The sequence below is a fragment of the Polypterus senegalus genome, chromosome 15 (assembly GCF_016835505.1).
Source record: "Polypterus senegalus isolate Bchr_013 chromosome 15, ASM1683550v1, whole genome shotgun sequence".
NCBI lineage: Eukaryota > Metazoa > Chordata > Cladistia > Polypteriformes > Polypteridae > Polypterus > Polypterus senegalus.
The window spans coordinates 42,996,816-43,573,531 of record NC_053168.1 but is presented as its reverse complement, the minus strand read 5'-3'; the positions used below and the strand labels follow the sequence as shown (position 1 = coordinate 43,573,531).

The following is a 576,716-nucleotide window of genomic DNA, read 5'->3' as shown; positions in this document are numbered from 1 at the left end:
GTGTTTAACTTGTCTCCTTTTATATAGAGTATAGTCCTTCTCAATTTAATTCAGTGATTGAGTAATGAAGAGGCTTATATGATTATTTATATGAGTTGGTTATTTCGTTATTGAGTTTTATTATTGAATTGCGAATCCATAGTTTTTGAGTTCTAAAAAGGGACTTTTTTTTAACCATTTATTGTATTGTTAATGCTTATACTGTGGACGAACAATAGTATGAGAACAGTGCCTTTGACAAGGTTTGTTGGATAAAACTGTAAAGAAAGCCACTTTGTCTTGGTTTCACTCATACATAACACCTCAGAGTTTATGTATTTAATCATGTAGTCCCGGTTAAATATGTATTTAGTGATTGAGCCATTTAAGTATTAATTACTTTAAATCTATTATTTATTGTAAATGTTTCTTATTCTTTTAGATGCTCTTTGTGCAGATTGAACAAAAACGTTAGTCATCTTACACTACAAAATATAAAGAAGCCGAGACAGGCTGAAGCAAACTACCACCCTGCTTTACCAAGTGGTCAGACCAAAGAAAGCCTTGAAAAAGAAAGGACATTGATACTGCAAGAAATGAAAAAGAGAAACAAAGAGAAAGTGATTTGAGAAATGATGGCAAAGACTTTTGCCTACAGGAGACAAGAAGTGGTAAATGAACAGCCAAGGATTGTGGATTTTGTGAAGAGATGGCCTGCTCTCTTTCAAAAGAATGAGGTTTGTTTTCAGTAGATTATATTTGTACATTTTACTCATACTTTCAATTTAGCTGTGCCTCAATCTTGTTTTTTTGTATGTGTTTCAGATTAATGCAGAATTTCTTCGAATCACAACTGTTCCCCTTGAGTCCAGGCTTTTTTCAGAGTTAGACAGACATTCCAGTCAGCTCATCAAACTCATTAGCAGCAAAGGTGGAGCCACACGAGTCAAAACTAGCAACTCCATGACTGCTTTGTATCAGGTACAGTGAAATATGGCCTGATCTGAAAAGTTTCTAAATTTGTCATGATACAAATCATGCAAAATAAGACATTGTTTAAAAAATAAATGTATATATTAAAATCATAGTACTGTTTTCATTTGCAGACTATAGTGACATCAACACAAGAAGAGAATTAGTGCTTAGATCCCTTATTCTCTATCTTGGTGAGGATGACAAGTGCCTGTTAAAAGACTATCTGGTAAGTACAAATAAACTTATCTTTTACAAAGTGATTAATATTGCTCTGTAAAATTTGCCTTCTACTTAATCATGGTATTCATGATGATTTTATCATTCACTGTGCATCCACAATAAAAAAAAAAATATGGCATTAACATTTGGCGCAGACGTCTGGGACATAATGAAAAAATTCTGTTGTTTTTCTAACCAATGTTCTGATCCATTTTCAAGTTATTGGCATTTTTCTGATGGATTTTTCCTTTTGACTTGATGAAATGTTCAGGAGCAGGGTGGGCTATTACCAGTGTAGTATTACTTGTGCAATGTATACATATAGCTTACTTTCTGTAATTCTGTCCCACAGGATTGTCAAGTTGAGAAAGCTGAACAAGATATGGAAAGAATGACCATGGTCATCCGGAAGGAGGGTGATGAACTTTTTAGTTCACTTGCAGATGTTGGGATCATCATTGAGGGTGTTGAGGTGATGAATGAACTCTCTTCAGTTGCCTCTGCTTGTGCAGTACTGTTTGGACTAATATACACACTAAACTTAAGTTATCCAAATGAATTGAAAGTGACATTCGAGATGTTCGAAAAAATCTTCATGCAACTAGATGTACAGAAAAAATCATGTAGAGTACAGACTTTATACACCAAGCTACTTAACAGTGAATGAGAAAATGTAGAATGTAATGTATGTTCTGTCATTCGAGTTTTTGGTTTTCAGTTTTGATGTATTCAACTTTTAATAGGTCTTTACTCTCCAGATTAAAAAAAAAAGAATGGAGTTGCATTTGCATGAATCTGAAGTGTTCTCTGTAAATACATAGAAATAGCGTTTGAAGGAACATGTTGCAGTTTTTGATGCAGCAGTTGTTTCAGTGTTACCATGTTTGTATATGGCCAAAACTGGCCTTGTGTTTATAGGATTAGAGCCAATTGCCCATGTTTTCTTTGCACTAATCAACAACTGAATGCAATTTATGGGAACTATGTGCTGAAAATCTGATTACTTCTACTTTTTGTGTCTTTCTCTTCACATTTCTTTGGAATGTAATTTCACTAATATGTGAACGGGGTTATAAAATAGAACCTTGTTCTGGTGAAATATTTCATTTTTGAACACTGTACAAAATGTACCACTAATTTTTAAATAAATTTGCATCCATTGTTTAAAGCAAAACATTGTTGTGGTTTGTTTTATTAAAAACAACTTCACCCTAACAAATGGTGAATTCAACACCTTATGAGGAACATATTTAGTTGAATCCAATTAAGAATTTAAGTTGGCATTATAATGATGGACGAAATTTTAATTTGAGTTTTTATAGAAATTTGGTTTGAGCTAAATATATTTTTTGCTTTTATTCAAGTTTTTGAAAAGGTTAAAACAAACTCAAATGAATTAAGTTTACTCAAATACTTTTTAAAGTTTGAAAGAAATCAATTAAATTGCTTGTTACCTTGTGACCTAATTTATTTAGGTTGATCCAACAATTTTTTTTTTACAGTGCACTTAAGACATAGCTAATTTTACTCCACATGGTCATCACTAGATCTTACTAAGTAACTATCATTACAGCTATAACAAAATAGCAATTCATAAATTCTGGCCCAGTTTACAAGGGCAATCCCCTCCATTCTATCCTCCCAGAGATGAATGAATCATGAACTCAATCTGGGCAGCACTAAAGTCTGTTCAAACAATGAAGCCAGTGTTTCCTCCAGGACTAAACATCTTTACTCCACCAAACTTGATACTAGAATTACTGCTTCGCAAAATTACAAAGAGCATCAGTCTATCCTAATTAATGTATACTGTGGAAATGACAGAAAAAAAAATAAAGTAAATATTTAACAAGCACCAGAATCAATCACTAGTTATAAAATCCATACAAGGAAAGGAGGGTACAGTTGCTAAAGAAGCCAGGAAAAACTGCAATGTGTTTAAGCAAATTAAAGCCCAAAGTAAAATTTGGAAAATGCAAGTTCAACCCTCACTTTTAATACTAGTGAAATTGAAAATGAAATCTAGACCTTTACGCTATGTAATAATTCAGCTTGTAATATAACTAAATTGATTCACGGTTATGGCATTCATTCAGAATGATTTGCACATAAAGCCCCTCATATTTTGAAGGCAAAAAGAGGGAATGTCCATTTTTGCTGATTGACTTACACTAACATTGGAGAACATTTGTTCCATGCAATTTTTTTAAGTTTAGATCAGAAGCATTTGGTAATTTTTGACTACATAAAAAAAAACTTTTCCACATCTGCATGACAGTAAAATTTTATCCTGGTGTTACCTAATGCTAAGAATTATAATTGTAAGCCTTCCATTGTAATAATACAAATAAGTTAATGATGTTTTCATAAGAACCATGGCTATAGTCCAACTGCTTTTTGAACTATCAAAATTGTTAAGCTGAATCTGGCACCCCAATAATATTGTTATTTTGAAGTTTTTACTCTGTGTTTCAAATCAGATTGGATGTTATAAATTTACTGATGTAGATTTTAGAAGCAAGAATAGAGATGCTCAAAGCCTCATCATGTACATTTGGATTATTGCCCTCTAGCATAATACAGCGTATCTAGCTATTTCTGTGGTTGGACAAATTAACCGACTTGCTCAGAGTACACAGTGAGTAACTGGCATGTATTGACTCTGTTAACTTTTGATTTAGAATATTATTTTTTAAACTCTTGTCAAGAAAATCTTACAGGTCTTCCACAAGCCATCAGTCATAACACCTTGTTTCAGTTGTAGCTACTGGAAAAATGAGCAGCAAAAAGGCTAAATTCTATTGGGGAATACTTTGGTCCTCGGGTTACGACACAGTTCTGTTCCATTCCTACAACAGTGATGTAACCCCAATTTTGGTGTAAGTCGAAACACACCCTACCCTAAGTCACTTACCTATCCTAACACATTTGCAAAATCATAATCTAGAACATAAAAACACAACTAAGCCACAGAAAAAGGACATAAATATAATGTTCTGTAGTAACAGAAAAAATTGAGTGTAAAAAAATTCTTACCTTTATTCCTTCTCACATCTCAATTTTTTAAAAGTTTTTATGGGAGTGAGTGTTGTAAACTCAAAACGTTATATGTCGAGAGGTTGTAACCTGAGGACCTCCTGTACACAAATAAGTAAAACTACAGTGAAATTTGACAATAAATACATAATAACAGCATGAAATGTGAGTATAGATAATTAAATGTGTTATTGTGAAATATATTTTGTGTTGGTTATTTCTTTATGTATTTCTTTAATTATTTTGTCATTAATTTATTTCTGAGACACTGCACACAACATGAAATAAACCCTGAAGTGAAACCTGCCAATGTCACTCGTTACATATAGGAGAATGGGCTCTAGCAAGTATTGGTTTTTGATTAGTGATTCATCAGCAGGGTGGAGGTTTGTGCTTTTCTTGACTTGGGAATGCTGTCCCTCATGTGCGTGCTCAGAGTTGCGACTGTGTACATTGTACTGCCCTGAATTACTGGGGAAAGCGGTTACTTTAATTCAAGGAACTCCAAATTCATCATTAGGAGTCTGCATCTTAAGTGTCTTCTGTTAATGTTGCAGCTATTGGCCAAAGATGTACAGCCGCTCTACTGACGACTCATCATTTAAAACACAGAACCCACTAGAACCCATCCTCTCAGCTTTAATGAACAAAAATGATAGTTTGCATTGCAGGGCTTATTTTATGTTTTATTTGGTGTCACTAAACAGATAAATGAAGAAATAATTGATAAATACATAAAGAAATAAGCTCCAAAATATATTTCATGACACATTTAATTATTTATACACCAATTTCATGTTATTATTCATTTATTGTCACAATTCGCATATCTGTTTTGTCTGCAAAATTCCTAAATAGAAGTCAACACAGCACTGACTGAGTCTCTCACCACACTCATCTGAGCACACATACTTCAGAAAGCAGAAGGTTTGGTGTCTTTCATGATGGTTAATTAGTGTTTCTATAATTTGATGGATGCAGCATTGCATTCCTCACTGTGCATCAAGTTACACACACTAACGTAAGTGAAAGCATTAGTATTATTGCACCTATTTATTTAATTTTTACTGATGTGAGTAAATAATGTATCACACTAGCTAAACTGAAAGTATTAATATTACTCTTTTTATTTAAATTTTTACCGATGTGAGTAAATAACGTGTCAGATTTCTTTTAACACAAGTACAAGTTAGTGGTACTAGCACTACTGATAGTCACTGGGAAAAACATAATCATTGAGTGATTTACATCTAAGAGAATATACTTCAGCTAACAATACAGAGGCACATTCACTGTAAACAGGTAAGCTAAATGTAAGTCAGACTTCTGTCTTTAAAACGACGAGTGGAATCATTTCCACTTCTGAAAAGTATACCACTGACACAACTTCTCCAGAGAAACACAAACACGATCTTTCATACATAACATTTGTAATCATCCATAAAGATGATTGTCTTTAATGTTTTGTTTGTTCAGAAATTTTCAATAATGCTGCTATGTCATATCATGGCATTTCTTAACTCGCTTAATCCAGACTATTGTCACAGGGAGGCCTGGACCCAATCCCAGCTAGCACAGAGTGCAAGACAGTAACAAACCCTGGACAGGGCACCAGCCCATCGCAGTAATAATGCTATGGCTCCAGTAAAACTTAAATGGCATTTCTATACAAAACACCAACAATACCAGAATATATCCATTGAGATTTTTAAATGAAAGAAAAACAAGTTAAAAACAACTTAAAAATCACCATAGGAAAAGACTTGATCATGCCCTTCATGCTGGATGCCTACTGAGCAATGTTAGGAGAAACACTTGGTAAAATATTAAAATCAATACCTCTTTCTAATAATACAGTTTCAAATTCTATAAATATGATTATCTTCTAAATAAAATTTAAATTTCAAAGATTTATGGTCTTTAGTTAGATGAGTCAACAGACATTGTTGATAAAGTCTTGTTTCATATCTATGTTAGGCACTGTGGTATATCAGCCCAGACACCAACAGATACACAAGTGCAAAACACACACTTTTATTTATATAGGTAGTTCTTGCCCTTCAGCACATAAATCACCACAAATAGGCTCAGTCTCTTATCTCACTTTCTTTTTTTCCTTCCTTTTCTTTTTTTTAATTTTACTGATTTATTGTAATCGCTCAACATTCCATACAGACAGATCAATTTTTACAAAAACAGGATTGAAAACAAATCAACCCCCACCCCTGAGAAAGAGAACATGGCCACCAGAGTAAAACTTAAAGCTAGTAAAAATAAGTAAATCGATGAATTAATAAGCAGATAAAGATAAATGGAGAAGAAAAAGAAATCTGCTTCCTCAGTGCTTTAAGAGCTTAATCTAAAATGTTATTAATTAGATCCTGCCAGGTTTTGAAAAAGTTCTGCACAGATCCTTTAAGTGAGAATTTGATTTTTTCCATTTTCAAAGAGTATAAAACATCAGTTACACACTGACATAAAAGATTAGAGTTAGGATTCTTCCAGTTGAGCAAGATAAGTCTACGTGCCAATAGCGTAGTAAAGGCAATTACACTTTGTTTGTTCTTCTCCACTTCAAGCCCATCTGGAAGAATACCAAACACAGCTGTAATGGTTAGGAGGGATTGTGACACCAAGGCTGTCTGAAAGGTATTTAAAAATTTTGGTCCAGAATGATGTTAATTTGGCGCACGCCCAAAACATGTGACCCAGTGAAGCTGGAACTTGATTGCAGCGTTCGCAGGTTGGCTTGCCCTGGAAACATTTTGGACAAGACAGATGTGCTCGATATATAACTTTGAGTTGAATAATTGTATGCTTTGTACATATGGAACTCAAGTGAATTCTCTGCATTGCTATCTTCCTTTCTTTTCTTTAGTCTGCCACCTCCACTCCTCCCTTCGCAAGCTCTGTCCTCCACCTCCCGACTCTAGCTTCCCAAATGGAAGTGAGGCGGCTCCTTTTATGTTGCACCTCTGCTCCAAGTGCTCCCTGATGACCTTCTTGCAGCACTTCCTGGTGTGGCAGAAGTGCTGCATGGGCACCTGGAAGCACTCAAGGTGCACCCGGATTCTCTTCCGGCAGCACTTCCTGGTGTGGCGAAAGTACTGTAGTCCAGGGTTCCGGAATTGTCCAGAAGCCCCTGGTGGTGGCCAAGGGCCCCAACAAGGTTGAGCTTCAAGCTCCAATCCCATGGCCCTGATGCAAACCAGGAGGTTTGCCCTATTGTGTCCCGGGGGAGGTATTGTCTCTCTCCTGGTCCTTTCATCATCCAGGTGTCCTGGCTGGGCAAGAGCCCGAGCCATCCGCCACAGTACATAGACAGAAAAAAAATGAAAGTAAAAAGAATTTCTGAACTGCGTAGAGTTAAAAGAATTATACAACTGGCAATGACTTTTTTTCAGGAGTACTTCATAAGTGTGGATTTAAAATTCACAAACTGTGTTTCAATTGGCATAGATGGCACGGCTAATATGATTGGTAAACATACAGGATTAGTTTCAAAAATGCAAAAATGTAGAACCAAATATAGAAAGAACACACTGTGTGATACATCGGGAAAAGTTAGCAAGTAGAAGTATAATGAAGTATTAAAAATAGATGTTAAGACAGTCAATTTTATAATGTCCAGCCCTTTAAATTTAAGGCATTTTGCCCTATTGTGTGATTTAATGGGCTGTTCTCGTAAAACTTTTGTGAGGTCAGCTATTAAAAAAAATGTTGTGTCCTGAGAGCAGAAATACTGTAATTATATTGCTGTCAAACAAAAGCAGTGACCTTGTGTAAATCTTCAGAAACACAGATTGGAACATGAATGTATGTTACCTTGCAGACATATTTCAACATTTGAACAGTTTAATTTATCTCTTCAGGGAACATACTGTATAAAACAATATTTGACAGCTATAGTAAAACTGAAGACCAAAAGACGAAAATTAATAATAACTTTTAAATTGTAAATGACCAAATAAATAAGGCAGAAAAGAGAAATAAAGAATACAATTTGAACCCAATAAAATTTACTGCAATCAGTCATTCCAAAATGATGTTACTTAAATTTGCTATTTTTTAAGTCAGGACCCAGGTTTTTGTGTGTTCTGGATCCATTTAAATCCAATTCCAGTAAACATGTAAGGAATGCTCTGTATCAGGATAGATCTACTATGGAGATAATGAAGCTTAAACTTCAGAGCCTCATATCCCGGAGGGGCCCCAGAAGCGACTTTAGTCCACATTGCTTCATATATTTAGGTGTTTACTGTATGAGAAGTGGTTATAAAAAGTAGAATTATAATATTGTGTGTTCAATACAAAACAAATGTTAAAATAAAAATTAAAAGGTTATTAAAGTATCATGTAGGTTAGCCATAAACAAAAATATTCAAATTAAGGATGTTTCATTCTAAATATATTTTAAATATATGGGGGCCCCTATTAAAGTTTCACAGCCCCAAAAATGTAGGTCCACCACTGCTCTATATACAGGTAGATGGCATGTTGGCCGATGTTTCCACTGGTATTATGCTGAAAGCGTTTATGATTATTTTACCTCTTGATATATTTTGGGTAAGAATGCATTGTGAATATGGACCTTAAATAAAAAAGCATTTAGGACCCTACTTCGCTTTGCTTCAGCTTACTGAAACAAAAACAAAACATTGAAATAAGCTAAATATAACACCCACATTAAAGGCAATCTTGAACAAACCTTACAGCAGATAGTTATGATTTGTGTCATTTAGTCCAAGTGCACCCTTCTCATTAAAACTATGTATTTACATTCATCATATCTGAAACCCAAAAAAGGTATGCTATTACATCCTTTTTCCATTATGCATAAATATTATCTTGATTTTTTTCATTGGGGGTCCATTAATAGTAATACTTTTCTGTAAGGTTCTACAGTCCCAAAAGCTTTAGAGTGTAATGGCCATCAAAAAAACCCAAAAGCATTGAAACATTTCTGGGAGTCTTATATGCCAATGTTAAGAACATTTTCATTTCTTGCTTCTTGACTTGTCATCAGTATTTATTTGTATTACTGTATACGGTAAAAAGATAACATGAGCCAATGTACTCTACAATAGTCTAAAATATTATAGGTTTATGGTGTTTTCACATCTAGCTCCTCATAGAGCAGCCATTTCAAGTGATTTTGCCCATAGTCAATGGCAATTGTACCCTGATGTAGCCCAAAACCACCAGATCAAGACCCTTAAGAAGCAGCAGTCTTGGCAAAGTACCAAGTGAACCTTGATGTAGTTCATGTGAGATATGAGATATTGATGTGCTGTGAAACAAATTTAAGTACAGGGAATAAGTGAAAAAGTTTAAAGATTAGCTTACAAAATAAAAAAGAACACAAAATGTATATTAAAACCAATAAAAATATAAAAATAAATGCACACATACATATAAATGTAACACCATTCCCATCAAAACACCTCAAACTAGTACCAGTCAATCACAGCAAGCCAAGCACCTGATTCCCTGATTGCGATCACTCTTCAAGCGCGACACTAACAATGAAGACACATTAACTTTGATAGTATACAGTAAATGTTAATCAGACATTCCAAACTTTACTTTAGTAACCAATATTTACAGGCCTGAATACAGTTGACAAAATGTTTGAGATAAATAACACATCATTTTCATGTATTTGTCTAACTATTCTGCTCATAGAGTTCAGTAAACAAATCACATTACTATTGCAAATGCGTTGGTCCACAAATGCACTTGTGGATTCTCCACAATGATTTTTCCATTGAAAAAGTTGATTCTGCCCAATGAGAGAAATGCACAAATTTGTCCACAGAATATTCATTGTCACAATCTGGTATGCATGAATGTTTGCTCTGAAAAGTGCAACTGGACTAACCAGAGATGGAAACATTATAACTAGAGAAAGAGAAAGAAGTACTCAGGGAAGATTGACTTGGGCATAGATAAGACATGCAGACTCTGAGCAGACATTGGCTAAGCCAGGATTTGGACACAGTACTCTGGCACTGTCAGACAGCAGGCCTAGCAACTTTGCCACCATGCCACCCAAGTAGCAAATAAGAAAGTGAATAATTACAAGGTATAGCTAAAAGTAAAACCTCTTATAGTACCTCAACAAGGGGAATTACATTTAACTTTGCAACTTCTTTATTCTGAATTTATAATAAAATGAATGATTCTTTCCTTTAACTCTAATTTTCTTTTTGATTAACTTAGTACATTCTAATCATTCTCCTAGTAATCTAGTTATATGAAAATATTCTGTATCTACAGTATGCCTCATTTCTTTAATATTATGAAAATGAGTGGACAAGTGTGGACAGTGAATGAAAGAAGATTGGTTTCTGTCTTAATTAATCAGCGTATACCCCTGAACAATGGCAACCGGGGAGATCTTTGGATAGTGTATGCATGACACAGTAATGATAAATTACAGCTTTGGGCAAAGAAAAGTATAAACCCGCTATTTTCTATCTCTCTTATCATTCCCCTTGGGTACATGTAACACATTCTGGATGTTTATTCTTCATTTAGATTTGTTAAAACCATACTGAAACAGCCAACAAAGACTTAAACATCTGTAAAGAAAATAAAATATAAACACCACTTGAGATCTAAGGATAATGAAAAGTTAGATTGTCTGTGTTTAGTATCCTGTTTAAAAGAATTTATACATGAAATTAAATTCTGTGCACAGTTCTCTCAATTTTTCTTTAATTAAACAATACTCTATAAATGGTGCATTCAGTGACCAAATGTTCAGACACAGCAAAATGGTGGGTCCCATGCCATTAAGAATGAAATAAAGTTAGTCCCATGAGACGCCACTAGAATCTGATCTACCTAAGTGACAACTGATGGTTTAGAAAAGATAATTAACTTTCCAATTAAAAGCTACATCTGACATTGCTGTTGTTTCTCCCAGCAAACTAGACTGACATTTAAGAAATACAAAACATAGGGAATATTTAGAAATATTGCAGATTATAAATAATATATGTGTGAACATTTATTCTGAGCATCTATGTACTAATACTATAAAGAACTGTATGGGGTGAATAAAAAAAAAAATATATATATATATATAAAAGTTAGAGATGTAAAAGCATTTTATATCTTTTTTCCTATCTTTCTTGGGAAGTAGAAGCTACACTAGATTTACTTTAAGTCTATTCCCCCCTTGGCCCCCAGCATCCTTATGTTTGAAAAGTCATAGTAAGTAATTGACTAATAACCCATTGAATTCTTTATACAGGACCAGATGTTTCATAGCCATCAAAGAATCAAGCAAATGAGGCTCCAAGAAAAATAATTTAATCTCATATTCCTTGCTATTTTGTCTGAACAGAACCATGGATTCTAGTCAACAAATTAAATCTGTATAGCAGCATCCTGAACAGCTAAAAAATAAGAATAAGCTAGATTTGTTGCCCTGTTGTATTGGATGTTGTAGAAAATGTTTTATAATACTGTGCAGTTAAAGAGTTAAAATAAAATTTATTACAAGATTTACTATACAGCATTTTATATATGCTTACAGCAATGACTTTTATTATGAAGTTAAAATAAAGAAAATCAAGAAAAATACAACAAATGAAATGATCAAAATATATACTATTATATCACACAGTAAACACATCATTCTTTTGACATTTTAAATGCCACCATATTTTTATGCAGATGTGATCTCCTTACACAAAATGAGATACTTTAATCAGACTGGGAATAAATAAACTTTACTGTTCTTCCTAATAAGCTCTCATAGTTGCAAGATTAAAATAAAAATCACAACAGTGCATATGCTAAACATTATGTACATTATTTTGCTTGTACATTAAAAATGAGTTTAATAAAAGTGGCATTAATACAAAGTAATATTGACAATACTTTATCCCCACTAAAACAATTATTATAGGGATTTTAACAATGAATTCTCCGGTTAAAATATTTAAAAATGCACAAGTTTTGAAGTTTAGTCAGGTCAATTAAACATTAATATTCTTCATAAAGAGAATTAACAGAGATTAAGTACTGTTTTTGGCAGTATTAAATGAGACAGAAGGGATTATTTCCAAAATTAGTCCATAATCTCAAGTAAATCCTTCTGTTGTAAGCAATATTAGGATTATAAATTAATTAAAAATGCTAATCATATTGTACTTTATTGGTGACAAAAAAATAAAATAGCTCTTTAGTAGGCTAGCATTGTGCTGGAGTTTGGTTATGATCAGATGCCATTAGTATTTAGCCATTATAAATTTCCATTTGAGTATTTGTTATACTGTAGATACAGCTGTAATTTTCTTATGAAAGAAACACTTTTTACAATATATTTGCATTAAGAAATAACCTTGTTGCACTTTTGACAGCAAATGTCAAGTCAAGCTAGGCTATTAAGGTAGAGTTTAGTAGTGACATTCAAGTGAAACATAGTGTTTTTGATGAAATTACAGATAGAAAATGGATGAAATGCATGAAATTGTAAGTTTTCTAAAAATTGTAATGTGTGTAAGAAATATGTTTCTAAAGAAATGTTGTGTTTTTAATTGTAGCCATTACTAGTAAACCAAGCTTTCTCTAAACCATACCCTATTTTTTAATAGTTTTACAGTTGTCTTCTTCTTGTCTCAGGCCCTATAATAATTAAAGCCAGACTACAATACTACAATACAAACTAAAGTGTGTTTTATTTAATTAAAGATTTGTTGTGAGTCCAATTAAGCAGAGATACAATACAAAAAACAAAGCAAATTAAAAAATAACTGTTTTGAAAATGATCCTTTTTTTTTTTCTTTTTATTTTGTCAAAGAGCTATAACTGTCTGAATTTGAGATTGTGTCTCTGGTGGTATGTGAAAATTCATTGAAAAGGCAAGAGGAAGATGTGGAGAACAAGACTGTGTCAGCCTCAACCTACTGCCATAGCATGCCCAGTGGGTAAGAATGGTATACTTTGCTTCCATAATGATAGAACCTCAGCTACACAAAGACATGTAGGATCACGGTCTGTAATAGTTGTCATATATCATACTCTTTGCAGTTCATATTGCATATTTTCTTACTTAAGAGTTTTATTTTATATCATACCTACTGTATGTTTTATTGCATGGAGGATCTTTCTGTTCTCCCCTTTCATTGTTATCTTAAGTGTTTGTATTCATTTTAAGGATTTTCTTTGTTACAGTGAACAAATCAGTAAGGCATACAATAATACATCTTACACAATTCAGATCAGATACATTCTTTCTTACCCAGTGAAACAAAAAGATTTAACAAAAAGCAATTGTACAGAGACATTGAACTATAGCAAGATTAGCAATGATTTTGCATGTCTATGAAGAGAACACAACATTGGTAAATGTTAATTTTAAACATTTGTTGAATTTTTCTTGGAAAAATTATTTTCTTCCAATTTTACGTAAAGCAGGATATGCTTTTTCCATGGTGTTAAAGTTGAAAAACATTTGAGCATGACAAACGAGTGGTAGCACTGGCAACAGGTTGTTCATTAAGTATTAAGGTCCTGCTGAATGTTATTCCAAACAGAGCTACTTAAGGGTTGCAGTTTATTGTGATCTCTACAGTGGCTAATAGATAAGCAAAGATTGTATTCTAATAAGGTAAAACCATAAAGGAAAATTTAGTGCAGGATTTACTCTCAATGACTACCTAAACTTGTAAAAGATAAACTTGGTCATATTCTTTCAATAAACTCATATTACAGAATGTGTGTGAAACCCTGTAGAATAACTGAAAGTTACAAAACACTATTATGTCTCTGGTTTTGATCTCTAAAAAATATTATTTTTTATCCTTGGCTTCCTTGTGTTTCTCATCAAGTGTACTAAATAGAAAAACCTCCTGGGCAATGTTAAACAAACGTTAAACACTAAAGTGTAAAACAAACTTTCACTCTAATCAGAAACAGGTTCATATTGTTTTCTGATTAAAAGCCAAATACATAAAGATGGCAAGAGAACAACCAGATCTAATTTACATGTATATAAAAATAAATATATAAACAATATATACCTGCATTTGACTTGGGCATGTGTACATGGCAACACATTAAGTAGAGACAGTTTGATGTTATTAAATCTAATAAAAAGATACAAAAGCAAATAAAATAGTCTATTGTAGTTTCAGTAGATTTAGGATGTAGATGGAATTCTTCTTTCCTGTATGTGATTAGTTGATCAGCTGACAGAAAGGAGAGGAAAACAAAAAACTATTAAAGATTGGTTCAGTAGGAGTAAAATAAACCTCTGGAGGGCCACGGTTGGAAGACAGGAGTCTTAGTCTTAATCAGATAGTTAAGTCCAATGGTAATGAGTTTCTACATTGTAGAAGTCAGAATGACCTAGGCCAGCTGGTCGTCCACCCTCCACTGGGCACAGTTGACACAGTTGCATCTAATATCTTAACAAGGATTTGTTGATATACTGTATGTATACACTCATCTAAAGGATTATTAGGAACACCATACTAATACAGTGTTTGACCCCCTTTCGCCTTCAGAACTGCCTTAATTCTACGTGGCATTGATTCAACAAGGTGCTGAAAGCATTCTTTAGAAATGTTGGCCCATATTGATAGGATAGCATCTTGCAGTTGATGGAGATTTGTGGGATGCACATCCAGGGCACGAAGCTCCCGTTCCACCAAATCCCAAAGATGCTTTATTGGGTTGAGATCTGGTGACTGTGGGGGCCATTTTAGTACAGTGAACTCATTGTCATGTTCAAGAAACCAATTTGAAATGATTCGAGCTTTGTGACATGGTGCATTATCCTGCTGGAAGTAGCCATCAGAGGATGGGTACATGGTGGTCATGAAGGGATGGACATGGTCAGAAACAATGCTCAGGTAGCCCGTGGCATTTAAACAATGCCCAATTGGCACTAAGGGGCCTAAAGTGTGCCAAGAAAACATCCCCCACACCATTACACCACCACCACCAGCCTGCACAGTGGTAACAAGGCATGATGGATCCATGTTCTCATTCTGTTTACGCCAAATTCTGACTCTACCATTTGAATGTCTCAACAGAAATCGAGACTCATCAGACCAGGCAACATTTTTCCAGTCTTCAACTGTCCAATTTTGGTGAGCTCGTGCAAATTGTAGCCTCTTTTTCCTATTTGTAGTGGAGATGAGTGGTACCCGGTGGGGTCTTCTGCTGTTGTAGCCCATCCGCCTCAAGGTTGTGCGTATTGTGGCTTCACAAATGCTTTGCTGCATACCTCGGTTGTAACGAGTGGTTATTTCAGTCAAAGTTGCTCTTCTATCAGCTTGAATCAGTCGGCCCATTCTCCTCTGACCTCTAGCATCAACAAGGCATTTTCGCCCACAGGACTGCCACATACTGGATGTTTTTCCCTTTTCACATCATTCTTTATAAACCATAGAAATGGTTGTGCGTGAAAATCTCAGTAACTGAGCAGATTGTGAAATACTCAGACCGGCCCGTCTGGCACCAACAACCAAGCCACGCTCAAAATTGCTTAAATCACCTTTCTTTCCCATTCTGACTTTCAGTTTGGAGTTCAGGAGATTGTCTTGACCAGGACCACACCCCTAAATGCATTGAAGCAACTGCCATGTGATTGGTTGATTAGATAATTGCATTAATGAGAAATTGAACAGGTGTTCCTAATAATCCTTTAGGTGAGTGTAATATATATATATATATATATGTATATATGTATATATATATACATATATATGTATATATATATATATATATTTGAATACACATAAAAAATTATTGCATTCATTATGACAGTTAATTCTCCCTTAAAAACATGGCAAAGTGAAAAAAATTTTTTTAAATACATTCCATCTAGTTGTAAAAGTTATTATTTTTTATTAGAAGTTTTATTGAGGTTAAAAATATTTTTTCTACAGCCGGTAATTTAATTTAATGCATCATGCAATTTGCATAATGAGATCTTATGATTGTTTACAGAGGTTGAATGGCAGTGCCAAATTAAATTGATCACAAAGGAGCTGTGGTCTGCTTCCATGTTCTGAAAGGAAAAGTCATTTAAATGAACTGAAGGTAAGAGAATATTATAATAGTTTAATCAATGTAGATGTATTGGTTCTAATCACAAATTCATTCAATTTGATGAATAAGGATCCATTTGACTACATTAAAGACTTAACATTGATGTTTAGTAGGGATATTGGTCTATTGGACCTGCATGTTTTTGTTTTTCTTGGGAAAACAGATATTAGGGTCTGGTGTAATGTTTTATGTTGAAACTTGTTCTCTCAGGTCTCTCTGGGCATATAGCTTTTTGTTCTCTCTATAAAGTTAGCTGCTCCCAAACTTTCAAAAATGTTACCTACTTCTCAGTAAATCAACTGCAGTGTTGATTTATGCTATCATGTTTTAAAGTTATCTCTTGTTTCTGATGGGCTTCCATCTTAGTGCTATTTGTTTCTCTCATAATAAACACTGAGTAATTTAAATAATCATTTAAAGTCATTTTTCTCACAGCATAAAGAATGGCATTGTGGACTTCTAGGTTGTCCAAGATTGTGGATACAAAATCTTTGCATGTGCCTTTTAATTATAGTTGTCTGGTTAATAGATCTTTAGCTACTTCTTTTAATTATGATTTTTGTTTCAACCATTAACCTTATTCTCCTGGTCCGTAGTTCAGTTATCTTTGTGGCTTGCCATTGTTAATCTTTTGGCAAAACATAATTTTGGACCACCCAATATTAGTGACCCGAAGATGAGAGGAGTTTTTAAAGACATTATACATCTGCAATAGATAGTGGGGAGTTAAATTACTTAACATTTTGGAAATATCTCCCCAGGTCAGCAATCAAGCAGTTGCATTCATGTCAGGGAGCCATCCATACTGTACCCCAATCGGTATGCTTATGATCCAATGAAGTGGAGGATTTTTTTTCAATCAAAACAGTGCAGGATTGTGTTTAATATGGTGTACTTTCCTTGCTTGATAATAAATCTCTTGAATAGGTATCTACTCTTGTTGGGGAATGCATACGAATATTCAAAGTGAATATACTGGTATAGTTGTAGCACATTTTTTTATTACAAATTAGACAGGGTTCCAAGTGTATAAATTGCTATATATTTACATTTAGGATGATTGTTCCTAATTAGGTGGGAAGAAGCCACTGTAGTCATTTTGTTTAAAAAGAGATTAGCATGAGCAATGAAGGACAACCTAAAGGGTCGTGACATGGAAGATACCTTTTAAGATATGATACTTAATCTAGTCTAGAAGATAGGGCTTGTTTAGTGAAAAGAAAAATTTACAAGAGACAAGAAAGATGCTTGTTTCTCCTGAGCATAAAAGCTCTTTAGGGCCCAAAGAATTGAAAAAAAAAACAAGTGTAGGACTGAATGCACAATAGCAATGTGCCACATGAAGATTGCATTTTAATTTTGATGATTCAGATGACATAGTGGCTGGTTGCTCTAAACTACAGCAAAACTGAAATGCCCATTCTATATGAGGGTTGAGGTGTGGGAACTTGTAGTCTTTTTTCCAATTCTAATGACAAAAATACTCCGAAATTAATTAAATCAGAAGCAGTGGAGAACTTCATTAGTCTCTCTCTGCTACAAGACTTGAAAAAAAATCCCCCTAAAATTCATGTCTCAGTGTGTTATCAATCAATGGCAAGCCAAGTGTTACTGGAGTTATAGAAAAGATCACTCCTCTTTTACAAGTTGGTGCTTTAGATGCTAAAACAGTGACCTCCTTTGTTATCTCCTGCCCAGGACAGAATTAATTTTAGCTTTCCACAGGCTACAATAACATAATCCCACAGTTGATTAGCCTGTTAAATACATTATAAGGTAGAGTTCTTTTTTTGTAAAAATAATTGTCTAAGAACTGCAGTGGGCTGGCACCCTACCCGGGGTTTGTTTCTTGCCTTGTGCGCTGTGTTGGCTGGGATTGGCTCTGACAGACCCCTCGTGACCCTGTAGTTAGGATATAGCAGGTTGGATAATGGATGGATAGATGGGTAACTGTCTAAGAAAGATGTATCCATCCATATTCTATTGTAATACATTTTAAGCATTGGTTATAATAAAGATTTTAGAGATACATGTATATTCAACAAGTAAAACTCACAATAATTGCCTTGACATACAGTATAAAATATGAATGCTCAATAGAATTGCTGCCAGGGGCTCTGTTTCTTAAGGAAAAAAAATATATTATTTACACCTAGCTACAAATTTTTGTAATTTTTGTCTCACACTGCTTTTTCTACTTGTATGTGTACTAAGCTAATTCTTGCCTGTTCTACACAATGGTCCTTTCAAGAGAAAATGTCATACTTAAGATAAGTGTGTTTCTTTAGGAGGATGGTAATGTCCTGTTTTTAACTCTGGGATCTGACTGATCGAATTTCACGAGACATTGTGCATTATGGGTAACATTTGTACATGCTGTGGTAGTAATACACTCTAAACCAATGGGAATCATTATTACTAGACTAGGAATTCAACATTTAGACCATGTCTAAATATATATTACATCCTGGGCGGCACGGTGGCGCAGTGGTAGCGCTGCTGCCTCGCAGTTAGGAGACCCGGGTTCGCTTCCCGGGTCCTCCCCGCTTGGAGTTTGCATGTTCTCCCCGTGTCTGCGTGGGTTTCCTCCGGGCGCTCCAGTTTCCTCCCACAGTCCAAAGACATGCAGGCTAGGTGCTTGGTGTGTGGATGTGTTTGTGTGTATCCTGCGGTGGGTTGGCACCATGCCCGGGATTGGTTCCTGCCTTGTGCCCTGTCCTTGGCAGAACAGGTTATGGGAAGTACCAGTCATCAGAGAAGGCTTAGGATCTGACTTATGCTCAGCAGGTGTCTTATCTCTCTTTCTCATGAGAGAATAGCAGTTGACCACATCAACAAAAAGTTTAAAATTCACTTGTGTTTGGAGTTATTAACACACATGCAGGGGTGGCAACAAAAATAGTAGGGTCTTGTATGACTGTGTATCAAACACCCAATCTTATACAGTGAGATGGAACTTACCAATTCAGTCGCCCTTTAGGCATGATGCAGATAAAGGAGGCACATCAGCTGTGATGCTATGTAGTAAATGTTAGTTAATGATGTTGATTTTGGAATGTTCAACAAATATTTAAAAGCTTATGTCCATATTTTAGGATACTGCAGAGTAAATATGCAGTGTCATTACAGTGAAATGAAACCCACCTGAAGCATCAGTTGTCTAAATACAATTGAAGTACATCGTTATATGCCTTCAGCAGAGCTTGCCATCATTTGCAGAGAGATCTAGATGAATTTTGTCCTTTCTGTAATATACAAAGTTGTGTGATCATATTCACATACTCTTCTAGCTAGCATATACAATAGGTATTTTTCTCACAAAGCTCTGCTTGGTAAACGATGTAGTTATTTAAAATGCAACAGTGCACAAATTCAACTGTCTTCCACCCTCCATGATAATTTTTCCCTGGCAAAAATATTGCTACATATTTGTTCACTTAGAAGTTTGCTGCCTGAAATGCAAATGAATTGGAGATTGAAACAAACAAACTAATCTTGACCTGATTCTGCACAAAGAGTGTGAAAACATCTTAACTAATATTTGATTTTTTATTTTAACTTAATTTTTCATATATTTATTTACAGTGCAACAAACTGATTAATAATAATTTCTGTATCAATTAAACATTGTAATGTTGATATTTTCTTATTTGGGGTATATATGTTGAATCCTTATATGGGGTACCTGTTATAAAACTTTGTACCATATTTTCACATGTACAGATTATTATAAATACTGTACTTTATTTTGTGCAGATATATACAATTAATCAGTAACATTAATGCTAATACTAAATGGGTATGTTGCTATTAAGGCTAGAATAAATTTTAATGTCATAGCCGTAGTGGAATATTAAAATGTATGCTTCTTCATTAACAAACATTGTTAATACTTGTTGATAATAATTAATTAATAATTCAATACCAAAGCAAGCAACTTCACATATCTGCAAACATTGAATTATATGCCATGTTTGAAGCTTGCCTTTAAGTTTATTGTGTCTAAATTCATTCGCTATTATTATAATTTGCTCCATTTATTGATCCTTAGTCACTAAGCAATGATAGCTAAATGTTGGACTGGACCTTTAATGGCATATGCACTGACAAAACAGGAATCCTTTTCATGTTATTTTTTTAAGTTATAATGTACCTCTTTCATGACATATTCAAGATCAAACAATAATTTCCATCCCTAATTCTCAAAGCGATTTGCATTAAGTAGTTAAGATATTACAATTGTAACTGTTCATAAAGTAATTTTAGTTTTACCTGGCTTGTTTCATATTTTAACAAAAATGATTAAAAAATACAGCACAGCTAATTCTTAATAATTCTTAGCTGAAAAACATTTTTTGATAGAGCTGATTTTTTAAAAAAAATTCTTTTTCTGCAATTAGCGGTACTAATTGCATTAGTGCAATTGTGTTTTCTGATTGGTACTATTCAGGACATAAAATGATTTCTTGAAAATGTCACATATATTTGTCTTTCTTTTTTGCCTGGTGCTGCGTTGACATTGTGCACCAGAAGGTGTGAGCTTATTCATTGTGAGCAGAAACACGCAGGTGGCCAGTTGCTTGTGCTGTAACAAGCTTGACCTGGTGGCAATGAACCCACATGTGCTGTGCAAGGCATGCACGGGGGCCACTGAGAAAAGAAGAGTGTTCATGGCTCACCTTGCACAGGAGCTTCGTTGTCACTTCTTACTAGAAAAGGCAATGGATAAAGCAACAGAGGATGTAACATCGACCAGCTTCTGTTCCAAGACCGCCGCTTCCCCAGTCCTTCAGTGTAATAGAAACCACAGCACAGAGAGAAGTGTGCACATTGCAACAGGTACACGTAAATGTAGAAAGGATGGTCCTTGGGTGTGTGGGAACCGTTAACATTTAAATCTGATGATTACATATAGCGCAGAACTGACCTCTCTGTACTATTCTTTCCTCTGCATGTCCTGGAGTTCAAAAGAACATGTGAAGACTGGCAAGATGGGGGAAAAAAAACGCAGTCACTGATTACAACCACAAGAAGGCGTGTGAATGAATATGAATAATATGAATAATGTTGCATCAGTGCCACAATGTTTTCCGAAATGTACTATACAGGTCAAAAAATTAGTTATTCCAAATATCATATATATCTATGTTTCTGTTTTTTTGTCAGTGCGGCTTTGACATCATGGACCATAAAGTTGCATGCTAATTCAGCATGAGCAGGAACAATCAACTGAAAAAAAAAATTCAAGTGATGGTGAGATACGAAGAAGGCAGATTCACCAGCGCTTGTGTGTCAGCTTTTATCCCCCCAGATCAGAGAATTTCCAGTTCCATTGTCTCAAAACACCACTCACATCTACAATTAATTCCCAGTTTCAGATAAAAAGTAACCTCTTCAGATCTATGGGGGTGAATGTTGTATCGTGATTGTGACTGAGAGAATAAAAGTGAAAAAAAAACTCTAACTTTTACAAGAGGTATACATTTACACTGGTTGTTACAGACACAAATCAAATATATGTTTTTTTTAATTGTATAATGTGTGAGAGACGGCCAGCAGCATATCCCGGTCAATACATCCTGGCCGCTAGATGGAGTTCTCCCTGCAACATAGAAGTGCCCCAGATTCCCGGAGGTCATCATGGAAAATGGAGTTCGGCTTCACAGCCCTGCTGGATACTGTGGGGGCTGCCAGGGACGCTGCAGGGAGACATGAAGATTATTGTTTCTATTATAACCCGGAAGTACTCTCAAGTCATGAGGATGGAAGGACAGAAGTACTTCCGGGCTGAAGGAAAATATAAATCTTCATCTGACCTGGAAGTGCTATTGGATCACGTGGACTAAAAGACAGGAGCGCTTCTGGGTCAAGGACTATTTAAAGGACTGTGGGAAACCCAGCATGGAGAGCTGGAGTTGGGAGGAAGGGTGACGAAGCTGCTGGGTGGAGAGGTGGATTTATTGTGTTTATTTGTATTGATTATTGAGTATTGTGAAGGTGCTTTGTGCACATTATTGAAGAAATTAAAATTATTTCTGATACTTTTACCTGGTATCTGGATGCGTTGACTGGGGGTTTAGAGGAGCGACAGTGCCCTCTACTGTCACAAATGTTAACAATAAGAGCAGCTCACTAGTCAAAACGGTAAATTTGCCGGGGAGCTGGTTTCAAACTCACAACCTCTGGATTCAGCGGATCTTACCGATGCACCACGGAAGCTGTCATATTGTACTTGTGCCTTTTGTGAAAGTGTTTATTTGATATTTGGCCGTCAGCCTTCACACATTATATAGTTCATGTCGACATTTTGTTATTTATTACTAAACATGAAAAACGTTTTTGTTTTAACGATGTGTTTACATAGATTGTTGTAGACACAAAACACACATCAAATTATTTCCCCTTACAATACTGGTTAGCTCACTCCCAGATAATCAAGGCAGGAACTGGGAGAACTTTTTGCCCGTTCTGAGGCAGTGGGGGGGATGGTACAGCAGGCTGTTTGTAGCTTGGACTTATCGATACATTTAGAAGACAGAGGACGGAGAGGTGCGAAGGGATTTAAGGTGGACCAGATTTACAAGTTTTTTTTGTTGGCTCTGGTAATTCAAGTGTTAACAACTCTCACACAGCACAACTATGGCTTGCGATACAATGAAAACAGTGGTTTTTTTAATTATTAATCATTGTAGAGTGCTACAAGTTCTAACATTCCACATCTGGCAGACACAGGCATGATCTTCAACTCACCACATCTCACTAAAATTATTTAAATAAATGGTATTCTTTCAGAACAGGCTGATGTACCAGCCAGCTGTATAGATAAGCAGAAATGCAGCAGATAAACTGTCATCAGGTTTGGTTTGAGTTGCTGCCAAGACAAGACAGAAACAAGGCATCTGTAAAATTTGATATTGAAGCATCTTGCTGCTTATATGAAGATAGAGGCTAAGGAGCTGCTGCTTGGGTCGAAGGTCAGCAGCTGCACAGACAAAACAAACACAGGCTTGTGGCAATTGGGCAAAGCAGACTAACAAAACACTTAGTGACTTGCAGTTTAAGAATAACAAAACACTGTTGCTAATAGGTGTAAGACTGCTGGCTTAGCTAGACTGGATAGCGACAGTTTGGCATGATATAGACACATCCTGAGGAACAAAGGAGCCCTTGCTTCTCAAGACAGGTTTGGCTTAAAAGGACTGAGTAACTATCGACCTGTAAGACTACTTCATACAAAGCAAAGTAAGATAAAGCGCTTAACAATAGGTTTTTGTGGGCCTCCTCAATCTTATCAGGACCATTGTGAACTGCTTTAAAGCCCAGATAGACAGATTAAATCAAGTGACATAGTCAGATACAAATAATCAGATGTAAAATCAAAGTTCGAGGAAGTATACATCACTCAGAGTCATTCATCTCAGCTAACATTGTAACCAGAAAACACAAGAAATTGCTCAAGAACAAAATTGCAATATTTACAATACATAGTTAAATCAGGACTATGATCAGTGAATATTTGCTTACATAGGTCAAAACTCCCATGATGTGGCTTTAATTTGTCCCCATGTTTTTCTTTGGACATTGCAGTTTCCAATTAAGTCCAACTTTCACCAAAGTTTAACTTCTATCCAATGCTCAAATCTTCCTTGATCTCTTTATGTAATGTTAAGAAACTGGACAGATATAATGTAAAGGGTGTTATACAAGATATAGCACACACATGGGATTTTTGTGATACATCATACTGTATGATGAAATGAAGACTGTCTTCATGTTCCAGGATTAAGTTTTATTACTATCAGCAGGTACAAAATAATTCCTATTAAAACAGAAGCAAGCTATTCAAGTTGTAAGGTTTCTAAACTCTTTTGGCGCTCCGCCCAACGAGACGACACGCCGAAGAGCGTCCTAAAGTGCGATTGCCAAGTCTATGGAAGATAGCCTATAGGTTGCTGGGGCAACTACAGGTTCTCACTGCTGTAGCAGCTCGCCATGAAAACAAATCCGAAAAGATCGCAGTCACGATAGGAGTACCCGCCGTCGATGGGTGATGCAAGGAACATTATAACTGCAGGGAACAGTATTACTTAGCCACTAACCTTGCCACAACACTGCCTGATTGCTGTGTCTGTGTATAGGAGAATGGTAGCTCCCGCTACAATAAATAACTGTGCTGTTACTGTTTCAAGATGAATAAAGTTGGTTTTGCTAAAGTACTGAGACTCAGCCTCGTGTTTTGGGGTGCAAGACTGGGACTCACACGTCACAATGTTTTTTTTTTTTAATTCTCTTATGCCCCTTTAGGTAACATAAATATTATTTTGTAATCATGTTACCTAAATCAAAGACAGCAGTTTTTAATTTGTTGTCATAAATTTAATTCTAACTTCTGCTTCCTAAAATAATTCTGCCTAGAAACATAGAATGGAATCAGAGAACAATTTCCAGCTTCACTAATACAGTAAATATGTGATGATTTTTTCCCAAGATTAGGCAATGTAAGTTTTGCTGCTGCCTTGTTTTATTTCCTTTGTGGCCAATGCCCTTTAATTTAAGCTCCACCTTCACAAAGTGTTGGATTGGTTTAGAAAAGTCACAGCAGTAAATCGCCTAATTGTTCTCACCCATATTCAGGCCAAATTCACTTATGGTTATCTCCAGAAGTACATATTATAAGTCTACAGCATGACTCAGTTCTTCATACTGCCATACTGTTGCTTTTATTTAATTTTTTAGTTATTAATGTTGTTATGTGTGGTGTTTCTATTGTCATTATTGCTTTTATATCATTTGAATCATGAGACCCATTTATTTGTTAGTTTTGTATGGGCAGTACCATTTTGTTGCTTACATTGCTGGTCATACATGAGTGGCACATGATGACTTCTGTGAAGGTACTATAAAAGATGGCAGTGCATTCAGGAAGGAGTCAGATTCAAACCTTATGAATTTACTCACAGATTACACTATCTAGTGATCAATTTTTTTCAGGGTTTTGTTTGTCAAGGATTACACAGTTTCTTTTGACTTTAAAGTTTGGTTTGTCTTTGTTTTGGTTTTTCAAGTGATTTCTGGCTCCTGTGTTTTATCTTTGTCCGTTTCTCTAACAATTCTTTTTAAATTTTCTGCATTATTTTCTTTTCCGCATTATTTTTCTGCTACTACACCTTAAATCAAATCAGTTTGGACAAGTCATTCTAACACAGCCTTGACACTGACTGGCTTCTGTCCTAGTTGCTTCATCCCATTTTGATGGAGAGCTGGAGAACACAAAGAAAATGGCTTCCAAGTAACCAGGGGCCTCATATATAAACGGTGCGTACGCACAAATGTGTTGCGTAAGAATGTTTCCACGTTCAAATCGTGATGTATAAAACCTAAACTTGGCATAAAACCACGCACATTTTCACGGTACCTCATACGCTGTCGTACGCAAGTTCTCCGCTCAGTTTTGCAGACTGGCGACATCTAGCGTCAAAGCAGTGCTACTGTTCCTGTGTGGTTATCCTTTCTTTTCCTGACGCGGCTTTATAAATACTCTGAAATTAACCGCATATTGCTTATTAGTTTAATGCATCTGATTGTAATTAACCAGTAACAATATAATGGTCCATGGAATGGTCAAACTATTCTAAATACCATAGCTGATTTAGCGTTGTTACTCTCACTGCACCTTCTTTTTCTTCTTTCAGCTGCTCCTGTTAGGGGTTGCCGCAGCGGATCATCTTTTTCCATATTACTCTCACTGCACCACTCGGAGAAGCTGATCAGAAAGAGAATTATCAGTATACAGCATCAAGCACACGCTGCTTCAGCCATGCTTCCTATTTTAACTGTTTCTTACACGGCAAACGCTTCAAACCTTTCCTGTGCGGACCTCGCGGTTCAGAAAGAGTTTAATCCCAAGAGCTCTAAACGCACTCAATCTGTCCATCAGCTGCTCCTTGTAGAACTGTTTGTACTTTAAGTACAATCACCTCACTGTAAACTTGCACTACAGTTATAATATTGCACAACCTGAGCCACTTTATAAAGAGTGTATTTACATATGATGACGATATCATTTTTAAGATGAAATGCAGCAAAAATGTTTATTATACAGATAAAACTTTAACTTCATTTAAATAATCTATATTGTTAATAATTAAAAGGACACAGTGTTGCTACGCTATCAAGGATCTGGCGCTCCGCTCGCACTGTATGCTTCACTGGGACTGGAGTAAAGGATAGAATAATTAAACATGTACTACGAAGATATTTCAATGTTCCTTAAAAGTTTTGAAGAATCGCCGTTATAAGCTTACAGATGGCTTAAAGTCCATTACAGAGCTGATTGTGTGGCGATCGGTTACTTGGAGAAAGAAAAGGAAGGACAGGAATTGGAGGTTAGTACATTTGAAAGAGACAGTACTGCAGGGGCAGCCTTAGGCATGTGCAAACTGCGCACTTACACAGGGCCGCCAAATCCCAGGGGCTGCCACGCCAATATATACGACACAGCTAAAAACGCAGCAAGAAATTTTGGCAAAAATTAAACACTTGTGTCATGAGCACGAGGCGGCTATGCAGTGTACGCAACGGACGTGGCGATCCGCCGTGCATTAGATACCATATTGACATTGGCAGGCGAAGGGGCCACCGATTCTTTCTCTGCCCAGGGCTGCCACGAGCCTACAGCCGCCCCTGAGTACTGCTGCAATAAATTATTTCATCAAAGGTCGCACACAATCACTGCACCACCGTGTTCCCATGTTTAATAACGTGCTTTAACTCCTATCATCATGAAAATGATATCACGTATACATCTCAGTATTCTAGTTATTCTGAGAGCTGTAATATCACAAATGTAATGGATTCTGTGTCCTGTCGGCACATAGAAGAACACATACAAAACAAAGCATTTAACATGCTACTTTACTTACGATATGGATTTGAGAAACTAGTAAATTAAACGACTTTAAGATGAAGTTTATGATGTTCTACTTTAATGACAAAATAAACTACGTGATTAAAGTGAAAATTACGAGACTGAAGTTGACATTTTGTGCTTTTTCCCCACTGTGTGCCTTTTTTTTCTCTGTATCCTAATAAGCTTTCATATGACACTCAGATGGTGGGTTACGACTCGCCTTTTCACAGCGACTTTGATATGTGACAATTTCTTTTTTATTTCGGGCACTGTGTGACTTTGTGAACTTGAGCTTTCGAGTTTCTCTGACACGCTATGTCACTCGATCAGCTTCCTTTGTTGTTTATACCACTGTTTAAACCAACAAATAGTACGTTTTTCCTTGCTTCCACTTGGTATTCGCTGAAATTCTTCTATTTTCCCTCTTGCTTTTCCCATTGTCTTTTCACAGAACGCTGAGCTTAAGGGCTATTTATATTGATTTGCATATGCAGAGAGACGTAATTCTGGGAGGAGTAAGGGGCGGGACATTAGGTGCATGCACGAGCGTTACTTTTCACGCTGACCGGGATTTATGTAGCAGAAGAACGCGGAAGTTGGCGAACGCATAGATTCCTGCATCTGGATTTTTCTGTGCATAAGCACATTTCGACTTTTGTGCTTATGTCATGTTATAGTGTGAATTCTACGCACACCATTATGCATGAGGCCCCAGGGCATTTGATGATATTGCTAATGGAAATGAAAGCTGGGATGTAAGGTGGCCACTGCACTTCTTTTTTCTAGTTATATTTGGAATTATGATGCACTGTAGGGAGCATAAGTGGTACTGCATTATGTAAGACTAAATTGTACTTAATTAAATATAGGCAGTTCCCGGGTTACGTACGAGATAGTGACTGTAGGTTTGTACTTAAGTTGAATTTGTATGTAAGTCGGAACGATACATTATTTTAATAAATGCTATTGTTGACCGACTGTAACCAAGTGCTCTGCCAATGAATGATTCGATTTAACCTCTCTCTGACCTTTTTATTATTTCTACTTTATTTTCAATGGTGATGGTTTTTCTCTTCTTTACTGTATCACCAGCACTTTCATCAGATTTGTGTTTCAGAGACATTCTTGAAGGGTGAAGACAAAAGGTTAAGATGAGCTCTTCTGCACAGCACTGTACACGCTATCACAGCAGGAAGGCACCCGTTGTCAACATGTCTGATGTACTGACAGGCTTGCTATTGAGAATGAATGGGGGCGTCACCACACAGTCACCTCCACTACAGTATGCTGCCTGCAGCGTCCGCCCACCGAGAATGAACAAGGTGGGTACTGAATCGCCCACTACCACCCCCATTCAACAGGCAGCCACCCTACAATGCTACCCCCTGCCGCCCCGTTCACCCTAAATGGCCTCCGTTCAGCCACAATCGGGTCATCGCTTGCAGCATTACTGGCCACCCACCGAGAATGAATGGGGCAGCCGTGTGTAGTGGGCGGGCAGTGAAACGCACCCCTCCACTCCATCCAGCCTGTGTCCAGTCAGGAGCAGTAGCTGCGGCAGCATAGTGGGCGGGCAGCGAACCGCTCCATCAAGCCTTGATCCTGCATACAAGCATTAGCTGTGGCCCTGGTGACTATGCACAACGGGTCACCGCTTGCCACCCGAGGGACACTACACTGCGCTAGCAGCAAAATCGCATCCCTCCAGCTTCCGTCCAGCTACCGCTTGCAGCATCCCCAGGCTGAAGATGACAGAGCAACAGTTACTGAGGCGCTTGTGTCACAGCTGTGGCCCTGTTCGTAAGTTGTAGGTCAGATGTCTGTAACTTGGGGACTACCTGTAGTTTATTTGTTTCTTCTGGTGGTCTTAATTTCACATCTCTTCCCTTCTTTTCTTTTCCTGTGTATTTTAGAATCTGCTTTGATTCCCTTTTATTTCAGGTGATGACTTTAAAACCTAAGGGACAGACATTTATTCAGCTGTTGACAATTAGAAAACATCCTGGGAAGAGAGATAGTTTTCATAACGTGCAAAAAATATGTTTACAGTGAAGGCTGTCTTTTTTTTTTTTAATTCTTCATATATAGGCCTATGTATATTATATATATTTATATTTATATGCATATATATAAACATACAGAGATATATATCTATATATATATATATATATATACTGTATGTATATATGATCATACTATTTTAACATGCTTGTAATGTATCCCCAAAGGACTAAAATAACTCTTATCACATTATTGTCCATTTAAGTGTTTTTTTTTTGTCAATGGCTACAACAGCCAATAGTAAGCAAATAAGGATCTTAAGGTGACCCATCTTTTCTAGAGTATCATACACTTATTTATTTTAAAGTATTAAAGCATTCTGATAAATAATAAAATGAGAATGTGGCTAAAACAGAATACAATAACATTAAATTTGCTGCATTAGTTTCTGTTTTTTTCATTACCCATCAGCCCTATACAATGCATCATTTTATACTTCTAATGTTTTGAAAAACTAACATTTACCATTTTTCTGATTCATTTCCATTTTCTCAATGACTAAAGTAAATAGTGGCCAGATGCTCATCTACCAATTGAAGTTTCCCCTGAGTGTGTTTCTCCTTCTACCACCTTGATCTGATGTTCGTTAATTAATACTGTAAAAAATAATGATTTCAGAATTGCTAGTAGTTGTTTTAACTTATCGAACATTTATTCTGCAGAGGCATAGTTAAATATGACAAATCTATATCTACAGTTTTAGGTTTATTAAGGTTTTAGGCTAAATGAGAGTATAATGAAAATTGTCAAACCCTGCTAATCAATGTGTGTATTTTATTTTAATATCTAATTATGTTTACAATATGTAAAATACACAGTTTATATGTGGCATGGTTCACTCCACAGAGTGAGCTGGGAACATAGGAAAAGTCATGGAGGACAAGATGAGGAAAATCCAAATTCACAAAGCACCTTCTGATTGATTTTATTTAAGGGAAGAAATAGAAGTGTCCTATTAAGGACACACCTGTGAAGGAAAGTAGGAGCACTTGGAATACCCCAGTAAGATTGTTTCCAGCAACAGAAGCATCTTTACCGGCTGCATGACTCACTCTGGTATAATGAACTGGCAGCCAAAGGAAGAACAGCCAAGAGGGACTTTGCCCTGAACTGTGGGTAAAAGGCAGTGTTAGAAGTCCTTCTGAAAACATGTTCATTGGTATTCTTTACACAACATAGGCCATCTCTGATAATTAAAAAGTATTTTGTTACTTGTTACTTATTAAAAGCACCTACAGCTTAGAAGGAAGTAAATTCTGGTAAAATAGGTTGTGTTTTGGTTGGTTGATTGGTTGGGCAGCCCCTATCCGAGCTACAATTGGTATAGCCAGAAGGCTTAACAAAGCTGTTACAATGCCAGGTGCAGAACTTCCTACAATGAGAGGCAGTCAACTGCAGTTATTAAAAACCTGTGTATTCTGAAGAACAGAAATGTTTGGAATCAGAGGTTCAACTTAACTACTACAAAAGAATGATCACCATCTCTCACTAAGAATAGAGGGATTGGACACTCTACACCAACTGAGAGTTAATGAAGAGTTTAAGAATGTGACCTGGGGCCTCATGTATAAACGGTGTGTACGCACAGAAATGTTGCGTAAGAATGTTTCCACGTTCAAATCGTGATGTATAAAACCTAAACTTGGTGTAAAGCCACGCACATTTCCACAGTACCTCATACCTGTCGTACGCAAGTTCTCCACTCGGTTTTGCAGACTGGTGGAACCCAGCATCAAAGCAGTGCTACTGTTCCTGTGTGGATATCCTTTCTTTCTTAGAAGCACATTCCTGACGCGGCTTTATAAATACACTGAAACTAACTGTATATTGTTTATTAGTGTAATACATCTGATTGTAATTAACCTGTAACAATATAATGGTCCAGGGAATAGCCATAGTATTCCAAATACCATAACTGCTTTAGCATTGTTACTCTCACTGCACCTTCTTTTTCTGCTTTCAGCTGCTCCCGTTAGGGGTTGCCACAGCGGATCATCTTTTTCCATATTACTCTCACTGCACCACTCGGAGTATTTATATCACTGTATCCGAGAGGTGAATCACAGCAGCAGCTGATCGGAAAGAGAATTACCGGGATACGGCATCAAGCACACGTTACCTCAGCCACGGCAAAACGCTTCAGAGTCTTTCCTGTACGGACCTCGCGGTTCAGAAACAGCTTCATCTCAAGAACTTTAAACACAGTCAATCAATCCATCAAGTGCTCCTTGTAGAACTGTTTGTACTTATAAGTACAATTACCTCACTGTAAACTTGCACTTTAGTTATAATATTGCACAACCTGCGCTACTTTATAAAAAGTGTATTTACATATGATGAAGATATCATTTTTAAGATGAAATGCAGCAAAATATGTTTATTATACAGATAAAACTAACTTTATTTAAATAATCTGTATTGTTAATAATTAAACATGTGAGGGCACGGTGCCACAGCGCTAGCTAGTTCACAGATTGATCCTGATTGATTGCTGCATGCTGGAAGGATAGATAGATAGAATAATTAAACATGTACTACAAAGATATTTCAATGTTCCTTAAAAGTTTTGAAGAATCGTCGTTGTAAGCTTACATATGGCTTAACGTCTATTACAGAGCTGATTGTGTGGCGATTGGGTATTTGGAGAAAGAAAAGTAAGGACAGGAATTGGGTGTTAGTACGTTTTTAATAACATTCCTGTCATCATGAAAAAGATATCACTTATACATCTCAGTATTTTAATTATTCAGACAGCTGTAATATCATGAATGTAATGGATTCTGTGTCCTGTCGGAGGAAGAGAAAGCCGGTTTAAGAACCACGTAGTGATTCACACACAGAGCACAAAGAAGATCAAATACAAAACAAAGCATTTAACGTGTTACTTTAGTTACGATGGGATTTGAGAAACTAGTAAATCAATCAATTTTATGATGAAGTTTATGATGTTCTACTTTAATGACAAAACAAACTACGTGATTAAAGTGGAAATTTCGAGATAAAAGTTGTCATTTCCTGCTTTTTTCCCCACTGTGTGCCTATTTTTTTTTTCTCTGTACCCTAATAAGCTTTCATACGACACTCAGACATTAGGCTAAGACTTGGATATGTGACAACTTCTTTTTTATTTCGGGTACTGTGCGACTTGGTGGACTTCAGCTTTCGAGTTTCTCGACACTCTGTCACTCGGTCAACTTCCTTTTGTTGATTATACCACTGTTTAAATCAACAAATAGTAAGTTTTTCCTTGCCTCCACTTGGTATTCGCTGAAATTCTTATATTTTCCCCCATGCTTTTCCCATTGTCTTTTCACAAAAGGCTGAGCTTAAGGGCTATTTATATTTATTTGCATATTCATAGAGGCGTAATTCTGGGAGGAGTTGGAACGGGACAGAAGGCGCGTGCACGAGCGTTACTTTTCACGCTGAATGGGATTTATGCAGCGGAAGAACGCAGAAGTTGGAGTATGCACGGATTCCTGCATCTAGATTTTTCGGCTTTTGTGCTTACGTCATGTTATAGTACGAATTCTATGCACAGCGTTATGCATGAGGTCCCTGATGTCTAATCAGAGGTAAAGAGTAAGACAAAACCACACTTTCAATGTTTGGTAAGAGCTTGTCTCCTGTTAGCTTCGTATTGGAAAGGCTACCAAATTTAAAGGGATTACAGAGAGACAAAATGTAAACAAGCAGGAAGTTGAAACCAAAGATCAACCCTGAACTTCAATATCCTAATTTTAAATTGAAAAATCATAGTAAGAAAACTGAAAAAGTCAGAACACTGAAGTTTTAACATTTATGAACATGGGTTTTTTTTTAAGATATTGGCAAACTTGGACAGTGACATAAAATACTCCAATTCTTGTATCAGCGTGTTGATGACATCAACCATGTAACTTCTGAAGCAGCATACCACAAAAACCTTCATAATGATGGTGACATGACAAGATGGCACCAAGGAAAACCAAAATTGCAATATAACTGGTAACAATTTTTGATAAAAAAATTCAAAAATCACTTTTACTGCCTCTAAAGTCCAAAATGGTAAATAGCCATTAATAAACAAGGGCCTAATCAAACATACAAAAATATGCCAATGTACAGAAAGATAACAGTCTTGCATTTATTTTTGGGACAAGATAACAGTTGAATCAACACTTGCTATGGTGGAAACAGATTGTGACATTTTTTTTGTCATTGAAGCCTTAATATTACAAACCAAAAATGATCTGAAACATGTAAAAAGCTAAAATGTGTGCATAGTGACAAAAGCCTATCCGATGACAGTAAATTAACTTACTGCTAGCTGATGCATTAATACTGTCAGGTCACAATTAAATACTGTAATTTTGGGTAAGGACTGGGTTGGTAGCTACTCTGTCCAAGTTTATATTACATTTGTCTTTCCAATTCAGCTTGCTCCTTGTTTGAGCCATAATGAAGAGATCTGGGAAAAAAATGTTTCTGTGATTACTGGCCCACAGGTTACACTGGTGTACAGTTCAAATTTTTTAATGCTGTGTGCATGTGCATAATTGGTGGAGGGTATCATTTATGGCATTGATTCTCTTTTGACCATTCGAGAATCAAATGTCTGGTCCTGCAAGACTAAGAGTGCAGAAGCTTTCTTATTCTGATGCCCAAATACAAGTGTATTAGTTAGTGTAATAACACAGATTTCTTTAAACATTCGGGTTGTCAGATACCACTCAGTCTTGATAGATTATTTTTTAAGAAATAATTTGCCAGAGAAGCGTTACAAACATCTATGACTAATTAATTAAGGGAGTCTAAATGGTGTTTTGAGCATGTTAATTTTTTAACTCCAGAAAAACTAAAAGATGTTAGGTATATAGCAGGCATTATTTATTATATGGTTTAAATATGATCTTAATAAAGATAATACATAAATGCTGAAACAGAACATTAATATTCCAAAATGTTACCTTTCTGTTTGAATACTAACCAACATCATTTAATGTTGATTTCTTATCTGTCTATCAATATTTTAGCAATAGCCAAACTCTAATTTTAAATACTAATGTTTTCCATTTCAGAATACAATGATTTTACATAGTTAATAATGTAGAATTGTCCACATTAACAACAGCATAATTATTTGTGAAATTAGTAGCCTCCTTAATAGTGTAACTGTAATTGTATGTAACTGTTTTCAAAACTAAGTAAATATATCTGTTGAGGATTTGGCTCATTAAACCATTTTTGCTCATTAGATGGGGTCACCACTTACTGTGCTCTCCTGGTTTATGTGCCAATCTAATATATTTAGCATAAAATGAATATTTCAGACTTTTGCTGTTTAATAACCCTTATTGTTATCAAAACAGGTAAACAACTTCTTTATTATATTAAAAAATTTCAAATCACATCCATAAAGCTTGCTTTTTTGATTCAATTTCACTTGCCTTTTTATGTTTAAATCTTTACATCATGTATGTATTGTCAATGGATTTCTATTCAATATTTGTCCAATTAACTTTTTATTCTATAATAATCAAATTTAACATTGTAAACTTGATTTAAAAACTTATCCACTCATAAATTATTATACTGTTTAAAGCTGTCTGATCTAGTAACTTTAAAAACTGGTGTTATTTTTTGCAGGTGTATCTGTTTTTTACACAGACAGAAAAAGTCCAAAAGGTGGCCACATGAGGCTCTTGGATTGCCTACTCAGGTCTCTGCTCTCTAGATAGATAGATAGATAGATAGATAGATAGATAGATATATACTTTCTTAATCCCAAGAGGAAATTCACATAATCCAGCAGCAGTATACTGATACAAAGAAACAATATTAAAATAAACAGTAATAAAAATGAAAAGAATTAAAATAAAATTAATGTTCGCATTTACTCCCCCAGGTGGAATTGAAGAGTCGCATAGTGTGGGGGAGGAACGATCTCCTCAGTCTGTCAGTGGAGCAGGACGGTGACAAAAGTCTGTCACTGAAGCTACTCCTCTGTCTGGAGATGACACTGTTAAGTGGATGCAGTGTATTCTTCATGATTGACAGGAGTTAGCTTAATGTCCGTCGCTCTGCCACAGATGTTAAACTGTCCAACTTTAATCCTACAATGGAGCCTGCCTTCTTAACAAGTTTGTCCAGGCGTGAGGCGTCTTTCATCTTTATGCTGCCACCCCAGCACACCACCGCGTAGAAGAGGGCACTCGCCACAACCGTCTGGTAGAACATCTGCAGCATCTTACTGCAGATGTTGAAGGATGCCAACCTTCTCTATTGTGTAGGGCAGGCAGGCTGAGAACTCCAGATGGTGCCAAGCTGTTTGATTGTATGGGATATAGAGGGTGTACTCACTCTAGGCACATTTGTTCCATACCGTGACTGAGTGTGATTGTCCTCCATCCCTAGTCCACTGCTGGCCTGCATTCACACTGTGCTTTAATGTTCAGGTCCTGGGCATGCTTTCGTTATCACCATGAGACGTTGTGTAAAGCCAAAACAAGATCTGAACACGCAGTGACAGCATGCATGTCAAAACAATTTTCCTTTTTTGTGTTTTTTCAGAGTTATTTAGGGCAGGATAACACTCTACCCTCTTACAAATTTAATAAGTGTGCAGCACAGTGTTTTGTTTCCTCGTGCTGTACGTATGAGATGATTTTTACATAGACAAATGATGTTAATGGAGGAATTTGTAGATTTTCTTGCCAAGTACAATTCATGTTCATTGGAAGGTGAGAATAAAAACCTGTTTTTAATTCAAATGATATCAAATGAAATGACGTCACATCAATGACATCATGTCTGTGTTTCATGCTTGAGCACATTTAGTGATCACACCGTTTCTGAATTCTACTGAACTGTACCTGGGCCCACCTCTTCCAACTGGGCCAGGGCACGGTATGGTTGGCTTGGCACAGAGCGATCACACTAGTCAAAGTAACTAGACTTTTGGGGGATTACATGCAAACTAACGTGCTTGGACATGGAACAAATTGTGTGAGTACAGGTAGAGATCTTCTGGGGCCTTCACAAGGTGGTTTTTGTAGGGAGAACATCCCAATACTTGCAAAGTGTGTTTCTGAACCTGGATATGATTCTGAAGAATGTCCTGCAAATAATTCAAAAGAGGGACTTGAAGGCCACTCACTACCAAAAGGTGAGTAGGGCAAGAACTCATTAAGAGCAGCAAAAGGGATCAAGAAGGAAGGATATAGAGAAAGAGAAACATGAGCAGAGAATAGAGTTTATAGTCTGTACAGTGAGGCGGGCAAGTGGGCAAAACACAATATCATTCCACACCCATGTAAAGAAGGCCCAGAGAAGCACAAGGATCGTTTGTGCAATATTCTTTGGAATTGTACTTATGTCATCATTATATATGAATGCCTAACATTTTTTTTTTATATCCGTCCAACATAGCCACACCATGTGAACAATACAGTTCTCTACAGCATGACTGGCTAGTTTTAAAGGAACAATTTTAATTTACTCCAATCAGTACACAGATAAATGGTGTATTTTTAGTTATATAAATTTCCTAATTAGTTAAGCATAACAAAAGTTTTGAGTATATCCCTGGGTCAAAGAATGAGACTTTTATATGTGAACTGTAGAACAAAACAAAAATGAATGTTGTATATGGCCTTAGTTTTTCATTTGAATGTTTTGGTACAAATGTCAGTATGTCCTAGTTAAACAGGCAAGCAGTTTCAAGAACATTTTTCCCTTTCAATTAACAAACCTTTTTTGAATATTTTAGCCTCTTGAGTAGAATTATGTGTTGGTAGGAGTGGCTTGATAAAGATAGCCCCATTCAAGTTACATGCCAAAGGTCATAATAAATTCAATTACATTAAGTAAAATTAAGAAATGAAAAGAAAGTAATGTATGATTAAAAATAAAAAAGAATTATATTCATTTAGATTCTTATGCCCCAAAATGTTACCTTTCCCTTTATTTTTTCCCAAAGAATTACATTTCATTAACTGACTCGGTGAAAGTTCTATATCAACTGATGTCAATTAAACTAAACTGAAATAAAAGAGGCAACAGATTAATATAGAATGTAAGTGAAATTAATGATGTGTTTTGGTTTAATAAAGATTTATAACACATTACTTATAGGAATTGCTGCTCTTTTCCTGTACTGTTATGTTTGTATGTCATGGTGGGTGGAAAATCCATACCATTTTTACTTTTCGTCCCAATTTGTACCTCCTAGCAATGTTTGCATAATTTTAAAGCTTTGTCTTTGACTTGTGCTGTGTTGAGGAAGTTCACAAATGCTAAACTAAAACTCTGTGTTCAAATGCCTTGCACAGCAGTAAATGGACAGTGTTTACAGATGACTGACTGGGTTTACAGTAAACTGAGTTACATGTGCTTTTAAAGTACCCAAAAATGCATGAGGTAACTTCAACTGGTAACATGCAAAAGAGACATACAGGCAAACGGGATTGACAGGGACATGTGAGTGCTGCCTCGGACCTTGGTGTGGCAGCATCTGTCTGCCACATTGTGAGAAATTAGGAATTGAAAAATTATTCTCTTGCCAGTGGAGTTACATAGACTGCTGCAAGGAAAAGCCTTGCCTGAGTGATGCTGCTGTGACTACGTCCAAAGTAAATTTGAAAAGAACGTCCACATTGTATTATCCTTTTTGAACTTTAAAATGAATATGTATATTGTTTTTTTTTTACTTGACTTAATGTATTAAGAAAGGTGTACCCAGTGATCTGCTATTAAAAATAGCTAATTGTATGAAAAAGTAGTTTTTTAATGGCTACTTGAAAGGAATCCTATTATAGGAAAGTATCAACTTGCAGCTTAATGTTAATGCCAACAGTGCCTCGGTTCTTGTTCACTTAGATTTGAGCATAGCATCCATCCATCCATTTTCCAACCCGCTAAATTCTAACTACAGGGTCACGGTGGTCTGCTGGATCCAATCCCAGCCAACACAGGGCACAAGGCAGGAAACAAACCCTGGGCAGGGTGCCAGCCCACCACAGGGCACGCACACACTAGGGACAATTTAGGATCGCCAATGCAACTAACCTGCATGTCTTTGGACTGTGGGAGGAAACCAGAACACCTGGAGGAAACCCACGCAGACACGGGGAGAACATGCAAACTTCACGCAGGGGGGACCTGGGAAGTAAACCTGGGTCTCCTAACTGCAAGGCAGCAGTGCTACCCACTGAGCCACCGGAGCACAGCATCTCATACCTTAAATCACAATTTTCCCATTAATCACATTAGTCAATGGTAAGGTTTCTCTGGCAGTGATGAAAACTGGTTTCAAACTTATTCTTATATAACAGGTACATTGTGATATGTCAGAGGTCCGTGATATATGACATACGGTGTAATGCAAGGGTCTATTCTGGACCCACTGTTATTTTCAATCAACTGTACATGCTCCTGTTAGGCCAGCTTATTTCGAAACACAAGGTGAACTATACCAACTATAGCCATGACACACAAATTTATTTATCTATAGCATCAAATGAACCCGAGTATCTAAGCCCCCTCAAACTAAACAAAGAAATTCAAGAAATGTTAGTCTAAACTTCAAATCACATAGTAACAAAGAAAAAACATTATTTGTTTAATAAACACGTCAAGAGTTAAACAACTTACAAAATTTCAAGATACCAAAAAATTTTTTTATTTTTTAAACTGCAGTACTGTAAGTTATGTGTCTGTAACTTAAGATTCCAAATCAAAACCTAATTGTATGGCCAGGAAAAGTAGCTTATTGATATTTACAGCTTAACTAAGTGTCACTGCCAAATACCCTGAAGTAGAACAGAACAGGATGGGGTCTGAATCAGCTACAATTAAAAGTGATATTGCAATATTAATGGTCAAATCAGCGGCCTTGTAAAGAGTACTGCAGAGTAGTGACTTTTCCACTGGGATTTACAGTAAATGTTGAGAACGATTCTGATACTTAACAGATAGATCATTCTAAAGTTTCTGTCTACTGTAACAAAAGCCTATAATTCTTAAACACACTTTTATTTACCTTGGAAATGTTTATAATTCCTGCATCTCTCAATGACAATATCTACTCTGAACTGTATGCATTAATATGTTAACTTTGTATAAAGGGACAAAAGGAATTTAAAAATGTATGTGCTAGAAGGAGAATTTTGTTAATATCTACAAATGATTTACCAATATTCCTTGTGGCCAGTATTTTAAATAATCTTAGGGCAGAAAACAATAAAAAACAAAGCATTACATTAGTCAGTTCTTTTTGAAATATATGTGCTTCACTGCAGCAGTTATGTTGGGCACCCAGAGGTTTCGAATGCTAAGGTCTAGTATATCTACTAATGCTGACCAATTTCTGTCTTCCAACTCACTTTGCACTCCACTTTAACCCTTTACCTTGTGTGTGGTAGCTCCATGCAGCTTTTTCAAATTGAACTGGACTGGGTTATGGGCATCAAGGAGTGAGTAAGGGGAGTCATATTGAATATATTACTTAGAACCATAACTGTAGTTTATTTTTTGGATTACTCTTTTTCTGGCCCTTTCTCTTAATTTGCCATGGGCAACTCAATTATAAGCACGCCACTCCTAACAACACTGCACTGAGAATTATTCATCTACACAAGCTCCTTCACTGAGCCAAGGTCACACTGCTTGGAGGCTTTTTTTTTCATGTTTGGACCACCACCTCCATAGACACCAGCAATGATGAAGTGGCAGAGCTCCTTGTTTCAAAAAATACGCCTTTTCTGTCGTGCAAGTAGAGTTATGAAAACGAAAGAAAGCTGAAAGTAATCAATGTTATCACTGATTTTGGCATTGTCAATTCTTGAGTTCTTTTTACATGTATAGCGACCAACATGCAATTTTTATGTAAACTCAGTATCTATGAGGAAGGCAACAGTGCCAAATAGAAGAATTCTGTGGCAGGAAATTACAAATGTTTCAAAAATAAAATGTGTGTCTGTAGCAGTTCAGCACAGAAATAATGTTATACTGTAGATAAACTGATGTGTAAATACACCTATCACATGAAAGCAAAATTTTAAAATTACAGTCCTATGCAATAATACAAACCTCCCTTCAGTGATCCAAATGACTTGAAACTATGGCTATAGCGCACAGATTGGATATCAATTGCCAAGTCAAGAGCTTTGGGTGATGACTGAACAACTGAGACTGAGAGTAAAAGCAGCTAAAATGAAGTTCCTATGCAGGGCTGCTAGGCTCACTCTGTTATAGGTTGAGGGTTTTTTTTTTAAATTGAGAGAATCCAGTTACATTTCTAAAGTATGATGTTAAATGCAGAGATTTTCACTTATTTATATATAAAAGATAAGTAAATTCTGTTATTGGAGATAATGTACTTCTCTTTTATTTGACATTTGTGACAGATGTCCAGGGACCTTGCCCCACCGGGACGCCGGAAGACGGGAAGGACTGGGGAAAGGGCACTCTCTTCCCTGAACCACAAGGGGGCAACCTCCCAGGATTACATGGGGTCACAGAGCTTGGAAGCTCAACCCTATGGAGGGACGTGGCCACCACCAAGGAGTGCCTGGACATCTCTGGAAGCGCTGCCAGAAGAGGAGCTAAAGTCGCAGGCAACACTTCCACCACACCTGGAAGTGCTGCTGGATGTTAATTGGGGAGCACCTGGAGCACTTCCAGGTGCTGTATAAAAGAGGCCGCCTCACTCCACTCAGGAGCCGGAGTCGGGTGGAAGTGGACAGAACTTGGAAGAGAGGAGTGGAGGCGACAAAGAGAGAGAGAGAGAAGGAAAGAAGTCTGATGGACTAATTGATGGTGATTGGTGCACTGTTTGCGGTGTTATCGTGTGTTACACAATACAATGCGTGTCTTAAGGACATTCTGTGTCTGCCTGTTTGTGTCCGAGTCCAAATATTCCACACATTATTTAAATGTTTTTGTGTTCAGAATCTTTTATGGTGACGTAATCATTCATTTGTAATGCATTTTATGACATTCCTCACTGAAAAAATCACCGTACACAAAAAAAGTCTTGTATGAAACCCTCAAGTCTGATTGTAAAATTTTCCATAAGTGCTTTTTACAGGACCATGTGAGTGGGATGAGCTTGGCAAGCTCTCTGCGGAGTTCTTTATTTTATACGGTATATGCCAATGACTATTAAGTAAGATTACTTGCAATCTTTTAGTTGCATTTGCCTTATGACTTCACATATCTCTACTCTGCAACATGCATATAAAAATTGAAAATCTAAATACAAGCAGTCTGAACTAAGAAAAGGTAGTCTCCATCAGGACAATAGAGTCCAGCATGATCTTTTGTAAATAAACAATAATAACATTTTATTTAGGTGTCCGTTTCTCAAAAAACTTAACAAGCATTCAGGACCCTAAATCTATTAATTGTACAGATTAAGTTGTATATTGAGATCAAGTAAAACGTTGGTTGAATTTAGTTTATTACACTTGACTTTACATGGTATTTGTGTACATACTGCATATGTAGGTACTGTATATATTTATTATACAAAGCATGCAATAAGTTGCGGATTGCGACACTTCAGAGAGTAGTTCAGAATAGAACTAGAGCAAGATGGCCGTTTCCACATTATGTGTTGACTTGGCAGGAAAGGGCAGGTCAATGTGGGTAGAAAACAGAAGAAATATCAGCGGTGGAGTGGCTGTCAGTCTTCCATTGTACAAAGAGAAGAATAAAGAAGACATTAATCCACAGCACCAACCAATGGTTTGTTAGGTAATTACCTTCTTAGCTCTTAAACTGCCTCTCATACAGATGCCAAAATATGTATATATATGTACACACACGTAATAGTATTTATATATATATATAAATATATATTTACTGTATAGTGCGAATTCACTCTCTCACTCACTTACTAAAACACTATATTCTATTTAGTTATAAAGTTGAAATTTGGTAGTACTGTACATCTGGGCCAGTAGGCATCTTCTAAGAAAGGGCATTTGCATTTGATATATTCGTATTTAGGGGTAAATCCCCATACAATGAAAAAAGGAAATCCCCCAAAATCTCAAAAATGCTTTAAATGAATCAATTGAAATTTGCCGATCTGTGTGTGTTTTTTAAAATTTGTCGATATTGGTTGATAATAATTCAGTAGTGAGTGCGGAATCCTTTTTTTTTGCTGCATACTGAGAAGTGGGCATGCGTAGAGAAAAGGGGTTGCAGATTTATGTAAAATAAAGACAAAGTGAAAGTTCCTGTGAAGCTCAAAAAAGACATGCTTACCGCGATGTGTCCTTGGGTACACACAGTACTTCTAATCCAACAGCTTATTTTTACTCCTTGTAATGTCGATATCAATTATATATCTTACATATACAATATTTTAAACAACAGGATGGATGACAGGGTGAAGGGCGTCAGTTGTGGTAAAACACATGCAATATTTTTGAGAATTTCCTGTGGAAACCAGGTAACACAGCTAGTATTACAGTATAGTTAATATAGTATATAAATATTTATATTATTCATACTTAACTTACATTAATAGATACTAACACATTATTTATTACAAACTACCGTTTTATACATTTCAATTGGAAAGTCTATTTATCTATATATATATTTACAGTATCTAGTTTAATTGAAAATGCAATATGATTTGTTAAAATTTTTATAAATTATTGTGATTAAAAAAGTGAAACTCTATGGATATCAATAATGGACTAGTAACTCCCTGGAACATAACTGAGTTAAATATTGATCTGATCTCTTATTCTTCATACATAGTCGTGGCATAGTCTCAAGAAATGTAGTGTTACATTCAAATAAATGAAAGGTAAAAGTTTCAGTGAATTACATATTCAATAATGCACACGTTTACTTATTGCTTTGGTAATAATACCAGAGCAAAGGCAAGACTTTTTCTTTTAGGTCCAATACAGTATTCTGATACAATCAAATGCCACCCTGCCTTAAGTTACATGCTGTGTCTCCCCCTGCTGTTCAGCCCTAGGATTGCAACAGGCCAAAGGCTTTGCCAGAGGCATCAAGGGCAAGGGAGAAATCAGCCCAGTATATTTCAGTACAAGATTGCCAATATTAGAAATTACATTGATAAATTATTATTTTCTGCAGGTCCTTTTTTAAGGCAAAGTGCTATAAATCGCCACATGGGCTATGTGGTATTTTAAGCAAATACAGTTTTTGAAAGAGAGAAACATCTTTAAATAATCTGAACCTTAAAATAACCTCAAACCTATAAGAGATTAAATATTAGCTTACAATAATTTAAAAACTCTGAAACTCTCCTTGTGGGGTATCTGTTGTTTTATAACCAAAGCTCCTGGTTTGGGAACAAGTGTTGATGTTGCAGTAAGGCATAGAGCTCTACAACCAATTGCTGTACAGTAGACCTAGAAACCTGAGCTTTCAAGCGTTTTAAGTCACTTTGTGAATAAAAAGCTTAACTTCTTTCTGTCATTTGTAATATTTTGTTAATTATGTAAAAGTTGGAAAGAAATGCATTTGTGTTTGAACTGTTTTCACAAAATAGACTACTAGAGATGTTCAAACATTTCTCTTTATTGCTTATGCAAGAGTCTTTGCTGGCTCTTTAATATGGGAGATGTTATTATCCAGCCACATAATGACAAAAAGAGATGCAGTCCTCAAAAAAAACAACAGCCACGCCAGCACTTCTACCAGGTCTGGCTCCACAGGGTAAGCCTCATCACCAAAAACAGCATTGTTCAAACTCAAATGGAGCTAAGGTTTTTAAAATAGCAAAGAAATCGCTAAATCTCTAGAAATGAAGAAGAATCAACTGTTAAAAACCTATACTAGGACAAACCAAACAGTTTCTTCATGAAGGCAAAAACATGAAAGCAAACAAATCCAATAAATTGTAACAAAAAACAGTACATTAACAAATACAGGAGTCAAAAGTCAGGATATCCAAAAATCACAAGAATCGCAAAGCATGCACAGGAGTCATTGTGAACTTGGAGTCCCAAAAGAATGTAATCTCTTGTACGTTTCAAAAACACTTCCAAAAGTGCCCACTACAGTGGTGTACACCATTATACCCTGGCTAGTATTAAGGTCAACACAAAGGCTGACCTTTTTAAAAATAAAAAGGTCTATTTATGCATAAATGCTTAAATGGCAATCAAGACCCCAATAGAGAAATCCCAAAAGAAGGACAAAAAACAGAGCAAATTGTCAAAAATCCAGTAAATCACTAAAAGCACAAGGCACAGCAAAACCACTAAACTTAGCTGGTGTTTAGCAGATTCAGAATTAACTGCCAGGAACAGTGGAAGATTTAGAGAGTGAAGAGTAGTAACTGGTATTAATGGCAAGTGGCCCTGCCTCTCTGGGGACTACCCACAAAACACATGGAACATAACACAGGCAAATTATAGACAAGATCAAAGGCAAAGAATAAATGCAAATAATCAACAAAAACATCATTAACATAAATAAATGTCACAAAAATGAACAAAATCATTAAACAAAACTTTAAACCCCAGTCAGGAGAACCTTCGCTAAAATAAGACTGGAATCAAAAGTGCAATGCAAAATGAAGTGTTTCCTTATATATAATTGTTAGGGCCTGTACTACTATGTCCTCCACGTGAAGGATACAGGGCAGATAACAATGAAGACTATTACAAAATTCTTAATAGAATGCATAATAGCAACATGATTAATATATCCCACACCTTTGAGAAAGTACAGTACCAAAAGAATTTAACCGAAAACATAAAATCCCAATAAACAAAATAATATTTTAAATGAAAGCTGAAATATAAAAAAAAACAAGTTGAATATGAAAGACATAACCCTGGCTGAAACATAATAGGAGATTTTTACAATTTATCATCATTTACCAAAACTAAAACACAAAACCAGAATCGAAAACAAAATAGTACTAGTTTCCTGCAGAGTTTTTTGCTTCACACTGTGTTAATGTTGGACTGCTTGCTTAATGTGAGCAGCCATCTTTTACAGTATATCATGGCCATCATGATTTAATGGGTCACATAGGATGTGCATAAAATGGCTAACAACATGCAGCATCATAATGCTCAACGCACAAAATGGCAGCATCCACAAGAAAATAAATAGCAAAATGGTCCACACACTGACATCACCAAAATAATTATAAAAAGTAACCAAATTAAAATAAAAATGAAAAATGCAGTGAAACAAAAGCAAACCTAAGAAACACATTAATGACGCATATATTTTTTCAGGTGCTAAACTGTTTTTTGTAAATACTTTGCTCTGCCACAGGTAATATTGATACATATATGTGCATGTCAACATGTGATGCCACGAGTACCTCTCTGTATAAAAGCAGGGGGACACCAGAGGTTGTCTGTCAGATCATTATTGTTGTGCTTTAGCAGCGTTGAAATGGCATGGCCTTTTAAGAGAGCAAAAAGAGTCAGAAATAACATCAAAAAAGCCTTATAGAGGGTTAAAACTGTCAACACTCAGCTAATGATAGGGCAAATACAGGATCTTTATGAATAAAATATTATTCCGAATTGCTCTATAACAAATGTCTCTGTCGAGCACAAATGAACTGCCAAAAAGGCAAACAAAGACCCAATAAAATATCCAAAGAGAGTATTGGAAAAAAAATAAGCAAAAGGTTCAAACAAAAAATTACAATAATAAACAAAGCATAAAAAACACAAAGTACACTCACCACACCACAAGTGCATTTGAAATAACCACCAGGAACTGTGGGAAACCCTCACCTTTATGGGCCTGAGGGAAGTTCCTGGTGAAGATGGGCAGGTTTCCACCAATTGGGGAACCACCCAGAAGAAACAAGGCACATAACAAAGGATTAGAAAACAAACCACATAGTTAAAAAAGTAACATGAACAGAAATAAAAGACACAAAATGAACAAAAAAAAAAAAATAACATAAAACAAGTGGGTGAATCCTTGCTATAATATAAAAATGTATATATATATATAATTAAATATAATATAAAAATTGTGTCATCAAAATGACTCAGTCATTATATGATTAAACAAAAAAAAACACAATATTTATCTTTCTTTTTAGGTTAGTTTAGAAATATACCCCCTTATAAATTAGAAGACTTTGGCACCTTTGACAATCCAAGTGAGCATTTAATGATTGTTTCATGGTTTAGGAATTGCAGGTGAGCCTTTTCAGTCTGACATCTCTCTGTCTGCTAATATAATTGTCATTTGTTTTCCACAACTTTGTTTTATTTTCAGATTTTCAATCCAGTTTTTTTTTACTGACACTGAGTTTGTTTATTAGACTGGATAAAGACCTAATAAATGATTCAATTACCCATAAACTGCACAAAAACACACTCAGCTGGCAACAGAACCTGCTAATAAAGAGCCATATTCTCAAGAACAACATCAGTCAGTGAAAGAAATTCAATCTAAGTTACAGACCTAAGGGATCTCCAAGAATGAACAAGAGAGTTGAACACAACCTACTTAGATAATACACTTAATTAGAATAAATCTGATCCAATGAAAAAGGTATTCTGTTTACTGAGAGATATAGCATAATAAAAACAGAATTTTCAAAGTGAAATGGTACAATTACAATATTAAAGTGTATTCATCAAAATTGCTGCATGTTAGTTCCCAAAAATGTTTAAAGGAGAGCCTCCACATTTTGATTTATAATGCCATAAGCTAAATTTTGTCCAAGAAAATGGGCTTACATAGCATATTCCCATGTGTTCCTGCTACAGAAAGAAAAAAGACAGGAAAAAAGTTTTTGTTAAAAAAATAAAAGTAAAAAAATAACACCAGGCTTGAGAACTGGCAGTTCATCTGGCCTGCAGCACACAAAAAGCCCACCTGCTTTTTCAGTGCCAAACTTTCATGCTACAAAAATAACCCAGCAAGCACAACAAAATTAATAAAGGATCAGAATGTGAAATTGTGTTAAAATAACTAGGCAATGTCTAGATCTCGCAGATTAAAAAGCATTGTCAACAAAAGGAAAAAAAAATGAAATCAAAATTGAAATTCAAAGCCAGAGTTCTACTGCCAGTACGCTAGAAACATGAAAATTGCAGAGCAAATCTCAATGAAATGTCCACTATCTCAAATGCCCTAGAAACAAATGCAATTGACCTTTATAGAGATGACAGAGCAGACTGCAACCTCAAGCATGCTTGCATAAATAACCTACAAAATGGCAGTGTCCAAAAAAAAAAAGAAACAGAATGCTGCTAAAAAGAACCAATTTAATTTCAGCTACTTTAAAATGTATTCCAACGTTAAAGTAAATGATAGGAATAGTATCTGCAACCCAAAAACAACACAGGAATTTGTAAAGCAAAAAGTTGAAATGCAAAGGAAAAAAAATTCAAAACCAATTCACAACATCCTGGTTAGAAGTTGGAATAGACGTGCAGTGTCTTGTATTAAGGTGGGCTAGCCTTTAACACTAGAATTACCAGAGCCTACGAAAAAACTCGTAATTCCGTCCCACCTTAAATCGCTTCTTAAATCCCTTCACAACTCTCCGCCAGTGTCCTTTGTCCTCTAAATGTGCTGTGATAATGAGAAGCTAGGAGCAGCCAGCTATTCCATCCCCCCACCAATTTAGAACGTGCACGAACTTCTCTCAGCTCATGCCTTGATTGAGTATCTGGGAGTGAAGTGGAGTTTTAGAGTGGAAATAATAGATGGTTATTTGGAACACACGCATTTCATGTCTGTTCCATTTCTACAGTAATCTGTGTACACATATTGTTAAAACAGAAACGTTTTTTATATTCTAGTAGTAGATGACAAAATGTAGACATAAACTATATAATGCATGAAGCCTGAAGTCCAAATATCAAAGAAACATTTTCACAAGAGGTACAAATATAACACAATAATTGCGCTTTTATTCAAAAATATAACTGCAGTTATAATGAACTAGCTGTGTAAGCCCGTTCTGTGAAAAGCCCGGGGTCCTAGAAACTATTGAAATTGTCAGAAAAAAAATTGAAATGTAGAGATGTCAGGTAATTGAAAGGAACTACTCTGGGCATCTCTCTCCTAGAAGGATTCATTTAGCCAGCGTGCTCGCATCGCTTGTGCATTAGCGGTGGGAGGAAACGTAAAAGGGATACAGTTTTGCCAATGTTAGCGGCTAAGCGACTTTGTATTTCTTCTAAGGTTTCATTTGGCTGACATGCTGGCCCCGCTTGTGTTATTAGTGGCTAAGTGACTTTTCTGTTTCCTCGGAGGCGGAGCCTTTACCCCAACTCCACCTCTCACTTCCGGGCCAAACAGACACACACACACACACAGACAGACTTTTTTATATAAGATGAGACTTTCAGAATATTAAAATAAATTAATTATAACAGTAGTATTGATTTTCTGTTACAGAACATGAAATTCATTGATTAGTTAAAAAAATATTGTGGCCTATAATCCATATATATTAAAATATATTTAAATTAAGTAGCATTTCACAGTTTGTATTGAATATCAAGGATTTCTTTAGGGATAGCGACTATCTAACAACTATTTTACACTTTGTACCATTTGTGAAATGGTTTAGGTTTAGTGGTTAATATGCTTAGGATGCTTTTGCTTAATTTAAATGGGTGTGGAAAAACTTACATTAAAAAAAACAGTAAAATTCTCTCACTCCTCTTATTTTCCCATACTTTAAATATTCCTGTTCATGGTTTGTTGTAAAATATAAATATACTGTAAATCAAATAACCTGCAGTTCTTTTGCTATATTTATGTTAAAGAGATTAGCCAGATATTAAAAAGAAAAAAATCCATAAGGCAAAATATGTTTAAATTATAAAGTGCACCATACAAGACATCTGTTTTAGTAATTCCAGTTAACTCCAAAAGAAGTTATGACGAGTATTCTTTATTTACCTGCTTCTTAACTTCAACTTGGCTCTTGCATTCAGAATAAAACATTGTATCACAACCAAACATGAGCAGGATCGGACGCAGCTTCCTGGCAGCTAAGATTTAAGACCTCTTTGCAGAAGGCAGCATTCATGTTATCATCTTCATGCATGTGTACAGAAGATTAAGCTGTTTTCACCCACTGCTGTATTTAGATTTGCCTTGTTTCATCCAAGATAAGCCACCGATTGTAATGAAAGCAAAAACACAGATTTTAAACTCTTTGCATTTTTGGTACTTTATCTTATGGAATGGACAATAAGAAGTACTGAATAAACTATATTTTTCAAAGTTGAAGAATGCCATTGGATTGGTTAGCTGTATATGCATATTTTATAAGGATATGTCTGATTTAAATGTATATTATATACAGAAATATTCATAACCAGCAATGCAGATAGATACATTAATCATACTGTTGTATTCACAGTGTTCTAATATTCTTAAAATTCTTGCCTCATGTTTACTTTGGCAGAGAGCAGATTTAACAGTCATTGCTTTTACAGTAAATAATAGATATGAAACAGAGTAATTTTTTATGTTTGAGAAATGATTTGTATGTCACTAAATCAAATATACTGCTAAGGTCTCTTAAAATTGCCCGACTTAAATTATAATGACTACAATAAAGAAACTACCAGGTGAAAAGGTTAATGCTTTCTCGCATGTATCAGCTCTCACGTAATAAATCATTTCTTAAATTACCTTTCTTTTCAAAAGTAAAAGTCCTTTTATTAACATCACTGTACATTTTATCTGCACATGTTAAAATTCCAATATGTAAGTATTTATTTTTAAAGATGATTTGCTCTCTAGGCAGCCTAAAGGTACAAAAAGACACAGGTTGTTCTAATAGTGGTTCTCCTTCATTATGATGAACTATGCTGTTAGACAAGAGAAATCTTAAGCAATCTGTGAAGTGACCAAGTATCTTTGGGTTCCTGAAGCGATTTCATTGCTGGCCTTGGGTTAAGGGAAGTATTGCTTTTGGTTAATGCAGGGCGAACCACAGACCATCTTTTGTTAGAGGTATGGCAGGGAGGGCTCTGATGCTGGCTCATGTTGCTAGTTAAAAGATGACAGAAGTTGGGCTATTGGCTTTCTGATGTTGTTAGCTGATTTCTGACCAGGAATCCATGTGTTGGTGCCCAGTCACACCTGGTTGACAAAACTTCTTTACCCCATAAATATTAAATATATTGAGTTCTTTCCTTTTATCTTCTTTTAACCAACGAAAAACTGAAATACACCCTACTTATGTTCCATTTTTGTCTTTTTAGTGGATAATGAAATAATTATATATATATACTGTATTTTTTCTATTTTATTGATATAGTACAAAATGGTTTTGACAAAACAAATAACTTCTTTCAGCTGCACCTACTTAGACAGCATAGAAAACCTTGGTGTTTCATGGCATGGCCTTATACCACAAAGAATTCCAATTGAAGATTCCAGTTTCTTTTTCCCACAACTTTGGACTTTTTGTCTGACCAGTGAGTGTTTGCCACAAAATCTACTCAATATTTAAGAATCGGCTAAGTCTGTTGCATGAAGCAGCAATAAATCTCCTCCTAGGGACACTTGCTGCCAATCTGTCATATCATTTCCAGAGTCAGAGGCAGATTTTGGTTAGCTGAAGAGTATTGTCGAAAGGCTAAGACATAATTCTTTGAACAAGAACACTTGTTTGGAGACAACTTGCAAAAAAGTGGTAGAGAAAGTGGTGAAATTTGTTACTGAGAAAGCTACAGCCACAAAATTTCTACAGTCTATACAATGTCAATGTTTGGGATACAGTCGAAAACACAAGCAAATATTAATGGCTAGCAAAATGTATTGAATTTATCACGGCAACATTAACAGTAATGTTTCAGAACAGATGTCTTATGAATAATATTACTAAGTACCTGGTACAGCATATTTGACATTTATAATTAGAATGTAATTTTAACCTACTTTAGTCATTTAGATATGCAGTCAAAACTTGGAGGCTATGCAGCCTTGTACATGTTCTTTGGTTTTGATGGAGCCATGTCATTTATTATGTTTACATGTGCTTCAATAACACAATTATTCACAGAAACCTGAATTCTAAAATGCCAGGTAAACTCGTATTTCAATTAGAAAAATCAGGTTATTGCCTTCTGGGAAACCTGATTAACAGAAGTAGAATTTTCAGTGAATAATCCAGCTATGTGGCCATATAAACCCAAAACCGGGTTAATGTTAAGGATTTTGTAGTCTGCACATGTCTGTTGCACTGTGTCAGCCTACACATGTATTTACTTTGCATACACTTTCAGCAGCCACAGGTAGAATCATCCACCAAATACACTTCCACAAGAAAATGTTTGGATGATCACATTATTCCTTCTCCTACATGAAATAATCTGTCTCAGTATTTCAGAAATCGCTAACTTTATGTCGATAAGCTGAAAGTACAGTGTTAAGCTCAGCAACACAATATCAAGAGCAGTACAGTAACATGTTAAAATTAGTGTGCATTATGTAGTCTGATTACTTTTTTGAAATAACAAGTAACCTAACATAATGCTAATCTTATTGTAGTAAAAATACTTGTGTTATTATTATTCCAGTAGCAACAACATTTATTTATGTATCACATTTTCATTCAAACAGTGCTGCTCAAAGTGCTTTACAAGATGTCAAAGAGAAAGTTACGAGGAAAGAAAAACAAATAAGTAAATAATATTAAAGATTATGTAACAAAGAAATAACAAAAAAAAAATAAACTATCTTTAAAAGCGGATAAATATGAAGTAGAAGAGTATCATCCATATATACAGTGTAATGGTGTCTATAAGGATGAATCACGTGATAAGATTAGATGGCTAGGAGGACAGAAAAAAAAAATTAAGCTAGAGAAAAAAAAAATCTTCAGGGGTTCCAATTCTTTATAGTCAAGAGACAGGTGAGTGTCGGCACAGCAAAGTTGTGATTGCACATTGCTGTCCATGAGACTTGTCCGAAAACGTCACTTAATTTAGCACACTGCAAAGAAAGTGCAATTACAAAAAGTGAGTGTTGCTGTACCAGTGTTAGCAAAAACGAGGAGTGGCAAACAGCTTAATTTCTGTCTTCATACAATACAAGCCAACTTATGTTTTATAGTGCTCTTCACTGAGTGCAAGCCTAGAGGTCTGTGAACAATTCTCAGTCAAAATATAAGTAAAGGTTATACTAATTATTAAATACAAATAGTTAAAAAAAACAGAGCAAAGCAGAGACTAATTAAACATAAATGGAAACCAACAATATATGTCCATGAATTAATTGATGAACTATGACAAGTTGACAATGAAGGAAATTAAAATTGTAAAAGAAAAGGTCCAAGATACAGTCACAGCCCTGGAGACCACAGCCACCTGACTGCCAATCTCTCCTGTGTTTTCTATAATGGAGTCTGTGTTGCATCCATCTGATGAGAGAATCTTTTCATCTGATGATTCCAATGCTGTTTTTATCTGAGATTACTTCTCCAAGCACAGGGGTGTGGCCTGGCAGTACAGCACTGGCACCAAGTACCACATGCAGGTACTGAGAACTTGTATGCACAAGTCTGTGAAGAACTACATTTTTTTTATATTGAATACCTTTTTGCTAGTTGATTACAATTTTATAACTGAGCAGTATTTTACCAAAGAGAAACAACATTACCAAAATAATGTATTATTGCAGAGTTATAATAACAAATTGTTTATTGTGGTCTGGTGTGGTAAGGCAGGACAGACAACGAAAGAAAGTTTGGGACACCCTCTTTAGTAACATTTGGCAATAAAAATAAAAAATCTCAAAATTTCAACAAAAGTGAATCACTACTTTGGCTTAATCAATAGGCTATCCTCTGGTAGCCTTTGTGTCATTTTAATTGGGTCAGTCATTCGGGAGCTCTGTCTGGCAATTCACTCTTGAATTAAATGCTGACTCTTTTCCAGGAAGACAGGCTTCTACATCAGCGGGTCCCAAAAGGGGCGGGGCTAAGTGTCATCATTGATTGTTTTTTTTTTGTAGAAGAGAGCATCAGTTACAGCATCCCACTTGCCCTGGCAGGTTATCACATACCTTGCCCAAGCCCATGAGGAGTTTCTCTGACATACAAGCGTTACATTATAAAATATCCATTAATTATTGTACAATGTATTCATTAAATAACTGTACTTTTGCATTTACCATAAGGGTCTTTAGTATACTTTATCATTTAATACCAGTATTAAAGGGTGCTATGTATCTCTCTTTGATTTACTTTTAGTCAGTAAGCAATTCTTCATATAAGAAATGTGTTTCTTGGCATCTTTACTAGAATTCTTATTATTCTAAATTCTCTAGCATTAGAGGGAAAACGTTTTTTTTTTTAGGAATAATGTGTTTCTAATTCAGCATGAATTACATTTTTCGTCTAAGAAAAAAAAAATATCGGTACAGACATAATGCTGTTTACCCTGTGATTGCACAAAGCTAAGCTAAAAACCCTTTACAACCAGCCTTGGACAAAAAAAAAATATTGCAAGCTGAAATAACTGATAAATGCAAACTATCTTACCAAGAAGAAAGGGAAAGTCTGGAAGCAAATTTTACTGGCATTGAACATGGATGACATCACAATGTAATGTTGTTATTTTCCTGAACTTACTGGTGCCTGTTAATCAAATATTTGGGGACAAATCCAACAGAATGGCTGTGTTCCTCAATGTCTACACTCATTGCAATGTAAACACTATAATCACTTGGATTGTCATTCATTGAAATGTAATGTTACAATTTAAAAATATATATATATATCTTAAGCATAACTAAAAGCAAATGGAAATACTGTAGGACAATCCTTGGATTTTAAAACCTATTTACTGAATTCATGTTTTCTGTAAGCAAGAGTTTTTTCCTAACATCAATAGGCAAACATTCAGGCACATATACATTTTGTAATAAGACATACATCCTCTCCCTAAACCATGTGGGAAAAGAGTTTTTGCTATGATAAGATCAGTTTAAAATTATGAAACCTTGATTTCAAAAATGTATATTTAGAATAAAACCAGCACAGCTCAAAACCCAATGAACATGCAGGATTATCTTCTGTCAGGCATGATAAAGGCAGCATCACACTGTGGGGCTACTTCATTCAGAAGAGAAGCTGTGGTCAAGGCTCTGGAAACTGGTGAAAATGAACCGCTCAGGATAATCTGGCCCAAAATCTGCCAACCCTGGCGTACACCAGTTTTCTGCTCGGATTTGCAAACTGGCAGGACCCAGCGTCAAAGCAGTGCTACTATTCCTGTTTGGTTAACCTTTCTTTTTCAGATCCACATCCCTGATATGGCTTTATAAATACACTGAAATTAACTGTATACTGTTTATTAGTTTAATGCATCTGATTGTAATTAACCTGTAACAATATAATGGTCCATAGAATGGTCAAACTATTCTAAATACCATAGCTGCTTAAGCATTGTTACTCTTACTGCACCTTTTTCTTCTTTTTCTTCTTCTTCTTTGAGCTGCTCCCATTAGGGGTTGCCACAGTGGATCATCTTTTTCCATATTACTCTCACTGCACCACTCGTAGTATTTATATCACTGTATCTGAGTGGGGAATCACAGCTCTACAGCAGCTGACTGGAAAGAGAATTATTGGTATACAGCATCTAGCACACGCTGCCTCAGCCATACTGGCTATTGAACTGCTCTCATACGGCAAATGCTTCAGAGCCTTTCCTCACGGTTCAGAAACAGTTTCATCCCAAGAACTATAAACGCACTCAATCAGTCCATCAATTGCTCCTTGTAGAACACTTTGTACTTATAAGTACAATTACTTCACTGTAAAGTTGCGATACAGTTATAATATTGCACAACCTGAGCCACTTTATAAAGCATGTATTTACATATGATGACAATGTTATTTTTAAGATGAAATGCAGAAAAATATGTTTATTATATTATACAGATAAAACTTTAACTTCATTTAAATAACCTATATTGTTAATAATTAAACATGTGAGGACACGGTGCCACAGTGCTAGCGAGGAGCTGGCGCTCTGTTCTCGGATTGTTCCTGCCTTGCGCTGTATTCTTGCTGGGGCTGGTGCGACAAGAGAAGGATACATGAATGGAATAATTAAACATGTACTATGAAGATATTTCAATGTTCCTTAAAAGTTTTGAAGAATTGGAGTTCTAATCTTACAGATGGCTTTAATGTCAATTACAGAGCTGCTTGTGTGGCGATTGGTTACTTGGAGAAAGAAAAGGAAGGACAGGAATTGGAGGTTAGTACATTTGAAAGAGACAGTACTGCTGCAATAAATTATTTCATCGAAGGTCACGCACGGCGCAGCAAGCATCTTGTGTGAGGCATGAACAATCACTGCACCACCATGTTCCCATGTTTAACAACGTGCTTTAACTCCTATCATCGTGAAACTGATATCAAGTATACATCTCAGTATTTTAATTATTCAGAGAGCTGTAATATCATGAATGTAATGGATTCTGTGTCCTGTTGGACGAAGAGAAAGCCCGTTTAAGAAGTGCATAGTGATTCACACACATAGACCACATAGAACATCAAATACTAAACAAAGCATTTAGCATGCTACTTTAGTTACGACGGAATTTGAGAAACTAGTAAATTAAATGATTTTAATATAAAGTTTATGATGTTCTACTTTAATGACAAAATAAACTACGTGATTAAAGTGGAAATGTAGAGATTAAAGTTGACATTTCGTGCTTTTTTCCCACTGTGTGACTAATTTTTTTCTCTGTACCCTAATAAGCTTTCACTGTGCGACTTTGTGAATTTGAACTTTCGAGTTTCTCCGCCACTCTATGTCACTCAATCATCTTCCTGTTGTTGTTTATACCACTGTTTAAACCAACAAATAGTACGTTTTTCCTTGCCTCCGTTTGGTATTCGCTGAAATTCTCCTGTTTCCCATCGTGCTTTTGACATTGCCCTTTCACAGACTCCTGAGCTTAAGGGCTATTTATATTGATTTGCATATTCAAAGAGGTGTAATTCTGGGTGGAGACGGGGTGTGACAGCAGGCACGTGCATGTGCTTTACTTTTCAAGCTGACTGGAATTTATGTAGCGTAAGAACATGGAAGTTGGCGTTTACACAGATTTGTGCATCTTGATTTTTTTTTCCATACGCACATTCATGCTTTTGTCCGTACACCATGTTATAGTGTGAATTCTTTGCACGCCATTATGCATGAGGCCCCAGCTGTTTACCACACTACTTGGTAACTTATTCCATGTGTCTATGGTTCTCTGCCTAAAGAAAAACTTTCTAATGTTTGAGTGAAATTTACGCATAGTACAAAAGAAATAGTTTATTTATAATAAAGAGTATCTGCTGTCCTATTTTTGAAGAAGGTTGGTCCATGAGGGGTAATTGTTAATAGATATGGTGATTTTGTCTGCTAATATCAAAATAAAATAAATTATTTACACGAAGGCTAAAAAATGCGCCAGTGAATCATCTTGTATCTTAGGAGTGATAGTGAAACAGAACAAAAATTTGAGCATTTGCTGTAAGATGTGTTAATGTTAACCTGATAAAATGAGAGAACGCTGACATCCTGTTGTAGAACTTGAAAATGTATGCTTTGCTTACCTCACATAAAAGTTGTCATTTGTGAGCATCTACCTGAAATAAAGTAGCTCCTACTAAACATAATAGACTGCCACAGCGCAAGAAAGGATAAAGCAAAGCAGACTTGAATAGAACAAACAAACAAGGACAAAAAGAAAACCTACTCAAAAATACCAACAAATATAATGCACTGACACAGAAATATAAAGTGCTGTGAAAAGATGGCTCAGAGTACATGTCAAAATAGCCAGTTTGGCAATTAAAAAAAAAAGATGAAGAGTTTAAAGTCTTAGCAGGGTTAAAGGTGTCTTTTTATAGGGAGAAAATGGCCACTCTGACATTACAGTGACTGCAAGTCACATTCTATTATGATTGCTGACCTTTATACATTTTTTGAGCCTTCCCTGGGGGCGTTTGGGGGCATGAATAAGGTTAAATTTGTTTTAAACAATGAATCCCATTTTAAAATGTATTTTTAGATAGCTGTTTCCCTGAGAGACTAATATATTTTTAACATTTGCCAGTGATGCTATTTTTTTGCTTAGTGGTCCACATTTTTGTAGTGGTTGCGTCAGCCGTTGCCATGGCATTAAATCCCATAACCAGACGGAAATAAGCATATAATCATTGACGCATGCATTCCCAACTTATCTAAATTTGGATTAAAAATAAAGTTTGTTGAGCGATTCTTGGAGATAAAACTTTTCCTGATTAACATGGTGCTTTGGTCTTTGATTTTTGTGTTAAAGTTCTTGGCTTGACAGCAGATTGTTTTATTTGTTTGCTCGTGACTCCTGCTTGTTTTTCTGACCACAATTTATGTTCGGATTCTTTTAATAAACATTTGTTACTGTATCAGAACAAGAACTCAGGTCAAGTATTAGGGGTCCCAATATGGAGCTGAGTTAGTAAACTCAGAACAACAAGTCTTAAAGTAGCAAGTGTCTGAACAGACATCTGATGTGTGTGGCAATTTATCTGATAAGGCATAAAAGGGCTTAAAGAGTCACAGGATTGTGGGAAGTAAAGCACAAATATCAAATGTTCTATTAATGTTGGGAAAATGGTTTTGGACAATCCGTTCCTATTTTAGAATCTATTTATGATGCCAGTAGTCATAACTTATTTCAGTATGACTACATTAATTGATTCAGGAGCTGCAGAAAATGTTACTAGCTCCCCTGTTCTATTGGTGTATGGGAAGCCTATTAGTAACAGGGTTCTGGAATTCAAATCATCAACATTTACATTTAAGGCTGGACATTATACAGTAACTCTTTTATGTGTTATCAACTCATCATTCCATAACAGAATATTACCAACAAGAAATGCACAGCAACACAAAAACAATAAATACAAACAACAACCTAGAATTCGGTGCAACCAGTTATCACAAATATTAGGACGCTTGATATTACACAGGCCCACAAAACTAAATACTGATGTCTAGTAAGCATCTGAGGTAGATTATAGGCATTCTGATTTTACAGAGGTATGTATGATGTAAAATTTTAAATTGCATTAATGTTCATCTAGATTGAGGAAGAATGCAAACATTGCAGAATGGCCCTCTACTCATTGTTTCTGATTGGGTAAAAGCTTCTTCACAGGGTTTTTCTTTGGATGACTTGTCTTTCACGCATTGATATGATTTTAAAATGGACCCTTTGTTCATGTTTATCTATTTTCTTGTTAGTATATCTAGTAAATAGAAGTTGTCTATTAGAAACCTCCCTTGCAAAGCAAATAAAGGTTTGAAATATTTAAACATATTGCTAACACTAGACTAGGACCGCCATTAAGCAGATGCTGGGCATATTCTTAAAGTAATATTCTGGCCTGGTGCCTGGGATGTGTTGAGGTCTGTAAAAGGCAAATGTCATGATTTAATTAACAAATGAAGGAATATGTCTAATGCTTAACCATTTAATGTTTTAACCTTTTTGTCAGCTCATAATCTACAAACATAACCTTGCAAAACTAACTACAAGTAAATTAAGGATTTAGAAGAAAACATCAAATTATTACTTCTCAGTTTTTACTTTTTTTCCCTCAAGATAAATTCATTTACTATTATTTGCATGTGACATGAATTATTAGCATTTACTCATAATTTATCCAAAATGTATTTATTTGAAAGCGCATACTTTCTGTATGGCAACACTCTACTGGACACTCCAATCCAGAATAATACTATGAAGTAAACTCAAATTATTGCTTTATTGAATCAAAAGACACAATGTTAGGGAAAAACAAAGATGTAAAACAGAAGTACCATATCAAATAAAGAAAAAAGAACAAACATTTTAGATATCCTCCGGGCTATGATAAATAGAGATTTGCATCTTAATGTTATGCCTCGCAGTAAGGAGCCCTGGGTTCGCTTCCCGGGCCCTCCCTGCTTGGAGTTTGCATGTTCTCCACGTGTCTGCGAGGTTTTCTCCCACTGTCCAAAGACATGCAGGTTAGGAGCATTGGTGATTCTAAATTGTCCCTAATGTGTGCTTGATGTGTGGGTGTGTGTGCCCTGCAGTGGGCTGGCGCCCAGCCCAGGGTTTGTTTCCTGCCTGGCACCCTGTGTTGGCTGGGATTGGCTCCAGCAGACCCCCGTGACCCTGTAGTTAGGATATAGCCGGGTTGGATAATGGATGGATGGATCTTAGTGTTATCTGGGATGACTTGTCCACTATCTCACTAAAGCATGAACCTTGTAACTCTGACTCTGACTTTACTAAGTGCAGTCCAGTGAAAAACATAACCTGTGTTACAGAATTTGGGCTCCTACTTACTTTCTGCAATTTCTAGAAATTAGGATATGTAGCTATTTACAGTATTTAAAGTGGTGAATGACAATTACAACTGTTTTACTGTTACAACTTGCAGCACCCTGCCTATCTTAGGTGGTGCTTCTCATCAAAGGTTTTTAAAGCGTAAAGTCAAAATAAGGCTAATTTACTGAAGTTTGGAAATTGTTAAATGAATAATATATTTGTTGCACTTAATTTAAAGTACATGCTTTGACAGTACTATGTGTTTATTGGTTTCAGTTTCTAAAAGAGTACTAGAATTTTGTTCATGTGAAATTCTGTGCTCATCATTGACAGATATCACTAATTTATGTGTAATTTTATGTCTTTAATAGTAAATTGCTACCTGAACTTACACATCTGTCCATAAATTAAAAGTGTCAAGGTAAAAGAGTGTTTTATAAAAGGCTTGTAATAGTCAATAATACAAGTTTACAATAAACATGTGTAAGAGCCATGTGTTAGTTATTTAGGTTATGTTAAATTGGTAGAAGTATTTACTTAGTTATGTTAAAATGTTTGCCTGTATATCAAGGCATAGTCTATGAGAGATTCTATTATATTCCTCACAAGCTAAACTGAAATGGAATATTCTAATTATTTCATGTCCCGCTGATTCCAGATTAGTCTCAGTTTATGGTCTGCCTTGCAGTTGGTAAGGCATAAAGGGCAAACAGTTTTCAAACTGTATCCCGTAATGTATCATATTGACCAAATTGAATGTGCCGTACATAAATACTATATACTAAATGTAATAAGTAAAGCATATATACTGTAAGTTTGCCAGAGAAATAACAGAACCTTTAAGTATAGAAAGTAACTGAAATTTAACAAGAAAAAGCTAAGTTTGTAGAAGAAACTGTTTTTCATTTTTTGTCTTTTATCCAGCATGTGTAATAACCTTTTTTTTGTCTATTTTTGTTTGAACTGTTTTGCTTTGAATTTTCACTGAAACCTTTTTAAAACAAACTTTATTGAACTGAGAAAATTCTTTTGTTACATGTTTGACTCCTACCATGCCAACTCAGTAGCAGCTCGATTTTGGGAAACATGAAAAGACGCAGCTACCATATGTCAAAACCAAGGGCAGCAAGAATAAGGAAAAAACTCCAAAATAATATATAAAAAAACTATAAAAAGAACAAACCCCTTAAGGAGGCAATGGCATAAAGGAATATTTAATGTGTGCATGATGGGATTAATCAGAAATCATGTTTTTTCTAAGTTAGTATCTTCTTCTCATACTTTATTTATTTTGAATAAAGTAATGGGAGACAAAACGGGTCGCTTTTGAACATTAGAACAATCTAGACGAGAACAGGCCATTCAGCCCAATAAAACTCGTCAGTTTTATCCACTTAATTAATCCACTTAAGGTGACTTGCGGTTGAATGAGTAATTAAAGATTAATGTTCCGTTTTCTGTGAAAGTGAATAGTTAATAGGTTAATGATATATTTAATTTTTACTAATACAGCGAAACCTGAAAAACTGGCACAGGTTTGAATATACAGTGTGATGTGACGTGAGTGACTCAGAAATGCATATTGCCTCTTCTATAATATACCTTATATCTCTTTAATTACTGGGTACATTTTATGCATTCTGGATATTCTGGAAACATTTTGTAGCATTTAGAATTTAAACCTGTGCAAGACAATAGTCCATTAAAGGGTTTATGCTTACAGAACACTTCATTTGGAGGTCGCATTTAAACTAAATGTATATTTGAGGTGGGAGCTTTCTTTACTCAAAAGTATTTTGGAAGCATGAAATTAGATGAATAAAGACAGATACACAAATGACTTTGCCTCTTTTGTCTGGGCAAGTACATCTTGGGGTGAGATTCAAAAAAGTACTCCTTTAGTATATAAACAGAAAAAGCACATAATTAGTTTATCTGGTTGACTTAAATCAACAAAAGCCTTCAATGAGGGTAGCACATTTTCAAAATAATGTAGTCAGTGGGGGCAGGGGGTGATATTCACTGCCTTCAGCAACCAATATGTTATTTTTTTCACTTCACCCTGTCATCTAAATTAATCATGAAAAAAAACACAGCACATACAATTGAAAACCTTCCAGAGAACATATAGCCGTTCCTCTTTTGTTTTATGTGCCTACTGTATGCTGAAGTGATGCTGTAGCAGCAGGCAGATTGATATCTTTGGAGTACCTCTGTATGCTCACTTGAATGTTTTAAAGTTTACATTCTGCAGTTTCACTGCAATGACCTGAAGCCCCGTCCAGGGCTACTTTCTGCCTTTTGCCTAAGGTTATTGAGGTTCTCTTCACCCTTATGGCCCTGAACTGAATTCAGCAGGTTTAAGATTATTATATTGTTTTGTTGTTTCAATATTTGTTTAAGAAACTAGTTGTCCGCATTAACTGTTTTAATACTACTGTAGTCGACAACCTACATTGAGATTTACATGAGAAACTGGCTGAAGTACATCCTTCTGGCTTGGTCAGGATACAGTTTCTTCATCTCTCTCCCAACCCACATCATCGACTTATTGAAGTGCTAGCTTACATTCTCTTACATAAAGTCTGAAGATATGTTTAATAATTTCTAAAACAAAATTGTTATGATGCACTTGCAAGGAGTATCATACACATCATTCATAAAGGAATGTTCTCATCATTTATATCTATCAGGAAAGTTGATGTTTTGTTTCTATAAAAAGATGATTGTGTTTTCAGTTAATTTCATCATGTTTTAGAATCATTATGTAGGATCGAGTGGGCAGCACGATGGTGCAGCGGTTCCCATCCCAGGTCCACCCTGTGTGGAGTTTGTATATTCTCCCCAAGTCTCCATGGGTTTCCTCCGAGTGCTCCAGTTTCCTATCACAGTCCAAAGACATGCAGGTTAGGTGAATGACCGATGTTAAATTGGCCATGGTGTGTGTGTGTGTTCACCCAGTGATGGACTAGTGCCCTGTCCAAGCATTGTTCCTACCCGGTGTCTCATGATTGCTGGATTAAGTTCCAGCTCTACCGTGACCCTGCTCAGCAGGCTTAGAAAATGGTATGGTCTGGTATAGTATATAGAATACAACATACTTCACCAGACATGAAGTGAGCATGCTTAAAAGTACACTCAATGTTATCCTTAAATATTAAAGTTGTAGACACAATGTTTTCACATTTGCTATTCTGCTACTCCTTCTACTGTATCCATTAGTGTCTTGCAACAAATGGAATTTACCTGCCAAACAGAACTTTGCTCACTTACCACTTTAAAATACTGTAGCTAACATTCACACAGCCACTGTTCGTCTGACACATCTTGATAAACTACTTTCAATATGTGTCGTCTGACAGGGCTGCTTTTATTAAACTGAGTTCTGTGCTCATCTTAGACAAATATTGACAAATGTCATTATACTAGTGTGTAAGAGAAGACATTATTTGTGGGTTTCTTTTTTCTCTTCTATTCAAATTTTAACCACATCATTGTCTTTGTTGGTTTTTGTGCATTTTTCCCCTCTATATTCTCCTCTTACTTTTCTCCAATCATTTAAATAAGTCCAGATGAGGGATTATAGGTGTTTTTTGGTTTTATGCCCTTCTCTCTCCATTCTAGGCCAACACACTTTACCACATGACAATTATACAGTATATTCATGTTAGGAAGCTTTAATAAAATGTATTGATTTATTTAAAAGAGGAAGGATGAGCAATTAGTGATGGGAGGTGCAGAAGGGAAGAAATGTGTTCTTGGGTAGCTCAGTGGTGTAGTCCACAAACTGGGGTAACCAACTCTGTGTACCTTCCTACATATCTAAGGTTCCTCTGCTATGGTACAGAGGTCACTTGAGAGCCAAGAAGAACCAACAGCATATTCTGGTAAGTTGAGAATAGCGGACTCTCTTCATCCACTCTTAACAGCACCACATTCAGAATGTACTACTTTTTTAAAGTACAGTAATCCCTCCTCGATCGCGGGGGTTGTGTTCCAGAAAGCGATAGGTGAAAATCTGCAAAGTAGAAACCATATGTTTGTATGGTTATTTTTATATATTTTAAGCCCTTATAAACTCTCCAACACTGTTTTTTAAATATTCCCTGCACAGTTATACAGCATAATCCCTTTGTATTCTCTTAGATATTAGGTAAGATTCATTGAAATTATGTATATAAACACACTGTTTATATACAGTAAAACCTAAATATTATTTTAAAGATATCGAGTGTCTCCGATATCACATATGTTGCAGCCATTACGATAGACAGGCCACCAGCAATAAATACGTACAATGCAAGACAAATTGTATACAGTAAATGTGTGTACAGTGACACTAAACGTACGTACATGTACTAAGTACTGTAAGTAGAAAAATAATTATGGTTACTCACCAACAATGACACGATGACTTGTCCGACAACAATGAGTTTAATTTTACTCCACAACAAAGGAGAGCGTTACAGCCCTTCTAAAGGAGCCTCTTCAGGCGATTGTGTAGCACTGCCATTGTTCTTCTTCTGGCAGACTTCAATCCAAATCCCTAAAGCAGATTCCATCCAGACTACTGCCTCTACTGCCTTATTACATCCACTTACAACTCGTTTTGCACCCTGGTTAAAAGGACACTGCGGCCATAGATCTTATATTCTTTTCCTACTTTTTAAATAAAAAGAATCGTAGCCTCATTGATGCTGTAATGCTCCTACAGCGGTGTAGCTTTTCCCTTTCTTCAACAAATCCAAAACTTTACCTTTTCGGCAATCAACATCTTCCGTTGGCGCTTGGGCATGGCCCCTGAAGCAGCAGCAGGAGCAGATCGTTTTGGAGCCATAATGAAGGGCTTGACTATGCACAAAGATAAACACAAAAGAGCACAAAAGTTAACTCTTTACACAGTGAAACACGTTGATGCTGAATGAGCAAGACGAGACTTCCTGGTTAACACTGCATTCAGCACACAGGAACTTAACTGCGTGCTCTGATTGGTTAGCTTCTCAGTCATCCGCCAATAGCGTCCCTTGTATGAAATCAACTGGGCAAACCAACTGAGGAAGCATGTACAGGAAGTAAAAAGACACATTGTCTGCAGAACCGGCGAAGCAGCGAAAAATCTGCATTATATATTTAGTTATGCTTACATATAAAATCCGCGATAGAGTGAAGCCGCGAAAGTCGAAGCACGATATAGCGAGGGATTACTGTATTTAACTTTATATACTAATATACTACAGCAGGGGTGTCCAACTCCTGTAGGCCGCAGTGGCCTCAGGTTTTTCACCCTAACCCTTATCCTAATCAGCAAGCAGTTTTCAGTGCTAATAAACTCCTTTTCCCTTCATTTTACTAGCACTGTTTGTAAGGTTCAGTCCTCTGAATTGATTTGTTTTTTCATTAAATTGCAGCCAAACTGAAATGAGATGTGAAACAAGCCAACAGATGACCAGCTAAATTGGAACGTCAAATTCCAACCAGTTTCTTAATGAGGAGCCAATTCTTGCTGTTAATTAAAACTGTTACTGAATATCATGACTTGTTGCTGCTCTCATTCTGCCACAGTATTACAGTGTATTATGCCAAGTCCAGCATAAGGTCAAACAGTCAAATATATCAACATTCATAACAGTCTACCTGTCAAACACTGAAAAGTTTTATTTTTTTCACCTTGCTCCTCTTCTTCCTACCAATTAGGCCTTAGCTTATCTCTCCTTATGGTGAATTTAACTGACTCTTTAAGTGTCTAACTTCATAAGTGTCTACTTCTGCGACAGTAAGAAAATATTGCCTTCTCTCATATAGCTTGGCATAGTCATTATAGATTGTGAAAGATTAACAACAAAGTTACCTGTAGAAAGGGTTGCAATGTGAGTAAGCCTGTTTATTAGCCAATGAAAAGGTTAATAAGAAAATATCTTCCTTGTCATTTACAGTGATGTTCTTACTGTGGGACATTCAATGTCTCCTGCAGCTTCTTATGTTGGTTTTTATCCAGGCAGAGGTGAAAGGAGTGAAGAAAGTGGCGGGACTAAGGGTCTTCTAGAGTACCAAAAAAAAACAGAAGAAGATAGTTAAGCAGTTGTGTCACCTCTGAATCCTTCAAATGTGTATTGTCCATGTTTTTCCCATTAGAGCCAGACTTGCCCATGCATCTGCCAAATCTCTTAAGGCGCTTTTATGTTGCCTTGCAGTACAACGCATGACAGTAAAGTTCCACTTGGTCAGCTTATAGTCTAAGTGCAACCACCTGACTGGTGTCATGCATGTGTGTTTAAGGTTCGCCTTCCGAGCTCATCCAAGGTAAGCAATGCCACTTTAGAACCCAAAGGGGTGCTCTTGCTGACAATATCATCTCCCTCTTCTCCCGCAGCCCTGAAAAGCCTCCTACCCAGGGAAATTGACTCCGCCCCTTCAGATCCCTCTGCTATAAAACCGAGACACTCCCAGCAAGGTATGCCTCATTCTGGAGAGAGCCAAATGCAGAATGAAGCTCACATCTGAATACTGACCACTGAAGAGATTATTACAACACCCTAAATATTGATTTGCTTTCCTGCTCTTTGTTTCCCTATATCTTGTTCCACCATCAAGCGCTTGTTTATTTTGAGGACACTGTATATTTTAAAAGGAAATGGGTGTCCCAGTTGGTGCCTCAACATTTCGATTTTGTGGACTGTTCATTCACCCAGTCAATGACATGGGCTAGAGGGAAATAACTGGGCTCCGGTCTTTGCTTTTAAAAACCTGCCACTTTCTGTAAGATGGGAGATATGTAACTTCCTAACAGCCTTGCATGACCTCACCTTCTCTATTCATAAATTTTCAGACATCTTTTTCACATGTTGGTCACCTTCTCCCCCCAGAAACCTGCACAATTTGTACCTGTTAACTCCCTTGTTGCACTTCTTTCCTACTTACATCAATGTTTCAACATCTTGGACTTACAGGCCACCCAGTACATGCATGTTACTTACCAGCCCTTGGTGGTGCCTTTTTTCCACAATAGCAAATCAAGTTACAACACCACCGCCAGATTATCTTTTTTTGTCACATCTCTTAAGGGGCTATCCTTTGCAACCTGCCAACCGCTTGTCCAGCAAGTAATTCATCATATTATAAAGACAGCATTATTAACCTACAGCACTTACATTCTACACAAATAATCAATAAAAGATTTAATTAACAGTATTATATGATAAAAAGAAGCAGAACTGAGCATAACAGACATGCTTGTTTAAGTAATTTGAAAAAGATAGCATATCAAGTTTCATTTAACAAAGGACTAAATGTATTGTAGTTAGCATAATTGGGTGTGTTGGTTGAAACAGCTATTCGGTGTGACAGTGACTTTAAACTTTGATGGAGAGAAAATGAATGCATGTTAAACTGTTCAAAAGCAAGCTTTTATAGTTTTACCTATTTCACAATGAAATAATATTCATGTCATGTTACAGAAACTTTTTAGGTGAAATAACAATTGATATTAGAAAACATTTAATTCACTACACAAAGTTACCCAGGCGTGAACATGGCAAAACCCATATACATTGTCAAGGTGAAGCGGAATCGCTTATTAGTGGTTTGTGTTGTTTTTGCCAAGTGCACGCTTCAGCAGACATGGATTAGTGCTATTATGCTGCAACGGTGATTCAGGAGTGTTTTGCACTGTGTCAGTAATTTTTATTTTTAAAAAATCACTGGTGCAGTATATTAGCTATAATTTATGTTTATCATCTCTTGTACCCAAGTAGACTTCAACAAACCATTTAACACTTCAACTCTGTCATATGGCCTCAATAATAGCTATTCTGCTTGAAGGAGCACTTTACAAATTTGAAATTATTCCTTTAGGCAAATATTAATGAATTATGTTAGTAGGATTTTAGTTCAAAAGCAATAGCAATTATCAAAAGACAGCAAATGTTTCATCATAAGAAAGTATCAAATGAATACTGTGTAGAGAGAGCTTAAAATAAAGAAAAACGGATTATATTAGGAAAATGTATTGTCAATTGCTAGTTAGAGCTTAGTCTTACCAATGGATTAACATACATTCTAAGAAAAATACAGGATTCATTTATACCTACTATGCCTGTATAAACATAGCTATCCAACCATCTTCTTATTTCTAAGCCCACTTTTTCCAACAGGGAATCATGAAAAGAAGCCACAGCCTGTTCTGGAAGTAATGAGTGCAAGGCAGAAAAAATTCTGGGCACTCCACAAGCCCTTTATAGAGCAGACTCGAACACAGGCCCACACTCATAGCTTTAGCATCACCATTTATCCAAACCAGAACATCTCTGGGATATAAATGAGAAATCACCAAAAACCCCAATCATACAGAAGGAAAATAAGTAAACCCCACACATACAGTGACTCTGTCTGAAGATGTGAGACAACAGCAGTAACTGCTGCTACAGCAAGCTCCACCTGTTTAAATGCACTTTAAGAGGGTAATGGAATTAGAACATTTTTTCATAGTCTATAATTATTTATGTGGTATAGTATCACAAAGGTTTAAAAATAACAGATAATTTATTTTACTTAGGTATAAGAAAACACATTTTTTGTACAGAACATTTAGAAGAAAGCAGGTAGAGTACGATTCAAAGCAGATGACTGTGCCATTTGTGCTAATTCTGTACCAGAGGTAAAGTCACAATTGATATTTTGAACAGAGGTCTAAGGTTTATCAGTCAGTCTGTACATCATACTCACCTATGTTGTCAAACTGCACGTAGGTACTGCCAAAAAAAAGTATACAATCATAGGACGAAGCATCAGAAATATATGTTTTTCTGCAGTAATGCTTGTTCTTCTACTTATGACAGACTGAAGATATCTGGGAGCAGAGGTGTCAACAGGGTTAGGAATGGAAACATTTATCCTTGGCCCTGGGGCTGGTGATGACCCCAGTAAGGTCGGTGCATAAATTCATTGTTTTGTAATGGTGCCATTAGTAACAATATATGATGATTTGACAGTCGCCTTTGATGTCAGTTGAAGGCCCTGATGAAGATATGCTGTGCCAGTTTTAAAAATGCACTGACACCTCTTGAATTGCTTAATGCCATACAAAGAATGACATTTTTCCAGTTGTGTGTATTGCACTATGTATTTGTTTGCATGTCACACTGTGGCAGAGTGTTATTTTAATAAAGTGATCTTTATTAAAAATGATTAACAGCCATTGATGTACACTGAACATTACTTTGAATGGGTGCTTGGTCATCAAATGAATTTTGCAGATGTTACTAATGACTTTTCAGCCACAAACACTGCGATAAATAGATAGATAGATAGATTAAAAAATATACACACACACACACACTATGATCTGTACACACACCAGAATGAATAGAAGGAAGGAAAGAAAACTTCTCACTTGGCGGTGACAGTCACAATCACAGTTGAGGCATTATGCAGGCGTATTGCTGTTGGTCTAAAGGAGCCCCAGTACCATTTCTTGACAAACTGTTGAATAATTTGTTGGCTGAAAGTCATCAGTGTTAGTGTGTCAGAGAGAGAATGTGCAGCATTGTTCATAATGGTACTCTGTTTTGCTTTCCTACCACCTCCACGGGGTCCAGAGTGTATTCCATAACTAAGGCTGCCCTTTTAATTAAACTGTTAATTCAGTGGGCCTCTCTTGAATGATGTAAGAAAGGAACTTTTAATTAATTTATTTTTTATATGATGCTTTAAAGGATATTTTGCTGGATTTGGTCTGCTGTGTTACAACATACAAGCTGAGAATATTTTGCATTTGGCTTAAAATGTAAAAATACTCTAAATACAGTGTGCTAAGAATGTTTTGCATTTGGGTTGAAATTTTACATACTGTGCATGTTCTGTTAGTATCAGTTATTATAAATCGTCAATATGCTTAGGCAGAGGCTAAGATGGGGCTAATTTGGACAGTTCTGTCCTAGGCCTAAGCATGTATAATGGCGACCCTGTCTGGGAGTACCAAGGAATTGCAGTCGCTGCTCCTCTTTAAAGTCTAATGATAACAGTCACAATAGTTTCACACACATCTTGCTGGACTCCTCCAAATGGAGTTACATAAGGTGCAGCACACTTGGAGGCATTCCAGAGCAGAGTCCAAACATGTTGAATGGTTTATGCCTAATATCTGAGCTGGGTATCTCTTTTTGAAGAATGCTGGGGCATTTGCCACAGAAAGGAAAGACTAAGTCAGCACAAATTAATGAATGGATGGGCATTTTTTCATGATCAGCTGTTTCTTTACCTGCTACTAACACTCTGATTGTAATTATGTATATAATGATAATCCTTTTCATTGTTCTTTGCTTGTTTGTTCTCTATCCTTGTGATCAATTTGCACACATTTTATCATGCTGTTTGTAGCTTAATGCATTAATGTCTAAGTCTGTCTTGACTTTCATCAATTCTGTGTTCACCTCTCCATTTACAGTTTGCTGTGTTTCAGATGCATTAAGCTTTCTTGGCAAAATCATGTCATATTTAGTCACTGTGGCTTATAGTAATGTTCCAGTGTCTGCCAATCAATATTTATTTCATACAGCATGTTTCATAATGTTTTGCTTCCATATCCTAAATCATGCACATTAAGTTAATTGGCAACTCTAAATTGCCTCAGTGGGATTGAGTAATGGTGTATGTATGTGAGTGTGCCCTATAGTAAACTGTTGATCCACCCTTACGCCCAGTGATGCTGAGTTCAGCACAACGCCCTCCCATGACCCTGTTTTGAATAAGCTTCTTTGAAAATTAATGGGGAAGGCCTTTTACATAAGCATGATTAAGCATGATAAAGCAAGGCAATGCATGCTCAGTTTAAGACAAAATTTGGTAACTAATCAACTCTGATCTTCTTCTTCTTTCGGTTGATCCCATTAGGGGTTGCCACAGCGGATCATCTTCTTCCATATCTTTCTGTCCTCTGCATCTTGTTCTGTTACACCCATCACCTGCATGTCCTCTCTCACAACATTCATAAACCTTCTCTTAGGTCTTCTTCTTTTCCTCTTCCCTGGCAGCTCTATCCTCAGCACCCTTATCCCAATATACCCAGCATCTCTCCTCTGTACATGTCCAAACCAACACAATCTCGCTTCTCTGACTTTGTCTCCCAACCTTACAACCTGAGCTGACCCTCTAATGTACTCATTTCTAATCCTATCCATCCTCGTTACACCCAATGCAAATCTTAGCATCTTTAACTCTGCCACCTCCAGCTTTGTCTCCTGCTTTCTGGTCAGTGCCACCATCTCCAACCCATATAACATTGCTGGTCTCAGTACCATCCTGTAGACCTTCCCTTTCACTCTTGCTGATACCCGTCTGTCACAAATTACTCCTGACACTCTTCTCCACCCATTCCACCCTGCCTGCACTCTCTTCTTCACCTCTCTTCCACAATCCCTATTACTCTGAACTAATCAACTCTGATGGGGTTAGAAAATATATGAATAATGGTTAGCATTGTACGAACATCAGGTACTGCTTTGCAAAAATGTGCTTTGCAAAATCTTGCTTATCTCAATTATTAAAAAAGAAAAGAGTAGCAGCTTCCAATTATGATAACCCACAAACCAATTCTTCCTCTAGACATGCCAATATAAATATAATAAATATATTTTATTGTAATTTTTCAGTTTAATAATGCTTAAAACAGTTTTGACTTAACAGGTCTTCTTGTTTTTACTCTTTGTTTTAGGAGCCACAAATGAAAATGTGCTTGTGAACAGAACTGGAATAAAGAGGTTTGAAATCTAATGGATTAATATTTTAAAGTCATGCATTTGGTTTTCTAAAATTCCATAAGGAGCAACATTATTTTATTATTTTGTTACTGTGTTAACGAATGAATGATGCATTGAAAAGATTAACATGATCAATTTTTCACCTTTATGGAATACCATCCATCCATCCATCCATTTTCCAACCCGCTATATCCTAACTACAGGGTTACGGGGGTCTGCTGGAGCCAATCCCAGCCAACACAGCGCGCAAGGCAGGAAACAAACCCCGGGCAGGGCGCCAGCTCACTGCAGCTTTATGGAATACCTTTCAGTAGAAGTGCTTTGCTGATTAACTTCTTTAGCATTATGTTTACCCCTGGAAAAATGAGTCAAAAACTTCTTTCAACAAGAAAAAAATATTATTAACTGTAACAGAAACGTGTAAATATTAAAACATCAACATAAACAGTAGGAAAGTGTCTAGTGTCCTGTTGTACTGATACAGATTTAGTACACCTCTTTTTTGTGACATTTTTTGAAACAGTCGCAATTGCAAGGCCCAATGTTGCAACTGAGATAGCAAAAGAATGTTTCTTTGGGCTCTTTTCTTATTGTATTTTTTTCCGTTGCCTGAACTTGACAAAATAAAATGTCAGTGCCTGATCTGCATGATCAACTTGTCCCCTAGTGTTGTTGTAGGCTACTGCAGTGCAAGGCTTATTGACTTCCTTATTTCCCCCCTCAAAACAACAGTTGTTGTATTGAGAACAATGCTCAAGGAACTAATGTCTTTATTGCCTTTCTGCTTGATGGCAATCATTTCACCTTTTTTCCATGCACCTACTTGCACCACAGTAAACCTTCAGGCAACTAAATTTACGGGGAATATCATGGCAGTTTGTTTGTACAGCGCCTTATGCATCAGTTTCAGTATGATTTTGATGATCAATTCACATTGCCATCATTATCACTTGATTCAACTAGTAGTTCAGTTTCAGTTTGTTCTAAAATAGGCTTTACAGCTTTTCATCTACACACCATTGTGTTTTAGTTGATGGCTCTGCCCCTCTCATGAAAACTGATGAGTTACCTTAGAGTGGCAAAACACATAAAAATATTCAATTTTTTTGCAGCATAATGTTATTTTTTACCCACTAGATGGCAGCAGAATACTGTCCTGAGAGTTAGTCAGGCTTAACACTGTAAAGCGGATCATTACACTTCACCTCATGTCTGACTCATGCTTAACCATAATTACATAGAATTCTGAACCTGAGTAACTCTCACGGTTAATTCCAATGAGGATAAATTATTCTTTTATCCTTAATCAGCAATTACTAAACTTAATTAAAGCATGACTATTTAAGGTAGTTTTTTTTTTTTCTGGAAGTAATGCACACCTTTTCAAGTTAAAGTGTTTAATAATATTTGTCCAATGCATTCATTCATCCTTTTAACATACTGAATACTATTCAAGATTGTGGAGACAATCACAGTTCATGCTGGCATCGACGCTGAGGTCCCTCTACAAACAGCAGTCAGCTTCAATATCTTTGGAATGCTAAGAGAAAATTGAGAAATATTCAAACAGTATCATCAGTATTTCAATTAAGCTTAGTATATTGACTAGTAGTAGATAGTGTTGTAAACTTTCTTCTGAGATTTGTCAGGTAAGTAAGACAAAGAAATTGGTAATGCATTACATGTTGATTAGCACATAAAAATTACTATTTTACTGTACTCTGTACTGTACATGTAAAATAATGAAAATATACATAATTATTTACATCGCTGTCTAAATATAGACATGTCAGATTCAACATATAACAGATTAATGTTGATTATGAAGGCTAAACCTGAATGATGGCATCAAAGAATCTTTAAAAGAGCATATCTGGAGACAACACGGAACAGTTGTTAATACTGCTGCATCAAAACTGTGGGAGACTGGATTTGAATTAAGACAGTCATTGTCTCATAGGTGTAGCAGATAAGCATTTAAAAGAAATTTTTTATTGCAGGAAATGACTAACACTAAATTAATAAATAATATTCTGGGAAAATGAGAGGTTAAGGTTAGATTTATGTTAATGTATGTTTCTTGCAGGAACATTTTGTACCAATTGATGACTTCTAATACACTATGTGGGAGGACCACGGATAGGAGAATTCAGAATGAGACGTTGTTATGATTGGTTATTTACTGGGTTTTTTTTTTAGATTAGATTAGATAAACTTTATTAGCTCCAAGGAGAGATTTTGCCATGTTTTTTTTTTCAAAATTTTTATTTCATCCATCCATCCATTATCCAACCCGCTATATCCTAACTACTTTATTTCTACACACATTTATGGGGTCAGTCTAGTTATTCTGATGTTTTTTAAAATTTTTTGTGGGTGTAATAGTAACCAAAGTAATAGGTGGGGATGTTTTCTGTGCAGAGCAAGAACGCATTCGGATTAATAACGAAACGAAATTATAAATTGTAAATTAGTTGTTTATCTTCCTAGAAATTATTATCGGTGTAACGTTTATGTTTATTTTTATCATTGCCTCATACATTTCAACTGCTGTGTCTGATGCAGAAGGACAGTCTGAACATTATTTTTCAAGCATTTGTGGTTAAAAATCAGAGAATTTGACTTTTTTCATACATGAGTGATATTTTTCCGAACCCTGCTGCTTACACACGAATTGTACCGAGCCTTGTGGCCAATAATGCCGCCCCCAAAAATGTGCCGCCCCCTCCGCACCCACCCTCGCTACGCCACTGCTTCTGTGCAATCGCCTAGATGAAACATGTCCTTTCTGTAGCATGCATCATTTTTATGCACTTTTCTACTTTTCAGATAACAAGCATTCTGTTATATTTAGTATACTCGACATTTAATGATTTTTCCCAAGAAAAAGTCATTTTTGCAAAATGAAAGAAGTTCATGACATTCCCATAGGGTATTTATTGTTACTTCTTGTTCATTTGAAAGTTTGCTGTGTAAAATACAGCCAAACTAACTAAGGACTGGAACAAAGTTACTAAGCAACTCCTTATTCAGAACAAAGCATACAGACATACTGGCAGAGGATGACTGAGATGAAGAAGTGCATCAAGATGAAGATGGAGGGTATAAGATCAAAATGGAGGCTAAAGAGAGTGTTGTTGGAGATTGTGTCAGATGATATGGAAAGAATGGAACAGCCAGGACTAGGAACAGTGGAGGAAAATATTTCGGGGATAACCAGCTTACCTGTGTAAATCTGGAAAATGGCTGTGATGATGATAACGATGATGAACAGAAATGACTATGGCATGTATCAACAACCACAAAAAGTCAAGCACATTTATTCACTTCCTGAGCCTGCTTAAACAAATTCAGAGTTTAGGAGACCAGAGCATATTACACAACACTGGATGGAAAGCCAAAACCAACCTGGGACACTAGTCATCACAGGGCACACTTGTGCATGCATCCACACTTGCTCATAATAGGGCAGTCAGTATTACAAATCAATATAATCTGCATATCTTCGGAATGTGTGAAAAAAGAAACAACCTGTAGAAATTACAGGGAAACACAGGAAGAATGTGTGAAGTCCACACAATCAGTGACTGTCCAGGAGTCTAGCAGCAGCAGTGTATACCATTTCACATAAATTACACTGTTCCTAGAGTCAGTTTTGGTAGCTGGGAATCGGTGTGCCAAGTCACCTGCCTTCGACCACCACCCACACCACAATGTATCAGTAACCTTTATGTCTTTTCCTGCATGTGGTGGGTCCACTGGAAGATGAGCCTTTGTTGCTCTTTTGGGCTGTGCCGAGCTGGTTCCCATGGGTAAAAGCCCAAACACCAGACACTCTCTGAGGAGATTCCCGCAAGGACTGGCTTCAGGTCAAGACCACAGTTTTCCTTTTCCAGGCAGTTACTGACACTTGATTTGACTTTTCATAGAGGTCAATATATAGTATGATCCCTCACCTAGGACCAATTTGCCTTGGGTGACCCTTAATAGGGGCAATTGCCCTAGACTACATAGCTCCTAGGATCATTTGGAGACACAAACTCCTCCACCCTGATAAAGTGATGATTTACAGAGAGGCAGAGGAGTTTATGATCATGGGTGAGTGAAGTAGGGAATTGTAGATCAACAGGCAGATTAGAGCAGAGTTTGCAGTCATGCGAATGTTGTACCAATATGTCATGTAAAGAGGGAGCTGAGCCAAAAGGCAAAGCTGTTGATTGACTGGTTGATCTACATTCCTGCCCTCAGCGAGCTGTGGGTAGTGACTGAAAGAACTAAATTGTGGATGCAAATGGTAGAAATGAGTGTCCTTCACATGGTGTCTGGATTAAGCCTTAGAAATAGGGAGGTGATCAGAGTAGAGGTGCTACTCCTCTACATCGAAAGGAGCCAGTTGAGCTGATTGAGGCAGCTGATTTTGATGCCTCCTGGATGCCTACTTGGTGGCGGGGTGTTTCAGGCATGTCCAACTGGGATGACATCTTGGGTCAGATCCAGGATGCGCAGGAGAGATTTTGGCTCTCGGCTTGCCTGGGAATACCTTGGTATCTCCCTGGAGGAGTCTGTGGAGGTGGCAGGGAAATGAGATGTCAGTACATCAGGCTCCTGCCCCCATGCTCTGGACCCAGATAAGCAGCAGATAATGAACAGAAGGATAGCCATAACTTACAGTTACTTAAGTCCTTGTATATTTAAAATTAGATTGCCAAAACAATAAAACAAACTTGGATTAATTTAATGAATTAAAGTATTATGTTAGCATTAAAAAGACATCCTTTAGTGCTGTACAGAATCTAAACCTATGCTATGAAAAATAATCAAATTTGTTTTTCTCACAAAATACTACATGCTTGCTAACTCTTGAATAGATAGTGACTTGAAATTACACTTTCACTGTTGAGCTAAAAAGCTCTTGGTGTTTTTATATTACACCCATATACTAGCAATTCATGCTTTCTTGCATAGGTTCTTCAATGTTTATTATTTTCAGAATAATGTTGCATGTTCTATATTTTCTCTCTTTAGAGATTTCAATGTACTTAATGATATTTTTATCTTTTAAAAAATTTAATTGTACTGTTTACTCTGTAAAACTGAATTAAATTTAATTTTACTAGTGTTCCTTATTTCATGGCATGTAGTTTATAAATGGAACTACATAAGTATTGGCTTATTTCCTATTACAAAAATAAAAAAGAAAACAAGTTTCCTTTTAAAGATGGATATATTTAAATACATGTGATTCCAAAAGTAGTGTTGTTTATTTAGAAAACAATTTATATTCATTTCAATTTGGGACTTTTTTTTTCAGGGACTTGAGTGTAGTGGACTTCACATTTTCAGTCTGCGCCATGTCGAGTGACACCACTCCACTGTTATGTGAACTTTCAGCCTCTCACTTTCAGTTTAATTCATATAAATGAGGATAAAAAACATGTACTTTAAAAATAACTTTGTTTCCCTGAAATAATGAAGGAAATGTGATGAGTGTTTCTGCATTCAATTGCTATGCAAATAATAAGTGTTGTTTATGAGGTTAATGAGATAGTCCATAGTTTCCTCATTATTTGAGTTTATTCACACTTAAGTGATTAACTGAGTCATGAAGGAAATAACTTGTTCTTATACCACTCTTAGTTAAGAAGATATTAATGGCACATGGGAATTAGCAATAGATTCTAAAGCAAAGGGTAAGGCACTCTTCACTGAACAAATTGCAACCCTGTTGCCAACATGCTTATAACAAATGATTCACTGAATCTGAGTGAGCGGTTTGTCATTGCAAACGAAATAACAAACAGAATAATGTCAGCCAAAAACAACTGACCGCAGAAAGCATTTATTGCAAAATTTCTAAAAAGGTCCCCTTTTACTAGGAAAAAAATAATTCTTTGTCAAGAAACAGCTTTAAGACCACAAAGAGCAAAGTCTCACCCTGCAGACTCACCAGTGAGAAGATACATATTTCAAAATTGCTTCTTTTCCATCCCTCTTTTATTTCTGTCATTCAACACATAATATATTTTCAATTTATGATCCACCCTTGGGCATAAGAGACAGACTTAATTGATCTTAAACTTGTTAGACACATGAATTTGCTTTCTAGTAAAGCTACACTAGGACAAGCAGCAACAGAGAATATGGTGATGACGTATGAATCAAAGCCATTAAAAGTCGTGGTTTTAAATAAGCGAAGGTCACAGGATGGTGATACAGCTAAGCAAGAAAACGTTTGTGGTTTCTTTAACGTGCAGCTTTCCACTCCAGGTTCATTTTACATCATTTTATTTTGTCTAAACATGTTTTTTGTCAGAATGATATACAGTATACTACATAGATGCAATGCTTTACACATTATTCCTTTTGGTAATTTGATTTATAGTAAGCAAATAAATTTATAGTAAGCTCTGTCAAGAATACAACTTTTATAGGTTATATTTTTGTTTTAAAAAGCCTTTATAGGGATTTTCTGAATTATATGTCAAGTGTTCACTTGTTTTGCATCTCTCTGGCTGAAAACAACAGGAAAAAAGCAGTATTGGGGCATTTTTAAATCGAGAGATGTATTACATTGTAATAAATAAAAATAGTAAAGCTGACTGTATCTTATTGTAGCTTTAGGTTTATTTTCCTGTAGGGTTGAAGTCAGAACAGCATGTGCCACAGTTCAAAACAAACTAGTCCTGGAAATTGTAACTGAATAATTAATGCTCCCTCCTGTTTCTTAGAAGCTGACAAAGGAGGAATTAATCAAATTAAGAGGAGCTAAGTACTTGCCTGATTAAAGGCAGAAATGACTGCTAATGGAATAACATCCCAGAGCATAATCATAGAGAACAGAGAATACTGAAGCCCTTTGGTGACCAGTTTGTTGGAGTTAATGACAGCTCAGTTTGTGTTCCTTGCAGCACACAGCTGGACACCAGGTGAGCAGTCTGAAGATCTCAGAGCTCCAGTGGATTCCCATGTCACGGGCATTTAAATAAACAATAGAATAGCTTACTGTACGTTTGAATGACCAGGGGCCAATGTTCCTGTTAAAGTATTTGCTTTTTTTTCCTGGCAGAATGTTGTTCTTTTAATCTGAAAAAGCACTAATATTATTAAAACATTCTGCTTTAACTTGTATTAATTTACTTAGTTTGCCTCTCAGTTAAGAATTATATGTTTGTGCCATTATCAAGTTGCTAAGCTTTTTGGTCACTTAGATCAATTCCAGCTGAAAATGTATTTTGTAGCAAAGCCAAGTTTTAGTAGAAAATATATTTTGAAAAAATCATGAGCATTCTTGTGTTGTGGTTGTCAGCCCCACTTTTTCACAGCTTCAGAGTGTTGGTTTAATTTTCATGATGGGCACTGTCACCGTCCACTTGCGTTACTGCATTTTTCTCTTGTATCCCAAAGAAGTGCACACTACCTTTGGAGGTGTGGAATTGGCTTAGTGTGAGTGGAGGGAGTGCACTTAGAAAAGGACATCTGAATGCATGGTTCATAAAATAAAATAAAAAATAAATAAATTAGGCCATATTGAAGATTCTCTTCTCCTTCATGCAACTGAAGGACATCGGAACGCATCCATTGTAAAATAAAAAAAAATATTGGCCATATTGAAGTTTCTCTTCTTCATGCAACTGACTTTACTAAAAAAGAGTGAAGCAAGTAAATATGACTGTAATATCAGTATTGGGATTTTAGATTAATCTTTTAAGCTGTTTAAGAAAATGTAGGGACAGGTGGAAAAGGTCTCCTTTAATCTGTATATCATTAATGAAGAAATAAAAGTATAGTAAAATAAAGCCATTGGGTTGCCTTTTGAGTTATGCTACAGTAGACTATGGGAAAGAAATTGGCAGGTGTATCATTCAGCTTATGATAAATGCCTAACAAAACGTGTTTTAGAATTTACCCAGTGAATTATGACTTTTCTTATTTGAAAAAAAATAAAAACAAAATAAAAGATAAAATCTCACCAAAGGAAAAAGCTCAGCATTTAATTTACACTCATGACTATTAATCTCATTTCATTAGTGACCTAAAGTTGAAATGTTACTCAGGCTAAGTACAGTAAAAGGAATCAATTTAATAGGCTCATTTATTATAATTAGAATAGTAATGCATTATATTGGCTATTGTTTTTTTTTTTGTTTACTATATTACAAATAAATAAATGGCTTCATTTTCTGAAAGTGGAGAGCTGTGTCTCATTTCATAAACATATTGCGGAACAGACTGACTGCTTTGAGGCCAGACAGCTACACTTGTGATGTACTTGTTGGTGTTCCCGTGCTGCAGTGTCAGGGTTCTACTGATGTGCCTGTGAACTCTTCAGTTCCCCTTCTCTGTGTTTCCCTTTATTGGAATGTGAGGTTTTTCTTCCCATTTTGTCCTGTCTGTGGGTGACTTCTTTAAAATATATATAGCACACCTGATCTGTGTAGCTAAGACTGTAAGGATAAATTCTGTTGGCTGTTGCTGAATGTTCTGGAGGGAGCCTGGAGTTGGCCCAAAATAAACAGTTTGCCTCATTTCCACCTGTCTGTAGACTCATTTCTCCCTTCAGTTACAGTATGACTTACAAAACATTAAAGCAGCATTTTTTCAGACCTTAAAAAATTGCCAGTGGGTCTGAGAATGTTGTGTGACATAGAGCTCAATGCTGCCCACACATTTACCAGACCTGTCACATAGTCTTCATTTGCAGCATGGCCACTTATGAGGAGTTTTTGTTTTCGTCTGGTTGAGGTTTCTTTTGGATTTTCAGTTTTCCAAAGTTGTAATTGCAAGGTTAATTGAACTTGTTTGTTTGTGTAAATTGGTGTATCAATGTGCTAAGCAATAGATTGACAACCTGCCTAAGGTTGGTTTCTACCTTGTGAGCGATCCTGCTGGTGTAGTCCCCATTTTTAGGTGGCCCTGGAGTAGAAATAGCAGGTTATAATGTGAATTAATACATTTTGCAAGTGTGATATAGGGGTAAAAATGTTATTAATTGCATGTGAGCAAATGATAAGCAAGATATGCTGTGCCTTTATGTACTTATTTTGTGTAATGAACAGTACACTACTATTTCATAAAAAAATGCCAATTATCATTATTCTATAGCTCATGATTAACATACTGCTACTGAAAAAAAACTCTGCAGCTTTTACATATATTTATATTGTTAATATAAAAATACAGCACATATTACAGAAATAAATATGGAAACATATTGAATATCTATTTATTTTTTGTAACTGAACATTCAGTAATATTGCCCCAATCAAATCATTATTGACTCAAACAGAAAACATTTGAAAAGTCATGAATTATTCAACTTTATGAATGCATCTTTCATGAAAATGTATCCAATGACCCTTAAAATTGCCCACAGGCTGAAAAACAAATGGCCGTTCAGAAGCATTTTAATGCAAATTTTTTGTGTCACTTAACCTCATAGTTCAAATGATGTAAAATGAAACTTACGCACTTATCCTTTTTCTGCTAGTCTGGATATCTAGAATGTTGGCATGAGTAACACATTTTAAAGTTTTTTTTTTATTTTATTTTAAAGTTTTTTTAAAGGCTTTATTGTCACCAGGTTCCTTTTTCTGGTCTAATAAAGTGACAATGTGTTGTCCAGTAAATGGGGAGAGGCTACTATAATTTAAAATGAAAAATGCATCTCCGTTGATAGTTTTACCAGAAGTAAAAATGCAAACCTGCTTGCCGTGTAACAAGCAACAAAATAATCAAAATAATAAAGTTATTTAGACAATTGAATGTCTCAAAATTTTTCCTCTTTTGAGTTTCATCCAAAAGACTGTATTAAAATAATGTAAGTTAAAATTAGGACTCGTTATGACCTTCTTTTGAACTAATTCTTTCTGTAATATGTATTGTAAATATCCAATCCTATGTATTTCATTTATGCATAAGAAGTTAAAAGATTTCATATGGTGAGATCGGTACCTGTATTTATCAAGCATGTCAGAGAAGGAAAATGGTCCTAGTTGGCTCAAAAATCTCAGTGTGATGCAAATTTAGTCGTGTTCTTAGGAGTAGAAGTAATAGCATTTTATCAATATTCCTAATTAGGGAAACTGCTTTTAATGTCACCATGATTTATAAGAGCTTGAGAGCTGTTCTAATTCAGTAGGAATTGTGAAAAGATGACCTTTATGGGAAAGGCAGAATGTTTTGGAAATGCTAGACAGCAATGAATTCGTAGAAAGATATCAGTACCTCACAGGATCACTCCATCTACAGGGAGAAGCTATGCATTGTAAGCAAAAATTAAAGTGTAGGTAACAATACGTTTTTGGCAATGGGGAAAATACAGTTTGGCAAGAGCGATGGTTTGACTATGTGACAACCAACCATTTCCTGAATTTTGCACCAAACCTTCAACACCCATACAACACGTGAGGTACTACACAGATTTACACATTTTCCCACCACTCCACGTGATGTAATATTAAAGCATTCTGCATTCATGTAGATTTCTGGTTTTCCTGGAGTTGCTGGTGTGATTGATGCTACATACATAAAGATTGTTACGCCAAGAGTGGATGAGCATGCATATAGTCAATCGCAAGCAGCATCACAGTACCAACACACAGATGGTCATTGGTGCAAACTGTATTGTTGTAGCCAGCATATTACCCTGAAGATAGGAGAGGTCGGATGGGTCATTGACAGTGAAATGTCAGACAATTATGCTGAACTCTGCATTCCACAAAACCCTGAAACACTTTACAAGCTCAGGAAGCCTCAATAAGGCAGGTTGAGGCTCCTGGGGCAGTGGATAAACAGAAGATAGAAGAATTGTTGAAGATAAGGAGGAATCATGTAGAGGGGCACAGCATGCAAATGTGGAAGATAATCGGGAAACCTGGAAGAGTGCTTTAGTAACAGCAGCTATGGCTACTTCAGTAATGTTCCCTGTGTCCATAACAGCAGGAAGGTGATTCCCACTATCGGGCTTTACACTCATTTGGCACAGGTGTCTTGGTCTTTCCATTTTAGTGCTCGTTACAATATTATTCTTGATGTTTTTGCGAAGTGGTAACAATTATGGACAGTTTAGAGCAATATTCTAGCTTATTATGTTTTTCTTCTTCTTCTTCTACTTTAAAAATTATAATTATCTTTATGGTGAAGCCTTCGCATTAGAATCAGAAAAATGACAAAATATCATCACAAGCGCCATTTTGCAGCCATGAAATCATAATGTCATTCATTTTAAAGGATTAACTCCATCTCCTTTTTGGAGTGGGAGTACAACACCTCATAACTACTTCTCCTGTCCTAATCATGCTCCAGCGGACGCTCCTGCTACGCAAGCATTTTACTGTTTATATTTGCACGCGTACTTTATGTAAATCTGGAAGAATCAACCTCGTGGAAGTGCGAGATATTATCACGGTGAGAACAGGTTCGGCTTCACTTTATTGTGAATTGCTCGAAACACCAGTTAAATTCTGATGACACCTTACCGCAATATCTCTGAAAAGGATGTTTAATGATTAAATCCATCAATCCAGAGATGTGTCCATTCCAGCAAGCATTGGGAAAGAGGCAGAAACAATCCTTGGATTCACAAGGTGAATACAAGCACTCAACATACACTAGAATCATTTTAGTGTCACCAAATCTGAATATCTTTGGAAGGAAACCGAAGCACACTGTGGAAACCCAGCAGGAAAACATGCAAACTCCAGGCAGGGAATACCAGCGACGTGACTCCCTGCAAGACAGAAGCACTACCACGCCGCCCCAATATGTGTAATTTAACAGTATTTATTATTTAAACTAATGATTCTAAATGTGCAGAGAGTTGGAATATCATACATTTAATGTGTTCTGTGAGGTGATCTATTGCTGTTTGCCTCTGCTGTCAGGTCAGGAGTAAGTCCCAGAAAAAAAATACCACACAAAAGATGTTATGTGAGACTTTTAAAATATATCTATCATTACGATCGGGAATTTGCAATGCTTGAATTTAAAAGCACCATGAATGCATATGTCAGCATTTTGCTTCACCACATCGAACCACTCATCAAACATCGAAGCGTACATATCGATACCGTAGGATACACATAGAGGCTTTCTGTCAAATGTAGATAGTAAACAGAGTCTCTGACATCACATTCCAACTTTTATCACACTGCGCCCCACCAACTTTTTGCTGGTACTGCAACTCACGCACACGGCGCATTAATTTTTGAGGACCTGCTTAGAGGACGCGTCAAATGAACGCTGGGAATGTGTGGCAGCCATGATGCGTCTGCGTACGCGCTCTGAACATGAAGTATAAACGAGCCCCTATTGTTAGCTATTAAAATAGGCTACTTCATGCTTGTAGTAAAATTTAAGCGAAGACTGGTGAAAAATGTAAAAAGGGAGGACAAAATTCCAGTCTATACTACTATGGATAATAATGCTAAAAATCACTGTGGTACGAATTAATAATTAAAGCAAACTTTATTAAGTGTGGCCTTTGCATGTGTTAAATATAAAGTTTTTTTTAAACATCTACCCGATTACTTTGGACAAAAACAAAGCTTTGTAGTCTTATCAAGAAAAAACTAGTATCAGTTCAGGTCAATAAAAATCATTAAGAATAGGCACAATATTTCATGAGAGTTAAAATGAAAATTAACTGTAAAGTTTACATTTTCCAGTATCCATTTTACATCCTTTTCTGTAAACAATCAAAAATAAAAAAAAATCAATGCTGCTTTTTACGCATCATTTTTTAAAAATTGATTTTAATACAGTGCCCGTCTGTAGAATATGCTCCAACTGTGAAGTGAAAACCTTCTGCAAATGTTTTTGCCTTTTCTTTAAAGTTCTGCAGAGTAAACTAAAATGTCATCCTAGGGCTTGTTGTATATGTGACAAAATAAAAGGAAGGAATTGAAGTTGGGTGCTTTTTCTGCAGTACCCTTTACGTTAGTTCTGTTCTTTGGAAATGCTATCTTGTCTTCAGTTCACAAGACAATCATTGCAATGACATTTTTACATAACATCTAAAGTTTATTCTTACTTGTTATGTAAAACTGCTTTGAGTTTTGAGTAACTACAACAATTATGGCTTATCTAACTATATATATTTCATGTATTTTTCCTATATAATTTGAGTATTGCTTCTTCAGTTAATTTTGGCAGTAATACACACAAGGGATGTAAAAACAAAAAAAATAAATAAATTACTGGAGCATGGAAATGTAAATTTTAAAAGAACTTAAAATGTAACATGCAACCTTACCATCCGTTAGTCATTTATATTTCACTGTCTTCATAATAAATTGTAAAATGTTGACAATTACAAATAATGCAAAATTCTGCTCCCTGCACATCAGTTTGAGACTCTAAGAGTGTAAATTGGGGTTATTCACACTGTTAGGGCAAATAGGGGCAGATGCTTAAACTCCTTGTTAAAATTTCTTTTAAGGAAATATAACATATTTTATTATTTCATTTATTTATTTTATTTTGGAAACAAGACAATTATAAAGGTGTACTACTCAATCAAACAAATAATAATAACAAATACAACCATTTACTTCAAAAGTAGTACACACTAAACAAATAAGAAACAAAACAAAGTTTCTCTTTGAGGTCATGTGCAAAACTTTTTAAAACATGACAAGAATTCATGAATATTATTTTAGAAAAAGTATGTTGGGCCTGTAATTGAATCTGTTATGCATTTAATTGTTCAATTATATTTTAGAAAGTTTTTTTTTTTTTCGCTTGTGTCTCTTTTTTATTTCTCCTGTGGGATTTGAATTTTGTTCTGTGCTTTTCTTTTTTTATTTTGTGCTTTGATAGCTTCTCATTTTATTTAACAGTCAGAAGTTCATTCAATCATTTTTATACAGTAGTTCTAAATCAAGATTCAATACATTTCTACTCATTTAAAAAGTAGAGTTTCACTTGTCATTTGTCAATCAGTGAACCAGAAAGTCATTCAGATATTGTAATTCATATATGGCTGTTTTAGACACAGCTGTTAAAGAAAGTAAGTTTTTTTTAACTGTTGGTTTAAGTGAGCAAAGATAATAAAATGCAGTAGAAAATGGAAAGTTCTGGAATGTCATTTATATTTTGTCTGCAAACAAGATGAGGTGACATCATCTCTCTTAATAAGATTACATTTTATCTATAGGTTTGTTCTAAATTTAAAGATTGGTTGTTGTGAAAGTGCACTACACGGATGTGTATTTATTCATTCTAGGTGAGCAGAAAGTGAATGTCCAGCAATTTTACAAGGACACAAAGTGGATAATATACCAGTATAAGTTATGTGTGCAAGACATAATGAATGAGAAATACAGCTATATTCCATTTAAGAATCCACTACATCACTACACAGTGATGCATTCAAATATTAAATGTATATGTGGTGTTACGTGGACCCCATTGTCAAAAAACCTTGAGCAGTTCCCCAAACCCTAGCATTAAGGAGTGTGGTAGAGTCTGGACAGTATTCCTTATTTCTTTGAAACTGTGGTTACATTATATTGCAGTTCACAACACCAGTTAAATAGAGAGATCAAACATATTTAAGGCCAATAGTAGTACACTCTTAAAAACAAAGATGCCAGAGTGATTTGGCATTTGAGTCAAGTATGCCATCCTGATGGAAACCCTTCTGAAATGAGGCCTCTGTGAGAAACATGCTATTCTGATAGTGGATATATACAATAACTAACAAGGCTTAATGAAGACGGAGTTAAAACGAGAACCTATCGTAGAAATAAAGAGCAGTGTGCACCAAGGGTGTTTCCTTTCAGCTCTGCTGTATAACACCCTGCAGATAATGCTCTCCAACGTATTTGTGAAGATACAGGAGTCCCAATGTATGATGAGAAGAAGATTAAAAAAAAGCTATGCAGACGATAAGGTACTGCTAGCGGTAACTGAAGAAGACCTTAGCCATTTATTAAAAGGAGTAGCTGAAGAGAGAAAAAAATTTCCATCCAAATATACTCAAAAATTAAAGCCATGGTATTAACAAACAACACATAACTAACTAACTTTCAATACCTAGGAATTTCGATAAATGGAAACCGAAAGAAAGAAGTAGATATCTTGGCAGGAATAGTCAAAGCTAGGCAGAATTTCATCAGATATAGGGAACTGATGAAAAACAACTTACTTCTGAACACAAAGAAGAAACTGCTTAATACACAAGTAGGCTTCACTCTATGATATGGTACCAAAACCTTTGCTCTCATGTTGGCACTCAGGAAGAAAATTACATCTTTTCAATTATGGTTCTACAGAAGAATACTGAAAATTTAATGGGTAAAGAAGAATACAAACGAGGAAGTGATGTAAAGAATGGGTATGAGGAAATTAATTTTGGTGGATTCAATATTGAGGCAAAGGCGAAATTCTTCGGTTATACTGTTATGGGCTTGGCTGGTGAAGAACTGTGCAGAATTGTGGAAGAGAACTGGAAAAATAATGGGAAAGGAAGAAGAAGGTGATGGATGGGTAATGTAGAAGAGGTGTTGTGAAAAGTAGCATCAAAAAAGCTGGAGACAAGTGGAAAGAAATGGTCGATGCCAGATTCCCAATTTGAAGACACCAAAGGCCATATGTGGTCATGGTCGTGGAGTGGAAGTGTGGCAGAGTGGTTCTTCAGGGAGAATGCCATAGTGAAACCATTTTTGGCTCCCAAAAGACCCATCCATGTGAAGGTCCCAGAAAGATCTTTTTATTTATTTAGATCCACAACAGACTCCATGCAATAAACAGACATGAAGTTATTGTAACAGATTTGTGAAATAACAATAGTTCATGGTTTTGAAAGGACTCTTGCTTACAATAAAACAGGCTAAGTCCATGTTTGCATAATCTGTCAGTGTTCTGCTTAGTTAGCCTACCAAATAATAAACATTCTTTTTCTACATATTAGGAAGTTTTTCAATGTACAAAGAATCAACTTCATATGCAAAGAGTCCTTCCCAGAATGAAATGCTGCTTTGTCAAGCAATAGTTCTACGAGAAACACAAACCCAGTAAAGATCTATAAAACGCCTTTAAATAACTTATTTTTAAGACTGTTGTTATAGTAGTAATGGTGTTAATGATAGCACATATACTGTGAAATTCATACATGCATAAGGAGCAGCGAAATTTTCTGTATGTATGTATCATTTTCAAAATTCTTATCTTTTTCCTGTATTCTTGCTTCTTAAGACAGACATTAGTAATGTAAAGTATAATAGGTCTCAATTCTGAATTTGCATAGCTTCTTCTCTTTTCATTTCTTTGCTTCCCCCTGTTCTCGTATCAGCAAATCCCTGGTTGTGTTGACATCACGATGATGTTGCACTGGGATTCACACAGACACAGCCTTTGCCACTCTCTGTGACTAATTATGGAAAGATTATATATTTATTTTCTTGTTTTGAATGCTTTACATTACCCCAAGGTGCCTTCAGAGGGAAATCCATGTAACATTGGCAACATAATGAAATAACATAAATATGTACATTGGTTACAACAACTTGATTTTTCTTGTAATCATTAAGTGCATATTTTTAAATTGATAAAGTTAAGAAAATCGCAATAAGTAACAAGTGTGCAAACAAAAAGGATTTTTTTTGTAAGTAGACTGCAATTAAGCTACTGAAAGCAATAATAAAGGTGGCATCCACAAGACCATTTTAACTAGTGGATAACATTAAAGCTTCTTTCAACAGCAATGGAGTTAAAGCAATGCATGCACTAAAAAAAGGACAAAGTATATTTTTGTGACTGGGGAAATGTAAACTGTTCTTCTTTTCTTTGGCTATAAAGCTACAAAGTTATTCTTAAGCCAGTTCTACTTTTAATTGGGTTTTTTTGATACTGTGCAAGTAAAGGAGTTCTTTATATTCAAAAGAAAAGTCTATTTTTGTATGAAGCATTTATCAAATTCCTGTCTGTTTTTAAAGGCAGACCTCGCGTTTCTTTGCCTTTTTACGTGATACTGTGCTCTCTAGCTGTTTGCTGTGATTTAATCCCTACTGCCCTTAAACAGTCAGAGAAGCAGATGTCCTCAGTTATCCTAATCACTCCCATGTTAGCTTCTAATAAGTGGCATGAGACAGTAGCAAAAGCTAAACAATAAAGCAATTACTCTTCTCCCAGCTCTCTATTTTTATTAGTGATATTATTGATCTGCCCCCTGTTGGCAAGAGTTGAAAGGAAAAATTACTGCAAAAACTTGTACTTAGGTTCTTTTGTATTATATTCTGTTAGCATACATAGGTTTTCATTATTTGAAGTTGTTTACATAAAATATTTTTGTAATATTTGATTCTTTTTAAAATTTTTTAAATAGACATGCTTTTGCAAATAAAATTATAAGTGACTTATAATCACTATAAGCACTACTGTATCGAGTACACTCAGTTTTCTGTTCAGTAATTTTTCCTGAAAGTATACAAACTGACCTTTGCTTTCTTTTCAGATTATTTTAAATAGAAATCATTAAAAGATTGGTGTACTTTACAGAGAAATGCATTTTTTGAATATCTAGGTGGATCACACGTAATACAGTCATTTCTTATTTATTTTACTTTTTTTAATGTAAGTCGTGCAACACACACAGTCCCAGTTACATGCTGAATTGTTTCACTGATAGGTCTTTGGGAGTCAGTGTCAATCTTTTCAGCAGCTGGTGGAGTGTAATAATGAAATGCAGTCAAAAACACAATCCCACTCATGTTCACTCATACACATCTGATTTAAAGCTACAACCAAACATGCATGTCTTTAGAATGTTTAGAATGCAATAAGAAACCAGTGTTTCTGTGTCTCCCATTACATGGTAGAGTGTTTAAGCTCACTGCGCAGACATTGAATCCAGAATTTGAATCCAGATCCCTTAAATTATGAAATGTTCAGCACTTACTGCTCTGCCCCTTTGCAACCTGTGATAAAAACTGCAACCAATAAATATGAACCAGCTTTCTGCTGTAGTACTATTGTACAATTTCAAAAGATGGTGTGGACGTATGATTCAGAATTTAGAGTGCATTGCAAAAGTATAAAGGCCCATTAACACTTCTCAAATCCTCTGCTAAAATTTTGTCTGCTTTGATATTTTTTTTTAATGCACAAACTCAAGATTATTTTTAAGAATTTTTATGTTAAAAAATATTAGGGAGAAAAAAAAATATTGAAGTGTTCAGTTCCTCTGTTTTGGAAGATCTTAAGTTTAATCAGGAGAAAAACAATTGACTAACAACTGGTTTCCACCAGCAAAATCATTAAAATAGGGTGTTAAGGATATAAATAATCTTGTAAGTAACTGAATATTCTTTACTGAATACTTTGTTCTTTTTTTGTAAGCAAGAAAAGTATTTAAAAGGAAAGACTAAAAAAGTAGCCTTAAAATGTTAAATACTATTAATTAGTAAGCCCCTAGTAATACCATAGTGCTTTACTAACATATCTAACTTACCTCATTGCTCAAACACATAACAGTTATGAGGGACCCCTCAAAGGACATGGGGAGACAGCATGCACAGGGCATTGTCTACCCTGTATTGCTAGATGGCAGCACCCTAGGATTGTGGCAGAGCCCCTTTTTCCCACATGGCACCATGGGAACATGAGATTCTTTGCCTTGGACCTGTCTGGTCTCATAGGTACCGCCAGGGAGCACAGAGAGAATTTGCTAGCCATACTTTTTGGGCTCCCATTTCACCTGGAATCGCATTTGAACTACAGCTTCGAGACACAGGAAATGCTTGCGGGTGTCACATAAAAGGAGCTGCCTGCCACATCTCCAGGAGCCAGAATTAGGAAGAGGAGAACAATGCTTGCTGGAGGAGCGGAGGAGAAAAGGAGGAGAGACAGCGACAGAGAGATACAGAGTGGTATATATTGTGTGCTGCTTTGTAACTGTGGCTGTATTGTGGGAAACACTTGATAAGGAAGAATTTCCAAAAATAAATAGTTTTTGTATTGGCAACTTATGTCCAAAGCTTGAGTGTGTTGTGCATTTGGGGAGCTGCAGTGACCCTTACAGAACACACGGTATATTGCATCTGAATTTCAAAATTGACACCCTAGTTTTTAGACTTTCTAAACAGATAATCGTTTTGGAAACTGGGAGAAGCAGAAAAAAGCAGCTTTCACTTCCCTGCCCATTTGGGTTATCCCACCTCTTCCTGTCTACGCCATATAAATATAACAGCTATCACACTGCTAGGCAGTTCAGTCGTGGACTCCTGTCTGTAAAGATGTGTTTATCTTTATGCACATAGCCCAGTATACAGGGTGGCCATCCCCTAAACCCCTTTCGGCCTCCAGTCTACTTTATTACTCTGTCTCTCTCTCTCTCTCTACATATATATATATATATATACAGTAGTCACACACATGCGCTTTGGAGACAGTCAACAAACCCACAGTTGAGCAATTTATTGACAGATGGGGGGTTGTTTTATGGTACTGATGCCTCTCTTTCTAATATTATAGACCCAAAGAACAACAATAAACCAAACATACCTGCAATAACCCACAACTCAGAAAATGGCAACTTCGCTTCCTCATTTCAGACGTCACTTCCGGCTTCGGGTGATGATGTCACGTTGCGGTCCGGCTCTGATGACATCACTTTCCGGTCTCTGATGATGACGTTACTTTCTGGCCCACCCTTGATGACGTCACTTCCGGTTCACCTTTGATGACGTCACTTCTGGCCCCTGATGATGACGTTACTTCCGGTCCAACCCAGATGATGTCACTTCCACTTTAATCTTATCTGGCCGCCATTTTCTTATAAACAGTCACCTAACATCCTCTACAGTTGTCAAATGTTTTGATTTTTTCAACGATTGACCAGTCTTTTACTGCAAGCAATATACGGGGCAATTCCCTAACTCTTTATATTTGTTTTGTGTACGTTCATTTCGTCACTATATATACATATATATATATATATATATATATATATATATATATATATATATATATAAACTGCTCAAAAAATTAAAGGAACACTTTGAAAACACATCAGATCTCAATGGGAAAAAGAAATCCTCCTGGATATCTATACTGATATAGACTGGGTAATGTGTTAGGAACGAAAGGATGCCACATCGTTTGATGGAAATGAAAATGATCAACCTACAGAGCCCTGAATTCAAAGACGCCCCAAAAATCAGAGTGAAAAATTATGTGGCAGGCTAGTCCATTTTGCCAAAATTTAATTGCAGCAACTCAAAATTGTACGCAGCACTTTGTATGGCCCCTGTGTTCTTGTATACATGCCTTACAACATCGGTGCATGCTTCTAATGAGATGACAGATGGTGTTGTGGGGGATCTTCTCCCAGATCTGGACCAGGGCATCACTGAGCTCCTGGACAGTCTGAGGTGCAACCTGGTGGCATTGGATGGACCAAAACATAATGTCCCAGAGGTGTTCTATTGGATTTAGGTCAGGAAAGTGTGGTGGCCAGTCAATGGTATCAATTCCTTCATCCTCCAAGAACTGCCTGCATACTCTCACCACATGAGGTCAGGAATTGTTGTGCACCAGGAGCCACTGTACCAGCATAGGGTCTGACAATGGGTCCAAGGATTTCATCCTGATACCTAATGGCAGCCAAGGTGCCTTTGTCAAGCCTGTAGCGGTCTGTGTGACCCTCCATGGATATGCCTCCCCAGACAATCATTAACCCACCACCAAACTGCTCATGCTGAATGATGTTACATGCAGCATAATGTTCTCCATGGCTTCTCCAGACCCTTTCACTTCTGTCACGTGCACAGGGTGAACCTGCTCTCATCTGTAAAAAGCACAGGGCACCAGTGGTGCATCTGCCAATTCTGGTATTCTATGGCGAATGCCAATCGAGCTGCATGCTGCTGGGCAGTGAGCTCAGGGCCTATTAGAGGACATGGGGCCCTTGGGTCACCCTCATGAAGTCTTTCTGGTTGTTTGGTCAGAGACATTCACACCAGTGGCCTGCTGGAGGTCATTTTGTAGGGCTCTGGCAGTGCTCATCCTGTTCCTCCTTGCCCAAAGGAGCAGATACTGGTCCTGCTGATGGGTTATGGACCTTCTATGGCCCTTTCCAGCTCTCCTAGAGTAACTGGTTGTCTCCTAGAATCTCCTCCATGCTCTTGAAACTGTGCAGGGAGACACAGCAAACCTTCTGGCAATGACACGTATTGATGTGCCATCCTGGAGAAGTTGGACTACCTGTGCAACCTCTGTAGGGACCAGGTATCGCCTCATGCTACCAGTAGTGACACTGACTGTAGCCAAATGCAAAACTAGTGAAGAAACAGTCAGAAAAGATGAGGAGGGAAAAATGTCAGTGGCCTCCACCTGTTAAACCATTCCTGTTTTGGGGGTCATCTCATTGTTGCCCCTCTAGTGCATCTGTTGTTAATTTCATTAACACCACAGCAGCTGAAACTGATTAACAACCCCTCTGCTACTTAACTGACCAGATTAATATCCCATAAGTTTCATTGACTTTATGCTATACTCTGATTAAAAAGTGTTCCTTTAATTCTTTTGAGCAGTGTATATATATATATATATATATATATATATATATACAGTATACCCCCACAATTTGTGCGGGTTACATTCCTAGAGCACCCACAAATTGCAAAAAACTGCAAATTTTGGATGTGGTTAAAAAATGCCTATTTTCATAGTTTAACCCCTAAATTTGCCCCCAAAACACTTTCATTTAATTTCAAACTTAGCTTAATACATTAACTAAAAATAAAGAATGCAAAGGTAAACCTGTATACTATACTGCTATGTCTCCCACAGTGCTAGAATGTAAAATACCAATGTTAACGCTATATGTACTGTAATTCATGCAAGCGCGTTTTCATTGCCAGAAGCCTTAGATGGTGCAGCTCATTTCGGTGGCATCTTGGGGCTTTAACCCTTAAACTGCCACATACTTGGGGTTAATGCATCCCTGGACGGCAAATAATTTTTTGCTGCACTTTAAGTAAACGTCACAATTAACAAAGAAAAAGTGAAATTTTAATGGAACACTTTTTTCAGGCAAAGAGCATCACAATTACTGCAACACTAATCATTTTATAAACTGTTAATGAACTGAAAAAACTATTTTAAAAACTATTGGAACAATATGTACAAAGTGCAATACTTGGATCACAGAATTGCACAGAAACAGGAGATTGTAGAGACAGGAACTTTATTCAAACACTTCAAACAAACATGTCTCTTTCAGAAATAAAAGGAGCTCAGTATGCAGTTAGTTATCGATTAAACAATAGACAAACATCATAGGGGAGCACAACCCCCAAAAGGAGCAGAGAATACTGGGGGAAGAGAGAGAAACAAAGCAATCAGCCAAAAAGGACAGGAGCTGTTCATGCTTTTAAGTGATCATAGTGTCATGTGAGAAGACAGTGATTTATTTAGTTTTATGGTGGAGATTCAAGGGACACATCCAGCCTTGACCCGACCCGCATGCATTCACAAACAGAGACAAAAACAAAGCAAACCGGTAATCAAACAGAAAAAAAAGAATGTAATGAAAACAAATGAAATAAGAAAACAACAATACCATTCCTGTTCCCCTTACAGAGATTACACATTAAATACAACAAAGCACAAACAAAACACACACAGTAAATCATGAAAAAGTTAATGAAAAGTGGCAACGGATGAAATGTAATGATGAAAATAGATAGTCCAGAGATCCGCACGTTGAATGGGAATGTACAGATAGTCCTACCGGTAGTTCCTGAAATGGAGAAGATGGGTGGACAGGTTCAGGAGAACTCCTTTCTTTCAACTTACAGTCCTCAGTACACAGGCAGACGGCAGACAATCCAGATGCACGAAACGATCCAGGACAAAATGAATAAGTACAGGTAACCCAACAGAAGGCAGACAGACAGGAACTTGAAAACACAAATTGCTTTGGTCACCGGCCCCATTTTTAAAAACCGCGCTGACATCATTTGACCCCAACAGCCCCAGCAGAAGACCAATCAGAGCCACTGCAGGGACTGCTAGGAGTTGCAGTTTCAAATCCTATTGGCTACTTTCACCATCCCAAGTCACGGTTTTCTCTACAGCTGCTTCCTTTTCTCTCTACAGTATAGTATTGCCACGGAAAAAGCCATAATAATTGCAGAGGATATTTGCGGTTTCCACTAACAATTATTAGTTGGGTTCTAAGGAAAAATCAGTGAATGATTGAGGCCGCAAACTCTGAACCGTGACTTTGTGGGGGTCTACTACATATATATATATATATATATATATATATATATATATATATATATATATATATATATATATATATATATTTATTGTTATACTGTAAATCTGAGGATCTACATCCAAGCTCTTTCCAGGTATGTGATACCACCCCAGGCCAAGAGGGGGTGCTGCTGCTAACAGTCTTGTCGCTTTTTTCTTGTCTTGTCTTGTCATGGAGACAACCTAAAGAGAGGACCTCCAAATCAGAGGACCCATTGGCAGAGCCGCAAAACATTTAGACGACAGTAAGCTACGTGGAACTTAGTTTTGTTGTTGTTTCTCGTGCCATTGAGCATTGGTTTTGTTTTGGACCTTATTAGTAAACAGGGAGGGCCATGTTGGCACCCCGAAATATTCCACTTTTGTTGATCCTTCTTCACTTGGGTATACTGTGTGTGTATATATATATATATATATATATTGTCACAAACGCGCGCTTAGGAAGCAGTCAACAAGTCCTCAGGTGAGCGAAATAACACATGATAAGGGGTTGTTTCATGATACTAGTGCCTCTCTCTCTGACCTTGTACACCTAAAGAAGACAATTAAACCCATTCCTATTATAAACAATATTCCGGAGAATGAACCACTTACCACTTCCTCATTTACATCACTTCCGGCTCCTGGAGATGACATCACTTTCTGCCCCCGCTCTGATGACGTCACTTCCGGCTCCTGACAATGATGTCACGTCCGGTCCCTCAGAGATGACGTCACTTCCGGTCCCTCTCTGATGACGTCACTTCCTTCATCATCATTTCCGGCAGCCATTTTTGTTTTCATATAAAAGCCACCCATTTTCACTGTCTGATTTTTTGGATGTTTTTTTCATTTCATTAGACCACTATTTTGCTGTCAAGCAATATACAGGGCAATTCCCCAACACTTTCGAGTTGTTTCTCAAATCGTTTATTACAATATATATATATATATATATATATATAGTGGCATCCGGCCGGGGCTTGTACCTCCTCCAGGCCGCGAGGGGGCGACCGCCCTGGTTATGTTGGGGGCCACGGGTAAAGGGCTTGGAAGCCCAGCCCTGTAGGGACCCGTGGCCACCGCCAGGCAGCGCCCCAGTGCCTAAACAACCCTGGAGCTGTGTTTTTTTACTGATATCTTAAAATATTTGGTAAGGTATTGTGACAGATTGAGGTGCTGTCATCCCCTCGAACCCCTGACCAAGACATCAGACACCAGATAAAAGTCTAATAATTGAATTTATTATAATAATAAAGTGCACAAAGCACCCTCCTCTCCACAATACTCATTAAATAAGCCAATATAATAATCAATAAACTCTCCACCACTCCCAGACGCGTTGCCACCCTTCCACCCAGCTCAGCTCATTGTCTGGGAGTTCCCAGAGTCCTTTTATAGTTCCTGACCCGGATCTGTTTCCCATCCTTTAGTCCATGATTCCTTATCACCGGGTCAGATAAAAAATCCTTTTCTTCACCCCGGAAGTACATCACTTCTGCTGTCGCTTTGCCTATGACGCACTTCCGGATTATAGGGCACAAATGACTCTCTGGGCCACCCTGCAGCGTCCTCTGATGGCCCCTGTGGTATCCAGCAGGGCTGTAGAGGAAAACTCCATCATCCATGATTCCTTTCTGGTTTTTGAGGCACCTCCATGCTGCAGAGAGAGTTCCACCTGGAGGCCTGGGGTTGTTGGCTGGGATGACAAGCCAGCCACAGACCACAGTATATTCTAAAGCACGCCTTTGCTTTGTATTTTCTGTTACATTTGTGAATCTAATGTTTTCTTCTTTAATAATAATTAATTTAAAATAAAATCTTATTTTGTTTAAAATGATATAAGAAACACTATACCTAAGTTGTGGTTGTAATTACAAATGGTAATAAGTATGGGTGAGTTTTCTGAAAGTATCACAGCACTAAGAACATTGTAAGCTCCATCTTTTAGTTTTGAGTGTTTCCCATAATCCATTGAAACTAAAGGAGAACGTTAAATTCTTATAAATCTACGTGCTCCCCAAGCCATGTGTTAACCATCAAATGCTTCTGACAACCTTAGCAACAGACAGTGGCACATTAAATTCACATCATGACGGTTCTCTGAAAATTAACATTATTGAGAGATTCTTAACTGAAATATATATTATCATAACAAAATGAATTAATGTATCTGTTGGATTACATTTTATATGTAGTTGTTATTTTTAATAATTTTTAATTTTAATAATTGCAGATTCATTTCTCTGTAATATTTGTTGGTGTTTTAGAAGTTCTGAAAAGTTTCTGTTGCCGCTAGTATTATTTTCTGTAGCAGCTGGTTATGTTGGGAAGCAGGAAGAATGGAAAAGAAAAAGGACAGGAATTTATGGTTGGCACATTTAGGATGAGATAGTATTATGAAGCTGGAAATTGGAGGTGTGATGATGAATGTTGTTAGTGCATATGCCCTGCAAGTTGGGTATGTGATCGAGGAGAAAGAAGATTTCTGGAGTGAGTTGGATGAAGTGATGAACAGTGTACCCAAGGGACAGAAAGTGGTGATTGGAGTGGATTTCAATGGACATGTTGGTGAAGGAAACAGAGGAGACAAGGAGGTGATGGGTAGGTATGGTGTCAAGGAGAGGAATGAAGAAGGTCAGAGGATAGTGGATTTTGCCAAAAGGATGGAAATGGCTATGGTGAAAACGTATTATAAGAAGAGGGAGGAAGACGGTTATGTACAAGAGTGGAGGAAGATGCATACAGGTAGATTACATCCTATGCAGAAGAGTTGATATGAAGGAGATTGAAGACTGCAAAGTGGTGGCAGGGTAAAGTGTAGTTAAGCAGCATAGGATGGTGGTATTGTAGGATGACATTGGAGATCAAGAAGAGTAAGAGAGTGAGGGCAGAGCTAAGGATCAAATGGTGGAAGTTGAAAAAAGAAGACTGCAAGGTTGAGTTTAGGGAAAAGGTGAGACAGGCACTGGGTGGTAGCGAAGAGTTAGCAGACGGTTGGGAAATTACAGTAGATATAGTAAGGGTGGCAGCAAGAAGGGTGTTTGGCGTGACATCTGGACAGAGGAAGGAGGAAAAGGAAACCTGGTGGTGGAATGGGGAAGTACAGGAGAGTATACAAAGGAAGAGGATGGCAAAGAAGAAGTGGGATAGTCAGACAGATGCAGAAAGTAGACAAAGGTACAAGAAGACAAGGCACAAGGTGAATAGAGAAATAGAAAAGGCTAAAGAAAAGGCGTATGATGAGTTGTATGAGAGGTTGGACACTAAGAAGGGAGAAAAGGACCTGTACCAATTGGCTAGGCAGGGGGACCAAGCTGGGAAAGATGTGCATCAGGTTAAGGTGACAAAGGATAAAGATGGAAACATACTCACAAGCAAGGAGAGTGTGTTGAGCAGATGGAAAGAATACTTTTGAGAGGCTGATGAATGAAGAGAACGAGAGAGAGAAGAGGTTGGATGATGTGGAGTGAATCAGGAAGTGCAACAGATTATCAAAGAGTAAGTAAGGACAGCTATGAAGAGGATGAAGAATGGAAAATACCATTGGTCCAGCTGACATACCTGTGGAAGCATAGATATGTTTAGGAGAGATGGCAATGGAGTTTTTAACCAGATTGTTTAATGGATTCTTGGAAAGTGAGAGGATGCCTGAGGAGTGGAGAAGAAGTGTACTGGTGCCGATATTTAAGAATAAGGGGGATTTGCAGGAATGTAGTAACTACAGGGGGATAAAATTGATGAGCCACAGCATGAAGTTATGGGAAAGAGAACGGGAAGCTAGGTTAAGAAGGGAGGTGATGATTAGTGAGCAGCAGTATGGTTTCATGCCAAGGAAGGGCACCACAGATGCAATGTTTGCTCTGAGGGTGTTGATAGAGAAGTATAGAGAAGGCCAGAAGGAGTTGCATTGTGTCTTTCTGGACCTGAAGAAAGCATATGACAGGGTACCTCGAGAGGAGTTGTGGTATTGTATGAGGAAGTCGGGAGTGGCAGAGAAGTATGTAAGAGAAATGAAGGTCAGTAGGAACAAGACAGAATACATGTGTATAAATGAGAGGAAGGCCAGTGGAATGGTGAGGATGCAAGTAGTAGAGTTGGCGAAGGTGGATGAGTTTAAATACTTGGGATCAACAGTAAAGAGTAATGGGGATTGTGGAAGAGAGGTGAAAAAGAGAGTGCAGGCAGGGTTGAATGGGTGGAGAAGAGTGTCAGGAGTGATTTGTGACAGATGGATATCAGCAAGAGTGAAAGGGAAGGTCTACAGGACGGTAGTGAGACCAGCTATGTTATATGGGTTGTAGACAGTGGCACTGACCAGAAAGTAGGAGACAGAGCTGGAGGTGGCAAAGTTAAAGATGCTAAGATTTGCATTGGGTGTGACAAGGATGGACAGGATTAGAAATGAGTACATTAGAGGGTCAGCTCAAGTTGGATGGTTGGGAGACAAAGTCAGAGAGGCGAGATTGTGCTGATTTGGACATGTGCAAAGGAGAGATGCTGAGTATATTGGGAGAAGGATGCTAAGGATAGAGCTGCCAGGCAAGAGAAAAAGAGGAAGGCCTAAGAGAAGGATTATGAAAGTGATGAGGTGTGACAGAACAAGATACAGAGGACAGAAAGATATTGAAGAAGATGATCCACTGTGGTGACCCCTAACGGGAGCAGTAAAAGAAGAAGTATGGATGCAAAAGATAAGATTTATTTAGAAGAAAATCTATTGATTTCAGTGTCTCTAACCGCCATTTCAAAACTCCAACATTTACACATTATTTAACTTAAGTCATTTAAGTTGTATCTGATATTGATTCATATTCCTAGCTCATGTAGCCTAATTATATCCTCCGTAGACATTCTCTGCATTAAATTTACAGGTGATTTGCAGTCGTCGAGGACTTTCAATAAATATTGTGAAAAAATATCCTAAGAATACTCACAGTGCCTTTCATCTGGGACAATTGAGATGTGTAACAGAAGGCAAGAAATGGCAAGTCTGGTAGTAGAAATATACTAGATCATAGTGGGAATCTCCTTGGTACATACCTGTTGACAACTGTAATTAACCCCAGAAGAAAAACAGAATATATCACATCAGCAAACACTAGCATGGTAAAACAAAACATGGTACAGTATATGGACTATTCACATACTGTATGATCTGCAAAACAGTACAGTATGCATACATCAGTAGTGCACATCACAATATATCTTATTCCTCTTTTACTTCTTTCATTTTTGGAAAGATTACCATGTTCCATGTTTTCATAAATTGTTGTGTGCCGCACTGTGATAGTTATGCGTACAGTGCTGTAGAATGCTGCTGTCAAAGCAGATGTACCTCTGTCCAATAAAAAAAGAGGAAGAGGACGTGGAAATTAAAAATGTCAAAATTCATTATCTCAGAGCGCAGGATGTTCACCAAGCTGTTGTGTAAAGCATTATTTTGTATGATTCATTTAAATTTTTTATTGGATTATAATTAAAACTTTGTTGGTATTTAATTTTACTTAAGTTAAATATATTTAAGAAATAAGCACATGATGTACTGTCCAAAGGAATGTGTGAATTTGTAATGCATAATGGAATTTATTTTCTCGTCTTCATGTAGGGACTACTGGAAAAATAACATCATATAAATCAAATATAGTCTTCTTCTTTTTCTTATGACGTTTTGTGCCCCATGATACATAATTTGCCAGTGATTGTGCTTCTGCCCAGTTCATACCCAATAAGTGGAGGTCTTCAATAATGATTTGTACTCAGGTTGTCCTTGGTCTGCCTGGTCGGTGTAAATCAAATATATACACAAACAATTTACAAATTGCCTTCAGAATATTCAAGTGGTGTTAGTATATGTGTGAAGAGAGTAAAGAGCCTCTTAATCTCACTTGTGCTTTTTCTCGTTTTTGTCAAGTTCCTTGCCATGTTCCTTAGTAAACAAAACTCTATTGTCAATTTAATCTAAAAGAAGAAGCTCTTATTTGATGTGGTTTTCCTTTCACTGTGTGTGCCTATCATTTCTTATATAGATTATACTGTCTGATTTTATGGCTATTTATGCATTTTGTCTTAATTGGTTGTTAAAGTACGATATCAGATTTACTTTTTACAACTTTACTTCATTTCTGAGTTCCAAAATCGACACCACATAATGAAAGTGTGACTAATTGTTTTTCAATTCACTTGTGATGCTTTTTGCTAAAATACTTCAAGGGCAGGATTAACAAAAACCTACATTTTTACTTCAATTGTAAAATGTCTGATTAAAAGGGGTTTAGAAAACCTAAGAAAAGAACTAAGTATATTATCTATGAATATCATAAAGTTGCTTGTTAATCTCCAAGAATTTGGAAAGTTCACCAGAAATTAGTGCACATACCAACTTATAGTGCAACTATACAAATTTAATCTTACAGGATGGGTATTGTAATCATCAATAAAGGTGTTGTGAACTTCCATAAAAAAACAATCAGATGTGAAAATCTTATAGTAACATTAGGCATATGTTCAAGCTCAGCACAAGATGCTTCCAGACCACAAAAGTGGGTATTGCTAGTATCCATTTACTGTACTATTAACATGATAGTATGATCCTTACTGGAGAGTATTCAGCTACAGTTGTGTTGTTAAACTTGTGCTTCAGGATAAGCACATTTCAGATCAATATTTAATCCCGAACTGAGCCTAAAATTATAATAAGTGTAGCTGAGCAGTCACATGTCCTCAAGCCCCTTACACACATACAAGTGATTTCAGACATTAAATGGTAAAATGATGACCTGGTACAAATGATGACTTGATGCTATTTTGCACAGTGTAGTTGAATAGGATGGATGAACGTGTTGGGCTGAATGGCCTGTTCTTGTCACTATTTTTCTAATGTACTCATGTAAATCAAGCTTGCATATGGTGTTTATTGATTTGGAAAAGGCTGATGATAGAGTGCCACATCAACAAGTCTGGAGGTAGAGAAGAATGTGAGGATTGTCCAGGATATGTATGGGGGATTGAGGACTCAGGTTAACAGACATGATACCAGTTAGAGTAGGTCTGCACCAGGGATCTTCTTTAAGTTCTTACCTCTTTGATCTGGTCATGGGTGTTAGGTTAGGTAGACAAAGACACAACACTTGACAACCATTGTTATTGCATAAACACATACTAAAGATCAATACAAAGAATAATAGTTACTTGTAACAGTACACAAAATACAGGTAATAATACATTATTTAATATGTTGAATGTGGCTATGTTGAGTCATGGAATAATAGACCAGTCCCCTTGGTGCAGGCTTTTTGACATTTAGTCGTGTAACACTAGAAAAGAGGAAGTAGAAAGTATAGATGGAATTATGGAGAAGGCTTTTGGAAAATTAAGGGTTCAAGATAAAAAGGAATAAGAAGACTGAATATATGAAAATTAATGACATTCAGTATTCAGACGTTAGCCTGCAGGGTGAGATATTGAAAAGAATGGATACCTTTAAATGTCTAATATCAGTGATAGATAATGAGAGATGGAAAACTAGATGCAGAAATAACCCACAGAGTGCAGTGTGGATGGAACAACTGGAATAAGGTATCAGGAAGTATTGTGTGATCACAGAATTAAGGCAAAGGTTAAAGGTAAGTTTTTAAGATGGTGGTAAGACCAACAATGATGTATGGAGCTGAGGCATGGGCAGTGAAGGGGGAGCAGGAAAGGGAGCTAGATGTGGCAGAAATGAGAATGTTGAGTTGGATGTGTGGAGTTACAAAAGGGACAGAATAAGAAATAAGACGATCAGAGCTACAGCAAAAGTGGGAGAGATATCTAACAATGCATAGGAAAGTAGGTTGAAGGAGTTATGGACATGTGATAATGAGAGACAATGTATATGTGGGCAAAAAAGTGATAGGAATGGGGACCTGAAAGAAAAGGATTTGACTGGTGAGGAGGTGCAGGACCAAAGCTGTTTGGAAAAGGTTGATCAAGTACATGGACCCCACATAGAAGTTGGAAAAGATGAAGAGGAAGAAGAAGATTTGCGTAAGTCCAGAAAATTGCAATATAAACCATGTAGAATATCACAGTGTTCTAACTTAAAACAGTATGATGATTATGCCAATGGAACAATCATAACAGATTTGTAGGGTAGATATTTTGACAATTTTGTAAACTGGATGTATTTAGAAATAAGAAGGCTCTTTTCTGTTCAAGCCAACGAGCAATTGTTCAACTTGAATACCACCAGACTCAGCTGTATGATGCATAGTTATCAGCTATTCTTTTCAGGAACAAAGGAAACAAGGCTCTTGTGCCAAAGTGAAACTATAAATAATCAGAGTGAGGTGTGGTGCTTCTCCAGTTGAAACAGAACTTCAGGAAGCTTTCAAGAATAGTTAAAATGAATTAACATGTTTTCTTTTTCTGTTTCATATTTGCCTCTGCTACTTTTCAAATTCTCATTCATAATTCTCTTTATGTTTTAATTAGCATACACTATGCAAAGCAGTAATAATATAAATCTAAATACAACAAATACAGCACTTGACCACTGCTGTTCAATGACTTGTTTTAGACTAAAAAAGGTTGTAACTGAGGACCCTTTCTGCACCCATCAAGAACTCCACCTCTTTACCCGGGATGTACACTGTCATGTGAACACAAATCATCCAGGTATGCATGAACAGGCAAACTGGAGTAAATTCTTTTTATGGTATTAGTGTTAGGGGCTAGTACCTTTCTAAGCATTTTATTTTTCTATTACTGAACAACATTTAGAATTTTAAAAAATGTGGAAAAAATAAAGTCTCCAGGTTTTGACAAGTTCCCTCTAAACAGCACTTGGGCAGGGGAAGGGCAAGAACAAATGATTACTTAGAGACCACCCACCTGGAAAAGAAAACCCCATCCTTGGATGCAGAATGAGTTTTTAAAAAGGCACAAAAATTTAAGTTTAGGAGAGCAGCAAACTTTAGAGAATCAAGCATAGGAAATCTCAGAAAGGAATCTTTTGTTTTATTTTACAATCATATGCCTACATCTTTGAATTAAACATGATTAATGACTGTCTGTTGGCCATCACTCCCATTGGGGATTGGCCTGTATTTTACTATATACTGTACATAAAAATACAGTAATAACACTATCAATACAAATCTGCCATCCTGGAAATGCCAGCTTTGACAAATACCAAGGGAATTGCCAAGCTGCAGATAAGAGGGTAGAGCAGAGGACTGCCTTCTGCACAGGAGGGCGGCATTTGCTAATTGAATTGGTAACCAGATGTGCCCAGAAACATTGTTTGGATCTGCAGGATTGCCTGTATAGGTGACAGATGGACTAATGACTGCAAGCTGCTAAGGACAGGGAGACAGAATGAGAGCGGGAGGATACGAATGTCCATGGGGAACTTGTACATACACACGATTAAGGAGATTTCTGACCAATAAGTGTGCAAATACTGCACCTAAAGATTCCAAAATTAAAAACCATGAAGTTACTTTTTTTCCGTATTCAACAAAGAAAACATAATGAGCAGATTACTTATGTTTGCTCTAAACCTATTAAAAACAGATAAAGCTATTTCACATTGCATAAGTAATGTTTAGTACAAAAATTAACATTTTTAAAGTTTAAACTATTCATTTACACCAGTGATACTATACGCAATGTAAGAGGTTATTGATTGGTGAAGATTCCAGTTTAGGAGTAATTAAGGTATACTATTTTAGTTGTTTCACTTCCTCATAATTTCTCAGTTAAATAGTTGATTTTTGGTGTTTATTTTAATTGAACTTTAAACACATTAGATAATAGTTGCAATTCCATGAAAACATTTTTGAATACTATATTATGAAAACATTGAGCCATTTACGGAGGCATATAAATACTATCAGCATTCTTTGTTCATAGTGAGATTACTATTTTTCAACCAAACCACATTCACATCAGTTCTATTAAGTGATCTGTGTTTACTTGCTAGGTTTTTGAACAACTAATGAAGTAAAACCTAACGCTATATTTAACCTTAGTCTGGTTAAACAGATTTTCATTGGTAAACTGAAGAACTAAAATTAAACTGTAATGGTGCTGGAAATAACAGTTGCCAAATACAAAAATATCACTTAGTCCAAATAGCAAAAATTGATCATTTTCTGTTATGCTGAGCATAAAAGCAGGGTCGCTGCTTCATGACATTATAGTTGAAAATGGTTATACTTAAAGTGACAAAGACAATATATAATGGTAGTTAACAAAAATAAACACAAGAAAAGAGTGCAAATATAAATAAATAAAGACAATAATCGATGGAATCCATGTACTACTTAAATTGCTTATGACTTAAATACCATTGAAAAATAGTTTAAGGTGAAAAACAAAGACCAGTTAAAATCTAGGTTTTTTATTCATTTTACGGATGAGTTCAACACTACAGTAGTTTTTAGAAACCAATTTAATTTGCTGTACGTTAACAGTAAATTAATAAATTAACATCAGCTCTGCCCACAGAAGTTATGTATGGCTGACTAAATGTTTTTCACCATTTTTTGCCAAAAAATGCTAGTTAGATGGTGAGTGCACATTTCAAAAGATGCTCTATGTTAATTAATTTTTGATTTTGTATTTTTAATCAGGAATATACAACAACAATTTACTGTCCAATTTACAGATTACCCAATTTCATGACTAGTTTAGATCAGAGGTCATACTGTTCTATAGCACATCAATTAATGTTTATATTTAAGAGATTTAAGAAATACACATTAATGATCAAGTCAGCTATTTTCACTATGATTTAGTATAGCGTGCTGATTATGTTTTTCTTCAGAACAGAGTATTTTAGATACATATTATTTATTAACTGGTATTAAATAAACAAAGAAATTTGCTCTTCATTATTTACATGAGTGGGCTAATATTACAAGATTGCTAGCTGCAGGATTTTCCTCTCCAGCAATTACAGAATGCTTACATTTTTGCTTGACTTAATAAAACAAATAATATTAAGTGCAGCATTATGCTTTATATATACCTAGATATAGTATGTCTTTCATTAATAGTAGAATAACATCAAAGCTTATATGTACAATAAAATTGCGCATATAATGTGTGCAATTTTCACTCATTTTAGTTTGTTAAAAACTAGTGTGCACATTATACACGAGACTCACGTTATTCAACATAAAACATCTGTTGCTGCATGTAGTGTGCTGTCACCGCATGTTAGCCATGGCACCGGCAGCAAGGGGGTTGGTGAGGGGATTTTTTTTTTGGGACATCTAGAAGGAATGGGACAAGCAATTGCCAGGCTGTTTTCTGAAAAGCACACCAAGCAATTGTTTCACACATAAATCAACTTAAAATGTTTGTTGCTGGTTCTGTGACCACTCTCGTTCTGTGTTTGCCATCTCTTGCTACAGCAGCAGTGGCGGCGCTGGGTCAGCATAGGCAGATGGGTGTCGACAGCAGAGGTCACAGTGTCGCACAAGGCACATAGGTGCATCAGCCAAACGAATGTGTTCAGCACCATGATTAGCTGGGGACCAATCAGCTGATGTCGGTACCTCTCTTACTTTTTCAATTTTGATCTCCAGATCACTTGCGCAAAATTAGAGACTGACAAATCAGAGTCCAATTCAAAATAATAAAATATATGCAAAATGTCATCCATTGTGCATTTTGCTTTGCACATTTGCTTCACTCTCCTGACAGATATTGGTGCCATTTTTGCCGTTGTTTGATCTTTGCCACTCATGCACATGCAGCGATTAGACATCACAAGTCCACGACTCTAACATTCCTCCAATTTTTTCAACATTTACAGCTGATTATCTCCCTCACCCCTCCTCTCCACAGAAGTCAACATCCACCCTAAAATCTTGAAAAGTTAAGGGTGCACATTATATATGAACACATTATACATGAGTGTGCATTATATGCAAGATTTTACGGTATGTCATCAGTAGGTTTGCCAGACATCAGGCAAAAGAAAGACATGTCCTGTTTTTGGCCTAATGTCCTCCCATTCAGCAGGCATGACTAAAAACCTGGAAAATGTCATGCTTTTGCAATAATCCTTTAAGGAGCCTTGAGTATCAGCAATAAATGATTTAACAACAACACTTCGTGCTCCATCAGCGAGTTCATGGCTGCAAATGTAACCTGACTATGTCTGAATACCACATCCAAAATTGTGTGAACTCTGAAACCTAGTGAGGTCAACAGCATTAGTGAAGACTCCTTGCATTCCCCTCGTTAAACAAAACCAGGAACTAATTTCTATTCTCTGTCTACACCAACACCAACCAACTACAACACACCACCATGCTTCAAAATATTATCTCTATGTATGATTGCATCTGAATATGAAAGCTGGAAGAAATTGATAATCAAATTGTGGTAGATAAGTAAAACATAGCAGACTTTATGATTTATAAGAAAGAGGAAGGGAAGGAGGAAACTAATCACTTAAATAAAAGTTGTGAGAATGACAGCATGAAATACATCCGATCATTCCATGTTGAAAATGCAAAACTCCACGGAATAAAATAATATTTTCTGAATACAAAAATAAATAGGTAAGAATTCTTGGTGTTCCTTAGGGTGTTAAATGTGGAAATGACAGCTTTTTAGAAAACAAAATGTGTTATACTGTACAGTGATCCCTCGCTATATCGCACTTCGACTTTCGCGGCTTCACTCCATCGCGGATTTTAAATGTAAGCATATCTAAATATATATCACAGATTTTTCGCTGGTTCGCGGATTTCTGTGGACAATGGGTCTTTCAATTTATGTTACATGCTTCCTCAGTTTGTTTGCCCAGTTGATTTCATACAAGGGACGCTATTGGCGGATGGCTGAGAAGCTACCCAATCAGAGCACGTATTACATATTAAATAAAAGTCCTCAATGATATACGATATGCTTCTCTGTGCTGCTTCGCACACTTAAAAGCTCTAACAGCCCGTATTGATTTTTCATTGTTTGCTTTTCTCTGTCTCTCTCACTCTCTCTGAGAAATACAGGCAGATACCTATCCATCATGCATTACTATCAGGGAGGCGTATGATTGGCCCCATTATCTGCTCCTGATGGAGGAGGTGTGAGCAGAGGGCTGTTTGCACAGTGGCTGTTTGCTTAGAAGATACGGACGCACCTGTAAAAAAATGCTGAAAGGCTACCTTCCCATTGATCCCTTTATTGCGCCGCTTTATCGCGGTGCTTGCATACTTAAAAGTGCACCAGCCCTATTGATTTTTGATTGTTTACTTTATTATCTCTCTCTGACATTCTCCGCTCCTGACGCGCACCTTGAAGAAGAAGATATGTTTGCATTCTTTTAATTGTGAGAAAGAACTGTCATCTGTCTTGTCATAGAGCACAAACCTTTGACTAAAGGGTGTTATTTCATGTCTAGAGGGCTCTAATAATGTTAAAAAACGTATTTAGAAGGTCGTAAACAGGTTTTCAATGCTCTCTGCGAAAATATTAGATTTATAAATAAAGAATCCTACTTCTTGGAAATTCATTTATCTGTCTGGAGGGGATCAACCGCTATAAACGAGGGTTTACTGTATAACTGTGCGGAGAATATTTATAAACAGTGTGGGAGAGTTTCTAAGAGCTTAAAATATATAAAAATAACCATACAAACATATGGTTTTACTTATGATTTTCACCTATCGCGGGGGGTTCTGGAACGCAACCCCCGCGATCGAGGAGGGATTACTGTACCATTGAGAAGAAAGAAAGAATGATTCAGTATACATCTCTTTGGACATTTCTGTGTCAACCATTAATAGGACGGCTGGGCATAATGGAATTAAGCAGTTGCTATCTGATACGGGTATCCTTTAAATGCTTATATACTCAGTGAAGAGAACTATAGTTAAAGTCCATATCCTAACATGCAATTCTCCTGTTCAGCATGGGAAAGAATTTAAAAATACAGTACTTTATTCAAATATTTTTAAAACCTGCCTATGATTGTTTTGTCCATTAGTTTGCTTTATTTATTTTTCTTTAGTCTTTATTCTGTACAAATACCAATAATGAACCAATAAACCTAGAAACCTACAGATCATCAAATACATTTGACCTAGGGCCAAATTCTCACAGAGCAAATAGTCTTTGAGAAGGGCCTGGTACTTACCCCAACAAAAATACTTCACACACTTTAACAGACACACTTGATAATTCACTCCTGGTCACTCTTATACAATCACTCACACAATTATTCAACTCACACACATGTTAGGTCATTTCAAACTTATCAAATTTTTATCTATGCAAGATAATAAATCATCAAGCATATGCTGCACTCATTACTAATGTTGGTGTTACTATCACTCCAATTAAACAAGCTCAAACATTTAAATTCATTTTTTTTTCTCATGGATGTTGACTGTGATTTGACCCAATCAGGTAACGTTCACTTATTAGCAAGAAGTAATATTAAAAATGTACATTACAAGTTAGCTATTGAAATGAGTTAGTTAGCAAAAATGTCTGTCAAAATATCTTAAGAGGAAAATTGACACCAAGAGTTGGGCAATGATGAATGGATTACAAAATGTGTCTTTATAATATCATCAATCCCAAATGCCCAGCCAAATGGTACATTTTGTACAAGAGTACAATGTGAGGTGCCATTATCTTCAGAAGCATGTCACTTTCAGTGAATCTTATCCACCATAGTCTGATGCCCAGCGCCCAGCATGACAATTAACATGTTTTCATCCAAACTTTATGAATATTGGCTAAGCAGTATAAATCCTTCACTGACGCAGACATCTTAAAAGAATGATTATACAAATATTGGAGATTGCTAGTGATATGATAAGTAATGTTATCGAATCTGTGAAACAGGAATTTCTGTCAGCTGCAACTGCTGCATGTTCTATTCACGTCTTGGCAGTGAAATCCAAAGTTGGGTGAGTGTCAGTTAGATGGATCATAAATCCATAGCCATTGATGAATCATCAGAAACAGAGTTGTGGAGCAATTCTGCATACAGTATGTCTGATATTCTAAAGTAGTAGAATACAAAGAACCAAGGGCACATGGCACCTGAGAGTGCCTGAGCACTAGCCCCTTTTGATCTTACTGCTACTTTTGAGTCCCTTATATCCCCTTGCTTTTGAAAGGGAGCTGCCCCAGAAGTAATTAATTTTTTAATGAAAGCTATACATTTTTCTAGCCAGGAATTGAGTCCTCCTAGGAATATTTCCAAGCACTAAGAAAGCAATTCATATCACATTCATGACAAAGAAGTAACATTTATAAGTATAAAATGTATCATCTTGTAATTTTAACTTACTGCAACACTACCTTTGTTTCGAATGGACATCGTCAGGTTGTTACTTCTTTGCCACATGCAGCCCCTGGTTGCTATAGGCATGGATCTGAAAGTTGTGATTATTGTCATCACATCTGTGACGCTATAAATAATCACCTCTATGGATAAACAAAAGAATTACTTGTGTGTTTTGCTGTTGAAATTCCTGGCTAAAGACTATTACATGTTTCTTAACTATGATTTGCCTTCTCCCTTGAAGTTTATTAGCTTGTTTAAAGTTTACTGATATTGCCATTGTGATTATACCGTTGGCCCTTTCTTGGTTCTTTTCTCTTTTCTGTGTCTGCATCTTCCATAACACCTCCAACTTGCCCCCCTTATAGGCACATTTTATAACTGAAGCAGCAAATGTGGATTGATTCTTTTACTATCTTGTGAATTCTAAGTCATGGACTCTCATGAAGTGAATTATTATAATTAAGTTTTGATTTCCTGTGTTAACATGGATTCAGCATCCATCCCTTTTAATTCTCTGCACATACCCTATTTTATATATGCCTGACATTGCATATCGTTTTACTATAACTCCATCCATCCATCCATTTTCTAACCCGCTGAATCCAAATACAGGGTCACAGGGGTCTGCTGGAGCCAATCCCAGCCAACACAGGGCACAAGGCAGGAACCAATCCTGGGCAGGGTGCCAACCCACCACAGGACACACACAAACACTAAGCACAATTTAGAATCGCCAATCCACCTAACCTGCATGTCTTTGGATTGTGGGAGGAAACCGGAACGCCCGGAGGAAACCCACGCAGACACGGGAGAACATGCAAACTCCACGCAGGGAGGACCCGGGAAGCGAACCCGGGTCTCCTAACTGCGAGGCAGCAGCGCTACCACTGCACCACCGTGCCGCCCTTTTACTATAACTGAAAAACAAATTTTTGGAGGATGGCTTGAAACAGGACTGGAGCCAAGGAAAAAATTGGTAGTTGGGAGAATGAAATTCACTTTCAATAAACAGTGCAATAACAAAGAATACACTGTGCTAAAATTTATACAAACAGTCACATTCTTTATTGACATTTAATTGTGATATTAACTTCTGCAAGACAAGTTTCTGTTTCTTTGACTTCCTCTAACGTTCACCTTCCTGGTTTAATATATTGGCAAAGGAAAGACAGACTCAGTCATAATATAACAATGATTCTTTTAAATGACCGTTTATTAGCTCTTTTCTGACATGGACTTGGACTTGCTCCCAATGAAGCATGCCACACTGCATGTTAGAGGTAAGGGACTCTGAAGTGTTTGATCTTAGCATTTGTTTGGAGAGGCACAGAGAAAGAGCTCAAGTCACAGTCTCCTTACTCCATGTGCATTCTGTCATTCTGAGATATTCGGTAATGTTGCAAAATCATTGCTACAAGGGAAGCATTATAAGATTTTAGTTTAACTCAAGACCTGATTTATGGTTTGTATAAGCTAGATGCTGTTTGCAATTCTTGACAATAAAGTAATGATTAGTTCTGCAGCCTTTACAGCTTATGAAAGATAGATTTGACTCACAGCCCAATTACAATTTGGCATTTGCAAGTCCCCGGCAATACTCATGCCTATTTTCTCAGAATAATTCAACTGTCTCCCATATCCTAAAGAAGTGCATGTTAGGAAAATTTGTGATAATAAATCCATTTGTGTATGTCCATAAATAGGTGTGGGAATAAGTGTGTACTGGACTGAACTATCCCAACATTACCAGGATAGGCTCTGTCTTACCAAGCTTGTGAAATGAAGTTTAATTGAGTCATAGAAACTACACAAAGAACTCAATGGAATACTAAAGACAAAGTACAACTAGGGAGACACTCAATCTGCAATTTAGGATCCTGAGGCTAAGTGTAACTCTAACACTTTTTTGCCATATTATTAGGAAAAAAAATACAAATTCATCCAGCAAACTTGATAAAGATGTTGGATAAGGTGATGAAAACGTTTCCCAAATAAGAAGCATATTGATTGTCGACATGGCTTCTTTAGTAACTATTGTCACATACATGGCCCTGGTGATGGTGATTCTCTGCATCACCAGGGGTTTGCACTCTACAATAAGGCCTTCTCTTTCTGTCCCTCTGGAGATTGGATGATTGATGTCTTTTCCATCTAGACCCACCTCTTCCTCCTGGAAACGGTCTTCAGTGGGAAGAACTGCCATCTTTAGTAGTCATATCCAGACTCCCATTTGAAAAGATGCAATTTAACACCTTATCTGTGTTTTACTTCTCTGATTTTGCAACTCCTTTCATAATGGGTTTGCCTACGGGTGCCCCCAAACTTCTCACTGTCTTTGGTTTGTTATGAAGTATAAATAAATCACAAGAATGTTAAACGTACATCTTGGGTTGGCCCTCACATTATATCTGATCGTGCTAGGACAGGTGGACAGGTTCTTCACAACCTTTAACTGGATAGGCAGGTTATAAAACACATAGTTGATTGGACAAAAATATACTGGGTTAAGAACAGTGAACATCAAGAAGTGTGTTAAATTCTAACTATCCAACATTGTAGAAATACCATAATGTAAAATAGGAATAAAAATCTTACAGTTTCTGGATATTAAAATTTTTGTAGCACAGTTATTTTTCATTTTAAAATGTTGGTGAAAATTTTAGTAGATGGCAAAATATTAGAAGTGTCAAATGGGAATAGCATAGTTATACAAATATTGCACTAGAAAACAATAGTACACCATGTGGTATGTTTCTGGCTGTATTCAGTAGAATTCATAGGCTGCCAAAGTAAATTATTAGTTACTAGGATATACCATTGCCAGGGAGAATTAAATGCCAAAAGGGGCAATTTAATAAGAAACAAAAAAAAAATAAAAAATAGACAGATTTATACAGTAATTGTCTCTTTGTTCTTACATGATATATAAATTATTATATAAGTATTATGCATGCCTGTATGTTTTTTAATTGACTTACACAGCTGTAACTTGCTTCACCTTAACTTTAAGCATAGGAATGGATTTCAGTTTGTAAAAAATATTGTATGATTTAATAGGATAGTTAATGTAAATATGAATAAACACACACTTACAGTATGTAAATAGTTACCTGAAAAAATAAAGGAAAGACAGTGTAATGTACTATATATATTTAGCTGAAAATTTTGCTACAGTAAGTTGTATATTTGAATGTCACCCGCTAAACCAGATGTTAACAGGAAATAATTATAATTATTAGGCCTTCTCTGATGTAGGTTTGATTTTAAAAAGACAGTGTTAAGATTGTAGCTAGGGTACAGTTCACATAAAATACGACATGAATGACAAATTACTATTTTGTAGAAACAATTGATTGTAATTAGAGTAAATTGTCCTGCGTAAATCAATCAAAGTTGTCTTCAATAGTAACTGTATGGTTTTTTTTAGTTATTCAGATACATGTGAGGACAGAAATATAGCACTGATACTGAGTTAGATTTTTATTATTTCTATCTAAGAAAGAAATTCTGACAAGATCTGATTTTCTCTAGCAGTTAAACAGTATATTTGTTTATAACCTAGTGAAAAACAAATTGTATATTTATCCTGTGTTAATGTTATTGTGTATTTAACAGATTTCTTTACTCACTGCAATATTGAAATACATTATATTACATCACACTGTTTCAGTGATTCCTCTGCAAAAGATTCAGTTTGCAATATCAGGAGGGATAATTTGATCAAGACGTCAGTGCTCAGAGCATCACTGCTTTGAAGAATATATGGAGAATGGGAAAAAAACTTACGAGTGCCATGATTCTCTGTTTATTTTTACATTTTTACAAAGTCTTCTTGGCCTCTAAATATAATTGACACTTTGTTTTGGGGGTTTAGAGGTTAAGGAATCTTTTTTTAATTGGTTTTGAAACTCACATGTTTTCAATGGTGTTTCAAAATTAACACATTCTTGCTCTGTGACATCTTGTGTTCATTGTAAGCTTCTTATTGAACATTCCACAATTTATAGATGTCAAGTACTATATAACATTTGATTTATATATATATATATATATATATATATATATATATATATATATATATATATATATTGTCAGGGATGCCAGGGGCCATGACCCGGCCGGGACGACATGAAGGACCGGATGTGGGTCTGCACCCACCCTGGATCATGTGGGGGTTGCCTTCCAGGTTGCTTTGGGGGCCACGGGTACAGGGCATGGAAGCTCCACCCTGTAGGGGCCCGTGGTCACTGCCAGGAGGCGCCCCAATGCCTTGGGGAAGATTTATGACGGCGTCCGGAGAGCAGCCGGGAGGACAGCCGGCACTTCCGCCACGCTGGGGCGTGGCCAGAGGAGGAATGCCGGGAACACCTGGTGCTCATCCGGGTACCATATAAAAGGGGCCGTCTCCATTCATTCGAGGCTGGAGTCGGGAGGTGGAAGGACGAAGCACAAAGGAGCTGTGGAGGTGGCCCGAAGACAAGGCATTGTGAGGCCAGGACTGTGTTTGGGGTGTCTGTGCACGTGACTGGGGTCTGAGTGACCTTTGAACTGGGGGTCTTTGTGACCAGTATTGTAAATATAGTGTAAATAAACGTTTGGTGGTGTTTTTAACAACATGTCCGCCTGTCTGTGTCCGGGCCGGGTTCACTATATATATATATATATATATATATATATATACAGTTAGGTCCATAAATATTTGAACAGAGACAACTTTTTTCTAATTTTGGTTCTGTACATTACCACAATGAATTTTAAATGAAACAACTCAGATGCAGTTGAAGTGCAGCCTCTCAACTTTAATTCAGTGGGTTGAACAAAACGATTGCATAAAAATGTGAGGGAACTAAAGCATTTTAACACAATCCCTTCATTTCAGGGCCTCAAAAGTAATTGGACAATTGACTTAAAGGCTATTTCATGGGCAGGTGTGGGCAAGTCCGTCATTATGTAACTATCAATTAAGCAGATAAAAGGCCTGGAGTTGATTTGAGGTGTGGTGCTTGAATGTGGAAGATTTTACTGTGAACAGATAACATGCGGTCAAAGGAGCTCTCCATGCAGGTGAAAGAAGCCATCCTTAAGCTGCAAAAACAGAAAAAACCTATCTGACAAAATTTCGAAAATATTACGAGTGGCAAAATTTACAGTTTGGTACATCCTGAGAAAGAAAGCAAGCCCTGGTGAACTCAGCAATGCAAAAAGACCTGGACGTCCACGGAAGACAACAGTGGTGGATGATCGCAGAATCATTTCCATGGTGAAGAGAAACCCCTTCACAACAGCCAAGCAAGTGAACAACACTCTCCAGGGGGTAGGCGTATCGATATCCAATGGCCCATAAAGAGAAGACTGCATGAAAGTAAATACAGAGGGTGCACTGCAAGGTGCAAGCCACTCATAAGCCTCAAGAATAGAAAGGCTAGATTGGACTTTGCTAAAGAACATCTAAAAAAGCCAGCACAGTTCTGGAAAAACATTATTTGGACAGATGAAACCAAGATTAACCTCTACCAGAATGATGGCAAGAAAAAAGTATGGAGAAGGCGTCGAACAGCTCATTATCCAAAGCATACCACAGCATCTGTAAAACACGGTGGAGGCAGTATGATGGCTTGGGCGTGCATGGCTGCCAGTGGCACTGGGACACTAGTGTTTATTGATGATGTGATACAGGACAGAAGCAGCCGAATGAATTCTGAGGTGTTCAGAGACATACTGTCTGCTCAAATCCAGCTAAATGCAGTCTAATTGATTGGGCGGCATTTCATGATACAGATCAACAATGACCCAAAACTTACAACCAAAGCAACCCAGGAGTTTATTAAAGCAAAGAAGTGGAAAATTCTTGAATGGCCAAGTCAGTCACCTGATCTTAACCCAACTGAGCATGCATTTCACTTGTTGAAGACTAAACTTCGGACAGAGAGGCCCACAAACAAACAGCAACTGAAAGCCGCTGCAGTAAAGGCCTGGCAGAGCATTAAAAAGGCGGAAACTCAGCATCTGGTGATGTCCATGAGTTCAAGACGTCAGGCTGTCATTGCCAGCAAAGGGTTTTCAACCAAATATTAGAAATGAACATTTTATTTCCAGTTATTTAATATGTCCAATTACTTTTGAGCCCCTGAAATAAAGGGACTGTGTTAAAAATTGTGGTAATATACAGAACCAAAATTAGAAAAAAGTTGTTTCTGTCGAAATATTTTTGGACCTAACTATATATATATATATCTCCATCCATCCATTATCCAACCCGCTATATACTAACTACAGGGTCATGGGGGTCTGCTGGAGCCAATCCCAGCCAACACCAGGCGCAAAGCAGGAAACAAACCCCGGGCAGGGCACCAGCCCACTGCAGAGTGTGTGTGTGTGTATGTGTATATATATATATATATATATATATATATATATATATATATATATATATATTATATATATATAATATATATATATATATATATATATATATATATATATATATATATATATATATATATATACTAGGCTGACCGACTTTTAAGTTGACCACTTCTTAAGGCAATTCAATATGTAGATCAATTTGATATTTTATACAAACTCGTTAATTTGGTTATATTGCATTTGAGCGGTATTACTTTAATACTCATAGTTTTCTGTTATTTTTGTGATGAAATTTAAACTTTTTTTCTATATTGAGGTCGCCCTTTTGAACCCCCCTGATATTTACTACGTGCTGAGGCATTTGTACTCCATCAACATTAATTATGTCCAGAGACATAATTTTGTCTATTTTTCCAGCGCATCGCGCACAAAACCAAGGGAAGGATGGGAGCACCAGAACTCTGCTCACATCATGTTGCTTCGTACCGCAAGCTGCAAGTAGTAAGTCTGTGATAAACGGAATACTGGTACGCTTTCCACTCACGGGACGGAAGGACAATCCCGACCGCTTTTATATAGTAAGAAAGAAGAAGAAGATATCGCACAGTCTGGAGTAGAAAATCATCTTTTACCTGGAATAACGAAACAACAAATCCCATCGTGCATTGCAAAATGGACAATCCCGACCGCTTTTATATAGAAGGATATATATATATATATTGTAAGATATGGCCGGCCATTCATCCCAGCCAATACCCCCAAGTCGCCAGGTGGAGCCCTCCTTGCAGCATGGAGGTCCCCAGAAGACCAGCAGGGCATCATGGACAATGGAGTTTTTATGCAAAGCCCTGCTGGATGCCGTGGGGGCCACAGGAGGGAGCTGCAGGGAGGAGCGAGGGCTTCTTCGTGCCCTGTGACCCGGAGGTTCGTCATAGGAAGAGCGACGGACTTCCGGGTTAAAGAAAAGGACTATTTACCCTGACCCGGAAGGAATAAGGACTTGTGGACTGTTGGGCAGAAACACCTCCGGGTCAGGGAGTATAAAAGGACTATGGGAACTCCCAGACAATGAGCTGAGCTGGGTGGAAGGGTGACAACGTGTCTAGGAGCTGGAGGATTGGTCATTTGTTATTATTGTGATTTATATGAGTATTGTGGTGGAGAGTGTGCTTTGTGCACTGTGGAAGAAAAATAAAGTCAACATTTGGACTTTTACCTGGTGTCTGGAGTCATGGACAGGGGTTCAAGGGAGCGAGAGCACCCCCTATCGTTCACAGTGGCGTAGTCCTGCGGATGGGCCGTCTGGTACAAGACGGGGACCTGCTTTGTTCAAACAAAAGTCTGTGAATAGCCCGGTGCAGCAGAGGACCCCACACACTGGCCTCAGGAGTGGCCCGTGCACAACCCCGCGGGAGCGGTTCGCCCCAGAGACCATCGCCGGACTGCAGAATGGCCATCCCCGGGTGCGGAGGAAGAACGGACGTTGCCAGAGCACAGCGGGCTACGAGGGTCGTGCTGTCGGGAAGGACAGCCAGGCCGGCGTTGCGACGCTGAAGGCCACACCGAGGCAGGGGCCTCGGAGTGACGGGAACCGGGAGGTGAGTGCCCTGCCCTGCGGCAATCGGCCCTTCGGGGTCGCGCTTACCTTTTTCCCTACAGGGAGGGACGATCCGGATCCGCGTCTGTGGCAGGAGCACACCGGGCCACAGGCTGTCGGCAGCGCGACAAGAGCAGCAGAGGAGGCTGCAAAATCGAAGCCGCTGCGGCTCCGAGAATCGCCGCAGCTGGCGAAGCGGCGAGGAGACACGTCACCGCACCCAGAGCAGGGGAGACAAGATGGCCGCGGGTCAGATGTCCCGCCCGCTGACAGGCACGGGATTGGCTGGTGTGTCTTGTGTGCTCGCCAGTGGTTGGATGGAGGCGGGACCAAGGAACGCCAGTCTCGTGCCTAAAAGAGACCCGATTGGGCCAGAAGGAGTGGCCCACAGGAGGCAGGCGTTGAGTGAAGCTGATGGACAGGTAAGCTCACCGGCGTCTGTCTCTTTGTTCCCACCAGCGGCTCGGCGCGAGCCGGAGGAGTCCCTATGGCCCGCCGAGTCGCCGTTAATGCAGCTGCTGAGTGCTCTTGCCGCTCAGTTGGAGCAGCTGATGGGGAAGGCGGTCGCGTCGGGAGAGACGCCCGCGTGAGACGGAGGATCGGCGCGGCGCTGGAACCGGAGGCCGGCAGAGCACAGCGGGGGTGGTGAGTGTTGCCGTCCCCGTAAAGCAAGGGGGGGGTTCGCCGAACATGGCCGTGACCATTTACGGGACGACCGGCTTCAAGTAGGCAACTCCCCAACAGCGGACGCGGCGGTGCAGACGGCCGATCAGGCGAGGAGAGCGAACACGCAGGCGTTGGCAGGACAAGGGCTGATGAGTGGTGGGGCACTGTGGTCCCCGGCCGGGACGCCCAGAAGGACGAGAGGAGGGCTTGTGCCTCAACCACACCGTGAGGGGGCGTCCGTCCTGGTTATGTTGGGGGCCTCGGGTAAAGGGCTTGGAAGCCCAGCCCTGTAGGGACTCGTGGCCAGGTTGCGCCCTGGTGCCTGAGGAACCCTGGAGCCCAGCACTTCCGCCACACCAGGAAGTGCTGGGGGGAAGACTTTATGTGGCGCCCGGAGAGCTGTCAGGAGGACAGCCGACACTTCCGCACGCTGGGCGTGGCCAAGGAGGGAATGCCGGGAACACCTGGTGCTCATCCGGGAGCACTATATAAGGGGCCGCCTCCCTTCAGTCTAGAGTGGAAGTCGGGTGGAAGAGGACGGAGCGAGAGGAAGGACTGGAGGCGGCCAGGAGAAAGGCAATAGGACTGTGTGGCCTGGACTTGGGGGAATCGGTGCTGAAGGCACTGGGATTTGTGGTGCACGTGATTATTGTAAATATTTGTAAATAGTGTGTTGGGTGAAACAAAGATGTCCGTCTGTCTGTGTCCGGGCCGGCTTTCACAATATATATAACTTTGTTTAGAAGATATTAATTTTGTTTTGACTGTTCTCTTCATTTTTTTCCAGCCATTATATATGTTTAACATTACATTTTTGCAAGGTGTATGGCAACTCAATTTTACAAAAGAACATATTTGTAACTAAAACAAACTTTAAAGTAAAGATGATTGTCTCCATTTGTAAAAAAATAAAATCAATTAAGGAATCCCATGTTTTTCAATTTCTCTGAGTTTTGCTTTGTCATTGTCTGGCCTAGCCCGTTTCATCAGCTTCAGTTCAATCACTTATCTTGTTTAAGTCAACCATTCAGATTGCTTTTCACCCAGTCTACGTTATTTTGTTGACATACATATTCAGGGGTGACATTGGGTTCTCTTGCTAAACACTGTGCTCTTCCATGTGCATATACATAATGAAATATGTTGGGGCTGGGACCTAAATACAAAATTTATGTTTCAAATACACTTTACACACATAGCCAGAAGGTAATTTTAGATAATATTTGTGTCCATGAAACTTAAGTATGTGCACAGTAGCATTAGCAGAATACCTGTATCAGCTGGTAAAAAACAGCAACAACAAACAACAGAAAACTTCACCTACTAAGCTGTTTTTAATAAAAAGGTTACTATACTCAAAGAATGAGCAAAAAAAAAAAAAATGGACTGAGTAGTGAACATGGGTGTGCAGGTGACGATGGTTGATAACAAATTGGTGACAACAGAGCATCAGAAAGTATATTCCCTCTAAACTGTGCCGCACAGCAGATTGAAGATGGTGCACACATGTTATTGCGCCTTTGATCAGTTGTTAATGCTACTAAATCTCCATGTGTTGGTGATTCATGGAACTATATACTTAATGGGAGATCCCCCGTCGCTTGTGTAGTGGTGCTTCTCACCGCTCAATATTCAAAGGGGGACTGAAGAAATCAGTCATACCAGCTCATATGTTATTTACATTCGCTCATCAGTAAAAAAAAAAAAAGAAGTAGAGGGAACATTGGTCAGAGACCAAACAACATTAAATTTTCTTGCAGACAGCATCAGACAGGAAGCTTGAATTCCCTACAGATTCAATAGTAGGCATTCAGATCTCTCAAACTGAAAAGTAAAGTTTGTTTATTTCTGGCTCTTTTGCTCTTTCACTGCCACTGTTACCAGATTAGCCAAACTCTAAAGCATGTGGATTCTTCACTACTTCTAGTTTGCATCACAAATCACATGACTGCCATCATCATGTTCTTCCATGTGAACCCTGAATACAATGAGGATTGATTGAGATCATTTATGTTAGTTAGAATGCCTAGAGGAGACTGGGTGATCTTGTGGCCTTGGAACCCCTGCAGATTTTATTTATTTTTTTCTCCAGCCGTCTGGAGTTTTTTCTGTTTTTTCTGTCCTCCCTGGCCATTGGACCTTACTTTTATTCTATGTTAATTAGTATTGCCTAATTTTATTTCTTATATATTTTGTCTTTTTTTTTCTTTCTTCATCCTGTAAAGCACTTTGAGCTACATCATTGTATGAAAATGTGCTATATAAATAAATGTTGTTGCATCAACTGCACAGCACTCTGATAAATACTATTAAAGGAGTAGACTTATGTATTGCATACAGGTCACATATAAGTCCATGGGAAAAGGCATTACATTTAAGACTTGCATACTCCACCACCTTTTCAGTTTCCTTCTGTGTGTGTGTTTTATGTTTAAATGTTTTTGCAAGTGTTCCGGTAACTTTTAGTTCAGCTGATTCCAGTTCAGCTTTATTTACTGGAGGGACTGTATCATTTATCATTGGCTCCTACAGCTCTGTGAAGTAACCCTGGCCTCACAAAGCATCATGAGGCACTGGGAAAAAAAGTTCTTCTAAACCACCCGCACAGCACATTTCCAGGAAAATATTCAATGAACTAATATCACTGGCGAACACAAAATATTTGCTGCAATAAAAGGCTTTGGCAAGTTACCCCAACCAATACTAATATGGAGATATTTCTGTGGAGATTCTAGTAAAGCAACGGGTACTAGCTGTGGCTTGTTTATATATTTATATAAGTGAACATGCAGAAATGGATGCAAATTAGTGTTACTTAAAATCATATTGAATGAAATAGGAAAGATGTTGAATGCATTATTGCTGATTCATATTTGTAAGCAATCATATAAAAAAAAACTACTTACAAATAAGGAGTAGATTAAGACATTTGAACCATAGGCACTATCATTCTAGCCTTTACTATGCAAAAAAACATCTTCAACCTCTGAGTTAATTATCTACTTCATTTAAACATTTTCTTTCTTATTGTTTATTACTTTATACTGTATGTGCTTACATTGTTTACTTTCAAGGGCCAATTAACTCAAAGCAAACACAAATGCAACTCTTAAACAAGAATAGGTAATTTAATTTCATTTGTAGTTGCATGTGGTCTTCTTTAGGTATCTACTTTAAAATATACTGTGGAAGAAATAAACACACAAAATAGTTAGCAAGGTTAATCAACATAGCAAGACATCTGTTGGACTTTGGAATGAAACCTGAGGTTGTAAAAAACTCAATACATTATAATGTTTATTTCTGGCTACCACAGGCTGGACCTGAGCTAATGCTCAAGCAATGTGAGGCATCTTTACTGTCAAAATGTGTCAATATGCAATTCTAAATGACACACATTTAAAAACAACACATTGTTGACCGCTAAAATAAACTGGTAATGGAAGCTACTTTTGGAAGTATTGTTTTTATTTACTCATAATGTGCAAAGTGAGTAATTCTTTCAGACCAATTTAGGGCTATTAAGTGCTTTTATGTGCTGAATAAAAAAATAGTTTCATAATAAATAAAAACAGATAAACACATTCAATAGATTACAACACAGTGGTATTACAAAACATCACAGAACAATGTGACAGGTAGTGGCCAATTTGCAAACACTACACTGTACACCTCATTTATACAGTCAATTACACTTAAGTGCATGGCCTATTTACTTTATAATTTCATAAACTTGCCTGCAATTTAAATAAAAAGGAAGTTTCATTAAATTATCATATCATGTAGTAATGCAGTGTATATTAAAGTGTGCATGTTCATCCGGAATTAATTAAATATTATTACATGCTGTATTTCTTATGAACTCTATGCTCCTAACCTTCCTCCTTGCTGCTTATTATAGAAACCTATTTATCGAGCATATAAACTTGTGGGGCACAGTTTAAATGCTTCCCCACAGGTGTTCATTAAGAGACCATTTTTGTATTTGAAGTGGTGCTTTGTGATAAATGCAGTGCAGACTGAACTCTTGTTACCCGACCTTTTCTCTAGTGCTTATTAGAAGTGGCTCAATGTAACACAGATTCTTGTTAATGTTAACACCCAATTGTAAGTGGTCACGTCTATCAGCTAAAAAACTGTGCATTCATGATAAGTATCATTATTTATTATTAGAAACGACAGTTTTAAAATGCTGTGCTTCAAGCAAGTATATTAGCTGTATGGAAGCTTGAAAGCAGATGCATGATTAGCATGAGGTACCAAGGGACAATCATTATTCCTTGGTAAAATGTGGTCCCTATTGAAACACAGCAGTACAGTACTGCATCTTATTTTTTTCCCAGGTGTAGTCCATTCTAATATTATAATGATTATCATAAGATTCAGGTAATGTTTCCCAACTAAATATATCCACTATTCAAACTTACACTTGTTTTTGTATTAAATAATAACCAATAATCTATTTTACTATGTTTTTTTTTTATTTTACAGCAGACAAAATATGTACCAATAAATTTCTGCTAATCACACAGTGGAGTTGCAACTGAATACCACCTATGCTAAAAATATGCATTTTTTGAGCAATGAAAATTGCATTTTGATAACACCTGAAACCTGCATGTGGTATGAAATGTTGGGTGAACATTTTTCTTTTATTAGATTCTACAAATTTTATTTTGAACGAACAATTCCCTTTTATAGTTCTACTAATTCTACTTAATATTCTGTAGCTTCATTTGCCATTCAAAGAGAGCCTGTATGTACTGTAGGGGGCACCCACGAGCTGTCCCCAGATTCTAACTCAACACAGGAGGCAAAAGTAACTACAAGAAATGAAGGAATAATTACAACAGGCAAAATGACAAAGGATAAATAAAGAGTAGAACAACAAACAAATACATACAATATAATTTATTTTTGTACAGCCCAAAATCACAAAATGAGTGCTCCAATGGGCTTTAACAGACCTGCTTTTTGATAGCCCCCCATTCTTAACTCTTAAAGAAGACAAGAAAATACTTCTCCAAAAAAACTCATACAAGGAAAAAATGGAAGAAATCTTAGGCAAGGCAATTCACAGAGAGACCCCTTTTCAGGCAGGTTGGGCGTGTACTGTGTGTCAAAAAATGGGAAAAATGCAATCTAATACAGAGAACAAAATACAAGTAATCCTCAATACAATAAAATAGTATGATAGTACACGTACAAAGCAAAATGCAAGAATAGATTATATCACATAATAGGATTCCGATTTGTTCAGAGTCCTGGGGCCTCACGTATAAACGGTGTGTACGCACAGAAATGTTGCGTAAGAACTTTTCCACGTTCCACGTTCAAGTCGCGATGTATAAAACCTACACTTGGCGTAAAGCCACACACTTTTCCACGGTACCTCATACCTTGTCATACGCAAGTTCTCTGCTCGGTTTTGCAGACTGGCGGCACCCAGCGTCAAAGCAATGCTACTGTTCCTGTGTGGTTACACCTTATTTTCCTGATGCGGCTTTATAAATACACTGAAACTAACCGCATATTGTTTATTAGTTCTGATTCTGATTGTAATTAACTTGTAACAATATAATGGTCCAGGGAATAGCCATAGTATTCCAAATACCATAACTGCTTTAGCGTTTTTACTCTCACTGCACCTTCTTCTTCTTCTTCTTTCAGCTGCTCCTGTTAGGAGTTGCCACAGTGGATCATCTTTTTCCATATTATTCTCACTGCACCACTCAAGAGTATTTATATCACTGTATCTGAGTGTGAATCACAGCAGCAGCTGATTGGAAAAAGAATTATCGGTATACAGCTTCAAGCACACGCTACCTCAGCCACGGCATAACGTTTCAAAGCCTTTCCTGTACGGACCTCACGGTTCAGAAACAGTTTCATCCCAAGAACTTTAAACGCACTTAATCAATTGCTCCTTGTAGAACTGTTTGTACTTATAAGTACAATCACCCCACTGTAAACTTGCACTACAGTTATAATATTGCACATCCTGAGCCACTTTATAAAGCACGTATTTACATATGATGACGATATCATTTTTAAGATTAAATGCAGCAAAATATGTTTATTATATTATACAGATAAAACTTTAACTTCATTTAAATAATCTATATTCTTCACTGGGACTGTCGTGAAGGATAGAATAATTAAACATATTTCAATGTTCCTTAAACGTTTTGAAGAATCGGCGCTCTAAGCTTACAGATTGCTTAACGTCTATTACAGAACTGATTGTGTGGCGATCGGTTACTTGGAGAAAGAAAAGCAAGGGCTGCAGGGGCGGCTACGCCAATATATATTGAATATAAAACAGAAAGAGAAAATAACAACACAGCTAAAAATGCAGCGACAAATTTTGTCAAAAGTTAAATGCTTGTGTCATGAGCACGAGGCGGCTATGCAGTGTCCGCAACGTACGTAGCCATCCACCGTGTATAAGATACCATATTGACACTGGCGGGTGAAGGGGCCACCGATTCTTCCTCTGCCTAGGGCTGCCACAAGCCTAGAGCCGCCCCTGAGTACTGCTGCAATAAATTATTTCATCGAAGGTCGCACACAATCACTGCGCCGTGAAGCCCATGTTTAATAACGTGCTTTAACTCCTATCATCATGAAAATTATATCACACATACATCTCAGTATTTTAGTTATTCAGAGAGCTGTAATATCACAAATATAATGGATTCTGTGTCCAGTTGGAGGAAGAGAGCCGGTTTAAGAAGCAAGTAATGTTTCACACACATAGAGCACATAGAAGATCACATACAAAACAAAGCATTTAATGTGCTACTTTAATTACGATGTGATTTGAGAAACTGGTTAACTAAACGATTTTAAGATGAAGTTTATGATGTTCTACTTTAATGACAAAATAAACTACATGATTAAAGTGGAAATTTCGAGATTGAAGTTGACATTTTGTGCTTTTTCCCCACTGTGTGCCCTTTTTTCTCTGTACCCTAATAAGGTTTCATATGACACTCAGACAGTGGGTTACAACTCGCCTTTTCACGGGGACTTTGATATGCGACTCTTTTTTTTATTTCGGGCACTGTGCGACTTTGTGAACGTGAGCTTTCAAGTTTCTCCAACATGCTATGTCACTCGATCAACTTCCTTTTGTTGATTATACCACGGTTTAATTAAACAAATAGTATGTTTTTCCTTTGCCTCCACTTGGTATTAGCTGAAATTCTTATATTTTCCCCCGTGCTTTTCCGATTGTCTTTTCACAGAAGGCTGAGCTTAAAGGTGATTTATATTGATTTGCATATTCAAAGAGGCGTAATTCTGGCAGGAGTTGGGGCGGGACAGAAGGCGCGTGCACGAGCGTTACTTTTCATGCTAATCGGGATTTATGTAGCGGAAGAACGTGGAAGTTGGAGTATGCACACACAGATTCCTGCATCTGGATTTTTATGTGCGTAAGCACATTTCGGCTTTTGTGCATACGCCATGCTATAGTGCGAATTCTACGCACGCCGTTATACATGAGGCCCCTGGAGACCTCAGTCATCAAGCTGCCTCCCACCTACTGGCCATTCCACAGCTGAGTCAATGCTAGGTCGGCCAATCTAATTAGAGGACCCTTCTACCCGATGATAGTGCTCAACTATTCAAGATGACTTTTCCTTAGGCAGGCAAACAACATGGCATTACAGCAGTGGTACCAAGTGCCACATTTAAGTACCAAGGAGAGAAACAGAATAGGTGAGGGCTAGTAACAAACTGTAACTATCATATTACTTATGTTTTAGTGCTAATGACCACAACAGAGATGCCGTCTGTACAGTTAATCAGCAGCTCTAGTCATGGTATGCTAAACTGAAGTAGTGAGTTTTCAGCCTGGATTTAAAAGCTGAGACTGAAGGGGCATTTCTTATAGTAGCAGGCAGACCATGCCATAGCTTTGGGGCCCTGAAACTAAAAGGTCAATCTCCTACTGTTATTTTATTAATCCTTGGAATCATAAGCAGTTCGGCATCTTGAGATCTTAATGTGTGTTCTGGTTTGTAAGTAATGATAAATTTAGATAAGTAAGCTGGACCTTGGCCATTTAAAGCTTTATATGTTAAAAGTAGGATTTTGAAATCCTCCCTAAACTTAATCAGTAGCCAGTGCAAGGATATAAGAACTGAAGGTATCTGTTCATATTTTCTTGATCTTGTAATAATTCTGGCAGTAGCATTTTGGATTAACTTTAAGCTATGTAAAAACAATTTGATCATCCAAGGAACAAAGCTTTGCAATAGTTAATCCTACTAGAAATAAATGCATAAATTAATTTCTCAATGTCCCGCATATTTGGAAAACGCCTTAATTTCCTAACATTTTTAAGATGGAAGAAACATGTTTCTGACAATTTTATTATGTACACTTTAAGTGACGTGCTAGAGTGAAAGATGATGCCTAGATTACGGAATTATTCAGTAAAACAAATAGAGTTAAATGATGACAAAATATTATTGTGATCTGCATCCTTCCCTCCAATAACTGTTTTATCAGTGTTTAAAGACAAGTAGTTCTCATCCATCCACTCCTTTAATTCACTAACACATCTAATTAAAGACATTAGGGAAACTTAATTTGGTCTAAAAGAAAAGTATAAATGGGTGTCATCTGTGTACAACTGAAAATTAACATCTTGTTTTCTAATGATAGATCCCAGAGGAATCATGTCAAGTGAAAACAGTAAAAGTACCAGTACTTGAGCCTTGCGGGACATCATATCTCAATGAAATTTTTAGGCCTGTGTAGTAAAATAAAAAGGTCAAAGGTGTCAAAAGCCGCATTTAAGTCTAACAACATAATTACAATAGATTTTCCTTCATCAGATGATATCAGAATGTCATTTACAACATGTGCTAGTGCCATTTCTGTACTATGACCAGTATGGAAGTCAGACTGGAATTTCTCAAATAAATTGTAATGCGTAAGGTTTGACTGAAACTGGTTGGCGACTACTTTTTCAAGTATTTTAGAGAGGGTAAATTTCATATGGGTCTATAATTAATAAATATATGTGGGTTTAGGTCTGTCATCCTCAGGGACTGCCTAAATAGGAGCCCCTGATTACCCCATGAGGTGGTTGGTCCACTACTCATTGTACAATTATTTTGCATCTGCTCACCTTCTATACCAACACATTACTTCCTTCTCTAGAATTACTTCTTCCCAGCAGTTAAACCTTTTGTCTACTACTACTTGCTAACTATGAACTAAATGATTTTAAACACTAGCCTGGAGTTGTCCAGATAAAAGTAATGTAATGTCCCCATGTGCTTCTGTATTCCCAAAGCACAATAAAGCTGTACTGGTAAGGGTCAGATTGCCTCTCTTCCCCAGTACCCCTAAAAGTGCTACAAGATACAGTACTTGATACAATGGGTTAAAATGCAGGTGCACCGAGTGTAACAATGCTAAAGCAGCTATGGTATTTGGAATAGTTTGGCCATTCCGTGCATCATTATATTGTTACAGGTTGATTACAATCAGATGCCTTGCACTGTTAATGTTAGTGTATTTGATAAAGCCGTATTAGGGATGTGATTCAAATAAATAAAGGGAAACCACACAGGAACAGTAGCACTGCTTTGACGCTTTGGCCGCCAGTTTGCAAAACCAAGCCAAAAACTTGCGTATGCTAGGGTTTAGATAATGCGTGAAAATGTGCATGGCTTTACGGCAAGTTTAGTTTTTATACAACGTGATGTGAGAGTGGAAACAGGCATACGCAACATTTTTGTGCATACGCACCATTTATACATGAGGCCCCTGGAGAGCTGAGTCACTTCCAGGGTCAGAAGTTCACCAAACTATCACAGCCCCCAGGATGTAGTACAGCTTCAGGGTCCTGAGAATATTAATCTCCAAAGAAATGCTCATAACATTTTAAACATTGCATCATGAATTTCACCCGGAAAAGCTCAAATATACAATATACAAACTGTACAACACATTGCATTGTGTCAAGTCCTAGAACTTCACTTCACCCCTTGTAGAATGCTCAAATCATCAATGGCTATTATACGATCAATAACCTCCTCTACTGCCAACCGTTTTTGATTTTCACTCTGTTTCTACAAGGACATTTAGACATCCCTGACACCTTCTGGCTTGTTGATCTTCTACCATCCTTGGGGATCAATACACAAATTATCTCAGATGGCTGTGTTCTCTCTCTCTGTCCTTTTTAAGTGCTCATGCATGTTGCCTCTCTGAAACACTGACAGTGTATTCTTTCCCCTAATGGTGCCTCACTCCCTACACTGCCCTGTCAAAGTACATTATAACTGGCAGCACGGGGGAAAATTGCAACTGAAATTTTTTATACCAAAGCTGACAGTTGTTCTAACACCCTGTCCATTTATCTTTTTTGCACTATTTTTTGCACCATGTCTGTTTTTTTTTTTTCCTTTGATCTATGTAGATAAACATGGAACTCAAGTTTATGCAATTGTACTTCAGTTGAATTTTATATGTCCTTATACTTGCACATTTGACCTAGTTACAAAGTAGGGCACCATGTTATCAGTATTGCATGTTTTGCACACACTTTACTATAGGTGACTTATAAAACATTATGGAATTATTTATCTTTATTGGTAGGATTGGACTGCTGGATATTTGATTTGAAGATGGGATTGAATTAATGCTTTGACCACGATACCAAGTGCCTGCCTTTCTTAAAGGTATACTCCAGCCAAAAATTATATTTTGAAATGTTTTTAAAGTTACTCACGTGTTGTAGTTTGTAGTAGTGGATGAGAAAAATGTAAACACATTTTTTGTGGAGGCATTACACACTGAATATTCTATCTCAACATGGCCCTGCAGTGACCAATTCTGGACAACAGCAAATGATGTGAAAAAAATAACTAGCGTTGCATAATCCATAGTACCATATTCATTTGTTTGATCAAAATGTGCAAATGTGTGCATTTTTTGCTAAAATATTATTAACAGTTACTTCCTGAAATCTCCTCATTGAAAGTAATCAGGAAAGATGTCATTCCCTGAATTGAAAACAAGATTCTTGAAAAATGAATGAGGGAGAAAGCCAGATGGAAAAATGGGGTTTAACACAATATTAAATAAAGAGTACCTGAATAGTAAACAAAATAATGAAACCAATTTTTTAGACATGTATTCTAGGTTTTTATGATTTTAATTTGTTTTTTTATTCAAAGATTAAAATTGTGATAAGTTTATAGGCTTTCTTTAGTATGCACTGTTAAATGTAAGCTACTATTGAATTTGGACTGTCAAGTAAAACAACAGCAGTAAAATCTTTTGATTCTGATTCAATTAACTGACATAATTAAATAAGTATGGCTTTCACTTAAGTCTAAGTGAATATGTTGTATTTGACAGACAAAAATCTCTATTCATAGTATTGTTGCATATTTAACCTTTCTGTATCATAATTTTTTCAACTACTAATCATAAATCATAGTGTTAAAACTGTTGCATAATCGCAACAATACACTCGATGGAGTGCTATACCTTTGATATTGGCACTGCTATGCTGCAGTCGTAGAGATATCTTACAGTATGGCACTCCATTTCATGTATTATTGCTTAATTTAACAAAAAAATCATTTGTTGCTTGCCTACCAACCCACTGAGAATGGCCCAGTTACTCCCACCTTCTTTTTTAAATATCATTAAGGCAGTTGGTTAAAGTAGAAAATGACAGACAAGTAAACCCAGCTGGGGATTTGCTGAATTAAACACTGATAAATTTAAGTGAAAAATGATTGGCACTTCACCAATCCATCCTTCTCTGTTAATTGGTCCTCCAATTAACTGTTACCCCATTCAGGTTTGGGTCTCAGTGCTACAAAGACTTGCTTTTTCTTTAAACCTTGAGTTGTATTAACTATGTTTGAGAATGTGATGTGTTCATACACAGTAAGAGCACATTCCCAATAAACTAAAACACAGACTTCTGCATATTTATTATATTAAAAAATTTTTCTATTGTGCACAAGATATTCAGCCTTGACCACTCCCCTCCACACTGCTTGCCCAATCGTTACTCCTACTGTGCAAATCCTCTCTTTCGTACCACCCTGTGACACTCTCAATGGTAACTCATCCATCAACATAGTCGGTTTTAATGGCAAGGCAAAAAAAACAAATTATCTATTCAAAAACGAACAAAAAAGAGCTGCATATAATAAAAATCAAGAACAAAGAGAATTGCCCAATAAATGAAAAAGAGAAAAATATCCTGAACTTTTTATTACTTTTAATACATTTTACTTTTTTACCTCTACTTTTACTTTTACATACATTTTATTATTCATTGGTATTTAAAATATTCAGTTGTAGTGAAATACTCAAGTATTTGATTTTTCTATCCATAACAAACTACAGACCAAAACATCTTCCTCCCACTCCCCGCATAGTCTTCTATATACCATCCCTTTAAATATAATCACTTTCTCTAATGGAAGGGCACCCGGATTCCCTTTGAGCGGGGGTTGATGAGCAAAGTGAGTGCTCGCTAGTCATACTAAACAAAGTAAACACATGGTCTTATTTAGTATTTAGCTGTTGAACTCTGATCAACACCCTTACTATTTCTGTGATATTTTTTTAATTAACTGAGTTTAGGTTAGTTGATGGAGAGATATTATTACTACTATTACTACTCCTAATAATAATAATAATAATAGTAATAATAATAATAATAATAACAGGTCATCAAAATCTGATAGTAGCTAGCATGAACTTAAAATCTTTATATATTTAGTGTTTAGCTACCAAAAATGTTATCTAGCTTAGCTTAGTGAATTAGTGACATTCCATAGCTAACCCTGGTATTGAAATGCTACCTAAAGAATATATCGGTCAGCTACCTACACAATGAAAGAAAAGTTTTTTATGATTTTCTGCTTTTTTTAATATATTCTTTGATTCTGTTTTGCGTATTTTTATTATTTTTTTCTTATCATTAGACATTCTAAGACCTGAGGCAGCAATTTTTGTCATTATTGTTTCATTTTATGACCATTTTGTCTGTCTTAGGAATAGTTAATGCCTCGACTGTTTTTCATGGGCACTGCCATTTTGCTAGTTTTGGTGTACTTTTGCTAGCCTTGTTGCTAGCATATGGCAGCCAGGGGTTCCTGATGCATAATGTCACCATTGCAACAGTATAAGTGTGTTAAGCACTTCATGGTTCGCTAATACTCTTTGATATTTTTTAATTGCCCATCTCTTGGGGCTTCATGTATAAACTGTGCGTACGCACAAAAATGTTACGTACAAACGTTTCCACGCTCAAATCCCGATGTAAAAAACCTAAACTTGCCGTAAAGTCACGCACATTTCCACAGTAGCTCATACTCTGGCGTACAGAAGTTCTGCACTCGTTTTGTAGACTGGCGGCACCCAGCGTCAAAACAGTGCTACTGTTCCAGTGTGGTTACCCTTTCTTTTTTAGATCCACATTCCTGATGCTCCTTTATAAATACACTGAAATTAACCACACATTGTTTATTAGTTTAATGCATCTGATTGTAATTAACCTGCAACAATATAATTGGTCAACAGAATGGTCAAGCTATTCTAAATACAATAGCTATTTTAGCGTTGTTACTCTCACTGCACCTTCTCCTTCTTCTTTCAGCTACTCCTGTTAGGAGTTGCCACAGCGGATCATCTTTTTCCATATTACTCTCACTGCACCACTCGGAGTATTTATATCACTGTATCTGAGTAGGGAATCACAGCTGTACAGCAGCTGATCGGAAAGACAATTATCGGTATACAGCATCAAGCACACACTGCCTCAGCCATGCTGTCTATTGAACTGCTCTCATACGGCAAACGCTTCAGAGCCTTTCCTCGCAGTTCAGAAACAGTTTCATCCCAAGAACTATAAACACACTCAATCAGTCCATGAAGTACTCCTTGTAGAACTGTTTGTACTTATAAGTACAATCACCTTACTGTAAACTTGCGATACAGTTATAATATTGCAAAGTCTGAGCCACTTTATAAAGCGTGTATTTACATATGATGACGATATCATTTTTAAGATGAAATGTAGCAAAATAAAACTTTAACTTAATTAAAAAAATATATATTATTAATATAAGCGGTGTCGCAGCGCTGGCAAGGAGCTAGCGCTCCGTTCACGGATTAATCCTACCTTGCGCTGTATTCTTGCTGGGACTGAAGCGACACTGGATGGATAGAATAATTTAACGTGTACTACGAAGATATTTCAATGTTCCTTAAAAGTTTTGAAGAATCAGCGTTCTAAGCTTACAGATGGCTTAACATCTATTAAAGAGCTGATTGTGTGGCGATTGGGTATCTGGAGAAAGAAAAGTAAGGACAGGAATTGGGGGTTAGTATGTTTGAAAGAGACAGTACTGCTGCAATAAATTATTTCATTGAAGGTAGCACACGGTGCAGCAAGCATCTTGCGTGAGGCATGAACAATCACTGCACCACCGTGTTCCCATGTTTAATAACATGCTTTAACTCCTATCATCATGAAAATGATATAGTATACGTCTCAGTATTTTAATTATTCAGAGAGCTATAATATCATGAATGTAATGGATTCTGTGTCCTGTCGGAGGAAGAGAAAGCCGGTTTAAGAAGCACATAGTGATTCACACACATAGAGCACATAGAAGATCAAATACAAAACAAAGCATTTAACGTGTTACTTTAGTTACGATGGGATTTGAGAAACTAGTAAATTAAATGATTTTAAGATGAAGTTTATGATGTTCTACTTTAATGACAAAATAAACTACGTGATTAAAGTGGAAATGTAGAGATTAAAGATGACATTTCTTGCTTTTTTCCCACTGTGTGCCTATTTTTTTTTCTCTGTGCCCTAATAAGCTTTCATAAGATACTCAGACGGTGGGCTACAACTTGCCTTTTCACAGAGACTTTGATATTTGACAACTTCTTTTTTATTTCAGGCACTGTGCGACTGTGTGAACTTGAGCTTTCGAGTTTCTCCGACACTCCATGTCACTCGATCAGCTTCCTTTTGTTGTTTATACCACTGTTTAAACCAACAAATAGTACATTTTTCTTTGCCTCCACTTGGTATTGCTGAAATTCTTCTATTTCCCCCAGTGCTTTTCCCATTGCCTTTTCACAGGATGCTGAGCTTAAGGGCTATTTATATTGATTTGCATATTCAAAGAGTCGTAATTCTGGGAGGAGACGGTGGGACAGCAGGTGCGTGCACGTGCGTTACTTTTCATGCTGACTGGGATTTATGTAGTGGAAGAACGTGGAAGTTGGCGTTTGCACAGATTTATGCATCTGTATTTTTTGTGCGTAAGCACATTTCCGCTTTTGTCCATATGCCATGTTAGAGTGTGAATTCTATGCACGCCATTATGCATGAGGCCCCTGGTCTGTTTCACTAATCTGTCTCTGCATTTTTTTCATCACTGGCAGAATAGTCACAGGCACATGTTTTGTAGAGTTGTAGAGGAGCGCTTGTATACTGAAATGTCTATCCTTTTTGGCATAAAAAGATATTAACAGAATATACAAGTGTTATTTTTTTCATTTTTGATGAAAATTCAAACTGAATTTCATGCCAGTTGTTTATTCAAGATATTTAGTGTTCTAACATAGTTGCATAAATTGCAGAGTAAACATTCTTTGAATGACCAGGAAGTGAAATAAGCCCAAAGCGTAGTTAAAAAAACAAAACCAAATGTAAGCTGGCTCAAAGACCAACCAAATTTAAATCAATAAAGCACACCAGAATTATTTTACCATAATCGTTTCTTAAAGAAATAGACATGTATGTGTCCCCAGGCAGAAATCTGGCTTACAGAAGCTTTCTAAATAAATAAATACATAGAGAGATAAGATACATTATGGTATGAACACACAATAGAATGACTAAAAATCAAAAAACTGAAAAGGAAAGAAAACTTTTAACTTGGCTTTTAAAGTCACGGTGAAGATTATACAGGCATATTGCTGTTGGTACAAAAAAACCCAAAACTAACTACCTCCTAACACCACAATCTTTTGTTGTAAACACAGAATCCAAAATCTTTGAAACGAGAAAGAGCACAGTATCACCTTATATAATACCCAGAAGTGATCTATTGACATGCACCTTCCCGGTGTCAAGTGGTAGCAATGAGGATAGACAAAGTGTACAAAATGGTGTTGATTGTGCTAAACAAAATGGCAGCCAAATTAAATAAGAAAAGAATAAAAAGATTTAAAGATGGTTAAGTTTGAAATTATTCCAAAGTGCCAAAAAATTAAATTGAATTTGTATGACTGCTTGGCTAGATATTTCAGAAAAATGATAGGAAAGCTGTGATTTGTTGACAACTACAGGACATCTGTGACTATTAATTATGACCATTGAAATAAACATAATTTAGTTGACAGTATATAATTCAGTGGACAGTGAGGAAGCTTCCCTAATAATTCTTAGTACTCAAAGAATAGATTTGTACTGCTACCCAAAACTGATCAATCAAATGAACTTATTAAGCCAGATGAAACTGAGTTTTTTTTTTTTATTTGGCTCGTAGTAATAAGGAAAGTGATTGATCGCTGAAAGTGATCAATCAAATCCATAGAACGAGTCATTAGACAATGAGGAGTTGTTGCTAGTTCTTCAAAAACTTAATTGGCTTAAATATTTAATTATATTTTTCATATTATGTTAATTTTGTTTTTAGTTTCATTTTGACTTTGTATTGCCTGTATGTAATGTTATGATTTTTATTGATATGGAGTTGTTTATTAATTTTGCTGTTATTGTTTTATGTTCAGTATGTATTTTCTGTTTTTGTTATCTTTTAACTCTTGTACCGTATGTGGAACTTAAAGAAGTAGGGCCAACTAATTAGGCAGCTGATGTACTTGTATTTTTCACTTTTGATTCTTCTATTAAAGGAACTTTGTTCAATAATTACATGTTTTTATACAATTGTTTTAAGCTATTTTAGTTGTTTCCATTATGTTAAAACCATTTGTAGGGTTTTTGAATTATTTTATTCATTTTTGTAAAGTTTATTTTTTATTTTGTTTTGGCCATCTTTATTTAAGTGACTTGCAGAGAAATGTCATATCATCTCAATTAGTGTATAAAAATGTCAGTGGCACCATGTAGTGCTTACCTCTTGGTTGGATAAAAAAGAAAACAGAATCTTTATTGGTAGTTATATTCAAAATCATGTAGGCCAAGTGTTAGTTATCATTTGGTTTTTGAAACTCCATTCTACTTTTCTTCTCTCTTCTGGCTTTGATTCTTTATGTATTTACTATGTGACAGATTTAGGGCACTATCGTTCTCTTGAACCCTTGGACAATACGCCAGACACCAGATAAAAGTCCAAAATAATGACTTTTTATTAATACAAAGTGCACAAAGCACCCTCCTCTCCACAATACTCATAAGTAAATCCAATAATCACAAATCAATACACTCTACCTCTCCCAGATGCGTTGCCACCCTTCCACCCAGCTCAGCTCAACGTCTGAGGATTTCCCACAATCCTTTATAGTCCTTAACCCGGAAGTGTTTCGCTCTCTCTGTCCATGTGACTAGGAACACTTGCCGGTCAGATAAAAACTCCTTTTCCTTCAACCCGGAAGCACGTCATTCCTCTTGTCCATGTGTTTTGGGCGTACTTCCGGGGTGTAGGGCAAATAGTCGCTTTTCCTCCATGCAGCGCCTTCTAGCGGCCCCCGTGGTATTCAGCAGGGCTGTAGAGGAAAACTCCAATAATTGTCCATAATACCCTGCTGGCATTCGGAGCACCTCCATGCTGCAGGGAGGTCTCCATCAGGCGGCCTGGGGATATTGGCCAAGATGAAAGGCCAGCCATGTTCCACAACTAGTAAAATCCAGCATATTTAAATGTAACTCAGTAAGTCATGGCTCTGTAGCCAGAATAGCAGTACTTACTACAACAGGGCTGGAAGATGGTATTTGTAATTTCTGTTATAGATGCGTGCATATTTTTATGTACCCTTATTAGCAACAGAGCTGTAAATGGATCCACTCAATTCATGTGCTGATTTGTTTTTTGGTGGCATCCTCTTTGTACTAGGGTCACTTTCCCATGTAACTAGGGTGGTCTTTAACAAGTTAGCGGCTTAGTAGCACTCTAGGGAGTAGAAAGTGCATGAGCTAAATATAGCAAAAACAGCTTCAAAAGATGGCAATTCCCAAAAGATCAGAAGACTTGATAATCTTTAATATGATTATAGGCCTCCATTTATGGGAGTAAAGGAAAGACCATATACTGGTCACATGCTAATTCACTAAGTCACTTGTATGTTATATATTGTGTTATCATGCATTTTTTCAGAAATATAAAAACATCAGCAAACAATAAGAAATGAAAAAGAACAAACAAAAAAATGAAAAAGCATACAAATGAACTCGGCTCACTCAAAAAACAGTCAAAAATCCAAGAGTTGCCAGGTGGTCCAATGACATACTGCCATTTCAATGTTGAGTATCAGAGCAGCAGGCAGATGGTATATGCCAGATGTTATTAATAAGTGATTTATCTGTCTTATTGGATGTGAATTCCCAACATGTAAGTAAACCAAAATGCTTGTAATGTAGAGCACCTAATATCGCAACCAGTTTTCTTTTTCTTCCTTCTTTAGTTTTTTTTTCTGTTTTTCAAATTTTAGGCAACGTCTTGGCACTTTAATGGGCCCACACAGTACCAGTCTAAGGTAATTTCTCTAAACTTAAGCTATCAGAAAAACATATGAGATGTCTGAGTCATGTCTGAGTCATGCACTGATAATTAAATAATCATAATTAAATAATCATTGAAGAAAAAGAAGTAAACATTTACTATGCATGTGAAGAAGTGAGGTGGGCCATTCTTGAACCTTGGAACAATTTGGGGTTTGGTTGTGTCTAGTTTAGTTGAAGAAAAAAAGCGATCTTGTTTTCATGTGTTTTCCTAATACAGCATATATAAAATAAATTTAAAATGATTATCTATTCATGATTACCTTATTAAAAGCAATACAGTGTCTATGAAAAGTTTTCACCCATTTGGAGGTTTTCACACTTTATTGTTATATAACATTGAATCACAGTGAATTTAATTTGGGTGCTTGACACTGATCAGCAGAAAAAGATTCTTTAATGTCAAATTGAAAACAGATCTCTGCAAGGTAATCAAAATAAATTACAAATAAAAATAATAATAATGTATACAACAAGTATTCATCCCCTTTAACATGACACCTGTAAATCATCACTGGTGCAGCCAACATGGTGGTCTGACCTATATAATAAAGACAAAAGAACACACCAAGCAAATGTCTGAAAAGGTGATTGAAAAGCAAAAATTGGGGGATGTATACAAGAAAATATCTAAGTCACTGAAAATCTCATGGAGTCCAGTTAAATCTTTAAGAAGTGGAAAGAATAAGGGACAGCTGTAAATCTGCCAAGAGCAGGCTATCCAAAAAAACTGCGTGATTGGTCAAGAAGAAGACTAGTGAGAAAGCCCATCAGGACACCTTTGAGGGGTCTGAAGTAGTAAAAAGCTACAGTAAAAGATTGGAGAGACTGTACAGGCAACAACTCACAGCTTTATGGGAAAGATGCAAAGAGAAGTCTGCTGTTAAAAATACAAAACATCCAGTAGAATTCAATGATCTGATGAGCTTTTTGACCATCAGAATAAATCCATGTTTGAACACTGCACATTATGAAAAACACACTATCCCCATCATAAACCATGGTGGTAATTTCATCATGCTGTAAGGATGCTTCTCTGCAGCAGGTTTGTGAGAGTAGAGGGAAAGTGAATGCAGCAAAATAAAAGGGAAATCCTGGAGGAAGACATAATGAAGTCTATAAGAAACCTGTGCTTGTAAGAAGATTTGTATTCCAGCAAGACAATTACCAAAAGCTAAAACTACAGAGCAGTAGCTTAAAAACAACAGTGTTAATATTCTGGAGTGCTCGAGTCAGAGTCCAGATCTCACTCCAATTGAGAACTTGTGGCTGGACTTAACGCAGACTAATTACTCACAATCACCATGCAGTCTGACAAAGCTTGAGTAGTTTTTGCAAAGGAAAATGGCAGTGTCCACAAAGCTAATAGAGACCTGGGCACACAGACTCAAGGCTGTAAAGTCTGCCTAAGGTGTATCTTTGAAATCCTGACCTGAAGGGGGGGAAATACTTATGTGGTTAATTCATGTTTTGTATGTTTGTAATTAATTTAGATCACTTTGCAGAGTGGTTTTCACTTTGATATTAAAGAGTCTTTTTCTGCTGATCAGTGTCAAAAACCCAAATTAAATCCACTGTGATTCAGTGTTGTACAGCAATAAAATGTGAAAACTTCCAAGGGGGTGAATAGTTTTTATAGGCATTTTGCTATCCATTACACTAGTTCATCAGTAAGCGGTAACCAGAATTTAATTTTAACCTTCCCTAACAGTGACAATAATAATTTTTTACATATATGTCATGCTTTTCTTAGTATTCAAAGTGCTTTAGTGAATGGGGAGTCACTTCAACCAGCACATTAGCTATTAGGTAGTGAAGTGGTGAGAGTGAGATAGCCAGTTAGAGACAAGAGATGATTGGGGGCCTAGAATGACTAGACCATGGTGGGCAGTTTAGCCTGGACATCAGAATACACCCTGCTTTTTACAAAGGATGCCCAGGGATCTTTTATGACCATAGAGAGCCAGGACCTTTGTTTTATGTCTTACCTGAAGGACGGCACCATTTTTACAGCAGAGTGTCCCAATCACTGTACTGGGGCATTGGGATCTACATTCAGATTACAGGGAATGCACTCCCTGCTGGCCTCACCAACACAGCAGCAACCCAAGCTTTTCTTAGATGGTCTCCCATCCAAGTACTGGCCAGGCCCAAGAATGCTTAGCTTTAGGTGGATGACCTGTACTGAAGTGTATGTGGTGCAGCTGGTGATTCCTATAGTAAATAATGGTGATGTAATAGTTGATTAAAGGAACAATGTTATTAGTAAAAAAAAAAAGTATGATGTGAGTAATTACATAGCATGCCAAAATAACTTGTGGCAATGCTTCTCTCTACAAACATACATCATGTCCAGCACAGTTCTGAAAAACCCTTGTGATTTTTTAGAAAACATTGAAGTGGGATGGTAAATGTGTTTGACTCTTGTACAACATAGACCTGGCAAGCAAAGAGCACAAATGTTATTAAACTATTAAAAATACACAGCATAAGATAGCAATACTGTATACGGTTCAGCAAATTCTCATAAAACTACAGAAGTCTTCCCTGCAAAGATGATTAAATATGTAGGTGCTTTGTTTATGTTGATTATAAATAATTGGTTGTGGCAGCCTCTTTAATTTATAAACACAACAGCCTCTAAAGTACTGTCTTTTGTTAAAAATAGATCTCAGATTAACTTAAAGTAACTATATTTAACAAGCAAATTATTTATTCTTCACAGTCTTTTTTAAATATAATTGGAAAAAAGGTTTCCGTGTTACAGTTTCCCATGCTTTTTTATTTGTCAAAAACAAAAATCCTGTTTTTTAGGGTCATAAAATCAAGTGTTTCACATATATTGTACAAGAACACGACTTGTTCACATTGTAACTGATTCAGACTTTTCATAAATAGGACCAAATAGGTCAGAATAGTTACATCAATGATGCGGAAGTCTTATTTTGGGGCTATTTAAGAAATGTCTTCTAAACACAGCAGGGGTCATTTCACAAATGTCTGAGACATCACTGGCTAAAACAGCAGGAAAAATGGGTTTGAATTTGAAAATAAAATGAGTCATGACCAGTATATGCATGTGACAATATTGACTCTATGAACCTAGAAGAAACTGCTAAACAGACTAGTTTCTTTTGTATGCAAAATTGGTACACTGATAGAGCATTTTTAGTTTGATCTCAAATAAGAAGTCTGCCAAAACCATATGACCATTCCATCATGAGTTATACTCAAATGTACACATAGTAGTGCCACCAGTGACTCATAGGTCATAGCAACAAAATCCAAAATGATGAAATGATTGTGTCATTATCAGGTAAAACTAAAACAATAAAAATTACTGAAAACAAATAAAAACAAAATGAAACGTAATAGGTCAAGTGAAGTTGGGGAGCATGCACTGGTATAGCGTATTGCCCCACCCAATACACAACGAAACAACTCAGGATCCTGGTTGGCAACCCTGCAGGCAGACACGCGGTCTAGTCCCACCCTCCGGAAATAACCCTCTATCTGCCGCAGCCAGGTGTTATGTGGGTGACCCCTTGGCCTGGTCCAGTCACTCAAGTCCCCAACAATGAGTATCCTGTGAGCCAGATTACCCTTGGGGAATCGCGCCACATGGCCGTAGTGCCATAACTGATGCTCCCTCACAATGCAGGTACTGTGCCTCATTCAGGACTCCATGAGCAACCACTCATTCGACACAAAGTCAAACCAACGGTAGCCAAGGATTTTCCGGAGGGACACAGTACCAAAGGAGTCCAGTCTTCGTCTCGGGTCACTGGATAGCGTCCATGTCTCACAACCATATAGTAAGACAGGCAGCACCAGGACTGTAAAGACTTGGACATTCATCCTTTTGCGCAGATATCGGGAGCGCCACACACCCCTTTTCAGAAAACTCATGACCCCCCCATGCTCTCCCAATCCGTCTACTGACTTCAGAGTAGGTCACAAAGTTTTTTTTCTAGTTTTTTGGTGTCAGTCAGGAGTTCTAAGGTTGGAAGGAAAGACTTATCAAAGAGAAACATGCATGCTGAGGGCAGCTTGGAAAGGAATACTGAGGAACAACTAGGCAAGGATTCAGCTATGCTTTAACACAGAGAGACAGCAAGGAGTCAGTAGCATACAGCAGAGAATGGCATAGGGATAGAGAGAGAAGGTGTGCCGTGCATGGATGTGAACAGAGTGAGAAGGCTTCCTGATCATCCCCTCTCATCGGTGTTCATGTTTGAATATTGTGCAAAAACAATAAACATGCCCATGTGAAGAAAGTAGCTGAAATGATAGCTCTATTTCTGTACCTTTTGGTGGTCATTGTTCACTGATATTTATATTGTGTTTTCAATTTGTACAGTTTTACTGATAAGCTTACATTCTGTCATGAATCCGAAATGGCCACCAAGTAATGATGTCCTGTAAAGATATCACAGAGGCATAGAGTTTTCCTGGTGATAATGTTACAATATGCAGTGTGATGAAGATTATTGTGAGCAATAAAAAACATGGAGATAGAGTGTAAAAATTTGTGGGCAGTGGCCTAGTGAAGGTCAAAATACCTGTTTGTTAAAGTCAATTGATAATCAAGGGCAAAAAACGGCCAAATAGAGTCATACATTTTGAAAGTACATCAAAACTAAAATACTAAAACCTAACTAGCACTGAGAAGTTTATTCATCCACTGAGAAATAACTAGAAAATACAAACAGTGCCAAATTTATAGGCAATGTCTTATGATGTCACAAGCACAATGAAGTAGTCATGTAATCACTATTGGGAGGATCTCGTAGGTAATGAAAATCAACATGATAACTATAACACAAAGACACATGCATGTAAGTACATGTACATTACAGAGAGGTATTCTGATTTTTCCAGTGCTTCATCCCTGACATTAGTTTCTTCAATTCCTTTTTAAATTTGCTTTTTTGTGATTTTTTTTGTTATATTTGTTAATATAATAGCTATATTAGTCCATTATATAATAAAAGGGATCAGGCAGATCCAACGAACTATAGGCCAGTAAGTTTAGCATGCATGAAATGAATTAATGGAAGGAATTATTAAGGAAAGTACTGAGTAGCACATAGCAAGAGCTGGTGTTTTACTGAACAGTCAGCATGGGTTCAGACGGAGAAGTTGTGTTTTGCTAATATTAGAACATTAGATCACTCTAGACGAGAACAGGCCATTCAGCCCAACAAAGCTCGCCAGTCCTTTCCACTAGTTTCCTCCAAGAAAACATCAAGTCGAGTTTTGAAAGTCCCTAATGTCTTACTGTCTACCACACTACTTGGTAGCTTATTCCAAGTGTCTATCATTCTTTGTGTAAAGAAAAACTTCCTAATGTTTGTGCAAAATTTACCCTTAACAAGTTTCCAACTGTGTCCCCATGTTCTTGATGAACTCATTTTAAAATACAAGTCTCAATCCATTGTACTAATTCCCTTCATAATTTTAAACACTTCAATCATGTCACCTTTTAATCTTCTTTTGCTTAAACTGTAAAGGCTCAGCTCTTTTAATCTTTCCTCATAATTCAACCCCTGTAGACCTGGAATCAGCCTAGTCGCTCTTCTCTGGACCTTTTCTAGTGCTGCTATGTCCTTTTTGTAGCCTGGAGACCAAAACTGCACACAGTACTCAAGATGAGGCCTCACCAGTGCATTATAAAGGTTGAGCATAACCTCCTTGGACTTGTACTCCACAGATCGTGCTATATAACCTAACATTCTGTTAGCCTTCTTAATGGCTTCTGAACACTGTTGGGAAGTTGATAGCTTAGAGTCCACTATGACTCCTAAATCCTTCTCATAAGGTGTACTCTCGATTTTCCGACCGCCCATTGTGTATTCAAACCTAATGTTTTTACTTCCTATGTGTAATACTTTACATTTACTGACATTAAATTTCATCTGCCACAAATCTGCCCAAGCCTGTATGCTATCCAAGTCCTTCTGTAATGATATAACGGATTCCAAATTATCTGCTAATCCACCTATCTTGGTATCATCTGCAAACTTAACCAGCTTGTTACTTATATTCCTATCTAAATCATTTATATATATTAAAAATAGCAGCGGCCCTAGCACTGACCCCTGTGGAACACCACTCTTAACATCGCCAGTTCTGATGAGGTTCCTCGCACCATCACCCTCTGCTTCCTGTGTCTGAGCCAATTCTGCACCCATCTAAAAACATCACCCTGAACTCCCACTTCTTTTAACTTGATGCCCAACCTCTCATGTGGCACCTTATCAAATGCTTTCTGAAAGTCCAGATAAATAATATCATAAGCTCCACTTTGATCGTATCCTTTTGTTGCCTCCTCATAGAATTCCAACATGTTAGTAAAACACGACCTCCCTCTTCTGAACCCATGCTGACTGTTCAGAATAACTCCTGTCCTTGTCATGTGTTGCTCAATCTTATCCTTAATAATTCCTTCCATTAATTTTCCTGTGATGCTTGTTAAGCTTACTGGCCTATAGTTGCTTGGATCTGCCCTGTCACCCTTTTTATATAATGGGATGATATTTGCCATTTTCCAGTCCTTTGGAATCTCTCCAGTGCACAGTGACTTCCTAAAAATATGTGTCAAGGGTTTATATATGTACTCACTAGCCTCCTTAAGAACACGAGGATAAATATTATCTGGGCCTGGTGATTTGTTTGATTTCATCTTATTTAATCTGAGCAGCACTTCTCCCTCTACAATTTCCAAATCCCTCAGTACCTCCTTAGTAGTTGTTTACCTCTGGCAGGTTATCCACTTGCTCACTTGTAAACACCTCAGAAAAATGTAAGTTTAGGGCATCTGCTATTTCATTGTCTGTATCTTTTAATTCCCTTTACTATTCCTGATGAACTTGACCTCCTCCTTAACTGTTCTTTTACTACTAAAATACTGAAAGAATCTCTTGGGGTCTTCTTTCGCCTTATCTGCTATATTCCTCTCCAACTGTCTTTTAGCCTCTCTGATATCCTTCTTAATGGTTGCCCTCATGTTCTCATACGCTACGGTTCTCTTTGCAGTCATTAGTCTTATATGCCTTATACAGCAGTTTTTCCTTTGCAACTTCTTTTTAAATCTTTATTAATCCATCGTGGAGTTTTTTAGTTTCCTATTACTTCCAAATTTAGGTATGTATCTGTCCTGCATTACATGTAAAACATTTTAAACCTGTTCCACTGCTCCTCGACTGTCTCCACATTTAAAAGCTTATCCCAGTCTATCCTACTTAGACTTTGTCGCATCTGCTCAAAATTAGCCCTACTAAAGTTCAACTTAACAATTTTAGTCTTTGCATCTGTACTCTTACAAAATACTGAGAATTGATTATGGTCACTTGACCCTAGTGGTTCAATCACCTCTACACCCTCAATTCTATCCTGATTATTACAGAATACTAAATCCAGACAGGCTTCACCCCTTAGTTGGTGCTTTAACATGCTGTGTTAAAAACAGTCACTGATTACTTCTAAAACTCCTGCTCTTGTGCTCCTCCATCTGTAAGGTTATCCCAGTTAATATTTGGATAATTAAAGTCCCCATGACTATAATATCCCCTGTAAACTTGCCTTTTGATATTACTAAAAGATGTGTGTTGAAATTACTGTCTGAATTGGGTGGTCTATAACACACTCCTAAAATGAGACCTTTTCCCTAATATTTTCCAGGCAAGCCACATGTCCTCACTAAGATGGGGCTCATCATCCAACTGAAGATGACTTACATTTAATTCCTGTTTGGCATAAACAGCAACCCCACCTCCTTTTCTGTTCTGTCTATCCTTCCTTAAAAAATGTGTATCCCTCTATGTTACACTCATCCCCATCTTTGTTATTTAGCCAGGTTTCCGTTATTGCTATAATATCATAATTATGCTCTGCTACATACAACTCCAACTCACTTACCTTATTTTTGATACTTCTAGCATTAAGGCAAGCTATTTTTAATGTGTTAATCCTTCTATCTTTACGTGTTTGCTTAAAATTTACATTACTATGCATTTTTATTTCTACACCATTGTTTGTTCTTCCATGTATAGATCTAAATCAGGCCTGTCCTAAACTCCCTGCCCCCCCATTCCCTAGTTTAAACAATCCTCGACTAGCCTACACATACGCCTCCCCAATACATTGGTGCTCCTCCGGTTCAGATGTAACCCGTCACGGCGAACAGGTCCCATCTGTTCCAAAAGGAGTCCCAACGCCCCATAAACCTATACCCTTCTACCCCGCACCAAGATTTGAGCCATGCGTTAAGCCTTCTAATCTCCTCAATTTTACCTGGACTGGCGTGTGGCACAGGCAGAACTTCGGAGAAGACTACCTTGCCAGTTCTGCTCCTCAGCTTGGTATCTAACTCTTTGAATTTGGAACGCAGAACTGACAGACTACCCTTATGTATGTCATTTGTTCCAACGTGGACAATGACAACTGGATCCACCCCCGCTCTGGCCAAGAGCCTATCCACCCTTCCAGGGAGGTCTCCCACCTGTGCTCCCGGAAGGCAACACACCGTGCGAGACTCTCTCTCTCTCTCTGGAGCACACCTGCGCTTCAATCCCCCAATGATTGAGTCCCCAACTATCACTACCTCTCTCTTTTTGGGAACTGGTTTTGAGGTGGCCCGTTGGGGCTCCTCAACCCTGCCTACCACCTCAGAATTATCAGAGTCACCGTCCAGCTCCGCCAGGACCTGATAACGGTTAGACACTTCTAATTCTGGGGTTGATGCCCCCGGACAGTGGGGCATCAATTCCCAGTGCAGGGATTCTGTGCAGAAGCAACAAAACAATACTTTCAGAGTGCTGCATATCGTATTGTTGATCTTAAGTTTCAGAAAACATTTAATAAGGTCCCACATGAGAAGTTCAGCATTAAACTAAAGAAGTAGGAGTGGTGGTGTGTAGATTGGTGCAGAATTGGCTAAAGCACAGAAAACAGAGAGGTATGGTGCAATGAACCTTATCAGAACTGGGTGATGTTAAGAGTTGTGTCCCTCAGAGGTCAGTCATGGGGCCGCTGCTTTTTTTATTATATATAAACAATCTGGACAAGAATATAATAAACATGCTAGTCAAGTTTGCAGATGATACAAAGCTAAGGGGGAATTGTCAGATTGCCGTTGAATCATTAGAGAAGGACTTAGATAGCTGTGGTGGACGACTAGGGCCCTTGTCCAGCCGTGACACCTTTATTATGGAAGGATCGGGAGAGAAGCAATATCTCCCCCAGAACACGAGAGGGCAAACACCCTGGATTGCATTGGGGCCACGGGCTTAGAGCTTGGAAGCTCAGTCCTGCTGGGGCCCGTGGCCACTGCCAGGGTGCACCTGGACAGTGTTGGAGCCCTGGACTGCATCACTTCCACCACACCCAGAAGTCCATCCAGGAGAGGATCCAGGTGCACCTGGAGTGCTTCTGGGTGCCCATGCAGTATTTTTCCCACACCAGGAAGTTCTTCCAGATGATCATCGGGGAGCACCTGGAGCGCTTCCAGGTGCATTATACAGGAGGCCGCCTCACTCCATCCAGGGAGCCAGAGTCGGGTGGAAGGTGGACAAAGCTTGCGAGGAGAGGAGTGGAGGTGGCAGAGGAGAAAAAAATAAAAAAGAAAGAAGAAGAAAAGACAGAGACGGGAATGAGCTTATTGCAAATGATTGAGTGCATTGTGTGCTGTAAGGGCAGAAGAAAAATAATTAAAAAGTGTGCTGTATTTGGACTTGTGTGGTCTGCCTGTCTGTTTCCGGGTTCGGAATGCGGTATGGCCTCCATTTATTCCACATAGCATACAGGCTTTTACAAATGTGTGAAAGATGAACATTAATTATATGTAGTTAGTAAAAATGTTAGATTTGAATGAACAATGGGAGGTCTGAAACTTGAAAATACCCCTCATGAGAAGGACCTAGGAATTGAAATGGACTTGTCACTGTCAACATACAGACAGTGTACAGAAGCCATTAATGAGGCGAACAGAATGTTCAATTGTATATCACAATGTTTGGAGTACAAGTCCAAGGAGGTGATGCTCAATCTTTAATGCACTGGTGAGGCTTTACCTGACGTACTGTATGCAGTTTTTTTCTCAGGGCTATAAAAAAGACATAGATGTGCTAGAAAAGTTCCAGAGAAGAGTGCCTAGGATGATTCCAGGACTACAGGATATGAGTTATGAGGAAAGATTAAAGGAGATAAACCTTTTCAGTTTCAGCAAATGGAGATTAAGTGGCAACATGTTTTAAGTCTTTAACATTTTAAAAAGAATTAATACAGTAGATGAACTGTGGTACTTAACAAATTTAATTTACACAAATGTTAACAAGTATTTCTTTACACAAAGCACTATAGACACATGGAGTAAGTTACCAAGGGACATGGTAGATAGTAGGACTCCAAGGACATTCCAAACTCAACTTGATGTTATTTTGGAGGAATTGGGTGGATAGGATTGGCAAGCTTTGTTGAGCTAAATGGCCAGTTCCTGTCAAAATGTTTCTAATGCTTTAATGTGTGCAGAGCATCATCTTCTTTTGTGTTTATATAATCAAACAGCTGACATTGCATCTTTACATCTCTTTTGAGGAGAAAAATGTCCAACTAGGATTTATTTCCTTAGGAGACTGAAACAGGCCCAAATCTCGCAACACATCTTACTAAATTTTTTCACAGCACCTTCAAATGTATCCTCAACTGCCTGTGTGACTATGTGGTACTCCCACAGTACAGCTGACAAGCAAATAGATCTACATTGCGTGGTGAAGGCAGCTTAGCAGATCATCGGGACTGTATGCTAGCTGACTGAAGAAGAAGCCAAGCCGCAGTAACAGAGACACAATACACCTTTGTCATTCCCTGTTTGGCCTGCTACTGTCTGCTAAATGGTGCACTGAAAGCCCAACAATATACTTGCAGGAAACAGGAAAACATTAACGCTATGCCACATTTTGAAGTTTTTTTATCTAATTTGTCTTGTGCTTCTGTATATAATAAAAAAAAATAATCTTGTTGTTAGTTGTAGTATTTGATATTCAATGTCTGCTTACTGTGCTAGCTAAGTAGTTTACTTGGTCTTTGTGTGCAAATTGCACATTTAGAAAATGCATGTGTTTACACTTTCATAGAAATGTATGTAAAAGCATATCTTGTTTTGATTCATTTTACCTTAACTACACACTTTCTTTTTCAATCAAAATGTCCTTATGTACATTAATGTGAACTGCCTGTTAAATCTGTGCAGTTTTAAATACATTTTTACAGTCTGTGAATCAGCTGCAAGTATAGTTGGGAAACTTAATATTCACTTTCACTTATTTGAAGATGACACTCAGCTGTATGTGTCAATCAAGCCTAATGACAGCTTTCTCTGTCATGAATTGTTTCAATGAGTTAAAATGTTAGATTAAATGACAAAAACGGGTTCTTTAGCTTCACAGAACATTATACAAGATACAAAAACTTAATTTATTCATTTATTTAAAGTAGAATTGACTAGTGTAATGTTTGTAATTTGAAATTACATGAAAGAAAACACTTTAATTTTTCAATATTTAATAACAAGAAAAATAAAAGTGGGAAGAATGTGAAAATGAAAAGAAGGATCAGTTATTTACATTGCATGCAGATATGGTAAAACTAACCATCACCCCTCTATGTTTTGAAGGGGATCTATTACAATGCAATATATCTTTCTCTGTAATATTTTATATATACAGCATTATTAGTATTTTCTATTTAGTCTAATGCCTCTAGCTGTATGTTCTTAATTTGCTTTTTTATAATGTAGATATAAAACACGTGCTTAATGAGAAAGAGGTCACTTTTTATTTTTTAAGGCACATTACACTGTATTAGTTTTATTCCTGGTAGCTGAACAGCATGTTAAATAGAAAAGTAAAAAGCTAAGAAAGATCCTCAAAGACTACTGTCTATTTGAACAACTATGAACAGTCAATAGCTTTGTCTTCCTTCTAAGCTAAGAGAGACAGACCACAGAGTGCAATGCAAATAATCTTTCCACAACCAACAAAAAACTTATTTATGCTTTGATTGGTATATGTTTTATTCACACTCATTCAACTCTATTATGGCCAATTTATAAGAAAAGTGTAAAATTTTATTAAAACATTTGACGATGACTATCCACTCATAGGGTACGGACTTTCTGTTAAAATTGCCAGTAGCCTGTTACTCTATAGAATTTCCAGTCAGTAACAGAAATGGTGGGTTAATTTTCACAAAGTCTGTATTTTTTTACTGCACTGAGCTACTGTTCTGTTTTATTAAGATGGTATGTGATGTTCAACATTGCACTTTATGTCAGGAAATTGACTGCGATATCATGCATACAAACACAGACTGATTGGAAGTTACTGTTATTAGTTTATTTCAAGAACCCACAGGGAGTCATAGCTTGTCCCAGCAGGAACCACCTTTAAATGGGCTCCCAGTCCATCGCAAGGCACACTTCTTAACACACACATACTTAATATTTTGTTTTTAAAGCTATAAAAGTGTAACAATTTAATCTTTATTCAAGAAATATAAAACAGAATTTGTAAGCCTTGTGGTGATGAATGAAATCAGGATTTTGGATAACTGAATGCTGCTAAACCAACAGACATGATTTCTGAAGAAAAAAAAAAAGTAAATCAGTGAACATAATTTAGTAGGAACCATGGATGGATGTGCAAAACTTTTAAATCATGATTTACAGAAATCAAAAACTGTTGCTGATCAACTTTGATGACATTTCTCCTTTAATAATTGCATGGATAGACAGTTGAAAAAATGTTTGAGTGCTTGAATCATTGCTCAGCTTTTCAGACAACTTTAATTGCTAAGTTACATTGGATGCACTGTTCTGTAATTTCATAAAAATGCGGAATAAAATGTTATATGGATAATTTGTAGCTTTATACATAACTCACTGTATAATTTTGATAAATGTTACACACTGTCATTAACATATACTGTAGAATACTGATTGAAGGTGGAAAGAATTTAATTAGAGCTTTTAGATTCATTTGGCAACATATTTCATGCCATCAGGAAAACAAGAGAAGGTTGGTAGCAAAATCTACACACCTACAAAAAACAGCAAATGGACTGAAAATTATGAAAGAAAAGAAGTTAAGAGAAGACACAAAACACTATTTTTTGAAAATAGATACATATTGTTAACTGGAATAACAATAGAAATAACAGTTAAAATATACAAATAAAATGTCAACAAAACTACCATTTTGTTTTAATATATATATTATTAAAGTGCCAGAATACATTGTTTCTGTTTATTATACATATGATGCATAAAATGTGAGAAATTCTTGATTGAATATGTATTCCAAGTAAAATGTGCCCAAAAATCCTGCAATTCTAAAATGTTTCTGGGTGTTTTTTTCTTTTCTATACATATTTGGCAAAAATAAACCAAGACAATACAATAAGATCAGCATTTTCTCTAGTGCTATGTTTTTAAAAAGGTAAGCATAGATTTAATCAAAACAGAAACAGGAAAAAAAACTACATAGCTTTGGTTTCAGTAATATAAATGGTATGTTAGGTATTATAAATATTTAGTCAACTTTGTGCTTTCGTCTTAAGTACATCTTTTCATGGAGTCAAAAGTAATAGAAATATTACAGGGTGAGTGTGTAAACCACTTCTCTATCAATTTGTATGATTTGTATTATTCTAAAGATTGTAAAACACAGAGAAATGGGTTAGACTTCTGGCTTCCATTGGCTAGTGCTCTGTATTTCATCTCTGCACATGGCTGAATTTGTGTGCAATCAGGTCTTGACTTGAGACCTTGTTTGATAACATTTGTAAAAGTTTGCAAAAGGTGGAACTGCCACGAGGCATGGGATGCCATTGTACACCATATTAAATGTATGTGACAAAGACACACCCAGGGGAAACCCATGCAGACATGGGCAGAACATGCAAACTCCATGCAGGGAGGACACGGGAAGTGAACCCAGGTCTCCTTACTGTGCCACACTGTTATATATGTATACTCTGTAATTTGTAATGTATTCTAATGAGGGGATGCAGGGGATGAAGGAATGGAATTAGCCTGTTTACACTAATTGCTGGTGAGTGTCCGTTACACACTTTCTACTGCTTTGCCCCTTTGTCCGCTCACACATGCTGCCCCGCTCCACCTAAGGCCAGGTTTATACTTCACGCGACACATGCTGAAGCGTATGCTACTGCTACACAAACGTTTTGCTATTTTTACTTGTGCGCATATTTTATGTAAATCTGGAAGATTCCACCAGGTGGCAGTGCAAGATATCATCACGGTGAGAAACCGTTCAGCTTCACTGTGTTGTGAATTGTCTGAAACAACCATTAAATTCTGAGGACACCTTGCCGCAATATTTCTGAAAAGGATGTTTAATGATTAAATCCATTAATCCAAGGATGTGCCGGTTCCTGCTAGCACTGGGCACAAGGCAGAAACAATTCCTGGACGGCCCAGGGCATCAGCTCACCGCAAGGTGAATACAAGCCTTCACATAAACTAACATCAATTTTGGCATTCCCAAATCTGCATATCTTTGGAAGGAAACCAGAGCACACTGTGGAAACCTAGCAGGAAAACATGTAAATTTCAGGCAGGGAACACCAGCAACGTGACTCCCTGTGAGACAGCAGCGCTACCGCTCCGCAATCATGTCACTCCCATGTGTGTAATTATTAGTAGTATTCATTATTTAAACTAAATTAAAGATTTATCTGTAAAATGTAACACACATACTTTAATGTGTTTTATCATGAAAGTGATATCAAGTATAAATCTAAGGATTCTAAATGTGCAGAGAGTTGGAATATTATACATTTAATGTGTTCTGTGTGGAGATCTGTTGCTGCTTGCCACTGCTCTCAGGTCAGGACGAAGCCACAGAAGTATGTAGCAATTAACAACTGGGCCGGTTTTAAGATGACGTTTATGGTGGTCTAAAATTTCACAAACTGAAATTTTGGTAATTGGCAATAATGGATTCAGCGAGGTTATCAGAAATAAACTTAATGCACTAGGATTAGTAGTTAAGACGGAAGTAAAAAATTTAGGGGTAACCGTTGACTGTAATCTGAATTTTAAATCGCATATTCATCAGACCACTAGGACAGCATTTTTTCATTTAAGAAACATAGCTAAAGTTAGACCTCTTATATCATTGAAAGATGCTGAGAAATTAATTCACGCTTTTGTTTTCAGTAGACTAGATTACTGTAACGCACTCCTCTCAGGACTACCCAAAAAAGACATAAATCATTTGCAACGAGTGCAGAATGCAGCTGCTAGAATCCTAACTGGGAAAAGAAAATCCGAACACATTTCTCCAGTTTTGATGTCACTACACTGGTTGCCTGTGTCATTCAGGATTGACTTTAAAATACTGCTTATGGTTTATAAAACCTTAAATAATCTCGCTCCATCTTATAGATTGGAATGTCTGACATGTTATATTCCAAATCGTAACCTTAGATCTTCAAATGAGTGTCTCCTTATAATTCCAAAAGCTAAACTTAAAAGAAGTGGTGAGGCGGCCTTCTGCTGCTATGCACCTAAAATCTGGAATAGCCTGCCGATAGGAATTCGCCAGGCTAGTACAGTAGAGCAGTTTAAAACACTGCTGAAAACACATTACTTTAACATGGCCTTTTTATAACTTCACTTTAACATAATCCTGATACTCTGTATGTTCAATTCTTCATAATAACTATTCATGGTGGCTCTAAAATCCGTACTGACCCCTACTCTCTCTTCTGTTTCTTTTTCCGGTTTCTTTGTGGTGGCGGCCTGCGCCACCACCACCTACTCAAAGCATCATGATGCTCCAACAATGATGGACTGAAAGCCAGAAGTCTACGTGACCATCATCATCAGGTCCTTCCATGAAAATATGATGATTTATGTTAGGTAGAATGCCCAGAGGGGACTGGGCGGTCTCTTGGTCTGGAACCCCTACAGATTTTATTTTTTTCTCCAGCTTTTGGAGTTTTTTGTTTTTCTGTCCACCCTGGCCATCGGACCTTACTCTTATTCTATGTTAATTAATGTTGACTTATGTTTATCTTTTATTGTGTCTTCTATTACTCTATTCATTTTGTAAAGCACTTTGAGCTACATTTTTTTTTGTATGAATATGTGCTATATAAATAAATGTTGATTGATTGATTGATTGATTGGTCTACTTTAATGATAAAGTAAACTACGAGATTAAAGTGGACATTTTGATATTAAAGCCTTAATTTTTGTCCTTAATTTTTTTCACTGTGGCTCAAATACAGCGATGTACATTCTGTTGCTGTTGTGAAGGTGCAAAAAAAAAAAAGACGGCACAGACGATGGTATGTGAGACTTTTAAAATGTATTTGGTCATTATGATGGGGAATATGCAACGCTTGAATATAAAAACACCATAAATACATTTGTATGTCAGCATTTTGTTTCACCACATCGAACCATTCATTAAACATTGAAACAGGCACATCAATCCCGGAGGGATCTGCAAAGCAGCTTTCTGTCACATGTATTTAATAAACAGAAACTCTGATGTCACATTCCAACTTTTATTACACTTCTACCCCCAACTTTTTGCTGGGACTGCAACTTGCACACGCGTCGCATCAATTTCTGAGGACCTGCTGAACGCTGGGAATTGAGCGTGAAGTATAAACAAGCCTTTACTCTGCTCACCCAGAATCAGAGGAAAGCCATATGACACACTATTTTCCCAGCCCTATAAGCCGACCCAATGCCAGTGTCCACATCTGAGGATTGCCAGCTGCCACGCTTCTGGCGTGATAGGCTTTAGCAGCCAGGAGATGTGATCAAAGTGCTCTCTAAATGCTGTGCCTGTGCCCCCCAAAATACTGCTGAAGGGGCTGTTTTACTGTCAGCTACTCCAGGTATTTTCTCCCCCTCAGGCAGTCTACGGCCAACTGAAACACATATCCCTCTCAGGTGCTCACCCAGGGACACTACCACAACACTGCTAGAGACCATGTAAAAAGACACAAAGCTCTTAAATATACTGTTTTTTTTTTCATTCAAGACATAATACAAAGATTTATGTTTAAAGCTGGTGCCCCAATGTACAACTACGTTTCTTGTTTTTCTATTTCTCTGTCTCATTTGAAATTTCAAGTATTTAGGGACAAGTACCATATGGCAAAATAAACTCAACTTATCCCAGTTAGCAGAGTAATGACCCTTTTTTAATCACAAAGGTATTCTCTGAGGAGACGTCACAGACAAACTTAAATTCCTTCTTTCCTTGTTTACCTCACAGAAGGGGCAGCCACCATTATTTCTTCCTGACCTTCCTGGACTGCTTCAATTACCTAGAATTTAGATTGAGCAAAAGGGGCATGCCTTGTCTATTGCAGATCTAGTCTCTTGTTGAAAAAAGAAGTGCAGCAGGCTCTCAACTTTCTCTCCAGGGGTTTCTCCTGTGCTCCTTGGTTTGTGCAGTGGGAAGAACTGAATTGTGTCAATGTGAAAAAATATATATAAAATGTACATAATGTATGTGGGGAAATTATGGACAGTATTATAGTTGAGTTACCTGGAGCTGCCTGGCTGAGAAAGTAGGAGACATAAGGTGAAAATTAATTACAAATGATGTATTACCAAATTTTATTACCCTTAAACTTGTATTAAGCACATACCGGTAACTATTTGTATTGGAAAATATCTTGCATACAATATTCTTAATTTATCCTTCTGGTGCAAAGAACCACAAGCTACAATTAAAAACTCTGGTCACAATATACCTCCACTTGGACCAGCTTTTGCCATGACAAAAATATTGATGGAAAATTTATGCTAAACAAAAAGTTAAATATAATGGATGGGAATCAAACCATTTTTTTTTTTAAAGACAACCCTGTTAACCATCAGACCACCATCACAACACAGATGATACTGCTCCTTTGTTGGTAGATCATACTATAGTATTTCATACCATTCGCTTTTTTGAAACTGTGGCTGCAAAGCTGAGCCACTCCTGCTGCTTCTTAGAGGAAACAAGGCCAAAAGTTACATGTCAAAATTCTGACTATTTGTAAGAATTATGCATAAAGCTGTATATTAAAAACATACAAACAGAAACTGGGTTTTATAGATACTATGTAGAATTAACATTGTATTGAAAACAAGATGTTTGAAACACACCTAGCGAATGCCAACAACGGTGGTTTAAGCTTATGTCTTTATAGGAATATTTTGTTGTCGTAATAACCAAATCCTAACACAACATAAAAAAGTTGAAATAGAAATGGTGAATTATTATAATCTGATATAGTGATGGACACATTCTTTCAAGGCACATGAATGACTGTCGCTATATGTGTGAATTTCCAGGGTCTTCATTTATAAACGGTTTGTGCGCACAAAAATGTTGCATACGCCCGTTTCCACACTCACATTGCGATGTATAAAAGCTAAACTTGGCGTAAAGCCACACGCATTCTCATGCCTGCTCAAACCATTGCGTATGCAATTTTTCGGCTTGGTTTTACAGTCTGCCGGCACCCAGCATCAAAACAGTGCTACTCTGCTTGTGTGGTTTCCCTTTCTTTTTAGATTCACATTCCTTATGTGGCTTTATCAAATGCACTGAGATTAACAGCATATCATTTATTAGTTTAAAGCATCTGATTGTAATCAACCTGTAACAATATAATGGTCCATAGCTGCTTTAGTGTTGCTACTCTCAGTGCACTACTCAAGAATATTTTAACCCACTGTATCTGAGTGTAGAATCACAGTTGTACCGCAGCTGATTGGAAAGGTTTACAGCAGATTGTGTCAAGAGTGGAGAGAATTATCAGGATGCAGCATCTAGCACATGCTGCCTCAGCCACAGTCTATTTGAACTTCTCTCATTCGACAAACACTTCAGAGCCTTTCCTGTATGGACCTCGCGGTTCAGAAACAGTTTCATTTTAAGAGCTATAAATACACTCAGTCAGTCCATCAAGTTCTCCCACTAGAACTGCTCGTACTTATAAGTACAAAACTTGCATTACAGTTGTAATATTGCACAACCTGAGCCACTTATGCTTTCATATTGTATATTTTTCATTGTTTTTTATCGTGTTATTATGATTATTATTGTTGTTATTTTACAATTTTAAATGAAAATAAGTTTATGGAGGATTTGCATATTGAATCTCATTGTACCATACAATAACAAAAAAGCAATTCAATTCAATAGAAGACAGAGCATATTTACAGATGATGACGACTGTCTTCTAAGTTGACTTAGATTTCCAAGAGCCATCTTATTGGAGCTTTTGATATCATTTTTAAGATGAAATGTATTAAAGTATGTATATTACATTATACAGATACATTTTTAACTTCATTTACATAATGTATACTGTTAGTAATTAAACCTGTGGTCACAGTGGTATCATGGGAGCGATATGCTGGCACTCCATTCAAGGATCATTCCTGCCTCACTCTGTATGCTTGCTGGGACTGGTGTGAACCTGGATGGACAGTTATAAGTAAATAATTAAACAGTTATAAGTGAATAATTAAACATGTACTACGAAGATATTTCAGTATTCCTTAAAAGTTTTGAAGTATTGATGTGCTAAGCTTACAGATGGCTTGACATTTATTACTGACTAGACATTAAGCCCGTTACAATAACGGGCACTAGAACAGTAGTGCATAAACATTAGTAGGAACAGTCTATATTAAATGGCAAGGGTCCTTCACCTCATTCTGTTTGTTGTCTAATTTTTTTTGTCAAAAATATTTTTGCAAGAAGCCTAAAGTAAAATAATAATCAAAATAAAATAGAAACATATATGACAGTACAGTAAGTACAATTCATATTGCCTTAGTGTAAAACTTTGTAACAATCTGTAATACACAATATCTGAAGAAGATATTTAGGAAAAATTTTCTATTTTTTTACCTCATGAAATGTTTCTATAAAATTTCATTATAGACAACATTTCTTGTAAGTATTCTGTCTGTTGGCAACAGTTTGCCTTGTTCAGGACCATCTACAACCTTGACAACAACATCTGGAAAACTCACCTACAACCTTCACAACAACATCTGGAAAACTTCTAACTCTTGATAATGCAACATATAACTGACCGTGGCTGAATACTGGTTCTGTCAAGTAAATGCCAACTTTTTCTAAGGTTTGCTCTTATGAGTCTTTCTCTTTTGGTGTTTTTCTGACGCTCATTTTCTTTTTCTTCAATCGATCTATTTGCTCGTATTTTTCTTTGTCTTTCAGCCTTTCTTTTGTTGATGTTTACTTGTTGAGTTGACCGTTCTTCCAGGATATGTTTCTTCCAGTGTGTGTGCTTTATTTGCTTATCATGCATGGCTGTGGATAGGCCGTTCACTGTGTGCCCAGCTTCCAGTGTGCAATGCCCCGCGCATGCACACATCCCCAGAAGACACACACACTTGGACACCTGGACGCACACAGGGGTTTTATTAAAGAGGATGATTGGTGTGTGATGATAGGTTACCTGGAGAAAGAAAAGGAAGGGCAGAAATTGGGGGTTAGTATGTTGAAAAAAGACAGCAATGCTGCAATAAATTATTTCATCATGGGTCGTGCACGTCCCAGTAAGCATCATGCGGGAGCCAGGAACAATCTCTGGACGCTGCTCTTGTGAAAAGAATGGAGATAAACAGCATCAACTCAGAGAGGGAAAGGCAAGTTCGTTGTACCACGTGAACATCACTGAGAGAATAAAACTGAATAATAAAAAAAGCACTTTCACAAGTGGCCAAAATTTACACTGGGTGTTACAGACTCAAATGAAATGTACATTTTTATTATATTATAGTAGTAATAATAGCAGCTCACTACTCAAAACATGGAGCGCCTGGTCTCAAACCTGCAACCTTTCGATTATAAAGCAGCAGCTCATACCTCTACACCATCCAGGAATATATATTAGCTTTCTGTCGATGGTCATTTGAGCTTGGGTTTGTAACTTATTGACAGAAACGTGTAAATTGAATGATTTTTTTTTTTTTTACTTTGGTTATATTTTTTAAAAAAAGCACATGTGTTTATTTGATATTTGGACTAAAGTCTTCACACATTATACACTTCATGTCATTATTAGTATAACATGGAAAAAGTTTCTGCTTTAGGTATGTGTTCAGCATTTCTTGCCTTGCATTTCCTTTCATCCTACACTTATCCAGATTTTTGTAGACATGAAACACACATGAAAAGCATGTATTCGAAATACTGATATACTGTATTATTTACCCTATATAACTCCAGGCACATCACAAGCAGATAAGTAGCCTTGGCTTAAGGTGGGAGAACTTTTTGCCCGAGTTGAGCTATGTCAAGAGGGGGCAAGGGATAGTAGGGACAATTGCTACTTGTGCTAAGCGACACATTTACAAAACAAAATATGCTGATGGAGAGGTGCGAAGGAATTTAAGGTGGGCTGGGATTACAAGTTTTTTCATAGGCTTCAGGGATTCTAGTGTTAAATTCAGAAAAATGCTGCAAAACTGATAGGACAATGCTTCATAGTACAGATGAACAATGAGCCAGAAAATAATGTGACAGCAAACCAAATGCTTTTGTAGGCAAAGAAGTAGAATATACATCCATTTCACTTGCTGAAGACAAAACTGAAGGCAGAATGTCCAACGAACAAGCAGCACTTGAAGACAGCCGCAGTAAAGGACGGGCAAAGTATCACTACGGTCGAAACCCAGCACTTGGAGAAGACCAAGGGTTCCAAACTTCAGGCAGTCATTGACTGCAAAGGATTTTCAACAAAATATTGAAAATGATCATTATATTTATGTGTTATATTAACTTGTCCAAATACTTTAGAGTTCCTGAAAATGGGGGGGACCATATATAAAAATGGCTGTCTTCTAAATGGCTCATACAATGTCTTTGTTAAACATCTTATATTAAAACTGTAAGTCTACAACTCAATCATATCTTTATTACTTCATTTCAAAATCCATTGTGGCAGCACACAGAGCAAAAATTATGAAAATTGTATCACTGTCCAAATACTTATGGGTCAGACTGTATTAGAACCTTTTTACATCCACTGAGGTATTTTAGTCGCCTTCACCTTCCTCACGTTTTTATCTAATGCATTCTGTGAATGTTCCTTCTATTTTCTTTGCCTATAAATTATCAAACAGCTCTTGTGTCATCTAATTTACTGTAATAGACCTGTTCACTGTTAATGAAATCTTCAGAACAATAAACTAATTGGATTATTTGAGCTTTTAAATTTTCCATGCAACTCATGCTGTGATTAACAAGGATTATCATGACTGTATTCTGTACAGTATATAATTTGACATAAAATTATGCCTGAAAGTACACATAATAGATTCTGAAATTGCATGTATAAATATGTATATACACACTGTGTTTAAATAAAAAAATAAATAATTAGAAAGGTTATGGTGCTCCATCCATCCTATCCATTATCAAATCAGCTTACACTGGTTTTTTAATTTAATTGATTTTCTAGAGCACATGGAAGCTTGCGTTCTCTCTATTAGTGTCAAAATGAGTGTGGTTTAGGTCTGTTGAAAAATGACTTGGTACATACCATGATAAAAGCCTGTTTGGAGTTTCAGGGTCATAGGGAGCTTTATCTTGTATTGGCAACATGAGGTACTGAGCAGCAATCTACCAATTCACTGCAGTGCACTCATTCACACTGCGCCAATTTTGAGTCTCCAGTTACCATAATATGTTTTTCTTTGGCAACTGGTGGAATTCTAAAGTGCATTGTAAAAACTTAAAAAAACAGAAAAACTATATTATCAATGCATAGACCTTAAGACAGCAGATCTGGTCACTATGCTGCAATCTCATGCAAATGTGCATCATTTTAAATGAAATCCAAGAAAAATGATGACTTGATAAAGATTTGGTTTGCATATTTTCACAAATCTTTCTGCTCTTACCAGAAAAAGTGCATCTATTATCATTTGAAATATGCTTGTTTATTGTTTACATGTAATAATTACTTAAAGAATAAAAAAAACATAACTTCATAAATAGTTTGTGAAATTTAATTTTAAATTTAAAAATCAAAGCAAAGTTCAAGATTTAAAAATTACACTCTTACACAATAAATACTTTTGCTTAAAAGATGATTAAAAATGAATAATGAAAAGTTATATAATACCTGCCCACTGATAAACTGACACCCCTTCCGGGGTTGGTCCCTGCTTTGTACCCAATGCTGTTGTGACAGGTGCCGTCTCCTGGCTGTCTTCAGCTAGATTAAGTGCATTCAAGACAGGATGAATGGACATTGAACCTGGTTTTGTGAGTTAAACAGTGAGGGAAATTAGTAAATTAACTTGAAGTAAACTTTCATGCTTTAAAAATATTCTTTGGTGTTTTCATACAGTAAATGTGAAATATGATTAAAATTAAGTAATTAAATCATACTGTATTTCATATTAGCAGATATTTGCTAAATATTGGAAAAATGCTCCTTCCAGGAGTAGTTCCTAACTTATGTCTAATTAATAGAACTAAATGGATAGATGCCTGTGATATAATTTTATAAATACAGTGGGGGAAATAAGTATTGAACACGTCAACATTTTTTTCAGTAAATATATTCAAGATTTAAAGACAATCACTTTAGAAGAATGGGTCAGAATCACACCTGAGCACTACAGATGATTGGTTCCTTCATACAGGAAGCATCTTGAAGCTGTCATTACAGACAAAGGCTTCTCCACCAAGTATTAAATTAGCATGTTCAATACTTTTTCCCTTTGTCATTCCACTTTATTACACATACCTTTACTTATGGACTTTAATATTGTGAATTCTTTATATTTGTGGATTGCTTGAATTAATACCAATGTCTGTTGAAAATGTCATCTGAATAGCCTCATTGGAAATATACTTACTGAGAAAAGTGTTGACATGCTCAATACTTATTTTCCCGACTGAAAAGACATTTTTATAATTTCAGTACTGTAATTGATGCTGTGATGAATCACAATGTATTACTTTTTTGGTTTTCCCTAAAACTATTCTATATTTATTTTAAAATTTGTGATACAGTAAAAATTCAATAGTTAACTGAAAGTAGTACAAGCACCTGTTTTTAGATTTCTTTGTTTAACTGCCAGCTGCCAAGTACAGAGTTATGCAAAAAAAAAGCCATAAAAGCCACATGTAAGAGTTAACAGGCCTATATGCATGCAGCACTCAGAAAACTGGCATATACAATACAGATTTTTTTTCTAAACAAAGAAGGTTTAAAATTTTTTTTTTCATCACTTATATACTACTTAGAAACGCTTTAAACTAACATATACTGATTTGCACATTTGTGGTTCAATCAAATGTTTTTTAGTTAATATAATGCCCAGTGTGAGCTGGTGGGCTGTTTATATCATCCTGGATTTGAACTAGAAGCCTTTTGTTAATTAGTTATACAATATGCCTCCATGTATTACCTGTCTGTCAAACGTAAGTCACTTAAAGGTACAGAGAGCACAGCAAACCCTAAACTCTATAGTATTTGACTAGTAATATATAGTAGGAAAAAAGTAAACTTTACCTCAGACCTAAAAATTATTTTTATGATAATATATATCTGATGAATATAATGAAGGCATTCAGCAAGAATGTTGCTATATAATGTAATAACTGAGCTACATAAAGTAATTTATTTTATTAACATTAAGTAAAAATAACTGAAGATTGTGTCAAAATGCATTTACTATCAAAGGGCTCTCCTCATTGACAACTGCAAATGCATATATTGATTTATTTTATTTGCCACAGAAATTCGTTTACTCACACATGTGTCTCTTGCCAGGTGCTCAAAAGATACTATTATTATGTCTCCATTGACAGTTTTATATTATTCATAGAAGAAATCATGTTACATGCTGATTACCATTAAAAAAAAAGAAGAAATGAACAAAGCAAGTTTTCATCTGAGTACAATACTCATGGCGCACAAGAATTTTTTATCATAATTACCTTTATATTTGTGCATGTTGCATGTCAGTTGTTGGAGCAAAGTGTAGTATTTTAAGAGTGATTCATTTTCTATTTTAATATGACCTGGTCTTTAACATAAAAACAATATTAAAATTGACAAAAAATTCAAATAATAGCACTTAATTAATTTTATTAGTTCACATTTTCTAATAAAAACATATACATAGTTCAGAACTTATCTGGGTAGCATAAGGAAAAAAGCAGGACCCAGCTCTGGAGGGACACTATTCACACATCCATCTTCACTCATTCTAGACAGATATGAGATGGCGGAGGATATTGGACGTTCTTGATGAAAATCAAAGGAAGAATCTTCTGATTAATACACATAAAATGACAAGGCCTGGAACCAAATGAAGCCTCATGAACATGTGAGGCAGTAGCCCCAACCACATTTCTATCATAGCAATTAAAATACAAAGATCCATCTAGTAATCAGTCAATTATTTTACCCACTAAGTCTATTTGAGGGTAATAGAAGTATAAGAGCCTTATTCTGTAAAATCAGGGTAAGAACCAAACCTGTACAGTGTGCCAGTTCATTACAAAACACAATGATGTCAATGATCACACACTGCTCAATCTAAGATTATTTATTTATATGCACCAGTTAGCCCAACTTCTCTTTAGAATGTGGAAGGAAACCAGGGCACTGAATGAAAATCCACAAGGAGAGGAGTGCAAGCTCTACACAGACAAAGAGAAGGTGCCTTGGAGCTACTATATGAGAGAGAACCTTTACAAATAAGAGAACATGCTGCCTGAAAAATAAAGATGATAAAAACAAATATTTCAATATATAAAGAGTCGGATACTTTATTGATCCAAAGAGAAGCCTGTAGGAAAAAAAAGTTACATTTTAACAGTTTCCCAAAGGCAAAGTTATAAAAAAGTGCAACATGCAGTACACTAATTCTGTGAAATACTGTATAAATGTCAACTTCTATTTCCATTTTTTGTGAAATTCTTTCATAGCCTTAATAAACATAATGACACATTATTTACATTCATTTCAATAACCTGTGCCAGAAAAATGCAAAGGAGAGGAGGCAAACAAAGATATAATTAATATTACTGAATTTTTAGATTTGACAATATTTCTGTTGATGGAAATAACTAGAATTTGTATAGAATTAGTGTTTTACAATGAAAATGAAGGGCATTTGAGGAGGTTTTATGTAAATTATTGGTGCATGTCGCTTCCTTTTTTAGATTTTGTGATTTTCTGCAATTTTATTCCACAGATCTCTCAAGCTCTGTCAGGTTCGATGGAGACCATCAGCATTCAGCTATTTCCAGAGATGTTCGACTCTGTTGTCTTAGCTTTGTGCTTAGGGTCATTGTGCTGTTGGAAGGTGAATCTTCAGCCCAGTTCAAGGTCCATCCTGTGCACTATGGAACAGGTTTTCATTAAGGATGTCTCTGTACTTTTATCCATTCAGTTTTCCCTCAAACCTGTCTAGCCAACTAGTCTCTGTTGCTGAAAAACAACCCCAGAATATGATGCTGTCACCATTATCCGATGGAATGGCATTGCACAGATAATAAGCTGTGCCTGGTTTCCTGTGGGCATTGACACTAATCTTGGCTTCATCAGATCAGAGAGTCTTGGACACTCAGACTGTGAGAAACTTTAGGAGACTTTTTCAGACTCTAAAAGGGTTAGTTAAAGGTTATTTTACCAAGAAGATACATATGGCTATCCATTCTGTCATAAAACCCAGATTGGTAAAGTGATGCAGTGATGGTTTTCCTTTGGAAGTTTCTCCCATCTACAGGTTCTCTGGAGCTGAGCTACAGTGACCATCAGGTTCTTGGTCACCACACATACCATAGCCATTTCTCCCACAATTGGTCAGTTTGGCCTGGAGGCCAGCTCCAGGAAGAGTGGTCGTTGTTTCAAACTTAATCTATTTAAGAATGAAGGCATCTGTGCTCTTGGGAACCTTTTTTGTATGTCTCTCCAGATCTATGCCTCAACACAATCCTGCCTGTAAGCACTGCAGACATTTCCTTCAACCTAATGGCCGGTTTTTGTTCTGATGCACATTATCTTCTTTGTCCACCTCCTATAGACAGATGTGTACCTTTCCTAATCATATCCAGTCAACTGAATTGACACAGGTGGACTCCAAACAAGTGTGTGGAAACATTTAAATGATGATCAAAGAATGTGAAAGCAATGGCTCTGAATACTTGTGTCAATATGATATTCCAGTCTTTTATTTTTATTAAATTTGCAAAAATTTTAAAAAGTTTGCTTTTATATTCTATGGTATTGAATGATAGTGGGTACTACATAATGAAATGTGAAAAAAGTGAAAGAATCAGAATACTTTCTGGATCTACTGTATTCTTATTTTTGAATGAGGTGCATCAGACTTACTGTAATAGGCATGTTTGTACTGTTATGTTTAATTAATGACAAGAGTTTTTTGATAATTCACAGTTTAATCTGACTCTTTTAGAGTTAAGCTTACAAAACTTTAAGTAATATTAGTTTATGTTTTTGTCATTTTCATATCATTTTTCCATAAAATCTCCTGCCCAATGTGAAAATTATCACTGTTTTTATATTAATAAAAAATCCTAAAATGAACTAAATTTGAATTTGCTTAAGCTTTTAAGTTTTTTAAACACCAAAGTATAACCTTTTAATTTTTAGTCAACTTATATAACTTAACACTTCTCCTGTTGCATTCAATTAGTATGCATATTGGGAAATATATAAAACACATTGTAAGGTAGAAAATCACTTTTGAATCAATAGCATAAACAGAATATTGTTGTCCACTTCATGCATAATGGCATATTAGTAAATTATTGCTGCACCAGACAACTTTATCTAAGCAGCAACTCCTTTCCATAATGATGCCCAAAATGCAGTTTTATACTAGGCCCTTTTCCTCTCTTCATTCTTGTCTTTCTTCTCTCCTCTTTTTTATTACTTGAAGTTATTGATCCCAGAGCAACTGGGCCACTACTGTCAAATTGTATCTTCACAGCTGATCCTGATTAATTAAAATTGCTCTCATGCTGAGTCCTGCTGAGCAGTAGAGAAAATACCAATCAGTTAAAATAATAATTATTTGAAAACATTAATATATATTCAATCAGTGTAAATCTTTAGTGACTTGTACATAGTTTTTATTTCTTTTATTGAAAGTCTAAATAGATTATCAGTATAAGGAAAGTCTGCAGAATATATAAGGTTTTGTACCTAGCAATGTAATATGTACTGAATGTTACTTCAAGGTGAGTGGAGGAGATTCAGGACATGTTGTGTTTAAGAGCTGAACAAACTGCCATTTGGAAGTACTGTACAGTAAATGAAGCCAAAGGACCTCAAAATGATGATATTCTTTAACAGTACATTGAAAATGACTTTAGAAATTCTGATAAAAATCATATTCCTGGATAGAATGGTGACATTTTGAATTTGAAATTGAGGTAACAACAATTCACTATTTTCCCTAATTTAAAAATACACTAACATTGTTTCATTGTAGTGTATAGCATTAAATTCAAAGTATGTTTGAAGGTATACTGCAGTATTTTAAGACTGACTGAGAAAATACAGATAGTCCTTATGATTTGCTAGTAGAAAAAAATAAAATCATGCCTTAACGTTGGCAGGTGCCCATACACTGTCTGTCCATTCCTACCTGTCCATATTGTATCTGCAAAGGGTTTCGGATGTAGAAGAGATTCAGGAAATACTTACATATGATAAAAAAACAAGTTTATGGAGAGCTTTAGTTAACAAATCAGCTGATTTTTCTTTTGGACCACCGTCAGTATTAAAATGGGCAGTATTAAGTGAGTGTTTGCTCTTCACAATATTTATTGAATGGCATTTTATTTACTACATAAATTATAATGTAAAATGCAAGTTTACAGATTACAGGCCTTTTACGTGTTCTTCTACATCCTAGCAGGTTATTCACCAGTGTATACAGAATGCTTTAGAAATATACTAAAAGGAGCTGATTCTTGCATTCTCCAGTTTCACATCTCTAGGAAACTGTTTAAATTGTATTTACTGGTTGTGCAAAAGGGAATTATACAAGGATCTATCCGGGGTCTGCTGCTGTTTTCGATCTATATGCATTCACTAGGTCAGATTATCTCAAGGCATAACATGAGCTACCATAGCTATGCTGATGACACGCAGCTGTATTTATCAGTTGTGCCTGATGAGCCCCAACTCTTTTGGTTCACTGACCCAATATCTTACTTGTGTTTCTCAGTGGATGAGTAGTGATTTTTTCAAACTAAATAAGGAGAAAACACAAATCTTAGTGATAGTCAAACATGGATATAATGAGGATATTAGAAATAAACCTGATCCATTAGGCTTTAAAGTCAAGACAGAGGTAAAGAATTTAGGGGTAATTATTGATTCTGACCTAAATTCTAAATTACATTTTAATCAGATCACTAGGACAGCATTTTTTCACTTAAGAAATATAGCAAAAATTAGATCCGTTATAAATTTGCAAGATGCTGAAAAATTAGCTCACTCTCTTGTTTGTAGTCGACTAGATTACTGTAACACACACCTCTCAGGACTACCGAAAAAAGACATCAATTGATTGCAACTACTGCAGAATGCAGCTGCCAGAATCTTAACTACAAAAAGAAAATCTGAGCACATTTCTCCAGTTCTGATGTCACTACACTGGTTACCCGTGCCATTTAGAATTCACTTTAAAATACTGCTTATGGTTTACTAAACCTTAAATAATCTCGCTCCATCCAATATTTTGGAATGTCTTGCACCTTACAGTCCAAATCGTATCCTTAGATCTACAAATGAGTGTCTGCTTATAATTCCAAGAGCTAAACTTAAAAGAATTGGTGAGGCAGCTTACTGTTGTTATGCACCTAAAATCTGCAATATCTTACTGATTGAAATTTGCCAGGCTAATACGGTGAAGCATTTTAAAAAAGTGCTAAAAACCCATTATTTTAATAGGACTTTCTTATAGCTTCATTTTAGTGTAACCCTGATATTCTGTATATGCATTTAATTATCATTTTTATTATGGTCCCATGATTCGTACTAACCCCTGCTTTTTCTGCTGTTCTTTATCCGGTTTTCTGTGATGGCAATCTGTGCCACCACCACGTGATCAAAGCACAATGCAGTTCTTACATTGATGGATCGAAGGCCAGATGTCCACATGTCCATCATCATCTAATTCTTCCATGATATGCCTGAAAACCATGAGGACTGATTGAGATCATTGATGTTAGGTAGAATGCCTAGTGGTGGTTGGGCAGTCTCATGACCTTGGGACCCCTGCAGATTTTGTTTTTTTTTCCAGCCCTCTGGAGATTTTTTTGTCCTCCTTGCCATCCAACCTTATTTTATTCCTTTCTTAGCACTTTGAGCTACATAATTTGTATGAAAATGTGCTATATAAATTGTTTTGTTTTTTTTTTTGTGCCTACCTGACTGTTTGACCTGCTAGGAAGCTGTTTATATCCTACATTCTACCCCTCATCCATGAATGTGTGGTTAAGGTTCTTTAACTCCTCATTTTAAGACTTCTCTATCTACAATTTGGATATGTTTTTGTCTCCCATTTTTTATTACCTGCGATATAAAATGAGATTTTTGTGTGACAAAAATTACAAAAATGTTTTTACTACAATCAAGCAACATCAAATAAATCATTATTATTTTGTTTTTTTAATCTTTATTTCTCCAGGTGGATCTTGATAAATGTGAGGACATCAGTTATAGCCTGTACTCTGAAAATGTAAAACCGTTGTGCTAAATAACATTGTGCTAAAGTTTTGCTTTGAAGAATACAAATTTCATGTGTAAAGAAGAGATACAACAGCTGTAGCACCCAAGCTACAGCACAGATTATAAGTATGTGAAGAAAATATTATGACTGTAAGTGACCCCTCCAGGGAGACAGGTGCATTTACAGAAAGAGGTTGTGGAAGCTGAGGAAAGAAATTTCCTAAGATAACTTAACATGAAAGTCATCAAGACCTAAATTAATTGAAAAAGCAACATTTATTTCTATAGCACGTTTTCAAAGAATTTAGCCCAACGTGCTTTACAAGGTATTAAAGAGAAAAGGTATAAAAAAAACCCAAAAAGGAATGAATAAATATCATACCACCATTAGTAATTAAGATGACTTCAACTTGCATTTACATAACACACATATATACAGTACAAGTCATAGATAAAATAAAGTCTTTATTTGTAGATTCGCTTTCAAATCTCTATAGGTGAGCCCTATGAGAAGGTCAGATGCCCAGGGAGAGCAGAAAAAAAATACATACCAACCCAACAACTTCAGGATGCAATGCTGGAGAAAACAATAAAATCTGCAAAGGTTCCAAGGCCAAAATGCCACCCAGTCCCATCTGGCCATTCTGTCTAATGTAAATGTACTTAAGTTGTTCCTTGTTGTTTTTAAGCTTTAAAAGAAGGCTCAATGTAGTGGGTCTCATTGACAGCTGGAGTATCCCCTTTCATTCAATCATCACAGGCCGCTGCACATTGCTTTGACCAGAGGGTGGTGGCTTTTAGAAAACTGGAAAGGAAAACAGAAAAGTAGAGATTTAAAATGATTGCAGATTCATTAAAAAAGAAGATATTTCTAGGCATCTATAATTTATTAGAAGGTGAATTAACATACTGCTATGAAAAAGTAAAATTAAAGTGGATTTTTAGTATTTTTTTTAATGTTCCAGGGTATTAGCCAGTGTAACAAAGGCGCTATATAGGCGCCTGACCCGACACAGAAAGACACGGAGGCACGTATAAAAAGTACAAAGACATTTATTTCCTTCAGCTGTGGGACACGTCTTCCCCGTGCCACACAGCCCAAACACAGTCCCAAAGCACAAAACACAATTCTTCACCTCGCTCCACCACTCCTCCCAGACAAGCTTCGTCTTTTTCCTCCCAACTCTGGCCCCTCGAACGGTGGTGGCTGGGCCCTTTTATAGCCCACCCGGAAGCGTTCTAGGTGATTAACCACCTGGTCCTAATTGCATTTCCGGGTGGGGCTGAAGACTCGTCCAGCCGGGCTGTGGGAAGCAGACAGCCCCTCCTAGCGGCCACCCCGGGCTCCAACCAAGCTGTGGAGGACTCCATCTCCCATGGAGCCCTGCGGGTGGATGGGGAATCACCGTCGGCCAGGGAGGCTGCCACCAAGCGTCCTGGGGGAGGTACTGGAGTGCCCATGGCTCTAGGAATAATGAGCAGACCACTATTAGAAGATCTAAGGTTATAACTAGGAAAGCAAGGAGACAGGATGTGATGGTCCAGGTTGACTTCATGCTCCCTTGTCACATCTTGGAGCCCTTCAACGTGTGACCGTTGATTGTTATGAAGCAAGATGAGTCAGGAAAATGAGGACACACACTAATAGCAAGGGGTAGCTGTAAAAGTGTTCAGTATCTTTATTAAAATCAAAATCAAATTGTGTTCCAATAAACAGTGCTTTAAAATGTTCTTCAATAAATAGTTCATAAAAAACAGTGAATGCGGAGGTTAAAAAAAATCCAATAAAATGAGTTTAACATCACTAGGCAGTACACAGTTCTTAAAAACTCTGCTTACCCTGAATGGGACCCTACAACAAGAGAAGACATCTTCCAGATAGGCACAGCCAATCTTTCCTCATAGGCTTGGGTCCCTGCTGTCCAACGGGCTTCCTGGAAGGTGCCGTGCCTCGCGCTTCCCGATCTCACTGCCACTGCTCGGCCTTATATGACAGCGTGCATCGGGCCACTCCAGCTACCCCAAAAATGCTTAGACAACTAGACCACTTTAGCCACCAACAGTAAGCCCTACACTCCTCCACTGGCTGCCTGCCTTCTTCTTTCAGCATCCCAGTTCCTTCATGGTCCTAACCTTTCTTTCAATTTCATTTTCATTTTCAACCTCCAATCTCTCCATCTGACCTTTTCCTTTTCTTTCTGTCTGTCTTTATTTTTCTCAGTCATTTATTATCTGTTGTGCAGGCTCCTTTATATTTTGCCTGTGTGATTGGGTGCAGGTGTGATACTCCATTACATCTGAGACATGAATGGGGCACATGACTGATCCGTCCACCTCCGCACATGTGAGCGCAACCATCCCAGCTCCCCAGTCAGCACCGGAGCAAAGTGCACTCACACACATTTGCACCTGATTGGAGCCAGCACTTCACACAAAATGATTAATTATTTAAAACTTGCACAAAACCATGGACCACTTATCACATAGGCACTATTACATTTAGATTATTTAGACATTTATATACCATTAATGGTATTTTAAAATCAGTTCTAAAGGACACATATAACCAATATAATGATGCAAAAATTGCTGATATGCTCATATTTTCTTTCCTGCTTAAGATTCCTGTTGCTGCATTCTGAGCAAACAGTAACTGATTAATGTCTTTCTTAGGTAGTCCCATTAGTAGTGCGTTACAGTAATCTAGTTGATAAAAACAAAAATGTTAATTATTTTATCAGCATCTTGTAATGTTATAAAAAGTCTAACTTTTGTAATGTTCCTTAATTGAAAAAATGCATTCCCAGTGATACGGTTAAATGTGCAAATTAAAGTTTATATCAGAGTACATGATTACATCTAGGTTTTTAATGCTGAAAGATCAAATTTGAGCCTCACTACTTCCACTTTTGTCAATAACTAAGATTGCTGCTTTTCCTGTGAGTGGCTGGTCATGTGATGTGCATACTACGCAACACCATTTTAGGATCCTGCATTAAAAAGCTTCAAACCTTTAAGAAAATAAACAAAACACTCTGTAAAGTTTTGATTTTACTCTTTATTTAGTATTGTTTTTTGACTTCAGGTTTTGGGAAGCTTGTGAACCTTGCAGATTGATCCTTGTGTTCAATGTGCTGAACTTTCATATTCTCTTGTATCACTTTTAAAGCCTTTTTTGATCCATGCCACTGTATTGAAAAAAATGTCCAAGAGGAATTGACAGGTATAGCGCCATAGCATATTTTTTGGCATGGGTATTACAGGAAGTTCTATGCTTTAAATACAAAAACTGAAGATTAATGTCGGATGCCTTATATCTTGGACAACACAAGTGAGCTTGTGATGTTATTTGCAGTTTTCACATATGCTGTATTTGTAACATTTAGCAGTTTACAAATATTGTAAGGTTACTACTTAGAAATGTGGTAGTATAGACGCACTGCCACAAAGGCTGGTAGTACCTCAAGAAAGTGGGCAGGTGCAGCTCCTAAATCATGTTGTTGCACAGTATAATCTCAATCAGATGGTTCAATTTTGCTTAAGATTCCAATGTGCAGGATAAGCAATCCCATTTACCTGTATCTTTAAACACTTTCAAAAACTGCTGACAATCACGAATCTGCTTTGTGAAGTTTAATAAATGTCTGAGTTCATCAGGAATTAACTTTCAAATAAAAATCTGAATGTATACTCAAATCCCTTGATATGGCATAAAAAGAAAATCGGATATAAAGTCAGGGGGCACTGATGGAATATAATATAGATACAGCAGGTTAAAAGGACCAAATCTAATTTTATAAATTCTCTAAATCCTGTTAATTCATCAAATAGTATTCACAAAGTCCCCTTTATCAATTTTATGAACTTTCTTATTCAATACCTGCAATGGACTGGCACTCTTGTCCAGGGATTGTTCCTGTCCTGTGCCCTGTGTTTGCTGGTTTTAGCATCAGCATCGAAAAACCTGCTCATGATTAAGTGTAGTGTGGTATGGTATGGAGTTATCTCAACAGAAGGAGCATAACTTTGGACGTTAAAGGAATACAGAGTATCAGGAAAAACCGTTGCAAAAGTGGTGAGCGTCCAACAACTCTTACAGACTATGACTGGATTCCTAAAAGGGTGTATGAAACAGATTTTAAAAACAAAAGCATATCAATGTTTTCTAAATATTAAAACTGTTACTATATTTCCTAGCATATAATGTGCCATTTAACAAAATCTCTTTGATTCATGGCGTTTAGTGTTGGCAGGAGATTTCTGCAGCCTTGTATCTCTATATATAATCTTTATTTGGATCTTGATCTTTGTTTGTCCGCGAATGAATTAGAAGAAGAAGCACTAGATGGCAGTAGAGAGACAGCTAAAACATAGACACTGCATTAAGAATCTCCTCCAGGCTTATACTCCTGAAGACTGTAGTATTCCAGTCACACCTCAAAACACAGACATTCAAACTAAACAAATTGTTCTGCTTTAAATTAACTAATCTTTATATATAATCTTCATTTACATCTTGATCTTTGTTTGTCCGCGAATTCCACGCATGCGTAGACCACCTTCCAGTTTAGTACGTTGTTGTTACTCATGGATGTCAACAATGTGCCGGAATAATGAAAGGGGTGGTGGACAGTGTTATGCTGGTTAGCTCCTGAGGCCTGGTTAGAATGAGATTGTCGCAGATAAAAGGTATGTGCCTACGTAACATATGAATGAAAGAAAGACAGTGGGTAAAATGATTAGCAACGTAAAAGCACGTTCCTGAAATTATTATTGTTACGTTGTAGCCGGCGAGTGCTGCGCGTCTCACAGTTGTACTGTGGCTTGCTCACATGTCAGTGAAGTGATCCCTATTTATGCTTTAAAGAGCCTAGATACCTATGTGTCCCCATTTAAAACCATTGCTCCGTGTATATTGCCTTACTCTTTGGATTGCCACAAAGCAACCTTCGAGATTGGAGAAAGGTTGAGAGGAAACGACAGCATCGTGAAAATGAGACAGACTGTGAACAGACAGAAGCAGAAATGCTCCTACACCACCACATAATTACTATTCGGACAGTGATTCCGAGTAGGCCATTACTATCGAATCAATGTCCAAGAGTTTTCTTTTGTAATTTTGTTTCCCTTATAAAAAATCATAATGCTGTGCGACGAAGGGCCCAGTTCACGACTGGCAGCCGCGTTTAAACAGGGAGCCCTTCACACACAGCTTTAACACGCGCAACGTAGTTGGGCGCACATGGCTAGTATCCTAATAATTGGCTAGTGCTTCAACTATATCTTTCAGTTAGAAGGACTTGTGAAATATATTCATTTGCTCGGGTGCCTGCTTTCAGACTGTATATGGTTTAGCGGTCAAACCATTTAACAATGGCCACTGTTACTTTTTAATTACATGATTACGGCAAACAAAACAGGTTTACATAATAATTCACTCGTCTGAGTGCAATCATGAAAGAAAACAAGTACTGGCTAGATTTTTTTTTGTCTTTTGGCCTAAAATGGCTGTAATTGTAATTAGGTAAACTTTAATAGACAATCTAAATGATTTCTAATTTATGCTTCATACAAATATTTCGTAAAACAGTGCTGCACATACTGAAAAGGAAACTGCCATGTTCGAACAAACTAATGTTACAGCTTATTGCAAACTGGCATTCATATTTATTAACGGGCAAGACAAAGGCTATTTTTATGCATATGTTTTAAGTGGATAACCAAAACTGACAGAATAAAAATAATTTAATCTGTATTGATACAGATTTTTATAATGAGTTTATTATTCAGATTTTCTATAGATCAGTACACAGTATGTATCAGTACTGCATGTACAGTGAAGTGCAGTGTTCTAGATAGATAGGATTAATTTGACTTTTTATGGTTGAACTATTTTTCAGCAATGGCATTTTAAGTACTGTCTCTTGACAGATTGATTTATTCATTGTCTCATAAAATACATTTACCATGACTCTAAATACCATTTTATATAACAATATATTTTATATGAAAATTTTTATATCAGAAAACTACACCCATATAACATTCTTGATAACATTTTCTCTAAGCTGTTAAAGACAGAAGTACTGTAGGTGCTTTTGTTAGGCCTGAAGAACTGTGTTTGCCAGGCTTCCTCCCGTGACAAAACAGTGTGCTAACATGATTGGTAGCTGAACCTGTGCCTTTCCTGTGCTTGCACATGCGTCTTTGGGCTGCTTTATTAGGTGTTTCCACTGAATTGCAAGTTGATCTCCCATTTGCTCAAATCTGACAAAGTAAGAGAGGCACAGAAATGCTAGACCATGTCAACACTTATGTGCCCCATACCTGCTGATCATTATAGATCTTTATTACAAATAACTTGATTAACTCTTCCCACCACTGCATGAGTGCATTCAGGTATGCTGACTGGGGAGGTCACTGCATTAAGGTGATTTCACTGTCTTGCACAGCACCTAATCTAATCCAGGGATTTCCTGACCTTGCGATATGGAACATTATCCAGCTGAGAACATCTTCTGATAGATCAGTACAAGATTGATTTGGAACAATTTTTAGATGGCTCATGGCCTTTATACACTATGTTGTTCTGTTGATATTGTGACACAAGAGTCTTGCACCCAAAAGTAGACACTGAGTCCAAAGGCTTCAACAAAACCAACTTTTTTCCAATCAAAACAGGAACAGTCAGGGTATTTATCCAAACAGGAGCTACTACTTCAACACACACAAACACAACAAACAAGCAGTGACGTGGCCAGGTCAGTGGCTGCGTTAGAATGTTCTCCATATCAACCATTGGGTGACAAACACTTTACGTGGTGAGGCCTTGAACTTACAGTTGCCTCGGTGGAGCCACAAATTTGTGTTTGCCTTGATGACGGAGAAACAATCCTCGACAGATGTGTTAACTGCGCTGTTCTGTGTAGGTGTAGCACTGTTGGAAAAGGTCTTAGAAATCTCACAATATTAATCAACATGAACCTTGACATCACACCCTACACCACTAACTTATAGGCTTTTTTATCACATTCAGTAACTGTAGACAGTTTCTTCCACTTTACATGTGTAGCATATCGCTTACCCCTGCTATCAGTAGTCTGATTCTGAACACAGGATGGTTGGTGTCTAGATGTTTTTCAATAAATTACGAGTAGCATTCTGCGTTCAGATATGCTTGGACATTTAAACTGGGGTTCAGGGATGCAGAATTACCTAAGATGATAAGAGAGCTCAGAGACATTTGAGAAGTGCTAATGACCCCATAAGTAACCAGTGTATAGGGTTTAAAGGCATTTCTAAGTCAGTGGCCTGTTGTGCTTTGAGCTAAAAGGTGTGCTGGGACTAAATTTCAACTGATTAGAACAGAATATAGAGACAGAGAGTACTGGCAGTTACTATCATTGCAGTTTGGTGTGGGACAATAAGCAAGTTGACAATTCACTCCACAAAATAGCCAGGAACCAATTCCTGTACAGACAGACACAGTTTACTGTAGTTCAAATTTTGACATTTTCATCGGATCTATTCTAGACTACCCTAACCAAAAAACAGTTTATGTTAAAGTTTAAATATATAAAAAAGTAGTGTGGGTGCATAATAAAAAAATACAAAATATCAAGTCCAGAGTAATGCATGCTTCTCCTTGTCATCAAACTGGACAAATTCCAGTCATCCACCAGTCTTCCCTTATCTAACTCATTAATGGGTAACTTAGTCTTAGCTGCCATCTACCAGGCCCGGTCTTAGGTATTATGGGGCCCTAGGCGAAAGGAGGGTCCAGGGGCCCCCTAAGGGGGGGCAGAGCCCCCTGGAAGCTCTGCGAAATGCATGAAAATTAGACCAAGGAGACATTTTCTTGTAACGTTACGAGGTCATCACCCTGCGTCCCTTTTTCGCCCTTTCGACCCATAGAGATCTTGACTCAAACCGCTCCGCTTTTATAGACAGCCGCCCCCGCTGGCCCACGTGATTTAAACATGCGAGGGGAGGGACAGGCCGGGGGCCTGGCCGCCGTCGATCCGGGGCCCCCCGGACGCCGGGGCCCTAGGCGGTTGCCTACTTTGCCTATGCCTAAGGCCGGGCCTGCATCTACCAACCTGGAGGTTTTGTCGCCCCTTGCAGTCCTCTGTCTGTGCCGTCTTTCTACAGTTTCATTCCCAGAGCACTAGTTCGTTGGACAGACTTTACCGTACCCTAAGTTTTCATATCTTCTCACAGTGGCTTAGGAATGTCAAGAGGCACTTGGAAACAAGTTGTGCTTGTAATGTTTTATATTTTGTACTATAATTTTATAATTATATTAAATATGTCAATTTATTAAGAGTAAATAGTTTTCACAGTTAGACCATTGGTGCAGAATGAATGTATGAAGTCTTCAAGTTGCTCTGGAGTTGGAGATTGTTCAGGAATTATGCTTCAAGAGTCTGAATATATGAGTATATGAGCAAAGTTATTTCTCAAATGTCATTTTATATGAAGGGAGGGTGAATTATTTTTGCTAAGCCCTAGAACAGTAACTGAGGTTCAACACTTCACCAAAAATTAATAATTAAAAATGGACATGTGACATAGCAACACCCAGAGATCCCAAATTAAATGAAAAGAGGAAATTAAAGAAACTGCATCAGACCGAAAATAATTAATGTGAATTAAATCTTTATATTTAAGGGTGTGAGTGCTCTTCAATTTACTTAGATCTCTATTTCTAATTTAATCTTAAGTATAATTTTCATGCACATGCCTGATGTATTATTTTGAGCATTTATTTTGACAGCAACAATAATTTCAGAGAGAAAATATGAAAATGTAGAGACATATACTGTAAACAAACTGTTTAAAGTTAATGTGCTTTCTAAACAGTTGTATTACTTCAAGCTTTGACAAAAACAATAATTTCAATGTAAAGATACTATAATAAACAAGCTGAATGAAATTATTTGGTATCTTCTATTTTTAGCATCAGACAAGCTGCATTCTACTGATTTGAATAAATGGTGCTTTATTGTGTTGGTGATGCAGAAAAGGATGTCATGACTTACAGGTTTCAGTAGGTGTGCCACATGTGCCCTTTTTGATATCTGAGCATCTGCCCTTGAAAAAGCCCTGGCTCAGCATAACAACTGTAAATTTAGGTAGGTTTGGCAGTTAAGAATTACTCTTATGTGCAGCTCCTGAGCGAGTCTAGTCATAACCCAATGTAAATAGCTGTTTCAGTATACAATACTCAAGTACATAATGGGCATTTGAAATTAAAAAATGCCAGAGATTATAATTTAAAGGAATAATGTGTTTATCTTTTGATGTTTTGGTGCCATTCATTTTGAAAGTGTGTTATGCCAAATGTTGAATATTACACAATCTGTTTGAAGGAATGCATGACTAAAGAATGAGAGCTGCATCGTTATTTGTTCAAGGAATATATTGGGGAGATCCATTTTTGCAGTCAATTGTAGAATTATGAGAAGAACCAAAACCACCAGCATTTCATGCAAAAGCAGGAACCAAATCTGGCTGGGCTGTCAATCCATTACAATGTACTGTTACCTACACTCACTGGTGTTTCTCCCATTCATTGTTAATTGTCATTACCTGGATACAATTAAGGCAGCAAACTCCACATAAACAGATAAATTGAATAACAAAAAAATAGTTAAGCAATTAAATCTATAGCAAAAATACAAATATTATATTTGTTTTGATTGTGAATCTCACTCTACTGCTCTTTTCTAAATGCAAAATATGAGAAGAAATTAAACAATAAGATCAAACTAAGGTAAAATGACTCACTAATTGTGAAACTGTTTGGAAAAAAACTTGCAACCACAGGGGTTCAATAGAACTGGGACTGGAATTTTCACTATTTTATAATCAGACTCTCACATTTTTTAAATGGGTGACTATCTGGGGCTGTGAAAAAATGTTTAATTTCCACAAAAGTCTAGTTATTTAGCAACATAAAAAACATAAGGGAACTTCACAGGTAATGGAATTCTGAAGCCGGGAAAAGTTTTAATGCTGTAAAAGGTCACAACTTATATTAAATTCAACATATTAATGATATTTTAGTTTGTGTCTTCAAACTCCAAGTTTCAGCTAGCATGCATAGCATGTACTTGTTCTCTATTATTGTCAGGGTGAAGGAGGAAAACCTTGGAAGACCGCTCACATCACTACCACTTTGTCATCTAAAGCCCCTTTATAAGGCATGCACATGCACAAAAACAGGCTTAAATGCGCATACACAACTTCCCGCACAAATGTCACAGTTTATAAAAACAACTTTACAGGGCAACATGTGCATATTTACACCAACTCTGACCCATGTTTACTCAATATTTCAGGGAAAAAGGAGATGACAACACTTCTGGATCAAGTAGAGAAATTCAAGCAAACCAGCTAAATGACAACTTGCACAAATAATAATTCATATCATCGAGCTGTGATTATAATGTGCGTTGATGTGACAAACATATTCAAATGTTATGAATATGATGCACAGACTACATTTTAGTTTCCTTTTATAAGAACCAATGCTACGTATTTGCATTGAAGAACTTTTTTTGTTTTTTTCATCAGTTTATATAGACTACCTATTGTAACTTCTCAGGTTACTGGCTGACAGGTCAGGAATATCTCAGCCAAGCTTCACTCCATCATGCCTGCTGTGTTGGAAGCCTTTTACCGACCAATAAAGTACTACAGTATATACAGTTTATGTATGGTATGTATGCATATACATATAACATGTTTCCAACATAAAAGGCAACTTGCAGCAGTATATGATTTTCCTAATGTAATCAGAACACATTAATGCACTCATATTGTAATAAGGGAACCTAGTAAAAATGAAGCTGCTTTTGTTAACTGTAAACAGTTACATTCTATTAACATACACATCATCTATTATGCCAAGATAAGAGTGACAATTGTCAAGACTGTTCTGGAATAATGCCACATATAAAGGCATCTCTGTCCTGTGGTGGGTTGGCACTCTGCCCAGGATTGTTTCCTGCCTCGTGCCCTGTGTTGGTTGGGATTGGCTCCAGCAGACCCCCGTGACCCTGTGTTCGGATTCAGCGGGTTAGAAAATGGATGGATGGATAAAGGCATCTCTAATTACAGGAGTCATTTGCAGATTGAAATCAGAGGGCATAGATGTGTTTTTACCTCCCTCTGTTATACGCACACTCTGCCGGAGACTAGTTACTAGTCTGCTTTGTTGCCAGAGATAGGACCTTTTATTTATTTTTTTTATTTCAGGCATGGTGTGGCTGGAGCTCATGGCATTTACAGTAGCAGTAACATGTTACCATTTAACGTATTTGCACTTGTTGCTGAAATCCACACATAGGCCACCAAATTAAGGTTTTTTTTGTGTGCCTGTAATTTAGAGACGAGATCTTCTGTCTTGCACTACTGGATGAGTCATATGGGAGGCTGTTCTACAGGCCAATGAAGGTCTGCAGTATCCTGATTGCATAGGTATGAGGTTGATTAGCATGGTTCATATAGGGTAGTTTCAGGGTGGAACTGAATGGAGCCTGGAACTCATTCATAAATGCACATTTACAAGGTGATTGTCATTTATAAAGTTTAAATTGCATTCAGGTTCTATAAATCTGATTTTTTTGTTGCATGCGTTTTCCTGTTTTTTGGTGTATGCATATTTTCACACTCAAAATCACAGTGTTATAAATGAGGCCCCAGGACAGAGCTCCACCAGTTTCAGTATGGTACTTAGCTAATCAATTTGCATGTGTTACGTGGTTATTCTTTTTGTTTTTGTCATAACTAAATGGCACGTGTGTCATTTGACTGTTTTCCTTTTCTGTTTATAATATTTATTTATTGATCTATAATTCATTCACATTAATACATTAATTTATCATTATTTTATTACAGTGCAAACATATGGTTTAAATTACCGAACACAATTTTTTGTGATTTTGTTTTTATGTTGTTTTATGGTTCTGTTTTATTCACAATTCATTCTGTTTCCTTAGAGTTGCCTTTTACAATTATAAAAGCATGAGACCAGTAGAATTTGTAAGAAAACACATATTAAGGCAAATATAACCTTCAATAGTTTCCCCCCTGTGCATGTAAAAAGGTGCTCACTTAGGATGCTTTTCCACCTTAAGGCACAAATTGTAAATCTGACACTGTCAGCTTTTGTTTTTTCCTGGATTCAAGGTTCGGAACTTACTTATTTCACTTTGTGAGATAGACTTAGGAGTTGTAGTGGACTCTTTAGTTTCTGCCATTCAACCAGTGTACAGAAGCGATAAAAAGGCTAATTGGATGTTGGGCTATTTAACCCAATTTGTGGAGTAGTCAAGGAAGGTCATGCTTAAGGTCTGTAACACACTTGTGAGACATCATCTGCAGTACTGTGTGCAGTTTTGGTTCCCATATTACAAAAAAGTCATAGCAGGACTGGAGCGAATACAGAGAAGAAAAACTACATTGATTTCAGGTGTGCAAAGTATGAGCTAAGTTGAAAGATTACAAGAGATGAAACTTTTTTAGTTTAAGCAAATGGGCATTAAGAGGTGATATGATTATATTCCTTAATCTTATGAAGGCCATTAGTATGGTGGATCCTGTTCCTTACTTCAAAATAAATTCTTGAACAAGAAGATGGTGGGACAAATGGAAGCTTGTTAAGGGTAGAGCTCTTCATAGAGTGAGCCATATTGTTAAATATGTACTTCCAAAACACATTATAAATGCATCCTCATAATACTGTGCTTCTGAACTGAAGACACGACTTTTGTCTAACAAAGGAGTAGGACAGGAAGATCTTCAATTCAGAAGTATGGTATTATAGGAGTGCATTTCCTGTTTATGAAGTATGCAGTTAACAATATTGTAACAAAAAATGAAGGTGTTTTGAATATGACTGGATAGCTGACAGGTGGAGTATTGAACACAAGTAGTGTGTCTCACTTTTTTTATTTTTCCCATGGATGTTTTGACATTGTACAGTATTGATCACTATTAGGTTCTATCATTTCTTTCTATACAAAATGAAAGCACGCTTACATTTTTTCCTCAACTATCACTACAAAACTAAACAGAGTAAGGAATCATTTTTGAGTGGAGTTTTTCTTTGAGACCCAGCTAGTGTGCAGAAATAATAATGCTGCCCTACATACAGTAAAACATTGCAAAAATTTAAAATAGGTATTAGTACAATTTTGCATGACTTCTAACTTTGCATTATAGCAAATTCATTTGGCACAAATTCAGGTCACCATGTGCTCCAGTTCACTATGCATCTGTTACAAAATGAAATAAACAAACTTCAGTTACAATTCCTTTTATTTATGTATCTTCTATTTTCTGCTGTAAACTGATTGAGGGTGAACATATTTCTTAATATTTTGTCATGGGGTAGACTTCTTAATTTTGTTACAGTCTGCTTTTATATTGAATGTTCTGCCTGCAAAGTTGTCAAGTTTATAACTAGTTAATAGCAATTATATAACTAATATACTACTGTAAACCATTTGGACTAATGGCTGAAGGAAAATGGTGACATGATGGTACAATAGCTAGTTCTACAATTAGTTCACAGCTTCATGATATTATTTCCAGCAATGTCAATGTCAATTTATATATAGAGCAAATTTAAAATAGCGTCAATAATTCTGAAGTGTTTTTATATTAAAACATACAATGAACATAAATAAAAAAATTTGAAAGAATTAGAAATAAAGTACAATAAAATAAAATACACCCAGCAGTGAGTTAAATAACAAGAAATAAAATGACTAAGAGTAAGGAAGCCATCAGTAACAGTGAAGGTCACTGAAAGCTAGATAATAGAAATTAGTCTTCAATCTAATTTTAAACAGTTCAGTTTAAGTTGACTCCTTAATGTAATGAGGTACAGAGTTCCACAGATGAGGTGCAGCAGCTTAGTTTTACATTTAGTGCGAGGGAACATAAGAGACAACTGACCGGTAGATCTAAGTTCTCTGGATAGCTGGTTTAAAACACACAATTCAGATAAATAGGCAGGAGCATACCCATGTAATAATTTGAAAACTAGCAAAACAAATTTTAAGTCAATTCTGAAACTAACAGGCAGCCAGTGTAAATAAGTTAATATTGGAGATACAGAATCAAACTTTCTTGCTCAAACCACAAAATGAGCAGCAGCTGCAACCTACGTATCAGGGATTTACTGATCCCAGAATACAATGTGCTGCAGTAAAAAGCGAAAAAAAGCATGAGCAGCATTCTCATGATCCCTAGGAGATAAAAAAAGGGTTGACTAAAAGACAAAGCTGGAAAAACTACTCTTGACTACAGAATTAATTTATTTTTCAAAAGAGAGGTTACTGTCAAAAATGACACCAAAATTACGGACCTGAGTTTTGCAAAATCAGTGAAAGAGCCGAGAAGTTCAAGACCAATTTGAGCTTTGGTGGAAGAACCAGCTATCAGCACTTCTGTTTTATTTTGATTGAGATCAAAAAAAATTGTCAGCCGTCCAGGATCTTAGTTCAAAAGGACAATTGTGCAGCTGATTAACTGCAGTGTTACACACATGAATATAAACCTGTGAATCATTAGCATAACAGTGAAAAAATATTAAATTTCCTGAAAGTAACTTTTATAGGACGGAGATATATAGAATGTAAATAAGACCCAAAATGGATCCCTGAGGAACACCACATTTAGCAGGAGCAGTTGACGAGAAAGAGGAGTTGAAAGACACTGAAAAGTGTCTACCAGAAAGATATGACCTGAACCAGTTAAGAACAGCCCATTTAAGCCCAACCAGATGTTCAAGCTGCAACAGCAAGATCTCATGGACAATAGTGTCAAAAGCTGTAGAAAGGTCTAGGAGGACAAGGACTGCAGCCCCACCTGAGTCAGTAATGAGTGGGAAATACTTTCAGGAGGGCTGTCTCAATACTATGAAAACACATGAAAGCCAGATTAGTAGATCTCAAATAAATTATGAGTTAAGATGATCAACCAATTGATTATAACAAAACTCCTTCTACTATTTTAGCCAGAAATGTCAAATTGTGAAATCAGGCGAAAATTAACTAACACTCCAGGATCTAAATCTACCTTTTTTAGACAAGGTCGAACCAACGCTTGTTTAAAAAATGAGGGCACAACCTCCTCACTAATAGAAACATTGGTAACAGCTAACAAAAATGGAGCCACAACTTCAAAAGCTTCATTTAAGAGGCATGATGGAATAACTTCAAGAGGACTGAAAGTAAGTTTAAGGGTGTCAATAGTACTTTTTAGCTGTTGAAAATGAAAAAATATGAAAAAATTCCAAGACAATGCCATGATTAATAACAGGAAGTACATAAACAGTAGGAACAATGGGAACAATGCCAGAGTGGATAGTATCAGTTTTCCTGACAAAGAATGAAAGAAGCTGCTCACATGAAAGAACAGTACTATTTAATCCTGTCTCTGAATGGGGATAAATAGCCACATTAATTGCATTAAATAAGACCCTAGGTTTATTAGAAAGAGAGGATACCAAATCAGCAAAATAATCAAAATTTGCATTTTGTAACTGCATCCTGGAAGTTGAACAGAGAAGTCCTAATAATTTGCTTAGATTCAGTCAACCTATATTTCTTCCAACGCCGTTCAGCAATTCTACAGGCATGGTGCAGCTGCCGTGTAGTGTCATTAGGCCAAAGAGCTGGTCTTCCCTTTTTGCAGCGTATCTTGAGAGGCGCAATTGAGTCTAAAATCGTTTTATATTATTTTAAAGCTAAGACAGAATCATCAATACTATCACACTGGCCTTGTATATCAAGACTGGAGAATATGGTTTTAAAATCAGATATAATAGAAGAATGTAAAAATCAAGTATAGTGTGGGGCACAGCTTATAGTAGTAACATCAACAGTAATATTCAAATCCTTCGTTAGAGAATAATTATCAGTAAAAGGAAAATCACATATATCAATATTATTAACTGAAATACCACATGTAAGAACGAGATCAAGGGTGTGACTGAGAGAATGAGCTGGAGCATTAATGTTCTGGAGTCCAATAACAACAAAAAGTCATTAACCAAAGGTTTAGATTGACAACAAATGTGTATATTAAAATCACCAACAATGTTATCACAGGAGAGTGTAATATCATCCAGGAGATCAGAGAATTCAAAATGAGTGTATCATTAATTACAGGAGGCCCATAAACTACAACATACAGCAAAAAGGAAGAGCTGCACACTTTGAAAAGTTGCAGTTCAAAGCTACTAAACAGACCCCTTATAAGGCTCCTACAAAAGAACATACTTTTAAAAACAGTGGTAGTGCCGCCCCCCTGGACGTGGTGGTACCAAGTCAGTAAAACATGAAGAGTCACCATTAATAATCCAGGTCTCAGTGATGAAAAAGAAGTGCAGTTTCTTTGAGGTAATAAAGTCTTGCAGGATAACAGCTTTATTAGACACTGATATCATATTCAGGAGAGCAGCCTTGATAAATGAAGAAAAGTTTGCTGCATAATGCGCTCAGGTGAGTGTGCAAAGATTAGCAGTGTTTACTCCCCTAAAACACACAGGGGAAGAGTGATCCTGCCTTGAGATGGAGAACGTTGGGAGCATCTGTGTCTCCAAGGGGCACCCAGCTCACTCTTACACCAGCATCCAGGTAAAGAAGTTAGCAGATGAATAAAACAAGAGTGGAGGTTTAAGTAAAGTCCCTTCAGGAGAAGAAAATTGAGAAGATAGCATACAAGAAAAGATTTGTGAGGTTTGCATGTTCTTTGGTGTTCTCTTATATTTTATGTGGACATTCAATCCTTTTCTGCATATTCCAAAAAAATTAATATTACTTTGCTAAGCAAATCTAATATGGTCTTTTACCACCAAGTGTCTGCATACCCAATGGTATTTTATCATGTGTTGGTTGCTGCCCCAAGTTTAATGCTACCTAGACAGGGGAGCTATAGCTATCCTCAATCCTGCAATGTTATAAGTATGTCCAGGAAGTAGGATGAATGGGTGAAGTTTAAAAGATGCAACACAAACCCTGACTTTGCACACAGTATATACAATGCAATATGTGTGACCTACATTGTTACAAGTTCATATGTTAAAGATATTATCTAAAAACAGAAAATGGTTTCCAAGTTTGTTCTTCCACCTTTTTAAATTTGTGGTATGATAAGAGTATATATCAAGCCATGCCTAGGAAAAGTAACAGCATATAAAAACACGTATGCAGACCACATTTAACATCAAATTATGTGAAAATTTAGAAAGTTAATTACATGTAGCCTGTAACTCATGCACACCCACACAGCCTGCACAAACCTACGCATCCTCTACAATGCTTTAAAACTGATGCAGTTTGTAACTGGAAACGATAAGACGGAAGTTACAGTACGTGTGGACTTCCGAAACCACAATCAAGCATCATACCTCATTCTTATATGTTACAGCTACTATAAATGTATACAAATAGATTTTTATATCACTGTTACATGTGCACAAATAAAAACCTCAATTGCAGTCCTCCTACACACATATGCAACTATACATGACCTACATTACCTGTGAGCACAGCTTGCAATTTTTTCCTGTTCAAGTGCCGTGCAAGGATATTAACTTTTATTTGGCATGCGTAGTATTTGTGCATGTGAGTTAAAAGGTAATCAAAGATAATCAGACATAACGTAGCAAATCTTTCCTGTTGTAAAATATTTTTAAGAAGACTTTAACATTTTTTAAATAATTTGTTTTGCAAAATAACACATTCATACTGTAGAGTCTTATATTGCAATAATGTTATTTTTTTTAAAGATGCTGCCACTAGAACATCCATTTAACTATTTATCTATTTTCTCAACATCCATTACTATTGCAGTTTTGCATGGGTCCTGAAGATATTTTGCCAGAACTGGGCTAAAGCTTGAACAATCCCAATGTCCACCTTATGGTACACTCACACTGTTGTTTAGGATGTGGAAAGGAATCAGGATATCCTGAGAAAACCTATATAAAAACAAAATAAAGACCTAAAATCAATTTCTTGGAATTGTAAATTAACAATAATGGCTATGCCACCTAATATTAAAATATTCTAAATAATAAAATGTCAGATGCATGAAGGAACTGTTCAAATTTCCCAAAAACTATTGTAACAGTTTCTACTGTAAAGTACTTAATGATTTTCAAATGCAAAAGAAGTTAATTAAAGGAGTTGACCACATTTACTTAAAATGTGCCAGGCAGGGACAATGTTTTAAGCGATCTTAATAGTAATTTGGACCCGGCACCACCGAGTTGCTTTAGCTAGTGCCACCACATTACGGATCCAGCATCCAAATCCTACATCAGGTTGTTGTGTATATGGGATTTTTGTGTTCCTTCCAAAACTCTGGTTTTCGTTTTACATCCCAAAGATTTTCAGAATAGTTTATTTGGCAACACTAACTTAGGTCCTATATAAGTGTGGATGTGCTGTACTTACTGTAAGTGGGCCTTGCAATGTTCTGATAACCAGTCTAGGGATGGTTCATACTTTGTGCTGCCTAAATGTGCTCCCCTGTGACCATGTACTGGAGGTGTTTTTAAAGTTTTGAATTTGACGACCCGAAAATCAGTAGCACACTTGGATCTGAGAATAGCATTATTACCATAATGAGAACAGAGCCACTCACAGACAAATAACTCTGGCCATATATATATATATATATATATATATATATATATATATATATATATATATATATATATATATATATATATATATAGTCAGGGATGCCAGGGCAACGACCTGGCGGAGCGCCATGAAGAACCGGAAGAGGGCGTGCGCCCAGCTTGGACCACGTGGGGGCCGCCACCCTGGTGGTTTTGGGGGCCACAGGTAGAGGGCTTGGAAGCCCAACCTTGTAGGGGCCCGTGGTCACCGCCAGGGGCTCCCCGAGGCCTTGGAAACCCTGGACCTCAGCACTTTCACCACACCAGGAAGTGGTGGGGGGAAAAGAAGCAGGGACACCCGGAGTGCTTCCGGAAGTACAGCCGGCACTTCCGCCACACGGGGGTGTGTCAGTGGAAGATTGCCGGGAAGCACCTGGAGCACATCAGGGTGTGGATAAAAGGGGCTGCCTCCCTTCATTCAAGGTTGGAGTCGGGTGGAAGTAGGACAAAGCAGGAGAAGCAAGATTGGAGGCGGCCCGAAGACAGGCATTCACTATTTTGAATTGTAAATAGTTGTAAATAAATGTGTGATGGTGGAAAAACAGCATGTCTGCAATGTCTGTGCCTGGGTTCCGTTCGCTAAATATATATATATATATATATATATATATATATATAAACTGCTCAAAAAAATTAAAGGAACACTTTGAAAACACATCACATCTCAATTGGAGAAAGAAATCCTCCTGGATATCTATACTGATATAGACTGGGTAATGTGTTAGGAACGAAAGGATGCCACATCGTTTGATGGAAATGAAAATGATCAACCTACAGAGCCCTGAATTCAACGACGCCCCAAAAATCAGAGTGAAAAATTATGTGGCAGGCTAGTCCATTTTGCCAAAATTTAATTGCAGCAACTCAAAATATGTACGCAGCACTTTGTATGGCCCCGGTGTTCTTGTATACATGCCTGACAACATCGGTGCATGCTTCTAATGAGATGACAGATGGTGTTGTGGGGGATCTCCTCCCAGATCTGGACCAGGGCAATACTGAGCTCCTGGACAGTCTGAGGTGCAACTTGGTGGCATTGGATGGACCAAAACATAATGTCCCAGAGGTATTCTATTGGATTTAGGTCAGGAAAGTGTGGTGGCCAGTCAATGGTATCAATTCCTTCATCCTCCAGGAACTGCCTGCATACTCTCACCACATGAGGCCAGGAATTGTCGTGCACCAGGAGCCACTGTACCAGCATAGGGTCTGACAATGGGTCCAAGGATTTCATCCTGATACCTAATGGCAGCCAAGGTGCCTTTGTCAAGCCTGTAGCGGTCTGTGTGACCCTCCATGGATATGCCTCCCCAGACAATCATTAACCCACCACCAAACTGCTCATGCTGAATGATGTTACAGGCAGCATAATGTTCTCCATGGCTTCTCCAGATCCTTTCACTTCTGTCACGTGCTCAGGGTGAACCTGCTCTCATCTGTAAAAAGCACAGGGCACCAGTGGTGCATCTGCCAATTCTGGTATTCTATGGCGAATGCCAATCGAGCTGCATGCTGATGGGCAGTGAGCTCAGGGCCCATTAGAGGACATGGGGCCCTTGGGTCACCCTCATGAAGTCTTTTGGTTGTTTGGTCAGAGACATTCACACCAGTGGCCTGCTGGAGGTCATTTTGTAGGGCTCTGGCAGTGCTCATCCTGTTCCTCCTTGCCCAAAGGAGCAGATACTGGTCCTGCTGATGGGTTATGGACCTTCTATGGCCCTCTCCAGCTCTCCTAGAGTAACTGCTTGTCTCCTAGAATGTCCTCAATGCCCTTGAGACTGTGCAGGGAGACACAGCAAACCTTCTGGCAATGACACGTATTGATGTGCCATCCTGGAGAAGTTGGACTACCTGTGCAACCTCTGTAGGGTCCAGGTATCGCCTCATGCTACCAGTAGTGACACTGACTGTAGCCAAATGCAAAACTAGTAAAGAAACAGTCAGAAAAGATGAGGAGGGAAAAATGTCAGTGGCCTCCACCTGTTAAACCATTCCTGTTTTGGGGTCATCTCATTGTTGCCCCTCTAGTGCATCTGTTGTTAATTTCATTAACACCACAGCAGCTGAAACTGATTAACAACCCCTCTGCTACTTAACAGACCAGATTAATATCCCATAAGTTTCATTGACTTTATGCTATACTCTGATTAAAAAGTGTTCCTTTAATTCTTTTGAGCAGTATATATATATATATATATATATATATATATATATATATATATATATATATATATATATATAGGCCATATACATATTGTAAGTCAATAGGGGGGCATACTGCGGCCCTAACCCCTGACACAGACAGGCAGGATACGGGTTCAGCTCAACACCTGTATTTATTTACAGTTTCTATACCAATCGACAACACCGCAATACAAAGTAAATTCACCTCCTTGATGCCAATCCTTCCGCCTCCACTCTTTCTCAGACTTTGTCCACTCCTTCCTCCTGACTCCAGCTCCTGAATGGTGAGAGTGGCCCCAGGTGCCTAACGATCTTCTTCTGGCCACGCTTCTGGGTGTGACGGAAGAGTGGCCAAATAAGGCCCTGAAAAGGTATATGTTGCACCCCCTGGCTGGGTTGAGCTCACATGCTCATAACCCGTGGCCCCCTTGGAAACCAAGGGAGCTGCCCCCTATCGGCCCGGGGTAGAAAATGTCCCACAAATACTCTCTCCCCCGGTCCTTCCATACTCTGGGCATCAGAGGTAAAATTCCGTTACAACAAATATCTTTTCAATGAAATTTTCATTACATCGAATTATTTTTATGGTCCCGACAGCTTACCCATATGACATGAGTCTATAGAAATCTTGTTACTACAAAGTACAGTAGACCCTTGACATACGACCGGCTTGACATGCGAACAAATTGATTTACGACCAACAACTTGCCTTACAACCCGGATGCGGTCACATGTATCCGCTCGCGCGATTGTAAACAAACAGCCGAGAGCGTTTGCAAGCGGCAGTCGGAGTCGAGATACGTGCATTTTTGGATGTATTTTTTTCTCAGTGCAGTGATTTATATCATTTATTTGGATAATTACTATCAAAATGGCCCCAAAGAAGCTAACTAAGGAAGAGAAGACAACAAAGGTAAAGAAAACGATCTCGATCGAAACAAAAAAGGAAATTGTGCGTAAATATGAGAGTGGCGTTCGTGTGAACGATCTCGCTAGCATGTACAGCATGTCGAAATCCACCATCTCCACAATTTTACAACGAAAACATTTGTATCAGGAACCTAGTGTTGCTAAAGGTGTTACTCAAATTAGTAAGTCTCGATCAACAGTGTCAGACGAGGTAGAAAAGCTATTAGTGTGAATAAACGAAAGGCAGATGGCAGGCGATAGCCTATCTGAGTCAATCATTTGTGAAAAAGCTAGGGCTATAAATGCAGATCTGTTAAAGGATAAGCCATCAACAAGTGATAGTGGTGAAACATTTCGTTCCAGTAAGGGGTGATTTCAAAATTTTAAAGCAAGAACAGGGATTCATAGCGTAGTTAGGCAGATCCCCCACAACACCATCTGTCATCTCATTAGAAGCATGCACCGATGTTGTCAGGCATGTATACAAGAACACAGGGGCCATACAAAGTGCTGCATACAATTTTGAGTTGCTGCAATTAAATTTTGGCAAAATGGACTAGCCTGCCACATAATTTTTTCACTCTGATTTTTGGGGCGTCTTTGAATTCAGGGCTCTGCAGGTTGATCATTTTCATTTCCATCAAACGATGTGGCATCCTTTCGTTCCTAACACATTACCCAGTCTATATCAGTATAGATATCCAGGAGGATTTCTTTTTCCCATTGAGATGTGATGTGTTTTCAAAGTGTTCCTTTAATTTTTTTAAGCAGTTTATAGATATATATAGTGAACGGAACCCAGGCACAGACATTGCAGACATGTTGTTTTTCCACCATCACACATTTATTTACAACTATTTACAATTCAAAATAGTGAATGCCTTTCTTCGGGCCACCTCCAATCTTGCTTCTCCTGCTTTCATCCTGAAAAAATGGACAGGGCTACAAGCATTTGTAGAGAAGACCCACCCAGACAGAGAAAAAGCTAATCGTTGCATTAAATTGCTTAATGACAATGTCATGTCATACTACAGAACTGTGTTGAAGAAAAGACAGAAACAGACAACCTTAGACCAGTCTTTATTTCTGAAAAGGTTGAGACCTAGTGAGCCAGAAGCAGGTCCTAGTGGGCTACAGCCTCTCCCAAGGAGGGAAAGGACACCAGGAAGCCAGAGTCCTGATGTTCTTATGGAAGGGGACTCTCCTTCCAAACAATAACCACCTTCCATTTCATTCTCCTCCTCCTCCATTCCTGCAAGCCAAAGATGTCAACTTAAATGGTGAGTGCAGTATGAAATTGTTGTTTCTGGTAGTCTAGGCACTTTTTATAACTGTTTGATTAGTACGTTAGAAAAATTATTGGTGTTTTTGGTAAATTATGCACATTATACAACCCTTTTTTATTATGAATCGTTTAAGTAAGTGTTGCTGTGGGAGGTTCGGAACGCATTATGGGTATTTACATTATTTCTTATGGGAAAAATAGTCTTGATTTACAATCAACTTGAGTTAAAACCAACCCTCGTGAACCAATTGTGCTCGTAAGTCAAGGGTCCACTGTACATTCAGCAGATACTTTCATTACAATGAAGTGCACAAAAGACCTTGAAATGCCTGAATGAATCATCCACAGAGCAGTTAGTTCTGTGGCCACAGCTCAGTTGTGAACAACAATCCCCAAACAGAAACATTGTAATTTTTTTTTCTTTCTTCGAACTTTCCCCGTACTGTTTTTTTTTTTGTTTGTTTTGCCTTTTTTGTTTCCTGCGGTTTTCAGTGATACCTTTTGCTTATTGCTCATCAACATTTGAAAAACATCCATTGGAATTTAACTCATTGTCACCCTCCTATAGAAACAGCAAACACGAAAAAACGATAACAGTTAATATTAGAAAAAAAACTTTAATTCTTTGCAGCTCTCAATTGCGGCAAAAAGAAAAAAGACGTTGCCAGTGAATTTGGAATTTCGCCATCGACACTGTCAACTTTTTTGAAAGACTGAGCAAAAAAAGAAAAAAAATCTTGGGTTGCAAACGTATGTGAACTGCTGCATTTGAAGACGTTGAAAAAGCAGTTTTTATGTGGTTCAGTGATGCTCATTCAAGTAACATTCCTATTAATGCGGCAATCATTCAAGAAAATGTGAGGTTTATAAACTCTTTTGGGACCTCCCACAACTGGACGATTCGCCAAAGAGCATGCTGAAGTGGGATGTAAGCATTTGTTTGGGGTAATAGCAGGCTGAAAGCTATGGTGCGTCTCTCCACCAAAGTAAACAGAAAAGATCTCGATGGGTGATGCAAGGTTAGGAGCACGTACATTGTAAATTCAGATAACAGGATTACTTGGTCACTGACCTGGCCACGACCCTGCCTGACTGCTGTGCCTGTGTATAGCAAAGTGGCAGATCATGCTACAATAAATAACTGTGGCGTTCCTGTTTCAAGCTGAATAAAGCTGGTTTTGCTAAGGTACTGAGACTAAGCCTTGTGTTTTGGGGTTCAAGACAGGGACTTATAGCGTGACCCCGATCTTTTATGATTTGCTTCTGTGGCACTTGACTGCACCGCTGTGAGCCTGCTATTGCCCTGCCCCAGCAACGGACAAACAATCTTCCACAGACGCTGCAATTGCGCTTCGGGACACACTTCAGCATCTCGTTCCGTTTGGGTGGGGAGTGGGGGGATCCCAAGACTGTTCAGGACCCTCACAATATGAAGACGAAGAAAAGTATGATTCGGCTTCTGATTGATAACTGTGCTGCACACAACATGCTTTCACATTTAGATAATGTTTACGTTGAATTCCTCCCATCCAATTGCACAGCAGTGCTTCAGCCATTGGATTTGGGCATTATTCACACCCTGAAAGTGTACTATTGCAAGGAAATGCTGAGAAAAATTCTTGTCAGTATAACTTGTAGGCAGGAGGAAATTAAAATTAACATGAAACAAGCTATTGAAATGATTGCAAATGCCAGGACGCAAGTTATAGAAAGCACTATAGTAACAAATACAGAATCTCATTACAACGAAATTTTCATTACAATGAAATATTTTTTAGGTCCCTTGGAGTTCATTGTAATGGAATTTTACCTGTATATGTATATATGGCAAAATATATACTGTATGCATACTAAATATATATATTCTCACACAATACCCTGAAAATCATCACAATCCTTATGTCAGACCCATCATTTTCATTTCAACATTTCAATGTAGCACCATGGTCCCTTCAACGCACAATCTTGTGTGTGTCATTCCCACTTCTCTTCCTCTTTCTTTTGCATTGTTGCTTTCGGTCATCACTGACTATTTCACAAGTTAGTGTCATGGGGAATGTTAATTCTATCTTCATACCATAGAAACAAAAGCGCGGCTTTGATCATAGGCTAAGTCTCAGATCTCATACTACATGAATACATAGTACATTAAAAAAACAGTGGTATCCTCACTAGAGAATTGCGCTAGTATGAACTTGGCTAGTTTTACTACACAACCTTGTGGCAACTCATTACAAGTATGTCCATCATGACCCAGAGATTGCTGTATTGGGTTAAGTGAGTCTGAGAACACAATGTTGTTATATTAGGTTATGTTAGAAAATTGGAGTCGACAGTTGGCAGTGCAAGCTTCAAGTGTTCTCTCACCTACAAATGCCCATTTTTACATATGTCTGTCCACAAGGCTTGTACATTTGTTTTGGTACTGATATCATTAGAGCATAACAGCACAGCAAAATTGAAGAGTGTGATAGATTTAAAAAGAAAAAAAGGGGACCACAGACACTAAGTAGTGTTTGGATTTATCTAGCTAACAATTGTGTTGTCGTGGCCAGTTTGTTTCATTTTGGATTTGTACACTTTAACCTGTCAAAAACGAATTTAAAAATCATACATCAAGAATCTCAGTAGTAGTGTTACTATTAGTCACTATTCAGAATATGTTACACAATAACTCACTGTTATGGAATTCCTTTTAAATAGTAGCTGAGATCACTAATATCATGGTTCCACCAGCACTGCCATATGACCCACCTGACTTCACAATAACAAATGGCAAACAAGTATAGAGGAACTGAACTTATAAGATTGAGAAACAACTACACTGCATCATTTTAGAATAGTTCAACTCATACCAAATACACTAACTTATTTAGGTAGGAACTACTTATATGGATAACAGAACATTAGAACACTACAACAATTGGGATGAGAACATGCCATTCAGCCCAACAAAGCTCACTAGTCCTATCCACTTAATTCTTACTTTCTCGTATATGAAGTATAGGGAAAGTATTGTAATGGTACAAAGATTCAATGCTTTAGACCTCCCTTCCAATTTTTGAATTATGTCTGTGCATCTGTCTGTCTCTGTGTGTGTGTGTGTGTGTGTATATATAAATATGATAACTTGAGTACCCTTTCACTTAGGTCAACCAAATTCTGCATACAAGTATTAGGTACAAAACGTAGATTTCTATCAACTTTTGGGCTATTTCCATTACCTGGAAGTGGTACTTTACCTTTTATTCATGCAGCTGCAGAGTCCGATTCATTCAACTTTATTTTTATAATTGTTCAATATATTATTAATTGGATTTGATTTGTTGTTGATGGTTCTTTAATGGACATAATATAAAAATATAATTATTGTCTAGCGGTTTACTCCTCAAATTCTGAGTATACAGTATGAGAAATTCTAGGGGAAACCATCCCAAATTTTTCCAAAATAACATCAAGTCGTTTTGAAGGTCCCTACAGTCCTAGTATCTTCCATACTACCGGGCAACTTATTCCATGTGTCTATGGTTGGCTTTGAGGCTAGGGATCTGTCCTGGCAATCCCCAGAAGTGACTCTACTCTGTTGGGCTCTTGATCAAAGCCCTTAACCTTCCATTGCTTCATCCTGGGTATGACACTAATCTGCATCCAGCCCTGCAAACAGGCCCTCCAACTTATAGGGAGATTAGCACTCCAGCCACTGTAAAAAAAACTCACATTGTTCCAGTGTGGTGCTGAGGTGTCACCCATTGCACTCAGGTCCCAATCCAGGTGGCTCATTGTGGTGGGTGCAGCAATGCACTGTCAGCGCATGCTCCCAACCCTATGGTTAACTGTGTGAAGAAAAACTTTCTAATTTTTGTGCAAAATTTACCCTTGACAAGTTTTCAACTGTATCCCGGTGTTCTTTTTGAACTTATTTGAAAGTAACAGCTTCAATCCACTGTACAAATTCTATTCATAATTTTAAAAACTTCAATCATCTCCTCTTAATCTCCTGCTTAAACCGAAAAGTCTTAGCTCCTTTATTTCTTTCCTCTTAATTCATTCCCTGCAGCCTGGAATCAGCCTAGTCGCTCTTATCTCAACTTTTTCTAGTGCTGCTATGTCCTTTTTGTAGCCTGGAGTACTCCAGATGAAGTCTAACCAGTACGTTATATAGCTTGAGCATAACCTCCTTTCACTTGTATAACCTCTTTTGACTTGTAATAATACAGGATAATACAGTTAATGAAAGAGTTAAATACTTTAAGAAAAACATCTCATCATATGAATCTTGAAAATATCTTTGCTACGTAGAAAAGATTAAAGGATAATGTATAAAGATAAGTCACAGAAAATTTCCCTTACCATCATTAATCCACATGATCCTACAAACTGGACTTGTTGACCTTTCTTTAAGGAACTTTTTATGTTGATTTATTTAAATAGAAGGAAAAAAGTGGTTAAAATCATTTAATTTATGGTTGTTGTGAGCATTTTAATTTGATGAGAATTTGTCCGTTTTATAATAAAAAAAATGATATATTCTGGGGTTGGTTAGTAGATTGTGTTTAAAGCTGATGGGAGCCCGATCCATGGATTAAGCAAATTTATAAAATTAATTCATGGACGAATGCTTACAAAAGACGTGCATCACACAAAAAGTCAAAAACAGCCCTGGATGGGGTTTGAATCTACCACATCACGCTCACAGACATACTCATACTTGCTCATATTGTGCCAATTTAAAGTAATCAACTATTCTAAATTGAGAATGTTTTAGATGTAGGAGGAAAACCAGTGTTCCTAGAGAAAAACCTATGCAGACATTGGGAAAACATGCTATCTGGACCTTGGATTCAAACTGAGGACTCTTGGGACAGTACAGCTAACCATCATACCACTATGCTGCCTAGCCAGCAGCCATATCACCCTGTAGCCCTAGACTGGTTGCCCACGGAAGCTAAGCAGGGTTGAGCCTGGTCAGTACCTGAATGGGAGACCTTCTGGGAAAAACTAGGTTGCTGCTGGAAGAGGTGTTAGTGAGGCCAGCAGGGGGTGCTCACCCGGTGGTCTGTGTGGGTCCTAATGCCCTAGTATAGTGATGGGGACGCTATACTGTAAAAAAGCACCGTCTTTCGGATGAGACGTTAAACCGAGGTCCTGACTCTCTGTGGTCATTAAAAATCCCAGGATGTCTTTCGGAAAGAGTAGGGGTGTTACCCCGGCATCCTGGCCAGATTTGCCCATTGGCTTCTGACCATCATGGCCTCCTAATCATCCCCATACACTGATTGGCTTCATCACTCTGTCTCCTCTCCACCAGTAAGCTGGTGTGTGGTGGGCGTTCTGGCGCACTATGGCTGCCGTCGCATCATCCAGGTGGATGCTGCACACTGGTGGTGGTTGAGGAGATCCCCCCCTTGTATGTAAAGCGCTTTGAGTGCCTTGAAAAGCGCTATATAAATGTAATAAATTATTATTATTAAATGAATAATGTTAATTTAAAATGGTTTTACCACTGTTACCAATGTCATGATTCCTCCAAAGCTGTACACATAAACAAGATTCCATGGAATTTAAACTCAGACCCCAGATATAGCTGCTTTCATCTCAGCAGGAGAAAGAAACCCACTCTTCTAGGTGAGAAACATGGCCTTAGATTTGAATCAGAACTGATTTTCATTTGAACAGTGTCGCACTTGCCAAGAAACACAAAACACTTTCCATCTGATTTAAATAGGCAAGAAGGATGTCACCTGTGAACAGTGACGATGCCAATTTCAAGACCTTAAACTTAGTACTTGTCAGAATTTGACTTTTTAAACACAGTTCCTTAAGACAAGTTATACCCTTGGCAAAGTCCAAAAGCCACACATAACATTAAGAATATAAATACAGCTATCAATGCTCCTATCTTACTTTATGCCTCATGTAGTGCTCTTTGGAAATAGGAGTTGAATTCTTCCTGCATAAGGTCATCAGTTATACTTTCCTGGCATGCCCATACTGCATTTTAGGACCTTTTGAGACAAACCACCTTGTAGATCAGCTCACCATAAAGCAGTAATCTGTTGGTGATGGCACTATTCAGTAACAATTTATCACTTATTGCATAAAATGTAGACCATTATGTTCACTGCTTATATTATGCATTATTTTTGTTTATCGTTAATTATAGTGTAAATAATCTGTGAGCACACTGTTCACAATATATATATTGTGGAAGTTCAGCCACGTCCCAGACAGATACAGGACACACAGAAGTCCAGAACACACAATTTATTTTCTTCTAACAATGTACAGAATCACCATCACTATTGCTCACAGTCCTTTCTTTCTCTTCTTTATTTTGTCTGCCTGCTGCCTCCACTCCTCTCCTGCAAGCTCCGTCCTCTGCATCCCGAATCAATCCCCCTGAATGGAGTGAGGAGGCCCATATTATACTTCACCTGGAAGTGCTCCAGGTGCTCCCTGATGACTTTTGTGCAGCACTTCCTGGTGCTGCGGCAGTGCTGCCTGAGCACCCGGAAGCACTCCAGGTGTACCTAGTTCCCGTTTCGGCAGCACTTTCTGATGTGGCGGAAGTGCTGCAGTCCGTGACTCTGTATCCATCCAGGCGCCCCCTAGCGGGGGCAAAGGGCCCGAACAGGGTTGAGCTTCTAAGCTCCAATCCCGTGGCCCTGATGCCAACCAGGGCAGTTGCCCCCTCGTGTTCCAGGGGAGATATTGTTCCCCTCCTTGTCCTTACATTCTCCAGGTGTCTTCCATCTGCCACTATATATTTATGAAAATAATAAGCTTTTCCTTTTGAAAAACATTCACCAAGTTAATCTATGGAAACTTCTTTAACATATTGTAACAACCGGTGGTTGAGTATTGAAGTTCTCGGAGCCGAACTCTACTGCGCACTTCCCCCAAGCTGGTCGGCCAGCGGAATGCCAGCGCCATTGCACGCAGCTGTGCCTAGCTCATTAAGCAAGCGAGCACTCATGTCCCATACACCGCACGACTCCGAGTGTCTCCATACATAATTGCATAGATGGAATCTAGCAACACACAGCTCTGTCCTTTTGTATCTCTTTATTAGAGCAGATAGTCAGAAACAAAGCTTAAGCTATATTGCAAGGCCATTGCCAAGGTCATTCAGAAAGTCATCCTTCTCCATGATGGTAACTGTTACACTTACCACTCAAATGTGCTGCAAATGACCCAAGCCCACCCAAGCAACTGCAACACAAACACATATAACATTTATAGTACAACAGGAAATCAATTGCCTTGCTTGCCCAGTACAAACAGTAACGTTACAGAAATACCCACAATGCACCATGCCGCCAGCGCTGACTGCCGGGTCATTACAATATAAACACAATCAACATTGGCATGAGTTAGCTTGTGGACAGAACATTACTGTACAAACAAAAATAAAGTCCATCATGCCTTGATGTCAGAATCTAATATTCACAAATACTCAAAGAAGAGCTTATGCACATTAATTTTAGTGATATGTAAGTCACTGAACTTGGACCAATTCTAGCACTCTCAAAAAAGTACAGATGTAGACATGTTGTGCCATCTGTGGCAGTGCTCAGGAAATATAACTCCAAGTAGTGACACATTTTTTTAATGCAGTTGCTTATGTGTTGTCATATCTGGGTGCAGGCATACATAATCTTTAGATGTACAAGCAGCCAAGCTTACAGACGCTAAGATTATAACATTGATGACCACCACATCAGAAACATCTGAATAGTTATGTATCTCTGTTTGATTTTGCCTCTTTTAAAATCTACATGACTTCCCAATGTTACCGTTGATTTGCCAATTCAATGTCAATTTCCCCTTCACCAGCTATGCATAAATACAGCAGCGCTACCGGATACACATCCTCCCTGACAGAACAGCTGCTTGTAAACTTCCTTTAATTCAGCACAACGGAGACAGGTATATAGGGAGCTGAAACTGCATTACAGGGCACATTCATACAACCATGCTCACCAAGTTTTCACTTACCAATCCATCTCCTGTGACAAACTCTGCAGCCATTTGATGGTGTGTCTTTGTACTGTTGAGCACATTTTTATCACTGATTTTTGTTTTGTGTTCTGGTAATATCGAATTGATTCCACGGATTGAAGAAGGCCACTGTGTTATAAAATCTTTGGGCACAGTTCCATGATTCAGTGGACAGTCTGAAGTGAAAGGCACATGGTGTCATTGGCTCTAGGCATGTGGAGCACTACGAACGGAGACCTGCAAGCATTGTCACATTGCAAGCTGTAGTGAATAATTTGTAATATTTTAGTTTTTTTCCAAGAATTTTTATTTAACCACTTTCTGCGCTTTGGTTCATTATTTCTCTTAATACACATTGAGCAGATTTTGATTTTTGGGGGCTCTTGCTTTCACAGGTATGTGTAAGGCAGTTGTGTTTTTGGTTATCTCTTTAGGACTTTTTGACACCAGTACTTTTTTAAGTATAGTTGCTAACACTAAACGTTAGAATCAAGGATTGAAGCAAGCTCGTTTTTGCAAGCTCAACAGAGATTTGCTGGCAGCTTTGTAGATGACAAATAAATGATCATTTTTTCTGAGTACTTTTTAAGGTCAACAACAAATTCATGTTAGCTACTGTATACCCAAAATATTCCCAGCTCTGTACTTACCACACATATTTCTGGATAATGAAGATTGACTGCTAAGTAACACCATCAAAACAATTAACAGAATGGTAAGGATAAGTACAGTAAATAACCATTACAACATTCCCGTCACTAAGATTTATCCTAAGTCAGAAGCCTCCAGCACCACCACACACAATGAATTAGGCACAGTTAATATACTGTACATTGTTCAGTAGAAAAAGAAGTAAGCAAATAAACAGAAGTGGACCTAGCGATAGTTAGTTTAGTAGCAAAATGTTACATGTTGGCACTTTTTCTAGGTTGATGTCAATGTTTGTGCTCTTTGAATAGCATTTTGGGTACCTAGAAGAGAAAGTTTTAATCTGCACATTGTCACACACGTGCGATTAGGAGGCAGCTAAAGGGCTTAAGTAATGGTAATACTATGCCAGACCAGGGGGTGGCAGAGTGTGCTGACTGTCTCTCTCAGTCTCTTGCAGACCACTCTTGGGAAATCCCATCGGGTTCCAGCACCACCAATGACGTCACTTCCGGCAATACTGATGACGTCACTTCCAGTTCCGGTGCCACTGATGTCACTTCCAGTCTCGAAGATGTCATTTCCAGTTCCGGCCTGGATGACCTAATTTCCTCTCCTAACCTTTAAAACCGCCATCTTACCACCTCTTGATCAGTTCTGTTTTGGACTCTGTCTTGTAAACATCTCAACCTTTTTTCAAAACCTTTTGCAGCCAGGAATATATTATACAGGTGGCTGGGTTGTCCCCGGACCAGCAGGCTAGAAAATTAATGACTTGGGAGTATAACTCCCAAACGAAACTCCAAGAACACAAGAAGGCTCTATGGGAGCAGGTGGCACAATGGCTAAGGCCATACCAGCTGAACACTTTCCAAATAGTGCAGCAGGTGGCCTGTTTTTTAATATTGAAGAGCCTCCCCGCTAACTTAGCCCAGCCGGTCTGGGGAAAATTCCACAACATCAGCAAGCTCCTTGGGCTCCTCGAACAAATAAAATCGGCCTCACAATCTGGGAGAGCAGAACGGTTCCCTAGTGGATTCCGTAGGGATTATGTCCCACTTAATCTGTCCCTTTCATGTGCTCTGAAGCCTGTTTTGCAGTTCCCAGGCCATCGAACGCGTTTCGATGAGCCGGGATGATGCTCCGCCCCTTGAGGTCAGACCGGACCATCTCTCTGAAATGCAGTTTCAGTTTAAATAAACGCCGGCTTCTTTTAAATGGGAACAGTGGAATGAAGATTCCCTGAAATATGGAAAAAATGCAGTTGTGCTTGTCAATGGCCAACATACTCATCAACCAATGCCACAGGGTCCTGACTTTGTGATTGAAAACGATCTGTTATATTGAATAGAAGAATGTGAGGGGGGGTGAGAAAACTGTTGCTAATCCCACAAACCTTCTGGCGGCAGGTCTGTGAGTTGGCACATGCTCATCTCCTAGGAAGCCATTTGGGCACCGAAAAAATACTACAGCGAATTAAGCTATGATTTTACTGGCCGGGAATTAATGAGGAGGTTCGCCGTAATTGTGTCAATTATGGCAAATTCCTAGGAGGGACTGAGCTCCTCTTGTTCCCCTTTCCTTGATGTCCCTTTTGAACGTATTGGGAGTCGATATCGTAGGACCCCTGAAGCCCTCAGCCCGAGGACATAAGTCCATATTAGTCCTTGTGGATTATGCTACTCGATATCCAGAGGCTGTTCCGTTGTGCTCAGCTACATCTAAGGCAATTGCATGGGAATTAGTAGGGGTATTCGCGCGTGTTGGCAGCCCTAAAGAAATCCTTACGGATCAAGGGATGCCTTTCACCTTGGAAACGTTCAGGGAAACTGCCAAATTACTTCAAATAAAGCACTTAAGGACCTCGGTGTATCATCCTCAAACCAACGGTCTCGTAGAGGGGTTTAATCAGACTCTCAAAGAAATGCTTCGCAAGGTGGTCAGCGGGGATGGGAGAAACTGGGATCAGCTCCTCCTCCTTATTCTCTTTGCATATCGAAAAGTCCCACAAGCCTCTACAGGCTTCTCACCATATGAATTATTCTATGGACGACAACCTAGGGGAATATTGGATATTTTAAAAGAAGGATGGGAAGGCTCTTCCCTCTACCAATATATTAGAATATATTGCACAATTACGCGATAGAGTTTGAAAAATTCAACCTATCTTAAAAAGTCACATGGAGGAAGAGCAAGCAGCACAGGCCCGATATTATGACCATTGCACCACCCTTCGAAAATTCCAACCGGAGATTGGGTCATGGTCTTGGTTACAACCTCTCATTCCAAATTACTTGCCCACTGGCAAGGACCTTATGAAATTAAGGAGAGAAAAGGACTCATTGATTATTTGGTGAAACAGCCCAATCGTTGACCGAGGGAGCAGATTTATCATGTGAACTTGCTGAAGCTGTGGAAGGAAAGGGATCCAGATCCCTTCTCTGCTCAGCCCCGCTCATTCTTTACTCAATATACCATCCTTAATTTTGGGCCAGAGCTAAATTCCAAACAGAGACAGGAGCTGGAAACAGCTATCCTCTCCATCCACAAGGATGTGAGCGAGAAACCGGGACGGACCTCTCTGATTATGCATGATATTGTGACCGAACCTGGGGTTGTCGTTCGAGAACGTCCCTATCGACTACTCGAAGCAAAGAAAGTTGAGGTGGAACTTGAAATCAAACGCATGCTGGACCTAGGTGTAATAGAGGAAAGTAATAGTCCCTGGTCCAGTCCTATTGCATTGGCTTCTAAACCTGACGGAAGTTGGCAATTTTGCAATGACTTCCGTCGGCTTAATCAAGTTTCCCAATTCTATGCCTATCTAATGCCTTGAGTAGACGACCTCCTCAAGAGGCTCGGACAAGCACAATTCTTGACCACACTTGACATGAAGAAGGGGTATTAGCAGATTCCTTTAACGGACTGCGCAAAGGCAAAAAAAATGTTCAGTACCCCTAATGGACACTGGCAGTATTGCGTCCTTCCATTCTGGTTACACGGGGCACCTGCAACCTTTCAGCGTCTGGTGGATAGAGTGCTCCGCCCCCATATAGTGCATATAGTGCTGCCTACTTGGATGACGTCGTCATCTACTCCAGCACATGGAAGGAACACGTACAGCAGGTCACTGCAGTGCTTTGGATAATGGGAAAAGCTGGGCTTCGGATTAATCTGAAGAAATGTTTCTTTGGATTGAAGGAAGCTAAATATTTGGGCTACCTGGTGGGTTGGGGTTCTGTTAAACAACAGTGTTCAAAGATTGAAGCCATTGTACACTGGCCCCATCCGCAAACCAAGAGGCAGGTCCAAGCCTTTCTCAGACTAGCCGGGTATTACTGCCGGTTTGTACCCCGGTTTTCGGAGAGAACGGCGCCCTTGACTAATTTAACAAGGAAAAGGGCTCCAAATAATGTGGTATGGGATGATATGACAGAGGCAGCATTTGGTGACTTAAAACAGGCCCTTACGTCAGCACCAGTGTTGAAAGCTCCTAATTTTTCTCTTCCTTTCATTCTTCAGACCCACGCTTCAGACACAGGCCTGGGTGCAGTGCTGAGCCAAAATGTCAATGGTGTTGAACACCCCGTCATGTACCTGTGCCGGAAACTGTTGGAACAGGAAACCAGATATGCGGCGGTGGAACGAAAAGCACGTGCTATTAAAATGGGTGATTACACAGTTGAGGTACTACCTCTTGGGTCGGGAATTCACTCTTATGACGGATCATGCGCACTTACAGTGGATGGCCCTACACAAAGAGTCGAATCCTCGAGTCACCAGGTGGTTTCTTGATCTTCAACCGTATAAATATTTGCTTGTTCATCGTAGGGGCTCCCTCCATTCCAACACTGATGCTCTTTCTAATTCTCACGACCTCTCGGTGCAGGTCGCCCAACACAGCGGGTCTGGGCTGTTGGGGGGTATGGGGGCCTTGTTACACACGTGCGATTAGGATTCAGCTAAAAGGCTTAAGTAACGGTAATACTATGCCAGACCAGGGGGTGACAGAGTGTGTTGACTGTCTCTCTCAGTCTCTTGCACACCATTCCCGGGAAATGGTTTCCGGCACCACTGATGGTGTCACTTCCGTTGCCACTGATGTCACTTCCGGTCCCAAAGAAGTCATTTCCGGTTTCGGCCTGGATGACCTCATTTCCTCTCCCAACCTTTAAAACCGCCTCTTCATCAGTTCTGTTTTGGACTCTGTCTTGTAAACATCTCAACCTTTTTTCAAAACCTTTTGCAGCCAGGAACATATTATACAGGTGGCTGTCCCAAACCTTTGTGACTGTCTGGAGTCGATTTTGTTACAACGTAAATAAATGTATTAGTTGCTGATCTGTGGCTGTCAGCCCTCCACATTAGAGGAGTATTCAGTTTTTTAACACAATCAACAAGCTACACTATGATTTATTTTATTCAGACAACTTTTGCTACAAGTCCTATCACATCATATAAACTAAATGATTCTCTTGCATACTCAATATACATATAACTGATGTATAACTTTCTGTATGGGTTTCATTCAGACTGGTTACATAGGACTTAATCTCAAAAAAGATAGAAATCATTCTCACTAGGAACTCAAAATTGTGCTCTTTGCCTGAAGTGTGGCGCCAATATGATATGTTTGACATGCACTCTCTTGTGAAGGCTGAGGATCACATTTTGAGTCCATACTTTGCCTTTTCTATTGGCACTTCAAAGTTTTGAATGCATATTTGTTCCTGTTGCCATTCCAATATGTGCCAAAGCTCTATTGCACTGTAGACCAATCAGTCGCCTACAAATGCCAAATGTCCTGTTGGTTTAACTGTTTCTGTTAACTATCTCACTAGTTCTGTTTAGAACTATAGCAAGTTTATCACTTGTAAGAAGCTGTCAGTTTAAATCTAAAGAGCAGAGAATTTCATGTTAATTAAGTATTGAAAGAGGTACAAAACAAACACATTTTTTTACAATTATAACAGTTATTTCAAAAATCTTTACTGCAGAAGCCCATCTTTTTGTGTATTAACCTTGGGCTTTTTGGTGAAACTGTGTATTTCAGCAAACACTTTCAGGTGTCCCCTAAGTGTTAAGGCACCACATGGTACATTTGCATAGGATAACCAACATATACCACATCATTTGCACGTCTGCAAGTACACTTGAGTAACTGTAATTACACGTGACACCAATTACTCTGTTACTTTGTATTAAATTATAATGGAAAATTCCACTAGAGAATTGGAGCCTAATTGCATCTTAATTTGCATAATTTTGCATATTAATTACATCTCAGATGAATAATAAATTTCAGCAGATTTTTAATTTATGCATAGATACAAAAACAAGTTGAAAAATAATTTGCAGAAAAAAATCAGAAACTATTACTTTGAACATTTGGTCTAATTTTACTCATTATACTGGAACAAAGTTATGCTGCCGAGCAAGGATCTTTACACAGGGAGCTGATAATCAAGCACTTTGTTAGCCTTGGAAGAAAATTAAATATACACCATTTATTTTTAAATGAATTTTAAAGAAACTAAAATTTCATATAGGTACTTCACTATAGCTTAACTACCCATTTCAAAGCCTAAAGAGATGTAGATTTTAAAGTATTCAACTCAGAATATTTTTTTGTATATTTTTTTTTTTTTGGTAATAAAAAAGGAATCCATCTCGCAATGAGGGATAAATATGTGATGGCAGGTGGCACTGAAGTAAATATAAAGACAGCTTTGACTAAATGAATAAAAAATACATTAATATAAAAAAAATTCTGATAGCACCATGTCCGTCATCTGGTTTATGGATGTTGAATTCTTTATTTATTTACTTGCTAGCATTAATCGGTTAATCAACTCCTGTATCATTCAGAAGAGTCCTAGTTTCACACTTAAAACAACACATCCTTTAACAGCTCTTGTGTGTCTACAATTATTTAGAAAAAAATGTGCAAAAAGCACATTAACAGCTAAATATCTAAACTTTAAAAGTTGTTTTTTTAAGAGATATTTAGTGGCTTTTACATTTGAAAATCTTTTCTTTTACACATTGTTTATCATTTCATGATAGAGTTTTTTTTTAACTATACTTTAAAATTATAATTGTAAATCAATTAGGCACTCTGGAGCACTTGAAATGGAGAATACAGCTGCTGCAATTTTTAATAGGTGATGGTGCTTGACAGAGGAAGAATTGGTAATATTCCAAAAATTCCACGTAGCAAAAGTGTTGCATGTGAAAAAAATTGGCAAAATGTTTGTTTCTCTTGCTATTTTCTTTTATCAGATTAGAAATGAAACATTTCACCAGAGTTTACAAACACAAAATATTTTCTTTATAATAAAAGAATGAATACAGAATGAATACTTCAGTAAAAATAAAAATAATGAATCTTGTAATAATCTGGACGAATTGAGCTGGGAAAAAAAGGCAGGAGAACTCCGTCTCAGTGAAGCAAGTTTAAATGAGCCCTGTGCTCATTGCTGACAATGCTTTTTTCAATCATTAAACAATCTAACATGTTATTTAATTTCCTGAGTATGATTAAAACAAATACAAGGCAAGCTCACTGTTCCTGTTTATTTCATAATTTGGTCACTGACCTTATTATATAAACATGTATGCTGTCAATTCTAATATAATTCCTACAATAACTGTCAGAGATATGAGAACAATGGCAAAGTCTAATAGGAAGCCATGACAATATAAAAAGCAAGTAGCAGGGTACAATTTTATATATTTTATTACCAAATTATCAAAGTTGTTTCTTTTCTAGTATTTGTATCATTTCTTTGTATAATACATGATTTTCAATACTTTGTTTCACCTAAATATTCATTTTAATATTTAAAATTCTGAGGAAATAAGCAATTTCAGGAAGTAGATAAACTGATAAATAGCCTGTATGTTATAAAGAAAAAAATGAACATATTATTTTGTAATTTTATGATTTTAGGGTAAAGTATTTAAACTTGTCTATAAAAAGCAAAGTCGCATGCTGCAATGCTACACTTTAAGAGCTGTCCTGTGTTCAACATTAAACAGTGTATATCTTGGTATTGCTTGGTGTGAGAAGAAACATTAAAAAAAAAATTATCATTGCGATAAGTCTTACAAGAAGCTTCAAGTGGACTGTTTCAAATATATAACTGCAATATTTTTTGAATGCGAGCATTAAGACTAGTGACCAAATTGAAGTTTACTATAAACTTTTGACCTCATCATCTAGCTTCATTGTGCCTCTAATAAAGCATCTCCATAATAAAATCAGTTTAATCCATAATGAAGATGTACTGCCAGGAGCTTTTTGGATAAGGTTCCCTTTTGAAAACTTATAAAACAAACAATACAGACAGCACAAGCATCACTCAAGCAAGAGCTTAAAAAAATACCCTTACATCTCTACAACATCTCTGCTGAAATGCGAATGTTACTTTTGAACGTGGAATAGCACCATTGTTTTATACTGTATAGTGTGGCCAACAGCCCCACTGTGTGGTTAACCATAGTATGATCAGCTAACTGACACATAAAAAGTATATAAACGAACTGCAGGAATATGAACTATATAGTTGAACTCAATTTAAAAATCAAATATGATCATTTCAAAACAATTACAATATATGCTAAATGTCTGCACAAATAAATATAATGCACGCATATATTAGGAGCTAAAATACAGAATAAGTTATGTTACATCACTGTTTTCTATATTTTTCCTATTCATTATTTTTTAACACTTGCAATTGGATTGATTTTCTCTAAAAGACAGCTGACAATTTTCATGCTTTATAGAATAAAAATAGAATGAGTTAAACATAAATACTGTACCTACATACATATCACTTTGGCCATTAGGATGTGACTAACATAAAATGCATATGAAAAACACAGAAGCGTAAAATAGGCACTTACTATTTTATGCAAAAAAAAAATGATAAAAGTGGCTTATTGGCAATCAGAAATATTTACAGTTTTGCATCATTTATACTTAAAACAACTAGATGAATGTCAGTTTGGAATTAGTACCATAATAGGTTTTTCCTTTATGCTTTATTTTTTCTCTGCAGATGTAAATGTGTTTAAAACTGACAGTAGTAATTACTATAATACATCTTAAAAAGGTTTCCATATCTGAAAGCAATTTCAATAATCAAGTGCAGTGGTAGCAATTATTTATCAATAAAATTAGTTACAGAACTCGGAGGAGGAGGAGATTATTGCAGGTGTTTCTCATCATTGTTTGTTATGCATGCAGAGTATATCTGAAACAGGAATAAATTATCATTATTATTCCAATGACTACTAAAAGATAATAAAAAATAGCAAGCAAACAAAATGTTTTTGACCTGTAATCAGAGATAACAGCATGAATTTAATAGTGTTTTGGTCTAGTGATCAAATTTATGCTTTAGAAACAATGATTTTGCACCTGTTCTGCAAATTCAACCAAACTCTTTCAAACACAAATCCATCTGAAAATGATGAATAACTGTAATGGAAGGGAATGCATGTCCTACTTTAATGTCAGAATATTTGAAGTTTACTCATCCATCTCATATAGTGTGTATTAACAAATTAGCATATTTAGTTTTAGGAAAGTTTCAGTAGAGAATGCTTCTTGAATGTTGAATTGCATTAAGTGGGTTCTTTGTTCAGAAAAGCCCAGAATTCCAATGTGCCATATGTAGCAAATATTATTTGTAAAAGTAAGACAACAAAAGTCCATAGCCTCTTCATACAGAGGACTGTCACCTGGTGAAATGGACAGTAGGGAGGAAAAATCTTTGATTATTTTAAAATCAAGCTGGTGTTATGATTCTTGTCCTGCCCGGGTGTGGAGTGATCGATCAGCTTACAAACAAATTAGTCAGTTTTGTTAATAAGTCAGCTCTCCAAAACATATAGCATTAAAACATCACCTGTTTTTATACATTTTAGCCAAAAATACATAACATTTTTGTGTAGTTATAGATAGGGAAATATCAAATATAAAACAAATGGATACATTGATTACCCACCTAAAACAGAGCCACACGGTGTAACAGTGGATAATGCTGCTGAATCGCAGTTTTTGAGACCTGCCTAGTCATTGCCTGAGTGTCTTTGCATCATCCAAAGGTCTGTGAATTCTAGTTTACTCTCCTATATCAGAGGCATGCATGTTGACTGCTCACAATAAATTCTTCATTATGAACTATTGTGGATGTGTGCATGAGAGTTTATTCCTATAAAGAACTTACAGTATATACCATCTTATTGTTGACTTTGTAATGGAAAAGAACATAACAATTTGACTAAGGAAGGGAGAAAATCTGCCCCCCCAAGCTTGTTTTGTTAGCTAATATCTAAGTGGTCACAGTATGTCATCCAGATACTTTTGAAAAGTGCTCAAAGGTTTTTTTTTTTTTGCTTCATTACCTGACTCTGTATTTTGCTTCAGATTCCCACAAACCTTTGTGTGAAGAAGTGCTTCCTTTGTTGTGTCTTGATTACACTTTCAATTAATTTTCAGCAGTGTCCTCAAGCGTATGATTCAGTGTTTAATTTGAAAGACGTCTGTTGGATCAGCTTAATCAATGCTTCTTATACTTTAAAAAACTGAATTAAGTCACCAAGAAGTCAAGAAGTCTACTCTGCTCTAGGCTGAAGTGATTTGATTTTCTTAGCCCATGGTAATATGCCATGCACTTCAGCACTCCGTCATTGCTCTTCTCTGCAAATCTTATGAAGCTGTATTGTATGACAGACAGGAGATTCTTTAACCACTGGCGACAGAAATGATGCCACAACCATAACATTTAAAGTATAAAAAATAGCTTAATTTAGTCCATATAAATATTAATAAGGCTTTCATAGATTTATCAGGGTTTGGGTAGAGCAGATCAAAATACATCTTCTGTCCTCTATGGGCTGATCCAACGGTTGGCAAATTAGGCACCAGTCAAAGGGTAAAGTTTCATCTTTGTCTACAGTTGGGTAAGAACTGAGGATTTCTTTCCAATGGCTTCTTTTAAATGTTCCTCTTGGGTAGCATGGCCAGAACTGGTAGTCCAAGATCAATTTTTTGTGGATTTCATGGGGTGTGTCTTCTTGTTGAACATCATTAGTACCTTCCTGGTCATAGCGACCTTTTGCTGAGTTCCGGTTGTACTTACCTTGAGTTTCATCCTGTGCCTCAGCTCAGATGTCATTTGGAGGCAAAGTGGGCAGAAAGACATTTCAAAAAAGACTTTTATGAAGTGCGCTCACCAGAAATGCAAACCGTACAACATATATACTGTAACAAATACATTAGAGATTCAGACCATAACCTCCTTTGATTTATATTCAAAAGTTTTAAAATATAATATGTACTTTAAATAACTGTCTACATTGTTTGGACGATGAGAATGTTGCATAAACATAACCCACTAAATCTTTTTCCGTAGTGGGCTCTTGTATGTCACCGTAGTCTTATATTCAAAATTAAAGTTTGTTTTGCCTGCATGTAGTAGTTTGCACTTTGTCTACAGTTACTTGTTTTTTCAAAGTATTTGGTTGATTATGATAATTAGAAATATTGCTCATGACATGAATTTCTTCTCCCACACAATATAAGTGCATTCCAGTTTTGGTATGATGTGGAAATATGCAAGTTTACAAACTTAAATAGATTCAAAGTTGATAGTATAAATTAGAAAGAGAGGCAGTCATCACCTCACTCTGCTTATCAATGTTATCAATTAACCAGCTTGAAGTAAAGTTTCTTAATTTGCTCTTGTAGCCAAATGTTTCCAGCTTCACAATTTTTGTAGAGACCCATATCAAAGTCTTTTTGAAGGTCTAACTATATTATGTTATGTGCAGGTTCCGAATATAAATGGATATCATAGTACTGATGGGTTCTGTGTGATAATCATCATCATGAAAGATGGTACAAAAAATTTACTGACTGCAATACATGGTTTAATAAATTGACAGAATATTCTAATTTGTAAAACTTATTTAATTTCAAAAACCACAGCAGTGAATCAGATAGTGGGTTTACTTTAACATGCTTGGAATCCAGGCTTAGGTACAAGCTGTAATGTCTTCTGTGTTGGCTTAGTACTTTCTGTGTTCATGCAAATTTTCTAGGAGTACTCTAAAACCAAAATGTTGTCAGATGAATTAACCATTGTACATATGTGCATACAGACTGGGACTAGAACTTATTTCAACCTTGGTCTCCTCAAGCTGTGAGACAGCAGTGGTAACCAATGTTCATTTGAGTTATCCATGACAAGTCACAGATAAAATCTAAAACTGAATGAAATTCAAGGCATAAAAAAATAAAAGTTGATAGAGAGTAGAAGTAAAAACCACTTGTAAGGTCTGTTATCATTCCGTTGAAGTTCATCATTGGGGGCTCAGTCAGTCAGGAATGGGTCAGTAAATTCTAAACCTTCTGGAGGTTTTAGGAGGTTTATTATGAGTAATTTTATAAATGATGAAAAAACATTAACCACAATGAACTGGATTATATGGGAAGATATGGTGGCACAGTGGTGGGATACTGAAAATTGCCATAGTCAATATATATTAAACATTGGCAAGCAGCATTTTATGGATAGGCTCTATCTCTTCACAAAACAGTATAGGAATGAGTGGGTTCAAACAGCTGACTGATGATTACATATGGAAACTAAAACTTTTATAACATTTACACACGTAGATGTTGTATGTCAAAGACCACTGTAGCTCTACTCCAACTCTTTCATTTCCAACCTGAACACTGACAGGATCACAGTATTAGCAATCATAGTACACTCTTCATCTTTACTGAAATGATGCCCCTTACAGACATGCACTAATTCCTCAGTAGGGTACTGATTATGTTTCCTCAAAAAGTCTCCACCCACTTTCTTGAGCTCCCCCAGTCTTGCCAGCAGACTGCTGCCAATCAAACATTTAGCCCCACTTAGCCACTGAAGTACTTACGGTCCTGCCGGTAAAGAGTTTCTTGCACTTCAGACACCTCTTGGGGCCTCCTGTATTTTGCACCTTAGTTGCCTGTGACTTTCAGGATGTAAACTCCTTTTCTCTCTCTCTCTCTCTCAGAAAAACAACCTGCAAATCTAATTAAACTGCATTTGTAAGGCACATATGCCAAAACAAGATGACAGAAAATGTCAATATATTTTATTTCTTAAATCCAATTTTTATTAGTTAAACAAAGTTAGACAACTTGGAAAAATAGAATGGAACAACAATACACAGGTTTTCAGTGCATTGCCATTTTAACACCTTTTTATTTCCAAAATTCATATACTAAAGTGACAAATGGGTGAATCATATCTCAGATTTCTGATCGCTGACCGGAAAGCGTCCTGCCTTTCTTTTAGTAATACTTTTTAACATATCCCACTCCCGTATGAGTCGAGCCTTGTCACAAAAGAAAGGAGCAGAGGATAATCAGAATCTGAGTAATGAAATGTACTTAACTTTATTGAGCTTCTTTGTCAAAACAGAAACAAACATGGCCTCAGCTCACTCATGACATAACACCCACAATGATATCTTTGTCAGATTTTTGCCTTGATAATAATATCCAACGTATCCATTCTGTGCTGCATTGCTCCAAATACAGTTTCAGCATTAAGACTCTACCCAAAGAATATCTTGGAATGATGGATCATATTTCACTAAATAATCCAGTAAAACAGTCACATTTATAAATATATCTACCAATGCTCTTTTTTGGGTTTTCCATTTATGATTTTTAAAATATATGCAATTGTTAGTTAATTCTTAATGTCTAAAATGTTTTGGTGGTTTGAATATTAGAACAATACAAAAATTTCAGCAAGAACAGGCCTTTCAGCCAATCCTATACACCTAATTCCTCGGAAATAACATCAAGTCAAGTTTGTTGAAGGCCACTGAAGTCCCACTTCACCACACTACTTGGTAAGTTATTCCATGTGTCTATGGTTCTCTGTGTGAAGAAAAAAAAACCTAACAATAGTGTGATATTTACCCTTAGCAAGTTTCCACCTTTGTCCCTGTGTTATTGCTTTGGTTGAACTAGAATTCCATTCAGTGTTGCTTTTTATCTTATGCTTTACATTACTGGAATAAAATCAGATGTGTTATCAACTTGTATTGCAAAAAGCAGATTCAAAAGGTGTTCGTTAATGAGAGTAATGATGTATGTAGGAGATTCTAACACCCATTGATTCTATGTACTGTTCATGCATGGGTGAGTGGACTCTGCAATCTGCATACAGGATTGGTTCCTACCTTAAACAAGATTATTACCCTTACAACCTTAAATTGGTTTAGACATAATTCATAATAGATGTATTGATGGAAAACATTCAAATACAGGCCCATAAGGGGATGGATCCTTGCTTACACCCAATGAAGGTGGAGTTAGCTATGACTCCCTATGACCCTGTAATGGACAAAACTGAATAAAAAAATGAAAGTGACATTACATTCCAGGTTTGTTTTGTGCCTATTGCCATTGTAATTCCTGTATAGCCAGTGACTCCCACAAATTCACAATTTGGATTCAGTGATTTAGGGAAATTAAAGGATGGATGAATTTTAAGGTTAAACTAAGATTTACTATATGTCATCTGGCATTTGGTTTCATCTATTGAGTACTACAGCATTGCGTTAGACAACGCAATCAACATCCTCAATTTAATTTAAATTATTACCAAAAATGTTACTGCCTCATTCATCTTATTTGAATTATTTTTTTTATAAAATGTTATGCCAGCCAAGCTGTCTAAGATTAAATGTTCTTTAATGTGTCCTATAAAAACAAAATGAAAATTGAAATAAGTAAATAAATATGCATTTGCCTTCTTCAATGCCTGTTACAAATTTTTCATTTTGAATCATGCTGCCTTCTATCCACACACTATTCTGTTCTCAGTTACTGCAGGAAATGTGACTTTTTATTATTCATAAATCGTAAAATGTCTAAAGACCACACTATTGGTCTTTACCATGAATAAGTGAACCCAAGCTGTATATGGCAAGGTCTTAAAATTTTTCCCAACACTTCATATAAATCATCTTAGCAGGTACAGAGCTGGATTATAGCTTTGCCCCTGCCTGTAAAAATTAATCATAACCAGCTGATTTCCATCACCTAAAATTACATTGCCACTTTTCAACTATCTATTATTCATCTATTTAAAAATGGCAGTCTTACATTTCCTACATCAAAAGACTGAGTAAGGGGTGTTATATAGCAGTCTCAAATGGTGTCTTGCGTGTACTGCTTTGACCTTCCACTGTTAAGCGTGTCTCCACTAAACACTTTGCGCTGACAGATTATGTATAAATTACTACTGAAAACACAAGGGATCAATTGTAGAGAAGAACGTGAAAATAATTCCAACCAGGCAAGATAAAGCCCAAGAATATGAGAATGACTAAGTTGTTAAGACTAAGAAAGCTACAAGTACTAGCTGCTCCTTTGGGAGTAATTAAATATTATAGTGCTAAGCAAATTAGAAAAAGCTTTTTACACGCAAAAATGCTCTAGTGGTGAAACTGTTGGGTCAAATACAGTCGCCATAAAGAAGAATGACCCAAGAGATTTAATGTTTCCCAAGATTAGGTGTTCTCATTTCATAGGTAAGTATTTGTTATTCCAGATAAGAACATACTTTCCAGTGTGTCTGAAACAGTAAGTTAAAATATGTTTGTCATTTTTTTCCAGAGTATACTCTACAGTACTATGATATAAATAATATTACAATTTGTGAACAGCTTGAACCATAAATATTTAAAGCAAATACCTGCAATTCATATACATTACACTTTGATTAAATCAAGTTTTAAAGATTGATTGTTTGTAGTGATTCCTTTGGAAAATAAAGTCTTACTCATTCGTGGAGCCATCAATAGAATGAAATGCATACTAACCAGCTTTAGTTTAAATTCTTAACAGAAAGAAATATTTTATTGAATTTCCAGTGTACTTTTTTAGCAGTGCAATTTAGCAATACATGAAAATGTTGCACATTTCATTGTCCTATGAAAATACTATTTCAACACAAATATGCATCTAAGAATATTCTGAACAGTGCCCATAATAAAGAGGGCTCCTTAGGCCTGGGTAAAAGGTGCTGGGAGAGCATATGAAGTATGAATAATAAAAAAGAAAACATACACTCAAATTAAAGAATGCAGAAAGTGCAGAGTTCCATATAAAATATCTGAATATAGACAGAGATGTACTTTTTTCCTTGAATGTTAACAAATAATTAATCACAGTATTTTTCTGTTTAAAAGTAAAGGAAAACTAGCAGTTACTATTAAGGATGATCCATTTTAAGTTACTCAAATTCATTCATCCATCCTTTTTGATATTTGATTATTATTATCAGTGTTGCAACACACCAGAGCTTACCCCAGCAGAAAAAAGTGAAATTGTGTCTTAAATGGAAATACTAGTCAGTAAGAACTGATTTCAACATTTGAAGTTAACTCCAGAAAGGGGATTTACCTTCAATTCATTTCCATGTACAAGTTACTCTAAAAAGCTAACGCTTGATACATGAATTAAAATGCTCCACTGAGTGTTGCCCCTATTCATATCCTTGTTGGATGAGAACATCTGCAAATGTTATTAGTTGGTATATTCTGTGGTTTGAATGGTTTCTTCATTTTTCTTGTGGATTCTAGTGAACAATTCTCATATATTACCTTTTTGGTAATGTACTTTTTTTTTAACTTAACATTTACAGTTATCATGTTATATGTGATTAATTTATATATAAAGAACATCAAAAATGAAAATAGTCTTGCTCAGTACTGACTGACCACCTAATCTCTAGCAAAATGCACCCTATCCTGATCTATGCCATTATAGTATGTAATGTACCATATTTTCAAAAAAAGTTAACTAGTGCTTACCTGGGTTAGATATGCAACCAAAAAACAATGACTTTTTTCTACACAATTTTATCTTTTATTATTGCCTAAATCATTTGCAATGTATATTTTAAATCTTGGGTTTGATTTTTCTGTAGATCGTTATTAATATTCGATTTTTTGTCCCATCTCAATTCCTGATAGCCATCCTAAACCACCCATATCCTCATTCCTACTGGCAAAAAAAGTAAATTGTTTAAAAAAATGATGGGTTTATATGTTTGCTTCTCCAAAATAAAGTAAAACTTAAAAAAGTGTTTTGTTACAGTTATATATTTATTCCAAAGTACAAAATTGGTACACTTGGGGTTTTAAAACATACAGAATCAAAATCTGTTATTTTTATCTTTTTCTGTATTTAGATTATAATAGGTGGTGCGGTGGGCAGCGCTGCTGCCTCACAGTAAGGAAATCAGGGTTCGCGTCCCATGGTCCTCCCAGTGTGGCGTTTGCATGTTCTCCCTGTGTTTGTGTGGATTTCCTCTGGGTGCTCTGGTTTCCTTCCACAGTCCAAAGATTGCAGGTTAGGTGCATTGGCAGTTCTAAATTGTCCCTAGTGTGTGCTTGGTGTGGGGGTGTGTGAACCTTGCAGTGGGCTGGCGCCCTGCCCAGGGTTTGTTTCCTGCCTTGCGCCCTGTGTTGGCTGGGATTGGCTCCAGCAGACCCCTGTTACCCTGTAGTTAGGATATAGTGGGTTGGATAATGGATGGATGGATAGATTAGAATAAGTTTAAATACTTTTAACATTGTTTTTTTAATTCCATTTTTTTTTAAATTGTCTTTTTTTATGGTCACCACCATTTTGTGGCACCTTTACTATGTTGTTCCACTTTGTTGCTAGGGGTATGCTTTCTGGAGGTCATACTTCGTAACATCATGCACCCAAGCTCTTTATAACCTGTCACTATGGGTTTTACAATATCCAAGACTACAACGTGCTCAAAAGTTTGCTGATTTTCACACACATTTTCTCGGTTGCCTATCCACTGCATATCAGTAACAAAAGAGACCCACTGTGTTATACAACTTCATATCTCTTTATTAATAAAACAAGTCTAGCAGAAACACTGACAGAAGTGCAGCAGAATTATTTTAGAATAACATAAAAGAATGCTTGCCAAATTCTAAAGAAGCTTTGCACAGTTCCTTGCAAAGAAAATGAGATTTTTTTCTATTTTTTGATAATATGTCCTTTTCTCATTGAGTTATAGGGGGTGAATTACTGAACTCAAAAATCAGTTATTTAAATCAAATAATTACTATATTCTTGAAATACACACAATTGCAATCAAAAGAATAAAAAAGCTAATAAGGTATAACGTAAACCAATAAGGAGCAAACAATTGCTTGGCTTACGATAAATATATGGGCTTAAATCGGAAATATGCACTGAATCACTATGTGCTCTCTTAAGCCAGTGTTGCATCATGTCACTTTTGTTGTCATGACCTTCATTCACATAATCTAAGCGAGTCTGAGGCAGTCAGCAACACACTCCTGTGACATCAGTCACCTAATATGATATGCCCATCAATTAAAACCAATTAGCATCCAACTTGCTCCAAGAAAATCAAACATATTTAAGTTTCTCTTTAGTCTGAGGGGCGGGCTGTGTGTGCATGGGAACTGACAACCAATGAATGCACTTCCAGAAGTACAAAGCATAGAATACGGCAACGAGGAATAGGAAACATGTGTTTTGAACCTCACAAAGAGAAGCTTGTCTATCTAATGTCTTGTGTTTTATGTACTAGAAGAGAACTGAAAAAAGAAAAAAATGGCGCAGGCTATAACTGAATGCACCACAGCTATTAACCCTTCGTACAGCATTGCTGGCAGCATGAGTACTATGGATCTCACAAATTGAATAGAAGCTCATCTGCCTGATGTCTTGTGTTTTACATACTATGGCAAAATGATGAAAGGGCTGAGATTGCTTCTAAACTCACCACAGCTGATAACCCTTCATACAGCGCCGGCTCTGTCAGGCAGCATGCACTTGGCTATCAGATAAAGCGGCTTAAGCTTGGTCCAAAAATGTAATATAGATTGTAGTTTTCAGTCATGTAATTTGTCATGGTGGAGTGACGAGATCAGTGACTGCATTCAGCAAATCCCCCCACAACAAAAAGTTGAATAATGTGATATCAGCTTTATCAAAAAGAATAAATGAAAATGAAAGAACTGTACACCTAAACACACTACACACTTTCAAAATAATCTTTTTCTCTTTTGTTTGCATTAATTTCTAAATCAGTGTCATTCAAATATATGTTTTTCATTCAGATTTTAACTACAGTATGTCTGTACTTTAGAATAATCTTGTGACACTAATGCAAACAAGAAATGGGCATATCCTTCTGTGATTTCTGATATATGATTGCAAATCCACATTTGGATCTTGCAAGAAATCACAACATTAGAGACATTTTGCTAAAAACATATTCTTTGAACACTTTCACTTACAGAAGTGATACCTGATTTTCTGAAGCAGACAACATCCCTGTTTGAGATGTAAATGGTTCTTTGGGAAAAATCATAAAGGAAATTAAACTGAAAAAGAGCTTGCTATTTCACTGGAAAAAAGACCTATAAAGCCAAACAAGTAAATGTGTTTTCTGTTTTGTCCTTTTCTACGAGGTAAAACATATACTGTAATAATGAAGAAGAAAAGAATTCTGGAACATTAAAATAATATTAGGTCATGCTCAGTTAAGTGCCCAATTGCCCACCACTTTTGGCTAGATGCCTCATCTCAAATATTGGAGGTAGTTCAACTGCAACCTAAGGGTTGATAGTATAATATAACTGTGCTGTGTCTTAAAGTGTTTCGGATCATTAAATCATACACTTATCACTGCCTTGATGACTTCTCTTTTTATTTGTATCCATTTGGTTTGCCTTTGTTTCTTGTTTGGCTTTGATGCCTTATGTCTTTTCACTTGTTGGAAGAGAAACTATGTTGTTGTGCTTCTTTTTTGGAAATATACAACATTTTCTTTTGGATTCCTATGACTTTTACTCTGTATATTATTATATCTAAATATTTTATATAGTTTTTTTCTGATTAGCTGTGTGCAATTGTCCTTTTGTCTCCTAATTCATGGATCTACATGAAGGAAGTAAAGAAACAATTGTGTAACTAAGGTAAGCTCACAGGGTCAGGATATTCCTCCATTTTACTTTATGAAGGATTATGATAAGGTCAATTCACTAAGTACCTTTATCAATGTTATCTCAAGAACATGAAGTGAGGAAGTTATTTTGGGTTTCTTATATTTTTTTCTGCATGCTGCTAACATAATGACTATTGTAATAGCTTGTGAGTGCTGAGTTTAAACTTCAGCCCAGGCACTGCCTATATGAATTTTGCCATGTTTTGTGTTTCTAGTACTCTAAAGTTTTCTTCTTCTAATTAAAATGTGAGGGTAAGTTGACTGTAAATTCACAATTAAGTAAAGATTCTTCTGTCTTAAAGACAGGGGATTTTTTTTGTAAAGGACCAGGAGAAGGCCATAAACTAGAAATATGCAATTATCGAAAGTAAGGAAACAAAGAGATCTTCCATCAGAACAAGGGCAAAACAAGAAATGATGGTGAGAGTGCAAAAAAATAACTACAGAAGTACTGAAGAATCAATTGTATTTTAACAAGGTTCTTCCAATTTTGAATACAGCATAAAGGATGCACCAATATTTATACGGTCATGTCATTGACATCACACATAGTGCAACGCTGGAGAATTCTGGGACTTATCGCCATGTAGATCCATCCGAATAAGACATCGGCAAGAAAAATAAAATGTCATCACGGCATAATAGTAAAAATAAACAACTTTTCTTGAGAAGACTTAGATCACAAAATAAAAGTCAAAAATGATTTCCTTGGGCATTAAAACCCCATAAAGGGTATATCAATAGGCCCACGTATATCAAGAAGTTGCAAGAAAAGTTAAATAAAAAAAAAAAAATTAAAACAAAGATAAAGTGTGCATTTGTTAGTTACACTGGCCTGTGTTGGACTTGTTGTCCCTCTGTGGTAGGTTTTTGTCTTGTTGAAGAAGGAGTCACGATCAGACTCTGACAACATCCTATTCAGACTGCAGATTCAGAAAATAAGTGAGTTAATGAACTGCCTTTGTTTTTTGTGTGTTATTGAAAGTATTCATCCAGATTGTTTGGACAGTTTCACAACTCACTTTCCAAGGCACATACTGAAAAGTGTACTGTGTACAAAGTACATATTAACTAGTTTATTTCATATATGTCTTTCTTCGTTAATACTAACTTAAAAAATGTAAATGTCCAATTTATTATTAATGCACAAGATGAGTTAACACTGTATTTGCTAAACTGAGGCTTTGTTTTAGACTGTGGTGTACAGTATGCCTACAGACCCTTTTTTAGGCTGCAGTGCTGTGAGTTTCAAGAATGTAATCATAATGTAATTTACATAACTGAATAATTTATCTATCAAAATTGCTGTTTCTTTTGTGAAAATAACATAAAAATGACAGAATAGGTACACTTAATGTCTTATTCTTTGTAATGACTATTTTTAATATTAAGTTGCAGGATTGTTTTTGGAATTTGAATATTTTAGTTTTGGATTAAATTTTGTCACTTTTGATTATTTTTCATAACTCTTTTTCCTACACTATATCTGAGGCTGGTAATTCTTTTGTGTCTGCAGCTCCTACAAAAGTGAGAGTTTAGGCAAATAATACATAATTGGGTAATTAGAAATATTCACTTGCAATAGAAAAAATAATTGTCCAAACAATATAATTCCAATGCCCAGGACCTATGGAGTTGTAAAGACCCCTTACTGTGCCATCATTCTTTCTTATTTTATATATGTAAAGGAGATGTAAAAGAAAGAAATAACACTTCTTAATGTGAAAACTAATGTGAAATATTTAGACTAAGAATTCTGAGATGGAAAATATACTGTTAAAAGTGTCTTTATTCAAATCTATAAAGGACTCAGTTGCATTTAAAATGAAATTAGCCGCTTTTTGTAAGCAATCAGTTTTTATTGTATATAGTGGCTTTCATAGCTTGCACACTACGTGCTTTTACTAGGAAGTGCAAGGTAGCCCAGGATGCTAGCATAACAGGCCAGCATTTGTCTACTTCAGTCAGCAACAAATCAAGTTTGAAAAGGTAGGTTTTAAGTAATTTTTAAAAGATGAATTTGAATCCAAAAACCTGATATGAGGAGAAATTGAATTCCAAATCTGAAGGGGAGTGAAATTTAAACCATTATAATCCACTGACTAAGATATATATGTAAAGGGATGAAAACAAAGCCAGCAGGAGAGGAACAGAATACGTAAAGATGTTTTTTGAGAAAATTCACTACACAAGTGTGGGTCAGATCATAAAATGCTTTGGAGAAAAGTCTGTTAACTAACTAGAATCTGGTAGAGTGTAAAGAGGACAGGAACAATGTCTCATGGACTCTATGATGAATATGGTTTGTTGCTATCTTCCATGCAATCATCTCCTTGACCTGTGAACAAGACTCCATTATGTAAGGACCTGAACTTTGTATCAGTTTGCACTACCAATTCATGTTTATTGACTAATTGTTATTTGGTCAGTCTAATACATATATTGTGCTTACATGTGATATTTATTTATTTTCACTGCTGTTTAGCAATTTGTGTCTGATGCTGTTTTGTATCTGCAAGTGTCTACACTAGTGAGACTAGAAACATACTTTGCATGATACTAAAAGTATAATGACAATGCTCACATATATTCATGTTTTTAGCACCTATATATATTTTATTTGTGTATTTTGACTTATTTTGTGGTTGGTTTCTGTCAAAAAAGAATTAGCCATAAAGGTCTTTTTTCCACATTAATTTGTTTTGACAAAGTTTATTTTTTATTCTTCATTAACACAACACAAGTTTTGTTTTTGTGACAATGAAGGAACTGGGTATAAATCCAGTGGCATTTCCCTTGTGAATTATCCCACTGTTGTATAACAAAAACTACTCACTAAAGTCAGCTAGTTTCTTCTTTAAAATAGACCTTGTATAAGGTATTCTTTCTGGTTACCAAAATCGTTTTTGTCTTTGACTTGGCTCACTGTTTTGCTCATTGATATTTGGTTGCCTTCCTAATGGTCTTTCTGGTGCTAACCTTGCTTTTGCTTTTGACTCAGATTTGTTTTCCCTCCATTGCCATCTTCTGGTCAGTTTGGGCACTCATAACATATCAACAGTAATCTAATGTTGTGTTAATGAGTACATGAATTAGTATTTAAAAGAGAGAAAATTGGGATCTTGAGATATTACATGGATGCTACCAAAAATAACATCTACTATGAAAGCATATGGGGTTTGAAGAATAATCAATGGACATGTATAGATTGACAAACATCAGTAGGATACTGCTTTGCTATGATTAAGCTCAAAAAGTTCAGTACAATATAATTGAGACTGCTAATCAAAATAGAGGGAAGGAAAGTTTCAGAGGGTTTGGCTGAAATATAAACATAACAATGAAAATTAATATCATTATGATGCCTAATTGAACCAAAGGGGAATAGGCAAGAGATAAAGAGTAGGGGGACTAATAAGGATTCCTGAGGGATATCTTGGGAAACAAAACAAGTGTCAGAACAGGAATTTTTAAAGTGAAAGTACTGAAATATATATAATGTAACTGAAACCATAAGTAAAGTACACCAGTTGTATGTAAGTAAGACAGGTACTCCAGTACAGTGTGTGAATAATGGTGTCAAATGCTGTACTGAGGTTTAGGAAAATAAGTACGATAATGAGCATTAAGATGATATGAAATATAAATCTACTCCATGCAGTACTAACTGTATTATTGAATTTTCTGTCTTATTCACTCTAATATAATTTCTAAAATGAATAATACAGTATATATAGAGTAAGTATGGGAGGACTGGGGGAGCAAGCGTGGCCAGAGCATTACCTCCCCAGGGAGGCTAGATGGCAACCCCCCTGGGTTGCAGCGGTGCCTCGGACTCCCGCAGGGCTTCATGGGTGTTGGAGTGTGGTACAGCCCTGTTGGGATCTGCAGGCACCGCCAGGGGCTGTTGCAGCAGGAACTGCTGAGCCTTTTTGAGCAGTTCTTCCACCATACCCAGAAGTGCTGCCAGAAACAAGTAATCAAGCACCTGGAGCACTCTGGGTGCATTATAAAAAGAGCCAGCAGCTACTACTCGGGAGGCCAGAGTCGGGAGGAGGCGCGAAGAAGCTTGACCCGAGGAGTAAAGGAAGAGATTTATTGTTTGTGCATTGTGCTGTACTTGGACTGTGTTATCCTTGTGGGGAACGGGGAAGAAGAAAATAAAAACAGGTGTGCCTTGAACTTGTGTCCCACACTTGTCTGTGTCAAGTTCAGCTGGTGGTGCTAGCATGGTGGGCCACAGTATATATTTCATCCCAAATCACCAACATGAAAGGGGCCATTTTTGACCTATCCAAGCTGCTTTAGTGCAACGTTTACAAAAGGAAACAAACTGAAAACTGGTTTTTAAAAATGTATTATGGCCAAGTGCACCTGAGGTTGGGAAAGAACAACACAGTGCAAATGTTAGCAAGAAAGCAGAGTTTGGAAGCTGAGTGTTAATTTGAAAACTCACTGAAATTGCTATTTGTTTTTTATGTTTTGTATTTTTAGATAATAAAGGTAATTCAAAGCATCAGCAATAATTTGGGAGCAAACTGTGATGATCCCGGAGAACAGGGTAAATATATATAATAGCAGCAAAGAGAGGAATGAACAAAGGTAAAGATGCACTATCTAAAACAGTAAAAATAGGGTCAAAATGACATGTGGGTGAATTAGATCTATGAATCAGTTTTAAAAATAAATAACCAAATGGAGTAAAGTCCAATAAATAGACTGTGATTAACACTCAACCAAGATGTTAGTGATTGAAGTGGTGTGGAGCTGAGCTGTTGATGAGTTGCTTTAATTGTATATAAGAAAAAAGGTAAGGAAACAACAGCAAACTTCTATAGAAATTATAATACAAAAATGGGTGGAAATTAAAAGTTTGTAAACTGTAGAAGAAATAATTTAACGATTTTCTTAGAGACTGCTAATGATGCTAAAGTTATATTAGTGTGACTGACATAGCCAATAATATATATATATTGTGGACCACCAGGGAGCATACAGCTGCCCTAACCCCGACACAGAGAGGCAGGACATGAGTTCCAGTCCAGCACACACGTTTATCTATAGCTGGCGAATGTTATTCTCATCTTCTTACAGCACAGTACATAAAGCACAGTCTTTTCTTTCACTCCTTCTCTCTTCTCTTCACCTCCACTCCTCTTTCAGCAAGCTTCGTCCACCTCCTCCCGAGTCTGGCTTTTTGAATGGAGTGAGGCGGCTCCCTTTATTCAGCTCCTGGGAGTGTTCTAGGTAGCTCATCCGTATTACAGCTGTGCAGCTCCCCTTGGTGGCTCCCATGGAACCCAACAGGGCTGTACCAAACTGTACCAAATCCCAGCGTGCCTTAGGACAGCCACCTAGGAGGGATGCCCTCTAGCATGCCAGGGGAGGTAATGCCTTGCAGATGCTCTCTCCCCCACCCAGCCATCACAATATATATATATATATATATATATATTAAAATTTTTAATCGTGATCACAACAATCACATTGTTATGTGCAAAATTCAATAATGAACTCAAAAGTTGTGTATTACATGTATCTGATTTGCAAACACTTTAAACAAATAAGGTGCTTTTTAACAGCAGTATTCCCTTACATAGTAGAAGTTAAAATATTTCTTGTAAATCTCAACTTAAACATTAATGTAATCACAACAAATATAAAACCAAAGCTCTTTGCTACTGCCAGGGTATTAATGTTTTATCTAGTTTGTTATAGAAAAACAAGTTACCCTCAGAGTCCAGAGCCACGATCACAATATTATAACAGGCACCTTCCGAGCAACAGCAAGTTAACATTTCTAAATCTGTTTTCTTTATCACCTGAATAGATACCAGCAGAAATATTTTCTTTTATCAGGGAGCAGCATAAACAGTCTATGTTCTGTAGCAACTCTTTGAAGGCTAATATTTTTTCAGGAAAACTCAAGTTTTCTGAAAGGAGCACAAAGCAATGGTTTCATACATAAATCAACATCTGTTGCTGTCTGTTTTGCCTGCTGTCCGCGCCTGTTTGCAGCAGCAGCGGCTCAACAGCCAGCAGGGATCCACTGTGGGCTTGCTGCCTGGATGTCTTTGTGAGACAGGTGAGTGCAGGTGGCAGTTGCAGTGAGACTCAATATGGTTTGTACCTCCTATTATCGCAAGTGTCTGTCCTCCCAGGTGAACGTTACCATAGGTGCATCAGCTACATGAACTTGTTCAGCACCACGATCAGCTGGGGACTGATCAGCTGATGCTGGTACCTCACTTTCGTTTTTGATCTACATCTCCAGATGACTTGCATCAAAATCGGAGTCCAACAAATCAGAGTCTGATTCAGCAATAATACGAGCAAAATCATCCACGGATTATTTTGCTTTGAGCATTCACTTTGGTATCTCTCCACATTGCATTTTAGAAGCTGTTTGCTCTTCGCTACTCATGCACGCGCAGGCAATCAAGGTCAAATCAATAAAGCGGGATGCCAAAATCTGGAACAGAACATGCACAAGCAGTTCAATAGCTTTCGTTATGTTCCAAATGAATCCAAGCCACTTTCATAAGATACACCATTGCTGTATACCAGAGTTCAAATTCACAGTTTTAAGAGAAACAAGAATGTACAGAAAGTAGGACAAATTTCCTATATAGTGAAATGCAAAGGTCTGTGTATGTATCTGTTTCTTCCAAGCAATCTAATTGATCAGTTTGGCTTTGAAGATACAATTCAAAGAGGAACAGTGAGTGTGAGACACACAATGAAGAGTAAAGACATAGGAAGAACCTTGAGGGTTGCCCCAATAGATGGGAAGTACAAAAGAGGACAGGAGGTGAGCATAGGAGATATAACATTCTGAGAAACAGGCTTCACGGGAACATACTCGACAGAGGCAGAGCTGGGCAAGAGAGGCAACATGGCTAGTATTTAATTAAAATTGAAACTAATATAGTAAGAGAGGACAGAAGTCAGGAGAAGGATTGCAATTAATAATGCAATGAACATCAACAAGTTGGAGCTATTGTAAAATTACTAAATGAAATAACAGAATTGTTTCACATTAATTAAATGGTCTAAAATATTGAAACTAAGAAAAATGCATTCACAGAGAAATTGGTTACTTGCATTTCAATTTAAATTGAGCAGAACCAAAAAAATTGTAGAGTTTATGTTGTGTTGGGAACAAATAAAACACAAAAACAGTGTAAAGTGGTAGCAAGTGAACACAGAGTTCACCCACTGTATACAATTGGTATAAATAATTGTCTTCTAATTATCAAGATTCTGAGTTTTAAAATGGATATTGCAGACAGAAGGAAGCTTATAATGCACAAAATTCCATTTTTCACATTACTGGATATCTGAAATGTATATTATAATTCAACTTTGAAATTATTTTCACAGAAAAAAACATTATTTTAAAGCTACATCTACGAAATCACCTTGAAGAATTAGTTTGTATTGTAATGGATGATGCAGAAATGTCTCCATGCCTATTCTTTGTAACAATTGCTTTAATTCAGTAAAAATGGATTTGTTCAATAGTCATAATGTTCTTCTGTCTACACAATGAAATAGCTCTATTTAACTTCAAACTTATAAAACAATTAAATAATGGAAAATGTAAACACTGGCAAGTATGTTAGAATGTCACTTAGATAAGAAGAATATGTTTAAAATGTGTATATGGTGAAAAACCTAAAGAACCTGCTACATATCTTTGGAATAGAAGCTCCTAGTATTATGCTATGATGATTAGGATGACTGCCATTTGACTTTCTTTTAACAGAATTCCAATATTAGAAGTTATCACCATGATTTTTGATCTCATTTCAAATGTCACTAGTTTGCTCAATGTATTTTAAATTATTTATATTGCAGCATTAAAATGTTAAGTTTTAAATTATGCTGTACAAATAATTTGTCTCAAAGTTACATGACCAGTCTAAACTTATTCTGCATTTTTTAACAGTTTAAAGTCTAATAGCTTATAAGAAAAAAATCGATTTGATGATCACTTGCAGAAACCCCAATGAGACTAAAAGAAGAAATACATCAGGGTCCAAAGGGATACACTACAGTGGACTTTAGGCAACATTAATTACATGACTGAATGGTTTACTGCTCTGAACAGCCTACAGAACACAAAACCAATGTTCCACACTGAAAAAGTATCGAAATACAAATATAAATATGCTATGGATTTAGTGGTAACTGAGAATAGGACTGCAAATTTTATCATTTCAAGAACCCTGGAGAAAAAAAAAATTGAGTGGCCATAATGTCATGCATACAGCATTACATATGTGCGCCGGGGATGAGAGGGGGCGCTATCCCTAATGGTATCTTGTCCTTTCCCTCCACAAACATAGTGCCATTTTTTCTGATATTATTAGTACATAAATAGGGTAACCTAGTTTGTACCCAACCATTTTTTGGAGTACTGTACATTGATTTCTCTTTGGTCCCGCTACATTGATGTAGTCGGCAGGTTGTTTGAACTAGAGGTACTGATTGAACTAATAGAGCAGCTCATACAATAAGTTGGCCATCTACAACTGCAAGTAGCGGTCCAGCAGTTACAGGAGGACATTGACATTACATACTAATATTTAAGCATACAGTGGCTTGACAAAGATGGCCTTAGTAAGAATAGGTGCAGACACTGGCCCCTTTGCTTTCCAGGGAGGCCTGTTTTTATGAGAACATAACTTTGAAGTGAGAGAAGCTAGCTCGACACAGTTTAATGTCACTGGCCTTCCCGGTTTACCAGTCGCTCTGAGCAAATATGGAAGGCTTCAATGAAACTATTAAATGCCCTTGGATGGCCTTAAAGACCAAATGTCCAGAGGAGACAATATGTTCCCGGACCAACCCACCTCGCGCTCATAGGCATCCATAAACAATGCAGTAAGTGTCTTCCAGTGCTACAAGTGGGGTGAGCTGGAATATGGTTCCCAGGCCCTCATGCCTGATAGCAGGAAATACCAACAGTCTCAAGGCATCCACTGGGTACTTTAACTATTCACAGGTTAAGTACACAAAAAATGAACTGATGAGTAATTCAACATGATCAAATTGTAACGATATTGCAGCAGTGGTCTTAAAATGTTTTATGTTTAGATAATAGAAGATTTTAAAACTGTTATATTCTTACTTTTAATAATTTATTTTCCAGTTAATAAGTACTACATATCGATTTATGTTCCATGCCAATCTTGACATCCATCCTCTCTACTATTTCAGAGAACTATGCAATCACAGAAACCAATAATTACAATCCCTGTTTATTTTATTTAGCCTGAAAGTTTTTTTAATTATTGTTATACAAATGTAGCTCATATTTGAAGCAGTTGTTTATTTTTAGTAGCCTATTATTTTGACAATGCCATTTTCTGTTGTGTTTTTTATTCACTGATATTTTTCGAATTTCTCTGCAAGGCCACTGCCATATTATTTACAGTTGCTATGCCTGTTGCCAGTCATGTGACTGTGTGAAACACACAGTTTGCACATTGCCTATTGACGATTATATTTACTATTTGGAAAATGAATTTCCCTGTACAGTTATCTGTTTGATGGGGGGACCTTACTACTGCAACATGAAATTTGATCTACCTGAATACTTTGAACTGATTATCTCCCCCTACAAGGAAGGACAGAATCTTGACCATTTTAACACTAATATCTTTTGCTCTTGGCAACTTGGAACATGGTATTATTATGCTTGTTCCCACCTATATAAACTACAGCAGCATAAACCCTTCAAACATTGCACCCCGAATAAGGTTGCCAGATTAGAAAATTAGAAATACGGGACACTCTTAAAATCTCTCTCTGTATTAAAATATATATAAATTTATACATGCTCCCTACACACCCAAACCAGTATGTTATATAAAAGTAGAGACATAAGTTAAAAACATAACATAAGGATTTTAATGGGTTATGAGGAAAACAAAAGTAAAATCATTTAAAAATTATTTAATACAAGCTAAAAAAATTCTGTAAAATTGAAATCATTTGAAAATATTTATTTAATACATACAACAGAGAAATATTATTATTTAATACAGGCAGTTAGAAAAAAAGTGGGCCGTGGCAAGTAGTAACAATACACTTTGTTGACACTGTATGTTGCAATGCTGACACAGAACAGCACAACAATGTGGCTGGAAAGCAAAATGGTAGCAGTGTCCCTGTCCTTAGCCAACCATAGCAGCTGAACAAGTTGCAAACAGGCAGCAACCACTAGTTTCCTCATTACATTTGGGGTATTTTCATCAAGAGAATCTGAGAAAAGAAAGTATAATTACTTAATCAATCAATCAATCAACATTTATTTATATAGCACATATTCATACAAAAAAATGTAGCTCAAAGTGCTTTACAAAATGAATAGAAAATAGAAGACACAATAACAAATAAACATAAGTCAACATTAATTAACATAGAATAAGAGTAAGGTCCGATGGCCAGGGTGGACAGAAAAAAAAAAAACTCCAAAGGCTGGAGAAAAAATAAAATCTGTAGGGTTCCAGACCAAGAGACCGCCCAGTCCCCTCTGGGCAATCTACCTAACATAAATCAAACAGTCCTCTTTGTATTTAGGGTTTTCATGGAAGGACCTGATGATGATGGTCACGTAGACTTCTGGCTTTCAGTCCATCAATGTTGGTGCATCATGATGCTTTGAGTAGGTGGTGGTGGGCAGGCCGCCACCACAAAGAAACCGGAAAAAGAAACAGAAGAGAGAGTAGGGGTCAGTATGGATTTTAGAGCCACCATGAATAGTTATTATGAAGAATTGAACATACAGAGTATCAGGATTAAGTTAAAGTGAAGTTATAAAAGGCCATGTTAAAGTAATGTGTTTTCAGCAGTGTTTTAAAGTGCTCTACTGTATTTGCCTGGCGAATTCCTATTGGCAGGCTATTCCAGATTTTAGGTGCATAACAGCAGAAGGCCGCCTCACCACTTCTTTTAAGTTTAGCTTTTGGAATTATAAGGAGACACTCATTTGAAGATCTAAGGTTACGATTTGGAATATAACGTGTCAGGCATTCCGATATATAAGATGGAGCGAGATTATTTAAGGCTTTATAAACCATAAGCAGTATTTTAAAGTCAATCCTGAATGACACAGGCAACCAGTGTAGTGACATCAAAACTGGAGAAATGTGTTCGGATTTTCTTTTCCCAGTTAGGATTCTAGCAGCTGCATTCTGCACTCGTTGCAAATGATTTATGTCTTTTTGGGTAGTCCTGAGAGGAGTGCGTTACAGTAATCTAGTCTACTGAAAACAAAAGCGTGAATTAATTTCTCAGCATCTTTCAATGATATAAAAGGTCTAACTTTAGCTATGTTTCTTAAGTGAAAAATGCTGTCCTAGTGGTCTGATGAATATGCGATTTAAAATTCAGATTACAGTCAACGGTTACCCCTAAATTTTTACTTCCGTCTTAACTTTTAATCCTAGTGCATTAAGTTTATTTCTGATAACCTCGCTGAATCCATTATTGCCAATTACTAAAATTTCAGTTTTCTCTTTATTTAGTTTGAGAAAATTACTATTCATCCATTCAGAAATACCAGTAAGACATTGTGTTAGTGTATCGAAAGAGTCGGAGTCATCAGGTGCTATAGATAAGTACAGCTGTGTGTCATCAGCATAGCTGTGGTAGCTCACGTTGTAACCTGAGATAATCTGACCTAACGGAAGCATGTAGATTGAGAATAACAGCGGACCCAGGATAGAGCCTTGTGGAACACCATATCGGATATCATGTGTCTTTGAGATTTGATTACCACAACTCACAAAGAATTTTCTCCCTGCCAGGTAGGATTCAAACCAATTTAAGACACTGCCAGAGAGGCCCACCCATTGACTAAGGCGATTTCTAAGAATATTATGATCAATGGTGTCAAATGCAGCACTCAGATCTAAGAGGATGAGAACAGATAAATGGCCTCTGTCTGCATTTACCCGCAAGTCATTTACTACTTTAACAAGTGCAGTTTCTGTACTGTGATTTGTTCTGAAGCCTGACTGAAAAGTATCAAGAATAGCATGTTTATTTAGGTGGTCATTTAACTGCATAATGACTGCCTTCTCTAGAATTTTACTTAAGAAGGGCAGGTTAGAAATGGGTCTAAAATTTTCAAAGGCAGAGGGTCAAGATTATGTTTCTTAAGAAGGGGTTTAACTACAGCAGTCTTAAGACAGTCTGGAAAGACCCCGTATCTAATGACAATTTACTATGTCCAGAATATTGTCAATTAGACGCCTGATATTTCTTTGAAAAACCTGGTTGGTATTGGGTCAAGGACGCAGGTGGAGGTTTCAGTTGAGAGATTATACTATGTAATTCAGGTAAATCTATCCTGGTGAAAGCATTTAATTTGTTTATAACGGAGTACCGGGGCTTTGGAGGTTCTGCAGTGTTCGGGAGATATACTATGTTATCTCTAATATCATTAATTTTTGAGTGAAAAATACAGCAATGTTCTCACAGGTTTCACTGGAAGTATTCTGGGGGCATTCCTTTGTGTTACCTGGGTTTAACAGACGGTCAATTGTTGAAAATAAGACTCTGGGATTACTAGCATTGTTATTTATAATATTAGAGAAATAGCAGCGCCTCTCAAGACGGACAGTGTTATTGTATTCTGTTATTTTAACTTTTAATATTTCATAGTGGATAGTTAGTTTAGTTTTCCTCCATTTACGCTCAGCTCTACGACATGTTCTTTTTAAATCAGACACTCTTTGGGTCTTCCATGGAATAACAGTACTAGAGGATTTTTTACTGTCTTTTCAGGTGCAACTATGTCAACAGCAGTTCTTACTTTAGAATTAAAGTTTTCCACTTTACTATTTACATTATCCTCGCTATTATAGCTGGCATTATAAACGGACTGATTGCTTAGAATAGTTGTAAGCTTTAAAGCTGCTGATGAGTCAAAGAAGCGTTTTTTAACAAAATGCTTCTCATGAGCGTTTTCTATCTTTATTTCTATATTAAATAGTAGAAGGAAATGGTCTGATAGACCGATATCAGTGACCTGCTTTATATCAACTTTAAGTCCTTTAGTAATCACTAAGTCTAACGTATGACCTGCTTTATGTGTAGGCTGATTTACGAGCTGCCTCAAATCAAAAGAGTCCAGGAGGTTCATGAATTCCTTTACCTTTTGGTCACACTGATTGTCGACATGAAAGTTAAAGTCGCCGACTATTAAGAGTGTCATAGTTTGTAACTAAAATTGACATTAAGTCAGAGAATTCCTCAAGGAAAGACGCGTTATATTTAGGAGGTCTATACACGGATAATACGAGAACGTGAGAATCTCCATGAATAACAACGGCGAGATACTCAAAGGACTTAAATTTACCAAAACTAACATCTTTACATTTTAATCGCTCGAGTAAATGTTTGCCAAACCGCCCCTTTTCCCTGGCGGTCGCACGAGTAAAACTGTAATCCGGAGGCAGATTCGATTAAAACTGCCGCCCCATTGAATTAAGCCATGTTTCATTTAGCAATAAAATCAATGTTTCTATCACTAATAAGATCGTTTATAAAAAATGTCTTGTTAGTTAAAGCTCTAACATTTAATAGTGCCATATTTAATGTTTCTGAAGGGCAGAGCTGAATTTTATGCGTGTTATTGGTAATCGGAACAAAAATTAAGTTATTTTTGTTAACGCCGCTCTGTGTGTACTTTTTATGTAATCTACAATCCGTTTTTATAGTCTTAATGCAGTGTTGATCTGAAGTAGTAATTTCAATTAAATTATTGGTGTTTTGCCGCACTGCCTAGATTTTTTACGTGCATTAAGATTTGTTATTAGATTATTAATGATGTGCACTTTAACGGAAGACTCTGTTAAGCCATTATGTCCTATCAAACCAGTAGCATTACGTAAGGGGTTAGCAGTAGAAGTAGACAGTCAAGATAGACGAATTACCTTAGCGATGTTTTCGGAGAGGACCCGGGCGCCAAATCTATTCGGATGCAGTCCATCCCGCTTGAAGAAGCGGCCTTTCCCAAAAAAGATCCCAGTTGTCTATAAACCCGATGTCTTGATTCTCGCAGAAGCCTCTCAGCCAGTTGTTTAAACCCAGCAGACGACTGTAGTATTCATGCGATCGTCTGACGAGAGGTAGTGGACCCGAGATGAAGATTTTTGCGGATGGGGTCCTCTCCTTCGTGTCTTCAACTAGTGCTGCGAAGTCAGCCTTGAGAACCTCTGACTCTCGGTGCCTTATGTCGTTTACGCCGGCATGTAGAATGATGGATCCAATTGCCCTCTTGTGCTTCTGGTAGAAGGTCGGCGCCCCCTCATCACATCTCAACTCGAGCACCGGGAAAACAAGAAACAAAGGATTTTTGATTAGGGCACGTGATATTCAGGTTTCGTACAATGGAATCACCTACCACGATTACATCACCCGGGTTGAAGACAGACTGGGGACGCGGAGAGGGTCGAATCGATTCTGGATTTGAATGCTCGCCTGTGCCGCTGGAGGTGTTCTAGCCTTGAACCCCCGCCTGCAAAGCTGAAACCCGTCGAGGTCTTCATCAGCGTTGTCGTTGTTCCTACGAGGCACGGGGGTGAAGCTTACTTGCCCTTGGACTTGAGCGGCACGAGGTGGGGTTGATGTTACGCCGACTTCAGTTGTTTGGTGTGGTTTGTCCAGCAGCCGAGTCTTCAAGTCTCTGAGGTACCTTCGTCTAGACAGGAGTTTCTGAATCTGTTTGTCGAGTGCCTGGAGTTCCTCGACAACGATGGCAACGCGATTCATCTCACTGTCGGCCATTGTCTGCTTCTACTTCCGCTTCGCTTCGCCGTCACCTAGGAAAGAAAGAGAGAAAGTTAAATGGCCAGATAATGACATTTCCATTAAAAATGGCTGGGCAGTTTGGTTCTCCTTGTAATATCTCACCAATTTCAAATAGAAACACTCCCAGGCCTTCCCTTCCCCCCATCTTGGCCAATCAGCTTAATCAGTTCTATGGTCAGTTTGACAGTCAGCATCTATCACTTTCTATTTCCCCTTTCCCTGCTGCAATACCCCTTCCTTTTGCCCCTGACACTAATGCATTTTCCCACCCTTATTTTTTAGTGAGGATGTACAGGAAAGCAACTGGCCCTAATGGTGTTTCATCTGGAACTCTGAAATTCTGTGGTGATTCCTCTCTACAGTTATTTAGAGTTCCAGCCTGCTTTAAAATTACTATTATTGTTCCAGTTCTAAAGAAAAATAAATCTAAGTGCTACAATGATTAAAGGCTAGTCACAATAACATTTTCAGCTATGAAAATCTTTGTGCATTTGATACTGGCCCACTTCAGGTCCATTACTGAATCTTTTTTTGATCCCTTACAATACGCCTAAAGAGCAAAGTAATCAGTTGAAGATGCAGTTAATTGGCACTTCCATCACATTTTTAAACATCTTGATACTTCATATTTGTTTGTTAGGATCCTGTGAGTTGATTTTACTTCTGCCTTCAAAATTTATTAATTTAAAATAATTACTTAACAAGTTAATTGAACTAGCTTGAACTACCTGTCAGTGCATTAGTAACGTCTTGACAGGAAGGAAGCAGTATGTAGGACTGGGCCTGTCTCTGTCAGATTCTATGTGTATTAACACAGCTGCTTTCCAGGCCTGTGTTCTTTCACCATTTTGTTTTCAGTTTACACTAATGAATATACCTGCTTTGCTGATGATATGACAGTTGTGAGTCTCATCACTAATGATGATCAGAATTGCTACTGGAGAGATGCGGACTGCCTGGTTAAATGGTGCACTTGTAACACCATCAAAACACTGTGAAATGCTGATTGGAATTCTCCTGCCTGCTTCCCCTGTGGCCAGTCTGTGTCCATGGTTGATTAATTTTAGCTTTTGAGACCACCATTACCAATACTTTTAAGAACATCGCCTGATTTTTAGAAAAGCACTGCAAAGAGTGCTCTTTCTACGCCAGCTAAATAAAAGCATCGTTTCTTGGTTTAAGACATGTAATCATATCCAGGACTAAGAATAGTCCTGACAGCCATTTATTCACAAGTACCCCTCCTGCCTGTTTTCCCTGTGACCATGCTGTGTCCATTGTGGACATATTTAAGTTTCTGGGTACTACCATTACCAACGATCTTAAGTGTGACCAAACATCATCTATGTGCCATCTCCATAGCTTCTCCATATCTTCTTTCAAGTAGAAGCTTAGCTCCTTGATAAATTCACTTTATGTGTAACCCATTTACTCTTCTTCCACATTGTGATTGTTATTGACACTTGTTACTTTGCACTCTGCTGAGAACTCAGTCCTTTTGTAATAATCATAGAATACTATTGGTGGTTTTCGTCTTGTTTATTGTCCAGTATTTTATGTTATAGCACCAATTCCAAGTCCAATTCCTGAATGGTTGAAATACTAACAATAAAGGTTTCTGATATGAAGTGGACAAAACAAAATCATTGTGGGTGTATGAATGTTAGTGTACTTACTGTACTGGAGATGGTTCCTGTCTCATATGTGATCCTTCTGGAATGGTGTAAACAGGTTCAACAGGTGAATTTTCTTAATGTTTTATTATGACATAAAGCAACATAAAGACATTACACTACCTACCCATTCATTAATGTATCTGAACAAACGTAGTCTATTATAGGGTTACAGGAAGCCAAAGCCTATCAGTGCAGCCTTGGGTGTAAGGAAGGGTGTAACTTTGGACAGTAGCAAACATCTGTCAGCACTGGGCACAAAGCAGGACGGAAGCCTGGACAGGACACCAGTCCCGTTAATGCAGATACACACTGTCACTAGAATAGACAGAATAGATCAAAAAGGTTGACATATATATTATGCCTGGGCTACAAAATGGGTTTGTTTTAGATGAGTAGTGTTCAGGTTCAAGTCCAAAATAGAACTGAAGACATGTGGCAAAGATGGCGGTTTTAAAGGTCTGGACTGGAAGTGATGTCACCAGGACAAGGAGTTACATCATCACGGGCGCCAGAACCGGAAGAGACATCATCAGGGGGTGCCCCAAACCGGATGTGACATCATCACAGGGGCCAGAACCCTGTGGGATTTCCTGCAAATGCTCTGCAGAGGATTGAGAGAAAAAGTCAGTGCACCTTGCCAGGTCAGGCATGGAATAGTCATTATTCGGACCCTTAAGCTTCCTCCCATGTGCAAGTATGTGACAACACGTGCACACACACACAAACTGGCCAAATGAACCTGGTAATCATGCACTGGAGCACTCAGAAGAAAACCTTTGCTGAGAATGTGAAACCTCCACAATATATTGGTGCAAGATTTGAACCAAGGAGCTGGATCATGGTGGCAGAATAACTGTCTGTACCCCCATATCAACTGGATAAAATGATTTCTGTAATTTTTGTAAACTTTCATAATTTTAAATTTTTTGGCAAATTTTAAGTTTACAGCTCCAAATCCTTAGGTCCAAAGAAGAAAAATAAAAATGATCACAGAAATAACAGAGTTCCCTGTACTTACACTGCATGACCCAGATATGCCTTAAATCTTAAAATGTATTGGGTCTCCTCATTTCAAAAGTGTAATTGTGAATTTCGATGACAGTGCTAGATGAAGACTAGTTTTAGAGCCCTATAATAACTTAATATTCTTTTTTTCCTAAAGCAATAATTCTTTGGTCTATAATTTAATAACACTGAAGAATAGTTCAGGTTTTCCAAAGGCAGGATAAAACCAGAAAAGAGTTATAGCTGACATTTTTTATATGTCAAAAATAATCAGAAAAAATACATTTTTTTCATCACTTTGACAAAAACTGGCAAGTTGATAGTCTTTCATTTTTAAAGGTTGATCAAGCACCATTCATTATTTCCCTAGATTTATTCTGCACTGCAATTTTTTTGTTAGTGAATTCAACCTTAAAGAGTTTGACAAACACCTCAACAATATGAATAAACTAACTAATCCAAATAGACAGACATGTAATATTTTATTTGCACCTTTTGAAACAAGTCAATTCCATATTCGATGATTTGAAAGGTCAGTGTTTGAAATACTATAGTTGTTTATAGGTAAGTACAAAAAAGTGCAAAAGTACAAAGTGCAGTGCCCTTAAGCTCAAATTGACAAATAAAATTTATTTTCAGCATTGTTTGCTAGAAAGGTAGTTATTTAATAGTGATCTTCACAGTGGTTCTTAACCAATAACTAGGTGGAAACAAAAATACAAATAGGCTTCATGACACTTCAGAAATGTTTCAAAGTTTATTTAATCATACATTTTGCAATCTAGGATAATTTTGTAACATTGTGGAATTGGTGATTATATTCATATGCCTAATCTAAAAAGATAAATCTAACATTTTCAGAATCATCCACACTGTTGTTTAGTTCTATTTTTTAAAATTGTTTTATGTCAGAAAGGCAATTAAGTCTTAATAATAGTTCACCTCATAAAATTAAGCAAATACATAATACACACTATATTTTGATCAATATATACATTATGTTTTTCATAACAACACTCCAACATGAACGACTAAAAGATAATAAAATGTTAAAGTTTTATTCAGTGGTGTCTCAGTATTTACTACCTCTGTAGCTTTTAGCACTTCATTCTAGTTGATTTGCTACTTCTGTGGCTTTCAGCACTTCATCTTAGTTTACTAATCCCTGTTTGCATTTCAATAACCAATTTTATCCACTTTAACTCAACCAGCCCGACAGTTCAATATGATATGTTAAAACATTATTCATAGACACTTTGTATTAAGTGAAGTAAGACTGGCAGGCATTAGCTCAATTCTGCTGAAGGTGCCTGTGACATCCATGTTCAAATGATTCTTGTTGTCACATGCCATGTCATGCCCATGTGCTTGGCTAGTAGTATCAAAACTATAAGCAATAATAAGGTGTCCATGTTAAGTCATTGTGAAATGGTATTGCCCGGGCATACATCATTTTACATTTTATGTATATTTTGTAACAGACGGCCTGCAGCTCAACCTGACTGGGACACCCCTGAGATGGAAGGATGGGAGAAGGCAGCTACTTGTGGACATTGCCTCCCCCAAATGCTAGATGGCAGCTCCCCTGGAGTGTAGTGGTGCCCCAGATTCCCACGCCATCCTGTGACTTGGAGTTCAGTTTCTCAGCCCGAACCTGGGGATTCATGCATCCCTTATAGCCCAGAAGTACTAGGAAGTCATGAGGACGGAAACCCTGAAGTACTTCCGGGTTGATTAAAGAACCTGAGTTCTCCATCTGACCCAAAAATGCTGGCAAGACGCATGGGAGGAAGAACAGGAGCACTTCTGTGTCAAGGACTATTTAAAGGACTGTTGGGAACCCAGCAAGAAGCCAGAGTCGAGTGGAGGTGTGAAGGAGATACAGAAAGAGAATTGTGTGATTATTATTGTATTTACTCGCTGGTGTATTGTGGCTGTGGCGCTTAGGGGTATTGAAAAAGAAGAAAAAGAAATTAGAATACTTATTGGTGCTTTTACCTGGAGTCCCGAGTGTCTGTCTGTTGGGATCAAAGGGGAAACAGTGCCACCTAACGTCCACAATGTATATATACATATTTTATATATATATATATATATATATATATATATTGTCACACTTGGGTCACAGAGTTGTACAGGTTCATTCAGGGTTTTCAAGAAACAGAAACTTTATTCAAATACAGCATAATAAAGCAAAAAGAATAAAGCAGAGGGTGTCTTGGGGATGAGAGATAAGGCAGTGAGACACTTGTAAAACTGTGGTGCGGTCTTTTAAATGTTCAAAACCACGCATAACATACAGAACACACGGCACGGCAGGCTAGAAGCTCGCCCGCAATGAAGAGATGAAAAGCTGTGTTTTTTTCCAATTGTATCACAGTTTAATAGGGAGTTTCGGAGGAACAGCCAAGTCCTCATGGGGCCGCGTTCACAATATATATGTATATATATATATATATATATATACTAGCCATGTGTGCCCAACGTTGCGTGTGTTAATGTTGTCTGTGAAGGGCTCCTTGTTTAAACGCGGCTGCCAGTCGTGAACTGGGCCCTTCGTCGCACAGCATTATGATTTTTTATAAGGGAAACAAAATTACAAAAGAAAACTCTTGGACAGGAACGGCCTACTCGGAATCACTGTCCGAATAGTAATTATGTGGTGGTGTAATGGTTATAAAAGGGGGACACATAGGTATCCAGGCTCTTTAAAGCATAAATAGGGATCACTTCACTGACATGTGAGCAAGCCACGGTACAACTGTGAGACGAGCAGCACTCGCCGGCTACAACGTAACAATAATAATTTCCGGAACGTGCTGTTACGTTGTCATTTATTTTACCCACTCTCTTTCTTTCATTCATATGTTACGTAGGCACGTACCTTTTATCTTCGGCAATCTCATTCTCTAACCAGGCCTCAGGAGCTAACCAGCGTGACACTGTCCACCACCCCTTTCGTTATTCCGGCACATTGTTGACATCCGTGAGTAACAACAACGTACTAAACTGGAAGGTGGTCTACTTATATGTGGAATTCGTGGACAAACAAAGATCAAGATCTAAATGAAGATTATATATAAAGATTAGTTAATTTAAAGCAGAACAATTTGTTTAGTTTGAATGTCTGTGTTTTGAGGTGTGACTGGAGTACTACAGTCTTCAGTAGTATAAACCTGGAGGAGATTCTTAATGCAATACCTATGTTTTAGCTGTCTCTCTACTACCATCTAGTGCTTCATCTTCTAATTCATTCGCGGACAAACAAAGATCAAGATCCAAATGAAGATTATATATAGAGAAGATATATACTGTATACGTGCATTTATAGATAACAGAAATGAAATAAATAAGTAACAATTAGAAACATAATTCCAGGAGGTGACATGTTGTTGACACCACTGTCCTATTCGTAACACATGTTTTAACTACAGCAGCCGGGAGAAAATGTAGTGGTCCTGGCTATTCGTCTTGAATGGGGTCTCCTTTTGTATGACTCATGAAATGTCAAGGAAACTCCTATCATCAGTACCAGTGCCTTTAGTTGCCTTTTGTCTATGTAGTCCTAGTAGCCAGGCATCTACTCTGACTATTAAACTGGCTGTCTAAATCCTGTGCCATTTTAATATCTTGTATGGTTGTATTAATGTTTTATCTGTGTCATCCTCACCAAATCAATTTCCATGCAACTGCCATTGTTAGAGCAGTATCAAAAACAATAAACACATAAAACACTAAACTAAAGTGAATTAATATGGAATGTTGAGTCTTGACTTAAACCTTGCTTCACAGCTTTCCATCAATAAATGGATAAAAAATGAAGATAAATAATATTTCATGCCAAATGACACTAAATTCACCTAAAACATGACAAGAAAAAGATTATTGCATATGTTAGATTACACAGGAAAAAATGTTGTTAATGTAGTAATTTCAATAATCCTGCATTGAGAAAAACAGGTTAAAGACATACATAATACAAGAGTAACAGAAAGCTGTATGAAGCTCAAATTACAAGATAATTTATTTATAATTTATTAGGTGTGCTCTTGATTTAGGAGGTGAAACTTACTCGCAGAACTTATTTATGAATCTGAAAATACTCATAAAAGCAGAGGAAGCTGAAATTGTGAAAAAATAATATACAGAAAACTGTTGAAAAAATGTATAAATAATTTAGCAAACAGGGAAACTGCCATCATAACCAGGCAATATCTGCATTCAAAACCCATGCATCAATAAATATATCTTTGGCTGTTTTATTGAAGAAGTTATTATTGTAAAATTGTTTTCTGTCATAAATCTAAACTCCTTCATCTACATTAAACTACAACAAAACAGATGTAATGTGTTTTTTAAACTAATGATTTTGTTGCATGTTTTGATATCATTAAATATTCAATATGATAACATACTTTTAAGTGATTTCTGCAAAATCAAATACAACAAATGTGACATCATATAGTAAAAAAATTACATACAGAGCAAATTAAGTAAAAATGTAATTATTTTTTTATTTGCAAACTCAAAAAAGGACCTGTATTTACTTTTTAATGTGCCTTATTTGCTTATGTCATTTGAATGACAATATGAAATCTGATAATTTTCCTGGGGGGAGAAAGTATGTTCACATTCTGATGAGGTTCTAATACCTATCAAATGCAGATGTAGAAGATTATCCAGAGGGAAGAAAGATTTTAAGATGGCTGATGATAATGGAAAGAGCTCATTCAAGCGTACAGTCACAGCTGCTTATGAACAAGTAATGATCAGATTAGAAAGCTGGATAAAATGTCTTTTTCCTTCACTTAAGAGGAGGGCTAAATTGTTTCTGCACAAGTTTATTTGAGGTGATTACCAAATGATGCTATTTTAAAGAATAGAACAAATTGGTCTTCAGTGAAAATTTAAGTCCCAGTGACAGGCAATTTTATAATATTTCAGTGGGAAATTTTTAAATAAATCATCTTTTGCTTGTATGAATATTCTTCAATTATTCCTTCAGACATTTTCTATTAAATCAATGAAACCAACTTGTTTTATAAGAAAAAGGAGATAAATATTGAGTTCTTTGTATCTTAACCAAATTATCTTCGGGGCTGTTTTAATCTATAATAAAATTTATATTTTCACTCATTATGAAACTTTGGCTAGCCATTCTCTTTTACTGCACCATTTGTGGGATTAAATCCCAGTTTCTCACTGTCAGAGTAAAGTCTACATATTCTTCTTATATTCACACAGGTTTATCTCTATTTTTCATTAATTATTCCCATGTCCTAATTAAATTTAGGGTGGATAACCTCTACTAAGTAAATGTGGGTCTGTGGATGTTTGTGTGGCCTGAGGTGGACTGACAACCTTTCGGCCTTATGTTCTATGGTCCTGCACCCTTTCGACCTTATATTAAACCAAGCAAGTCTAGGAAATGAAACTGTTATTTATTTAAATTTAAATATAGAATACTGAATTATTCACACAATAATTACAATTGTGCTTCTAATAGAGTATAGTCAAGAGCAGTCCCTGAAATGGAACACACATAGTGCTATTACTCTGTTTTTGTTTTGGCTTCTTGGCTCCTCTAAATTTCAATTTCTTAATTGAGCGTACATTAGTTTTGAAGAGCAGGGGACGGGGAAGTGGCACCCCTTGGAGTTTTAATCACTTTGATCTGAGACAGGTGGGGGAGTTTCCCCAAGGCTCCTGACCATTTTAGTACATTACATAGGAGAGCGGGAGATGCCAGTATGCAGCCATTTATTGTCAGCATGCAGCAGCGAGAAATGGAATACTGCCCTGGCGCATATAGTAGGATCCATCTATCCCCAGTGCATCAGTCCATGCTTTTGATTGTTTTTTGATTTGATATAATGTATTAATCCCCAAGGGGAAATCATCTTTTCATATGGGTCAGCCACTGTACAACACCACTGGAGCAATTTCAGTTTAGGGGCCTTACACAAGGGCCCAACAGAGAAGGGTCCCTTCCACCAGTAACAGGGTTGGAACTGGCATCCTTCCACATACCAGTGCAGAGCTGTAGCTTTAGATCCACCACTCCATTTATTACAGGGTCACAGGAGGTGAAGCCTGCAAGTATCAGGCAGAAGGTAAGAGCCAACACCAGATGGAATGGCAATTAACGATAGGTCACACACATGTTAAATAATACCATTACTACTTCAGTTACTACATCTATTAATAATAAGATTAACAAAGCCACAGTCAGTTCCTGGCAAACCACAACATTTCCTCTCTTTCTTCTTCTTATTGTGTTTTTCCAGTTGCTCTAATAAGCATATACAAGAAACTGGCACCATTTTCCTAACATTCAAAAGATAGCCTAAAATCAGAAACTCCACTGGTACCATCCTATTAAATATGTATAACCTTCAACTTTGCATAAGCTGTGCATGGTGGAACGGGACAACATATGCAAACAGAAGTTAATTACTTACAGTAAATATAAAACATACCAAGTAATATACATGCAGCCTCTCATGTACATTTTGACCAAATGTTCTTGTCAGCCAGCCAGAAAGTATTTTCATTCATTATACACCAAGGGAGAATTGTTCTTGCATGGAAAATCCAGGTGTAACATGTTTCTTTGCTGATCTCAAGAAATGCATTATCCCTCACCTAAAGAACTGAGCTATGCTTATATAACTGCTGATTTAGTTTTAAACTGTACGGTTGACTTTTATGCTAAAGGACACATTTCAGGCTAAACCAATGAATCAATCAGTAAAATACTTTTAAACAGTTAAAAAGAACATAATAACAGCAAATTTGTACATTGTGCCTACAGTCAATATGCCTTTAGTCTCTATGGTATGTTTCACTGAGCACATCATTACAAGGAGATTTACTGTATATAAGTAGACAAGAGGCATAATAAACCAAATGGGTCATCTGTTTGAACACTGGCTTGGTTGATGAACTGATGTGTTGAGTTCAATGTTTGTGATATTGGTGTACGGTTTTACTTTTATTTTCCACTGTATCACTCCTAATATAACTGTCATTGTCTACCACTAAAGGCATGTTTTACTTTCTTTCTTTAAGAGGTTAGTGTTTGTGTGCTTTTTTTAATACATTCTTGGCAACAAAATTGAATGTGTGGGAGACAGAGTTGCTGTAGATTCCAGATGAAAGTTAACTTAATCATCTTTGTTTTTTGTTTGCCTAAATCCAAAGATGCAATGCCATGTTAGAAAGGGAAAAGATGATTAAGAAATGTACTAATCTATGGTGAAGCCACACTTCTTACATAAGGCTGCCTATGAGGAGAAAGCAAGTAAATTAGTATTTCAAAGTTTAATCCACAAGCAGAAACAGTGTCAGTGTTCACGCAATCACTGGTGTACATCAACATTTTGCAATGAAGAAGATTGGGCCCCCAACCTGAAAAAAAACCTTTATATCAAACCCACCTTCTTCACTGCTGAAGTCAGAAACTACTTAAATAAATGTTTTTCCAGAGATAAAATTAAATTATATTAAATTATAACCTTGGTCAATTCGTGAGAAAACTGTTGTGGTTTTAACATAATAATAACAAAAACATTTAAGACAGTGTTTTTATTCAGTTCAAATACTGCATAATATTATTTCTACCTGGGTTTGGGGCTAATAGCTGTGGCATATCTTTATCAATAGGCTTGCGGTTGTCTGCAATGTGGAGAGATGGGCAAGGACCTGATCAGCTCTGTTGATGATACAGGTAGCATTTCTCCAAGTCTCTCTACCTCTGATGATTTAAACATGAATGTTACCTTTGGGGCAGCATGGTGGCGCAGTGGTAGCGCTGCTGCCTCGCAGTTAGGAGACCCGGGTTAAGCTTCCGGGTCCTCCCTGCATGGAGCTTCCATGTTCTCCCTGTGTCTGCATGGGTTTCCTCCTACATTCCGAAGACATGGTGGATTGGTGATTCTAAATTGGCCTTGGTGTGTGGGTGTGTTTGTGAGTGTTCTGCGGTGGGTTGGCACCCTGCCCGGGACTGAATTCCTGCCTTGTGCCCTGTGTTGGCTGGAATTGGCTCCAGCCAACACAGCTCCATTGGCTCCAGCAGACCCCCATGACCCTGTGTTTGGATTCAACGGGTTGGAAAATAAATGGATGGATGATATCTTTGGTAATGATTTGTTGTGGCAATTGTTTGCTAGCCCACTTCTAAGAACTGCTTCGATATGTTGTATTTCTTATCATAATGTAAGTCTTTGTTGTATATTAGCCAGGTTATGCAGTTTTCAAGTATTACCGTGCCCACGTCTGTTGCCTGTGACATCACAAGTAACAAGACACTACTTCCTCACTTTTTTATTTAGCCTAAAAATGTACTATATATATAGTATATATATACTACTATATATATATACTGTATATATATATATACATATATATATACTGTATATATATATATATACTAACAAAATACCGCCAGAGCGTAAGTACTACCTTAAAATTTTATTAAGAAGAAAATGAAACCTTTTTAAACTGAGGGAAAATATACCAATAATTATTTGTTAAGGATCTCTTTGTATACCACATTGTGAGTCCGGCCCTCCAGTTGTAATATGACCAAGCTGTGCGCTGAGCTTACTCTTGAGCATGCAACGTACAGTTGGCCATGTGAACAGTAATGTTGTTTCAAATCTCACAGCTTCGGTTGCTGCTGTCATAATCGGTTTGATTTTCATGGTTTGTTTCAATTACGACAGTATTTGTAGGACTTGTGTTGAAGAGACATTCGGCATCTGTCAAGCGCTGTAAGTATACAACCAGTTTCATCGATAACTTCACATCCAGCTTTTGAGAGTTTAAACATTCATAAACATTAAAGTGTCCACTACTGAAATTGTCACGTGTGAATCTAAGATGTTGAAGAGGCATTGGCGGTTTTCCAAAGGTGTAAAATATTTGGCCATTTCGGTACACTTGAAAGCGACAACCGAACAATTCAGCAGCAGCCATCAACTCACATGCAGTACCATGGGTGAAGGGCTTAAGCATTTCACTCTTATAGTGCTCCTGTGTAGTATAATTATCTCCTGTACCGTCATCAGTCCACACCTTGAACCTGTCCCAGTCATTCAATACATAAGACACAATGTTTCTCCGGATATCAAGATTGAGCCTGATATGGCCGTGCAATTTGTAAAAAAGAGAATGGAAAAGGTAGGTGCCATCTCCGGGCATGGAAACCACTCGGTAAGTGACAGTTCTTTGATCGATGGAGATCACCTCGGTAGACATGTTAATGGGGGTACGGTTGGAATGATAAAGGAAATGGGTACCTGAACAATGTAAAGTAAGTCTAAAATACATACACAGTAACTATAATCGTAACAAATGAACAATAAAACAGCGGAGAAGCTGTGGATTAAATAAAAATGCTGTAGTTATCAGCAGGGAGACGTGAATCCCGTGGCGAAGCAAGGAAGGGAATGTAGAGACTGGAGCGACAGACGGCCTTATATAGGCAGGCAGCCAACAACGTGGGAGGCGTTTGGATGGGGGACCCAACGCCGCCTCACACGGTGACCGAGCTGCAGGCTATGGACGTATATATGTACGTAAGTAGGATTCAGTTAGTGTTGGGAACCTGCGTATCAAATTTCTTGAAGATGGGCCCATAAGTAAAAAAGACTGTTGAAAAGTTCAATATGGCGGCCGACAATGGCATCATACCACTAAAATAAGTACCAAATTTCAGCCTTCTACCTACACGGGAAGTTGGAGAATTAGTGACGTTGGAAAGTTCAATATGGTGGCTAAAAGTGGCGTCATACCACTAAAATAAGTACGTACATTGGTTTTGGTTAGCACAGGGAAGCCACCTACCAAATTTCGTGAAGATGGGGCCATAAATAAGAAAGTTCAACATGGCGAACGTTGTTGACCGTTATGACCGTTACGCGTAGAATTTCGAAATGAAACCTGCTTAACTTTTGTAAGTAAGCTGTAAGGAATGAGCCTGCCAAATTTCAGCCTTCTACCTACACGGGAAGTTGGAGAATTAATGACATTTGGAAAATTCAATATGGCGGCCGACAGTGGTGCCATACCACCGAAATAAGTACGTATATTGATTTTGGTTAGCGCAGGGAAGCCACCTACCAAATTTCGTGAAGATGGGGCCATAAATAAGAAAGTTCAACATGGCGAACGTTGTTGACCGTTATGACCGTTACGCGTAGAATTTCGAAATGAAACCTGCTTAACTTTTGTAAGTAAGCTGTAAGGAATGAGCCTGCCAAATTTCAGCCTTCCACCTACACGGGAAGTTGGAAAATTAGTGACGTTGGAAAGTTCAATATGGCGGCCGACAGTGGTGTCATACCATTGAAATAAGTACGTACATCGGTTTTGATGAGTGCAGGGAAGCCGCCTACCAAATTTCGTAAAGATGGGGCCATAAATAAGAAAGTTCAACATGGCGGACGTTCTCGACCGTTATGGCCGTTACGTGTAGAATTTCGAAATGAAACCTGCCCAACTTTTGTAAGGAAGCTGTAAGGAATGAGCCTGCCAAATTTCAGCCTTCCACCCACACGGGAAGTTGGAGAATTAGTGATGAGTCAGTGAGTCAGTCAGTCAGTTAGTGAGTCAGTCAGTCAGTGAGGGCTTTGCCTTTTATTAGTATAGATATATACAGTATATATATTTATATATATAGAGAGAGAGAATTTTTTTTCTGGCTGGTTTTGATGAAGGGTCCATTTTGGTGTAGAGCCACCCTTTACACCCCATGGCCACCTACAAGTATGTATGTATATTCTGGGGTTTGGGGTGTAATTTAGTATATTTATGTTTTCTTGAGCTTCTATAAAGTTTTAATTTACATCTGAAGACAAATAAAATATTTATGTGTCTTTCAAAGACCACCTAAATCGAAGTACAACGTAGGCACGCTTGGAATTTAGTAATTTTACTAACAGGAGAGAGGGAATTCTCAGACAAAATGATTATCTTTCTTTTAAAGTATAAGTTTAGAAGGCTTTAAAAAATGAAGACGGAATGCAAATATGCCTGAACCGTTTCTGTTAAACAAGGTACAGAATCCAACAAGGGTCCTGTATCAATGAAATTAGGAAAAACATCAACTAGTATGAAATAACTTAAAAGACACTTTCTTGGGAAACTACCCTTTTATTGTGGAGGTCCTGGACATGTATTAGGCAATTATCCTAAACTTAAGGAAACTAGAATGTCTACCCTATGTTAGGGTTGGTGAAATGGGCACTTGTATTCAGACCTTTTTGGCAATTGTTTTTTGATTTCAGTACATATAAAATCACAGTTTTAGCTTAATTAGATTAAATTTAGTTTGATAATTTTATCAGCCCTCAAAACATTATCTCTGCCTGTTATCCCTATAGTTTAATGTAATCTTTGACTGCTATTCATTGATGGTAACCTCAAACAAAATAGAATTTTAGAATGTATGACTCCCTCTCTTAGAATTCAGACAGATAACCTTTATCTAGGGTTTTTGTTATTCACAGCACTACTCCCCACCTTATCCCTGGTTATCTCAAAAAAATTAATCCTTATATCAATTAGTTCTCTACAGAATTAGATGCTTCGGGGCCTGTGTGTTTTAATTACTGCTTACAACAAATTGACCCTCCAATATTACTCTGTTGTGACAGAGAAACTCTGCCGCCTCAGTACAAAGATCTTATTGTTCTGAAATCCTCCCTCCCTTTTTGAAAATATAACCACATAAATGGTTTGTTACCTGGGGCTCCTTTACCTAAAGGCAAGGACAATATATCTATCAATCAATCAATCAATCAACATTTATTTATATAGCACATATTCATACAAAATAATGTAGCTCAAAGTGCTTTACAAAATGAATAGAACAATAGAAGACACAATAAAAAATAAAATATATTATCAAAGAGCATAAGAAAAACCTTGTAAGAGTATATCAAGGAGAACTTTCTAAATGGATGTATTAGACTGTCTAGTAGTCCTATTGGTACATGCTTATTTTTTATTTTGAAAAAACAGCAAACCCTTCGACCTTGCATAGATTACCACAAGCTTATAAGTAACTAAGAAAGAATATCCCAGTCCATTAATTTCCTTATTAAATCAAGTAACTGGCTCAACATAATTTATTCAGCTGGATTTATGAAGCACATTAACCTAATTTGTATAAGGAAATGGGGGGTGTGTAAGACAGCCTTAAATACTACTAAAGATCACTACCAGGTTATGTCCTTTATAAATGACATGTTCCATTATATACTTGGACAACTTATTTTAGTATTCTAATTCTAGGCAATTTACATTTTTTCAGAAAGAATGGAACAGCATATATAACATGTTTGTGAGGCTTTGACTAGACAAAAATGGTGAAATTAAAGAAATGTGAGTGTTATAGATACTCTGTCACCTATCTAGGGTATGAAATAACAATGTCAGAGTTAAAAATGGTTTTATTAAAGAACACAGCAATTGGAATGTGCCAGAAAACCATAAACAGGTCGATTGTTTTACTGGTTTTGCAACCTAATACAGAACTTTATCAAGACTTTCCACCTGTAATTTCTCCCATTACCTCTCTAGCCAAGATACTATCAAACAAATTTGAGTGGAATCAGGAACACAAAACGATTGCTATTCTCAAGTAATTATTCATTACAGCTTCCATTTTGGTTCACCCTAATTACTCTCTTCAGTTTAAATTAGAAGTCAACACCTTGGGCCTTTCTCTGTACTTTCCAGTTGTGGTTAAATTCTATCCATGCACCTTCTTTTCTAAAAGATTAACTACTGTTGAACAGAATTAATGTAAGAATCAATGATGAAAAGAATTGATGTGTAAACCTTTAGTGATTAAACTTACTCAAGAGTGGTTTCATTAGTTAGAGAGGGCTAAACACTTACATATATATGTTAAAAATTAACCCAGAAATATCTGAAAGCTGCTAAACAGCTGAAATTTTTAAAGGCAAGGTGAGCATTATTTTTAGTGGGCTTAATTTTGTCATTTTCTGCTAGACAGGGAATAAAAATTACATTGCTGAGGTGGTACATTGGTCTCACGACTTAGTTGTGTTGGGTCATCCTGGTGTTACACAAGAAGTAATTAAATGTTAACTTTGGTAGGAAGACGTGTCAATACATTAGGAATTATATTTTACCATGTCAGGTGTCAAAACCAGTTAAACCCAGTCAAGGGTTTCCGATGAGTTCTTCAGCCTACACCCCAACCCCATGCTAACCATAGATTTTACAATCAATCTGTCCTCATCTCAGGGTAATACTGCTACTCTGGTCATTGTTGACTGCTTTTCTAAAAGCATGCACTTTATTCTTCCCAAGACATTACCAATGTTAGCTAATACATTGTTTGATTATATGGGTAAACCTAATCAATATTTTTTGATTGTCAACCTGAGTTTATTTCATGCTGTAGTACAAATGTTATTAAGCTAAATCTATCCTAAAAGTAATGATTAAACAGAGCAGGTTAATAAAGACTTGGAGCCGTTTCTGATGTATGAGATGGATTTGCATCAGTCACATTAGTGTGTCATTTTGCTATTGAAATAATTTTATTTCTGCTATCACAATATCACCATGTCAATGTCTATATTGCTGTAAACACCCAATTTGTCATTGCCGTGTCACTAGGTAGTAAATGGATCAGGAAACAAATGGGAGTCAGAATAACCAAGCAAAGGTCAAAACAGGTAGACTGAGGATTACTGAGCATCAAAGCTTACATGTGAACCAAACTCGAAGTCAGAAGAAAAACTGAAGTGAATTCAAGAAGTAATAGTTTAAAAATGAATAGGAATTAACTTTCTTTTATTCTTTTAGCAATCCACAAAACTCGGATAAAGAACCAACCCCAGGCATTGACCTTTATACCCCATGACCTTGACATCACTATGTTAATGTCATAGGGGTTGATTAGTTCTGGGTGTTAAAATCTTGAAGGGTGAGTGCTAAGGGCTAAACTATGTTTCTAACCATGCAGTGGTCTTGGTTTGCATTTTAACCAAGCCCATAATTTTTATCTTTCACAAAATGACATTTGATAAGAGATAAGCTGATGTATGTATGAACTTAAAAAAGCATCCTGCTCAATGCAACAAGCACATACACATCTTTGGAACTGCAACAGGGCCCTGTCTGAGAGTACGGCATTTGTGTGTGCCTAGTAATAAAACTTAAATTCAGACTGATCAATGTTTAAAGTGTTTGATTTATTTTTCAAGTAGGTAATAATTTAAATGCCTCTAGAAAAGCAACTGTCTAACAGAACCACTTAAAACTATACCTCCTGAATGAAATACAATGGTGGCTCGGGAGAACACACAATAAATAATAAACACTTTACAATAATCACAAAATATCAAACAACCCCCAAAACGAGTAAGGAGAAAAAAATCACAACTAAATCAATAAAAATCATGACAGTTATATTGTGGATTTGTGTTAAGTATTTCTGTCTTTTTATATTGTTTTTCAGGTTTCTTTTCTCACTGTTCTTCATTTTTAAATACCTAGATTTCTTAGGTTAGCTATTGATGAACAATACACTAAATTATGTTTGAGTTTTTCTCTTTTGTAGATTTGTTGCCATAATGCTATGATCCATTGCTAGGGGGTGTGACATTGGAGGTCATCACTTATGAGTCGCTGGAGCAGAGGTGGGCAATGTCAGTCCAGGAGAGTCACAGTGGCTACAGGTTTTCACTCCAACCCAATTGCTTAATTAGAAGCCAATCCTTGCAAATTGCAGACCTTATTTAGTTTATGGCTTGTTAGTCTGCAATGTAAGGTTCTTATATCATAGATTTTTTTTCCTTTCCAAATATTTCATCCAAATGATTTGATGCCTTAAACAGATCATTTTCAGTCTGTCACATTTTTCTACTAAGTGTTTCATTAAATCAAGCAGTGCATGGTGAACACACACAGATGTAAAAGGAGACAAGCTAGATGGAGGACTGCTGGCTGCTTTGTCATTTACATCTTATTGCTAATAAGGAGCCATTAAAACAGTGAATGCATCTGTTTAAGATTGACATAAGCAATTAAGGTTGGGGGCCCTTAACGAGCAAGACCATTATTAATAATCAAAATGTTACTTAAACAATAAGTGCTTCATCAGCAATAATTGACTTCTCATTAAGAAAGTGGGTTGGAAGAAAAACCTGCAGCCACTGGGACTCTCCAGGACCAACATTGCCAACCACTGCACCACAGCAACAGTTTAATGGTCAGTGATATTAACTTCTTGGTATCCAAGTTTACAATTAAACTCCTTAAAAATGTACTGTGTAATTTTTTTTGTATAATGTTCCTTAGTAAAAGAGCCTTAACTTTAGCTTTTGACTTTGATTTATTATCCTTTTGTTTGGTCTTTATGATGGTTTATATCGTGGTATACCAGGTATATATTTCCTACTTTTCATCTTCTCATCCCTTCCTGTTAAACTAAAAACTGCCTTGTTCATCAATGGTAGTATAAAATATTGGTTTGGATTATCAGATCTTTGGTTCTGAGTCTAATGGATTATTTCTAACATCTGAGAAATAACCAGAAGCTAGTCCAGGAAAATCTGTTGATGAAAGCAAATCATAAGGTGTAATTTCATGAAAATAAATAGTGGAGTAAACACAATGAGTGTATTACTTCACTTAAAATATATCACCCATAAAAATTGTATTATTGGCTGACTACATTATTTTTTTATATTATTGACTGAGGTAAAAAAAAAGAATTAGATCACAACATACAGAATTTTGATAGCATTATTTTCTTCGGATAATCTAACGGAGCTCCCACTTTTAAGATAGATAGATAGATAGATAGATACTTTATTAATCCTAAGGGGAAATTCACAAAGGGCATTCACATAAAATTTCTCACCTGGAAACTCCTGTTTCCCATTTATGTGATAGCACATGATCGAAACCCAACCCTTTAACTCTCTTTGTAAAGTCTGCATATTCTTTTTGAATAGCTTTTTATTTCCTAATTGTTTACAAAGAAGATACGGATGATGAAGAAAAGACACCAAAATGTAAGTTTGTGAGTTGATAGTTCTCACTAATTTAATATTTTGTTGCACAAAAATGATTATTCTAAGAAACAATATACAACAGAAGCCTGTAAAATAAACAAGAGAACAACCATAGATTATACCCATGTTGCAGTAAGAAAGGAATGTGCCATAAATCCACACACACACAAACACCCTGCCCCACATGGAATCAGTTTTCTGAGGTAGTAATCCATCATGAAATAAAGAAATGGATTGGTTACTATGATTTTGATGCTACTACAAAGGAAAACTGGAAATATTTACATCATGAAGTTTGGGCTCCACATAGTCCAGGACTCCAATGAAATTGTTTGAGTCTGCAGCATACTTTTGTATACCTCCATGAAAATTCTGAAAACCTTATGAGAATACTATTTAACAGCTCACAAAAGCACAGTAAAAGTTCACCTTTTTTGACTCCTCTACATGGTAAAATATCTCAGGTGAGAATGTGAACATTTCAAATAAATTAGCTCCATTATTATTAGCAATATTTATCAACAATCAATCAACATTTATATATATAGCACATTTTCATACAAAAAATGTAGCTCAAAGTGCTTTACAAATTGAATAGAAAAATAAACCTAAGTCAACATTAATTAACATAGAATAAGTAAGGTCCGATGGCCAGGGTGGACAGAAAAAACAAAAAAAAACTCCAAATGCTGGAGAAAAAAATAAAATCTGTAAGGATTCCAGACCAAGAGACCGCCCAGTCCCCTCTGGGCAATCTACCTAACATAAATCAAACAGTCCTCTTTGTATTTAGGGTTTTCATGGAAGGAACTTATGATGATGGTCACGTAGACTTCTGGCTTTCAGTCCATCAATGTTGGTGCATCATGATGCTTTGAGTAGGTGGTGGTTGCGCAGGCCGCCACCACAAAGAAACCGGAAAAAGAAACAGAAGAGAGAGTTGGGGTCAGTACGGATTTTGGAGCCACTGTGAATTGTTATTATGATGAATTGAACATACAGAGTATCAGTATTAAGTTAATAAGTTAAATAAGTTAAAGTGAAGTTATAAAAAGGCCATGTTAAAGTAATGTGTTTTCAGCAGTGTTTTAAAGTGCTCCACTGTATTTGCCTGGCGAATTCCTATTGGCAGGCTATTCCAGATTTTAGGTGCATAACAGCAGAAGGCCGCCTCACCACTTCTTTTAAGTTTAGCTTTTGGAATTATAAGGAGACACTCATTTGAAGATCTGAGGTTACGATTTGGAATATAACGTGTCAAGCATTCCGATATATAAGATGGAGCGAGATTATTTAAGGTTTTATAAACCATAAGCAGTATTTTAAAGTCAATCCTGAATGACACAGGCAACCAGTGTAGTCACATCAAAACTGGAGAAATGTGTTCGGATTTTCTTTTCCTAGTTAGGATTCTAGCAGCTGCATTCTGCACTCGTTGCAAGTGATTTATGTCTTTTTTGGGTAGTCCTGAGAGGAGTGCGTTACAGTAATCTAGTCGACTGAAAACAAAAGCGTGAATTAATTTCTCAGCATCTTTCAATGATATAAGAGGTCTAACTTTTGCTATGTTTCTTAAGTGAAAAAATGCTGTCCTAGTGGTCTGATTAATATGCGATTTAAAATTCAGATTACAGTCAACAGTTACCCCTAAGTTTTTTACTTCCGTCTTAACTTTTAATCCTAATGCATCAAATTTATTTCTGATAACCTCATTGAATCCATTATTGCCAATTACTAAAATTTCAGTTTTCTCTTTATTTAGTTTGAGAAAATTACTATTCATCCATTCAGAAATACCAGTAAGACATTGTGTTACTGAATCGAGAGAGTCGGAGTCATCAGGTGCTATTGATAAGTACAGCTGTGTGTCATCAGCATAGCTGTGGTAACTCACGTTGTAACCTGAGAAAATCTGACCTAACGGAAGCATATAGATTGAGAATAACAGCGGACCCAGGATAGAGCCTTGTGGAACACCATATCGGATATCATGTGTCTTTGAGATTTGATTACCACAACTCACAAAGAATTTTCTACCTGCCAGGTAGGATTTAAACCAATTTAAGACACTGCCAGAGAGGCCCACCCATTGACTAAGGCGATTTCTAAGAATATTATGATCAATGGTGTCAAATGCAGCACTCAGATCTAAGAGGACGAGAACAGATAAATGGCCTCTGTCTGCATTTACCCGCAAGTCATTTACTACTTTAACGAGTGCAGTTTCTGTTCTGTGATTTGTTCTGAAGCCTGACTGAAATTTATCAAGAATAGCATGTTTATTGAGGTGGTCATTTAATTGCAAAATGACTGCCTTCTCTAGAATTTTACTTAAGAAGGGCAGGTTAGAGATGGGTTTAAAGAGACATCTTATATAACATAAGACAACAAAGTTCAACCTCAAACGTTTCGCTAAGCATTAATTACCATCTTTCCTAAGAAAAATAAGGATATGCTACAATGTCTCACTCCTGAATAATGACTTTAAGATACTCTCCAAAGTTCTACCCAGAAGGATTGAGAAAGTGCTTCCTTCTATATAATATCACAAGAACAAACCAGATTTATTAAAGGCAGAAACTTAGCTTCTAATCTTCTACATCTCTTTAATATAATATGATATAATATAATATAATATAATATAATATAATATAATATAATATAATATAATATATTCACCCATTAACCCAGGTTCGCTTCCTGGGTCCTCCCTGCGTGGAGTTTGCATGTTCTCCCCGTGTCTGCGTGGGTTTCCTCCCACAGTCCAAAGACATGCAGGTTAGGTGCATTGGCGATTCTAAATTGTCCCTAGTGTGTGCTTGGTGTGTGGGTTTGTGTGTGCGCCCTGCAGTGGGCTGGCGCCCTGCTCGGGGTTTCTTTCCTGCCTTGCGCCCTGTGTTGGCTGGGATTGGCTCTGGCAGACCCCCGTGACCCTGTAGTTAGGATATAACGGGTTGGATAATGGATGGATGGATATTCACCCATTAAATCTAACACCCCAGAGATCTTATTATCTTTGGATGCAGAAAAAGCATTTGATACGGTTGAATGGGACTACCTATTCACCAAACTGCACAAATGTGGGTTCTGTTCAAACATAAGTGCATGGATCAAGTTACTCTATACTAGTTCAGAAGCCTCAATTTGTATTAACAACATTATTTCAGAATAATTCAAACTAAAATGTGGTGCCCTCTATCACCACTGCTCTTTAATCACCATTAAGTCACTGGCTGTTTACTTTTGAAATGCATCACAGATAAAAGCGATTTTTATAAAAGGACTTGAACAGAATATGTCACTATATGCAGGTGATATGGTACTTTATATATATGACCCACAACTTTCTATGTCACTCCTAACTCAGTAACAGCTGTGTTTGGTATACTACCAGATGGGCTTAAATTGGAGAAGGACAAACTGTAATTGCCTTTACCGCACTACTAGCGCAAAAACTTATCTTGCTCAACTAGAAGACTCCCACTCCACCGCTTTACTGGGTAACTGATGTTCTATACTATTTGAAATTGGAAAAAATCTAATTCTCACTTACAGCATCTGTTGAATTTTTTTAAGAAATATGACTGGATTTAATCAACATTTTACAATAAGCTTCTATATCAGGAAAAGGGATACTCTTCTTTCATTGCTGCTTTTAGAGATTTGGCCCTCTTGGGTGGGGGATGAATTTTGGTTTGTTGTTTGACTTGATTGACTGGAATGTTATTTGCTTCTAATTAAAATCAATAAAAAAATTAGGACCACAACAAGTAACTACTGTACCTTGTGGACGACTAAGGAGCAGTGCCAAAAGAATATTCACAAAAAGCATACTGGTGCTCAGAAAAGGGTTGTGGATGATTACTACAAAACATGCAGTTAATGCCATTGAATGGCAAAGACATGAAAATGATGACCCCCATACTATCTGCCGTTTCAAAGTAAAAGAGGATAAAGATCACAAAACTGACACACCACAGAAATATTTTCAGTATCACCAGTCCCTTTTTTTGCAATGTATAGTACTTTCAGCTTATTTTTTGCCCTATAAGTAATTAACCAAGTAGGCCTCCTCTACCTTTGAACAATGTAAAATATAAGAAGGTTACACATAAGTACACTTCTTTCTGGAAGACAATAGAAACCACTGGAATGCAACACCACATAGAAAATAAACACAAACATCCATGAATAAATGGAAAATATAATGGGGATTAACGTGACTAGGGAACTGACAGTAAGACAAAAGGGAGCTGTGTAGTTAAGCAGCACAGTCTGACACCATATGGCCTATACTGGTAGACTGGCATTTATTCACAATAGACTTAAAAATCAAATACAACAGGCAATACATGGGCTGGGAAGGCAATACATGAGCTGGGACATAATATTTAATAATGACAGAAAACTGGTTGAAGGTCTTTTTAGGCTTTTGAGGCCACACCATGCCTCTTCTTAATATAGCTAAAACCCTATAACAATAATCACTTGAAAGATGTGTGACTAACATGAGTTCTGATACAGTCTTTGAGTAGACACCTGTGCCCCTGCAATGTCTGCCAAAGGGACATAATCAAGAAGGAAAATGAGAACTGGGTGAAAGTCCGACAGATGGCAGTAGAAATGCTTGACAAATGGGCTGTCAACAGAGTGATAATTAATCAAATTAATAAAATAGATAAAGGTCCAAATACACAAAAATTATAAAACTGGATGGTTTCAGTTGGCTGCTATGAAGAACTCAGTAAAACATCTTTTACTCTTTTTTTCTTTGTTGCTTAAAATGTATTTATTTGTACATAACTACAGACATCAGACCTTCTAGAATAAAGTGCTTCAGTATCCACTTTAAATTTTTTCATTTAAAAAGTCAACAAAAATGCACTGTGGTAAATCAAAAGATAACTTAGGTCTAATGGACTTAAAGATATATATAAATATTTAAGAATATATTTGATATATACAGATCTTTAAAATGTAATTAACATAAATGTAAATAACTTTAAGATTTAGGATATTCATACATAAAAAATAAATAAAAACATACTAAAGATTTTTTTTCAATTTAAAATAAAAGAATTTTTTTTCTGGATCACAAGAAAAAGCTGTGTACCCTTAATGGAAGTCTCAGGGAGTTGATACCCAGCTATTGACAGCAGGATCTTATTTTTCTTCTCAGTATTTGTGACATCCCAACAGTGGCTGTATATTATGTACTTCAGCCCTGTTTGAGTTATTCAGTGGACGTCAGCAGTACTTGATTCACACTTCTGACGTCGGCATCAGCTATCATTCACAGACTGATCATATTCTATTTAGAAATATAATTATTTGCTTAAGAAAAAAATGTAAATGATTTTAACTTTCACTGTATAATATGTGAAATGATTAATTGTACAGTTTTTTATTATTTAGTTTGTTTTGTAAATTAATATGCTGCAATAATTTTAGAATAGTTAGTATTCTTTTTAAATAATAAAGCAAAGCTTTTATTTCTGTGCATAAAAACTGTTCAAAAAAAAACAAGAAGGGGACAACTAATTATTAATAACTAGGCTGACCCGCCTTTTAAGGCGACCGACTTTTAAGTTGACCACTTCTTAAGGCAATTCAATATGTAGATCAATTTGATATTTTATACAAACTCATTAATTTGGTTATATTGCATTTGAGTGGTATTACTTTAATACTCGTAGTTTCTGTTATTTTGTGATGAAATTTAAACTTTTTTTCTATATTGAGGTCGCCCTTTTGAACCCCCCTGATATTTACTACGCGGTGAGGCATTTGTAGTCCATCAACATTAATTATTTCCAGAGACATAATTTTGTCTATTTTTCCAGCGCATTGTGCACAAAAGCAAGGGAACGATGGGAGCACCAGAACTGTGCTCCCATCATGTCGCTTCGTACCGCAAGTTGCAAGTAGTAAGTCAGTGATAAGCGGAATACCGCTGCACTTTCCACTCACGGGACAATCCCGACCGCTTTTATGTAGTACGAAAAAAGAAGAAGATATCGCACAGTCTGGAGTAGAAAATCATCTTTTACCTGGAAAAACGAAACTACAAATCCCATCGTGCATTGCAAAATGAACGGGGCGTGTGAAACTCCGCGCCTGCGTAGCACTCACGGGACGGGAGGACAATCCCGACCCCTTTTATTTAGAAGGAAGCTTAAAATTAATCATGCTCTCGTGCAAATCTCCCTGAAATTTGTTTGGCAAGGACAAGGTGTCTCTTTAGGATTCTCAACTTGGTTTTGACTTTGATTCATCTCTTGATTCCTTAATCCAGTTTTACAGCTGCATTCTCTGTTTAGGCAGTACAGTCATATTATCACTGAATTAATACACAAAGCACTAACTGTTCAGTAGCATAAATGCAATGCTCATGTAAGTATAGGTTACTTTAATTTTCACTGCAATACCTCACAGTTTTTTTCCTCTGTGTTTTACACATATTTCCACCAACAATAGAAATATTTAACCTTATGTTCAGTTAATGAATTCATACTTATAATGTTCATATATGATTAAATTTAAAGTCACATTGATGCATAAACCAGACTGTTGGGTAGGATGAAAGAATAGTCATTTGTAATTAGGGGCAATAACACAGGGAAATGAGAAGTCAAAGTGCCAAAAACAAAACACTAACCAAATTGTTGTTATGATTACAGCTTGGAAAACATCTTGCCCAGCACAAAGCATTAGCTATTTAATATAATTTAATATGAATTCAAAACTACAAAATCAAAAAGAAAAACAATCCCACGGTCCACAAAACAAAATTTAGGATTTAGGAATAATTACCAAATCAAAGTGGTCAAAAAAACCAAAATGATCAAAAACACCCACCATACTAGCACAATAAGCAGCCAAAGAACATCTGCAATGAAGCGTAGCTACTATTCAGCACAGAATTCTACGCAACAAAAATTAAAAGCAACAAAAGAAACACATTACTGTAAATTAACAATTGAAGTAATGGAGTAAAATTTTAAAAGAAGAACAAAAACAATCCTACTACTTGTAAGTGAGAACTAAAAAATTCTAACCCAAAGCAGTTTCCTAAATTGTTTTGTTTGCTCATGCACTAGACTCTTGCGAGTATTACTTATGTTTAATGCAAGTCCAGGCACTTTCTTAATGTGACTGGCCATTTTATATTATGGCCATTATAATGTCACACTTCATTTGGCATTTACATCAAATTTCTCTTAATCACTCACCACAAATTAGCCAGCACTTAAAAAAAAAAGCACACACAAAATTAAAAAAAAACCAAAGACATCACCAAAACAAAAATAACAGATAATCATGTTTTAAACTTAACTAGAGCTGAATAAACTCAACTTGGTATACTATTGTCAATAATGTAATGTGTAAAACCATTTTTATCACAAAATCTGAAAATTACTTTTGCGAAGTGCATGCTACCAATTTAATATTAAATCTGATAGCAATAAACTGAGGAGATGTCTGCAATGCTTAGTTGATGCGCTATTAGTATAGTAACTATTTCTGAGAAAAAATATATATCAGTTAGCCTTCTTTCATGATAAGATGCCAAGTGATTACATCTGAACAGATGGTTTGTCGGCGAAAATGGTTTGTTTACTGTTTATTAAATAAATCTGAATTTTCAAACTTTTTAAACACTAAGGTAGGTAATTAGTAAACATACAAAAGCACCACCAGTTCGTACTACGTGAATGATATGTTTATGAAAAAAGGTCTCATTACAGGGTTGAAACAATGAAAGAAAATGAACCCAAGAAATTCTCTGATGAGAACAGGCCATTACAACATAACTCCTCAATGCCAATTCATTTATCCCGTGCAAAATATTGTCAAGAGTATGTATGGCAGGGGTACTCGACTATAGTCCTGAAGGTCTGCAGTGGGTGCAGGTTTCAATTCCAACCAGTTTTATAATCAGAAAACTAACGCAGTAGATAATGAAACTTTGTATTTAATTATATGACATGTTAGTGTTTCTTCTAAGACAGATCTTTATCACATTGTACATTTTTCGTTTTCTGAGAACATTACCCATATGTTTTGTGGTCTGAAACAGGTTCGTACCTCTTGATTCCTCCCCTCTCTCACATTTACTTCAAACCATTGTATTAACACAGACAGTTCATGATGCAGTTTAAATGGAAGCACGTTAGTTGGAGAGCTGTTAGTTCTTTTGTCATTTGCACCTCATTATTAACTGCTGACTGCTTAAGAAAACAGACAACAATTAAAACCTTGATACACCTTTTGTTTTAAATTAATAGGTTCTAATTAAAAATTTGGTTAAAACAAAAAACCCCAGTCACTGCGAACCTCCAGGACCTGAGTTGAGTACTCTATATATGAAGATGTCTAAAGTACTACAGTCTGCTATAAATGTTTAGCTTTTACTGAATGGAGAGTGAAAATATTTTGCCAATGATGAAGTCATCTGATATCTTAATTGTCTTAGATTTAATCAGGCTGCTAACGGTGAGTCATAGCTTTTTCATGAATACATATTATTGTATTCCTAGCCAACCTCAAAATGTTGGCTTTTGAGAGTTAAGCAATTACTGTCTTTGTAAACTATGATAGTATTCTTTTTCTAAGTATTCTGGTTTCCTCCAATATCTCAAAAATGTGTGTGTCATGTTGATTGGAGATAACTCAATGCACATGTATATGTGAGTAGACATCTTCCAGGGCTTTATCCTGATGCTGCTGGGCTAAGTTGCTATGTCAATACAACTCCCTACACCTCTCTCCAGTTCTATCACTACTGATATTTTTTATGTATCTTTCCATATTTATAAGTGCTGCATTGGTTCAAACTTACTTGGATTTTTAAAGATCAAACTACCTTTTACTTGAAATAATGATTGTTCTTGGCAGTATGTGTGCCATTTTACACATATTGTAATATCTGGCATAACATTTCCACTATAAATATACATACATTATTTTCAATCTCCAAAAGCATTAATCTTAGTTTCAAAACTGTGGTTTACCCAGTAACTGTGGTTGGAAGATTTTTATACTTAAAAATATTGTATCTTGGTGTAAATGTTGTATGATGTTTGCGAATTAGCAACAGAAAAAAACTGTTTTATAACCTGGATGAATAAACGAGGATAGTGTTGTTTGTTTTTGTTTATTCTCTTAACAACATCAAGGCAGTAAAAATTGTTATGATGAAGTTTACTGGGACAGAAAGACTCCAATTAACAAAGTCCCAAGGAACTGGTTACTTACATAGCATCATTGATATTTCACTTATAATCCTATATGTCTGAATGAGTTTAAAAAAAATAAAGAAGAATGTTTATGGCATTGAACGATGATTAAAATTGATTTAATCAGCTACCCCTTACAATCAAACTCTTAATAGAAAAACAATGAATAAATAACAAGAAAAGCTAAGGGTCTGTTCTGGCTACATTTTTTATCAAGGGTTACAAAACTAAAATATACTGCTCAAAAGAATTAAAGGAACACTTTTTAATCAGAGTATAGCATAAAGTCAATGAAACTTATGGGATATTAATCTGGTCAGTTAAGTAGCAGAGGGGGTTGTTAATCAGTTTCAGCTGCTGTGGTGTTAATGAAATTAACAACAGATGCACTAGAGGGGCAACAATGAGATGACCCCCAAAACAGGAATGGTTTAACAGGTGGAGGCCACTGACATTTTTCCCTCCTCATCTTTTCTGACTGTTTCTTCACTAGTTTTGCATTTGGCTACAGTCAGTGTCACTACTGGTAGCATGAGGCGATACCTGGACCCTACCGAGGTCACACAGGTAGTCCAACTTCTCCAGGATGGCACATCGATACGTGTCATTTCCAGAAGGTTTGCTGTGTCTCCCTGCACAGTCTCAAGGGCATGGAGGAGATTCTAGGAGACAAGCAGTTACTCTAGGAGAGCTGGAGAGGGCCATAGAAGGTCCATATACCATCAGCAGGACCAGTATCTGCTCCTTTGGGCAAGGAGGAACAGGATGAGCACTGCCAGAGCCCTACAAAATGACCTCCAGCAGGCCACTGGTGTGAATGTCTCTGACCAAACAACCAGAAAGACTTCATGAGGGTGACCCAAGGGCCCCATGTCCTCTAATGGGCCCTGAGCTCACTGCCCAGCAGCATGCAGCTCGATTGGCATTCGCCATAGAATACCAGAATTGGCAGATGCACCACTGGTGCCCTGTGCTTTTTACAGATGAGAGCAGGTTCACCCTGAGCACGTGACAGAAGTGAAAGGGTCTGGTGAAGCCATGGAGAACATTATGCTGCCTGTAACATCATTCAGCATGAGCAGTTTGGTGGTGGGTTAATGATTGTCTGGGGAGGCATATCCATGGAGGGTCACACAGACCGCTACAGGCTTGACAAAGGCACCTTGGCTGCCATTAGGTATCAGGATGAAATCCTTGGACCCATTGTCAGACCCTATGCTGGTACAGTGGCTCCTGGTGCACGACAATTCCTGGCCCCATGTGGTGAGAGTATGCAGGCAGTTCCTGGAGGATGAAGGAATTGATACCATTGACTGGCCACCACACTTTCCTGACCTAAATCCAATAGAACACCTCTGGGACATTATGTTTTGGTCCATCCAATGCCACTAGGTTGCACCTCAGACTGTCCAGGAGCTCAGTGATGCCCTGGTCCAGATCTGGGAGGAGATCCCCCACAACACCATCTGTCATCTCATTAGAAGCATGCACCGATGTTGTCAGGCATGTATACAAGAACACAGGGGCCATACAAAGTGCTGCGTACAATTTTGAGTTGCTGCAATTAAATTTTCGCAAAATGGACTAGCCTGCCATATAATTTTTTCACTCTGATTTTTGGGGCGTCTTTGAATTCAGGGCCCTGTAGGTTGATCATTTTCATTTCCATCAAACGATGTGGCATCCTTTCGTTCCTAACACATTACCCAGTCTATATCAGTATAGATATCCAGGAGGATTTCTTTTTCCCATTGAGATCTGATGTGTTTTCAAAGTGTTCCTTTAATTTTTTTGAGCAGTTTATATACTGCATCATGTAAACACAATTTTCAAACCTGAAAGTTATGTTGCTACGCTTAATGATGAATTAAATAATTTTTAGAATTTAAACTCTAAAATACATAAAGCACTGTATCAGTAATTAATCACAAAATTTAATTATGGAGTTAAGGAAAACCAAAAGTGGGTCAAGAAGGAAAATTATAAAATAATGACAAAGATGACAGTTTACTTTAAACTAGTTTAAAAAGTTTAAATTTTAAATTCTGAAAAAAAAAAAACAGCAATTAGTATAGAATACCAATAGTCCATTCATTTTCAAACCTTCGGTTGTTAGGTTTGTAGGTTCCAATAGTACCAGGTTTCACTTCATAATTAGATCTTAGTAATTGTGGTTGATTTCTCCATGTTCATGTATTTTGTCTGGAAAGCAAAGATTTTTGTTCAACATTTATTTTTGGCTTCTTATTTGAATGACATAGAAAGGCCACTTAGAAATAAGGGGCTAGTATACAGTAAGGCATGTACAGTAGGTAAGACAGGAAGAGGCCAGCAGCAAGCTCATTGCCACATTGATTCATTTTATAATGACTGCAGCTGGAATCACTCAGAAGTCACTCATCTCCTAAGAGTCTTTTACAGTTCAGGTAAAAAGGAGTAAAAAACAAGTTGATTCAAAGAAAATGTCTTGGCCCAGCCAAATATAAATGGGCTGGTGTGAAATTCAAATGATGAATCGGATGTTTAAGCTACACAAAATGGTTAACAATACATAAAAAGGTGTCCAATGTCAGTGCTTCATTGCCTGTATAATCAAACTAGTTGCTTTACACTCCTTTAATAAATGAGTTGTTAATTTGCACTCTGACTTATTGTGTAAAAGTGGCACCATTTATCAGTTAAGTAGGACAGTGCAGCAGTATTTCAGTCTCACAAGAATATTAATAACTTTTTAATAAAACCAAGATATTTGATTTTTTTGACAACTCATTTTCTTTCATGTTTTGATTAACAGTTCACATCCATACTGTATAATTGCCTAAAAAGAAAATAAGATTAGCACTTAGGAAACTATTGTTTTTGCATATTTACTTTGCTGTATTTATGGAATGCTGCATTATAAAGTGTAATTCTGTGAGGAGTATTATACAATTATTCATAACATAGTTAACACCATGTATAAATGAATTACCAGTACATTAGTTGATGTATTGTACGTTATTGATGTTTTTCAAATATTGATGTATTTCCTACCCTCAATTAGCTGATGCTTCTGCCTACATTTGGCTTTGTGAAAGGATATCTGCCTTTATTGGTGTTTGGTGATCTCATAAGCTAAAGGATTGTTAATACCAACAAGCATATGAAACATTAATGTATTATATAAAATGTATCTGTCTTATGTAATGATTGTTAAAAAGGAAAAAAAAATGTTTTTGAACCTTACAAAAATATTGAATTTTACTAAATCCCAAGAAAAATCTGTTCTTTTGAATCCTGAAGCAAACATTTTTGGTTTTAGGGTCACTAATGTGGGTTCCTTCTGGACATAGGACCTTTCTTTATTTAGTCACTAGCAGAATACCCGCGCTTCGCAGCGGAGAAGTAGTGTGTTAAAGAAGGTACGAAAAAGAAAAGGAAAAATTTTAAAAATAACGTAACATGGTTGTTAATGTAATTGTTTTGTCATTGATATGAGTGTTGTTCTCATATCTATCTATCTATATCTATATATATATATATATATATATATGTTGTTCTCATATCTATCTATATATATATATATATCTCTATCTATCTATATATATATATATATATATACAAGCAAAATACCAGCGGAGAAGTAGTGTGTTAAAGAAGCAATGAAAAGAAAAGGAAACATTTTGAAAATAACGTAACATGATTGTCAATGTAATTGTTTTGTCACTGTTGTGAGTGATGAGTGTTGCTGTCATATATATATATATATATATATATATATAAATATAAATATATATATATATATTTACACACACACACAAACATATATATATACATATCTATACATATACACATATATATACACACACACATATATACACACAAATACATATATATATACATACATACACACACACATATATAAACATATATATACATATACATACATATCTACATATATACACACACAGCTATTTCAGTATCAGTGCAATACGCTGTTTGTTAAAACGGATGACACCCGCTCTTACGTGCAAGTCTGCGTGGATATTATGAACTATCGATTTGTTCAAGTTCTATTTAAATTTTAAATAGAAGGAATTTTTATTTAGTCGACAGAAATATCTTTGGTAGGAATGGTAAAAACAGACAGGAATATTATTCCTGAATAAATCAACTCAAACCTTAAACAACTTATAATATTTTGCTCTCCATAAAAATATATCCTGTCTAAATTATACAAGTTAGAAATAAAGTAAACATTAAAAGAACAAACATTCAAATTTCTTTACTCTTATGTAATTTTATATTTTATAAAAAATAAACTTAGATTTTAAATATCCCAAAAGATTTTGCTCTCCATAAAAATATATCCTGTCAAAATTATACAAATTCAAATATGAACATGCTGCATAACAAAACCTGGAAATATAAATAAAATGTGTTCCTTTCAGCAATAACAAATCAAATCATTCAGTTGTCTTTGCTCATATGTCATTTTAGAGCTGGACGCCTGGCATCTTTTTGGCAACAAGTTCGTTTCTGTTTGGTGTGAGGTTCTGTGTTGTGGAGATTCTCAGGATGGATTGCAGGTGCTCATCAGTGAGGCGACTCCTGTGTGCTGTTTTGTTAGTCTTTATCACTGAGAAGAGCTTCTCACACAGATATGTGCTACCAAACATGCACAAGGTTCAGCCGCATGTAGACGGACTTTTTGTTCTTCAAAGTCACCAAAGCGCGTGCAAACTCAGTGCGCTCAGTTTATCAGCAAAGTGCGATTTGGGAACACCGTAGTGACGACTTGGTTTAACATTACTTGGTAACAGGGAAAGTGGGGCAAGTGGTTGTGTCTCCCATAAAAGCAGCTCAATTGAAATCACTTTGTGATTGTGCACGGTAAAACGTCCGCTGAAGTGTCAGATTCTTATTTAATTCTTCTGCTTTCTGTATCTTCTGCATTGCATTCAGGTCTTTCAGGTTACCCTGATGTTTTGTCTCATAGTGCCGTCTTAGATTAAATTCTGTAATTACAGCCACATTAGCTCCACAAATGAGACACACGGGTTCAGTAAACATATACTCAGCCTCCCATCGGTTTTAAAGGCTCTATTTTCAGAATCAACTTTTCTCTTCAGCATCGTGTGAGCTAGCTTCGCAATAACTTGCAGCATCATAAGGTAGACTTGATTAACGCGTAAGTGTTCGGCAAGGCAGCTGAAGCGCTGCATTATGGGATCTGTAGTTTATTGTGTTACCAGCGCTTCATATACCCGGCTTTAATAACAATAATACAGTATATAAAATGATCTCGGGGCGGATATAATTACACGCGGGGCCGGATGTGGCCCGCGGCCCTTGAGTTTGACACATATGGACTAAATAGAACTTGAAAAGATATATTTTTTCAAATGTGATCGCACAATTCAGATAGAGTTGACGCACTACAGCCTGCATGCCTCAATAAGTCATCCTCCTCTCGCCTTACTTTTTACCGCTCATCTAATGAATACACTGAGTATGGCTTTACCAAAACAATCATTGATGGCTAATAAAGTATCCATTATTCGAGTATGTAGATCGGGTATATATATATACATATATATATACCCGCGATCGCAGCGGAGAAGTAGTGTGTTAAAAAGCTAGAAAAGAAAAGGGAACATTTTAAAAATAACGTAACATGACTGTCAATATACAGTATTTGTTTTGTGAGTGTTACTGAGTGTTGCTGTCATCAAGGATTTGATTATCATTATTTCTTTCAATCAGGTTCGTATTTGTAGGATGTGTTGTGTTCAAGTTACATTCCGTGTTTGTCAATCGCTGTAAAGATGACAGGTTTCATTCATCGATTCGTTTCTTACTGCATCAATAAACAGCTCGTCTTCTTCTTTATCTGAGACCTGACACACTGCATGCACGGGTTTTTTACACTGTCTTCCTTTAGCGGACATTGACTTTTTCCACGTGTGCTTTGTTTCCGCAGTAGTTGGATTTATGAATATGCTTGTATGTATGAGACGCTTCATATTTTTGCTGCCTTTTCAATTGTGTAATTCTTTTGTTCAGCCTTTGGAACTGTTGCTTTTATCTGTGCACGCGCCAGTTCACGGAGCCACTCGGTGTACATGCATCGAAGGTTCCCAGCTGTGCTGGTGCCATCTCCTGCTATGTCCATGGCTGTATTTAATGTTACCTTAGTCCTGGCACTTAAAACTTTCTCTCGCAGTTTCGCTGAGTTTGTGTCAAACACCACCCTGACCATCTCATCTTCCTCTCCATAAGCACAGTCCTTCACCCGTGAATATTTACCCGTGGTAGTTTGCTATTGGATTGCCGCTGACGGACGGCCTTATATGGGCAGGCACTAAATTACAAACGCCAGCGGCAGCCTGTCTATGAACTTAATTTAAAGTGTAGGTTTACATCGTGCTTTGTTTCCGAAGTAGCAGAACTCATGAATATGGTTGTATATGTCACTCGCTCGCTTCTTATTGTTTCGCTGCCTTCTCAATTATATAATGCATGTTTTCTTCAGCGCTTTTTTGAGGTCTTCCTGGTTTTCTATGTACTGCGTGATTACGTGGGAGGCGTGATGATGTCACACGAAACTCTGCCCCCACGGCGTTGAAGCTCATCTCCATTACAGTAAATGGAGAAAAACTGCTTCCAGTTATGACCATTACGCATAGAATTTCGATATAAAACCTGCCCAACTTTTGTAAGGAAGCTGTAAGGAATGAACCTGCCAAATTTCAGCCTTCCACCCACACGGGAAGTTGGAGAATTAGTGATGAGTCAGTGAGTGAGTGAGTGAGTGAGTGAGTGAGTGAGGGCTTTGCCTTTTATTAGTATAGATTCTGTTCACAAACTCACCCAGATGTAAACCTGGACTTTGCTGGCTCGGTGGGCCTGTTGCAGAAAATGAAAAAGGCAATGATTATCTGTTGAGGTAAAGGATCTTCATGTTTTCATCACAGGTCAGTGGGCCATATCACTTGCAGGCAACTCACACCAGTCCTGATCTCCTGGTATGACATATAACTGACACCTCTACCAATAATCCATAGTTAATTGAAATGGCTATGTTGCATTAGTGAAAGTTAACAGAAATGTATAAATTATCATGTCATAACCCAGTCATAATTCTTTTTTTTTTTTAAAGTAAAGCCAAATATTTCTAGGTGTTTTAATTTCTTGTTTGTGTTTATAATTAAATATTTAATAGATTTGCTTTGTAATTTTCCTTGCAAAATTCTTATACATTACTTTATATGATTATCCGAGTGTTTAAGCAATTGGGAAACTGAACATATAATTAACAAATGTTTTCTTCGTATATTTCAGCCTTCATGTTGTAATACAAGAGACCATAACCCAAAAGTGTCTCTAAGTTTGTCAACATAAATCTCCACATTTCGTCATGGATTAAAATGAGGGGGATAAATCTGAATAGCTGAATGGTACAAGATATGGTTCCAGCAGCTTAGGATTTAAATCCAATAAGAAACTGGAAAAGAGTACAGTGTTGTCATAGTAATATCACTGCTACTTAGAGCAAATATTGATAGATTCTCCAATCTGAACAATGAAGATATAAAAACATGAAGCTATAAAAAATCCCAAATTCTGACCCTACTCTTGGAATGATTTTTCACCTACCGTGACCATTTGTATGAGAAAAATCTTGACTTTGTACTATTAACAACAATCCTGATTTGCATTATTTGTCTTGTCAATGGATTCCAATTTGATAATCAGTTGTGGAATATTATTTCACTGTTTCCAATTCTAAATGGTAACAGAAGAATCCCAAACTCTACATCATAACATTTCTAATCAATTTTATTACGTTTGCCTAATAATAGTTTATGTTTTCGTTTTTTAAGTACTACTAAACCATATTCCTTATTAAAAATCTGATGTCTCAAAAGTAATCTGATGAAAAATATTATTATTGTGGTATTGGTCATTAGTCAGCAACATCAAATATTTGATTTTCAAATGATTTAACAAGTAAGCACATGAAATTTGTAAAATAATAATGTAGATAAGCAGAAAAAAAGCAATAATGGATCACTTACACTTTTTATTTAAGTTGATCATTTTCTGCAGTATGTGTCTCTTAATTTATCACATTAACAAGCTGTATGGCACACACAGACTACTTTTTGTTTAACTGCAAATGTGAAAAGTCCAGGCAACAGAAGGTTTTGTAATTAAAATGTGGATAAATATTCAATAGTTATCAGATTTAAAGAGACTTCTTATTATATATCTGCCTTCCAGTAATTTAAAACCTTTTGAAGACCAGAGTGATTTTGCCCTAGTAGATTAACATGTGTTCTATACATTATTATATTATTTTTCTGCTTTGACAATGAAGTGCTTCAGGCTAGCAACATTTTTGAGACTTGACTTCCAGCTGTGATAAATACAGTTTCCTGCAAACTGAGATCATAAAAAATGGCTGAATCTTGGATATGTTACAGAGTTAAAAATTGTGGAAAATATAAAATATTTCATGCATATGTATAGTATGGATGTATCTTGGAGGAATGAAAAATATTAATGTGTTTTCCCATTGTACGGTTTCAGGGAATTGGGGCAATCTGAAACATCGGGTTCAAATCAGAAAATAGGCAGAAAGTAGGGAGTGTGGTGTAATAGTGTGAATTTCCCCTTGGGATTAATAAAGTATCTATCTATCTATCTATCTATCTATCTATCTATCTATCTATCTATCTATCTATCTATCTATCTATCTATCTATCTATCTATCTATCTATCTATCTATCTATCTATCTATCTAGCTTAGGCACTATGCCTTAAACTACAAGGTTTTGGATTTATAGAGTCCTCCATAATGTTTGGGACAAAGACACATTTTTCCTTGATTTGCCCCTCTGCTCCACAGTTTAAAATTAGAAACCAAACAATTAAAGTGCACATTGTATACTTTCATTTAAGGGTATTTTCATACATTTGAAAAGTGCACTTTTTATATGTGGCTTATGATTACAGGGCACTATAATGTTTGGGACAATTGGCATCGCAGGTGTTTGTGGTTACTCAGGTGTGCTTCATTACTTAATTAGCGAAGGCATAAGATACCTAGGATGGCTTCTACCTACAGACTACCTGTGGAGTCTATAGATGCCATTGTTCAACATGAGGACAAGAACTGTGCCAATGATAGTCAAAGGAAATCATTATGATGCTGAAAAACATTACCAAACCTTAGCATTACCAAAACTAATTGTCTGGATTATCATTAAGAAGAAAAAACGCACTGGTGAGCTCAGTAATTGCAAAGGGACTAGTAGGCCAAAAAACACTTCACACATCACGCTAGAAAATGCAAAACAATAGTTAGCCACAAAGACAGGAAGGCCAGATTACAGTTAGTGGAAAAAGTACTTAAAAGAACCTGTAGAATTATTTAAAAAAGTCTTATGGACAGACAAGACATAGATTAACCGGTATCAGAGTGATGGTAAAAGAAAAGTGTGGAGATGAAAAGGAACTGCCCAAGATCCAAAATATACCACCTCATTTGTTAAACATAGTGGTAGGGGTGTTATGGCATGGTCATGTATGGCAGCCACAGGTACTAGCACACTTATGTTATTGATGTTATAACTTGTGGAAGCAATTGTACAATGAATTCTGAGGTGTTTAGAAACATCTGCTCAAGGACCAACAAATGCCTCTAAACTCATTGGACGGTGCCTCATCCTGCAACAAGATAATGATCCCATACATACTGCTAAGACAACACAGGAGTTTTTTAAACCTAAAAAAGGGAAAATTCTAGAATTGCTAAGTCAGTTACCCAATTTAAATCCAATTGAGCATGCTTTCCATATGATGACAAGAAAACGTAGGGGGTCGAGCACCCGAAACAAGCAGGAGCCAAAGATGGCCGCATAAGAGGCATGGTAGAAAATCACCGGAGAGGATATACCACACCTGGTGACATCCATGAATGACAGATTTCAAACAGTCATTGAATGCAAGGGATATGCAACAAAGTACTAAATGTGACTGCCTTAATATACCTACCATTTCTATGTCCCAAACATTATGGTGCCCTGAAATGGGGGGACCATGTATGAGGGACGTTCAAAAGGTTTCTGTACTTTTTTTTAACTCGGTTTATTAAGAATTTCAAAAACAAATTACATACTTTTTCTACATAGTCACCTTCCTTTGTGATGCAATTTTCCCAGTGTCGTACCAGCTTTTTAATGCCCAATTACTATTCCTCTCGCCTTCACCATTTCCAATGAAAATACGAAACTGCGGAAACTTTTTGAACATGCCTCATATAAAAAGTGTTTTAATTGTTGCATGGTGAGATCAAAATTTATGCAAATACCCTTAAATGAAAGTACATTCTAATCACGTCTGTATTGTTTGATTTGTAATTAAACTGTAATTTAAACTATGGAGCATTGGGGTAATCAAGGAAAATGAGTCTTTGTCACAAACTTTATGGAGGGCACTGTAAATCTGCTTGAACTCTAATTGTAAAAAATATATGTAAACCATAGTGCATTCTTCAAAAACCGGTAAGCTGTCTTTGACAATGGTATCAGCCAGGTCTGAGAATAGCATTGGATGGGATACCAGCCTAATAAAAAACGCACCTGTGTACACGCCACCACAAAATATAAAATCGAGCTAAACTGACATGAACACCCTTAGGATGTGGGTGGGAACTGGCATACCTAGAGAAAATTCACACAGGCATTAGTCTATCATTCAATACAAATGAGATACCTAATGTATCACATCTGTATACTTATATAAAATCCAACATCTGTCTATCTTTCTTGTATGTATTGCTGTCCATCTTTCACGGATTTAGATTGTGTTTTTGCTATCATTTGCTTGAAAATTTGGTTTGATTTTGCGATTTCTCTCATCGTGCTAAGTATTATAGTTCACTTTTAGTATCAATTTATTCTCTTGAATCTGAGAACCTCAAGAATGGGGAGGTCAGTTTACCTCTCACCATGCGTTGGAGTGTACCTTGCCTCCACTTAGCTAGCGATACCTGTTTGTTCAGCAGACATTACAGTATCATCTACAGATCGTTAATAAGTAATGTTTTGACGTTTTTGAGAGAGAGATCAGATCTATGTGTGTTTTAGAGGGTAGCTGCTGATTGGCAGGGATATAACTGGGGGACGCTCTCCCATCAGAGCTGAACATGATCAGATACAATCCTGTTTGACGTTGGAGCATACCTACCTTATGCTTGGCCAGAATTATATTTTTAAAAATTTTTTTATTGATTTTTAAAGTTTGACATGTTTCACTACTATGTGGGTGGCGCCACAGGGGACAGCTAGTTATAAGATAAGTGAATTTTCAGATGTAATGCATTAGCCTTTTATCTGTTGTGATACGAGGAGACCAGAGACATGGCAAGGTTTGGGGCAGCCATCCATATAATTCAGTATCCCGGATGCAAAAAGTAAATGGTTGTTAGGTTAAGTCGTTTACAAGACAGGGTCCAAAACAGAACTGAATTCCAGGGAAAAGGTGTGAGGCTTTATAGGAAGCCTGGGGGAAGTGATGTTATCCTCGGGACCGGAAGTAATGTCATCCTTGGGGCCGGGGCCGGAAGTGGGGTGTCCTGAGTCGAGGCGGTGGCTCCTAGTGGGATTTCCCAGGAAAGGTCTGCAGGGAACTTAGAAAGAGCATTAGTGCACCCCGCCACCCCCTGGGCAGATGTAATAGCCTTCATCTTCAAGCCCTTCAGCTGCTCCCATTAGGGGTTGCCACAGTGGATCACCTTTTTCAATCTTCAAAAATAATAATAATAAGAAGAAGAAAAAATAATATTAAAAACAGATTACAAAGTATTTCTCTCATTATACACTGTTTGATGTTTTTTAAAGTTAAAGCCAAGATAAGGTAGCTAAAGGTTTACTCTTGAAAACATTTGGCCACAGTAACATCTTTCTCCACTGCACAGAATTAATGCTCAGCACTTGGCTTTTTTCACTTTGCAGTCACAAGAGTCAGTTTATCAGCACCTTCCTGCTCAGAATTAAGACAGCTTGGTACAGCCACACTCTGGTCCAGCCAATCCTCACATGTCCCTGGTGGAATATTCTGTTTAAATTATACACCTGCATTTTCTGTTTGTTCTTTAAAAAAGCAAGTTACTTGACATTCATTAAATGATGCCCAGGAGGACCAGAGGAGGGCTTGTACCTCCTCCAGACCGCGAGGGGGCATCCGTCCTGGTTACGCTGGTGGCCTCGGGTAGAGGGCATGGAAGCCCAGCCCTGTAGGGGCCCGTGGTCACTGCCAGGCGGCGCCCCACTTCCAGACCATCATCTGCCACATCCGGCCGGAGCCCGGCCGGGACGCCCAGGAGGACCGGAGGAGGGCCTGTACCTCCACCAGACCACGAGGGGTTGTCCGCCCTGGTTATGTTGGTGGCCTCGGGTAAGGGGCATGGAAGCCCAGCTCTGTAGGTGCCCGTGGCCACCGCCAGGCGGCGCCCCGCTGCCTGAACAGCCTTGGAGCCCAGCACTTCCGCCACACCAGGAAGTGCTGGGGAGAAGACGACAGGGGACACTCGGACGGCTTCCGGGTGCGCAGCCGGCACTTCCGCCACACAAGGGCGTGTCTGCGGAGGAGTGCCGGGAAGCAGCTGGAGCCCATCCGGGTTCCCATAAAAGGGGCCGCCTCCCAGCAGTCGAGGCGAGAGTCGGGAGGAAGGAAGACGGAGCTAGAGCGAGGACGGGAGGTGGCCAGGAGAAAGGCACCAAGACTGGAAGAGTGTGGCCTGGACTTTGGGGGATCGGTGCTGGAGGCACTGGGGTGTGACTGCACGGTAGACTTTGTACATAGTAGTTATAAAATAAACGGTGTGTGGTGAAATTATGATGTCCGTCTGTCTGTGTCCGGGCCAGCGTTCACACTATAAACATTATCGATCTATTGACTATTCAGATCATCTGCACACAAAACATCAGTCTGCAGGTTGTGAAAAAAATGTGGAATTGCTAAAACATAACATAATATAAAACAAAACCTAGAAAATTTTACCAACAGTGCTACAAGGCAGAATCTGAAAAAAAAAGTAAAAATACATAGATTTGTCATTCCCATTAATAAAACCAAATTCTAAGGAAACAAACATTGAATTTCAACTTACATGAACCTTGAGGCCCCACTGTCTTGGAGAATGTCTCATTCGGTTGATTATTGGTTGGCGTTTCCTTCAGGTATTCGGCTGAGAAGTAACTGGAACATAAGCATTTATTGTCATGAAATAGGAGTCTCAAAAGCTCTTCTAAAAATACTCACTAAAGTGGGAAATCCCTGTCAAACCCAAGTTATTAATAAAGGCAAACACAAAGTTTTTAAAAATAAAAATATCTATTATCACACAAATGATCTGTCTCAGGGTGGCACGGTGGCACAGTGGGAAGCGCTGCTGCCTCGCAGTTAGGAGACCCGGGCTCGCTTCCCAGGTCCTACCTGCATGGAGTTTGCATGTTCTCCCCGTGTCTGCTTGGGCTTCCTCTGGGTACTCCGGTTTCCTCCCACAGTCCAAAGACATGCAGGTTAGGTGCATTGGCGATTCTAAATTGCCCCTGGTATGTGCTTGGTGTGTGTGTATGTGCCCTGTGGTGGGCTGGTGCCCTGCCCGGGGTTTGTTTCCTGCCTTGTGCCCTGTGTTGGCTGGGATTGGCTCCAGCAGACCCCCGTGACTCTGTAGTTAGGATATAGCGGGTTGGATAATGGATGGATGATCTTTCTCACTAAGATGCAATATGCTCTGAAGAGCACAACAGGCATAAATGAGTTTTGCCAGTATGGCAATCCAAGGCAAACAATGTCTAAAAAACACAAGCCAACAGTGAAGTCAAAAAAGTTTGTGATCACGTGAAGCACAACAAAACACAAGTAAGCTTACCAATTCCAGGCACATTTAAAATAAACTGCCAGGAACCATGGGAGACCCTCTGGATTTTTAGGTTAGAGGGCAGCTCCTGCCTGAGAAATGACACTTTTCACCTCTTTTAAAAACTGGGACCAACGCTTTGGTCTGACATAATCATGCCACTGTATTTCTCATTTACAGGTATTAGAGTGGTGAAGTGGTGAATCTGGCAATTTTAGGAGTTCCTGCAAGAGATCCCCCTACACTTTAATAATATCTCCAATGCAGAATAAGGAAGGCATCATATGAAATGATCTGATCTTATTTAAGCCTGCCTAACATTCTTCATTGTGTTACTAAATAATGAAAACATATACTGATGTTTGTGCAGCCTTGCTTTAACGGGTGTTTTCTTATCGTGCAATTTGACATTAGGGCAATGTTCTGATCTACCTACACATTTTACAGTTGTATATCTGCATTTGACAATGGAATGTCTCATTAGGGCAACACTCTGCTCTGCCAGCATAGTCTTTAATGGCTTGATCTGTGGGACAAGTACGAGACAAATTTAAAAAATAAATAACTCTTACTGAGAAGTCTGTTCCCAGAGAAAATGCTGTGCATGGTCATGTGTTTAGCTAGGAGTTTTCTATGTCCTTCATGAGTTCTAGGGCCTTCTTCACCAGAGGTGACTTCTTGTACTGTAGCAGGCTTTGTTCATAGCAGCAATTCATAAGTTGATGTGGTTATCTTTATGTCAGAAAGTTGTACTTAGCTATGTGTGATGAGCTGCCACTGCCATTACCTGGCCGGGACACCAACTACATGGAAGGACCGGGTGAGAGAGCATCGGCAGGGCAATAACTTCCCTGGGATCCTAGAGGGCTGCTGTCCTGGGCGGCTGTGGCACCATGGATTCCTGCAGGACATGCTGGGAGTTGGGAGTATTGCACAGCCCTGTTGGGTTCCATGGGGGCAGTCAGGGGGAGCTGCAGAGTCCATAAATTGGACTTTCACCACACCTGAGAGTGATTCCAGGTCTGATTAACAAGCAATTAGGAACACTCCCAGAACCAACATAAAAGGAGCCGCCTCACTCCATTCAGGGAGCCTGAGTTGGGAGGAAGAAGGATGAAGCTTGCTTGGAGGAGAGGAGGCGGGAGGACTGTGTTGTGGTGCTTTATGTACTGTGCTGTGCTGTGGGAAGCAGAGAAAAGCACTCCCCAGCTGTAAATAAAATGTGTGTGCTGGACTGGAACTTGTGTCTGCCTGTCTTTGTTGGGTTAGGGTAGCTGTACGAGCCTCGGTGGTCCACACATGACATTTCCTGATTAACTGAAAAGTGCATAGTCTGGAGTAGGTAGCTAAAAAATGTACCAGAAACTACTGTAGCTACCAGGTACTACAAATGGCCCTAGTTCCTGTAGTAGGAACTCCCTAAAATGTTCCTGTGGTGGGAAAGCTCCTATTGAGATGTCTTGTTCCGGAGACAATATTGTGTCTAGCTGGGAGTTTTTAATGTCTTCCGTAAGTTCTAGAGCCTTCTGCATCAGAAGTGAGGTCTTGTACTATGTGTCCAGGTACCCATTATTCCTCTTCAATTGCACCTGACTTTAGCTTACATTCTTGCAAACAGTGAACCCATAGAGGCAATATGCAGTTGACATTGGCCACCCCACAATATAGTGAGCACACGGACACCATAAGTCAGTTTAAGGCGAATTTAGTTACTTTGTTCAATTTTGTTTTGATAAATGAAATATCTAATTTCAATTATTTTATGAAGTATATGAATTAGCATTTGACCTTTACTTTCAGAACTATTTGGCATCTAAAAATGAGACATAAATGTGAATTTCTACAGTTACAATAACAATTTAACAAAGTGTTCCTTGTGAGATGGAAAGTGTTGTGCAACTTGTTGTTCTTCCACTCTTCATCATTTTCTTTACAGTAATTATTCTTGTTGGCTTGCTATTCCCCCTATTGCTGATCCTGGTCTGTCTCTTTTTTTCCTTTATTTATGAATGCTGTAGCCAACATTGTGAAATAACAGGTTAAAAAATTAAAAAGTGCTAAAAGGAGTGAAACCAAATTATTTCTAAAAATGTTTATTTGGTAAATAGCCATTTACAGTTTTCAGTAACATAATTCAAAATAACATTTCAGGGAATTTTCATATCCGGATACTGATTTAGAAACACTCAGCATATCGAAATAGTTCAATACACTGAGCTAAATGTCTTCTTTTGTTTCACTATTAATGTTACTAGTAATGTTATTCTAAGCTGATAAACATCCACTCCTCCATTTCCTTATTCTTTTTAATCTAATTCAGCACTGCAATGTGAATCAGCAGATCTCAGCACTATTAGATACAAGACTCGAGCAACCTGTGCCAGTCTTTCACCGGGCACATTCATACACTAAATTTCTATTCCTCATACTGGGCCAGATTAGTATTGTAACACACATAAGTTTGAGGAATCGCAGGTGAAACCCGTGTGCCATACGGAAAACCGGCGAGATTGTGAAAATTCAACTCAAATAGGAATGTAGCGTGCAAACTTAACATAAAGGGTTGGCAGAGTTACAATTTAAACTCAGTCACCTCAAACTGAGAGGCACCCACAGCACTGCACCACAGTGTTGCCCCCGGTAATTAAATAATGATTTTTCTTTTTTTTTCAGCATAAGATAAGAACTCACCAGAAACGTATTAATTTATCATAAACCTCAAAAAATATTCAAAATTGTGACCAGTAGTATGACTTTTAAGCCTATACATTCAGCTTAAATAAATCAATGAAAATTAAATTCAGTAAATGAGAAGCAATTTCAAAGTATTTTTGACTTTGGGGCGGATTAAGTAGTGTTGCATTAAATAAGTGACCATTGCTAACCTTTTGGATGATTCAATATCTTCGAGAGATTGCTTTATGTTTAACTTTTTCCTTGCTTTGCATTTTTGGTAGGTAGGAGAAGGAGAATTTAATTTTATTAAAATATTAAAATTATAGTATTCTATTTTAATATACTATAATATGCGCATTGTCATAAAACACTGAAGTCAATTAAAGTAAAAATAAAATGGTCACTGTCTTGTTTATTTTGGTTTTGTACAGTTATACTTATGTACAGTACTTAATGTATTAATTCTTTCCATACATTTTATCTGCATACATGAAATTGTCAGTGCATTTTTTAAATTTATATTCAGCAAAATACAACTGAAAACCATTCATGAAGATATTACTGAACAATGCTTTAAAGAGGCTTATTTCAAAGTTACCACCAGATGGCAATATTATCACACAAATAAGTCTGAAGGTGTCTGGCATTTTCCCTTGGGCTATCTTAAACTTTCAATCAGTAAGAGAAACCTTCATTCACTCATATGTTAGTAAAACAAATGTGTTATTACATGGATTTACTGCATTTACTAGATTTCTTCATATATTATTTTTTTATGGAAACAACTTGATTTTTTACTTTGTGTGTGTGTATGTACATGTATGATATGTGTATATAAATATAATATATGGGCAGAGTTGCAGAATTACATTGTTACATCAATTAATGCAGTAATACTACAACTAAAAATCAGTTTAAGGTGTCTGGTGGAATTATAAAAATAAATATTTAAAAATCTATTATGGCATTTGGTGTAGAAGCCACAAACTATAAATGTTAACAATTTACAAGTTTGCCTTGTTGCTATACAATTTTTCAAACAGAAATATAAAATGTTAGGGGTGTAAATTTTTTCATATGTATTATACTGATTGTGCAGTTGTCTAGGCAAAAAGTTTATGGTAATTTACAAAGTATTTCAGAATTTATTTGTCACTTTTAATCTGTTAACACAACTTTCTTGTTTGTTGTGTGAACAGGATTTAATAAAAATCTTAAACCTTAAACTACCCGCACTTTACTTCCTGCATTACTGTAGGACAGAGTGTGCTATATATAACAAATACTGTGTGAACACAGTAGCTGAGTTGTTCAAATTAATAAGCTGAATTAACATTACATGATTTTGACCGGTAATGATAGTCATCAATAACTATGGAGTGTGCTGAAAACAAACAAAGAGCAACAGAATTCTCATTAACACTATAAGTTTTAAAATCTGTTTTCCTTAAGCTCTGAATCTGTACTATTCCACTTTGGAGCAGCTGCAGTGCATTTTGTAATAAAGGTGAGCATTTTATGGTCAGATGAAACTTCAATAAGTCCCCAAATGAAATTCAGTTAATTTTATATAACACTAAATTTTCATTCACAGAATCAGAATAAGAAATGTATTTACATGTGTAATTAGTTATTAAGAAAAAACAAAAACAAAATGCACCATGCAAAAATGTAATTCCAAATCATCATATAAATATATTTACAGTTTACCTAAAGAAATGTATTTAAATTTACAAGAAGTAATTAAACAAACAGTAAAGCATATTACAGTACATTAATGGAATCCATCCTTGGTAAAGATTAATTTTAAAATTTGCAGGTTTTTTATGTTAAAAGGACGATTCAGCATGAGATGTACACTTAACCTGAAAAAGTTAGGAACTGAAATGATGTATTCTTTGTTTTAATTCTGAACATCTATAGAGTTTTTGACCTAATTATAGAATAATAATTTAACATTTTTAGCAACCTGTGACAAAATAAATGTTTGCATTCTTTATTGATTGATTTTAAAGATTGGATTACAATGACATGCACACAAGGAAACATACAAAAATACAGGAATGTGTTGCCATTGTTAAACTGCCAAGGGCTGATACATTGTTATTGACAATGGTACTTCTATTTAAGTAAATATTGTATATTGGTTACATTACTTCTTTGCATTACAACATAATCATTGCAAATTGTCAAATGTGCTGCTTTTTAGGAAATACTATATATATAAGTACCTTTATACTGTATATAATCTTCTTTCAGCTGCTCCCATTAGGGGTTGCAACAGCGATCAACCTTTTTCATATCGTCTTTTCTTCTGAATCTTGCTCTGTTTCACCATTAACTGCATGTCCTCTCACCACCTCCATAAACCTTCTCTTAGGCCTTCCTCTTTTCCTGTTGTCTGACAGCTCTATCCTTAGCATCCTTCTCCCAATATACGCAGCACCTTTCTTCTGTACATATCCAAACCAACATAATTCCGACTCTCTGACTTTGTCTCCCAACCTTCTAACCTGAAATGACTATCTAATGTACTAATTTCTAGTCCTGTCCATCCTCGTCACATCCAATGCAAATCTTAGCATCTTTAACTCTGCCACCTCCAGCTCTGTCTCCTGCTTTCTGCTCAGTGCCACCTTCTCCAATTCATATAACATAGCTGGTCTCACTACCGTCCTGTAGACCTTCCCTTTCACACTTGCTGATACCCGTCTCTCATAAACGTCTCTCTCCTGACACTCTTCTCCACCCAGTTCACCCTTCCTGCACTCTCTTTTTCACCTCTCTTCCGCAATCCCCGTTACAATTTACTGTTGATCCCAAGTGTTTAAACTCATCCACCTTCACCCACTCTACTGCCTGCATCCTCGCCATTCATTCACTTCCCGCTTATTCACAAACATATATTCTGTCTTCTTCCTACTGACCATCATTCCTATTTTTTTTAGAGCTTATCTCCACCTCTCCGCAACCTGCTCCCTACTCTCACTACAGATCTCAATGTTATCAGCAAACATCATAGTCAATGGAGACTCCTGTCTAATCTCGTCTGTCAACCTGTCCAACACTGCAAATAAGAAAGGGCTCAAAGCCGACCACTGATTTAATCCCACCTCCACATTGAATGCATCCTTCACTCCTACCGCAGTCCTCACCACTGTCAAACTTCCCTCGTACATATCAAGTACAACTCTTACATATTGCTCTGCCACTCCTGACTTCCTAATACAATAGAGGCACCCTGTCATATGCTTTCTCCAGGTCTACAATGACTCAATACAACTCCTTCTGGCCTTCTCTATACTTCTCCATCAACATCCTCAGAGCAAACATTGCATCTGTGGTGCTCTTTCTTGGCATTAAACCATACTGCTGCTCACTAATCATCACCTCCTTTCTTAACCGAGCTTCCACTACTCTTTCCCATAACTTCATGGTGTGGCACATCAATTTTATTCCCCTTTACTTACTACAGCTCTGCACATCCCCCTTATTCTTAAATATCTGCACCAGTACACATCTTCTCCATTCCTCAGGCATCATCTAACTTTCCATGATTCCATTAAATAATCTGGTTAAAAATTACACTGCCATCTCTCCTAAACACCTCCATGCTTCCACAGATATGTAATTTGGATCAACGGCCTTTTCATTCTTAATCCTTTTCATAGCTGTCCTTACTTCCTCCTTGTTAATCCTTGCAATGCCTGATTCACTATTTCCACATCATCCAACCTTCTCTATCTGTCATTATCTTCATTCATCAGCCTCTCAAAGTCCACTTTCCATCTGCTCAACACATCCTCCTCGCTTGTGAGTATGCTTCCATCTTTATCCTTTATCACCCTAACCTGCTTCACATCTTTCCCATCTTGGTCTCTCTGTCTAGCCAATCGGTACAGGTCCTTTTCTCCCTCCTTAGTGTCCAACCTCTCATACAACTCATCATACATCTTTTCTTTAGCCTTCGCCACCTCTCTCTTCACCTTGTGCCTTATCTCTTTGTACTCTTGTCTTCTTTCTGGATCTCTCTGACTATCCCACTTCTTCATCCTCTTCCTCTGTATACTCTCCTGTGCTTCCCCATCCATCACCAGGTTTCCTTTTCCTCCTTCCTTTGTCTAGATGTCTCCCCAAGCACCCTTCTTGCTGTCACCCTTATTACCTCTGCTATAGTTGCCCTGCTATCTGTTAAATCTTCATTGCCACCCAGTGCCTGTCTTACCTCCTTCCTAAACTCAGCATTACAGTCTTCCTTTTTCAACTTACAACATTTGATCCTTGGCTCTGCCCTCGCTCTCCTCCTCTTCTTCTTGATCTCCAACGTCATCCTACAGACCACCATCCTATACTGCGTAACTACACTTTCCCCTGCCACCACTTTTCAGTCTTCACAGACATCCTTTTTGCAAAATCCACTATCATCTGACCTTCATTCCTCTCTTTGACACCATTCCTACCCATCACCTCCTCATCTCTTCTGTTCCCTTCACCAACATGTCCATTGAAATCCACTCTAATCACCACTTTCTGTCCCTTGGGTACACTGTTCATTACTTAATCCAAATCACTCCACAAATCTTCCTTCTCTTCCATCGCACACCCAACTTGCAGGGCATATGCAATAAAAACATTCATCATCACACCTTCAGTTTTCAGCTTCATAATCATTACTCTGTCTGACACTCTTTTCACCTCTAAAACACTCTTGACATACTGTTCCTTCAAAGTTTATATGGTATATAATAAGTACCTTTATTGTACATAACGTTGCTTAAACATTATAAATATATGCTGTTGTTTTCAAAAGGCATTTTATTGTAATCTGTGTGTAATTGTAATGCTATTTCTTAATTCTATTTCCTTTTTTATGTCTACTTTTACATATATTTCAATTACGTTTTGTTCTACGGAAGTGTGACAGTAAAGCACTCTCTCTCTCTCCCATTATGTTAAATGTCAGTAAAACATACAGTATTTATATCTTATTGAAATAAAATCAAATAACAATTCTGGTTGAAACAAGTGAAAGATTATTCTGAGACTCAGCACAGTAGGAAATCAGTAGTATGGTATATTTCTAAGCAATGGAAAGCAATTGTGTGGGCTTTATGTGGACTGAATGTCAAATTAGTGTCAAAGATAATATCAATCTGGCAAAACTCAAACATTAAACCATAAAAGAGTATTTCTTTAAGTTTACAAGATCACAAGATCTTGCAAACTTAAACTCTTAAAGATCGGAGTTGAGGAAAATATGCTCTCACAACAAAAGTTTAGTCTGGGGCATGCATGGGTCAAACAAACAGAAACAAAAATAGCAAGGAATCTTACCATGAATTCAAATAAATTAAGACTTTTAAAATAAATTAAAAATCTAAGGAAATCAGAAACTAAGCACTATTCTTTTGGAATATTAACTTGATTTAGGGGGACTTGCCCTATTCTTAGAAAAGAAAAAAGTATTTTTTTAAAACAAAAATAAAGTCCAACCAAAATGTTTTCTTTTAACTTTCTTTTTGAACTTGAGGTTTTTCCTGTTCAATGCAAATTGAAGAGAAACAATTTTTTTCCAGATCTGTTAAAGTACTGACATTGCAATAAAAATGTCACTGCCAGAAAATGATGCCATGGGGATCAGGTATTAAATGGGAAAAGGTAATAGGACAAAAAATAAATATATAAAGTGTCAGGGATGCCAGGGGCCATGACCCGGCCGGGACGTCATGAGGGACCGGATGTGGGTCTGTGCCCACCCTGGATCACGTGGGGGTCACCTTCCTGGTTGTTTTGGGGGCCACGGGTACAGGGCATGGAAGCTCCACCCTGTAGGGGCCCGTGGTCACCGCCAGGAGGCGCCCCAATGCCTGGGGGGAAGAATTAGGACGGTGCCCGGAGAGCTGCCGGGAGGACAGCCGGCACTTCCGCCCCGCTGGGGCGTGGCCAGAAGAGGAATGCCGGGAACACCTGGGGCTCATCCGGGGACTGTATAAAAGGGGCCGTCCCTCTTCATTTGAGGCTGGAGTCGGGAGGCGGAAGGACAAAGCTCAGGAGAGCTGTAGAGGTGGCCCGAAGAAAAGGCATTGTGGCCAGGACTGTGTGTGATTGGGGTAATTGTGCACGTGACTGGGGTCTGAGTGACCAATGGACTGGGGTCTTTGTGACCAGTATTTGTATATATTGAAAATAAACGTGTGGTGGTGTTTTAACAACATGTCCGCCTGTCTGTGTCCGGGCCGGGTTCACAAAAGGTATATATGAAAAAAAGCCATTTCAATCATGTCGCTCTATATCTTGAAAGATGATGCTTACATTTTGAGTACAAGAAACATTTATTTTTTTAGACAACTCTTTAGGAAATCACATTGATGACCGTGGATGCCTTGTGTAATATTTAGAATGGATGCAAGTCCACAGATATTTAAATAAACAATTTAATTTGCTGTCGCTACTAGATTTTTGGGAGAATAGATGCAGAAGGTGCTAAAGAAAAAATGCCACAAGCATAGATTCCCATTTCTAATTATTCCAAACTATAAGTCTGCTTAAATGCCAATAATTAAAAAGCTATATACAATAAGTGCAGTCGAAAGCATGTAGAAAATAATTGTAACTAGCCCTAACTAGGGCACTCAAGCTGGGCTTACGCCACCAGGTATTTATACTGATCACTGGTTCTTTAATTGACACAGTTGCACTGAATGACAATATAAATAATTTAAGGTGTGTCCTTAAAAAATTGTACTGTACATTGTAACCATCATAGAATATTGTGTGTAAATCTTAGCAGTGTATGTGAGTAATGTCTCATTTTTATTTTACATCACCTCAGTAGTTACCATTCATTTTTGTTTATTTCCCAGAATTTCTAAGTTTTAAGAGTGGGAATTATTTAGGCACTGAAAAACTAAGAAGATAACGAAAAGATTAAATGTACTTTAAAAGATGTGTTTGTGTGCTATCTTGCTAAATATGTTTGGTATAGAGCTATTTTCACTTTCATTTACTTTTTTGTTAGCCTTAAAAGAATGTTGTATTTTAATACCTCTTTTATACAAAGTAAAGATGCTCATATTTCAAATAAATGTGCATTATAAACCATCTTAATTTTATATACTGTATGAGGAATATGGTTTGCATCTGGAATATCTTGAACTGTTTTTTCAGAAATATATAGGATGAAAGGAAAAAAGAAAGCCGGCTCTGATTGTCTGTATGCAGAAGTGAGTTGGGCGTTCTGTTTGATGTCCCTTCATAAGAGGAATTGTTAACCTAGTGCTTTCATGTCCAAATCTTTTTATTTTTCATAGGCTGACTTTTGGTGGATATTGATAGGTTTGGGTTCAGACGCTTTGGTGTCTGAAGGAATAAAGAAAACTTTCTTAAATGTTTTATGGATATTGGAGCCATTTTTATGGTGCACTTAAATGTCTCACAGTATTTAGTGTTAGTAATCACATACACGTTTGCTGAATATAATGTAAAAGTTGTTTCACTTTTTTTTTTATTAGTTTTATTTCAGTAAAATCACATTGCATACAATCAAGCTGAACATACTTCAAAGTCAAACGAGAAGGGGGGGTATTTAATTTTTGTATTTTGTTTTATTTCACTTATTCTCAATTTTAATTTAGGATATTAATGGTCACAGTTTTTATCTTGTTACATGCCTAAAACAGACATTATGGTATTGCAGAAAAGGGCAGTAAACCATCTAATGTTGCTTTATAGGATATATTTCAAAAATACCGTATATAAAATTAATTTGTGCTTTTAAATAAAAGTACATTTTCTTTTAGAATGAGTGGTTTACTATTACATATACTGGTACTAAATGTCATAGTATGCTATATGGTGTTATAAATATAACCATAATAACATTTTGCGTTAAGTAATAGAGGTTTGTTCAGGTTTAAACTGTATAATCTTTTATTACTTGCTCAATTTGGGATGTTTGATAATTGTAATTGTTAAGCTCTGATTATACCGTTTAGCCTGTTTTTAATGGTTATATTTATCTTTTGAAGAACAGCATTTATAAGCATGAAGCATAATTAGAATATGTTGTACAGTAGCACTTAAAAAAAGAGTTGTAACCTCTTCTTTGAAATTTACCTAGTGAAAGTAGAATTTTGATTTGTATAAATATTTTCAGTCTTGCAGTGTTCTATATTTAAGTTTTTGCTTATAGTTAACATCTTTTGCATTACATGATAATTGTAATGAATTTAGTGGTACTGGTAAGTTTAAACTGACTTCACTGAGCCTCACCATTATGTATACAGTGCTTAGTATTATTAGCGGAACCAGTAATGTGTTGGCTTACCTTATACGAAATATTTGAAAAGTAACATTCCAATTAGCAAAGAATAAATGTAGTCTTGTAAAATTATTTCAGTGTTATGTTCTTGCGTAAAACACTTCTCATGACCCTGTAATGAAGTAATTAGTAGTGTCTGGAAATGGATGGACTGATGCTCTAGCTGAAGTATATCAAATTTTTAGAGTTTACCATATTGTTCTAAAAATCCAAGTCTGATACAGCATTTCAGGGGTCTGTGGCAGTGCGAGGTTTTTTTAAAAACAGTTCGGCTCAGGCTGTGAGAGTGTAGGCGTGTGCTGGCTGAAAGCCACTCAATCCTGGAGTGTTTAATAGCTGATTGGTTGAACATACGAACATATCCATCCATATCTCATTGACACTCTGTCGATCATTATAGAAAGCACCTACATTTATAAGGATAAAAAGGGTTTGAGAACAAAATCAAGAAAGGAGATCAAAGGCAAAAGGAAGAAAAATCAAGGGAGAGAAGAAGAGAGAGAGAGAATAGTACATCAACCAAGTTTGGTGGATAGGAAGCAAGATGGTCAGGGTGCCCCTTGGAGAGAAAGAGAAACAGCTCATCACAGGTGGGGTCGTTCTTGTTGAGCAGATGGAGCAGGAATAGCTGAGTGCTCCCAGGGTCATCCTGCAGACACAAAAGAATGGTTATAGAATGAGGGAGAAAGACAAACAAATTGTGATTGCATTCACTACACTGTTGGCACGCAGACTTATTCTGATAAACTGGAAGAACCCAAACTCTCCTCTTTTAAGTCAGTGGGAAACTGATGTGTTATATTATTTAAAATTGGAAAAAATCAAATACTCAGTTAGAGGATCTGTGCAGACTTTTTTCAAAACATGGCAGGATCTAATCAGTAATATTTTGAAATGATTTTATAAAGCACAGAGAATTTGTTGATTTAGGTATTTTTACAAGCCTTAAATTTTACACCGTTTGGCTTGCTCTCTCTCAAGGGTGGGGATCGATCTGTTCTTAGCATAATTCTTTTTTTTGTAAAAACTTGATTGCTATGTATTGATTGTAATAAAATTAATAAATAAAAAAAAAAAAAAAAAGAATGAGGGAGCTGGACACAGAGAGTCCTGGTGGATGCAGGCATAGGTGGCTGGAATGAATGCCAAAGAGGGTGGATTGTGTTCGCCGGTTTCTCAGCCCTGTTGCAAGACCTAGAGGGTAAGCAGGGGAGACAACAGTGAGATAGAGCTGGAGCTGGAGCTGGAGCTGGAGCTGGAGCTGAATTATTTCTGATTTTATCATATTTATTTGAATATATTTATTGATATTTAACTTCCAAACAATGCATTGTTTTATAGATTTGTTTTATAGATTATTAATTGCGGAGATTTGCACTACACTTTTTGGACACTGCTTGCTTTACTATGAATAAATTATTACACATGTGTGCTTTGAGATCACCTTCAATGCTCACTCAAGGCAAGTGATACCAGTCTGGAATGAGAGGATTGCTGGTGCTTCTATCTTCTTTTTCTTTGCCCACATCTGCAAAAGACTGCCTAGTGAAGATGCCTAATCCCACACAGGATTACCTGGTGCTATGAAACAGGGAGCCCAGATGGAAAGAGAGTTTTATTTGGGATCTGAACTTCAAGATGGATGGAGCTCTTAAAACCTGTTGTTTGTCTGCTTCAGGAGAGCGTTTCGGGTACAGCAGCCTCCTTTTCTGTTGGTCACATTGAGTCCCCGTTTTTTTTTTTTTTTGAAATGGTTATTAAAAGGGGTTTCATCTAGTTGATACATCAACATTCCTCAAGATAGTTTGCATGATCTGTGCCATTTTTGCACCAAACTTGTTGTTTGTGTCCATCTTGGTTGATGTTCTTGGAAAAGGTAAACGCCAAGCCTACAGGTCCCCGGGGCATCACCCCAAGTCAGTTGGAAGAATTGACCTCCTTTGTGATTGGTTAGGAATTCTTTTCAAAAATTTCGATAATGTAATAATCATGTGCTATCGTGAACATTGAAACAAATTATTTTGTCCTGTTTCAGAAGAAGCATGTGCAATACTCAAAAAAGCACTCTTTGTTCATTGTTTCCTCCTTTTTATATATTTACTGAATCACCTCAGGGTTGCAAGGAATTGGAGCCTAGGGCCAGTGTTTGAGTTTTTTTTTTAACATTACAAAATAATAAGATGAATAATGAGATTTTAGTATGAATTACTTACATATCAAGTGCCTAATGTATATATTGCCTTTAAAAATTGTATGCAATATTTTCATTTTAAAAGTTTCAAATACAGTATCTCTACTACAATTCACACCACTTCACAGCACTGTGAGCGTATGAGCATCAAAATAGCTCATGCACATTTTGAAGCATTTTAAAGTCAGTAACTGATATTGGTAGTCATTTCCCATTTTTTCACATATCGTAATGTGTATATGTTGATTGTTTTGTAAAACTCTGTTAATTTTTAAATACTATTAAGATTTCAGTCACAAGAACAGTGTCTATTAAGGTTACAATGTGCATTTTTAGGTAGAAAGGATGGAGTTTTGAAGCATTTAGAGAAGTATGCAGGATGAGCAAAACAGTCGAATTTCATTTCCAAATTAATTTTGCAATCGCAAAGCTCATTAGAAGTACTGTATATATTTTTATCAGATAGAAGCAGTAAAACTTGTTCATTTTGATTGTTTTGTTGATACTTAGTTAATCCTTTTATTCATTTTTAAACATTTTGCCAGCTTTTCTGAGGATGAAATTTATCGTTGGAAGATTTGTATTATGAAGGTTGCATTGCAAAATTTATGTGAGTTAAGTGCATGGATTCATGCCTGCTAAGGAATTATATGGGGTTGGAGGGAGGCAAAATATGCCTTGTCTGTGATGACATCAGGCGAATCTATGCCAACAGCACTGAATGTACCAACTTTATGTGGAACAAGGTTTTCAAGGGTACATTGATAAACAAATCTATTGAAAAATCTTGCCATTACTTAAGGTGGGTTCAGAACAACAAAATGTAAGTACAGATTGTCATGGCTAAACCCCTTAGATTGTGAAATGAGCCCTCCTGTGACAGATGCTAATAAAATAACAATAATTAGACATGTGTTACAATCCCACACCCATTTACTCTTTATGTAGAATTTGTGCAGTCTCACTGTATCCGTATGTTTTTATCTGTGCACTCTGATTTTTCTCCTGCATTCCCAAATGTGTATTAGGTAAACTGAAAATTTTTAATTAATTAGTACTGGTGCGTGCATGAAGCCCTGCAATAAGGTGGCATATTGTTTAAATCTGTTTCCCACCTTGCTGTCAGTGCATCCAGGATAGGCCCAGGGCCCCTCACAGCCATCAGATGAATTGAGTGCTTTTAAGAAAGATATACAAGTATAATTCTGTTATAATGAAACGCATAAAAATATTTCGTTATAACAGAAATTTCGTTATAGTGAATATGGACAAAAAGCATATACTATTGTGACCAGGGTCTCCAGCGATTCACCATCTCTAACAGCAGTGGCGCAAGGACAGCTGCGTAACTGCTCTGCCCCATCTGGTAAACACTAAATCAATCCATCCATCCATCCATCCTCTTCTGCTTATCCAAGATGGGGTCGTGGGGGCAGCAGCTTGAGCAGAGATACCCAGGCTTCCCTCCCCCTGGCCACTTCTTCTAGCTCTTCTGGGGCAATCCCGAGGCGTTCCCAGGCCAGCTGAGAGACATAGTCCCTCCAGTGTGTCCTGGGTCTTCCCCGGGACCTCCACCCGCTTGGATGTGCCCGGAACACCACACCAGGGAGGCGTCCAGGAGGCATCCTGATCAGATGCCCGAGCCACCTCATCTGACTCCTTTTGATGCGGAGGAGCAGTGGCTCTACGCTGAGCTCCTCCCGGATGACCAAGCTTCTCACCCAGACACCCTGCGGCGGAAACTCATTTCCCCCGCTTGTATTCACAATCTCGTTCTTTCGGTCACTACCATGACCATAGGTGAGGGTAGGAACGTAGATCGACCTGTAAATTGAGAGCTTTGCCTTTCAGCTCAGCTCCCTTTTCACCACGACAGGCCGATCCAGAGCCCACATCACTGCAGACACCGCACCGATCCACCTGTCGATCTACCGGCAAAGTAATTTGTTGTCCTCTGCAGAATCAGGCTTACTACGCAACGTGCTGGTTGCACGATGTTTAGAATGTTTAATACCTGATTTTGATCTGCTCTTCTCCACACTCTCTTGATCTCTCTAATCCAGACCGTATCTGCCACAGCGGTGATTCTGACCTGTTGGTGTCCTTCTGATCTGAAGATGGCAGCAAAAGCAGGATGATTACCCAAGTTTTGGGTTCTATCTCATGTGCTGAAGTAACAGCTCCTAGGTTAAATAAAGTCTTGAGACTGTGCCTGCATTCTCTATATAGTAATAAAGTACCTATATTTTACTTGGAAACATATACTCACCTTCCTGTCTCTTGTGCAACTCTGTGACCCAAGCTTGACAATACCTGTATAGAAAAACAGCACTTCTTAAATGGCAAAAAATATTTTATTTGAAAGCGAGAAGTTAGATGCAACCTTTTTTTATAGAAATAACAGGTATAAAAATACAGAATGAAAACAAGATGTTGGATGCAACTTTTTTTAAATAGAAATACAGGTATGACTACAGAAAACCTTTTTTATTTTCAAAAAAATGAAGTAATTTTGATTGTACAGAATTTTTTTGAATATGTGTATGACGTCACGTCTACAGTCTTCCTGAGACTGAAAATGTCACAACAGACTGTCTCTTTCTTTGAGACAGCCTGTTGCAGGGTTCCCAAGTCTCTGCACAGAAAGTGTAGGCACAGCTTATACATCATTTTTGCATCACAAAGTTATCTTTGGCGGGAAATTTGACCCAGAAGACATTAGTTATACTGAAACAAAATTTGTTTAACATGATGTTGTATGAACATTTGTCCAGGCCCACAAAAAGTAAAAAAAAAACATTAGATGGTGTGCTGAAACACTTTCCTAAAATGACAAAGGTGTAAGTCATGATTTAAAGATACATGACCTATTTTTCATCTTCTATTTTTCATTGTTATAGTCAGGTGACACCACCCTTGTTTCTTTCTGTCTGTGTGGCCATCTGCCTAGACAGCAGCTGCCTGGCCTGTCTTTAGTCTGTACAGCCTGATGACTGACAACATACAGCAGCTACCTTGTGTTTGTCTGAATTGCACAGTCAACCAGTTTCACCTTGATGGCAACTGCTTTAGTTCAGGCTTGTGTTCCCAGCTAATTCTTCCTAAGTTGTGGCTGCCTAGTTTATTTTTTCTGTCTGCCTTGTAAACGTCAAGGGTGGCATTTTTGTCTGCAACTCAGGCATGCCTGACTTAAATTTAGATTTGTTAAAAATAAATGTGCTTTATTACTTGACTATAATTTTATTTAGTGCTTAGGTACTAAACCTCTAAACACAAACGTAAAAATACCAAAAGAGCTGGCAAAAAAAGACATTTCAGGTATATTATTTCAATGAATTTGTCAATAGTTAGTATTATTGATAGTTTGTACTGATACAGCACAACTGCCAAGAGAAGTATTAAGCAACCATAAAGTTATATCATGGATACATGGTAATGCCATCTTATAAAGTTCTTTGCTAATTTTCATGAACATGTAATATCTGTGCAGCTGTATAATGGTTTACATGTAAGTTAATACCTTTCTTTTGTTTTACACTGTGAAACATAACATAATACAAAATTTTCAAACCCATTTAATGCAATTTAGGATCATGTGGATCCAGTGCCTATCCCTAAAGCATCAGATAAAAGTCATGAAGCAACCTTGGACTGTGCTTTCCTACATCACAAGACCCATTTTTACATGACACCCTCACACTGGGAGTTTAAAATCAACAAACAGTTTCATACACATCTTTGGGAAGTCAAATTAAGTCAAGTTGGGGAGCATGCACTGGTACAGTGCATTGCCGGACCCACTACATGAAAAAACAACTTGGGATCCCGGTTTGCAACCCCCCAGGCAGACATGTGGTCCAGTCACACCCTCCGGAAATTACCCTTCATCTTGTGCAGCCAGGTGTTACGCGGGCGACCCCATGGCCTGGTCCAGCCACTTGGGTCCCCAACAATGAGGATCTTACGAGCCAGATCACCCTCTGGGAAGTGCGTCACATGGCCGTAGTGCCATAACTGATGCTCCCTCACAATGCAGGTAATGTGCCTCATTTGGGACTCCATGAGCAACTGCTTATTCAAGACAAAATCAAACCAACGGTACCCAAGGATTTTCCGGGAAGACACAGTACAAAAGCAGTCCAGTCTTTGTCTCAGGTCACTGGATAGCATCTATGTCTCGCAACCATATAGCAAAACAGGAAGCACCAGGACTCTAAAGACTTGGACCTTCATCCTTTTGCATAGATATCGGGAGTGCCACACACCCCTTTCCAGCGACCTCATGTCCCCCCCATGCTCTCCCAATCCGTCTACTGACTTCACAGGAAGAGTCACTAGAGACATGAATGTCACTGCCAAGGTAAGTAAACCTCTCGACCAAGTTGACATTCTCTCCACACACAGGCACACTGCTGATGGCTGTGCCAAAGAGGTCATTAAAGGCCTGGATCTTGGTTTTTATCCAGGACACTCGCAAGCCCAGACACTCAGACTCCTCACTCAGCCTCTCGAGAGCCCCAATCAGAGCCTCCATTGACTCCGTGATGATCACAGCATCGTCAGCAAAGTCAAGATCCGTGAATCTTTCTTCACCAACAGATCCCCCACAGCCGCTGGACCCCACGACCTTGCCCAACACCCAACCCATACAAGCATTGAACAGAGTAGGAGCAACAACACACCCCTGACAAACGCCAGAATCAACTGGGAAAAATGCAGAGGTCCTGCCTCCACTCTGCACAGCACTCACAGTACCAGTGTACAGGCTGGCCATGATATCCAGCAACCTCGAGGGGATCCTGCGAGCCCTCAGGATGTCCCACAGGGCAGCTCGATCAACTCAGTTGAACACTTTGTCAAAATCTACAAAGGCTGCAAAGAAACTCACGATATTCGATATTCGTGTTTGCACTCCATGAGAACCCTCAGTGCCAGGATGCGGTCCTTGGTAGACTTCTTAGGCGTAAAACCAGACTGTTACGGTTGCTGGTGGGTGAGCAAGTGATCACAGATCCTATTGAGGACGACCCTAGCAAGGACCTTACCCGGCACCAAGAGCAGAATTATCCCCCTGTAGTTGCTGCAATCCAGGCGATCACCCTTCCCTTTCCAGATAGGGACGACAAGTCATGTTTTCCAGTCAGTTGGAATGATGCCAGTCTCCCAAATGGAAGCAAAGATTGTTTGCAATGCCAGGAGGACAGTCTTACCATCAGCCCGGAGAAGTTCAACCCGGATACCACAGATCCCTGCAGCGTTTCCCCCCTCAGCTTTAAACAACTGCTCAAAGTAGCCAGCCCAGCGGGCCACAACTGCAGTGTCACCCGTAAGGACCGTTCCATCAGCTGCCCTGACTGCGACTCTCCGAAGAACAGATTCAGATGTGCGTAATGCTTCGATTCCTTTGTAAGCAGGACGTGTATCGCTAGACCACAGATGGTGTGGCTCAATGGCTCTGAGGGCAGATCTTTGGGAAACTGACTGAAAACCCGTCATGCACTGAAAAAAGTTTGGTAATGATTCACACTTAATATTTTCAATCTGAACTAATATATATTTTTTTAGCTTATTGATCCCACAATTTTTAAGTTGAGGCAAACATTTAGAGTGACTGGGTGCAATTCACTTTTTTTTATACTGAAGTTAATCTATTTTTTAAGTTGTTCTTTTTTGGCAGTTGGAAAGCCATCATGCTGGAAAGTTCGACCAGAAGAATATACACAGCACACGAACAACCTAAAATATTAGGTTAACTGAAATAGGATTTTTACGTTTATTCCTTCTACCATAACTTACTAACAAACAAATTGTTTTACTTTGATTGAGATCTGAAACCAAATATTTCAAGCTACGACACTAAATGACTAATCTTAAGTTGCTTGAAAGAGAAAATTTACATTAAATGAACAACATCAATGTTATACTTTTTTCAGTGTAGATATAAGAAGAAAGTGTAGACCCCACACAGAGAGAAACTGGAAACGGGATTTGAAATGTGGGTTCTGAATCTATGAAGTGATACCACCACCAACAGTGTAGCTTTACTACCTATCATAAACATATGAAATATTGTGGATGTGGCCTGAGCAGTTACATGCACATTCAGCTCTTTTGATAGTTGTAAGTCATTAAAGAAGGGTATGAAATTTTAAACCTTACTCAACATCCATTCAGAGAAGAAGAGTGGTGTGTGATGTCATTACTAGGTTCTTTGATGACTCCCAGTGACTGGAGAACTTCTGAATGAGATGAATAGCATTAGACTATATGTGCATTTGTGTCTCACCATGCCTCCTTGTGCAGTATAAATTGGGTTATGAGCATTTCTGTCAATAGCAGTTTACAGAATAGAAAGCAGAACAGCGACATTGCTTCACAAAATACCCTGCATGTTAAAATCAAATCACTGCACCTATTTCCTTGGGCAGAAGGCAAACGTTTGGAATGTAGTGGTGATTCAAGAAATTCAAAACTTTTCATTCTAGTTTGAATATTCAAACTGTAACACTGTATAAAGGTCTTGATTGTGTTTTTGCCTTCCAACTCACCAGTTAGTGAACTTGTAATAAACTGATAGAACCCTTTCAATCTGGTTTTAGAGCCCAGGACAGCTGTGAATCTGCTCTGCTTCAACTAAGGATTTGTTTATGGCAGCAGAGCCTGAGCAGATTCTCTTAGGCCTTAATGAAGCATTTGATACTGTCACGCAAGATATTCTACTGTCCAGAATGGACTGCATTCTGGATATCTCTGTCACTGCCCTCCTGTGGTTTAAGTCCTGTCTGACTGATAGGCAAGAGTTGCTTAGCCTTGGAAACAGCAAGTATAAATTAGCGCCGGTAACACAAGATCCACAAGACTCTGTCTTTGGCCCTCTTCTTTTCTGTACCTACATACTTCTCCTTGGCCATATTATTCGTAGCTTTGGACTGGGTTTTCGTTTATATAAAGATGATACTTTGATCTATTGCAGTGTTAAAAGTGAGAATTCATCAGATCTTTCTCATCTTACAACGTGCCTCAGTGAAATTAAAACCTGGGTTGAATGTAACACTTTAAAATTAAACTGTAACAAAACCAAAGTCATTCTAATGGTACTAAAGCTCAAATTAAGAACACAAGCTCCTTCTCAATCACCTTTGATGATGATATCATCTGACATTCTTCTGGTAGGTATCCTGGTGTCATTTTTGATTCCTTCCTTTCTAATTCTACCAATTTTCATTACATTAAAAACTTTCTTACTTCCACATATCCTGTGTTTGCACATTTCTCTCCTTTTCTGATGCTAAGAAACTTGTCCATGCTTTTATTACATCTTACATCAACTACTGTAACTTCCTACCGGCAGGTGCCCCTTCTAATCTGTTATCACAGTTCCAGTTGGTTCAGAACTCTGCTTCAGAAAACCTTACTTAAACCCACGTAACAGACATCCTGCTCCACACTTACAGAATTAAGTGTAAAATTCTACGAATAACCTATAAAGCCTTGCACTAGACTAGTAACCGACTTCATCACTGCACTCCTGTCCAACCACTAAGGTCCACTGATTCTGGTAATGTCATTTAATCCAATACCAACAATTATCAAAGGAAAATATGTGTATGAGCATGAAAGGTGCTACAGTATATAAATGAATAAAATGTATTATTATTATTATTCAAATATATATTTGATATACAGGTATGAATTTGGCAGCACTACACTGGACTGCAAACATTTTCCTAATAATGTTAATATTCCCTTTTTGTTTCTTTAGATAGATAGATAGATAGATACTTTATTAATCCCAAGGGGAAATTCACATAATCCAGCAGCAGTATACTGATACAAAGACTTTATTGATGTGTTGCTCACATGTCATGGAATTAACTACAATACTAAACTAATGTTATTCTAGACAGGTTTTTCTCAATTAATTTTTAACAATTCTGTCTTGTCATTTCTAGCACAGTATGTGTATTAACTGTAGTAAGCCATGTTTGATAAAGGTAAATACAGTAAGTTCAAGTGATTTTTATTACAGGGTGGCTTGGTGGCACAGTGGTTAGTTCTGCTGTCTCACAGATTTAGCTTTCTAGGTTCAAATCCAATGCTTAGTCATCACATGTTGAATTTACGTGTTTTCCGTGTGTTAGTGTGGATTTTCTTCCAGGTACTCTGGTTTTCCTCACACGTTCCTAAAGATGTGCATTCAAGGTAACTAGCAACTCCAAATTTGCCTCTAGCATGAATGTGTACATAAGTGGCTGTTCAATGAAGTGGCACACTCCCTCCACCCCAACGCCCAAATGACCATTATGTTGATAAAGAAGGTTTGATGATGTCATGTTACTTGTTTTTATTGCTAATGCAAAGCTGACAGCACATTCATTACATATCAAAATACCCATTTCTTTCTTTTTTATATGGTGCTGCTGAGCCTGATGATAGTATAACAAAAATACGAGGATTTCCTTATCCTACAATAAGATTCTAAATGTAATCACTGTCCATGTTTAGAGGTTACAGCTCTAAGCTGCCACAAGTGGGTTATAATGGAATGAAAAAAACTTTATCATAACCGTGGTTATTGTTCATCTTCAGTTTAGATATCCGATCACAGGCCATCATGGAATAACAGTGGTTAAGCAATACAAAAATTAACTCATTATAAATGTCCATGGAGGACATGGCACAATAAAGAGAGCTTAGGGGCCATTTTTACAGATTTTACCAGCACCGGACGCTGCACAGATATTATTCTGACTTTTAATACTCTTCCAATACATGGCCTGATACTGCTGCATGGATGCAGACTTAGTATATGTGTTTCGTGTGATATGTCACAAATGCACATAGGCATAGTTTGAGCAGATGCTGTAACATTTCTATTGCTTATGCATGACTTGGTAAAATGTTAGTGCCTGACCTGCACAACCAACACTACTCATTATGTTTTTGTAACCTATTAACAGTGCACAACATAGTGAGTTCCACATTTCCCCTAACATGAACATTGATAGTTGCTGCATAGTGAACAAGCACTTCAGGTGAAGAGGTGAATAGGAACTCTCCATCATTTGTGGACGAGGGAAGACACTAGAGGAGTCCAAAGACTGGGTCATCCATTTTAATCTGATGTTGGCAATTAGCAAAAAAAAAAACACGCACACGATGGTGCAAAAGATCATAAACAATAGGCAGCTGTTGCCTTGGGTTGGCTTCTCAATTCAGTGTGGCTCAGTGGAGTGAGTTTGTCTTGGAGAAGCTTCATCCCTGTGGCCAGGTCAGGTCCAAGTGAGACACTTCCAAATTTTATAGGAATCCAACATTTTGATGTCTGTGAATGAGAAAAGAGACAATATCATTGCCCATTCTTGTCCTGGAGTGGTATTACATACCTCTGATAGGCAACAAAAATAAAGGAGGTGTCCTCTAGATCTCCAACCCCGACATTTTTGTTTCTGTTTACCTTTCACACCTCCCAAGCACAGATGCTGAGACACAATGGCTGTAGGAGAGCTTCAGCATGTCAGTGTGTGAACACAAAGGTTAGTAGAGAGTGGAACATTCCGTATATATTTTGAGAAATGTAATAAGTACACTAGGTGTTCACACCAGAGCCTAGAAAAACTTCTTCTTAGTTAGTGACAGAGACATTGGTGTGTGGGGGTTTTATCGCAACAGTATAGGTAAAAAAAATGATAGGAATTCTGTGCAGCAGCAGACAATACAAGGATACCACCTGGCCAAGCTCCCTTCTGATTGCTTATTCAATGATTAATCCAGGCGTGATGAGCGGGTGGCCATTATTCTTCTATTCACTAGATTGCAGTTTATGGTGGATTCATTAAAAGACTGAGCTGCTGAGGAGCTGCCATGGAGGCAACTAAAACCTCAGGGGTGCAAGGGCATTAGGTGCCACTAGACTGAACTGTAGCCTGGTGTTCAGGTAGCCAAATTAGGGCTGTCTCTGGTGCCATTGCAGAGCATGTCAGAAAGTGATCCAAGAGGGATGTTTAAACCCATTTCACGGCCAAGGAGCCAAGAATTTAGAGTGAAGGCTCAACTGGCAGGAGAAATAGGTGGGGGTTGGCAGAAAATAAGAGATCAGTAGGAGAAAATATTTTCTCTAAGCAATTATTTATTTTTGTGGCCAATATTTTTATTAAAAGAAAATGTGTACACAAGAAACCTGAGGGAAAGTCAGTTAAGAATGGAACAGTGTAACTCAACGGCACCCCACCACCACCACCACCTATTCCTACCAATCAGAGCCTAGGAACAAAAAACATTATTGGTAAGAGATGTAAAATAAAACAGAAATAATAGGAAACTAACTATACCATCCAAGCAGACTAGAAGAATTAAAAGAACAATATTAATGAGACCCTGACACCAAAGTTCTAATTGTATGAGCTGAGGCAAACAACTTCTCAATGGATTTAAGTGAAGCACAATTGATTCAGCATGAGGACAGTTCAAGGGAGATTACATTAAAAAATGAGGAATGGTAATTGTTAAAAGTGACAAGCTCTGTGGATTTCCATTGAAAGGCAAGGAGTAATTTGGCTGTGAAAATGGCACGAGAGAACAGTTCATTCTGGTGAGGCATGAGGGTGAAAGTCGAGAAGTCCAATAAAAGAATGGCCTGGGGCACAAGGGTAACAATCACAAAAAGAAACATAGATAGAAAGTGACAGACATATTCTCAAAGTGAAAAAGAAACAGGTGGCCAGTGCCAGAACATGTGTAAAAAGGTGCCAGGGAATAGAGGTGGCAAAGTGGATCAGAGGAGGCCATTAAAAAAATATTTCCAAGACATTGGGTAAACTCTGTGAAGTATTTTTACAGTAGGTATGTAAATGGAAAATTGGGAATCCTGGAGCAAAATCAGACATTCCTGAATATGTGAAGGGAAGCCAATGGAAAGACAGATCATTGGACCAGAGTGTCATTAGATAGAAATGTTTGTAGATTGGCTTTCAAAGCACACAGCATAAAGGGCAGAGAGAGGCTTCTTTGTGGGTGAAAATGAATGAAAATGTGAGTAAAGAGAGTGGGAATGATGAGGGTCAGATAGAGAGAAATGACATATGTCCTGATCACTGACCTGAGTTGTAAGTAGAAGAGGAAAGATGAACTGAGAAAGTTAAAGTGAGTCTGTAAAGATTGGGAGTCATGAGGTAAATTGTTTATTTATTTAGTGTAATGTTTACACTGTTAGTCAAACCATTGACATTTTAACTAACCTTTTAATACCATTTATACTCTAGTAACAGGCTAAATATATTTCTGATACATAAAATGAAAGAAGTAATATGTACGCTAATATGTATTAATTATAAAATGCCTTCTTTCTCATGCTCTGCATTGAGCAGTATTATTTACTCAATAGGTTAAAAACACTACTTTTAGTTTTGTACTGATGCCTTCCATTTCATGAAAACTGAAATACAAATTGTCTATACATTAAATACTGAATATAATACTGAGATGAACATTAAAAGTATTTCTCTTAGGCTGATTTGGTATGAATTCAGTGCTAGGTATGTGAACATTTTATGGCATTCAATCAAATGTTGGTTCTAGGTCATTGCATGCATTGTTCCTATTGACATGCTGCTTCTCCACTTAATACTATCTCAGAATAATACAAACTGGAAGATTCAATTTATTTTCTAAATATTCTCATTAAATATATTAGTTGATTTCTGCCTAGCAAATTAAAGAGCAGTAATAACTTAAGGTTTGCGCAATGTTTTATAGAAAATATATTGACAGATAAATATGAAGAATGCTTCCTACCTTATGCCCTGTACAGCCATGCTATATTCTAGGTTACCATGACCCTGAAAGCCTCTGAGAATATATATATATATATATATATATATATATATATATATATATGTATGTATGTATGTATGTATGTATGTATGTATGTGTGTGTGTGTGTGTGTGTGTGTGTGTGTGTGTGTGTGTGTGTGTGTGTACAGTAAAAATATACAAGTATAATCTATATGTTGCTTCAGATCTCAGTAGTCTTTTTTACAGGGTTCTATATCCTGTTTGTTGCTTGGCCTTGGAAGTATATTCTTTCAAAATGAAATACGAGCAGATGATGAAAGCCTTATGACCTGAAGATAAAGAAAACTATCCCATAATCTTACAATACCCGTGCACACGAAACTGTGGAGACCTGAGGAGGAAGAAAGGTGGGAATAAAAGTTGGTCGTAGTAGTTTTTGTATTTCTAAGGCAACGTGTGTATGTACTTGAGAGAAACTAACTATGCACCAATTGTATAAATAAAAAATACATACAAACTAGTAATATCAAAGTATAAATGGTAATTATGGAACAGTATTTAATACTTTTATGATTGCACTTCGTTTTTGTGTAAGTATAAGTTTTAATATTGTAAGTGCTAAGCACGAATTTAAGATTCGCGTGTGCATTTTTGGACGAGACGTTTCTGAGAGTAAACGATACTTTGACACTAACTTTAATTAGTTTTTTTTTTTTTTAGTCGATCGAACCAGCTACCTGGTTTACACCTGCGGGCGTCGTCCTTGTGCTACTTTTCCTGGTATCTTATCAGCCTATCGGAACAAAGAACCTGTGTGCGCACATCTCTAGCCTTACAGCCGCTGAAGAGAGTCGGTAGGAAAGAGATGCTGAACTCTTGGATACGGCAGCTGTATCAGAGCAGTAAGAACATGTCTCCCGTTTAACCGCTTCTGGACTTTTGATGGGGAATTCCGCATCTCTTGGGAAACATGCCTGTTATGAAAGGATTACTAGCTCCTCAGAACACCTTTTTGGACACCATAGCAACACGTTTTGACGGCACACGTAAGTATTGGGCATTTCTTATTATGAAACATTTTAAAATACTTTTCTGTCGTGAATGCAGCACGGATCGAGTTTGTTCCCTGCGATTTTTCAGAAATTATAAAAGTGTGTTCTTTGCGGTAAAATCTATTCTGAACTGCGAAATGAAAATTCATTGATTTTGGTCGCTGTTTGATTAAACACCTGATAAAATACATGTTAAGTTTTCTGCACTCCATTAGAGTTGCTAAAGGATGGATGAATACATTTTAACCTACTTACAAATACTGTGCAGTGCACGGACGTTCCTGTATGAGAAACTGGCATCGTGTATTAGAAGTCTCCGAAGTTTTTTTATGTACTGATTATTTCATCGTGCTCATGGAAGGTTTTGAGAAAGCGATTTCAAAGAATGTGTAAGCATTACATGGCGATGTGCATTTCGTAGAATGCTGTAAATAATGTTCATGTCGTACACTGCATTAAAATAAGTAAATAAATAGAGGTTAGTTGACTAGATGTCTTTTATCTAATGTATGTGTTTCATTCAGCAAAGTACACTTTTTCCATGAGTTAGTTCGCGATAAATCGAAGTAGATCCGGGAGGTCACTTTGCAATCAGCACCATGGACAGAGAGCTTTGTAAAAGTATGATTTTCAAAATAGAAGTACGGTCATTCCATTTTAAAAAAAAAATTTTTGTCTTGCGTGCGTGTTTGAATGACAAAGAAAAATGAACAAGTAAATGAGATGTTTTTTGTAAGAGAAAATCTGGAATGAAACTTGAGAGTCATTTAGTTGGAGATATTGACGACTTTTTAAAAATACGCAGCTGATATTGAAACTACTTGCTCCTAGCTGATCTAATGAGCTTGATAGGTTAAGTTCACACCAGTAATTTGTTGGATTTTATATTTGTTAGGAAATATGTGAGTACAACTGCGATGCGAATTTTTTAGATATATATTTTGAGAAGTTGTCAGTAGTGTTATAAACGGACTGAGTGTATTGCAAAGAACATTCCTTATTCATGCATTATCAAAAGAAATGAGATACCAAATAACAAAAATAAAACATCTGAAGTTTGTCAAGCTGAGTATGTTTATATATGTAAGTGTATATATACATATTTATGTATATGTATATATATATATGTGTACTTATATATGTATTATATATGGATAAATATATGTAAATGTATGTATATTTATGTATGTATGTGTATGTATCTATCTGTATATATATATATATATATATATATATATAAAATATAGGGGTGTATATGGGTGTGTGTATAAAATATCCTTCCATTATGTAACTTTTTTAGGATGCCTTCATTTGGAGGGTGCTCTTTTGTAATTCTTACCAATACACTCACTAGTAGAAAAGTTATATGTAAAAGCAATATAGTTTTTCCTTATGCTTCGGTTATGTATTTTATTTTTTGGTAATGCAACATAAACATACATAATTTTTAATAAATCATCCTAAAAGGAATCATTTAAGTAAAAAATATATATATCAAAAGTGCCTGTGCATAGAAATATTAACAAAATGATCCTTGCGTAATTTTCACACAGTATGCTAGCATAATTAAGACTAAGATAACATGTTTATATGATTTATTTTGTACACTATGATATTTTACCAAATAATCCTTTCACTCATTTTCTCATCTATCCAACTGTAGCTTATAATGAACCATAAGGAAAGAGTGAAAGCTTTTTGTAACTTTATATACAAATAAAAATCAACAATCCTTTACTATTTTTAATCACTGTAATATAATTTCTCTGGATTGTGATAGACACCATAGAACTCCTGGAAAAATAATTCATTTGCCCTAACTATGCAAAGATGCAACCCCCGGATAAAGCAAAAGTCAGCATATTTGTCACAAAAATATCATATTCAAAATGTTCTTTTATGTTTGGACTCAGTTCAGTCCTATTCAACTGTTCTACGCAGTAAAATAACATTCAGATTTCATGTGCTTCAATCGATTCATTCATGTCTTAATTATTCTTCCCAAGTTTTAGTGATTATTTCTATTTTCTTTAATTTCTTGCGTAGCCTGATATGCCAGCATACACCATGTTTCTAATTCAGCTTTCTTGCATTTTTTTTGCACATGTATTCAATAAATTATTGCTTTATAGTGAATTTTAAAATACATTTTTGTTGATTTTTTTTTGTTAAATCCTAGATCTGTTCTAGTTAGCCTGGTATTTTTATTTTCATTTAAATACTTTGTCCAAATAGCATGAGTTTCTCAAAGATTAGTTAATTAACTAGACATGCAGGGCAATTGTTTGAGATAAAATGAAGTCTTCAATTGAACTATACAAACTAGATTAATATATAAAACAAGATAAGCTTAAGTGTTTTCTTCATGCTTTCAGCAGCTATATTTACATTTCAGTACTGTGTACATGACAAGTGTAGACCTGTTATTGAAAAAATGATGGCAGAACTGGGACCCTATGCTGGAATTAGATATAACTGAGCTATTTTAGAGACTATCTGGTTCAGCTCCAAATTCACAATTTGCTCTTGCCTTGAAAGTTTGATACTGAATACTTTTGGGATAGATTTGAAGAGATATTTTCTGTAAAATCCAATATGTGTGGACTGGCCAACAATTACTGCAAAAGCAGAAATAAATGGAGTCGCTCCAATAAGAAGGCATGGTGCCCTAAGGCAAGCACACTATTTCCTGACTGGAGTAAGAAATATCATATTGTAGTTGTAGCTTTTAATCATAGTGAGGCTGTAGCAGTTAAAAAAAAAAACTGTTAAAGATATATTTTATGTAAAACTATCACAGATAAATGATAGTCTAACTTAGCAGTTAACCAAGATGGTTAAAGTGAAAAACACATTTGTTTTATTCCTTAAAGGAAAAAAATGACAATGTCCTTTTCATCCTAGTCTCAACTCTGTTTCATTTATTGCTTTCTGCCTGAAAGTGGAGTGAAAATCATATTTTAGAACAATTGCTGTTATGGGAGACAGTTCATCAAGTACATCCACAGATTCTTTATATCAAATTATTTTTACGCTTTAGGGTTCACTAATGAGAATTACTGAAAAAAGTAATGATACTGTAGCAAAGCATGGGGTGGCCTTGACTGCTCACAGTATATAGATTAGTCATTTGTACAGTTTCTTTAAACATTTTCCTTCTTTTATTCTGTCTGCCTTTTCTCTTTATCCCGTTAAATCCTTTTTTAGTCTTCTCTTTCTCTTTCAGTATACTGACACCCTTGTTAGGTTGCTGCCCCTCACTGAGTGTTTTATTTTAATTTCTTATACTGGAGGTGCCTTCAGTTTTATTTTGGCATTGTTCTTTTCCTTTTACAGGTGTTTGTCAGGTTTGTCTTAAAAAAGCCTCAGCCATGAAATACTTTAATAACACAAGACCAGTCTCCTGTCACCCACAAGAGTGGAAGATAACCTAACAGTGGGCCCCTTTGTTAGTGTACCTGATTATCTTATGGTTTTTCCACCTTTCAGTCACATAATCATATATTTTTGTTGAAGCACTTCTGTCAGGAAACACAAAAGGCTGAGCAACAAAAAAAATTAATGATAGTGCATACATGTAGGTATATAATGGTTCAAGATCTACTTGAATTGTGCTGATATGCTGTATACATGACTGTTTGTTATCTCCTTGCTGGATAAACTGCAGAGTTTCCAGTTATGTGCAGTATATGCATAGGCAATATTTTTTTGGTGTCACATGCAATCAGTGTGAGGTTTGGGGCAGTGGAAAATCAGGAGACAGAGAGACTGAGAGTAGGAGTCTTCGCTTTGTTGGCAGACAATAGTTTATGCACTGACGTCATTGTGTCAGTTACTATTTTAGTTGAAAGCACTCTTATATTTGTTCTTAAACCTTCGTGTAGTTTCTTTCAGGATTTTCCAGGGTTGCAACCTACTGTGAAGGTGTTATCCTCATTTTTTGAACAGTCCTTATCCTCTATTTTGATTATATTGGAATGCATGTTAATGATGTAATTGACTAAACAGCAAATTTAATTTAACAGCAAGTTTAATTGAGATTTTAGCTGGATTTCAACAATAATTTTGCTTACTGAAAATGTTGCCTAAACTTTGACACCCAATTAGTAAAACAGCAATCTACCATCAATAAATAATTCGTTTTTTCTTAAGGATTGCAGAGTAATGCAGCAGTTCAAACTGCTGTTTCACTGATTCAAGGTCCTTGACTCAAACCTTTTTCCTTGTTGTTGTTCATGTGGAGGTTGCATGTTCTCCTCGAGTCCACATGGGTTTAACTTCATATCTCTAAAGTATTTCAAGTTAATTGATGACTCTAAATTGACTCCATATGATGGAGGATATGTGTGTGTATATGCAAGTTGGCCATGTCTTGAACTGGTGCATTATCCAGGACTATTTCCAGCCTTGTATCAGTGTTGCTGGTGTAGGCTCTAGCTCCCATAACCATAATTTGGATTAAGTAGGTTCAAGAATGTTATGGTTTTATTTACATAATAGTAACAGTCAGACCTCTGGTCTTTAAAGAAGAACCACATATGAAACACAGCACCCCAGGTAACTCTGCCGAGGTTGTTGCAATGTCCTTGACTGCTATCCGATATCGCTGCAGGGCTTGTGCTTGCAGCTGTTCTTTTTTTGTAAGCCATGTTACACTGCTGCATCTCCGCTCACCTTGTGAAGAACCTGAAGCTCAATAAAATGGTGAAGGAAATCCACACCTCCAATTGTTGAGTCATTTATGACTTTATATTGTTCTCAGAGTTTTTGACTGGTTCTTGTGATGAAAATAGTTATTTGTCTTGTGCAATAAGCCTTTCTGTCAGCAGAGTTCATCGCAGTTCTTTTTCAGTCAGCAATGGTGCATGTCCACACTGCTGTTATTTTCTTGTTGCTTACCATGAGAAGGGCCTAAAGCCTAATTTTGTGGCCAAGTTGGCCCATACGACCAATTCATGGATACAATACAATACAATACAATACAGTTTATTTGTTTATAGCCCAAAATCACACAGGAAGTGCCGCAATGGGCTTTAACAGGCCCTGCCTTTTGACAGCCCCCCATCCTTGACTCTCTGAGAACACAAGGAAAAACTCCCAATAAAAACCTTGTAGGGAAAAATGGAAGAAACCTCGGGAAAGGCAGTTCAAAGAGAGACCCCTTTCCAGGTAGGTTGGGCGTGCAGTGGGTGTTAAAGGTAGGGGGTCAATACAATACAATTCACAGAACAGAACAATTCCTTGATCACATTACACAGATCGTGGCATAGGCTTTTGATTAAGACCAAGATCATGGTTCAAGTCCCAGTATTTTGCAAGTTTTTGGGTGACAGACCGACAACCCCTCACATTTTATATACAGTATATGGAAGATTCTTTTATGGTGTATCAGGTCTTGACAGTAAAGGGACCAGTAGCACTTTTTACAGCCTTTCATTTTTTTTGCACCTCTGCAACAGCAATTTTTAAACATAACATTAAAGCTGAAAGTTGTTTAATCTTTTCAATTTGTGCGTTTGAATTCAAAGTAATCAATACACTTAAAGCATAAGAAGTTGAAAGTTTCCTGCAAATGAGATGTGGCTGTCCTAGTGAGAATCACAGTAGCAAAATGTTGAGCGGGACACCCTACTCTTATGACAAGTGTTCAGTTAATTCAGGGAACTCCCTAATATAGACATGCTGTTCTTTTGTTATCACTTTTATTTGTCCCTGGCACTTCCCAGTGGTTTTACCCAGTTAGAGGTGCACAACGGATCGCTCGCTATATTATTAGCCCAAACCAGATTTTCTGACCAGTTTGTGAAGGAGTAGGTTCTATTCCAAGAGTGTGCTATTTTATTGAGTTCTCTAACTTTTAATCTTTCATGAATAGTGAACCCTAAGCAAGGGCCACTTTTCAATCGGTTTTCTACTTACAACTATATTTTTCCAATTACTTATCCAAAGCCCATTTGATGAGAACAAAGGTGTAGACTACCCAATAAACAGAAGGTTCTTTTATAAGGAGTTACCGTACATACTCATGTATAAGTTGGGTCTTGAAACCGGAAAAATCGATCCTAAAGTCAGACCCCAACTTATACGCCCATTCAAAAATTGCTTCCTCCAATCTTGCAGCAGTTTCTCAGACACATCGAATTTTGTTGCAGCAGCACAATAACCAATTTCTTTTGCCACTTCAACGACTTTTAATTTAAAACTAACTTCATATTTTCTTCTGATTGAACGCTCCATTGTAGATAAGGGATGCTCTCATGATAAAGGTGTATGAGGGAGTGAAATACAAAAACACAAAACAGTGCAAACGTTGCTTTGAAGTAGGTTGGGTATTACCATGTAGTCACGTAGGCACAATACATATAGTAGAAAAAAAAGGCAGTGTACTCCGTGGTTACTCTCTCAGGTGGGCATTAGCATATTTCATAATCTTTTGGACCAATAGCATGAGTTTTCTGCATTCAATTTATACAACCAACATCATAAAATAACAGAAATTATATGGTATTCTAGGAGAAGATAACCAAATTACACAAGCTTGGGATCCAGGACACAGTGAGCAGATTCCCTCAGAATTAACCAGTGGCCAGGAAATCATCATTGTATAGAGCAAGAAATTTGATAAATTGGGAGAAGAGACTAAACTAGTTAGATTAGCAAAAATCCTAGTCACAGTAAAAACACAGAAGGAGCCCAATATATTTAAGGAAAATATGTGGCAAATAAAATGTAATGTTAATAACGGTAAATCATTACCCATAAAAAGAAGTAATATAATTTAACATTAAAAGGGGGTGTAGCTAGAAAGTATGCTTTCTGGAATAAACTTGGAAGGCGTATTGAACTCATCATTGCCCACAGACTGGCATTGAGTAGAAGCATAAGCTAATAGGATGTTAGATTATGTAACACTCTATGTAGAGTAGAACTCAAAAGATTATACTTAATTGCACTTGTGAGGCTACATATGTAGCATTCTATCTCCATTTTACAAGAAGCACATAAAAGCAATAGAGAAAATCCATCCAAAGTCAGCAGAATAATCCCAACAGTGTGGATAAACAGACAGGAGGAATGACTGAATCTTTTCATCTTAAGTAAAGTGAGATTAAGCAGATTTAGACAATTAATGAATGAGGAGTTTAAATTTTTGAAGAGAGTAGAATGAGTACATTTCACACGTTAATTTAATATAAGTTAAATGAGGACACTGTGCCATTGATGGAAGTTTGTTAAGGAAACATTGACTAAATATTTCTTCAAATAGTTAAATGTAAATATATGTAAGAGTTTACCAATTAGTGTAGTAGAAATCAGCACCGTAGGGACACTCAAATCGCAAGTCAGTCATATTTTGAAAACATTAGATGAATATTAAGTGATGACCCATTGTGGGCGGAATGGTTTTGTTCTCAACAAATTTTTCTTATGCTATTATCCTAGCAAACTTGAGATGTTTATTCTTTTGGTGTAATATATTTTAAAATGTTTTTTGATTAATTTTGCATTGACATAAGGGTGGAATATAACTACTTCAAGAAGAAGTACATGCAGTATGTTTTAGATTCACTTTAGTATTAATAATTAGTGTGTATTATGCTGAGCCTTTCATTGGAAAGTACTTTTTATAATGATATATTGAATTGAATTGTTCATCTTTTTGATTTCAACTTAAATGCAATTGATGTTACATTTAACCAGCGTCTTCAGGAATGTATTTCATGTTTAAGCACTAATATGTTGTATTCACTACATTGATGCTGTGGACAATTGGACTGAACTGGACTGATCTGTTGTAATGAGACTGAGCCCTCTTAATCTACTGTTGCGGAATATGTGCCTTATTATTGCATAGCTCCTGATTGGTTTTTTTTTATTAAAGTATTTTTTCTAATATGGAAACTACTGTTATAGAAATAGATTGATATTTTTTATATTTATTTTCATTTTCTGAAATGCTTAATGCAGTCACCCTTGGTCACTCGTAATATGTGTGTCAAAGTTACCAACAAAGACTTGAATGTGTTTAATTTAGTGATGCAATATCACTGAATAAAATTGTCAAGTCAAAGTAAAAAATAGGGTTATTCACTATCAAGGTGAAATATTTGTATTGAAGTCAGTGTTAATAACACTGGCTAACAAAATGTAGTCTTCTGTAACGTAGGAATCTCACAGTATTTTACGTGCTGAATTTAAAGATCTAATCAGACTTTAAGCGTTACACGTCTGATTACACTTTGTATACATGCTAGGAATGTTTTACCTTAAAGGTACAATTGTGCAATATTCTGCTCTACTTGGCCTCAGGAATATCCCTTTTAAGGGCCCAGACTACTGGGACTCCACTTGTAATGTCACGATGAAACAGTTCACCATGCTCATCACTGACAACTGAGATTTTCAGGGAGAAGGTCTGGACAGTTATTAAAATGTTTACAAGCAGCAAAAAAAATACTTTTTAGTTCTGAATTTAACTTTTAAAATGCCATAGTTCTGAATAAGGCTTTATATACTAAATATACATAACATACATATACATACCCCCCTCAAGTTGTTATGTTACAAAATCTTTGTGGACCAATGTAATTGAACTAATTCAGTATACAAGCAGCATTTTTTATGTTAGATTTATAAGGAATAATAATTCTTTGCAGCAACAATTCCTAAATTTGTGTCTGGTGTTCATGGAAACTGGCTCTGTTTATAATATGAATAAAATGTGTATTTGTACTGTTGTAAACCTTAGATACACATAGGTATGTTTTAACTCATTATACCGTAAAAAAATCAAACTGTAAACAAAATTGTCCATAACAGTACACATAGCAGGCTTTCTTACACTACTTCAAAATGTTATACTAAATAAGATGACCAATCTGGGGGACTTAAAGAATATTGGATTTCCTTGCTTTTAGCTTATACTCTGGTGATATTAGAAACTGTCGGTGGAGAATTAAAGATCTTAAATGCTATAAATCTAGGATTACACTAAACTACTAATAAAGAATATGAACATCCTTAAAGTTCCGCACAGATTAAGAAGAGTTACTGTTTCACACATTTCCAAAGTGATAACAATCAACCCTCAATTTTTTAGCCGCTTCCCCTTTCCAAGTTTAATAACACAAAACTGCATTATCCACGGTGATATTTTCAGGAAGGCTGAATTTCATGTTGAAGCATTTAACAAATCAGTGGCCCTTTGGAATTGCTGTGTAAAAATCAAATGTGTTAATGACATAAACACTTCCTTTTCAAGTCAATTCAGATTTATTGTCATTATTGCATACATAGAATAATTAAATTATTTTCATTTCTCTTCAGAGGAGTTGATAAAAATACAATTCAAATTCATACTGAAAAACCGCAGCATACAGTAGTTAGAATGCCGGCATATATATTCAGCTTTAATAGTTGCTGTTTTAATGATTCCTTCTTCTGTCATGCTCTTTGAGCTATGAAGTACAATATAGTTGACAAGGATGTTGTAAGTGTAGGAGGTCAGAAGTAATTTACTGAATTAAAACCTTGTGAGTAAGGAAGACTACAAAAAATGATTCCATTTAGATATAAGGACCACATAAATGTCCTAGCAAAAAAATGAAATGAGAAATGTATAATTGAAAACTCTCAAAGGTTACATGGATGAATAGGCCATACATTATCTAATGCAGCTGAATCACAAGTTACATGAAGTGTCTAGTTGTACAATAGTGAAACTGCTCTGCTTCAAGTAGCTAATGATTTACTTATGACAGCAGACTTTGGGCAAATCAGTGTATTAATTCTGTTAGACCTTTTTGCAGCATTTGATACTGTCAAGCATGATATTCTACTGTCCAGAATAGAGAACATTCTGAGTATCTCTGGCACTGCCCTCCAGTAGTTTAAGTCCTATCTGACTGATTGGCAAGAGTTTATTAATCTTGGCAACAGCAGAACCAGCTCAGTGACAGGCACACTAGGAGTTCCTCAGGGATCTACGTTATCTTCAGCCCCCTGATGTTCTGTACCTACATGCTTCCCTTTGGCCATATTATTTGTAGCTTTGGACTGTTATCATTTTTATGCAAATGACACTCAGATATACAGTAAGTCAGTGTTAAAGGTTAAAGTCGATCAGAGTTTTTGTAGCTGACATCTTGCTGCAACAAATTTAAAACCTGGATGGAAGAAAACTCTTTAAAATTAAACGGCAGCAAAGCCGAAGTTATTCTAATCATCACTTAAGTCCAACTTAAGAAAATGAGCTCCTTTTCAGTTACTTTTGATGATGATGTCTTTAGACCTTCTTCTTTTGCTAGGAATCTTGGTGTCATTTTGGATTCATCCCTTTCTTTTCTACTCTTGTAAATCACACTAAAAAACTTTCTTACTTTCACCTCTGTAACGCCTCATATCCCATGTTTGATCATTCCTCTCCTTTTCTGATACTGAGAAACGTGTCCTTGCTTTTGTTACATCCCATATTGACTACTGTTACTCTCTTCTGGCAGGTGCTCCTTCAAATCTGTTATGACTGCACCATTTGGTTCAGAACTCTGCTGTAAGAGACCTTACACAGACCCGCAACAGCGAGCACATAACAGCCATCTTGCTCTGCCTTCACTGCCTCCGTTTCCTACAGAATCGAATATAAAATTCTATTATTAACAAATGCATCTATAAACTGACTACATCAGTAATCTCCTTCATCACTATTCTCCTCTATGCCCTCTAATCTCGTTGTGCCCCAAACTAACCTGTGTTCTGTGCGTGAAAAAGAGCCTCTAGCTGTATAGCAACCAGACTTCTTAACACCCTCCTTAAATTAACAAGATCAGCTGGCTTAAATCATTATTTTAATAAAACAACTTAATACACATTTGTTCAGAGGGCATTTAACTTAACCGGACAGTCTGACCATTTCTTTGAGTTTACATTCTCAGTCCAGTTGCATAGAATGATTTGCATTTTTATCATAAAGTATATTATTTACTCAGGGCTTTCTTGTAGGCAATTTGTATTTTGGTAAGGAGATTGTGGGTTCATTTTCCAGGTCCTCCCCTCCCTTCCAAGTCTCCTAACTGCGAGGCAGCAGTGCTGCCCACTGCGCCACCGTGCCACCCTGATAAAGATCTCTTATGGTTAAATATAAAAATATGTAAAGATGTAAAAGAATCCCAAAAATAAGTAAATACCTTTTGTAGAGATATGTGTCTTACCAATAATTGTATTCACTTTTTTTTATTAATTTATTTATTTTTTAAATTTATTTATGTTAATCATGATGCTTGTTTTTTTCAATTGACGTCAAACATAAGATAATCGTAATGAAGCAAATTATTGGACTAAATTACTTCCTTCATACATTAATAACTTAATTTGTAGAATGTGCACCAGGTGACTAGTATGCTGCTCTTAAATGCTGTCAATAGAGGACAATTGTTGGGGCCCTAGGGCTTCCGAGACCCCTACGGTGTTTAATTGTTCAGAGGAAGTGAGAAAAAATGTATTCAAAATATAACAAAGAATTAGCAATTTAATAAATAACCACTCTGTGGGACCCAGCAACTTTATTGTGATAATAAAGATTTTCTTTAAGTTGTATGCAAAATAGACTAGTTAACTTCTGTAAACTTTATTTTTAAAACCTAATTTTTAATGAGTAAAATAATAGCTATTGAACTTTTGATCTTTTTGTTAAGACAAATGTCCTGGCAGATATTTGTAACACTTCTGTCTTCTGTAGAATGCATAATAAATTCATGAAGTTTTATTCGAAATATATACTGGGGGGTTACCCTTTGTGCACTGGAGGCATTCTACTACCATGACTGGAAGAAAGTTTCTCATGGCAGCCATTACTATACTATACTAAACAGAGATAGTAGTAATATTTTTTGGACATTATTTGAATTTACTGTTAGAATTTTTACATAAAACAGAGGTGGCCAGCATGTTGGTCTCATGCAGAGTGCCTTGAAGCCCACCTTTTTACTGTGTTTGTTTTGGGGGTTGGTATATTCTTCCCATACCATTCTATTGGGTTGTGTTTCTACAATCTACATACAGGCGAGTCATATTAAGTTACATTGGTCTGGTATGAGTATCAGTGTGCCCTGTGTTCATGCCTTGTTACATCTTTTGGCACCTTGTTCCATTCCAGTAACCCTGACTTGGTCTCGGAAGCTATAGTGTCCCAACAATTGCTCTGCATTGACAGTATTAAAGAGCTACATAATAAACAGGTAAATAGATATTAAACAGCTGCATAATAGATAGATAGATAGATAGATAGAACATACTTTTTTAACCATTACTATACAGTCCCTGACAAAAGTCTTGTCACTTGTGTACAAATTGACCTGAAGTGCCGGTAAAATATATTTCTAATCAAGATTTTGTTACAAAAAATGGGTCATTTCAATCCCATCAGCTTTTGTAATAATGTTTCAGTGCAAAACCAAACTGACAAAAAGTGTTCTAATATTCACAGCTTGGCAAAGCCCATTAAGTCAATTTTTGCCAAGACATAAGTGCTGTCGCCTTGTTATATGAGCTTCACCTGTGACTAATAATGGATCAATTAGGTCTCAGGTGTGTATAAAAAGAACCCCAGTACACTAGACCTTCACATCATCTGCAACTAGACCTCTGCAAACATGCCTAAGATTCACCCTGAGACTAAAGTGTTAATTATGAAGAGGCTGAAGACCAAATCCACTGCTGATGTGGCAAACACCTTCAATGTGTCTCAGCGTCAAGTTCAGAGGATAAAAAAAAGATTTGAAGAGACTGGAGACGTTTTTGACAAGCCCAGGTCAGGAAGACCCCGCAAGACAATTGCTCGAGAGGACCTCTTGTTGGCTCGAAAATCCAAGGCCAGCCCATTTTCCACTGCAGCAGAGCTCCACGAGACCTGGTCACCTGAAGTCTCTGTGTCAACCAGAACAGTTTGTCGGATTCTGTCTCGAAATGGCCTCCATGGTCGAATCAGTGCCCATAAGCCAGCACTAAACAAAAGACAATTGAAAAACCGTGTGGCATTTGCCAAGGCCCACAGCCTGCTAAAAGAATAGACGCTGGAAAAGTGGCAGTGGATTTTTCAGATGAATCTTCTGTTGAATTACACCACAGTCACCGCAAATATTGCAGGAGACCTACTGGAACCTGCATGGAGCTGAGATTTACCCAGAAAACAGTGAAGTTTGGTGGAGGCAAAATCATGGTCTGGGGTTACATCCAGTATGGGGGTATGCGAGGGATCTGCAGGGTGGAAGGCAACATCAATAGTCTAAAATACCAAGAAATCTTAGCTACCTCTTATATTCCCAACCATAAAATAGGCCAAATTCTGCAGCAGGATGGTGCTCTATCGCATACTTCCATCTCCACATCAAAGTTCCTTAAAGCGAAGAAGATCAAGATGCTCCAGGATTGGCCAGCCCAGTCACCAGACATGAACATCATTGAGCATATGTGGGGTAGGATGAAAGAGGAAGCATGGAAGACGAAACCAAAGAATATTGATGAACTCTGGGAGGTATGCAAGAGTGTTTTCTTAGCTATTCCTGATGACTTCATCAATAAATTGTATGAATCCTTGCCAAACCGCATGGATGCTGTCCTTCAAGCTCATGGAAGATATTAAATTTGGATCTCACAGCACCACTACTTAATTTGCTGACATATTTTTGGATTTGTAGTAAAGTTGTTTATTTTCTGTATAGGCAACAAAACTTTTGTCTTGCCCAAATTTGACCTTTCTGTCTTGATTAAATGATAAATCTTTTTTCAGTGAAACTAATTTATTTCAGTGCATTAAACATCATTTGGGAGGGCTTTAGCTTTTCATATGAGCTATTTCTAACACCAGTTGATTAATTAAAAGTCAGGTTAATAGCAGGAGTTTCTACAAAATAGAGAAGCGACAAGACTTTTGTCAGGGACTGTACTGTATATAGTAAATAGTTTATTTTCTTTTATGCTTTCCTTTGATATATTTATTTTTTACCTCGGTTCCTGAAAAAGCTACATACCAAGAATATTTAATAACAGAGACAAAGTCTCTGTCTTTTCAAGATAACCACCAATTTTCCTACTGTGCAAACAGAAGTGTTGAAGATGCTCTGCTTGTTTTCTTACATTAAATCTACACTTTTCTTGATCAGCCTGGTTCATATGTCAGAGCACTTTTTTGGATTTTTCTTCAGTGTTCAATACCATACAGCCTCATATACTGATTGGGAATATAAATAGTATGAATGTAAACCCATTTATCACATTTTGGATTTACGGCTTTCTTTTAAATCATTCAAAGTCAGTCAAAGTACAGGATGCTTTCTCAAAAGTCATTCATTCAAACACAGGAAGTCCACAGGGTGTGTCTTATCACCATTATTATTAACTCTGTACACAAAAGACCTGAGACAGAATAATTCCCACTCCTTCATTTTCACATATGCTGATGGCACCATGCACGTAGCACGCATATCTGGGGAGGATGAAAGCCACTACCTAAATCAAGTGGACTGCATGGTAAACTGGTGCAATAAGAACTCTCACTCTGAATGTAAAGACCAAAGAAATGATACTTGATTTTAAGTGACAGGAATCTGTATGTTCTCCCATTGTTGTTTTGGAGGAGGAGGTAGAAATAGTGAATGAACATAAAGACCTAGGGAATAACCTAGATAACAATCTTAACTGGAATACAAATACAAAAAAATATTCTCTAAATGCAATCAGCACTTATTTCTCCTCTATAAACTCAAACTATTTAAACTAGACAAGGACCTCATGTTGTGCTTTTATCACAATATGATCCAGTCAGTTATCACTTTCAGTTTAATTGCCTGTTTTATCAGTCTGATAAACCAAAATTTAAAAAAGCTCCAGCAGATTACTAGGCAAACAGCTAAAGCTATTGGGGCTGATGTAGATGATCTGGCAAGTGTGTATCATAGGACAATGCTAAAGTAACTGGAAATCTGTTGACAGACATCCATCACAAGTAGAACTTAACAGCAGTAAATAATGAAAGGTAGTCACTTTAAAAACACACACAGCTCCAGAAATGTCTTTCTTTCTAGTGCCATACAACATTTTAATAAGGAATATCAGAGAAAATGATTAAGATTTGATATGTATCCTGTAACCATTGTTGTGTAAATATGAACTATCAAACTGTCTTACCTTAACCTGCCTTGTTTCTATTTGTATTCTTTTATTTCTTTCTGTCTGTTATTAGATGCAACTAAGAAGGCAAATTTCATGTTTTCTTGTGTAAACATGACTAAAGAAACCTTGAAATCTTGACATAGTACTTCCATGAGGTCCTGGACTTGAGCTAGAGCACCATTGTTGGCAGAGAGAGCACCCTTATTATGTATCACTTTAAATGTATGAGTTTGAAGGTTAAAGAAAAGAGTAACATGGGGCTTCACTTCCTTGTGGGGGCCATCCACTGTAAAAGAGCAAGGTCTGTGACGAGAGGGAACTCCTGTTTTAGTGAGCAATACAGTTGGGTGATTGCTGATCTGATTGCCAGAGATTCTCTCTCCAAACCTGCATATCTTTTCTTGTAATCCAACACTAGCTTAAGTACAGAACTGAGTCTTAGATGATGTTGATGATCATACTCAACACAGCCACTAAGCTGGTTTCACGTACATTCATTTAGAGGATAAATGAACAAGAGAAATTAGGTGAGATTAATACAGGATCTAAAGTCAAGGCTTTTTTATCTTGCAAAATGTGGGGTTTACTTTATGGTTCTATTTCTCATGATAGAGTATGGTTTTTCTGGTCAGTTCAGTTAAAGGTGTAGCTCTTCCACAAAAATGGAGTAATACGTGGCTCATCCTAGAAATGCCTTTTAGTTTTTGGTGGGGGACAGTTCTGTAGAGTTACATTTTGGACATTTGAGGAGTTACCTGTCCATTACCTATGCTAAACCATAAGTATTTTACTTTTGCCACCCTGAAGTAACATTTCTTAGGGTTTATGTAGACATTAGGAAAGCCTGAAGGCGATGCAATTGTTCTTCCTAGGTGCTGGAAAAATACAGTGATATTGTCCAAATAGGTAGCACTATAGATTGTATGTGGCTGGAAGGTCACCAGAGCTCTGTTGGGACTAAAAAGAAGGCTCAGGTATTGCCAGTGTCTAGTATGGCTGCTAAACATGGTTTTCACCTTATCAGAGAGGGTCAAGAGAATTTGAAAGTAGCCTTTTGTCATGTCAGTGGTGATTAGGAAGCAAGTGTTGCCTAGGTTCATAATCATCAACCCGTGACATGAGGTAAGTATTGAATCAAGAGACTTGATTGTATCATCAGAAAATGCCAGGAGCCATCAAGTTATGGAGCCAGTACAATGGGACAGGGCTGTCTTCTATAACTTTGAGAGCAAATTTTTTTTGACTTCCAATTGAACTTTTGCACATTTTGCCTCATGTTGTGGATAAGGGCATTCCCACATTATAACCCATGGTCAGTAACAATATCATATGTACTCAGGCAAGTGAGGCTGTGAGTTATAATTAGCTATTTTCTTTAATTATTTTATTCCTTCCCTGTAAGATCTGAATACTTGTTGTACATGGAATATGGGGTTTTGTAGCTCAAGGAATATTATTTTTGCATCCATTTCTTGCCTTACACTATATTTAAATACGTTGCAAGTTTAATAACGTTTTATCACAACAGCATTTTTGCTTTGGATTTGGTCATCACAATTTTTAGTGATCATCCTTGCAAAGGCGGGCCTTCCTAGAGGCATTTGGGACTGCATGACATGTGACGTGATCTGGACTGCCACTATAAAGGTTGAACATTCAATTACAGAGCATCCAATACTAGGATTCCTGTTTGGTGTGCGTTGCTTTATTCCGAACTGACTGTTCCTGGTTACAAACAAATATTTTTCTGGATTTAAAGACTTTGATTTTTGCCTTGCATTTAAATCTTTAAGACATTCAGTCCTCTGTCTCTTCCAGTTATGACACTTGCCTGTTTTATCAACTCATGTCATCTACTAGACTCTTTTTTTCTATATTTTATTAGTCCATTGAATTTGTGCCAATAGTTTGAAATGGAGGTGTAAATGAGCACCATTTTTCAGCTGGAATTGTGATTGCATAACTGGGCTTGTGTCCACTGGGACTTTTCTATGTGCTCATACACAAGGGGCCCTACTTCTCAGAACAAATCTGCACATGGGCAACATATTCCTAAATGATAGTTTTGGTATCAGATTTTGTCTCCAAATATTTATAAACTAAATTAAGGATCTCCTGTGCAGTAACTGAAAGGGAAATTCTGTGGATGCTTGTGGTGCCTTGTGATGAGCAAAGATAATGAGAGATAGCAGTTGATCCCCATCTTACGCCACCTTCTTTAACATCTGCTTTAGGGTCTGATTAAATAACTGTGGGGGATGAACATACATTTTACATTGTTTTATTTGCAATAGTTTGTCTATTTGCTTAAATGTATCTGTCATATCTGTCAGGACCTCTTTAGGGATGCTGACATGCACAAAAAAACACTACTAGTTCTCAGACAATTGTATTAAAATTGTTTTCTGTCAAAGTGACGGCTTTTGAACACTGGAAGTCAAAGTCAGCCAAAATGAAAATATAATTAATAGGGGGTTTTCCCCCTGCTCGCTTCGCTCTCTAACCCCCCTGGCCTGCACTATGCGCCAGCCACTTCGTGTCTCTGCCACTCGCATTGTGAAGAGTGGGGCTGAACACACCCCAAGGAGATATGGTTGCTCCTCCAAAACCCCCTCTTAAATGGTGATACAATGGAAAACAAATGCAGTTTTTTTTACCTCCACTTTGCTCAGTCAGCTGCTTGGTTGCTGCTGGTGCCGTGTCACATGATCTGCATCTTGCGCGGCGCTTCAAACATTTAAAAGTCTGTACAGCAGCTGTCCTACTCTTTGTCTTTTATTTCCGGCCCCAGCGTGGTTAAATCTCTTGGCACAAAGTCTTGTCTTGCGGAATGTGAGTTCTTGATATTTTTTAGTTTATAATTTAAAAACAGAATAAGAATCTGAAAATCTAACAACATCGCATTAAATGTCGATAAATTCTGAAAAGAATGATACCAAACATATATACTGTATGTAGGTTTTAAAATAAGCCCGATTTAAAGCGTGACTAAAAAAATCATATACAATCATTGCACTTTTAGGCTTAGGATTTTATATATATAGAGTAGATGTTCTTTCTTTCAAATGGCACACCAATCATTGGTAAGGGTGCTGGATGACCTGTTTGTTGCTGGTGAATCTGATGAAATTGACACTCGGAGCAGGAGCTGAAGTTGGGTTTTAGTTCCTCATCTATTCACCTCCAAAAGAATCATTACTTGATAATTGCTAACAATTTACTCAAAAGTGACCTTTCAATATGTAGACATAGTGCGATTTGCATACTTTATGCCACTATAGCCGGGTCACTGATAGTAATTGGTGTTGTTTATATTTGTGCCATGTAGTATAATAAATCATTTCTAATGTGTTCCTTGTGGAATATTTGCCACAGTGGGAACAACTGGATTTCTCCTAAGCTTTAAAGAAACATCATTCCACAGCTCCCTTTTTCACCTTTGTCACCAACTGTACTGAATATCTAGGACTCCCAACGATTCAGAAAACACAGCAGCTGTGGCCACAGCCTTCTCATAGGCATGCTCTATGCTTGTAGCCATCTCAGAGTTTCAGTAGTTTTGTTCTAGGCAAATTTATCCTACATTTAATTATAACATCCATGAGGGTCTTAAAGATCAAGTACCCTAGGTTTAAATCAAAAAATCCAGTGCTTGTCTGTTTGGAGTTTGCATTTTATCCCCAAGTTTTCATATTAACTAAAAATTTAGAATGTTCAGCATATGACATGCAGGGCAGATGGGTGAGAGTCAGAGAATGAGAGGGAAGAGTGACAGATTCTAAAAGAATACAATGAATACGTCTTATGGACAAAAGGGATAACATCAAACCTCTCTCTCAAATTCTCCTCTCAACAAGTATCAATATAAATTGTGACATTTAAAATTAAAATAATTCAGTGTACATAATTTCTAAAATTTTCTCTTAGTAAATCATGTAATTTTAAGGACAGATTTTTAACAAAAATACATACAGTATATTTCATAAGAAACCATAATAAATGCAGCCTAAAAGGAAGAGAATTAAAAATGTTAAGGGAAATTTGTGTCAAAATAGTAAGTGTAATTGAAGATGGTATGTTTTTACAAACAGCAGCAGGAGATATTGAAACAGATAAGCAATTACACCAGCTAACCAAGCAGGCTTCAGTGACTAAATGATTTTCTTTTTTATGTTCTTTTAATTCAGTACTTTCAAAAAAAGAATGACTCATTCAGCTGTTATGGACCATAAAATAGCTAATAACCGAGGGGTCCTAGTATCTTCTCCACTGATTTCGTAAGTAATGCAGTGTTCTCTATTTGATGCCGAAACTTAAGTCAATGTGCCTTTTGATTTTGCTGTAACAAGATCAAATACTGGAAATTAAACTATACATTAATCTGATGTATATTAGAACATTACACATATCAAGCACTAAAGTTTGTAAGGCACATTTATTGATTACCTATCCCATAAAAGCAAAAATAGCAGTCAACAAAGTAACATTTAGCCAAATTGCAGTATAAAACCAGACACTGTAACTTATAGATCTGACTATTCATTCTATTAATCATTCTTACATGACATTTTTCTTTTAAAATGTGAGGCAAAATGTGCATTTGTTGTAGTAGTAGTAGTATTGTTGGGTAAACAGAATACAGTGAAATTCATAATTGAATGTTCTAACAGTGTGCAACATGTCACCACTCTTTGGTTCTGTGATAACATTGTCTGGCAGTATTGAGATATGCAAATAAAAAAGTACTGCAGCATTATAAGATGAACTGGGTAATGATCTTACCCACTGTTGGCTGTCTGATGTTAAGAAGCAAACCTAATTAAGAATCTTTGCCATTTTACCCTGCAGTCTCTAAGTTAAATTTCTCTCCACTAGTTTCTTTTTCTTCCGTTCTCCTTTTGCAATCTCTTGTCAGGGCACATTTCTCCCTTCCCTTTCTAGAGTAACCATCATGAAAGCAAATGGGGCACTACCTCTACAAGAAATATATGGCCCAAACAAACTTAATTGATTTCCTTAATACTCCCACTCCTATCCAACATCATATAGCATCTGAAACAAATTAATGGAATATGGAAGGTAGCTCCTGGACAACAAGGAGAGCCATGTATCTCCTGCACAAGTATGGTCTCACTCAATGGCATCCAGACAGAATACATGTAGAAGCAGCCACCCGAGAAGAGTATGAACTGTAAAAATCTAGTGCAGTCGAAAAATGTGGAGTATTCATATTTCTCATATGTTGACCTTGTAGTATGCAGATTAACAGTTGAGCACCAGACTGTCATGATCTGGTTTATATGTCTAACATTTTCAAACTGTTCCTTGGCTTCGAAAAAATATTTGAGTGTGTTTTTTGACATTTCTAAAGTCAAGGAATCTAGTGGCTATATTAATCTTTTTCTTTGTTGTGTTTTTAACATTGTTAAAATGATTATTTTTATCACATGGTGATGTCTTGTTTTTCTTATGGGCACCACAAGGAGGTGAGGGTTTGTTTGCTAGAACAAGAGACAGGGCATTGCTGGGAATCGGTTAATGGAGATTGCACATCATGACATGACTAGTGTAATGTTTTAAAATGGAAGCATCACATGTACCTAATCTTTCAAGATGCAGATTCCTTTAAGAAAAACGTTTTTCCTCATTTCATATCGTTAGTTTTTGCATGTACTGATTGTATCTTTTACTTTTATAGCGTCTGATTATTATTTACATCTCATTTTACTTGGCTGAGGCTGCATGTACCTGTTTTGAATTATCAGTCTTACCAGTCTGTTTTCTGACCACGATTATTGGTACAAATCCTAAACTTGTTTATTCAAATATTTTATTCCCAGTTATGACTCCTGCATGAATCCTAACTTTTCCTTATTCCATTTTCTCTCTTACACAAGCAGTACACTAGATATTACAAATTCTACTGCATCTGTTTAACTACACGGGAAAGATCAGGTAGAAACTAATGGGTCAGCTAAGCACACATGTGAATGGGAACCACAGCTGTTTACATGAAACAAGAGACACAGTCAGCAGAGGAACAGACTATAAAATAGACAGAAAGAGAGAATGAAGGAGAAACATCAGAACCAGCACTACAGAGGAATAGTCAAGGGTATTGGAGAGTGCCCATACAGTAGGTATTCATGAAGCTGAGTCCAGTTGGCTTCTCATGTTATACTACTTGCTGCGTACCTATCATTCAATATCTGACGTATTTATTTTTTTCTTATAATTTGATTTTGTCACTTCTTGACTAGCCTTGCCAAAAGCCTTATGACTGCTGTGAGCATTTGGCCCTCTGTGATTTATCAGTTAATGTCTGAGTAAATTATTCCTTTGTGCAAAAGTTTAACTGGGTAGGTAAGTACATTTGTCCAGCACCCTCTTATCAATCTGATACTACGTATTGTAGACTAGTTGCACTGTAGCGGATGCTGTTGAGCCAAACTCAAATGTTGCTTGTGAGGCAAAAATAAGTGAAAAAATAACTATTGCTTTACTCTAGAGTTTCACGGGGTTGGTAAGTATGTATGTTCGGTAATGTTTGATAATGCTTGGTGTGCAATATTCACATTACATCTTGCATAATGCCTCAACATATATATTCATTTAGTGTGAGATCTGTATGAGTAAGTACATTATATATTTGCGTGCACTGAAATGAATGTCAGCACAGAAAAATCCATTTGCATTATGTCATCTTGGCTGCTGCTGGCAATGAACACAGCTCATGACAGTCAGTCATTATTAAGTAGTAATCATACCAAAACAATACATTTTGAAGAAGCGGCAGTCTTTCATGTCCACACCCTCTACCCTGGGTAATTCTTTGAAATTAGCTGACACCTCTACCATATATGACTCTAGGATCAGAACACTTAATGCGTGCTACAGCCTTGACTAGATTACCGTATTACAAAGTTTTATGGCAGCTTTCTTTGTATCACCATTTTACAGTTACCAATTTACACTCACCTAAAGGATTATTAGGAACACCATACTAATACGGTGTTTGACCCCCTTTCACCTTCAGAACTGCCTGAATTCTACGTGTCATTGATTCAACAAGGTGCTGAAAGCATTCTTTAGAAATGTTGGCCCATATTGATAGGATAGCATCTTGCAGTTGATGGAGATTTGTGGGAGGTACATCCAGGGCACGAAGCTCCCGTTCCACCACATCCCAAAGATGCTCTATTGGGTTGAGATCTGGTGACTGTGGGGGCCATTTTAGTAAAGTGAACTCATTGTCATGTTCAACAAACCAATTTGAAATGATTCAAGCTTTGTGACGTGGTGCATTATCCTGCTGGAAGTAGTCATCAGAGGATGGGTACATGGTGGTCATGAAGAGATGGACATGGTCAGAAACAATGCTCAGGTAGCCCGTGGCATTTAAACGATGCCCAATTGGCACTAAAGGGCCTAAAGTGTGCCATGAAAACATCCCCCACACCATTACACCACCACCACCAGCCTGCACAGTGGCAACAAGGCATGATGGATCCATGTTCTTATTCTGTTAACGCCAAATTCTGACTCTACCATTTGAATGTCTCAACAGAAATCGAGACTCATCAGACCAGGCAACATTTTTCCAGTCTTCAACTGTCCAATTTTGGTGAGCTCGTGCAAATTGTAGCCTCTTTTTCCTATTTGTAGTGGAGATGAGTGGTACCCGGTGGGGTCTTCTGCAGTTGTAGGCCATCCGCCTCAAGGTTGTGCGTGTTGTGGCTTCACAAATGCTTTGCTGCATACCTCGGTTGTAACGAGTGGTTATTTCAGTCAAAGTTGCTCTTCTATCAGCTTGAATCAGTCGGCCTATTCTCCTCTGACCTCTAGTATCAACAAGGCATTTTCGCCCACAGGACTGTCGCATACTGGATGTTTTTCCCTTTTCACACCATTCTTTGTAAACCCTAGAAATGGTTGTGCGTGAAAATCCCAGTAACTGAGCAGATTGTGAAATACTCGGACCGGCCCGTCTGGCACCAAAAACCATGCCACCCTCAAAATTACTTAAATCACCTTTCTTTCCCATTCTGACATTCAGTTTGGAGTTCAGGAGATTGTCTTGACCAGGACCACACCCCTAAATGCTTTGAAGCAACTGCCATGTGATTGGTTGATTAGATAATTGCATTAATTAGAAATTGAACAGGTGTTCCTAATAATCCTTTAGGTGAGTGTATACAAGAATAACCATTTTTAAAAAATATAATAGAATTTTTGTAGTTATTAATCAACAGCTTTATCGACAAAAATGACAACAAACAAAAAAGAGAAGTTTTAAAAGTTGAAAATAAGCTTATTAACTCAGTGTTTACCCTACCAGCTCTTTGTGCACGAATTGAAACTGATGAAGAAATTGAATCTGATGCCTGTGTTTATATTACATGGTCTAAATACTGTATGACCCTGAGCGTGGTATACATTTAGATTATGTGGAATGTACAAGGTGAGTTGAAATGATGTTAACATTTGAATGGAGGAAACAATTTATTCATAAAACAATGTTTATATGTGCAAGATGATTTACATGAATGTTTCAACCTGTTCGCCATCACGTTCAACACACAAAAACCAATAAACAATAGTACCATTTAAAGCCCCGACACACATTTTGCAGGGAATAGATGATACCACAGTCTGTATTCTGTCTTTCAGGTCAATGATATCATGAACTATCCTGCTATACATGCACTCCTTCACCATACCCCATAACCAGAAATCAAGTCAAATCAAGTTGGAGAGCATGCACTGGTACAGTGCGTTGCCACACCCACTACATAACGAAACAACTTGGGATCCCGGTTTGCAACCCCCCAAGGCAGACACGCGGTCCAGTCCCATCCCCCAGAAATGACCCTCTATCTGCAGCAGCCAGGTGTTATATGGGACCCCTTGGCCTGGTCCAGCCACTCGGGTCCCCAACAATGAAGATCTTACGAGCCGGATCACCCTCGGGGAAACAAGCCGCATGGCCGTAGCGCTGTAACTGACTCTCACTCACAATGCAGGTAATGTGCCTCATTCGGGGCTCCATGAGGAACCGTTCATTCGACACAAAGTCAAACCAACGGTACCCAAGAATCTTCCAGAGAGACACAGTACCAAAGGAGTCCGGTCTTTGTCTCTGGTCACTGGATAGCGTCCATGTCTCGCAACCATATAGCAAGAGAGGAAGCACCAGGACTCTAAAGACTTGGACCTTTGTCCTTTTGCATAGATATCAGAAGCGCCACACACCGCTTTCCAGTGACCTCATGACCCACCATGCTCTCCCAATCCGTCTACTGACTTCATAGGAAGAGTCACCAGAGACATGAATGTCACTGCCAAGTTAAGTAAACCTCTCGACAAGGTCGACACTCTCTCCGCAAACAAACACTCTGCTGATGGCTGTGTCCAAGAGGTCATTAAAGGCCTGGAATCACAGGGTGATTCACACAGCAGAAATCACAGGGTGTTAAATTAGGGGGGTGTGGAGGCCATGGCAATGGCCCACCACAACCTATCCATCAACCTGGAAAGGTGTGGTAGAGATAAAAATAATCCATTAGTGTTAACATAATTTTGACTCTGCATTCATTGTGACATAGTGATGCAGATAAGAGATCTCTGACATTTTGTTTTATTCTGCTATTAATTTAGAATATTCTGTGTTTTAAAAGTAGAGTTCATCTCCTTAATATGTTGAATCAGCACTGCACAGCACTTTATTATAATGTGTGTTTCTTTGCTGTACTAGTGACTGTTTGCTTTGTCTGCCATGATTGTTTTAACAAGTCATGTGATGCACAGAAATGATGTAATCAGGACCACATCCTTAAGTGAAAATTTGATCTTTTAAAACTCAGTTGGGCAAACAGATTTGTATTGGAATTCAGTACCACATACGAAAACAACCCATATGCAATCACAAAAAAAAGGATTTCTTCTGGTCTGTGTCTGTGTCAGATATGTGGAAAAGCTGCAATCAGTTCACATCACGGTAGTAGTGTAAATGTTGCCTAAAACCTGTTATGTCAAATTCTGTACCTGACAGAGTAGAAACCTGAGTCAGAGAGGCATGTTCAGGTTATTCTATTGGTGATTAATCTCTAAAGATGCTTTATGAAGGCAAAAAGACATTCATTTACTGTACATCTCCACAACTAAATTTTGTTCCTCAACCAATATCCCTTTGTTGTCCGTGAAATAACTGTCCGTCAACAGGCTGACAGGGTCTCCCCAAAAATTAGTGTGCAGTTATGCAAATGACAAAACCTTAACTGGAAACAGAATGTGGAATATAGATTATGTTCAGTATACTAAACGGCTTCATTCAAATAGGAGGCAGGTATGAGCAGCTTTGTCTTTTGGACAGCCTTCTGAGAACAATTTCATTCACCATATCGATAAGTGTTTTCTTGTGTCTCTTGTAGTATCCCACATTTATCTTTGAGTATTCATTTACTGAGATTATAGCTGGGTCTTCTTTTAACATAGTGATAGAATATTCTGCTTTCAAAAGCTCTCTGCACAATAGCAAACCAAAATGGAGGAAATTGAATTTAGAATGGCAAAAGGCTGTTGAAAAAGGTTCTGAAGATCAAGAATAAAAAGCAACAATGCTAGGAGAAATTAAACATCTCATCTATAAAAACAGGGAAAAACTATCAAAAACACATACTTTAAAAGTAACTAAGCCCTACTTTAAATCAAAGTGAGATTGTTATAATGTGTGCTTGAACCTATATAAAAGTAGAGCTAAGATTTCTCTGTTAATTATGCACGTCATTGTCATCCCTACCTGGCTTGTGTAATATTCATGGTGTGAGCTGTATTAAACTCAAATGATGCATTATCACTACTTTAAAACTACTTCGTTATTACACCCTTCATTGGCATCGTGTGATTTATTGTTTCCCTGAGATTATTAAACACAACTTTCAAGCTGTTGGTGCGCAACCTTTAATTTTCATTTCAAATAAATTAATTTCAGGCATGAATATTTGAGAAAAGTAAGTTTACAAGATGATTATCAAGGTATTTTGCAAAGAAAATATGTTTTATAAATAGACAGTCTGAATATAGGGAAAATACTAAACATATATACAAAATGCTTGAATTATACTTTATGTAATTATTAGTTTGGCTCCTACAGTGCATCCTGAAAGTATTCACATCGCATCACTTTTTCCACATTTTGTTATGTTACAGCCTTATTCCAAAATTGATGAAATTAATTTTTTTCCTCAGAATTCTACACACAACACCCCATAATGACAACGTGAAAAAGGTTTACTTGAGATTTTTGCAAATTTATTAAAAAAAAAAATTGAAAAAACACATGTACATAAGTATTTTACAACAACTAATTGATGAGTGCAACATCACATCTATGGGAAATTAACGTTCGTCTGATAGCGTACTTAGCAAACATCTAAATTTTTAAAAGGACTATGCCAAAAGGTGATGTGTATCTAAATGTTTTGGATTTGCATATTTGCACCAAACAAAAATAAAATACTGTTCATTTGAGTTTGACATTGTGTGGTGCATCTCATTTGAGGTAGTGGCCTTGTTGTCTTCTACATTGTTGTTCACGTCTATGTCAATGTTATGGGACACCACAGAATCAGACCGCACATTGTTACTAAAAGTGGTGATATTAGCCTTTTCCTGACGTGACTCTCTTTAAGGGTGTTCTCAGTTACCTCATCTGCAGTATTTATGGCTTTTTCAAAGTTATTTATTTTTGAAAATATCAAGTATAGTTTCACCAAAAGTAAATACAAAGGGATTACCACAAGGTGCAAACTATTGGTAGTCCTCAAGATTAGGAAGGACAGATTAGACTTTGCCGGAAAATGTAAAAAAAAAAGTCAAATTTTTGAAAAGTTTTCTTTGGACAAGTGAAGTTAAGATCAATATGTACCAGAATGATGGATAGAGAAGAATATGGAGAAGAGAAGAGACAGCTTAATGGCATGGGCATGCATGACTGCCAATGGAAATGGGTCACTACTGTTTATTGATGATATAATTACTGACAAAAGTTGCAGGATGATTTCTGAAGTGTACAGGGAAATACTTTGGGCAATATAAATAATAGTTGTGTTTCCTTGATCAAGAGTTTTACTGTTTACCCACTCCCATTAAGCGTAAGCTCCATGTCTCTTTTTGAATATTTTAAGCCTTTTTTGTAGTTATGGATCCCAAACATATAACAGTAGGTCAGTTCTTTGATTTCTGGTTAAGAATCCTAGTTGCTGCTGAGAAACTTATGACTGTGAACCTGAAGTAATGTTGTTTAGGATATTGGAACTTAGCTTCCTTATGTGGCTATTTAGGAATATTCCCATTGTAATTATCTGAGTTTGCTCTATTTTGGTGTTGTCATAGGATCAGTGGAGTGAAATGATCTGTTACCGATTTCTTTAAGCTGATTTGTAGGGATGGGTGAAACCCGTGGAGTTTGCTTCACTGTATGACAAAATCACATAATTGTTTATAAACTTCAAAAACTGATAGATGGTTGTAACCAAAATGTGATCTGTGCTGTGAGTTGGTGGTACTAACCACTTTTCCACCATGTCTCAAAAAACAAAAGACACTGACAGAATGATAACCACAACCAAAATACACCAAATTATATATATATATATATATATATATATATATATATATACAGTGGTGTGAAAAACTATTTGCCCCCTTCCTGATTTCTTATTCTTTTGCATGTTTGTCACACAAAATGTTTCTGATCATCAAACACATTTAACCATTAGTCAAATATAACACAAGAAAACACAAAATGCAGTTTTTAAATGATGGTTTTTATCATTTAGGGAGAAAAAAAAATCCAAACCTACATGGCCCTGTGTGAAAAGTAATTGCCCCCTGAACCTAATAACTGGTTGGGCCACCCTTAGCAGCAATAACTGCAATCAAGCCTTTGCGATAACTTGCAATGAGTCTTTTACAGCGCTCTGGAGGAATTTTGGCCCACTTATCTTTGCAGAATTGTTGTAATTCAGCTTTATTTGATGGTTTTCTAGCATGAACCGCCTTTTTAAGGTCATGCCATGGCATCTCAATTGGATTCAGGTCAGGACTTTGACTAGGCCACTCCAAAGTCTTCATTTTGTTTTTCTTCAGCCATTCAGAGGTGGATTTGCTGGTGTGTTTTGGGTCATTGTCCTGTTGCAGCACCCAAGATCGCTTCAGCTTGAGTTGACGAACAGATGGCGGACATTCTCCTTCAGGATTTTTGGTAGACAGTAGAATTCATGGTTCCATCTATCACAGCAAGCCTTCCAGGTCCTGAAGCAGCAAAACAACCCCAGACCATCACACTTCCACCACCATATTATACTGTTGGTATGATGTTCTTTTTCTGAAATGCTGTTTTCTTTTTACGCCAGATGTAACGGGACATTTGTCTTCCAAAAAGTTCAACTTTTGTCTCATCAGTCCACAAGGTATTTTCCCAAATGTCTTGGCCATCATTGAGATGTTTCTTAGCAAAATTGAGACGAGCCCTAATGTTCTTTTTGCTTAACAGTGGTTTGCATCTTGGAAATCTGCCATGCAGGCTGTTTTTGCCCAGTCTCTTTCTTATGGTGGAGTCGTGAACACTGACCTTAATTGAGGCAAGTGAGTCCTGCAGTTCTTTAGACGTTGTCCTGGGGTCTTTTGTGACCTCTCGGATGAGTCGTCTCTGCGCTCTTGGGGTAATTTTGGTCGGCCGGCCACTCCTGGGAAGGTTCACCACTGTTTCATGTTTTTGCCATTTGTGGATAATGGCTCTCACTGTGGTTCGCTGGAGTCCCAAAGCTTTAGAAATGGCTTTATAACCTTTACCAGACTGATAGATCTCAATTACTTCTGTTCTCATTTGTTCCTGAATTTCTTTGGATCTTGGCATGATGTCTAGCTTTTGAGGTGCTTTTGGTCTACTTCTCTGTGTCAGGCAGCTCCTATTTAAGTGATTTCTTGATTGAAACAGGTGTGGCAGTAATCAGGCCTGGGGTGGCTACGGAAATTGAACTCAGGTGTGATACACCACAGTTAGGTGATTTTTTAACAAGGGGCAATTACTTTTCACACAGGGCCATGTAGGTTTGGATTTTTTTCTCCCTAAATAATAAAACCATCATTTAAAAACTGCATTTTGTGTTTTCTTGTGTTATATTTGACTAATGGTTAAATGTGTTTGATGATCAGAAACATTTTGTGTGACAAACATGCAAAAGAATAAGAAATCAGGAAGGGGGCAAATAGTTTTTCACACCACTGTATATATATATATATATATATATATACTCAGCAAAAAAAGAAACGTCCCTTTTCCAAGACTGTGTATTTCAACAATAATGTTTTAAAAATCCAAATAACTTTACAGATCTTCATTGTAAAGGGTTTAAACAATGTTTTCCATGCATGTTCAATTAACCATAATCAATTAATTAACATGCACCTGTGGAAGACCTTAACAGCTTACAGAAAGTAGGCATTTAAGATCACAGTTCTAAAAACACAGGACACTAAAGAGACTTGTCTACCGACTGTGAAAAACACCCAAAGAAAGATGCCCAGGGTCCCTGCTCATCTGCGTGAACATGCATTAGGCATGCTGCAGGGAGGCATGAGGACTGCTGATGTGGCTAGGGCAATAAATTGCCATGTCCGCACTGTGAGACGCCTAAGACAGCGCTACAGGGAGACAGGAAGGACAGCTGATCATCCTCGCAGTGGAAGAGCCCGGATCTCAATCCCATTGAGCACGTCTGGGACCTGTTGGATCGCAGGGTGAGGGCTAGGGCCATTCCCCCCAGAAATGTCCAGAAACTTGCAGGTGCCTTGGTAGAAGAGTGGGGTAACATCTCACAGCAAGAACTGACAAATCTGGTCCAGTCCATGAGGAGGAGATGCACTGCAGTACTTCAAGCAGCTGGTGGCCACACCAGATACTGACTGGTACTTTTGAATTTGAGCCTCCCTTCATTCAGGGACACATTGTGAAACATTTTTAGTTTATGTCTTATGGTGTTGACTCTTTTACTGTTCATACAAATATTTACACATTAAGTTTACTGAAAGTAAAAACAGTTGAAAGTCAGAGGACGTATCTTTTTTTGCTGAGTATATATATATGTATAAGAATTTGTAAAAAGGGTTAGAAAGCTTGATGTATCTAGTTTTTTTTTGTATTTAGAAGTTTTATTTTTGCCGTATTTGGGGAACTGAAAATCCACATGTGTCTGTTGAACATGAAAGAGATTCTCCCAAAGTTAATGTGTGGTGTGCTTTGGGAAAGAATCGAGTCATAGGGCCATTCTTTTTGAAGGGTGTGTTGTTAATGGTGATAGCTATAGAGAAATGCTGCAAAATTACTTTATTCCTCAACTTGAACAATTAGGACTGATAGAGAATACAGTGTTTCAACAAGATGGTGTTCCTTGTCACTTTGCTTTGCATGTTAGATAGTTTGTATATGAGAAATTCCTTAACAGATGGATTGGAAGAGGTGGACCATTTTCTTGGCCTCCATGTTCGCCAGATTTGACTCCATTGGATTTCTTTTCATGGGGACATGTGAAAACTAATGTTTATTCAACCAAACCTAGATATTTAGAAGACCTGCAAGCTAGGATAACTGATGTGACTGCTGGTATTACTGAAAATCAGCTTAAAAATGTTTTCTGAGAACTACAGAATTAAATTACCCTTTGTATTAGTAATGATGGTGGACATGTTGAAAATTAACAAGAACAATAAAAAATGTAAGTGTTTCTTCTTTCTAATCATTTTTACAGATTCTTTCTATCACATATACTTACAAAGTTACAACTATTTTAAATTGCGCACAGACATTATGGACACCCTGTGTATATATATATATAGTGGAACCTCGGTTCACGAACGTCTCGGTACACTTACAACTCGGTTCACGACCAAAAACTTCGCCAAACATTTGCCTCGGTTCACGATCACAGACTCGGTATACGAACAAAGCCAGTTTCCCTTTCGGTTTGTGCGCGCCGATGATTACCGCACGTGTTGCATTGTTCTCAGTCAGACGTGCCTGCCTGCCTGCCTGTGCGTGAGAGAGAGAGAGAGAAAGAGAGAGAGCGAGCGAGCGCGTGCGTGCTGCTGAAAGAGAGCGAGCGAGCGAGCACGTTCTGCTGAGAGAGAGAGAGTGAGCGAGCGCATTCTGCTGAGAGAGAGGGAGAGGGTGCGTGCTGCTGAGAGAGAGAGAGAGAGCGAGCCTGCTCCTGCAGCTGAGCAGAGAGCCTGGGTGTTTTGTGTCAGTGTTATTCATTGTTTTAACATTAGTTTACTATTACACTGTGCATTCTATGGTGTAATTAACTATATTTGTGCTTAATCTTTAAAAAATATATATTTACATACAGTTCGTACGGTCTGGAACGGATTAATTGTATTTACATACAATCCTATGGGGGAAATTGCTTCGTTTTGTAACGAATTATGGTTGTGAACCAAGGTTCCACTGCAGTATATATAGACATACATTATATATTGTATATGCCATTGTACTCACAGAGTTCCAGTCTTGGGTCACACATTGGCTGTGTTTGAAGTGGTATCATGGGTCTGGCTCATTTCATTGTTTGAACTGGTGGCTTCAGGTGCATCTGGAAAGACTTTTTTGATTCCCATTTATCTGTGCAGATGCTTTGCTGTTTTTCCATCAATCAAAAGGAAAAAAAAATACCATGTAAATAGTAATGAATCTTTCATTATTATTTCATAAGGTCACCTGTGGTTTCTGATGAGGGAGCTACTTGAAGATTTGTTTTGCCACAAAGTCGGAACACATGTTAATTGCTTTTAGTTTTTTTTCATCAGCTAAGTTGTGACATTTATGATGGTGCAAGCTGTTTATGGTGCTATGTAAAATAAGGATTGTGTTTTTCTGCAGATCCCTCTTGCATCATGCTGCTGAACATTAATAATCTCTTTTGCTGTAATTATGCTATGTTTCAACCAGAGCTGCTGCACTGGCTCAAGTTTAATCCTTGTTTATTAATCTTTTTCTTGTTTTAAAATATAAATTTAGGTATTGTGTTATTGATAGTTTTTTGGATTTATTGTATTAGTTATGTTGTTTACTATTTTTAATTTTATATTATGTTTAGTTTCAATTTTTAGTTTTGTTCTTCGGCCCTTTCTCTTTCGTGTTGGGCTAAAGGAGGTAGGGCCACCTGATTATAAAGCATGGTTACTTCACTAGTTAGTATTTAAAACAAGCTTCAGCATTGTGTTTGTGTTCTTTGATTCCTGTTTTTGAAGTGCTTTTTTACAATTTGGATTTCCAGGCTTTTAAGCCTTGCATTCATTTGAAGGTACTGTTAATGGCTAGCTGTGTATTGGATTTGTTTGCTTTAGGTTTTTCCATTTCTTGTCTTTTCATATTCCTTTTTTATGTCAAGTAATATATGTTAAGGATCTTTGTCTTTGTTGGCCTTGGACCAGAGGTTTCATGATTTTCCACTCATTCTTTCTCTACATTTTAAATTTTTAACATTTCCCATAAATCATAGCTCTTCACACACATATTTCATACGTTTTTGTTAACTGACAGAAAGAAACTTTTATAATTTAAAATAGGAGACAGCTCTGTCATCCCTTCCATGCACTTTACACCCTGGGTGTCATGTTTTCTAAATAGCAGAACTCCTCTACTTCCCCAAAACAACTCCATTGCCAATATAATAATTTACACTTATTAAACATTGCCATTTTTGGTATTGAATTCTGGTTGGGCATAGCAGAACTTCTCCATCTGCCCACAAGTGCTGGATTCCAATACTCGCCTGATTACTGTCTGTGTAGACTTTGCTCCTCTCTGTTTTAGTCAGTGTTAGTTTTTCTCTGAATATTAAAACTGTCCTTCTACATCCTAAAGACATGTGCACTAGGTTAATTCAAGATTCAAGGCTGTCCCTGTGTAAGTGAGTGTACTAAGAGAACAATTGACATCCCATCCAGGACTGGTTTGCTCTCATTCTTGACAGAATATGTTCCTAGTCTCCAGGACTATAAAAACAGGATTAAGCAGGGCCATGTAATAGATGAATTAATTGAAATACATGTATACTAATATTAAGCTTTATTACTAATGAGTTTGAAATGGTATAGCTTTTATCAAAATAAGACATCCCATTTATTAAAGATGTATAATGTTTTGAAATTAGGGAACATCTGATATTGCACTTCAGATTAAATATAATGTTAAGGTGGGAAAGTAATAATGCTTAGGTGATGTCTTACTCAAATCAAAACAGTACAAATGACTTGAAACTGTTAATTTTATATACCTGCAACATAAAAACTACAAGGTCCTGTAAAGATATGGCTGGAAATTCAATGTGTCAATAATAAAAGAATGAAGATTTCAACAACAAGATGGCAATTAGACTTTTTAGTACAGTAAGTCTCCTGCATACAAACCATCATGTTACGAAATATCAAAGATGCAAATGTACATGTCCAATAAGTTAAAAATTATTTAAATAAGTGAAAAATTAAAAGTTATAGCGTAACTTAAAATTTCGTGGCAGCACATAAGTTAGTTCTCGTGTCTGGTGCTAGGCTGCACACAAAACCCATGCTATTATTGTTTACATTCTGAAGCATCCTCTACAAGTGGTTGTGTTTTGGTTGTATCTCTGTTTACGTTGAGTTAATGGGTTTATTTCAAGCCCAAGTTGTCCGGAATTAAACGTGTTCAACACGGGGACACAGTTATAAATTTGTTAAGGGTAATTTCTTCTTCACCCAGAGAACCGCATTAGCATGCAATACCAAACCAAGTAGTTCGTTCAGATCTCGTTAATGGCTTATCCTCACCGACTTGTCCTAATTGACTCTAAGGTATGATCTTCAGATCTTGTGTACTGTACAGTACAAATATGTTTTTTATAGGAGTTGAGGAGAGGTAGGTTAGGTCTGCATATACAGGCTATCTGATAGCATAAATAGCGTGATCAGCTGATGAAAAACAATGGAAGCAAAAATAACTTTCTGTTTATTGTTAAAATACACAAGACATCTGTAACAAAATACAAATATTAACTTTTATGAGCATTTTCTTATTTACAAATAACTGTTTTCTATAGAAGTTGAGGGTTGGGGTTAGATTGTGTTCATTGGGTGCCTAGGCTAACTTTGATGGACTTACAAATAAAATGGACTTGCGAATGCACTCTCAGAATGGAACCCGTTATTATGCAGGGGACTTAATGTAATGGCCATTGAATTCAAATAAAACATTTCTGTCATACTGTAACCAGATTAAATTATTTATTCATCAGTCTAACCATTCCCAAATAAGAATCACAGAAAGAATGGCTTTAGTTCTAATAGCATTGGGAGCAAGTCAGGAGTCAACCCTGAACAATTCAGATTTATTTGTTTTGCAGATGCTTTGATCCAAAGTGTCTTATAAAAGAGGTCAACATTTTCAAGTAAATTTCCCTCCAGGGGACTGTGTGGGAATAATGTTACAGAACAAAGTTACAAAATTGAAAATCACAAGTGAGGAGCTCAGAACAAAATATAAGCAAGTTACAATTTCAAGGTTACAAAAACCTATCAGACAGAAATTCACCAAACTACAGATTCTTCAAATGCTTCCTGAACACAATGAGGGAGTCATAATTTCAAGTGGAGATGGACAGATTGTCCCACCAGCTAAGAGCTACAAATAAAAAAGTTTGGATTGAGATGTGATGCCTTGCAGAGGTGGCATCACTAGACGCTTTTAATCATCATATCTGAGAGTTCAAAAATGAGCATAGAACCTCCTTATAGCATTGTGTCTCCTTATATATAGATCTGACCCATTTACTACCCTGCAGGAAAGCATCCAGAATTTGAACATAGTATGTGCTACTACAGTTAGCCCATGTAGTGATTTAGATAGAGGAGTGACATTGGTTGAATACTAGAGGTATTGTTGCATTTTGAATCATCTTCAATAGCCTGGTTATGCATGGAGGCAATTCTGAAAAGAGTGACAAGACCAGAGCCTGGACCAGGAATTATGCTGCATACTCTGTCAGATACGGTCTAATCTTGAAAGTGTTGTATGAATCTGGAAGACTGAAAGACTGATTTAACATTAGTGAAGAGAACAGTGCAAGAGTCCTTTGCAGCACTGGAATATTTATTACATGACTCCATAACATATCTGAACCTATTCCAACATCATGATAGACAAGGTTGGAACCAACACTGATCAGTGGCCAGTCTATCACGGAGCTAGAATGTTAGTAATACAATAGTTGCATAGTTTACTAATTATTAAAAGTGACATTCATAATACTATTGTCTAAATGTTTCCATATTCCTATGCGTGCAACACTGTTAGATAGCTTGTCCCGAGTTACATAATAAATAAGAAAAAAAAACTAGCAAACGTTAGCTTACAGTCTGGCACCTAAGCTACTGCGTCACCTACTTGGGTTTAAAAAATCAAATCCTTTCATGGTTATGCACACTGGAATAGAAACCAATGAAATCTTCATATTGAGGGCAAAACTGGTCCAGACACAACAGTAAAGAAACACAATTCGAGCAGTTTCCGGCAGGTGATTCCAAATGCTTTCTTAATACCTCCAGGTTGTGTTGAATATGAAACATCATTTCTCATTTTATAGGGTGAACAAAAGTTGCTTTACCAATTACATGTAGAAAGCAAATAAAAAAAGAAGGCTAGCAGCTTTAATGGGAACAAACAGTAAATTAAGGGATATGAAAAAATAATTTATCCTATTATGTTTTTTAAAGAAAAAGAAAGCCAATTGGGTAAAATAAATACCTTCTTTTTCAAATTATTTTATTTAGCAAATAAAAAAGATTACATCATATGCGTGGGCTTGTACATTTATGCAAGCGTTTTCCAATTGTCCTACCTTTCAATACAGCCATATGAAGGCCATATTTTTCTTAAAAGTGTGAAAAGAAGCTGAAATCAAACCATTGAAGCTTAAGGCTCAAAAAGCAAAATCAATGTTCTTACTGTAAACAAATTTCTTTCAAATAAACTCCACTAATTCCACCTGTGTATAGCTTAAGAGTAAATTTAAGAAATATTTAAATAAAACTGGTCTTGAGTCTTACTGGTCAGTGAAAAGTGTATTCAGAATAACATATTTTTGTGTTATTATTAAAAATTCTATTATGTTTTCAGAATAGAAGCAAATTCTTAAAATGCTTAAAGTAAATAACCAGCTGGAAGAATTTATTGAAGTTCTGTACATTAATAAGCTGCTGTGGTTGTTGTAATGGCTTAATCAGAGTGTAGCTTATTAAAAAGAAATGAATCATTTGTGGTTATGTTTTTCAGCACATGTCAAGCCAGCCACCAATGACAAACAGGTGTATTTTATCTACCAGAAGAAAGAAAGAAAGAAAGAAAGAAAGAAAGAAAGAAAGAAAGAAAGAAAACAAAACATGCATGTTATGGCTTGGTCTGTTTCAGTGTTTGTCATAGGACCAATTAATTATTTTGGGACTGAATTTTGTATTCTTCAGTTTTGTTCATTGTGTACAGAATGTTAACATACATATCTATAAACTATAATGGGCCATTCCATTATTTAATAAAGATGCACTATTACTACCTTTGCTGAGGAAACCAGCCTGCGTTTCCCAACTACTCATCTCTTCATTTAATGGCCTATGAATTCCAGTTCATTTTCTAATATTTAATTTGTTTACAAGGTTAAACATAGAAAATTTAAACTCACTTGTTCTTATAGCATCCCCTTTCAACCTTAGTGTATTCATGAATTTTCTAAACTTATTTTTTTTCAATGCACTGTGTTATGAGAGGTGGAGCAAATCCACAAGAGAATAACCATACATACTGTGAATGGGGCACTGGTCTATTAAGGCATATGTTTGATATTTTTCAAGTCAAAGTTATTGTTTTACAATCATAACGTGTATTAGTTTGCCACATGAAATTGCATTCTAAAGTACAGCATATTTTATAAAAATTAAAAAATAACCAGTCTGGTCTTGCATTTTATAATGGAGCTTATAGGTACTGGGGTCCCATTATAAAGAAGCCTTAAAACGTAACAAATACATACATTTTACAAATCAAAAAGCCATCCATTCATTATCCAACCCCCTATATTCTAACACAGAGTCACGGGGGTCTGCTGGAGCCAATCCCAGCCAGCACAGGGTGCAAGGCAGGAACAAATCCCGGGCAAGGCGCCAACCCACCGCAGGGCACACACACACACACCAAGGACAATTTAGGATCGCCAATGCACCTAACCTGCATGACTGTGGGAGGAAAGCGGAGCACCCGGAGGGAACCCATACAGACACGGGGAGAACATGCAAACTCCACGCAGGGAGGACCCGGGAAACGAACCCAGGTCTCCTTACTGCGAGTCAGCAGCGCTACCCACTGTGCCAAAGTGCCGCCCATGAAATCAAAAATTTTATTAAGTATTGATCCGCATCATGAGATTACAGATACAGTATATTGCAAAATGGTATATCCATGTCGTTTTAAAAAGGCAAAAAGAAAAGAAAACCATTGCTTAGAGATTCTGCCATTTTAAAATGAGATGATCTGTGCCTTTCATTTTACCAGCTACCCGACTAGATTTCCTCTGCAGCACTCTTTCAGCACCAGCAGCATGGCTTCACCTCAGAAAGTCATTGCCAAGTGCCATTATTTAATGTTGATGCCCTAAAGTGAATTGCTGTCTCTGTTCTGTAGACATCTAGACAATAATAACTGAAAAGGTCATACAATCACTTATACTCTTTAATTATACAGAAACATTACTTTATGTCACAAAGATACTGTCTGTTGCCTGTCAATTGATATTGCATGTACGTGCTTCAGTGAATGAGAATATTGAGCAAGCAATCAAGTGACAAAAATTCAACAGACATTATAATCCATTAATCCATCTATCTTCCTAGCCCACTTGTCCAAGGCAGAGTCATACGGCAGCTGGAACCTACAACAGCAAGCATCATATGCAAGGCAGGAACAATCCTTGGACAGGGCACCAATCCATCACAGGGCAAACACACACACACAAGGGGTCACTTTAGCAATGCCAGTCCAGCAAACTTTCATGTGTTTGGAATGTGACAGGTATGGAAGTCATTAAGGTTTACAATATGGATGTTTATTTTTATTATAAATGTTGCTTTTTTGGTTGATAATTCTATCTATATGACTTTTTTTCCACATTACTGTTTTATCTGTATATTTACTAAGCTGATTCAACCTATCTTTTCCATTGTGGTACTTTCAAGAGAAAAAGTCACATATAGAATGCATCAATACTGCTCATAAAAATTAAAGGAACACTTTTTAATTAGAGTATAGCATCAAGTCCGTGAAACTTCTGGGCTATTGATCTGGTCAGTTAAGCACCAGAGGGGGTTGTTAATCAGTTTCAGCTGCTTTGGTGTTAATGAAATTAAAAACAGGTGCACTAGAGGGACAACAATGAGATGGTCCCCAAAACAGGAATGGTTTAACAGGTAGAGGCCACTGACATTTTTCCCTCCTCATCTTTTCTGACTGTTTTTTCACTAGTTTTGCATTTGGCTATGGTCAGTGTCACTACTGGTAGCATGAGGCGATACCTGGACCCTACAGAGGTTGCACAGGTAGTCCAACTTCTCCAGGATGGCACATCAATATGTGCCATTGCCAGAAGGTTTGCTGTGTCTCCCAGCACAGTCTCAAGGGCATGGAGGAGATTCCAGGAGACAGGCAGTTACTCTAGGGGAACTGGACAGGGCCATGGAAAGTCCTTAACCCATCAGCAGTACTGGTATCTACTCCTTTGGGCAAGGAGGAACAGGATGAGCACTGCCAGAGCCCTAGAAAATGACCTCCAGCAGGCCACTGGTGTGAATGTCTCTGGCCAAACAATCAGAAACAGGCTTCATGAGAGTGGCCTGAGGGCCCGATGTCATCTAGTGGGCCCTGTGCTCATTGTCCAGCACTGTGGAGTTCAATTGGCATTTGCCCTAGAATACCAGAATTGGCAGGTCCACCACTAGCACCCTGTGCTTTTCACAGATGAGAGCACACACAGACCTCTACAGGCTAGACAATGGCACCTTGACTGCCATTACGTATTACGGATGAAATCCTTGGACCCATTGTCAGACCCTATGCTGGTGCAGTGGGTCCTGGATTCCTCCTGGTGCACGACAATGTATGTATGTAGGCAGTTCATGGATGATGAAGGGATTGATACCATTAACTGGCCCCCATGCTTGCCTGACCTAAACCCAATAGAACACCTCTGGGGCATTATGTTTCGGCCCATCCGACGCCACCTGGTAGCACCTCAGACTGTCCAGGAGCTCAGTGATGCCCTGGTCCAGATCTGGGAGGACTTCCTCAGGACACCATCCGTCGTCTCATTAGCAGCATGCCCCGACGTTGTCAGGCATGCATACAAGCACGTGGGGGCCATATAAACTGCTGAGTATGATTCTGAGTTGCTGCAACGAAATTTCAACAAAATCTTTTAAAATAAATACATGCATAAATAGGTAGATAAATAAATAAATAAATATATATATACATATTATGGTCTGAAAACACACCAGAATGACAAAAAAGCTAGAAAATTAAAAAGAAAGCTCCTTTTCTGATTTGGCTGTCACTGTTCTAGTGAGGCCTTATGCATATGTATTGCTGTTGGTATAAAGGAGCCCCACTAGCATTTCCTGACACACTTTGGCTGAATAATTTGTTGGTTGAGAGTACACAGTGTTGGTGTATCAGAGAAAAGATGTGCAGCATTATTTATAATGACACTCAGTTTTGTTTTAATTCTCTCCTTTCACTACTCCCCCCAGGGGGTCCAGAATGCATCCTATAACTGAGCCTGCCCTTTTAACTAGCTTGTTGATTCGGTAGGCCTCTCTTGAAATGATGTTACCAGCCCAGAACACCACAGCATAGAATATTTGCACTGGCCATCACAGAGTTGTGGAAGATGTGAAGGATGTCACTTCCCACTTTAAAAGGAACTCAGTCTCCTAAGGAAAAATAACCTGTTCTGCTCTTTTTTATATAGTTCCTCTGTGTTCCCGAGACCAGTCCAACCTGTCATTCATGTAGACCCCCAAGTACTTGAAGGAGTCCATCTGAGAATTTCTGTAAGTGGCAGGACTTTTCGATCAGGACAGGACTGGTGTTATATTTATAATCTGAGGTGTACAGAGTGAAGACAAAAGGAGACAGGACTGTTTCTTTTGGTGCTTAAGTGTTGCTCATATCCGTATCAGAAACACAGTCCTTGAGTTCAACAAACTGTAGTCTGCCAGACAGATATTCAGGACACCATGAGCTCATCCACCTGTACTGTATATCTCTTGAGTCTACCTCTTAACAGGGATGGCTGAATAGTACTGAAGGGACTGCAGAAATAAAAATAAATAAATCTCACAGTGCTGCCAGGTGAGAATAAGCCTTGTGGAGCAGAGAGATAATTTTATCCTCCACTACAATCTTTGCCCAATTGGCAAATTGCATTGGGTCCAAGTGGTCTACCACAAGATAACTCATATAGTTCACAACTTAAAGGTCTTCATGATGTGAGACATAAATGCCACTGGTCTGTAGTCATTAGATGCAAAGGTGCCTGCCTTCTTTGGAACAGGATCAATGCAGCATGTTTTCCACAACAGTGACATTTTTTTAAGCTTTAGGGGCAGACCGAAGAACTCAAGGGCTGACTCCTTCTGGTCCTGCAGCTCAGTTGTCTCCTTACTTGATCTTCAGTTATGTACAGCATCAGAGGTGGACTCGTCGCTGGCCATACCGGTTGAAGTTAGTAAAGTCTGTGATGCAGTGGCTAAGTCCCTCAATATTGTCCCCATGTCACTCACGCATCATTTTCCAGTCTGTCATTTGGAAGCAGTCATTCAGAGCCATTTCATGGCTCCACAGTCCTGTGTTCAAATCTCAGTTCCCATCCACTGTCGGTTTGGTTTTGATGTTCTTATCATATCTGCTTGGAGGTCTGTAATGTTTACACCCACAATGCAATAGTTTGTATACAAACAGGATACAAGTCTTCAGGCTGTTAAAGGTTGAAGCCAAGCATGCCATGCAGTTTTGTGCAGTGGAAGTTGAGTTACTAGAATATCAGTCCCATCCGTTTAGACACTTGTCTCAATTACTGAACTTTTATTTTGTTTAGCCAAAACAAAGCTAATGCTATTTTACAAATAAGTCTATATTCACTATTGTATAAGGAAGTTGACTGGGTTAAGGCATACATTTAAATTCTACTTATTTGAAAGTGATAAGGAAATTCTGCATAACTTCTTTTTATGGAATTACCATTTTACTAATCTGATTTATCTGCATTGCACTTATAAATTGGTCTTTGCCACTAGCTAAAATTAAATCATCCTTTAGTCTTAAATTACTGGAAATGCATTTTAGAGTGAATCCAGGGCATGACAGAGGTGTCTAAAAGCAAAATTATCTGTTCCTATGAGTGGAGTGATTGTGGTTGTAGTTAATTGTGCCTTCTACATTTCAAGCAAAATGAATTTCAATGCACTTTTAAACTGTGACTGTAAAATAATAGAGATTGACATAGACAACCTTCTTTTGACTATAAGTGTTGGCTATGTACTGGACTGTATTATTAGTAGAATCCCCGAAGGCAGCATTTTTCTTTGCTCTGTTTAATGAATCCCCTTAAGATTTGAACAGAACTATCTATTTTTATCCAGCCATTAATTAAAGAGAAGTCAGGTTGCCTTGTGGATTCTTTTTCTATAAACCAGCTCCTCTTTAATCACTGGCAGTGTAAAAAAAAAACCTCCACAGAAATCTATTACACCATTCCCCTCAAAAACAAAACAAGCTATATAATAGAAGAGTCTCTATATAAATAGTAGGGCCTTGAGGTAATAATTGCCATTATTTTGACTGGAGAAAAAAAAAACTTTTTGAATAAAGATTTTCGAAAGCAAAAGTCAGTTAACTTTTTGTATTATTAACTAAATTAATTTTACTTTTAATTTCTCAGATATACTGTATGCATCAACTAAATTATTATATATTGTTGCTTCTGTATTTATGGTTGTAAACTTTACTGAATATAACCATTAAAAATATTGTTTAAGCATTCTCTAAAATCAACTGTAATTAAGTTCTCCAAATGAAATAAGAAGGGATGTTAAAAAGAACAATGCTCGTGTTTCTGTGTGCATTGTAATGGAATAACATTCCTTCTGGGTTAAAGTCCTCACTTCCTTGGTATCTGGCTAGACTTCTGCTCTCTATATTGTGAACTGCATACAGCAGTAAATGAACTGTAGGGTTTAATCACTTAATTTGCTGTCCTAGATCTTCATATCAGTTTTCCTCAAAGACAATGTTTCCTTCCTCATACTAATGATGTTAGGTTCACTCTGAATTCAACTGGTTTGAGTGAGTTGTGCCTTTTGATACACCAGCATCACACTTTGTACTGTTTTCTTGCCACCAGGTTCCTTCTCCTTATGACAACAACATTTATTTCTATAGCACATTTTCATACAAATGATGTAGCTCAATGTGCTTTACAAGATGAAGAAAGATAAAAAGAAAAATATAAAAATAAGATTAGGCAATACTAAGTAACAAAGAATAAAGTAAGGTCCGATGGCCAGGAGGACAGAAAAAACACAAAAAAAAAAAACTCCAGAGGGCTGGAGAAAAAAGAAATCTGCAGGGGTTCCAAGGCCACGAGACCACCCAGCCCCCACTGGACATTCTAACATAAATGACCTAAATCAGTCCTCATAATTTTCAGGCTTCACGTGGAAGAATTAGACGATGATGGTCATGTGAACATCTGGCGTTCGATCCATCAGTGTTGGGACAGCACGGTGCATTGATCAGGTGGTGGTGGCGCAGATCGCTACCACAGAAAACTGGGAAAAAAACAGCAGAGAAAGTAGGAGTTAATACGGTTCACGGAGCCATGATAAAAATGATAATTAAGTGCATATATAGAATATCAGGGTTGCACTAAAATGAAGCTATAAGAAAGCCCTATTAAAATAATGGGTTTTTAGCAGTTTTTTTTAAAATGCTCCACCATTTAGCCTGGCAAAGTTCTATTGGTAAGAAAAATGCTGTTCTAGTGATATGATTCATATGTGATTTAAAATTCAGGTCAGAGTTAATAGTTACCTCTAAATTCTTTACCTCCATCTTGACTTTTAAGCTTAATGGATCAAGTTTATTTCTAATACCCTCATTATATCCATTTTTGCCAATCACTAAGATTTCTGTTTTCTCCTTATTTCGTTTGACAGAATTACTACTCATCCACTCAGAAGTAAGACATTGTGTCAGTGAATCAAGAGAATCGGGGTCATCAGGTGCTATTGATAAATACAGTTGTTTGTTGTCAGCATAGCTGCGGTAGCTCACATTATGCCTTGAGATAATCTGACCTAATGAAAGCATGTTGGTTGAAAAGAGCAGAGGAACCCAGGATAGATCCTTGTGGAACACCATATAGAATATTATATGTCTTTGAAGTATAATTACTACTAACAAAGAATTTTCTACCTGTCAAATAAAACTCAAACCAATTTAAGACATTGCCAGGGATGCCCACCCACTGACTAAAGTGAGTTTTAAGAATATTGTGATCAATGGTTATGACCCTATGTAGACTAGAGCAGATTCATAAAATAGAATGATAGTAAAACAAGTACAGGGACAGACACATTTTGTATGAATGTCATTTTTTTTTTTGGGTTTGTTAAGTCACAGCTGAGATGCATTTTACCCTTGAATTATTAAAATGCACCATTCACCTAATGTCAAATCTTGCTTTATTCAAGTCTTTGTCTGAAATTCAGTGCCTGACCGGGCATTAGGTGCAAGTCAGAAGCCAGCCATGAGTAAATCTGTGGTCCAAAAATTACTTTGCTTGTCACATCTCAAGACTCCCTTGTGAGTTCATGTGAATGCTGTGTGCTCCATTTTCTTGGATGACTCATTAACACGCCTTTCCATTCTTTCCATTTTGCTGTCTTTCAGACCCTTCAAACCCCTTAAAGCATATTCCCCTTCTCTCCATTTGCTTCTCTCATTTACCTTTCTAACTTACTTGTTGCAGTACATGTATACTGCATGCATGAGACACCTAAGGCCTCTAGTGAGGCTTAATTATCTCTTGATGATCAAACTGTGTGATAATAAAATGATTTAATTAACCAGCTTTCACATTAAGTTGGATTTGTGTATTGCACTACCCAAGTAAACAAGTAAAGAGTATTCTGTTCACTGGCTGCTTGTACATCTTTTAATATAATAAGAGCTTTTTAAAATACAGCATATCAAGTGTTTATCTTATTGTACCCCCACACAGCATTTGTTAAAACTTAATTAATGGCTCTCACTCAGCAAAACATTAAACATACAATTACAATATTTAAATATAATTCCAATTAAGACTATTAGAAATAGGAATCACTATTCTGAACAGAGACATGAATAATCTTTCAGATTATTAGAGTTAACATCACCTTAAATGGGTAGAATTGAGAGTTAGTGGCCTTTGAGGAAGGTTTCTGTTGCTTCTTATTGGACGTCAATCAGAAATTCCTTATTATGTTTTGAATATAGTTAAAAAATAATGCTAATTAATTTCTGCCTTCAATAAATCTTGCTATGTGCATTGCTTAAAATGCCATGTCATATTTATCTCTACAGAGCCTTCAAAGTGCAACAATACTGAATGCTAGAATAAAGCATTGTAATTTTCATTAGAATAATAGTGAGGCTATTGTAAGAAAGGGCCCAAAATAATGTAAAATTAACATTTTAAAGACTATTGTGGAATATTACGTTGGTAATAATAGTGAATTCAGGACGTGCATGTTTAGTGTGTGAAGCTTAGAGCCTCTGTGCCTATTTTTTTTTTTTACTATACTTCAGTTCTTAATTGTGCTAAGGGTAAAAACATTACTGCATGCAGAGAATACTTTGTCTTAACACAACACCAACAGTATAATTATAATTTAGTTGTATGTATGGTATAACAATTCATAAATATTTAACTGAAGTAAATAATTAAATTCAGTAATTCTACAAATCTAAACAATTTCTTTGTATTTACAGTCAAACTTTATTCAAATAATCATCATTAATGAAATGCAGTCATTAATGCAAGCCTATGATACAACACTTTCCTTTTTTTTTGTGTTTTGGAAGTTCTAATAAGTGTTTAATGCAGAAATTCTAATAAAAACACCATCATGTGTACATCATCCTTGTACATTAAAGCCATTTCCATTTCTAAACATCAGAAGCATGAAGAGTGCTCTATATGTTAGTATCCTGTATTTATTTCTTTCATTTATTTTATACATTGTTATTGTGATGTCATGCTCATTTTGTACCTTTGTGTTGCTTGTTGTTTGCACCTTTTTGAATTATTGTATTACTAGTCTGTCAACAGCCCTGCTGTGGGCTGGCGCCCTGCCCGGGGTTTGTTTCATCTTTGTGTTTGCTGGGATTGGCTCCAGAAGACCCCCATGACCCTGTAGTTATGTTATAGAGGGTTGGGTAATGGATGGATGGGTGGATAGTCTGAACAACATTTTATGCTCTGTTTTTAGGTAATGGTCATTATTTTGTGACATTTGTTGCATGGGTACAGTCCAATCATATCATTTAGTGTTTAATATGCCTGTTGCCATCTGTGTGTGTGTGTGTGTCATTATGACCCACCTAAATGGTTATGCGCAATTTCAAACATACTTTTTTTGGATTCAATTTCAAAACATTTTCTATTAGCATAAGTGAGGAATAACAGCAATATTATTTTCTTATATTTTATGTTTAGTTGTGTAAATTGGCTTTTTATTCTGCCATGATTTAAGATTAGGCACTGACTGCTCCCATCTGGTACTTCCTCCAACATGTCTATTGGCAATTTTCCTCTGTTCCCTGCTTCTTAGAACAGCAGAATCAGAAGGCACTTCCAAGAAGACTCTAAGAGTTTCCCATTTAACAGTCCTTTTCTTGGTCACTTTTCTCCCTATTGATCTTGTGCGGATTGCAACAATAATGGTATTATTTAAAACTTTTGTTTCAAACTACATTTGGTGCTATGTCCAGGTCTATTTATTGCCACATTTGAAATAAGTATTCTTTAGGGGAAGAGTAATGGAGGGAGATATTTAGAGAAATGCAGGAGAGAAGTCTGTCAACCAGGGTGAGTTTGGATACAGAGGAGGTGAGCTGCACCAAAGGGCTATAAAAGGAATGAGATGTTAGCCAGGCAAAGAGTCAAGACACCATTTCTCCACAGAGTAATATAAAATGAACAAAAGGCAAAATGTATCGTAATGTACGACAAGGCTGCCTTTAACAAAAGCATTGTAATGCTAAGAACATCATAAAATCCATCTACATTTCGATTGATAATTTGCAAGTGTTTCTCAGGCCCCACTGAACTAAAGTAGAACGTTAAATCCATCATAATTTACATGGTACCCAACCCAGTCATTAATCACCAAGTGCCTCTTAAACGGGCATCCTGTTGCACCTACTGAAGCCAGGGGCACAGAAAATATCAAATTCATGTTATGACGGCTCCTCATGTGTGCATGGGTTTCCTCCGGGCACCCCGGTTTCCTTCCACAGCCCAAAGACATGCAGGTTAGGTGCATTGGCGATCGTAAATTGTCCCTAGTGTGTGCTTGGTGTGTAGGTGTGTGTGTGCGCGTGCCCTGCGGTGGGCTAGCGCCCTGCCTAGGGTTTGTTTCCTGCCTTGCGCCCTGTGTTGGCTGGGATTGACTCCAGAAGACCCCCGTGACCGTGTAGTTAGGATATAGCGGGTTGGATAATGGATGGCTGGATGTTATGACGGCTCTCTCAACTTTCAGAATACTAGGATTTCTACTGAGATTTTAATATTTTCATGATGAAATACAATAAAGCATTTATAATATGCAATTTTATTGGTAAATTGTTAACTCAATTTAAATAATTTAGAATGTTAATTATAAATTCATAAATTAATATTTCTATGTTCATTTTAAGTTTTGAAAAATGGTGCTCTAAGGATGCAGCTTGCTTTATTTTCACAGAAGCATTTTTAGTTTTGCAGTTGGTTATGTGGAGTTGTGGGAAGAAAGAAGCACAGGACCTGAGGGTTGATAAATTTATATCGAGATAGTACGGCTGCAATAAAGAAAGCAAATGCAGAAGAGCATCCATTAAGTACTGTGTCTCACATTGGCTCACAAACCCAACACTTATAAATGAGTTAAATTAAACCAGAGGGCTTTAGCTGATACTCATTCATACACCCAGCATCTTGTTACACCAGTCATAAAGGTTCTCTGCTTTTAGGATACAGCAGTTTTTTTACAATCACTAAGTACTTTTTACAGATATTTTGGCGAGTGCTCATGGGAGTAGCAACAGTGGCTACACTGAGCCAATTTGACAGTGTGTCAAAATAAAAGAAACAATCAATGTAATAGTGGATCACTACTGTTCACTACTGGTGGATCACGTATTTTGGTACCACATCGCAAAACCTGCTGCATGGCGGAAAGCAAGGTGATGTGGGTTGTCTATATAAAATATAATATAACAAGAAGTAAACACACTTTGCGTCTTTCAAAGGAGTGCACACCCAAAAAACAAACACTGAATGAGTCCATGAAGCATTCCTGTATAACCTGATCACCATGATGTTACACTCCATACCATAAAAAGTGTTGCAGCATCAGGACTCACAAACAAACGTCACCAAAAAAATGTTAGAAAACAGATAAAAAGAAATGAGTCTGAATTACTTGAAACAAGACATACTGTATAATAAAACAAGTAGGACAAAATTACTTGTAACCATTAGGGGTGCTATTGTACAGTCCCTTCACCCAAAATAAAGCCAACAAAGACCAAAGAAAAGCCCTTATTAGGAAAAGAAATGCTAATGAAAGTTATATTGAAAGGGGATCAATAACATAAATATACACAACAAAGTAATAAACACTGCGCCACTTTGGGCCTTCATAAAAAGCAGCGCAAACACTTCTTTTATGATTACATTGGTCTCCATTGTCTCCCTGTGAAGAGACAAAGTCCACACTCTCCTTCGCAACAGCTTGAAGTCTCTTTTGATTGACTAACCTGGGAGTACAGCCGATATCAGACTGACATAACCACAAAACTGTGAAGCGCCTCCACATCAGCTTCTTTACATCATACTCTTCTTTACATCCTTAAACTTTGACATTTCCAATCTGGTTCCTATTGCTGACCTTTTCAGCCAAACTCTGAACCACTTATTCCCCCACTGGTCATGAGAAGTCAGAACCTCTCTGGTACAAGACAGAAACTATCCCTGAATTTGGCAACATTCTATCACAGGGAACACTCATGCACATACAGTACCTATACTCACATACAAATTTCACACAGACATTGACTGGTGTGGATTTCAGACCTTAGGCCATACGACTGAATAGCTGTAGAACTGCACTGTCATTGTAAATCGTCTTCAAATACAACTTATTCAAACTATTTAGGAAACATGGAATCAGTATACAGTAATCCCTCCTCGAACGCGGGGGTTGCTTTCCAGAACCCCCCGCGATAGGTGAAAATCTGCGAAGTAGAAAACATATGTTTGTATGGTTATTTTTATATATTTTAAGCCCTTAGAAACTCTCCCACACTGTTTATAAATATTCTCTGCACAGTTATACAGTAAACCCTTGTTTATCGCGGTTAATCCGCTCCAGACAGATAAATGAATTTCCACAAAGTAGGATTCTTCATTTATAAATCTTTATTTAAATGAAGAAAACCTGTTTACGACATTCTAAATATGTTTTTTAACATTATTAGAGCCCTCTAGACATGAAATAACACCCTTTAGTCAAAAGTTTAAACTGTGCTCCATGACAAGACAGAGATGACAGTTCATTCTCACAATTAAAAGAATGCAAACCTATCTTCCTCTTTAAAGGAGTGCCGTCAGGAGCAGAGAATATCAGAGAGAGAGAAAAGTAAACAAAAATCAATAGGGCTGTTGGGCTTTTAAGTAAACGAAGCACCGTGATAAAGCCGATGCAATGAAGGGATCAATGTGAAGGTAGTCTTTTCAACATTTTTTAGAGGAGCGTCCATATCTTCGAAGCAAACAGCCTCTGTGCAAACAGCCCCTCTAATCACACCCCCTCCGTCAGGTGCAGAGAATGTCAGAGAGAGAGGCAGAGAAAAGCAAACAATCAATACGGGCTGTTAGAGCTTTGAAGTGTGCGAAGCACCGCGCAGGAAGCATATCGTATATCATTGAGGAGTTTTATCTAATATGTAATATGTGCTTTGATTGGGTAGCTTCTCAGCCATCCGCCAATAGCGTCCCTTGTATGAAATCAACTGGGCAAACAAACTGAGGAAGCATCTATATATATAATTCACTAAGGCAAGACACCCATGGAAAGGCAAGACACCCATGGAAAGCACGCCGGAAGGGGCGTGGATTCACTAAGCCGCCGACAAGTAAGACGCCCATGGCGCATGCAGAAGGGAGCCACGGCCACCAACTCTAAGACCATTGGATACGACGACAACTCGCAGAACCAAGCCCACCAACTCGGATGTGATGACACAGGAAAAACGGCGTCATTTATGTTCGTCTGTCGTAGAGTCCACATGCACCTCTGAGCCACGTTGACTGTTCATAGAGGCATGTTTCTCACAGAAGTGAATCGCTATATGCAGCGTATAAAACAGTTTGCGAGGGGTACCCCATGGGATCCTTAAAACAATCCTTTAAAACTGAGGTTAAAACACAATGAAGGAAGCAGTCTTTAAAAACCAATAAGCCCTGTGCCTCTGTTTCATTATCGTCTCACCTGTTTCACCAATGCAGGCCCTGCAACGGTCGAAACGCTCTTTTAGCAGCTGACCTTCTCTGTGCCTGACCGGTTCACACAGAGGCAGCGCCATAGACAGACAGAGGCACAGACACAGGCAGCTGGTGGGTGGGTCTCCGTCAGTTTCTCTAGCGAGCGGGCACATGACCAGGCGGTGTGTATGCTTCGAGAACGAGCGTGGATGCGGCAGGACTATCTAAGAAGAGGCATGTTTGTCACGGATGTAAATCACTGTATGCGCCGTGTAAAACAGTTTGTTTGTCGCAAATGTTAATCGCTGTATGCAGCGTGTAAAACTGTTTCCGAGGGGTTTCCCATGGTCTTACAGTTGGTGGGCGGGTCTCTGTCAGTTGCTCATGCGACCGGGCACATGACCAGGCAGTGTGTATGCTTCGAGTGTGAGGGTGGACGCGACAGGACCATCTAGGAAAAATCATTTTGCAGAGGTGAATCGCTGTATGCAGTGTGTAAAACAGTTTGTTTGTCGCAGATATGAATCGCTGTATGCGGCGTGTTCAACAGTTTGCGAGGGGTGTCCCATGGTCTTACAGTTGGTGGGCGAGTCTCTGTCAGTTGCTCTTGCGAGCGGGCACATGACCAGGCACCCATGCTTCGAGAGCGTGGGTGGACGCGACAGCACCATCTAAGAAGAATCATATTTGTCGCGGATGTGAATCGCTGTATGCAGCGCGTAAAACGCTGTATTGTATATTGCCCTCTCCAGAGTTACATCTTTTCATTCACCTACAGTCGTATCCTCAAAACCAACCCCATTTGGACAACTGTGTCTTTCAGGAAGTGTTCACCCATCAATACATAATTATGCGGCGTATGCTGCGCCGCGGGTTGGCTAGTGTACCATAAATTAAAAGACCCATTGTCCGCAGAAATCCGCGAACCAGCGAAAAATCTGTGATATATATTTAGACATGCTTACATTTAAAATCTGCGATGGAGTGAAGCCGCGAAAGTCGAAGCGCGATATAGCGAGGGATCACTGTATCAGATTATCTAAAGATTAAGCAATGCCAAATGTACCCCATCCACTTAACATTCAAAAATTTCAAATATATAATCAACCAACTTAAAACATTAAAAAAATTCCAGTGTGAATGCAAAGCAACATATGCTATTTATAAACTCACTAAATAATTTGAGCAGAAGTTTTCTTCCAAGTATACTGATTATTGTATACAAACAGTTCAATCTTTTAGAAATTGAAGGTGGCTGCAAATACTCCTGTTTATGCATGGGTGAATAGAAATAGTGCAGTAAGATAATTTAACAGTGTTCACAATAATGTAATTAAAAATGATCTGACATTGATTAAGGCAAATTATAACAACAATATATTTTTACAGTAAATGAAATCTCACAAATAAAATACAGTATACCATAAGTTAAAGCATAGAAATATGACTTAATTCATGAGTATGTTTTAAAAGAAAAAGAGACATTTTACAGCCAACTTATTGAGTTGTTATATTATTTGATATTGGTAAACTAAACTAAGCAATTTAAAAATTGTTTCTATCTTTGTATTTTATCAATACAATGTTTATGTTTCTATTTTACTGACAAGGACTTGCTATCACAATATTTTTTAAACATCCATCTCATACAAATTCTACTTATTTACAACATACAACGTAATTGGTTTGACACACTTATTTTCATTTTTTTATTAGCAATCAGTTTTCATCTGTGTTCAGCTTTTTAAGTATATAATATATATTATCAACATGATCCCACAGCTATGATATTTAGAATTTCTGTTGTTCACAATCAACTAATTCTTGCAGTATCAGTGGGATGCACCACAGGGAACTAATTCAGAGCTACAGATATTGTTAAGTGAGAAGGTCACAGGAGAGAATGGCTGCAACCGGTGGGCTTGTTTTTAAATCCATTCTGCATCCAGCTGTGATTGGATAATGAAGGTAATGCAAATTCAGCAAAGATTTTATTTTACTATGTTAAGATCCACTCTTTAAGTCATTTAAGCATTTTCACCTATGTATCACTGTGTCTCAGTTTGAAATAAATACATATTTATGGAAAGGTGGATCTGCAATATAAAGTACACCAGAGAAGCATTTAGAAATGTTTAAATTATGATAAATTATTTTTCAGATTAGGCCACCACTGTTTTTGGATATCTAATTGTAACTTTGAAAATTATACAAGCTGTATTCCTTTAAGTAATTTCATATTTGATATGTAGTACTCTGTTGTAAATATTTTGAGTATTTCTTAACTTATGCAATTCTTTGTTTTGAGTGACAGTTATTGATGCATTCATTAAGTCCACTTCATTTATATTTACAGTACTTACTGAAACAGAATGTTATCAAAGGAATAACATCTAAATCATATCAATAATACAATTGTTTCCATACTTGCTTAGCAGAAGCAATTGTAGCTTTAGTGAGTTGCTGAAGGCAGGTTGACATTGTTACAAGTAAGTCTTATTAATCAAAACCAAAATGCTATCCAAAACCTGAATACAGAAAGGCAAAACAAGTTATTAACAAACTAAACCTTGGAATTTGTTTTTTAAAGAAAGTCGTTACCACTGAGTTAATGTAAGTTTTAGTTTGAAAGATCCAAAGTTTGGATGCTGTTTAGATCATGACAGTAAGATGATGTCACATATTGCACTTCCATTACACAGTGATGGTGCTCATTAAAACAATATACAAAATAACTGTGCCTATTAGAACAAGTTAAATAAAATGGAATTAAAATTATGTAATAAAAGCAGAAATGAAATGTAATAGGTACTATAGTAATGATAACAAAAATTCCAAACACAGAAAACAAATCAGACTATAACTAATGACAGGCTGACAAAAAAAAATCTTAAAAGCAACTTTTTATTAAGAATTTTAGTTAATATGATTGCCAATTAATTCTGAAGTTAAGGAAAGCCATTCTTGATTTTTGGGCAGTCTTACTTATTTGTCAAAAACTGAAATTATCTCCTAATAGACAATACTGTATATGCAGAAATCATATGCAAAGGTGTGGGTAGCAGTGTTACATGAAACAAGACACAATTGTACATACATTTGTTGTTTTTACACACATAGGTGTTTTAATTTGTCATTCATTTTTGTAGAGTAAGTAGAGAGATTATACCAATGCACCGCAGTGGAAGCCATAAAATACTTTGCGGCTCCAGATTCAACTAAGAATCGGAGGTGTATTTTGTTTTTTAATTACTGGAAGAGAATGCCATCTTGGGTTTCAGTAAAGAAACTCACCTAAGAGCCTTTCATAGAAAGACTTTAGGGCATAGATTTCCTAAAGGAAAACTCCATCCAAAATATTGTCACTCTACCAGATGGTGCATCACAAATATTTGTAAAAATGCACTTATTATTACATTTTATTACTACAGATGTTTAAAAATGCATTTATTACATTTTATTAGTACAGGTGTTTATAATAATGCACCATTTGTTGGAGTGACAAATGCAATGCATTTTATTAGTAATTGCATGACAAAATACATTCCAATAGATGGTGCACTGCAAACATTAGCGCTGAGGTCTAAGTTGATTATTTAAATTTCAACCTGTCTTAGATTGGTAGCACAAACAGTTATTTTATGTCCCTTACTCTGTGTTGTTTGTAGAGAGCTGAGAAAAAATGGTAATCTCATGTTTTTGTGCAGAATGAAGAGAAAAACGTTTATGATATGATAGAAGCCAGCAGTGACTAATACAACAAGCGATATGAAACTTTCCTAGGAAAAGAGAAAAAAAAAAAATCACATTACTTGTGTCATAAAATCCATGTGTCAGATACACAAAATACATGATTTTATTTTTTAGAAAATGTAGTTAAATATATACCTCCAGAATTATTAACACCCACCTCACCAATTCATTCATTGGTGAAGACTTCTGTCTGTAATTTAAAAAGTCATATATACTGTATGGGGTAACATATATATATATATACTGTATATGTATGTATGTATGTATGTATTGGTTGGAGCATTCCTTTAAATGACCCATCTCTGTACAGTAAAACCAATGACCTACTGTACAGTATATACCTGACTTCATAGGTGCTCCTGATTTTTTTTATTTTCAGTTGAGGTTTAGATACCTATACTCTCTGAAGCCTGTTTCTGTCCCTTTCTTTCACAAAGTTTGGTGGCTAACAGATCAGCCAGACTGCTTACTTCTTCCTATGTTTCTGCAGCATTATAGCTAGCTATATCATTTAACTCTTCTGATTACCATCCATCCATCCATTTTCTAACCCGCTGAATCCGAATACAGGGTCACGGGGGTCTGCTGGAGCCAATCCCAGCCAACACAGGGCACAAGGCAGGAACCAATCTTTGGCAGGGTGCCAACCCACCGCAGTCTTCTGATTACCCATTTCTAAATGCTGAAACTAGCGTAGATAGTAATAAATAGACATTTCTCTTGGTTTCAGTTCTGTAATAAGCTTGTTTTCTTTGCAAATGCCAAAAAAAAGAAATTTTAGAAAACTTCCTAATTATTCTTTTAATTACATGGCTGACTGTTATCATAGGCTGAAGTCACCTCTTCCAAGAGTTTTCCTACCAGGAACAAGATAATACTAGCTATCTTTGAATTCTGGGCTGTAACCCAGATTTAGCTTGCACTGGTTTACAAATACCTTGAAGGTCTCCAGTTACTCCTACCAGTGCTGGTGTTGTAGCAGTTCATTTACTTTGTTGTAATGTGTTCTTTTGTGAATATTAATGGCTGAACTGTAGTTATTTGTTCTGAAACCTGTGCTTGTAAGTTACCAACTTTTTTTGCAGTGTTGCATTTTTGAGTGTTGGGGATAGATATCTGAGGAGTAAATTGTAAGACAATGGTTATATTTTTGTATCATGTACATTAAAGAACCATCAACAACAAATCAAATCAAATTAATAATATATTCAACAATTATTATAAAAGTAAAGTTGAATAAATCAGACTCTGCAACTGCATGAATAAAAGATAAAGTACCACTTCCAGTTAACGAAAATAGCCCAAAAGTTGATAGGAATCTACATTTTGTACCTAATATTTGTATGCAAAATTTGGTTGACCTAAGTGAAAGCATACTCATGTTATCGTGTTTACAAACACACACACACACACACACAGACAGACATACAGACAGAATTCCAAAAATAGTATAGTATCAGGCTCAGGGAGGTCTAAAACATTGAGATTCACCAAAATATCGACATCAAACCTTTAGACGATTACAATACTTTCCCTGTACTCCGTATACGAGAAAGTAAAAAGCAGCAGCCCCAGCACTGATTTCTGAGGGACACCACATTTAACAACAACAACAAAAAAATTATCTCACCATAATCCTTTACTTTTAATTTTAAGCCAGTTCTGCACACACGCTGCACCTTGAAGTTCCACTTCTTTAAGTACAATTTCTAACCACTCATACTGAAAATTGTTAAAAATGTATTAATAAATTGAAGATCAATATCATAAGCACTTCTCTGACTGTATACTTTTATTGATTCTTCATAGAATTCCAGCATGTTAGTGAACTCTATCTGTTCTGTCTACATCCATGCTGACGGCTCACTTTTCTTCATGCTCAAACATTTCCTTAAAAATTACTTCTATTAATTGACATGGTGCATGTTAAACTTAATGGCCTATAGTTACTTCGATTAGCCCAATTAGCTTTTAATACAATGGGAAAACATTTGCTAGCTTCCAATATTTTGGAATTTATACTCTATGAAGTAATTTTTGAAAAATATGCATTAAGGGTTAAAAAATGTTCCTTAAAATATGTCCTTAATCACTTTAGGATAAATGTTAGCTGGTCCCATCATTTTGCTTGATTCCAGCCCCTTTTATCTAAGCAGTACTACTCTGACTACAAATTCTAAATCACTAATTACCTCCCTGATCATCCCTATAAATGCTGGGAGGTTCCTCAACTTCTTCACATACGACAACTTCAGAAAAATGTAAATCTAATGCAATATCTGTTTTACTGACAGTATAATTTAGTTTACTGTTACAGTGTCTAATGCACTTCACCTCCCTCTTGAACAGTATCTTTGGGTTGTCATTAACATTTTCTGCAATATTTGTCTTCCATTCTCATCCGTAATATATTTGTTAAAAAAACAGCTTAGTCTGGGCATTTCTTGATGATTGGTTGTTCATTTTTCTTTTATAACCATAATGTAATTGTGTGCAGTATTAAGATATATTTTACAAATATTTCAAAACATAGATGCCCAGACAACTGTCTGCTAAAAAACTGCACCATACATGTATGTGTATTTTATGGTAGTTAATTTCCATGCCCTTTAAGTAAAGAGTTATTGTGTAACTGAATTTAAATCAACTGATGATTCACATATTGAGAGACAAATGATGCTATACATTTCATTTAAATTTCAGTATACTGTATTTCCAAGTTCATTTCTAATACAGTATTTAAGTTTGTATAGCCTATGTAGAAAAAAAAGCTACATCAAAAGTGACTTTAGTATTCATGGAGGTTTTCTTTCACCTGCATAAAGGATAACCACTCAGGCTATTAGTATAACTTTTTCAGATAAGAAAGTTATTATTTGCCACTTTTTTGTTTGACCTTCTGTAACAGAATGGTTATTGTATTCAAACCAATATGCAATGGACATCAAATATAAGTGGGGTCATTGAAGTCATGCCCACAACATTTTGTTTTTGCTGAATTTGTAATTCAATCATCTGAGGTTAAATAAGTAATTACATCCAGTCATAACACCAAGTATTGGAGACTGGTTGACAGCATGCATTTAGAATCTTGTACAATGCACATTTGGTACTTTCATAGATTTTTTGTGAAGTTTAAAAGAGTTGCCAAGATGTACTATATAATTAGCAAATGTATAAAACTGGCATTCATTCAGTTTCTGAACTTTTTGTAGTATTGCTGAAAAGTTACCTTAAATAAATAGTCTAACCAAATTCTCTTGGTTAAGATTTGTATGTTTCTGTGGATTTCTCTTATATATTGGCTTAATTCTGCTGATAGCCAGGAGGAGGTTGAGAGCATGCGCTTATAACACGTTACTGCATCCACCATATGCTGAACTACCTGGATTGTGACCCAAGTGCAGCAGGTGACACCTCAGCACCACACTGGAACAGAGTGAGGTTTCTTACAGTGGCTGGAGTGCCAATCCTGCCACCAACCCCAAGGTTTCCATCTTAGTCTTTCATGCTTTTTCAAATGGTGCTTCTTGGAAATCTGCTTTTTTAATAGTGGAACTTAACACCCCCTGCTGAACCCTGGCCCGCCAATGCTAACCTGTAGAGATGCTCTTGATTGTGGGTTTCTGGTTTCCCTGTAAGGCTCATCAATTGTCTAGGACAATGAGTTCTCTAACTCATGTGGCTACAGGTTTTTGTTCCAACCAGTTTCACAATCAGTGAGCTATTTTGAATTTGACGGATCTTATTTAACTAGTTGTGATCAAATTAGCTGGTCAATATTAATCTTTTTGCATTCAGAAAAACATGGCAGTATGATTGTTACATTTTGAAATGTTTGTCTTTTTGCTATTAACACTTTCCTTTCAAACAGTTCTAACAATTACAATTAATAATGAGCAGAGCAGATATCCAGGCAAATTGATGAATGCTGAAAGGCTGCAAGTACTTCAGCGTCAGATGTGCTCATTAGTAAATAATTGATTAAATAATGGATTAAATAGCCAAAACACCTGGAAAAGTATAATGAAAATCATCCATCCATCCATCCTCTTCCGCTTATCCAGGGTCGGGTCGCGGGGGCAGCAGCTTAAGCAGAGAGGCCCAGACTTCCCTCTCTCCGGCCACTTCTTCCAGTTCCTTCAGGAGAATCCCAAGGCGTTCCCAGGTCAGCCGGGAGACATAGTCCCTCCAGCGTGTCCTGGGTCTTCCCCAGGGCCTCCTCCTGGTTGGACGTGCCCAGAACACCTCACCGGGGAGGCGTCCAGGGGCCTCATGTATAACGCCGTGCGTAGAACTCGCACTATAACATGGCGTAAGCACAAAAGCCGAAATGTGTTTACGCACAGAAAAATCTAGATGCAGGAATCTGTGCGTACTCCAACTTCCACGTTCTTCCGCTACATAAATCCCGATCAGCGTGAAAACTAATGCTCGTGCACGCGCATTATGTAACGCCCCAAATCCTCCCAGAATTACGCCTATTTGAATATGCAAATCAATATAAATCGCCCTTAAGTGCAGCCTTCTGTGAAAAGACAATGGGAAAAGCACGGGGAAAATATAAGAATTTCAGCGAATACCAAGTGGAGGCGAAGGAAAAACATACTATTTGTTCAAATAAACCGTTGTATAATCAACAAAAGGAAGTTGATCGAGTGACATAGCGTGTTGGAGAAACTTGAAAGCTCACATTCACAAAATCGCACAGTGCCGGAAATAAAAAAGAAGTCACATATCAAAGTTGCCGTGAAAAGAAGAGTTGTAAGCCCACTGTCTGAGTGTCATATGAAAGTTTATTAGGGTACAGAGAAAAACGGCACACGGTGGGGAAAAAGCATGAAATGTCAACTTCAATCTCGACATTTCCACTTTAATCACATAGTTTATTTTGTCATTTAGTAGAACATTATAAACTTCATCTTAAAATCGTTTAATCAACCAGTTTCTCAGATCACATCGTAATTAAAGTAGCACGTTAAATGCTTTGTTTTGTATTTGATCTTCTACTCGTATGTGATCTATGTGTGTGAATCACTACTTGCTTCTTAAACTGGCTCTCTTCCTCCAACTGGACACAGAGTCCATTACATTTGTGATATTACAGCTCTCTGAATAACTAAAATACTGAGATGTATACGTGATGTCATTTTCATGATGATAGGAGCTAAAGCACATTATTAAACGTGTTTCATGAGCCTCGTGCTTATGACAAGCATTTATCTTTTGTCGAAATTTGTCGCTGCGTTTTTAGCTCTGTTGTTATTTTCTTTCTGTTTTATATTCAATATATATTGGCGTAGCCCACTACAGTCAGTGCTTTTCTTTCCCAAGTAACCGATCGCCATACAATCAGCTCTGTAATAGAAGTTAAGCCATCTGTAAGCTTAGCTACCGATTCTTCAAAACGCTTAAAGAACATTGAAATATCTTCATAGTACATGTTTAATTATTCTATCCTTCACGACACTCCCAGTGAAGAATATAGATTATTTAAATGAAGTTAAAGTTTTATCTGTATAATTTAACAAACATATTTTGCTGCATTTCACCTTAAAAATGATATCGTCATCATATGTAAATACGCGCTTTATAAAGTGGCCCAGGTTGTGAGATATTATAACTGTAGTGCAAGTTTACAGTGGGGTGATTGTACTTATAAGTACAAACCACTCTACAAGGAGCAATTGATTGAGTGCATTTAAAGTTCTTGGGATTAAACTGTTTCTGAACCGCGAGGTCCGTACAGGGAAGGCTTTAAAACGTTTTGCAGTGGCTGAGACAGCGTGTCCTTAAAGCTGTATACCGATAATTCTCTTTCCGATCAGCTGCTGCTGTGATTCACACTCAGATACAGTGATATCAATATTCCGAGTCGTGCAGTGAGAGTAATAAGGAAAAAGATGATCCGCTGTGGCAACTCCTAACGGGAGGAGCTGAAAGAAGAAGAAGAAGAAGGAGAAGTGAGAGTAACAACGCTAAAGCAGTTATGGTATTTGGAATACTATGGCTGTTCCCTGACCATTATATTGTTACGAAGTTAATTACAATCAGATGCATTACACTAATAAACAATATGCGGTTAATTTCTGTGTATTTATAAAGCCGCGTCATGAAAATAATGAGTAATCACACAAGAACAGTACCATTGCTTTGACGCTGGGTGCCGCCAGTTTACAAAACCGAGCAGGGAACTTGCGTACGACAAGGCGTGAGGTACCGTGGAAAAGTGCGTGGCTTTACGCCAAGTGTAGGTTTTATACATCGCGATTTGATCGTGGAAAAGTTCTTACGCAACATTTCTGTGCGTACGCACCGTTTATACATGAGGCCCCAGGAGGCAACCTGATCAGATGCCCGAGCCACCTCATTTGACTCCTCTCAATGCGGAGGAATAGAGGCTCTACTCTGAGCCCCTCCCGGATGACTGAGCTTCTCACCCTATCTTTAAGGGAAACCCCAGACACCCTGCGGAAAACTCATTTCAGCCGCTTGTATTCGCGATCTCGTTCTTTCGGTCACTACCCATAGCTCATGACCATAGGTGAGGGTAGGAACGTAGATCGACTGGTAAATTGAGAGCTTTGCCTTACGGCTCAGCTCTTTTTTCACCACGACAGACCGATGCAGAGCCCATCACGCGGATGCCGCACCGATCCGCCTGTCGATCTCACGGTCCATTCTTCCCTCGCTCGTGAACAAGACCCCGAGATACTTGAACTCATCCACTTGGGGCAGGATCTCTCCCTCAACCCTGAGAGGGCACTCCACCCTTTTCCGCTGAGGACCATGTCTCGGATTTGGAGGTGCTGATTCTCATCCCAGCCGCTTCACACTCAGCTGCGAACCGTTCCAGAGAGAGCTGAAGATCACGGCCTGATGAAGCAAACAGGACAACATCATCTACAAAAGCAGTGACCCAATCCTGAGTCCACCAAACCGACCCCTTCAACACCCTGGTTGCCTAGAAATTCTGTCCATAAAAGTTATGAACAGAATCGGTGACAAAGGGCAGCCCTGGCGGAGTCCAACTCTCACTGGAAACGGGCTCGACTTACTGCCGGCAATGCGGACCAAGCTCTGACACCGTTGTACAGGGACCGAACAGCTCTTATCAGGGGTCCGTACCCCATACTCCCGAGCACCCCACAGGATTCCCCGAGGGACACGGTCAATGCCTTTCCAAGTCCACAAAACACATGTAGACTGGTTGGGCAAACTCCCATGCACCCTCCAGGACTCTGCTAAGGGTGAAGAGCTGGTCCACTGTTCCGCACCAGGACTAAAACCACACTGTTCCTCCTGAATCCGAGGTTCGACTATCCGACGGACCCTCCTCTCCAGAACCCCCGAATAGACTTTTCCAGGGAGGCTGAGGAGTGTGATCCCTCTATAGTTGGAACACACCCTCCGTCCCCTTTTAAAGAGGGGACCACCACCCCGGTCTGCCAATCCAGAGGCACTGTCCCGATGTCCATGCGATGTTGCAGAGACGTGTCAACCAAGACAGTCCTACAACATCCAGAGCCTTAAGGAACTCCGGCGATCTCATCCACCCTGGGGCCCTGCCACCAAGGAGTTTTTTGACCACCTCGGTGACTTCAGTCCCAGAGATGGGAGAGCCCACCTCAGAGTCCCCAGGCTCTGCTTCCTCATTGGAAGGCATGTTAGTGGGATTGAGGAGGTCTTCGAAGTACTCCCCCCCCGACCCACAACGTCCTGAGTCGAGGTCAGCAGCGCACCATCCCCACCATATACGGTGTTGACACTGCACTGCTTCCCCCTCCTGAGACGGTGGACCAGAATCTCCTCGGCCGTCCAAAGTCGTTCTCCATGGCCTCTCCAAACTCCTCCCAGGCCCGAGTTTTTGCCTCAGCAACAAGCGAAGCCGCGTTCCGCTTGGCCTGCCGGTACCTATCAGCTGCCTCCAGAGACCCACAGGACAAAATGGTCCTATAGGACTCCTTCTTCAGCTTGACGGCATCCCTCACCGCTGGTGTCCACCAACGGGTTCGGGGATTCCTGCCACGACAGGCACCGACCACCTTACGGCCACAGCTCTGGTCAGCCACCTCAACAATAGAGGCACGGAACATGGCCCATCGACTCAATGTCCCCCACCTCCCTCGGGACGGGTTGAAGTTCTGCCGACGGTGGGAGTTGAAGCTACTTCTGACAGGGGACTCTGCCAGCCGCTCCCAGCAGACCCTCACAACACGCTTGGGCCTACCAGGCCTGACCGGCATCTTCCCCCACCATCGAAGCCAACTCACCACCAGGTGGTGATCAGTTGACAGCTCCGCCCCTCTCTTCACCCGAAAGTGTCCAAGACATATGGGCGCAAGTCCACGACACCACCACAAAGTCGATCATCGAACTGAGGCCTAGGGTGTCCTGGTGCCAAGTGCACATATGAACACCCTTATGTTTGAACATGGTGTTCGTTATGGACAATCCGTGACGAGCACAGAAGTCCAATGACAAAACACCGCTCGGGTTCAGATCGGGGGGGCCATTCCTCCCAAACACACCCTTCCAGGTCTCACTGTCATTGCCCACGTGAGGATTGAAGTCTCCCAGCAAAACGAGGGAGTCCCCAGAAGGGACACCCTCTAGCACCCACTCCAGAGACTCCAAAAAGGGTGGATACTCCAAACTGCCTTTCGGCGCATACGCACAAACAACAGGCCAACCTCTCGTCCACCGGGGTAAACCCCAATGCACAGGCTCCAAGTCGGGGGGCAATAAGTATGCCCACACCTGCTTGGTGCCTCTCACCTGGGGCAACTCCAGAGTGGTAGAGAGTCCAGCCCCCCTCAAGGAGATTGGTTCCAGAGTCCAAGCTGTGCTTCGAGGTGAGTCCGACTATATCTAGTGTATATCTATACTAATAAAAGGCAAAGCCCTCACTCACTCACTCACTCACTCATCACTAATTCTCCAACTTCCCGTGTAGGTAGAAGGCTGAAATTTGGCAGGCTTATTCCTTACAGCTTACATACAAAAGTTAAGCAGGTTTCATTTCAAAATTCTACACGTAACGGTCATAATGGTCGATAACGATTGACAACGTCCGCCATGTTGAACTTTCTTATTTATGGCCCTATCTTCACGAAATTTGGTAGGCGGCTTACCTGCGCTAACCGAAACCGATGTACGTACTTATTTCGATGGTATGACGCCACTGTCGGCCGCCATATTGAACTTTCCAACGTCACTAATTTTCCAGCTTCCCATGTAGGTAGAAGGCTGAAATTTGGCAGGCTCATTCCTTACAGCTTACTTACAAAAGTTAAGCAGGTTTCATTTCGAAATTCTAAGCGTAACGGTCATAACGGTCAACAACATCTGCCATGTTGAACTTTCTTATTCATGGCCCCATCTTCACAAAATTTGGTAGGCGGCTTCCCTGAGCTAACCAAAACCAATGTACGACATACTTATTTTGGTGGTATGACGCCACTGTCAGCCGCCATATTGAACTTTCCAATGTCACTAATTCTCCAACTTCCCGTGTAGGTAGAAGGCTGTAATTTGGCAGGCTCATTCATTACAGCTTACTTACAGAAGTTAAGCAGGTTTCATTTTGAAATTCTACGCGTAACGGTCATAACGGTTGACAACGTTCGCCATGTTGAACTTTCTTATTTATGGCCCCATCTTCACGAAATTTAGTAGGTGGCTTCCCTGCGCTAACAAAACCGATGTACGTACTTATTTCAGTGGTATGATGCCACTGTCGGCCGCCATATTGAAGTTTCCAATGTCACTAATTCTCCAACTTCCCATGTAGGTAGAAGGCTGAAATTTGGCAGGCTCATTCCTTACAGCTTACTTACAAAAGTTAAGCAGGTTTCATTTCGAAATTCCACGGGTAACGGTCATAACGGTCAACAACGTCCGCTATGTTGAACTTTCTTATTCATGGCCCCATCTTCACAAAATTTGGTAGGCGGCTTCCCTGCGCTAACCGAAACCAATGTACGTACTTATCTCGGTGGTATGACGCCACTGTCAGCCGCCATATTGAACTTTCCAACGTCACTAATTCTTCAACTTCCCATGTAGGTAGAAGGCTGAAATTTGGTACTTATTTCGGTGGTATGATGCCACTGTCGGCCGCCATATTGAACTTTTCAACAGTCTGTTACTTATGGGCCCATCTTCAAGAAATTTGGTACGCGGGTTCCCAACGCTAACTGAATCCTACTTACGCACATATATCGCCCATAGCCTGCAGCTCGGTCACCATGTGAGGCGGCGTTGGGTCCCCCATCCCAACGCCTCCCACGTTGTTGGCTGCTTGCCTATATAAGGCCGTCCGTCACTCCAGTCTCTACATTCCCTTCCTTGCTTCGCCACGGGGTTCACGTCTCCCTGCTGATAAATACAGCCTTTTTATTTAATCCACAGCTTCTCCGCTGTTTTATTGTTCATTTAATACAATTATAGTTATTGTATAGGTATTTTAGACTTACTTTACATTGTTCAGGTACCCATTTCCTTTATCATTCCAACCATACCCACATTAACATGTCTATCGAGGTGATCACCATCAATGAAAGAACTGTCACTTACCAAGTGGTTTCCATGCCCGGAGATGGCACCTACTTTTTCCATTCTCTTTGTTACATATTGCACGGCCATATCAGGCTCACTCTTGATATCAGGAGGAACATTGTGTCTTATGTATTGAATGACAGGGACAGGTTCAAGGTGTGGACTGATGATGGTACAGGAGATAATTATACTACACAGGAGCACTATAAGAGTGAAATGCTTAAGCCCTTCACCTATGGTTCTGCATGTGAGTTGATGGCTGCCGCTGAATTGTTCGGTTGTCGCTTTCAAGTGTACCGAAATGGCCAAATATTTTACACCTTTCAACAACCGTCAATGCCTCTTAAACATCTTAGATTCACAGGTGACGATTTCAGTAGTGGACACTTTGATGTTTATGAATGTTTAAAGTCTCAAAAGCTGGGTGTGAAGTTATCGATGAAACTGGTTGTATACTTACGACGTTTGACAGATGCCGAATGTCTCTTCAACACAAGTCCTACAAATACTGTCGTAATTGAAACAAACCATTAAACTCAAACTGTTTATGACAGCAGCAATCCAAGCTGTGAGATTTCAAATAAGATTACTGTTCACATGGCCAACTGTACGTTGCATGCTCAAGAGTAAGTTCAGCGCACAGCTTCATCATATTACAACCGGAGGGCCGAACTGACAATGTGGTATACAAAGAGATCCTTAACAAATAATTATTGGCATATTTTCCCTCAGTTTAAAAAGGTTTAATTTTCTTCTTAATAAAAATTTTAAGGCAGTACTTTGCCGCTGCGAAGCGCAGGGTATTTTGCTAGTATCTATATATAATGAAAATCACAATGATGAAAATGTTTAAAAAAGTCTGAGCCCTCCCTAATTTGGGGGGGTTCATAAGAAATCTAACCCTCAGATTGAAGTACATAAAAATCAAAAATAACATCATATTCATAATAACCAATCTTGAAATATTACAAAACAATACCTCATATTCTTATGTTTGAAGTTTGTAAATTCTAATCTTGTGGGAGTGCCTCCTAGAGAGCTTGGACCACCAGAAAATAATCAATTATCAAAAGTATTGTCATATTTGTGAACAGCAACCTCACAATAGCATGAGCAGGTTTTGTAAAAAGGAGTAACTTTGACCCCTAGTATCCCATTAGATGTTGGCTGACGTGGCACAACTTCAAATGCTGATCATTTTGCTGACCCATTGGTTTACGCTTTATCATAAAGGTGTACTTTCCTGCAACATATTGTCCAAAAAATGTCCTAAAATGTCTAGGAGTGAATTGCAAAAAGCTTGACATCTTGTATAATAAGACATCAAGAGAAACTGAATTGTATAAATGTGGGGTTTTCTCATACCAGTAAGTCAGAAAGTGCAAAAAAAAAAAAACCCAAAACAACTGAATTGATTTCAAAGCGTTCATAAGAAATTCTTATGAACACAAAAACCACTAAATTATTCCCATGTAACATACATCAATACTTGGTATATTTTGATATAAATATTCCAAGCTTACTTTTGTAATTCCTACATGAACCACAAAGCATAGAAATTGGGAAATAACAGCTTATGTAGGATAGAAGTCCAATTACAAATATAAGCAAAACCCTGCAGCCACATGGGGTCCCCAGGATTGAGTCTGAGAACCACTAGACTTGGAAACATGGCAGGAAGAAAATAAAAATAAAAACCAAGATTTTTTTTTATTCAGAAATGTTCTTAAGACAGAAATTCAGAACAGAAAAAATGCCTTTTTGTACCCAAAAAAGAGTTCTTTTTTATAACTTTGCTTTTTGGAGATGCTACTTCTCCTCCTGACTTCTCCAAAAACATACCAACAACAACACCCTTGACCTCATGAATGACTGTGGCCATGTGGCATTGACATCAGTTAAATGAAACAAAACTTAAAAACAAAAACAAATGATGAAAATAAAATAACATTTGCTGAAACCTCCTAAACTCCACATCGGATGCTGATGAATATAATTCCATTATAACTCAGCTACAGTCTGACATTTAGTGCATCTTTGTTTTTTATCTTTCATTTTTTGAAACAATATATTTAGTATTTATATGTCATGGATGTCATCAATGCTGTTTGCAAGCTATTTAATGAGGCAGACTGGCTAATGAAAGTAAGGTTTCAGTATTCCAGAATTTTACATTTTATAAAATATGTTGTGCTTTCAAAAAGCAGCACAATACTGTATAATAATCCTTGATAATGAACTCTCTTATAGAATATAATTTTTCTTCAACACAATCATTCCTCCATACGATTTTCCACAACATTCTGTGATTCTTGTTTTTATGTTGTTTCTGATATTTCAGTGCTTGCTTTGTCCATCCATTGTCTACCCCCCTTGTTCAGTTCTAACAGCTCCAACCTCTACTTATGCAGTCTTATTGAACATAGATGCAGCAAAAGTACAATATGTGAGCTACACTCTCTGAGTCCTATAATAAAATATATAATGTTTGGGCAACATTTATGATATGAACAGCAAAAAATGTCTTAGAATATATTGACAATAATATATTTTTAAAGAAACGTCCAGTATACATTTTGTAACAGGTAGAATGTGTTTTTTTATTACATAATTATATCATATTATTAGTTAAATTACACCATTAATGTTAACATAACCATACATTTATAAAAAAATGTCTTTCACTACTGAGTACGTATACCCTTAAACCTTCAAGGTTAGAATTATTGTAATTAACGTGGATATGGAATGAGATATCAGCTGTGAATGGCCAGCCCCTGTCATAACTTGCGAGAAGTCCTTGATATCTATGGAAACTGGTGAAGCGTGTATTGTTCAGTATCATACTGCATTTAAAGACAGTGTCTTTCTCTAAGTATGAAAGAAAGCCCAATTCACAATATTAAAAAAATGCCCCTAAAATAGTCAGAGAATAAATTTCAGTAATTACGGCTGAAACAGCCTTGGAAACTTTGTGTAACTGATCACACAGCAAAGTAGTGGGTTTGATCTGGACAAGGAGACAAGGAAACAAGGAAATGAATCAGTGTTTGAGAGACGTGAGGTAAAACATATTCATAAAAAATAGCATGATATTTTAATTGCTCGTTAACAAAAATTCTTGCTGCTATTGTGTTTTATAAATCAATGACCAGTTTCTTGGCGTCCAGTGAAATTACTACTTTCATTTGAATAATCCTTTCATTAGTGCTGATTGGATATGTACTCCATAATTATCATTATACATCTTATTATTATAGTCAAACCCATGTATTTATTTCTTTTTCTTAAGTTTTTTTTTTTTTGATAACCCTCTGAAACATAATTTTGCATGGAATGATTTACCATCCTGGTAGATAGCCTGAGATAAAAGGTCTCAGTTACTTTTTAACTTGGCATTTTTATTGGCAATACAGTGAATGCTGTGACCAAGTATATCTGGCAACATATCATTTGGGTAGGAGAAGATATGAGTAGACTTGTCTAGACTGACTTGTCTGTTGAGTTTCATTTAGGTTGACTGAACATTGCATTGATTGTACTAATGACATCTATTGAGAAAGATATGCGATAATAGAGGTAATGCTTAATCACTGAACTCTGAGTTGCAGGCTTCCAATGCTTGAACTTCATGTTTTACAAAGCATGTATGTTTGTAGCAGTCATATACTGTATACTTATGAATGAAGTCATCCATTCACTGTATACTTATACCTTAAGTAAACTCTAATCTATAAAAATGACATTACATATGACAAGGTAATTGGAATATACAGGGTGATCCACAGAAAAGTAACCCGCCTCCAATACCAGTTCTGCAGCCATTTCATGACCAGAAAATTGGCATTTGGTGCGCGGTGTCAGGAACATGAATAGTGGGCCCAATTTTCTTTGAATCAACTGTGAATACTGCAGTTTTCCTGGACATCTTTGAACAATTTTATGACCAACTAACACAAGAAGAAAAATTGTACTGTTTTTTCCAACAAGATGGGGCAACATGCCACACCTCACATGACTCACTGGCACGGGTTCATGAACTCTTTACAGAGAAGCGAACTGTGAGCAAGCGGTTATGGCCACCACGTTCTCCGGACTTGTCCACATGCAATTTTTATCTGTGGGGAAATTTAAAATAGAAAGTGTACGCCAACAATCCAGATACCCTGGATGAACTTAAGGAAAACATCATGAACACTATCCTCAGCATCACTGTTGATGAGTTGTAAGCAATATCAGCCAACATGCTCTGATGTGCCCTAAGGTGCATAGACATGAACAGGGACCACTTTCAGCATCTGTTGTAACTTGTGGGTAAGTGAATGAAAACAATCCACTTGCTTGTTCATCTTGTTATACTATCACCAGAGGCGGCCTTCTTTTCCGTGGCCCACCCTGTACAATGCAGTTTTCACTCAAGCTGGAAAAACATATTGCATGTTTGAAAATATGTCTGTCTGATCACTGAATCTTCTTTTGTGTTCAGGGCTACCCAGGTATTTGTGTGATGATACATCAAGAGGTCTACAATTTAGTATTTTGAGAATCTGTGAAGTAAAGACACTTTTTTATTAGTTCTTTTGCACATATGTGACTCATGCAAAAAAGTATATATACTTTCCATGCAATTTTCTGTCTTTCATATTTTGTTATGTTGCAGCCTTTTGCTAAAAATAATTTAAATTATTTTTTTCTCTCATCATTCTATACTCCAAAATTACAAATTTTGATAATTTAATTGATTTTAGCATAAGGCTGCAAAATAGCAAAATGGGTAAAAAGTGAACAGATCTGAAATACCACATTGATGCAAGTGTTCAGACCCTTTGCTATGAAACTTGAAATCTGATTAAGATGCATCCTATTCTATTGATCATGATTACCATGTTTCTACACCTTGTTTGGAGTCCACCTGATGTCACCTCAAATGAGTGGACATGATTAGGTAAGGCACACCCTTCTTATATATAAACGTCTACATGTGAAAGTGTGTGTGTCTGTCTGGCCCAGGAAGTGAGAGGTGGAGTCGGGGTAAGGGCTCCGCCTCCAAGGAAACAGAAAACTCACTTAGCCACTAACAAGCGAGGCCAGCACGTCAGCAAAATGAAACCTCAGAAGAAAGACAAAGTTGCTTAGCCGCTAACTTTGGCAAAACGGTATCCCTTTTACTTTTCTTCCCACCACTAATGCACAAGCGACACAAGCACGTCGGCAAAACGTGCCCAGAGTAGTTCCTTTCAATTACCTGACATCTCTACGTTTCAATATTTTTTCTGACCATTTCAATTGTTTCTAGGACCCTAGGCTTTTTACAGCACGGGCTTACACAACTAGTGTCTATATTATGCTTCACAATTGACAATGTGTACCTGATCAGGAACTAAGCCATGAGTTCGAAGTAATTGTCTTTAGAGCTTACATACAGGATTGTGTCAAGGCACGGATATGGCAAAGGCTATAAAAATTCCTTCAGCATTGAAAGTTTCCAAGAGCACAGTGGCCTCCATAATTCTTAATTCAAAGAAGTCTGGAACAGGAGAATGTGAGGAAGAGTAGGTCAGAGCATGGTGTTAAATGTTCTAAACATTGTGCAACAAGCACATTATGAGGTAAGGCTGATCCTGCAGAGGACAACCAGTTAATTTTCCCTCGGTTTACTGCCTACCAGATACAGCAGAGTAGCTGCAGAGCTGTCCTTGCACCGCTGTCGTTAGAGATGGTGAATCGCTGGGGATCTTGGTCACAATAATTTGCACATTTTCCCCATATTCGTTATAATTAAATTTCTGTTGTAACAAAATATTTTTATGGTCCTGTGAATTTTGTCATAAAGGGATTCAATCTGTACATAATTGTTTTATTTTTCTTTACAAGAAGTATAACACAAAGGTGATGTATGAAATTAAACCCCAGAAGAGATGCTCAAAATGCTTAGACTGAGGTATTGACCTAGGCTTGTGAAAACCTCTTTAGATGTTTTTCCACCTTAGTTTATAGGTGACAGATGGTCACAACCTGTTGGTTGTGAGTCTTTTAGGGTTTTCTATTAGGATTTCTATAATTTTGTCCCTTTCCTGTACAACAGAAGACATTATTGTTTTGATTAAATTTAAGTAGTATGTTAGCACATTTAAATATTAGATCACATACAGTAGATCAGGACTTCTCAAGTAGAATAATGCTGCACAGAAACAAAAAAGGTTAATTATTAGAATCCCTGACTCTTAAAACTGGCAGAGTAATACATTTTTGCTTAAAGAATCTAATGTTTGTATTAATCCACAGTACACGGTACAGTGCAGAAAACAGTCTAAACTTTCTTACAAAGTTCTTCACAGAAATCTCTAAAATCACATAAAACTGACAGATTAAGTATTACAGCAGTCCGAGAAAGGTTTTTAATGTATAACTAGTTTACCATTACTTCCATGTAAGTGAGATATAGAGATTGCAGCTAAAATACGGGAAATTTTGTTTAATCCTCAAAAATTATTCCTTCATGCAGACCTTGGCATGTTCACAATTCTGTAGATACTTAAAAGACATCAAATGATTCACTTGTAATTAGTAAGTCTTTCTGGATAAAAAAAAACAGAAAAAAATAATAAATGGACATGATAATGTAATATGCAGAACTGGATGAAATACTAGCAGAAGTGTGAAAGAGTTTAGGAGAAGAGGGAGTAGATGTGATGTGGGATCTAATGCAGAAGATCTACTAACAGGAGAGAATACCAGAGGAGTATAAGAACAGTGTGATTGCATCCATTTATAAGGAGAAGGGCGATATTCAGGATTGTGAAAACTATAGGGGGATAAAGCTGATTTCACACATATTAAAAATTTGGGAAAGTGTTATAGAGAGATGGTATAGGGAAGACATCAACATAGAGGAGGAGCAATTTGGTTTTATACCAGGCAAAGGAACAACTGACACAGTCTTTGCATTGAGACAGCTCATAGAGAAGTAGAAAGGTTTGCATATGTTGTTTATCAATTTGGAGAAGTCTTATGATAGTTCTTCCGTGTCAAGAGGTCTGAAGCTACATGAGAGAGAAAGGAGTACCAGAAAAGTATGTGAGGATTGACCAGGATATGTCTGAGTTAGTGGTGATTTGGGATCAAAACAGTGCTGCAGTAACAGACAAGATCCCAGTTAGAGTAGGTCTGCACCAGGGATCTTCTTTTAGTCCTTACCTCTTTGACCTGGTTAGGGATGTGTTTAGTCATAGGATAAAAGATCAATCCCCCTCGTGCATGCTTATTTCTGATAACATCATGTTGTGTAGCACCAGAAAAGAGTAATTGGAAAGGAAGCTGGAAGAATGGAGAAGAGGTTTTGAAGACAGAGGAAGAAGACAGAATATATGAAGTTTAATGATGATGTGAATTGAGAAGTTAGTCTAAAGAGAGAGCTATTGAAAAGAGTGGATAAATTTAAATATCTACGATCAGTGGTAGCTGAAAATGGAACATTAGATGCAGAGATAACCCATAAAGTGCAGTGTGGTTGGAACAATTGTAAGAAGGAATCAGGAGTATTATGTGATCAAAGGGAGTGCAGGAGAGGAAATTAGATGTGGCAGAAATGAGAATGCTGAGATGAATGTGTGAGTGACTTACAAAAAGGAAAGTATAAGAATTGAGACAATCAGAGGTACAACAAAAGTGGGAGAGATATCTAAAAAAGTACAGAAAAGTAGGTTGAAGTGGTATGGACATGTTATGAAGAGAGACAATGAATATATGGAAAAAAAGAATGACGAGAGTGGACGTACAGGGGAAGAGAAATTAAGGGAGGCTAAAGCAAAGGTGGATGAAGAAAAAGAAGATCTGAAGGAAAAGAGATTGACTGAGGAGGAGGAAGATTTTGAGAGTAAATAATTTCATGAGGAAAATTCTGTATTAAGAAATGTATAGGGAGTACCCTAATAATTAGAAAAAAAATTAGTTTACAAATTCATTGTAAGTATCCAAAGTCAAATTCACATTACTCAACTTTTAGCTAGAGGAGATAATAATGCTTGAGCATTGGATATTACATGAACAGAAATCACAGGGTATGTCCAAGACGACAGCATAATGATTTTCCAGCACAGTTTCACATTTGCAAAGTATTGAATGTTTACCCTTTTTTCTGACAGCTAATAATGTTCTGCCTAACAGAGCCACTGCCTGTGCAAAGGCTTTGGAGATAACAGCAAGTTCAGACACAATCATAGCCTTTTTTTCTATTCTGTTGTGGTACGTAAATTACACAACATCAGAGAGATCTTTGTTCTTTTTGTCAGAAACAAAACACCAATTATGTGCATTGTGATTCCAGATGAGTGCTGATTGGTTATCAACTTTCACATTGTGAGCTGATCGCACCCCTAGAGGATACAGACACTCCTGGGAAAACTTCTCCTGAAAACGCTGACAGACTACCGTCACTTTCCTCCCTTACTTGCTGGGCTTGCTTGCGGGCTACTCTGTCACGCAATATTCTTCTATTCTTCCCGTGCGGTCCTCCTCATACTTAAAAGCCTGAACAACACCTGTCAGTTTTGGAATTGATTGTTTTGCTTTTCTCTCTCTCTCTGTGACATTCTCTGCTCCTGGCGGAGCTGTCATCTGTCTTGTCATGGAGCATGTTTAAACTTTTGAAAAAGGGACAAATGTTGGTTAGCAGTGTTTGAATAAAGTTTCTGTCTCTACATCCTCCTGTGTTTCTGTGCAAATCTGTGACCCAAGTGTGACAAGTGGTACCAGGAGTGGTTGCACTGATGGATGCCGAGGAGTTATTTCAAATCGCTCAGAATGTCCCACTTCTTCATGATCCAGAGAATGATCCAGTTCTTCCTCTTCCTGATAATTCTAAGAAGTGCTGACGAAGATGGGTCCTTCCGATGACTCAGAAATGTTTCTTTTTGAAGCATGTGGCGACTTTGTTGGGATGGGACAAACGAAACTGGGCCGTTATCATTTTTTTTTGTCTGGAGATGTCTTATTTGCCTTACAGAATGTGCCTCGCAATAAGCTTGGCGATTATGATTTCCTGAAGTGGCAGGTTCTTTTATGTAAGTTTACAAACTTTTTGCCTAAATGTTTTGAACTTTATGATTGGAGACTAAACATGGATGGTCCCATCTGTGCGCAGATACAAGATTTGATCAATAAAGTACATTGCTGGTTTGAGGGAAACAAGATGGAACGTGTTGTGGAAAAAGTTGTCATAGATATACTACTGGCCGAGATACCTGCAGTTCTCTGAGATGAGTTTCTTCGTCATAATGTTGACTTATTGGCAATCTTGGCCAAACACTTGTAGGGTTCTCAGACCGTTTGGAGAAAAAGCAGTGAATTTTCTGCTCCCTATGCTGTTGTACAACCTATGAGAGATCGCCCAGTATATGCTTGTCGCTTTGACCGGAGGTTAGAACATCATCGAGCTTCAGGACCTGACAATCAGATGTCTTTAGGAAGGCCTCCGGAGCATCTAGCTGTCGATGTGGTGCCCATATCTGGGGAGACAGGAGGAGGCCAAGCAGGCAGTAGATGTCGTCACGGATATTTCAGCAATGGTGCTGAACAAAGATGTTTCCGGTGTGATCAGCCCAGTCACTTGGTGAGGGAATGTCACCTATCTCCAGCTCAATCGATGGAAATTAGTTTGGCCAAGGTTTGTTGCTCCCGTATTCCCTATTCATCAGAAAAAAAAAGATGGCTTATTGATTTCGGTGAAGTTGGGGGACCGCGAGATCTCAGCATTATTGGACTCAGGCAGTGACCTATGTGTTGTCAGACAGGACTGTCTTGAAGACGGATACCTTAGTAACACTGAGACTGTAAAGGTACGTTGTGTACATGGAGATGTTAAAGACTATCAGACATTGCTTCTTCCTTTGACTTATAAGGGTCATCACTTTAAAGTTTGGTCTGCCGTTTCTGACTCCTGCCCTTGGTCATTACTGATAGGCAGAAGGAATGCCCTTTTTTTCCTAGACTAATTACCGAATGTCGGGCACCAGTCGTTGAGTCCCCTGTTAAGCTTAGTGGGGGGGAGAAGAAGAAGAACTGGTGGCGGTCGGGGAAGTTCTACAGCCCCAATTAGATATTGAACCCGATTTCTCCAGCGAGACTGAGGGAGACACCCCCTCAATTTCCCAGAGTGATAGGCAGGCCCATCTACATCTTCTCAGCTTGCAAATGTCTCTGAACACAAACTGAGCACTAGCGAGCAGTCAGATTTTGTGCGCTTGCTGCATGCTGATACCTAATTAGAATATGCATTTAAACAGGCTTGCTCTGCTAATGACTCCTATTACCAAGAGCGTGAATCCGGGGGCTTGAAAACCCCACACTTTCTATAAAAAGACGGTTGCCTTTTCAGAGTAATTTCAGATCATTTAATGGGAGAATTTATTAAACAACTAATTGTACCTGAAGTACATAGGGAAATTCTTTTGCAGTTGGCCCACTCTCACATCTTGGGAGGGCACCTGGGGGCTGATAAGACCAGAGATCACTTATCAAAACGATTTTATTGGCTGAATATGGGAAAAGATGTTGAACAGTTCTGTATTTCATGTCCTGACTGCCAGATCATCTCCGCTTATAAACCTCCTCTGGCTCCCCTTTGTCCTATGCCTATTTTGGAAGTCCCCTTTCAGTAGGTGGGATTAGATATTGTAGGCCCTTTGCCTAAGACTAAAAATGGGTATCAATATATGCTGGTGTTGGTTGATTATGCAACACGATATCCAGAGGTGGCTGCTTTGAAAAAGGCCAACTCCTTCACTGTAGGCGAAGCTCTGTGCAATATTTTTACTTGTATTGGCATCCCTAGAGAAATTTTAACTGATCAGGGCACACCTTTTACTTCTCGCGTGATGAGACAATTGTGTGACAGCTTTGCTATTAAGAAATTGAGTAGCACTGGTTACCATCCACAGACGAATGGTTTGACTGAACGGTTTAACAAGAATTTAAAACAGATGATCAGGTGAGTCACTCATGATGATCCTACATCTTGGGACTCTGTCCTGCCTTTTGTTATGTTCACAGTGCGGGAATCACCACAGGCATCCACTGGCTTGAGTCCGTTGGAGTTGTTATTGGGCAGGCGCCCGCGAGGCATCCTGGATATTGTATGAGAGGAATGGATAGGAAATGAGACAACAGCTCATGGACCAAGCTTTGCAGATTGGGTAATTCTGTTGCAAGATAGAATTTGTAAGCTTTCTTCTATTGCTGTGGAGCATCAGCAACGTGAGCAGGAAACTCAGAAACGTCTTTACGATTGGTGCTGTAAGCTCCATGAATTCAAACCTGGTGATCATGTTTTGGTACTGATTCCATCTGACCTGCACAAATTCCTAGCTAAATGGCAGCCTTGCCATTATTGAAGATTGTATGGGACCGGTGAATTACAAGGTTAGAATACCAGGCCAGAGCAAACCATTCCAGATTTTACACATTAATCTCTTGAATGAATGGCATGACCTGCAGGGGATTTACACTTGGTTGCTGTCTCTCAGACCGATGTTGCCATTGGTAACAATTTGACTGACTCACAAAAGACGGAATTGTTGGATGGACCACTAATGTTTTTTGAGACTTGACAGATGTGACTAACCTTGCAGAACATAAAATCACTACTGAACCTGGTGTTCAGGTACAGATGCGGCCATTTTGGATCCTGGAAGTGCGATGAAATATTGTGCGCGAAGAAGTCAAGAAGATGCTGGCATTAGGTGTAATTCGTGAAAGTAAAAGTGACTGGTGCAGTCCGGTTGTAATAGTCCCAAAGCAGGATGGTTCATTTCACTTCTGTATCGATTTCAGGCGCTTGAATAAGGTATCTAAATTTGATGCTAATCCAATGCCCCGTGTTGACGAGCTGTTGGAAAAACTGGATCAGGCGACCTGTATCTCCATGCTAGATCTCATGAAGGCTTATTTGGCATGTGCCTCTAGAGGCTGGCAGTTGTGAGAAAACAGCATTTGCAACTCCTGACGGACTTTATGAATTTACAAGACTCCCGTTTGGTGTTCATGGGGCACCTCTAACTTTCCAGCGTATGATGGATCAGATCTTGCGTCTTCATTCTGAATATTCTGGGGTATACCTTGATGATGTTGTGATTTTCAGCAATATTGGCATATGCATTTAGAACGTCTTCAGGCTGTCCTTGAAAGCTTGAGAGAGGCTAGCTTGACAGCTAACCTTAAGAAGTGTAAATTGGGTATGTCTGAGACTCATTATTTGGGTTATTCCACGGGCAGGGGTTTACTTCGGCCACAGTTTAGAAAAGTGGAAGAGATGCTTGCTTACCCATGTCCAAAAATGCAGAAACATGTATGTGCTTTTCTAGGGCTTGCTGGTTATTACAGAAGATTCATCCCTGAATTTGCAAATAGGGCTGCTCCTCTTTCGGAACTTACTAGAAGCAGGAAAAACCGCCTTATTTTATGGACAGAAATTTATGAACATTCCTTTTGTGATTTGAAAACTGCTTTGTCTTCTTATCCGGTTCTGCGGGATCCTGATTTCTCTAAGGATTTTGTTCTACAGATGGACGAAAGTGCATCTAATGTAGGCGCCATCCTGTCCCAGGTTTTTGATTGGGAAGAGCACCTTTTCACATATTTGAGTAGGAAATTGCTTCCTAGGGAACGCAATTACTCGACTATTGAGAAAGAATGCTTGGCGATTAAATGGGCTGTGGAAGTGCTTCGTTATTACTTATGGGGTGGAAATTTCACATTAGTGACAGACCATGCTCCACTTCAATGGTTATACCGTCAGAAAGATACACAATTTCATCTCATGAGATGGTTTTTGGCTTGCAACCTTACAGTTTTACAGTCAGACATCGACCTGGCTCTGAACATGTTAATGCTGATGTTCTGTCACGCCTGTTTGAACCTGGTTTGGACAGTCACTTGATTCACAGAAATGTGAAAAAAGCTGAGGGAGGGGGTGTGAGCTGGGGGGCTGATTGCACCCCCTAGAGGATACAGATGCTCCTGGGAAAACCCCTCCTGAAAACGCTGACAGACCACCTTCACCTTTGCTCCCTTACTTGCTGGGCTTGCTTACGGGCTGCTCTGTCGCACGTTATACTTCCCGTGTGGTCCTCCGCATACTTAAAAGCCTGAACAACACCTGTCAGTTTTGGAATTGATTGTTTTGCTTTTCTTTCTCTCTCTCTCCCTCTCTCATTGACATTTTCTGCTTCTGGTGGAGCAGTCATCTCTGTCTTGTCATGGAGCACATTTAAAATTTTGAAAAAGAGACAAATGTTTGTTTCCAGTATTTGAATAAAGTTCCTGTCTCTACATCCTCCTGTGTTTCTGTGCAAATCTGTGACCCAAGCATCACAACATACACACAAGCCTGCCTTTATAGTTTATTTGATTTTGTTGGGGTGAGTCATGGACTGGTTGAGTTGAGTCGCTGGGTGTAACAAACTACAATCAAACTACTTGATCGCGGGAGTATGGCACAACTGCCCCTGACTTATTTAGATTATGTGAATGAAATTTGCAACTGGAAATCATTGGAAAATTGACATAATGCGACAAGGCCTTAAAAGAAAGGAAGTTGGAGCAAGGTTATTAATATATTGTAGTTCAATCTGTATTTTGTAAGGAGAAAGTGAATTCTACCTTGATTCAAAGTACCATTTGCCTTTCAAGAATGGGCTGCACTATGTGTTTTCTATAAATGTAACTGGTAACGTTTTATAATATGTTTTATTAATAGGTCATTAACAAACATTACATAATGCTTAACAGATTATTAGTTTAGGTATATTCAGATGGTTTTAAATGGCATTAAGTGATAAGTTACAGTATATTGATAACTATACTGTTTCATTAATAAGCCATTAAGGAACATTATATACTACTTCTTTACATCTTTACAAATAACTTATTAATTTTTCAGGACTTTATTTAAAATTATAACTATTCATCCATTTTATACTTTTGTAAAGGTTTATTAAAGAAAGCAAGGAAAGTTATTATAAAGTGTTACCAAGTAATCACTAATTATTTACATTTTTTAACCTCAAACCAGTATCATCCAACCTAAGATTAGTGGTTGGACCCTTTAACCTCTCAACAGAATAAGAAAGTTAGCAAAAATGACTTAAAATACCATAATCCATAAACCTGGATCATGCATAAAACAGACATTGAATTTACAATTTGTATTTTAACATCTCCTTGACTTTATCTGATCATTTGTACTGACTTTATTTAAATTTAAATATAATCCTAGACTTGTCACCCCTTTTTGGATGGATAAAACTATTGTAGTCTTTTCTAATAGAAATAATTAAATTTACTATCTGATGAAAGTACGTAGAAGAGTTGTTGTGCAATACAGTCTCTCAAGTGAATGGAGATTCAATAGTCCAACAGGCTTCAATTGTTTGGGAAAAAAATAGCAGCAGCCTACCAGCTGAGCATAATAAATAATAAATGATGTGACTCATTTCTCCTTAAACAGTGGAAAGGCATATTGTTATAGGAGTCCTAGAATGTTTGTCAAAATCTGGGATTTTTTTTAGATTAAACAAATAATATCCAAGTCAGGTTAAAGACAATATGCATTACTTTATGCTATCCTAGATCCTTAGTGAGAAAGCAGTAAAGTACTCTCTTTTGCTCAGTCTGGTTCCATATACTGTATTTTAGTTGATTTATTGTCACCTTTGGAAAAATGTACACAGTTTAGCTATCTATTACTTCTTGCTTTGGTATGGAAACGTATATGCCTACGTTCCTTTGGTAATACTAGTGCTGAATATCAGGTATGTACAGTGTCATAAATTGTGACAAAATGCTTAGAACTCTGGGTAAAAATATAAAACGTGTGTACAATATTTTCAGCATGTTACTCAGAGGTAGGAAAGTGAGAGGATGCCTGAGGAGTGGAGAAGAAGTGTACTGGTGCCAATATTTAAGAATAAGGGGGATGTGCAGGACTGCAATAACTACAGGGGAATAAAATTGATGAGCCACAGCATGAATTATGGGAAAGAGTAGTGGAAGCTAGGTTAAGAAGTAAGGTGATGATTAGTGATCAGCAGTATGGTTTCATGCCAAGAAAGAGCACCACAGATGCAATGTTTGCTCTGAGGATGTTGGTGGAGAAGTTTAGAGAAGGCCAGAAGGAGTTGCATTGCGTCTTTGTGGACTTGGAGAAAGCATATGACAGGGTACCTTGGGAGGAGCTGTGGTATTGTATGAGGAAGTTGGGAGTGGCAGAGAAGTACGTAACAGTTGTACAGGATATGTACGAGGGAAGTGTGACAGTGGTGAGGTCTGCGGTAGGAGTGACGGATGCATTCAAGTTGGAGGTGGGATTACATCAGGGATCAGCTCTGAGCCCTTTCTTATTTGCAATTGCGATGAACAGGTTGATAGATGAGATTAGACAGGAGTCCCCGTGGACTATGATGTTTGCTGTTGACATTGTGATCTGTAGCGATAGTAGGGAGCAGGTAAAGGAGACCCTGGAGAGGTGGAGATATGCTCTAGAGAGGACAGGAATGAAGGTCAATAGGAACAACACAGAATACATGTGTGTAAATGAGGAGGTCAGTGGAATGGTGAGGATGCAGGGAGTAGAGTTGGTGAAGGTGGATGAGTTTAAATACTTGGGATCAACAGTACAGAGTAATAGAGATTGTGGAAGAGAGGTGAAAAAGAGAGTGCAGGCAGGGAGGAATGGGTGGAGAAGAGTGTCAGTAGTATTTTGTGACAGACGGGTATCAGCAAGAGTGAAAGGGGAGGTCTACAGGACGGTAGTGAGACCAGCTATGTTATATGGGTTGGAGACAGTGGCACTAACCAGAAAGCAGGAGGCAGAGCTGGAGGTAGCAGAGTTAAAGATGATAAGATTTGCATTGGGTGTGACGAGGATGAACAGGATTAGAAATGAGTACATTAGAGGGTCAGCTCAAGTTGGACGGTTAGGAGACAGTCAGAGAGGTGAGATTGCATTGGTTTGGACATGTGCAGAGGAAAGATGATGGGTATATTGGGAGAAGGATGCTAAGGATAGAGCTGCCAGGGAAGAGGAAAAGAGGAAGGCCTAAGCGAAGGTTTATGGATGTGGTGAGAGAGGACATGCAGGTGATGGGTGTAACAGAACAAGATGCAGTGGACAGAAATATATGGAAGAAGATGATCCACTGTACCGACCCCTAACGGGAGCAGCCGAAAGAAGAAGAAATCTGAGCAACTAATGTGGTATTTGTCATGAACTGATTGGCATATTTTGACATTAAAATAATGATTTGTGTGCAGGGGGAAGCATAGTATAGCAGATGATTGTCCAGGAAGGACCAGACATTGAAGACTGAACATCACCCTGAGGAACTGCACAGGTTTACTTGAGTACTGCAGGAACTGGTGGACAACACAAAAGCTTACAGTGTTGAAAAATCCTTATGTTGTTAATGTGTAATGAAAACACAAGAGGCATGACTAGTGTATCAGTAGTAAACAGACACATCTTGTTATTCAGTAATTCTATTTTTATCTTGAATGTTGTCTCTAACTGAGAAAGTATTTTCACATATTTTCAACTATAATAGAAGAATAGTAAGCTACTAAACAATATAATGTAGGCATGTACGTAGATAGGTAGGTAAAGTTTTTATCCTAGAGGGAAAATTGTGTACAGCAGTAAATAGAATACATATGACATTGCTACACAGATACAAGAAAACAATTTAGGAAACGTTATATAACAACCATTGTTATAATCAGTAAACATACCCATACCATGTCTACAAATAGAAATAATTAACTTTAACAGTACTCAGTAATTCAGTAGGATCCATGCTACAGCTAGAATTTAAAATGCTCATAGCTCTTGGGATAAAAGAGTAGTTCAATCTGTTGCACTTGACCCTTGGAAATCTAAATCTGGACACAAAGGAAACTTAGGAAACAGGGGACAGTTACTGTCTGACAGAATTGAGTCACCCTAATTTCTTTCAATTTTTTAAATTGAATATATTATTCAGACTGGTTTTTTTTCCCTAACACTAAGGTGTTCAAATTCACATATTAAAGCAAAAGTGAGAAAAGACAGAAAATACTTATACAAAAGAGTTATTATAGCTCTGTCTTATTTAGAATATTTGTCTCTCCTTAGAAAGACTAGCCTTTTAACAGATTTGTTCAGTATTGAAGTCTAAGGTTAGCCTATTATCAATAATTGTCCCTGAATATCTTTAGTGTTTCACCAAGTCTACAGTCTCTCCTTTTATTAATTTTGAAAGAGTGGGAGAAGAGGAACATGTGCAGTCTTTGGTCTTAGAGATATTTAGCTGCAAAAATAAATGATTGCACCATTGAAAAAAGTCATCAACAACATGTCAATGACTGCGGCAGAATTGGTGCTGTGCTTGTAACGACCAGCAGCAGGATTGTCTCATACCAAAATATACAAAAATACACAAATTAAGTTAAACACACAGTAAAAAAGCAGAACAGACTCTGTTTGATTAACATAAAAAATATGGAAATATGAAATTTCATGTATATAATAATTAAGATATGTCCAGTTGGTCAATTGTAAGAGGCAAAGTCAAAGGCCATATGATGTATTATAAGAAGCACTGTGAATCTTGTTAAATCCCAAGGCATCATATATTTCTGATGTCACTTTTGATAGACAGGAGTAGTAGCTTGTCACAGTGTAACAGTGGCACCAATTACCACTGCAGAATACTGAGACAAGAACCAAACTCGAGTAATGATCCTGACAGTCCATAATGATTGCCAAGGTTTTATTTACAAGCAAATGAGTGAAAACAGAGCTGCAATATGGACAGCTAAGTCAACAGCTCTAATTAGGGTATGGAAGATTAGAGTACTGAGTCTTCAGGCTGAATTTAAATGCTGAGAGTGAAAGGATATCCCTTACACAAGCAGGCAGATCATTCTATAGCCTTGGGGCTCTGCAGCTAAAGACTTGGCATTCCACAGTAGATGTATTTATCCTTGGAAAATTTACAGCACTAGCATCTTGAGAATGTAGCACAATTTTGTATTTATGCATTGATAAATTTTGTCAATGGGATTCATCAAAAAAATGGGTGGAAGTGGATATAGCCTAATATGAAATCATGGATTACCACAGATATCAGGAATTTCGTCCCGACCTGAAGAGGTGGGGCTAGTTGAGTGGGGTCTTCTTAGAGCTACGGAGGAGAACAAAGATGGTATTGTTAGCGTTGGTGCCCCCTCTTGTCTTGGCTGGGAATTGCAAACCCATTCAAGTCTGAAAGGTGATCCTCAGGCACCTCTATATATATATAATAGCTGAAATACCCAGCGTTGCCCAGGAGGAAAATAAAATGTTTTTTTTAATTGTTTGAGAAAACCCATAATTTAAAAAAAAAACACGTCAGAACTTAATCGTCACTAAATCGAAATCGTCAGAACTACTATGGGCATCTCTCTCCTAGGAGGATTCATGTTGCCGACGTGCTTGCATCGTTTGTGAATTAGCAGCTAAGCGACTGTCTTTCTTAGGAGGTTTCGTTTTGTCGGTGTGCTGGCCTCGCTTGTGTATCCTCAGATCTGGAGCCCTCACCCCGACTCTACTTCTCACTTCGAGGCCGGACAGACAAACACACTTGCACGCGTAGAACTCTATTTAATTTCAAAAGCAACATGCGGGCGGGGTGGTGCTCAAGCATCAAGAATGCTGGCAGTTACCTCCAGTTCGTCATCTGGCGGTCGTTCCGAGTTTCAACTGGATGGTAACATGCACACAAGACCGCAAGATCAGAAGGGCATGAGTTAGGGATGATTTCACCCTACAGTATTTTTAGTCGACCATTGAGAAACATGTGTACCAAGTTTCATGAAAATCACTGTAGCCGTTCGGACATGATGCTGGAACATACATACATACGCACATTGACTTTTATATATATACTAGCAAAATACCAAGGCCGCAGCGTAAGTACTGCATTAAAATTTTATTAAGAAGAAAATTAAACCTTTTTAAACTGAGGGAAAATATGCCAATAATTATTTGTTAAGGATCTCTTTGTATACCATGTTGTCAGTTCGGCCCTCCGGTTGTAACATGACCAAGCTGTGCGCTGAGCTTACTCTTGAGCATGCAACTTACAGTTGGCCATGGAAACAGTAATCTTGTCTCAAATCTCACAGCTTGGATTGCTGCTGTCATAATCGGTTTGAGTTTCATAGTTTGTTTCAATTACGACAGTATTTGCAGGATTTGTTGTGTTGAAGTGACATTCGGCATCTGTCAAGCGTTGTAAGCACACAACCTGTTTTATCAATAAAATCACATCCACCTTTTGAGAGTTTAAACATTCATAAACATCAAAGTGTCCACTACTGAAATCGTCACCTGTGAATCTAAGATGTTTAAGAGGCATTGGCGGTTGTCGAAAGGTGTAAAATATTTGGCCATTTCGCTACACTTGAAAGTGACAACCGAACAATTCAGCGGCAGCCATCAACTCACATGCAGAACCATAGGTGAAGGGCTTAAGCATTTCACTCTTATAGTGTTCCTGTGTAGTATAATTATCTCCTGTACCGTCATCAGTCCACACCTTGAACCTGTCCCAGTCATTCAATACATAAGACACAATGTTCCTTCAGATATCAAGAGTGAACCTGATATGGCCGTGCAATATGTAACAAAGAGAATGGAAAAGGTAGGTGCCATCTCCGGGCATGGAAACCACTCGGTAAGTGACAGTTCTTTGAACGATAGTGATCACCTCGATAGACATGGTAATGGGGGTTGGAATGATAAAGGAAATGGGTACTTGAGCAATGTAAAGTAATTCTAAAATACCTATACAATAACTATAATTGTAATAAACAAACAATAAAACAGCGGAGAAGCCGTGGATTAAACAAAAAGGCTGTAGTTATCAGTACGGAGACGTGAAGCAAGGAAGGGAATGTAGAGACTGGAGCGACGGACAGTCTTATATAGGCAGGCAGCCAACAACGTGGGAGGCGTTGGGATGGGGGACCCAACGCCACCTCACACGGTGACGAGCTGCAGGCTATGGACGTATATATGTACGTACATAGGATTCAATTAGCGTAAGTAACAAAGACTGTTGAAAAGTTCAATATGGCGGCCGACAGTGGCATCATACCACCGAAATAAGTACGTACATTGGTTTCAGTTAGTGCAGGGAAGCCGCCTACCAAATTTCGAGAAGATCGGGCCATAAATAAGAAAGTTTAACATGCCGGACGTTGTTGACCGTTATGACCATTACGCGTAGAATTTTGAAATGAAACCTGCTTAACTTTGTAAGTAAGCTGTAAGAAATGAGCATGCCAAATTTCAGCCTTCTACCTACACGGGAAGTTTGAGAATTAGTGATGTTGGAAAGTTCAATATTGCGGCCAACAGTGGTGTCATACCAATGAAATAAGTATGTACATCGGTTTCTGTTAAAAGTTCAATATGGCGGCCGACAGTGGCATCATACCACCGAAATAAGTACCAAATTTCAGCCTTCTACCTACACGGGAAGTTAGAGAATTAATGACGTTGGAAAGTTTAATATGGCGGCTGACAGTGGCGTCATACCACCGAAATAAGTATGTACATCGGTTTCGGTTAGTGCAGGTCAACGTTGTTGACCGTTATGACTGTTACGTGTAGAATTTCGAAATGAAACCTGCTTAACTTTTGTAAGTAAGCTGTAAGGAATGGGCCTGTCAAATTTCAGCCTTCTACCTACACGGGAAGTTGTAGAATTAGTGACGTTTGGAAAATTAAATATGGCGGCCGACAGTGGCGTCAAACCACCGAAATAAGTACGTACATCGGTTTTGGTTAGTGCAGGGAAGCCACCTACCAAATTTCGTGAAGATGGGGCCATAAATAAGAAAGTTCAACATGGCGGACGTTGTCGACCGTTATGAGCGTTACGTATAGAATTTCGAAATGAAACCTGCTTAACTTTTGTAAGTAAGCTGTAAGGAATAAGCCTGCCAAATTTCAGCTTTCTACCTACATGGGAAGTTGGAGAATTAGTGATGAGTGAGTGAGTGAGTAAGTCAGTCAGTCATTGAGGGCTTTGCCTTTTATTAGTATAGATATATAGATATATATACTGTATATATAGAGAGAGAGAGAGAGAGAGAGATAGAGAGAGAGAGAGAGAGAGAGAGAGAGAGAGAGAGAGAGAGAGAGAGAGAGAGAGAGAGAGAGAGAGAGAGAGAGAGAGAGAGAGAGAGAGAGAGAGAGAGAGAGAGAGAGAGAGTATATGTTTATTTGTATTTTTGCCAACTGTCCTGGTGACACATGGAGTTAACAGTTTTATTGAACTACATGACAATGACTTAAACTTGAACTTGACCATAAGTAAATAGGTCACAAGCCCTTTATTTAATAGAAGACAACTAACCCAAACCTTAACTCAGAGACCATGAAATACATAGCAAAGACAAAAACCTTTAAATAAGTGCATAAGGTTCAAGGGCAGCAACCATAATCATAATTCATGTGACTGAATGAGCATAAATAGAGGAAGGCAAAAATGAAAAGGAGAAGCAACTTCTACACCTTTTACGAATCCACTATTTAATAAATGTGTACTAATCCATGAGCTAGTATTTTCCTTCTTGTTTCCTCAACTAAAACAGTGTTCAAAAGACTGCTCCTCTAGTACCAAGCAATGCTGTTCAACTTCCTGGCCACATTGCTTCATGCACGTTTGATGTACTGTATAACCAGAGTAACAGTATAGGTAATTACACAATGGGGTGGTGTATATTAATCTCAATTAATCTCATCCCTAGTAGGTATGTTGTGATAAAGAATAAAAACATTATGCTTAAACAACTGCAGACAGTCTTTTACAATAAGCTTATTACCATGGAGGGTCCACAGAGGACAATGTGTCAAAGTCGGTTAAGAGACTGGTTGCCGTGAAAACCATAAATGACTGAGTACCAGATCTGTACAAACTCATGGATGTGAATGCTGAGGCGGCAAGAATGCTGGTTATAGAAGTGTAAACCTTATTTTGGACTCAAATATCACATACTCCAAAATGAGATGTAACACAGGAAATCAATTTTGTGAATGTTTTTTTTTTCATTACATGGTCTCTAGTGTCCATTTAAAAATAAAAAAGAGAGGTGTATTAAAGAAAGAGAATAAACACAGCTAAAAAATGATGAGTGTATGCTTCAAAGAGACAAAATATGAGGACACTTTCTGGCAAAGGAAGAATCCTCAACAGACTGCAATCTCAAATGCTGTAATTTAGCTGGCAGTTCCATTATGAGCTGCATAAGAAATTAGCATCTCTTACGTCTGATAACAAAGCAATAATTTGTGTAATGTACTACAAATCTTTCCCTAGGCTTTTTTGTGGTAGTTATTGTATATGGAAGATAACGGCTCCTTTATGTGAAACTATTGTAAAATTTTCCATGCCTGCAGGTAAATACAGAAAATCTATCTGTCATTACTTGACTAATTTGTTATGGTATCTGATTAAACTTCACGTCTAAAGTGCGTCATTAGGGACCTTAATAATGATGATTAAGGTAATAACTTACACGGTAAACTTGTATCCAGAATTCGGTAAAATAGTACAGCATTTTTCTCCAATAATAAAATAAATATATAATTATTCTACTATTCATATCCATTGTATTTTATCCACTTTATATGTACATTCAGTTTCAATGGAAAGCAGAACCTGTCCTGGTAGTTACCGTTACAGACATAACAAAGTAACCATGGGATACCAGTTCACTGTAGGTCTGTAATTATTATATTTTAGTTCAATCAATGTAGAGTCTGAACTTTTGTTACAGCTTTTTAAATTGATGTTTAAAAGTCACCCATTGCTTTATTACTCCCTTGCAATTATAAGGATATTTTGTCAATTTCAAAATGTTTTATTATGATGAATGCAGAACTTGATATATTCAAATGTCTTCTCCTTCACGGTCATAAGTGCTGAATTAAATATTGAAATGTACTAATAACTCCTAATTGCTCTATTTTTTATTTCTTTTTTTTAAATTATCTTACAGAAACAGTAACTTTGTTGGTATTCCAAGCCTAAAATATTATGACAAGTGTTAGTGAAAAGAGGTTAGTTAAATGAGAAGGGATATTAAAGGCATAATCTGTACTGTACTAGAGAGAATTATAATACTGATCATGTGAGATGGCACCACTAAAGGACTGTGTAACTTATAAGTTTAAAGTAAGAGAAGTCTGTGATAGGAATAATACAGGAAATATTTTGTGGGTCTCTGATCTACTCTTGGTATTTATTCTATGGGCCAAAAAGTATTTAATTTGTAGTTGTGAATGTTGAATAAATATGCAAGTTTGTAGCAAATTGCATGGGTGGACGCCAGTGTCCTGTTACAGAAAGCAGAGCCTATCTTTAAACAGACCTGGAGTTTCCAATGAAAGCTCCAGAGGGTATGGCACAAGACCTCCGGGTGGTATTCCTGATTTCACAGTTGGCCCTGTACACTTGGTTTAAGACTTGTTGTTTAAGGCCCAGACAGCTCACAGCATTCTATTTTACATTTATTATTTTGTGCTCCAGCCTCACTAACTCCATTTCTTGGATATTAAACTATTCATTTTCAATATATAGCTTACTTTAGGGATTTTCATTCTGGGTTAGGCAGGCACACAGAATTGAAAAAATCAAAACTGTTATTAACTATGGTGAAGTGGCAACCTATCCAGGCTTTGTTCCTGCCTTGCACCCTGTGTTAGCTGGGATAGGCTGCGGCCCCACTGCCACCATGAACTGGATTAAGCAGGTTAGAAAGTAACATGACATGACAAAGCAGTTATTGACTTTTGGATCTTACCCTGCATTTATCGGTCAGGTTATGGAGGTTTTGCATATTTTTTTTACAGTAAAATAAAAAATCACATTCTATTGTTGGATAAAGGAGTAGTAAATGTAAGGCAAAGTATTCTGTTTTTAGAAATTAAAGTATGTAGTTCAGTATGGTATTTTTGGAAAACACCCTCAGTCAGCAAATTAGTGCATTCAGTGTAATGCTTTAAAAGTGCTTCAGTAATTTAGTGGCTTCTTATTGAGGTTATATAGTTAAAGGTGTTGCTATTAAATTATACTGAATAAAATTTAGTGTAATATGTTTCTTAGGCTGTTGTGTAAGTATTATTCAAAGTAGAATAGGCCATTGTTTCTGTAACTGTCACCTCACCCACTAATTAGCCTGAATGATGCTGGTTAAAATACAACAATGGCAATCCATTAAAATAATATCTCTTGTAGTGACAGCTAACCTCAGGGGATTCTTTCCATTTAATATACTCATACTTCCATGTGCTAGTTCTGTCTGCCTTTTAGCTCTGCTTATTTTCATTGATACCATGTATGCACTTTTGGAGGCATATTTTAAGATCATTCAAAAGTATAGTCAGGAAGAGTTTTTTTTTTACAATTTCAGGGAAAGTAAATTCTAATGGGAAATGACATTTTGCAGAATGTGAATATATTCTCAATATAATGTTAACCCTAAAGAATTTAAAGACCCATAACATAAAGTGGCACATTATAACCAAAGCCTCCATGTGATATCTTGAGGAACAATAACTGGTTAATTAAATGTACAAATGTGGTTGAACTTTTTTGGCTGTTTAGTTTTTAACTAAAACATGAAAATTTCTTTATATTTGAAGACAGTTTGTTTCTATCTTTCCATCCATCCATATTCACTATTCACTTTGTTCAACTAAGGGTTAATTTGAACCAGACGGTGTCCAGACAAAGTGCAAAGTAGAAACTAGTCCTGATGTGGCAGCAGTTCATAGACATTTTAATATTGCTTCTAAATGATTTAAAACTGTAATTCTATTTATAGTAGCTTAAAGTTTTTATCAGTTTTTTGATTTGCACAAGACAAAACTTTATAAATTACATGGTCAAAAATATGTGGACACCTATCCAAATTATTGAGTTAAGGTCAACAGCTGCACTCAATGCTAATAGGTGCAGAAAATCATGAACATCATGAGCCATGCAATTTCCATTGGCAAGCATTGACAGCAGAATGGGTAATACAGAGGAGTCCAGTGACTTTAAGTGTGGCAATGTCATTGGATGTCAACTTTGCATTATGTGACATTTCTGCTCTGCTATTGTGAAGTGGTAGACCATGCAAACTCACATAGTGGAGCTGCCGAGTGCTGAAGCACATAGCACATAAATATCACTTGTACTATAGCTCATCACTGACAACAGAGTGACAAACTGCATATTGAAGCAAGATCAGCACAAGAGCTGTGTGCATTGGCAACTTCATTAAATGGATTTCCATGGCCAAGCGGCTTTACACAAGCCTACGATAACCTTGTGCAATGTCAAGCACAGTGCTGGAATGGTGTAAAGCATGCTGACACTGAACTCTGGAAGAGTGGAAATGTGTTCTCTGGAGTGATGAATCACACTTCACTATCTGGCAGTCTGATAGACTAATCAGGATTTATGGATGCCAGAAGAATGCTACCTTCCAGCCAGAAAAATCCACAGTGCAAAGCCTGGCGGAGGAGAGATAACTGACTGGAGCTGTTTTTCGGGGGTACGGACCAGTTCCCTTGGTCCTAGTAAAGGGTATTTTACTGTTAATGCTACAACATTCAAAGACATTTTAGACAATTGTACCCATCCAGCTATTTATGGAAGGTTCTTTTCTGTTCCAGCATGACTGTGCCCCTATGCTGAAAGCCAGTTTCCAAAGGACATGGTTTCATGAGTTTGGTGTAGAGGAACTCGAAAGGCCTCCAGAGCCCTGACCTCAACAATACTGAACACCTGATTTATACTTTTGTTTTAAGCCTACACCGTGGGCTATGCCATTGAAAGTAATTTATATGCTGTGCTGCAGGTGCATGCCTGAACACTTGTTGGTGGCGTTTGTAGCACGCAAGAAAAGCGAATGATCCATTAAACTTCCAAAACATTGTTAGCTGATACTTCATTCCACAAATTGGACGCCATATAAAAGTGTATATTGTCTAACTTCTTCGACAAGTCTTTTCTTGATCTGCTGCATGTTTACTTCAGAATAATGGAAGATAAACTGAACTACGCTTAAAAAAATACGTAGTAACCAAGCTGTTGTAGAAATCTGCATACGGTTCATATCAATGAGATGCATAGTCACATTACAGAGATTGCAGTTTTGAAAGGTGATGTCCAACAAGCTCATATACAGTAGGTGTGATGGTGAAGTACAATACAATACAATACAGTTTATTTTTGTATAGCCCAAAATGACACAGGAAGTGCTGCAATGGGCTTTAACAAGCCCTGCCTCTTGACAGCCCCCCAGCTTTGACTCTCTGAGAAGACAAGGAAAAACTCCCAAAAAAAAACCTTGTAGGGAAAAATGTAAGAAACCTTGGGAAAGGCAGTTCAAAGAGAGACCCCTTTCCAGGTAGGTTGGACGCGCAGTGGGTGTCAAAAGAAGGGGGTCAATACAATACAATACACAGAACAGAACAAATCCTTAATACAGCATAATAATAAAGATTTTAAAAGTATGGAGCAGAATTTAACAGTAGATGATATCACATAATAAGATTTGGATATTTTTAGAGTCCTGGAGACCTCATCCATCAAGCTGCCTCCCCATTTGGCCATTCCACAGCTGAAGCTTTGCTCGGCCAGCCAATCCAATGAAAGGACCCCTTTTTCCCATGATTCCTGTGATCCTCCATCAGGGATGACTTTACCACAGGTAGGCAAAACAACTTGGCAGGTGGGCCGTGGCACCAGTTGCCACATTTGAGTACCGAGAACAGAAACAGAATAGGTGAGGGTTAGTAACAAATTATAACAATCATGTTACTTATGTTTTAGTGCTAATGACTAACAACAGAGATGCAGTCTGTACAGTTAATCAGCAGCTCTAGTCAGAATATGCTAAACTGAAGTAGTGAGTCTTCAGCCGAGATTTAAAGGCTGAGACTGAGGGGGCATCTCTTATAGAAGCAGGAAGACCACAAACCTTTGACCGTATAATGTTTATTAGTCATAGTTATAAGATGTGGCTCAGATTCAGGGAAAAATAAAAAAGTGACTTTCTTCTTCTTTAAATTTCTTTAAATACTGTATATAGTTAGTTGTAACATTTCTTCTATAATCTACTAATTTTGCCTGTGGGTTGTTTGATGTAAACTTTGTTTTCTTAATTTTCTTTGAACCTGAGATTGAGCTTCTTTCATTGTTTGTGATTATTGCACAGTTTCTATTTCACAATGGCATGTAGAGTATGAAATTTAAAATTAGGTGAACTTCATTATGCAAGCTAGTTATTTTCTTTTTCTGTCATGACAATGAACTTGAGATGTAGTCTCCAGCAGAACTGACAACTGTTTGCCTGAACCATTGGTTGGTGTGCTTCATTAAAACAAGTTTAAACTGAATTACATTTAACATGTCTATCCCTTACTAATAATAAATTCTCATTTAAACAAACTACCACAGCTTGACTTACATAACAACATAACATCTGAAAAAGTTTTGTCCAAATATCATTTTAATCTCTTTTTATTTCAAAGCCTTTAATAAGCATCCCTCAGGCAAAATTTAAAATAAACAGAAGCCACCAACAGCACTACACACAACAAGAAGCTCAGCCTCTGTACTTTTACGTTGCTTGTATTTATCTGAAATCAACATGGGTAACATGATTGGTCACAACTTTGGCCACACCTCTATGATAAAGCACAGTGTCAGAGTTCTGTTAATGGCAAGAGTGGACTGTTTATTCAACAACAACAACATTTATTTATGTAGCACATTTTCGTACAAACAATGTAGCTCAAAGTGCTTTACATGATGAAGAAAGAGAAAAAAGGCAGAATAAATAATTCAAATTAGGGAACACTAATTAACATAGAATAAAAGTAAGGTCTGAGAAAAAAAAAAAATTCCAGATGGCTGGAGAAAAAAAATCTGCAGGGGTTCGGAGGCCACGAGACTGCCCAGCCCCCTCCAGGCATTCTACCTAACATAAATGACCTCAATCAGTCCTCATGGTATTCAGGGACAAGTGAGACACACACAAAATCTGATTCTGCACTTTACAAGGCATAGCAATAGGACTCTTCATTTTATCTTCTCCAGAGCGTTTTCTTGTGATTTGTTTGTTTAGCCTCTTTAACATCTGTGGGAGGTCAGCAATGAATTCAGCAACTCATGTAGGAACAGAGACTAACAGATGTGTCTATCTAATATTTTCCAAAGAATAGCTGTAAATTAATTTCACTAGTTCATTTTTCCCTGTGATGGTGGTTCAATGGTTACAGCTAATGTGTTATCTCACTGGTTCAGAATCCTGGCTTCAAATTCTGCTTTAGGCACTGATTTTGTTGAATGTAAAAGTTTTCTTTATCCACATGAGTTTTCCTCAAAGTATTTCTAATGCTGTATATTATATCATGTTTGTGCATGGCTGTGTCTTGCTCCATCCATAACCTGGTTCCTGCCTTATGTCCAACCCAATGCCACCTAGATAGGCACCATCTCCCCAGTATAAACAGGTTAAAAAGGTTTGGATGGATGGATGAATGGATACTATCCACCCTTGCGGCACATGATTTTCTGATAGCACATGTAGTATTATTAAATATTTAGCTGTATTGACCAATCTGTCAGGTTCAGTAGGAGACTTTTTGTGCCCCTTGTACAAATACTAAAACACTAAAAGCAATGAACTTTCTCAACCTGCTTCTGCACTTCACCTGTTAAATGAAAAAGGAATTTCCACTTCACCTTATTCAAAATATAACTTTGAATCATCCTTTAGCCTTGCTGTCATTTAAACTCCCAGATCCTCTTTGGTCATTAACATTAGCAGTGCTAACAGAAAGACTGGCTTTACGAGCATGAATAAGATGAATGATGTGCTATAAATATAAACTTAACCTTAATTCATTGTAGAAAAAACACTTCCCGTTGGAATAAAAATCATTAAATTATTTAATTTTCATGGTGGGTTTGGATAGGGATTCTGCCTGACAGACCCAGCGCATTATGTTCAAAGCTTAGCACAGTTTTTATACTCTCTCTATGTCTGCGTGGAATCTTAAAAGATAACTTCAAATTGGTCAAGTATTTATGTAATTGCAGTTGTGTGTGTAAAGGAAAACTACAATTGACTCCATCCACAGTTGGATCTTGCCTTGGAACCAAAGCTGCCAGGTTAGGCCCTGGCCTCCTGTGACTGTAAATTAAATTAAATGAGCTTCAGAATGTTACATTTTATTTATAAAATAAAAAGTCGCTATTATGATGTTGATGCATTGGATGCATTGATGTGCTAGCAGAAGATAGCAAAGGAAATGAGAACATATGTATTGTGTTACCTAGGAATAATTTTGTTAATCTAGTGCTAGATACTAGCACAAGTTATGGACATTTTTAGATCTGCTTTAAAAATAGCTGCCTTTTTATCACTGTTTATTAATTTTTTTTTTAAAGTATGCTGCTGCTGGAGTATGTGAATTTCCCCTTGGGATTAATAAAGTCTATCTATCTATCTATCTATCTATCTAAAAAAGATCACTTGGCTTCTCTTTAATAATACAGAACAGACATTTATAGTTTAATAAGCAACTGCCAATACTCAGAACAACACAATTCAGTCCCTCAAAATGTAAATGTCCCTTCTTCAAACATCTGTTGCTTAGTTCTTCCTGGCCTCTAGGAATCGGTGGTCAAGGTGTCAATTGATTTAAAGATCTCAAAACAGGGAATGGCGCTGACTGTTGGCTGTCCTCATTAGTTTTATAGAAATACTACTTTAGGACATACTCTGAAAAGGAAAAATAACTATTAGAAAACCCTCAACTAGCAGAAGCAGCTTTTTATGATTTGCCTTATTTAATGACTTGAGATTTGTGTGTTCTCCTTGAAATCTGCTGACAAGAAATTCTACCTTTGAATGAATGATTTCTTGCTCTTCTGGGAAATCAATAGATTCTTGAATATCTACACTATATACTATACACTCAACAAAGCAATGACTTGTTAAACTGTTACAGCAAAGTAACCACATTTATTAAGTGTTAAGGTTGCATATTTATTTAAGCTTAAATTTATTCACCACGACATTGAACTTTTTTTTAAACTTTGGTTTATGTGCAGCTGTTGCTCTGAATGTACAATATGTCCAGCTTTAAGATTAAAAGGCATTTGGCAGAATGCCTTTGTACATTGAAAGGCCAGGCAATTTCAGAAAAAAAATGGGGACACAGCCTTGTACTTTTAAATTTTGTTTTTAAACAGTTTATAATTTTGTATGCATTTTTATTATACAACACTTAAATTATCCTCATTTCATTACCTTGATTTGATTTCCAACAAGCTTGCTTATTTTGTTTTTATACATGTACTTTGTTGATTGATCTTAGTTTTAGTTCACAACAAACTGGGAATTCGCCTTTACTCTTTAATTAATATGAACTATTTTAACTGCTATATACACTGGAGGTTATAGGATAAATGGTTCAATGTGTACAAAATCTAAGGTAAATATGTCATTTCACTTGTTACACTATACATTATATATGCAATAGAAATAAATGTTTTTTTTAGTATTTAGATATCCATCCTCCTAACCTGCTTATCGAGGCCGAGCATACCCTAGCAATCATAGGGCACAAGGCAGGAACAACACCTTGAGAAAGTGACAGCCCATTGAAGTGTGACCGCACGTAAACACACACGCACTTGGACTAATTTAGCAACACTTCAGTTCACCTAACCTGCATGTTTTTTGACTGGAGAGAACATGCAAACACTATGTAGAGAATACCTGGGATGCGAACACTTGTCCTCTTACTGCGAAAAAGAAGAGCTCTCACTTGCCACCCATTATATTTATTGTGCATGAGCAAATAAGACTTGTGAATTAATAAAGAACACTATAAAATAGAGATAGCAACAGTTCTTGTTTCTTAAGGGACGGTGGTAATGTACCATAGTTGGTATAAGTTAATGAATATAGATGGCTATGGAAAATTCAAAGGAAATCAAATGTTTTTAAATGTTTTATAAATGCAATGCCTGGGAACAGAAATTACAGGTTGCGCAAAAGGTAAAAGTTGGGTTACCAACTGTTTTTTCCTGTTTAATTAACTTAAATGTTAAAAAAAAAAAAAACGCCTCTTGGTGTTTATGCTTCTTGCCATGAGGCTCATTGCAAATAAATAGATTTGGCACTAGCCACAGATTTAGGGCCTATCCAACAGGAGTTCTGTCCGGCGGGTCAATCAGGTCGTAAAAGATGCTTCTTCCTAGGTAGCCATGTTTCTTATTGCTGTTGAACCAGAAAGGGGTGGGGCTAAGTCCCCTCACTGGGTGTTTTTTTGCGTGCTGTGGGGAGAAAAGGAGAAGAACAGCGGCCCGTCTCGTCAACAGATTATTACATTCCTCAATCGAGTCCATGAGGAAATCCTCTGACAGGCATGCATGACAACGCATACCTTAATACGTAAGAAGCTAACAGAATTAAATTCTGAACAGTGTGAATATTTTAAAAATTTAGAACAATGTGGGATAATATTGTTATCTTTTATGAGAGATAATTTTATAGTAATAAACGATTTTTGAATTTTGATATCACTTACATGGCGTTGATAATTCTTTGCATATATTTTTGTATACAAAACATAAATTAAGCCAAGATAAAATAAAGGTATAGGTGTAGCTATAACCACAATGCTTTTGACCAGCTGGATATGCTACCATCTGTTCTATTCTTCAACTACCATAGACCAACACTAAGAAAACTGATTCTGACTATTATACGTGAAACATCATTCTGGTTATTTCCAATTTAAATTAACTTTTTGGTGAGGTTGCATTTTTATGGGCCTCAAAACAATTAGATTGATCGTTTTTTCTTAAGTTGTCTAAAATAGCCAGTCAATGAGAGAATCGGAGATATGTAGCTTAATATATATTTAGACAAAGGAAGAGAGTCAGAGAATCATTCTCCATCCCACTTATCACAATTCAGGGTCATGGGGGAAAAGGGGTGCCAATCCATCGTAAAACCCATTCATACATCCACATTTGGAATCCCTAATCAATTTAGTCTGCATAAATATGCGGATGAGGAAGAAAGCCGGAATACCTAGAGGAGAACCCATGGGGGCCTGTGGAAAATGGGCAAAGTGGTTACATAGAAGTTGTGATGTCAGACTTAAACTTGTCCATCTTACTTAGAGACCCTGAAATGCTGAATAAATGCTTACATTATGTGGTGGGGAAAAGATGCAGACTCCATGTAGTAGAAAGACCTGTATAATACATTTGTAAAGCTAAATCCAAAACTCCATAAACTGCCTTAAAGAAAACCTCTTACCAGCACTCTTAATTATAATGAACTAGCAAAATACCCGCGCTTCGCAGCGGAGAAGTAGTGTGTTAAAGAAGCAATGAAAAGAAAAGGAAACATTTTGAAAATAACGTAACCTGATTGTCAATGTAATTGTTTTGTCACTGTTGTGAGTGATGAGTGTTGTTGTCATATATATATACATATACACATATATACATACATATATATCTACATATATACACACATATACATATATATATATATACATACACACACACATATATAAACATATATATACATATACATACATATCTACATATATACACACACAGCTATTTCGTATCAGTGCAATACGCTGTTTGTTAAAACGGTTGACTCCCGCTCTTACGTGCAATAACAAATCAAATCATTCAGTTGTCTTTGCTCATATGTCATTTTAGAGCTGGACGCCTGGCATCTTTTTTTGGCCACAAGTTCGTTTCTGTTTGGTGTGAGGTTCTGTGTTATGGAGATTCTCAGGATGGATTGCAGGTGCTCATCAGTGAGGCGACTCCTGTGTGCTGTTTTGTTAGTCTTTATCACTGAGAAGAGCTTCTCACACAGATATGTGCTACCAAACATGCACAAGGTTCAGGCCGCATATAGACGGACTTTTTTTGTTCTTCAGAGTCACCAAAGCGCCGTGCAAACTCAGTGCGCAATAACTCTAGCTTCGCAATAACTTGCAGCATCATAAGGTAGACTTGATTAACGCGGTAAGTGTTCGGCAAGGCAGCTGAAGCGCTGCATTATGGGATCTGTAGTTTATTGTGTTACCAGCGCTTCATATACCCGGCTTTAATAACAATAATACAGTATATAAAATGATCTCGGGCGGATATAATTACACGGGCGGATGTGGCCCTGGCCCTTGAGTTTGACACATATGGACTAAATAGAACTTGAAAAGATATATTTTTCAAATGTGATCGCAATTCAGATAGAGTTGACGCAAGACTACAGCCTGCATGCCTCAATGAGTCATCCTTCCCTCGCTCTTACTTTTTTACCGTTCATCTAATGAATACACTGAGTATGGCTTTACCAAAACAATCATTGATGGCGAATAAAGTATCCATTATTCGAGTATGTAGAGCGGGATATATATATATACATATATATATACCCGCGTATCGCAGCGGAGAAGTAGTGTGTTAAAAAAGGTAGAAAAGAAAAGGGAACATTTTAAAAATAACGTAACATGACTGTCAATATACAGTATTTGTTTTGTGTTACTGAGTGTTGCTGTCATCAAGGATTTGATTATCATTATTTCTTTCAATCAGGTTCGTATTTGTAGGATGTGTTGTGTTCAAGTTACATTCTGTGTTTGTCAATCGTTGTAAAGATGACAGGTTTCTTTCATCGATTCGTTTCTTACTGCATCAATAAACAGCTCGTCTTCTTCTTTATCTGAGACCTGACACACTGCATGCACGGGTTTTTTACACTGTCTTCCTTTAGCGGGACATTGACTTTTTCCACCGTGTGCTTTGTTTCCACAGTAGCTGCATTTATGAATATGCTTATCAGACGCTTCATATTTTTGCTGCCTTTTCAATTGTGTAATTCGGTTTTGTTCAGCTCTTTGGAACTGTTGCTTTTATCTGTGCACTGCGCCAGTTCACGTGAGCCACTCGGTGTACTTGCATCGAAGGTTCCCAGCTGTGCTGGTGCCATCTCGTGCTATGTCCATAGCTTTATTTAATGTTACCTTAGTCCTGGCACTTAAAACTTTCTCTCACAGTTTCGCTGAGTTTGTGTCAAACACCACCCTGACCATCTCATCTTCCTCTCCATAAGCACAGTCCTTCACCCGTGAATATTTACCCGTGGCAGTTTGCTATTGGATTGCCGCTGACGGACGGCCTTATATGGGCAGGCACTAAATTACAAACGCCAGCGGCAGCCTGTCTATGAACTTAATTTAAAGTGTAGGTTTACATCGTGCTTTGTTTCCGAAGTAGCAGAACTTATGAATATGGTTGTATATGTCACTCGCTCGCTTCTTATTGTTTCGCTGCCTTCTCAATTATATAACGCATGTTTTCTTGAGCGCTTTTTTGAGGTCTTCCTGGTTTTCTATGTACTGCGTGATTACGTGGGAGGCGTGATGATGTCACACGAAACTCCCCGGCGTTGAAGCTCATCTCCATTACAGTAAATGGAGAAAAACTGCTTCCAGTTATGACCATTACGCGTAGAATTTCGATATAAAACCTGCCCAACTTTTGTAAGGAAGCTGTAAGGAATGAACCTGCCAAATTTCAGCCTTCCACCCACACGGGAAGTTGGAGAATTAGTGATGAGTCAGTGAGTGAGTGAGTGAGTGAGTGAGTGAGTGAGTGAGTAGGGCTTTGCCTTTTATTAGTATAGATCTATGCATGTTGACAGTTTTTGTGTCTACTTACTGTATTTATCTTGTTTGTAGTTTGCTACATTTTCTATAATTACTTTTACATTTTTTAAAGCATTATGTATATAAAATCATAATGGAAAGTGTGGAAATAAAGTGAAAGAGAAAGTAAAATTCGGTAGCTATCAGGACAAAAATGAACTTGTCCTCCCCAAGTCCTAAAATTAGGCATTTCTAACCTGTGTGACAAACAACACGTAACTGATTTTATTTTGCTGTTATTTAGTCAGCAAAAGTAAGCCAACATATAGAAATGGTGTGATGAAAAATAAGTACATACTTACTGCTTCCATGTTGATTAACACTAAAATTCCTGAAGCCTAAGAAAAAAGTCGTAGTGCCAGGCCACCGTAAATTCCTTCACACCTCGTCTTCAGCGTCTTTTTTTTTTGCAGATGTGTCAGTCAACACAAGCAGCAAGCAGCCTCCTATTCCATCCCCCACCGGCACAGCTGAAGTTCTCCCAGCTCAACTCTATTTATCTGGGTATGAGGTGTCTGGAGTTGTATAGGATAGATAATATATTGTTATTTGGAATACAAACATTTCATGTGTGTTCTTTGTCTACAACGATCTGGGTAAATGTAGGATGACAGGAAATGCGAGGCAAGAAATGTTGAACACATAACTAAAACAGAAACATTCTTCATGTTAGACTAATAATTGACAAAATGCTGATGTGAAGTGTATAATGTGTGAAGACTGAAGTCCAAATATCAAATAAATACTTTCACAAAAGGTATAACAAAACAAGTGTGCTTTGGTTCAAAAATATAACCAAAGAAAAAAAAATCATTCGATGTACATGTTATAGTGAATGAGTAAAAACCCAAGCCCAAATATCAATCGACAGAAAGTTGACATGTTTGCTTGGCTGGTGCAGAGGTAAAACTTGTTTCTTCATAATCAAGAGATTGCAGATTTGATCCTGGGCTCTCCCTGTTCATAAAGAACCCAAAAGCTACACATAGGGATCTATAGGCCTCTATCAACATAAATTTACAGAACATTAAAAAGAAGGAAGGTACTGAACAAGTATCGTACACATGGAAGGATAGCTATTAGAAAACTCCTTTCATTGAAATAAGGAAACACAGGTAAGGTTTGCGAAGCCCGTATATGAAGAAACTGCAAAACTACTGGAAAGATGTTTATGGGAAATTTACATCAAGATGTAGTTGTTTAGTTTTTATTCAGAACAGAGCGTTTCACAAAAATCATTCAGCATATCACCACAATAACTGTATTCCATTTAGGGAGTATGCTAGAGACAAGTTAGAGGCAGTCTATTTGACAGCTAAATCTTTGATGAAAATGGACCATGCATCATGACAATGATCCTAAGTACACCAGCAAATATATATATATAAATGGCTGAAAACATAAAAATAATAAAAGAATCATACTATTTGAATATCAAACCAAATTTCAGACCTCTACACCTTTGAGATATTGTGGTGGGATCTGAGCTCTGTGCATAAACACATGTCATGAAACATCATCAAATTAAAACAATGCTATAATGAAGGACTGGGCCAAATATTCCTTTAATACAATATAGAGTAAGATGGTAATAAACTGAAATGACAATGTCATTGCTGTTAAAAGTACTTCTAAAAGCTACTGAATCACATTGTGGAAGGTAGAGATATTATTTTACACATGATTTCTTACATTCTGTTGAATAAATGATGACAAAGTAGGGTCATGGGAACCCACAGTCTGTCCTGGTGACACTAGGTTCAAAACAGTCCCGGATCAATGTAGAGCTCATTCTTATGTACATTCATGCAGGGCCAATTTGGAATTATCACTAAACCTTGCTAGATCATTTTTGGTTAATGTGGAAGGAAAACTGTAGTAGCCATAGAAAATCCCAAGCAAACACGGGGAAGACATGCACATTCCATCTGAGCTATGATTGGGCACACAATTCAAACCCAAGATAATTGTTCTAAGAGGTGGCAGCATTACCCAGTGTGCCACAATGTTGCCCTACATATGATATTTTTCTTTCCAACGCAAGCTACAGTATTCAGATTATTCTGTCATTTGTAAATGTATAATCAAAGAAAAGTGCTAAAATGTGCTGACAAAGTGAGTGAAGAATAATACTATAAGATTTTAATAAAAATTGAAAAGTTAACTTGTCAACATTCTGAATTATTTTTGAAATAGTTTTGTAAGGCATGTCAAAAATATTTAGTAGCAACACCAAAGCAAAATATAAGAATTCTGTTCCTAAAGAATGCTGATCAGCACTTCATTTGCTAACCATCAAAAAATAACCCAGTTTTTTTGAAATCAGCATTTTGTAATGAAAAAGGGAAACCCATGCCATATAAAAAAGACTTCCAAGGTGAACTCTCCACTTTGCATTATGTCCTTGAGGCAATTACAGAAGTAATTTTTTCTGTCACCTCCTGTACTTGAAAATTATTGTTGGGCCACAGGGTTTAGATTAAAAAATAAGTGGTATGAGGTACTTGCTGACTGAAAAGATCTTCCTGTTCAGCCTGTGCTGTGTGAAAAAATACAAGAAAATGCAGTTTTTCATCTATGCTTCTTACATCAGTTTATTCATATTTATTTATTGACACAACTGTGCATGCAATGCCTTTATTACAATAATTGTGCAATAAGTTATTTTAATAGAGAGTATGTTTTTTTCTTTGGCATATACTGTATACCTTTATCAGTAATTCATCATGTGTTAATATTTGTTGATTAGCACTGCTCTTAACCACTCATTATTGAAATTTTGTTTTCCTCATTATAAATATATAGAAGTGGTTTACTTAGATTTATTAAAGTGAACAACTATGAGAAATGCATTATATGCTTCATAGAAAGGGTCTCCCCTAGATATGTTATTGCTATTATTATACTGAAAGCTTAATAACTGTTGTTTTAGTTTTACCTTGGGGTTCTAATATGCTTAATATGTAACTTACATAGTCACACCCCTTATTCTTAGCTGAGTTGAGCAAATTTAATTTGTATTTTGATATAAAATATAAGAATGTAATCTTGATGAATAATTTAATATTCACATAATTGTGGAAACAGAACCTTTTAGCAAACATTCTATGTAAAGTACATACTGAACTTGGCAGGGATGAGTCAAATTATAAAAAATCTGACACACTCTTACAAATTGTACTTATTACTCATATGGTTGATATTCAAATTGTAATTATCACTCTTTTAAATGAAAAACAAAATCACAACTTAATAATGCATGATCTAATAAGTGTAGTTTTTTTTATATTCTCTATAACAAAATCATACTTACTAGGTTCAAATTAAAATTGTAATCCCAAAGTAACCTTTCAATTTTCCAGCACAATCTAAACATGGGTGGGATGATAGATTTTGTTACTAATCTTAAACACGATGTTCCAGGGACCTGTTATCAGTTCATGCAAGAGTTAATATACTGCATATCTGACATTTAAATTAACATCTTAATAGAGTCATCCACCAAATCTCAATAATACAACTCACTGTCTGCAATACTTCAGTAAGGGGGACATACTGTTACTTCCACTTACACATTATCTTCCTTTTTCAAAAAAGATGTAATGAATTTTAAAAAGTGATAAAAATATTCAGAAAACCCTTTAAAGTGCTAAATGTTAAAGTACCAATTCAAAGAAAATGTTACAGCTGAATATTTCTGATGTATTATTGCACAAAAAGGTTTTCTTATTCTGCTAATTCCTATTCACACTTTCTCTTAGTTCTTTGTTGAATATGTTAACATCTAAGTTAAAGGTTAAAGACTTAATGGGAGTTTAGAACACTCTCAATGCAGTGCCTCACTTTTAGACATCTGGTACTGTAACTGGAGCAATACTGCCTATTATTTACTTTTATGGGACAAGGTGAACCTCAAGATTAGAAGTTAAGAGTGTGTCTCGGTATATATATATATATATATATATATATATATATATATATATATATATATATATATATATATATATATCTATATATATATATATATATATACTAATAAAAGGCAAAGCCCTCACTCACTCACTCATCACTAATTCTCCAACTTCCCTTGTAGGTAGAAGGCTGAAATTTGGCACGCTTATTCCTTACAGGTTACTTACAAAAGTTAAGCAGGTTTCATTTTGAAATTCTTTGCGTAACGGTCATAACTGAATCCTACATACGTACATATATACGTCCATAGCCTGCAGCTCGGTCGCCGTGTGAGGCGGCGTTGGCCCCCATCCCCACACCTCCCACGTAATTGGCTGCCTGCTCATATAAGGCCGTCCGTCGCTCCGGTCTCTTCATTCCCTTCCTTGCTTGGCCACGGTATTCATGTCTCCTTGCTGATAACTGCACCCTTTTTATTTAATCCACAGCTTCTCCGCTGTTTTATTGTGCTGATAACTGCAGCCTTTTTATTTAATCCACGGCTTCTCCACTGTTTTATTGTTCGTTTATTACGCTTATAGTTATTGTGTAGGTATTTTAGACTTAGTTTACATTGTTCAGGTACCCATTTCTTTTACTGTTCCAACCGTACCCCCATTAACGTGTCTTTCGAGGTGATCACCATCAAAGAACTGTCACTTACCGAGTGGTTTCCATGCCCAGCGATGCCGCCTGCCTATTCCATTCTCTGTATTACATATTGCACGGCCATATCAGGCTACTCTTGATATCCGGAGGAACATTGTGTCTTATGTATTGAATGACTGGGACAGGTTCAAGGTGTGGACTAATGACGGTACAGGAGATAATTATACTACACAGGAGCACTATAAGAGTGAAATGTTTAAGCCCTTCACCAATGCTTCTGCATGTGAGTTGATGGGTGCCACTGAATTGTTCGGTTGTCACTTTTAAGTGTACTGAAATGGCTAAATATTTTACACCTTTGGAGAACTGCCAACGCCTCTTAAACATCTTATATTCACAGGTGACCATTTGAGTAGTGGACACTTTGATGTTTATCAATGTTTCAACTCTCAAAAGCTGGATGCGAAGTTATCGATGAAGCCGGTTGTATGCTTGCAACGCTTAATAGTTGCAGAATGTCACTTCAACACAAGTCCTGCAAATACTAACATAAATGAAACAAACCATGAAACTCAAACCGATTATGACAGCAGCAGTCCAAGCTGTGAGATAACAGTAAAAAGGAGGCGTGTCAGATGTCGTGGTACATTTTCTGATGCAGCTAGACGGAAACAACTTTGTGACGCTGCCGCCAAATACTCGCAAAAAAATCCACAAGTTAATAGACACACTGTCACTAAATACTCGCAGGCAAATCCACAAGTTCATAGAGACGCTGTCACTAAATACTCATAGAAAAATCCACAAGTTAATAGAGACGCTGCCGCTAAATATTCGCAGGCAAATCCACAACTTAATATGCCTTAAAATGCCTGTTAAACATCCTAGATTCACGAGTAGCGATTTGGGTAGTGAACACTTCGATGAATGAAACCTGTTATCTTTACAACGGTTGACAAACATGAAATGTAACTTGAACACAACACGTCCTCCAAATACGAACCTGATTGAAAGGAATAATGAAATAATCAAATCCTTGATGACAGAAACCCTCATAACAGTGACAAAACAATTACATTGACAATCATGTTACGTTATTTTTAAAATGTTTCCTTTTCTTTTTCATAACTGCTTTAACACACTACATCTCTGCTGCGAAGCACTGGTATTATGCTAGTATATATATATATATATATATATATATTGTGACAGATAGGGGCACTACTGTCCTCTTGAACCCTCGGACAATACGTCAGACATCAGATAAAAGTCAAAATTATTATTTTATTTGAACTGTACAGTTCACAATGCACCCTCCTACCCACAATACTCATAAATAAACACAATACTAAATCAATAATCACAATCCACCACTCCCAGACGCGTTGCCACCCTTCCACCCACCTCAGTTCGTCGTCTGAGGATTTCCCACAATCCTTTATAGTCCTTGACCCGGAAGTGTTTCGCTCTTACTGTCCATGTGACTAGGAACACTTCCAGGTCAGATAAAGTCCTTTTTCTTCAACACAGAAGCACGTCATTCCTCTTGTCCATTTGACTCGGACATACTCCCGGGGTGTAAGGCAAATACTCTTTGTTCCTCCCTGCAGCGTCCTCTTGCAGCCCCCATGGTATCCAGCAGGGCTGTGGATGAAAACTCCATTCTCCAGGAATCCCTGCCTGTCTTCGGGGCACCTCCATGCTACAGGGAGGGCTCCATCTGGTGGCCTGGGGGTATTGGCCGGGATAAAGACCGGCCATATGCCACAATATACAACAACAACATTTATTTATATAGCACATTGGCATACAAAAAATGTAGCTCAAAGTGCTTTACATAATGAAGAATAGAAAAATAAAAGACACAGTAAGAAAATAAAATAAGTCAACATTAATTAACATAGAATAAGAGTAAGGTCTGATGGCCAGGGAGGACAGAAAAAACAAAAAAACAACTCCGGACGGCTGGAGAAAAAAATAAAATCTGCAGGGATTCCAGACCATGAGACCACCCAGTCCCCTCTGGGCATTCTACCTCACATAAATAAAACAGTCCTCTTTGTATTTAGGGTTCTCACGGAAGGACTTGATCATGATGGTCATGCAGACTTCTGGCTTTTAGTCCATCTAGGAGTGATGTTTCAAAACCACTATCTTATAATACTCAGAAAAACTTGTTGGGTACAAAATGCATTTTGGTAGAAGTAGAAAGCATATGTGAGTTAAAGTGGAATTATTGAAAGTGTTCCTATTCCATATTATTTACCACCTTTATATTCTGATGACTTTAGCCACTTTTGTGTGTAGTACATAATTAGTAAATGTAAATTTTTCACTTCTCTCTATATATATAAAATCCAACATCTGTCTGTCTGTCTGTATGTATATATGTCTGTCCATTTTTCACGCAGGAACTACTTAGTGGACTTAAATTGTTTTTTTTTCAATAATTTACTTGAACATTCTGATTGATTTTGCGACTTCTCTCATTGTGCTATGTTTCATAGTTAGCTTGCTGTACCAATTTATTTGCACGAATCTGAGAGACACGCACTGGGCTGAGGTGAGGGAGGTAGGGCCTTCCTCATTCACGCGCCAGCCTCAGGGGGTTCCTTACCTCCGCTTAGCTAGCGACTGAGAGAACTACTTAACGGATTTAGATCAGGTTTTTTTCTATAATTTGCTTGAACGTTCAAGTGTATTTTGCGACTTCTCTCATTGTGCTAAGAATCATAGTTCTCTTGAATGAGTGATATATTTGTGCTAAACCGAGACAGAGGCTGTGGGCTAAGGGGAGAGTGAGGCGTGATGTCATGAGTAGAGAACCATGCAGGGCCCTCCTCACTGTTCTGTTTCACTACTACGCGGGCAGAGCCGTGGGAGACGGCTAGTATTAAATAAATTAAAACACATATTGTGATTCATTTTAGTCTTTTTATTTACTGAATAAGAACCAAGAATTCAAGATCTAATCCCATCATCTCAAGCTGCATTTCCTGGTGAGGGCCAGAGTGGCCGCAGACCAGGGAGGTCAGCCTAGACTTTCCTTTCCCCAGCTACAGATGTGAGCTTTTCTTGGAGAAGTGCCTTCACAATTTATTCTTTTTGCAAATTTATTAAAAATAAAAAATTGATTACAGCCTGGAGTCATCTTATGTACAGTATGACGTGTCAAGCTTTTCCTCCTGGATTTGGCGATTTTCTGCCATTGTTCTCTCTACATCCTCTGAAGTTCTGTCAAGTTCGATGGAGACTGTCAGTGGAGAGCTGTTTTCAGGTCTCTCCAGAGATGTTCAAGTCTTGGCTCTGGTTCGGTCACTCAAAAACATTCACAGAGCCAGTCCCTTGTTGACGTTGCTTTGTGCCCAGACCCATAGCCCTCTTAAATGGGTTTTCATTTAGAATATTTTTGTACTTTGCTCTGTTCAGCCTTCCCTTGACCTTGGCTAGTCTCCCAGCCCCTGCCTCTGAAAAACAACCTTGTAGCATGATGCTGTTACCACTGTGCTCCACTGTTGGAATGGTAATGAGCTGGTGATGAGTAGTTCCTGATTTCCTCCAGACGTGACACTTAGAATTCAGGTCAAACAGTTCAATCTTGTTTTCATCAGACCAGAGTATCTTGTTTGTCATAGTCTGATAGTCCTTTGGGTGCCTTTTTGCAAACTCCAAGTGTGCTTTTATTTCTCATCTGACCATTCTGACATAAAGCTGTTACAATGGTGGATGTACTTCTAGAAATTTCTCCCACCTCTTTATATGTTCACCAGAGCTCTGGCAGGATGGCCATCAGGTTTTTTGTCACCTCTCTTATCAAGGCCTTTCTCCACCGATTGCCCAGTTTGGCCAGGCTGTCAGCTCTTATTCCATTTAAGAATTATGGAGGCCACTGTGCTCTTTGAGACTTTCAATGCTGCAGAATTTTTTGATAGCCATATTCAGTTCTCAACACAATTCTGTCTCTAAACACTGCAGGTAATTACTTTCGACCTCATGGCTTGGTTTCTCCTCTGATATACATTGTCGACTGTGGGACCCTATAAAGACAGACATTTCCTAATTTCCTGTGTCCCAGTTCTGCTGCACAGTCTCTGCCCTGTAGGACGTATCCGAAGCAAGACATATGAACTGGCACCATTCAGTCTGGATAAGCAGAAATGCTGCTGTGAGTCCCTACTAAATTGCTGAGCTTCTTACCCTTACAGAGTGTCAGCCCAGTGGCCCTATGGAGAAACTTCATTTCTGATGCTTGTACTTGTGATCTTATTCTTTCGGTCGTTACTCACAGCTCATGATCATACATGAAGACAGGGATGTAGATCGACCTTTAAACTGGGAGTTTTGTCTTTAGGCTGAAGTTCTGCTTCACAACTATAGGTCAGCACAGCACCCACAGAACTGCTCTAATCCGCTTGTCAATCTCATGTTCTCTTCTTCCATCACTTGTAAATAAAATCCTGAGAAACTTGAGTGAGAAAATCAGAAACCACTATAAGCAGAGGGCCCTCTCCCTCTCACATGGAGAAAGTAGTCCACTTTTCTGGGAGAGAATCATGACATCAGATTTGGAGGTTCTCATCCTCATCCCTAATTTGCATTTGGCTGTGCATCGCTCAAGTACATCCTGAAGGTCACTGTCGGATGAGTCAAAGAGGAAACATCATCATGAAGTTTGTCACTGAAATGACTGTTGTATCTGGAAAACACAAATGTGAAGTAAGTAAATAATAACTATAAATACAAATGAAACACACAACAGAAAGTAGGAACACAAAAAAATAAAAGCAAAGAATCTGTAGTTCACTATAAAAGAACTGAGCCTTCTTTTTGAGCTTAATTTGTTTTAGAAGTGCATCATTGTAGCTTTTGTCTTGCCCATGTCATAGGAGTCTCTCAAATTTTTGGTTTCTGTTAAAATGCCATGTTTGCACCAAATGCTTAATCTAAAAATTGCCTATAATGTTCTTTCTAATTTTCTTTCTGTACTTGTTCTTTTTCAGACAGTAACTTCATTCTTGCAAATGCTCAGGTGTCAAAGGGATTTCCAATAGTTTATTGCTCTGATGGATTCTGTGAATTGGCTGGATTTGCACGGACTGAAGTTATGCAGAAGAGTTGTAGCTGTAAGTTTTTGTATGGCACGGAGACAAATGAACAGATAATCCTTCTCATTGACAAGACCTTAGAGGAAAAAAAGGAATTCAAGGGGGAGATCATGTTTTATAAAAAGAATGGTGAGTGTGGATACTTGATAATCTTCATCTTGTTGCTAGTCATATGAAATCAATCATTATTCAAGAAACCATAGTTGGACAAACAGTAAAAATGGTTATAAAAGAAGTGAGTAGCCCAGTGGTTAGCGCTACTGCCTCACAATTCCAGGAGACTAGTCACCATCTACATGGAGTATGTACAGTATGCTTCATAATACTGTACTTTATTAGTTAAAATGGAGACTCTAAGTTGGTGCCTGGTATTTATACCTGGGTTTGCCCAGAGAAGGATTGGTCCTCATCTTGCACTTGCTGTGATAGACTCTGACTCCTAAATTGTGAAAATCGTATAAAACAGATTTAATAGATGAGTAGTAAAAAAGGCAATTCTCTGAGTTACTAGTTTTGCAGAAGAATAGCCCTGTATAGGTCATTGCATTGATGAAGGATAAAGTTTACAAATCAATAATAAAACCATATCAACATTTTCAGCATGTAATGAGCATATGTAAATTAAACAGTTTTAATTAAAGTATCTCCAATTCACTGCTCTTTTTTATCAATACAGAAAGGGGTAACAAATCTGCATAGTTGTGACTGAGATTAATTTCAAATAATATCCTTGGCAGGAATGTGGCAGGCTTGGCAGAAGGCAGTTCTAGAAATCATTTTGCTATGAGCAGGCCAGAAGATGACTTCAAAGACTAGAGTCACAATAAACATTATTTAACTTTGTTGAATATCACATCTATTTACTGTCAATAACTTGAAATTATTTGTATAAAAAATAGATTCTGTCATTAAAATGTTTTTTTAAAAAATTGTTATTTTAATGCATATTGTGCATCCATCCATCCATTAACCAATCCGCTATATCTTAACTACAGGGTCACGGTAGTCTGCTGGAGCCAATCCCAGCCAACACAAGGCGCAAGGCAGGCAACAAACCCCGGGCAGGGCGCCAGCCCACCGCAGGGCACACACACACACACACACTAGGAACAATTTAGGATCGCCAATGCACCTAACCTGCATGTCTTTGGACTGTGGGAGGAAACCCACGCAGACATGGGGAGAACATGCAAACTCCATGCAGGGAGGACTCGGGAAGCGAACCCAGGCCTCCTAACTGCGAGGCCGCAGCGCTACCCACTGTGCCACTGTGCTGCCCATTTCAATATAATTCTCTTTTTGGATGTTATTAAATTACAAATATTACAAAAGATGTTGAGATGTTCTGCAGAGGTAAGTTAAACATGTAACACTTCGTTTCTCTATTAATGTGTTAATGCATGCAAATTAATAAATTTTTGGTCACATAGTTGTTTATGTTTACTTGCTGATATGGGATACCTCTTCTACTGTATATGTGCTCTTAAATGTATAGTTTTAAGTGTTTATATGATTAATTCAATGCAAAGTATATTACTTTCAGTCAGTCAATTCCTACTTTTTACATTGCATTTCAGTATTCAATAGTATAGGTGTGTTTGCATATAATGAGGAAAGCAACTACTACAATAGACTGTTTGTCTGTCCATCTATTTGACAGTCCGCATGAAACAATTTGGCTCCCAGTGGACTGATTTTGTTGAAATTTGGCACAGTTCTTCTTCAAAGAAACAGCGTGATGTTCAGATTTTTAAAACTGAAAAATCTCCTGTTGAAAAGCACTGGTGAATTTGGAAAATTATCAGAAAAACATTCTGTGGAAATTCATAAACGGATTAGTTTACTGTTTCAAATTTTCCTTGGGTTACTTCAGTTTGTTTTTCATATATTCCTCTTTTACTCATCTGATAGTCACTCCTGGTAAAACAGATCTCCAATACAAGTTAGTCAAAGGCTGGGGAAGCCATTGGTACAGCAGCTTGTGTCCCCTGCTGCTTCAGGTAAGATAACCACAAAGAAAAAGAAAGAAAAAAATTACATATCTAAATGAATGTAAAAAGAAAGGAATTATTTATGCATTCCTCTCTAAGCGTAGAATTAACAAATATGTAGTCAGTATTATACTAAAAACAACCTCACTGTTTCATTATATGCAGATCACAATGATTCAGTATTTCTCTGATACTACTATTTATCAGCAAAGCACCTCAATGATCTGTTATCCATCAAGTTCCAACAATTTTAGCTTGAAACTTCAGTAAACATTTTTAATTGCATGACTTTGTAAAGTTTTATTAACTGTATCCTGTAAAGTAGTCTAATAACGAGTGTAATTGCATTTTATTATCACTTTGAGACCAAACATATTTAATAAACAAAAATAATTTTAAAATACTCCAACTTTGAAATTGGTTAACTAAATCATTGAACACACCTTAATATCATGCCATGTGTACATGTCTCTGTTTTTAAAAAAAATCCTAGAGAGAAACACTAGGGTGTCGAGATTTGATCTTCGGAAGATCACGGAAGACACTTAAAAGAAACTGCGAGATGAAAGAGATTGGCCACGGAGCGTCTTGTGGGGACCTTAAACATAAGACTTTGTGCCAAGAGATTGACCCAGAACCGTCTAGCGATGATGTTGAACATGAGATTCTTGCAAGACACGCCCTACTTACATTCAATATCAAATAAGCCCAGAGGCAGCAAAACACTCAATCGTGTAAAAGAAGCTTTGAGCACACACAGATCCAGGGCACTCAGCGTATATAAAGCATACGTTATAAATATAACGTAGACGACTAAGTGAAGAAGAAAGCAGAGTGGAGAAAAGAGACACAAATGTATTGGAGAGAAAAAAAAGAAAAAGAAGAATCTAGGTCCAAATTCAGAAAATAAGGAAAGTAATTATCAGCCCGGAACAAGTGGAATTGAAAAAAAAGCATGTTCAATCCAGCTCAGAATTAAAAGACAGAGAGTAAAAGACAAAGTAGAACTTCATAAACACGTTCACGAACATTGGCGCTATACACATACAGAGCAGGTTAGAGATTATGGAAGCAGTGGAATTCGAACGGTTTAAAAAAAAAAAAAACATTGGCATAATACACATGTGGAGAAAGTTAAAGAATAAAGAATATGAAAATAGGAAAATCAGAAAGTATAAAAAAAAGAAAGTAAAGATCGCGGTAGCACAAACAAATGGAAATTATTACTCGAAAAGGAAAATAATCACAACGGACCAGGTGTCATTGAAAAAAAAGCAGGACAAAGCAAGGCCATAAATAAAAGACAGAGTAGAAAACAAAGTAAAATGTCATAAAGAGGTTAAAAAACAAGGGGGCCAAACACATGCAGAACAGATTAGAGATAATAAAAACTGGAATTCAAAAGACTCAAAAAAAACGTAGGCATGAAACACATGCAGACCAATATACAGAATATGAAAGCAGAAAAAAACAACAGTGTTAAAACAAAGAAAGTAAACATCGCATTAGCACAAAAAAAGAGAAATTATTACGCAGAGAAATAACGAAAAGGTGACTAGAGATCGAATATATAGACAAAAAGTAGGTGATATGTCAGAAATATGTAAATATTGTAAGGCTTTAAAGTTTAAGTCGGAGAATTTCAAAAAAGGAGTTTACCTCACATGCATTTATTGGTTACTTTGCAAAAAAAAAAAAATATTAACTGCTGATGATGTAGATCGTTTTGTCTGTGCTGAAATTCCAAACAGAGAAACCTATCCTGAATTATGGTACAAAGTCATTAAACACATGTCTCACTGACCTCATTAAAAAGATTCAGCATATTAGGACACTCAAGATTCCAAATATTGTTTTTACAGAAGTTCTGAAATAAAAGTGAAACTAATGAAATAGCAACAATTCAAAGAAAAATAAAATCTTAAAAGTGTGTATCTAGAAAACCAAACACGGGTGTTGGCGAGCGAAGCGAGCAGGGGGCGAAGCCCCCTAGTTTTCTAAATTATTAAAATCTAAGTCTTCCACCATATGGTTGTCAGGAGACAGGAGTCTGTTCTGGAAGCTATTGTATCAGAGGTACAGTAATACAATCACTCACATGTACTGTACTTGCACAAAGCTACTTTATCTTTCATCAGTCAATCTCAGCTTGCACATACAGTACCTAAACAAATTCCTGGAGCTGTGAGGCTGTAGCACTCGTCCATGTACTACCAAGATGTAGCATAAATAAAAATATTACTATCACACTAAAGTCATGCAAATGAAAGGGAAACATTATTTTTCCTCCATAGGTGTTCATGTTGATATTATATTTTGATTGTATCTACCATGGTACAGATTTATTTTCAAGAACACACATGGTTCAATAGCCAGGATTTTCAGGTTACAGTATATAAAACATTTTATTTGGGGAGCAAATTAGAACCTTAATCAATTATTATTATAAAAGAGTACACAGCATTCATAGTTTGGGAAAAGAGGGTTAAGAACCAAATATTCTCAAGTACCTCAGGTTGCAGTCACCGGAATAGATTCAGCAGTTTCATAAATCAGTGGCCTTTGTTAGGTGCATGCTGGCAAGACATAACCACAGAAGCAGAGGTGCATACAACACTATTCTGTGTGCAGCATGGCATATTGTTTTGTAAAGCACAACTGACAACATGCAATGAGACTGGGGTACAGACAAGTGTGTGAGATAGAAACCATGAGAAACAGGTACTAATAAAGTATATTTAATTTCTGGCTGCAATCCAAGAAGCAAATGATAAAAAAGCTAAAAGTCAAAGGCAGAGTCAAAAAACAAGGAAAAGGTCATAATCACCCAAAACACTAAAACATGAGAATTTAAAGAACTTGGGGGCATTACACTACACACTCTCATAAGGGCAAACAAGCACAATGCTAGCATCACAGCCTGTAGTTAAGGTCTCTGTTTTATTTGCCCTGCATTTCTATAATGTGATGATTATGGTTGCATAGCAGCAAATACTGGCTGGGAGGAGCCAGAGGCAGTGTTTGTAATAAATACCAGGCGGGAACCAGTGAGAAATGTTCAGAAATAGTGTTATACATTCATTAATAAAAAAAGTAAACCAAAACACAAAAACAAAAGAATGAAATGTTTCCAAAAATAATCTTTTAGCGTTTATCCAGTACTCAGATAACAAGCTGCTAAGTGCCACCATCTTAAATAGGCAGGGACTCACTTTTTCACGTATCCTCATGGAAGCACAGCAACCATATACAAAATGGCTACTGCCATGCTGAAAATATAAAATAGCAGTGAATGCAGTAAAACTCATAAAACATTGAAGAGTAATGACATCAATTAACATAATGATAAAAAAAATAAACAATATAAAAAATGCTTCAAACCTTTTAAAAACGAAACAATTAATGTAGGTGGTAAAATGATGATTTATAACTAAACACAGGCAAAATGGAAATCTAGGTCCAGAATTGTTTCAGCTCCCTGGCTGTTGATGTAACTGTGTTCTTTTGAAATTCTTAAAATGTTTAATAACATTTTATTGTTATATATATAACTAGATGTCCAGTTTCACACTACATATAATATATGATATGCAAGACCATAACACAAATGTTCTTTTGTAGTGAATATTTTTAAAAGATGTTACAGATTGTCACACAGCCAAAATGTATTTCACTTGTAAAAACATAAGAATATAAGAAACAAGAGGAGACCAGTTAGTTTATCAAGCCCATTTGTTTAGCTAATAATCCCAAATAATAGCTAATAATAGCTAATATTCCCAATATCTCATCAAGATTTTTCATAAAGGTTGTCAAGGTTTCTGCTTCAACTACATGTCGCAGTAAGTTTGCTCTTTGTGTAAAGAAGTGCTTCCCAGCTTCAGTCTTAAATGCACTTCCCCTTAATTTCCACTGATGTCCTTGAGTTTGTAATTCACCCTTAAACTGAAAGAATGTTGCTGGATGCCTTTGAGGATTTTAAATACCTGGATTATGTCACCGCACAGTCCCCTTTGCTCAAGACTGAACAGGTTTAATTCTCTGAGTCTGTCAGATTTGGATATGTCTTTAAGTCCTTGGTTCCTGGTTGTTCTCCTCTGCATAGTGTCAAGTACTGCAATATCTTTTTTTATACCGTGGTGACTAGAACTGCACACAATACTCTAGATGTGGTCTCACAAGTGCATTATATAGTTTAAGCATTACATACCTTGACTTAAATTCAACAATTTTTATGATATAACCTGACATTTTATTTGCCTTTTTGATTGCTATTGTGCATAGCTTAGTCGATGAAAATGTTGCATCAACATATACCCCTAAATCCTTTTCAGAGGTTACTTCTTATGTGACAGTGTCTTCATTCTTGTATTTATAACTGATGTTCCTTTGCCCACGTGTAGCACTTTTCTATTATTAGACTGCTTTTTCCAGGTGTTCACCCAGTTCTGAAGGTTCTGCATGCCATTATGAATTCTTTGTACTGCATCCTCAATGTCTGCTGTCTCTCCAACTTTAGTGTCATCTACGAATTTGACAAGGGTGGGCCATTTATATGGATACACCTTAATAAAATGGGAATGGTTGGTGATATTAACTTCCTGTTTGTAGCACATTAGTATATGTGAGGGGGAAAACGTTTCAAGATGGGTGGTGACCATGGTGGCCATTTTGAAGTCGGCCATTTTGGATCCAACTTTTGTTTTTTCAATAGGTAGAGGGTCATGTGACACATCAAACTTATTGGGAATTTCACAAGAAAAACAATGGTGTGCTTGATTTTAACGTAACTTTATTCTTTCATGAGTTATTTACAAGTTTCTCTTTGTTTACAGCCATTGACATGTCGCAGAGGTTAACACGTGAGGAGCGGATAGAAATTGTGTTGATGTCTGGTGAACGCAGTAACCGGGTCATTGCAGCAGATTTCAATGCAAGACACCCTACGAGACCACCCATCTCCCATGCTACAGTTAGCAAACTGCTTGCTAAGTTTCTTGAAACTGGTTCAGTGTTGGATTTGCTAAAATGTGGACGCATGAAAACTGTCACTAATGAAGAAACATCAGTGGCTGTCCTAGCTTCATTCAGCAAGAGCCCACAGCGTAGCACTCGCCGCATGTCACTGGAGAGTGGCATTAGTCGAACATCCCTTCGGCGGATATTAGCTACTCACAAATGGCACCCTTACAAACTCCAGCTACTGCAGCATCTCAACGAGGATGACCCAGATCGGCGCACTGAATTTGCAGAATGGGCAAAACAAAAATTGGAACAGGACCCTCAGTTTACGCAGAAGATTTTGTTCAGTGATGAGGCAAACTTTTATGTGAATGGTAAAGTTAACAAACAAAACCACCGCTATTGGTCTGACACTAACCCACATTGGATAGATCCCTCCAAGACTGTTGGAACAAAAAAATTGATGGTATGGTGTGGTATATGGGGTACAAAGATAGTGGGGCCATTCTTCATCAATGGAAACCTCAAGGCCACTGGATATGCGAAATTGCTACATGATGATGTGTTTCCCTCTTTATGCACTGAAGCTGGCACGTTCCCCGAGTTTTTCCAGCAAGATGGTGCACCACCATATTATGGGTGTCAGGTCCGAGCATTCCTAGATGAACAGTTTCCTGGAAAGGGGATTGGTCGTCGTGGGCCAGTTGAATGGCACCCAAGGTCTCCCGATCTGAACCCCTTAGACTTTTATCTTTGGGGTCATCTGAAGGCAATTGTCTATGCTGTGAAGATACGAGATGTGCAGCACCTGAAACTATGGATACTGGAAGCCTGTGCTAGCATTTCTCCTGTGGTGTTGCTATCAGTGTGTGAAGAGTGGGAGAAGAGGGTTGCATTGACAATCCAACACAATGGGCAGCACATTGAACACATTTTATAAATGGTCAGAAACTTGTAAATAACTCATGAAAGAATAAAGTTACGTTAAAACCAAGCACACCATTGTTTTTCTTGTGAAATTCCCAATAAGTTTGATGTGTCACATAACCCTCTTCCTATTGAAAAAACAAAAGTTGGATCCAAAATGGCCGACTTCAAAATGGCCACCATGGTCACCACCCATCTTGAAAAGTTTTCCCCCTCACATATACTAATGTGCCACAAGCAGGAAGTTAATATCAGCAACCATTCCCATTTTATTAAGGTGTATCCATATAAATGGCCCACCCTGTATATCAGAATCAATGTCATTAATATCAATCAGAAAACGTAATGTAGAAGTAAAGTAAAGGACAGACCCCTGAGGGGCTCCACTGATGACCTTGTTCCATGTGGAGCATTCTTCTCTTATCTGTACTTTTTGTCTCCTGCCGGTTAACCAACCAGAGATCCAGTTTTGTATGTTACCTCTAATGCCTACGGCTTCTAGTTTCAGAATTAATCTGTTGATCAAGTGCTTTTTGAAAGTCTAGATAAATTATGCCATTTGATTTGTTTTTGTGAACTATTGCGGTTGCTTATTCAACAAAATCTAAAAGATTGGTTTGGCTGAACCTTCTTCTCATAAACCCATTCTTGCTGTTATTTACAATATTATTTTCATTTTTGGATTTTTTAAAATTTATTTCTTATAATAGTTTCCATAATTGTGCATGGCACAGAAGTAAAACTAATTGCTCCATAATTACTAGGATCAATTTTGACTCCCTTCTTGAAGATTTGAGTCACATTTGCAACTTTCCAGTCCTCAGATACTTCTCCTTTCTGAAGTGACTGCTGAAATATGCCTAATAAGGGTTTATAGAGGATATCTTTCATTTCTTTCTTTCACAAGCAGACATTAAACAAAGCCACAGGCATGCAAATTCACACTTCCAAGCTTTTTATATGAAAAGATTTAAAGGGGCCTCTTACCAGAGTGTCTCAGTAACTTCATAGCCTCCTTTTGGAATCTTACTTAGGCACTTTATTAGACTATATAAAGGATGCTTGAACCTAAAATGTTTAGCTGACACAGATTTGGTGAGTATTAGAATTTTTACGAGAACATTCTCTGAGTAGAACTTTTTTCAGGATTACTTCAGGTAATGAATAATATTTACTTCCTCATTCCAATCCATCTTATAAGTGATGTAATGGGGTTGAATTCCTTGCAACAAGCACTTCTAGTCTTCACAATGGTTGGTAATAACCTGGTACAAAATTAACAGAAAGATCCTCTTGAGCTTTCTAGTGTAGTGACCCTCTTTCTGGAGGGCTCCAGGTCTCTTTACACTGTTACAGAGTACCTGGGACAAGGTATTGGCAGAAAGTTTGATGAGCCATTAAGTGATGCCCTAAAGAAGCTGGAGGTGACCTTTTTTAATGTTGTTGTTGATGTTGCAGTGTCTTCCATCCAAGAGAGATTCACCACATTGGAAAATGTGGGAAAGAAATTTGGAGTACTGATACATTTTCCAAATCTCTCAAATGATGACCTCACTGAACAGTGTAAGGCCCTCAGTGCTACTTTGCTTTTTTAGGACCAATCAGACGTGGATGGCAGAAGGCTTGCACAGGAGATTAAGAATTTGCCTGATTTACCATCAAAATCTATGACCTCTCTTGAGCTGCTGAACTTTGTGCATGACAGTGGACTCTCAGAAATATACCCAAATTTGTGGACTGCTCTGAGAATTGCAGTTACTCTACCTGTAACTGCGGCTTCAGCAGAAAGGAGCTTTTCAAAGCTGAAACTTGTGAAGACATATCTAAGGTCCACTATGTCTCAGTAACGCCTCACTGACCTTGCCATCATCAGCATCAATCATGCAATTGCTAACCAGATTTCATATGATGACATTATTGATGACTTTGCATCAAGGAAGGAAAGGTCCTGATTTAGATGACAATTATTTCATATCAGTGTGTGTTGTGCGAAGTGCAATCATGTTAATTGTGCAATTTAGGAATGCCTTATTTTAATTGTATCTGCCTTTTATACTAACCCTAACCCTAACCCTAATTTAATATTAAAATTGCTATATGTATGTCTTATTTTGACTTCTGTGTGCGCTTGTTTTATATTTGAAGTTCTATTTCTTCCAATTTATATGTAAGTAAGTTTATATAAATATATATATGTTCATCTGGTCAAATTCAGTATGGTTCCGACAACAGTTTTTACAATAAAATATGTTAATGTACAATCCTTAATATGTTTTATGTGTCTGTGTGTGTGTGTGTTCGCCCAGGGCACCAAACAGGCTAGGACCGCCCCTGGCTGTACTTCACCTTGATTGTAATAACTCTGTTCTCTTTCTCTTTAATACAATTAAATCTCCTGCATGAACATAATTCTACATACAAATAGCACCTGTGGTTTTAGTAAAAGCTGTAATTTACAATACTGAACAAAGATTATAACCCTAAAAGTAAGTAACAAACATTGGAAAACAGTACTCATGAAATCACTAAAATCAGACTATCACATTTTTTGAGATCCCTGATATCTCATCCTCTACTCAAGACTTTCCATGAGGGTGTTTTTTTTTATAATCTGCACAGGTCTGGTCTTTTAGTTGACACCAGTGAGATGGCTTTGTTATAATAATAAAGAATGAACACTGAAACACTGCAAACAGGTATGACTTTTAAGAATGAACTAAAACAAAATGAAGAGGCTGATGGCAGCCAATGGACATGACTCCAGTCACTTATCAGACAAAATCTATTGTTTAGAACAACGTTTGGAATTTGGAATTATATTTCTAAATTTCTATTTATTTATTACAATATGTGCAGTTATTAACTCTGCATCTTAATGGATCCAGTTTTATTGTTTTGATTAAATGATTAATAAATCTACTTTGAACTCAGGACTGGGCTTGTGTGTTCATTTTGGGGTTTGGGCTTGCTGATGCCCCAGTATCCTTCACAATAGCTAATTAAATATGAAGGGCAACAAGGTATTGGAACTGATTGCTTGATAAGAAATGATCCTCACAGTTGAGACTAAGACCTTTAATTCAACTTTTTTAATTTACTCATAAATTGTTGTAAAATTTCTTTTGCATTTTTTTAACTATTTCTCCCTTTAAATAATATTTCAGGTATACAGTATTTCCATTCAAATGTGATAAGTTATTTGTGCGAAACTCAGATGAAGGTTACCTTAGAGATATCCTGTAGATTTCACAGCTGCCTAAAGCTGCAGTTCACTACATGATTTATCATTTCAGCAGTCTACTCTGAAAGTCATGTATTTGGATCACACAGAGCGTCAGCCTCTCTTTATGGAAGGGATGTAAAAAATCTGAATATTTACTTTATAAAATCATATAAAATTTGGATGTATCAATAAGCTTGTTTGAAGAACCAGTAATAATGTACATGAAGTAGTATGAAGCAGTGCTATGCAAATGGTTAACTTTTCTCTAGATACAAACATCATACAGTACATTAATTTTAAAAGAATGAAAAATAAAGATAATTAAGGAAAGTGAGTTTAATTGCATTTTAGTGCAATATTGGAGATATAGTGCCATAAATGCACAAATACAGTAAACCAATAATAAAGAAACAACACACAGAAAGGATGTTGTTTCACACTGAGTAAATATAAAGGAAGTAAAACATGAGGGCACCAAGGGAAATAGAAAATGAAAGAAAAAAGCACTGAAGAATTTTTTCCAGCTATACAGTATTCTGGTTCCACTTTCAGATCATTAGCTAGCTGATAGACCATCAGTCTAAACAAGAGCACACACACACACTGACTCTTTCATATCAGACAACTAACTAATCTGCTGTACATGTGTTTGGGATACAGGGGGGAAAAGGAATATCTGCAAACATTATTCAGAAACTGTAAGACAAATCTGCAGAGAATGACCTGCAGCTGCAAGGCAATAGTGCTAACCAGTGAGCTGCCAAGCCAGCTTTCTGATGAAAGTCACAAAAAATAAAAAATAAAAAGACTCAAACAAAGGCAGAAAAAAATAATTGAGAGTTTGCAATGATGTCCTTGATTGCTGTGTGATGTAACCACACTGCCGGTGGCCTTGAAACTAAATGCTGTACCTCCTGTAGTTTTCAGAAAAGTAGCAACATTTGAACAAAGAACAAATCTTTCACTCTACATACAGCTTTGAACTTGCTGAGGCGGAGAGAGTTAATAACATTTAGACTTTGTAATTCAAGAGAAAAAATCTTTATGGCGTTTTATTGTGAATGGTGAGTCAGTGTGGTTCAGACTTTCTCCTGAGAAGAAGCTCTCTTTTTATAGCTATAGTGTATTCAATATACTTTACCTGCCTATCCAGTGGAGTGACCTAAGAATTGTGGGTAGCTGTTTTCCTTTTCTTTTTTGTTATAATCTGACTGTGACATTTTAAAGTCACCAAAGAGAAGAAAGAGTACAGATGGTTCTGCCTGGCTGACAATAATGCATTTCTATAATAATTTAAGCTGAATGTATGAAATAATTTCTGTTGAGTTATGGAAAACACAAGCGATTTCAGTTATAATAGAATAATGCATGGTTTCTATAAAAGTGAATCTGCAATGTGGAAGTATTCAGTGTGACAAATTAAGAAAACTTGATTCAAATGGATATATTTAATTTAAAAACTGCAGTAAAGCAGATTATTCTTTTCTTCTGGCTCTAGTGCATTTAAAATGGGAGGCTGGGTAAATCTTGTCCACCCATTATTTTCATCTTACCATTGCACACTTCACTGATACCCAGCTGTGTTCTTGAATTTGTTATAAAAGCATGTCCTTAGGGTCTCCGCATTTTCTGGCACACCTTTCTTATACCGTATATACATCAACTATGTGCACAAAGCTTGCATATATTACAAAAAAAGTACAACTCCAGGCAGTCAGATATAGTAATGCCTATAAAAAGGCTAAGCTGAAAAATTAAGTTGTGAAAGAAGCTAAAATCTTTAATACAGCAAATATCTGTGATGCCAAAAAGTACACTAATAGAATGGTGACAGCATTTTCAAATTACAAAGCTAAGGGACGGGGTAAAGTTAGAGTATTTTACAGATGAACAGTTCAGCAGAGACTCTTAAGCCGATAAGAATTTACAGAGAAAGAGAAAAGCCTAAGAAGATCTGAAAGCAAGATTGGCAGCTTGGGAAAGCAAAAATATCAACTGGAAAAAGGACTGCTTTGCGTGCACAGTTTTTTTTTTATGTTTGGCAATAGAAGGAGCAAAGCAAGATCATTAAAATGGTAAACTTTGACCTCAGGGGGTTTCCAATAAAACTGATGCAATGAATGAAATACTTTGAAGATCTTTCTGATTATTTCATGGCTCTTACCATGGGTGCCTTAAGCTTCACCCTCATTCAAAACAAAAGGAAATTTTCATTGTTGTCCTCAACAACAAACACAAGAGAAGGTTTTGGGCAGCATAAGACATGATACTAACAAACACTAAATGAAATAATGAATTGAGAGACATTAAATGTTACTTTATTTGTACCAGTGTAACATATATTAAAAATTAAATCTAATTTATAAAAACAAACTGAGTAACTGAAGCAGGCAGTATAAAGAAATTTGAAATATTGAGTGTTAGTAGTAAGAACATATCTGAACCTTGATTCCTGGAAAAAAAACAGCATCATTTGCAGCTTGAACTGCTAAGGCAGGGGGATTTGTTTGAGCTTAACATCTGTGATTTACTGATCCCTAACACATGACACAGAAGTATTAGTCCCTAAACGACACACAGTTATTTTATTTAGTATGATAATTTACATTTTATCTTAGCTAATATTAACATTTCATATCCCCTACAGGTGCTTCATTCTGGTGCCTATTGGACATCGTTCCAATTAAAAATGAAAAGGGGGATGTGGTCCTTTTTCTGGCTTCTTTTAAAGATATTTCAGACACCAAAGTGAAGATTGCCTTGGATGATAAGAAGGAAGGTTGGTATAAGCTTTGTTACATAATGTGTCTATGTTCCAAGCCACAGCATTATGTGGTCAAACACAGGAAGCATTTTATATTTACTGGTACTGTTTAAAGCTTGGTATATTGTATATTAAGAAATAAAAAGGTTCACTTGTTCATCAATCTGGCTCATTTTTTAGTGCATGAGCAACACACCCAGATATTTCAAATAGATTTTGACAGGTATGGTAAGTTCTGCTAAAGTTAGTAATATCCTGACTATTGAAATATGCTATATTCAGCAAGCTTTCCATTGTAACATAATTATAAAGTGTAGCTGAGGAATTCCCAAGAAGAGAAGAAACCAATCACAGTTTCTTAAGATTGACCTCACCGGATATAAAGTGAAGTGAAATTCATTACATGCCAAAAATAAACTGCATGCTTCTCTTCTTTCACTGACATAGCAGAGAATTACAGATGATTTCTGCAGGGAAGCTGTCTCTTGGCCCATATTCCATGTGTTGGTAATGTGCTGAATGGCGGCCATAAGGTCGCATCTGGCATAATATATGGAGATGATTAAAAACCAACCAACTTTGAAGTGAAAACTTTATCATCTTTTTACTGCAAGTTATACTGTACATCTCATTAATTTAGAAAATTTCATATACTGTAGTAGTCTCTCTACATACACATTAAATGTTATCATATGCACAGTACATTGAATTCATTGGCTTACAGTATATGGACAGGAAATTCTAAATGTTTTCACTTACAGCTAAATATTGGAAATATACATCCATCCATTATCCAACCCGCTATATCCTAACTACAGAATATTCAGAGTGTAACTGCATATTAAACGAGGAATTATTTGTACTTAGTTATATCTGCCTTATTAGAAAATTCTGATTTAATTGATAAAAGGTGAAGCCTTAAATACCAAACATACGGTTTCTAGATAGATATGAAAAATTAGGAATATCCTTAGGGCAAGGTGTGTGTTAGTATTGTCATCATGTTATGTGCTGTGTTATACTTGGATAAGCTCTTAACAATGGTAAAGATAGATGCAGCTTGCATATGCAGCAGATGTTTTAAACTGACAAGAAAACACAATTTGCTGTCCTTCTGGAGGAGTAAATTCACAGTCAAACATCCTGCCATTTGTATTATCTTATTTTTAAAGCATCCTTTAATGCATAATCATCAAAATGGTGTAGTACACAACATTATTTGGGTTATAAATGGCACTGACCTTATTCATGAAAATAAGTTAATTCTATTATATTATGTACTGTAATATGGTGTTTTCAGTTATAGTTATATATATATAATGTTATGATTACATTTTTGTCAATAATTGCGCAAAATAAAATGATCTGGACTAGACAAACATAGCAATAGTGGTGATGACACTCTCAGAGACAGTGGATTTCCTTAGAATAACAGTGCAACATAAATTCCTTCTGGTGAAGAGAAACTGGTTTTGTATCTGCAGTTTAACCAAAACTTGAGATACTTTACTTACCAAGAACGTGAAACTGACGAAGCACTGACGAGATAATCAATGTGCTTGTTGCAGATGGGTACAAGCATGCTGTGCAGCCAGTCATTTAAATCATTTTCTGAATTGGAAAACAGTTTACTCAATGTGTTTGCCAAAATATTATTTTATATATACTTTGTATTATTTACTGGATTGTTAATGTGCTGGTTAAGCGCTTTCACAACTAGTAGTTATGTATAAATCAAAAATACATGACAAAAAATCACATTTTTACAGGTTTCATAGATAATGTTTAAAACTAATATAGTAAATAACATCTAACATAATTCTTAAACAATTTAGATTACACACAATATAAATATAACTTTAAATTCATAGTCCCTAGCATAATAATATAGATAAAGTAACACTAAACATTTTGGGAAGGTCATTGCTTTTTTGATCACTGGTGACTTTGATAAATCTAGTCTTCTTTCCTGCTCAAAAAACTGTAAATTACAAATAATACATTATAGATAACTTCTCATGGAGCACAAAGCTGGAATTAGACCTGTATGGGATATCAGGACAAACAAATCTCTCACACCAGGTCATACTGAGTTCATATTTTTTCCAAAGAAAATGCTGCAGATGTAGGAAGAATGTGCAAATTCTACAAAAAGGTAGATAATTGTCATTGAATTCAAGCACCAGCAGGTGTGGGGCACCAATGTTAAGCCATCTGCCACTTTTCTGCACACTAATGCTATTTAATAACCCATCAGTGTTTTGCATAGTATTAAAACAATCTAGTTGAGGAAAATAAAAACAAGGAAAAACAATTTTTTTCTTTGAATCTTACTGAATTGCTGTTGTTATTTTTCTAAGTGACACCATTTATGCACCTATGTGCTAGATAAAACTATGCTAAAAACACAAAACAAGGGATTATAATCAGACTGTAAAACACATGTGCACACACACACACACACACACACACACACACACACACACACATACACATCAGTAGCAGCTAGTGAAAAAGAATTGGGTGGAGGAGCAGTTTTTTGAGGGACATACTGAGGCAGCACTTCATAGCTCAGGAGAAAAGAAAAGAAAAAACAAATACACACAATGTAATGTGGCCTACACACAGAGCACTTTTAGTATTGGGAAAATGCAATATAAATGTAGAGAATTATTATTATTATTATTAGTTGTAGTAGTAGTAGTAGTAATAACATAGCCAGAAATGTGTTGGTGGTTGGGCATATATGAAACTAGGTGGGCAAATAAACTTTCACCCAGGTAAGATGGTTTATAGAACTTGACCATAAGCAGCCAAACAAGGGGGATCCAGTAATAAAACTCTGCCCAGTAATGGAGACAACATTGGAAGATGCACAAACACAAATTCAAAGACCCAGCCGTTAAAAATAAAAATCTATCCTTCTTGGATATTTTAAAAAGAAAACTAAAAGTATGGCCTGACGATGATGCAAAAAACAAAACAAAAAAAACATTAAACTGGTATGATAGCATCCAAACTATAGACACCAATAATAGCCTACAGTGAACAACACTGTCAAGTGAATGTTTTTCTCTCTCTCTGGCTCTCTCTCAGTTCAACCTTCTTAACCTACTTGACTTTAACAAACAGTAGGCCTATTATTAAATCACACGATATTAATAAAACACATGATAAAAAAAGGCAGAGTCTTTGCATGTTTTATAATTATACAGGATGGTGTTTAGTACTATAGTACACTATGAATAATGTAAACATGTGTAGTTACCACATCATCAGGTCAGCTATAAATATACTGTAGTACAGTCAATGTCAGTATTGTGATACACTGGAAATAATTCCTGGAGGATTTTAGAAATTCCATTTATTATCAAAATTATGACAAACAAAACACAATAGTTTGAAAATATTTGTAACATTGCTCAAGACCAATGTCATCATTATTTTTCCTTTTTAACATTCAACCAGTTGCTAAGGCACACAAGTTTGTTAACATTTTTAGATGCCGGAGTAAATCCCTTTATTTAATTTCTGTTTTATGAAGTAAATAAAATTACTTAGCACAGCATTGAATTGCTTCTGTGATTACTCATTCTGGATGTTTTGAATGCTTATAGTTGCAGGAGCTATAGAATGCCTAGTAAAAGGAGGCCCTTTGTTATCAAGGCAACTGTTGTTGCATTACTTAGGCATCATAGCATTCTCAGCCCTTTTAATTCATAGTTTAGTGAAGTGATCACCTACATAAAATAACCCTGAAAGCAGCATTAAAAGCTCAGGAATTTTAAAAATCTCAGGAACTGATCTTCTTCCTAATAATATACACACACAGACCTGTCCTTTCTGTATTCCTAGTCAGCTTATCATTTGTCATAACAAGAGCTGGAAAAAGTCCATGCATAAGCTCTTCCTCAATCACTTGCCTTCTGTTGAATTCTTAAGTTAGGTCAGTCCAGTCCAAGGTCCTTTATCTTCTATTTTTTCTATTTTTCTTCAAGTGAATGATTTATGAAATGATGTTTAATTAAAGAAATAACCAAAATTTTCTTTGATTTCCAAAGTCCCACTTGAAGTTGCCATCTTCTTAAAGTCACGCTCACTCATCTGTAGTTACATAATTTTAAAGGCAGGTGTGAACTGTGAACCATTGATGTCAACTTGACATAGTACACTGAACGATTGTCCAATCACATTAGATTAAATAACCTAATAATACTAATTTCTACAAATACTAGATGTTGGAGTGTCATGGGCACAGAGAGCTGTGTTCCAGGAAATGTCTGAACTCAACCAATTAAAGGGCATCCTCAGGTCACCTGCTTGCCAAAAGATCAAGGACTTACATAGACTGTCATTTGGCTGGCATCCTTCACTATGGAAATATAGGGTACTCAGACAGAATTTTTTTTTTCATACAGAAATCTAAACAATGCATGCACATTTCGAAGCATATATGTCAGTAAAGCCTTGTTCACACGGGTGTTAAAATCGAGCGTTTTTTTTGCGTTCGTAGCGTCCGGTGAGCACGGATCAAGCGCCGAGTGTTTTCTACACGTAGGAGTCAATGAGAGTGTTCACACGGGCTTTGGTGACGTGCGTTTGTCCAGCATCGCGTATATACGGCATCAAAAAAACGTTGCATGCAGCTTTTTCTTGGCGTTCAAAACCCAACGAACGCAAGGAAACCGCTTCTAGTTCGTTTTCTGTGCGTTTATTTTACGCTTCGGAGGACCTTACCTCAAAGTGGCAAGTAGTCTCTCTTCGGGGCTAACACCAAGTCGCATATTGGTTGATTGGCGTGCAATGTGGCATTGCACCAGCTGCAGCAGACAATCAAAAGTGGAAACCGACATCCGACAGTAATTAAAAAACTTGCGCGGAAATTTTCGCATTTCTTCGCATAAAGCACAAAAAAACTTCCTTTAACCCGACGTTGTGCAGTCAGAGGATGAACCCAGTAGTGGCGGCGATTTTTCTCTCCCTACGTCGCAGTATTACGAGTATTTTAAAACAAGAAGATTAATATCTAACATAGAAAAAATGGTCCATATTGAAAGGAGGCACCTCAAATAAAACGACAAGGGCTTTCATATCCAGTTCCCGACACTGCCTCCACAGGTTAACACACAAACTACAATTTGGGCTGCAGGCTGGCGTTAGACAGAGACAAACGAACGCCGGTGTAGAAGTCAATTGATCGCCACCACAAAATGCAACATAAACGTCTAGGACGTTCAGAGCAAGTTCGTTTATCCAAAAACTTAACGCCCGTGTGAACAAGGCCTAACTGATATTGCTGTTCGTTTCCCAGATTTTTCACATATTTTATTATATATATATTGATTGTTAATTTGTAAAATTTAGTAAATTTCTGGGATGTTATTAAGGTGTCCGTAACAGGTACTATGATACATTTTTCTTAAATTTATTTAACTAGAAAGGGTAAGCACCTTTTAGCTTGGAACTGACAAGTTCTTTAAAGAAGAGTGCAGGAAGAGCAAACATCCACGTTTCAACTCAATAAAAATATATATTTAAATCAAACAGAAGTGGTAAAGCAATTATACTTTTGTATTGTTTAAATCCCTATATTTTTGCCTAAAAATGTTATTTATTTGCCTGTTGTTCCAAGGATGTACTGCTTTGGGGGGGTATTTTATCATGAACATGGTATCCCAATACTTATTGAATATGGATCAAATGTTTCAGCTCATGTAGGGGTATATATGGGGGGAATTGCACTTGATTGCCAAAAATTTGCCTTGCCTCAGGGCAGCATTATTTAATATATTAAAGTTTTTTTTTTTTTTATTGTGGCCCTGATAGCACATATCTGTATATTGGTATGATCAGAATCACAAAGATTGCTTCAGTTTTTTACTTACTGTATGTATAGCATATTTGTTATACATTTTTATTTGTAATATTTTCAGTTCAGTGTTTCAATGTTCATATACATGTCAATATTACTGAAGTCCTTTTTAAAGGATACACTTCATTTCTTGTTTTACATGTTTGTCATTTTCTAAACAGACAAACATAAAGGGAGAGTAAAAACAGGATCACATTTCAGTTCTGCAAGAATACGAAGCCGTACTGTGCTGTATCAAATCTCTGGTCATCTACAAAGAAGGGAGAAGAACAAAATTAAAATCAACAAAGTAGGTATCTATTGTTTTTATAACAATTTAGCTGTGGTTACTTTTTCATACATTTCAAACCTATTTAAAATGGTTGCACAGGAGTGTGCTATTGACAACTGAAAACATTTCATTCAATTCAGAGTAGCGGGAGCTGCTGCCTATCGTAGCAGCTCAGAGTGCACAGCAGAAAAGAGCTCTCAAGATGTTGCTGTTCTATTGCAATATTTATTATTTATAGCTTGCCTCTGTTTGAATTCTGGAGAAGAAATACCGTAATTTTGTGATCTAATGGTAGGCACTCACGCTGTATAATCCCATTTATACCATAGGATTGAGTTGTATTGTGGCTTACACAACAAAATAGATGAAACTCAACTGATGAAATTGATAATTTGCATTTAAATTCCTCTATGTTGAAGGAAATATTCTTTAGTGAAAGTAATTATTAATTACCAAAAATACACACATGCCACTACCCATCTTCATGTCACTACATTAAAATTACATTCAATAGTTTTTTATAATAGGCTCAAAACTGACATTGACTTTAATGTATAAAATATATTAAGTAAATAAATTATCTGTGACAGAAAGTATTGGATTGATTTCTTTATCACATGCATTGCTGAAAATGCCATTTTTATTATGTTTTTATGATAAAAATAAAAAATATACTGTAGCTTAGAATGTGACAAACTGTTTTATTTTTTTAACTTAAGAGTCTGAAAAGGTAAAAAAAAAATAAAATTTAGTTTCTTTAATAATGTAAAGAGATATAAATAAAATGTATTAATGATTTTGACGCCTGAAACATCTTATGATAAAGTCTAACAACTTCTTCAACTTCAGTTTGTCCAATTTAATAAGTTAACAAATCAGTTTTTCATTTTGTATTGAGCTAACCTCTGCAGCAATTTAAGCCTAACTACTGTGAAGAGCTATGTATTATAATATTATCAGGTAAAGCTACAGAGCTTCAAGGACCTGTGATTAATACCCTATTAATTTGCTTTTAAAGTCAAGTTGTCATTTTGTCTTGACAACGGGACATATGTTTTAACCTGTGAGTGAATAAAGGGTGTGTATATGCATAATGTGCCTGCATTCTGTCCAAAATGTATTCCTATGATGTAACTCATAATGTCAAGATAAAGTATAACATCTGTAATCGACATAAATATGGCATAATTATTGTTTTTAATTATCCTGAAGTACACAAGTTTGGAATATAGAAGAAAACTGAAATACCTATAAAATAAGAACATGAAGTGAATATGCAAACTTCATACAAACGTTAACCAGTTCAAGAATAAAACCACCCTACCACAGATTGACAAATTCAGAGGAAAAAAATAACTATGGATTTATTATGCATATGGCCACCAATGCACTACATATCTGCTGATCCAATTTCATTGAAGTACTTTGAGAAAAATTTAAAAAATACTAGCTAATATCAGCGGCTTTGCTCGCAAAGATCTCTTTTAGTGAACCAAGTGATATAAAAATAAGGACACAATTTTATTTCAGTTTTTGATTATGTACCAAGTCTGTGCTGTACATTAAAATTATACTTTAGAAACAAATATGTTGAGGAAGAAATTACAATACTTGTCCATATACAACGTTAGATGTAGCACCCCCAGGTTTCAGCAAGGTGAACTCACTCTGGAGCACACCACATAAAGCTGGCCATGAGAAAAACAATCATCCCTCAAATCCACTACCACCTCTTTTAGAGACTGACCTTGTGCTTTATTAATAGTTGTTTCAAAGCACACTTTAATTGGAAAATGCAGGTGTTTGAATTGACAAGGAAGGCCAGATGGTATAAGAGGAATACGTAGTATAAATACAGTTTCTCCCTGACCAGAACCAATAAAGATACATGCTTCAATTACATTTTTGTGTAAAGCTTTTATTTGCAGTCTTGTGCCACTGCACACTTTTGGAGGATTTAAGTTTCTCAAAAGCATAAGTGATGCTCCTGTGTTCAAAATAAGTTTGTGCAGAAGTATGCCATGTTCCCTTAGCCAAGATACAGGTTTAGAAGGTAAGGTTTCTATATCAGGATATAACTCCATTGATATGTCTATGTTGTCTATTAAAGTACATAAATTGTCCAGGATCTTTACTATTCCTTCTTTCTCCTCTGTTCTACCATCTCCTAATTAAAATACTAGACCTGAAAACTCTTGTAGTCATCCATCATATGCACTTTCATACATTTTTTAAGTCTCAGTATTTTTATTTCCAGTCACATATAGGATGAGTAGTTTCCATGCCAAATTTCAAAATTCTAGGACTTGGGGTTTAGGAGATCTAGTGATGAATCACTCAGTGGGTTTTCACTTTTTTATATATAGATGAATTTGAGGTGAGGCAAGAAGTCACAGAAGACTGCAAATCTCACTTTGACTATTGTCTGCTTTACAGTGGTTAGAAATAGATATATTTTTAGCACTATAGTTTGATTCTTTTGCTGACCACTTCAGTGTTATAAAATAAAATACTGTACAGTGAAATATTTTGTTGCATGTAAGTTATGTCAGCTACATCATTATATAAAATTGCAGTTAATATTTTAAAAGGTATAAGTGTAGATATGATGTTTAAAAAATATAACATAGACAGATAACTTTATTAATCCCTAAGGGGAAATTCACATACTCCAGCAGCAGCATACTGATAAAAATAATATTAATTAAAGAGTGATAAAAATGCAGTGCAAGTTAAAAAATGGAAGGTAGTGAGTGTGAGGCAGGTGTAACAGTATATAATCTTGTATAATGTTATCGTTTACCCCCCCGGGTGGAACTGAAGAGTCGCATAGTGTCGGGGAAGGAACGATCTCCTCAGTCTGTCCGTGGAGCAGGACAGTGACAGCAGTCTGTTGCTGAAGCTGCTCCTCTGTCTGGAGATGATACTGTTTAGTGGATGCAGTAGATTCTCCATGATTAACAGGAACCTGCTCAGCGCCTGTTGCTCTGCCACAGATGTCAAACTGTCCAGCTCCGTGCCTACAATAGAGCCTGCCTTCCTCACCAGTTTGTCCAGGCATGAGGCTTCCCTTTTCTTTATGCTGCCTCCCCAGCCTTCTAAGGAAGTATAGTCGGCTCTGTCCTCTCTTGCACAGAGCATCAATACAGTATTAGCAGTCCAGTCCAATTTATCATCCAGCTGCACTCCCAGGTATTTATAGGTCTGCACCCTCTGCACACAGTCACCTCTGATGATCACAGGGTCCATGAGGGGCCTGGGCCTCCTAAAATACACCACCAGCTCCTTGGTTTTGCTGGTGTTCAGTTGTAGGTGGTTTGAGTTGCACCATTTAACAAAGTCCTTGATTAGGTTCCTATACTCCTCCGCCTGCCCACTCCTAATGCTGCCCACGATTGCAGTGTTGTCAGCGAACTTTTGCACGTGGCAGGACTCCGAGTTGTATTGGAAGTCTGATGTATATAGGCTGAACAGGACCGGAGAAAGCACAGTCCCCTGTGGCGCTCCTTTGCTGCTGACCACAATGTCAGACCTGCAGTTCCCAAGATGCACATACTGAGGTCTGTCCGTAAGATAGTCCACGATCCATGCCACCAGGTATGAATCTACTCCCATCTCTGTCAGCTTGCCCCTAAGGAGCAGAGTTTGATTTGTTTTAGTAACAGTGTTATGCAATTTTGGGCTAAGTTAATTAGAGTCACGATTAATCACAGGATACTGGCATTCAGTCATTTATATCATATGGTTTTATTTCATTTAATGGCTGTGTGTTAGTTATAGTCTGGACACAAAGTAGTAATAATAAGAGCTCACCTTGAGTAAAATGCAATTCCAGCTCATCTATGAATAAAACCCAAAATTAAATTTAATGTCATCCAGGACTAATATAATAGGTGGCTGTAATTAAACACATATGGTAAAACTTCCTTATTCTAGTACTGTAAATTTACATGGAAATTTTATTTGTAATTAAAGCAAAATGAAGTGCTAAAGGCAACTGATAGAAAGATTTCCTAATAGACAAATCATTTAAATTAATTACCATAAGGCAACTGATCTGTGAGATGTTTTTGTAACTTTGCTCTTTAATTTCACTATTTTGTATATTTGCAGTTTCAGCATATCCTGCATCATTTGTAAATAGTCTGTATGGTGCGGCATAGGTGCTAATAGGGTGTTTCAAAGACACCATTATTTATTATGTGCAAGTCAAATTTTTAAGTGAATAAGGTTGCATAAGTGAAAAGAATGAAGCAGTCTGGGTCAATCTAACATGAGGAGTGGTATGATTGTGGCACTATGTGATCAAATAGCCAATAATAACGAAAGGAATGTGTTATGTATTTTATATTTTAAGAACCATCTTTTACTAATCTTGCTTACAGTGCACAATGCATTCATTCAAATGGTTAAAATTTTTACTCTTATCAATTTTAAAAATTCTGTTTTTAGTACTTTCCATCTTCTGTGCCATTGCTCAAAGGGCTCAATGTTAGTAATGGAAATGAGCAACTTGCTCATATATGCTTATAAAGCACTGCCATTCAAATAAGAAAGAAAGGCATATTTTATGCCAGCATATCTTGAGAAGCAGCACTCCTCTGTCTAACAAGTTCTAGAGGAGAAATCTCCCCTTGCTGCAAAAGGAAAAATGAATTTGAATATCTCACTATGGCAAATGACAAGCGGAAAGATGCAGGTGGGAATGAGCTGAGAGCTTATCAGCAATCACTTTTTATATCTGAAGGTAACAAGAATACTGAAAATAACTGCTGAACAAGAACATTTAACCTTGACCCTCTCTTACTTCTCATGGTAGTTAATCAAATTCTTTCCCAAACCAAAGTAACCCTAACAAATACTTAACAATTAATTCCAAGACTATAATTCAGTTAATGCAGAAGGTGTCCTCCACAGTACCTTAAATAGGTGCATTCAAATTTCAATTTTAGCAGATGTTGAAGTATTTCACTTTGACTACATGATTTTATTTGCTTGCAAACAGAATTTAATTGGTGGGTAATGTATAAAGGTTGATCTCTTGTGAATGTTTATTGCATCTGTACTTAAGGTGGCATTTCTACTCCTCTTCCTAGTCACTTTTTATGGAGTTTACCACTATGGTGCTCTGAGAAGGCAAAGGAGCAACTAATTCCATGCAATAATTCAGTCAAGTTTTTTGTAGGTAAAGCCATAAGCTAATGACACTAAGACAGATCACTTAAAAAAAAACTAATTTTCTTTGTCAAAAAAGGCTGAGGACTAATGGCTCACTGCTCACTCTCTACTGCTACTATGTGATGGCAGTAAGTCAGCAATTAGGCAGCACCCTTACTTCCTCCTTCCCTACTTAAAAGTAAATAAAAGAAAATAAATAAATAAATAAATAAATCCTTCCAGATTCTACTGTTTACTCCAAAAAAGCTGTTTGGAGAAGGTTGATCAAGCAAATTGACTCCACATAGAAGTAGAAAGAGATGAAGAGGAAGAAGAAGAAGGATGTTGCCATGTTATTGAGACTGAGATTGATTTGTTTAATTCTATATAAGTAAAATTGTAGTATCCTAGGTTTGTATTTTATATATTTTGACTTTATTTGATGTAATTTTTCAGGTTTGCACACTACGGACCTCATTTCACCCCTCAGATCACATCTTGACAGTTTATTTGGCTGGTTGTTTATTTGCTAATTGGGTAAAAGTGGTTGAACCAATTTTTATGACATTTTACATGTAGGTTGCTGTTGGGTAAACTTAACATATTCAGTTTATCTTTGTATAGTGCTCTTCACTTAGTCCTCAGGTAAAATGCAAGTATACATGTTACAAATGACTAAATACAGAAATAGTACACATAAAGACACAGATTTGTTTAAACGCACAGGAAAACACATCTTTAAGAAACATCCAAGATCCTAGTATACTCATTCAAGGACCACAGATGTGTTCCAAAAATTGATAGAAGCTGTTCTGGAAGGCAAAGGACAGCCTGCTCCTTATTACAGTAGGATGAGGAGGAGGAGCAGGTTGGGAGCATGCGCTGATTATAGCACGTTGACGCACCCACCACATGACAAACCACCCAGATTGGGATCCAAGTGCAGCGGGTGTAGGTTCTCTATTAATATATTGTTCTATGGTTTTTGTCCACCCTGCTTGCACAATATAAACTTAAAGTAAAACAAGCATATTTCCATGATTTCAGTAAAAATGTTGGAAGCTGTAATGTTTGTACTAGTGAACATCAAAAACTAGTAGCTTTTCTAACTATTGGCTTTTCTTATTCTTTTCTTTTGAACAGAATGTATTTGGAGACCCACCTGCCCTCCCAGAGTACAAAGTTGCAGATGCAAAAAAGTCTAAATTCATTTTATTACACTATAGCACCTTTAAAGCTGGCTGGGACTGGCTTATTTTACTTGCAACGTTTTATGTTGCTGTGACGGTACCATATAATGTCTGCTTTATTGGAGATGACGATTTAACACGAAGTACAACTGTAAGTGACATTGCAGTAGAAATCCTTTTTATTATAGGTAAGGTCTTTTATTTCTTTTGTAGTCCATTTAAATAAAACTGTCAAGAAAATCTGTGTTATTTAATTATGCAATGTTCTTGACTTAATGCAGTTACGGCTATGTTAAATCTAGTACTGTTAGATATTTTAATATCCCTGTTCTTGTTTTTTCATTCTAGTCTATGAATATAATATTTTAAAAAAAATCTATGCATATCAAATATATATTTACGACTATAACAAAGAAAATGTTAAATTGATATGCAGTTAAGCAGTGCATGTAGGGATTTTTTTTTCATTTATTAAAGAAAAGAGTGCTACTGTGGAGCAGCAGTTAGTGCTGCAACCTCACACTTCCAGAGTCCTGGGTTCAAAATGTGGCCATACTACTCCCTGTGTAGTCTGCATATTTGCCCTATGTCTGTGTGAATTTCTCATCTGGTAGCCCTCGTGTTTCTTCACACATTCCAAAGATGTGCATGTTCGGTTAATTAATTAACTCTAAACTGGCTCCCATTCTACTTTTCCTGTAGGGTTCGTTCCTGCCTTGTGGTCATTGATGCCAGCATATACCCATTTCGCACAACTCTAAACTGGTTTAAGTAAATTCGATAATGAATAAATGAATGGATGAATAAAACAAACAAAAAACTGAAACAAATAACCAATATTCTAAATACTCTGGTTCTATGTTATAGTAAGCAGGGCTCTTCGCAGATGATAAGCATTGCAATTACATCAGTATAATATATAGCATTATAATTTGTTCTGAGTATAAGTTTTTCTACTGTATTCTATTAAAAGGAAAAGAAATTCCATCAGATGTTGGAAACCAGATATTAATAAAGGCCATTAAATGAAATATTTACAGAGGAGATATAGTAAGAGTTATTGGCTTAAGCATATTTAATTTAGCCAAAAGCAATGGCTAGATAACGAATGAAAATGTATTTTTAATTCCAAACAGTATTTGAATGAGAAATCCCTGAAGTACTTACAGTCTTTCTAGTTAATATTTAATATGTTATGAGTGCATTATTTCCTGTAGAATCTCAAATCTGAGTTATTGTATTTGGTGTTTAACAAAGATGAAAAATAAACATTTACTAACACATACAGGACCACTGTAAGCAGACCATGCAGGATGAATTTAAAAATAAGTATGAATCTTCCATAATGTATGCCTTAATACCATTCACAGAGAAAATACAATGTAAGACTTGTCTTCCTAATTAATAAAGCATTATTACCAGCTGTTAGAAAATATCTAATGTTCTACTACGAAAGATACTGTCAAAACTTGTATTAATTAGGAGTATCTTTTTTAATTATGCTCTATATTTTTAAGTCATGTCTGGATTTTTTTTTTCTTTTTTGCATTAATGATGTATATACAGAATATAGGGCATCTTACATTACTCCATCCGTTCATTCATCTTCAAACCTGCTTAATCCAATTCATTCTCATGGGGGCTGGAAGTTATTTTGGCAGCACTGGAGGCAAAGCAGGAACCAACCCTGGATAATGCCCCAGCCCAGCAGAGTAGATTCACACACACACACACACACGTTCACCCATTCATACTGTGCCAATTTAGATTCACTAAGCAATCTAATATACAGAGAATCCATATAGACACAAAGAGAACAACCCCACTTCATGCAGACAGTGCCTTGGATTTGAACCCAGGAGTCTGAAGTTATGGAACAGCAGCCATAGCAATAACTACTGTCCACTGTGGTAACATTCTGTCCTATCTATATTACTATTTAAGTTAACTATTCAAAATACAGAAAGGCAGTAACACACATGCTTTTATACTTCAGTTTGTCTCTGGCTGATACTAAAGCACAAGCTGAGAACACAACAGAAAACCTGACACAACCCCATTCATTAAAAGATATTCTGACATTTTAAAATTTTGTAGAATGCTGGAAATATTGCCATGGATTTTTTTCCTAGTGGTAGCAATTTGAAGTAGTTTATAGGGTAGCTATCTAAACTAATTTCTTTGACAAAGCAAATAGACTACAGAGTTATATGTAATACTGCTGCTACTAATACTTTTAGGTTTTTTTTGTTTGTGTTTGTGCTTTTAAGAATTAAAAGTAGTTTGAGTTTTTTTATTCAAAAACTTGGCAAAGCAGTAGGTAAATTACAGAGCCCCTAAAGGGACACGAGCAATAAATAAATAAATACATTTTATTTCTTGCACATGAAATCTTTTTTGTGTGCATGTCTTCAATGTTGCCTTTCAATGAAATAAGCCTCCAGAGTTCAGAATTCGCTTCAAATGACATTCAGAATAGATGTACCAATGCCGATTGCAAGCATACAGACGAAATCTTTAAGCGAAAGACCCAGCTTAAAACATAGATCTATGGATTCCATCTTTCCAATAGGCTACACTGAAACATTTAAATCAACAGAAGCAGAACTGGTCTACTGGAAATATACGGAGCCCCTAAAGGGACACATGCATCCCAGAAACACTATTGAACGCTTCTGCAAAAAGATCATGTAAGCACGTAAAACTTTCTCAAGCGCACGCAAAAAGATCTTGTGAGGACACAAAAAGGTTCTTGTGTGCATAAAAAAAAAAGATTTTTTTTTGCTCATGTCCCTTTAGGGGCTCTGTAGTAAATTCAGAAGAGATTGATGATGCATTTTAGAAGCAAGAGTGGCCTGTTCAAGCTATGTTCTTACTCTGTCACTTGCTCCAATAATACTGGATGTTGCTACTGTTTGTAACCATCATGTTTTGCAATGTTCAGTCTTACGCCTTCTGTCCTTATAGGCAAACATCGTCAGAGTTCTGAAATTAGGAATAAAATCAAATGTGACAGGATGTTGAATGTGTCAATTAAAAGCCATTTTAGGACCAGTGTTTATCATGGGCATCGCCATTTTGTCCTTTTATGGCTGTGACCTTATGGCTTCCTGTTACTATGTCTGGAGCTGGTTATGTGACACAGAAATGATGTGATGTATTACAATTACGTGCTCTGCATCTAACATTCTAGCTTTTGTATTCTTTAGGTGCTTCCTGTTTTTTCTGGGTTGGCTTTTTGAGTTTTTGCTTTGGACCTTTGACTTCAAATATTTAAATATCTGTTTTGATCTTTAAATATTTGACTTCAAGGTTTTGATATTCTACCTTATATGTTGACTCTGAAGTTTGCTCAGTTCTTTTTGTTAGACCTTTCATCTCCTGATCTTATTTTCTACTGTAATTATTGTATGTAAATCTAGCCTAATGATATCTCACATTATTTGTATATTTTAAGATTTAATTAGAATTATTTGTAATTAAGAAAAAACACAATGTCAAACTGAAAGCAAAAAACAGTAAAAGATTAATTCAATTATGTGTTAATTCCCTTCCCTTACATAAATAGGCTCATGTGCAATTGTTTCTCTCTGATTGTCATATTATGCAATGAAGTTGTTTCACTTCGGTTCTGATTCAGGAGGTAGTAGCTTAAAGATCAGCAGAAGTTAGGCAAATTGAGAGAGCTGAAAAAAGAAGTGTAGTCAACATAGATCTCAAAAATCACTAAAAATGAGAGCATTAACCAGGCTGGCAAAAAGCAAAGAAAGAATTTTAATGAAGTATGAAATAAAGACAAATGTTTTAGCAAGAATTTTCATAAATCTTTGTATAGGAGAAAGAAACGGGAGCAGGAAACTTGGTAACATGTTTGAATGACTTAAATAATAAAAACTCAAGAGCTATATCTGCAAGAGAAGAATGAACAATGACTACAATTGCTCCACATTGGTTATATCTCTGGGTCTAACAAGTAAATTACAAGATTAATCTAGAAGATTATTTATTTCTCATCTTTTTTATAATAATCTTTATCAAACAAAAAAATGTAATATTTTGACCCTCTTGTTAAATTTAAAATTTTTTAGTTATTTCTACTTTTCCTTTATTTTGAACTATAAGACTATAATTCTTATGCATTTTTGTTCAGTTTCATTCATCCTTCTCAAAAAGTTATTTCTTACCATATTGCCAGTATTAAATAAACAATTAAATTAACAATTCAATGTATATATAGGTATGTAGTAAAAGAATGGATGGAATGATGAATGTGACTGGAAACGTTCTGCTGTACTGTTAACGTCCATAATTGATACACTAAAAGCCTGTGCTTTTTTTTTGCATACAGATACAAATTGTGCACTAATCTAATATGTATTAGTTTGTTTCTGAATCTCATTTGAATATCCATTCCTAGATCACAGAGTGAATTTGCTGGATTAATATCTTCTTAGTCATTTAAGTCTGAAAGGATCTCATTTTTCATTTATGTGCCACATGGATTTTTAGGAAAATTGTACATAAAAGTGTATTTATGCAAATGATGTGAATTGTCATCTTGATTAATATGAGGAATCATTCTTAATTATGTAAATTATGTATGAGAACTTCAGACAACACATATCAAATATACTGTACAAAAACAGCAAGTAGATTATCTTCTTTAATGTTATCTCACTTCATTTAGAACATTACTGTTACAAATTACATTCTGACAAAGTCTAGTTCAAATTAATTAAAAGTATTTTAGCCCACATCAAACCTTTACTGAAGAAGTTTGAATTAATTAATAAAAATGATTTTAATAAGAATAGTAATGGCTTGTAGTTTTTCTTTACTGTCTGCTCCATGCCCTTAACCTGAGAGGTTCTCTCAGTTGGCCCAGTGTGTGGGTGTGTGCGTGACTGCTGATTGGTATGTGATTGTGTCTCCCAACAGACTGGCAATGCATTCTGTCTGGGGCTGGTTGCTGCCAAGAATGACCTTATTATTATGTGACACTTCTCTAAATAAGCACATTTGAAAACAAATAAGAAAAAATTAATTTAAAAATGAAGCATAAATAAAGCATAAAGACCATGAATAACGTTTAGCCAAGATAGTACAATATGTAGTTAATTTCAGAGAGCAGGTTTCACCACAAAGAAATAGGCTACATTCACATCACAATCATCATTGCTCAATTCCATTTTTTTGCTCAGATCGGACTTGCATATCTTGAAGGTTCACAAGTGGCCTGTATTTAAGTGTAATGTGAAAACATCTGTCCTCTGAAATGGAACACATGCACCCACTGATATGTTTGTGCATGAGTTATCAGTGTCACCAACAACAAAAAACAGCATATTTGTGAGACAACTCATGGTAGTAAAACCAACAAAATGTATGCACTAGTAGCTAGTGTATGCATTGCATTTTGCACAGGAGAACATGAGACAGTTCGTCATCTGTACATGATTAGGTTGAGATGGTGAAAAGAAGTCAGATGGCTAGTTTTTGCTTTATTCATAGCTATCAGATATCAGATTTGTGTCCAATTAAGGTGAAAAATCAGAAGTGTGCCACTTCAGCCTGGTAATGTGAAGGTAGCCGTGTAGACTTTAGTGCAAGTGATATAAAGCTAACCCATATTAGAAATACATATGCATGCGTGTGCTGTGTGAAACACTCCAACATGTCTGCCTGCACATACTGTATTCCTTGGATCCATGGTACTCCAGTGAGATTATGTAGAAAAGTAAGCAAAGTGTTTAGTGAAAATTGTGCTCTCAACAAAATCCCTTATGCCATGACTATGAAATTCAGATTTTCTACATATTTGCTGAAAAAAATGAGAAAGTGATATTTGAGGTTTATTCTCTTTCAAAAAGTTATTGTATTATGATAGCCAATTTATCTTTTTCAATTGCCCTGTGTTTCTTCTTGCATAAGTGCCTCCTTAAAACATATTGATTTATTTATTTTGCTACAGGTTTGTACTTTTATTAAATCACACAGCTGTTCTGAGTATAAGCATTGTTTAATCTAAACAAACTTTAAAATAATTATGATTTTTTCTAACTATATACTAACTGGCTACACAAAAATACCGATATGTTCAATTGGTTTAGCTTACTTGGTTAAGGAAAATATAAAAAATATCAATATAAAATTATTAAAGGTTAAAGAAGGTGTGCATAAGAAAGTAAAATCTTTATCCTCTGAACCACAGACAGGCATTGAAAACCTGGCTTGCAGGTATTAGGATTTTCCACGCAATAGAAGATGATAGAATTGCCTTTGAATAATTATAACAAATTAGAGCATTAATCAGAATTCTCAGATCAGTGATGACATTTCTAAAGAGTTATTTTTATCAGAGTAGTTAAAGATGGATCACCATGTATAATGCGATAAAAATATTTGAGTGTTACAAGAGTTTCAAAAATCTGACCTTAAGAAGTTACAAAAAGGACATTAGTCACAAAACATCCTCAACTGCATTAATAATGGCTGACTATAGCTAAAAGCTGGAATATTTGATTCTCTTCTGCATCTTTTAGTGCTGTCTGGTTCTCTTTGTACTTCATTCCTCACTGGTACCTTTCCTTTTCTTTTTCTTCCACCAACATTTTCTTTATATATGAAAAAACACAATGGTAAAATGACTGAAGTTCAAGCATAGCTGATTTGTAAACCAAAAGTATGTCCTTCAATAAAATTGCATGCACTAAAGTTAGATTTTTCTTAAGCTATGGTAACAAAATGTAACAAAAAGCATCAGTCTTTTTTTAGTGCCATAATCAGTCATTTTGTGCTGTCATCAGTCGTACATAATCACAATGTTTTTATTTGTCATAATTAAAGGAAAGTAACAATGTTTTGCAAGAAACCTTCTGCCACATTGTATGGTATAATGGTTCCCTCATTTAATATAAAATGTAATTACCTGCTCATATAATAGTAGGCAGGTTGACATATTTTGTGTTTGTTAATCAGAAGTAAGCACTTTCTGAGTACTGTATATAGAAAAAAGCAGCAGTGCATTGAACAAAGAACTATTTTTGTTAAGAAAAAGTGCAACTTCTTTAGAAAAATCAAGCTTCACTACCATATTTTATTGTGCTAAGTTCTAAAGTGGTATACAAGAAGTAGAATTAAAAAGAAGAGTTTAAATTAAAAAATGTAGTCTTTTGTCAAAAGCATCTACAATTAGAATAACAATTTTCTGGATACTGCAGTTTTTTGGCAGAATGATTAAGATGACAACACTGTCCAGTTTGGTCACTTACTTCTATTTTAGTACTCTGATTAGTAAGATGTCACAAGATTAAACTACACAGACCAAATAATACACATACAGACAAACCCATACAAATGTCATATGACACCCGCAACAGTACTAAAACTTGCTGTGACATGATTACCCTCCTTTTTGACTTATTCATGTCTTTCTTTCAGTAAATTGTGGCAGGCAAGCAACTATAGCCAAGTTTCCATCCAGTTTTTTGCGACGTTTTGTTATCGACAAACAGAATATACGTAAAAAAATGTGCGAAATTTGCTGTCCTCAGCCTGTTTCCATCCAACTGGCTTTTTATCGATAAAATGGTGTGCGTGATGACGTCATCCCCTCCAAAACAAACTGTCGTATAAGTTTTGTTGTATCGTGAAAAAAAATCTGCCCTTGAGCTGTTTCCATACATAATTTTGTGTATGTTGCAAATTATCTACCTTTTACCCTCCACTAAACAAAGAAACAAAGAAATTGAGAGATTATTCAGACAGTTTTTTGAAATTTGCCAGCTTACTGTTATTTCAGTTTCACAAATAATTGGAATTGTACATAATATCCGAAGACGACAGCAGAAAGAAGCAGTTGCTTGTCTGATAGCCCTAGAGCTCGAAGAAAGTACCCCAGTGCGACGACACCCACAGGTATGGGATTGACAACGGAATAAGACCTTCTGGGAGGAGATGGTCGGGAGACACTTCACAGAAAATCTCTGGCTGCAACATTTTAGAATGAGACGGCCGACGTTTGAGATGTTGTGTGGATTCATCAGTCCTGATGTTGCGCCCATCACAGGTTGCCACCGACCACCAGTTCCAACCCAAAAGCGGATTGCCATCGCCCTTTACAAGCTGGCAACCATCGCCGAGTATAGAGTAGTTGAAGAAACTTTCGGGGTTAGTAAAACTACCGTCCATTGATGTGTATATGCTGTGTGCACCGCTATTAAAGAAAAATTAAAGCGACGTTATATCAGACTTCCGACTGTAGCGGAGGCCAATGAAATTGCATACCGCAATTCCTTGGTGCATCTTGTGCCACAGATTTAAGGTGCGCTGGATGGCACGCATGTGCCTATTCTTCCCCCGACGGAAGGCTACCGCGATTACATTAATCGCAAAGGGTGGCCATCTATTGTTCTCCAGGCCCTTGTTGATGACAGGTGCATGGAACGAGACATTTGCGTTGGCACTCCTGGAAGTGCACATGATGCAGCTGTGTTTGCAGCATCGGATCTGTACAGGTGAGTCTACCTTTCAACATCCCTTCTCAGTGCAATAACAACTGAATTAGTACTGTAACCTGCTTCCCTTAAGGTTTTTAATTACAACTGAAATTTGAATTAATACAAAATATTGACGTTTAATCAAAAAAAAACTAAAGTTAATATTAATGAGAGAATTTCTCATATATGCTAAAACATCTGCCATTTAATAAGAAAAAAATGTTTAGATAATGAAACACACGGTTTATTAAATATTTTGACTGGCACAGTAAATTACCTTTGCGGTTTTTAGTATTATTTGGTCATCCTGAGAGACACCGCCAGGCTACAGTTGATGTGGAGAGAGTTCAGGTACCCCTTTTAGTAGCAGGAGACCCAGCCTATCCTCTACTGCATTGGCTCATCATGAAAAATAAAGAGTCTCTTCATCAGACCATGCGAACCGCTCCGCTATTCTTGTTTTGATTGCACGTGATGAAAATGTATCATGTGACACATTTATTTGCGTTAAAGCCCTTTTTTTACGACAAAAAGTGTTTCCAATGTAGTTTTTTGCGACTTCTGAAGTATCGATATGGAATTTATGCGCTAAAGTTAAATGGAAAAATATGTCGACATGTACAACATTTTATCGATAATTAGCATTTCCATCAGCTAAAATTTGAAGCGCTAAATATTTTTTCGCAAAAACTCCTTGGATGGAAACCTGGTTTATGACTTGGTTGCCTTCACTCGTCATTTTTCTAGAAAAAGTCACTATTGATTTATTCACACGTTTGATGTCTCTCATTCCAATATCTGTACATATATTTAAAAAGCTAAGTTAACATACACTGATGCCAGTTTTGTTTTTGTGTGTACAGTGTGCTTAATTGATAATGTAGCAGTGAGCAGAACGATAACACTGGCATGACCATGTATTCACTTGAAGGGTTTTGATGTTCTCATTATGAGATTTCATTATGATGGCTGATTCCTGCCTTGTGACCTCTGCCTCACTAGACTCCTATGTAACTCTGAACTGAATTAACCAGGTCTGTGAAAACTGTGTTGTGCTATTCTCCAGTGCTGACATTAACAATGAAATTTCCATGTAGCCACCTGCTCGTCCATCCATTTTCCCAAACTTGAAAGTGTATTTTTGCAGAAAGTTCTTACTGTTGCTCTTAAAAAGAGAGTTATGTTGACAGCTTAACTGTGTTAAAATATTGTTGCAATATACACAGTATAGCATACTATATTTGTAGACAAATATTTTACATAATATACTTTATAGAAACATCACACATTATTCAGTCAATCAGCAGTATGTGACTCATCAGTGTGTGGAAGGGTGGTGTTAATGATGCTTCAGCACCCTCAGCTACCTCACACAGCACCCTCAAGTTGTGGTTGATAATGTTATAAAGATGATTCAAAAACACATATATGTATTTTTATTCAAATTCCAGCCAACTAAAAGTTTAAATGCTGCCATGAGGAGCTGAGTGTTACCTTGAATGTATATATACATTTAAGCAAAAGCCAGTAGTGATCATATTTTGATATCAAAGTGCATAAATTGTAAGTTGTCATATCACATACCAACTTGACAAAATTGCCAGACATTTATTTCAGATTATTTTTTATTTTCCTACAGATATTTATTTACAGATATTCTGGTCCATCCACCCATTACCAAGATAGATTAATTCAGACTAGTTTTTCTTAATAATGAATGAAATGCATTTTGCATTTGTAATATTTAAGAATGGTTTTACTTTATGATGTTACATAAGTTCTAGACAATATACAAAGTACATCTGTAAGGCAGTTTACATGTTTGTTGACAGAGTTGTTCCTGCTTTGTGCCTGATGTTGTGATGAAAAATACAGATCCTTGTGAAAATCAGAGTCCTTGTTATTGTGAATGTTGCATTGTTTATTATTTATTACATTTGTATAGACTCTTGATCCTGAATTAGACAAATTAAGTGATTTTTGTGTGCAACACTTATTTCATAACTAACCTTTCCAAGCCTGTGCAAATCATCATACAGGGACAATGAAGCAATTCACGTTCTGGACCATGAAAAGGAATACCTAAAAAATTAGACAGCAGTGATGTGAAGGTGTTATACAGCAAGAAGCAATTGAACCGGCGTGGTTAGACAGGACATTCCTGGGGGCTCAGCTACTGTATATTATCATAGATCTTAGACTTGTTATTGTCACATGTACAGAGTCTAATGACATTCTTACTTTAATGTGCTAATTAAAATGCTACAGGTCTCCACTTTTCTCTATCTGTTACATTAATGCTTTTACAGATTGCTAAGTAGGAATAGTCTCTGAAGTACGCCAATACACGAGATACGTGGCAAATATGCAAGATAGGGCTAGGTTTCGGTAGACTGAATTTTTAGGAAATTCCAGATTATTATTTTCCTACTGATATTTTCTAAGTATATGTTCTGGTTGAATAAGTTCAGCCATGTCACAGTCAACATGCATATCTATTGGACATATTTAATGTTTTTAACGTTTTTGATAAATTTATATTCAACTTTAAATTTATGTTCCTATAAAACAAAAACTAACTATAAAGTGAAAGAAAGTTAAACATCTAGAAATGACTTCTTAATATATAACATGATGACAGAAAGTAGTGGTGCACAATGCCATGGGCCTAGTCAGCACCTAAAATGTCAGCGAGTTACTTGTGTTATCCAGGCTTTGAGATTCAAGGCTTTTTCACGGTTGTGACTTTGATTTTTGATTTGTGTATTGGCATTTGGTATTTAGGCTATTGTGATTGATTTTGCTTTTATTCCTAGATATATATTTTTATTTGTCTCTTGGTCCTTTAGATAATTCTACCAACTCAAAAACTATAAATGTGGCAGAACACTCTAATACGATCACCCACACTCAATCTATCTACAGTACATCATATCCTAACCCACTTAAAAAAATCTAAAGTATGTTGCAACAAGAAGGTATCTAGTTGCTAAGGGCTGATTTTCCTACCTAGTATAGCTTGTTTCAGTAAACAGTTCATTATTTTATGAGAATTAAAAACAAAGTATGCTTATACCATTACTACTGTGCATGCTCAAATGTGCATATATGTTTTTCTCCCTCATTTTTCAACATTAAATTCCTTATTTTATTTTGTTTAATAGATATAATTTTTAATTTCCGAACAACATATGTCAGCAAGTCTGGCCAGGTCATATTTGAAGCAAGATTAATCTGCATCCACTATGTTACAACATGGTTCATCATTGATCTTATTGCTGCATTGCCGTTTGATCTCCTGTATGCATTTAATGTAACTGTGGTAAGTACTAGTATTTTTATCATAATATTTTAATTGCTTTACACATCAGATCTTTGTAATTAACAATGTTTTTAAAATCTTTTTATCTGTCTGCACTGTGTCCTGTACTATTTCAAATTTAAAATAATTATAGCTAGTTAGATAATTATGTGAAAAATCAGTGAAGTATGATGTTCTGGAGAAAATGGCACACAAAAATATGGTAATGATTATTAAAAAAATGTAACTAAAGCATCAAAAAATATGGCAATTTGTTCTATATTCTAACCTAATTGTAGAATCAACTCTTGGCAGCAGCCAGCCGTGCGGCGCATGCATACGGGCGCCGTTCTCATCCCTACCACCTTTGCCATCACTTCCCTTAACTCTTTATGTCTTAGATCATTTTTGAAGCAGATTAAAGACTTAAGTGCCATCTTAAGTGAAAAATTAAGGAAAACGCATTAAGTAATTGCAACACAAAAACTGACTTAATCACTTTTAACACGAAAGAAAAGTATAAGCGGGCCTCTAGGGTGGAGAAAAGAAGAGCCGCTCAGGAAGTGCATCAACCTTTGAGCAAACGAATGATAAACGTACAGAGAGAGTATGAAAACTATGAATTTTCAAGTCAAGTGTATTCACTGCACGTTATTGTGCAGTGCACCCTTACTGGTATACTATAAATACTATTATATAAATTATGTATAATGCATGCACCACATAGTCTTTTGACCCTGACCTTTTCAATCTTTCAAAGTTTTGATATGTAACTCTTAGAAAATGCTCTTCCTGATTTATATCTTCAACAAAGTGAATATTTTTTTCATTAAATTTTAAACACATGATATGAGTTACATTTTCTCTATGTGTTTTTGATGTTCAAAATAGATTGAAAGTCCATCTTCTTTCCCTGGCTTTTAATTGCTGCTCCTTCATTTACAAATTTCGACTGCGTCTGCTATTAACCAAGTACTTCTCACACTTCATAGTTCTCAAGTGTAATGCCATCCAGATAACACATAAGAGAACTCCAAACTACTGAACTCCAGCATGGAATGACACCTTGTAAAACTCAACTGACAGCTCACACCTTAGTCAATATGCAGATATGAATAAGCTGACATAAGAACAGGCATTACATGCATAAATAAAATAACCATTAACCTACCTAGGTGTTTTATATTCTTCTGTGAATGTGGATGAATTTGGTTATTAGGAAAAACTTGGGCACATGATGAATGACATGTATGAACTCTCCTGTTACTGTAATATCTACTTAATTTGAAAATGAGTTACAGGGAAACAGTTATGCTTCCAATACAAATCTATTAACATGTTCCTCTCATTGTCATTATTTTTTACATTCTTTCAGGACTTTTCATATAAAAATTTTCAATAATGACAGCAACACTGATTTCAATAGAATGTAGCTAAAATATTGCCATAATTTTTATTAAGCCCTTTAAATCTAGAGGAATGTGTAGTGGCACGTCGCTAATTGAGAAAAGGTGAAAAATTAAAGGCAGGTGTAGTACCTTTAATAGACAATCAGACAGCCAGCTAGGCAAACAGAGGAGAAACACAGAGTTTTCCCACATCTCACACTAATATCAAGCCCAGAGTTTATACTGGTTGGTCTTGATGAAGACTCAGACAATATTTCAACTGTATTAAAACATATTTCAAAGAATCTACCCATCAGTTATCCGAGGGAGCAGTAGGAAAGAAACCTTTTTACTACAATCTCGGAAAAGGAGTAAATCTAAGTAATCAACATAGACCTCAGCATTAACCTCAGTGTCTCTGTGGTAGGCCATTTGGTGTGGGATTTGTAAGAGCAGTGTTAATGTTTGTTATGCACCATCTGTTGGAATGACAAATGGATTACATTTTATTACTAAAAATGTTTGTGATTTGCCATGTTTGGAATGACAAAGACATAGCAACCAGGCAGACTCACAAATATTTATCCTTTTATTAAGATGGATATTTTTGCTTCATCTAGATGAGGATGTTTTTGTGGAAACTCATGCAAACCACATTAAAAGTATGACTTTATGTGGAGAGAGAAGAAATAGTTGGCAGTGGCATTGTTGTTGATTTTGCCATTAAAAAACATAAACTATATGTCGCTTTCTGTTTGTGTAAACTTAAATCCATTATCAGGCAGTCAGAATTAACTAGAGAATACAATTTATATGCAATCAAAATAATATAAATGGCTATTGAGAAAGATCATTTATCTATTCTTATAATTAGGTTCTTGAGTATTAACTAACAATTCAGTTTTTCCTTATGATGTGGCAAACAATCATTAAAGTGTATAAATCTGCATAGTAATGTAAATTTTAAGCAAACACGTAAAGGTAGAAGGATTAACACATTAAAAATAGCTTGCCTTAATGCTAGAACTATCAAAAATAAGGTAAGTGAGTTGGATATGTATGTAGCAGAGCATAATTATGATATTATAGCAATAACGGAAACCTGGCTAAATAACAAAGATGGGGATGAGTGTAACATAGAGGGATACACATTTTTTAGGAAGGATAGACAGAACAGAAAAGGAGGTGGGGTTGCTGTTTATGCCAAACAGGGTTTAAATGTAAATCATCTTCAGTTTGATGATGAGCCCCATCTTAGTGAGGAAATGTGGCTTCGCCTGGAAAATATTAGGGAAAAAGGTCTTATTTTAGGAGTGTGTTATAGACCACCCAATTCAGACAGTAATTTCAACACACATCTTTTAGTAATATCAAAAGGCAAGTTTACAGGGGGATATTATAGTCATGGGGACTTTAATTATCCAAATATTAACTGGGATAACCTTGCAGATGGAGGAGCACAAGAGCAGGAGTTTTTAGAAGTAATCAATGACTGTTTTTAACACAGCATGTTAAAGCACCAACACGGGGTGAAGCCTGTCTGGATTTAGTATTCTGTAATAATCAGGATAGAATTGAGGGTGTAGAGGTGATTGAACCACTAGGGTCAAGTGACCATAATGTAATACAATTCTCAGTATTTTGTAAGAGTACAGATGCAAAGACTAAAAAATTGTTAAGTTGAACTTTAGTAGGGCTAATTTTGAGCAGATGCACAAAGTCTAAGTAGGATAGACTGGGATAAGCTTTTAAATGTGGAGACAGTCGAGGAGCAGTGGAACAGGTTTAAAAATGTTTTACATGTAATGCAGGACAGATACATACCTAAATTTGGAAGTAATAGGAAACTAAAAAACTCCACGATGGATTAATAAAGATTTAAAAAGAAGTTGCAAAGGAAAAACTGCTGTATAAGGCATATAAGACTAATGACTGCAAAGAGAACCGTAGCGTATGAGAAAATGAGGGCAACCATTAAGAAGGATATCAGAGAGGCTAAAAGACAGTTGGAGAGGAATATAGCAGATAAGGCAAAGAAGACCCCAAGAGATTCTTTCAGTATTTTAGTAGTAAAAGAACAGTTAAGGAGGAGGTCAAGTTCATCAGGAATAGTAAAGGGAATTAAAAGATACAGACAATGAAATAGCAGATGCCCTAAACTTACATTTTTCTGAGGTGTTTACAAGTGAGCAAGTGGATAACCTGCCAGAGGTAAACAACTACTAAGGAGGTACTGAGGGATTTGGAAATTGTAGAGGGAGAAGTGCTGCTCAGATTAAATAAGATGAAATCAAACAAATCACCAGGCCCAGATAATATTTATCCTCGTGTTCTTAAGGAGGCTAGTGAGTACATATATAAACCCTTGACACATATTTTTAGGAAGTCACTGTGCACTGGAGAGATTCCAAAGGACTGGAAAATGGCAAATATCATCCCATTATATAAAAAGGGTGACAGGGCAGATCCAAGCAACTATAGGCCAGTAAGCTTAACAAGCATCACAGGAAAATTAATGGAAGGAATTATTAAGGATAAGATTGAGCAACACATGGCAAGGACAGGAGTTATTCTGAACAGTCAGCATGGGTTCAGAAGAGGGAGGTCGTGTTTTACTAACATGTTGGAATTCTATGAGGAGGCAACAAAAGGATACGATCAAAGTGGAGCTTATGATATTATTTATCTGGACTTTCAGAAAGCATTTGATAAGGTGCCACATGAGAGGTTGGGCATCAAGTTAAAAGAAGTGGGAGTTCAGGGTGATGTTTTTAGATGGGTGCAGAATTGGCTCAGACACAGGAAGCAGAGGGTGATGGGGCAGGACCCTCATCAGAACTGGCCGATGTTAAGAGTGGTGTTCCACAGGGGTCAGTGCTAGGGCCGCTGCTATTTTTAATATATATAAATGATTTAGATAGGAATATAAGTAACAAGCTGGTTAAGTTTGCAGATGATACCAAGATAGGTGGATTAGCAGATAATTTGGAATCCGTTATATCATTACAGAAGGACTTGGATAGCATACAGGCTTGGGCAGATTTGTGGCAGATGAAATTTAATGTCAGTAAATGTAAAGTATTACACATAGGAAGTAAAAATATTAGGTTTGAATACACAATGGGTGGTCGGAAAATCGAGAGTACACCTTATGAGAAGGATTTAGGAGTCATAGTGGACTCCAAGCTATCAACTTCCCAACAGTGTTCAGAAGCCATTAAGAAGGCTAACAGAATGTTAGGTTATATAGCACGATCTGTGGAGTACAAGTCCAAGGAGGTTATGCTCAACCTTTATAATGCACTGGTGAGGCCTCATCTTGAGTACTGTGTGCAGTTTTGGTCTCCAGGCTACAAAAAGGACATAGCAGCACTAGAAAAGGTCCAGAGAAGAGCGACTAGGCTGATTCCAGGTCTACAGGGGTTGAATTATGAGGAAAGATTAAAAGAGCTGAGCCTTTACAGTTTAAGCAAAAGAAGATTAAGAGGTGACATGATTGAAGTGTTTAAAATTATGAAGGGAATTAGTACAGTGGATCGAGACTTGTATTTTAAAATGAGCTCATCAAGAACACGGGGACACAGTTAGAAACTTGTTAAGGGTAAATTTCGCACAAACATTAGGAAGTTTTTCTTTACACAAAGAACGATAGACACTTGGAATAAGCTACCAAGTAGTGTGGTAGACAGTAAGACGTTGGGGACTTTCAAAACTCGACTTGATGTTTTCTTGGAGGAAGCAAGTGGATAGGACTGGCGAGCTTTGTTGGGCTGAATGGCCTGTTCTCGTCTAGATTGTTCTAATGTTCTATTCCTATAATTTCAGACAAATAATGAAAAGAATACAATGAAAAAAAACAGCAAGTTTCACATTCTTTACGGACAAGTACAGTTTTTAGCTGCCTTTTAAAGACGAAATAAAGGAATTAACAGCTTTTTGCAGACATCTGCATGTGCCCTTAAGCACCTGAAAGCTGTGCCAGTTTAAGTATCCAGAACCACTGATCAAGCAGTGCCTAGAAAAAGTATATTCTAATATAGCGTAAATTCAAATTATATTCAAAGTATATTCTAATATAGCGTAAATTCAAATTATATTTTGTTTGAGCATCAAACAAAGCAACCAGAAATCAATGAACTATTATAGAAAATCAGTCAGTTTCGATGATATGTAGTGCAGGCTTGTCAGCTTTGTATAATTAAGCACAGTTACACCAATTTTCTTTCAGTGATTCTATACACAATAACTCATTCTTAGCAATGTTATACTATAAATGCATAGACTATAGAGCATATACCTGCTCTAACCTTAATTTTTTTGAAAAGGCATTTTTTTTTTAGTATTGCCACATATTTATTAAGCCCTTAAACATATCTACTCCCATTATCCCCAGCAACATCTTCTGTTTGAAGAAAGTTATTATCTAAAGATTGGGTGTGGCGATAGCTAATGTCATACTTTTTATAAATGGTAAACATTCTGCTTTCAAGCTTAGATCATTTATACATGTAATTCTATCAGAGTAATGGTATATTATTCTTTATCACCCTTACAGGTTTTTAATATACAGTATCCAATAAGGTTTAAATATAACCTGTTATCTGAACATATGTCACATGTAATTCAATAGTTTGTCAGACTTTTCTTCTCCTAGACTATCATGCTTGTATAAACATGCATCAATTTATTTCCTTTCTTACTATAAAAAAAAATCTAATAATTAATGTTCAGTAAAGTTTTGGTTACTGATCTAGTGCACACTGCTATGTTGGTTTGACACTGACATTGTAAGACACTCTAGTAAGCCAATCACTGTGAATCACAAAACACTAGAGTTTCTTTACTCCATTATGTCTTTGTAAGTCATAAAACATTATTTAACATTCCTATTAATGAAAGTATTATGATACATATCAAGAATTACAAATAGATGACTAGGATGAAACTATTCCCCCAAGTCCTGACTTATGATTAAACCTAAGATAAGAAACACCAAACAGTTGGCAGGTTGACATTTGCAAGTGGGCATATATTTAAACTGTGCCTTTTTATTCAGGAAACATTCTAAATAAGCAGAGTATCATTCAAACATACTCTGATGCAGGTTATTTCAAAAGTAGTGCATTAGTATTTCTATAGATCACACTATGGAATGAAACCTCATCCAAGACTAAACTTTCTGACAAAATAAGCCCCCTACCTGTTATACTGGCCAGGATAAACAAGTACCAAAAACTGAATGACGATTAAAAATGGATTAAGAAATACAATGTAGGTATAGGCTTGTTTGCATACCATTTGCTATAGTCTTCAAAGTAAAAGCTTGTATAAAAACAAATGTCATTATTGACAATGGAATAATGCTAAGTAGTTATGTCTTATACACTATAGAATACAAACGAATATGTCATTTTTAAAACCTGTTTAGCATTTTGTGGTTTGTTGTAATTAAATAAATTATAACTCTAAAGTCTCTGGACCTTGATTGAATGGCTCTTATGTCTGTACTCATTTTATGTTTGATATTCAAGCTAATGTGTGCACCTAAAATAGCTACAGCATGTGATGGTGGTAGAATTTCTAAAGGGCCAGTGTAATTAACAACATCAATCAAAAAATGATAAGCTTAGCACTGCCTTCTCAGCATAGACACTGCATTAGCAAGCAAAGAGAATGTGAAGTAGTACATGAGCTGGGGCATTTAGGACACTGCATTATTCAATAAGATGCCTATTAATGTGATTAACATCAGCAATAATATCATAAGATATCTAAAATGATCCCATTATCTGCATTATTTTATCAAAGCTTCATATAATGAGAAATTAAATAATGAAAGATATGTGTTGGATAGACAGGATTAAATTCTGCAAATCCACTGTCAAGAAGTGAAGAAGGATCAGAACCCTTAACCCCTTAAGTGTATTTGACAGCATGAATATTAACATCACCAGTTACTAACACAAATAAGCAAATAAGGCCAGTACAAATGACAGTGTTTCCTTTCCTAAGTAGTGCCAGTGCATGCAATATAAAAATTAGAAGACTAAAAGGATGTTTGATTTTAAATTAATGTTGTACTAAAAATACCTTTATAAGTCTGTGCTGTGCTTCAATACTATGTACTGAAAATTTTGTATTACTTAACATTTGTTTCAGCCAAGGCACTAAAAATGATGATGTTGAATATACACATTGGTGTATAATTAGGAAAATGGATGGATGGAAGTTTACCATTCAAAAAGTTTAGTATGGTATCAATTAGTCAATATTTTCAGCAAATTCAAAATCTTATGAACTTTATGGAATCAGGGCATTGCTGTTCTCATCAAAGTCAGGATTGTGGACCAATATGGCCACAATGAAAATGAGTACCTTACCCTAAAATCTTACCTTTATAAATCAGTCTCTTATTTTTCACAGTATGCTACAAAATGCCAATGCCCTTAAAAGGTTTAGATTAATGGCATAGCTTTCAGAAGACTTAGTAAACTAGAAATTTGCAGATGGTACTAAAATCGGAGCAATGATAGATACTCGGAAGGTTACAAAAACAATTAAAAAAAAACTCGGACAAGCTTCAGAAGTGGGAAAACACTAAGAAAATTAATTATAAATACAAGAAGAGAGATACTGCCTACAGGAAGCAACCTCTGACAATTAAGATTTATGTTAACACAACATTGTCATCATCTAAGCAATTTGCGGAAGCTTTTAAAAAGGCAAATGAAATGTTAGGTGTATTGTAATAATGGTTGAATAAACGACAATGGATGTTATGCTCAGACTATATAATGCAATAGTAATGCCGCATTGGGAGTATTTTGTGCAATTCTGGTCAACACAGTATAAGAAAGACATAAAAGCACTTGGAGTTGTGTAAAGGAGAACAACTGAGTGCATCCCAGGACTTAAGGACATGTCCTACTCCAACAAGCTTGGAGAATTAAATCTGCTTAGTCTCAAGCAATGGAGACTGTGTGATTCTCAAAGGCATTAACAAAGTAGGTCTAGCCAGATTCTTTCAACTTAACAGCAAATGATGTATTCAAGAACTCCACTGGAAATTACGGATTAGTGCATGTAAGACTGAAGCCAGGAAGCACTTCTTTACTCAGAGAGTTTTAGGAATCTGGAAGAAACTAATAAGACTTGTATTTGAAGCAGAAATGTTGAAAAGTTTTATGAAGTATCTTGATGAGATATTAAGACGTGTTAGCTATTAGTTTGTCAAATTTCTTATGTTCTAAAGAAATACTCCATCCAAATCTTTTTTAATATATATTACAGCAAATTATATCAAAACGTCTATGAAAAAAATCTCATATTACTCATGTTGCATAATCCACATGTGAAATCATCAAGTTGTATTCTAGCAATGTCCCAAACACATGTATTCATGAAATGCTGTTAATTAAATATAATATCACTTCTAGAAAACACTCTTGTGAATTAAAATAGAACACACTTAGATGGGAACAAGCATTTGAATTGTGGATATACCTAACCCCCCTCATTCATTGATCATTTGACATGCCTAGCAACCAAGCAGCATCATAGCAAACAAACACACAAAATGGTAGTTCCTATGAGAGAAACAAAATGCACAAAATCATAAAAAATTACTTTAAAATGAAATAATAAGAATGTAAACAATAAAGCAAACATTTATTTATTTATTCATTTATTATTATTTTGAATATTATTCATTTTATTAAAATCAAATAGCATTCCACGCAATCAAGTCAAGTTTAACAAAACTAAGTTCAAAATAAATTACCCTCCCCATGAGAAAGAGAGCTAGGCCAACAGAGTAAAACATTAAACTAGTAAAAATATGTAAATAGATGAATTAATAAATGATCAAAAATAAATTGAATAAAATGGAGGGGAGAGAATCTGCTTCCTCAATTTAAATGCTTATTCTAAAATGTTATTGATTAGATCCTGCCAGATTTTGAAAAAGTTTTGTACAGATCCTCTAAGTGAGAATTAGATTTTTTTCCAATTTCAAATAGTATAAAACATCAGTTACCCACTGACTTAAATGAGGAGAGTTACGATTCTTCCAGTTGAGCAAGATAAGTCTACATGCCAATAGTGTAGTAAAGGCGATTACAGTTTGTTTGTCCTTCTCCACTTTAAGCCCATCTGGAAGCACACCAAACACAGCTGTTAATTGACTAGGAGGGACTGTGACACCAAGGCTGTCTGAAAGGCATTTAAAGATTTTGGTGCACGCCGAAAAACATATGGCCCAATGAGGCTGGAGCTTGATTGCAACGTTCAATTGAACTGAATTTAAATATAACAGAATTGCTATACTAATTTTCACTTACTAATGAATAGACTTGTTGATGTCTTGAATACATCTTTGCGATTTCAATACATTGTGCGAAACATAAAATAAATGGAACAAAAGCAGCACTCAAACCCCCCTCTTCATCGATTTTTAGCAGACTCTCAAAACTCACCACCTCCTTACCAATCATGCCGCTTTCAAGTTCAGGTTTATTTTGATGTATACATAGTATAATGAAATCCTTACTTGTATGTATCGGTGCTGTAATACTAACAACAGTGTCAATACAGAAACAAACTGTGAAAACATCATACATTAAACATAACATCAGACAATTCAAGAAACAGCCATGCAGTTGTCATAATGAGTCTCTGTTGAATAGGTTTATGAACTGTCATCACAAACTGTGCAAGCACGCAGAATCCTGTAGATTCCTGAGAGGGTCAATTCAGAGATTTCATCTTATTCATTTTGCGTCGCTGCTGGTTAATATACATAGGGAGGATAAACTTAAAGAACATTGCAGTAGATATTAGGATTTTTAATAGAAATACAGCATCCTTCATTTTCAACAACTGCTAATGCATTAGAAACCAATTATCAGTGGTTTTTGACAGCCTTTCAATGAACTTTTCTTAACTGTAATATTTAAATATTTTATACTAATTATGTTAATACAGTTACATTTGTGTTTAATCTTTTTGAAACAATTATGAAATTAAAAACATATATTTTATAATAATTTAATGTGAACAGTATAAATAATGTTTTGTTAAGAATGCACTTTGATTTGTACTTAAAATCCAATATAGTAAGATGGTTTCACCTATCGCTGGTACATGTTGTGAAAAAGACTTCCTAAAGAAAAGAAAATTATCAGCAATTAACTGTAAAATTTTGTGAGAATATATGGATTTCGATTTAATTATAAGAAAAATTGGCATTCTTTATTTACTTTTCAATTATTTGAGTTGGACCTGCACTATCCAAAATTAATGACTTTAAATATAAACCTTTAGTGCAATCTGAGCAGGTCTAATCTTGTCTTACTGCCACCTACAAGCCTGTTATTGACAGCAGCAGCTCTTTGTTAGCCAAGCCAGTTTTGTTGTGTGTTTGGTGGGAAAGGTTGTTATTTATTTTTATTAGATTTATGTGTTTTGGGACCTTCTGTAAAATTTCAATTTCTCCTTGAGAACAAATAAGGTGTAATCTAAATCTACTATTACATTATATTTCTCTGACAAACTTGTGCAATATTATATATTTTCAAATTTATGTGTAAACTTTTTAAAACTGATGCAATTAGCAAACTTTATTGTAACATTTTTATAAATCAGTAAACAATCTGTTTATGAAAAGATACATTGCATGGCTTACTTATTATAACCATACCAAACCAACTGAGAACATTGTGCTAAGTTTTCTGAGTATACCTGTGGGAATCTGTTCCAATTACAGGCATTACCTATAGACTCTTGCTGTTTCAATTCATTTTATCTACCTTGGGAGTAGATGACATTTTGGTAATGATAACAAAATAAGAGTTCTGTCTTCAAAATTTCTTGACAACTTCCTAGAGGGTGAAAGGGGTTGAAGAGTTATAGTACACCTAGCAATATTATTACTAACACCTATACATACTTGATTGAGCTTATTTTTTCCTCTACTAAACATACACATTTTTAAAAATAAAATAACCTTTTCTTGATGAACAATCAGGAAATGTTTCAGGTTCATTCTTAGTTCCTTGTTTTTTTTAATGTATGTGAGAAATGTGTGCTATATAATTATAACTATAAATAATAACTTTGCATATCCTTGCTTGTTGTTAGTTTTTTACGACATAATTATACCTTATGTTTATACTACAAAAAACAAACAAAAAAAAGAAAGTAAATAAAATCTATGGCAAGTCAAATTATCATTTAGAGATGTCCGTATTAAAATATATCTTTAAATATTTAAAGATATATCTACCACAAGATCTTTATCATTAAATCATTTAAAGGTATCAAAAAATTAAATATATATTTAAATTAATCATCTATTAATTATTTGACAATATATGTAATATGTGTTAATATTTGTTAAAGTCTTTATATAAACTAAGATATAAACGATATGATATAAACTAACTAAGATACTCTTAAATCAGTTACAGACACTTTAAATCCCTTCCTCTTGATTTAGGGATAGGGATGTTCATGAATAGTGATGAGCCAACCACCCTGTAACTTTCACTTTGCTGTGAGTTTGACAAAATCACAGGAATGTTTCAGGTACTTCAAGAAATGCATTTAAGTAAATGTGGAAGGAGGAATTAAACTAGTTTTGAGTTAATTATAATGGTGCTATGGTGGTTTATTTGTCTCTAATAGCTTGGGAAGAATCTTCCAACTATGTTGGACCAATTACTGGGGCCAAAAAAAGGTGATCTGAGCTGTAAGCTACTGTATCCCTAACAACAAAAGATGCCGATAAAATGATTACCACAAGCAAAGTACAACAAATGACCACACGCTAGCCATAAGTAAAAAAAAGACATACAGTGGAACCTCGGTAATTTCCCCCATAGGACTGTATGTAAATACAATTAATCCGTTCCAGACCGTACAAACTGTATGTAAATATATTTTTTTAAAAGTTTTAAGCAGAAATATAGTTAATTACACCATAGAATGCACAGCGTAATAGTAAACTAAATGTAAAAACATTGAATAACACTGAAAAAACCTTGAACAACAGAGAAAACTAACACTGCAAGAGTTTGCGCTATAGCGCTACGAACCGCTTGCTAAAAACACTTTTTTAATGAGTTTTAAGCACAGGTAAAAAAACGAACATTTGAAAAATCCATAATTTAATAAACCAGCAAGAAAAGTAACATTGCAACAATGCAGGCTACGAACCGATCGCTGTAAACAGAAGTGAAGTGGAGGTTAAAATCCAATAGAAAAAGTTCTTCATTAAATACAATGAGGTTAAACAATGCTTGGATCTGTCTCTTTAAAAACAAGCCTTATGCGTCCAGCCGTCTCTCTCTCCCGTGTGTGTGTGTGTGTGTGTGTGTGTGTGTGTGTGTGTGTGTCTTCCCCTCTCGCTCTCTCTCTCTCTCTCTCTCTCTCTCTCTCTCTCGCTGCATCAGCATGCACGAACCAAAAGGGAAACTGGCTTGTTTGTATACCGAGCCTGTGGTTGTGAACAGATGCAAAAGTTTGGCAAACTTTTTGGTCGTAAACCGATTTGTACGTGTTCCGAGATGTTTGTGAACCGAGGTTCCACTGTATATATCTCTCTATTATAATAAAAAAAATCCTGCAATGAGACAAGACATTTTGAAAGATTTTTTCAAGTCCCGCAAGCTGAGACTTTGGCCAGGAGATTTTTTCAAGTCACACCCTCCTTTCAACCATTTTCAACCACGCACACGGTAATCTCAGAAAGTATAACGGTGTAAAGAGGTTAAAAAACGCTGTCACGATACAAATGCAGAGCAAGTTAGAGATATTGAAAATAGTCAAAATCGAAAGTCTTAAAAAACTGATAGTACAGATCACATTAACGCTAACAAATGGAAATTATTACTCAGTGAAATAACACAACAGCGAAAAGAGATTGAATATATGGACATAGGTGATATGACAGATGTATGTAGATATTGTTCGGAGACTTGTAGATCATCCAATTTGTGTTGCCATCAGGGAAAAGCCTGCGGAACCGAACAGAACTCCAACCCCCATGAATCCCTGGGGGAGTCCGAGGCACTGCTGCAACCCAGGGAGGCTCCCATACTGGGCTTCCCACCCATGTCCCCCTGGCAGATATGGTGAAGGGGTGTCCCGGCCAGGTATGGGCCGCAGCCATCCGTCACAATATATATATATGTATGTGAGGGGGAGTCAAGCTAAAGTTAGAAAATGGGATTTATTGGAAAATGGAACAAGCCTTAACAAAACTGATAATGTAATTTGTCAATATAGTCTCCACCCTTCTCAATGCACTTGCGCCACCTGCCTAGATGTGCCTGGATTACAGCAGAATAAAAGGGTTGTCTTGTCCTCTCAACCACTCGTGCACCTGAGTTATTGTCGAATACTACATACCGAGGGGTACTACAGTCACTAGTGCAAGTTACTGTGACTTTTGTTAGATTAATGTTTGCTTTAACAGATACCTAAGTGATATCCACATCTGCATGATTGTAGTACATTGAAATGTTTGACAAAACATCTTATGCACTGTGAACATTTCATCCAAAATCATGGGCGGATGTAGAGTATGTTACTTCGATGGCACTAGCTCAAGATGTTAATGCAAAAAAAAAAAGAAAAGAAAACAGAATAGTAGAGGTTAGTAGTTTACAAATCTAAACAAATGAATGATTTTGCAGTACATATTATAATCTGTAAGACCTCTTGTAAAAAAAGAAAAAAAATGTGAAAACAATACGGACATACTCATGTAAAAAAGCTCACAATATGGTGGAAAATTATAATAAATAAATGCAATATACATGTAAAACCAATATAGTGCATGGATAAAACCAGTTTTCACATATATGTAAAACAACAGTACATGCACATAACCTAGTTTAGTTTATATGAAAATCGATAGCATATTCATTCAGTACTCCTACAGCCACAAAGTTCAAATACAAATGAGCAGAATACACACTGTCACAAAAACGACTAAGAGACATCAGAAAGGTTTGGGGCAGTCACCCTTATAATATGCCCTGGCTGCAAAAGGTAATGACTGAAAGTTGTTCATAGGTCAGAGTCCAAAACAGAACTGATTTAGGTAGTCGAAGATGGTAGCTTTATATGCCAGGAACTGGAGTGACGTCATCAGTGACGCCGGAACCCGGAAGTGACATTATCAGTGGTGGTGCCAGAATCCTGTGGGATTTCCTGTGGATGGTCTGGAAGGGATTGAGAGAGACAGTCAGTGCACCTCGCCGGCCCCTGGTCTGGCATGGAATTACTTTCATTCAGGCCCTTTAGCTGTCTCCCAATTGCACATGTGTGACAACACTTAAACCAATATGATTAATATATAAACCAATAGTATACAGTACATCCACAAATGTTTTAGGCAATGTAGAAATTATAAATATATATAAACTACTCATTATATTTCTTATCTATAAGCTAACCTTGTATGTCCTTAAAGCAACACTGTATGCATTCTTTAACAAGCCATAATAAAAGCCCATAAACCAACAGTGCATATGAATAAAACAATAATGATAAAAGACTGATGCCAACAAATATATTTTCTTGAATCTTATGTATGTTGCTAAAACTCTTTTTGTCTAAACTACAGCACACTTTATAAGCCTTTTTTTATCTATTCCCCAAACACGTATCCTGCCTCCAAAACCACTATGCGCTTCACAATGGAGCAGACGTGTGCTTGGGGTTTAAGAAAACAATGGATTAGTGTAGCTGCAAAATAAACCCTACCCGAACTAAAAGAAAGCTTACAGCTTGCCATGTTTAGTGTTATTGGTCACCTTAGGCTGCAGCTGATCAAATCAAACAGCATTTTGTACTCGGTCATATACTGCCTATCAAACAAAAATGTTGTTTTGAAAAAATAAAACTGTTATGTCCTGGCTGTCATTACATTTAAAAAGACAATGATACTATTATCCCATTTACGTTCAACCACTCTCTCCCAAACAGTGGTGATTGATTACTCTTTACTACATATAATGTGAAAATGGCAGTTTACTCATTCATTCTCACATGTGCATCCACAACTCCCTGTAGGCAGAGAGTTTCCCCTGTGTATGTTCTCAAAGTAATGACCGTTAGAACCAGAGGTAAGTGTTTTAGCATTGCCTCATATGTCTCTGTTGAAATGAAAGAAACTGCTCTGCCAGTGTCTAGGTTCGTTTGTAATGAAACTGCATTAGTTTCTAGGCTTACAGTGATATGCAGGTGTTGTCTCGTATGTGACACCTTATGTAATGTGAACTAAGCTTATCAGTCATCACTGGGCCCTTTGCCTTTTTTATACACAGGACATACATCTACAAATGCATTTTAAACCAAGTCTTTTATCTTATTTCCTTTTGGCTTCTGTCTTGTGGTTGTTCTGTCTTGGCTATGAAAACATGTTGAAGGTGTCCCTTCTGCATTACTTTTCTGATCCTAATACCAACAACTCATCATCATTTGTTTGTGGTATTATTTGACAATAATTTACAGTAAGGCCTCCACTGCATTGTTGAGACTGCAAACGTAAAAATGAGTCTAGTGTCATGATTTGTCCATATACAAAACTGTCAGTACATCCTTTGCATAGTCTCTAAACCCTTAGTATTTTGACAGTCTTTAACATAGCCACATACTGTACTCATCTACTGTCTCCCACCTCCTTCCTGATTTCTTCTCATTGCCATTTTAGCACTCACATATTTTAAGACAGACTAGACCCATGCTGCTGCATGTGGAGTTTACTGAGGATGTAAATAATGCATTGCATTACTTTCATAGTAATATATTGTATATGAATAAATGACTCTTCCTTAATGCATAATTAAATAAAAGGAAGCAATTTAAAGACACCTGTATTTCTTTTAAAGTGTAAGGCCTTTCAATCAATTCAAGATGTCTGGAATTAATTTAAAGATATTTTTAAATGGCTAAATATGGTAACATACCTTTCAGTGATAAATTCTAGTAGAAAAGAATGTAAATTATAATTTAGAGATATCCTAAATTCATTTTCATATATCCTTAAATGGGTTAGATAATCTAAAAATATCTTTAAGACCTGTTTACGCAGATATCTTAAAAAAGTATTTTCAAATATCTTAACTGTATTTTAAGATATCTGTAATTGATTTAAAGATATCTAAAAAGCAACCAATAAAAAATACTTTGGATATGTAATTGTCAAATTAGTGTAAGTTATTGTTGTTAGAGTTAAGTGACACTGCTACTATTCTCTCAAAGATTAAATTATTATTAAATGATCAGACATACTCCATGTACTGTAATAATACAGTTGCTATTACATGAGCACATTTTATATTGTCTTCATTTCAGTAGCAGTTATAATACCTGCTGTAAGAAATGATTCAGAGACACCAACTGTGGTATGAATGAATTAATGTTTATAAAACACGATAAATAAAAATAGAGCACAATAATTTAATTGCAGAAGTGTATTCCTAAAAGTTACTGTATTGGTGTAACTAGAATAGTCTTAATTTGAAGCACTTATTGTGATCTGAACCGCTGAAAATTCGTATTTGTCATCATTTACATTAACCTCACAAATTATTTTTTAAATTGACTTTGCACAAGTATAATCTTGCATGTAATTAATTATACAGACATAAAAACTCTCTGAATTAGTCATTTGAAAACAAGAAACAGATTCCTTATATAATATACTTCTTAAAATAATAAAAGAAAACATCTGAATATGACTTAAGAGAACATTTGCTCCATGGTTTCTGTTCTTGAAATATTTGCTCAGCCTAGATCTTTTGCAATCCTTAGTAATGAGAAAACATATATTGTTAAAGTTCATTCTGATTTTATGAGTTTGGGCCTATGAATTCTAATAATATTTTACACAGGAATACTACAGGTTGACAAAAAAATTACATCTGGCTAAAAAACACAGAAATATGGATAGAAAACAAATGAAGTGTCCCATTTAATTTAGAGATTTGTGAAAGATCTTTAAGGAGGTAACATGGCTTTCAATTTACATTAGTCTACCACTGCATCATACTTACATACTTGGTTCTGAAAATGCACTTAGGTCAGATTTACGAGACACCAAACATCTGTGGTGCAACTGGTGTTTTTCATTGTTGAAACACAGATGGCAATGATAAAGTGTTTCAAGCTTTAGAGCACAGCAAAGCAAAAACAAAATATATGGATCTTTTGTTTCAAATCATTTTTATTTTTGCCAATGGTGTATCTTGAATATTGACGTAAAACATGTATATTTGATTGCTGATATTGCCTTTTTTTAAAAATAAGATAAAAACGCTGCTTTAACAGTTTAAATTTTCACTGCCTTTAGTATAGAAATTCTGATTCGTGATGAACTTCCATACTTCCTAGAATAACAGAAGTTAGTTACAGCAAGGCAAATTAGCATTTAGAGATATCCCAAAATGTATTTACAGTAAGATATAGTAAGAGGTACTTCAAGAAATACCTTTTGAAATAGGAATAGGAAAGTTCACAAGAAGAGATATAATAAAATAAATTTTTACATATTTTAAAATGCATATAACTTTAATTTGAAATATATGAAAAACATTTCAGGATATTTTTTAACTCTAGAATCCCTGAAGCCTACGAAAAAACTTGTAATCCCGGGCCATCTTAAATTACTTCACAACTCTCAATTAGCATCTTTTGTTTTGCAAATGTGTCAATCAGCACAGGCAGCCTGCTATCCCATCCCCCACTGACACAGCTCAAGTTCTCTCAGCTCAACTCTGTTTATCTGGGTGTGAGGTGCCTGGAATCATAGAGGATAAATAATATATCGTCATTTGGAATACATACTTTTCATGTGTGTTCCGTTTCCATGTAAATGTAGGATGACAGGAAATGCGAGGCAGGAATTATTACATACATAACTAAAACATAGACATTTTTCATATTTTAGTAATAATTGAGAAAATGTAGACATGAAGTGTATAATGCATGAAGACTTAAGTCCAAATATCAAATACAAAGTCTAATTATGTACTGTACACATAGTTTTAGTGTATTTACTATTTCTTCTTTTCTGATATAGTACTAGCGTGTTGTACCGTGTTAGCCATTATGGATGTAGTGAGAAATTAAGCAAAATGACACCTTTTATTGACAAATTAGAAGGATTATAATATGCAAACTTTCGAGGAAACTCAGGCCCCTTCTTCAGGCAGTTTTGTTGCCTCAAAAGCTTGCATATTGTAATCTTTCTGGTTTGCCAATAAAAGGTGTAATTTTGCCTGACTTTTATGATACTTTCAAACTAAAATGATGAAATGATACAGACTCCAGAAGCCTTTCCATAATCATTCTGTAAGATTAATAGAAGTAGAAATGTCCCATTTTCTAATACAGAAAGGAGCTTTTGTAATTTATTGCCACAATGTAATGAAATCACACAGAACTCTAAATCAATTTTAGGCCTTTTGAATACCTTTAGTTAAATATGTTTATGTTGGTCAAGCAAGGCTTTAAAATATTGGTATTATGGGCTGTAATACTTTGCATATTACAGAAGACAATATGCTACAATCAAGATGGAGTGTGACTTTTACCAAATGTGACTAAATATTATTTGTGTGTATATTTGTTTTTTAAAATAACAAATATATTGAAATATTTTAATAAACTGAAGTAACAAAGCTAGGTTTTAATAGTATATACTGTAGTAAGTAGTAAAACAAAAAACTTTGCTTTATGACTGCTGCTAAAATAGCTCATGCCATCAGTTTGAATAATTAGATGCTCTAGTTCTTAATTACACACAGTTATCATTTTCACTGAATATTAATAGATCATCTCAAACAATATCCATCTTTTAAAATTAACATTTTCAAAAATATCTTTTAAAAGACTGTTAAAGAAAGCTTTCTTTACATGACACATTAATACTAGAATTACCAGAGCCTACGAAAAAACTCGTAGATCCGTCCCATCTTAAATCGCTTCTTAAAACTGTTCACAGCTCTCCACCAGCATCTATTATTTCCACTCTAAAACTCCAGTTCACTCCCAGAAAATCAATCAAGGCATGAGCTGGGAGAAGTTTGTGCACGTTCTAAGTCGGTGGGGGGATGGAATAGCTGGCTGCTTGCAGCTTGAGTTTATCAGCACATTTAGATGACAAAAGACACTGGTGGAGAGCTGTGAACACTTTTAAGAAGTGATTTAAGGTGGGATGGATCTACGAGTTTTTTTGTTGGCTCTGGTAATTCTAGTGTTAAGCTATCAGAATAACAATGTACAATTTTCTGTCAGAGGTTACTCTGGTTTTATCTATGTGCACTGTGGTATATTTGACGTTTGAAGTTATTTGTTGAGGATTTTTTTTTTTATTCTAACATTGGGGTACTCTCATTGTACTTAAAGATTAACTGGTAAAAGGATGAGTAACAAAATGAGTTTGGAATTGAGCACAGTATGAGATAATGCTTGCATACTTTTAAAAACTATATGCTAGCTTCACAAATATATGAACATATCAATTAATTAGGATGGGAATTTTGAATTTTCCATTGTAGGTAAATATGTTAAATTGTAGAAATGTTATTTAACTAACTTGAACGTTTAACAAGCCATAATAAAAGTTAAAATGTACAGTTGTACATTATAAGAACAGCTTTTCAATTGCCAGCACAGAATATGCTGAACCCATTCCAGTTTTTGACATTTAAAGAATAATTAAAGCTTCTGCCTCTTGTAAGTGTTAATGTACAGTATGTGATATTTAAAATTATTCTTTTTTATGATAGTTGTACAAAATATTGAAAAACAATTATTGCTAATTTAAAAATGGTTGTCATCTTATTTCCTAGATGATCTTGTTTTAAAATGGTTTGTCTTGATTGCATTGATTGCATAACACAATATGTTAACACTTAAAAACAGAAATATGACTGTGCCTAAGTAAATTCAAGATGTATTTTAGTTTTGACTGTTATATTCTAAATTACATATCAATGTTTATGTTGTAATATTTGTGAACCTTTACACATCTATAATCAACAACACAGTGTGTACTTTGCTTAGCAGAGTTCTATCAGTCATTTTATCTTAAATCAGTTATGCCCAAGATTAAAAAAAGCCTACCGATTTTTACTTTCTAGGTTTCACTAGTTCACCTTTTGAAAACTGTTCGGCTGTTAAGACTTTTACGGTTGCTGCAGAAATTGGATCGTTATTCTCAGCACAGTACTGTAGTCCTTACACTGCTTATGTCAATGTTTGCCTTAGTGGCCCACTGGATGGCATGCCTCTGGTACGTCATTGGAAGAATGGAGATGGATGCTAATAATCCATTTACGTGGGATATTGGTAAGACATTTTTATATTCATTGACTTATTGAAAATAAATTATTAGTAAATTGATTATTCTGTGTAATGTGGATACTGTTTAATAGACTCTGAATAAAACTGTAAGACAATCACCATTAAAATTCCTTACCACAGTTCAAAATGCTTTGATAATCGCTTCTCACGGTGTCTGTTTAGAATAAAAAGCTGCCTTTCTTTTGATTTTTGTTTCATAACTTACTAGGTTTGTAGTAAAAAAAAGAAAACACATTTCAAACAAAATATATTGTTGACTTTTGTAAATACTTAGTGTTTTTACTTTTAAAATTGGTTGTGTTTGTGATTGCATCTTTAAAATTTGAACCATTTTGTTACTACAGTAGAAGTTCTCTTGGTTAAAGGGTGACTAAGAAGTAAACAGCGGTTGTTTTTTACTATTTATTTTTGTTTATCAGTTTTTTATTAAACTAAATCAGTTTGCTTTAGTCGGTCTTCTGACTATCATACTCTTCATATTCAAGATTTTTGACTTTTTTCCTTTATCATTTTCCCTTTTGCATTTGTAATTATTTAATGCCTTTACTTATTTATTTTGTAAAAAGTATCCAGAAAGTAGACATTCTTGGTGTCATTACGCTTTATTTTGTTCTGAATCCAATGTTTATGGCCATCTTTTATTGTTTGTATATTTTACTGTAATGCCATATAAACTTCCTTTTAATTGGTTACTTTCTGCCTCAAATTCAGAATACATGTGGAAAGATTTGATGTGCACTTGCCATGAAAGTTGGTTTTAGAGTGCACTAAAACTGTAGACTGTTTAGCAGTTGTAATTGTTACCCAACATCTTTCGACATTGGCTTAATCAGAGCACCTCAAATCTATACCTTCTTTCAATTTTCAAGGTTAATTGTCAGGTTTCCAAATGCACAAAATGACTTTTAATCATTTCTCTTGTTTGCTTTATGCTACCAGATTCATTTTAGATTTTCTCCTATAAAATAACAATTGGAACTATGTTTTTATTTAGCTATTTATACAAATCAATTTATGGGCCAATTTAAGTAGCTTTTTGGAAACTCTGCTCTTTTTAGAATTTTTTAAGATGAGATATGATAAAAAAAATAATGCAGGCTTTTGTGATATTTTAAGACATTCTTTTTGGAAAGATACAAAGAGATGAGCTGGCAGTTATGAATTATGTGTGTGAATGTATGTAGTAAAGTGCAAACAATCAACTATGTTGACAATTGTTTTTTTCTTTGTTTTACTTTAGTGTTTGATCAGACTGTGAATATATATTGTATGAAATCACATGAGGGAGTTGTTCCCTTACACCATGTTAAAAAAACCTTTAACAAATTTTTGCTAAAGTCAAGTAATATTTATTTAAAATCAGGCCTTGAAATACTATATAGTGTTTACAGATAATAAATTATGTATGTTGTACACAAAATTTTAAGTTAAAAAATACATATTTATATGAGAGCCTATCCGAGCAGAGTCAGATCCATGAGGACCACAGTGGCTGTATGCTTTTTTGTTCCACCCCAGTTTCTTAATTAAAAGCCTGTTATTACTACTGAAGCAATTATTGGTCTTGATTATTTTTGTGTTTTATTTTAGTTAACTCATTTGTCAAAGTTCATACCATTTAATTGCATATTTTACTCTAAAGTTTATTCAAGTGGATTTAAGCAGATTGGTCCCTGTTTTTTTTAACCAGCAGCCAATTAATGATGAGATGTAAATTATGAAGGAACTAGAAGTGCACCTTCTAACTGTTGTGATTATTTGCTGTTTATATTTTTTTTACTCTTTTACATTCCTAAATCATTATTATAGTGTTTTGTGAAATGTTAAATTAAATTCTGATATTAATTTTCTGTTTCACATTATTTTATTGTATTTAGAATCTATTTGTATCTTCTACTGACTCCATTTTGTTTTTTATGGCCACCACCATTTTGTGATGTCTGTTATTATAGTGTTGCTATGGTAATTGGATCAAAGGTCGCGACACATGATGTCAGCAGGTGACAGCATAAAGGTCACTATGTTCACTTCCTCTTTTACTTAGCTTGATGGACACACTGCAATTTTTTCTTGTTATTCAGTTCTTTTTGTACCATTATTTTGATTGTGATTTAGCATTTTGGTTTACCTTGACAATATATTGATTTAATTTCCTGGTTTAAGAACTTTGTGTGTTTTCTGACTTATGTTTCACCTTTTCATAATGGATGTCAAATGGATGCAAAATTAGCAGAATGCATGTTAATTCTGCTAATTCACCAGAACAACAATAACTTTGTCTCATTTCAACATGGAGTATCTTCTTTCAATAAAATATCTGGTAAGAAATGGAACAGGAAAGTAAATGAGAGATATACATTCATAATTCTGCTGTTGGTCTCAAATTATTTGGATGCAATTCTATGAAAAGAAAAATCAACAGTATAAGAATAATGTGATGTATTAGAATGAAAGCCATGTAATTGATACAAGTTCCTTTATCTATAAAGATTGACTTCTTATTAAAAAACTGTGTTCAAATTAAATCCACTGCATCCTTCTAGGACCAAACACAAGCTCTCTTGCACTAGGTGCTGTCTTGACAATTCCACTTTCAAAACATGGTATATCTTCAGTGATTAAGTTTTAATGAAAACCTTAACTTTATAGAAGTGTATTATCTAAAGTTTAAAATGCACTAAATTTAAATAATTTATTTATAACCAGTGCTTGTCAAACAAAGCTTTTAATTAATATAACCTTAAAGTTTATGTCTGTTGAAAAAGTTTTTTAATATATTCCTTAGGTGATTCATAAAGTATAGCGGAGCAGAAAGTCTTTTAAAAGTTAAAAGCAAATTAAGATTGTCTGAATGAACAGAAAATGACATACCTTCTAAATTAACATTCTCAATCGCACTTGTGCGATTCAAAGATGCATCAGGCATATGGGTGGAATGAACCATTTATAAGATCTCTTTTCATTTCAGGGTCAGATCACACACTCCCTCACATTGAGCCAAATAAAAATTGCCAATTAACCTAAAGGTACATCTTTCAGATGTGGTAAGAGAATGGATTAAAATACATATTGATTGAAAAATAATTCCTAAAATGAACTCTGCATTTAGATTAAGAATCCAAACATTACAAAAATACATTATAAAAATATACCAAGCCTGCTTACAGAAAACAGCCTGTGAAACAGAAGTAAGTAAAAACTGAATGGTTTTGCATAAGGGAGGGGTCACTCCTAACTCACAGAGAGGGGGACAGGTGTTTGATTATCAACTCTGATTTGAAGCAATACGAAGGAACATGGAGTAGTAAGCTCTGTTTTTCCTGCCTTTATGCTGAGATTGCCAAGGCAGGCTCTAGTTTTGTTTGACACTATAGTATAAAAAACTGATATATGGATGAATGGTTAGGCAAAAAATGAGAGTCATTCTTTGATTTAAACTTTTGCATTCTTTTTTATATGTTAAAAGTAGAATTTCAGCACAAGAAAAGTAATTTATTTCAGATAAAGAATAATTTGAACGCTTTTTCTATTCTATGAAAGTTTCAGATGCTTCAGAAACTGAGCATAAAGGTTGCAGGTATTCAGTATTCTAAAATGAATGTGTCCTAGTATGCACATGGTTCCTATAATTCTTTTAAAATTAAAAAAAAAATCACTTTTTAAATGAACAATTATTGCACAAATAATGCTTACTTATGTATGGAGTATATTGTAAAATATCCTCAGAAAGCCATTGTCATTCTTAACTGCTGCATGAATAATGCCACACCCACCATCCTCAAGTTTTGCATTTTTCCTTGCCTCAACTTTTTTTAGGTTTGTGTTAAACATTAATCTCATCAGGCTTCATATCATATTACCCTTTACCCAACGTGATTCAGACATTACCCTTCATCAAGTCTCATTTTGTGCCTACAGTAGCTCTTTGCTGAAGACCAAGTATGACAACATCCTTCATTATCTTCCATCCTGGAAATGTGTGTGCACTGCTCTCTGTGAGTGCTAAATTTATAATATTTATGATAAAAAGCTATTTGAATAATAAAGGACAAATGTCTCAGAAAAGGATGATGACAATGGTTATAGTATAGTTATAATAGTTCTAATTTTTCCACAGTTGTCATCATTTTGGAGCTCAGTAACATTTGAGAAGCTGGAGCTATTTACATTGTTACATATTCAAGGTAGCCTGCTTTCTTAAGCAGTGATTTGAAATCTAAAAAAATGTGATAGAGACTCTTCAGTACATGTCACTCAGACTATCAGTCTTTGAAGAGTGCTTATATTAATAAAGTATTTTATTTATACTGTTGCTTCTCTGTGTAACTAAATTTGCATTGCTCTAATTAGATTTTATATTACACTAGCCATTTGCTGAACGTGGTACTTATGACAGGGCAAGAACAAAATAAAATAAAATGTAAATTTGTTGGGTTTTTAATTGACAAATCCTTGGAAAAGCAGCTAGTTGTGCCTGTGCCACTGCAACCTCTTTGACTTTCTGACTGGTGTATTGTGGCAGGCAAACCTGATTTTGTTTATCCTTTTAATAATAACCATTTCAGACTCTTTCTTACCATCGAAGACTGTCTGTAAAGAGTTTACAAAACAGGTTCTAAGAAAAGGAAAGAAGAAAAAATACATTTCATTTTCTCCATTCTTTAATCTGCAGGTAAAATTAGGTGCTCTATGTTATTTTGACATCAGTGTCACTACTTTTGTTTCATTTGTTCATCATAGCTGTCTTTATGAAAGTCCTATCTGCTTCGCCCTTTAGTGACATCTTCCATTTGAAATAAAAAATACAGGAGACAAACAAATGTAACCACACAAACATAGTAAAGCAAATTACATACATTAATAGAAGTACAGTAATTCAGTGAAATTTGACTGTTGTTACAGTCTTGTTTGTTCATTATTTTTGTCATTTTTAAGCTAAAGTCAGATTTAGTTTGAATCTTTTTAAAACAACTAGTATAACTAATAAAGTAACTTTATTCACAGTTTTTTTTTTGTTCTTTACTTCAAGTTGATACGTTTTGATACAGCCTTAAGTAATTACTGTACAATTCAATGTTGACAACGTCTACATGATAGAAACAATTTCATTTTATTGGTTTGAAACTATAAATAAATACTGTGAATACTTCTATACCAAGTGTTTCAGTGAACAGCGATATTCAAAAATGCAAAAAAAAATTAAGAATCTAATATTCTTCTCGGGAGGAAATGCGGTATCTCAATTTATAAAGAGTACCCCTTTTAACCTCTAGCAGCCAAAAGATTTTGTGGTCTGTGATTCCTCTAACAGGGAATGACATTGCATTATGTGTTCGAGTCTTTATCAGCACAGTATAGTAAGAACCAACACAAAGTAATCAACAACAGTGTGAAACATGTTGGACCAATCGAGTGATTATGTCAATTTTTTTTTCTGCACAACATTTTTGCATCTCTACTGTGTATGTAGGGATGAGGTTGTGAGCTTTTCTTCTTTTTGATTGACTGTGTTAGTTTGTGCCTATGGGAAATGGGAAGCTTGTCTCCACATAAAGTATAAATTAGTCTTAAGGGCCACCTGCACTGTCAGCTGAGCTTTTAGAGATCAGAGAGTATGTAAGGTCAGGCCCGGGGACACAGGGAAAATAAGGTGGCATTGCTCCTCCTAATGAACGTTATTACCCCCTCATTTTTGGAAAGGATTTTTGAACATTTTCCCTTTCCCTTGTCAGTGGTCAGATAGCTAGACAGACCACTAACTCACACCAAAAGGAACACATTGGTTAAGCTTGAGCACTGATGTTGGAAACAGGAGAGGGAAGTGATTAAAATGATATGAAATTGAATGAAAATCTACTCCTAAAAAATGTTTTTTATTTCCCATTAAATTTAGTTGTATATTGTTTGAATGTCACACACTGAGATAGTGACTTTGTGCAGTTAGTGTTTTCACATATAAAATAACCTGAGTCCAGATATACAAAAAGGTTTGGTATTAACTTACAATGCATTAAACATGATATTTTCCTTAGCTAAACAGTATCTTAATGATATTGGAGACAAATTTGGAATGAGATAACAGGGAGCTGTTAAGCTAAGAAAAAGCAGATGGTGTGTATCCTCTGAAGTAAATAAATAAGACATCTAGTGGTAGCATGAATTGGAACAATTCACCCCAATTCTTCATGCTTCTGTGAGAAGCTGTCCAGTAGACACATATTGGGTGACATGCTGTGAAATGCTAGTCGGTAAAAAAATGTTCAGATTTTTGACTTGCTGCCATGCTTCTGTGCTAATGTAAAATGCAACTACTGAATTTTCCTAACAATTTGAAATAAAAATAGACAACTGAAAAGGGCAAAGTTTTTAAAAGAATTCTGTTGAGAGCAAGTAAAAGAAAGTTATCCTTAACTTTGACTTTGCACTTGTAAGGCCTTATCTGGAATAATTTACTGTATGGAGTTTTGTCAGCAGTTGGAAAAGTCCAAGGAAGTGCCACTGGACTGATTACAAATAAAATCGGACAGGGCGAGGGGGGGATATGGGTGCACCTCTGAGATATAGACATGAAATTTGAGAATGAAAAGTAAAAAATAAAGCTTTGAATAGCAGTGTATGTCCATCCATCCATTATCCAACCCAATATATCCTAACTACAGGGGTCTGCTAGAGCCAATCCCAGCCAACTCAGGGCACAAGGCAGGAAACAAACCCCGGGCAGGGCGCCAGCACCAAGCACCCTCTAGAAACAATTTAGGATTGCCAATGACCCTAATCTGTATGTCTTTGAACATGCAAACTCCACACAGGGAGGACCCGGGAAGTGAACCTGGGTCTCCTAACTGCGAGGCAGCAGCGCTACCCACTGTGCCACCTTGACACCCAGCAGTGTATGTATAATATCAAAAATCTCTTTTCTGCATTAAAACATGAGATTACATTTTTTTTCTTGGCCATCATAAACTAAATGGGCTAAGTAACATATAAAAAATATATAATTTTTAGTGAAATATAACAATGTTATAATTCACATAACTTTTTATTTTTATAATATTACTTTACAAATGTTATAATTTTCTAAAGTGATAAAAAACCTTTGCACTTGATAACATTGTTTTTCTTTTCTCCAAGGTTGGCTTCATGAGCTTGGAAAAAGATTGGAATCCCCATATTTTAATAATAATACTCGTGGAGGTCCTACCATTCGAAGTGCCTACATCGCCTCATTATACTTCACTCTAAGCAGCCTTACCAGTGTTGGGTTTGGGAACGTCTCTGCTAATACTGATGCTGAAAAGATATTTTCAATCTGCACAATGCTAATTGGGGGTATGTCACCATTAAGGTATTTGATACCAAAACAACTGTGTTGTTAAAACATAAACATTTATTTTCAATTAGAATAAATGTAACTAATATAGAATTTACTATTTTAGGTTAAATATATATATGAGAATTTCCCTAATATCCAAGCTTTTATATTTTGTTTTTTTCCTATGTTCCAGTCTGTGCTTGTACTCCTAAATAGTCAAGTGTCATGTTTAACAGAGCCTGTAAGATAACAGTACAATAAAGTAAAAATATTACATTAAGTTAACATTTAATGTAAGTCATACCATAAATAGAAAATATTTAATTCAGTAAATGTTTATATGGAAGCATTAAATATTTTACTACAGTTTTAAGTATGTTTGAAAATATATGGATACAACACACTATATTCTTTTCTAGTTGATCATTTGGAGTGATTCCTACCTTGCACTATTTTCTGCCAGGCGCCAGCAAGCTATAAACCTGCCCAGGATAGGCGAGTTAAGAAAATGATTTGGTGAGATATATAGATAGATAAAATAATAGATGGGTAATTTAGATTTTTTTAAACCTAAACCAGGTAAGATTTATTCTGTGACGTTATCAAAACCCTGTTCAAGCTTTATGTATGCACAGATATGTTATTTGTATACACTAAAACCTCTGCTTTGGGAAGTAATGCATGCCCATAACAAGATAGTATCATTGTGACAAATATTTCCAAGAATTAACTCTTTAGTGATCCTAGGAAAGAATGGCAAAGAGGTCTCTCAATTAAAAATTCTGATAGGAGTGGAGCTCAGTCATTGATACACCACATTCTAGTTCAATAGGTGCCATGCATGCCATAATTCATGTAGCCACCTTAGCATTATTTTTACCCCAGGAAAACAAGTCAAAAACATTGAAGATAAAATGTCATTACGTGTAACAGAAACATGCAAAATACCAGCACAAGGCTTACTGTCTTCCACATTTCCCCTAACACGAACATTGATAGCTGCCGCTTTATAAACAGCACTTAGAGGTTTATTGTCCTGGTTGTCCTTGCACTCGACCACAATTATTGTGCATTTTTGTCATGAGAATACTGTTCCACCATATTGAATTTTTTTACAACCAAATTCACCAGTTAAATGACAGAGATTTGCTCTTAGAGTTTTGTGTTATGCATCAGTTGCCCTTTATGTGTGAATGCCTGATGACCAATTCACATTGTCATCACTATTCCTCTATTTGAGCAATGTTTCAGTTTTAGTTAATTCTAAAAAAGTCTTTCTGGCTTTTCATTTGTCTTTGTGTTTTAGTTGGAGGTTCTGACCCACTCAAACACATAGGAAATACTAATGATTTTGTGCACCGTGATGTTTTTACATCCACTATATGGCAGCAGAATAGTCTTGACCATTATTTGGGTGTAAAAATGTAGAGTGGATCAATATCCGTCACCCCGAGTCTGACTCGTGGTTAATTGTAATTGCGTTGAATTCAGAGCCAATGTCAAGGAGGCTAATAGAAATTAATAAATCACGTATATCTTGATTAAAATTGTCTAAAATGTGTCCATTGAGTGTTGTTGTCAAGCTCCTTAATTGCTAAGCCAAATGTTTTGGAAATGCTCTCCATTTAAATCATTTTGGGCAAAAATGTTTGTGTCTCTCTCCCTGGTTTTAAAATCACTCCTAGCACATTGATGATGAAATTTGGACTACTAGCAAATGGGATTAAAGTGCACTGTTTATGGTGTCCTATAACCACACAACTAGCATGCAGGCCTATTTTGCCCAACTGAAATAATTCCAATCCACTATCTATAACTCAGAGGGAAAGAGATGTATTATATCTCAAACTAGAAAAAAATTCAATTCTGTTTAAGAGGAACCATTCAGACCTTTTGGAAAATGTGGCAAGAACTATCAAAGTAATCCTATAATAGGTATGTTATGCTGGTGCTTAACTTTCCTACTCGCTATATATAAAGAACTATTTTAGATGGGGCTCTCTATTTGTATTACTCTGGGTTTTTTTTTGTCTTTTTGTACTGTACGCTGAATGCTCAGTTTTTTCTTTGTAATAAATTTGAAGCATACTGGTACATATGCTATGTTAACATTATTTATTTAAATGAGTTACAGTCTGTTGTAATGTTTTGTTCTTCAATAAAGAAAAAAAGTGACTGGAACAAAAACCTGTGGCCTTCCAGGATCTGAGTTTGACACACTTTATTGATGTGATTCTGAAATCATCACACAAAGCATCAAAATACAATGCTTTGTTTAACACATAAATTTATAATCATGGCATTCAAGATGTCACATGTTAGTGCATGTAAGTACCTGAATGGCAACAACACCTGCTGCATGGCAACACATTCTCACAGCACATGCAGAGATGACCTCCACCTGCGGTATTACAGTTACCACAGAACAAATCAAAGAAAAAGAAACCCAACCAAAGCCAGAAAAATACACTAATAGAAACAAAAAAATATAGCCAGATTCTCCAAAATTCTAACAGCAAGTTTATGTTGTGTAATATATTTTTCTACATTTATATTATTACCAAAAAAAGATTTTGAAAGTTTATGGTAATACAAAACTAATCTTCGGAAAGCTTATCAGAACAGAAATGCATACAAATGAGGACAGTTGGTAGGGCTGTTCATAATATGGTTCCCGACTTTTATACAAAGACGAATGACACAAAACTACACTTATAATGATTCTTTAAATGTTTCACATTAATTTTTTTAACCATTGATCCATTTTCACAACCTGTTTATTCCAATGCAACTTTGAAGGAAGTCAGAGCTTATTCCTGTAGCATCGGGTAAGAACTAACCCTGGATAGAACATACATACAGTACACCACACATCCTCATTCAATCAAACTTGGCTGATCTGGTCTCAAACTGCAAACAAAAATGAAAACGCAAGCAAAACAAGTTTTTTTAAAATTTAAGTTAATTTAATTTAAGTTAATTTAAAACATGAAAATCTTCATGCAGGTATTTATACTAAACATGAAAACACACAAAGTGAATGGACCAGTGAGGCATAAGTGCAAAACTTTGCATTACCTTATTACCCACTAGTCATGAGTGAGTGAAGACAACAGGGTTTACTTTGGTGTGCATGCAGCCAAATCACAGACCTCTGGAACTTAAAATACCTGTATATTTGGAAAGGAAAAACTGAACAACTTTTGGGGAGATTATAATGGTGCAATAGTCTTTTTATGTATTCTTGAGGGCTAAAGGAGCGTCTGCCAACTATGCTAGACCTATTATTGTTGCCAAAAATGTGACCTGTGTGGTGAGGCACAGGTGCTAGCCAATGCACCACCATGCCTCAAACAACAAACCCAGCTGGAATCATAACCACAAACAAAATACAACAAGCGGTTGCAAACAAGAAACAAAAAAAAAACATATATATAATTGCGGTCACAAAGGTCTAGTCCAGGGCACACATTGGCTGTATCATAAAATGGCAACATGGGGTTCCATTGTTTGAAGTTGTGGTACATCTTATTTGTTTCCCATGTATCTGTGCAGATGCTTTGCACTTTTTTCTTCCTTCAAATTGCCTTGTCAATAGTAATAAATCTTTGGTTATTGTTGTTATTTTACAGAATCTAATTCTGACTCAAGAAGAGAGAGGGGAGGGCTCGTTTAAGGCTTGTTTTGACTCGTAAGGGCAACAAATGGCTAATTATATATGCAAATTAACCATGTGATGCTATGGGAGAGTCTGATGCAGCAACACAGGGATCAGTGTTCTGTTTTTGGTGGGAGTACTCAAAACAATGGTCTACTAATATACCTCTCAAATGAAAACACGTGCAAGGTAGAAGACTGGAGTACTGGTCAGGTTGTGACCTCACACATGTATGTGCAAAGCAGATTGGCAACAATCTTACAGCATGCATGCATGAAAGGTCTGGCTGCTACAACTGTGATGGTGCACTGGCCTCATAAAGCATCATGGGGCGCTAGGAAAAAAAGTTTGGTCTAAGCCAGCCACATGGCAAATTTTTGGGAAAATATTTTGCAAACAAGGTCATCACCATAAATAGCATATTCACTGTGAAAAACATTTTGGAGAATTTCGCCAATCAACACTGTTAGCCACATTGTATATTAACATACCATTTACATAACTTTTGAAATCTTTCCAAATCATGTAGAAGTTTGCTCACATGTACATATTCAATGGATTGGTGCTCCATCTAGGTGTGTTTCCTTTGTACCCAATGCTGACCAGATATGTTGTGAATCCCACATACCTCAACTGGATAAGGCAGTTATAAAATGGATGGATGGCACTGTAATTTATTATGTAGAATGTAGTTTAAAATAAATTACTTGACTTCAGTTAGCTTATTATTAAATATGAATTCAACTAATAACTAGTTATGTGCTTGTAAAAATAAATATATATTTATGTTTTGTCTACCTCAGTTAATGTTTCTTACATTATTGTTTAATATGCAATCCCATTTTACTTTAATTACAAGGAAGATAATATTTTTATTTTTGGTAACAAAATATAATGTTATATACAGTACTGTATACATTACTGCACTAATCTTTCATTTTTATTGTCACATTACAAATTTTAGGATAAAAATGGGGGTTTGGTACAATATAATTGAAAAATACTTTAAGAAATAAATAATGCATATAGTATTATTTGCAAAATGTGCATTTATCATTATTATTAAGTACAAAAATCAGTTAGCATACAGTAATTTACCAATGTAACATATCTAAACTGTAAAGTTCACTACTTCTCCTTACAAACTATTATACTATAACTGTAAAATATTTAAAAACATACAGCTGCATGAATAAATGTTCACATAAAAAATTGTCCACATAAAATATTTTTGTCCACATAATATAGTGAAGTATTTTTACACTGTGTTACAAAATTATATTTCTAATATATTTCAAACATTTGGGTAAAATAATGTACAAGTCCGATATAGGTAATAAATTATGGTTAAGGGTTCATTGCATGATTGGGGTTATTCCATGTTTTTGCAGCTTTTGACTTATTGAATTCTCTTTACACAGTATGGAATACATGTCATCCTGAGAAGTTATACCTCTGGTTAAAATAATAAATCTTTATACATTTGTTTTGTCTGACTTGAGGTAGGCATTTTATGTTAATTTTTTGTAAGCAGTCTCTGTTAGTGACAAGCATAGGAGACCATGCTCTCCTTTAATTCCAGTATCGAGATGTTTGCTTGCCACCGCAAGATGGATTATACTTGGGCACTAATTTAAACATGACCTGCAGCACTTTATAATGGGCACCAGGGCTTCCTCTATTTCCTTTAAACTGACCAGATGATACTGAGAGTGTGCCTCGTGTGTCTTCTGCCCTGCAGCAGATAGTTAATTAACTGTGATGTTGTTGAATGAATCAACATAGTTTCAGTAGTAATTGGGAGAAATATGGTGTCAATATTGTTTTAGTAAGTCTTGTCAAATATGGCTGGTGACAGAAACTGAAAAATGGTGTGTGCATAATTTTGAAGAACATTTCATGATGCATTTCTCTATAACATGTATGAAATAAATGATTTTTTTTTAAATCCTGTTTATGAAGGATTGAATAATCAAAAAACATAATGAATCAAAATAATTTTAAATTCAGAAATGTAGTGTAAGCTTACAAAATAATTTACTAGTGATAAAACCACACAAAACTGCACATCACCAGAGAGAAAATGCCGTAGCTTCGCTGCTCTTAGGAGTTTCCAGATTTTTCATGTATTAGCAATAGTTTCCTCCAAGTATCCACTCCCTAGCCCCCCCACCCCCACCCCCTGTACCAGTGAATTTAGGTTGACAGGTAAATACAAATTGTTACAGTGTACATGAGTGGTGGTGTGTGTATCAGTGTGTCCCTTGAAGGACTAGTATCCCATCTTATAGCAACTAAAAAAGATGGCTTTCTTTGACTAAGGCTGGAGGGAGCAGAGATAATATGTAACTTTGAGACCCTTTAATCTTCTAGCTGTTTGTCTCTTGTAGCCAAAGAAGGGCTGCACTGATCTTGGACGTAATTCTAGGCATTGACTGAAAGTTAGCCCTGGAGTTGATTCAAAGCTGTGCTGTGGCAGAGTGGAAAACGATTCTATAGTAGGAGAAGTGTTGAGGTACATGCTGAAAGGTGGGAGGTGAAAGAGAGAGAAATTGACACTGCAGCTAAAAGTGATTGAATTGAATTACAAAAATTACAATTTTTGTCTGTAAAGAGGGTAAGCTCAAGGATATGCAGGTGAATGAACCTATGGTGTCCTGGATAATGGACTTTCCACAGTCTGTTAGGCTCAAGGACTATGTCTCCCATGTGGATTGAGCAATACTGGAGCACCACAAGGAACTGTCCTGTTATATTTTCTGTTCAGCTTATACACCTTGGTATATAAATATAATACCAAGTCAGGTCAGTTGCAACATTCTCAGAAGATTATACACTAATCTGATATATTGATAAGAGGGATGTGACAGAGCACAGGAGTCAGGTGGAAAGTTTTTTTTCTTTGTGTAAATTGAATTATCTGTAACATCACATCAGCAAGGCCATGGAACTTATTTCCTTTTTGCCACACTAAAGAGCATTAACACCCAATCAGTATTGAAGAACTGAATCTGGAGGTGGATTCACATCAGTGACTGGCTAAAATGGTTAAGTGACACAGAGGAGCACAGCAGACACATTTTTCTTTGAAGACTGTTTAATGTGGGCAGTGATATCCTTTATGTATTCTAAAAATTGTCAGTGATAGCCCATGCAATTTTCTTTGCTGTATTGTACTGGGCCATTGACATCACTGCAGAAGAGCCCCGCTGATTTAATAAGCTAATTAAGAATGCAGGCTCAGTTATTGGTTACCTTTTGGACCCACTGGATGTAGTTACGGAGGAGAGCATGAAAACAAAACTGATGGTCATTATAAATAATGAAACACATCCTCTCTGACACAATGTTATTAAATACAGCAGAAATGTGTCAAGAAATGCTACTTGGGCCCCTTTAACCTTATGACAATTTGCCTTTATAACGCCTCACTGTGAGTACACTTGTTATCATTAGCCATGTAGGAGTATTTTCTTATTTTTTGTCATTCTTGTGTGTGTTTTGTGTGTGTGTGCTGTTGTTTTATAGTTGGTTTTTTTATAATATTGTTACCATATTTCTGTATTTCTTTCTATCCATATAGTTTTTTCTTTTTTCAAAAATTAAATAATAATAATTTGCAAGAGATCCATATCTGATATGAATCGTACAGATACCTTTGTGCCTTACATGTGTAAAATGAATGTAAACAAATTTGTCAGAGAAATGCAACCTATTAGACCAACATCAACACACACAGCAAGCTGGCTGCTACTCTACTTAACATTTGTTTCAGTGCAGGATGTCTTCATATTTGTCTGCTCATGATGGCAAGGAATAGAAATAGACAGCAAAATATCATAACTTTTGCTTTGAGTGCTATTGTTTCTATGTAGAAAACTGTGAACACCCTAACAAAAAGAACCAGGATTAGTGGGAGTGAACTATTGAGGGGTTTGATGTAAAACAGTTGTTTGACAGTTTCAGAATGTTGGGGATGGATGTTTGATCACTTTTGTCAATGTCCTTACGACTCTCTGGGAGAAATAAATCTATTTAAAATTGAAACCATTCCATTACCATTGAGGTTTGCCATTTCCATCAGAAAACACATACAAATTGAGCTGTATTAGTAAACAGCAGTCACCCCAAATGATATTTACGCCTCTCCAGTCACTTTTTGTTTTCTTTTTTATTAGCTTGCTGAGCCCATACTCTAATTCATCCTAATTTTCAAAACAGAGCCACAACAAAAAATTAGATTGGAATTAGATGTGAATTTCCAGTCCAAAAACAAAAAAAAATTACAATATATAAAAAACCATTTTTTGAAGTAAAATGTTTTTATTTACTTCAGTTAAAAATGCACTAAAAGGCAAAGAATACATTTTTCTTTTACCACAATTTTCGTGGTTATATGTGACTAAATAAAATCGTGGGGCGCATAAATTAATTGATTCAAATGATTTTTGAAACTTGTTTAGCAAGTTGGGGAATTACAATGTTGTTTTTTATATCTTAGGATGAAAGTAGCTATTCTATTAATTGATTGAATGAATTAATTTATGTGCACCCCACAAAAATTAGTACATTTAAAAGTAAAGTTAATAAAATCATTTTACTTAAAATAAACATTTTTTATATATTTTATTTTTTTAGTCTTTGAGCATTTTGTAAATGATATTTCTTTAATCATTTTTTATGAATGAGAAGCTTCTTTAAAAGTATTACATATTTTCTTTGCAGAATTATTTGAATACTAAAAAGAATTCATATTCTGGTCTCTGTTTTACTGTTCAGGCTCTTATAGGATTACCGCTCAGTCGATGCGTAAAAAATATCGATGATAGAATGGCAAGCTTATGGCAATACTTGATCATCAAAGCTACTCCTTCGCAAGAGTAAACAAGTAAAGTCGACACACATATTTACCCACTCCACTCACTGGAAGAGGCAAGTGGGGGCAATCTGATAAGTCTCTCACTTGTCTGCTCCTATATTGCACTGTATTCTCTCTCCGTCATTGTTGTGTGTGCATTAATTGGAATTGCATAACCGTTGATTTTGGAAAAATTTGTTATGTAATTGCATCGGTTTTGATGGATTATTGTATTGTCATCAATACTGAACACGTATGCTCAATTTGAAGAAATTCACTTTGCCAAATGTGGGTTTAAAATCAGTTTTGACCCAGACAAACAAACAGACAGAAGGCTCAAGTTAAATAAAATCATTTAAAAATATATAGAATTTGTCTATGTTCTGGAAAAAAAAATAAAATTTATGTGGCAAAAACCCAAAATTAAGACAAGTGAAACTTACAAGCACAATTGCTTAGTTAATGACCAAAAAAGGGCGGAAGGGAACAAACAAAGTACTAAAATAATAAATAAATTGGAAAAAATATTGAAAAAACCTGTATTCAAACTAGGATTCATTGTTCAATAAGAAGTGGCCTCAGTTGCCTCGAAAGCTTGCACATTGTAATTGGTTCAGTTAGCCAATAAAATGGGTCATTTTGCTTGCCTTCTCATTTCATCCATAATGGCTAACACTGTACATCACCCTACTACTACCAACATTGCTCACCATATAATGCAAAGGGTGCTGTTCTGTCTCACTGCCTTTTGGCTCGTTGAAACTGTGTACATTTTAAAAATTACTGGGCTCGATAGTCTTAACCATTCTCATTTTAAATTTTTGTTGAGACAACCTCTTTTTAGTACTTTTTTCTTTTCTTAAGGGTTTTTTTCTTATCATTATTCTCATTTCATATTATTTTAAGACAATTGTATTTCTAGAGTATTCCTGTAGATGTTAAATATGATAGGAGACAAAGGACATTCTTGTCTCACATCTTTGCCTGTTCTTCATTCACGTTTTAGCTTTTCAAATTGTGCCATACTGTTTCCATTTACGTTATTTTTCTGCCTCTGCAGTTTAATCCTACAGTGTAAGGCTAAGTGCTTTCATCCACTTGACTAAGTTGCCATGGTCAAAATTCTTCTCATAAGCAACAGCCCTTCTGCAACACTTAATCTTTCCTGAAACCAAACTTGTCCTTACTTATCTTTCTAGTTGCATGTAGGAATTCCTGAACTATTGTTTCCTATTATTTTGGAACCATATGATATTAAACTGATCATTTGATAATCTCCACATTGCACTGGGCTTGGTTTTTGTTATTCTTCAGTTCTGGAATTGCTGCTTTGATTTCTGTTCTCAGCAAATCAGGAACTTCCACGTCCACTTTTAGCAAACACCATATCTCTCCTTTGATTACTCATCTGTCACCTTTTCATAAAGGTTCTTGGTGCATTTATTCCATCATCTGATTACTTTATTGCTATTTTAAATTATTATTATTTGTTTATTTATCATTTTCCCTTTCCAATTTTTAATTGTATATGTTCCCTTGTTACATTTCTTCTACCTTTTCAAATTTCACATCCTAGAACTATTCTTTCCTGTTTATGCTTAAGTTTCCGGAATGCCTATCTTGTTTTATCTGTAATTTGAGGTCCCCGTTTCCTGCTTTGCTCCTTATATAGTACCATTACATTTGTTATCCCTGATTTTCTCATATATTTTCTATCTTGTCTACCTTTTAAGCCATGAACTTATTTGGTTGTTACCCTGCTGCTTGTTACCTAACTAGTTAGTGCATGGAAAATAATCCTGTTTGGTCTTTCAGCACCACATTAAATGAGTTACATTTGCCCACGCTATTGTACTACAAATGCAGTCTCTAGTGATGAAAGGACATGCACCTGCCTAAAATGTAAGAGTGGCTGAGTGACCAAGTAGTATTTAGTAATGAAAAGGTGATGAGCCTGCAACAATGTTACAAATTATTCCATTTTAGTATGAAATGTATGGCAGAATAAAGCAAACTAGCATGTTTACTAAATTTGTTTAAACAGCTGTAATTAAAATGTGAGAATGATAGTTTCTTTTGTAGTAAAATGTAATATATCATCAATAATGCTGATGACGCAAGTAAATATTACTTTCGTTGGTATGAAACTGAACTTAAAAGACACTGGAGCCATTCATCATTTCTCTAAGCTTCCTTGTTTCAGTACTGGATCACATCACACAAAACAGGACCTTATTTAGGCAGCATTGGTTATGAGAGGGGAGCCAACATTGCAGAAGGCACTAACCCTTCACAGAACACTGTTTCACACTTAGCCAATTTGGAGAAGCTGGACATCCTAACCTTCTCTTGTTTGGGATGTGAGAGAAGAACTGAAGCACTTGGTGGAAACCTAAGGAAACAATGAAAGAACAAATAGACTCAACATACACAGTGATCAATGTGCTATTTAAATAGGACTCTGGACTTTTAGGCAAAAACATTCAACCACTTGTGATACTATGATGCCCATACAGCAACTAGATTCTACTATATATAGTACAGTGGTACCTTGGTATACGTCCTTAATCCGTTCCAGATCCTTGGACTTATACCAAACAGGACTTACACCAAACAAATTTTTCCCATAAGAAATAATGGGAAAATGATTAATTCGTTCCCGTGAAAAAAAAAAAGCCTATTGTTATTGGCATATTATACTGTAAATTGATGGGGTTGTATAAAATAATGTAAACACTGCTTAATACTAAAATACATAAATACAAAAGCAATTAGATGAAATAAATGAAAATGACTTGTCCGATAACAATGAGTTTAATTTTACTGCACAACAAAGGAGAGCGTTACAGTTCTTCCAAAGGAGCCACTTCAGGCGATTATGTAGCACTGCCGTTGTGTCTTCAATCCAAATCCCTAAAGCAGATTCCATCCAGACTACTGCCTTATTACATCCACTTACAACTCGTTTTGCACCCTGATTAAAAGGACACTGCGGCCGTAGATCTTATATTCCTTTCCTACTTTTTAAATAAAAAGAATCGTAGCCTTCAACAAATCCAAAATGTTTACCTTTTCGGCAATCGTTAACATCTTCCGTTTGCGCTTGGACACGGCCCCTGAAGCAGTAGCAGATCGTTTTGGAGCCATAAAGAAGGGCTTGACTATGCACAAAGATAAACACAAAAGAGCACAAAAGTTAACTCTTTACACAGAGAAACACGTTGATGCTGAATGAGCGAGACGAGACTTCCTGGTTAACACCGCATTCAGCACGCAGGAACTTAACTGCTTGCTCTGATTGGTTAGCTTCTCAGTCATCCGCCAATAGCGTCCCTTGTATGAAATCAACTGGGCAAACCAACTGAGGAAGCATGTACAGTAAGTAAAAAGACACATTGTCCACAGAACCGGCGAAGCAGCGAAAAATCCGCGTTATATATTTAGTTATGCTTTCATATAAAATCCACGATAGAGTGAAGCTGCGAAAGTCGAAACGCAATATAGTGAGGGATTACTGTACAGGTTAAAATTTGCCCCTTTTTTTTGAAGGCGCATGCCCGGTATACCACATGTGTTGTTCTAGCACACGAGTCGTATTCCAAACAAAGGTCGTATACCAAGCAAAATATTTCACCTCGAAACAGGACGTATACCAAGTTGGACTTATTCCAAAGCAGACGTATACCGAGGTACCACTGTATTTGTAAAATATCATATTATCTGAACACAAATGCATCAGGGACATTATAATAGCACAGCACCTTGTATGTCTTCCTTAACACTAATTCAGTTCCTGTCATGGGCACCTTCTGTGTGGGATTTAGATTTTATTAATGTGTATGCGTCAGTTTCCTCCATTGCCAGTATTCCAAAGGCATGATGTTAGGCTGTGGGTCAAACAGAAATTGATGGGGTGTGAGCGAGTATGAAAATGGATATGTGGCATAATGAATGTATGGTTGTTGCTGTTGTTGTTGTTATAGGTGTGAACAAAACTATTTTCTGCTTATGGATGCTCTCCCATCCAAAGTTAAGTTTGCCCTGGTTAGGAATATGCTGCTGTGACTTTACACGGGATTAAGCAAGTTTAGAAAAAGAATGCTCATGCCAATGTCATGATAGAATAATGGACAAACATGAAGCATGTGAAATAGACACAATTAGTGAATGGTTTTACATTTGCAGAATGAAATGCTAAGCTAATGATATTTAAAAAAGAATGATTAGAATATTATAATTTTAAGTACTAAGTTCAAGATTGTGAAAGTAAATTGCAAAATGTATAAATTGTAGACCTTCAGTTTCTATTGAACTTCAGATTTTAATAGGATATTTTGTAAAAAGAGACACAATGTATTTAATGTTGTAAGGTATAGCTATAACTAAAAGGTTTAAGTTACTTTCTTCAGTTACAAGTTACCTTGAAATGTATATGCATTTTTTTATTTGCTCCCCTACTAATGTTGAAACAGAAAATGTATACAGTTTTTTAAAATTATAATAAATGTTATTAGGTATAATGAAACCATAAATAAATGTTGTTGTTGTTGTAAGAACCTGTCCAATTAAATAAAGAATGTGTGCAGCCAAACCTAAAGCTATTGCTTCTGTCCAAAATACAGGCTTTCCCAAATTATGTAATAGGTGTTTTTCACTTACTTGTGTATTTATGTTTTAAGATTTTAGGGTATCTAAAACACCAATAGGAAAGCTTTAGGTGCCAGGTATTTTTTTTAAGGTTTCAGGATTTTACATACATTAAAGATTGTTACTGTCTGTTCACTCTTCCGTTTATTTTTAAATCCACTTATTACATTTTAGAATCGGAGAAGTTCTCCTGAATGAATTGGGGGAAAGGCAGGAACCAATATTGGTCAGGGTGCTAGTTCATAACAGGATGATGTTATTTTCACACAAGTAAAATATGCAGTATATGGGGAATGTGAAACAAATACCAAGCAGAAAAGTATATATCCTGTGTCTTTCTTGTTAATAATGAAAATGTTTAAACCTTGTAATACCTTAACTTCTGATTACAAGCTACGGTATATAAGATACTAGAATACTAAAATGTAATAAATCTTGCAATTGAAATAGCTATTAGACTGAATAACAATAGTCTAACAATTTAATGCATGTTGAGAACATATGTCAACACAACTTGAACTAGCTTGGATATTTACTTTTTTTATTCATTCTTTATCCTTTGTCTGCAGCATTGATGCACGCATTGGTGTTTGGCAACGTGACTGCTATAATACAACGTATGTACTCCAGATGGTCTCTCTATCACACAAGAACAAAGGATCTTAAGGACTTCATACGCGTGCATCCCCTGCCACAGCAGTTAAAACAAAGAATGTTGGAATATTTCCAAACAACCTGGTCTGTCAATAATGGAATAGATGCTAATGAGGTATTTTAAACCATGGTTTCCTTCATTTGCCTTAAGTATTAAGTACCCAGGAGCAAGATATTTACCAGGTGTGTTTCCAGTATGAGAAAGCTGTGCATTTAAGCCATCTAATGTCATGAGAGTAAGTTAACAAGTTTCTACTCTAGAAAGATAAAACTGATTTTGTCTACATTAAATATGAAAAATAAAAACAGTGTGGTATATATAGCTTTGAGGTATTAAATTTATATTATTATTATTTAAATACTATTTTAATGTGAAGTAGGAAACTACATTCATTCAAACATACTTCATGTATTCAAAAAGCAGTAGTCACAAGGGAATAATAACAAATGTTGTCACTGGTTGAGGAGTTTTTTTACTTCATCTCTGCAGGCTAGTTGCTGATTTTGCACGCTGTGGAGATGAGTAGAAATCTCAAAGTCATGAATTAACCTCTAAGAGAGTTTTCAGTCATTGACTGGCACTAGCAGAACTGTAATATTACTAGATGGTAGTTGGTTTTGTACATTTCACATTGTACGTACGTCCAAAATAAGGTGAGTCAGTAACAAAAACTGCATGACAAAGTTATAATTCAGTTTTAGAAGCTGAAATTATTTTTCACCTTAGTTTTTCTTTCATTGCAATGTCACATCACAACTGTAGCACTACAAAGTACCAAACACAACAGACAGAACTGAAACAAAGTTAATAGGTGTTAAATTCTTTTGGCCTAGTTACTCAACTGCTTGTTCACTACTCCAGTACAAATATCATGACCTCTTCTAACCATCCATCTCTCTCTCTCTCTCTCTCTGTCTTTTACCAACCTGCATCTCTTCTTTTTGTTAGTTGAGTCCTTGCCCCAGCTCACCTCTACACAAATTGAGCTGATGGTCTTGAAGTGATTTTAAAATTCTTTCTCAGGGACACTTTCTGTGAAATGCTTCAGACTCAGAAGCAACCTTACATTTGCAGCATTTTAAGCATCATCCTGTAGTTGTGGAATTTTTGTAATCCTGAGCTTTCTATCATTTTACAACCCCAGATCAGAAGTTGGGACAGTATGGAAAATGTAAATAAGGTAAAAAAAAAACAAAAAAAAAAAACAATCTCCTTGAGAGGGGCTGGACTCTCTACCACTCTGGAGTTGCCCCCCGATGAGAGGCGCCAAGCAGGTGTGGGCATACTTCTTGCCCCCCGACTTGGAGCCTGTTCATTTAGGTTCACCCCAGTAGACGAGAGGGTAGCCTCCCTCCGCCTTTGCTTGGGGAGATGGGTCCTAACTGCTGTTTGTGCGTATGCACTGAACAGCAGTCTGGAGTACTCACCCTTTTTGGAGTCCCTGGAGGGAGTGCTAGAGGGCACACCTTCTGGGGACTCCCTCGTTCTGCTGGGAGACTTCAGTGCTCACATGGGCAATGACAGTGATACCTGGAAGGGCATGATTGGGAGAAATGCCCCTCCCCCGATCTGAACCTGAGCGATGTTTTGTTATTAGACTTCTGTGCTCATCATGGATTGTCCATAATGAACACCATGTTTAAGCATAGGGGTGTCCATATGTGCACCAGGCACCAGGACACCCTAGGCCTTCGTAGTCGTGTCGTCGGACTTGAGGCCACATGTCTTGGACATTCGGGTGAAGAGACAGGCGGAGCTGTCAAATGATCATCACCTGGTGGTGAGTTGACTTCGATGGTGGGGGAGGATGCTGGTCAGGCCTGGTAGACCCAAATGTATTGTGAGGGTCTGCTGGGAACGTCCCACCTCCGGCAGGACTTTGACCATGTCCTGAGGAAGGCAGCGGACACTGAGTCCGAATGGGCCATGTTCCATGTCTCTATTGTTGAGGCGGCTGACCAGAGCTGGTGGTCAGTGCCTGTCATGGCAGCAATCCCCAAACCTGTTGGTAGACACCAGCAGTGAGGGATGCTGTCAAGCTAAAGAAGGAGTCCTACAGGACCTTTTTATACCTAATAGGTACTGGCAGGCAAAAACTTGGTTGTGGGAGGAGTTTGGGGAGGCCATGGAGAACGACTTAAGGACGGCTTTGAGGAGATTCTGGTCCACCATCCGGCGTCTCAGGAGGGGAAAGCGCTGCAGTGTCAACACTGTGTGTGGGGGGGATGGTGTCCCGGGCACGTCTAACCAGGAGGAGGCCCCGGGGACTATGTCTCTCGGCTGGCCTGGAAATGCCTTGGAATTCCCCCAGAAGAGCTAGTAGAAGTCTGGGCAACTCTGCTCAAGCTGCTGGCCCCGCAACCCGATCTCGGATAAGCGGACGAGGATGGATGGATGGAAAAAAAAAAACACAGTGCTTCTTAAATTTACTTTGACATATATTTCATTGTAGATAGTATGAACCAAAAATATTTCTTGTTTTGTCTGCTCAACTTCATTTCATTAGTTAATGTACATCCATTCTTACATTTCAGGCCTGCACCACATTCCAAAAAAAGTTGGAAAAATAAAGCAATTACCACTTTGTAATATCACCATTCCTTCTCACAACACTTTTTGGCACTGAGGAAGCCAAGTGATGAAGTGTTTCAGGTGTTATTTTCTTTTCCCATTCTTCCTGAAAACACGTCTTAAGGTGTGCAACAGTACAGAGTTGTTCTTCTCGCATTTTTCATTTCAAAATTCTCCCTACATTCTCTATTCAGTGGTTTTACATTGTCTTGTTGAAAAATGCATGGATGGCCCTGGAAAAAATGTCTTGAAGGCAGCATATGTTGCTCTAAAATCTCAATGTACTTTTCTTCATTAATGCTGCCATTACAGAAGCATACATTACCTGAGAGCACTGACACAATTCCATTTCTTGACTGACCCTGGCTTTTGGACTTGTTGCTGATAACAGTCTGGATGGTCCATTTTATCTTTGGTCTGGAGCACACTGTATCCATTTCTTCCAAAAAAAACATCTGGAATACTGATTTGTCTGGCCACAATACATGCTTCCAGTGTGTGATGGTCCATCCCAGATTCATTTGAACCCAGAGAAGTTGACACCACTTCCAGAAATGGTTAACCTAAGGCTTCTTTTTTGCACAGTGAAGTTTTAATTTGCATTTGTGAATGTATCTCTGTATTGTAGTGCTTGACAAAAGTTTGACAAAGTAATCCCTTACCCATGTGGTTATATCAGCTATTGAGGAGTGATGGTTCTTGATGCAGTGCCATCTGAGGGATTGGAGATGTTGTTCGGCTTAGACCCTTGCCCTTTAAACACTGAAATTGCACCAGCCTCCTTCAATTGTTTGATGATATCATGCACTGTGCAGGAAGAAATATGTAAATCCCTTCCAATCTTTCTTTCAGCAACACTGTTTTTAAACATCCATCCATTATCCAACCCGCTATATCCCAACTACAGGGTCAAGGCAGGAAACAAACCCCGGGCAGGGCACCAGCCCACAGCAGGGTGCGTACACACACACCAAGCACACACTAGGGTCAATTTAGAATCGCCAATGCACCTAACCTGTCTTTGGACTGTGGGAGGAAACCGGAGCACCCAGAGGAAACCCACGCAGACACAGGGAGAACATGCAAACTCCACGCAGGGAGGACCTGGGAAGCGAACCCGGGTCCCCTAACTGCAAGGCAGCAGCGCTACCCACTGTGCCACCCTATTTTTAAACATTTTAGTAATTTTCTAAAGCATTTGTTGCCAAACTGGAGATCCTCTGCCCATCTTTGCTCCTACCAAATTATGATTACAATCACCTGTTGACATCACTTGTTTGAAATCACATCATTATTTAATTTTTTGACCTCATTACTGGTGCTAACTTGTCCCTGTCACAACTTTTTTGGAATGTGTTGCATGCCTGAAATGCAGGAATGGATGTACTGCATATTAAAAAGTTAAATGAAGTTGACCAGGCAAAACATGAAGTATCTTGGGTCCATGCTGTCTGCAATGAAATAAATAAATTTGAGAATCACTGTTTTTTTTTTGTTTTTTTATTTGCAATTTCCATACCGTCCCGACTTTTTTTGAGTTGTATTTGTACAAGGACCATGCCATCAAAGTGACTTCCTGTTGTTTCTTCATACTGGTGTGGCAGCCCTAGTAGGACTCCAGTGCCCTTGTAACTGAACTGACAGTGACAATATGCATCATCATTACCAGTGTCTATTTTTCTCTTTCATAGGGCCTTTCTGGGCCTAGCACCTGCCTTGTGCCATTGTTTCCTACCGGCAATCCTGTAGTTCAATAGGCCTTAAATCATAGTAAGCTTTAAAAATGTTATTAGAGCATAGCTGTAGAGTGCTTACTAACGTACTGTATATCAGAATAAGTTATACAGCCCACTAAGGAAATGCATGCCTGATATTGACAACCCAGATGTTCAAAGTGACTAGAAATAGTGATAAAAATGTTTTACAGATGATGAAATCTCAAACTGTTGTCAAATATACACTCACCGGCCATTTTATTAGGTACACCTGTTCAACTGCTTGTTAACACAAATATCTAATCAACCAATTATATGGCAGCATCTCAATATTTTTAGGCATGTAAACATTGTCAAGGCAACCTGCTGAAGTTCAATCAGAATGAGGAAGAAAGGTGATTTCAGTGACTTTGAATGTAGCATGGTTATTGCTGCCAGACAGGCTGGTTTGAGTATTTCAGAAATTCTTCTGATCTGCTGGGATTTTCACACAAAACCATCTCTAGGGTTTAGAGAATGGTCCGAAGAAAAGAAAATATTCATTGTATTGCAGTTCTCTTTGCAAACATGGTTTGTTGATGCCAGAGTTCAGAGGAGAATGGCCAGACTGGTTCAAGCTGATAGGCAACAGTAACTCAAATAAGCATGCAGAAGAACATTTCTGAGTGTACAGCACATCGAACTTTGAAGCAGTTGGGCTACAGCAGCAAGAGACCACACTGGGTGTAACTCATGTCTGAGAAGAACAGGCAACTGAGGCTACAATTCACTCACCAAAATTGGACAATGGAAGACATGAAAAATATTGCCTGGTTTGATGAGTCTCAATTTCTGCTGTGACATTTGGATGGTAGGGTCAGAATTTTTTCATCAGCAATATGAAAACATGAATCCGTCCTGCCTTATCTAAACAGTTCAGGCTAGTGGTGGTGGTGTAATGGTGTGGAGAATATTTTCTTAGCACTTTTTGGGCCTCTTAGTACCAATTGAGCATCATTTAAATGCCACTGCCTACCTGAGTGAGTATTGTTGCTGATCATGTCCATCCCTTTATGATCACAGTGTACCCATCTTCTCATGGCTACTTCCAGGAGGACAACGCGCCATGTCACAAAGCACACATCATCTTACACTGTTCTCCTATGATGTCACTGCACACAAATGGCCTCCACAGTCACTAGATCTCAATACAACAGCAAACCTGTGGGGTGTGGTAGAACAGGAGATTCGCACAATGGATGTGCAGATAAAAAATCTGCAGTAAGTGTGTGATGCTATCATGTCAATATGGACCAAAATCCCTGAAGAATGTTTCCAGCACCTTGTTGAATCTCTGCCACAAAACATTACGGCACTTCTGAAGGCAAAAGGGGGTCCAACTCAGTTCTAGCAAGGTGGGTGGTAAGTGCATGTTCAGAAAGGTCCTACATTAATTATGCCCATACCATTACATTTTATATCAAAAATATAACCAAAAATGTTATCTTAGATTAAATGCAGAGATATAACTAATATGAAAAGTAAACTTTTCTCTTAGTTATAAAAAATAAGTCTAAATTGTGTATACAGGAAGTATTATTTTAGATTAATGAGGATACATTTTTGAAGATATACATACTGTCTACTTTAAGATAAAAGACATTCTGAGGTAATGTAGAAAGAAACAATGAACTTTTTCAAGATCAGTGTCCTTTAACTACTAAGATGTCTGCACATTGTTAATACGTAGTGTGAAATGCTGCCAATTTAAATGCAATTACTAAGATGAAAAACATAGAGGGCCTACTCTCATGGAGTGTAATGTGCTCCATGAATGAACTAAGCATATTTACTTGTGATTCATAATTGTGTGTCTGGATTTTTTTAGGATTAGTGTGTAGCCAGCAGATTTTAATGAGGCAGATATGCATACTGTTTTATGTTTTATTTTTATGCATTGCAGTGTTAATCAGTAGATTCTTATTACTTTCAGATCTTTATAAACTTTAGCCTTTTTGGGAAATGGACACCCATATTAAAGCTATATGTTGAGAGAATCTGATATTTTTGATGCCATGTTTGCAGGTGGTATAACCTGTTATTTATTTTAAAAAATGTATCAATTAACTATCTGTGCTTCTTATTCTCAAAATTGAGGCTGGCAAATTCTGGCAAAAAGTTTCAAGTCGAAATTCAAATGTACTGTAATATGTGTCTTGTACAATGCAATGTTTCCCACAGATCAGTGACAGCAGAAAATTCTAACAAGAGACATCTAATACAGCACTATTCTGTAAATGCATTATCAGACAATATCAACAAGAAACACTCATACAGTTGTCATGATGAGTGGCAGCTCAGCAGCACGATCAAATGTGGATAAAAAATATTGCAAAAATGTGTAATGTAAGTGCTATTTGGCCTTTAATATTTGCCAGCACATAAGAGGATAAAAGTGGCTGTGCAAGATGGATGATGGGCGGAATGTTTAATAATACTGTGTGTCATTGATATTCTGAGACAACTTCAGCCAACGCCTGACTACATCACATGCTCTGTGCCATAACAGAATGACAGAATGTAATGGAGTCAGCGAGGATAGGCTCCATTTACCCCTATGGTAGCTAGCAAGCATAGAATGAGATATATGGACATTATTCAGACATGTGACTAGTATTCAAATTTTTATACATTTTTGCTATCAAGGTAATAATACAGTATCAAAGAAATGATACATAGATTAGTCACAACATTAAATCCACTGTCAGATGAAGTGAATAACATTAATTATCTTGTTATAATGGCACCTGTCAAGGTGTAGGATATATTAGGCAGCAAGTGAACAGTCAGTTCTTGAATCGGATGCGTTGGAAGCAGGAAAAATGGGCAAGCATAAGGATCTGAATGACTTTGACAAGGGCCATATTGTAATGACTAGACAATAGGGTTGCAACATCTCCAAAACACCAGGTCTTGTAGGATTTTTCTGGTATGCAGTAGATAATACCTAGTAATACTGGTCCAAGGAAGGACAACTGGTGAACTAAGAAAAAGGTAACAGGAACCCACGGCTCACTGATGTGTATAGGGAGTAAAGGTTAGCCCCTTGGTCCAATCCCAGAAAAGAGTTATTGCAGCACATATTAGTGAAAAACTTAATGCAGGCCATAAGAGAAAAGTGTCAGAACAAACACAGTTCATTGTAGCTTGCTGTGCATGGGGCTACGTAGCCACTGACCCATTAGAGTGTCCCTGCTAACACCTGTTCACTGACAATGGGCACATTAACGTTAGAACTGGACCATTGAGGAATGGAAGAAGATGGTCTGGTCTGATGAATCATGTTTTCTTTCAGATCATGTGAACGGCCTCTCATGATGAGATAGCAGTAGGATGCACTGTGGAAAGAAGGCAAGCTGGTAGAGGCAGTGTGATACTCTGGGCAATATTCTGTCTTGGATCCTGGAATTCATGTTTGTTACTATGATACATACCACATACTAACAAATTGCTGCAGACCATGTACACTCCTTCATGGCAACAGTATTACCTAATGATAGCGGCTTCTTTCAACTGGACAATGCTCTCTACCACACTGCAAAAACAAGTTCTGGAATGGACAAAGAGTTCAAGGTGTTGACTTGGCCTAAAAAGTCCCCAGATATCAAACCAATTGAGCATCTGTGGGATGTGCTAGAAAAAAAAAAGATTCATTCATCTTGTAACCTACAGGACTTTCTAAAGGATCTGCTGCTATTGTCTTGGTCTAGATATCACAGGACACCTTCAAAGGTCTTGTGAAGTCCAAGCTTCAATGGGTCAGAGCTATTTTGAAGGCACAAGGTGGACATATGCCACAGTAGGCATTTAATGTTGTGGCTGCTCAATTAACATACAGTATATATGTATTTATTTATGTATGTATGTGTATATATATATATATATATATATATGTACTGCTCAAAAGAATTAAAGGAACACTTTTTAATCAGAGTATAGCATAAAGTCAATGAAACTTATGGGATATTAATCTGGTCAGTTAAGTAGCAGAGGGGGTTGTTAATCAGTTTCAGCTGCTGTGGTGTTAATGAAATTAACAACAGATGCACTAGAGGGGCAACAATGAAATGACCCCCAAAACAGGAATGGTTTAACAGGTGGAGGCCACTGACATTTTTCCCTGCTCATCTTTTCTGACTGTTTCTTCACTAGTTTTGCATTTGGCTACAGTCAGTGTCACTACTGGTAGCATGAGGCGATACCTGGACCCTACAGAGGTTGCACAGGTAGTCCAACTTCTCCAGGATGGCACATCAATACATATCATTGCCAGAAGGTTTGCTGTGTCTCCCTGCACAGTCTCAAGGGCATGGAGGAGATTCTAGGAGACAAGCAGTTACTCTAGGTGAGCTGGAGAGGGCCATAGAAGGTACATAACCCATCATCAGGACCAGTATCTGCTCCTTTGGGCAAGGAGGAACAGGATGAGCACTGCCAGAGCCCTACAAAATGACCTCCAGCAGGCCACTGGTGTGAATGTCTCTGACCAAACAACCAGAAAGACTTCATGAGGGTGACCCAAGGGCCCCATGTCCTCTAATGGGCCCTGAGCTCACTGCCCAGCAGCATGCAGCTCGATTGGCATTCGCCATAGAATACCAGAATTGGCAGATGCACCACTGGTGCCCTGTGCTTTTTACAGATGAGAGCAGGTTCACCCTGAGCACGTGACAAAGTGAAAGGGTCTGGAGAAGCCATGGAGAACATTATGCTGCCTGTAACATCATTCAGCATGAGCAGTTTGGTGGTGGGTTAATGATTATCTGGGGAGGCATATCCATGGAGGGTCACACAGACTGCTACAGGCTTGACAAAGGCATCTTGGCTGCCATTAGGTATCAGGATGAAATCCTTGGACCCATTGTCAGACCCTATGCTGGTACAGTGGCTCCTGGTGCATGACAATTCCTGGCCTCATGTGGTGAGAGTATGCAGGCAGTTCCTGGAGGATGAAGGAATTGATACCATTGACTGGCCACCACACTTTCCTGACCTGAATCCAATAGAACACCTCTGGGACATTATGTTTGGTCCATCCAATGCCACCAGGTTGCACCTCAGACTGTCCAGGAGCTCAGTGATGCCCTGGTCCAGATCTGGAAGGAGATCCCCCACAACACCATCTGTCATCTCATTAGAAGCATGCACTGATGTTGTCAGGCATGTATAAAAGAACACAGGGGCCATACAAAGTGCTGCATACAATTTTGAGTTGCTGCAATTAAATTTTGGCAAAATGGACTAGCCTGCCACATAATTTTTTCACTCTGATTTTTGGGGCGTCTTTGAATTCAGGGCTCTGTAGGTTGATCATTTTCATTTCCATCAAACGATGTGGCATCCTTTCGTTCCTAACACATTACCCAGTCTATATCAGTATAGATATCCAGGAGGATTTCTTTTTCCCATTGAGATCTGATGTGTTTTCAAAGTGTTCCTTTAATTTTTTGAGCAGTTTATATACAGTGTATATATATATATATATATATATATATATATTGTCAGGGATGCCAGGGGCCATGACCCGGCCGGGACGCCAGGAGGGACCGGAAGAGGGTCAGAGCCCTGCCTGGATCACGTGGGGTTTGCCTTCCGGGTTGCTTTGGGGCCACGGGTCAAGGGCATGGAAGCCCTTCCTGTAGGAGCCCGTGGTCACCGCCAGGAGCGCCCCAATGCCTTGGGACTTGTTTCCCCAGCACTCCCGCCACACCAGGAAGTGCTGGGGGAAGACTTGGAGGATGCCCGGAGAGCAGCCGGGAGGACAGCCGACACTTCCGCCACGCTGGGGCGTGGTCAGAGAAGGAATGCCGGGAACACCAGGTGCTCAGCCGGTCGTCTATAAAGGGGCCGTCTCCATTCATTCGAGGCTGGAGTCGGGTGGAAGTAGGACGAAGCAAGAGGAGTGTGGAGGCGGCCCGAAGAAAGGCATTGTGGCCAGGATTTTGAGGACTATTTGGGGTTTGTGCACGTGACTGGGTCTTTGTGACCATTATTTGGGGGTCTTGGTGACCTAAGTACTGTAAATAATTTGTATAATAAACGTGCGGTGGTTTTAAAACAAGATGTCCGCCTGTCTGTGCCCGGGAGGCGTTCACAATATATATATATATATATATATATATATATATATATATGGTGACAAAGGCGCTATATAGGCATCGACCCAGCACAGACTGACAACGGAAGCATATGAAAAAGAAACAGAAAGATTTATTTTCTTCAGCTGGGGACCACGTCTTCCCCATGTCCCTCAGCCCTAACACCGTCCCAAAACGCACAAAAGAATATGCAAAACACCATGACAAAACACTCTTTTTTTTTCTCCTCCACTCCTCCAAGGCGTCTTCGTACTCCTCATCCCGACTCTGGCGCCCGGTGTGGTGACTGTTGGCTCCTTTTAAAGCTCACCCGGAAGTGCTGCAGGTGCTCGTTGACCTACTTCCAGCTGCACCTCCGGGTGTGGCTGCATTCCCACCCAGACGGACTTGTTAGGCCGTGCAGCTCCCCCGGTGGTGGCCACGGAGCCCAACAGGAATGAGCTCTGGTGTTCCAAAATATTGGCCCTGATGCAACCCAGGGGGGCTGCCACCAAGTATATACACTCACCTAAAGGATTATTAGGAACACCTGTTCAATTTCTCATTAATGCAATTATCTAATCAACCAATCACATGGCAGTTGCTTCAATGCATTTAGGGGTGTGGTCCTGGTCAAGACAATCTCCTGAACTCCAAACTGAATGTCAGAATGGGAAAGAAAGGTGATTTAAGCAATTTTGAGCGTGGCATGGTTGTTGGTGCCAGACGGGCCGGTCAGAGTATTTCACAATCTGCTCAGTTACTGGGATTTTCACGCACAACCATTTCTAGGGTTTACAAAGAATGGTGTGAAAAGGGAAAAACATCCAGTATGCGGCAGTCCTGTGGTCAAAAATGCCTTGTTGATGCTAGAGGTCAGAGGAGAATGGGCTGACTGATTCAAGCTGATAGAAGAGCAACTTTGACTAAAATAACCACTCAGTACAACCGAGGTATGCAGCAAAGCATTTGTGAAACCACAACACGCACAACCTTGAGGCGGATGGGCTACAACAGCAGAAGACCCCACCGGGTACCACTCATCTCCACTACGAATAGGAAAAAGAGGCTATAATTTGCACGAGCTCACCAAAATTGGACAGTTGAAGACTGGAAAAATGTTGCCTGGTCTGATGAGTCTCGATTTCTGTTGAGACATTCAAATGGTAGAGTCAGAATTTGGTGTAAACAGAATGAGAACATGGATCCATCATGCCTTATTACCACTGTGCAGGCTGGTGGTGGTGGTGTAATGGTGTGGGGGATGTTTTCTTGGCACACTTTAGGCCCCTTAGTGCCAATTGGGCATTGTTTCTGACCATGTCCATCCCTTCATGACCACCATGTACCCATCCTCTGATGGCTACTTCCAGCAGGATAATGCACCATGTCACAAAGCTTGAATCATTTCAAATTGGTTTCTTGAACATGACAATGAGTTCACTGTACTAAAATGGCCCCCACAGTCACCAGATCTCAACCCAATAGAGCATCTTTGGGATGTGGTGGAACGGGAGCTTCGTGCCCTGGATGTGCATCCCACAAATCTACATCAACTGCAAGATGCTATCCTATCAATATGGGCCAACATTTCTAAAGAATGCTTTCAGCACCTTGTTGAATCAATGCCACGTAGAATTAAGGCAGTTCTGAAGGCGAAAGGGGGTCAAACACCATATTAGTATGGTGTTCCTAATAATCCTTTAGGTGAGTGTATAATAAAGAGATAACTGTAAAGGAAAGCTGTGCTTGTACAAATATTGTACAATGTATTAACCAACAAATAAATGGGTTTTGATACATGGCACCTTTTGTGTGATTTTTTTTTTGATTCTGTGGGATGAAGCCATTCTAATATGACACAGACTTTATTATGGTAATATTAGCTTTAATTGTACGTCACCTGCTGCAACACTTAATTTGGTACAAAAATAAAAATTTGTTAACATCCATTTGCTCATTTAAGATTTCCTTAGATGCATGAAGAAGTGAGAATGTTCACAATGGTTTAGATGTTAGGGGTGTTGACCACGTTGCCAGATTACTGTAACCCAAGTAGATCTGAATCAGGTTTTCTACTGTTTCTTCCATTATGCTGAGAAGGTCATTTGTTACTACAACAAGTTAGGTATGCTAGTTTAATTTCCATTTGCGATTTCTTGATTTTTACTGATTAGTCCATTCACTATGATGCTATAAAAAATCTTAATAATTTAGTTTTGGCTACTTTTATCTATACATAAGTACTGAGTATGGATGAAAAAAATAAGTAAAGTCTGGAGCTGAGACCCTCCAGAGGGAGTTGTAAAGGCATAGATCTGTAGGTTAAGACCAGCTTAAAGGGATATATTGTGTTGAAGGCTAAGCTAAAATCAATAAATAGCATCATAATGTAAGTGTCTTATCTAAGACAATGAGCATAAAACAGAAACCTGATGTCATCCATTGACCTGTTATTTTGTTTGATAATCTGGAATGTCTCTGTGGAGGCTGGAATTTTGTTGTTGATGTGAATCATTATGAGCTTTTCATAAACTGGTATCAAATCTTAGGAAGGACACTCAAGCAGTTAGTATCTTAATGTGCACATGTGTATAAGATAATGAGAAGTGAGAGGTAGAACATGTCCTGGAATGCAGCAGTTAGCCGATCTGTTTAGAATTTAAACATGTATTATGAAACTCTAACTGTACCTGCTGCTATGTGAGTTTATACCTTTTTACTGCTTGAATATTAGTACATCTTTCTGATTTATGTTGACTTTATGGCTTATATACTCCTCAGACTAGGAGAAATGTAAACATTCTTTCACACATTTTAGATAGTCTTTCTTAATGGGTGTGTGTGTTTTTCTTTTTTTGGAGCTTTTATTTGGTCTATTTCTTTCTTTCTGGTTGTTATCACAACCAACAAGTATATATAAAAAATAAAAATCTGTGTGAAATATGGCTCTAAGAGACCAAGTTCTTAGCAGCAACACAAAAACAGCAGGTGGTGTAAAAGGTCCTACTATGCGGTATTTCAAGCTTGATGTGGCCCTATGTGATGACACAGCCAGTGTGGAAATCTACCTATTTTAAGACTCCTTTAAAACATGTGCCTTAAACAAATATACAAAAAAATAATAAGAGAAGTAATCTGCAAATACACACAGAATTCCAAACCATATGAAGAGCTGATACATTTAACCAATTTCAGGGCTGCTTAATACACTGCATGAAAATTGCCCTTGGGACCACATATCCAAACCTATGTAGCAGCATACACAGACCACATGCCAACATTTATAAACACTTATCTGATGTCTTGGTGTGGATGATTCTTGTATCCCTAGAACAAAGTAACACTGCCGGCAAATAGAATGAAAAGTAAAAAAAGGCAAATAATAGAAAGCTGACAAACGGAAAGACATGTGCTCAGACTACTGCTGTTAATGACATTGTTAGCAAGTTCTGTGGGTATTCCTTGCTTCGTTGAATTCAGAAAGTATTCAGACCCTTTCACTTTTTTCACATTTTGTTATGTTGTTTCATGCTAAAACTGTTTAAATTAATTTCTCTCCCCCATCAAATAACACTAAAGACCCCAAAATGACAAAGCAAAAAAAATATGATTTTAGAAATTTTTCATATTTGTTAAAAATAAAACATTCAGATTTGGCTCAGGTGCATACAATTTATATTTATCATTCTTGAGTGTTTCTGCACCTTTTTTGTTGCCCACCTGTGGTGAGTTCAGTTCATCAGATGTGGTAAGGAAAAGTACACACTTCTCTTTATAAGGTCCCAAATTTCAGCAAATACTAATAAGGTCAAAGAATTGCCTACAGAGTTTAGAGACAGGATTATATCAAAGCATAAATCAAGGGAAGGCTACAAAAGCATTTCTGCAGCACTGAACGTTCCAAAAAGTACAGTGACTTCCATAATTCCTAAACTGAATATGTTTGGAACAACCACAACTCGTCTTGGAGCTGATTGACTGAATTAGCGTAGTATGAGTGAATATGCTTTTTGATGGACTGGTGCCCCATCCAACATTGTTTTTTCTTAGCACACCTTGTTGGAAGTATAGTTCAGAAAACAAATGGGTTTGTATTTTTTCTTATCTTCTTTGCAGCTGTTAAAGGATTTTCCAGATGAATTACGCTCAGACATTACTATGCACTTGAATAAGGAGATTCTCCAGCTTTCTGTGTTTGAATCTGCCAGTCGTGGCTGCCTTAGGTCTCTCTCTCTACACATCAAAACCTCTTTTTGTGCTCCTGGAGAGTACCTTTTAAGGCAGGGAGATGCATTGCAGGCTATTTTCTTTGTCTGCTCAGGTTCAATGGAGATTCTCAAAGATGACATGGTGCTGGCCATTCTTGGTAAGTGATATTTCAGTAAGTAATATTCAATTGTGCTAACATCGGTATGCAATAAATAACAATGATTTAAGATTTGAATGTTTTGTTTTCTTCATAGTCTTGTTTTCCTTCCACAATCCAAAAAACATGCGGTATATTGAATGGAGACTCTAGATTAACTTAGTTTGAGTGAGTTTTGGTGTGTGCAGCAGTGTCCGGATTTGGTTCATACCTTGAGCCATGTGCTGTCAGGATAGGCAGTGATGCCAACTGCATTAAAATATGTAGGGTAAAAAGTGAATGGATGAATGGTTGGATTAATGAAATCTAGTATAATTCCTATATAACCATGACAAGGTAAGATTCTCAAATTATTTTTAGTATATTACAAAAAATAAATATTTGAACATAATATTTTAAGGTAATTATAACCATAGAATTTAAAACAAATGTTTGAGCAAAATAAGCACCAACCATCAAGCAGTAGACTGACAATTAGTGTCATTATACTGTATATTGAATGAAGTTTTTTTAATTTGCCTCACTGCTCAAATATTTTTAAGAGGTTAATTTAGCCAGTGATTCAAATGTAGTAATTTGGAGGTTTTTTGTGTCTATACTTTTATATAGGGTATTTTTTTGTTGTGTTTGCTTAAAAAAAGACTATGGAGTACCTTTTTCAGATTTGACTCAACTTCTTCATCACAACCAGCAAATCTGTGATGTAACAGTTACTGTTACTGCAAATAAAAGCTCAAAGGAGAAAAGCATATGACATTATATATCATATTGAAACAATACAGCATATTTATAAAATGTTTTTAATTTGCTTACAAAAGTGTTATTTAAATTATGCATGACAAGGTAGAAATGATTCAAATGCTGCTGTGAGTGAATTTAATAAATGTAAAATATATCCTAGTGTTAGGCAAAGCAGGTGCTTGTATTTACAGATTAGACATGCAAATCCTTAACATATATTATATATTAAAATGTTTTTAAAATTACTCAATCTTTAATTGTTGATTGCATCATATTCAGTTTTATCCATATGGTAACTACTGGATTATTGTGGATAAAATGTATTTTGTAGAATATATATTCGAGTCATCATCAGAGTCATCTGAACAAGAATAGTAAATTTACAGATTTACAACCACATTCCTGATGTGATATACTGCAATGTAGTTATCATAAATGAACAGAAAGAACAATGTTTGTTTATTTATTTCATTCAGTGGCAGAATAAAGGTGCCTAGATGTTAAATAAAGATTTTGTAGTTTTTGCACGCAGGAGTCAGTAATCAAATCAATATAACCTGTCATCATGTTGGTCCTGACCAAGTTTAAAATATATCAAAAACTAAGCAAATTTATTCTTTGACATAATCCATACTAACACTAATATGTTTTATTTACAATATTCAAAACGTTTTTCCACATTACTGAAATAAAATGTTTTGTCTTGCTTGTGTGGCCCGTTTTCTGCAGTTGGCTTAATATCTTCATCATTTTCATAGCATGTCACATGGAGGTAGCCCTTCAGATTAGTGAACAGATGGTAGACACCTGTTTATGTTGCAGTGATAGATTGGCTATCAAGTTCTGTGAAGAGGATTACTTGTGTACTGTTTTGTGTGTTATATTCACCCCAATGTTTGACACCCATTGCACACCCAACCTATCTGGAAAGGGGTCTCTCTGAATTGCCTTTCCCAATATTTTGTACATTTTTTTCCCTTTACAAGGGGATTTTTTGGGAGTTTTTCTTGTCTTCTTAGGGAGACAAAGCTGGGGTGCTGCCAATAAAACAGGGTCTGTTAAGACCTATTGTGGCATTCCTTGTTTGATTTTTGGCTATACAAGAAATAAATTGTTGGTGTTGTTGATCTGATGCTGGAAACCCGAAAAATGTACTATATGTAAATTGTATTGTTAACCCTTGTCGTAAATATACTAAATCTGAGCAAGCAGCTTTATATATTGCAGCCAATTAAATAAAACAACAAAACGTCCAGCTTTTACAAGAGGGCTGCATTGGACAATGGCAACAAGATGCATAAACAAAGAGGGATGCAAGGGCTAGCATATCCAATGAACAGTGGTTCCTTAAAGTACGACATGACTGAAATAGATGGACATACCATTGTTCCCGTTTAAATAAACAAGCATTTTGCTATGCTTCTTAATAATTGAACACTACTCATTAGGGTTCTTTACTCAATCCTTACCTAAATAGTCCTTACTTTGTTTAACATTGGCAAGATTTCTGGATTTAATCCCTGCTTGGACTGAGTTGTGCTGTGGCTTGTGTGTTTTATAGACTTATGGTTCTGATTGTATCAGCAAATGTTGTATTCTACACACTTTTTCCATGAGTTCTTGATCAGAACATCACTCAAACTTGCTGTGTCACCAACTAGCATAAGTTGTACAATGTCTTTCACATAATAATTTGAAAACTTTTTCATGAACCATGTTTATACATCTGGATTTCATCATAATCTTGTCACATCTCCAACAGTATATTCAATAGGACATTTTATTCTACAAACCACGTTCACACTCATGTTCATGTTCCTGTATTGCAGGAGTAAAGTTGGACAGTTTAACATCTGTGGCAGAGCGCCGGGCATTAAGCAAACTCCTGTCAATCATGAATAATCCACTGTATCCACTTAACAGTGTCATCTCCAGGCAGAGGAGTAGCTTCAGTGACAGACTTTTGTCACTGTCTTGCTCCACTGACAGACTGAGGAGATCGTTCCTCCCCAACACTATGCGACTCTTCAATTCCACCCGGGGGAGTAAATGCTAACATTAATTTTATTTTTATTTTTTTCATTTTTTCATTTTTATTACTATTTTAAATTTTAAATTACTATTTAATTTAATATTGTTTCTTTGTATCAGTATACTACTGCTGGATTATGTGAATTTCCCCTTGGGATTAATAAAGTATCTATCTATCTATCTATCTATCTATCTATCTATCTATCTATCTATGTTCATATTCGGATTAATTTTCCTTTTATTATCATTGCACCTTGTACAATGAAATTGCAGTAATCCTAATGGTAATCCAATATAATATAATACAATACAATACAATAACTAAATATTGCACTTAGGTATAATGCACATATGAACTAAATACAATAATAGAAATAGATAAATAATAACTTGCAAAGAATGTAAACATGTACTTGTAGTTCAAGACTGACTTGTTATATTGGTCATTGTCAGTCATTATTAAGAGTATTAGTAGTATTCAGTTCTCGTATGGCTCTGAGGAAGAAACTGTTCTTAAATCTTTTTGTCCGAGATTGGATGGACTTGACCCACCTACCAGAGGGCAGCAAATCAAACAGGTGACATCCAAGGTGGGAAGGGTCTTTCATGGTTTTGGCTGCTCCATTGAGGCAGTGAGAGCTCAAGAGTTCCTTCAGAGAGGGCAGTATATAGCAAATCATTTTCTGGGTAGAGTTTATAATCATCTGAAGGGCTCTCCTGTCTGCCATTGAGCTACTGGAATATCACGTAGAAATGCAATAAGACAGCACACTCTCAATGGAGCAGCAGTAAAAGTACGCCAGTAGCTTCTCCTTCAGATTGTATTATCTGAGGATCTTCAGGGTGTAGTTTCTCTGCTGTGCCTCCTTGACTGCCACTGTGGTGTTTATGGACCAGGAGAGACCTTCAACAACATGTATACCCAAAAACTTGAAAGCAGGAACTTTTTCCACACATTCTCCATTGATGTATATTGGGTTGTGGTTTGTGTTGTGCCTCCAGAAGTCTATTATAAGTTATTTTGTTTTGGTAAAGTTCAGAGTGAGGTTGTTCTCGGTACACCATGCAGTCAGTCAGTCTTTGGACCTCATCCCTATAGGCTGTCTAATCTGCTCCTGAAATTAGTCCAATCACAGTTGTGTTATTCAGGAACTTAATGATGGTTTTGGTAGAATGAGAGGGTACACAGTCATAGGTATAGAATGCATATGGAAAGAGGTTCAACACACAGGCTTGTGGGATGCTGGTGTTGACTGTGAGAGTGGAGGAGAAGTCAGGGCTTAATCTAACCATCTGAAGGCAGTTAGTCAGAAAATGTTTGATCTAGTAGCAGACAGATTGTGAAAGTCCGGGATAACTGTGTTAAATGCCAAGCTGAAGTCCACAAAGAGGATCCTCACATAGCTCCCTTGCTGCTCAAGATGGGAATGTGCAGTATGGAGATGGCATCTTCTGTGGACCTGTTTGCACCTATAAGCTTACTAGTCAGGATCTATGGTGACCGGAAAGCTGGCTTTGATGTCTTGCAGGACAAATTGTTTGAAACACTTCATGATAGCTGGAGTGAGTGCCACTGGACAGTAGTCATAGAGTGTTCTGATGACAGTTTTTTTTTTTTTTTGCAGCGGAATGATCATGGTAGACTTCAGGGAAGATAGAATGATGAACTAAGACAGAGAGCGAAAATGAAGATCTTTATGTAGACCCCAGGGAGTTCATTCACAAATTCTTTTAGTGACCTGATTCTGTCCTGTCACTCCATCTGGACCAGCAGCCTTTCTTGAGCTGACCGCTTTGAGCATCCACCTTACATCTTGCTCTTGCACTGATGGTCTGGTTGTAGAGGGTTGGTGTGGGTGAGGTGAGACTGCTGAAGCCTATCAGCTGGGGATTAGACATAACTGCCTCTGATGTTTCCATCTCAGAATGAGCAAAGAAAAAATTCAGTTCTTCAGTAATCGAAGTCCGCATCAACAGCCATGTGATTTATGGGTTTGTGATTGGTGATGTGCTGGAAGCCTTGGCAAAGTCACCATAGGTCACTAACTAAGTGGTCCTCAGTCTTCCTTTTGTAGGATGTTTTAGCCTCTCTGATGGCTCTCTCATGGTGTAAAGTGATTTGTTGCCAGACCTGAAGGCTGCATTGTGGTGCTTAAGGGGAGATCTAACCTCCTTTGTCATCCAGGGTTTCTGGTTGGGGTGCACACAAATATTTTTGCTGACAGTGACATTGTCAACACAGTTTTTAAAGTAGCAGAGTACAATTGATGTGTATACTTCCAAGATCTGATCCTCGAAAATGACCCAGTTAGTCCTTTCAAAGCAATCCTGAAGCTGCAAAGATGCTCCTTCAGATCATGTTTTAACAGTCTTTGTGGTGATTTGGGAATCCCTTCTGAGGGGAGTGTATGTTGGAGTCAGAAATATAGATAAATGATCTGGCTGGCCTAAATGAGGCAGCTGTTTTGTCTTATAACAATTCTTGATATTTGAGTAAACATTGTCCAGTGTGTTTTTTTCCCTAGTTGCAAAATTGATGTGTTGATGAAATTTAGGGAGAACTACTTTTAAGACCGTGTGGTTGAAATCACCAGCCATAATATGAACAGCTTCAGGATAAGTGTTTTGCTGCAAATTAAAGGTATCAAACAAGTAACCTAGAGCTCTGTCAGAGTTAGCATCTGGTGGAATATAAACAGCTATAACTATGACAATTTCTGAGATAAGTAAAAGGACTTGCATTTGATTGTCAGATACTCCAAATCAGGAGAGCAGTGATTGCCTCTGATCTTTGTATCAGTACACCAACTATTATGTACTGTGAGACATGCCCGGACACCATCAGACAGACACCGCATCTTTATGAAAAGGTCTTTTATTTTCTCCTCCAAAATTCACACAACTCAGTACCGCACAGTCCACTGGGCCTTCTTGCCCCAATAACCTTGATACCAGGCCTCTCTCACTCTGTCTCTTGGACCACCTTTCCTCTGTCTCTCCGTGGGAGCCTTGTCCTGCTCCCACTCCCGACTCTAGCTCCCAGACTGTAGGATTGTGGGCCCTTTTATTTTCACCCAGATGTGCTCCAGGTGCTCCCTCTGACATCACTTCCTGGTGTGGCGGAAGAGCACTTGGAAGCAATCCAGGCTTCCCTGGAGGGATTCTCCTCCATCTTCCCGGGTGTGGCGGAAATAAATCAATCCCGGGCCCTCTGAGACTCAGGGCGCCCCCTGGCGGTGGCCACAGGTTCCAATAGACATAAGCCTCCTTATTCCTCTCCTGTGGTCCTCCTCTGTTCCAGGGCGGTTGCCCCCTCGTAGCCCGGAGGTCGTACATGCCACCTTCCGGTCCTTCCAGGCGTCCCGGCCGGGTCGTAGCCCCAGCAACTCGCCACAGTACGTAAATGCAATCCCCCAAATTTACTTTTGCCAGAGTTCTTGATTCTATCCCAACGTAATGCTGTATGTCTTGCTAGCTCAATTGATGCCCATCAGGTATAAGAAAATTTAGCCATGACTCTGTGAATAGTAAAATGCAAAAGTCACTTATGGGTTTGTTCTTGGAGATCTGTAGATGTAATTTGTATGTTTTGTTTGTGATGGATCTAGCATTGGCGAGAAATATAATAGGAAGTGGTGATTTATGCAGATGTTCTGTTCATGTGTATTACAACTTCTGCTACAGCTTCATGAATTACATGATATATTTATTTATTTTAAATATTTGCCTTTTTTGTTAATGTACCGTTCATCATTAACATGTTTAACTTAACAAATCTGTATATTTATCCATACTTCCATTCTTTGCGTGTTCCTTTTATTGTGAGGCTTTGTTCATTCTTGACTTTCTTATATGCCTAAACCACCTTTCAATTTAGAGTAAAATATTTTTAAAGCAAATGCTAGTAATTTCAATTCAGAAGCTTTCCTTTATACTATAGGCCAGGCTTCTTCATTTTTCAAACTCTAACGCAGAACTGGTTATGTATTTTTTTGATATTGTTGTGCTACATTTGTCATCTTGACAAAACAATCTTACAGTAAATTTTTTTGTATCAATAGATTTTGTTCTTGCTAAGTTGAGGTGTAGGGTTCAGTGGGAACAGTCATACTGTATATCTAGTCAGACTTTTGTTTTCTCTGTGTTCCTATCCTGCATCTCTTTGTGCTTTGTTGTGTGTACAGTATGAACTTGTTTTTTTAAAGGATAGGTTTGTTAATAATAGTAATAATTCATTTTATTTAATTATATTATTTATAAGGCGCTTTACATTTGTAGTAAACCTCAAAGTGCTACATAAAAAATGTAAACAGAGACACAAGATAAAAACAAAAATAAAACAATAATTAGAGGCAATTTTGTTAAAATGCTTTCCTAAATAGAAAAGTCTTTAACTGTTTTTTAAAACAGCCCACAATCTGGGGTTAGTATTATGCAGTTAGTATCATGCAATTCATTTACCCAAGAAACCTGTGCTGTTAAGTAAAGCATAATTTATAAATTGTAGAAAAACATGTCTACTTCAGTGGCTTACAAAGCCATTCAATGGGGTACCAGAAGAAACTTGAAACAAAAGCCTTAAAACTCAAAGAATATGTCTACTTTGAAGTGGAGAATATTGCAAAGTGTTGATTCAGTCTTAAGATAAGTGCATATCCATATATTTTTTACATGAATAAAAAGTGAAGAAATTCAGTTGCCCTTTTCACTTCATTCCCACTCTCCATATGCAGCAAGCTTTCATTCCCTGGGTTGTAGTTACCTATAAACTGTTTTTTGAATGGTGAAGATGCATTAGTACTTGCAGATTTGTAGCACTTAAGCTTGTTTTTTTTTTTGGTGAGATTTTTATTTTTATAAGCATTCAGACAAATAAGCACTCATTGTATGTCATCAATATGACCAACCATGAAGATGATAAAACATTTCATCTTTTGACTGACCCTTATCTGTTTGAGCCAGAATGTACTGACGTGGAATTCCAGCATTTTGAAGACAAAGAAAAGAAGCAACATACTTGGAAAGACAGAGAAGGAAAAAATTACACTTTGAAGATACAGCTCAGGACAGCTTGGTAATGATGGTGAACATCAAAACAATGCATATTAAGGGCTGATGTTTTTCAGTGGAGATTGTCACATACTGCTGCAATCATTGGAAAATACAGGTGTGAGTGGGGATGTTATTTCGGCCATTATCAGCCATGGAGTTCTGGAGATGTTTTTTCTGTGAAGTGAAATTATATTGAAGGAGGAGACTAAAGCCAAAAGGACTAAACAGGCAGCCTTTATCAAGATAATTGAATGATCTTATTAGCTTCAGATGTGCATTAATTAGTGCTGATACCTCAAAGCTCCAAGTGGGTGCGTGAAGTGTGCACATTCCAGTGTGTTTGTGGAGTGAGTTTCTTTGATTCTCTACTTTTACCTCCTACACGCCAAAGATATACAGGATACAATATGGCGACTTGATTTTAATTTCATATCCTGGTCATGTGCTTTTCCAAACCATTTTATCAGAAAGGCAATGTCATGTTACACAGCTACAGACATGTGCTTTATGTCATAATATGCAACTCTTACTCCTATTCCTTTTATTCCATACACAAGACAATAACGACCCTATACATGTATATACTGGTTGTTGTTTACCTGAAAATCACATGCATATCGGTTACTGTAAATAGATAAATTCAGGAAAGATGGTGCCCACAATATGTGGTCAAATTTGATATCATTTTAGTTTTATCTCTCAGTAATGCTGAGAGAGTAGTGTATTATCAGAAGTCTTTGTTAAATTCTAATGTTTTTGTTTGACGATTCTCTCTTGTTATATACCACCATTATAAGCAACTGGGGGAAGAAGTTTTTTTTTTTGTGTGTTTTTCTTTTTTTATTAATGTAATGCTGTACTTACAAGCAACTGAATGCATGTCATGATAATAAAACCAAACTTATCCTTTAAAATTTTAATTGCTAAAGTATATACACTATATTGACAAAAAGTATTGGGACACCCCTCCAAATCATTGAATTCGGGTGTTCCAATCATTTCCATGGCCACAAGTGTATAAAATCAAGCACCTAGGCATGCAGACTGCTTCTAGAAATTTTTGTGAAAGAATGGATCGCTCTCAGGAGCTTAGTGAGTTCAAGCGTGGTACCGTGATAAGTCCATTCATGAAGTTTCCTTGCTACTAAATATTCCACGGTCAGCCGTTAGTGGTATTATAACAAAGTAAAAACAATTGGGAACACCAGCAACTCAGCTAAGAAGTGGTAGGCCAGTAAAATCACAGAGCGAGGACAGCACAAGCTGAGGCACTCAAAGTGCAAAAGTTGGCAACTTTCTGCAGAGTCAATAGCTATAGGCCTCCGAAAGCTCAAGAACAGTGTGTAGAGAGTTTTATGGTATGGGTTTCCATGGCCGAGCAGCTGCATCCAAGCCTTCCATCACCAAGTGCAATGCAAAGTGTCAGATGCAGTGGTGTAAAGCACACCACCATTGAACTCTAGAACAGTGGAGATGTGTCCTCTGGAGTGACTAATCTGGCAATCCGATGGATGAGTCTGGATTTCGCGGTTGCTAGGGGAACGATACTTGCCTGGCTTCATTGTGCCAAGTGTAACATTGGTGGAGGGGGAATTATGGTGTGGGGTTGTTTTTCAGGGGTTGGGGTTGTCCCCTTAGTTCCAGTGAAAGGAACTCTTAATTCTTCAGCATACAAAGCCATTTTGGACAATTTCATGCTCCCAACTTTGTGGGAACAGTTTGGGGATGACCCCTTCCTGTTCCAACATGACTGCACACCAGTGCACAAAGCAAGGTCTATGAAGAAATGGATGAGTGAGTTTTGTGTGGAGGAACTTGACTGCCCTGCACAGAGCCCTGGCCTCACCCAATAGAACACCTATGGGATGAAATAGAATGGAGACTGTGAGCCAGGCCTTCTCGTCCAACATCAGTGCATAACCTCATAAATGCTGTCTTGGAAGAATGGTCACAAATTCCTATAAATACACTGCTACACCTTCTTGAAAGTCTTCCTAGAAGAGCTGAAGTTGTTATGGCTGCAAAGGGTTGACCAACTCCATATTAAAGCCTATGTATTAAGAATGGGATATTTTTAAAGTTCATGTGTGTGTAAAGGCAGGTGTCCCAGTACTTTTGGCAGTATAGTGCATATATAATTTTCTTGCACTTGATCCTATGTTATTGCTACTGAAATCTCCCATGTAGTTACCTTTCAGATGAGAAACACCTCATGTATGTCCATTCTAGTCATCATAATTCAATGCGTCATACAGATGATTTTCTGTTAACTGATAAGGTAATGATTAGCATATGGAAGTCTGCAGACTAAAATGACGCAAGGAAACTGATCAACCACAAGTAAAACCTTCCTGTGTGTTTGAATTTTATATTTCTGTGAAATAGTACAATATGAAAATTTGGCAAAGGTTGCTGCCTGGTTCTAAAATCTCAGTCTATGCATGTGCCTGTTTATAATGTTTTATGAAGTAACAATGTGCCCCTTAAAAAGTTATGCCTAAAGAACACATAAATCAAATGAACCAAAACTTTTTGATCCTGGGAAAGACCTGTCTGCATTTCTTTGCATTTTCTGCATTATCACCACATTTGTAGCAGCAGTAGCCTCTTGTCTAGGGTTGCAGATGTTTTCAATAACCCGAGTGTTTAGGAAAGGTCCTCCACCTCCTCCTGAACCAAGGAGAATTTTCGTCAAAGAAACATAACACCCAAGTGCCATTGCTAGCTCTCATTATTTGACATTAGGTCTGTTCAGACAGTAAAACATGAAATAATTCATAATAAAAATACTATAGTTTTCCTGTGTTCTGTTTTCTAAAGGGTTTATTGAATGTTCTCAATGACAAGTTTTGTCACTGACTTGGCTTCTTTGCATTCTTTAAGGAAAAGGTGATCTAATAGGAGCCAACCTTTCAATTAGTGACAGAGTCATTAAAACCAATGCAGATGTTAAAGCTTTGACCTACTGTGACCTTCAGTGTATTAACCTCAAAGGACTTTATGAGGTGCTGGACCTGTATCCAGAATATGCTCACAAGTTTGTAGAAGATTTCCAGCAGGACCTCACATATAACCTTCGAGAAGGACATGAAACTGATGTGAGTATTTATTCTGGTCTTGCTACATGTATAACCTAACCTAGACTTGGTGAACTGCTGTTACACTGCATGTAAAGGTTTTATCCTAATGCCTGATGTATTTACATCACATTACATTTTTTATACAATTTAGCTATCTGTTAAACTACCTCATAACACAACATTTATTTGTTTTGAAAAATTCCGGTAACCATGGAAATATGGAAATGTATCCACATTCTTTGTATTCCCATTGAGAGAGCTATGGCTAAAGGCTGCAGATTAGCTTCTATTTGCATAATACATGTTGTTAGGTCAGTAATGTAACTATTTACAATACGTAAATGATGTAAAACATGTTTTTACCTGTTATCAGTTCAACCAGAAATTATATATTTTCAATAACTTTTGTGCAGTAAATTGAGAAATGTTTATAAACACAGTATAATTTGTATCGGTCTGTTTAAGTGTGAACTAAACCACACAGAGAGAGTATGGTGTCCAATTTATGATATTATCATTTCTTATTTCTTCCATCTTTAGGCATCAGTAGTACTCCACGTTATATAAGCTTATTATTTGTCACTTTTTAGTAGTCACTCATCACTCATGATACTGCACTGCTCATTTGTCCATCATTAGCCATCACTCGACACTGGTCATTTCTTATTCATTTTCATCATTTTATCACGAAAACCAGTCACAGTTCAATGGAAGGGTGTGGGTTGAAGATGATATATAGGTTAATGACGCACATGAAGTATCCATAGACTTATTCAAATGTCAATGGTCCATTTCTTTTTAAGTGCATGTGCCAATGTAGCCTTTGTTGAGTAAATTGGTGCGTTGTGTCAATAATGTTACTGAATTTATTCGTAATTATTTTGCCTGCTTGCAGTTGATGGTATTGCACATGAGCATACTTTTTTGTAATTTTTGGAAAGGAATTCCACATGCTTGTAATGTGCAATCAAACCATAAGAGCAGACCTAACAATAAAAATATACATGGAATTTAATTTCCTTTATTAAGTACAGATTTACTAACGCAAGCTGATACACAGTAAATTAATTATTCCACAATTAAAACCTGTACCTAGTTTCCTGAAGATTCTAAGCCAACTCTTAAAGAATTTAACAGTTGTATTCTGAGGACTTTTAGGTGTTTTTGATAGCCTTTCTACCACATAAACTGTGTACAGTAATAAAAAACAGAAATCATGTTTGGCACTCCATCCAGGATTGCTGGAGAAAGGTTCCTGAACCCTTAGACCCTTATTTGCTATAAGTTTTAAAAATGTATGTATAACTTTATTTAGCTTTATAAAAAGATAGATTGCATTTCTAATATCTCACCAAATTAGTTCATCATTTCCAATGTAATGTCACTTGCTGTGGTAGTCTGTCTCTGCTCGGTGAGACACTCCATCACAGAATCCTCTACATCGCTCATGCCAATGAATCCATAGACACATGAGGAAAATGTAACCGCTCCAAATGTGCAATCTGACCAGGGTAGGAATCAAACTGAAGACCCTAGCCATGTGAGGGAGTGCACACTTTAAAAAGATCTCCAGTAATGAATATAATTAAAGCTCAATGCTAAGTTTATCATCTTGATTCATACCCATTTACTGCACAAATACAAAATGTCATAAGTTTTCATGTGCCGCGGAACCTATTTGTCATTTTTGCAAATGTATGTTAAATTAAATTCCTATACTATTTCCCAGAGCATCTCTCCAAGATGGAAAAAACAACCCATAAGCAGCCCCACTTGGAAGGCAGTTTTGCAGTTATTCTGACAAACGTGAATTGTAAATACAGACAGAAAATTCTAGGTGGTGCCTTGAATATCAACAGATCTGTAGTCATTTTTTTCCAATGACCTTAAGTAAACTCACCAAAATCTCAATGAATTGATGCATTAAAAATTTATGTAAAATGATTTTTAAGACTTTAATTTGGATGGGCAAATGTGTTGGTGGGGGGTTATGTTTTGTGTGACGATGTGGGTTCTATTCCATGCTCCCATCTCACACTTTTATAATGTAACCGGATGAGCTGGACAATGAGGACACCAAACAAAGCAAGAGGAAAGTTGCAAAGTGCAGAAGTGCTTTTATTAAAAACAGTCAAAACCAAAACAGTATCCAAATAAAAGTGCAGTGCATCAAATTGTCAATAAATAGATAATCCATAAAATCAGGGTGATCCAAAGTGCAGGTTAAAATAATGTAATAAATACTTCCATTAAAAACGAGGTTAAAAACAAGGTGCCATTTTTAGCTGGCGGCTCAACTACTTCTCCCATCTGGGCCCTGCACCAGGGGAATCACCCTACCTGCAGCTGACTTCTCCTAAGGGTCTGTTGCCTTTTGGACCCTGGCTTCGTTGTGCTCTGCCAGACCGAGACTCAGGTTCCCCAGTGAATAGGGCGCTCACACTGGGGCTTCCACCTCCCAAGCTTCCAACTCCTGCGGCCTTCAGCGACCTTACACAGCAAGCCGTCCTCGATCATGGTCACTCCTGCTTCTCTGCAAAACTCAGCAGGAATGACCCAATCCGTCTGCCCCTGGGTGCTGGCCAAACACCCCGCTAGGGCTCACTTCTCCCAGCTGCCTGTCCTTCTTACAACGAGCCTGCTCTCGCTCGCACCAGCTCCTTTGCTTCCTGCTGCCTTCTCCCTTAACCTCCGTTCTCTGTTTTCTTTCTTTTTTTCTCCCCTTCTCCAATGTATAATGGGGACGTAGCACAGGTATGGTGATTAGCAGCTCCCGGCATCAATTACGGATATTGATGATTCCTCACCTGTGCACTTAAGCGAGGAAACACCTGCACCACGTCACATCTGAGAACAGTTCCAGGCACACTACCATGCCCCCTCTATAAGCCATGAGTGCAGCGATTATTTATTTAAAAGCTGCCCTTTTCTTCTAAGCTGCGGACCCGTTATACCACAGGGGGGCCCATCTAGCCCAGCCCTCACCGTGGCACACACCATGTCTTTACCCTACATTGTTTTTACCTGTTTCTTGAATCTTTTTTTATTTTTGACATTTCTTTTTTTTAACCTTTGTAAGTCATAACAAAAATTAAACCGCAGTCTACCAAAACAACTGAAACTGGCTCCAAATGTATCTCTTATTTTAACCGCTGACTACATGTTTCTTCCATTTATTTTGGGATTTTCAAACCTTTTATTTAAACTCCAAGTGTTGGTCTCCTGTATTTGCATCATGTTTTGCATTAAGTTTTCATTCAGGTTATAGTTTGATATTTATTTAAAAAGAAATGATTAAAACATTCAGATCATTCATCCCTCGCCTCCTCAAATTTGGTCTTCAGCCTGTGTTAGAACCTCTTCAAGCACGTGCTCTACTGAAAACATTTAAGAGCACATCTAACTGGCACAACTTGCAAGAAACAGGTAAAGTAACTCCTTATTATGTTAATGCACTAATTCTCATAAGGGCAAACCATCCCTCCAATGCCACGATAGCTCTCTTTGATGCAAGCCTACTGCTGCAGCTGAAGCATATATGCAGGAGCTTCTGTTTGGTACCGATCTGCAGGTTGTGAATCAGCAACACTAGTATTGTACCGTTGAGCCACCATGTCAATGTAAAAAAGCCCTCTGTCAAGGATTTCATTAACTTACAAGGATACTGGCAGAAGAACACTGTTTTGCTTAAGTGTTAAGGGTTATACGTGCTCGAAACACATATGTAAGAGACTGTAATCATCAGCTTGGAAACGCGACATCTTTTCATGGAATTTTACCCTCAGTTGGCACAAGAACAAATTTAGCAGGGGGACACTGGATTTTCACAGGGGACCAATATGTGATTATAACACAAACCCCACATTACTTCAATGCATATCAAATACGTGAGAGTTTATATGCAAAATATTAAAGGAAACAGAACTTTCTCCTGACAGAAAGCCTCAGCGACATTATTGAGTGGCGCAAATAGCAAGATGACTAGCATTTAAATCTTGATGTGGGCAGAAAGTACTTTAAAGTTCTTATGTGTCTTTCATTCTTCCTTTAAGAACATTCATGATTTATAATAGATGTACTTAGAGCAGTTATATGAAGAGTGGAGTCAGCTGTGTTAAACCATCTCCAATATAAGAAGAGGTGTTCATAACATCTATAGTTCCCCCTTCATCTGTTGGTCCAAAAGTGATGTTAGAATCTTAGGATAAACGGAATTATGTTGATTATGAGTCAAATTGAAAAAAGACATAATTCTATATTTGCAACATCATGGAAAACTGACAGACTGAGGAGATCGTTCCTCCCCCACACTATGCGACTCGTCAGTTCCACCCGGGGGGGTACACGTTAACACTACACAAGATTATAGACTGTTACACCTGCCTCGCACTCTCCACCTTGTATTTTTTAACTTGCACTGCGCTTTTATTGGTCTGTAATTAATATTGTTTTTATCAGTATGCTGCTGCTGGAGTTTGTGAATTTCCCCTTGGGGATTAATAAAGTATCTATCTATCTATCTATCTATATAAAGAAAGTATGAACTTCAGGAGAATATGGAAAATGAGGAGGAGTAAAAGTGGATGTTAAAGGGAGCTCAGGTGATTGTGGTCTGTTCTGGTTTTTGAAGCAGGCCAGTAAACAAACTCTTCTGAAGAGCTTAAACAATTCAATACATGTTTTAATTCGGTATATCTATAAGTAGGAAAGACCCATATTATAAAGGAAATATTGATCACTGAACATTACATATTTTTTCATATCGTGTTTGTCCAAAGGCCCTGGATAAAATATGATGTGTGCTAAAAGTGGATTTAGGTGTTTGAGGACGAGTACACCTAAAGAAGAAGAAGAAAAGGAAAAAAATCCCAATAGATGATGCAACTTTTCAAAACGTAGATGAAGAATGTGCCTGTTTGGAAGGGGCAAGCCATTTGTACAGAAAACCTGAGGTGTAGTCTCAACTATTTCTGTTCAGCTGTTTTTGTTTCTGTGGGCTGAGCAGCATTTCAAAGGATTCAATAAATGAAATCTTATTAACAACTGAAAACTTTATTAAAGTTAGGGCAATCTAAACTATTATATTATGTGTATAAGTAATCTATCTGCGCATGTGGATTGATTATTTCAGTATTAGTTATGTCAATGATTAATTACATTAAATCTAAGGAACATTTGTTAAGAATGGAACACTATTTACAAAGAAACTCAGAGTTATCTCAAAATAATATAAGATCTTTTTGTATGCATAAATCTCTTGGAATATATTGATTAACAAAATAATCCTCAAGGAATTTTCCATGTAATTTAAACTGAGACATTTGTTTTATGATTTCATATAACTTATATGACAAGGTATTTAAATTAGTAGAAACTGACCCTGAAAAGCTAAGGTTACATCCAAGAATCTCTTTAATTTTATCAGATGAATAACTAACAGTGTTGCTCAATTCAACTGACATGCTTAACGAAGATGGTAAACTGTCACAAGGCCATACAGAAATATGTATAAAAATAACTGCCTTAGTTATTTCAACCAATTTCACAATCAGTACATCATTCTTACTTTTAACTGATCTCATTGTTTTGTGAGCAGGCCTTTTTAATTCTCATATTCTAAGAAATTCTGAAGGCTTTCTGTTTTTGCCAGTGCCTTAAATGCTTAATTTTTTGTCATTTTCTTTTTAACCCTTTACTGTAGAGTTTGCTCCTCTTAACTGCATCTAAATGCTGACAACACTGAATGCTAAAGAGGAGCAATTACTTAAGTGCCATATTCACTTGTCTCCTAGTAAGAAACATTCCTTAATGAGCAGACTGGAGAAATTGGCAGTGAAGCAAATGCTCCGTTTTAGCATTCAGTGCAGTTTGCACCTGTGTCTATTAACTGCTCATTCATCGCAAAAAATGTTAATATATTTTTTTTTAGCAGTAGATGAACTGATCATTAAAAGACATAAAGTTAAAAAGGCACATTTCTTTTCAACATTTTTGCAAGAATAGTGTATGGTTTTTGTTTTGTTCAATTTTACAGTGAAAAAAGGAAAGGAGCACCATGTAGATGTCTGGGCACCTCAAAATATCTGAGCTATCCCAAGGTCTCAGATCTTAATTAGCTTATTAAGGCTATGGCTTTTTCACGGTCATCGTTAGGAGACCTCAGGTGATGCAAATTGCAAAGCTGTAGAAATTCTCTGACTCCTCAGCCCTTGTGCCAACAATCAGTAGCCGTGGGCTCCTCTAAGCAGCTTTCTAGCACTCTGAAAAAATAAAATAAAATAAAATAACCAATGCTCACAAAGCAGGAAAATGTTACAAGAAGATAGCAAAACATTTTCAGGTAGCTGATTTCACATTTCGTAATGTTATTAAGAAATGGCACTTAACAGGAAAGGCGAAGGTCAAGTTGAGGTCTGGAAGACCAAAAAACCTTCTGAAAGGTTCTGCTTGTTGGAGTGCTAGAAAGGCAAATAAAACTCCATATTTGACTGTAAAAGACCTTCAGGAACATTTATCAGACTATGGAGTGGTGGTGCACTGTTCTATTGTGCCTAAACAAATATGACCTTCTTGGTAAAGTCCTCAGAAGAAAACCTTTTCCTGTGTCCTATCCAGAAGATTTAGCACCTGAAGTTTACAAATTAACATCTTAACAAGTCTGAGGCATTTTGGAAACAAGTCCTGTGGACTGATGAAGTCAAAATTGAACTTTTTGGCCACAATGGTATGTTTGGTGAAAAAAGGGTTCCAAATTCTGGGAAAAGAACACCTCTCCAACTATTAAGCATGTGGGTAGATTGAACATACTTTTAGCTTTTGTTGCAGCCAGTGGCACATGGCACACATCATTGGTAGAGGGAGGAATGGATTCAAATAAATAACGCCAAATTCTAAAAGTGAAAATTTGTAAAAAAAAAATTTGAAATTTATAAGAGGATGGGTCAAGAGGCACAAGCTGACAGTTTTGTCGTGGCCCCCACAGTCTCCTGACCTTTATAAACATCATTGAAAATCTGTGGATAAGTCTCCAAAGAGCAGTGCATGCAAGACAGCCCAAGAATCTCGCAGGATTAGAAGGATTTAGCAAAGTTGAATGGGATAAAATACCCCAAGTAAGAACTGAAAGACTCTTAGCTGGCTACAAAAAGTTTTTTGTACTTGTGAATGATGGAAATAAAAATGTCATTTTGCTTAATGTATTAAAGAAATGTGTCTTTTTTAACTTTGTCAGTTGGTGATCAGTTCATTTCTGCCCCAGCTGTGAAATTAGCGGGCATGAAAACTGCAGCCATAGGGGTCTCCCAGGACTGAACTTAAAAACTACTGTATTGTGCATTGCACAGAATAGCTGTTTCTTTTTTTTAAGAAGTATTCGACTGATATTTGAATAAACCAATAAAACTGAGCTTACAACTCATTTAACTAAGTCCCCAACTCTAACATGCTGCTACTTCACTGTGATTGGCTTTGAGGCAAAACATGAAAAATAACAAGTAAGAAATGACAAGTGATGAGTGATAAGTGATTATTGATGTTCAATGAGTAGACAATAAAGTTTGACAAGGGATAAATTATGAGTGACAAGTGAGAAATGACAAATGGTAAATGTCATGGATTATTACCAAAGCTTGATAATAAGAAATGTCAAAAATGATAATGCCTTAACTGTCAAGCCTCTGTATCAGAAAACAGTTATAAACATTATAGTATATACAGTAATACTATAATGTACCTATATAGTAGATATATAGGTGTATAAACTTTAAATATATTTTGGTCTAGCTCTGATTTTGTTTTGCATAATGGTCTGAAAACCGCTACAACTTGTGCATTAGAAGATCTGCCAGTCAATAAAGATCTATAGATAATGTTAAGAACGGCTGCTGACAGAACAGTAGTTGAGCTTTTCAGTAGTTTTGCCAGGACTCAGTTTAAGGGACAGGCAGTATGTTTCATTTTAAAAATTAAAGTTGTGGTTTCTGGGTCTGTTATAAAGCTAAACTTATTAAGACTATATACACAAAAAGAGAAAACGTTTTATAGAACAATACAATTTTGCCAGATGGCAACAAAATCTGGGGCCGTATAATATATTTTTTTTATATTTAAGGAAGTTCAGAAAATCTGTGCTGTTTTCTAGAATCTTTGAGCTCTAACAATAGTTTCTTATTACTTGCACAATGTAATCAAAACATTTTATTAAAATAACATATAGTAAAAGAGATTTATTTATTTATTTGTGCATTCATTTTTAGGGCATCTCACGGTTAACAAACAAAGCATCTCTGTTACAGGTAGGTTGCTAATTTTTATGTATTATTTTATTATTAAGAATTGCCACCTTTAATCATTGTCCAGTGACCATTTTTTATAATTTACCCTACAATAAAGAATGGAAGAGTGCCAACCAATGTTACAGTAGATAGACAAAATCATAAGAATAACCCCATGGTACCTACCTCCCACGATCAACCCAGTCTAGTAAAAATATTACACAAATGAAAAGAGTGAGAATAAGATCCAAATGACCTAAATAAGTTCTATAGTTCACACTGTAATCTCATGGAGAAAGATTGGGAAAAAAAGAAGACAGCTTTTTGTAGCAAACAAGGAAGAAAAAAAGGTTAAAAATGGTGAAGTAGATGGCTCCCACCCAACCAACTTCGATTTTGTCACACTGCAGGCTGCCGTTTGAGAATATAGGGCTGGACAAACCATTTCAAGCAACACTAATTTGAAAAGTTAGGTTTTGTAGAGACTGAGGCATGAATTGTTCAATGGTTTATTTGATCATGACTGGACATTTCTTTGTCTAGGAAGGGGCATTACAAGTACAGAAGAATACTCAAGCTTCATAGTGCTTTATCTCTTACTGTCATTTAGTCTAGATTTTTGACATTTAAATTTAAGAAAAGGCTGTTATTTGCTGATGAATTGCCCTTGGGAATGAAAATGTTATCATACATTCAATGACTAAACCTTAGGAGTCTCTTTTGAAGCAGTAAAAAGAATGCCACAACTCATCTACAGTTGACTAGTAAGCTGATATTACTATTTTTAAAATTTAAAATAGGAATATTTATGTCTTTGACTGTGCTTTAACTCAGGTAGTGTAGCCCAGTGGGTCAGTGGTTAGAGCTTCTGCTTCACTGTTTTAGGTTTAGACCCTGACCTGGGCATTGCCTGTGTGAATTTGTTATTTAAGCACCCTGGCTTTCTTCTCACATCCCAGACACTTGTATTTGATGTAATCCAGAACTGAAAGAATAACTGAGCAAGAGTGTAGGAAAGACAGTAACAACTATATCCACCCTTCCATCAATGTTCATAGCAAGTGTAAACAGTAGGGGACACCACCAAACCCCAGACTCAAGAATCAATAATACCCAACACTGTCACAAGTTCAAATAGTGGATTTATAATTCTCTTTGTATAATTAAACACAGCCAATTAGCATACAAAAATCAATGAAGCTCTTTCTTCTCCTTCCACCCTAATTTAAGTGATGCCTGCTTCATCCCAGCTCCTTTTATACTGGACCTGGAATGGCTTCCAGTGATCTGGCATAACTTGTGCAGAGAACTTCCTGGTTATACCTGAACCAGGGCAATCCTCCCCGGACAGCACCCTCTTGTGGCACACAGGAATCCGACAGGGTTTTACTTCTGGACCTCTGTCACCTAATGTATGGTGAAGGGAACAGCTCTTGGCCTCATTGTTCTACTTGTCCATCCCCGGCACCTTCCATCTTGGTAGGAGGTTATGCCATCATCCAGCCAGGATGCTCTCCGTCCTCACACTAGTTAAATTAAACGTAGGGTCAAAGGAACAATAATCTGTCCCAGCAGTATTCGGCATAAGGCAGGACTCGGCCGTGGATGGTTTGCTTTTGTGTTTGGGTTGTTAATACTAAGTCGCTTTTTAACCCTGCAAATGCCTGATGTTAACTTTCTGTGCCTCTGTGCATATACAGATAGGCAATAAATCCTTTCTTAACTCGGTTTTTGTGTCCACTTTCTGTAGCCCACTTTTGCCAGCAATCTTTTTCTCATCATACTCCTACTTGTTCTAAAAAGCTTACTCCAGAAAAATTAATTATGCCGTAAAAAGTGTTTTGAAAATGATGTGCCTTACAGTATAAATACATGTGTATTGTGACGTCACTGTAAACACTTTACGTGGTCTGCTAGGATATTTAAAGGATGCTTTGTTTACCTCCTCCTATAGAATTTCATTTATGCTTGTTAAATATCCTTTCATATATTTACACGTGCCAACTGCATGCATCAACCTAGTGTGTGTGGGAGAGCGCAGTCCGAGATGAGGCTTGGCTCGTTGCTGCCACACCTCGTGTTTGTCCTTTGTATTTGAACAGTAAATGACCAAATTCAGTGATTTTGGCTATAAAAATGATCAAAATTATTGGAATCATACATAAAATAAATTTATAGCACAGACCACTGGATGCATTTATTATTTTATCATTATTAGTTTTTTTTTACTTTTCATGATGTGAGCCTCACCTGCCTCCCCTAACTGCATGTCCCGGAGGTCAACCTACTGTAGACATAAATATTTTTTCAATTGTTTACTGTATTGTATGAAGTACTGCGATACACTAAGTGGGCTCATGTCAGTTGGCAGTGCTTTCTTTATGAATAAAAGGGTTTGGTCCCTTGTTCAGCATACATTTATATTTTGGACTTACTTTGGGCATTTTCGTCAATATCAGATTGTGACCATTGAACATGTTCAAATTCCTGAGTAAAAGTAATACTGAAACGTTAATTGAGAAGCTGTTTGTTAATTTATTATAGATAATGCCTTCAAATACATTTGCACACATTTTTTGTTTATCAATCTAACACAGCAATTTCATACTGTTTCATTTTCTTGTTTTACAATGGAACTACGTATGCCAGTATGCTTATTATCAGTTTCAGTAGTGTGTTATATAAATACATTATTAGGATTTTCTGTACACATTAAAGCAATAAACTGATCTCTTGCATATTATAATTATTCATCTGCAGCCAAGGATTTTATTTATGAAAATGAAAGCCCTGAGGGGAAATTCAGCAACAGCAGTTAATTTCATTAAAACATATAAGGATGTCTTTCTTTTTGCCATTTTATTTTTCATCTGTGATTAACAAACAAACATTGAGCACATAAATCTAATAAAGAGTGTCAAAAAATAGCAAGTTGGAACTTTATAAGGTTTTCAAAAGCTGGCTGAGAAAGCATTTTATTGTTTTAAGCTTGACAAATAAATATTTCCTTATTCTTTTAACATTATTCTGTGACTCTGCATCTGGAATCACTAAGTATGAACAGATCAGACTAAATGCATATGTTTAGACAAGAAACAATATCTGTGAAAAATGATGGGATAAAACAAAATAAAGTAAAGGGTACATTTCTTGAGTTGAGATCTGAATTACTTTATTTTTTGAGGATTTCTTTGGTGATAGAATTTTTAATAATATTGGTAATATGTTCATACTTTTTTGTGTTGTTGATGTGAATGTGGATGGTTTCATGGTTTCTGTTTTTCATGAGAGCCACATAGATTTGCCCTTGAGTAGAAACTGGTTGAGAATTATGCTCTTCTGGTTTTTCAAACATTTTCAGGGGCCTGACTGATCCTGTGTGACCGTTAAAGCCCCACTATTGTCTGACCCTCTTACATTTACTTATTGTAATGTTTTATTTTGTCAGTAAATCTGCAGTGAGTCACTTTGTCTAACAGCAGAAAATAAAAAAAAGAATCTAAAAAACCTAGTGTATGTATGTAGTCATTCTTTAATCCATAATAAAACTTACAGGCAACTTCAACTCACTGTTTATTAATTCCTATATCTAAAGGAGTTCAGCAATTGGAGAAAACTGCATACTTTTTGAGATTAAAGGAGACATTTTCGGCCAAATCATTTATTTACTAAATGGCAGGTTGGCTGTGATAAACAGATATTGGTGTGAGTGGCACACATTATTTATTACTTCATCAATAATGGCAATATCTATTCATTAAAAATGCAGAGGATTTTTTGGCATCTAAAAGACCATTTGTCAGGCTTCAACTAATAATAGTTACAGAGCAGTGGCAAAAACAAAACAAGTTAATGCAAATATTTTTAAAAAGTAAAAGTAAAACTAGTCAACAAGGCTCCCATTTAAAAGAGACTAGAATTTACTAACGCCTTAATTAGATAATACACTATATTACCAAATGTATGTGGTCATCTCTCCAAATTACTGAGTTCAAGCATTTCAGATGCCCCATTGTTGACAGATGAATAAAATCAAGCACATATTGTCGCTATACAGTCTCCACTGACAAATGTTAGCAGAAGAATGGGTCATACTGAATAGCTCAATGATTTTAAAATTGGCACGGTCATAGGATGCCACCTTGGCCCCAGTCAGTATAGAAAGTTCTACTCTTCTGTATCTGATCTGGGCAACTTTAAGTGCTAATATGGTGAAGTGGAACCATCTAGAAACAATCACATCTCAACCACAAAATGGCAGAGCACAGCTTATTGAACAGGGTCACTGAGTATATAAAAATCTCCTATCCTCTGTTGCATCACTCAGAAGAGAGTTCCAAATGACCTCTAGAACTTGTGATTGCTTTGAAGAAACAAGGTGCTGGGGTTTCCCGGGAACTCCTGAATGTGCCTCACTTCACACTGCATCACTCTTTTTGACATTTTGCATAAAGGTTACAGCTCCTGTTGTGCAGTGGGAACACGGCACTTGAAAGTGGCCCAGGGCCTACATCATACAGAAATATTCGTTCCTGAAAACAAAGATCATGCAGTGGTAAAATGCCTATAGTTTGTTGAGTTTGGTTTGGGGAAACTTGAGTGGTCTGCGAACACCTTTGTGATGAATTGGAATGCTAATTACAAGCCAGGTCTTCTTGTCCAACATCAGCACCTGACCTCTCAAATGCTCTTTTTGGCTGAATGGACAAAAATTCCCACAGATACACTCCAAAATTTTGTGCAAAGCCATTCCAGATGGGCCCTCTCAAAGGGATGTGACATTCATATTAATGGTTTTAGAATGGGATGCCCTACAAGCTTATATAAGTGTGATAGCAATGTGTTTTTAAACATATACATAGTATACATATCATTATTCAATCAAATATTTAATGTATTTAATGAGTCATAGTACATAGTGTATTGTAGGTTGCATAATATGCAGTTGTGATGATCTAGTAGACTTTTAAAAATGAAAAAAAGTTTTTTTTGGATCAATAGATTGCTAATTAGGGCGGCACGGTGGCGCAGTGGTAGCGCTGCTGCCTCGCAGTTAGGAGACCTGGGTTCGTTTCCCAGGTCCTCCCTGCGTGGAGTTTGCATGTTCTCCCCGTGTCTGCGTGGGTTTCCTCCGGGCACTCCGGTTTCCTCCCACAATCCAAAGACATGCAGGTTAGGTGGATTGGTGATTCTCAATTGGCCCTAGTGTGTGTTTGGTGTGTGGGTGTGTTTTTGTGTGTCCTGCGGTGGGTTGGCACCATGCCCAGGATTGGTTCCTGCCTTGTGACCTGTGTTGGCTGGGATTGGCTCCGGCAGACCCCCGTGACCCTGTATTCGGATTCAGTGGGTTTGAAAATGGATGGATGGATGGATAGATTGCTAATTATTTCTATTGGAAGATAAAAATGGGGAAATCCTTTTGAAAAAACATATTTTGGTTATTAAACAAATAAAGATTTAAAACAGTAATCAAAAGACTTACAATGCCCAATTGGACAATACAGGTGAACCAACAAATAAACAACACTCACTGTTTTACTAAAAAAAATCCCTCTGCTAGATTGTTGGTAGGCGGCACGGTGCCGCAGTGGGAAGCGCTGTTGCCTCGCAGTTAGGACACCCGGGTTCGCTTCTCGGGTCCTCCCTGCGTGGAGTTTGCAGGTTCTTCCCGTGTCCGAGTGGTTTTCTCCGGGTACTCCTTTTTCCCCCCCACAGTCCAAAGACATGCAGGTTAGGGGGATTGGTGATTCTAAATTGTCCCTAGTGTGTGCTTGGTGTGTGGGTGTGCGTGCCCTTTGGTGGGCTGGCACCCCCATGACCTTATAGTTAGGATATAGCGGGTTGGATAATGGATGGATGGATGGATGGATTGTTGATAGTTTCTTCACGCAGTCCAGAGTTACAAGTTCCTGAGGCCAACTAGACTTAGTCAAAGTTCTGACGACATGATAAACTTTCACAGAAAGTGGCACATGTGACATTGTACCCTAGCACAGGCATATAAACCACATCTGCAGTAAAATTAAATCATTAGCCATAACATTATGTAGATATTTCAGTCTTTGTCTGCCAGCTAGTGTGTCAGTTCTGCTTGCCCATCTCTTTATTACTATGAAAGCAGTTTTCTTTCTCACTTAACAATTCTCTCTATCTTAAACATGGATTTTTTCCATCCTGCTTCATGGCCTTTCCAGATTTCAATTTCAATTCCAACCAGTCACTGACCGAGGCCAGTTTTGTTTGGCTAAAGAAATATCAGGCTAGAACTCTTTCCAAAAGCCCCAGGAGTCTGTGACTAAATGAATTTTACTTTAATTGGGATTATGTGCTCTGCATTAGTCCATAGACTGTCTGGGTTTCTCATAGACCTTAATGGCAAGCATCTTTCTTTTAAGGTGGCATCTCAGTTATTACCTTCACAAGGAGGGCTCCCATTGCTGCTTCTTAGAGGTCAAAAGTTCTTATGGTCTCTTGGCATTTCACCACTCTCTCACTCTCTTCTGGCAAGTGAAGGCTATGCATCTCAGCACTCTCTGTCTATTTGCAAGTTTCCATGCAGTGTGCAAATATCTTCTCTCTTGTTTTTGGCCACATAGGTTAATTGGCACTCTAAGTGTCTTGTAATAGAATGACATCTGGCTCATGGTGGTTTGTCTCCCTGTGCCTGATATTGATGGTGTTATAATCAATGATTGTATATTGAGCAAAACAAATTGAAAGAATTGATAAAAAGATGATATGGGACAACTCCATCCATCCATCCATTTTCTAACCCGCTGTATCCGAATACAGGGTCACGGGGTTCTGCTGGAGCCAATTATGGGACAACTCATTTCTTAGAAATACAATGCATTAAGGAGACCCAGCTAGCAATATTCAACATTTTAGGTATATTTGCTTTAATTAACTTGTAAATACAGCTTAGACATACATTATTAGAGCTACATGGCTGGGTGAAAAATAGAAACTGTTGTGACAATTTTGTGACAAAATGATGTGTTGTGCTGGTGGTCTTAAAGTTAAAGTAGTTAACTGATGTCTCTTGTTTTCTTTCCTGTGAATTCTAATTAAAGAAGTAAGTGAATGAATCATGGAGATGTAAAGAAATTAGCACAGATTGTTGTCCCATTCATGTCAATACAAATCTAGCCTGTTTTAGTAATAGCCTGGGAAAAAAATTTTGGTTCTCTTTAATTTTCTTGAAAAGTATTAAGCAAACTGTATTGGAAAAGACAAAAGATATCAGGTGAATTCTGACAACTGCCTTCTGGAAGCAGAATAAAGCAAACTTGCAGTTCAGAATTAATATAACATAAATTGTCAGTGTCTTTTAATTTGTTGGGTCCTGTCAGTGTACTTTATAAGAATGAGTACTCTAGAGAATACTACATTCTGTACCCGGTCAGGAATCCACATCTTGCAGCCTTTCTTTTAATTGTATCACTTAAGTATTAATAAGTGTTATGTTTGATTCAAGTAGGTTGGCATTTTCTGTCCTACATGATTTATTTCAGGTGGTAATATCATTGTATTAAGAGTCTGCATAGGTTTTATGATTGTAATGTATGTTCATTATTGTTTGAATGCCAATTCCTTTCTGACACTGTCAGGTAAAAGGTAAAATAAGGAGGGATAAAAGTCATACTAATAGTAATATTAGTAATAGTACAATAGTTACATTATCTGTGTCAGATAATTAGATAAAATATATTTTAAAAAATAACACATTCTTTAACCTGCTTGTTCCAGGGCCGTGGCGTGCCAGAGTTTGCGATCCAACCAAAAGCAAAATAGTCCGTGAATATGTGTATGTCGATTGCGTGGCACACGTACACACCTTCACACTCACACAGAGCTGCTGTTGAATCACCAGTTAGATTAAGCAATAAAGTGATAGTTCTTGGCGGTATACCCATGGCAACAGAGGTGCAAACCTGGGGCACTGAATCTGTGAGGCAGCATTCCTACCTCAGTATTTGCATATAATTTATTAATAAATTAAATCAACTATATATTGAAGGTGCTTCTGAGTGTGTCATTTATAAGTGTGTTAAAACATAAAGTATCATAAAATAAAGGCAGAGTGGTGGCTTAGTGGCTAAGGACCTGCGTTGGTATCTGGAAGGGTGCCAGCTCAAATCCCAATATTGCTAGAAGGAATCCTACCCTGTTGGGCAATGGCAAGGCCTTTAACCTGAAACTTGCTTCAGGGGGACTGTACAATGGCTGACTTTGTGCTCAGGCCCCCAAAGGTCATGTGAAAAGATCATTTTCTTTCAGGGATTAATAAAGTACTGTATATCAAATCAGAATAATTTCAGCCAGCAATGATTGGCTCCAGCAGACCCCGTGACCCTGTGTTAGGATATAGCGGGTTGGATAATGGATGGATGAATGGATGCTGAATTGGCGTATGTGAGTTGAGGATAGATGATTGGATGTATAAAACAATTTTACACACTTTTGAAATATATATTTAACACATTGAATTATCACATACTTAAAACATATATTTACATTATGTTAAAATATATGTATACATCAGGAAGAAAATGTATTTGAGAAGTCATAACTTCTGCTTCTTTGAAGAATATATAGTGTAGTGTACACTGCATTTTAAAATTGATATATTAATAATAGCTTGAAATGCACAACATTTAAAAATGCAGCTTAGTGACTGTATGCTGCCTGATTTCTTCTATGAAAACAGTAATGGAAAAACTGTATTATTTATAGAAGCTGCTCAGTTCACTGGTGCAACACATTGATTGCCTTTTCCAACAAAGGGTGACATTTTCAAAATGTAAAACCTAAAGTGAAATGAATGAGGTTGAGTCTATGTGGCATGTGATCCTTATACTTCTAAAGTAGAGCGTTAAAACTAAGCAAAGAACTTTTGCTTCAAGAAGAGATGTGAGTTGTAAGAGTGGAGAGAGTTATTTCATGAGGTGCATAACTGTTGCAAAAATACTGTCACTCAAGAAGATAGTTATATGCAATCCAGGTGATTTAACCTGTACTCCACATCAAAAACACAGGAATATATATTCATATTCATTGTTTAAAGACAATATGACAAACACTTTTGAAGAGTAATATGGTACATACTTAATATTTTGTTGCTTTTACTAAAAAAGTGAGAAACATAAGCAGATACTTCATAAACTAGAAAAATGTTTACCCAAATACATGAAAATATGTCTTGACTGTATAAAGACATACTACTGCTTGGTCACTGGTGGCATCATATGTAAAAGCACATTCCTAGTCAGAAAGGACAAAGCTAGTGTTGGCTTTGAATGTGTTATTGTAATGGATACCACATACAGGTATGTTGTCATGAGATTATCAGGAACAGCCTTCTTACCTGTGGTTTCCACAGATGGCTGTGTCACATGTGTGTCAGTACACACATGTAGATATCCATCCATTATCCAACCCGCTATAGCCAATCCCAGGCAGGGTGCCAGACCACCGCAGGGCATACACACACTAGGGACAATTTAGGATTGCCAGTCCACCTAACTTGCATGTCTTTGGACTGTGGCAGGAAACCGGAGCACCTGGAGGCAACCCACGCAGACACAGGGAGAACATTTAAACTCCACGCAGGGAGGACCCGGGAAGCGAACCTGGGTCTCCTAACTGTGAGGCAGCAGCACTACCACTGCACCACCGTGCCACTCCATGTAGATGTACACCATCCAAAAAAAACATTTTCAACTGTAATCCTATAATCAGAAATTGACATTAAAGAGGCTTACAGTGGCTGGCACGACATGGGTAGAGTAATAAACAACTAAATACTGCAGTGGTTGCCAAAAAAAGACGTATTAGACTATATAAATTATTAGACATTGTCTAACCACTTTTAAAAAAAAAAACAAAAATGTGCAGTAACAGTGAGCTACAAAACATTGGAAGATATGTTCATAAATGCAGTATCAAGGTTATTTAGTGTCTATGTATTGTTTTTAAAAGGCAGAAAAATACCCAGATACTAGCATAATTTTACTTGTGAACAAGTGAGCAATAGAAGTTCTGCCAAAAAGCTAAAACGGCTTTGAGTTTGTGGCTGCAGCTCTTGCCAGAACGATAGACACATTCACATTTTCACGTCTTAACATATTATTTGACAATACTTAAATAAATAATTTATTGATGGGTTAATATTATTATTTTTTATTTACAGTAGCTATTACTTTAGCGTTTAGCGTGCGTTTCTGTTGCGTTTAACCTCTCAACTGCATATGCTGCTTCTTTCTCAAAGTCATTCTGTTGGACAAGATTATGTCTTCGGTCAAATCATATGCTCTCCAGAGTTTTCTTCAGTACCCAAAATATTTATATCCGCTTTAATGTTTATTGGGATTTCTAATTCTTTCATATAGTTTTTGTGGTTAATCGTCACCATGACTTCCCAGGTCTTCGTAAAAAATTATATTTTGCACTGCTTGCTCAGCACAGATAAGTGGTGAAGTGGAGAGTGGAGGGCAGACAACTACAAAGCCAAACGAACTTTACTCAACAAGGGGGGAAGGACGTGGTGGTGAAGACTATCAGTGTTGTAATGTTAGTCATCTTTGTGCTGTTATGCGTCTGAGTGATTTAAAACTCACACGAAAAACTCTATGGGTCTTCTAACATGTTTAATTATCAAAGAAAAGTTACTCAGTAATAAAAATCAAATCTTGAATGTCTCTTTTTAACAAAGCGTGATGTATCTGCAAAAAAAAATTCATTCAGAGAAGAATTAGCAAATTTTGCTGTTTCTTGGCAGATTGCAAAGCATATAAATCCTTTCACAGATGGAGAATATGTAAAAACATGCTTTTTAAATTTGGCCAAACATCTCTACTCTGAATACAAAAATAAACAAGATATTATTAAAAAATTAAACACTCCACTGCCCGCAAAATACTGTTCATGACAGAATCATTAAGATGGATAAGAATGTGACAGATCAACAGGTTAATGATATAAAATTGACATCTGTATTTTCTTTGGTATGTGACGAGTCATGCCGTGAAGAAAATCACACAAATTAGCTTTCTGGGACGGTATCTTCCAAAAATAGGTCTCCATGAAGAATTACTGGTTTTGATACCTCTTAAAAGGACAATCTCAAGGTGTAGATATCTCTACAGCAATTTTGGAATTTTTGACTGTTAGGGAAATTGACATCAATAAATTGGTATCTTTTGCTACAGATGGAGCAATCAGTAATGATGGGTGAAAACAAAGGCTTTCTTACCCTATTCAAACAAAATTACTCTTGTTTGCAGAAAACTTGAAAAGAGGAAACCTGTTTTTCATTTTGAAACTTTAAAAAACGATCTGGAAACTTCTCAAAATGTCTATGATAGCAAGTTCTTTTTGTCAACTATTACAGAAATGCATGATTCATTTACTTTTCATTTTAGAGATGAAAAGTCCATTCTTTCGTTCTTGAAAAAAACACTTGTGGCAAATGCCAATGGAATACATTTTTTACCATTTCCAACAGTTGGCAGAGCTCAGTTTGAACTACAGCTAACAGACTTGAAAAGCAAAGATTTGTGGTCTTCAAAATTTACATCTTTACAAGTGAAACGAGAAAAACTGGAAAGAGAAAAGGCAACTTTAGCCATGAATTACAAGTGGACATAGCTTTTCAACTGTCAAAAGGAGGACCAACTAATTTCTGAAATGTGGAACAGCCTTCCAGACTATTATTGTCAACTCAAAATAGTAGTGTTTGGAATTTTGATGATTTTTGGATCCACTTATTTTTGTGAGCAAACGTTCTCCAACGTGAATGATATCAAATGCAAGCTAAGAAGTCAACTTAATGATGTAAGATTGTGGAATCATGTTTAAAACTGAAGACTTCCAACTACTCACCGAACATGAAACAACTCTGGAAATGCAGTGTCAGTAGTCATATTCATTTTTTTTCTTTATTTCCTATAAGTACTTGAAGTTTTGTTTTTGTGTTAAATGCATATATACCCATATTGCATTAAAAAATTGTATCTCAAACCACTTTCTCTACCCATTTGCAGCTCTTTGCAAATCTTGGGTCAAACATTTAGGATAAAATGGCTCTTTGTTTTAAAAAGGCTGCCGACCCCTGGGATAAAATAAAACTCTAAGTTACAATCTGCATAGTCTTTATTCCTAAAGTTCATGAATATTTAAGTATAAATAATTTACTTAATGAACGCTAGAGATTTTTCTTCTTTTTTTTAGTAAACATAGCGTTCCCTTTAAAGTTGGTTAAAGTTCACACAAGAAACAAATGCAGCCCTTGCTCTCGTATAAGATGGTTAATTTGCTCATGTACTGTAGCTGCCACAGCTTCACATACTTAGAAACAACCACAACAAACTCAAATGTTACAGAAGTCAGTCAATGTTCAACATACACAGTAGAAACATTGACATCTTGTCATGTTATTTTCTAACTCACGTAATCCAGACTAGGGTCGCAGTAGTGGGGGACAGCCTATACTGGCTAGCAGAGAGTGCGCAGGGCATGAGTTCCTCGAAGGGTAAACACCCACACACCAAACACACACTAGGGCCAATTTAGCATGACCAATTCACCTAACTTGCATATCTTTGGACAGTGGGAGGAAACCAGAACACCCAGAGGAAACCCACGCAGACAGAGAGAAAGTAAGCAAACTCCACACAGGGAGGACCTGGGACGCAATCCCAGATGTCATTACTGCGAGGCAGCAGCACTACCAGTGTGCCACTGAATTTCACAGTTATTAGTCATCAGAAAACACAGATCATGGCATACAAACCAAGCTATAAGCATCTAGAATGTGTCAGCCGGCCCGACTCTCAATTTGATGGTGGTGGATCAGCACTGATCTAAAAGAAAAAAAATAAGTTGACAATATGAATTACAAAGTCAACAAACCAACTATATAACGGGAGACAATGAAGATGATGTAGTAGTAGTTAAGTGGTACACAAGGTTCATAGATATACAGTATCACAGCCCATATATAAGACATACAGGGCCTTGCAAAAGAAACATGTAATTCTGTTTTTTGAGATTTTTGTCCTTACCATTTTAGTTTGTAATAAAACTGAAGAATGTAAGATGATACCTAAGTAGTAGCATTTGGGTACTTTTAAAGGGTTTACAGTAAATACTTTTGCAAAGCTTTAAAGTGAACTGCAAGATTATCTGAAAATTAAAAGTCAAGATGCTAAAATTGGATTTCCAGCTCTATTCAGTTATAGTGCTTAACAGTTTACTTCTGCATAGTATGGTTTTGTCTGTGTGGTGTCTAGTCCTTACTTTTTACAAACTAAAGGCAAAGCTGAGAGAACAGTACATCCATGGAGGTAAATCTGAAAAGAGGAAGATATGTTCTTAGTACTGCTTGCTTATAGATCGACTCCAATAGCACCTGTCCAGTACAGCTTAGAGACTTTACATATGATGAGAACTTGACAATGTACCATCTAAATCTCAGAAATAATCACATCCACCACCACAAAACCTGTAACTTTGAGTATGAAACAAATTATGAGTTTTAAGTTCAATCAAGCCCATCATTATCTGTTTTCATCTAAAAAGATTTGGTTTGGATTTATCACAGTAGCTGCATCAAAATATTAACATCTTAAAATCCAAAAGAATGGAAAAATTACTGGTTATACTTAATGTTCAGTGGACCATGAAGGAAGGTCTTGAGCTTTTCTCTAAACACAGAATAATGGCAGGGATTTCAAAGTAATTTAATGAAAAAAATACACACAGAGAGGAATAAGCACAGGGATTGAACCAAACCAAGTAAAATACCCACTGCCCCTTGGGCCTTATGTATAGAGGTCAATACCTCCACCAAATGCACACTACCATGAGCTCTTGCTCACTTCACCTTCTCTCTAATGTGGTCAGTCTTCCTCCCTCAGTTCTCTTCTCAAATCTGCACTCAGTTGACCTGACATGCGGGCATCTTTAAAACCCCTCCTTGTGTCATTTTCAGCCAAGCCCCAGAAGTGATTTGCGGAAGGCTTTGTATTTACTTCAGGAAACACCAGGCTGCAATTTCCTTTGATGGCACTTGGTGTCTCCGCATCCCAGATTCTTCCCTTAGCCTTAAAAGGCTGAGTTTTTAGCAGCAGCTCTGTAGAAGCTTGTATTGCTTGACAGAAAGCACGGTTCTACATGTCCATAGGCATAAAGATGTTTCCACCACGAGGCTATTCTTCTTGACTGTTGCCTCTCCTCTCTGTGTGTACAAAGAAAAGGATAGTTTATGGCACAGAATTGTTTTTGAGGAAAATGGAATTGACCATGGACATATTTACAGACTGGGGCTTAAAAGGGCTCTTAAGAGCAGTGCCAGACAAAGTTTTTGCTGCTGGCTGCTTGAGGGCACAGACACATTTCAGAGAAAATGCTGGAAGTGAGAAAAGGGAGCATGTTGATTTAGACTGAGGTGGGAAAGTACTGTTAGAATTCTGTCAGGGACCTTTACGTGTTAGGTAGCACATGTGTTGTCCCTTTATTTTGATACTTCAAGTTATTTCATTATCCATTATAAATAACCATTTTCTTTAATAATCTGGTCTCCATAGTGTCTCTAACTGTTTTCTAGATAAATACTGTATATTTAAATAGGCTGGCTTTTTCAGTTGCTGTGTTTAGCATTTAAAAATCCAATGTTCTGTAATTGTTTTTAGGTTTTACATGTGCTGTGTCATATAAAGATAACTATATATATTATATGTTTACTCGTTTCATAGTAGAAAATAAGTTAATTGTTTCATATTCACTACTATCAATAGTCTAGTAATAACTACAAAAAGTCCTATCTCTTTGTAGCCAGGTGTTAGAGGAAATGGTTGCATAAATCAGCAACATCCATCTATTGTAGAATATGAAGTTGAGGATGATGAAGAGGATGAAACAACTCCACTGTCTCCTGCATCAACAGGTCACAAATTGCTGCATAAAACTGAAAGCAATATTAAGCATTTCTCTTCTGGAAGGACATCTTACAGATCCCCCGCTAAAGTTTTTACATCCAAATCTGAGTCAATGTCAAGAAATGAAAGAAATCAACGTAGTAACACAAGAAAACAAGAAAGAAACCTAAAAATACAACTCTCAACAGTGAATAACATTGGCCCTCCTGATCTCAGTCCAAGGTAGTGTATTTCTTTACTATAAACTATAAATTTGCTAAGAGTAAATTAACTAACTGGAGCTTTAAGCTTAAATGCAAGCACACCACACATGTATAATTCAGCTCATCACTTTAGATCTGTAAGCAGGCAATGTGACTAGAATCTAGCAGGCGTCCCAAGCCTTTGTGTAGGTGTACATTTTTTTCACACCACTGATTGGTGCAGCAGTACATTTACTAGAATCACAGGATGCTTCAGTCCTCTTTGGGCAAGATAAATGGAAATGGTGAGATTTTGTTGTATGGTAATTACCAGTTCCAGATTTGGAGAGATAAAAAGTGTATGCGTTTGGGAGGTGTTTATGGTTTTACAAAAGGTCTTATTTTAGTTCTTTGACATATAATGTGCAGACCTTCATGCTAGTTCTGAAAAAATGACAAATTTGTTCAATGTGCTGTTCATGAAAAATTGCTGGAAAATATTAGTTCTCTTGAAAATATTGTAATAAATAACTATTAGAAACAAGAATTTATTTTGGTGCAATTTGTGGTATAAACTTTCGCTATAGTTATAATATTGCACAACCTGTGCCACTTTTACGTGTATTTACATATGATGACGATATCATTTTTAAGATGAAAGGCAGCAAAATATGTTTATTACATTATACAGATAAAATGTTAACATTTAAATAATGTATATTGTTAATAATTAAACATGTGAGGTCACGGTGTTGCTGTGATAATGACGAGCTGGCGCCCAATTCAGGGATTGTTCCTGCCTCGCGCTATATTCTTGCTGGGACTGGCGCAACACTGGATGGATAGATGGATAGAGTAATTAAACATATACTACGAAGATATTTCAATGTTCCTTAAAAGTTTTGAAGAATCCGTATTCTAAGCTTATAGATGGCTTGACATTTATTAAAGAGTTGATTGTTTGGGGATTGGGTACTTGGAGAAAGAACAGGATGGACAGAAATTGGAGGTTAGTACATTTGAAAGAGACAGTACTGCTGCAGTAAATTATTTCATTGAAGGTTGCGCACGGCACAGCAAGCATCTTGCGTGAGGCACGAACAACTTCTGGACGGGGCGCCAGCTCATCATTATCACTGCACCACCGTGTTCCCATGTTTAATAACATGCTTTAATTCCTATCATCATGAAAATGATAACAAGTATATATCTCAGTATTTAAATTATTCAGAGAGCTCTAATATCACAAATGTAATTCTGTGTCCTGTCGGAGGAAGAGAAAGCCTATTTAAGAATCATGTAGTGATTCACACACATAGAAAACATAGAAGAACAAATACAATACAAAGCATTTAACGTGCTACTTTAGTTACGATGGGATTTGAGGAACTAATATATTAAAGATTTTAAGATGAAGTTTATGATATTTTACTTTAATGACAAAATAAACTACATGATTAAAGTGTATATTTCGAGATTAAAGTTCCGTGCTTTTTTTTCCCACTGTGTCCCTATTTTTTTTGTTTTCTTTTCTCTATACCCTAATAAGCTTTCATATGACATTCAGACAGTGGGCTCTGACTCGCCTTTTCATGGCGACTTTGACATCTGACAGCTTCGTTTTTATTTCGGGCACTGTGGTGCTTGCACGTGCGTTACTTTTCACACAGACCGGGGATTTATGTAGTGGAAGAACGTGGAAATTGGTGTACAGATAGATTCATGCATCAGGATTTTTTTGTACATAGGCATATTTCCGCTTTTGTCCGTACGCCATGTTTTGGTGTAAATTCTACGCACGCCATTATGCATGAGACCCCAGGACTCAAGTTGGAGACCCCTGATTTAAAATGTATATTGTTTTGACATTGATTTCTCAAGAAATACAGGAGAAGAAGTACAGATTTGGTAGGAAGAAAGTCAGGGACAGAAAATAACATTTAAAGAGAAAGAAAAGACTAACAAAGTTGAAAAAGAGAAACAAAGAAAGAAAAACTCCATGGAAGATATTGATTGTCTTTGCATACTTGTGCTATGTTCTCTGACTTCATGCTCCTGTTGCAGACAAGGCTTTTCTACTTCTTGTAAGGATCATTTTTCTTCTGCCCACAGCTCTAATGAAGTTTGTGGGTGCATCAATGCCTTATAGGTTACAGTCTTTTTAAACTAACAAAAAAAAAAAAAAAAGATATCAGGTGTTATGTTGCTGAAATGTAACACTAAGCTGTGGTGAGCCTTCACTTTTACTATGTCTAAGGTTATCCATCAATTGAGTGTCAAGCTGTTCCTGGAAATGGAAGACTGCACATTCATCTAAGACTGAAAAGAGCTGCACAGTAATACATTTTTGTTAAGTCCCATGTAAGTTAAAGCCAACTCACATTGGACCTTAACTTCACCTTGCTTGCTTTTGGTTAGCCCATGGTTCACGGTTCAGCCATTCATGAGGATTCTCTTAAGTTTTAAGTGATAAGAAGATCTATTTGTATAAACACATGGATTTAAAATGTAGGCACTTCTGGAATGCTGAGATACAGTATTGCTAGATAAAGTAGAATGAGAATAACAAGCAGGCAAAAACAAGGTTTAGTCAGTGTCAAGGGAACATTTTCACAGCATGGGTTGAGTTAAATGTGAAGTGGAAACAGACACATTAAAAGCATGAATTTTTTTCATGATTGCTGATATTTATGGTATTGTGTATGTGAATATGTATTTAAACTAACAAACAGGTTTGTTGATGGCACTGAAGATAGTGATGGCACCGAAGGAAGCCAAACTTTTGAATTTTGCCCAAGCCAAATAAAAGATTCTATAGGTGGAACACCTGGAAAAGGTACTGTATATCTATTGTATATAATTGTTTTAACAGATTATGAGTGAAATTTAAGAAAATGTAAAAACAAAAGAAATGAATTAAACAAATGTTGCTGAAGATATTTAGAGATAATAATGTGTGCACTTTGTAAATGCAATAGAATTATTATAATAATGTGAAAATCAAGGAAACAAAGTTACTTATACATATTGTGTTGTTGAGTAAGTTAACTAAGAATGAGCTGTAATGAGACAAAAACAAAGAGCGAGGTATGGGGCACCATATGGCTAACCCCTATATTAAAAGTACGCAAAAGGCATAAAAAGAAACATGTTTAACAGCGCAAGTAAGTTGAGTCATCATAAAATGAATCAGACTGAGGAAGATAGTGGCGGTTCCTGTTAAGATGTATTCTGGGAGAAATAGGCAGATCCAAGCAGGATGGCCCCAGAAGTGACATCATGGATGGGAATCCGTCACTTTTCCTTTTTGCAAAAAGAAAGTAGTAGAGAGAATGTTATTAGGCAGCGCCCCCTCATGTCTTGGTGGAGAATTAGAATCTCAAAGCCCTTAAGTCTGCTCCCCAAGCGCACATCTGTGACAGAGCTAAATCAGGTAAACCTTGTTAGTATACCATTAAATATAAAGTCAGTACAAATATTTATTAATATTACATTTATTTGTTGATTATGAGTACATTATCTGATGTTGTATTTTCACATAAATTATATTCCTGTGCAAAAAATTTTAATTTTATTTGTATTATTTTTCAGATGTTAATCAAATCAGTTCAGCCTTTATGGCGGCAAAGGCAGAAGAAACCAAGCAACAAATCACCTTATTAAACCAAGAAGTAAGTGTAAGACATATTCTTAATACAAAGGAAAAACAGAAGATGTTACAAATATTATTCAAGTCATATAGCACATTCATATATTTTAACATCATGAAGATTCTGCACTAGAGGGAGTCAAAAGAAACTATACATATCACCAGGGAGATTTTTTTTCTCAGAATACTAAATTACCTGTCAACATGTAAATATGTAATATTGACTGTATGTGTTTATTTTATGAGTAATTCTTTGTGATTGGCATTGGAGAAAAATCTTTAAAATATATATATAACTTTTTACATTTATCATAAAACTTTTATCATAAAACAGTGAGATATATTTAAGCACTACCACGATGGCACTGTGCTGCCCCCCTCATATGAATGATGTCAATGCAAGGTGAACGGTTTTTTATGGAGGAACACATGGATATTAACAAAGAGCTGATTTAAAAACAGTCTTAAAGGTACTTTATACAAAATTATTGTCATTATAGAACTGACGGACTTATTGTATAATATACAAAATATAGTCTTTAAGAGTTCTATCCATTCATCAAGCAAATAGGAAGTTGGCCATCTGCTCTGAGTTTAGTGATCTTTTCCTTCTGGTAATTCTACCAAAACATTAAGCTAGTGTCTTTTCTGGAACTTTTTCTTGCTATTTCAGATTCTTTTGACATACACAGACAAGAAAAATATATTTATAGAAAATAAATAAAGTTACTATTTAGTTTAGTCAAAATTAGGAAAATGATCTGCAGTTTTAAAATCACAGTTTACAGCAGATAAATCTGAAACCTGCAGCTTTGTTAAACAGCTTTGTTTTAGGGAGATTATATAAAATCGTTTAATTTTTTAAATATTGGACATTATCAAGCAATTTAAAACTATTGGTGACTTTATATTGTCTGTATTTTAGAGAAGAGTTTGCATGAGATTAATTGTCTTTTTGTAAGTGACATATTCAGAATATTTGTATGTGTTCTGCTCATTTTGCGTGGCAGAGTCAGCTGAGTTTTTAATGTATATGTAGACAGAAAATACCTAAAAGACGCAAGGACCAGACGCAAAGGCTGACTTTAGAGGAAAATGACATATGAAAAGCAATCAGCTTTTTAACAGACACAATAATTAAATAATGACAAGGTGTCATTTAAAATAAACACATTGCAATATATTGTCTTAATGCCATATGTCTCAGGGCACCCTGTGGTGTACTTGTGCCCTGTCCAAGATGGGCTTCTGTTTTATTTTTGGGGCTGATCCAGCTTCCTCTGACCTTGCATCTCATAAAGAATTTTAACAAAATGAAGAAATGAAATGAAAAAAAAATACTTAAACAATAATAAAACTTTTTTTGTAGGTTTGCCCCCATGTAAATAGAGAGACAAGCTGATTTCAACATGTTCTGAATTTTAATATACAGTATCTACAGTACATATATGTTAACCTTTGCCAATCAAACAAACCCTGCAGAGAATTTATAAAATTATAATTTTATATTTTTAACATCTAAACCATACAACACCATTTAGAATCAACTAAAAATGATTAGACAGCAAGGACCACAAGTAAAGTGTGGACCCGGTGTCATGGCCGGTTACAAGAATTTTTAATCCATTTTTTATCTTTTATTTTATATCTTTTATTTTTTATCTGCTCAGTGGTCACTTTTAGTTACAGTACATCAGAATATGAGCGTCAATATGGCATCACAAGGGGACACCACTGGGCCCCAAACCACAGACTCAGTATACCCAGCACAAATTTAATCTCAAATAAATTATTTTATTTGACAGTAAGCAGTTTTTCAAAAATGCTTCTGTCAGAGCAACACAAGAGTATATATAATTACAATTAACGAGTTGTGCTATCCTTTCCTCATTCAAGTGAGTTTTGCCTGCTACCTCCCTACTCTGACTCTTCAAGGGGATGCGGCAGGCTTCTTTTAAATCGGACCTGGTAATGCTTCTGGCGTCACAGCAGTGGTCCTTTGGAGCACTGAAAATTATGCAATCTTCCCCCTGCAGTGCATAATTGTGGCACCCAAGGACCCCAACAGGGCTGCTCTTCTACATTCCAACTCTCATTCAACCCTGCAGGAGTCCTTACATGGACCAGCCTGGAGGAAAATTGCCACCTACCATATGGAGAAATGAACTCTCTCTGAGATCCATGTTTGCCCAGTTCCTTCTTTATCTTCTAACTCTGACTGGGATAAGCACTGCCACCTATCCTGGCTGGGCTGCAGCAACTTGCAAGCTGTCCTTCCATTGTGGCCTCCTGGCCGAATATGGAATCCTTCTCTGTCCTAATTGGGATGCCAGTCCTTTTGCCTTGGCATCTACACAGTGTTTGCTTCACATTGCCACCGTTCAGGATTCAGTCTGGTCAGTGTGTACCATTTGCATACTCACCCTGCGTGTTTTTCACAGTTACTACATTGCTTGCACTTTTCAATATCATTCATATGAGTAAACTTGTTACTTTAATTGGCTCTGTATAAATTGTTTTATGATGAACTGACATCTCCGGCTTATTGTGCCCATGAAGCACTGGATAATGTGGATTAAAAAATAAATTACTGTCTCCCTTATGACGGTGATTGACGCGGTACATAGCAAAAGCTAATGTGCAGAGTGCAATATTGTTGTTATACTTGAAAAAGTACATTATTTTGTGCGAAAAACATTACTGCAAAAGTACAAAATAATACACTGCACAGATCTGCAGTTTCATTTGCATATTTCTGGCGTATTTCTGAGGAATACCTGGATTTTATTAAATATTACTAGTTTAATTTTAAAGTCATCTAAGAAAGTGAATTACAGTTGCCTGTGTTGTTTCCTGCCTTCCACAATATTTATTTGGTTAAAGAGGTATATGAACGAGGGATTTGCATATAAACTGCTCAAAAAAATTAAAGGAACACTTTGAAAACACATCAGATCTCAATGGGAAAAAGAAATCCTCCTGGATATCTATACTGATATAGACTGGGTAATGTGTTAGGAACGAAAGGATGCCACATCGTTTGATGGAAATGAAAATGATCAACCTACAGAGCCCTGAATTCAAAGATGCCCCAAAAATCAGAGTGAAAAAATTATGTGGCAGGCTAGTCCATTTTGCCAAAATGTAATTGCAGCAACTCAAAATTGTACGCAGCACTTTGTATGGCCCCTGTGTTCTTGTATACATGCCTGACAACATCGGTGCATGCTTCTAATGAGATGACAGATGGTGTTGTGGGGGATCTCCTCCCAGATCTGGACCAGGGCATCACTGAGCTCCTGGACAGTCTGAGGTGCAACCTGGTGGCATTGGATGGACCAAAACATAATGTCCCAGAGGTGTTCTATTGGATTTAGGTCAGGAAAGTGTGGTGGCCAGTCAATGGTATCAATTCCTTCATCCTCCAGGAACTGCCTGCATACTCTCACCACATGAGGCCAGGAATTGTCGTGCACCAGGAGCCACTGTACCAGCATAGGGTCTGACAATGGGTCCAAGGATTTCATCCTGATACCTAATGGCAGCCAAGGTTCCTTTGTCAAGCCTGTAGCGGTCTGTGTGACCCTCCATGGATATGCCTCCCCAGACAATCATTAACCCACCACCAAACTGCTCATGCTGAATGATATTACAGGCAGCATAATGTTCTCCATGGCTTCTCCAGACCCTTTCACTTCTGTCACGTGCTCAGGGTGAACCTGCTCTCATCTGTAAAAAGCACAGGGCACCAGTTGTGCATCTGCCAATTCTGGTATTCTATGGCGAATGCCAATCGAGCTGCATGCTGCTGGGCAGTGAGCTCAGGGCCCATTAGAGGACATGGGGCCCTTGGGTCACCCTCATGAAGACTTTCTGGTTGTTTGGTCAGAGACATTCACACCAGTGGCCTGCTGGAGGTCATTTTGTAGGGCTCTGGCAGTGCTCATCCTGTTCCTCCTTGACCAAAGGAGCAGATACTGGTCCTGCTGATGGGTTATGGACCTTCTATGGTCCTCTCCAGCTCTCCTAGAGTAACTGCTTGTCTCCTAGAATCTCCTCCATGCCCTTGAGACTGTGCAGGGAGACACAGCAAACCTTCTGGCAATGACACGTATTGATGTGCCATCCTGGAGAAGTTGGACTACCTGTGCAACCTCTGTAGGGTCCAGGTATCGCCTCATGCTACCAGTAGTGACACTGACTGTAGCCAAATGCAAAACTAGTGAAGAAACAGTCAGAAAAGATGAGGAGGGAAAAATGTCAGTGGCTTCCACCTGTTAAACCATTCCTGTTTTGGGGGTCATCTCATTGTTGCCCCTCTAGTGCATCTGTTGTTAATTTCATTAACACCACAGCAGCTGAAACTGATTAACAACCCCCTCTGCTACTTAACTGACCAGATTAATATCCCATAAGTTTCATTGACTTTATGCTATACTCTGATTAAAAAGTGTTCCTTTAATTCTTTTGAACAGTATATATAACAAGTACATAGTGGCATCTCATACTACATATTTTATTTGAAGTGCATATTAAAATAACAGAATTGTTATACACGCATTGGTTTATTGTAGATATGTTAAAATGATATTAAAGCCAGCTTTATGTATTTTGATGGCTTGAAGAACTAAGAAAAACTTTTATTTTACAACAAAGTTAATTAGAATTGACAGTAACTTAAGAAATATGCTACATGAAACACATATTTATAAATACTGACGCAAAGAATACAATCATGAAAACTCAAAGCAGTTTTGGTGGTTTCTGGCAAAGACACTTACCGCTGGTCTCTTACTACCCACTGACAACTCAGAAAAGTCTGCTGGCAAAAAGTAAAAGATGTTATTAGCAACAGCTCAGGTGTCTTTCAAGATAAAAACTGAAACAAAAAAGTTTATTCAAAGGCTGTGATCTTTTCATAAAACTCAGAGGGCTAAACAATGATCCTAGTCAATTAAGGATTGTATGGAGTCATCTCCTAAAGAACCAGAGCCAAAATTGTAGGCCAGAGTTGATACAAAAGAGCTGTGTGTTTAACCAAAGTGTCAGAGCCAAAGTGATTAAACCTCACTTGTTTACTAGTCAAACCTGTAATCTTAAATGAAGGGTTTCTGTTGCTATGCTGGAATTTATTAGTGAGCGTGGAGGCAGTCTTTAGTAACCAGGCAGGGTCCCCTAGTGAACCATTAACCACTCAAAAAGACTTCTGAAGTGGCAGTCTGAGACGTTTACAAATTAAACAAAACAAATGTATATCTTTCTCAAACATATAAATAAAATTAAAGAACATACTGTACATGAAAATAAATATGTACAATTCAGCTTCAAAAATATTAAAATCTCATGAACTAAAAAAAAAAAATCTAAAACAGGGAAAAAGAAATCCAACTAGCTGAAATGGATTTGTGTGGATGTATCATCTAGATAACATACTGTAAAGTTACAAACTGCACTTATGTCTTGTATGTGTGTTATCGTCCAGATGATGCTTGGAACCGGCCAACTCTATTTAATTTCAAAAGCAACAGGAGCGCGGTGGGCTCAAACATACAGAATGCTGGTAGTCACCTCCAGTTCGCCCTCTGGTGGTCATTCTAAGTGTCAACTGGATGATAACATGCATACAAGACCTCAAGATCACCCCCTATCCTACCAAGAAAGGGGTGGATTAGGGCTGATTTCACCCTATAGTATTTTTAGTTGACCAATGAGAAACATATGTACCAAATTTCATGAAAATCGCTCCAGCTGTTCAGAAGTGATGCTGGAACATACATACATACATACATACACACATACATTGACTTTTATATATACAGTATAAACATGTTTTTTAACACAGTATGTTAAATCACCAACACGGGGTGAAACCTGTCTGGATTTAGCATTTTGTAATAATCAGGATAGAGTTGAGGGTGTAGAGGTGATTGAACCACTAGAGTCAAGTGACCATAATGTAGTACAATTCTCAGTATTTTGTAAGGGTGCAGATGGAAAAACTAAAATTGTTAAATTGAACTTTGGTAGGGCTAATTTTGAGCAGATGCGACAAAGTCTAAGTAGGATAGACTGGGATAAGCTTTTAAGTGTGGAGACAGTCGAGGAGCAGTGGAACAGGTTTAAAAATGTTTTACATGCAATGCAGGACAGATACATAACTAAATTTGGAATTAATAGGAAACTAAAAAAACTCCATGGTGGATTAATAAAGATTTAAAAAAGAAGTTGCAAAGGAAAAAACTTCTTTATAAGGCATATAAAACTAATGACTGCAAAGTGAATCGTAGAGCGTATGAGAACATGAGAGCAACCATTAAGAAGGATATCAGAGAGGCTAAAAGACAGTTGGAGAGGAATATAGCAGATAAGGCGAAAGAAGACCCCAAGAGATTCTTTCAGTATTTTAGTAGTAAAAGAACAGTTAAGGAGGAGGTCAAGTGCATCAGGAACAGTAAAAGGGAATTAAAAGATACAGACAGTGAAATAGCGGATGCCCTAAACTTACATTTGTCTCAGGTGTTTACAAGTGAGCAAGTGGATAACCTCCCAGAGGTAAACACGACTACTAAGGAGGTACTGAGGGATTTGGAAATTGTAGAGGGAGAAGTGCTGCTCAGATTAAATAAGATGAAATCAAACTAATCACCAGGCCCAGATAATATTTATCCTCGTGTTCTTAAGGAGGCTAGTGAGAACATATATAAACCCTTGACACATTTTTAGGAAGTCACTGCACACTGGAGAGATTCCGAAGGACTGGAAAATGGCAAATATCATCCCATTATATAAAAAGGGTGACAGGGCAGATCCCAGCAACTATAGGCCGGTAAACTTAACATGCATCACATGAAAATTAGTGGAAGGAATTATTAAGTATAAGATTGAGCAACACATGGCAAGGATAGGAGTTATTCTGAACAGCCGGCATGTGTTCAGAAGAGGGAGTTTGTGTTTTACTAACATGCTGGAATTCTATAAGGAGGCAACAAAAGGATACGATCAAAATGGAGCTTATGATATTATTTATCTGGACTTTCAGAAAGCATTTGATAAGGTGTCACATGAGAGGATGGACATCAAATTAAAAGAAGTGGGAGTTCAGGGTGATGTTTTAAGATGGGTACAGAATTGGCTCAGACACAGGAAGCAGAGGGTGATGGTGTAAGGAACCTCATCAGAACTGGCTGATGTTAAGAGTGGTGTTCCACAGGGGTCAGTGCTAGGGCTGCTGCTATTTTTAATATATATAAATGATTTAGACAGGAATATAAGTAACAAGCTAGTTAAGTTTGCAGATGATACCAAGATAGGTGGATTAGCAGATAATTTGGAATCCGTTATATTATTACAGAAGGACTTGGATAGCATACAGGCTTGGGCAGATTTGTGGCAGATGAAATTTAATGTCAGTAAATGTAAAGTATTACACATAGGAAGTAAAAATATTAGGTATGAATACACAATGGGCGGTCGAAAAATCGAGAGTACACCTTATGAGAAGGATTTAGGAGTCATAGTGGACTCTAAGCTATCGACTTCCCGACAGAAGCCATTAAAAAGGCTAACAGAATGTTAAGTGATATAGCACGATGTGTGGAGTACAAGTCACAGGAAGTTATGCTCAACCTTTATAATGCACTGGTGAGGCCTCATCTGGAGTCCTGTGTGCAGTTTTGGTCTCCAGGCTACAAAAAGGACATAGCAGCACTAGAAAAGGTCCAGAAAAGAGTGACTAGGCGGATTTCAGGGCTACAGGGGTTGAATTATGAGGAAAGATTAAAAGAGCTGAGCCTTTACAGTTTAAGCAAAAGAAGATTAAGAGGTGACATGATTGAAGTGTTTAAAATTATGAAGGGACTTAGTACAGTGGATCGAGACTTGTATTTTAAAATGAGTTCATCAAGAACACGGGGACACAGTTGGAAACTTGTTAAGGGTAAATTTCGCACAAACATTAGGAAGTTTTTCTTTACACAAAGAACGATAGACACTTGGAATAAGCTACCAAGTAGTGTGGTAGACAGTAAGATGTTGGGGATTTCAAAACTCGACTTGATGTTTCCTTGGAAGAAATAAGTGGATAGGACTGGCAAGCTTTGTTGGGCTGAATGGCCTGTTTTCGTCTAGAGTGTTCTAATGTTTTAATATAGATTTAAGGCCAACATACACTATGTATTTGAAATGCATGCTCTGTTTCAGTGAAATTCAACTGCTGTCTGAGCATACCTTTATAATCTGATGGCATCTGATAGCAATTTTCAGACATTTTCTGTGGATCATTCTCTTTAATCACACCTGTCTTTGACAATGCAGTTAAATGCTGAACTTCTGGATAGCCTGAATTTATTAAAAGGGTTAGTGTCCCAGTTTTCCACACCTCCCACCCATTTCTATTCCAGAATAAATACTGATCAGTCTTGTACACTCAGACAGCATTTCAACAATATATAAACACATCTCAAAGTCTCTTCCTTTCAAAGATCCTAGGGTACAGTGGGAATGGGATCTTTCACACTCTAGCTACATATGCGCAAAGCATTCAATCATTCAACTTAAAATCTTTCATCGATCACATTTATCTTGTTTAAAATTGTCCAAAATGTATCCAGGGCAAGGTCCATTGTGTTTTGAGAGTGCACTGAATTAAAAGAATTTTGCACACAAATCTTTGAATGCCTTTCAGATAGTATTGCTGTCACAATCACTCCTAACCTATTAACAGTTGCGTTTTGTATTCTCCCAAATAGGCTTAAAGTGGAGAAGGACAAATTGATTGATTGTAATTGCCTTTACAACACAGGTAGACTTATCTTGCTAAACAGGGAGAATCCCAGCCCACCTTTTATATGTCAGTGGGTAACTGAAGTTCCGCACCATTTGTAAATGGGAAAAATCAAACTAGAGTATCTGTTCAAAATGTTTTTTTTTAATAATTTATTAATTTAATTATTATTATTTTAATATTTTTTTGAATTTATCAAAAGCATATAACAATCTATACAATCAAGTCAAGCTTAACAAAACTAAATTCAAATCAACCCCCACTCATGAGAAAGACAGAGTCACGGGGGTCTGCTGGAGCCAATCTCAGCCAACACCGGGTGCAAGGCAGGAAACAAACCCCAGTCAGGGCGCCAGCCCACCGCAGCAAATAATTATATTTTATGTAGTAATTTTTTCAGGGGCAGACGTGAATCCTTACATCAACAGTCTTGCTGGTTTACAATTTCTTGCCATGCACTTCAGGTTTTGCTGAAACTCAACAACTTCCTTCAATTGCTCTATTATATGTATACTGACTATTTCTCATCAGTTACTGCAGATATTTTTATTCACCCCTTCAATTTTTATGTCATATAAATCAAATAAATAAAATTATTTTTATATTTTGTTTGCTTTCACAGATTTGAAGAAAACATTTCCAACAGTTTTGAATCGAAATATGAAGTGTGGCATTTATTGTTTTTAATGTATAATAAAAAATGAGGTCTTATACTGTTTTTTTCCACTTTCAGCAGTATGTTAATTAATAGTATGTTAAGTTTGCAAAAACAGTATAAAACACCACTTATACTCAATTCAATTAAAATCATTTTTATAAAGTACACTTCTAGATGTAAGCCCGCTGTGCATGTAATTATATCTATTATCATCATTAACAATTTGATTAAAAAGAATATTAGAAAGTAAAAGAAACTGACAGAAAGTTAAATAGTTTCTCTGTTAAAACATGAAAACGACATGGGCTTTAATTTAAATCTGTTATACTTTAGAGACAGATTACTAAACCTAAGCTGTGTTGAGATCTATAAGGCCCTATTTTTAAAAGGTCACTTTTTCCATAATTCACATTTTTTATACTAACAAAAACACATTTGAATGGTAATTGAATTACAAAAGGTATTTTAGGTGTTTTCTTTAAATACTGTTACATTTTTATTATAAAGTAGTAAATACAGTTGTAATGTGTCACACTATAAAATAAGGTTTAAGAATTACAGTCTCATGAAAACTTTATATAGAAACCTTTCTGCAAATATTAGACTATAAATTACAGTACCCTATGAAATACAAGATGTGGTTTTATTACCTGTTCTGAATGTGAATATGTTTCACATTCTTTTTGTGATGAAAATATTTAAATTTCTTTCTCACTAGACATTTATATGGTTTCTATAGAAACATAACAGGAGCACATTTTAAATAAAAGGCATTGCATCTGCTGCATTTCTGAAGAATAATTTGAAGGTTAAATATGCCTACAAAACTAAGGACATAGTACAAAGGTCACAAATGGTATATAGAATCCTGGAAAATTGGAAAAATCCCTATGTATGATTATTAAAAAATGTTTCTAGAATGAATAAAAGTTGTGAAGCAACTGCTATATTATTACAATACTTTTGTGATACGACTAATAAGTAAAGCCAATGACAGTTACACAAAAACATTAAAAGATCAGTAATTGCATAATTACAAACAAATACAAAAATAGAAAAATAGAATAGAAAAAAAAGGAGTTGTAAATAATGTTATTCTTTTGTAAATATTACAATGAGCATGAAATAGTAGAGCTCTGGCAGCCCACTACTGTGTGGCTGAACCTTTCCTAGGCCTGTACATTCATACGTCCCTCCTTCCTTCCTTCCTTGCATCCATCCATAAACTTGACTCATTCGTCAGTACTCACTCAAACCCAGAATGATACCTGTCAAGGGCATTTGGATGAACATGAATGAATGAGAAAAGGACGTTTAGAGAGGTTCAGAGAACTGTGGTGTTTTTTTGAGGTATCGTTAAAAAACAACAGTTACAGTATCTGCCATATTGATGGTCAATGACTATCATCATAGTTGCTTCATCTTGTGGTGGTGTAGTTTAAAGAGGTTCTGTCAAACCTATATTTTATCCGGACCACACTGGTCACGATCAAATAATGTGAAGTTCGATTTAAAATTAATCAGCATTATAATTACATTTGAATGATGAAGGAATTTGTTTCTTCCCTTTTTAGAGGACATTTGCAGTTATGTATCACAGCATCTGACTCAAGATAGTTACAAATTTTGTAGGAGTCCAAGCTTAAATAGAATTTTCCAGAGACCTTCACAACTGATGGAGTCAAAGGCCTTTGACAGCAATTGGGAGTGAATAATTCTGGAGTATGTAGCAAAGGATTTTTTCTATCAGAGTAGAGTAGAGCAATGCCACACTAGTTACCAAGTTATAATGTACAGAATTAGAAAAAGCCAAGAAACAGATTGTTTTGGGAAAAGTCAAACTCATAGTCAAAGTTTCAGCAGGTAGGTCACAAGGGGGTCAACAATGACTAGTGAATGAAGCTGTAGGAAAATAGCTAATTCATTAACAAGGAAAGAGAGACTGAGCCAAAATCCACCTAATGACAGAAATCACTAACCATAAAGAAATACAAGAACATTCAAAGGAGTTGATTTCAAATTTTATGTAAAGCTACGATACAGTGATTGCCATGCTGCTATCTTTTATAGATGTCATGTGATGACATTGTGCAGTTGCAACTCACAGGTGAAAAGTAAACAATATGCCTATGGTTGTTCACATGTTTACAAAATGTCATCACAATAAGTGAAAAAGGATTTTCAAAGTGAAGACAAAATGACATCTCTGTCATCATGATAAAATTAAACACATCATGAAATGACCAAATATTAAATTCATATTATGTGTGCCAAATGTACAGGCTCAACAAATGATTGAATTTACAAAACACAAATAATATGTGGCCTTTCTTTTTTGTTATTATTGATTTTGTTTGAAGAAAATAACATTTCATACAATCAAGTCTAACTTAAAGAACCAGAATTCAACCCCCACCCGAGAGAATGAGAGAAGAGCCAACAACAAGAGCAAATCTTTAAAAACAACAAAGAAGGGGAAATGTCCTTTTCCCTGATATAAATGCTTATTCTAAAATTATATCTTGCTATATTTAAAAAAAAGTTTTGAACAGATCTACGTGAGAATTTTATTTTTTCCAATTTCAAACAGTATAGGAACATCAGTTACCCACTGATTTATAACAGGTGGGGTGGGATTCTTCCAGTTAAGCAAGAAAAGTCTATGTGCTAATAGTGTGGTATAAGTCGTTACAATTAATTGACCTTCTCCAGTTTAAGTCCTTCTGGCAGTACACCACACACAGCTGTTTATGGGTTAGCAATGATTGTGACACAAAGGCTGTCTTATAGGGATTAAAAAATTTTTGTCCAGAATTATACTATTTTGGTGCATGCCCAAAACATGTGCTAATCCTTTAAATGAACTTATTTTGACTTTGAATACAGCACTTACCCTTTAACGTGATGAGTAATCTCTTGTTTTACCATGTTTTGACCTTGGCTATATATGACTAATCAGTTGTAAGCACTAAGAAAATCTTGATTAAATTAAAGTGTTCAACAGACCTAATACGGAAAAATTCCAATGATCATAGTAAGGTAAGTTTGCTGAACAGTTTCCTGAAAACAAACAAACATGGATTTACTGTTTTTTGTCCAATAGCTTATTGTTAAAAATTAACATTCTCTGGGCTTGTCCCTTCTAATTCAGCAAAGACAATGTAGTATCTCACTAGACCTTTTGAGTGAGCCTGAATAAAAGAATGGGTCCTTAACTAAATGTAGGGTGTTGTGATTCAGTGCACTGAAAATTGAAAAAATGGTGTGAGGCCTCTAAAAAGACCCACAAACTAGGATAGGGCGTTCCATATCCTGCCTAGGAATAGGCCTCATCCCAGGTAGCCTGACCCCAAACCTTAATGGAAAGTTTCAGCCTGCCCAAATTCAAAAAGGATATTTTGTTTCAGAAGTTCAGGATTAAGTTAACATGTTCAAAATGTATAAAAATACCCTTCAGCAGATAGGAACTGTTTAAAAGGATTCAAAAAACGGCTAAAACATGTAAAAGTTCTTCAATCCACAGGGACCAAAGCTCAAGGCAAAATTCAATATTCAAAAGTCACAAACAGAAGCAAAATTTCAAGACCATAAAAAGTGCCAGTTGATGCACTCTTTCTAAACCACTGAATGACCCAATCCTAAGCCTCACAATATATAGACTGAGGGTTTTCTTTCAGCTATGGCATCAGAGTAGCCTTGCCTCTTGAAATCCCACCCACAAAACACAAGGAAAATACTAGAACACCTCATGCATAGATAGTAAATAATGAAACAAAATATTAACATTTTCATAATTACAAAACACATATGAAAAATAATACTTTCGAACATGCAAACTGACACAAAAAAGGAAACATAAAATTGGGCCAAGGAGCACACCTTGGTTGAAACATGATGGAATGGTTTGTGCTTTTCCAGCAAAGAAACACCATGGTACTCTGCCCTTCCTATCACTGTTTCCTTTCTTTTCCAACTGCACAGCGTCTCTGTCTTCTGTCAGCTGAGCTCTTGCCACAACCTGCTCTTCTGACAAAGCTTTTCTGAAACCATTACTGGTTGGAGCTTCCTTTGAGGACCACTTCCAGGTTAAATCCCTAAGATTTTCTAAGATCAGAAATGCTCTTGTATTCTGTTTTATATAGGCCATCTAATTCCGTTGATGCCCAACTTGTGTAAGAAGTAGGGCACAATACATATGAATGGTGTGCCCTTGTTGCCAACAGTCAATTTGGGAGACTATTAGCCTATTATCTATTGTCCCCCTTTTATTATTTTATGTTAATATTATCCTTGTAACAATTACTTTGTGTAAGCCTTCCTTTAGGAATTAATCTGCCATGAATGCCAGAACATGTTAAACTTTCCTGTCCAGGTTTGTAATTGCAGGTGTGTCATCACTTAGCTTTACACCATCCTATATCCCAGTATTTGCAACAAAAGTGAATTTAATGGAAATTATAGAGTTTTATCTTGCACAAAATTTTCAGCTGCTCATAATTGGATTCAAGGCAACATTTTTAAGTAGATTATAACAGAATGCTGCAAATCCTGTACTTTTACCACACTGTCAGGATTGACTGCTAATGTAGTTCGATACTTACCCCCTTTCTTTTATAACTGTAACCCCACACAATTAGGTGAAGTACCAGAACAGGCAGAACAGCAAAAGTTATACATTTATTCATGTAATATATATAATATGCCACAAATAGCAGAGTACCAAGAATGTCACAAAATATAAAATGAGGTTCATGTTAGGAATCCAATATGCTTAGAATACCAGGTGCGTTCCGTCTTAATATTGAATTAAAATTGGTCTTTGGTCTGGCGTTGTCTTTTTTCCAGCATTCTGTCTTAATATTGAATTAAAATTGGTCTTTGGTCTGGTGTTGTCTTTTTTCCAGCATGTCCTCTGGATGGAAAGTGGAGAAATAGAATCTGCAACATACAAACCTTCATTTTGTTGTGGCTTTGTAACCCCTGACACACCTCAGGCACGACCCAGTCCTCTGTTCCACTGCTTTTTCCTACATAAAGCATCCTTTCTAATTTCAGACAAACAAAAAAGAAAGGATATACTGGTAATTAGGTCATAAACTGCCTTCTCATACTTGCTTCTCTTAAGAGTCATACTTTTACTTGTCCCTTCCAGGTTCCTGGCTTTCTTCTTGGAATGATGGTGTCATATCCCAGTCTTTGATATTTGGATCTGATACAAACTAAAACAGTGCCTCTGACATATCTACATTGTTTCACACCGACTCTGGTCAACTCTTCCTCTTATCAGTGATCACATTGCTAAAAATTTCGGGAGTTACACTTACTTATTTCCAAACAACGTATTCTTTTTTTAAGTCACAAATTAATTCCTTAAATGACATTATATAATTCATTCATCACTATACTAGATAAATACACAGTAAAGTGAAACCGCAGCAAAACAATATAACAAATCAGTGTTTGAAAAACAATTTCATTTGTGTAGGCCTTAACTCAGGCAATTTCTCTTCTCCATATTTTTATTTCTGAGCTTTTTAATTAACAAAACACCTATTAATTAATCTTAATTATTTCTTGTTAAAAACACATTTTTAATGTGTAATTGATGTGCACAGTATTAAATACTAAAAAACTATATGATCTTTGTTCTTTTCTATAGCACTTGTCACTGCCATTTCTGAAATGCTGACACAAAATTAAGTTGAACAACAGGGCCAGGCAGTTTGTTTTAGGACCTGACAATGTACTCAGTACAAAAATGTATTTCCTGTTTTTTTTTTTTTTTTTTGCTTTTTTTCTTGAATTCATTATCTTTTATTCATCATTTATGTCAGCCATGTCTGCTGAATGTACTTTTTCTGAAAGAGTATTTCAGATGTTAATTAGGTTTCTGTAAAGCCTAATTTCCTTAACAATTAATAAAGTGATTTTCTGAAAATGTACCTTGTGTAAGAATTTTAACACAACTCTGTCTTTCTTCTAATAAGAACTGATGGCAGTACTCGAGACATGTTCTTGCTAGTGAATAGCTGAATACAAGTGTAACACAAATCTAAGACACTAAGTATTTTCTACTGTTTCTATGGTTATATTGTAGCATTGTATTAACCTTTTTAAACTGTCAACATAAAAATAATTAAATCTCACACTCAGAAATGCAAACAGGTAATTAACAGCAAAGAGCAGTTTATATAAACACCTGCTGTAAAAAATTACAATTGTGGCAATTGATCTAAATTCTCTATATTTTGACTGCTTTTTACCTCAATTTTCTTTTTTGTATATACTTTGCATTTGCCCTATACTTATTTTATTATCCTTTTCTAGATTTCTTTAATAATTTAGTATGTGCAATCTGTTCTTCACATAATATCTTTATAAAGCCGCCAACTAAGATGGTCTAGGAAGAGAAGATTCACATATGCCTTTCAAAAAACCATGTTAACAGATTGTGTTTTTTCTCTGATCCAAAGAAAAGTGATGCTGCCAGACGATACAACTTTTCTAACTTTTTTATCATAAATATTCTACCACACAAAACAGATCTTGGGTTAATGTCTATTAATATATTATTTATGAATGTTTTCTTCACAGTCCCCTGGGAGTATATCTGCCTATTTGTTCAGAAAGCTCTGAATAATAATCAGAGTCCCCATGGAACTGGAGTCTTTCCAGTCTTATGTCAGATCCTTGTCCATTTGAGTCTGACTGTGGAAATATATACTGTACATTTGTGATTGGCATAATGATGAACTTGGTTACTAGTGAATACATAAAAAGAAGTAGGAGCAAAAAATCAGATCAGTGCTAAGTGAAATTGTGTAGTGATTTTTGAAGGCAATTGTAGAAATTGTTTGAACAAATTACTTTTTTTGATGATGTAATAAGTGGAGACCAGAGACGTGGAAAGGTTTGGGGCAGCCACCCGTTTATTACGGTTTCCCGGCTGCAAAAGTCTTTGAGGCATTGTTACACAGTTGTTTACACAACAGAGTCCAAAACAGAACTGCCTGCCTAAGCAAAGGCAGTGAGCTTTATAGCACAGAGGGCGGAAATGATGTCGTCCTCTGGGCCGGAACTGGAAGTGACATCATCCTTGGGGCCGGAACCGGAAGTGACCTCATTCTTGGGGCCGGAACCGGAAGTGATGTGTCCTTCCTGGAAATGGCGGCTCCTGGTGGGATTTCCCGGTAAGACCTGCAGAGAACTCAGAAAGAGCGTCAGTGCACCCCGCCCCCTGGGCAGATGTATAAACAGTATTTCCTAAGCCCTTCAGCTGCTTCCCATGCACACGTGTGTGACAATGAGTTAGTTCCTTAGAAAAAGGCATTGGACCATGTTGTCCAGGAATCGCAGGAGATTAGTGTCCCTACAAGCTGTTAGGTGGCAGCAGGCAGTCCTAAATCAGAAGTATTACAATCTAATAAAAGCAAAGAGGAAATCATCATACTCAAACAGAACAGATGAATTATTCACTTTCCCTAATTGGATACCCTCCCAGCCTGCACTGTGCTTTGATATTCAGGTCATGAACGTATGCACAAAGAAGAAGAAACATCTCACCCTGTACCCACTTTAAACAAGCTCTAAAGAATGTCAAGTAGGCAAACAAAACTCTTCTTCTGTAGGTACAGGTTCTGAATATCACACAGGAGTGATAATAATCAGCAAACACTCCTCAATGTTGATGAGAGACAGGGACTTCATGATTATTGAGAGCGACTGAAAGGACCAAGAGATGCTAATGTTAACCAGAATCATAGTCAGTGTCAGGCAAAATATCAAAACCAGAAGACCAAAAATGAATTGAGCAAACAAAGCACCTTAGCAAAAACTAATATCAATGTCAAAAGGAGAATCAGAAAACCTATAAATTAACCTAGTACTTGACCTACTTGGCTTCATTGTTTTGGCACTTATCGATCTCTTGGTTTTAACCCTTTTCTGTTTTTCACCTCTCTCCTGGTTTGCCCTTTAAAAAACTTGTCGGTTTTCAGACACAACAACCAGGGCAGCTAGTGATGTCATCAACAGGAGGAATTGCGGTCACGTGTCCTGTCAATCATGCGGCATAAATAATAACATAAAATACACAAAAGTAGCATGTATTATAACTAACTTTCTTGATTGAGTCTAAATATTAGTAATAAAATAACATCCTCACTCCCACCACTACACTTGCAAACACAGAACATACAACCATTTCAATCCTATGGAGGACACAAGCATATCCATCCCTACAGTGCTAATACTTTCTGTAGGGCTCATGATCTTTCAGCCCTGCTGATTTTTAAACAATGTACAGTAAACTCTAGTTTATCGTGGTTAATCCATTCCAGACTCTACCGAGATAAATGAATTTCCGCAAAGTAGGATTCTTTATTTATAAATCTAATATTTTCGCAGTTAGAACATAGAAAACCTGTTTACGACCTTCTAAGTACTTTTTTAACATTATTAGAGCCCTCTAGACACGAAATAACACCCTTTAGTCAAAAGTTTAAACTGTGTTCCATGACAAGTTCTTTCTCACAATTAAAAGAATGCAAACATATCTTCCTCTTCAAAGGAGTGCGCATCAGGAGCAAAAAATGTCAGACAGAGAGATAGAAAAGCAAACAATCAAAAATCAATATGTACTGTTGGGCTTTTAAGTATGCAAAGCACCGCGAAAAAGCGGCCACAAGGAAGGGAGCAATGTGAAGGTAGTCTTTCAGCATTTTTGAGAGGAGCGTCCGTATCCTCTAGGCAAACAGCCTCTGTGCAAACAGCCCCTCTGCTCACACCCCCTCTGTCAGGAGCAGAGAATGTCAGAAAGAGTGAGAGAGACAGAGAAAAGCAAACAATCAAAAATCAATAGGTGCTGTTAGAACTTTTAAGTATGCGAAGCACCGCACGGGAAGCATATCGTATATCATTGAGGAGTTTTATTTAATATGTAATACGTGCTCTGATTGGGTAGCTTCTCAGCCATCCGCCAATAGCGTCCCTTGTATGAAATCAACTGGGCAAACCAACTGAGGAAGCATGTACCATAAATTATAAGACCCACTGTCCGCAGAAATCCGCAAACCAGCGAAAAATCCGTGATATATATTTAGATATGCTTACATTTAAAATCCACGATGGAGTGAAGCTGCGAAAGTCGAAGCGCGATATAGCGAGGGATCACTGTATATCCCAAACTCTATACACTTTTTGTACCTCCTGTTTGCTCCTTTGACCAATATAAGCTGCACCCCCACTTACATTTCTTTGGCCTATCTTCCTGTCAACATTGAGCCTTTGGCAACACCACTTGTCCCAGCTTTTAAATTACCCATAGCTCCATGACGCCATCCTAGCAAGCATCAGGCACAAGGCATAATAATATCTTATATTATTTGAGAGAGTAGTGGGAGAAGATGCAGAATTGGAGTGTGAAGAGTAAAGGAGGAAGGAACAATAAAGGTTTTTTTTATTAGTTGTTTTAGAGGTGTGCCTTGTGACACGAAACAGAAGGCTATGAGAAGTCACATTATTATTTTAGCCTTACATTGTTACAATGAAAATGGCATCTGTTGGCCATTTTGTGTCTCACTGTTAATAGTCACTGCAGTGTTATATTGTGTTACCAACAATATATTGCTGGTTATTACATAGTCTTTTCATTTTTTTATTTTTGGATGATATTGTTTTAGTAACTTCAAAAAATGTTACAGATTATGGTTTTAAATTATATATAATACATTTATATAATAAATTTAACCAGATAATATAACAAGATACTCCTTAAGCTAACTATCAATTTTTCAAATAATATTATGCATATGAAGCAATATGATGTGCAATAAATAATTAATTTCATTTTCTTGGTTTGATTTTTTTAGGTCAGTACACTGAGCCAAGAAGTAGCACAATTAACCACAGGAATGAGAAATATGATGTTTCTTCTTGAAGAACTATTATCAGTGCAAAAAGCACCTATATTATGCCACGCTCATGGTCCATCATTGGAAGGTCTGCAAGCAAGGATTAACTGGACTCCACCACGTCCTTGTATGCATTCTCAAGTGTTAAAAAGCGCACCTACCACAGAAATGTTTTCTCAAGGACATGCTGTGCCAGCAGGAATGGAAGCAGATCCATCAAATAGTATGAGTAGTCCAATGAGGGTTGGAAGAAGTGTTCACAGACCAATGGATAATGACCTTTATTATTTATCATCATTGCCTGATTGCCTTCCTTGTCACTTTCCAGTAGGAACTCAAGGGGATCATTTACATTTTTCAAAATGCTATTCTCCAAAATCTGACTCCACATTGGCACCTTGTCAATCTTTCCCTACCACTCTTTCACCATCAGTGTGCTCTTCCCCTGAAATATCATCACGGTTGCATCCTAATAGTCTGGACAACTATACAGGACCTAATCCAAGTACAAAAAGCTGCTCAAGTCTTGAAAATTCGTCTAATTCTTGGGATCCTGAAGTGGCAATGTCTCTACAACACCCAATAAGTTTGCCATTAGAAATTGTGACAACTTCAGTAGATTTCCAGGACGACAAAGCCATAAATGTATAATGAGAGAATGATAAATGACACTTGACGCATGCCCTGCAGCTGCCCGACTTACTGCATGACTGCTTTATTCTAAAGCCTTTCTCTAATACGTAACAGTTGAAACAGCGGGAAACGTCACTTTCAGGCAATCGATCAAAACTGATAAAAAGTCAGAATGCTGGTTTTAAAAGCATGTTAAAAGAACCTTACTGTAGCTTTAAGTTTTATAGACATTTTCAGCACAGATTGTAGCAATATTGGTCTGGTGGACACCATTTCTATAGCTGTTTAAAGGCCATGTGGTTCAGAGCAGCAGGCTGTCTTAGACAAGGTAACACAAGTTCACTATTTTTGCTGAAGGTTATTATTATCTGCTCTTTTTAGATTGTTCCCCAAGAATATCTGTAGCTCTGTTTGCTGCAGGTTATCAGAGCTCCTGCTGACCTGTTTGTCAGTTCTACTGCAGCAAGGGGACAATTAGCACTGCATGCCACCTTCTAGACAATCAACCAGGTAGACCCAGTAGGCAAGTATTAGACATTGCATGTTGCTCTCATGTAAATCAAACTCTTCATTTATTTATTAAAGAAAATTGCTATTTTTGTAAACTTGGTATGGAAACTGTATTTAAATTATTGAAAATATTTATAAGGTATGACTCTTTTTAGAAAATGCTTGCCATTTTGAAGCATCTCAATATATATTATTACCTAAGACTGTTAGAAGTTGTCATTTAAATCTAAGAATTCTGCATGTGTAAGATCTATATTGATCAAATATTAAAATAAATCATAAGGCACTATTCTATGAAAAAGTTTAAAGTATAAAATGGAATGACTGCAATGAATGTACTTCTTACCATTTTACATCTGGTAGGTTTTGAAAAGCAAAATCCTGTTAAACAGAAAAAGAAATTTTATTTTTTACCTTCCACACAATTACAGTACTATATCCAATATTAAATGTATTGATTAATTTACAAATGAATCTGATTCCCCCAATAATGGAATAAAATGCTAACAGATGATGGCATAAATTGTCTTTATTTATATGTTACACTCTAACCAATGCACAAACCCTATTTTAAGCAACAAAAAGTTATTTTCAATATTAAATTTTCATTAAACCAGTATATTTTCCTGTAAAAGCTATGGTTTTTTATACAATAATAATGTACTGTGGGGATTTAAGATGCTTTATATTTCTGAATGTCATATAATGATGTATATGCTGCAGCATCTGGTATGATGTATAATGCAATTGTTTAACATGGCAAAACTTTCATACATTTTTTGCAATGTAATTGTAGAATAATAAAATACATATCAGGTTATTAGTGCGGCACGGTGGCGCAGTGAGTGGCGCTGCTGCCCCGCAGTTAGGAGACCCTGGTTCCAGGGCCGGATTTAGATGAAAAGAGGCCCTAGGCTATTCCACTTATGAGGCCCTTTCACCTCCCATTTTTAAGTTTGTTCAAATTGCTAACAATTTGAATGTAGGCCCCTCTTGATCTTGAGGCCCTAGGCTGAAGCCTAGTTAGCCTATAGGAAAATCCGGCCCTGCCTGGTTCGCTTCCCGGGTCCTTCCTGCGTGGAGTTTGCATGTTCTCCCTGTGCCTGCGTGGGTTTCCTCCACAGTCCAAAGACATGCAGGTTAGGCGCATTGGCAATACTAAATTGTCCCTAGTGTGTGAATGTGTGTGTGTGTGTGCCCTGCGGTGGGATAGTGCCCTGTAGTGATGGGTCGTTCTTGAACGATTCATTCATTTTGAACGAATCTTTAATGTGACTCGGGAAGAATGAGTCGTCTCGTGGGAGTGATTCGTTCAGTCGCGCATGCGCATTTGCGCAACTTCCTATAGTTTCTGTATTGGAATTGATTCACCTGATTCGAGTCTTCGGGTTTTTCGAGTCATTCGTTCATTCACGTGACAGCCCCATAAGCTTAACCAACTCAGTCTGAGCCGAAAACAGAATTGATTAGTTCATCTTTCGAGTCTTCGGGTTTGAGTCGTTCATTCATCACGTGACAGCCCCATAAGCTTAACCTATGCAGTCTGAGCCGGAAAGAGAATTGAACGAAATGACTCGAAAAATGATTTGTTCATTTGGCTGAACGAGACTCAAAGGTCTGAGTTGGTAAAATGATCCGAACTTCCCATCACTAGCGCCCTGCCCAGGGCTTGTTTCCTGTTGTGCGCCCTGTGTTGGCTGGGATTGGCTCCAGCAGACACCCGTGACCCTGTAGTTGGGATATAGTGGGTTGGCTAATGGATGGATTGATATCAGGGTATTACATAAACTAAGGCTCAAAATTATAACAATACATTTTGCATAATCAGTAAATACTGTATATCAGTATTATCCAATGTATTTGATATTTTAGGTCATTGGCTTTGCACAATACACTGCAGCTGGGGTATCTGGGACTAAAGCAACTGCTTCTAATTATCAATACTGTTTTTTTTTCTAATCAAGCATACTGTACAGGTATATGATAATTTGATGGTGACACTATTTCCTGTAAAAACTCAAACTGTTCATAGAATGTCCAGTTGGTTTGCTGATTTTATTGTATTTTCTTTGATTAGTTATGTTTTATTTTAACTCAAATATAAGAAAAGAATTCACTCCTTTCAATGGAATAATTGGCCCTTAAATGAAACATTTCCAGGAAAGATACTTTTCTTAGGTGAAATGGAATGGAAATAAACATTACAAATATGAAGCAGTTCCTGGAATTTTCAGTGTCTCCAAAGGACAATGTGACTAAACTTAAAACACAAAGTAATTAGGAATGTCAAGATAACAGCTATTGAAATTAAAAAGGTACATTTCCAGATAATGAATTACTACATTGCATTCTATTTTCAAGATTGTTGTCTTTTGAAGGTGCTTTGTGGCTGGTGGGGTTTGTCTTTTCCATGCCGGTGCTGCCAGTGAAGCATTCAGCTACTTCAGAACTAACTGATAGGAATCAAAATGAAATGGCTTTCACCTTATTTGGAATTATGTATACAAATCTGGGACATAACATATGTTTTCACTATACTGTACAGTTCCATTTGAATTGGTAATTAAAATGTTTTTGTATAAATGGTTTGGATTTAAATTTACTCAACAGATCACCTTAGAAATAATTCCGATAATGTTTAAAACAAGTTAAATTATTATAAAAAGTGCTGCATCTTTTTCTTATCTGAAGACAACAGTCCAGACTGACAGAAACTAAGGGACAGAAACATCAACACATCTGAAAGTTGTAGTAGGAATGAAATAATCATCTTTAATGCTGTATCGTCAATCATAATCATGTGAAGTCTCCTTATAAACAAGCAGATTCTCAAGCAACAGAATGGTAAGTATTCTAAAATAACACATTTTTAATGCGAGTTACAAAATATGGGGTAATGTCCTCAAAATCTTAAAAACCAAAATTGTGTTGGTCCCCAAGGAAGAAATTTAATGGCATTATAAGTAACTACTTGGCTTGGAGAAAAAAATTATAGTAGTCAGCAGACGGCGCTTCACAGACAGGGTAGGAAAACAGGCCTCCTTACTTGAATGGACCACTCCATCCAACAAACCTGGAGGGATTTCAAGAGAAGGGGACTCATATTTTCAAAGATAAAGTATAAAGCTCATCACCTGTTGATTTCTTTTTTTTTTAATTAGGCATTTTCCCAGCTGAGCTTCTCCCATGGAACACGCATCAATGAAGAGGTACAAGAAGTCCAGTACCATTTCTTCTCATAAAGGTAGCCCCAGCAGTAATTTAACAAAAAGAAAGGAGACCAATATCAGAATGTATCGTTACACTGCATCTTGATTTTCACCCACCAATGATATAGACCATGCTAAATTTGAAAAGGCCACTAGCACTAAGGAAACGATTGTGGAAAGAAGCCAGCAGTAGGATGCTCTAGTTTCAAAAACGTGCACATTTCTGGTGATGGAAAAACAGGTATGTATGTGGAAAATATTTTTTTTCATTACTTGCTAGCCCTGTACTGACAACCAAATTCCTGTCTGCATGGTAGTAAGTGCTTCTACATGACATGCAGTGAACAATTTGAGTTGTACATGAGTTGCTCTGTGTAGTCTCTCTGTATTATTGTGGCTTGTCTTTTCACCTCAGAACCATTTGATTCTAAACTTGAGGTGTTGCTGTTTGAATTTTAGGCAGTTCATAGCCAATAGATACTGTTAAGCAATAAATGGCCGTAAGGCTCTCACTTTTTTAATTATTTAAATCTACGAAGGGGGGACCCAAAAATAGCTAGATTTTTTTTTCTGGAGGCTGGAGGGGCCTTAGTTCTGACGTCTGCCACTAGGTGGCTGTACCAGACTGCCCTCTGCATCATTTGGCCAAGCGACGTCCTTGAAGTGCTCAAGCGATTGCATGATGCAGTGTGGAGAAAACGACCTGAATTGTGGCAATTAGGCGAGTGGCTTCTGCATCATAACAATGCTACCATTCACACAGCATTGAGTGTGCAGCAGTTTCTCATGAAAAACGGGATGACAACGGTTTCAAACCCTCCCAAACCGTTCACTTTGCAAGAGTTTCAGAACAGTTTTGAACAATGGAAAAAGCAGTGGGACAAGTATATTGCGTCTCAGCGAGAGTGTTTTGAGGTGATTAAATTTTGCAAATGTTCTGAAAAATATACATTTTTTTTTTAATTTTGGTTATTTTTGGGTCCCCCCTCGAATATTGTTGTATTGTCAGGTGACAATGTCAGAGGATGTCACAATCTGATGCTAATGAAGAAAGACCAATCACCATTTTCTTGTTGTTTGATTGACTGATTCTTTGAGAAATGAAAAGTGCACAAACTTGTATGTTTTGCTAGCCATTTACAAGAGTGGAACAGATATCATTAGTTGGATAACTTAGTGTTTACATTAGAGAATTGTGCGCACATACAAGTGGATTGCTGTTAACAATGGACAAGCATACACTCTTGTGTGTGCTTTTCTACCCTGTCATTCCATCACCATAAAGCCAAATGTATTTTTCTCCCCTGAACAAAAAGTGATGTGATGAAGAAAGTGTTGATACTGCAGGAACTTGACAGTATCCGATAATCATGGCAGTGTAGGTGAGAGGTTTTCAGACATTATGTGATACTTTAGAGGCCAGTTTCTGCCTTTATATAATTAATGATGATGAATCCATTTGATATACAGTGGTGTGAAAAACTATTTACCCCCTTCCTGATTTCTTATTCTTTTGCATGTTTGTCACACAAAATGTTTCTGATCATCAAACACATTTAACCATTATCAATCAATCAATAAATCAACATTTATTTATATAGCACATATTCATACAAAAAAATGTAGCTCAAAGTGCTTTACAAAATGAATAGAAAAATAGAAGACATAATAAAAGATAAACATAAGTCAACATTAATTAACATAGAATAAGAGTAAGGTCCGATGGCCAGGGTGGACAGAAAAAACCAAAAAAAACTCCAAAGGCTGGAGAAAAAAATAAAATCTATATATTATATATATATATATTAGTCAAATATAACACAAGTAAACACAAAATGCAGTTTTTAAATGATGGTTTTTATTATTTAGGGAGAAAAAATCCAAACCTACATGGCCCTGTGTGAAAAAGTAATTGCCCCCTGAGCCTAATAACTGGTTGGGCCACCCTTAGCAGCAATAACTGCAACCAAGCGTTTGCGATAACTTGCAATGAGTCTTTTACAGCACTCTGGAGGAATTTTGGCCCACTCATCTTTGCAGACTTGTAATTCAGCTTTATTTGAGGGTTTTCTAGCATGAACCGCCTTTTTAAGGTCATGCCATAGCATCTCAATTGGATTCAGGTCAGAACTTTGACTAGGCCACTCCAAAGTCTTCATTTTGTTTTTCTTCAGCCATTCAGAGGTGGATTTGCTGGTGTGTTTTGGGTCATTGTCCTGTTGCAGCACCCAAGATCTCTTCAGCTTGAGTTGACGAACAGATGGCGGACATTCTCCTTCAGGATTTTTGGTAGACAGTAGAATTCATGGTTCCATCTATCACAGCAAGCCTTCCAGGTCCTGAAGCAGCAAAACAACCCCAGACCATCACACTACCACCACCATATTTTACTGTTGGTATGATGTTCTTTATCTGAAATGCTGTGTTCCTTTTACGCCAGATGTAACGGGACATTTGCCTTCCAAAAAGTTCAACTTTTGTCTCATCAGTCCACAAGGTATTTTCCCAAAAGTCTTGGCAATCATTGAGATGTTTCTTAGCAAAATTGAGACGAGTCCTAATGTTCTTTTTGCTTAACAGTGGTTTGCGTCTTGGAAATCTGCCATGCAGGCCATTTTGCCCAGTCTCTTTCTTATGGTGGAGTCGTGAACACTGACCTTAATTGAGGCAAGTGAGGCCTGCAGTTCTTTAGACGTTGTCCTGGGGTCTTTTGTGACCTCTCGGATGAGTCATCTCTGCGCTCTTTTAAAGACTGCATTTTGTGTTTACTTGTGTTATATTTGACTAATGGTTAAATGTGTTTGATGATCAGAAACATATTTTGTGACAAACATGCAAAAGAATAAGAAATCAGGAAGGGGGAAAATAGTTTTTCACACCACTGTAAGTATACTATGAATTTGACAAAGAAAACTCAAGTAAAACACTTTAATAAAACATTGGAAATCTCAACAGAAATGATGAAAAAGGCTGACTCCTAACGTCTTATTGTGTACTGGGTAAATGCCTGCATTTCAACCAGATGATGGGAGTCTGACTGTCACTACTGGGGTCAGCTCCATGTGCCCTGTCCTGCAAGTCCACAACAATGTGCAGTGCAACCAAATCTTCCATAAATAAATAATCCGTAAAAACAATCCCTTTGCCAATGGAGGTTTAAAAACCCCAAATAAATAAACAATTCATGAAAACAAGCTTAAAATCTCTTAGCAGGAAGCTGTCCTTTAAAATGCAAGAGGCCTGTTGCATCCCTTTAAAAGTGATGTCATCCTGGCTTACCCTGTTTGAATCTTACAGCACAGAGAGACGTTGAACCAACAGGCGCAGACAACCCTCAGTTCCTGCAAGTGTCCCCAGTTACCCATCCAAAAGAGCTCCACTGTCATTCCCTTTCGGACTCCAGCTGTCATTCCCTGACCTTGCCGGGGAGTCCCTCCAGAGTAATCTTGTTGCTTCTGCTCCCTTGCTTAGTAGGAGCAACCCTCAGCCCCCTTGAGCACTGACCATATGCTCCTACCCTGGGCTCACATTCCCATCCGCCTGCTTCCTCCAGTCTTGCACAGTCTTTCGCTTGCTTGCTCCTGCCCTTCCTTCCTGTCCATTAACCTCCACTCTATTTTCTTTCTGTCTCTTCATTCTTTCCTTCTCTATCTCATGCAAGTTCCTTTATCCTGCCTGTTTAATTGGGTGCACATGTGACATGCCACTCCACATGAGGCACAACTGAGGTTCTCAACCTATCCGCCCATCTCAGCACATGTATGTGATGTGATTGGCCAAGTACCCCAATTAATCATCAGAATGGATGAATAGTAATTTTCTCAAGTTAAATAAAGAGAAAACTGAAATCTTAGTGATTGGCAATAATGGATACAAAGAGGCTATTAGAAATAAACTGGATACATTAGAATTAAAAGTCAAGACGGAGGTTAAAAGCTTAGGGGTAATTGTTGACTGTAATCTGAATTTTAAATCGCATATTAATCAGATCACTAGGACAGCTTTTTTTCACTTAAGAAACATAGCTAAAGTTAGACCTCTTATATCACTGAAAGATGCTGAGAAATTAATTCACACGTTTGTTTTCAGTTGACTAGATTACTGTAACGCTCTCCTCTCAGGACTACCCAAAAAAGACAAATCGTTTGCAACTAGTGCAGAATGCAGCTGCTAGAATCCTAACTAGGAAAAGAAAATCCGAGCACATTTCTCCAGTTTTGATATCACTACACTGGTTACCTGTGTCATTCAGGATTAACTTTAAAATTCTGCTTATGGTTTATAAAGCCTTAAATAATCTCGCCCCATCGTATATATCGGAATGTCTGACACGTTATATTCCAAATCGTAACCTCAGATCCTCAAATGAGTGTCTCCTTAGAATTCCAAGAACAAAACTTAAAAGAAGTGGTGAGGCGGCCTTCTGCTGCTATGCACCTAAAATCTGGAATAGCCTACCGATAGGAATTCACTGCTGATACAGTAGAGCAATTTAAAACACTGATGAAAACACATTACTTTAACATAGCCTTTTTATAACTTCAATTTAACTTAATCCTGATACTCTATATGTTCAATTCATCATAATAACTATTCATGGTGGCTCTAAAATCCGTACTGACCCCTACTCTCTCTTCTGTTTCTTTTTCCTGCCTGCGCCACCTCCACCTACTCCAAGCATCATGATGCTCCAACAATGATGGATGGATTAAAAGCCAGAAGTCTACGTGACCATCATCATCAAGTCCTTCCGTGAGAACCCTAAATCCAAAGTGAACTGTTTCATTTATGTGAGGTAGAATGCCCAGAGGGGACTGGGCAGTCTAGTGGTCTGGAATCCCTACAGATTTTATTTTTTTCTCCAGCCGTCTGGAGTTTTTTTTTTGTTTTTTCTGTCCACCCTGGCCATTGGACCTCACTCTTATTCTATGTTAATTAATGTTGACTTATTTTATTTTCTTACTGTGTCTTTTATTTTTCTATTTTTCATTATGTAAAGCACTTTGAGCTACTTTTTGTATGAAAATGTGCTATATAAATAAATGTTGTTGTTGTTAACCACTGAGTGCAACGCCCTTACACACCCTGCACCCTATTCCGAGCCTTTATGCTACGTGGAGTATGATTACTTATTTAAAACTCTCCTGATGTCACAGACCGCTCATCACATTGACCCCTGGTGTGTGAAGGTGCTACATTGCTTATAGTTCTCACATACCTAACAAATTTGTTTCCATCATGCCTCATCACTTGTTTTTATTGGAAGAAAGCCCAGCTCTGCACTGATACAATCCATGTCAAATAGCACTTTTGACTTGTATTGGGTGGAGTGATTCAATGTTTGCAACCTCAAAACTTGGATACCTGAGTTTGAATCCATGTAACAAATTGCCCACATAGAATGTCAAGATACCTGCAGAATTCGTTCTGCTTAAGGGTGAATCATGTGCTTGAGGACGCCATTGTAAATTAAGAAGATGTGCATTTAAAACTGAAGCTAGGAAGCACTCCTCTACGCAGAGTTGTGAGAATCTGGAACAAACTTCTGTGACATGTTGTTGAAACAGACATCTTGACAACCTCTAGGAAGTGTCTGGATGAGAAATTAAGACAGCTTGGCTTGAAAATAACTTGCAATATGCAAAATAAACTTTTGAGCATTTCCAAATTTCTATATGTAATTTTCAGTGTTTTAAAACTGTTTTGCATCTCATTGCAACATCATTAATTGTGCAATTTGTTAACTGAATGGCTTATATTGAGAAGACAACTAACAAAAATTTAAATTAAAAACATATTTACCTTTTTTTCATAAAGAAATCACTTTCCAAATAGGCATAAACTGGGTTTTGCTCTTATAAAATGGAGTAGCATTGTTATATTCGCTCCGAGGCCAAGGATCTACGCCGGTATTCTGAAGGTTGCTGGTTTCAATTCCTGTTGCTGCTAAAAGAGATCCTACTATGCTGGGCCCTTGAGCAAGACCCTTAACCTGCAATTGCTCCAGGGGTGCTGTACAATGGCTGACTCTGCACTCTAACCCTGAGGGATATGCGAAAACTAACAAATTTCTAATACAAGGATCTGTATAAGAAGAAATAAAGAACAATATAAAAACAAAACATATTTATAGGGATACCCTAATGTAAGGGGAAGAAAATTTGAACACAGCAGTTACAAATAATAACAGCTTAATATCTGCTTGAATTCAAGTGTTTGTCAAATCTTTTGTTTCCACTAAATGTGCTCATGGGCGGCACAGTGGTGCCTCGCAGTTAGGAGACCTGGGTTCGCTTCCCGGGTCCTCCCTGCGTGGAGTTTGCATGTTCTCCCCGTGTCTGCGTGGGTTTCCTCCGGGCGCTCCGGTTTCCTCCCACAGTCCAAAGACATGCAGGTTAGGTGGATAGGCAATTCTAAATTGGCCCTAGTGTGTGCTTGGTGTAAGGGTGTGTTTGTGTGTGTCCTGCAGTGGGTTGGCACCCTGCCCAGGATTGGTTCCTGCCTTGTGCCCTGTGTTGGCTGGGATTGGCTCCAGCAGACCCCAGTGACCCTGTGTTCGGATTCAGCGGGTTGGATAATGGATGGATGGATGGAAATGTGCTCATTGTGGTGTAGTAGGAAAGCAATGCTGTGTTGTGGCAGAGGTATTAAACTTTATGCCCCCAGGTTACCAGTTAATTTTCCTCCTCTAGCACAATGTGTTACGCTGAGTAAGTCACTTATGCACCAATTCCAAAAAAAATATGTAAAAAATTTATAGAATAACTTTGTATGTTACCTTAAATGAAGTGGTCTGTCAAGTATGTAATAATATATTTTCTTCTTGTAGTATGACATAAAGTATTGCTTAACCAATCTGTTTAAAAGGGACTCTTAACAAACAGTTATCAAAGGTGAGAGCATTTGAATGTCTGTCTTCAAAATAAATTACACAATAAAGAAATGATTTATGAATATAATAATGTAAGCAAGTGTTTCCATTACATGGTGGTACAGTAAGTGGCAGTTACTGTCTCAGGGGAATTTCCATGTCCTTCCGCTGGGTTTTTTTTTCTGGTGTGGTGCTGTGCATTCCAGCTTCCTTTACACCAGTTAGATTAGATTAATGGCTAGCTTTAAATTGGCAGTTTGATGTACTGGCAGATACTTGTGTCTGAAACTTTCTGATGCCCTGCGAGCCTACAGCAGAGTAAATAAGTTTATAAAATAGGTGAAGTAAAGAATAATTGTTGTCTACTGGTACAAGTTTCTGTTGTACATCTTATACTGGCGCTTCTGCCTCGCAGTTAGGAGACCTGGGTTCGCTTCCCTGGTCCTCCCTGCATGGAGTTTGCATGTTCTCCCCGTGTCTGCATGGGTTTCCTTTCGGGTGCTCTGGTTTCCTCCCACAGTCCAAAGACATGCAGGTCAGGTGGACTGGTGATCCTAAATTGTCCCTAGTGTGTGCTTGGTGTGTGTGTCTGCATGTGTGTGTGTGTGTGTGTTTGCATTGCTATCTGAATGGGGACATACGCCTGACTGCACACCAACACAGTGAGGACCTCTGACCAAGTGGGGACCAAAATGAGGTCCCCATAATTCTGCCCATTATAATTAATGCAAAATTGCTTCCTAAGGTGTGTACCATCAAAATCTACCATGACCCCAAAATTCATATTTCAATGAGTAAAATTTGTGTGTGTGTTTTGCGCTGGATGCTCACAGTGTGTAAAACCCCCTACAGACACTTTGCGGTACTGCAGTGTGTTTTGGGGCTGGATGCTCACAGTTTTTAAAACCCCCTACAGACACTTTGCAGTACTGCAGGGTTAAGCACACTTTTGGTCACATGGCAGCAACACGGATGTTCCCATTAGGTGCGTGCATATGGAGGAAAGATTGAAAGCCCGAAAGGATAAATCACAAACTGTTAAAAAAGGTAAACAGTGTTTTAATAAATGTTATGCTAGAGTAAGTAGTTAATCGTTGTTATTATTATTATTAGCCAATGAAGATGACGTTTTTATCTATTTAAAGCTTTGTTTGAATAAAAGTTTGTCAGGGTATGTTGTGTTTGTTGGTTTTTAAGAAGACCCTGCTTGACTATTTTTATATGCCAGCTTTATTATGCATTTAATTTTAAAACACAAATTATGCGTGTTTATATTCGGGAGTTTACATGTATATGTGTACATATATGTGTATATATACATAGAGAAAGAGAGAGAGAGACATATGTTGAAAATGAGAAGACAACGAATAAATCCGGAAAGCGAGGCTATTCGGTATGTGAGGTCATCTTCGGACAAATGCGGTTTGGAAATTAAATGTATCAGTTCAGAGAAAGGTAAGTTGTTTATAACCAATTTATTTTCTTAAATTATTAACATCGCATTTATATTAGCGAATACGTTTCACATACTCGGTCGTTCGCAGGACGTGGAGTTTTTGCGGTGGATGCATTGGAAAAGGGTGACTTTGTGGCCGAGTACCGCGGTCAACTAATAAACGGAGCTGAAAGCGAGAGGAGGAGGCGAGTGTACCATCCTGCCGCTGCTGTCTTTCTTTTCGACTTTAAATGGAATAGGAAAAGCTGGTGGTGAGCTGTATTTATTTTTCAAATTTATGGTGAAAGTGTACTACGGTCTGTTCCGAAGTTAATATTGCAATAGTTAACAAAACGTCAGAATGAAAGTAAACGGCAGAAAAAAGTAATACTACCAGACAGTATAATCAGGTTTCCCTGTCTCCGAATAAAAAATAAATGCTTAATAAAATACTTTATGATATATACAACAAATTTGCTTTAACATAAAAAAACCGGTATAATAATGACCTGATCGCGTACGTGTAATGCAGATATGCTGTCTGAAGTGGCGGGACTCCTGGAGAAGCAGCTCCGAGATCCGCGTTCTCAGACACCGCAGTTAGTAAGCACTTTATTTAATGGAATCAGCCACCTGCTTCGACTCTCTGTCCGCCCTTCTCTGCCTTAGAGGCAGTTCATATGCCCACTGTCCACCTGCCCTGTGAGACACGGTAGCGGCCGCACACTCGGGCAGATGGACTGTAGCAGCCTGGAAACGTGTCTGAAGTGCTTCAAGTGCTCTGTCTGCAACATAGCGATCGCGGAGCTGCTTTTATGTCAGTTTCTCAAGGTAGTCCTTTCCACGTAAGTGAGGAGCTTGCCCTCTCAGGCTCAGACCCAGATGTGCTACACGATTATTTCCACGGAACACTACTCATTCTAATACATGAGGCAAATTGGCTGTGTGTAATCTTTATGTATGTATTTAAACTGCACTGCTGTTACAGCATTGATGGAGCCAAAGATGATGGCTCTGTTGGAAGAATGATAAATGACAACCACAAAAGTCCAAACTGCAAAATCAAGAAACTGGCAGTAGATGGAATGCCACACCTCTGCCTGTTTGCTTTAAGAGATATTCTTCCTGGTGAAGAAATCACATACAGCTATGGAGATGGACCATGGCCTTGGAGAAAACAGGTAAGAACTGTAGTCTTTATTTATGTATTTAGGATTAGTTTAGGTTGTTGTCACCTGTGAAGTAATTATTTTTGTGTTTGTATGCAGGGAAAAGAAAAAGCCACTATTGTGTCATCACCATTACAGACAAATGACAAGGTAACTAAATCTACATTATTAATCTATACAGGCA

The 576,716-nt window shown here is 37.0% G+C and overlaps 1 protein-coding gene across 2 annotated transcripts; it reads left to right on the top strand.

The window, feature by feature from the left end:
* The first annotated feature begins 301,512 nt into the window (after positions 1-301,512).
* On the top strand, positions 301,513-564,417 carry kcnh8 (potassium voltage-gated channel, subfamily H (eag-related), member 8). 2 transcript variants are annotated; one of them, XM_039737374.1, is made up of 16 exons: positions 301,513-301,668; positions 410,481-410,714; positions 424,336-424,467; positions 430,486-430,613; positions 436,896-437,130; positions 448,605-448,762; positions 469,284-469,491; positions 476,638-476,835; positions 490,551-490,750; positions 505,158-505,407; positions 516,115-516,329; positions 524,567-524,605; positions 539,420-539,745; positions 542,438-542,541; positions 543,297-543,376; positions 562,664-564,417. In XM_039737374.1, the coding sequence occupies exons 1-16, from the start codon at positions 301,593-301,595 to the stop codon at positions 563,354-563,356; spliced, it is 3,276 nt and encodes a 1,091-aa protein (XP_039593308.1). In that variant the 5' UTR covers positions 301,513-301,592; the 3' UTR covers positions 563,357-564,417. The 2 variants fall into 2 exon arrangements, with proteins under 2 accessions (XP_039593308.1, XP_039593309.1); XM_039737375.1 differs by lacking the exon at positions 524,567-524,605.
* The last annotated feature ends 12,299 nt before the right edge of the window (positions 564,418-576,716 follow it).

What these genes read in the sequence shown, in the direction of transcription:
- kcnh8 (XM_039737374.1), top strand. Translation starts at nt 301,593, where the DNA reads ATGCCTGTTATGAAAGGATTACTAGCTCCTCAGAACACCTTTTTGGAC. An exon ending in CATGTTTTATAAAAAGAATG is followed by an intron (nt 410,715 to 424,335) that starts GTGAGTGTGGAT and finishes TATCCCCTACAG; the next exon opens with GTGCTTCATTCTGGTGCCTA. An exon ending in TCACCTTATTAAACCAAGAA is followed by an intron (nt 543,377 to 562,663) that starts GTAAGTGTAAGA and finishes TGATTTTTTTAG; the next exon opens with GTCAGTACACTGAGCCAAGA.